This window comes from Parasteatoda tepidariorum, chromosome 1, assembly GCF_982258835.1.
Source record: "Parasteatoda tepidariorum strain Cologne lab strain chromosome 1, Ptep-v5.0, whole genome shotgun sequence".
Lineage (NCBI taxonomy): Eukaryota > Metazoa > Arthropoda > Arachnida > Araneae > Theridiidae > Parasteatoda > Parasteatoda tepidariorum.
The window spans coordinates 58595658-59172373 of NC_141755.1; the positions used below are offsets into that span (position 1 = coordinate 58595658).

The 576716-nt window shown below is 28.4% G+C and overlaps 1 protein-coding gene and 1 long non-coding RNA gene across 2 annotated transcripts; one reads left to right on the forward strand and one right to left on the reverse strand.

The window, feature by feature from the left end:
- Positions 1–3115: 3115 nt before the first annotated feature.
- Positions 3116–478479, reverse strand: LOC107449925 (neural cell adhesion molecule 2). The gene is made up of 14 exons (XM_016065606.4): positions 478067–478479; positions 186813–187151; positions 180657–180767; positions 170622–170825; positions 157126–157422; positions 144435–144725; positions 132420–132707; positions 131172–131471; positions 75945–76073; positions 70545–70569; positions 20102–20193; positions 19805–19944; positions 6062–6298; positions 3116–3251 (listed from the first exon to the last, which is right to left on the reverse strand). The coding sequence occupies exons 1-13, from the start codon at positions 478146–478148 to the stop codon at positions 6125–6127; spliced, it is 2472 nt and encodes an 823-aa protein (XP_015921092.1). The 5' UTR covers positions 478149–478479; the 3' UTR covers positions 3116–3251; positions 6062–6124.
- LOC147816468 (uncharacterized) lies at positions 39683–157279 on the forward strand. The gene is made up of 3 exons (XR_015434434.1): positions 39683–39937; positions 132028–132099; positions 157146–157279. It is a non-coding gene; the product is annotated as an uncharacterized LOC147816468 (long non-coding RNA).
- Positions 478480–576716: the final 98237 nt, after the last annotated feature.

A 576716-nucleotide genomic window follows, 5' to 3' on the forward strand; every position in this document is an offset into this window, starting at 1 on the left:
TTTCGATATCAAATTAAAGGTGGTGGAAAAATACTATCCCAGTAGTTTAGTTAGGAGAGTGCAAACAATGTAACAATTTTTAATTACAAATTATAATTATACGGTTTAAAACTATGCAAAAAGTAGTTTACAGTTCTAAAGATTTTTGACAGCAATATGTTCCTTTTCTATTTGAAAATTCCATCATGATAATTTAATATGAATTAAAATTTTTCAGAATGTTTTTCCAAGTAATGCCACAAATATTTTAGAGGATATTATTTGTCAATTCTAAATAAAGACACCAACATTTTAAAGAACAAGTTTATTTTACAAATTTCAAATATTGTAGGGTCATATAAATCATTCATACAACATCACAACATAATAATCTTTGAAAAAAATAAAAATTCAGACATTTGTGTTTAAGTGCGTCCTATACTTGTATATCATTTTTTTCAACCAGAATATCTCTCTTTCTCAGATTCAAACAGTAAAATGTAACAACTATCGCACATGATTAGAAAAATGTCATTTATTACATATATATGTTTATACATTTGTTCATAAACAGATAATATAGTGTCTCTCTGTTATAGTCAAAGTTTAGCCACACTCATTGCATGATCCCCTTATCGCTTTAATCGTTTCAAATGCGATATAACTCTCACTTTGATCATCACTTTTTTGGAATGTTTGCAACACTTTCTAATGAATTCTAAATCGTGTTTAAAATTGACAAATGGATTTTCAGCAACATTAGTAATTACTAAGAATAGATTTCTATCATATTTTTGTTAATATTTTAGTTCAAATTTAAACTATTAAAGAAAAAATTACTTACATGATTTGTTAACTTGAAATATGGTTATTATTAATTACTTTTGCTATATGATTAGAAATTTTTTAATTTTAAAATATAATTTGATAGATTGTCTTTTAATCGATGTAAACTATACAAAAAGATAAAATTTTTGTTTTTAAAACCAAAATTAAGGGACACTGTTATAATTATTTTTGTGTGTATCAATAATTTAATTAAACAAAAAAAAGGAAGAAAGTGAATAAGTAATGGGAATGACTACGTTCTCTAAAAAAATAAAAGTGTTAAATAAAACCATGCTTACCCTCAAATTACACCATAGCATAGTTCCATAAAATTTCAGGAGCATAATAATACGCGTTAATACGCAATTGCGCCCTTAATACACAACATTTGACGCGTATTAAGGGCGAAAAAAAATTTAATAAAAATTTTAATTTCTAAATATAATTTGATTTGTCTTTTAATCATTTTAACCGATACAAAAAATAATAACGCCCTTTTTGCAAAACTGTAATTAAGGAACACTGCTATAATTATTCCTGTGTTTAATCAAATAACACCATAAAATGAAATAAATAAATAATATAAATAAATAATTAGAATGAGCTTGACTGCGATATCTAAAAAATATGTTGTTAAATTAAATCATGTTTATTCCGAGGTTGAGCGGTAACATAGTGTTATTAAATTTCAGAGCCATGATAAATTAGTACAATTTATCATGATACAACTCATCAACTCAAAAAATTTGAAACAAATTTTGTGGTAAAGCTTATTTAAAAATCAAAATCATGCATATCTAATACTCAAAGTTTAATTTACTAGAAACGAAGACTTTTCCCTCTGTGGTAAATTAGAGCTATTTATGTCAGCCAAATTCATGTGTCCAGACCGCATAAACTCTCAGTTTACCTAAGGATTATGGCAAGGAATTTATGCAACTACCGTAACTTAATAAGATTTAATTTATTAAACTTTATTTTTTTGAAAATAAAAAAAATATTACATAATTAGTAAATATTTTTTAAAATAAGCAGCCTTAACACAGTGAAAATATTGTTTAGTTAATTATTTTATTTTGCAAAATAAAGATAAAAAAAAACTGCTGATTTTTAAATATTAAGATATTTTACCAGACCATTTTTTAATATTTTTGGAAATATTTATCTAGTTGTCAGCTTAACTAGCATTAACATTTATCTGTAAATACTAGATAGCACAGAGCACATTTAATAGAAAATGCTTATGAAGGAAATTTGTTTGACTGTAATTTATAAAAATCTATTTTAATTGCATGTCACATAGATATTTGCATAATGTATCTATTTTGAATAGAAAAAAAGAGCTAAAATAATTTGCTGCCAAACATATCGTCAGTGAAATTATAAATTGAATATAAAAACATCAAAATAAAGCATTCGTAATGTGTTACGAAAGCATTCGAAAAGTGTATGATATTTGACTATACATATAGTGTTTTGAGATTTCTTTAAATGGAATTTTAAATGCTTCATTGAACATAATGGAGTAAAATTATGTTAAAAAGTATATTTAATTTTCAACTGATATTTATTTTAAATGACAGTCAAACTTTCCAAGTCATTCCCATTAGATTTTACGATGCATTCACTAAATTATATTTTTTGCAACATAATAATAATAATAAGGATAATAATAATTTCAAGTCATAATTATGTCTAAAAATCATATTTTTTTGAAGAAAAGTTATTCAACTCAGACCATAAAGGTACTGATATTACATTTCCGGTAATATCAATTTTCGAAATATAAGTTAAATGAAAACATTTTAAAGGTTGTTTAAAATGACTAAAGGTAATACTATAGTAAATGTATGTATTTGTTTATTGAATTTCTTAATATGATAATTTAATTCAATTTTATTTATGTCAAGTTACACAAGTTTGATTAATATTTAATTATAAGATTAAATTTGCTTGTAATTATTTAAATTACGTGCTTCAATCACCATTGAATTTTCCAAAGTAATTATAAAATATCACTATGTTTTTGCTTGCTTCTGAATAACATTCTTAAATATTAGAAAATTGTTGGAATTAGGAAGATATATTCCTGATGATAATGTTTTTGATGATAAGAAAAGAGTAATCAATGAATCACTGTAGCTGAATTATTTTCAACGAACACATTGTATCCTCATGAAAACATTTTGATCTTAATATAAAAATGATAGAAATTCTTCATAAGTTTCATTATTGTACTAAAAAGTCAAATGATGAGCACCATTTATTATTTTCAAATCGTAAATGGGTTTATTTGTTCACAACACAATATTCTACTCATTCGAGAATCTGTACCGATTTTCATATAGTCTCTACAGTTCAACACTGTCAGTATCACATAATTCTTGTCTTCTTTCTTTTATATGCATACATGAGTAATTCATTCCTCAATGAAGCACAGCAATCTGTGAATGAAATATAATATATTTAAAAGTAAAAGAAATAAAAAAATAATTAATTATACATAAATATCTTCATTAGTCATTATTAACGCCATTTAATGTTTGATTATATTTCTGGAGTGTTCTCCTCTCAATTATGTGACCAAAGTTCAAATCCCACCAGTGGCGTGTTGATACGAATTATGCCCCTGACTCGCACCAACCACAATGATGACGTAAAATATCATCAGTGGTAGACGGATCATGGATTAGATCCGACTAATCTGTCTAACCACGAGAGGTTTCCGTGGAAGCTAGGTTGTCCGAATGCATTTTCCTGGATGTCCTTTGTTCTCTGGGCAATTAACATTAACAATTAACATTCCAAATCGTCACAACTTAAAATCAAAAACGGTTTTAAACTTCATTGTGACAATGGGCAGTTCCATTCCCCATTCATTATGATCCATTTTCTGATTGATTCTGAGATGACAATAATCTCCCTACCGCCCTTTGAATTCTGACATGGTTTCAATAGAGAAGAGCCATGGTAGCTCAGGGGATAGAGGGTTTGCCTTTTAATGAGGTGTACTGGATTTGAAGCCCAACGATGGCTTGTACCAACCACATTGCTGACGTAAAATAGGTTAGTCCCATCAAAAAGTCCACCACGAAAGCATATTTCTTCCAATACTTGAGAGGCAGGAGCCGTTGTCTTCTGTATTGGGTTCAAAATTACAAGTCGACCAAATTGAACAGATAGTCTTAAGTTTAAAAATGGGTCGACTGTTCAATGCTGGTTATAAAATAAAATAATAAAATAAAATAAAAAGAGGAAATGAATAAGAATAGAAATAATGAACAAAAAATACTTACACAATAAATGTTTTTATTTTAACATATTGATGCGTATTCTTCTTAAATGAGCGTTTCATAAGTAAAAAAAATGACTCTAATTATGTCATAGAGTTAGTCAAATTTATTGTAAGTTTAAGAAATAAATACATTTAATTCTGCAAGCAATAGTTCATAGAATATGTACGGTAAGGATTACTGTTACTTTAAATTTCTAGTATCATTGTTACACTAATTACAATTGATATTTGAGCAAGGGTAAACAAGAACTCTATCGTAATTTGAACTCATTGTTGAAAAAGGGAATTGTGCCAGACATTATAACCTCTTTGATTGCTAAAAGAAATAAAAAGGTGCTGCATGACTATTACTTGACTAAAGTTTCAATTAGCAATCTAACAAAGTTTCAATGCAATTTTCGCTTTTTTTTTCTTCCCTTGAATATTAACTTTGCATACCCTTTGGGAATATATTTTTTGCCAAGGATTCCAAAAGAAACATATATTAAGAGTGGTCTTTGCAGAACTTTAGTATGATTCACTTTCACTGCTAGATAATGGTTAGTTACTGGCAAAAATGTTTCCAATTACCGACGGTAAATATAAATATATATAAAGTCATCATGATCATACAAATACCATACATACAATTATACTCAATGAACTTCCTATGATTCTAAACTTCCAAAAGAAACACATATTAAGAGTGGTCTTTACAGAACTTCAGTATGATTCGCTTAAAATCGACACTCTAAAATTTTCACTGGTAGATTAATGTTAGTTACTGGCAAAAAATTTTCCGATCACTGACCGTAAATATAAATTTATAAAGAGTTATCATGATCATACAAATACAATAGATACAATTAAACTCAATGGACTTCCTATGGATTTTATTATGCCCGTTGCTCTCAGAGAAATTTTTTCCTAGTAATACCGACCGTAAACTACCGAATCAAGTTAAAATAGTGTAGTTAGTGCCATCTGTCTAAGATAGATAGTGTCATCTGTCGAAGTGCGAGTGAGATTTGCAGGTTCATTATCAGGGGTCATCAGTGTAAGCGAAGTGCGAGAGAGATATTCTTTAATTCCGTCTGGGTTTGAATTCTCGACTTATGTGTCCGTAGTCTGATGATACTACGACTGTGGAAAAGGTTTTACATAATAACTGAATAAATTAAGGATTGACTCTGACTATTTAGCTGAAGTTCATTACAATAATGACCCCCGGTGGTAGAGTGATAGCCCTTCGCACTCCCGTGCCACTCCTGGGTTCGAACCTTAGGCCGGGCAAGGTTGATTCAGCCTTTTATTCCTTTAGTGGGTCGATAAATGAGTACCAAGCTTGCTTGGGAACTAAACACTGGGAGGTTCCGCGTCCGGCTGACTATCTAACCGGAACATCTGCTCCTGTACCCTAGATCCCATGGTCAAGAAAACTGAGATGGGCACAGTAGGCCTTGTCCCTCTATGGGCTGTCGCACCACTGAGTTTAGTTTTTTTTTGTTACAATAATGGTTTACTGGCTTTTTTCTTGAAGAAGTGAACTGATCGTAATTATTAATGTCCAAAACTCCTAATGTTATTGAAAATTTCTCAGAGTGTATTGCAAAAAATATAGAAAAAAATATAACACAAGAAATGGTGTATTTGAACAGTGTTAAATGTTTTATTTAAAATAGGCAGTAAAGTCTTAGCGTCTTAGATGACGATTTGAGGATAAATTAATATTATGAAAGAAAATGTTGCCTTCCTGCTCCCTTTTCTTCCTGACATTGTTTGCCGTTTATAAAATAGATTTGCTAACTATTTTTCTTTTCATTATTTGAACAACCATTTTATTAATTTTTAATCTAAATTCTGAATATAGACAGTTTCGAGATCATTATTCAATCGCTACGATGATTTTTTTTTGCAATTTGCAATAGCAATTAAGGATTTGATAATTATTCTGAAATAATAATGGAAAATATTTCTTACCAGTTCGATTTGTTACACAATTTGACATATAATTTATTTGGCACCATAGGTATGGTTTCTATGCTAAACATCTGTGTGTCTGATAGTTAAGCTGACGGAAGAAGGACTCCGGTCATTTGGTGATGACCGTTGCTTGACAATTATGGCGCTGCCATGCGTGAAGCTCTCTGTTGGACTAGCTACATAAGTGCGCGTTCTTTCAATGTCAGGTGTTTCCAGCTCTGTTTGCAGAGGAAGCTGAAATACATAATGCACATGTATAAGCCCTAAAATAGTTAAACAATTTGAATATATCTAATTAACGTATTTTTCGGTACAAGCTGCAGCTTAGTTTTTTATTGATATATTGCCCATATTTTTAACGAATATTTTTTGTTAAGTTACAAAGATGAAACACTAAATGTTCAAAAATGCCATCGCATTTACACTGTATAAACATTGTACTATTCAAGGCGAAAACGATGTTAGATGGGAAATTGAACCATATTTCTGTATTACTTAAGCCTTTATACTCTCGATTACTTGTTACTTCTCTGTAATTTAACCAGCTTAAATTACAGATTTAATTGAATTTAGATAAATAACAGATGTAATTTTAAATTACAGATTTAAAATTACATCCTATTTAAATTTGAGAATTTCTGCTATTTATGGTTTAAATTTGGATATTTTTATTAAACCTCAAACAAAAACTTTAGCAAGTGCATCTCACTTAAACAGCAATTGGGAAACGGCATTCAAAAAAGTACTCATAGTAAAATGAAATTGCAATAAAGTTTGAAAATTACGCATGAAACCGACTCTTCATTTGGCTAAGCAATAAAATCTAAGAAAATCGGAAAGCTATTTGGTTTCAAAGAATGGAAATTAGGTAATATGAGGTCAAAGAACCGACATCTAGCAAAAACAATTCACATTCAATAGTAGCAAAATGAAAAATTGTAACAAGGCATCGACCATTGTACTTGGAAACATTAAGGGTAGGCAATAAAATCTAAGAAAATCGGAAAGCTATTTGGTTTCAAAGAATGGAAATTAGGTAATATGAGGTCAAAGAACCTACATCTAGCAAAAACAATTCACATTCAATAGTAGCAAAATGAAAAATTGTAACAAGGCATCGACCATTGTACTTGGAAACATTAAGGGTAGGCAATAAAATCTAAATGAAGACTTATTTGGTTTTAAGGAGCTGAAATTGGATAATAGTACATTGTAAGAAATACACCAAATTGCGAGGTAAATGTCACTGAAAAATGGAACACTTGCATTATAATTATACAAGATAAAATGGTGCAGATATAGATGAGTGCATATTGATGGCTATTGTGACCTTATACTAATCCATTACAGGCGACTTTTTCTACGTATTTACAAATTGTCTTCACTGTACAACAGGGTGGTACCAGGGTCAGCGTGCTGGTTCATATTTATCCTGTTCATTTTTTAAGGTGACTCCTAAGTCACTAACTACTCTTTAACCTCAAGTTTTTGCAATAAATTCTAATGTCCAGAGAAAAGTAGTGACACCGGTAATTTTTTTTTTTTTTACCGTAATTTTTCATTATTTTTTTCCAGCGCACTAAATGTGCTCAGTGTACTAAATCCGTGCAAACTTCTGCCTGTTACTTTTAAATTTTCTTATTTTTTGTCCAATGTTTTGTCGTTATTATTTGTATGAACAAAAATATATGTCAATATTGGAGCTACCACTCAGAAAGATTATGCATTTTACGTTCCAAGTTGGAAAATACGAAGTATTAAGCTTCTTTTACGCTTTCTGGAGTGCACGTTCATAAATAATTCACAGTCACGAGTTCTTACCGGCATACAAAAGAAATATTTAAAGCTGCATCGCCTGTTCACTTTGAAAAACGAACGGAAAGATATTAAAAAATATATTTATGGAAAAAAAATGTACCATCTTTTCATCTCCGTTATTATTTCAGATCAAAAACCGTCGAAATGGCGTCTGACAAGACCCATCGTCCTAAAGACGATCGCCAAGCTCAGAAACGTTATGATTAATAACGAAAGGTATAAAAGACCCAGAACACATAAATCATAAAGACCTATCAGACTTAGAAAATCGGAAAAATGTCGCTTTTTCTCATTGTCTTCCTCACAATACCCTTTTTTTAGATTTAAAAAAAATCCAGAGCGTTAGATTCCGATCTTTCAGTTTTTGGGCGCAGCTCTTCCGTTTTTTTTATGTTAAAAAAAATAACAAAAAGTTTTCATTTTTAGCAGGGCCGTCCTTGTTTACGTGACAAAAATGATAAGATAGAGAAAATGACAGAGAGAAAAAATGACAACGAGTAAATATTGTATAGTTTTTTCTTCTTCTTCCATTCCTTTCGTGAGAGTGTTTTGTTACTTCTTTTCATTTACTGTTTAGCGATTTTGAGTTTCTGGAGGTCCTGTTTGAAGATTTAATGAGGTGTTCAGAATCCAAGTGCCTTTCTTTTGTTTTCTCACCCCCGAGTACATTGAAAAATTGTGTAAATATCATTTTAAGGCATGTATTCTTTATAAAATGTTAGTAGCTTCTTTTTTTTTTATTTCATCCGCCAAGTAGTTTGGATAACAAAAAGAATTCAAGTGAACATTTTAAAAATATAATGGATGATTTCTTACTAAAGTGTTTTACATTTGCTTTCCGTATTTATCTTTCAATTGATGTACTTTTAGTTTAGTATATGACGTTGAGTTTTGAGTCTAAATTGTTTTGCACGCAAGAGATTATATCCTGTTTGTAATGTTTTAGCTAAAAAAATGTGTATTTGTAGTTGCAAGATACCTGATTTATACTTATTTTAATGAAATGTTATAGTAATAAAAATTGCAATGAAAAAGTTAAATATACAAGAAGCTTGAAGCTAGAAAATACTACATATTTCTATGGAATGGAAGGAACTAACTCTTCAAGGAAACACTTAGAAAAAGCTATTCTATTCTCGGAAAATTAATTCAAGGCTTAGCGATACTATACTGGTATCGGATTGAGAAAGAAATGTATGGTTAAAACTAATAGAATACGGTAAAAGTGTTTTTGGCTCTATGGGAACACCAAAAACTTGGTAATTTTTTGCCGCAGTGCTTTGGATACGATTTGGGTAAAATTAACAGTAAAATATTGTTACATAAGATCCGGTAAAATCTAATAATTTCATCATGATACCTTAGAACATGTTATACATTTATACTAACCGTGTATTATTACTTTTCAGTTTTGCATTTTTACTAAATGTATGGGAATAAGAACTATAATTTTGAAAGCCAAAATTCTGTGTAATCTGTCACCATATGAACGGAGCAAATACCAAATAAATGGTTTTAATACCATTTATTTTAATTTCATTTGTGAAAACTACAGTTTTTTTTTTACCGGAAACGTCATTACAATGCAGTTAAGTAATTTTACCAGAATTCTTTTCTCCGTGCATAAACAATTACACTGAGCAGATTCTCAGCGAGCTTAATTAGGTGTAAAATTCAACCATATTTTTTTAAATTTCTAAGCAATAGTATCATACATGTTAAACAGTAACTCCCCTTAGTCCAACGGAGCTAAGCACACTCCAGCAGGAATAATAAGAAACATGTAATTTAAACAATAGAATTAAATAGTTGACACTCTATGGTAATTATGTAGAATTGCTGTTATATATTTATTTTTGCACGATTGTATCTGGAACGATGATGTATTGCATAAAGGAATGAAATACTTCTCTTAGTGTGACTAGCTTTAAAGTTACGTTTTTTCTTATATATATATATATATATATATATATAATTTAAAAGTAATAATGATGGCTGAGATTCATAAAACTATGTCATTTGTTCTGAATTAAATGAAAAAAAAATGCAAAATGTACTTTTGTCTACATCAAAAACAAAACATGGCATTCTAACAGAATTCACATCTAAGTATTTCATAGAAGCGGAAGAAAACAAGTAACTAAAAGATTACAAGGGACTTTCTAAATTCAATAAAAAATAATAAAAGAAAACGATTAACTCATGGATCTATAGTAGTTAAGCTTTTTGTCGAAGCGTGGCGCTGAAACAGTTTGGGCAATTGTTGCCAATTTGCTACACGTTAAACAAAATGCATTGTCTCTATACGTTTTTCATTAGAGTGGAAACGAGTTCAAGAAGGATTAATTTGAGCAATGAAAGGTTTCAACTTTCTGACCTTTGGACAATATAGTGTAACAAGTTTTAAAATTCCTGTATTATAATATTGGTTGAGTAATATTTATTAGATTAAATTCATTAGATATTATAAGATTAAATTCTATTAGATTAAATTCATTGCTAGCAAGTCTACATATTACAATTCATCAGTCAGTTTTTATACTATATTTTAACAATCGAATTACACCTTATGTATATTTATGTAATTAGTTTATTTCGATTTTTTATAAAAATTTGCCATTATTTTTTATATAATTTCAAATCACTAGTAAATAAGGAATTTTTGGTTTTTTAGCTTTTGTTTGTTAGCTATTAAAGTTTAAATAATGAAGAATCAAAAGAAAACTATTCCCATAGTTCGAAAGCCAAAACTTAGTAAAAAGTTTTTTTTCCTCGCTTAACTTACTATCAATTCTGAAAGGTCGTATGAAATTTAAGAATATAGTTTTAACAATAGAGAGAATGTGATAATATCAGGTTACTTTTCTACTTCTACACTGTTAAACATATTGGACTGAAGTTTCATAGTATCTTTCATATTTGCTGCAATTCTATACGTATAAGGCTAATTTAATTCACATTGTTTTACTTCCTAAACTTGATTCCACGATCACTAAAGTTCAAGTTGAACGGAAGCATGATTCAATTTAACACAGTGTTGCAGCAACCTTACTCAGCTTCAAAATTACTGTTCCATCCTGAAATTATATTTTTGTCGGAGTAATTAGTAAGCGCAGTAGATTTTAGTAAGCATTTCATAAATTTGTTATGGCTTTTTATAATAAAAAAGTAGAAAAGGTTATTAAATCTTCTATAAAAACAGAAATATTTAGTTAAAATCAACTATTAGAATACAACTCAATCTAAATGGATTATTCATTCCTATTTCTTGATACGCTATCCTTACATTTTTTACGTTTGATTTCTTTTACTATCTACACTTTTTAGGAGCGGTTTGCGTTAGTGTTACAGAATAAAAAGAATTACAAATATTCCAGATCAGAAAAAAGTAAGCATAACGATTTGGCTTTATTTTTCTTATCCAATGCTATGCAACAGAACCTTTTTTTTTACTGTAAGCCTCTTTTTTACCTAACTAGTCTCATCCAGCTGACTATGCATCAGCGAGCCAGAGTCGAGGCTATTTCTTTATCCCTTGAGACCTATTTTGGTATGTTTTCAGACATTCCTATTAAATCAACCAAGTCCCCAAATAACTCCCCGCAGACTTATATATAAGCTGTAGACCCCCTTGAGCAGCTACTGACATTTAGTGGATCTTCAGCTATATTGGACCATTTTGGCTGCTCCACGAAAAAAAATAAATAAAATGAACTAAAAAAACGGGACTAGGACGAATTTAAGGGCGGTGATGGTAGATTAAAAAGAACGGGCGATATCTCTTTCTCAAAGGAAGAGGGGAAAAAAGAAACTAATAAAGGCGAGATGGTTTATTAAGTGTTGAAATTTATGCCAGACTCTACCTTAAATGGGGCAATAAATTAGGTTTATGTTTTATTCATTGAAGAAAAGCTAGTGGTGTGAAAGGATTATTAAAGTTACACATCGCACTGTTCGCTGTGGGTGATAAGCAATAAAGTATAGGTAAGTATTTTAGTCATGGTAAATGCAATTTATCGGTATATTCATATTTCGTACTTAATGTATGCAATCTTTCGGTCAGTCGTTTACGAAATAATTTCGGGAATGTGAAATGTTTAGAGATATTTACTCAGCATTTAAAGTGAACTTTGTCTTTAAAGCCAAATGCAATAATTGTTGAAAAATTAATTCTGTGGAACAAAAGATGCGTGAATATTTCAAGAAATTTAGATTTATAAGACATTAATATATAGTATTGAAATTCTAACATGCATCTCATAAGAAAATGTGTTTTTCTTAGGTATGCATATCTGTATTTTAATAAAAAAGTATCAGTCAATGCATGATATTTTTTTTAAATTTATGCATACATTGCACATAAATAAAGCAATGTGATTAAATAGCTTCCGGATATGTTGTTTTGCTAAGACAATGTAAACTAGATATCAAATATATAGTTATTCAAGGTTCTGAGGTTAAATATTTTTAAAAATTGGCATTTAAGGCGAAAAAACAACTTGAAACGCATATTTTTAAATTTATTTACTGGTCAATTTTTCATCATAATTTCTTTTTTTCTAATACATTTTAACAATATGACAAAAACAAGAATTCATTGTATTTTAAACGTATTTTAAAATATTTTTCCGTTTCATGACCATTTTAGTATTTGTTACCAACTACGAGCCAGTAAGAGTCTGTTGCCACGATTAAAGCTTTGATTTCACATTGCATTGGTGTAATATGTTTTTATTTATAAAAATCCCTTGCTTTACATTTACACAGAAACTTATTGCAAAGAAAACATTTTATACCATCAATTAGTTCTATTTTTTAGAACAGAATTTTGATCAACAAACATTATTTAGTAAATAAAAAAGAAAACTGGAAATTTATTCTAAATCTCAGCTTTTTAAAAACTTTAGTTAATCTTATGTTGGACAAACATTGTTATAAAATTTTGGTATGGTCGTTTTCAGTCAGTTTTAAAATTAAAAATATTCGCCAAACATGTGTAAAAGCTTTTAAAAAAGTAACCTTTGAAATCTTATTTTTGGAATAAAGCTATTGCAAACTTAAAATTAGAGAAAAATCAATTAATTTTTACGATTTTGCCGATTCTATTCTTACGAAGTTATGAAATAGTAGACAAATTATTTTAAACAAAATTTGTCACTTATATTAGTATACTATAATAACGATCTTAAATTGATTATTTTGATTACATATTTTAATATTCTTTTATATTCCATTCATTTTTTCCGTTCTCTTATATTCAATTCATTTTTATATTCCGGTTGTTAGTCAATTTTTTTATTCATTTGGAATTAATTTTATTATTTTTCTTATTAAAGACGTAAACAATAATATTATTTTTTAATATTTGACAAAAAAATACCCAGAATTAATAATATAAATTTTGTTTATAACTGAAAATTATAGGGGTTTTAAAGCTTCATATAAATAAAGTTAATATATACTAATTATTAATAAGGTCAAACTATTTTGTTTTGAATGAGACTATTGATTTTATCACGAAAGATTCTATGACTGTCCCTTTTTTTACAAATAGCTATAATTTTGTTTAAAAAAATTCTTGCATTTTTCTTAAAGTTCTTTCAATTTAAATTTTTTGAAAAATATTTAAGTATGAAACAGAATTCAATGTTAAAATACATATAAGTTAATAGATTTTTTTAAATTCACCAAAATGCAATAATATATGCAATAATGTCTGTTTGCTCGAAATTAATAATGTAACAAAGTTCATATAGAACATGTATGTATAAATTGATAAAATGACAATAAAACATTGTTTGCAATGCATAGTAAAAATAGTTTTAAATGAAAATTTGAAAATAAATTTTAAAATTTTAATTCATATTACAAAGTTTGGGAAATTAAATGCAGTTTGGCATACTGTTTACATTTCATTACGTTTTTAAGACTTAACTGTCTTAAAAAGATGGTAATTGAAAGTGAAAGTAGATGCATAGACTAAAGTTTCAAAGCAAACAACATTAAACGAAATGAAAATGAATTGAAATTACGAAATTGAAAAAAGATTCTGTAATAAGAGAGCAAATAAGAGAACATTTTTTACACGCACTTAATAAAAGCTAACTTAAATTGCATCATAGTGCTAAATGATGCCGAGATTCCTAGTTTATGAATCCCTTAAGATTTGCCCCCTTGAGCGAAAAACTAGAACTTAACTTCAATTAGAAAGTGCAAGTCTAGTTTTCCAGTTTGCACTATTAAACATATCTTAAAACTAGCTTTCAGGAACAAACAACCTCTAGGAAAATGCCTGCGATATTTCCCCTTTTATTTTTTTTTACTTCCCTACTTTTATCCCTAAATTTGAATAGAAACAAGTGAGATAGAGTCTAGAGAGCGATACGTAATTAAGGCATATTTCCATACTAAGGGAATTAGGGAATTTACGATACTATTTTTAATCCATTGCTTGACTTTTATTAAAAAAAGCATGTTACTTTCAAGGAGATTAAAATGGTGCTATATTTACAAGGCATTCTTTATGGAAGAATGCCTAGTATTTTCATTACTTCGAAATGTGATATCGTTGTTCCTAATTGAACCTGCAGATCGGATTATAATTTTAACCAACAGAATAAATATAACGTAAATATTAATTAATTCCAAAAGGAGTTAGATGAGCAAGTTTTATAGTAGCGGCCGTCTTTTAATTAGTTATAAGAAAATAAGTTTGGATTTTGTTGATGATGTTCTCTTGTGTGCGATTAAATTAAATATAGTGTGCTATTTTATTTACGTAAGTAACTTTTTAATCTCATTAGTCATAAATAAACGTAATTTTGTTTTAGTGAATAAAAACGAATTTGGAAAGTAAATTATTTAATATGAATATTTTTGAATATTGAAATTATAAGTTGTTTATTTAGTTTCTAAAAGATGTTTTTGGTATAAAAAAACTAATTCTTAATTTGATAATATGGAAAAAATGTACAATTTCTTTTGGATTAGATTTTGAACAATATAATTAATTACTAGAGACTAGAATGTGCTACAATGTAATTACTAGAAAAAAAAATATAAAGACAACTTGTTACTACATAATATAATTTCTTTATTACAACATAGTGTAATTACTTTTAAACTGCAATATTTTCTGGTCAATGCTATATCGCTAAAAATAAATAAAGCATTATCTAAATTTTCTGCACTAATGTAAAAGAAATATTTGTTAAATTTGTTTTATTCTTTTTAAATTGGAGAAGTTTTATGTTGTAAGGTTATTATCCTACGTCTAAGAGTTTTATGTAACCTCTAACACCTTAACTTAATACTATGTATAATAATGATAATAATGATAATGCTATCGGATAAAAATTTATTATATATTAAATATAAAGGGATTAAATGTGTAAATGGAATTGGAAAGCATAACTTATTCAAGAATAAATTTTATAAGCAGGTAATTTTATAAGCAGGTTCCTATACCAGAAAACAAATGTACCTGATATAAAGATAAGTGATAATAAAAATAAATGTACCTGATGTTTGAATAATGTTATAAGTTTGTTCCTAAAAGATTGATTTAAAAAACTGAAGAATCTTTGATAAATAGCGGTTTTTATTATTCAGTATTTATTTTTATAAAAAGAATATTGCTATCAAAATTATGTAGCGTTGAGTAGTTGCTTTTTAGTTCTTACTTATTAACATGTTCTTTAAAAATATACGAAACATTAAACATTTAAAATGATTTTAATTAAAGTTAATGTTATTTTCGAATTACTTTTAATTCGTTATTTAATATTTCTGGAAAATACACAAATAGTTCACTGATGTATTATATTTATTTATTATCAATGCTTAAATATTCAATAGAATTTTTATTAACATAAAAGCTTATCTTCAAAAAATTTAATGTTTTCTTATTTTAAAAAGTATAATAAGTTACCATTTGAATCTTAGTTAAATCGCAATTTCATTTCTGATTGCATATTTAAATATTTGTCTCTAAAATAGCTTGGGGTTATGAGATAATGAAAAAGTGCACAGTTCTTAAATTACCGTTTTGACTAAATAGACTCAATGTAATTTATTTAGTAATTCTGATATGTTTTAGAATTAGCCTAGTTTCATGCCCAACATATATACTATATAAGTACATATAATATTTTACACATATGCTATATATTAATAAAACTGAAATTTTTCATTTTACTTATTTATTTGATTATTTGATTGAAGCAATAAATTAATATCAACCCTAAGCTATATTATTTTTTGTCTTCTGTATTTGCAAATAAAGGAATAAAAATTAAAAGGATATTTTTCATTTAGTTATAGGTATGTCGATAAATATGTGTCATGTATTGTTTCAAATCATATTAAGTAATTTTTAGCTACTGAAATTCATAAGAAATAATATATTTATAAGCAAATTTTTGAATGACTAAACTTTTTAATTGTGATCAATTTAGTTGTTCAATAGTTTTAACAAGGGATATTTATATCGATGATGTTTTTCAATTGTGTTGGGTTATTACTTTTTGTGTTTTCAAATGTAAGCTTTGCTTGGGATTTGTTACTCCTCTGTGTTGCTTCTTGTGCTTCTAATAGCGAGGATTTCTCAAAAGTAAGTTTGCTAGAAATCTGTCATTTCAACAAAAAAAAATTGCTTCTGTTTGAGTTAAGTTCGAACGCATTATTTTATTTTGTAAATACTGCAACTTTTAACACAATTCAAAAAAAAAAATACTTGGAAATGAAGCAAATATGGAATAAGTATTTTATGAAATGTTCACGTAAGCAAGGCAATTCTACTAAACAGGACCAATTAAATTTTCTTGTTTAGACAGATTTTTTCATGTTTTAAGTTATTTTCATGTATTCACATTCGTTACTGAGGTATTTCAGATATAGATACATTTTAAAAGATATTTCCTTCATGAATACATGAACTGATATCAAATGTCACGTGCGGTTAAAATCGTTGAATGAGACTGCTCTTTGCATAGGAACTAATATTTTACAATACATCACATATTCTACAGACAATAATAAATATATTACATACAGCAAGTAAATAAAACATTAAAGCCTGGTCTTAATTTAGAAGTCTAAAGAAATCCCAAGCATGTATGTGTGGTGCGTTCGAGATAATCGAAGTTAGGATTAAACGTTATATTCCGGATGTCATTACGAGTAGAGCCAGAACAAACCAGCAATTGTTTGTTCTATCTATTTGTTGCTTAATTATACACAACATTTGGTTTTGAAAATCAGTAAAATAATTCAGCTATCAGAAGAATGTTGGCTTCTTGTTTCGTGCACATTTTTCTATATTTAAAGTTTTTCTATATTAAAAGGTTTTCTATATTTAGGGGTTTTCTATATTTAAGTGTTTTCCATGTTTAAGGGTTTTCTATGTTTAAGGGTTTTCTATATTTAAGTGTTTTCTATATTTAAGGGTTTTCTATATTCAAGGGTTTTCTATATTTAAGGGTTTTCTATATTTAAAAGTTTTCTATATTTAAGTGTTTTCTATATTCAAGGGTTTTCTATATTTAAGGGTTTTCTATATTTAAGGGTTTCTATATTTAAGGGTCTCATACAGTTTAAAACAAGTCCTGCCTGCAGATCCCAAAACTATTTGTCTTTTGTTCAAACTTTCTTTAGAATGTTTCATCTCCGTTGGGCAAATTCATAAAGTTTAGGGCTCGTTTACATAATGGTGCTTTAGATAGGGCCAATACGGTAAAAAAACGAAGTTCGGGGTGAAATTTTTTGAGAAACCTTATGAAAAAGCCATGGATTTATATAGAAAGTCTTCAAAATTTCAAGAAAATCGCTTGAAGAAGATTATGCATGATTGTTGGATAAGCTTATTTTTAGATATCTTCAGTCCAAGCGATCGCAGTTTAAACATTTGTTTCCAAGCCTAGTAACAATTATAAATAACTATTAACATTGCTATTAACTGTTGCTATTTATAAATAAACGCTGTTATGCATTAAATTATGAATTCAAAAGATCATAACCTTTTAAAATCGTGTTTCATGCAGTAACTATACACTTTTTCAAGAGTAATAACCACTAAGTTCCTTATTCATTTTGAAGATTATAGGTAAGAAAAAAATTCATATTTGTTTTCGTAATTAGTTACTTGATAGTAGAATAAAAATATAAAAAAATCCTATTATCCTGTGTTTTTTTATTTAGTATGCAACTCCCGACACTGAAAAAAAAAATCTCATCTACACGGTGTCTAATGGAACATTCCTTTAGAACTAGCATCATCGCCCTTTGACTAGCTCTGAACTGAGTACTGCTCTATTAAAGACTAGACGAGGAAACATGAGTTGTTATATCGATTTCCAAGCTATGTAAGATTCAGAGCGTTTGAGTATTATGTTAACTTAAAATCCGAAAGCAATTTATAATCAAATGATATGCAAAATTGTCAATGATGTCACTTCTCCGTACATAAAGTTTTAAAATTCTGCTGTGGGATTAAGCGTCGAACATGTGACCTTTCCGGAATCAAGATTAAAAAATGGGTTTTATATATTTAGAGAATGTTTGCTTAAGCTTTTTCACGAATAAAAACAAAATAGACAAAGTTTAAATTCTTTTCTATCCTAGAAAAATTATATTTTTAAACTATGTATGTTCACTTTTAACAAAGAATTATCTGGACTTTGAAAAAGGCAATTAGATTAAATATCTCAAAAGTTTGAAACGTTTTTAAAAACTGCCAATTTGGTGAAAAATTTTTCATATATTAAAAGAAAGGACAAACACAAACGTTTTTATTTGTACAAAGCTATAATTTTTCTTCCTTTTGAAACTTTGAAACATTTCAAAGAACGCTGGATGAAGATGGCAAAGGTTAACGTATTACATTAAATTACTCATTACCTTTCAAACAGTTATAAATCACTGTTTCAAATTTACAACATGTATGGAAATAGCTTATTAATTGCTAAAAAAGGTAATTTCATCCAATGACAAACTTTCAAATAAACAGCCTTAATACACTCTATAACAAAAAAATCGACGCACCAAGTAGCAATCATCCGATTGCTTCTTGGTGCCAGATTACAGTGGTGCATGGCTCGATCAGGCTGGAATGATGCCGACTGGGGACATATAGTCTTTAGCGACGAATCCCGTTTCCAACTGTGTCCTGACGATCATCGAAGACGTGTTTGGAGACACACTATTGCATCCTGCCTTCACTATTGCACGCCACACCGGCCCTGAAAAAGGCATTATGGTCTGGGTTGCCATTTCCTTTGACAACCGGACCCCTTTGGTCGTCATTAGAGGTGCACTAACTGCACAGCGCTCCATCTACGACATCCTAAGACCTGTTTTGCTACCGCTCCTTTTGCAGCTCCCTGGGCTAGTTTTTCAGCAGGGCAATGCCAGACCACATACGGCCCTTGTTGCTATGAGCTGCCTGCAAGCTTGTCAAACTCTTCCTTGGCCTGCCAGATCACCAGATCTCTCGAGCATGTCTGGGATATGATGGGAAGGCGATTGCATCTGGCGCGGAATGTTGATGACCTCATTCGACAATTGAATCGAATTTGGCAGGAAATACCGCAAGAGACCACCCGGGAGCTTTATCGATCTATGCAACGCCGTGTGGCAGCTTGTATCCAGGCTAGAGGTGGGTCAGCACCTTATTGAACTTGTTACTGTAACTCTGCAATAAATTATTTAATTGTTCTGAAATTTTAATCATTTACTATTCTGTACATTGTCTTCTTATCCACCAATTTTCGTTTCAATCGGACAACTCCTTCTTGGTGAGTCGATTTTTTTTATAGAGTGTATATGCCAATAATTTAATTCGTTGTCCGAACTTAGTGGAGGAATATGTTAGATTAACCCTATCTTATTATTATAACGTTTGAATTTTAAAAAAATGATTATTACCTTAATTTTTAATCTTGGATTAATAAAATTTTCGCTATTTGATGAATCAAGCGGCAGCTTTTTCCAATATACACTTTCCGTTTTTGCTGTCGCTTCTCCTGTTACATCTGGTTTGCTATTTTCTATGATTACATAACTATCTGAAAAAAATGTATAAAAATGTCAATTTGTATTAATTCAATTAAAGAAGAAAGAAAATGTTTGTTTAAGACATTTAAAATAAAGGTGATTATTTTTATTCATTAATTAATAGTTTTGAAACACTGTGATGGTTAGTTAAAATGTAAGCATATATACCAGGTGTGAAATGCTTTAGTTGCTCCTCTTCTCGGTGTTCACATAAACAGTGGTTAAAATTTTTGTGGTCGGGATCAGAGCTAGATGGATTTCTGTAACAAAAAGATAATAATTTCATTTGTAAAAATGCATCATAGGTTTTTAATTAGGTAATTAATCAAAAAAATAATGCTAAGCTGATAATGGAATAGTAATATATATTTTGATAAAGTAGAATGCTTAAATGTCTAGTGTTTAAATGAATGTCTTTGCAAATGTACAGTGCGCACCCTAAACAACTTTTGATCTAATGATTGGATCTTCACGTTCTAAGACTTATTCCTAATGGCTCAGGAGGGTTACCTGAAATATGCTAATTATTTAGTCATCTGAAATATGCTAATTATTTTGACACCCAAAACATAGAGGCTAGCCTCAATCTGGAAAATATGGTCCCCATAGTTTAGTCAGGAGAGCTCTCCGAAATTTCGATCCCTTAATGCAGAGGTCGCCAAAGTTGTCTATATAGACCCCCAGGGGTCTATTTAGCAAAATCGGGGCTCGATCTGTGCCAGGGGGTCGAATGGGGGTCGATCCGAATCGGAAGGGTCGATTGGGGATCATAGAAAAAACAGTTCTTAATACGCAAATCACACATACCTAATTGAGTATGTAAAATTTGTGAATTTTTTTATAATTGACTTAGCTTCAGACATCATTTATAAGAAACAAATGAAACGATTCCCATGTGTCTTCTATGCGAAAAAACTTTTGGAAATGACTACATGAAACCGTCAAAAATGAAAGAGCATCTTGATAGGGTTCACTCAGATAAAAAAAAATAAAGAGCTTGAATTTTTCAAAAAACTTAACTGCGACAGTTAGAAATAAAAGAAGAAGACTTGGAAATATATACAGGTCATCTTCAAAAATTGAGCAACGATTTTAAACTGTGCTTTGTTGATTTAGAAAACATTGATATTCCTGATTGGATTATTGCGCCATTTTCTGCACAAATTGAAAATGTGAACATCAACCTGCAAGATGAGCTTGCTGCATTATTATCGGATCTTGAAGCAAAAGACGCTTTTTTTAAAATTTATCAATAAGCAAATTTTGGTCAAATATAAATACAATGCAAAGTTATGTAAAACTTTACAAAATAGCTCAGCCATTCAAGCTAGCATTTCCAAGTTCTTACAAGGTCAAAGCCGGTTTCAGTTACGTAAATTCAATCTTAACTAAGTACAAAAATAAATTAAATGTGGAGTTTCGAGGGGATTTAAGATTAAAATTGACCAATTTTGAACCCAATATAGCGAAAAAAACACCAGGCACACCCATCTCACTGATTAAGAAGCAATAAATCTGTAGTTACTTTACTCATTATTTCTACTGATTTATAATTACTTATTATTTAATAAATATTAAGGTATTTAAACTTCAGTAATATTTTTCATAAAACTATTGTTACATAATAAATGTACTATATTACTTTAATAAATGTTTAAAATGATAAAATAAATGTAAAGACACAGTATCTAATAGAACTGTGAATAGAACTGTGATCAGAACTTTATGTTAATTAACAGAAAATTACTTTTATTTGGGTCGATGGAGATTTCGAAAAATTATATAGGGGTCGATGATCACAAAAGTTTGGCGACCCCTGCCTTAATGCTAACTTTACTTTTTGCGTTTTTCACCATATCTCGGAAATTTTTTAAGTGAATTGAAAACTTTTTCAACACTATTATAAAATTCATTTATCTAGATATAATTCCATGCAAATTCTATCTATTGTTTTTTATTATTTTACTTAATATTAGACGAAAATATTTTAAGTAGTAAGATATGCAATTTTTAACATCCTTTTAAGAAATTAAATACAAAATATAAAATTAGCAAACTACAAATTTTTTTCGAAATCAGTTAAATAGTTCCTGAAAAATTAAATTTTAAAGAAGCCGCATTTTCAAAATTCGATTCTCAAGAACGATTCGCCCGATTACGCTCAAATTTTGTATTTTGTCACGTAAGACTATATCATTCGAAATGATGTGAAAAATGTTCTACCTTATTGTTCAAAATATTTTCAGCCAGTGTTAAATAATATAATTAATCTATATTAAAAGTTGAATTTTTCTTATAATTATCTTTGTATAAACAAATTTTATAGTTGTGTGCAAAAATTTTTCAATTCACTTAAAAAGTTTCTCGAGATATGGTGAAATACGCAAAAAATATAATCAGCATTAACCCCTTCTTTCTCGCTTCCGTGAAAATGACGGGTCGAGGTTTCGCCCTCTATTTCTCGCTTCAATGATATTGACGGACTGGAGTGCTCAGTAGTAACGCGTCAATAACAATAAAACTAATTCACTTCTTTTGTCCGGAAAACATTTTATTTCTCATTTTACACACCAGATGGCAGTACCAAGATATTTTTAAGGTACTTGTAGATAGTTAGGTTATTTTAAACTAGTTGCTGCACTAATCAAATACGTAATATAAATACAAAAGCCAAAAAAAAAAAATCACTTTTATGACTGTTTTCTTGAAAATTAACCGATCGTTAAGGGATACAATCTTTGGACCACGATTCTGACCAATCTATTTTGACCATATTTCCCAGATTGTGCCTACTCCCTATATCTCAGGTGTCAAAAATACGTAGAAAAAAAAATGTTTATTCAAGAGAAAGTACGTCTTGTGTCTGATTTCGTAATTTAAAATATCTTCTGAACTTAAAATATCTTCGAAAAACCCTTTAAAATTGAGTCCGAAGAACGTAAAAATCCGATCATTAGACCAAAAGTTATTTTGGGTGGTACGTTTTTTATTATGAGCACTGTACACTCATTTTGTCATAAGTTATACAAGAGAAAGATGAATTGAAAAACGAACTAATGTAAATGAAAAAAAAATAGCATAAAATACACCATTAAAATTAAGAGGATTTGATTTGAGCGAATTAAGGTTAGAGGGCTTACATAGGTCTGCTTTATTATTTTCTTTTCGTTTTCTTTTTTGCTCTTTATTTCAACAATTATAGATCATAATCAGTTATATCTACACAAAGAAAAAAATACGATAAAATTTTCCTTCTGTTTGATAATGACATTTTTTGTAAAAAAACTCTATGAATTTGGTATTAAAAAACCGAAATATACGGTATTTAAATCATTCATTTAGTTATATTTTCGGTTCATTTATTTATTTTTTGGTTATATTTCGTTCATATGGTATGGTTCATATGGTTTATACGGTTTACCTCAAATTATAGTTTTCAAAATTATAGTTCTTATTATCCCGCACTTAGTAAAAAATGCAAAACAGAGCAGTAAATTTAATCGAATATATGGTTTTTGTGCCATGCTTCAAGGTATTATGATAAAATTACCAATTTTTACTGCCTTTTTTTTCAATAATCATATTTTATTGTTAATTTTACCAAAATCATTACCAAAGCGGTGCAGTAAAAGTGACCGAGATTCTGGTGTTCCTTTAGAAACAGGAACACAGAAAATTTCATCATATTCAGGTAGTTTTGAAACAGAGCAGTAGGTTGATTAGGTTAATTAAGTTTTGTAGTTTGATTAAGTTAACGGTAACATGCAGAATCGAAATAAAAAAATCTTATCTTTATTTAAATTTGATGATTTATCTTATCTTTATTTAAATTTGATGATTTATCTTATCTTTATTTAAATTTGATGATTTATCTTATCTTTATTTAAATTTGATGATTTATCTTATCTTTATTTAAATTTGATGATTTATCTTATCTTTATTTAAATTTGATGATTTATCTTATCTTCACTTAAATTTGATTATCTAAGAATTTTACATTTATATTAATCCTTGCTATGCTGTCTAAGATTTATTTATTTTTACTTCGCTGGTAAAAGAAGAAAAAATAAACGCAATTGAAATACCAATAAAAGCATTATTTTGCTTGTTGAACATATTTCAGTGCTAAAACACTTTTGTGAGATTTTAACAAGCCAATTACTTAAATAAATATGTGAAGAAAGAAAACAATTTATCAAATTAAAATCAACAATATCTTTTCTCGTCAATAATCTTCCTTTCTCTCATTTTTACTTATCCAAATTAAGTTTGATCACAAAGTTATATACTATTACTTTTAAAACTGTTCATTCAACTGTAGGAAAATCTCAAAAATTCATTTTTGATTCTTAAAATATGAAATATTTAAAGTTACTTCGAATCGCTATAACATTGCATTTTTAAATCGCTGATAATAATTTATATCTTGTAAAATATATCAAACCGCTTGTAAAAGTACTTGCAACATTATTTTTTGATAAATGAAGACGTGTAGGTTGTAGTCTAAAGAATGAGTTTGTGGATAGAAAATTTAGAGTTTCCGTAGTCAATTACTTTAATTTTTAGTTTCGAAATTTGATGAATTTATTCGTTTGACTACGTACTGAGAGGAAAAGAAATTAATTATGAAAAATGATTTCAAGCAATGCTTTATTTCAATTACCTTATTGAAATCTGCGTAGCTTTCTAACTAAAGTTTTAAATAATTACAAAAGTTCGGAAATAAATGGTGCAAACAATATATTCTATTCTGGAAGATTAAAAAATAATTGCTTGCTTTGAATAGCAACTTGAAAATTATCCTCACATTTGCACAGTTGCTATCTATTAGTGAAAGAATTTTCATTTTAAAGTTATATAGCGTAAAATTGCAGGTTTTATTAAAACGTATATAAATTTCTAATTGCGTTTAATAAACTTTTAATTAACATTGTAATTTCTAGATTAAAGATAGCAATTACATCAAAAGGCTTGAAGTCAACTTGAAACCATTTTATAAGAATGTTTTCTCTTTTGGGGAATTATTTTATGGAACCCATCGCCTCATTTAATCCAAAATATCTGGAGATATGATATTGTTAATTATTTTGTTTCAGATACGAATTCTAGCAATTCATAGCATAATATTCTAGCAATTCGTATCGTCCAAATTAAAATCACCTAGTTTAATTATGTTTTATATATATAAAGTTAGCAATCGCAAAATATATTATGATTGAAGATTTTTTATTTAATTTATTTTTATTGATCTGATTTACCCATTGCTGCCTGGTATACATTTCATATATAGAGAGAGTTTAATGTATATTTTTTCTAAATTAAAAACTAAAAGAAAGATATTATTTTCTGTAGTCAAAATTTTAAATTTGTACGATATATTTTAATATATTTAAAAATGTATTGGAATATTTGAAAAGGTAAATAAATTCATACTATAAAAATATGTTTTCTTGAAAAATATTTTTCTTTATTGAATTATGTATATAGTGCACAAGAAATAATTCAAATTTATGTGCAAAATTCTTTTTTAAAATTACTGTAACTAAATCTCGATTAATAATCTAAAAATATAAAGACGAAATTTAAGTTTCTCAGTGTGAACATTTCAGTTTTTTGAATTGAATATTTTTCGATAAAAAACTAAAAAATACAGAAAGTGGCATGGTTTTGTGTTGCCGAATCTAAAACAAAAGATCTTAGATTGAAAATAAAAGTTCAAAGGCTAGTTTAACGTAGCAACGCTATAATTGTATAAATTTATGACTTTACTTAACATAAATAAAACTAGTCATAAATATCCATAGACATATTTAATTGAATGCAAATAATTAAAATTATGTTCTGCACTTATAACTTTTTTAAGCATTTCTAATTATAGATGATAATTTTAATAAGACAAAACTGCATAAATGATGAGTTAATTCAAAGATATATTCTTGTTTAATGATGGCGTTTTCTTGTAATATGAGTTCGCAACTCTGCTGTTTTACAATAAAGCATATAAATGAGTTTGTTTTTTTGCTGCTGATTAAGAAAGATAACAGGAATAGTTTATTACGACAAGAGAACATTTGAGTTTTATGTTTCACATATTAAAAATAATTTTATTTCTAAAACTTTTTTGAATTTTAGTTTGATATTTTCAGCTTTTCAGACACATCATAATTTTTCAACTTGATGAATTAACAAAAGAAAAATATTTCAACGAATTTTCCATGATGGAATAAGAAATAGATGGCTTAATATTTTAAATATTTTTGATGCATTGCAATTCTGTGCTGCTTATTGAATCATTGACAGTTTGAAAAAAACTTTTTTTCTTCTTATTTCCGAAGTTTTTGATTATTATTTTTAAAAAAGAGAAAAACAGTTAAAATCTCTGGATTAAAGAATTTCCATTCTTTGTAAATGCATTGACACATAAAATAACATATTAAATTTATAAAAATTAAATTTATAGAAACTTATCTTTGTAGTTTATTGAATGCTTAGATGCCTACTACACTTTATTTTTATGCCCATTTTGTCCAAATATTTCGATTTATGTATTGCAATTTTTTACTTAGAAAGTAATGAAATTAAAAACATAAAGAACATTAAAAAAAGAAAAATGAGTTTTGTATAAAAGAAGAAAAAAAGAATTAAAAATTTCAATTTTCAAAAAAAAGTATTAATTAGAAAAATTAACATCGGGAAGACATAATTTCGTCATTAGCCCATACGATTATATCTACAAATACAGTGCTTTCTAATATTGTATTAATATAGTTAAAGTAAAAATTATCAATACAATAGTATGAGAAACACCAAAAAAAGACCTGTTCGTAAACAAAATTTAAAAATATCACAGAAATTCAATTCAAGAAAAAAAAAATGCTAACTGAATGGGAACATTAAAGCGAGAAGAAAGAATGGATATAATATACTTACTGACTACTTAGAAAAATTATTTATAAATATTTTCCTAACTAAATTAATTACAAAATATGAAATTAAAAGGTAAATAGACGGTGATTTGATATATTTTTAAGGCACGTTTATATTGAATTTAAGAACCATATTTATTTTGTCGATTTACTTGGCCCGAAAACTGGATTTGCGCAAGAAAATAATATATTATGCTGGATAATTAAAAGTTTATAATTAATAAAAGGTCAAAAGTTAAATACAAATTGTAATTCAATAATTTTTTTTAAATTATAAACACTTATTGAATAATATTAGTCATTTAATTGAATATTGGAGAAAGTTGATGGTTAACTATAAAACTTTATCTTCAAATTTGCACACAAAAATCAATTCGATGCCGTACAAGGCTTTGATATAAGATTAATAAGTCTGAATTTTGTTCTTTTTGACGTTATTTCTTAAGTCTAAACTTCAAATATTTCTCTTCTTCAGCATGACTATGATACTTGGATATATTCTTTTTCCTAACCTTTTTTGTTATGATTAAAAATAGTTCTACCAAGAGTTTTAACATATTTATAGCTTTTAATTAAGTCAAACACCTTTAATGGAATCAAATTCTTAAAATTATCAAATATAATACTGAAATTGTAACATAACTAAAGTAAGGTTTTGAAAGCTAGTAGCAAAATGCAGGTTATCTAAACATTTATTTTTATTTGGCAAAATTTTACTCCTTTTAGCCTTCATAAGATAAAAACAGATTTTTAAAGTGTAAATTAGAAGAAGAAAACTTGTTAATGAGATGTTTAAGCCTATAGATTTCATTACTTTTAAGAGATAAAACAAAATCTCTCATTGGTTTGTATTGGATAGTTTATTAAAATCTTTTTCCTTATTAGAAATAAAATTGACTTTTAAATTGTAAACCGAATTTACCTCTATTTGATGCTTAATGTGAAAAAGTGAGAAAGTAGAGGAGTAATTAAAGTAAATCTGTGTAGGTTGGAAAGTATCAATTAACTCATATGGCAAAAATTTGATAGCATGTGTTAGCTTTCTTTTTGTATTCCTTAATCTACAAGTTAGACTGAAAGAGCATAATTGGAATCAAAGATCTAAAATTTAGACTAAATTTTGACTCAAAGAGCTAAAAATTAGACTCGAAGAGCTAAAAACTAGACTAAAATTACACTCGAAGAACTATTCTCCATTCTACACAAAACTTATTGAAAAAAAAGACCGATTAAAAAACGAAAGTATAAAAAAAAATGTAAATTAATTGCGAATATATTAAATAATTAATGGAAATTAATTGGTTTAAAGCTGCATTTTCTAAAATTTCTTATTTCCTTTTTCTGTCATGTATATTTCCCTCATTTTTAAATATATAATGAACTTATGAGAAATGTTAACAGGCTGTATAAATTTGTGATAAATAAATATATATTCGTATGTTGAACAAATCGAAACAATTTTTAATCATTTCATAAATTTCGTACTATTTCAATAAACTGTCTTTCGAAACTGAGCCAAATTGAACTTGATTTAGTTGCCAATTGGCAGTATATCTGTAGAATTTTATTCGACCTGCTGACTATGGTACTTTTCTATAGTCGCCAACCAAAATTACCTCTGACGCCATTTCCACTTTTAGTACTTTTCAGTCTTATCATCTCTTTTACAGCTCCTCTTCTTAACAATATCGAGTCCTACATTTCTTTTTCTATTTTTCTTGTCTCTGTTGTTAATAAAATACAACTGAAGTGAAGAGAGAAAGAAAACTGTTTTCCTTACTTTTTTTCGCACATTAGATTCTTTCGAAAGCTTCTTCTTCTGCTGTTTATAAAAACGTTAGACGCTTCTTATCTTAGGCTTATGTTCTTTCTGGGGAAAGCCATTTTTTTCGAATTCGAATATAACAATCACCAAACCAGACAGGTTCAAAATTAGGGACAGACAATTGCCTATTCAGAAAGGGAACTTTGGAGATATTGCAAGAATATACGACTTCGAATTTTATTTTGTTGCAAAAAGCTAATATGCTATAGTGTGGAATCGAACAAAGTAAAAGAGGTGTGATCTTTTTTGTGTAAAAGATAAGCTTTGAAACATATTTCAAACAGATTTGCATTGCATCTGTATTTATTTCAATAAAATGTAAAGCCTTATGCTATGGAATCAGGTACTTGCAATTCACGAAGAAAAATATCATTGAAATTAAATGGTTGTGCCTAATCACGTGGTTACCCACAACGTATTAATGTGATAGATTTTGAGATTCATTTATTGTCATGTTGATTATTTTTGGATCAAATTGAATTAGTTGCTTGCAGGTGACGCCTAGCGTGTAGGTAGATTCTGATTGACTTTTAAATCGTAGCATGAACCACTGTCACGATATAACTACGTGTGAAGACGCTTAAATTTTAATTCATAAGTTCTTTATAAAGATTTAATAATAGTGATAGATATATTTCTTTAGGTTCAGGAATATAAATTTAGTTACACATGTGTTATTAGTTATTTAATTATTATTATAAATAGAGTTAATACAGATTAATACATTTATTTAAGTCAGTATTTATTTTCTTTGAATATGAGAAATATATGACGTACACTCATATTATAAATTTTTCGCAGAGCAAAATATCAGTAAAAAATACGGATTCTAGTTACATTAATGTGTCTAAAGCTGGAATAACCACCGTCTGCAAAGTAGACAACAGGAAGACCGACAGGAATAGAGCCAATTAGGTTCTTGAAGGTTTCACTGGAATGTTCAACCAATCTGACTGCAGTGCCATGACCAGCTCCCATAAATTACTTGGTTGAGGGTGAATGACGAGAACAACTCAATCGAGGTGGTCCCCTAGATTCTCGATTGAATTTGAGTATGGGAAGTTTGGTGGCCTGGGGAGAATAATTAACTTCTCCTGGTGCTCTTCGAACCAAGCAACTACACTGACATCAGTATGAAAGGTCACATTTTCCAACTGATAGATACCATTATCCGGAAGAGAAACAATTCTCACGTAGGATATGGTCTGCAAGGACAGAGGCATGCTTTTGTTGATACTGCGTGCTTTCCTCTATGATGAGTGTACCCAGAGAGTGCAGCGAAATCCTTCTATAGGCTATAATGCTTTCTCCTCCAGCGTAGACCTATAGGAAAATTGTTGCAGACTTTTTTCCTTTCAGACGCTTCACTTCGCAAATGTCAACGTCCATCTCTCCGATGAAGCATAAAACGTGAATTCATCGAAAAAACACACATTTCGCTACTTAGTGGAGTCCAATTTTTGTACTGCAGGGTAAATTTCAGAATTCGTTCACCTTATGAATAGCAGATAGCATCAGTGCATTCACCAGGAGTATGCTGCGGAATCCCATAAGCAGCAACGTTCATTAAGTTTTCGATGATGAGACACTGATGGTAGACCCTTGTTCATCTGGTAGTCAGTTGCTCAGTGGTTGCACCCCTATTCACCTGCAGTTGTCGCTCAGCTCTGTCATGAATGGCTAAGGTGCACCACATTTGCCACGTCGCTAATCTTTGATCGGGTCATTTTAATGCACATGGTTTACTTTTACCACCATCACCCGTGAACAGTCTATATAAAATTAGCCGTTTCGTAAATAATACGAACCTTGGCCCGAAAGACTATGATCATGTCCTTCGTGACGTCGGATAAATTACCCCATTTCTGCATTATGCCAACGATTGCAATGCTTTCAGATTTCTTCGGACACCTTTTATATACGCTCCACTGCAATGTGATGCCACCAGATTGGTAATTACAAGTTGGTGTCCTACCGTGGACTGAGAGTAAAGACACGGTTCCCAATAGAACACCGAAGTCAAGCATCACTGCCTGCAGTCAGTAAGTGGGTGGGTGACCTCTTTGATCTGCCTGTGCAGGGACCTAAGGTGCGCGGTATCGGTCCTCGTTAAACTGTTTTACCGTACAGTGCTCGACTTTGCGCGCAGGTCATTAGGCTACTAAAGCAGGGAAGCTATCTCCTCTGCAGAGGATCAAAATATCTATGGCATGGCTTTGGATCTTCCTCAGGCATGTTTCCCAGACCATATTACACATTGACATAAAAAAAGGGGGGACATATTAATGTGACGTTATCTTAATTTCATTTGCCAAATATATTTCTGTTAATTCAACCGTCTCAACGTAGCCAGTTTATTGAAAATTTAATATTTCAAATTTTTAAATTACATGTGAAATGATTGAATGAAGTGAATGCTTCAGATTTTTAAATGACGAATGGTGTGAAAAAATGTTAAATAGCTGCTAAGAACAGTGGATAAAACATCTTTTTTATCAATCAAATGGATGATACTTCTTAACAACATAATTAAAAGTTCAATTCTTTCCAAACCTTGCTTGTGATGGTTTATATAAAAAAGATATGATTCTGAACTTAAGAAGTTTAAACAAGAGAATAGGAATTTACTCAAAATTATAATTTTTAAATTCGTTTTCGTCTCAAAATATTTTTCGGCTGTTATTTTTAGTATTTTTAGTATTATTTGCTATTTTGGAATAACGATGGACGACACTTCTCTCCTTTTATTTAATTTAAAAAAGAGTTGTACTGACAATCGTTATTGCAAGTGATTCTAAGCCCATATTTTAATCTTCTTATTTCACATAAAGCTAGAAATTAAGTGAAAAATTTCAATATTTACAGCAAACTATTGCTTTTGTTCGAAAGCTTAAAATTCAATGTCCTTTCTAAATTAGTTTGAAACTGAATGAGCAAATTAAATTGCAGGAACTGTAATCTATGTTTAACGAAGTAAATTAATGATTATTTTAAAACTGTATAAACAACAATTTCTTAGATTGCTGTCTTACTTAAATTACTTAGTATTTTTTTTGCGCTAACAGCTAGTAAAATAAAGCTTAAAAGAAATTAAATGATATATTTAATAAATGCTTTTTTTAATAAAAAATGAATTGCTACGCTTGAAAAATGTTTTAAATAATTTTAAAAAAGAAGCAAAAATAAGAACCTAAAAGAATAATGTTTATAAATTCTTATTCTTCTTCTCATTAATATGAGGCTTTTCAATTAAAACCATTAATCTCACTTATATTTTATTTTGTGATCATTCTTCTGCAAAGAAGGGAGACATCAGACTTAGCATTCTATTTACAACTTACGGCTGTGTGGTCTTAAGTAGAAGGAGTCTTCCTCATCAATCACCATCAATTGCTCAGTAGACACAATCAAATCTTGTAAATTCCCTTCTGAACAGAAGAATAGGGAAAATTCCTTTAATTCTTCCGTGTAGAAGATAAGCACTTTCTCTACCTTCTGAAGACCTTTTACGATGCAAATTTCTGGAGGGCATTCTTCCTACCAACAGTTGTTTGGAAGGGCGATAAATCTTTGGGACACACTTGCAAGTTTTAATTACCTATACCGCTTTCCTTCTTCAGCAATGTTTAAATCATTAGACTACCTTTTCTGGTATTGATTCACCAACTCACAGAGAGAGGAACTGGTCCTTTCAAGCTTAAAGGTATAATTAACAGATACAGTTACGGTTCAACGAATCTTTGCCATGTCTTAAGGTGCATCTTCAACTCGCACCAAGTTGTAAGTTTCTAGCTTGGAAAGTTTGGATGTTGCACTTTAAATGAACATACGAGATTCAGAAGCTGGAAAATCTTTCTAGCATCCCATAACCGCTTAGTGGTTCTTATTCGATTCAGCGTTCATTAAATGTGTTCTCTGAGGTAAAAATTAAAGGTGAAGGTAAACGATTTAACTACTAGAAAAGTATGTATGTTTTAAAACATTTTAATCCAAGTATTTAATAAAGCTCTCCTGAACAGTTTTTTGTCTTTCTTTTTTAGCTTTACGCATCAATTTTTTATCATCGATAACAATTATTTTGCATAGGTTTTGAATCTAAATGTACCAAAGTTGCTCGGGTAAGCTGAGAGGAAAATTAAAACACAGTGTTACGTGGAGCGCATTTAAAAGTATTAAATACCGAGGAAAAAAATGTATTTTCAAAACTACCAAAATACGGGAAAATTTACCATTTTTCTGGCTCGAACACAAAAAAGTTCGGCAATTTTTATTGAAGAGCTTAGGTTTATGCATTTGGTAAAATAAGCAATAAAATATGCCTTTAGGTTTTATAATATGTGATAGAATTTGGCAATTTCAACATCTGGTTTTTTTAACTTTGCTAATTTTAAAAAATTTAACTTTGGTAATTTTAAAAACTTTAACTTTGGTAATTGTAACAATTTTAACAATTTTAATTTTGGTAATTTTAACTATTTGGTAATTTAACATTGGCAATTTTAACAGTTTAATAACTCAGAGTATGGTATAAAAATCATTTATTCAGTTAAATTTACTTCTCTAAATACGAGATAATAAGAACTATAGTTTTGAAGACTAGAATTTGTGGTAAGCCTTTGAAATATGAATGGAAGAATTACCAAGTGAATGGTATAAAAACCGTAAATTTCAGTTTTAATAACAAAATTACGGTTAATTTTGTCAGAAATATTACTATGCAGTGCGGTAATTTTACCAGCATTGCTTCTTCATGAAAGGCTTCCACTTAGTTGTACGTGAAAGTGACAAATTCTTTCTTTAATTTCTGGAAATTTCAATGGTTTTGGAGAGCTAAATAGTGCTCCTCTATAATAGTAACTCAATAAATGCACGTTTGGTGATAAGTTTATCTTTATTTTTATCAGACATTCTAATCCGCAACTTTAACTATTTGTTTGAAACATTAATGTAACGTTACAGTGGAATATTCATAGTAATATTTGTCTTTGTCTATGAGTGTCATTTTAACGCTCTTGGCATAGCAAAATTTTCAGATATATTTCAAACAGGAGTACATTAGTAGCAAGTGAAGGGCCCCTGGTTCGCAAAGCAAATTCTGTAAATTTGCTTATAACAATTAAGAGGTTGTCGAGTTTTAGAAAGTAGGACGGATGCCCACTAGTTCAACAAATCTTAAAGAAACGAAGCGAATTCTGCGTGCAAGTGTGTTCTATTTCAGGTAAAATTGTTGTCTTTACTAAGATTTGAATATTTATATTGAGGCAAGAAAACAGTCACAGAATTCAACTGAAGTAGTATGAAAAGATTAGAAAATTTCCTCGTTTCAATTCATCTAATTTTTCCTCCACGAAGTGTAAGATTTTAAGTTAATCTAATTTTCTTACTTATTCTAATTCCGTAATTAATATGTCATAAATTAAAAATTGCCTTTATTTCAGCCTCATTAATTTAATAAAAATAAATACAGTGCAATTTTGCCTACAAAATAAAAATAATAAAATTACTAGATGAGTTATTTCTGATAGATCTAAATTTTAACGCAGTAAATTTCATTAAAATCTTCAAGTAATGACATAAAAATATCACAAATCAATAAAATTTAAATTATAAATCAATGCAAATAAATTCATACTGAAATTGGGAATCAAATCATAAATAAAAGTAAATTCTTCATTTTGAAAATACAAATATTATTGAAAGTAGATTTTAATTTGCTTTTAAATTAAACGTTTGATTATGATGTCAGTATTTGTTTTTCTTGAATTAAAATACTACTTAGAAAAATAAATCAAGTACTGCTTTACAAATAAAATTCTTAATGAATAATAACTCAATTAAAATGATATCTAAATGTTAATTATAATTACTAATAAGTTAGAAATTCTTATATAATCGAGACGGAAAATATACTCTAAGAACTAAATTACAAATAAATTATTTTCTGAATAAAAATTTAATGTGTAATTACGGTATAAAAAGGACACTTATATTCATTATTTAAATTGCTTACTTAGATTTAGTTAGTTTTCTTTCTTTTGCTTAAGAATTCTACTCATCTAAATAACTAAGCAATTGATGTATGGTTTTTATTTTAAAGGAAAAGTTGATTCAACCATTAAATATTTATTTGAATATTTGTCCTGATTATTATAAAAATCTTTCTTTTTCTACAAATTTGTAAAGATAACTATGAATCTCTATTTGTAATTTACGATCCCATTCCACTATGTATGTTTAATGTGTTTTAATGAAGTAAAAATAACAAAAAATCTTTGCAATCAAAACTGAAATAATATGCAAGTATTACGTGTAACGATTATCGCTACTACCAATGTAATATAACTTATGCAATAAAGCAAATATACAACCCAATAATTATTTAAACCAATACTTTTTAATATAAAGTTGAGGGTTTGAGATTCTTTTGTGTAAACAATCTCATTAGAAGTAGAATACGAAATTATATATTTTTCGCGTATCTTCGTTAAAGATTTAATTCTTTTTCTTTTAAAATTATTAAACGTTCCAAAATATTTTCTTCATTTTGGTCAACATTAACAATATAAATACACAATTAGTACTCATTTATTACGCATTATAGTATAATAAGACGAATCTGTCGAAATAAAATTAAACACACGACTGGGTTGAAAATTTAAGAGACCTTCAGATCGCTGCTCAAGATATACTGTGAGACTTATTTAGTATTTTGTAAGTTTTTCATTGAGTTTTAAGTATTAGATTTACAGTAATATTTAATTAGGTATCGGCCCCACATTCGTTAAAAATTTTTTTCATTTAATACCTTAAAATTTATAGTTCCACATTTAATACTTAGTTTTCTCGCTGACTTTGCTGAAGGAGACAATGCAATATTGGCTAGTTGGTGAATTAACTAATATAATGTACATAATAATGTTTTTTCTTCTCAATTAATAATTACTTTAGTCATTTTCACTAAATTTAAAATGAGATATTTAGTAGATAATTTGTAATAATTATCTTTGTTGAGACTGGTAAATAAATATTGACATTTACTATGTTACTAACAGTTGTTGACAAAACTTTCATTATTTCTCAATTATATATTCTTTACATTAGCGCAAAATTCTAATAACGAGAAATTTGTCGAAATTAAAGCAAACCATTTTAATGTTTCGCTAAGAATATCACAAAAGATTTGGAAGAAATCAATCTTTTAATTTTCTTTACCAATAATTTATACCTTTGTCAAAACAAATTACTTTGCTGGAAAACATTCTTAATTGATACATTGTTCATAAATCGGTGACAGGAAAAAAAAAACGTTTAACATTTCATTTGAAAATTTTCTTTTAATTCTTCCAGAGTGTAGAAACTCATTAATAGGTTCTCACTGATTTTAAAACGTAACTATCACAAATGCTCAGGTCGTTGAGATAAAAGCGAGGTTTCGTGTTTAAGATCTTTTCCTGCAAAAAATTCAAGCTAACTTAAATGCTTTCGAAGAGCTCAGAAGGTGCTCAGCTTACTTAATGATGTCATTTTCTTCTGCAACCTTTCAGCTTTGATAATGATCTGTAATGTTTTAGGCCTGAGAACAATTAAATGGGCGCGGAGTTAATTAGTAGTCCAAGACATGAAGACGCACAAGCAACTGCACTTTCTTAGATGCTCACGAAGTTTGTTTGAAGTCGTTTTGAACAATTAGGAAGTGTAAGTCCACCCTTTAAATAAACATTTTTTGACGCAGCATTTAATCTTCTTGTTGCTACAGACGATCATATGCTTTCGTGATCAACATCTTCAAAAGTGATAACGCTGTTTGTTTAATAAAGTTTAGTACGCTTTTCCACCTTCATAAAATCTAAACTCTTTAGGGTTTTCTTTAAATTTAAATTTTTTTTATTGTTAAGACAACGTAATTTTGTATAAAATAAATAAAATAATTATTTAACTTGCATTAAATGAGGTAATTTCATTAATTGAGGTAAGAAAAAACTTAATTTCATTAACTGAAATAATAGTTAATCTTAAGCGGTAGAAGGATTCTCCCGCTGCTTGCTATCGTTCGCCATACTTATGCAGTTTAATTCAGATAATTTCGTTTGCTCACTGCGCAGTCATCCTGTTTAATGCCTCTGATGTTAAAAATTTGATTGTATCAATTGTATAATAGACTTATATTATTCGTTCTCAACTTAATCACAAATTGTTAAAATTTAATTGTTTATTAAAATAAAAGGAAAACCATCTTTATTGCAATTACAATTTAATTTTCATAATTAAATTAACAATATCTTCAGTTTAACATTTGGTATGTTGGCAATGGAGAATATCCTTTCACTCCAATTAATTTTTCATTACCATTTTAAACTCAATAAAGCGTTTAATTTCTCCAAAAATAATTCAAAATTTCAATAGAGTGAGGCAAAATTTTATCTCATTTTTAGGCAAAATAGTAACTGAAAAAGATTATCCGAACGAAACTGAGCTATGCTGAGCAAATAATAATAATAATAATAAAAGTAGCATAATTCAAAACTATGACCGTATCACTTACATTTGGATGCTCAAATTCTCTTTTAACATTCTTCCAAAATTATGCCAAATTTTGTATCGTTTCATAATAGGGTTTGAGTTATGACAGTAAGTAATGCATTTGAAAAAAAAATCTTCAAAAACAATGAGTGACAACGACGACAGTGACAATGACAGTAATAACGTTTTTATTACATATAGAGAGATAGATTTAAAATATAGCTCACTATTTTATTACACTACCAGAAAGATAATCATGCACAATTCATACGCCGAGCATTAGGGTTGAGTTTGAAGAAAGTCCAGTCCTACATTGCACGAATTTTATTAAAGAAAATGTACTTTGTCAATAAAGAGAGTAGTGATGATAATTATTGCTCTATGACAAAGAATTTTCTACAAGTATTTAAAAACTGAAAAAAAACTAAATTGGTTAATGAAATAATGATAGAAATTATTGGTTTCTGTTTTGACTTAGAAAAATGCCGTGAAGAAATTTAAAAACTTATTTCTTACACAGCGAAAATAAAAACAAAAAATAAAGCATATCTTTTTTCACAAACTAAAGCATATAATCCTTCGTCACATGAAAATTCAATTGAGGATTTATGTTTCAAATACTTGAAAAAAATAGTAAAATATTTTGCACTCCGTTTTTTTTAAACATTTTATTATTTTTTGATTTTCAGTTTTATTTTAAATTTTCTTTATTATTTCATTTTCAAAATATGTAAATCCTGAACACTGTTTTTAATTGATTATGTGGTGAAATTCAATTAACTATGAGTAAACAATTGAAACCATTAACGCTTTTATATTTAAGTTTCCGTATTTAAAATTAATATATTTATTGCGATTTTTTTAAAAAAAAAGTGTAAGTATTTCATAAAGGAAGATAGGAAAGCATAATAAAAATAATCTCAGTTTCCGAAGAAAAAGGAAAGTACACAGTATTTTTGTTTTAGCATACACATTTTAAAAATATATTTTATATATTTCCTTTGACTCATCTTAAAATGATCGTTAAAGAGGACAATAAAGGACGCGGGTAATGTTCCAGTGAAACATTAATTAAAATGCATTTTTTTTAATTTTATATACTGTCGATAGCTTGGAAAATACATCGTATATATTTCTTTGACTCATTTTAAAAGGATCGTCAAAAAGGCAAATAAAGAAAGCAGGTAATGTTCCAGCGAAGCATTAATTAAGACATATTTATTATGACATAGCAAATAATTATTTCCAAATTCATTTTTTTTATTAAAAATGTCAAAATGATTGAAATTTTTTAAACTTAGTTAATCACTTCCCACTTATGGAAGGTTGAACTGCTGGATACTTTGCTAGGTTAACTCAGAAAAAAGAAAAAGTATAACAACTATGCAAAAAAAAAATAGAAAAAAAAACTAATCTTTAATTATTTACTTCTAAACGTAGCTATTTCAAAGTTTTTAGAATATGCTGGTGCTGAATTTTCATTTATGCTCTAAAATATGATATGATATATGATATGATATATGATATGATATATGATATGATATATGATATGATATATGATATGATATATGATATGATATATGATATGATATATGATATGATATATGATATGATATATGATATGATATATGATATGATATATGATATGATATATGATATGATATATGATATGATATATGATATGATATATGATATGATATATGATACGATATATGATACGATATATGATATGATATATGATATGATATATGATATGATATATGATATGATATATGATATGATATATGGTATGATATATGATATGATATATGATATGATATATGATATGATATATGATATGATATATGATATGATATATGATATGATATATGATATGATATATGATATGATATGACGTAATTAACAATAATATAATATAATTATTATAAGTAATATTATTATAAGTAAATAATATATTATATTATTATAAGTAAACAGTTGCTTAAATCCCTAAATCTTGAACTTCATTATTTAAAAAGCTGTCATTTAAGATAAAGTAACGCAGTATAAAAATTAAAATATTTTTTTAAAGTAGGTTTAATTATTATATAAAATAAAGTAATGAAGGTTTAAATAACGTCAATTAAGCCTTCAAAAGATAAGCAAGTATAACGTATTTGCATCATGTTAAAATAATAAAATTCATATATTTCTTTTATACATTTTTAGAGGAGTTAACAAAAAATGCATCAAAAGTATAATTTTGACAATTCTTTGATACGTTTTGAAAAGATAATCAAAAAATGCTTGTAGAGGAGGAAGGAAATGTTCCAGTGAAACATTAATTAAGAGCTTAATATCTTTTTATTACAGAGCAAATAATTACGTCAAAGTCCATTTTTTTACTAAAAATGTCAAAATGATTGAAATCTTTTACGCTCAGCAAACACTTCCGACTTCTAGAAGGTCTAAACGCTGGACATTTTACTCGCTCAACTCAGCCAGAAAGAAAAGGTATATCAATCATGCAACTTCAAACAAGAATGCTTTGAAGCGTGCGCATTGAAATATTAAACAGGTCTCATTATTTTGGAGCCGAGCATTAATCTTATACCCAACAAACCTACAAAAATAAATTACGCAAATATGTGCTCTGTCTGTTCTTAACGAGATTTACTGCTTTTGGAAGTAAGCCAGTAAAACGCAATTTTGTTTTCCCCCGTCGCCAAAATTTCAAAAGAGTTTTGGGAATAGGTAAGATACTACATTTCATAAATACTAGTTCAAACTTTAAACATGTCGATATCTTGGAGGAAACTGAATTAAATTTATCTTCCTCACAAAGTATAATTTATTTAATTAGAATTGTAGAAGATTCGAAATAGACATAAACGTATTAAGGTAATAAATATACATATGCGATGGAAATAATGAGACATTGAGAAATGTTCAAATATATTTTGGAATCATTGGTATTAATTTAGCAGATGGTTTTCATCTGATTCATTTCAAAAACTCTGACTGCCTTTTCGTATATTTCTTATCTTAATATATTATTTTGATGGTTTCAGAATATTCTTTTATTATTTTTTTAATATCATTACGATTTTTTTAAATATATTTTTCGATCGGCCAAGGCTTAAATTTAAAGGCAGCTTTAGGGAAAACAAATTACGACAGTTGAAATTGCCTATATATGATGCTAATGAAATTAGAAAAAAATACGAAATATTTCAAATACATAGATATAAATCAATAACATAAATTTATTTCTGAGTTTAAGGTTTAACATACTTTTTAAAATACCTCAAATTTAAGATATTTTTATGAAGTTTAAAATATGTTCAAATTCATGTACAGGTATTCATGTTTAATTTTTAACAAAGGATTTTAAACTTAATTTAATTTTCACAATTCTGTAAGAGCTGTAGTAAAGTAACTTTAATACAAATAAAAATTACCCAATAAAATAAATTACATCAATTTATAAAACATAGAAAAGTAGAAAAACTTTTGTAGATACATAGCATCTCAAAATCATAAAAAGAAATTTTTGTGCAATTCCGATTGAATAATATCTGAAAGAATTAAATTTATAAAATAATATATTTTGCGATTTTTTTTTCTTCGTTTGGCGTAGCATGTTTGCTTTTTAATAAGTAGATATTCTATTTAAAAATTGAAAATTTTAAATTACCTCCTTAAAAAAATATCTAACGCATAAGAGTGATTCTTGGTTTTAGAAATCTATAAACTAAAGATTTAAAGACATTAGTGCTTAATAAAATAAAGAAATCTAAATCTAAATAAAAATTTAATTTGAATTTAATAATAATGAATATAATAATTTACATTTATTTTCTAACTATAATTTATAATTATAACTAAAATATAACGATAAACTAAGGCAAACAACGTTAAAGAGCACAAAAATAATATTTTTGTGCTCTTTAACGTTGTTTGCCTTAGTTTGTACTTTAGCACAAAGGTCGCCCACTTGTGTATTTATAATATAACTAATTGAAACAACTTAATTTATAAGTTATAAAAACCAATATTGCTAGACAAATTGCGAAAAAATTAAAGTTATTGTCAGAAAGCATACCAAGCAACTTAATTAAAGGAATTGGAAGCTGTTTTTTTCAATTGAAAAACTAACTTCTTATGATTTACCATGTTTTTCTAATTGGTCTTCTTTGATCACATAATTAAAAACTTAATAATGAAAATAGCAAAAACATTTGACTAACTATTCATAAAACAAATGTCAGGAAAAACTAACTCAAGTTGAATTTTTGTGATTATTTTAGGAATATTTTCTCAATTATCATGTGATTAGGGAATTTAAAATGTATATAGTTATTTTGGTTTGATTTATAAATTGCTTAGAAATAATGTTAGAACATATTTTAAACTAATTCCATGAAATAAACTGTAAGAAATAGCTTTAGTTAGCAGAAAAAGCTAAAAGTGACTGAAAAAGTAACAAGGTAGCTGTGGTGTAATAGAAACGTTTTATTTTTAAATAGTGTCATATTTCTGGTGTGAAAAATTCTAAATTTAATTATACTATGGTACTTGATTACTACACGTCACAATAATTTATCATAACAACCATAAACATGGTTTTATCTAATACCTTATTAAAGTTGTGACGAATTTGTACCAAATGATGGTTTAAAGTGCTTACATTATGGTTCAATGTTAAATCAAGTATTTTGACAGTGTGGAGTGTGCCAGGAATTAATCTAATATTCCGCCTCTCCTTTTGTACTGTATATTTGTTATGTTTTCAACATAAGCAAATATTTTAATTGTGAGCATTAAAGAAACATCTAAAAAGCGTTAAATTTTGTTTGTTGAGCGTCAACTTCTGGATACATTCATTTTGGTTGTTCAATAAAGTTTTTGGAAACGGATGGATATAAAATCACAATTGTTCAAAAGCACAAGCGGTTTTGTCAAAAAGCGTTGCACTCGTGTCTAGAAATGAGATTTTTTTCTATTAATACAAAATACTTGTAAATTTAGCAAAATTTTCAGTTTTGATTACAGTTTCAAAAAAAAAACAACGACATATTTTTAAGACAAGACTGACTTTAGATAGGAATATCAATGTATTGGCAATATGAAATATGTTGAAAATAACTGTAATTAGATTCAGTGTGTTCCTTCTTTGGATAAGAACACGATAAACTATTTTTTTACAAACAACATAAAACTAAGAAAGCTTATAATGTATACAAATTATCTATATTTAAACGAAAGAAAAGTTTTTGATAGAACCCAAATTTTTAGTCCTGCTACAATTTGTAAATAAAAAGCTAGTAAATGAAACTGCTAAATTTTTAGTTAGTAAAAAATGTGTAATAAAGAATGTCTTAAAATTCTTTTTGCAGTTTTGATGAGAAATAATAATATAATAATTTAATATTTTTATAATAATAATTTAAAATTCATACCCGAAGAAAAAAATCCGATACAATTACTTTACTATGAAGCAATACCTTAATTTTGGTATTAAAAACAAAATTATGCGGTATTTAAACCATTTATTTCGTAATTTTCCTATTGATATGATAACAGTTTTCTGGAACTTCTTGTTTTCAAAATTACAGTTCTTTTGAAAAGTATTTTGCAAAAAAATAGAAAACTTAAAACTAAATTTATCCGAATAAATAGTTAATATAAAATGCTATATGAAATGGTTTATATGTTTTGATAAAATTACCTAATTTTTCACATTTATCAAATTTTATCACATGTTATAAAACCATATTTTTGCAAATACGAGGGTTGTCCATAAAATGAGGTTCCCAACGAATTTTCACAATAAAAAACATGTTTATTGGTATTGAATAATACATGTTTGGAAAGCTTAGACTTCCCTCTTTCTTTCGGCATAATCGTCGTTTAGATCAATGCATTTTTAGATGCTGTGTACCATCTTCTTTATGCCTGAGTCGTAGAACTCTGCCGCCGCTCCGCGAAGATAGCCTAAAACAGACAGAATTTGCTTAAACTTCTTCGACTTTGGCAAGCCAGGATGCTTCCACTAACGGGATTGTTCTTTTGTTTCCGGTGTCATGTAGTGGACCCAGGTCTCATCCCCAGTGACAACAGAGTCCAAAAATTCCTTGCCATCGGTTTCGTAGGCATGAAGAAATTCGCAGGCGGCTTCCACACGTTGCCGTTTGTTGTCATAGTCATCCGTCAGCATTTTCGAGACCCACCTTGCCCAAACCTTGGCATATCCTAAGCGGTCTCTCAAAATGTTGTGAATGCAGGACTTACTGACAACAGGGAGCATCTCGCTGAGGTCCCGAACCGTCACCCTTCGATCTTTCAGCATTGCTTCTTCCACTTTCGCAATCTCTTCATCCGAAAACGATGGCCGGCCAGAACGTTGCTCGTCATGGACGTCTGTAAGTCCGTCTTTGAATTCTCTGCTCCATTTGCGCACATGTTGCACCCTCATACACTCTTCCCTGTACGCCTCACAGAGTTGGGAATGAATGTACACCAGAGGAACGTTTTTTGCACTCAAAAACAAATCACTGAGCGTAATTCGCACCTGGCGTGAGAAACAAATGGAAGCTCCATCATTCACGGCTACCAAGACAAGAATTAACATTGTAGATACCGCGCCGGGGCGGGAACTGGAGGAAAGGGAGCCAAGTTACACGCCAGTCTCAACAAATCCCGCTTAACAGCGTCCCTAGCGTCCGCAGCTCCTTGGGAACCTTATTTTATGGACAACCCTCGTATCATTACCAATTCGCTTCAACAAAAATGACCAAATTATTTGGGCATTCCTATAGGGCCAAATCACAGTAAATTTTACCATATTATGTTAGTTTTAACCACAGTTTTTTTAAGTGTAAGATTAATAAATATTATTTGCACATAACTAAGAAATAATTAAAGAATTTTTTTAAAAACAATTCTAATCATTTTTTCCTATTTTTAATTTTACATTTTTACCTGATTTTAAGCACTATGTATGCCACTGATTAATAGATATGTAAATATATTTATATTCAACACACTTTGTGGAAGACAAAAACTACAAATGAATTTGCAAGTTATGCATTACTTATGATGAAGTGCTTTTTTTAATTAAAATAGGACTTTTGTTTTGATATTTTATGCGCATGAAAAAAAAGCTTTATTCATTGTTGGTGCACCTATAGGCTACAAACAACAGCGTTTAGCTATTTTATGTTTTACAAGCTGATATACCGTTCTTCGTACGGGGTGAAAACAAAAAATAAATAATCAATGAATCAGTATTGCAACATTAGAAAGTGAAGCCCTAAACTGCAGGACAACAATAAATAATATCACAACAATAAAAAAAACTAAAATAATTTACTTTTTTTCATTCATTTTTATTCTTAAATCTTCCCGATGGCTTTATGTTATTAGATTAAACAAGACAAATTTTTAATAGTTCATCTGATCAAAATAAAAATTATTCGTATCCAATATCATTTGGCGTGATACTGTCACTTGAGGTCAATTCGCGATTGTCACATAATCAAGCAATTTTCTCCTATTTCTATCAATTTCAAAGGGGTCGTAAGAAACCTCTTTACAATATTTAAATTTAAACTGCTCAGCATTGGCGAAATTTTAATAGGTACGAAATATACTGTTATAATGTTCTGTATCCATATTAGTACATTTGGTACATATTAACCCCTTAACGATCGGTTAATTTTCACGAAAATGGTCATAAAAGTGCCTATTTTTTGACTTTTGTACTTGTATTACGTATTTGATTAGTGCTGCAATTAGTTTAAAATAAACTAACTATCTGCAATTACCTTAAAGTATTCTGGTATTGCCATTAGGTGTGTAAAATGAGAAATAAAATTTTTTCCGGGCAAAAGAAATGAATTAGTTTTATTCTTATTGGCACGCTACTACTGAACACTAAACTGGACCCAGTACCATTATACCATTAGTGCCAATTACTAAAAATAATGAAGCATTATTGGGGTCAAAAATATCATGCCGATTTTTTATGTTTTTCCTCGAAGAATTAGTATTATTTTTCCATCAATATTTATTTTATAGTATATAGCTTAATTTTTATTTAAATTAGCAATTACCAAAATTAATTAAGCATTAGTGACGTCAAAAATAGTATAGCTAATTTTTTTCCTCCTAAGCGACTTATTATCGTTTCTCCATTATATTTGCTATTTCTAATATTTTTTGCTTTTTTAGAAGGATAATTATTATTTCCATAAATTTGTAATTTGAAATCCAAACACTCGCACTATGTGACTAAATTTTGAGAAAAACTAGTTTTTTTTTAAAATTTTTAAGAGATAATTTTTTTTACTGGTTTCAGATAGAAAAACAATTTTTTTTCTTCAATAAGTAGCAACCAAGCTGTATTTTTCTTGATAATCACCTTAGGCTATTAAACTTTATTCTCTCGAATTAACCCAGAAAACACATTCGTTGGCGGGTCAAGTTGATTAAGTGATTGGAACAGCACTTAGTTCACTTACTACTTAATTAGGGTTTTAGCTTTCACCACAAACCTCTAAATACAATAAATTTCTTTTTTATTTGTTTCAATTTGTATCTATTACCAAAATTAAATAGCAGCATCGGCGTCAATAATAGAATAGCGATCTTCACTTTTCCCTGAATTAGTAGCATTGCTCCATAAATTTTGCTTTTCTGAATGTATAATATTCTTTTTTATTAGAACCTATTATCAAATTTAATTAAGCATCATTATCGCGATTAATAGTACAGCTGTTTTTCAGGATTTTTAACATTTATACATTTTGTTTTTTAGCACATACCTTATTTTCTATTTCCTTTACCGTTGATTTCATATTTAAATTTATAGAAAAATTTTTTTAATGTATAACTATAAAAAAATAAACGCATGGTAAATTTTATAAAGAAAAGTACAAAATTTGATTTAAATTGGCATTATAGTTTCTCAGAAATTGAATTTTAAATATAATTTTACTTCTTCAAAATTCTATTTTTCAGGGACTATTTGACCTATTACGTTCAAAATTTTGATTTTCCTTATAAAATTACGTTAAAAATGATGTATAAATTTGTATACCTTAAAATTCAATTTTTTTTACTATTATTAAATAAAGTAAAAAATAATTATTAAAATTTTTTGCATGAAGTTGTCTTAGGAAAATTGAATTTTATAGTTGTGAGCAAAAATGTTTTAAATTCAATTTATAAGATCTTGAGGTATGACAAATCGCGCAAAAAGAAATAAACATAAACGGGTTCAAACTTTGGACCCCTTTCCTAACCAAACTATTAGGTTCCTATTTGCCAGATTCCGTCGACCCCCTATATTTAATACTATAAAAATCCTAACGCGTAGAAAAGAAGATATGTTTGTTCAGAGAAGTTGTATGTTGGATAAAGTATATTGTATTTTTGTGCCCAAAGTCGTGAAGTAAAATATCGAAATAAATATTGACTAATTATCTTTGAACTAATTAGCATATTTGAATTCATCTCATTGAAGTATTAAGATTCTGTCCTAATACGTGAAAATCCGATCATAGCTTCAAAAGTTATTCAGAAGGACTCGTTTTTCCTTTTTTTTTTTACTCTGTACATTATTTCATCGCATAATTCGCACTTTCGTTTTATAGAGATAATCATTTGTGTACAAAATGGCTCATATCTATCGGGAAAAATGAAACAGAAGATAGTTTGAATAATTTTCATTAAATGGCATAAATATTTTTTTCTGATTATTGTTGCATTATAGATTAAGAAGATTTCAAATAGGTGTATTCTCTTTTAATTTGGTAGACAATAACCTTAATTGTATTAACATTTTAATCTTAAATCTATTTTGTAAACCTCGGAACCTTTAATCCAACTTTAAAGAAATAATTAATTTAAAGAGAAACACGCAGGAAACTTTTTGATTTATTTCCCAATTAGATTATTGTCCCGAATCACTTCTAATGAGAATTAAATCATTTCCAGCGGAATGCCGCCAAAATAATCGATTTTGTTAGCTGCGAAATAAAATATTTTTCTTCCTAATTATTCTTAACAGCGCGTTCGTGAAAAGTACCACAAAACGTGTACAGAGTCATTTTTTTATAGGTACTGTTCTTCCTACCGCCCTTTTCTAACTGATAAGGAATGAAAAATATCGTGCTCTGTATCTACTCCCTAATTGCTGGCTTTGGATGAATTTATTGCCTCTCTGTGTTTTAACCCTGATTCGGATTAGAGGAAATTGTCTCCTGATTTATTGACTCCTCTAAAAGAGAATAGTCGGGAATCGAGTAGAGTTAAAAAAAAAAGGTAGTTGTCCAATGCTAGCGATCGATCTTTTTGTATTAGTTATTTGATGTCATTTTTTAGGCCTGTTCAGTAGCTGTCAGCAATCCGTTAAAATCGATTTCCCTTTGACCTTAAAGGGACGATGTTATTTCAGTCGCTAGTAAACTAATATTTGTCTTTTCTTTCATAGCGGAATAACTCCAGATTTATTAATTACTTTTTTTCTGTTAAGTTTTTCTTAGAAATTAGTATTATTTTATGGGAATTTGTGTTATGCATTATTCACTTAGTGAACGATAATAAAAATGAAATATCAAATTAATCAATATATTTATCGAATAAATCTGAATAAATATATCTTGGTGGTATCGCCATAATTATTTTTTATATCATTAAATCTAACATTTCATGGGTGCGTTATTAATTTGGGTTTTTCACAATGGTTTATACGCTTTCCTTTTCTGGCTTTTTTACACGTGTCACATAAATTAATTTACTCATATTTAGTTATCATATTATGCATAATATATATATATATATATATATATATATATATATATATATATATATATATATATATATATATATATATATATATATATATATATATATATATATATATATATATATATATATATATATATATATATATATATATATATATATATATATATATGTGTAATACAAAAATTAAATACTTTTGTATTAATAAAAGCATTAAAACTTCATTCGTTTTCATAAAATATCTTTAGTAAAAGATAAGGGTAGAAATTCTATTTTGGGACTTCAAGGCTAAAAACATGCCAATGAATAATAATTAGATTTATACTTCAAAAGAGAAGTTATTTTAAGATCTTTCACTTCCATATATGGAAAGATTAAACGATTTGCTATGAGTAATAAATAAATTGATGAGGCGTAAGAATACAGAAAAAGGCATATGACTGGGCCTCTTTACAACTAAAAATCATCCTATAAAATGCAGGAGCAATGTTTTTGCGTGACTTTTTGGTGTATAATGTTTACAAACTAAACTCCGTCGGATCTGACTGGAACTTTGTCCCCCCTCTCCAGCCGGGAGAGCGGGGATGTGACTTCGGCTTCACGATCTATTTAGTAAATAAAATCTTGTGCACAACATGTTCTCATTATTCCTGCTTTCTTGACAAATAAATCCACCAAAATATAGGGGTTGTTGCCCTTATATTATATATATATATATATATATATATATATATATATATATATATATATATATATATATATATATATATATATATATATATATATATATATATTATATATATGTGAATTGAAATTAGAAAAAGAAAGTGGTATGATCTATAAATACACTGAAACACGTAATTGTCTAATTTACGATATTCAAAAGTTTACTGCCTGAAAATCGGAATGATGGCCTCCGTTTAAATTAATGAACTCGAACTTATGTTAACTCCGTCGGAACTCTGGGAGTTCTACGTTTTACATTCAACACATATTCAGTCTCTTCAATTTTTTTTTAAAATTCCTGTGCCAATACGGGAAATTTCTACTCCCCTGCTTTCCATTGGTGGTAATTTAGGGTTGGCTAGTATGTTTCGTTTTGTATTTGCGTTTCAAATCAAACTACCATAAATATCCAAGAGTTAGCCTTTACGAGCAGAATTTTTGAGGGGGGCATATTAGGGTGCAACTTCGGTAAACTGTTGATTCCGTTGAAATTTGAATATCGTTAGAATGATTTACGCAGAATTTCTATATACGGATCCCCTTTATCACATTTTTATCCAAACAAACGGTATTTTTGTACCGAAAGAAATCGGTATACAAACATGAAGTGTTAAAGGTATGAGAATATTGTTTTTATTTTTCTTATCTTAAATACCTTTAATGATCTGTGCATGTTATTGAAATCATTGAAGCCATATGCCTTAGAGCACCCTTATTTTATATAAATGTTATTATTTTTACAGCTATATATTTCATCTATATAATAACTGTATTAATTATATAACAATTATATAAACTGATTTTATATCGTGGCTTTCTTTTCTCTTACGGCTCCGATACAGGTGCTGTATTTTAAGTAATTTCATAAAAATGACGATCAATTTCATAAAAAAGACAATTTCTAAAGTTTTTTTTTAAGAAATGGTGGGAAGCAAAGAAAATAAAAAGGTTGCCAAGCTAAAAGAATTTTGGCAATCCTTCTATTACCTATTAAGGATGCCTCAAGAAAAGCACTTGATTGCAGCGAAATATACCGTATATACATAGTTTTATTTCAAAACTTACTTTATGAATACATTTTAATGATTAGAACGATTTCAACATATTTTTATAGAACGTAAAACAATACTTAAATTACGTAAGAAAAAAGTATTTATCATTTCAGTATTTTAATATATTTCATCAAAATACATGGTTAACAATACTAACTCCAAAAAACGTCATGGCAATAAAAATCCATAAATAAAAAACTAATCAACTAATTAACCAATTTTTCTAACTATACCTCGGAGAGGATTAAAGCATTTAGAGAAAAGTCTTAAAATGAATAAATGCTGAATTGCCACAATTTCAAAAGAAGCCCCTATTTCCAATTACGATTCAAACCAGTCATTGAAAAGTGCTTTCAAAGAATTTGAATACATTTGATTCTATTTGGGAATTGAATATGGAGTAATTGATTATCAGGAACGCTTTAAACTTCTCTCAGTCCAACTTCATTATTTATTGCCAGCACAAATATGTTACGTCGATATTAGTTAATGCCTGATTGCAATGACGTCTAATGTAATTCTTCTCCAATTCAAAAAGAGCCTTAGATGTGAAGATGTATACTGTAAATAAATCCAATCGCAAATTATAATTACAGTGCTATTAATCTTTCTCTTCATCGGAGAATTTCTGATGAGATAAGAGTTTTGAATCCGACAGTTTTCAAACTGCCTTAAAGCATCTCTAGAATATATTGCGCATTTTTTTTGTTGTTACTTTTGCAGTGAAATGAAAAACAAAATGGAGAGAAAGTAATTTTTCCGTTAAAATAAATCTTGTGGCTGTTGTCTGTGGCAGAAACATCAGGCGTCGGAAAATCAAACTTAGATGAAAAAAAATGCCGCCTCTATTTGGGCTATCCGTTTGAATTTATCGCAAACAACTCATCATTGGAAAAACTCTTTTTGTGAAGATATAAATATAGAGGATATTATTTATGATATTAAATGGTAAAAAGAAGCAGCGGTATGCAGGCATGACGCGTTGCGTTAAATACTTATAAAAAAAAATATAGTGAAAATACAACATGTTTAAAAATACATGATTTTCAAAACCAGAAAAATAAATAATAATTATTTTACTTTAACATTATCATTCGTATTAATCAAATGATCCATATGGCACAAGTCGGGATTTTAATTATATCCTTGAATTTGTAATTTGAAATCCAAGCCCCAAGACTAGCCAACTAAATTTTGAGAAAAACCTGCATTTTTAAAAAGTTTTTAAGACATCTTTTTTTAAATTCGTTTTAGATTGAAATTTTTTTCCAATAACTTGCAACATATCACTATCAAGATGTATTTTTCCTGGTAATCATCACAGGCTATTTAACTTTATTTTCTCGAAGTAACCCAGAAAAGACATTTATTGACGGGTTGAGTTAATTAAGTGATTGGTATAACACATAAATCACTAGGACTTAATTAGGATTTTAGCGTTCCCCACAAACCTTTATACCCAAATTCAAATCTGAACGGAAAAGAGTTAAATATCATGAAAATTTATCGTTAAAATTTTTTTTCGGAGAGTGTAACTCATATTATTTGCGTTAAATTGAAGAAAAAGACATACAACAACATACAACATCATACAACAACATTGCTCTAACCAACAATATGTCTATTAAAAGGAATATTTTATGCTATTTTTTCAGACTTTAAAACCAATTTTGCTCACCACCGGTATTATGTGATGTGAAATTTCTGCTTAAGTTCAAGTTTTAAAATCTAATTAAACTCATAATAATCGTTTCTCAATGTTTGTGATTTAGCAAATAGCGGGAAAAAGAATGTTTCATAAATTTTTACCTGACTCGGTTGTTGTATGGACTTGGAACTATAAAATTAAAGGTGGAACGTTTAGACATCTCACAAATCAGTTAGAATTTGTCACAATTTACTGGAATCGGAGATGACTTAGAATATTGAAATATACATCGAAAACATTGAAACACTCCACACACAGGAATCGATACACATACACTATTTATTTTCTCAAGCTCAATGAATAATTAATTAGGATGCGCAAAGCGCCATCTGTGGACTGTAGTATTAAACATACCGCCCCCCTTGAAACACGGAGGGGTTTCAAAATTAATGAATTTAGTTAAACAATAATTAAGTAATCAATTGACAATAAAGCACACTTCTAAATTAATAAAATTAAGCAACTGGTTTTACATACATAATTTCAAATGTTCAAGTGTTTATAGGAAGAGGACACAGTTTTGCTATAGGTCTCACCAGTTCCCCAGTATGAGTTCTTACCCTAACCACACGAACCTTATGGTCTTTACCGGGGAACGTTTCCGTGACTTTCCCTAACTTCCATTGTAGTGGGGGTAAGTTGTCGTTCTTGATTAAGACAAGATCTCCGATTTCAAGGTTCTTTTTAGGGAAACGCCACTTCGATCGTGATTGCAACAATGTCAAATACTCAGAAGACCATCTATTCCAAAAATGTTGGGTCATTCTTGTTAGTAATCGCCAACGGTCGCATTGACGGATGTCGTCTGGAACCGTAGGTTGTGGAATAGCTGTCAATGCCTTTCCTATCAGGAAATGTCCTGGTGTCAGAACAGACGGATCATCTGGACTGCTAGATAATGCACATAGTGGTCTTGAGTTAAGGCATGCCTCAATTTGGCATGACAGCGTGGCCAGTTCTTCGAAGGTGAGACTAGCATCCCCAACAACTCTTTTCAAATGAAATTTGAACGATTTCACTGTAGCCTCCCAAATGCCTCCGAAGTGGGGAGCAGACGGAGGATTGAAGTGAAAGGCGATGTTGTCTGTTACCAGGAATTGTTGAAGGGCATCTTCCTTCATCAACTGCCGGAACTCCTTTTTGAGCTCTCTGCTAGCTCCGTAGAAATTGGTTCCTTGATCGCAGAAGATATCTGAAGGTCTACCTCTGCGTGCCACAAATCTTTTTACACAAGCAATAAATGCTTTTGAGGTTAAGTCGCTGACGACTTCAAGGTGAACTGCCTTCGTTGCGAGGCAGACGAAGACGCATATGTAGCACTTAGTATTGCGGCTGCCTCTTCCCTTGGAGCTCCGTATTAAGAATGGGCCGGCGAAGTCAAGACCAGTTCGTTGGAAAATAGAAGAGGGACAAACTCTGGACTCTGGAAGATCTCCCATGATTTGCTCGGCGAGCCTTGGACGATTTCTGAAGCATTGGATACATGTTTTCACCACTCTTCTAACTGCATCTCTGGCTGAGAGAATCCAAAATTTCTCTCTGAGAGTTGCTAGGAGAAGTTGCGGTCCGGCATGAAGAAGTTTCAAGTGATAATCCGTGATAAGTAAGTTCACAATATGATCGGTTTTAGGAAGCAGGATGGGATGCTTCTTTGATTCTGGAAGCAATGAATTTTTCAGTCTACCACCGACACGAATTATTCCGGAATCATCGAAGAACGGAGTCAAGGGAATAAGCTTGTTATTCGAAGGAAGTTGCTTGCCTGTTGAAAGATAGGAGACTTCCGTCGGAAAATGATCTTGTTGGATGAATTTGACAATTCTCTTCTCGGCTTCATTCAATTCTGCCGTTGTTAAGAAGGATTTGTTTCTTTTATCTGCAGCAACGGAACAGTTCCTCACGAATTTTAAACAATAAGCAACTACTCTTTTCAGTTTGTTCCAAGACGAAAATTTTTGAAAAACCTCTGCCTTGAAAGTAGCATCAACTACATTCAACATGATCAGCTTGGTTGTTTTGGCTTCGGCAGTCATGTTTTCTTTTAATTGTGGATCATCTTCAAACCTTCCATTAGGAAAAGTAGAACTATTTAACCAATCAGGTCCGTTGAACCACAAGTCGCACTTTTCTAGTTTAGTTGGGGGTATCCCTCTCGTTCCACAATCAGCAGGATTCTCCAAACCGCTCACAAAGTTCCAGTGCACGTTAGGAGTCAGCTCTTGAATTCGTGCTACTCGATTAGCTACGAACGGTTGCCATCTTCTTGGTTCGGACTTCAACCATGCCAGTGTGATCTTGGAATCAGACCATGCAAATGTCTCAGAGATTGGCACAGTTAGTGTCGGCAAGGTAGCTTGTAACAAATTGGCCAGAAGTAAGGCAGAACAGAGTTCCAGTCGAGGTAGAGACTGTGGTTTTACTGGAGAGACACGTGTCTTGGAAGTTAGCAGTCTAGATGTCACGGCTTGGTTTGTATCTTTGGAACGAATGTATATAGCAGCACAGTAGGCCTTTTCTGAAGAATCACAGAATCCGTGTACTTGTACGTCGGTAGCCTGTGGAATGAGGATATAGCGTGGAATCTTAATATTTGTAAGTAGAGGAAGCTGTTTCTGGAATACTCTCCATTGACTTGCCAGAGAGTCTGGTAGCTCCTCATCCCAGCCTAGATGATGACTCCAAAGCTCTTGGAGGAAGATTTTGGAAGTGATAACTGTAGGTGCCAACCAGCCCAAGGGGTCAAAGATTTTTGCGACTTCGGAAAGTACCTTGCGTTTAGTCCATACGTCGCTCTCATTGACGGTGATGGTAAAAGTGAAAGTGTCAACATCTGGAAGCCAAGCTATTCCCAGAATCTTGACCGGTTGGTCGTCGTTGATCATGTGTTTGGAATCAACGGTCTTTAACTCTTCCGAAATGGTTGCTAGTACGTCAGGATCATTTGACACCCATTTGCGTAGAGAAAATCCTCCTCTCTTCATCATCTCCTGCAGTTCGGACACCAGTTGAATGGCTCCCTCCTTTGTTGCACTCCCGCTCAGCAAATCATCAACGTAAAAATGACAAAGGGTGGCTCTTGAAGCGTTTGGATAATTTTCTTGTTCGTCTATGGCAAGCTGTCGTAAGGTTCTCGTGGAGAGGAATGGTGCTGAGGACGTACCGTACGTAACGGTAACAAGACGATACTCCTTTATTTGTTCGGTTGGAGAATCTCTCCAAAGAATTCTTTGCCAGTCTACGTCTTCCTCATGAACTTTAATCTGGCGGAACATCTTTTCAACATCAGCGCAAATGGCTACACTGAAAAGTCGAAACTGGATGAGAATAGGGAAAAGTTCTGGTTGCACTCTTGGACCAACCAGGAGCAGATCGTTGAGAGAGAGTCCGGATGAAGTTTTACTGGAAGCATCAAAAACTACACGAAGCTTTGTTGTGCAGCTAGTGTCTCTGACAACTCCATGGTGAGGAAGGTATAAACTTTCGATTTTATTAATGTCAGAGTCCGGAACCAGTTCCATGTGATTTAAATCACGGTATTCCTTCATAAATTTTCGATAGAGGTTGTATTTCTCAGGATTAGAAATGAGATGACGTTCCACGCTGATTAGCCTACGAATTGCATTTTGTTTTGAATTACCTAACCGCGTGGGAGAAGTGTGAAAGGGCAACCTTACTGTGTATCTGCCATTCTCATCCCTAGAATGTGTCTTTACGAAATGATCTTCACAAGCCTCTTCTAAAGAAGTTAAGGGTTTGACGCATGGTACAGAATCTAATTCCCAGAATTTATTGATTAGAAGATCCGATTCTAACTGAATATAATTGACATGCAGAGAATTTTGACCACCAGAATTTGCCTTACCACCAATTATCCAACCCAGTTCTGAACGAATGGCAAATGGCTTATCCTTACCTAACGATAATGTTTGACCCTTTAGCAATGGCAAAGTAAGGTCAACACCAAGGAGTACATCAATCGGAGCACTCTTGTAAAATGCTGGATCGGCCAGAGAAATATCCCCAAATAATTCGCGCATTGAGGAATCTAAGTCGTGATGTGGAATCATGCCTACAATTTTGTTAATCACATAGACGGATGCATGAAAGGGATTTTGAGATGAAAAATGTGAAGTGAATTGAATCTCAGCAACCCCATTTGTACGCGTATTGGATGCGCCTAAGCACGAAATGCGAACATTGGCCTTTTCCTTTTGCAAGCCCAATTTCTCAATACACTCATTTGTAATAAGCGAAGCCTGGCTACCGCTGTCTAGAAGACATCTACAGGTCTGATAGTTACCCCAAATATCTCTCACCTGAATCAGAGCAGTACAGAGGAGAGTTTGAACGTCTGGCCCCACACCCGAAATACACGATGTAACATCTACCACTCTAGAATTATCACTTAATTGACTAGTACTTGGAATAAGGGCAGGCGAAAACACAGGAGCGTTGATAGAAAGTTCACTAGAATTTGACTTATTTATAGCACCCTGTTTTCCCCTATCGCTAACATTTTCGATATGAAGTAAAGAGTGGTGGGGTTTTTTGCACCTTTTACATCTAAACTTGCTGTTGCAAGTTTTCACACTGTGAAATCGAGTTAAACAGTTAAAACAAACATTATTCGATTTAACGAAATCTAAACGGCCTTGAACTGATAATTTTAAGAACGTATCACATTTCGACAATGTATGATCTCCATTACATAGAGGACATTGTGACTGGGCGTTGGACGCGACCAAAGTCACTTTTCTTTGAATGTTTCTCTTAGTAGTTGAACTCGGGATAGATCTAGCTTGTGTTGCAAGGAATTGCAACAGTTCGTCCAACTTTGGAATGACGTCAGTTTGAAAGGTTCTTTCAAACCAAGTTCTTGAATTTGCATCAAGCTTGAACAATATCATGTGCATTAAAAGGGTATCTGTAGTTGGATCAACCTTGTATTCCAGGGACTCTAACATTCTTACGAATTCCTTAGTGGAATCTATCAAATTTAAAATTTGTGTGGATGATTCTCCACTCAAGGGCGTTATATTGATAAACTTTTTCATTAAGGAGGACATAATTTCTCTTTTGTTAAAGTATCTATCTTTTAGCAATTTCCAAGCGATTTCGAAATTATCATTGGTAATGGATAAAGAGTTTACGATTTTTAAGGCATCTGATTTTAAACTCCCCTTTAAATATTGCAATTTTTGCGCTCCCGTCAAATTTTGATTGTTCGAAACTGCAGCTTCAAAAAGATCGGAAAAGGCAAGCCACTCCTCATTTGCACCAGAAAATATAGGTAAAGATAACGTAGGAAGTTTCACTTCAGCAAACTGAGATGAGACAGAAGCCTGGCCTGAACTTTGGTTTTTTACCTCAAAACTAGAATTCACTACGGGAGGCAAAAGCCGGGTGTCGATATCGACAAGTACTGACTCTAACGCATCTAAAATGTCGTCCTTTTCCGTAGAATAAGTTTCCTCATCCTTTTCCTCGCAAATACTTATAATAGAATCTAAAATATCTTTTGCCTCAGTTCTAAATTCCAAAAATCTATTTTTCCGAGCCAATAAACCCGCATTATTTAAATTCCCAATTTCCTCTTCTGTTTTCTTTTGCAATTTAGTAATCGATGATTTAATACTCTTTTTTTTCTTTAACAAGGCTTCCATATCCATTAGAATATATTAGAATAAGAAAAATAATTTATTAAATCAAAAACCACAGAACAGAGTTGTTTATTAAAGTCTAACTGTCTAGCCCAAACAAAATGATTCCACTGACGCCTGTGAACGTGAACGGGGGAGAATGCGAAATTGCAAAAAGAATTACAGCGGTATAAAACGAAACAGTAATAAAGGGAAGGGTAAAACGAAACTTTTTGTAAATATATTACAAGAATGACAATGGCATAATACATCAGTAATTTAGCACATAAGTAATTAATCAATCAAATAAGTAAATAAGCACATTTAAGCAGATTAAACCCTTTTGAATACACTGGAATTTGAAATATTACACTTCGAACATTTCTTTCGTTTTAAGCTTAGCATATATGAATAAAATTCGAATGTTACTTTTTTATTGAATTATGACAATATTTTAGAAAAAATATTTGCCGAAACAACAACAAGCCAGGAATTTTGAATTAGAATATTTCAGCTGGGTTCCGGCGAGACTTGACCAAATGATTTAGCAAATAGCGGGAAAAAGAATGTTTCATAAATTTTTACCTGACTCGGTTGTTGTATGGACTTGGAACTATAAAATTAAAGGTGGAACGTTTAGACATCTCACAAATCAGTTAGAATTTGTCACAATTTACTGGAATCGGAGATGACTTAGAATATTGAAATATACATCGAAAACATTGAAACACTCCACACACAGGAATCGATACACATACACTATTTATTTTCTCAAGCTCAATGAATAATTAATTAGGATGCGCAAAGCGCCATCTGTGGACTGTAGTATTAAACAGTTTGCAAGAAATGTTTTCCTAAGTCGGTTTATATTATGTAATTAAATCATTAACATTGAGCTTAATTTTTCTAAAATGCAGTTCTAACATTTTTAAAGTTTCAAATTGACTTGGAGCTAAAATTCCATTCTTTTAAATTAATTTAATTTTATTTTATTTCGTGTTAGTTAGTACAGTAAAACGGGTTAAAAATTTTTGAGGGTTGCTATATACGATTCATTTTTATAATACTTTATTATTATGTATAACAATAACTAAAGCACAAGAAATATTTATAAATATATCAAATAATGTAAAAAATATCCTATTTTTTATTATTTTTTTACAAAACAATGCAATTTTTGTTTCCTCTTTAATATTCCTTTAAAGTTTTTCTCTTAGTTTCCGACACATTGCATTGATAACTTCAACAAACTGAAACCACAGCATAAATGCAGAATAAATTTAGTTGGAATTACGCATGATGTATAGTATTTGCTATGCTTTAATTTCCAAATTAGCATATTACCGAAAGGAAATAATGTTTCATCAAAACGCATTCCTGGAAAGGTTCATCTGTTAGAATGTTTACGACAATTGAATAGCCCAGTCATTCATGGGCCATTCTAATGATTATGTTGCCACCCGAGCCATGGATGTGCGTGTTTTATGCCTTCCGGTGTCATCCGAATGAGAAGGTGAAACATTTCATATCCTCTTTACGATCCACTCGTTTAGACATTGGAATGTATTATTGCATTACATCCAGTAGATAACACTTCTCTTTTAATGAGACAACGAGCGATGGAAATGAATGTCTAAGGAAGCTTTTCTGAATTTTTCCGAGTATTGACTCATCTTTTGTAAGGAATTATGTCTAATATATTGCTTATTTATGCCTTCTCCCATTTCGCTACGTGGAAAGGTGACTAAAAGATTAATATTTATGTACCTGGTATAAATTGTAGGCCTATGATTCCCTAAAAGCTTTGCAGGAAGTTTTTATCATTTCTTTTTTTAATATTTACTCATTTGTTATAAAGAAGTATGAACAGTGCATAAAAAACGGACCTTCTTGAATAACTTTTGATCTAATTATCGGATCTTCAAGTTCAAGGACTCAATCTTAATAGTTCAAGGGGGTGACCTCAAATATGCTAAATAATTAGAGCAAGTGATATTTTAAGTCACGAGAGCGGACAAAAAAACGTACTTTCTCGGAATAAACAAACCTTTTTTATCAACAGATTCAGATTTCTGACCCCCAAAATATAGGGAGTAGCCGCAATCTGGAAATCTAGTTTAGTCAGGAGAGTGATCCAAAGTTTTGAACTCATAATGTTACTTTAATTTTTTGCGTATTTCACCCTATCTCGAAATTGGAAAATTTTTGCACACAATTGTATAATTCTTTCATCCAAACATAATTCCATGCAAAAAATAAATTTTAGTAAATTTTTATTATTTTATTTAAAATTAGTCGAAAAAACTTTGAATTGCAAGATGTACAATTTTACATAATTATAAAGAAGGGAATTTTGCATGGCAGGATACAATATGTGAGCGGATTCGTTTAAATAGTTCCAGAGAAATCGAATATTAAACAAGTCGTATTTTTAAAATTTAATTTCTCAGTAACTATTCAACCGATTTTTCTCAAATTTCGTATTTTGCCATATAAAAGTACATACTTTGAAATTATGTTATAAATTGTGCACCTTACTCATCAAAATCTTTAAATGAATGAATTTTACAATTGTGTGCAAAAATGTTTTCGATTCGCTTAAAAAGTTCTCGAGATATGGCGAAATAAGCAAAAAATAAAATTAATATTAAATGGTAAAAACTTTAGACTGCTCTCCTGATCAAACTATGGGGACCATATTTACCAGATTGCGGCAACCCTTTAAATCTTAGGGGTCAGAAATCCAAATCAGTTGAAAGAAGGGTATGTATCTTCAGAAAAAGTACGTTTTTATGTTAGATTCCGTAACTTAAAATATCGTCTGCTCTAGTTAATTAGCATATTAGAGGATAACCTCTCGAACCATTATGATTGAGTCCTATAACATGAATTCAATCAAAATCCATCATTTAGTCAAAAGTTATTCAGGGTGGTCCGTTTTTTTGGCGCACTGTACAATATCTTACTTATTTATACATTATTCGAATCTCACTATAATTAAGGGGATAAAAGTATTATTTGTATATTTGATATATTGTGGCTCTATGATTAGCAGAACTGAATAGCTAAAAGCATTTCAGGTAGCTTTATAATAGGTTTTCTGAGTTGTTATAATAAATTATGACCTTGCACTTCGTGAAATGATTACAAATTTACAATTTGTATATCGAGTATAAATTGTAGGCCTATAATAGGCAAAACTTTATGCATGGGTATTATACCGATATTAGCAAATTTTCATAGTACTTATTCATTTGTTATATGCAGGTTAAAATTAGTATTTATGCAGATTATCGTTATTTCCTTTGAACTAGATGAAATATGAAATTTTCAAACCTGGTACGAAATGAAACTTATTGATATGCGGAATCTAAGATTAGTATCTTTTGATTAGAGACGTTACAGTCAAGTAACTGTGATATTAGTAAGAAACGAGATTTAATTTAACATTTATAGATATTCATTATATGCATTTAATTGAAATTGTTACCAAAATATCATTTTTATAACATCGAATAAAGCTATAATATTGAGCGACAAAACTTGGTTATGAAACTGAATGTTCAAGCAGAGGTGACAATCATTAGAGAACTGGAGGACTAGCTGTGTCGCAATCAACCGAGTTGTCAGAGTCGTGGTGGCTCAAGGTATAGAGAGCTCACCTCCCAATGAGAATTCGCAGGTTCGATTCTCAAGGATGGCCAGTCGATATGAAGTCTCCTTTCATCTCGCCTCTATCTCTGAGTTGAAGTAAAATATCTTAAGAGGTAGATGTATCATGGCTTAGAATGAATACATTTGCCATAAAGCTAACCGTGTGAGACATTCATGGTTTTCATCTCAATGAAACACAAATTCTTCCAAAACTGCTAGTTAGTTAAAATGTTTGATACATGTGTTTCTTTGTTTCCTGGGCTTTGTTCAAAACTACAAAATAACGGAGTTGATCATTGATAGTCGCAAATCAAAACTGGATCAACTGCTTAACACCGGTTATGAAATAAAAGAAATATTATTTGACCATCATATTATGAATTAAGAGAGCTTTTCATCAGTTATAAGTTTAAGTATCGCGTTAAAATGAGTTAATGATGAAATTCTGTCTCATAAAACGATAAAGAAAGCAAAATAAATCAAACCCACTAATTTAAATTGGATATGTTTTCGTTTTTTCCCCTATATATTTCATAAATACAATAATTCTCTTGGTGTGAAATTTTTTAAGAGCCCCTCAAACATTTTACGGGATAGCTGAACTTATTCGCGCCACCAATGCGTTTGGGGCTTTAATTCTGTTATTATTTTATTTTTTTTGAAATTTATATCTGAAAAAAAAAAACATTTACTTACACAATAATTTGATAAAAATAGCGCAGAAAATATTTTTTCCGTAATTATACCATTTGTGTTTGTTCTTTTAATCTGATCACAGTAATGCGTTTAGATTAATCTTATTGCTTCTGTCTACTTTTTCTTTGAAGGATGTGTTTATATAACAAAGTAAATTTTCCATTGTCATAAATCTATAATTTTCTCTAAGTAAAAACAAACAGAAAAAACACAAAAATAATTTGAATGCTGAAAGACAGTTTTCACATAAATGAAAATTGCTTTTTTTCTTACTGTTGTGTGGGAAACGGAATTTGTTATTATTTTATTGTGCTACAATCAAATAAATGTTTTGTAGCGTCGTGACATTTCTCAATTATCCTTTGCTACCATAGAATAATTTCTTAAATTTTAAGAAATGTTAGATGAAGCAAATCTTTCAGGGCAACTGAAGATTCTCACCTGTTCACGTGCCTTAATGAAGATGAATTAATTCTAAGGTTATTGCTACTTATGTCTGTTGTATATCATTACATTGCGAGAATAATTTTTGTCACCATTCAAACGTTTAGATGCTTCTTCTCGCTTGTAGTAGGTAATATTTCAATTCAAAAGTTCTTTATCTTTTACCCTGCTATGATTATCAAACAATGGTTCTGTTAGCAATTGGCACCAAGTTGAAAAAATAATGCAATAAAATTGAATCAAATAGCGATAACTGCCGAACGTGCTCCTCCTAACCTTAAAAAGAGTTATGGATATTATTAGGCTAATTTACAGTTTATCTCGCTTTTGCTGCCTATTTCGTGTTTACCCGGAGCGTTAAAAGTCTATCACGAGCTTTTTGTTAACTTCAATTTTAGTCGGAGCGTTTACAGTCTACCACTTGTTGGCTGTTTATTTTTTGTTTACTTGGCATTACTTGGCGACAAGCGCGTGAGATACTATAGTATCCTTTAATATACTTCACCGATACTATAGTAGTATATCCGATACTATAGTAGTATTACTGATACTATAGTATTTCACGCGCTTGTTACCTATTTCGTGTATACCCGCCTCGTTTTAAGTCGATCACGAACTTTTTGTTTATTTCATGTTTACTCGATGTGTTTACAGTCTACGGCACGTTCGCTGTTTATTTTGTATTTACTTGTCATGTTTATAGTTTCTCACTCGCTTGCTTTCCATTCTGTGTTTACTAGGCTCGTTTACAGTTCACCACGCGTTCACTGTCTATTTTGTGTTTACTTGGCTCTTTTGAGTGTCAGTTCTAGTGCATTTTGCGACGCAATTCTACAAGACTAAAAGCTGAGGATTATATGATACAATCAGTTGAAAGGTTGCCGGAACAAACCACGTTTACGGAAAACACCTTGAACTGGATTAAATGAACTGGATAAAAAATTTTAACCAACTAAGATTTATTATTTCGATTAAACAATTACTAATTTTTTTATGAGTTACGATTATTTTAATATACCCTAATTATGTTTATATGTACTGGCACAGTTTGAAAAATTAAAGTTCTCGTGTATTTTATAACATGTATAAATGATGCTCTTAATAGGTTACAAAAAATAAAAAAAAATATTTTAAAAGTGCATAAATTACTTTTATATAAATTATTTTAAACTAATTTACATGTTAAATTATTTATTAGAACTATAAGTAAGTTTCTGCAATTATTAATAATTAAATAAATGGAATCTAATGTTCTTTATTTAAATTAAAAGCTTGATAGTCAAATTAAAAGCTTGATTATTAAAATTCTATATCTTTTTTTCCGTTTGCGATATTTAATTAGATTGTAAAGCAATTAAAAAAAGATTAAAAATGAATACAAAAATAGCAAATCACTTTTTTGCAAGTACTGTTTCATTATATACGAGTTAACGACGTAAAAATGGCGTCGGTAATAACCTTAAAAAATAATCTCGCTAAATGAAACTCTCTCAAATCAATGAATTCGAAAGCTATTATCCTTCTCTTAGCAGAAACAATTTATAATGTAAACTTTTTTTTAGACAATGTTAAAAATTCATAAAATGGCAGCCTATAGCGTTATTACACCAAAACCTAAAAAAAAACATTGGGTTTTCTTAGCAATTGGCGATAAATTAAGAAATAAAAAAGGTGAATCTAATAGCGATATTACTTTTAACAGCTGCCCAACTTACTCCTCTTAACCTTGAAAAAAAAGGCGGAGTTATCCTCTTGGCGCGTTTACTGTCTTCCATTCATTTTCAAATGTCAAAGCCACAGTTTAGATTTAAGAGGAGTCGCAATTACGACCATCAGGTATCTCAATCATGGAATTCTTTTCTACCTTCTGGAGAAGAAAAAAAAAGAATAAGAAGAAAGAACATTTCGATTTTTCTTTACACTCCTTTCTTTTTCTTTTCTTTGGAGGGCTGATGTTTGGTATGAAAGACAATTTATAGCAAGCTGTCGCCTCTCGTAAACCATTTAGGCCCAGTCCAATTTCCTGACGTATGTCACTTATAAAAGAGAGGTTTTATTACTCTCTTTCAACTTGGGTTTTTATCTTTCTAGATTTTTCTTCTACATATAGGATCCATGGGGTTCTTTGAGCCATTTCATATTTGATAGAGAAGTGCTTTGCAAAATAAGTATTTGATAACAAAGAATGGGAATTATTGTTATGAATGTTCCTTCAACTCATCTTATGTTGCAGTATCAGTAATTGAACTTCTCCAGAGGGCTCTCATTGAGTTTAACAAGCATTTACTGCTTATAATCAATCTAGATTTGTATTTATCTGTAAGAGTCTTTTAAGAGATTCAAAAATCAGGAGTTTGCTTTCTTTAGGAGTTTGTTAGTTAGTTTAGTTTAGGAGTTAGTTGTAGTTAGTTTAGGAGTTTGTTTTTAGGAGGAGTCTAGTATTTTTTTTTTCTACACGTGTTCCATGACCTTGACATTGTTCTTTATTTCTTTTAATTTTTCTTTTCTTATTCTTATCCCTCACTGCTTTGCTCTTTTTTTTTAAAAAAATGTAACGTAATATTTTGCTTCCTAAATTTCACACACATGTTAAGAGCAGCATAAAAGCTTCTGGGTATTGTGCTATTAAATAAATAAAGAAAGGTGACACTTGCATTGATAAAAATTGTGAAAGCCTTGTATATACAAAAAAAAAATTATTTTTGGTACTTGTTTGAGAAAAATTAAACATTAAGTTTTCTATGAATTCATAGTATCGCTTTATTCTTGCTCCTACGCAAATAGAGTACAAAAAATATCAAAGGAAAATATCTTACGGTTATATTTATAGAACAGTAAGCTATTGAGAAATGCCCCATTTTGTTAATAAAATAATTCTCAAAACTAAATTAAAATAATGAATTAAACATATAATGTAATACTACTTCAATTCAAAAAAAAATATTTCATGTTTGAAAAGGCTACTTTTCCTGTCCAATTTTATTTCGAAGTGCTAAGTATTTTTCGTAATCTATGTTCTCAATACAAGTCATTTAAACCTATGCACTAAGACTCAATATAATAATAAATAAAGTTTATAAGAAATTATAAGGAAAACATTATAGATCTAATTTTTTAACGACATAAGTTAGAAAAAGGTAGAACTACAAGAATAAAATATCTATTTACTTGTAGACTTTGATTCTTTAATTTGCTTCTTTTTTATGCATTGAGAAAAAAATGTATGGTCATAAATACCAGAATATGGTAAAACTTAGCTAGTTTTTGCCTTACAGTAAGCCTTTAAAAAGCACTTTGGTTTTAGTAAAATTCGCATTAAAACATCGTTTTATAATGTGATAAAAAATTTGGTAATTTTGTCATGATACCTTAAAGTATGCATAAAAACCCTTTATTCGATAAGTTCACTTTTTTATTCTTGCATATTTTTACAAAATGGGGGTTAATAAAAACTATTATTTTGAAAATTAGTAAACCGCTACCATATAAGCGGAAAAATTGCCAAATGAATGCATTAAATACTGTATATTTTGGTTTTTATTTCCAGAATTAAGATTACCAGAAGTGTCGTTACCATACAGAACGGTAATTTTACCAGAATTTGTATCTCCTTTTGCTATCTATATGCTTATTGGATAGGACATAATTTTTCAAATTTTGTTAACGCTTTTTTTCTCCTAAAATAAATAATACATTTTTACAAATTGAAACTTTACAAAATGTTATTTTTTACAGATTCAAACTTTGTATAATTCCATTTTTTTTTTTAATTTTACAATCATTTTAAATAAAAACTGAAAAATAAACTATTAAATTCACACAAAAAATGTATTATAACTTTCGTAACATCAGCAACAATTTTTGTAAGCAGACATTTATTTACCCATGACTCTAAAAATAAAGTCTTGCATAAATTTAAGTAAAAGATTTGTCTTATTATTTAAACAAAAAAAATAGGATTACAGACAAAAAAAAACAATTTAATTTATAAGATGCTGTAAACCTGAAATGCATTTAAATGTTGAAACTGTTTTTAAAGTTTTTATGAATGAAGAGGGGAAAAAAAGCTCTTTCGCCAGTTGAGAGTTTTCGAGATGTTAGAAATAAATAAATTTTTTGTGTGTTTAACTTTCCAACACAACAAAACTTTTTAGAAAGAACACTTCATACAACCAAGATTAATGTACTTAAAATGAAAGAAAAAAAATCACTTTCGCGTTGCTGAATTTTAGAGTTTTTCTATCTTGATCTTCTAAAGTAGTAAAAAATTTAGTTGATTAACATAATTTATTTCAAAAGTTAGATTACCGCATGTGTTTAAAAAAGTGTTTCCAAAAAAAGAAAGTTTTTTTTTTTGCTCGCAGAATCAAGTATTGATTTTTTTTCCTAAAGAAAATGTTGCAGCTTATTAATAATACATATTGATTTTTAAACCGTGTGAAAGGAAAACAGGCTGAATGTAACATGTTTTGTTAAGAAATAATTTTTCTAATATTTGAGCAACAAACAAACGCATTTTTCATGCAGTACATAATACACTAATAGATTTTTCCTGCTTCTTTTTATGGCAGCTACTTCATTTTACTAAACGAAGTTTGACGTTATTTCCAAGATAGCTTTTTTTTAAAAATTATTTTGAAAATGACCCAGAATTTTGTGGTAGCCCAAATTGTAATGTAATAAATTATCAAAAGTAGTTAATAACTGTTAATTTAGTTGTTAATTCAAGAAGGGATGGTTTCTTCTGAATACTTTTTTTTTTAAATTAAAGTAAAATTATTAAGTTTTTGGTCATTTATACAATTTATCCTTTATCATCAATGAATCTAAAAATTGCACAGTTTTGGAATCGTTTTACAGTTTTTTTATTTTAGTAGCTGTTCAACAAAACGAGGCATATCGAGCATTTTCCTGATATAGCAATATATTTTTGAATTGTTCTAAATTTAAGCAATAATATAATTAACTTTTTAAGCAAATATTTTCAACTTTTTTGGAAAAAAGAGGAACTTTCTTGAAGTTAGCGGGCAGGAATAACTTTGAACGTCAAAATAAAATAGTATGTCCATAGCTTTTTATTCATTTAAGAAACAAAGCTAACTGTTGTATTTTTTTGATGTGCACATATACGCATTTACTTTTCATGACTCAAATAAATAAGAAAAAATAAAAAAAAGTCAATCAATAATTTATCTTCATTTTTCGAATACAATAGTATAGTCAGTGAGTAAATAGTCAGTAAATAGTCAGTAAATAGTAGTAACAGTCAGTAAATAGTTTATAAATAGTAATGCTTAGTAAATAGACAGCCGTTCTGCATCGAATGATTTTGATCAGTAAAATATTTTGAATTAATCTCTTAACAAGATTTAATTCTCAATGAGGCTATAATTCTAAGTTTTATTCCATTAAAAACTTAACAATAATTTAAAAATGTATTTTATTTTAAGGGAAAACATAAATTATGTACTAAAACTATTGATTAGTATATTAATGGAAAAATAACATACATGGTAGAGTAAAGAATAAGATTTCGAGAAATAATGAAATTTTATTAAATAGTTGAAAAAATGATTCTACGAAACACGCTTAGACAGGTAATTAATTTATTTCAAGATTAAGACGATATATAAGATGTTGAGAAATTTTAAGAAGACTAAAAATGTTGACTACGTATTCTTATTAATAATTATAAAACGTATATTGAAAAAATTGATAAACATATTATTCTAAATCTATGCATATGCTTGCATCAATTATTCAATTATTGAATATTAATTGTATCAATTCTTGGAAGAACAAATTAACAATTAAGATAAAAAAAGCTGATGTGTAATTACATTCTATCATAAACATGCTGTTATGAAACTCAACATTCGTTAATAAAATGATTTTATGCAATACAATATTATAATATAATATAATACATACCTGCCAACTTTTACGCATTTGGCGTAAAATTTTATTTCTATATTTAAAGTGGTAGTAAAATGTGTACTTTCTATGTATTCCTTGCATTTAAAAACTTAATTAATAATCTTTTTGACCACCACTATTTTAAAAAAAATTAAGCATATATACTAATATGCATTGCTGTCCTGATAGTCCATACAGACTTTTATTAAATACAGTATACGCTTCCGCCAAAAATTATAGTTTAAATTCCATTAAACTACCCCTGGGTAAAATCATCCTCGAAAGGATTAAAAGTTGGCAGGTATGTATAATATTATAATATAATATAATATTATAATATATATATATATATATATATATATATATATATATATATATATATATATATATATATATATATATATATATATATATATATATATATATATATATATATATATATATATATATATATATATATATATATATATATATATTAAATTACGAATAAATTTTAGAAAACTAAAAGAGAAACATTTCTTTATTTCGCATTTTATAATTTAAAAAAAAAAGGATTAGCAATCAGTTATTACCAAAAAAAAAATATGAATGAAATTTTACACTACTCGAGCGTAAATCAAGTTCCTCGTAAGTTAACCATATTTAAAGATTAATCGAACGTTTAAACATTTCTTCATTGTCGCCAAATTATTTTTTTAAGAATTTTTCTCGCCTTGTACCAAATAAAAACTATTGAAACTATAGATTTTGCTATAGAAAAATACTTAGATTAGTACGGTATAGAAAATTTATACTTCATAGTTCAAAATTTTTTCACCCACGATGACATTAAATTGTAAAAAATAATGAATAATTATTCAAAATTTATTTTTTGCGTGAAATTATCTTCGGGTAAATGAGTTTAATAACTGAGCGCAATTCCTTTTAAATTGCAATTTTTTAAAATTGCTTAAGTAGTTTAAAAAATATGACTAAAAACGTAAAAAGTGAAATTAACATGAAGGGGTTCAAAATTTGGATCGCTCTCCTGAACAAACTATGGGGACTATATTTCCCAGATTGCGACTGTCCCTTATATATTGAAGGTTAAGAATTCAAACATGTTAAAAAAATATACGTTTATTCAGAAAAACTCCGCTTTTGTGTCCGGTTTCTTAACTTAATTAATAGTTGACACTAAATAATTTACATATTTGAGGTCATCCCCAGGCACCATTAAGATTGATGTTTAGTACGTGAAAATCCGAACATTAGAACCGTTATTCAGGGTGATATCTTGTTTTTTTGCCGACTGTACCTAAATATCACCATACTGCACTTCCATGACATGGCCTCTAATACACAACCTTTATTTTTTATTATTTCATGAATATTCCGGTGTAGTTTAATATTATTAGATTTACCGATAATATGATATAGAATTTCAACATAGTAAAGGAAAGTTTTTTTTAAACACATAGTATCATTTGAAATGTGATAATCAAATTTTTCACCAATTTTTTCATGGCCTGTAGCTTTATCTACAATTTCAAATTAACTTGATAGGCTCTTAAATAATTCGCAAAAAAAAACTTATGTTTGGTTTATTAGAGCTGCAAGATAGCAACTATCACTCATATAATGAAATATTGATCAAATCCTCATTTTTGGGATTGTGAACTGGTGATCGGAGAGAGTTTTAAAGTTATGATCGTCAGGTCTTCGAATGTATGTGCACTAAGTTTGGTGAGGGCCAGTAAAGAATTGCGTATTTGTAAACGGTGCGTACATAAGTACACACATAAACCCTTCTGCGTAATTTATATAAAATTTTTACTTGATTCCTATTAAAATAAGATACTAGTTCTTTACACCTAAGACATTAAAAAATGCTTAAACAGTTGTTTTATAGATACATTTGCAAATATTTTGTATTACTGAAGTATAACAGATTATTTCTGTTTTTTAATAAATAAACAATTTACCAATAGCAGTTTTTTTTTTACCACATCACATAATTTCAGTATGTGTTGCAATTAGTTGAGTGCTAATTTTTTTGTCATTCAGCCCTATTGAAACTTTAAGAATATTATGTTGAAAATGTGCAGTAGAAAAATTTAGAATTGTACTTCTAACGAAACGTAAAACACTTCATTATTAAAATATGAAACTTGCAGTTTAAAAAGCTTTTTCCTTATGATACTTAGCTTGTTACAGCTTCAAATGTTTACTTATAGATTTTTGTATATTTTAAGAATTTTTTGCATGAACAAAAACTCTTACTTATCACTAAGATGTGATAGTTTAATGTGATAATTGTGATAGATTATCATAGTTTAATGCCTTTACTTATAACAATTTTCTTATAAAAACTGGCTTGGAAAGATGGTTCCCTTAGCTATATCAATTATTTTAGAAATTAGAAACAAAGCAGAACTTAGTTTGGGTAGCATAAAATTACTTGTACAGTTAAAATAAAAGTGAGGAATTAGAAATGCCTTAAATGTATTTTCTTGGTTGTAATTTCTTATACTGGTGAATTATGGATACATTATAATAATGTATATAATAATATTCTATAATAATGTGTAGAAATCATATAAGAAATCATATTAAATTTAAAAATGTCCGTTATATTTTATTTTTGCTTGGTATGATATCACTTTAACTGGGACACTCAAATATATTTGAAATATCATGCAAGAATATATGTATAAGAGAGAAAAAACACTTACTTTTTGTCTTCAGATTGATTAGACCCTAGAAATAAGGAAACGAGAGAAAAATTACTAAAGAGAAGAAATTACATTCAAGCTAAAAATTTTAGATTTTTTTATTGAAACATCCTTTCATAATAAGAAAAATTAATCAATTAACGTGAAATTTAATTTAGAACAGAACTTTAAATTTTTGGTAGAATTACAATGACATGAAAAATATTTGTACTAATATGCAGTCAAATTATTCCATTATATTTCTTTTAACAATTGAATCATTATTCCCCAGTTTGTATTGCTCTGTTTAAATGTGCAATATAAGTAATCTAGATAAAAATCCAAAAGAAGTTTTTCTCATTATTCTTATCGCATTAATTATAATAAATGAGGTTTTCCTTTACTTGCATTAAATCCATTTCCTAAGACACAATAAAAATTGAAGAAGCATAGTAACACATAAAACTATCTATCTTTTATTTTGTTTGCATCTAATTTTGTATAAAATTGAACCTTAACTTGTATAACGTACAAATTAGCATGCCTAGTGAGCATTTTGACAGAAGGCTTTTGTTTGAAACTTTAAGAAAATAATTGCTTTGATTGAAACTTAAAATTAATTATACAGGATTTAAATTCAAAAAAAAAAAAATTGTATTTCACATTAATATTTAACTTGCATTTCTTTACTTTACAATCTTGTATACAGTTTCAAATAAAGCAGCATTCTTTGTCATTTAAATGTAATCATGTTAATTAAAGGAATATATATATACTTTTGCATTTTTTAAACCTGTTAAAACATTCAAATTTACAAACAATGGTCAGACTGTTATTTAGCTGAAATTTGCTATCTACAGTGTCTATAACCAGTCACGAAAATTTTCCTGACATTTATTACAAATTCAATGACTTTTGAACTAACAAATTTTTATTATATAATTTTTTAAATGAATCTAATCTCTGTTATCTATATATTTTTCAACGTGAAATTAAAGAAGATTATTCTTAAATATGAGAAAAATTTCAAGCGTTATCCATTAATAGAATGAAACATAAATCGATGTGATTACTACACTATCAATCGTGAACGAAAACAATTTCAGACATATCATACAAAGTTCACAATTTCGCGAAAATATATATGTTGTATGTATATGTATATGTTGCATGTATATGTATATGTTGTATATATATGTTGTATGTTGCATGTAAATGTATATGTACAATTGAAATATACATAATTGTATATTCTGTGTTATTTTGTACATTTTAAAAAGTATTACAAATAACACAAATTTGAAAAAAAAGGATGAGTACAATTTTTAAAAATCAGTATATGCACAATGGTATGTTCATTAATGTTTTGTGTATCGCATGTTGCAAGTTTTTATAGAATTATAAGCTTAAACATCGTAAAATTTATTAATTCCATGTACGATAGTAGAAATCATCTTCATACTTGTTTTGAAATTAAAAATTGTAAATTTTCAAACTTATTTATATTGCTTATTACACGTATTATAATTAAGGAATTAAATAAGTAAAAAAAAACAATTCGTTTCTAGAAAAATTTTCATTAAGAGAACGATTTAATTACATGTTGGCAATTGCTATCTTAAAGAAATTTGCATGCAAAATATGCTTTTATGTGCATAAAAAATAAAATTATAAGAATTTTCTTATAAGTATTGGTATTTTTTGCATTCTTTATTTTCTTCTAACTGTGGAAGAAGAAAACTTAAGGAAATACTGTTGCCACTTCTAGCAAAAAATATTTATTTGCCCAAAAGAACTTTGTTTCGCGAAGTATAATGTCAGGAGACGTGTCATCCATCAATATCAAGCAATTGATAGCCGTTCAATTTTGAGAGAAGAACCATCATTTCGGCTCCGAATATTGATTACTGAACACTATTTTTTTTTCTAAACATATGAGGAAAATGAATAAAAAAAATAAATATTAAAATCGGATGGAAAAAAGGGCTTTTCTCTCAACAAAATCTTCTTATAGCGAGACAGAAGAATTTGCGGCTGTCAGGAAAAAAGATCCTGAAAAATGATTTTTGTAGAAACGTTTTATCACGCGTTTTCTACATTTATTTAAAAATTATCAGTGAAATCTTATATGTTTAAAAATACTTTTTCTTCAAAAATTCCAAAATCAAAACATTTATTTCAGTTACTTTGTTTGGGACGATTTTATGCGTTATAACCTTAATCATGGCTTTTTACATACGATTTTAATAAAATCTATATCCTCACAAATTAATATTTAAACTAGATAAAATAAAAAATTTGAAGAATAATTGCTAAAAATATTTGTGTGGTGGATTCAAAAGCAAGTGGTAATCAAAGCTGACTGCCAAAAACTACTTCAAGCTTCATAATTCAAGCAAATAAGATTTGAAAAGATTTTAAGAAATGTTTTCTACAGGTTTTTTAATGCAAGAAATAATATTTTTATTCATTTTTTAATACTAACTCAAAATACTATTTTAATACTAGCTGTAAAATCAAAGGCACCCAAAACCTAATATATCGAGTTTCTCCATATGCAAAAAATATAAAATTATGAATACAAAATAATGACAATTTGCACCGTTTCAAGTATGAGCATGAATTTTTAAATGTTCAAGCATGGTACATGGAGAAAAAATTCTGATATAGGGGAGAGTCGGGTACCCCCGCCCACTGTCAATTTCATATGTATAGAATATTTTTTTAAGTCAATGGGCCATCGGATATTAATTGTTATATTAAAAAAAGATATTTTTTTCAAAGTTTCAAGTATTTATGCAGCTGGTAACACGGTAAACAATAGTTTTGAAAATATGTTGAATACAGTAGTCATGAAATTTAGAATAATTGATCGAATATTTCGATTAAACTTCATTTTAATACTAAAAAAATAATTTTTTTTATACATACAGCATTAAAAGATTGTAGTCTTAAGTTTAATTTGCACAAAGAAAGAAGTTTGTATGTAAAAAATTGTTCGAGTAATTACAAATTTACAAACAAATTGGATTTCGGGTAGCCCCGCTCACATGAATGTCTGGTATCACCGCCCAATTTTATTTCGTCGATAAATGTATGGTTGCAAATATTATTATTTTATTGCTTCAAATTTGAATGTTTTATCAATCAAATTTAATATCAAGAAATCACAACTATAATGATAAGCTATTTGCTTACTTATTTATTTTCACTTATTTGTGAACGAATCAATCTACAGAAGCATTAGAATGCAATCAAAATACAAAGTGAATTTGTAATTTTATAAGAAGTATTTTATATTAAGCTTATAAGAAGAGATCAACCAAATAAGTTTATATTGAAAAACAACTATTGTTATTAATTATTGTTACTTAAATTAAATTATTTTCATTAAATATTTAATATAAATATATATTAATATTATAATATATTAATATACATTAATAATGATAAAAAGTATGACATTTGTTGTTATTAAATGATAGAATTCACTAAACGTATATAAATATGTAATAAATAAAATAATTTTGTGATAAAAATGATAAATGAGGTTTATCTATTGTGAATACATTGGTCATTCTCATTTACACCTGAAAAAAAACCAAAAAACACATTTTTTGTAACTGGGCGGGACTACCCGACACATTTTGAAAAGAGCTGAAAAACATGCTTTTTTAAATTTCTATTTCTTTAAGTTAATTAGTTGATAAAACAATAGAAACATACAAAAATGTTGATTATTACTCAGTATTATACAGAAATATAAGCAATACTCCTTAAGTGAGCGGGGCTATCCGACTCTCCCCTAATTACCGTACTGGATGGTATTAACATTTCTAGAAAAAAAAAGTTGTGATCATCATATTATGATCACTGGTTACCCATTGGTCAAATGCTTTTTCTTTCCGGATTGACTCCGTTTAACGCCACAACCAGGGACTAATTCAATTCAACATTTCAAATCATGGGGAAAACTGTCTCAATTGTTGTGTGACGTCTGATTGGTTTTCAAATCCTGCCTATGTACGTGTTTCAAAAGGTTACAAGATGCTTTTCCTTCTTCACCATTCATATTTATATTGAAATCACTGCCAAGCCAGTAATTATTCGTTAGTAATAAAAAGAATATAAAAATACTTTAAATTATTATTATGTAAATACATTAAAAATGCCTGATAGTGAAAGTAAGAAGAAAAGCAGCAGCGGTCGCCATAGCAACGCATGCAACGACGACGCATGCGCACTGTTTACTATTACGTTTGAACACAGTTGAAAAGTGTGTGGACGTTATCAAATCCACACCAAGACCCATTTTGCCAATGGGTAAAAAATAAACATTATAAAAATTACCGAGCTTTTTCGTATTTCCATAGAGCCAGAAACATGGTGAACTTTACCATATTCTGGTAGTTTTTACCATGTAAGTTTTACCATGCTGTTTTCTAAGTGTAAAAATTTCTCTTATCAAGCTTTTAGTGCTAAGGAACATATTTCCTCGGTAGAAATGTTGCTATGATTACTAACAAATTAGTTATAACATATCGCTGTACATATGGCTAAGAAATTTTTGCTTTTATATGTTACTTTTGTGCTTAATAATTAAGTACAAGGTAACACTACCAATGATTTTACATTTGCATTTTATTGGATGCTAAAATAAACTTATTTTTATGCTTTTGAATAAAGTCACATTAAGATATTTTTATTTTTATGATTTTAATTTTCATTCTATTGTTTCTTTTTCACTAAATGTATAGTTTATTTTCATTGTAAATAAATTACTTCTGTTTCTATGTGAAATAATAATATCAATTGTGAATACAGGGTACAGCAGAATCAAAAAAAAGAAGAGAATAGGAGGAGAGAAAGAGGGAATGATTTATAGGCCGTGAGTCGACGATTGTTTTTGTATTATTTTACGTTATTGAATACTAATTTTGCTCTAAATGTATGCTGTTGGGGTATTTTTTTTATTATATATTTACTCTCAATTTTGCACAACCATTTTAAAGTGAATTAAAACTTGCAAAAAATCAGACACTTGCTTTATATGCTTATTCAGTGTGAGACATTTACCGACCAATCCATTTCGCTGAATTAGTATAATACTACTGTAATACTATCGTATAATAATAATACCGTTATACGAATTATTTAAATTAAACTGTTTCTTGTTGGCTAATAAATTTAACAACCTTTTTTTATTTTTACGAACATATTTCTACAGAGTGCATACGGATTTATTTTTAGATTAATGTTGTTGAACTGCGAATTAAAAAAAACACTAGAAGAAAAATATTAAAATTTCTCTTTTTCTTTTGACTGAAGTAGTTGGTGCCTATTGGGAAATTAAGTTTAGGAAAAAAGATGAAACAAAATACCCTTTTGCATCCGGGAACTCATAAAAAAGAGGTATAATACCTTTGGCGATGTTTCTTTTTCCCTGGAACTTTAGGTACAAGATAATAGAGAAGGCAACAAGAACGATTCCTCCAATGACAGCGAATAGCACTAAGAGTACAGGACTCAGGCTCAGTTCCCACACATCCTCTAAAAAACAAGAGAAAACAATTACTTTCTGTCAATAAAGCCCAGTTATCATGCTTAACTACTTTTTTCCTGGAACTACAAAGCAGTTTCCTGGCTATGAAGGCGATATATAATTCTTTTATGCATTTTGATTGTTTCCAGAGAATTAGTTTAGATATTTCATAGATGTAAACATGACATGTATAGATATTTTCAAAAATATTGTAAAGTAGAACATAAAATTTTATTTAGATATCAGTTTAGATATTAAAAAAAAATTAATTCGAAGTTAGCAGTTTAATGGCAAAACGACAAAGAAGCCAAAAAAATAATAAGTCCCTTAAAATTAAAAATAAATAAAAATGAGTGGCTAATTCATTATTATGTGATCTTGATAGATTTTTGTTTTAGCTACCACACAGTAAGCAATTGCGGACAAAATTACGATAAAAAGTACCAGAATTAAAGGGTATTTATACTTTTTACCGTGAAATATTTTATTGTTAGACTTTACGGAACAAAAAAAATTTGATATACTGTAATTTCTACATAATAATACTTACGGTAAAATATCTGAATCACTATAATTAAATAAATATTACTGTTAAAGTTTGGTAATAAATTTTACTGTGAAAATGGATTGTACGGATGCACTTAGAGTGTCAGTATTTTTCACCGTAAATTGATCCGGAATTTTTCTATGCAGTGCTCTTCAATTTTTAAAAAATATGTATTGAAAAAAAATTCAGTTTCGAGATATTTATTTTTCTATTTAAATAATTAATATGCAGCAAAAAAGGTCAAAAAGTTAAAGTGCTATGCATATTTTCTCAACCGTAATTAATCAAAAGCTGCATAATTTTCAGCCATTTTTTATTACTTCTTACAAAATATAATATATCACGAAAAAAACAGTTGATAAATGTTTCGAAGGAAATTTTGGAAGTAAATCTAAGAAGTATAAGATTATTAATAAAAACACTGAATTAAGTATGACTTATTGTAAATTGAAAAATATATACTATAGATACGTTACATAACTTCACTAAGCTTTCGAGAAGGCCTATATTATTGTTGAGTGTAGTTTTAATAGCACTATTCAATTTTTACCGTAAATTATGCAAGAGAAGAATTATGATTAATTTTTTAAATGTATAAAAATCTTTCAGACTAGAATATCGAGAAGTCTAAAATGAGTGATGAATGACAAATATGAGTATAGTTAGTAATAAGAATAGTTAACAGATTGTCATGGTAGTCTTCATCTCGCTCACAACCTATTTTCTAGCACATTTACCTTATTTTAAATTTGTTCCATAATATTAGACTGGATGGTACAGGATTCAGTGCGTTTCATTATTTAGCTTGTTCATTGGTTCCGTAATCTGGTAATGGTCGCGTGGTCCTTAACCTTTATTGGTTCAATGCTATTTTTTACTTTAAATATAGAATTTGTTGTAAGAAGATTGACTTCCCCTGAGTTACATTTTTAATTTATTCATTAAAGTGATCTGAACTGGTAGTAATATTCTTATTAAGTTTTACTTTTGAGAAAATGGCAACTGTGTCGATATTCTTTGAAAAATAAATATATCGTTTCGTTGTGTTTTTTTTCTTTTAATAATTGCTTAGCTCTTTTAGTTAAGAATATCTACTTTAACAAGAAGAATCTGAGATAAAGACAAAGTGAGTAGCTCTAGCTATATTTTGAATTAGATAGAGCACTTTTATTTTACGTGTAATTAGTTAACAACTGTTTTAGATTGTATGTTAAGCCCTGCCTGATGGAACTTCCTACCCTAAGTTTTCAGAATCTTTTGCAGTAAATCACAAAATAAAGGATAATTTTTTTTAACAATTTATAGTTTTTATTTAAAATATTTTTTCAAACTTTTTGCGTTATTAAACAATATTTTACGTGCTTTTAAGTACAATTTTTCTTTGTGTTTATAGATCCTACATTAAACCCTTAAATTTATAAAAGTACTAGGGTATTCTAGAGTATAATCATAATGCTTAGGGTAGAAAAAACAGAAAAGAAATGGATAAATTAAAAGATATTTGTCATTAGAGTTTTAGGTTAATGTTAGTGATGATTTGCAATGTTTCCTATTTTATTATATTTACAAAAAATATTCTGAAAATTATTATTTTCTTAATTAGCTCACGCATTAATAAAGTTAGCATATTAAACAAATTGACTGACTAAAGAAAGTTATTTTTTTCGTCATTTTTGTCGTATTTGTCTTAAATATCTGACTAATCTATTCAACTTCTATCACTGATTAATGTATTCAACAGAATAAGGATTATTAGTAATATTTATTTCATGGTTGAATATCATAGAATTTCTTAATGAAACCTTTATCAAGTAAGATGATCCGACTTAGAATTCGTATTTTGTATTTTTGATAATCATTAAATCAAATCTTTACAAAACCACACATTTTGACGCAACATAAGATATCAAATAACTGATGAAATCGCGTTCTTACTCTTATCAGTTAGTTCTGGGAGTCTTCATCATCATTTCTTAATTTCAAACCATTTATTAATCTCCAATATCATTCATTTGATTTTAAAATCATCTGCCCTGTATGTCGAAATGGAACAGAGGTTATTACTTTCGTTTGAAGCCGACTGGACTGTGTAGGGGTCAGGGAACTGGCCTTGCATCAGAAGGGTTCTGAGCAGGGCTCGAAAAACAGCCCGTTCACCCGTCCTCGACGGTCAAAAATTCTCCGCGGACAACGAATTTCTCGAATCCGACGTCCTCGCGGATGGCCATTTTCCCGTTAATGTTCGTGATAAATTTTAAATTTTTGTTATCTTACAAGAGTCTTGTAAGTTACAAGGCTGCAAAATGACCCACAATACAGCAACATACTGCGCATATATTGATGTTTTCTCTTTCTGGGAGTACTGCAGCGGTTGAAAGGTGCTTTGCAGCAAACTTACAAAAAAACACAATACATACTGGTCTTAAACAAGAAGCTTTAAAAGCAATTATGAACATCTACCTAAATGGAAAACCCCTTTCAGTTTTCTGTTCAGAAACCTCTGTAAATCATTGGCTTGATTATGGAACTGGCAAACGTCCTATTTGATTCATTTAAAAAACGCAGTACCCTCGGATAAATTTACATAACTTGACCCTTGTCATTTAAATTATTTCATAAAAGAAATACTAGGTTACTATTAGTAACCTAGTATTTCTTTTATTACTGTATAATGTAATCCTAGTAACGACTAATTCATTGTGCAATTTATATAAATGTTTGTAATAAATAGAAGAAAATTATATTTTTATTTATTTAAAAGCGACGGGTTAGTTTCAACGGAGGACGGGTGCATTGTTGGACAAGCCGTTCTCGGGGACGGGTAAAATTTCTGAGTTTTTTCGAGCCCTGGTTCTGAGTTCAAATTCCGTTCAAGGCATGGATGTCCCTTCATTCTCTGAACTATCTGTCCTTACTGTGGGAGCAACGTTGGCCCACCTAATATGGTGCCCCTGAAAGAGTGGCCAACATATATGCCCTGTAAATGCCTGAATTGACGAAATGTTAAAGCAGGTGGTCATTGGTAATAAGAAAAACTTTCGTTTGAAAAGCAGGTTTCTAAATATAAGCATATACTAAGGATGATTGCAAAGTCATTGGATCAAGCACAACTATTTTAGCTCAACTACTCAATTAATTAAAAAGAATCATCTATTTAAAGTTTTCTATTTTAACATACTATTTTACGCGTACAAACTATTAAATATATTCTGATTTCTAATGTGTGTTTATCTATCTATCTATCTATCTATCTATCTATCTATCTATCTATCTATCTATCTATCTATCTATCTATATATATATATATATATATATATATATATATATATATATATATATATATATATATAGTTCAAAATGAAGAATAAAACAAGGAAAAATATTAGACATATGAAAAAAAGGGGAGGGGGAGAAATAATAAGTAAAAAAATAACGAACAACGTGTTTTTTCTTTTTCTTTTATTTTATTTTCTGTTTTTACATGTTATTTTTACTTATTTTTACTTTTTGTGATCTATTTTATTTGTTGTTATTTTTATAAAAAAATATTTTGAGTGCTCCTCACACTATTGAATTAATATATTTTGGTTTGGCTTTATTGATACAATATCAGAAAGCACTCTGTTTTGCGGATATAATCGTGAGGGCTGAAGAAAAGATTATATCTTTTTTTTCCGGTTTTTTTAAATAAAATTTCATCCTTTTTTTTTGTTTTTGTTTTTGAAAACTGTTGTTTGTATTTTTTTACTTATTATTTTTTTACTTATTATTTCCCCCCCCCCCTTTTTTTTTTCTTCATATGTCTAATATTTTTCTTTGTTTTATTCTTCATTTTGAACTTATCTAATGAGTTCTGTTTACTTGCAGCTTAAGCGCAATATATATATATATATATATATATATATATATATATATATATATATATATATATATATATATATATATATATATATATATATATATATATATATATATATATATATATATATATATATATATATATATATATATATATATATATATATATATATATATATATATATATATATATATATATATATATATATATATATATATCAGGTATAAGGTATATATATATATATATATATATATACAGACTCCTAAGCCATCAGACAAAAGGCGATGAAAGTTGGCATACAGATAGTCTCAAGCATGAGGAAGGTAACTAACAACATTAGAACATTCTACGACAAATCGTTCTAACAGGATGAGCGAAAAACGAAATGGGATTTTCTGATTGGTTAAGCGATAGAAATTGTTTCAATTTTAATGAATAACTTTAACATATTTTAAAGATACATCAGTGATAATTGCTAGCTTTTGACTCTTTTTGATAAAATAATAGTTTATTGCACGTATTTAAATATTTGTTTATTTAATATTCGCTACGTCAGATGAATTCGATGAAAATTACGTGGTCCTACGTGGTCCATTTATTATCTTAATTATCACGGGATAAAATTATCACTTATTGTATAAGAGATAAATGAATAATTCGCAAATAAATATCGTTATAACCTTCACTAATTTTAATTTCATGATAATTTAATGGTGCTTCCATTATATTATTTCGTGTCTATTAAGAATGTACTGCAACAATGAGCAGTTTCATTAACTATTATATTATGTCAAATAGAGAAATAAATTATCAAACTGGAAATTACAAGATATTCCAAATGATCGAATATTTTAGGTAGACAAATAATATTTTGAAAATTGATTTTTTCCCCATTTAAATGGGTTTTACTACACTCTTTGAATTTTCATTCTAAAATTATAGTGAAATAACATGCAGCAGTCTGTCCTTCCGAATACAGTAAAAAATATTTTTACCCATACGGGTTTGAAACTGTTTGCAACTAGTATGATTATAAAACCGTAAATATAAAACAATACAGTTTTGAACCACTTATGAAACAGTAAAAAAAGAAGTTTAATTGGACATAGGAGTTAGGCTTTTCATTAGGTAGTGGGGATAGAGGAGTGCAAGACACTGGAAACTATTCATATGTTGTATGGAATAGTGGAAATATTGTGGTGTCAACGCTGGGACACGAACCCCAGTTTTGTCGGCTAGTAAGGAACTAAGCGGTTTCAGTAAGTGGGCTTAGTTAGTGCGATAAAATTCTGGTCGTTTAACCGTATTAGATGAGAATATTTATTAAACAGTTTTTCTCACTTTTAACAGTTTGATTACCATGTTATTTATGGTTATTTGAAAGTTTTATTTAAATATGAAAAATTAACATTTAAATAAATCGCTATTTAACCATATTTCCGAAAAATTCTTATCAGAGTGGTAATTTCTGCATAAAATAAAAACAGAAAGGAAAATATTACAGACAATTAAAATGATAACGATGATCATGATCAAAGTTAAAAAGATTTTAAAAAAAGTATTTATCCATTTTTTTTTGACATTAGGAAGGTACCTAAATATTTGCTGTTAAACTCCAGGGAGGTATCTGTTACCATGCGCTATTATAGCTTACGCACCTATACATATTTAATTTTTCTTCAAATTTATCTTTAGAATTTACAAATTATAGCAATCTAAGTGATGTCTATTATTCATTAATTTCTTATTTATTATTTTCATTAATTTTGATTTTAGATTTCAAAAAAAAACTAATGTATAATTTTAAAATTAAAATTAGTCCGATTCCAATACAGTCATTACTACCATAGTAAATAAAACGATGCCATCAAGAAATTTGAAAATCAATAACTGAACAGCATTAAGAAACACATCCTTTCCAAATTACCCAATTCTAAGACATACGTTAATGTTCTTCCGTGAAGATCATATCCAGAAACATGCCATCACAACCGGTAGAAAGGCAGGCAAATCATTCCTGTGACATAATCCAAATCTATTGCTGCTTTGGGAGTCTTTATTCTGAAATACCCACCATTCGTCAATAACCCATTCAAGGATTCGCCAAAGATGTTCCTCCGTCCTCTATTCATCCATCGGGAGTCGTATGGATCGCCGATGGATCAATCTGGTGCGTTGTCCTCATTTTCCCTCTATTCTTTTTTTTCCTAAATCGATTCCTTTTCGGAATGACGGCAAACCAGTTCCTTCTTTTCATGGTAGCAAATCTCTGGCAAGCAGAGACGTGACACCAGAACGCGATTCCCTGGTAGGCCGCTCATTCATCCTGCCTAAGGAATCCAACCATCTGTTTCTCTCTCTGCTTCACCACACACAAGGGTTTGTGAGATATGAAAAGGAAAAGAAGAAAAAGTGGCCGGCCAGAAAAAGAAAGAGATACCCATCTCTTGTTTTTCGAACCTCTTCTACTTTTTATCAAAGTATGAGCTTAGAAGAATATCTTAACTGGACGAATCCCAGCTTCAACCTGCTCATGGTTTTAAGAATTGGGAGGCGTAATAATAGTATGCGTCACGAAAATATGTTTTATTGCAATTAATAAAATAAGAAGGATTATAATAAAATCATTTCTTAAAGCCAATAATCCTGAAACAAGTAATAAACACAAAATGAAAATAAATAATAAAAAAATAAGTGCTTTTAGTTCTGCATGGACGTTGCACTAGAGTTGCATTATGGACCATTGGGGACGATCTGAGAACATCCCTGAGAATGACCCAAAGACATTTCATCAAAATTTTGATCCTGTGTAGAGAGGATGGCTCCCCAATATAGGTTCCTGATGTGAATCTAACGGGACGAATCCCAGCTTTAACCTGCTCATGGTTTTAAGAATTGGGGAGACGTAATCATAGTATGCGTCAAGAAAATACGTTTTCTTGCAATTAATAAAATAAGAAGGATTATAATAAAATCATTTCTTAAAATCAATAATCCTGAAACAAGTAAGAAACACAAAATGAAAATAAATTATAAAAAAATAAGTGCTTTTAATTCTCGTGGGACTGAAAGGATGTTGCACTATGGTTGCATTATGGACTATTGGGGACGATCTGAGAACATCCATGAGGATGACCCAAAGACATTTCGTCAAAATTTTGATCCTGTGTAGAGAGGATGGCTCCCCAATATGGGTGGGACCTGCGAGGGGCGTCGAGCTTTTTTAAGGCAGACCAGTTTAACTCAGAACCACGTAACCTCGGCACTTGCGCTGGCTGATCAAAGTGTTCCTCCATCTGCACACTGACATCTAATGCTTGCTCTCAGTGATCTACTGGAAGCTGCGTCTCATAATAAATTCAGTGTGGGCCAAAAAAAAATAGAAATAAATCCAACTAAATGGTCCAACTTAGTAAAATACTTCGACAATTCATAAAATTTTAACTGCTGATGTTTTATTGTTCTATTTTATCACCTATGAGGAACAGCTGATTTGTATATGTGTTCTGTTTCCTAATTGTTAAATTGTGGAATAAAAAAATAACTCCTATATCAGAATATAATGGTAGAGCGGGCAACAAAAATATGTAAGATTATGAGCGAACTACAAAGCTCAAACACCTATTTCTCAAAAATACAGTAAAGAAAAAAAAAAAAAGAAAAACAGAATTTTATTTCATTGTTATGAAGGCAACATTTCCCTCAGTTATAGTGAATAAGAATTCCTTTTACAAAACAGTGGGTGAATTATTAAATGGCCGAGACTGCGATACCGGGCAAACATCCTCACTGGTTAATCTAAGATTAATTTCAATTTATAATCTCATTATGAAAGTTAGATCCAAACTTCAATGTATCTACATTAATTTAACCTTTGATCTGACTTATGTAATACAATTTTTAATTAAATCGTTTAAAAGTTAAGTGCAAGGGATTTTGTAAGTTTAACATTTTCAAAGTATTAAACAATTAAAATTAAACTTTTCAAAAATGCAATGAAACAAAATATTAAATTGTTAAGGTTATTGTTCATAAAGTATTAACTAAAAGAAATAGATATTAATTGTTAAGATCTAAATATAGATAAGGGAACTATTTGCGAAATAATCTGCATAATTTGATTTTTGAAAGCGCTAAGTTTAATTTGATAATTTCATTAAGGCAACTTTCTCTGCATACAGATTATTATTTTGATGAGCTTAGGGCAATCAAAATCCTGGCTCTTAGTTAAAACTAATTTAAAATTGATTTAAATTAATTTTGTATCGTAATAACATCCTATAATATTATGCAAATTATTGCTTAAAAATCTAATATAGACAAGCATACTTCATTATAGAAAATACTGAAACGCTAAAGTTTAATTTTAAATACTGCTTTTTATTTCTGGCCTGTCGTTTATTATTTTTTTTAAATATTTGTTTGTGATATATTCTTCAGAATTTTAACCTTTCCGAAAAAAGCATTCAATCTCTAAATATTTTAAATATGTTTCAAAAAATAAAATTTTGTCTGTATTCAAACAGTTGTAAAAAATATTTTTAAAGATAAATAATTTAATATTGTATTTTCCAAATAAAACTCAACCTAGAAAAAGAAAGCAATGGGCATCAGAGAAAAAGGAATGCTTCTTGAACAGAGAACGCAAAAGGAAAAAAAATGTTGAATTCTCGTGATTTGTCAATTATTGGCAAATTAGGAATATTTGTCAATTCTTGATTTGTCAATTATTGAGCCAATAAAAGTATATAAATATTAACCAACATTTGAGGGTTTCTTATCCCCTTTTCAGTTTTAGCCTATAGTTTAGCGATGATGGTCAATTTGTGTGCATCCCTACAGAAAATTAATATAGATATATTACCCTATAAATATATTAAACGTCTGTAGGGAAAAAAAGTCCGCAGGTGACAAGTCTGGACTTCTGAGCCCATAGGCCTTTGAAAATCTCTAAGTACATGGAAACTGGTTCCCTCTTGTGGAAACCAGCATCACCTTTCAGAAAACATAAATAATGCACATGTAATTGCTTTCCTTTGCTGACACCCTAGACAACATATCTTTTTGACGTAGTGCACTTTCCTCGTTCTTCATGGGTTGCGTTTTATTTGGGAAATACTATATTATCTAAAAAATATAATAAAATTTAATATTAAGAAAATGATGAATCAGTAAGCTTTATGTATTTTAACAAAGTGTGCTATGCTCAGAAAATCAAACAAATTATTATTATTTTTTAATAAGCTAGATTTGAGGAAAATATATTGAAACTTAGTTTTTCTATTGAAAAATATAATTCGCAATTTTAATAGGTAAAATATAAAATTCGTCGAAAAAGTACAAAGTTGACTGATAGCTTACAGTCATGAGAAAAAAAAAACATTTTGAGGTGGTACTTCGGTGATACTTACAGGTTTCGGTGATACTTTGAGGTGGTACTTACGGGTGGTACTTCGGTGAATACGGGTGTATTCACCGAAGTACCACCCGTATTTTCTGTACACGTTTGTCGTGCAAGAGACAAGTTGTTCTGGTAAGTGATATGAAACCTCGGCAGACGGGAGCTAATAAAATCCCGGAAAGCTAATTTTACAGGATTGAATTTATTTAAAAAATATCCTATAAATAGGTTGTCATTTAAAAAGAAATGATAGTCAGTGATTGCTAGATCACGTGAGCATGGAAAATAATGGTCCCAATTCCTATTTTTGTAATTGTACCATACTCACTTGCTTATATACATTGAAGGGCCTGGGCTAAGGAATTCAAATTATTAGGCATTATCAAAATATATCATATATCAAAAATATTAGCCAAATTTAAAACTTTTTAGCCAAAGGAAAATCTTAACAGTATCTTCCCATAGAAAACTTCAAATCAAAATGCAAATTTACCACAAACTGAATTACTTTATGAAATTAAAATCAAGAGTTATCTTACAGTTGGAAAGGAGTAAATGAGCCATGAGTGGGAAAGAGAATGAAAAATTCCGATGTTGTTTTATCGTTTTTGAACAAAAGAAATAGGAATAGGTAGGGATTAACTTTTGTTAATTTCTTAGACTAGAGAAATAACATAGTGATAAACATGAAGAAACATCATGTAATTGTCACGTTATTGTGTATGTATATGAGAAAACATATCCTCTACAGAAATAGCTGGATGGTGATATGCACTTGGCTACCTCTAAATTCTGTTTTATAGACACAAACTATATGAAACAATTTTGTCATGTGATATCGCGTGATCCAGCAAAAAACGTGTTAATCTGTATTTTGGGGTAATTTGTCTCATGCTTACATTATTTTTCATGCTGTATTGCATTGCCTGGGTGTTGCGGACCTCCAGAGATGTGGGGGATATTGATTTATGCAGTGGACATGAAAAACCGTAAACCCGCTTCGCGGGTCGGCTGGCCACCAGCCGTGACCAAACCTTTAACAGTTGTGAATATTACTTCTTTGATACACTGTATCTAACTGTTCTTTAGTGAATATATTTTTTAATATATTGAACATTTTGCTAATGTATTAACATAATGCCAATGATTTAAGCCCATGATTACATTTTTTATATATTGAAAGAAATACAAAAGACAGGTTTCGGAATTGGCTGACTAGGATTATTTAAAGATACAAAATTTTTTGAAAGATCTTTTGTAATTGAAATAAAACACATTTACACAGAAAAGCAATCTATTATGTTTATTAAGTTAAGTTTCTATATTTCCTCTAAAATTAATCTTTAAAATTTTGCTTGACTTTTAGTTTTGCTACTTAGCCCTCACAGTTCCTTCTTCTTATTTTTTTAACAGTTTAAAGTGTGAGAGCATTTTATCACCTCTGCAAGTTTTTTTCTGTCATTTGTTGCAATAAGTTTATTCAATTACTTTTCCTAAAACTCAGGTTGGCGATCAGAACGAGGTACTTTTTTAAATCGAAATTTGCATTCAAAATTTGACATAAACAATAGGAAATTGTTCTTTCATCTAATGAATCCTCTTAATTTATAACGTAAATATCACAAGAAGCTTATGTGGTCCTACATTTTGTCTCAATAATCTGAAAATTGACGTAATCTAACTCGAACATAAAAGCAAAATCAATGTTAAAATTAAATAAAACGAGCCAATGAGAACTTTTTTGCTAAAAGAAGAAATTTCTAACACATAACAATTTGAAAATAAGAAAAATGTTACATACAGCAGTTTTGCAATAAGAATTGATTCCTACCCAAGCGTTTTGCATCCTGACAAAATTTGCGCAATCGCCTTTTGTAAACATAACATAAATCGCTAAAAATAAATTATAATTTGTTTATCGCAGTGTTCATGGAAATAACTCTTTGTATTCGTCAACTACGAAAGAAACGAAGCAATTATTTAAAAATGTTCCTAAAAGATTCCGAATGACACACAATGCAGACTAGAAACGAATAGAGAAAATCCCATTTTGCCACAATTACTAAGGACTTAGACGTTAAACAAGCTCGAAACAAATGTTCTAAGTGACAGATAATTCTCTACAATTTTCCTCCAGAAAATGTGATAAATCACTTTTCGTGACACTCGTCCGCTGGTCGGACGGTTAGTTAATAACATGATAAATTAAGGGGGATGAACGCGCCTGATAATGAACCGATTTCGTTACGCGTGTTTCTTAAATTACGCTCCTTAATTAAATATTATTTACTGGCCTAAGCATTCCTTATACTTTCCCATAAGCAACTTTCTTTAAATATTAAGTAAGGCTCTTAAGGGAAAGTCTTGCATTACATTGGAACTCCCTTTAACGGCTTTCTAAATTTAAGTGAAGTCCAATGTCTGCACTCCACTTAAAGTTTTGAGATTTTAAGATGAGGGTGTTAATTATAACTTAATCATGGTAATTATTTTTGATAATGACAATTATTAAATTGTTTGCTGAGTTCAATAGCCAATTTAAGTTGTACATTAGAAATGATATAGAAATAATTGGTTTTTGAGAAATAAAATGAATGAGAATACTCGAAAACTTAATCGACCATCTTACTTACCATCCAAATTCTTTACATGGAATGCTGAGTTTTATGGATAGAAATTTGATTGGCACTACTTCTGAGGTATTATTGCAATTTAATTTGATTGATTATTTGTTGGGATTCAGATAAATGTTTGCATTGAAATATCTTGGATTGATATTATAGAACAATTTGATAAACGATGCAAAGGTTGTAAATCTTTGCAAGGGTTTAGAATATCGGATTATCATTTTGACACTCCAAAGGAAGAATAATAAGTAAAATAAAGTAATAAACCCGAAAATCGAGAACCAGGTAATGAAACTTTCATTAAACGGAAAGAAATTTTTTTAATGTAAGCACCGAGAATATTGCACAATACCGAAAATAAATCTTGAAACTAGCAAAGCTCGTGTAAAAGAAGTTTTAAACGCACTTGCAAAATTGGAAGAAAAAAACTCCGAACTAAAATCGTTCATTTTCAAATCTTTTAACGCTTATTCTCCCTAACAAAACAAAAAATGTATGCTTCAAACTATCAGAACATGCCAAAATTTACCATGTCTGGATTCCCCAAAAAATCTCGGTAATTTTTACTGAAACTCTTTAATAATAATTTTGGTTAAATTATCCATAAAAAATTGTTTCATGATAAGTGATAAAATTTGCTAAACATAGTAAAGCTTGGTAATTTTCTCACAACAGCCTATAGCATTGCATAAAAATCATTTATTTAGTTAAAATAATTTTTCAGTTTTATATTTTTAACTAAATGCGTGGTAATAAGAAGAACTTTCATTTCGAAAACCAGAAATTTCGGCAAATTGTTACCATACGAACAGAAAATTACAAAAGGGATAAAAAGGGATAACTTTAAATTCTGTTAGGAAAAAAAGAGAAAAGTATTCCTACATAAAAAGGAGAATGCTAGAGTGTATAGTATATGGAAAGATACTGATCGACACCAAGCTATGTGGAACTAGTTCTTATCTTGTGCTAAAACTGCCTTCATAATTTTAAAATTTTATACGTTAATATATAAGTTAAATATTATTGCGTTAATTTTATCAGGTAACATTTTTTTACCTTATTTTATATATATATATATATATATATATATATATATATATATATATATATATATATATATATATATATATATATATATATATATATATATATATATATATATATATATATATATATATATATATATATATATATATATATATATATATATATATATATATATATATATATTAGGAAATAAACCCCTGCTGGCTTCTGGAAGATGTATTGAAAAAGATATAGAGGATTTGAGAATTGGACAGCAGAACTTGCACTCTTTAGAAAAAATGGTACTGCCGAAAAAAAAATTAAACAGCAATTGCAGGTTGCAAGATTAACCTGGAAAATAATCTTCGTGAGAAAGGCATGGTCTACTTTGGACTGTCTGGCCAATGATAAGACGATATCTCATGATTCTAAAATTTGTATTTATTTAAATAATACGATTCTCTGTGAATGGGAGCGCAAGTTGTTTGTTTTGATATTCCAAAAACAGCAAATCAATTTGAAAATGATCATGGAAATATATTTTCAGCAAATCCTTATGTTATATAATTATTTTTTTCATAATTAAATGTTATCCTTTGCCCATATAAATGGAATCATAAACTAAGTGAAACACAGGGTTAATTAAGATCCCTTAAAAAAGTACCTAACAAAAATTATAAAATTACCTTATAAAAGTAATTTAAATTTGAAAGTAACATTGCAGGAGTTTTCAGAACGTATATTATACCTAACATAAAAATTATTGGTTTGAAGTCATCTACACTGAAACACAAATTGATAATGGTCAAATTCCTAACAGCTACATGATAGTTTTTAGCAGCACTTTTCAATAAAAATAAGACTTTCTGAAATGCTGTTTTGCAGATACAAAACTTTCAGCCGGTACAATCGAAATTTCAAATATACACAAAAGTTTCAGTCAACCGTAATTCTCGAATTCATCTTTTTTTATTATTTTATACCACAGCTTCTAAGAAAATCTAGAGCGTAAAGGAATTTGATGGTTAAGGTATCTAATCAATCAATTTACGGCTATAGCTCTTATCTATTCATGAAACGAGCGATTTTCTTTGTCTTACACCCTAAATTCTGATTATCTCAGTTATGTCGATCAAACTAGATAACTGGAACTTCATGGCTTTCAAAGGATTACAGTTTCTTCTCAACTTGTCATTTAATATTAGAACCTTCTTGCATACAATGCAATTCTTTTTTGCGTGTAAGTTCTATGAGTTGGTAAGTGTAACATTGCGAATATGTTTTTCGTTGTATTTTTTCCGTTTTAAAGTTCGGAATTTACTGGCGGTTCATTACTAAATACGTAATTCTAATGATATTTACAAATTTCATGTATCAAATTAGAGTTGCTCATTTATTTAATTTTATTCTTTTGTTTATAAAAATGCAACTGTTTTTCCCAAATCAATCTCTTGTTTTCGCACTTCGTAAATAATTTTAAACCACTTGGTGCAAAATTTTAGAATTTTTGCAGAAAATCGAGTTGAAAAAGTTAGGGATTATGAGTTAATAGTCAATCGAGGTAAAGAAAAACGAAAACTCTGTTGAACTCTGTTGTCTAATTAGCAGAGAAAGTGGGATAAAAAATATCAAAACTAGTTTGATTTTTTGTTGAAACTTGGAAGTGTTTCTACTAATTACTATTAAGCTTCCAACTGTTTCTTAAGGAAACTAAACAGGTTTTGAATTTTTCAGTTGTATCTTCCTTAATAGATTAGATTTACTCAAATTCTTTGTTTTTTTAATCATATAAATATTATCTCTCTCTTTATATTAGCAAGGTTATTATACATATATTAGCAAGGACTTATGTAATATACATCTATGGACGTATATAAGAACAAGGACATCTATAAATGACTGTCAAGTAAAACAGACATTGGACTGTTGTTAGCTTTTATTGATAGATCACCATTACTATTTACAATTTTATTAATGAATGGACACTTCTCGGTGTCCCTTAATTATTATTATTTTTTACGGTAGGCACTAGACTCTTGTTCTTTACCTTGGAAGATGCCGGAAGTGTTGCTTATTTAACGTTACCAGTGAGCACCTGTGAACGTAAGTCACAGAGGCGAGCAGCAGTACCCACGCCACACTGCCACAGATACCCGTTAATAGGGTGGGCCACATTCACTCATCACACAATAGAGAACAACACGCAGAGAGAAACATCTATGCCCTGAGCGGATTCGAACCCGCAACCATTGGCTTCACAGTCAGGTACGCTGTCCGCTCAGCCACCTGACCGGTACCTTAATTAAAGAAAATAGTGTGCGCAGAAAATAGCAGTGTCTCTTAATTATAGAAAATATTGCTTTAAATATTTTATGGTATATTTTGAAAAAGCTAAATTTTATATAATTAATTTTTGTAAAAGGTTTACTACGATTTTAAATTTATTACGTGTGTGATTTCATACACACATAATTTTAATTAAAAACATTCTGAGATAGATTTTATTTTAAACGGAATTCATCTAACGGAACACAATATCTCAACGTTTACTTTTTTCTGCATTTATTTAAACTATGGATAAAATAGTCAACGTAAAATTTTATTTTGGAAAAGTACATTAGTAGAGATATAAGAAATTTAGCAATTTAGCGAAACAGCACTTGATAAATGTTACACAATTTTTTTACAATAGTTGGCGTTTTCAGTTTTACGTACTTCTGAGTTAAAATCCTTGATAAAAGAAAAAAAATTCACAATGTGACGTATTTTTGAAAATCTGATATTCGAATATGATATGATGATGCAATTGATGATGCAATTATGATGCATGATGCATGTTATGATGATGCAATTTTTCAACGAAAGACTGAAAAGGTAAACATTATAATACTACTTTTTTTGTTTAAACATATATAACAGAGTTTATTGTTAATTTATAGAGTCTGCGAGTGTTATGAGCTATGAGTAATTTAGTAAAGAAAATTATGTTACAGTGTGATTTAGTCAAAGTAAATTATTGAGAATGCTATTCAAACATTTTTTTTACTTATTTAATAGATGCTAATCTTATACACACAACTTCAAAGGTTATATTTCACTTATGAAGTAAATAATCATTTATAGTAATATGTGATTCTTAAAAAAGTATTAATATAAAATAAAATCTATTTCCAACAGAAAAATTTTGTTTCTATTGTTTTCCAGGTTTATCAAGTATATATTTATTTTAATTCGATAAAAAAGTATTATTTATTTTAAACATCTTAACAATATTTAAAAATGTATTAATTATTATTTTATTACCATTGTTTTAAAATGTAATAAAATATACCATTCAGATCATAGTTTGTCCTTCAAAGCCACTGAAGGACTTAATTGTTTGCAAACAAATTATTAGCATAAATTTAGAAAACGAAACTATGTGAGAAATATAAATAAAAGAACTAGTTAATTATTATGAATGGTGAGAAAAATCCCGTATTTATTTTGCTATTCAGAAAAAACTGAAATTATTGTTATTGTATGTTCAATCAGCAGTACTTATCAATGTAAATTTTAATAAGTGTTCTGAATATCAATATTTTGTAAATAAATTTAAATAATCAAATCTCTAGTATCTGTTTGTCACACTATGTTTACCATCTTCTTTTTCTCCAATATTTATACGTAAATTGTTAGAGTATTAAAAGCAAAATTTACTTATTAATTAGAATCTAATGCCTCGCAATTACTAATTGTTAATACAGCGCTAATCATAGATTTTGAAACTTCATTTTGAATTAATTAGAAAATTATATTTAGTTATTGGATTTCATTTCTACCTTTAGTGAATCAAATTCTCTACATCTAAACACTTATTTTCTGTGCTGAATTATAATATTTAGTTCTTTATTTTTTATTTTTCGTATAATTACTTTTAATAACATAATTTCCTTTCTTTGTTCGTGTTATAATATATTAATCTTACTCTCTTAAAATGAACGAGTGAAAATAACTCAACTTGAGTGCTATTTAACTCTTTCATTTAGAAAAAACCGGCCTTCTCATCTTGAGTTAAAATCACTCAAGTGAAAGAGTTATATGAAAATAGCTCAATTTGAGTGAAAAAAATTTCACTCAAACTTGAGTTATTTTCACTCGTGTTTGAGTGATTTTCAGTACTTCAGTTTGTAAATTGCAGTCAAAATTTTTACTATTAATATACAAAATGTTTGTATTTAGTGGTGCCATCTATCGTAAGCGATAGAAAATACTATAGTTTTTGTTTAAAAAAATTTCTTTTGAGAGGAAAGCCTTAGACAGGACTTTTTTTCATCTTAACTTTTGTTGAATTTGAATATCGAATTAGATAGCATAGTACTTGTGAAGGTTTTCGCTGTGAGCATGTCGACACTGTGATTCGAACTCGCTTCCCGTCTGTTGTGAGATTCACCGATTAACCCTCTCGGCTACAGTCCTGTGACAAGACGGCTACAAGGAACTAATTAATTTCATGAGCTGGGTCTTGTTGGCGAGGATAAAGCTTTTATTTGTTAAATCAAATAAGGTGAAAACACAGTTAAAAAATTTTTTCAGAGTTAACAGTTTGAATAGCAGCATTTTATGGTTATCCAATTGTTTTGATTGTATACGGTAAAACAACAATTAAATGAATTATTTTTTATTAATTTTATTTTTTATTTATTTTTTATAAACTTATTTTTTTAGGAAAAATTCCTAACCACTGTAGATTTGAGTTTTTTTTCCTTCTCCCATGTTTCTTCATTTTTCTTTTAAGTTTAATTTTTAAAAGTAAGGAGCTCTAAACGAATTTTTAAGGAAAGAAGTTTTATAAATATTATGCTCATTTAGGTTCAATTTAAAATACTATGAGTTACTTTTTTTCGAACAAGTTTATTCGTTTAATTTATAAAGCTTTATTTTCAAGCAATAAAAAAGGTATATTGTTTTAAATTGCCTAAATTTTTTTAAGACAAATTACTGAAACTAAGTGAAATTTATAAATTTTTGAAAAAGACGTTTGAAGCTAAAAAATCTGGATTAAATACCCTTTTTCAAAATCAATTTTGCAATCTCCTTTGATATAAATTTGTTTAAAATCCAAACTATATATTTGTTTCGATTAGAAAGAAATAAGTATAATTTTTGTTCTGCAATAATCCTAGCTTAGTATGAATTTGAATAAAAAAATTAACTAATTAACATTAACTACTTGACTTTACTTTAATATTGTTTTTACCATAAACTTTGCTCAAACATAGTTTTCTTAAGTCAAAAAGAAAGAAATAATAAAAATTAATAAAAACGACATTTTTAATAAAATTACTAAAATACAGAAATATTTAAATACCTAATTTTAGTCATATTTTAAACTAATTAAATTGTATCGCTTCTGAATTATAAATAATTACAATTAAATCAAGTAAGTATTTTATGAATTTTAACTATTATGAATATAGATAGTGTATGTTATTTCCATTATCAATATATATATATTGAATTTTTACCAAATTGTAAGAAATTAATATATAATCAAAATAGAAAAAAGAGAAAAAACATTATAAAAATTTAAAATACCAGCCAGGAAAGCAAGATTGAAGACATCAAACTCCTTCAATTTTGCAACAATGCAAAGTAACAGCATTTTTTCTGCAAATTCATCAGAAAGTATACTTCTGAAACAATGACTGCATAATTTCTTCAAATTTACTGCAGAATGACCACGGATTTAAAGTTTCAGTTTTTTCTAAATTTATGATTTTAAAGTGACCTCACTTAAACTACAGTAATTTTGTAGACAATAGCTAAAAGTTTTTTCGAAATAAATTACTGAGAAATTACTTCGCATTAGCTGCAAAATAACTGCAGTGTTTTTACAGTTAAGATTGCACTACAGAAAACTTGCAGTTAACTCTAAAATAACTACGAAATTACTTCAGTTCTGTAGAAAAACTACAGTTTATTTTCAGTTGGGTATAGCTATATAAATTCAAATTAAACTATATCTCATAATAAATATTATTTTTAATTCTGCTCCTATTCTTTACTATTAATCTATAACTATCGTAAAATTCTAATTTATTTACATTTTCAAAAACTTTAATTAGCATTGTACTTTTAATTAAATATTAATTCTGCATTTTCAATTTTGCCTCAAAAATTGAACTTGAAGAATGGTAAGAACTTTTATGCTAGCAACAAAGGAAAAATATTTTGTACAATGTGATAAATACTTTATGAAATACGAAGATAGCATTAATTCTGAATTTCAATTAAATAGAAGCTGAAAACAGGATAAAAGCAGAAAAATTCAAAATACTGCTTAATTTTTTTAAATATAATATTTTCCACTTTTTCTTTGAATGATATAATTAAAATAAAATGCATTGAGCATCTGAAGATTCTGATTTGAATGAATAGATGTTGCAAATGTGAACTTTCATAAATTAAAGACAGTCAACTTTATTAATAGAAAGCAATTTAAATAACAGCAATTATAGTCTGTATGAACTATAATTTCGTAAATATCTTTTATGAAAGAAGTATAGAATGATATGAAATTAATTATCCAGAAATGTTCTGTACCAAAATTATACATAAAAAAACTAAAACATGGATATAAGTTTATTATATTAAAATAAAATGTTAAAACTTTAATATGAAAAAATCTGAAAAAATTCCAGAACTCTTATCAGATATAATATATTCCCACACGCTTTGACAAAGATTCAGAATCAGATTTTTTTAATATTCCATCATCATCCACATTTAACACTTTCAATTTTAACAAATTTTTTTGACAAATAATTTAAATGAATAGTATTTTATTAAAAAACGCTGAAAAACAGCTAATTTAAATGGAATGTGTATATAACACATTCAAAATAAAAGTATTTTCAAAATAAGAGCAACAAGGTATATCTACTTACTAAAAAGTAATGCAGCGTCTTCTTCAGAAATACAGCTGTGAACTAAAAGTTGTTTTAATTCTTCTTAATTCAAAATATTAAATAACATATTCTCCAGAAAAAAAATTAAACGTAAAATAAAAACGAAGACATAATCTATTTAGATCACAGAACAAAACAATTTTATTTAGATTTATCATTGTTTGCTTTTTAAAATAAAACGATAGAAATTCCAGCTTATATTTCGCACACAATTAAATAATAAAATAATCACTCAAGTTTGAGCTAAAAGCACTCAAATATTGCTTAATAAATACCACTCAAGTTTGAGTAAACGCAAGGCAAGAATTTCGCTCAAATAAGAATGTGTTTCACTCAGGTTGAGTTAAAAAAATTTAGCTCTTTTTTGAGTAGGGGAAATAACTCTTTCATTTTAAGAGAGTATGAAGAAGAGTTTTCAATGAGCAAATTAACATATTATTTCTCTTCATTGTATATTAGATTAATTTTCCTGAGTTTATTTCCCCGAAAGATACATTGTATTAATATAATTCTCATCTAAATATCTGTAAAACATAATTTTAAACTATTTAGAACTCATTATATTTCTTTTATAACAATGCTATTACTTTATAACAAAATATCCCCAATTCTTTTATTTTCGGTTTATTAGGAATATACTGATGAAAAAGTAATTTCATTTCTATAATTGCATTCGTCCTTTTTTTCTCAACCTTTTGTTGGAAGATTTGAAGTCGATTTAATAGAAAAAAAACTGTTTACCTGCTAATAGTTATTTGAGTGGAAAGAAACCAGGTGAATTATTAGCAGAATTCAATCTAAGGACAAGTATTTTTAGGAACAACGCTTTCGGCAATTACCGTTCATAATCATTTGTTGTCTAAAAAAAGAGGAACTGTCACTTTGTTTGAGACAAACCGATCAACAACGAGAACTAGCACTCAAAAAGTCTAACCCTAGAGACTCCTGCAGAGAACATGGACGGAGCTAAAATAATTGATGAACATTGCTCCCTAGAAGCCCCCTGGGGATATATCATCAAAAGTTCTTTGATGACAGACATTAAAAGAACACCTTAGGGCATCACCCATTTCGTGAACAATTTCTGTACGTTAAGGAAAACTGAAATGGAGAACTTTATGATTTTATTAAAACGAAGATGGTTATAGTTTGATGGTGTACGTAAAAGGTCTTGAAAATTATATTTAATTCAAATCTCTAATGTGTAAAACACTAATGAATATATTATGATCAAAAAATGAAATATCGTCAGCAATTTCTGCACGTAAAGGAAATTTGAAATGTAGAAATTTAAGATTTTATTAAAAGAAGATTTTTATAGTTTGAGGGTGTTTAAATAAGTTTGAAATTGAAATCATTGTTATGTAAAACACTAATTTATATACACCGAAGATCCATTATATTATGACCACCCTGCTAATAATACTTAGGACCACCTTTAGCCCTCAAAACTGCTATCACCCGCCGTGGCATTGATTCCACAAGGTGCTGATAGGTAGTCTGAGGTGTCTAGGACCAAGCGCTCACCAACAGGTCCTGCAATTCCCTCCCATTCCGAGGGGGTAGCGTGGCAGCACGAATTTGATTTTCCAAGAAGGACCACAAATGCTCTATTGGATTAAGGTCAGGGGAATTTGGGGGCCAAGACATGACTTGAAAGTCACTGGAATGTTTCTCGATCCAATCCATGACGATTCGACCCTTATGACATGGTGCATTATCCTGTTGGTAAACACCATCCCCCGAATAAAAAAACTGTTGCCATGAATGGGTGAACCTGGTCTCTGCAACTATGTTCAAGTAGCTTACAGACGTCAGGGAATTTTCTATGAGGATTATGGGTCCTAATGTGCCCCATGAAAACATTGTTCCTGGGCGAGAAACCATGAAAACCAGGGTGAGACCATTGTTATAGATGGAGGGTGGTCATAATGTAATGGCTCTTCAGTGTATAGTCTACGTTTGTATAGTCTGTCTATGAAAAAAAACTCCCCTTGCCTTTGGAGCAGTGGCGGTGACTATGGTTACAAGATTTAACAATTTCATGTAGGGATGTAGGGTCAATATTTACGACAGGTTTGACTCAACTATAACTCGGTTTGGCGAGAGAAAGGGAGTCATGGGAGAGAGAAACTCCCCTCTTTGAAATGCGTCATTTTTTTTCCATATTAGCAGACGGCCTTAAACTTTGTGGTGAGGGGAGTTTCTTCTGCAGACTAACTATATATTATAACTCAATTGATGAATATTGTGAAAAATTTTTGGACTTTAATGAAAAATTAAAGGGAGAACTCAATGTCGAAAAGGGGATTGCTGGACATTGTAAAAAGAATTCCTGAAAAATTACGGTTAAAGGTACCGGTACCTAGGCTTCAGTACTTTTCACAGTAAAATTCATTTTTGAATCAGGAATATTGTGAAAAATTTTTGTACGTTAATGGAAAACTAAAGAGAGTGATTTTTTTTTTCTGAAACAGTACTGGCATTCATCTAGAGTACCGGTACTTCATCATAAGTTTCAGACTTTTTTTACAATGTACACTGGTAGTGTATGGAAAATATTAAAATACAATTTTAAATTGAAATCTACAATACAAAAAAAAAGCAAATACAAATGCGTATGCCTGTACATAATTACCAAACAGATAAAATTTCGCTTTGTCGCTGGCAATAAAGAACTGAAAACTGAAGCGAACAGTCATGAACATGAAAAAGAAAATTACATCTAATATGTCTTTATTTAAGCGAACAATTTTTCCATATAAATATGCCTTGAAATAAGCAAAGAGGTCTAATTTGTTTACATCTTTTTAGGGAGAGATCCTTTAATTTAGCCTTTATTCAAATTCCTGACTTTTTTCTTCATCTTTCTTAATTTTAGGAATACCACATTTTAAAGAAGTGTATGTTGATTTCCGTCGCTCAATTATCAAACTTTTAATCAAATATTAAGTAAAAATGTTGTTCAAATTATATTTTATCTGCATTTTCGTATCTCTTTCTTTGGTTTTGATGGGTTTCATTTATCAATGAATCATGATTATTACCGAAAATTTTTAAATGATGTGCTAAAACAAATTTTGGATAAATAATTTTGGATATAAACATGTTTTTTTGTACAAAAAATATCAATGCTTTGTATATACAATTTAATGTTTATATGCGTTTAATGTTTTGATATGCGTTTTCCTGCCCTTTTCTTTGGCTTTGAAGGATTTTATTTTCTCTTAATCATTATTATGAATGCAATATTTAAAATGGTAACTCATTACAAATTCTAGAAATATATTTTTACATACAAATATTTTATTTTGTTCCTGCCATTACAATATAGACACGTTAAATTATTGCAATATATTAAATTATATTGTCATTTGAGCTTATGAACTCAAAAATTATTAATCTGTTATATTCTGGACTGATGAACATCGCTCCCTAGAAGCCACATGAATAAATATGAAACGTTCTTTAATTATAGGCCCTAAAAAGCACCACGCACTTTTTGAACTAGTTTTTCTTTAAACTACTGTAAACATATTTTATTTTCACCTTCAATGTATGAACATTAATTTTGATGGTTATGATTCATCAAACATTATGTTTTCCCCGTTCTTTCTTTTACGTTTTCTTTTTCTTTTTTCTGAAATTGATTATAACTATTTTTTTAAAAATGCCATTTTACCTTAAAAAATTAAAATATTTCTTTTGAAGAAAAAATAGCAAGAAAATTGTCGTTTGGTATCTTCGTATGTCAATAAAATCGTTTATTTTATTTTTGACTTTAAAGCATATTGTGGCAAAATTACTCATTAAAAAGACTGATTATTAAGACTAATTAATAAGGAATCTTATTTAAAGAAAATCATTAATTGAAAAGAAAAAATTTAACAATATTATATTGATAAGTAAATGAATTGAATGAAATGAAATGAAAGAAAAATTAAGTTAAAAATATCCTATAAAGGAAATAAAATTTAAATGTCTTACTTAAAAAATAACAAAGAAAAAAGAACAATAAATAAATTTGTTACTGTTTTATATTTAATTAAATTATCTTCTGAAGTATTTGTAAAAAAAAGTATTAAAACTAACTTTAGTATAAAATAATTTGATGATAAGTAATTATTTGTGAGTGTATTTGGGGAAAAAAAGTTCAATACATCTTGAAAATTAACGCTTGAAAGAATTTATGCTATAAATTTTGTTCTTTAAAAGAATAATTTTCGAATGTAAAGGTAAATATAAAAAAATAATGTTTCAAGTAGTTTAAGCTATAATTCTTTTTTCGGTCATAGATTTTTTTAAAGAGTAATGGCAATGCTTTTGGCATTTTAAAGAAATTTTAAAACAAAAATCGGATATCACTTATAAATTTATTATTTGAAACAATCCAGAGTTCAGAAATTGTAAAATATTATGTTATTTTTTGATTGAATATTTATCAGAATATGAGAAATTTTACAAATGCTTTTATTTTATTATTTGGCAAACTAATACAAAAAAAAATAATTGCTTCGCAGAGAATATATGTTAAATATTATTAATTTTATTCTTTTTGATATCGTTCATATATTACTTAATGCATTAGGAGAAATATATATATATATATATATATTAAATAAGGTAAAAAAATGTTACCTGATAAAATTAACGCAATAATTTTTAACTTATATATTAACGTATAAAATTTTAAAATTATGAAGGCAGTTTTAGCACAAGATAATGCATATATATATATATATATATATATATATATATATATATATATATATATATAAATATATATATATATATATATATATATATATATATATATATATATATATATATATATATATATATATATATATATATATATATATATATATATATATATATATATATATATATATCAAAATGAAGATATATATATAGTTCAAAATGAAGTATAAAACAAAGAAAAATAATAGACATATGAAAAAAAGGGGAAAAAATAAGTAAAAAAAATAACAAACAGCAGTTTAAGAAAAAAAAAGGATGAAATTTTGTTTAAAAAACCGGAAAAAAAAGATATAATCTTTTCTTCAGCCCACACGATTATATCCGCAAAACAGAGTGCTTTCTGCTATTGTATCAATTAAGCCAAAGCAAAATATATTAATACAATAGTGTGAGGAGCACTCAAAAAAGTTTTTTATAAAAATAACAACAAATAAAATAGATCACAAAAAGTAAAAATAACATGTAAAAACAGAAAATAAAATAAAATAAAAAACATTAAAAAGGAACTATAAAGCGAGTAGCAAAATCAGATCAACTTATATGGACAGAAAATTTTTCAAGAATGATTAAAAATGTTTTCGCAGAAAGATTGCCAGATTACAAAATATGGAAACAAATGATGAAAACAAAAGCGCAAATTGAGTGTAACAAGAGGGTTTTAAAGTGTCGTTCTTACTGCACTGCTGAAGTGATTTATTATTCTGAGCTTTGATTTGTTAGTTACCAAGGATGGGCCCGAAATGGATGTGCGCAAGGTAATATTATACTGGATAATTTTAGAAATTGATCATAAATAGTTTTAGAAGATAGATGCTTATTTAAGAAAACATATAAAATAGAAAAGAGAAACATAAATTACCATTTTTGCAAATAATTTTAGCCGCGGATTTGCACGATATGGATTAGCACATAGAAACATTATTTAAATTATCAAAGAAAAAAAATTTTTAATACATAATTTTAACACGGATTTGCCCAAAATGGCTTTGCACATGGAAAAATTAACAAAGATAAAAAAATTTTAGTAGATAATTTTAGCCACGGATTTGCCCAAAATGGATTTGCACATGGAAAAATTGTATAAATTAATAAAGAAATTTTTAGCAAACAATTTTACCCACGGATTTGCCCGAAATGGATTTACACATGGAGAAACTGTATAGATTAACGAGGGAAATTGTCTAGTAAAGGAATTTTTAGTAAATAATTCTAACCACGGATTTGCCTGAAATGGATTTTCACATGGAAAAATTATACAAATTAACAAAGAAATTATTTAGTAAATAATTTTGGCAATGGATTTACCTGAAATGGATTTGTACATGGGAAAATTAGAAAAATTAACAAAAAAAATGTTTAGAAAATATATCCACAATAATATACGATTAATTCAATGATTTTATATAAAATTTTATTACTTTAGTTGGGTATTCATTGTTTTTTATCAAACTTTGAAAGAGTTTATCGATTTGTTTGTTGGATAAATAAATATTACTATATATTCTTTTAATTCTGTTCATTTCATTAAAAGTGGTATTTAAATAGATGCTCCTAGAAACATTAGAATTCCAAGTGACTAGTTTATTAATATTAAAATTAAAGTCATTTCTTTTATCGTGTAAATCAACAAACCAGATATTTTCAACCTTTATTATACCCAAATCCAAAAAATTGAAATTAATATTATCATCATGATTACGAAGTAAGATTAATTCCTCAGGGTATATATCACTCAATAAAACAGTAAAATCTTGGAAATTAAAGATAATTAAGTCATCAATATATCTAAAAACAAATTTAATACTAAGAGTATAATTTTTTTCATAATAATGCAAAAATAAGTTAGCTAAGAGAGATGAATAATTAGATCCTTGTGGTATTCCATTAATTTGAAGAAAAATATCCTTTCCATTGTAAAGATAATTACTAAAAAGACAAAAATTAATCAGAATTTCCCAATAATCAAAATCGCAAAAAAAGATATTTTTAAAATCATAGTAATAATTCAAAAGGACATCTTTTAGTTTAGAAAGGGAAATGCTATTGAAAAAATCCTGGAAATCACGAGTTGCAATGGAATGAATTTTATTATGTTTAATGAAATCTAAAATCGGTTGATTATTAGTGATAATCCAAGAGAAACCTTCTTTAGTAATATAATCTTATTTAATAATCTTATTTAAGTAGTTAGAGAAAATGGTGCCAGGTTTAGTTAAATATGTATTAGACCCACATGTGATATTTCTAAATTTTACTGGAATTTTATGAAATTTAGGACTGATAATTAAGTAAGGAAATTGTATATTGCTAATTTTAATTTTTAATCTCTTGTAAAAAGCTAAAATTTTTTAATGACAATATTATTATTGAAATTACTAAGTTTAAAATTTTTACTATTTCTTAATTCCGTATTTAAAAGTTCAGCATAGACTTTTTTACAGAATATAGCATAATTATTGTTAGCTTTGTCTATGGGAGTAATTACAAAATTTTTTTGAAGTTGTTTAATTGATTGAACAATATTAGAAATATTTGTTGAATTGTTATTCTTATTTAAATTATCCTTATTATTTAAAATAAAGTTTTTAAAGTAATAATAAACTCCCCATTTCCATTCTGTTAGCATACCTAAAGGTAAAGAGAATCTATTTGATATCTTTAAGCAAAAACTATTGAGATCATTAAGAAAGTAATTTAGAATCTTATTGATTGATATATGGTAAATGGGTCTAAATTTTGTGCCTTTTATCATTAAATTCCTAAGTTCCAAGCTTTCTATAATATTTAAATTAAAAGTAATAATATGTTTATGATGTTTATTGTTTTCTTAACTAAACTTATTGCTTTTCTTAACTGTCTTCGTGTTTTCTTGTTTTTATTTATTATATATATATATATATATATATATATATATATATATATATATATATATATATATATATATATATATATATATATATATATATATATATATATGCATTATTTTTCTATTTATTTTTTATAAGTGATCAATTCAGAAGAGTGCGAGGTTTCAAGCTGATTAAAAATATTCTCATCGATATTCGAATACTGGGTTAGAATCCCCTTGCCGTCGGACTAACTGTGACATAACTGAGACATTAGTTCCTTCAAAAAGTTCCTCATGGAGACTAATGCTTGATCCAGGTGTTCTCTTGTTTTCTGGGTTGGGTGCAAAATTACACTTCTACGGAGTTAAACATTGAATGTTTTGCTAGAAATGCCTAACTTTCCCCAACATCAGAATCTTCGCACTAAGTTGTTATTAGTTATAAAGATAATGAAACAGCATCAACCAAAAACTGCATTTTGTTTTTTTGTCTTCTTCAAATATGCTAAATATGTAAAATCTTATGTAATGATATAGCAAAGCAATGTTTCAGTTTACCTGCCAATTTCCTAATATTATACGCTTCAAAAACATTTAAAAACAAATTTGTTGCTCACGCAAACTAAAAAAAAAAAAAATGCTTGAAATTATTTAACGTTTAAGAAGATGAGAGTAAAAGAGATGATATATGTGTAACTCTATATGGAATATTCTTCTTCTAAACGTTGTTGAGATCACAAGAATTTTTTAAAACTGGATTGAAGTTTATCTGCAATGGTAAATATGCAAAAATTAAAATTCTAAAATTACACTGTACGAAATATTCTTCTTCTAAATGGTTAACTTCCTTATTATATAGATCGCACCGGACATAATGCATAGAATACTCATTATTCAAATTTTGAGATCATACAAAATTGTTAAGACTGGATTGAAGTTTAACTGCGATAGTAAATATGCAAAAATAATCGCCAAAAATACTCTATATCGAATATTACTCTTTTAAACGGTAAAATTCTTAATTATATAGATATAATGCTTTTTTAGCAGATTTTTAATTTTTTGAGATCATAAAAAGTCCTTAAAACTGGATTAAAGTTTAACAACAAAAGTTTTACTCCGAAAGTAAGTACGTAAAAATGATCGAAAAAAGTATGTATTGGATATCATTCTTGTCAAGATTTCGTAAAATTTTATGTCCTCTGTTTGAGACTAAATCGCTTTTAATTATCTATCTTTGATATCGTTGTTCTCTCAAACATTTAAAAGGTGACATGCATATTTTCCCGCGTGAAATTGAAACTAAATCTTTCAAAAAATATCAATGGATCAATTGATTTAAATTTTTTATTACATAATCCTTTATAAATATATTTTTTAGCTATCGTACCAGTGCAAAACTCAATACTTATAATTCATAAATCTGATTATTTTCATAACATTTCAGAAAAAAAGGGCAATGTGGCTTGATTTATATATAAATTTGTCATTAAAAACCTTCTTTAAATTTAATTTCAATGTTTGCCTAGAGAAAATGCATAATGTAACATGTTAACTAAACAATGTTTATCGCACTTTTTTTATGAATAAACCAGTACATTATCATAATTATTGTTTTCTGGTATCGTAATAAATAAAATTTACATTTCTCTCATTTATTTTAATTCAATGCAATTTGCATAGCGTATTGTATTTTTTTGGCTAATATATCCGCAAAAATGTTTTATAGACAAAAACATTAGAATCAGAAAACTAGCTTTGTTTAGTTGTTTCAGAATTAAGATATTGTGAATCTGTTTTAAAGTGAGCTTGTGAATCTGCTTGAAACTGTTTTAACAAAAATTTAATTTGAACTACTCCACCACCATATTTAGAGACTACAGTTTCAATCTATGATCAATCAACCAATTACTGATCTTCTGCGAACTATCTGATGTTCTTGCATTTCAATACACTCCTGGTGTTTATTTAGACGACCTTGAGTTCACTTTCTTATTCATTTGATGTCACAAGAACATCAATTCAACTTCTAGCAATGTGACCTTTCCGTTTCTATTTTAAACCTTTGTTTTTCTTAATGATATTGAAAACCTTTGCTTGTTGTCTTGTCTGTGCCCTGTTAGAAGCTTCGCAAAAAAATGGCTAAAAAACCATTAATTCAATTATTATTTCATCATATGTAAGCAAAGCAGTCAAACAAACATAAATAAGATAGTATTCAAACTATTAACTGCAAGAAAAACCATTTATTAACTCTTTTCTCTAATACGGTTAATCAACCAGAATTTTACCGTGCCAACTAGGTCAACCAAATGAAGCCACTTAGTTACTTGCAGATGGGTACACATTATAGCCGAGAGAGCTAATCTGTCAATTTCATGACCGACAGAGCGGTGGTTTGAGTCCCGGCGTTAATACCACAATATTTCTTTCATTCTCAACAATTTATGAAGCGTTTCTAGTGTCCTGCATTCACCAATTTGCGACCCAGGATTATTAAAATACGATATTTTCCTTCACGCTTAGAGGACAGCAGCATAAAGCTTCAAAACTATATCCATTATTCAGCTAACTTTCTTTTTACGTTTTTGAAGCGTTGCTAAATGTAAATGGTTAAAAAATCGAATAGTACTGTATTCATGGTTTTTTAACCATACTAGTTGTAAATGGTTTCAAAACGGTAAAGGTATAAAATGTTTTTACCGTAAACTTTACGGCTAATTTGATGGAAAAACTGCTGGTGGTTATTGTATCATTATTTTAGAATGAAAATTTTAACTGCCCGATAAGTCGGCACATATCTCATACTTTTTCATAAACATTTTCCTAGCAAAGTCCTAGTCTCAGCTGTAACAGTTTTTTTGCTTAATGGCGGGCACTTTGGTCTATTTCCCATTGGCCTCAGAAATGCCAGAATTGTACTCTCTTATCGTTACCCAGTGAGCCCCTATGGCTAAGACACGGCGGTGGAGTAGCGTCGCCCACGTCATACAACCACAAACCCGTTTATAGGGCGGGTTACATTCACACACAATCGCACAGAAGAGAGGACATAGAACACACAGAGAGAGAAAGAAACATCCATGCCCTGAGTGGGATTCGAACCCGCAACCATCGGCTCCGCAGTCAGGCACGCTAACCACTCGGCCACTTTGTCGGCTCAGCTGTAAAAGTAAGGGCGGGTAATATTCAGTGCCTGAAAATTTTTCTATTCTAACAAAGAGGCATCTTACTCTTTAGTATGATGTAATATTTGTTCAGAACAATTTAAATCGTTGCAAGCATTGTTGATTATTTTTATAAATATATTACATCTTTATTTTCAATCCATTATTTTTATTTCTTAATATGAGAAATAAGCACCACGCATAACTTTTGCCTGTGGATTTTAAAACACGATGAAATACTGGTTTTTGATAAATCATCGCTTTTACTTTAAACCAACTGCAGAATAAATTTAAATATTTCCAATGAATTAAAACTTTCCTTAAACGAGTATGTTAAATTCGCAGCAATCTTTCCTTTATATCTTACGAGGGTTTGATGTTATATTTAGATAAATAGCGAATGAAATTTACGAAATAAAGCCTCCCAACTATTAGAGAAATAGTATCCTTGAGCTTTAACAAGCCCTTACATATAAATGTCACTACCACATGACAAATACTTCGTAAATTAAAGCGGCAAATTCAAGGCCACTACTTATGTTCAGAGTTACTACACAATAGATTGCAATTCCTATTTCGAGAGAATTCTGATATCCCTTCCATATTATTCAATAATTAGCAAGAACAGCAAGTGGAGCAAGTGATTCCCCCTCCAAGGGCCGAGTATTAAATCGAGAGGTAGTTAGGGTTAGATATGTATGTTTCTCGAACTCTGGGTTTGGTGGTCGAGGGTAGAGGGAGAATATTCGACCTTATTCGAGCTTGGATCGAAGCTTTGTATTCATTTGTGACGTGTTGTTGCTTCTGGGGAGAAATATTTTGGGAAAGTTTGTTTCGAATTCAAACAGATGACATTAAATTGGCGCTCATCGCTCCTTTTTAGAACTTTTATATTAAACAATGCATTTAATACGTACGCATTGGTTTTGTTAATTACACAGAGAAAAAAAGTATTGTAATATCCACAAGAATGTGGTAAAACTAACTGTGTTTCTGGATCTATGGGAACACTAAACAGCACTGTAATTTTTACCGAAGCACTTTGTCAAAGACTTTTACCAAAATTAACAATAAAATACTGTTTTATTGGCATGGTTTTTGGTAATTAATTTGGTAAAATTTGGAAACTTTATCCTGATACTTTAGAACATCGTGGTTTCCAAAATATGTTGGTTCCGTGGTACTTTAGGGTTCCATGAAAATATTACAGAAGATCATAGAGTTACGAATTGTCTCTTTATAAACTAGCAATGATTTTAAGAGTGTAATTATTTTTAATGAACGTGAAATTAGATTTATCGAATTTTAAAATCTGCAATTACATTGATACTCAATCAATAACCAATTATTTGTTTAATATTTTGGTTATTTTTAAGAAAATATTTAAGTAAGATGCCAAAAAATAACGAAAATGCGAAAAAAATGCATGTTTTGTCTTATATAATTGAATACATTTTGAAAAGGGTTCATTGAAAAAAAAATTGCATTTGTATTTCTCCTCGAGCTTCGTCATTCAAAAATTTCATTTTGGTGAATTTTGTAATTTGAATTTTCCTGATAAAAATTTCGGAACATTTTATAAAATTTCCTTTTCATTTTCACTTCAACGGAAAAACTAAAATCCAACGTTTGTGAGCACACAAACCAAAACAAATGCAGAACTACACAAGATGCTGCTGCAGCCCTGCGAATTTAACTGGCTGACAAAAAAAAAAAAATTAAAAAAGTATTATTGATAAAAAATGATACTTATATTCAATTTTTTTCAAAATAATTAGTATCCCTTCTTTGGTCAAGTTGCTTACAACTATCTTTTTTATAAAATCGAGCTTTCTTTAAAATTACTGCGATCACAATAATAGTCCCACAAGCGAAAAGAATTGGAAACTGTTACCTTAGAGGACTGAATCCTGAAAGATTCTCCACGGAACCCTGGTGCTCCGTGGTAAAGTCTGACAGATTCCGAGTCTCGAGACTATTTTTACTCGATGGTACTTGAAGACTCTAATTAAACTTCCATCCAAGTACAAAAAAATGTTTAAAACTTTTACGGCTATGTGTTACTATTCTTTAAATCTTATAAAAACGATAAATTAAAAAAATCCATAAATAACTTACTAAAGATTCCTTATTGCTTAATATAAGTAAATCAGCTAATAATGAAGAAAATAGTGAGTTTCAAAAAAGAAAAAAAAATATTGCTCATTTAACGACAAATTATGAGAGACTAACTAGTTTATGTCAATGAGAACAAGTTAAATTATCATCAAAACTAGTTTCATTTGTAATAGTTTATGAACACAAAAACATTTTAGACAATGCGCAATCCAAACTTGAGGATTAATTTAAATATGTATTAGAATATTTAACTTTATCCAATAAGAGTAATTTTCTTAATTACTTAATTCAAAATTATTAATCGAATATTACTTCAAAATATTATTCAATTTGTTCCGTTAAACGTTGTTACAAAATATGCAATATGAATTTAAATATTTTTACATGATGGAATACAGTATATTTTGTTGTTGTTATTCATTATCCTGCAGTTGTCTGACGGAGTCAGACAAGATCTAATAGGTTTTTGAGGTTCAACAACCTATTGGATCTTGTCTGACTCTGTCAGACGATTGGAGGATAAGGAACAACAACAGCAACAACAACAAAGTATACTGTATTCCACCATGTAAAATATTTAAATTCATAATAGCTTACGTAGTATTCAAGAATATTATTGGTCACTAGACTAAATGAACCTATTATACGTTTGCCTTGCTATCTTAATTTAATAAATTGGGTTTATATGTTTGAATTTTCAACGATAGGACAACTATCGTGTATGATGAATAGAAGACATTTACTAAATTATTTCTATAAGCTTTACGCATATTTTACTATGCAACATGAAATGCTTAATTATTAAATTAAGTAAGGTTTTTAATTAGTAGACTAACTTATTTATGTCTCTAAAAGCAAGCTAAGTTTTCAACATGTCTAATTTCAAGAATAATTTTTTATGTCTACTAATATTATTTTTGACAGTGTGAATTCATGAACCCTTAATTTAAATGTTTTTTAGAATATTTAACTTTATCCAATACGAGTTACTTTCTTAATGTTTGTTAAGAGTATAAAATAGAATATTACTTCAAAATATTATACAATTTATTCTGTTAACTTTTGTTATTATTATAAGTACTGTACTTGTCATTAAACTAAAAATAGTTTTGTCACTAGTCTAAATCAACAAATTCTACGTTTGTCTTGCTATCTTATTGACTTATAATAGAATCTTCAACAAGACTATTAGCGTGCATAATGAATAAAAGACGTTTTGAATTTTTACTAAATTATTTCTATAATCATTATGCCAACTTTACTATGATACAAAAAGGATTTAACTATTAAATTAGATAAGTATTTTAATTATTTACAGGTTTTATGTCTCTGAAAAAAAGTTAAGTAATAAGCTAAACTAGTTTCAAGGGTAATGGTTTGTGACTACCGAAAATATTTTAGACAATGTGAATTCCTTACTTTTGAATCCTTAATTTAAATGTTTATTAGAATATAACTTTATCCAATACGAGTTATTTCTTAATTGGATTAAAAGTATAAAAAGAAAATTACTTCAAAATATTATCCAATTTATTTTGTTAAGCATTTTTATCAAATATAATGCATTTTGTTAAGTTTAAACATTTAAATAGATTGATAATAATCCAAAACAATTTTTGTCAATCGACTAAATGAACGAATTCTACGTTTGCCCTGCCATACTAATTTCAGAAATTGGATTAGATATTTATATTAGAATATTCAAAGACAAGACTACTAACGTGTATGACGAATAGAAGACTCTTTACTAAATTATTTCTATAAGCTATATGCAAATTTTATTACGCAACATAAAAGGATTTAATTATTAAAAAAGAAAAACTGCTGCAGAACTATAACAAAAATAAACATTTCGAGGAAAAATATCTGCAAGTTCCATTTACGATATTTAACTTTATCCGATAAGAGTTATTTACTTAATCCGGTTTAAAGTATAATGAGAATATTACTGTCTTCCATAAGGATTATTTGAGCCATCAAGAGAGAATTTTTCAAACAAGGGAGCCATCTGAAAATGACTGCGGCGTAAAGTTAATTGTGAATTACATTTTTTTTTCACTTTTCTGTTTGCGCTTTCACTTAAAGATTTAATCAATATTTCCACGGCAAAGTGCTTTCTGTGGATGGAATTATTCATCCAGAAACGTCCGTTATACTTATTTTTAAACAAAATATTAGAAAAGGAAATGATTGAAAATTTTTGCCTCTTGCATGAATATAAAATGAACTAAAATTTGAGTTAGCACAAATGCTAAAATATTTAAATATTGATATTTTACTAAGCCCAGTGTTGCCTAATATTTTTAGTTTGCACAGAAGCAAAATTAATTTCCTATTCTTCATATGTTACAACATTTAGGCTTAGCAACAGTAAGCTCAGTAAAGTATCAATATTTAAATAATTTAGCATTTGTGCTAACTCATATTTTAGTTCATTCTAAATTCATACATGAGGCTAAAGTTTAATTTTGAGTTCATGCTAACTCAAAGTTTGTTAACAGTTAACTCAGCGAAATTACTCTATTTAAATAGTTTAACTTTCTTGCTAAATTATAGTTCGTTTCCATTTCATATTCATACATGATGCTAAGTTTGAAATTTATTTTTATAATGTTAATTTGTCAAAGACGATTTTACATGAGTTAGAAATGAGTCAATTAAAAATAATTTTATTAAACCTATATTTTTTATCGAAATTTCCGTAGAGTGAATTATTCCTCCAGAAAGCCGATGAATGACTTTCTACAAAATATCTTTCAAAGCATTACAAAAATAAATTTTAAACGTAGTCTCATGTATGAATATGAAGTGAGAATGAATTATAATTTAGCACAAAAGTTAAGCTATTTAAATTGAGTAATTTGGCTGAGTTAACTGCTAACAAACATTGAGTTTGCACAAACTCAAAATCAAACTTTAGCCTCATGTATGAATATAAAATGTACTAAAATATGAGTTAGCTCCAATGCTAAATTATTTAAATATTGATATTTTACTAAGTCTAATGTTGCTAAACTTTGAGTTTGCACAGAGGCAAAATTAACTTACTATTCTTATTCTGTGACATTAGGAAGACAAGATTAAAATGGACTGTTTCTTTTAATTCAAAATAATTTTATTTACTTTCCCTTACTTTGTATTAATTTAAATTTTTAATTGAACTTTCTGTTGATGAAATTGTTTTTTCTAAAAAACGCATTGAGTAATTTCCAACAAGGTATCTTTCAAAGCTTATTAAAGAGAAAATTAGTATGAATATGAAATAGGATAAACTATAATAAAGCACTAAAGCTAAACTGTTAAAAGATTGTAATTTCACTAAGCTTACTTTAATAAACTTGGAGTTCACACAAAAGCAAAATTTATTTGATACACCATTTCAGTGAATATGTGTGTAATGTTAGGCTAAATGACTCAGTTTGGTTCGTAAATATTAAATAATTTTACTTCATTTCTAAAATTTTTATTTCGTTTTCTGTGGGGAAAAATATGCAAACAGAATCACACTGCTAAGTTATTTTTCAACAAAATATCTTTCAAAATTTTAGACGAAGGAACTGATTAAAGTTTTAGCTTCATGTAAAAGCCTTATCATATGGATAGAGTTAAAACATGGGCCAGCACAAAATCTAAATTGTTTAAATAATGTAGTTTCACTGAACCTAACACTGAGTGCGTACTAAAGTAAAAATTCACACTTAGACCATAGATTTTAATTTAAAGCATTGTTAATATTACATAAAATCTACATACGAGATTTCAAAGAATTGCAAAATAATTTTTTTCTGCAATGTGTTTTAGCGTAATTTTTTTTTCTCAAAATCGATATTCTTAAAAACAAATTTATTTCAAATGACAAAAATTTCTGAAGCGTAAGAAAATTCTGACAACAAAAAAAATATTAATTCAAAAATTATTTTACTTAAAGTATTTTATCTGTGTCACAAATACAATTTATAAACAAAATAGTGTTAAGAATACTCAAAGCAAAGAAAAAAAAAGAAAAATTCGTTTCCGGGTATTTACTTCCGGTTTCGGCAGTCTACGTTAAAAAAAAACAACTGTAACTTCATTTCTAAAATATTTTAAAAGGCTTTGAAAAACTAATAAATTGGAATCCTAATGAACCGAAGTTCAAACGTAGAAAATAGAGGAAAAAAATGAAATTTCTTCGAAATCGTCCATTTTTTCTCAGTTCATTGCATTTAATCTTATCTTACGAAACAAAACAAATTAACTTTGAATTAAAGTTTAAGATATGTATATTATAATTCAACTTTTTAATCCTACTCTTCTTTAGAACATATACTACACTTAATTGATTAAATACATCATTTGTTTTAAACATATGAAAATGGGGAGTAACATTCGACAGGTTCTAAGCACTCAAAAACAGGCGTCGAGTTTCAAACTTGACATACGGAAATGAGAATAAACAAAAGGGATTAGAAAAAGGAAACATAAAATTACTAACGAAAAATGAAAAAGTATGGATAAGAAACAAAACTAAAAAGGAAAAAAAAACACAGTAGCCTAGGTAGCAAAAAAATGAAGAAAAGAACAAGAACACTATCAGTGGTCGAGAGAGGCAAATCAGGGTAAAATGCATTTCCACGCGCTACTGAGAGGTGGTGAGGAATTTACGTGGTTAATAAAGGAATCAACATTCATATGAATAGAACAAGATCCCAGGGAGTCAGTATGAGCTGATGAGACTGGGGTGAAAGTGGGAGCCTATTTTTGAAACATGTGGACTGATATTTCCAATTTGTATATTTTTGACGTCAATGAAGTTTTAATTAAGTAACATCTTACCACTTCATTTTCTAAGTATTATTTATTTAAACTTCACTTTGTATTAAAGTAAGACATGAATGTTATCCAACGTTAAGCTTAAAAAGTATACTGTTAATTATTATAGAGGTTTCCAAAAATGTAAAATTTACTGAACAAAAAATACAGTTTAATAAAATAAATATATCCTAAATTGTATGAAAACGCTTTTTTCTGAAATATAAACAGTTTTTTGTAAAGAAAAATACATATCCAGTGTTAGTAAATACATCTTACGAAAAATGTCGCATAGCTTCTCCCATAGCAGCGATTTGAAGGGCTTTTATTCTTTATTAAGTTTCTTAACTGCATTAGTACATGGTTTAGAGTCAGGAAAATATACGAATTCTGTAAAGCACTTTTCAACAACTGTGCTCAGATAGATGCGATTTTACACTATCCCTACCTACAGGAGGGTAAGACTTGCCAGATTTTCAATAGAATATATTACCCAATCTGCTGTTCAAGGGTTTCAAAACATCGTAAAAACTGAAGTGGAGGATATTTTTATCTCAGTGCTTTCATACTATTTTGTCCTTAAGAAACGTGAAAAGATTTGCTGCGTCTCAAATTGTATTTCTTCCAAAATCCTTTGAAGGATTCCTTTTATCTAATAGAAAAAGTTACGGTATAAAAGATAATAAAACGTATTCTATTGTTTTCCTTTTTTAAATATTTTTTTTTAAATAATCAATTTTATATTGCATTTATGTATGAAGCTAATTTTATTTCAAATGAAAATGACACTAATTTTTGAATATTTTTTCTTGACTTAAATTTCCCGTACTGTTTGGTAAAGACATATTTTTTTTTAAAAAAAACTGATAATTCTGGTAAATAAAATAAAAATCTATGATATTTAATAAATTTATTTGGCAATTTTTCCGTTTGTATGGCAACATTTTACCGAGAATTCTGGGTTTGAAAATTATAGTTCTGGATCTTTCTCAGGGTCAACAATTTACCACAGTAAAAATACATTAAAACGGAAAAGTATTAACTTGCATACTTCAATTTATTTAATTTCAGCACTAAGTTTTCGCATAATTACTTAAAAGAAAAGAAAAATAAATCAGTATTATTCATTTTATTGCGAATTAGTGACTTTTGTTTCTCTCGTAGGCCGTACCAACAGGAAACAATACCCACACATTTAGTAATAATTAGTACATTTAGCCGAATAAATACTTTTTCAATTCCATGCTGTGTGGTAAAATTACCAAAGATTACCAAATTTTACCCCACTTAGCACTAAACATATGGTAAAGAATCATTTATAGGGCAAAAAAAACATACTTTTTTTTCCAAAATCATAACCAAAGCGCTTCGGTAAAAAATACCGAGATTTTTGATGTTCTCATCGAGTCAGAAATACTGTAAATTGTATCATATAAAATAAGTTTTTTTAGATACTTTTTTTCTCAGTATGCAAATAAGGAACTGGTAATAAAAAATTCGAAGAAAACTTCTAAATATACACACATAAGAAAACTAACTATAATAAAAACCGATTTTTTCCCTTTATAGTTTAATGTTTGAAACGGGGCAACGTTTATTCACCATCTTACATTCTGTTGAAATAACCAGTAAAAAGAGTAGAGTTTTTGATAAGCGTGTATTTTTTATTGTTTCATGCAAGAATAATAAAATAACTTTTCTGAATAAGATCATAATTTTTATCAAACAAAATGTTTTTACCTGTTTTTCATCTTTATTTTAATGTTTCTGTACTTGCATTTACGGTAAATGCATAATCATCATTAAATATCATTCTTAAATCCCAGTGACACAAAGAATAAACACATAAGTGAGTTGTTTATAAATAAAAGAATATGAATGAAACTAACATTAAAATTTCAATAATGTCAAATATTTTCAAACAGTGTATGCTAAGACATATGCTCAGACATATGCTAAGTGTATTCTAAGACCTTATGTCCTTATTGATGATTACGAAAAAATAAAAAAAGCTACATAAGAAAAGGAAATTGTACAATAAAGAGTTTTTTACCACGTTTATACAAACTTGCCTTCGTGTATGTCTGTTCTGGTAGAATTTTGTAATCGGCTTTAAACTAACTTCCCGACTAGCTACAGACTTCAAAATTTGGCACATAGTTCAGAATTGGATGACAATGCATGAAAATGAAGAGAAAGAAGACAGACAAAGTAAAATAAAATTAAAATAAGGAAAAATTAGTATTTTCGCGATTGTCTTTTGTTGTCGATTCGATTATTTCAAATTAGTGTCACGTGTCAGTTGAAATATTTTGTGTACAATGAGCGAACAAATTGAGATTTTGGAAGTGAGTACAAAAAAAAAATCAAAATCAAAAATAATATTTTTAAAAACAACATTTTTGCAGTATAGAATAATAATTAAAAAATAAAAAATTGAAAAACGGAAAACGTGGGGAGCATGAAATACATAACAGTACATATACACATACATTTACGCATTTTCTTACTCATACACATACACATCCACATTCAGATACAATTACAATTACCGATATACGTACAAATATTCTCATGAGCACACATACACACAGTAATGTAACATTGCTGTTATGTATTTCATGCGCCGCACGTTTTTCGTTTTTCAAATTTTTATTTTTTAATTATTATTCTCCACTACAAAAACGTGGTTTTTAAAAATATTATTTTTTGTTTTGATTTTTTTTAACAATAGCAATTCGAAAAAAGATATTATATCTGATTCATAAGATAACTATGAATCAGATTTGTCTAATCTAAAAATACCATCAGTTTTCACAATCAATTTGGTATAACTCATGGAAAAGATTCTTCACATTAATATGCAAACCTTATTGCATTGGTAACATTGATACTGGATATCATTAATAGGATTTGATCATCCTAATTTTTCTACCAATACTTTACGTTTAATAATAAGTATGTCTACAGTACAACTCAAGGGTATCACTTGTTTTTAATTTTTAAAAATGCAATATTTAAAACTCCTAATATAGTTTAAAAGAAAATTCTGCAATTCTGATTTGTCATTCAAAGTGCTTATTTTTGCCACTTCGTATTAACAAACGTTGGTGTAGTTAATAGCATCATACTAATATTAGTGAGAATCAGTAATGATATACATACTAGAGTGCCTCTTACCACTCAACCCCCCCTCCCCCGAAAAAATAACATTAAACATTCCACGTATGTTTTGATAAAAATTATTTAGACATAAATGTTTCAATCAAGTTCATACTACTACACTAAAAAAAAGTATTAATAACTACCAGAAAATGGTGCAATTTATCGTTCTTCTGTCTCTATGGAATCAGCTACAATCTCGGTAATTTTTATCGAAGTGATTTGGTAATGATTTGAGTAAATTTACAATAAAATATTGTATTATAATATGTTTTAAATGTGACAAAATTTACTAATTTTATCATGATACTTTAGAGTATGGCACAAAATCCATTTATTCAGGTAAATTTACTTTTCAGTTTTGCATTTCCTACTAAATGCGTTTAAAAGAAACCAGAATTTCTGGTAAACCAAACTAAGTTTATGTTTCCATATGCACAGCAAAATCACTAAATGAATGGCTTGATTACAGTATTTTTTATCAACCAGATTTATGTTCTTCTTTTATCAGAACTGTTATTACCATACAGTGCTGTAATTTTGTAACAAATTGTTATTAAATAAATCTTAATTCTTTCGCAACATTAAATATTTCTGCCTTTTTAACTGTTTTTTAGAATTAATTAAGCATTTAGTAATAAAAGCATTAGTAATAAAAGCATTTACTAATAAAAGCATTTTATTAAAGGCATTCTATTGATTCACGATGATTAAGAAGTTTATTAAATAAATTAATGAATAAGTGGATAACAGAAAAATGTAATATCTATACAAAATCAACTATTGTGAATATCGAATGTTTTCAAGCACAAATAAATTTCATGAATAATTTCTCCTTTATGATTTTATCAAACTATCTTCAGCAGAAAAGTTTTGCGGTTCTTTAATTGTGACAAAAAAATTACTCTTATTTTAATTTAATAAATGTGTGAAAACCGGAAGAAATTCAGATCAAAATCCTTTTTTCTATGAAAAAATGCGAAACTGGTTAAAGAAATACCATAAAAATCGTTTTAGCGAAATCACCATCAAAGTTCTCAACATTTGTAATTAAAATTAAAAAAAAAAACAAGCACCATTGTTCCTTTTAATAGCTAAGATAAAAGCATTAAGTGTGTGATTTTTTTAAAAAGTTTAATATAAGCGAGCAAAGCAGACTAACGATACATTTAACAATATTCTTTTTTTCCAAGAAACGGAAAAAAAGAAATTTAATTTCAAAAATATTTTTGAAGTACACATTTAATATTGATACTTCAAAACAATCTTTTCATAATCTAGAAATATTGATCCTGCAAAAATATAATAATATCTCATGAAACTTAAAAAAATTACACTTCATTTTATAAAGTTTCCTATGAAATAAAATATTTCCTACGTTTCCTAGGTAAACTCAACGTTTTTTCAGGTAATGTTGATTTTTTTTTTACTCACCCCTCTTGTCTTAACATTAGATTGTGCTTATTTCGTACAAGTATTTTAGCTTCCGGACATATTTGTGTTGAAAAGTTTAATTTCGAATCCCAGAAGAACACTTTTAGACTCGGGAAAAAAGGACATTCCAGAAATTTTACCCCGGAAGCTTCTTCGGGCGATATTTTGTTTTACAACATTTTTGTTTGTTGCTGTAGGTGCTATATCGAAAAAAAAAAGAAAAAAAATCTATTTGGAACCCTTTCACGGTTGAAAAGCTTTTTCGTGGTGGATCTTCGCTTCGCTGCTTTCAATGTGCGAGGTAAAATCACGGAATAGTTGATTTCTCAAAATCAATAAAATATCTTTTCTCCGAGCGAAGTGAAAGGAAATATCTTCTATCTATCGGGATTTTTTTTTATGTTCTTGAAGAAAATAATCAAATTTATGAAGATCTAATAAGTCCAATTATAGTGAGACGTATATATTTGCTTTTCCGATATTTATAGTGTAAAAACCATTTTTCTCACAGAGTTACATGAATTGAAAAAAAAAACGTATATAGTAATTTTTCAATTTTTATTTCGAGTGCAGTCTGATTAGTTGTCTGATTAGTTAATATCAATTTTAGGAAATAACAGTTTATCTACTAAGTCATAATTTCAAAACATTTTTCTACTGTGTTAACTACTGTGTTTTTATACTATGTTTTTATACTATGTAATTCCTTAATCTTCAATCCTTACCTACTCAAACCTAAGGTTAAATCTGAAATTTGAAAGGAGTCTAAGACCACATCATGTCACCAAATAATATAGAAAAGAGAAGAAGAACAGCTCTTCCAATGCTTAACTATCGCAGGGAACGGCTCAATTCGGTACGTTATACCAGAAAAACAACTAACAGGGTGGGCAGTAGAAGCAAAATGGCAATCAGTACGTCACCTGTGAACTGGTTGTTGGACAACTACATGCATGGTTGGATATGCTGTTTCCCACCAACCGCCATTTTATTCTTTTTTTTCTATATAAAAATTTGTCAGCAGATATAATTAACATGGATGATATAAATGTATTCTAAAAGAAGCTTAATTGAAAGTACAGTACTGTTTATTAATAGCGTAAAAATACAGAAAACCAAATGATAAAAACAAAGACAAAACTCTCCATCCTCACCACACTCCCAGTATTGGTTAGGTGGAGAGGAGGATGCAAACCCGTTTATAGAACCTCAGCTGTTGTGCCCCTAAATGCTGTTTTTCTTTTCATACGCAGGCACCACACCTAACATTTGGGGACTAGTCTACATTATGTCCATGAAAGCTGCCACCACTGGAATGGGGGTAGAGAGCCAGATCATGATTAGTATGCCGCAAAATGCCCCGGATTATCCCTGCAGTGCACTTGTCCCAGATTTGCACAAACAGCTTTGTCAAGACTTAGAACCGGCCATATAAAGTGTTTGACCTTCAGAGCAAAAAAAAAGCAACTGATGAGTGATGGAGAGACAGTCTATGCCTTGCTGATGCGACATGATCTTCTGGACTTGGTCTAGGGTTCTAGACCAAGGGGATAAGTAACAACAACAGAACACCCAAAGAGTCTCTGGTTCTTTGAGGGCAGTAGGATTTTTGCAGTCTTTTCTAAATGTCATGCTCAGCAGGCATCTGCAGAACAAACATACTGGGCTGCTTGGCTCTTTCCGGGGAAGACTTATGCGCTTCCCCCCTTCTGGTTCTCGATTTATTTGAGGGTTAACTGTCTAATGGATCTTGTCTGATTTCTTCAGATAGTTGGAGGATAATCCACAACAACAACTATATTAACCTTTGCATTATTTACTGTAAAATTTGATAGGAAATTTGGTTTTTGAGCTACCAGATTTACGCGCAAAATTCCTTTCATTTCGGTGTAAAGCTAAATCGAACTTTCTTTAGATTTTAAATTGTATAAATATACCTAGTTTGAACATTTACATCAATAATTAAAGTGTAAGTCTTTATACTGAGATGTATATTACACAGTTCGAAAATTACTTTCGTCTCAAGGAAGTTAATTTTGTGAAATATTTGGAAAATGTGCCGTGTTTGCTTAATCCGATATGACTGGTTTTCAGAAACCTTGATCAATTTTTGAAACATTTGTTTTACCCATGCTAAGAACCAAATGTTTTAGTAACTGCATCTGGTACAGGAATCTCTCGGTTCAAGTTTTAATGATAGTTGGGCACAAATTCATCTAGTATATATATTGTATTTTATCTACCAAGAGATTTTTGTACTGTTTTACAGTATATATTAAGTAAAAAGCAATGCAAACATTCTTTAAGTAAGATTTTAATCACGACTGTAACTGATTTTCTACAATACCTAACATAATTGGTGATTTTTTTAAAAATTTGAACTTTTTGACAATTTGTAAGAATTATTTTTGGCATAATAAATTAATTTTAGGATGATAGTTTTCTTTTAAATACGCAATTTATTTTTGCCTGTTATTATTTTATTGAAATTGCTGTTATTATTTTATTGAAGTTTATTACAAAAGTCATTAAAGTTGCTTATATTTGCTACAAATTTATTATCCTTGCATAATATATGTTTGTAAAACCAGAAATCATATGTTTATGGCTATATCTATCTATCTATCTATCTACACACACACACACACACACACACACATATATATATATATATATATATATATATATATATATATATATATATATATATATATATATATATATATATATATATATATATATATATATATATATATATATATATATATATATAAAATTACAGAACAATAAAAAAAAGGAAAAAGAAATAATTAAAATAATAAAAAAAATCCGGAAAAAGAAATTCCGAACAAAGGAAAAAAATTAATAAAAGTTCTGAATATATGTATCTATCTATCGATCTCTCTCTATATATATATCCTAAGATAAATTCAAATTCTTAAGTCAAAATTATTAAACAGGAGGTAGGAAAAATAAATAACCATTACTACACTAATTCAAATTGGAACAGCGCACAAGGCTGCTAAATCCAAATTCGAATTATATAAACTAGTAACAATATAAAATTACTTAAAATTGATATGAAAAATAATGTAAAAATAAAATAAAAAATAAAATAAAATAAAATAAAGTGCCCTGATGAAGTGCTGCTCTTACATTACATTATATTTTAAATCAATTTTAAGTAATTTCATATTGTTACTAGTATATATATATATATATAAATTTTGCGTTCTTTATATTTTGAGTTTAGATGTAAAAATTATGTTCTTAATCTATTTATACCATAATCAATCAATTATTTCATAATATTGTTATATAATTTGTACAAGCGTAAAGATGAATAATTTTTAAACTTATTAAAATTTATATTAGAATAAAAAGCAATTCTCGCAATAGAATTCTGACTGATTTTATCGCTACTACCTAATTATTATATCAATTTTCGTGTGAGTTTTACTTTTTAGTAATTTCTACTAGCACTTTTAAATCAAAGTTTAAAAATTTAAAAAGAAAATTAAAGTCGTAATGTACAGCCAAAACGCTTTACAGAATTAAGATTTTACAGAAATATCCATTTAGATAAAGTAAACTCTATTGTACTATGCATGAAAAGTATGTTTTTGCACAGACATTTTTGTAGTTTATATAAGATGCATTCTTGCATCAATGTTTACTAGAACTTCTTTTCGAATCAATGTTCACTCAAAAGCATTATTGCCATACAAGTTTCTTTTTCGCAAAGAACATAACTACTTTTTTTCGAGATTTATACTCTGAAACATCGAAGCCAATTTCTTTTCCTTTTCTTCCTTGGTTTGAATCTGGATATATATGATGATATAAGACGTGAAGGAATTTCTCGATAAGATTGCGATCGCCCGAAAGACCTTTTCCTATCATCCTTGCCTTGACAATAATAATGCAAGGCTGCTCCAATATTTGTGAGCTTTTTCACTCTTAGATTTTAACTTGAGAATCGGAGAAGGAAGTTATACTATGCGGGTGCTCATAAAATGCAGTTTTGTCTCTTTATTATCATTTTCAAAGGCATTCACATTCGTAATGTATTAGGTTAAATTATTTCTCCGTCGAGTATTTGAAATTTTCTTTTTAAAATCAATAGATGATAATTTATGATTCAATAAATTTCAAAATAATCTCAATTCACATTTGAGAACATATCCTTCCAAGTCTCTGAGAAATGTTCTACAATTTAAAAAAAATAATTTAAATAAATTAGAAAACTTAGTGCTTAAATACTTCACTCTACTTATGCAATATCAACACATGGTGCTGATTGCTTAAAAAGTAAGAAATAATATTTTAATGCAAGTCAAATCCTTAACATTGCAAAAATACTGTAAAAAATTCTAAATCAAATTGCGATAAAATCTAATGGTACTCAGGAGGATGGTACTTTTTACCGTAATAATCCATTTTTACGAGATCAAAAGACAGAAAGTCTGATATACGGTAATTTGTACAGTAATAATTATCGTAAAATCACTGAATCACTCTAATTAAATAAACATTACATTAAAATTTACGGTTTGAAATGGATATACAGATGTCGAACTAAAGATGCTATTACCGTAATTCTATCTGAAGTTTTTTCAGCGTAAAACATTCGCATAGATTTCTGTTTATTTTTTCCTTTGATTGCATCACATTGATGTGTATATTGTATATTGGAAACATTGATTTGTATGTTAAAGTAGCGCCAACTGTTAAAGAGCTATTCAACTCGTTTTGAAATTAGGAGAATAAAATTAGTTTCCGAAGCAAAACATGGCAAATCATAAATTTACACATTATTCTGTTTTACTTTAAATGATTTTTAAAATTTTTGAATACTTCTTCAGATACCCGATAAAAACAGTACACCAAATACACAGAAGCAGCAAGACTGCACGATTTACATTGTCATATTTAATATATATTATTATATATCAGCAGATATAGTAAGTTTTAATTTTTAAAAAAAGAAAAAGCGCATCTCAGAAATCCTTGGAGAGGGGAGAAGGATTTTTGGAAAAAAATGCTATTTTATGACAATAAATGTAAATAGTAACTTCACTAAAATATGTCTTATATTTGTATTTCGGTAATTTTTACTGAATCTCGGTATATTTTTCCGAAGTGCTTCGTTAACGATTGTGGTAAAATTATCAATAACATAAGATTTTATAAAATATGATAAAATTTGGTAATTTTATCATAGTACCTTAGATCAGAGCATAAAAACCATTTGTTCGGTTAAATTTACTCCTCAATTTTGTATTTTCTACTGACTGTGTGATAATAAGGACTATAATTTTGAAAACAAGAATTTTCAGTGAACCGTTACCATGTGAACGGATAATTTACCTAATAAGTCCGTATATTTTGGTTTTATTAACAATAATTAATTTTCTTTTTTTTTACTAGAAATATCATAATTATACAGTGCGGTAATTTTACCAGACTTTTTTTTTCTCTCTGCAATATTTATTATTAGTTGTTACTTTTTATTTCTTTTGGGTTGCAACATGTATACGTACGTATTATTTCTTATTTTACATTGACATTTTTTTAGAATTTCGTAGTTTTTTTTTTATTTTGCTTCGAAACTTGCTTCTGCTTGCAAATTACCTAGCACATCGAAGTTATTGCTCGTCCAAACCAGTCACGTAATTTTCAATCATTCAAGATTTGGACACTTTTTTTATTTAGTAGTTTTTTCGTTGATTATTTAAAATGTTTGTTGCTATACATACGTAATTTGTAACAAAAAATGATTTAGAAGTAACTTGAACTTGCTTTTGAACGAAACTTGCTTTTGCTTACGAGTTATATAGCGTACGGGAGTTATTGAGCTTAAAAACAGGTCAAATAATTTTCTATCGTTCTAAATGTTGGCATTTATTTATTATTACTGTTTTTTTAATTGTTTTTTGAAAAGTCTGTTTCCAGATCTACCTAAGTTATAGCAAAATGTAATTTAAAAGTAAGAATATATTTTCAAAGGTTTAAAAAAAAATCACTTTCACGATATTTCATAATTCTAAACGCAAAGGTAATTTTTTTTAATACTTATTATAATATTCAAAAATGGAATATTTTATTCTTTTGTACAACTAAAGAAAAAAGTATAAAGTATGTATAAGGAATGATGTAAAAAGTAAAAGACTCTTGTACACGCATTCTGCAGAACATGTGCAATCATTTGTACCAACAAGTTCTTTACAATTCAAAATATTCAATATCTGGAAATAAAATTCTGTTGACGTTGCACGCTGTCAACGAAATTTTATTTGACAATTTCGTCATTTAAGACAATATATTCTGCTCCTGAGTTTTCAAATAAAAAATTCAATCTCTTGATTTTGCAATACTATATTCCACATCCTGTGAAACGCTGAAGATTACGATTGAGTAGTTCTATTCATGTTTTTTGAAATACGAGTTTCTTAAAACACAATTGTTCTCCTAGCAGAGTCCAATTTCCATTTGAAAGCGTCAGAACATAAAATATTATTTATGATTCCTTTTACTGAGATTTGAGAAAGTGAGATTATTGACTTTCAGACAAAAATCTTATTTTTCTTCCATAAAAAATAAACACTTTAAAAATATCTGGAATAAATTTTATGAGTTCATATTTTCTTTTTTACTATTTTTAGTCGTGAAACAATAGAATTCTCCAAAAAGATAATCTTTTCAACAAGAATATTTTAAGTATTTATTTTGTATTGAAATTTGGAGCTACTTATGATATATTTATTAAAATTAGTTTTATTGAATTTTTTAAGGAAAGATTACAAAATGTAAAAATTTTTCGAGATATTTGTAAATGCGTTATTATTTTTCAAAAATATATAAGCAATAATATGCTATGTGAGTTTAAAAAATTTATTCAACTTCAAGTTTTGAAATTTATTCCATTTATATTAAAAAAACTATTTTTTTAAAGCAGTTCGCAAATGTAAATTTGTGGGTAATGTAGGTATTTGTGTTATTCTTCCCCGAAATTTTAAATATAATATAATACAAGGGTTTAAAAGGATTATTTAACTTCGAGTTTTGAAACTTACTCTATTTATATATAAAAAACTGCTTTAGGTGATGAAGGTATTTTTAAAAGTGTTATTAATTCTCGAAATGACATATAAAATGGCATGTTACGAGAGTTTAAGAATAATTGACTTCAAGTTTTGAAAATGGTTTCATTTCTACACAAAAATAAGAGAAAATAGTTTATTTATACACAAAAATAAACTGCCTTTCAAAGTTGTTCGCTAATGCAAAAATATTTTTCTTGTAAACATAAAGATTAAATTCAATAGAGCATTGAAATACAACATATCTCTAAGTTACACATTAGTATCTCTAAGTTACAACTTCTTTGCAAATAACCCCCAAAATTACATTATCATACAAATTGTGTATGCTATGGAAACAAAATGTCTAATTCACTCTTAAATGAATGAAGGTAGAAAAAACTTAACTTCTTTATGTTATTATAAGAAATAAAAGAGTTATTGTAGTAAAATCAATTAATAAGCTAATTTTATTATTTTGTTTTTAAAACTGTGATGAACATGTTTTATTACAATATTTGTAATAACTTTCTCACCTATTTGTTGAAAATATTTGTAATAATTTTCAATGCAAGTTTAATTAAAATGTAAAGAAAAAGTGTACTGTTTTTAAAATCTGTGCATTTACATTTGCTGTTAATAAATTTTATCAACTGTCATATTTGTAATTGTACAATATTTGTATAATCTTTCTCACGTATTGCAAATTTAAATAAAATGTGAAGAAAAAATTTCCTGTTTTTAAAATCTATGCATTTACATTTTCTATTTACTCGAAAAATATTTGCATGTTTTGTTGATTTTATGATTTTAAAATTTTTTATAGCTCTTAATACTTTATTTATATAATTTTGCTATGGCTTTAGATATTTGTTATATCTAGTATCAATTACTTGAATGGAATGGTACACTTTATACAAAAAAGCTTCGTTTCTAAGGCTAGATTACTTAATGAATGTTTACACTTTCCTCGCATATATTGCTTAAAAGTTCTGCATTAAATAATTCGAAAAAGTTTTGCAAAATCTGATAAGAGGAAAACATTAATCATTGATTATCAAGATGTATTCTGGCTTTGAGGCGGATTACAATTCAAAACTAGTTAAGTTCATTAAAATTGATAAATGAATAATTAAAATTTTCGACCATGATTAAAATGGCTCATAATTATACAATTATACTTTAGATAAAGCATTGTTAGTTAATATATATTTCACATAAACTTTCTATAAATAATTCATCTGTTCTTGGTTAACTTAACTAATATTAAACTTTAAGAGATTTAAAGTATTTAGTTAACTTTTGCAGATTACCTGTATAGCAATATTTGTATTTTAAAATTTTCATTCCTAAAGCTATTACTATTTATGTACTCTTATATATTATATCATAGAACATAAAAGATTTTAATAACTATGTTATAAATAAACCCAAATGGAACATATTTTAAAAGCGTAATACTAACAAGATAGCAAAAAAAAAATTTTTTTCCGGCAAAATTTGTATCATAAAGTGTTTGCATTCAAAAATCTGAATATTGCTATTTATAAGATATATGATTTAATATAAAAATGACGCACAAAATGATTAAAAATATTTCTTCATATAAGACACGAAGAAAAAATTAAAATAAAAAGAGCAGACAAATACATAAAAATAAAATCTTTCGCTGGGTTTCGTTGATTCACACTTTTTAAAAAAATTTCTAATAAATGTATTTTTTTGTTTCTATTGGGTTAGAAAAAAATTCTTGGAAGCTCCGAAGCACAGCTGTCTTATATGAACATGGAATTCTTTTTGAAACAGTATTTTTGTTATAAAAAAATGTCATATAAAAATGACGCACAAAATGATTAAAAATATTTCTTCATATAAGACACGAAGAAAAAATTAAAATAAAAAGAGCAGACAAATACATAAAAATAAAATCTTTCGCTGGGTTTCGTTAATTCACATTTTTTAAAAAAAAATTCTAATAAATGTATTTTTTTGTTTCTATTGGGTTAGAAAAAAAAAATTATTGGAAGCTCCGAAGCTCAGCTGTCTTATATGAACATGGAATTCTTTTTGAAACAGTATTTTTATTGAAATGGACTGAAAAATCGAAGATAAATGGAACATACCCTATCTAAAATTAACTGCTCAGAACAATTAAGGGATATTGTAAGTCTTGCATAAAATAATGGTATTTACAATTTTTTGTGTATTTTTTTGTTGCATGAAATGGAAGAAGATAGTCAGAAATGCAAATTTTTCTTATTTTCAAACTTCGCAGTAAGCAAATTATGAGTTTGACGTCGGAGACGACGCTTTAGCCGCAGCGAATTTGAGTTGGCTTTCAACTTAATGTAAGACAAAGCAGAAAAGAATGATCGGAATTCAGTATGAGCGTTGCTTCGTGCGATGGCTCAACGAAGTCATTTAACCGAATCAGAAGCTTGGAGAGTTGTTGATCGGTTAGAGGGGGGGGGGCAAACACAAACTAAACTAGCAGAGGCCATTGGAGTTTCACAAAGTGTATTACTTCCAGGATCTGGAACCATTTTTGGAGACTGGTAATGCAGGCCGAAGATCAGGGCAAGGGCGTGGACGTACATCAATGAAGACAGATATAGGGATGAGATCCTGAGACTAATTGTAGTCTCTTACACTGCAGCAATTGGAGATGACTTCATGTTAATAGACAATAATTGCAGGTCACATCTTGCTAACTTGGTGAATAAATTCCTTTAGGAGAAAGAAATCATACGAATGGATTGGCCAGCTTGTTCTCCAGACATGAACCCAATCGAGCATGTTTGGGACATTCTAGGTAAACGAATTGCTGGACGTCTACCAACCCCACAAACTCTTCGAGAACTGGAATGAGCTCTACTGGAGGAATGGGACAGAATACCCCAGCTCTTTATTAATAACCTGATTGACTTGATGCCTCAAAGTTGTTCCACATTGCAGACTGTCCAGGAAAACCATACCCTCCCCCCAAAAAACGATTTTCCTTTAAGGAAAAAACCTTTTTTTTTATTTGTTTTTCTCATCTGCACAAATTACGTTTTTTTTTCCTTTTGTAATCAAATACTCAATAAAACGCATTTTTATCTGTCAAACAAATGTCATTTTTTTCTCCTATAGCCTACTACGCCTGTCAATAGTGTATCAATCATTCAAACAATTTTCAAGGTGCAAGGTCAACTCACAACCTGAATGTTCCTTAATTGTTTTGAGCAGTTTATATTCCATAATAATTTTTATTCACGTTTATAATAAAATTTTGCAGTTACAAAAATCACTATCTTTAAATTATTATAGTGTTTAATTATTTATGAAATTCATATTCCTGATGCTTCCTGATTATAATTCATATTCCTGATTAATCCACGTTTTTTAACCTTCGTCTTGAGCCTAAACAATGGTGTCCCACAGTGGACTAATCGTAAAGATATGGTTCCCTGTAGAATACCGAAGTCAAGCATCACTACCTGCGGTCAGTAAGTGGGTGGGTGACCATTTTAATCATCCAGTGTAGGGACCGAGGGTGCGTGGTTTCGCTCCTCGTTAAATTGTTCGGCCATAAAGAGCTCAATTTCACGCGTATGTCATCGGACTACCAAATCAGGGGCTGCAGAGGATCAAAATTGTGGTTGCATGTCTTCGTATCATCAGCACGGATGTTTCCCAGACAGCTGCCAATAGCCCATAGTGCAGCTCTAGTGTGACGTAAATAAAGTACCTACCTACCTGATCAGTGGTCGGACTCAGCGCACTACAAGTAGTGAAACAACTGTACTCGCTACTTTTTTCACAGTTTTTAGTGTAGTGTGTTTTTTTTAAAGAAAAAACCAGTGCAGTACGTTGTGTGACACAAAAAAACGGTAGTTTGTAGCGATTCATGGCGACTCTTTTTAACGTTAGTTTCGAAAAGAAACGGTTCTAACTGAACGAATTTGACGGGTACAAATCTTCGAGAGACCGTCAATGGATGCAATGAAATTGACGCTGAGGCTGTAGCTGAGGGTTAGCAGGAATTGCGTATTTACAATAACGTATTACTAATAATTAGTAACTAATAACACTAGTAACCAGTAATTACGAAAAATAGATATTTAATCACTTTCGCCACACTTTCTCATGCGATGCACACTGAAACATTGATGTTATTTAAAAGGAAGGGACGCATTTTCGATGTACATGATCTCTTTGAAGTATTTACTTAATTTCTTTGATTTAGAAAGTAAAAGAGCATCAAACAATTGAAAAATTGCAAGTATTTGACAATTCCTCATTTCTTAAAATAAATATTCGCTGTCTAAAAAGGTACGAAAAGTGGAAGTTTAAATGAATAAATTTGATTTTTCTTCGGGATAACAAACTGGTCCATGTAAACTTGAGTAAATATTCCTTAATTATTTCCTTACATTTAATGTAAGTCAATTTTTAACTCAAAATCATTTTGAACATTGGTGCAAATTAAGTTCTGAAGCAAAGTTCGTCTCCTTAAAGTAGTGAAGTTGTTACTACGATTCCAAAGTAGTTGGTAGTCACTACATTTAAAAAAAGGTGGAATTGTAGTAAACAACATTTGTAACAAATTTGTTTTCGTAGAAGTAAACTACGAAAAAAAATGTAGTTTTTTTGACAACTGAACCTGATGAATAATAGCTTCCATCAGTTTACACGGAGAAAAAAATCTGATAAAAGTAAAACCAGTTTTGTTTTTGACCATTTACAACGAACATAGTTTCAAAGTCGTAAAAAATTAATAGGGAATTGAGGATAGTTTAGCAGTTTTATGGTGGTTCCATGCGTGAATGAGAGTATCTTATTCTAATAGCCAAGAGTTGCATATTGGGGAGTGCAAGACACTGGAAACTCTTCGTGTATTCAAGGGAATGGAGGAAATATTGTGGTACCAGCTCTAGGACTCGGGCTCTCATCCTGCCAGTCATGATATTGACAGATTTTTGCTTTCGACTGTGATGTGTACCTATCTTTAAGGGACTAAGTGGCTTCCTTTGGTGAGCCTAGTTGGTGTGGTCAAATTCTAGTTCGATTAAATTAAATCAGTTAATAAAGTTTTTTTTTTCCACAGTTAACAGTTTGAATACCATCTTATTTATGATTATTTGACAGTTTAGATTAAGTCTCTTAAAATAACATTTCAATAAATTATTATTTAACCATTATTTTCCAAAAAATTTCTAACAGTGTGATAAAAAATTATGGAATCTAATATAGAATGCTGATTTGCATGCTATATCCAAATAACTGAATATACTTGTCGTAGGCATTGTAGTTCGTACCGCTTAAAAACTTATGAGTCAAATATAACTCACCTCTTCTTGTTTGACTCTCAGGTGTAGAAAGCGTTGATGCTTTAATGATGAGGGGAGTGCTACGACCCTTTGCATTCACTGCATACATGGTTAGTGTATAAATAGTACCCGGACTTAATCCTCGCACTGCGAAGTCTGCTGTCTGGGAAGTGAGGTTAAAGAGTAGAGTAGAGTCTGGTCCTCTCACTTCAGATTGAAAGTATTGGTTAAGGCCACCGTCTTTGCCTTCGTAACAGGACACTCGGAAAAAATACTCTGTCTCTTGGCCGATGGTGCAGTTGTGGACGGCAGATGGCGGTTCTGTAAAGTATGAATATTATGATCAGTTAAAGATAAACATATTTATATAAATAACAGAGAAAAATAAACTTTGAAAAAAAGTTTTGAAATAAAAATTGAACATTCACCACATCTACTGATATCCAATCTTAAAGTTCGAGGGGTTAAATCAAAATGATTATTTACTTGTGTGAGGGGTTTTCAAATACAAAATCAGGCGAAAACATTCTGGTAAAAAGTTCAGTAATAGAGTAATGATATTTCTGGTTATACGAAAACTATTATTCCGCTCATAAAACCAAAATATACGGTATTTTTAAACTATTCATTGAGTAATTTTCCTGTTCGTATAGTAACGGTTTGCTGGAAATTCTGTTTTTTTGAATTCTAGTTCTTGTTTCTATACATTCAATAAAAATTCAAAGCTGGAAAGTAAATTAAACCGAATAAATTGATGTTAAGTCAAGCCCTAATGTATAATGATAAAATTACGAAAAATTTCAATATCGAAAGTATTTTAAAATTTAAAAAAAGATATATCCTATTTTTCTAAAATAATCTTTGCGTTTTTTTCCAGCTCAGAAGTGTTCTATAGTCATGATCAAATCTGAGAAGGTAAAGGGCAGCAATTATCTGGCCACTTGTATTGGTGAGTACCAACTCAAGAGTTCTGAATGAGCTATTAAACTAAAAGAAAGGAAACTTTAAATTTATACTAATGAACTATTTAAAAAGCAAAAACAACAGTTTATATCTGCATTCATTAAAACCATGAAATGTTGATATACTCAAAAAACTGTAAAATGAATTATTTAAACTTGATAATTTGTCTGTAAGCTTTTAGCTTTTTAATAAAATAATTAATCAATTCATTATCATGCATTCATTTAACAGGCAAATTTTCTATTTGTCGATTAGCAACTTTACATTTATTCCTTGCCGATTTAGTCAAACCCACCAGCCCAATACCTGCAGGGATGACAACGAAGAGACAAGGCATCCGCTGAAGTCCAACTCTGTTTCTTCCCCAGCACGAGAGCGTTCCAAAGTCCTGTTCAGATCTGGGAATGTAATGGACGACACTTTTCCTGCCACTTGTAATGGTGGGTTCTAACTCAAGTGTTCCAAATGAGCTATTAAACTCCCATCTGAAGGACACATCGTCTGGATCAGCTTCAACCTCGCAAGCAATCTCTACTGGAAAATGCAGCATAGCACCATAGACTGTCTGCTGGCCACTTTTGCAGATCGGTGTAACTAAGAAGATAATTTACAGATAATTATTATTTAAAAATTGAAAACACTTTCCTATTATGTGCAATAAGAATTAGATTTAATATTGGGAGCAACTAGTTTCATAAAATGATTACAGTTCTTGGACAAATGATTCGACGCACTGTAGTTTTTTTTAATACTTACATGTTTTGCACAAGTTTATTCTATGCAATATTTTTACATTTAGACCTGCATGTAATGGGTTTTTATTCAGGAGATTATTTTTATGTACTTTGCACTTGCATTTATTTTTAACGTATCACATTACAATGTTAACCAATTGATACACGAACGTAAACAAATGCTAGCTAGTTTCAGTCGCGCTCTCGCATACGTCAGTTGCGGACGAGTTTCTGTGGCTTTATGCGCTCTGTTTATTTGTTTCGCAGTTTTATACTACGCAGTTATTTGTTTATCTTGTGTTCAGAATTGAAATAATCCATTGGAGCATTTTAATCAGGGGTAAAAAAAGGCGATATTTTAACATGTAAAAAATCGAAGTAAATGTCCTCGTGAATGCTAAAATATTTACAAACCACGAAATATCACGAATATTTTTTTTTCTATAATGGCAAGTACTGAACTTTCGTTCTTCACCTTGGAAGATGCCGGAAGTGTTGTTCATTTAACGTTACCCAGCTCCCAAAAATATTTTTTGCCATCATTATATTTTTTTAAGCAAATAAAATGTTTATATTATTGAAGATCGAGTTTACACTTGGGAAGTTACGGCGATTTCGTATGTAAATGTATGTAAGTTGGCTTACTCTAATTGTAAATTGAAATACTCTTCGACTCAAATTCTTTGCAAATTAAGAACTAAGACTATAATCCAGTGCTCAAGTTTAATCAAATTCTGCATAAAAATCCATGACATTAATATATCACTTCTTTAAATAAGAATTACAGACGCGTTTTAAGAATTACAGACGCGTATTTGATAAGATCTAATTAGTTTCAGAGGGGAAAATATTCAGGAAATGATACTTTACTTGTTTTGAGAGTATTTTTTAAAGATTTACATTCTAAATTCCACTCTCTCAATAAATTCAAAATGGCAGGCTCCTAAAGTACATCTCTGAGGAGAGTTTAAAGCTCAGCTATTCATTTTGAGCATAAATCAATACTTTAATAACAATTTCCAGTTTTTTCCTAATTGTTTCTGCTTTGAGCTCTTTTTATTTGTATGGGAACTGACACAAGTATTACTACTAAACTAATGGATTCTAATATTCTAACTGCTTTTGCACTCAAATAGCCGAATCTGACTTTGCCGTCATTCATTCAATTTGTATAGTGTGTAGGAGAAAGGGCATTAGTCAATAGCTTGTGAATTCCATTATTTTTGGTTTCTACTGGTTTCACGGAACTAACAATCTACTTTCAAAATTATAAGTTTTTACGGGCTTAATTTTGCTAAATTTTGTTATTTCAATTAAATGAAATTTGTTATTTTTTTATAATTTTGAGTATATTCGAATATAATATATTTGTATTGATAGATATTTTATCTAAATACTTAAATATCGAAAAAAGAAATAATAACAAAAACAAAAGTACTAAATATTTAGCAACTATTTTAAATAATCGTTAATTTCAATGCAAGTTTTTTTCAAAAAAAAAAAAAAAAAAAAAAAAAAACTTCAGTTGTGTTTAAAAGCATATGATTTTGAGTATATACGAATATAATATATTTGTATTGATAGATATTTTATCTAAATACTTAAATATCAAATTATAATTATTTAAACAGAAAAAAGAAATATTAACAAAAACTAAAATACTAAATATTAAGCAACTATTTTAAATAATCATTAATTTCAATGCAAGTTTTTTTTTAAAAAAAACTTCAATTTTGTTTAAAAGCATATGATACACTGAGAAGAAAAGTATGGTAAAAACTACCAGAATATAGTGGAGTGTACCATGTTTCTGGCTCCACGAGAACAAAATGATCTGTATTTCTTAACGAAGTAATTTGGCAATGATTTTATTAAAATTGACAATAAAATATGGTTTCGTAATATGTGATAAAAGTAGGTAAATGGGGTAAGCTTTGGTAATTTTATCATGATAATTTAGATCATGGTATAAATATAATTTATTCGTCTAACTTTACTAAATGGTACTAGTTACTACAATTGTGAACACCAGAATTTTCAGGAAGCCATGACCATATGAAAAGAGAAATTACTAAATAAATGGTTTAAATACCGTATATTTTGACATTATTAACCGTAATTAGTTTTTTTTTTTAAAAAATCAAAATTGTCACAACCATACAGTACGGTAATTTTACCAGAATTATTTTTGCAATGTATTCATAGCATTAGTTAAATTAACATATTCATGAAAATAACATTTATTTATTGCTAAAAATACGAGTTGATATTGTCAATTTCCTTTAAAATATTTATAGCTAAAACAAATTAATTCCTGTACACAAATCATGAACGTTAGCTTTAAAGAGTGAATTATTATCTGATAAAACTTTATATCATCGCCTTGTAATAAGCATTTAAAACGCATTACCATACCAAATGTCTACAAGCTATATACTAAAATCCAGGGTTGGATAAAGAGGAAATGAATTATACGTCTGACAATAAAACTGAATACAAAGTGGTTTCCTTAGGATATCAGCCAAATTTATGAAGCTCATAAATGCGTTAACAAGGCAATTAATTTTTTCTTAATTTTGCGCTGATATATTATTAAATTAAGCACGATAGAGCTTAAATATCAGAGTTTCTTTTAATTAAAAGGGTACATTTATTAAGACTTTAGGCAAAAGAATGTAGATTCGGAAGTGCGAGAAAAATTCAATTTATTAGACTTAGTAATAAAATGTTTTGGCATCGTAAAGAAGTAAAGTTTGGAAGTCCATAAACTGCTTTATATTCCCGTGTTTAATTATATTTTATTTGTGCTGAAAATTTATTTAATATGAATTTGTTAAATTTAATTTAATATGCTTTCAAAGCATAAGAAAATTAAAATATATATATTAACTAGATAATTACAATATATATACTAGATAAAGTTTTCTGTCGTATTTTATACTTGCAAATTAGTAAGCAAAATATTCCAAGATAGATTTTTAAAAAAAATGACAGGATAAAATATAATACTGTTCGCTGTTTCACTTGATACCAAAGGAATAGCGTCATTGTGTTATTTGTTTACTTATGAAAATAAATTAGCTGTATGCTTAGTTGTTAATTGGTACTATGGAAAGTGTTATACTAGGAACTTTTAGTACAAAATTCATAAGTTATGTAGTTATAATTATATAATGTTATGTAATTATATTATTTTATTTTATCAACTTTTTCCTTTATGTTTGTTTTTAACTGATATAACAAATAGATGCCCGGAGAGAAGTAATATTAAAATTTAGAATATTTTCATAGAACCTTTAGAAGATTTCCCGAAGCTTATTACATAATAGTTACACTACACTCAGTAAATTGACAACTTCATTTTTATAGCATAATAAAATGCTTCCTTTTGAGATTATTATTAACCTTGAATTAGTCGATCAAATGTCTTAGAAACTTAAATAATTACCCGTATTTTAAAATGAATAACTTAATGTAATTTGTGAGTCAAAGTTTCCTCAGTAATAATACCTAAATAGTGGTGTTATTTAAATTTTAATGTCAGCAACAATATTTATCACAAAGCTCGACAGGGCTTATAAATCATTAGCTAATAAACCATATAAGCTTGAAACAATGTTGAATTATCTATGCCAATTGACACGCTATGAATGTTTCATTAGGCTTGCATAAACAACCCTTTTATACCTTTATACCGATATGGAATTTGCCTTTAAATATCAAGGCTAGAAAAACTTTCTGAAATCGAGGAAGAAATATTCGCAAATCGAGAATAGAAAGCATTCTCAAACCGAGGATAAATTTACCTCCTCAAGGTTTACTGTAAACTTTATAAACAGCACTGAATCAAGGTTTATTTGCGCAGACTTTTATATACTTCATTTAACACAGGAAAAGTGCAGGTTGGTCTAATCATTAATTTTCCAATAAAGAACAAATTGATGCATTTTAGAGCCTGAAAAAACCAAGAACGAAAAAAAAAGTAAAAAATAAAGCTCGCAAGAGTATGAACTAAAAAATGAGATTTTGAAAAAAACTTTTTTTGCATGTCTTTATTCAACCTTTAAAGAAATATCCTGGCGTACTAATATTTCTACTAAGTTTTTTTTTAAAAAAAAACTTAGTCAATCTTCCCATGCCAACCAAATTAAAATACAACGTTTGCCGTAAAGTTGCCTGCTATTTGGGATGTCATAACTCTTTTCAATTTTATGAAATCATTAGTCATTTTTAAAATCATACTGAATTTAAAACAATAAAAATATTAATACTTTTTATTAATCTTTAATTTTGTAATTAAATAAGTTTCTAATTTTTTTACTTCTTGTTATTTCATCTTTGAATCCTTATCTGTGAAGTCCATTGGTGTCTAACAAGAAATACAACGAATGTATTTTAAATAAGCTTTTAGAAACATAGTAATACTAACGCAGAATGCGATATTTGTTTTCATGATTATATGGAAACACTCTTCTTGAATATTAGAAACTTTTTCTAAATGTTGAAAAAAGTAGTTTGAACTCTCCCTGACGTTAAAAAAATTATATCATTACATAATTTAATGACGTATGAACGTATGAAATTACGGTATTAAGTACCAGCACTTTGAGTGCATTGTTCTTAAAATAAATTCTAACAAAAAATCTAATATTCTGGTAAGAATCAATTTTACGGTAAAATAATATTTTAACGTTAATTAATTTTACGAAATTTGATCTGGAACATTTTATAGTGTATTATAGCATCATGATTCAACATCAATCGGTGTGTTCTATCGGTATCTTAGTAGCTTCAATCTAATCCAAATATATATTTATCAATATATTGATAATTATTAAAATTTTAATCACGAAGTAAACAAATTAAAATCATGAACATCGAGGCAACATTTTGACAACTGAGAATAATCAACTAACTACCAAATTGTTTGCTCTTATTTTTTTATGAGACAGAAACTGACTAATTATTCTACTTCATTTAAAACAAAATATTATAACAAGAGACAGATTCTTAATCTAAATTGAAAACTACAAACAAACAATGCTTTATTAATAAATTTATTTGTTCCTAAATCTTTTTCTATTTCAAATACAGTGATACACGAAAGTCAGCATACACCTTTCAAAATTAACAGAAACTTATTTATTTCAAATATTTACCTAAGAATTGAATTCAATTTAGCTTAAATTGATTAGAAATAAAAAATTGATGAGCAAAAACAGCAGTTTTTTTATCATTAGACATAAAATAATATAAAATATTGGAGAATCAGTCATTTCGCAAGTCACGAAAGTGAACATACAGGAAATTCTACGTTTGAAATTTCCTTATTTCAATATTTAGTTGGTCCACCTTTTGAATTTTAAACAGCTCTCATACGATTAGGCATTGAATAGACCAGTCCTTCGGTTACAGTGCGGGGGATTTATTGCCATTCTTCAAGCAATGCCTTTTTAAGATCATCTTTGCTTTTAATTTGCCTTTTTCTGATACTTCTGTCCAGTTCATCCCATAAATTTTCGATAGGATTCAGGTTGGGGCTTTGAAGAGGGGAGTGCAGTTGTCTTGGAGTGTTGTACAACAGCCATTCCTTGACATCACCAGCTGTGTGCTTTGGATCCTGATCTTGTTGGAATATCCAGTCATTTCCTATGCCTAATTTTCTCACTGATTGCTTCAAACTGTTTTTCAATATATTCAAATAGACAAAACGATCCATAGTGGTTTCTATAAAGACTAAATTGCCAACACCTGAAGCTGAAAAACAGCCCCAAACCATTACTGAACCTCCGCCATGTTTTACTGTAGGAATCAGATTCTTCAATTCTAACTCTGTTTCGGGTTGTCGCCAAACTTTTTGCTTACCAACCCAGCCAAAAATGTTAAATTTAGATTCGTCTGTAAAAATAACTTTGCTCCAGTAATCGAAATTATCGTTTTCATGAAGATGCGCAAATGCTAATCTTTTGTCTCTATTGGCTTTATTAATGAGAGGTTTTTTACGAGGAATTCTGCTATTATATCCTTCTTCTCTCAAGGCTCTTCTAACACATTCTGGATTTACATCAGTTTCTTTAACCTTTTCAAGATGTTTGGCTATGTCTACTGCACTAGTTTTCGGATTATTACGAATTGTTCGAATGATTTCTCTTTTATCTCTACCGTTCAATTTTGGTGGTCTACCAGTACGAGGCAAGTTTTCCGTAGTTTTTGTCAAATTATATTTCCTTATTATTCCTTGCACTGTAGCTCTACTTCTACCAATAATTTGACTTATTTGATTGAGTGATTTTGCCTCATTTTTCAATTTAATAACCAGTTCTCTCATTTCTAATGATGTTTCAGTTCTTTTAGTTGCCATTTTAAAATTAAAGAAATAAATTTCATTCAAAAATCTCCTCTAAAGCTTATATAAAACAAGGCACAATTCTTACAAATATATTAAGAGAATAAAAAGATGTCCAAATACCTGCAAAAATCTATTTAATTCCAACTGTATGCTCACTTTTGTGTGTTTGAAAAACGCATATTTTTAACTTAATCTGAAAATGATTATGATAATCTTAAAATTTTTTATATCTATTAGACACATAATGATTCAAATGCATACTGGTAGCTACACGAATGAGAAAAAGAAATTTATTTGCATTTTATTTCAAAAAATGGGAAAATTTGCAAGTGTATGCTGACTTTCGTGTATCACTGTAAGTGGAAAAGTTTATTAACTTTTTAATTTGAAAAGTTTTTTTCATCAATGTTATTATTGAAACATTTTTGTCAAGTTTTAAAATCTAAAAGATTTGAACGTGACTTTCCTTTAAAATCCATTTTTAAACTTGAGTGAATTTCATAAATTCTTTAAATATACTAATTATATTTATGACAGAAATAACCTTTATTAATTAGTTTTATATTCTTTCGCACTGGAATAAATGTAACAGAAATTTTCCTTAATATATTTTCATTTATCTCAATTTCGAAAATGAACGGATATTCTAAACAGTTGTTAAAAATGAGAAAATTTGCAATTCAATACAAATGGTACTGAGTTAAGAAACAACACGATTTAAGAAATAATTTAAAAGGAAAAAAGAAATTTATTTCTAACTTTTTTAGACGTTTATTATTTAAATATTAAACTATTTGACAGACTTTATATTTAATTTTATTTTGTGTAGTAAATGCGTTATATGATTTGAGCAATATATATATATATATATATATATATATATATATATATATATATATATATATATATATATATATATATATATATATATATATATATATATATATATATATATATATATATATATTTGCATGATACATTGTTATGTTATATTGTTCACTCTTTCTTCAAAGCGTAATCACGTACGAATATGTTTACACGGCATTTAATTCCAATTTTTTTTTGGAATTTTTATCTCATAATTTAAATGTTACATTTAATTGCATTTTATTTATACATTTTCAATACAGATAATTTCAATACCAAAATTTCATTGTCCATTAGTAATTTTCATATACAATTTGATTTAAAAGAATTATTATTTTTTAATTAGTATTTCTATTACATTGCTCTTCACCGTAAACTACAAAATGTCCTATTGAATTTTGAAGCATAATATCGATATCTTTCGTAAGAATAAGGTTAAAATTTTCTTCTACTTTAATAAAGTGGGAAATACACCAAAGAGCCATTACATTATGACCACCCCCCCATCTATAACAGTGGGCTCGCCCAGGTTTTCATGGTTTATCGCCCAGGAACAATGTTTTCATCGGGCACATTAGGACCCATAATCCTCATAGAACAATCCTTGACGTCAGTAAGCTACTTGAACATAGATGGTGTTTACCAAAACGATAATGCATCATGTCATAAGAGTCGAATCGTCATGGATTGGTTCCAGGAACATTCCAGTGACTTTCAAGTCATGTCTTGGCCTCCAAATTCACCTGAATCTGACCTTAATCCAATAAAGCATTTGTGGTCCTACTTGGAAAACCAAATTCGTGCTGCCACGCTACCCCCTCGCAATGTGAGGGAATTGCAGGACCAGTTGGTGAGCGCTTGGTACCAGATGCTTATCAGCACCTTGTGAATCAATGCCACTGAGGGTGCTAGCAGTTTTGAGGGCTAAAGGTGGTCCTACATGTTATTATCAGGATAGTCATAATGTAACTGCTCTTCGGTGTATATCCATAATATCGGTATCTTTAATCATAATGCAATGAAAATTTGCTGCAAGCTGAAATATAGGTGAGAAATATATCCATGACATCGTTATCTTTAACTTGAATACGAGGAAAATTTTCTGCAATCGTAATCAGGATTCCATTATATAGGCATTTTTAAGGAAAATTATCTACAGCCTTAATAAGGTGAGAAATGTATCCATGATATCAATATATTTAATCATAATACGGTGAAAAATTGCGGCAAACTTAATAAAGTTTGAAATATATCCAGGTTTACGCTTCCATGTAAATTAAAGCTGAATGTAGGTAAATTAAGCTAGGATTCCTTTTTAAGCCAGGATTTTTAAGCTATGATTCTTTTTTAAGGCAGATTTTTTAAGATAGGATGAGGTTCAATTCAGCATTATATTAAGGTTTGTAGCAAATATGGATGACATTCAATAGAACAAGCAATAAAACTTCTAACTGTGTAATAATTGGGGAAATCCATTCAAGGATAAAGTCGTAAAAATATTGATAGCTAACAAAATAGTTTGTCTTTTTGATATAAATGCAATATTTACTATAAACATGAGACAGGAAAGTATTCGATAGGGAAATAAAAACTAATAGAGCTGTCATATTTGTACACTGTACACTCAGGTACACTCAGAATACCGGTAATTTTTGACGTACAATCTATGGAACATGTTAGAAATAAAAAATAAGATGCTGAAATTTTTACACTAACAATTACAAGAGCCGTGGTGGTTCAAGGGATAGAGCGTTTGCCTCCCGTTGAGGAGATCTTTGTTCGAATCTCAGTGATTTCTGATTGATATGAATTCAGCACCCGGCTCGGACCAAAAACAGTGATGACGTATAATATCCTCTGAGTAGTCGGATCTTGGGCTAGAGTTCTCTTGCCATCAGGCTAATGGTAGGAGGTTTTACGTGACTTTCCTCATCATGTAAAGCAAATGCGGGTTTGTTCCATCAAAAAGTTCTCCACGAAAGCAACATTTCTCCCAATACTTGATCCTGGAGAGCTCTTGCTTTCTGGGTTGGGTCCAAAATTGCAAGGGCTATGGACTTGGACATGGGTAGTCGTCAACTCGAAATCTGGTCAGCTGTTCAACGACGGTTATAAAAGTAATAATTACTGTAAAATCACTGAATAACTCAAATTAAGCTAATGCTACTGGGGAAATTATGTATAATATTTTACTGAAAAAATGAATTTTACAGTAAAGTAGATTTCACGGATGATGCCACCAAAGTAACGGTTCCTTATATAACGAATTCGATCCCAATTTTCTTTACAGTGTTTTGATAAGTTTTTCTTTTATGGAGGCTAATTTAGATCTCAGTTAGAACTCATTGAACAGGAAAATTATTGAAATGGAACATGACGGTTAAAAAATGTTTGAAAAATGAATATATAGTAAAATTCAAGAACTACTTGAAGTCACGAAAACAGCTTCGAAATAAGTTATTCACTTCAACAGCACCACGATATTTCAGCCATTTTAAGCAAAATGACATGTAAATATAATTCAGTTTCACAACTAGCAATTTTTATCTCTAAAGTCAGAAAGTAAGTTTGCTTCTAAACAAACTAAATCTGTAGGGTTAGATAACATTTTTATTTTTTAACTCTAAAACAATAACATAGAAGCATCAAAATTTGCATAAGGCTTTAATAGAGACGTGCCGGTTGATTTAAATGTTGAGTAATGAATTTCAACCCACTAACACCTGCTACATGGTGTATGTTTTTAAAGAAACCAAAAAAAAAAAAAAAATCTACTCATTTGCTACCAACACGCAAGATTGTCATTAACAAAACTTATTATTAACTTCTCTTTACAACCTTCCTTGGCTACTTTTCCATTTAACATCCTATGTTGATGACGCCAAGTGGTGAAATTTCACTCGATCTCCAACCATCAGTTTTCACGCAGATTTAGAAAGAAAGGTTGTGATTACGATGTTCGCTATAATTTTCTTCATTTTCCAGTCAGTTTTATTTTTAAAAATGGGGCTACACCCGTTTGATTAGGGGGAAAAAAACTAGAAATAGATAGTTTGTAAGTGTTGTTTTCCGCGACTAAATTTACTTTGACATTTATTTGCTTTTTGACAGATTTTGTGTTATTTCTGAAAATGAAGGTGTTTTGTGAATATTTAAGTATTAAACATATTGTTTTCCACAGAAGTGAAAACAATCTCGTGATAGTTTTTGTTGGATCATTTCTTTTCTAAAATAATGTGATAGGGTAGTACTAAATTAAATTAATGGTTTTTAAGCAAAGAATTTCTTAAATATTCATTTAAATATTTTTCAGAAAAATTTAATAATGGCAATAATGCAAAGCCGTTGCTATTTTAGGAAAAGCTTTAGTAAACATTTCTTTCAATTGATTGATGGAAAAGAAAACATTTAATGGACGATATGAAACTTCAGAAATTTTTTATTTTACTCTTTAACTGCACTAAACAATATTTTCAAAATAAATGTATGGTTATATTTTTGAAGTGGCCTCCAAGAATGAAGTTTTAATATATATATATATATATATATATATATATATATATATATATATATATATATATATATATATATATATATTATACAAATAGCTCTTCCGTATTTTCACTTGAATAGCTTCCATCTAATTTTATGTGTATTTCTAAAAAATTAATTTACCAAAGCACACAGGAATTATTATTATGTTTTTCACTTAAAATTTTTTATGAAATTAACCTTTTAAACTTAACCAATGGCAGTGCATAATACGCATTCAGTGAGCAATGTACTCCTTTGCGAATTTCAGATAAAATTAAATTACGTTTTTAGCAATGTGCAAGAGCAGAAATGGAAAAAGTCAGCCTGTTTCGAGCGCATAAATCAGCGCTTATTATCAGAACTATCCAACAAGTAAAGCTAATGCATTTCTAGATTGAAATATATATATTTCGGCATCGTTATCTTATCATTATCTTGGCATTTCCGGCAAAATTAAATTTCTAGTGCACTTTAGCATCCAAAGAGAGTCTCGGTGCTGCCATCTAGTGTGGCAGAAACTAGACGTCCATATAAACATGGCCAACGGTATCTCACCCATTGTGGTGGTCCTGAAAGAGTGGATACCACTTCTGGAGAACGCACTAGGTCTGCTCATCGGGAAGACTGATTGTGCAGCTCATAGGAACAAAAAATCTTATCATTATTCATTTCAAATGAACATATTGTTCAGAAATAAGACATTTTACGCTGTTGCAGCGTGTACTATGTGGTTGATATCTCAGCTGCTGTATTTTTTTACGCGTCAAACCTGGTTAATGAGTCACATTAAACAAAGTCAACCATTGATTATATCCAGATTCATAATAAAGTACTTACATTGTACACGTAAGTAGACGTGATTACTTTCTCCTTGTCCTTCACTGTTTGTTCCTGTGCAGCTGTATCGTCCTCTGTTCCGCCTTTGTACTTTTTGAAGAACTAGCGACTGGTTACTGACGATCACACCAGCAGATATATTTGTAACAAGTTCCTGGCCTTCGAATCGCCAACCAGTTTCATGGACCCATGGTGAAGATTTGATGGTGCACTCGAAGTAAACATCGTTTCCTTCTAGTATGTTTGAATGTCGAAGTTTGCTTCCAAGTCTGAGACTTAGTTGTGGGACAACTAAGGAGAAAAAGTAGAAATTAAGTTACAAAGGAAAATACTTAATTTTGATGCGTTAAATTATCAGATGGTATTTCAGAAAATTTTATATCGTCTTTATTTATATACAAATGCAAAGCTTTCACCTCATCACTAATTCTCCTACTTCCTATGAAGTTGAAAAGCTATTAACTTGAAGCACGTCCTCAAAATAAAATAGCTTAAAGAGTTTCATTTCAATATTTTGTAATTATCATGGTAATTAACCTAGTTGACGGCAATGCTAAGTAATATATTTTTACCAGGATTGAAGTTTCAAATTTGGACCATGTGTTCATTATAGGGTAATAAATAAAACATAAAAAAATTCATTTTGATATTTATTAAAATTAGGCCAATTTGGGGGAAAGTATCTTAATTGACAGTAGTACTAAATAGCAAATTTTTCCAAGATTGAAATAATGTGTTTAAAGTCGACTAAAGATCAGACGCATTATATAAAATGTGTGTGGTGCTCTTAAAATGTTCATTTTAATAATATAAGGCCCATTTCTTCACTTACAGTGCTTCGTGTCTTGATTAATATCCCAAAATGATTGTTTATTATTCAAGTAAAAGTCACGAATAAAAAAAAAAATTCTTTATACTTAACTTACAAACTTCCATAAATGTTTTCTTCAATTTTTTTACATCCTTTTAAATTAAAATGTCAATTAGAAACAAATAATTCCGCTATAGTGAATTTTCGTCTTCGTTGATAGTTAAGCGACTAGTAAAGTAAATATTATAGCTAATTAAATTAAATTTGTAATTAAAGATTTGAATTCTGGCTTACTCAAACATAATAAACTAAATTGCACTTTTTAGGAGGAATATATTTATTTTTTGGAAATATCATCACTTTTTCTATCTGGAGTCTCTTACATGCAGCCAACGACGCTGCACTTAATTGAATTATTTTATCAACAGAAAAAAAAAAACTCTCGTCACTAAAATCCAACAATAATCAAATTAACTATTTAATTCTACTGTATTTGAATAAAGAGAAAAATCATTTTGTTATTGCACGTATTTTTAACTAAGTTGGATATTTTGTTACGCATTAGTTCTTGTTTGATTAAGTTTAGTTAATTAAACAAGTTAAGTTCAGTTATTTCAGTTTCAGTTCAGTCTCAAGTTTCTTATTTCCGACTCATACTGCATTAAAACATTCTATTTTACTTTAACCATTTTTTTAAAATATTCGGTCATTTTTAGGAAAGAAGGAAAAAAGTACAACATGCAAATTACCATAAGGATATGAAGATAGAGTTTAAGCACATAACTAATCTTATCATTTTACAAAAAATTCAATTTTGTAACTATTTAATGTAGTACTAGTCGATTCTTTTAGTGTTAAAAAATGTCAAAAATCTATTTCAGTCTAAAATACTCAGCCGTATAGTACATTTCGACTGATACGAAATAAAGCTGAACCGAGAATTTCTCATAAGGACAGGATGTCATATTTATAAATCTATGATAAGAAATTCCCATGAAAGGTAAAGGGGCGGGCTCAAGATATTGAGGTGAAAAAGCAATCGCATCCCACGCGTCTCTAGCCTGGGGATCATTTGTCAGCTACTTGCAAATTTAAGCTTCGCTGATGGGTTGAGTGCTCTAGAAGCTCCGAGAATTTTATTGCTTTATTTTAAAGAGAGATTTGGGACATTGGAAAATGTGATTTAGCTTCCAAAAAGTGTATTTCCAGGCTTTTAGTTTAGCATGAAAATCCTGGAGTAATGACAGTCTCTGGAGAGAGGAAAATGATAATACAAAAGAAAACAGAAAAGAAATTTTAAAGAGAAAACTTCCATTCGAAGTAGGGGAAGCGGCAAGAAAGGGGGATGTTTGAAGCGTGGTGAATTGCAGTTCTTGTAAATTTTGATTCTTACAAAATCGAAGGGAGCTGTAAACGAGTAAAATGAATAGTTTTGCATATGAATAGCAGTTTTAGCTCTCATGAAAATTGACGACGTAAATCTGCTTATGATAATTCAAGTAAGTGAAGAACAATTTTTGTAAAAGAATAGTCAATTGGAACATGTGTTGTTTTAATGCATTTGCATTTTGTTATTGAATGGCGAATCAAAATACGCTTTAATTGGTATGGAAAGAATTATTTTTCCATGATTTGTTACATAGCAATTTATATTTTGAGTATATTTTAATGAATGGAAAAAAGCACATATTATCCGAAGTTTTCAGGCATCGAAATGAAGAAATAGTCTTAAAAGTAAAAGAAAATTTACTATTCATGTTCATATATATATATATATATATATATATATATATATATACAGTTTTTAATTCCAATTACATATGAAAATAGAATATCATGAAATTTACATTATATTTTAAATTTTTTTGTTTATTACTGAAAAACTTAGTCTATTATTGTTTTTCCATGAACAATTTTGAATGAAAATATTTGTTCATTTTTTTTGTAAATTCAATTGCAGAATAGCAAGGAAATGAAACAAACTGAAAGACATGAGTCTTAAACTGCCTTGCCGCTATTTGTAAATGTAACATGCAACTTTATGTGTTTATTTGTTAAAAAATTTTAAACTACTACGCCTGAAAACAAGTTCTATACTGTCAAATAAATTCTGTTCATAAGTTACTGTAATCAGTCATTTTTTGTTATTAAACGTTATGTCTTTGCATTTTAAAATTTACAAGCTCAAATCTTTTACTTGAAATTTCTGCTTTGGAATAAATTGAAACTTCTTTTTGTTACAATAAAGGAAAATAAGAGCATAATAATTATAAAATTGCTTTATATTTTTTCAAATAAGACATACTTTGATTATTTTATATGCCATTCGATTTCCCGCATACATACAAAATGCAAAAATTTATAATTTGTAATGATTAAACAATTATATAGTAAGTTTAAATAAAGTTATATAGTGAGATTAAATATATAACTTAAAAAAAATGTGTGGTCCACATAATATTCTCTGGTTTGTACTATCAGGAGTGGAATAGAAAAAAAAATCTGTCGATTGATATTTATTTACTGAATTTGTTGCTGAATGACAATTGCAAGATACTGAAAGAATTTTAACTCAGTATTCATTTGCACTAAATTGTATGAAATTTAAAGCATGCAATATTTTGAAATTAATTTTGCGCTTGCATAAGAAATATAAAATTATACATTTAATAATGATTATAGAATATATGATTTGCTATTAAATATATAGCTTTAAAACGAGTGCTGTGAAAGCATGATGGTCCCAGTCTCTATTTCGTGCTATCAAACGTAGTAAAAAAAGAAAAAAAAATATCGATAGATATTTATACATTGCATTTCATTGCTATTGAATTTTATTGCTAAACGAGAATTGCAAATATTTATATAAAAATCTGAACTCAGCATAAATGTGCATTAAATTTCAAATTTCACATCATTTTAAATATGGCATATTTTAAAATTAATTTCAAGCGTACATAAAGATATAAAACAATAAAATATGTTATGATTATTGAATAAAAGAAAGGTAGAATTTTCGAATAAATAAATAATTTAAAAAACCATGCATGGTGTGAAAACATAAGTGCTTGTAAGACCACATAATATTCTTTGGGATGTTCTGTCAGACGTAGTACAAAAAGAATATAAAAATCATCGATCGATATTTATATATTGAATTTTATTGCTGAAAAACAATTGCAAGATACTGAAAGAATCTTAACTCAGTATATCGGATGGTATGGCTTGAACGGAAAGCAAAATGACTACTAACCATAAAACGTGATGGACTATCGTTATGAATATTACATATCTGAATATACAAGAATAAAGAAAGATCACTTTTAGAAAGAGATATGACTTTGGAGATAGAAAAAAGTATTTTATTTCGAATTACGATACAGCATTTCGAAATAAACATGGAATTGTTCTTTTTTATTAGATAAGGGAAGTGTAAGCTAGTTTTGTTAGAATTTTATAACTAATGGTGATATTACTCAATACTCAAACTGGATGATCACTTAAGGCTTTGGTCAAATCTCCTTGTATCTAATTAACGTATTTTGATCGTTCCCCTTCTCTACAAAACGGTAATTCGTTTTAGAACTATGATGCCGAGGACAGCAGGATCAGTTTCAAAGAAAGGCAAAGAGTTGGTCAACAATAAATTTTTCAAAAGTTCTTTTTTATTTTAAAAGCTAATTTTTTTATTGGTCAAATGCTAAAAAAATCATGCATGTGTTGTTAAATAGGGTAGTAAAGGAAACGGTAAGCTATTATTTATTACAAATCATTTCGACATACAACTAATTTACCTCAAACCATAAATATAAGTGAAATTAGACTAAAATGCTAAAGTTGTTTCAAAATTAGAAAAATATGCGTTATAACGATACAAGAAAGCTAAAACTACGCAAATTGAATTTATTTTCGAATAATTTTCAGTAGTTACCATCTAGAAATATAAAAAAAAAAATACTAAGGTAACAAAGTATGGTCAAAACTAGCAGAATATGGTAACATTTAATCGTGTTTATGGCTCAATGGGAGCATCAAAAAGCACGGTAGTTTTTACCGAAGTGCTATTGTAATGAGTTTAGTAAAATTAAAAATAAAATCTGGTTTAAAAATATATGATAAAATTTGGTATATGTGGGGAAATTTGGTAAATTTGTGGTATAAAAAACATTCATTCGGTTGAATTTACTTTTCAGTTTTGTGTTTTTGGTTAAATGTGTGGTAAAAACAATTATAATTTTGAAAATTAGAGTTTTTTGGTAAACCGTTACCAAATGAATAATTAAAAAAACCATATATTTAGATTTTATAAACCAGAATTATTTTTTTAACAAGAAATATCATCTTCATATAGCAAGGTAATTTTATTAGAATATTTTTTCTTCATTTCTGTCATGAAAAAGTAATACAGTAAATTGGCGTAATTATGCTCATAATAATAATAAACAAATATTTCGCACATAATTATGGCAAGAAAAAATTTTATGTTTACATTGCAAAATTGATCACCCAAAATATTCATCACACAAAATATTTATCAATAAAATTATAAAGTTTCTATTGCTAACTTAATATTCAATATCATTGCGTTTTGAGTAACATTAGTTTTCAAGATTCTTAAAAAGTTTAAATAAGGGGTAAATTTAAAACAAAAGAGTTTCATTCACTACTTTTCAAAATTTTTTAAAATGATATCTCATTTTCCAGTAGGAAATAATTTTAGGAAAGTGTACTAGTTTGACTCAGTTGTATTAAGCAATATACTGAAAAACATAAATTGAATTTAGAGTTGTCAGCGTTTCAAAATTTTTTTTCTGAAGCTTTTTTAAAAATTATAGAAATTATGAGCATTTGAAGTAATAATTTTAATATTAAGTAGCAATTTGAAAAAAATAATTATCGGAGGACTTTTTTTCCGAAATTATTTATTAAAATTAAGCAATGAGTTAAAAAAATGCCAAAAAAATTATTAATATTTCTTTGAAAAAAATATTAAATAAGATACGAGAGTTTAGAATTATAATTTCAGTTATAAGTATTAATATCGAAATGCAATTTTTTTAAATACCTAGTTAGTGTTAAATAGTGCATTAAAAATGTCGATTTGAATAACGTAAAAATTAAAAATACAATAAGAATCTAGCATAGGTATTTTCTTGGTATTAGAATTTCTATAGAGAGTTTTAAAGAATTCGTAAATAAAGTCCTGAGTAAAGCAGACGGATCTTAAATAAAGTATATTTTATTAAAAAAATTGCAGTGACATCAAAATTCATTGATAATTACATAACTGTTACAAAACACTTGCATCAAAGTCATCTCTCCCAATAATAAAACTTTGTAGTCATGCATTCAGAGCATTTAATTTACAAAATTAAAGATGGTATAAAATTCAGTAAATGAAATATCTAATCTTTGAGCCTTAAAACGGCATTATATTAATATGTGAGACAATAGGAAAATAAATTTATTTTCACACTATGTATGTCATTTAAATGAAAGAAGAAACACATTTCGATGCTAACATCATTAACAACAATGATCATTCCATAAAGCAAAGTAATTTGTTTGAATACGATGCATAATTACACATTACCTAAAATAATTAATGATTAACTTTTAAGTCGTAAAATTCAAAGACACAATGGAACTCATTGATCCATTTATCAAGAAAATATAAATAAAAATTAAGAAAAATCGGTCATTAAAGCAAATATTTATTTCTGAAATCATTAAAATATCAAATTCTCTTATTCAGGTTTGAATTTAACAAACCGTGACAATTAAAAGAGGAAAACGACGATTCGGTTTAAATGCAAAAAATAACTTTTGTGGAAACATTTGAATTTACATTTCTTTTAATTATTTACTTTATCGCAACCTTCGCTTTAGAGAGAAATGATCTTTGATACTTAATTCATACTTTTCCGGGAATGTTGCGGCATTTTTACCTGAATTTGTAAACTATGCTTACGTTACTCTAAAAAAAGTGGTTATATTACTTTTCTTTTGTGAGTGTTTTGTACAGAATTAAGCTAGCCTTTTCGATTTAATGACTCCAATAAATGTCAAACCGAATTATTACCGTTCCGCAGAGAAAAAAACGAAAGATTTATGGTAACCGGAGATTTTATACAACCGATAACGGGGTCTAGTAAAATTTCAGAAAAGTGCATTAAGGCTTAATCAGAAAATTTTGTTTATCTTTTAAAAGCTCGCTTTTAAATAAGGGGTTTATCTTTCATCGAGTAACTGAACTTTTTTTTAGAATTTAACATCTTTTTATGATAGGAAAGAGGAAATGTTAGTTAAAAATATTGTATTCTGTTAGCGAGTTTTCGCTTTGGTTCAACTTCTTCGATTTTAAGTAACTTTAAGATATTTAAACTTATTTATAGAATGTAAGAGGATGTTTCTTTTGTTAGTGAAAACATGAAGTTTAAAAACTTTGTATCATAAGTGGTTCTTATTATATACATGTATTTATTTTTAGAATACTATAGAAAAATTTCGTTTTGGAGTTTATTACGCTTGGTAGTTATGCATGTTATTACTTATTCTAAAAGAATTTCATGAGAGACTCAAAGACAGGCATTTTTGTTAAAAAAGTCATTATTTCTATATTCTAATTCACTTAAAATTCGACAACAATCATATGAATTATAATAAGAACTTTTATACTGTTTCTGATGCGCCTGTTTCTCTATTTTAACTTCAAATGATCAGCAATCCATTTTTCTTGTTTGTGCAAAAGAGAGCGCATACAGTCTTAGTCTATTGAAGACTTTAGTCTATTGATGACTTTATACTCTTTTACTTTTCTTGGTGAAACACACCTTTAAACTTACTTAGGCAATTAAAATGAATCATTTTTTTACGAAATTCAAAAGTCTCTTTATTTTCACAAACTCATATTGGATATTACATTTTCTTAGCAAGAGTTAAGTTATATGTTAAGTAAGTTTTCCCCGTTATTGATGTTATTAATATTGTAAGTAGCTTAGAGCTGAATTAAGTTTCAGTTTGAGCTTTGTTAAAATAGCTTTGGATTAAATGATACTTCAAAAAATAAATTTAGTGTTTGTTTATTGTTTTTATTGTGCTAAAATGCGTCGTAACAAAGAGGATAGTTTTAGCACAATTAAGACATTTTAATATTCAAAGAATATTTTCACAATTCAAAATTAAGATTATTCAGCTTTGTTAATTCTTATATTAAGAGAATATTAAATTAATATTTTTCAGTTACTTAACTTTTTAAACAAATTGTGAAATTTTAGAATAATCACGTTAAAAAATTCAACTGCTAATAGAAATCACGTCAACTAAAATGCTGCTTTACTTGTATAACTGATGGTTATCCATAAAAAGTGAGGTAAAGTTTTATTTTGCTGTCTACTACCTATGTAAATTTTGTTCAATAACATTTTAAGCTAAAAAAATTTTGCCAAAATAAGAGCTTTATAAGTTTACTAGACATTTAATTGCTCGTTATTACGTAAACTAAGCAAACATCAGAAGATGCTAATTAATAAATTATAAAAGAATAGTAGATGATGAACTAAATTTACTGCAATAAATTAAATGTCAATGGGCTTAAATATTCCTTTGTTATCATTTTAAATATAACACATTTATTTTCAGATATACTTATTTCAATCATTCTTTTATATCAAATGTTTTCTAATAGGGATTTTCATCGCTGTTTCACTATTGACTTTTATTACTCTATGTTGTTTTTCTAAACAAACCCTATATGGAAATGTCTAAACTGATAATTTGATATATTTATTAATTTTCTTATGTTATATAGAATTCCAAGCGGCAAATAAATATTTGAAATTAGAAAAAAAATGATTTCAAATAATTTACCTTTTGCATCATTTACCCACTATCAAAAATTAATTTCAATCTATTCATTTTTTTTAAAACTTCTTCCTCACTAAGTATAAATACAATTTCTACTTTCTCACTAAGTATCAATACGAAAATTCACTAGGTATTAATAAAACCTTTTTTATACAAATAGAAATATTTTTTTACATAATTTATCTCATACTTCAAAATTTTAACAATTTATTTTAACCAAGTAAACCTCTTTAAAAACGCACCAAATGCAATTTGTTGTTACATTTGTTAGATCTTCGTATGCAGTGAAATTTTAATTGAATCTGAATCACCCCCCACAAATTATTTTGTGTTATATTATTTATATCTGAATCTGAATATATTTTTTATTTTATTTTTCAGGTTTAATATAGATATGAAGAAATAAACGAATGCAGTTTCATAATCAGTAGATGCGGTGATATTTCATTAAAGTACTCTCATATTGCATGAATGAAATGAAACTGAAAATTTTATAAAGAAAAAAAAAACGGTAGTATTGAATTTTTAGAGACGTGTATTTGGTAGTGAAGGGTGTTTGAATCAAAAACAAAACGCATTTTAAATTTCATTACAAATCCAAACATACATTTGAAATGCATTACTTTCTTCATATGTTCAAATCTGTTTAATTTGAAAATTCATTTACGCTTTAATATCTTGTTTTATGAATAAATTGCAATATGCTTTGAAAACAATACGAATTTATGAAGAAAAAAAGTTAATAAAATCGTATCGATATGTGTAAAATGAGATATTTATTCCTTGTAATTTTCCCTGGAAAAAATAAATAAAATGGGGTTCGTATTTAGAATAAATCCTGCAGATGCGTGACGCGAACCCAATGTTCGGGATTAAGATACCAAGCATAAAATATTTAATAAGATTGTTTGTTTTCACAGCGAAGAGATGAAACTAGAAGTAAAGCTAGAAGCAAACAGGATTATTTTGGTGTGAGATGATGAAACCCACATTCCTCTTTCGACCACTCTAATTTTCTCTACGGGTGAAAATATTTAAAACATGCTTTAAGGAAATAGTAGGATATGCTTATGTTATAATTTTACTATCTAACAACTAGCTTTTTAATTGTAAATGGTTTTTAAACATGTTTTCAGCAAATGTACAAAAAATTGAAAATTTTCCATGTCAATATCTATTTATTTGAAAATTAGTTTAATGTGATGTATTTGCAATTTATTTTTATGATGTTTATTTCGTATTTTTTTTAAAAAAGGATTTTTTTTTAAATTTTAGGTATTACAGGCTAAGCTTAATAGTTTTACTATTACTAGTACTAAATTTATCTAGGGTAAAAAGCATTTTTTGCGTTAGTTAAAGACTTCGTTTTAAAATAAATACTTAAATATTTCTGTTTTAAAAAGTTGCAATATTCTTTAATGGGTAAGTAAAAAATCACATATAACAACTATAAATGAATTTTCTGAAAACTACAATTGCATTTTTTAGATATTCCAATTCTATGCCATCAAAATAGGAAAAAGATTAGACATACAAAAACACTAACTGATACCTCCCCCCATCAGAGTTCGAAAATTATACTAAGAGTAATTTAAAATTTCAATTTTAATCGGGCATGCATTTTTATCTTTACTCAACCTGCCAGGCATGTTACTATTTCCTCAAAAATACTGCAAGATACCGACGACGCGCACACTTTTTAATCAAACTCGCCATGATGCCAGATGTTGTATACAAACGGTACTAAAAAGGTTAAAAAAAATAAGGAAATACATAAAACTAAAAAGGTTCAAAAAGGTTAAAAAAAAATAAAAAAATACTTGCCGATGATACTCAATATTTCCGATATTAATGTTTTTTTTAATAATAATACACTAAATTTACTTCATTAATGTTTGCTCATGCTTAGCAATGAAACAATATTCCCAATATTTAGCATGCTTAATGCCTATCAAAAAATACCTACTTCTTTTATATTAATGCTTAATTTTTATGCTTAAGATTAAAGAAAAGTGTTGATATAATGTTATTTTTGTCTTTCCTTCTTTATAAATTATGCAGATCAATAATTAGTTAGATTAATGATAGGTATATTCATGTGGTTTTTGTTATTTCGGTAAGCATTTACCAATCCTGATAACAATACTTCTTTTTAATTAATTATATTCTGCATTCTCTTCATCGTTGTGTATTAAGGTTTCGTATAAAATACCAATTTTACCTCTTTGCTATTAACGCTAAATGATTCAAAATTGTACTTAAAATAAAAATAAAAGTGTTGATATAATGCTGGTTATGTCATCTTTTTTCTGCAGATTATTAAATTGCTTATTTGGCTTAAAACAGAAATATAAGCTACATGCATATATTTTTGTCAAAATATATTTGTGAAAAATGTTTGGGTAAGTAAAAGTTTCTCTTGCTAACAAACTGGTTCATCAGAGCATACAAGCATTTTTGTGTCCTTTAAGACTTGATATAAATGAATATAAAAATGTAATAATCCTTAATATAAATGTATATAAAAATGTAATAATCCTTAATATAAATGTATATACAAATTCATGTAGAATATAGAAAATATTCCTTTTTATTTTGGACACAGCTCATGCGTGTTTAAGAAAGGGAATACAGTTCAAAACTTGTAATTAGGAGAATGGATGTACCTCAAAACACGTGTTTAAAGAAATTGACACAGGACACGGAGAAAAAAATTATGGTAAAATAATTGTTCTGTATGGTATGGACTTTTATGGTAAAAAAAACAACATAAATCAGGTCAATAAAACCAAAATATACGGTATTTAAGCCATTTATTTGGTAATATTTACGTTCATGTAACGGTTTACCTGAAATTCTGGTTTTCCAAATTATATTTTTACCGCACATATAGTATAAAATTCAAAACCCGAAAGTAAGTTTAATTAAATAAGTGGATTTTTTGCCATGCTTCCAAGGTATTAAGATAAAATTACCATATTTTACTACTTTCACCAAATTTTATCATATATTATAGAACCATATTTTGTTCTTAACTTTACTAAGATCATTGCCAAAGCAGTTCGGTAAAAATCGCCGAGATATTTGGGGTTCTTTTAGAACCAGGAATACAACAAGTTTTACCATATTCTGTTAGTTTTGAACGTATTTTTTCTTAAGTGCAAGAATGAGTGTTTAAAAGAAAGGAAGGATCTTAAACTTCGCATTTTCAATGTTCAACCAAAACTTAACAACTAAATAAGGAACTTCGTAATAAGGAACTTTTCCTTACTTTTTAAAACACTAAGCATTATCCCCATAGAATGAAGTTTTGAACCTCGGGTCTTGGTGGCATTGTATATTACAGATACAGCACTAAACGATGAAGTAATGTTTAAAAATCTAATCAATTTTAATCTGTTCGTGGAACGTAAATTTAATTATGTTACTATAAGTTTATATTTTTTGAAATCTGTTGCGCGTGACATTTCTTAACACTCTGAATTCTAATTTCTGTTCTACAGTTCATCTTCATAATGTTCGCAATTCTGCGAAATGAAATAAGCGACATAAAATAATAAAAAAATAACGTTTTTTTATAGGTGTTAATATGACCCCTTTTGACTGTTTTAGGTATTTCAATAATTATTTATTTTACTAATGAACAGAAAAGCAAGGAATTTTGATATAGTATACTTAGAAACAATTTAGGAAAGGTAAGAAAAAGTTATTGTTGAATTAAAAGTGTCTTCAAAAATAACATGAGAAATGGCAAAAAACGACCAAAATGGCCCTTTTAGTGTTAAAAAAATAATTTCCATAGTAGAAATTAAAAAATGGGTTTAAAAGCGCTGTGTTAACCTAAATCCTCACTTTTATCGCGACTACTTTCGTAAACACGCATTTTGAGCAATGTCCAGAATAAAATTCGACGACCTTAAATTTAATATTCATTTGCGATGTCCAATGCTAATAAATATAATTTCAAGTAATTAAAGTAAAACACTAAGTATTTTTTTGTGTTTTTTTACTCACAATGCACTTCCATCTTCCAGCCGTCTTCAATGCCACTTCCGGGGATGAGAGGGTTCTCAGCTCGGCAAGTGACATAATGACCGTGGTCTTCTGGTGTGGGAGTAAAGGAAAAGACACTGATTGTTGCATTACCCCCAGTGACCACTTCTTCTTGAGGATTTTTGAAGTTTGATCCTGCTTTTTTCCATGTCAGTACTGCTGGAGGTCGAGAGCCCTGTCCCGAACATTTCAGTTGAACTCTTTCGCCTGATTTGAATGGCTGTCTGGGACCTTCTATCTTCACAACTAATGGTCGAACTGGAAAAAAAATGAACAAGAACAGTATTAAGGGAAAATTGTTTCATTATTACAGTTCAAATAACAAAAATTTTTATAGTTTACCGAATTCAAATATTTCTGCTGTATTGTTAAAAAAGTTCAAAATAGGTTAGCTCAACCAAATCCATCCAGAAGACAGATTCACAGACATAGATGGTCTGTTTCTTTTTTTTTCTTAAAGAATTAAACTATTTCCTTTATTGATACGCAAAAAATATTTTTTATTTTTTTTCGAAATTCATTAACTTATTTGAAAAAGAAAATATACTCGAACATATAAAAGTATATAAAAAAAGCGTAGATATTATAGTGTTTTAATTTTCAAGCCATTTTCTGTAATGTTAAAAAAGTTCGAAATATAGTAAGTTATTGCTCAACCAAAACCATATAGAAGCCAAATCTACTAACATAAATGGTCTTTTTTTCAAAAAAGAATTAATTTTCTTTATTGCTACGCAAAATATATTCAATTTTTTAGTAAATTTCTTTAATTCATTTGTAAAAGCATTGATACTCGAACTTATAAAAGTATATTAAAAAGTGCAGCTAATATAGTGTTTTTACTTTTCAAGCCATTTTTCTATTTTTCTTAAAAAATTCACAGTTTACAAAATACAGTGATATATATTTATACAGAATAGAACGATGTATTTACACAGAACCTAATGACCAATGATTAAATAGCATTTCATTAGTTTATTTATTTATTTATTTTACGTGGAGTTAAAGATATTTCTAGCAAAAAAAATCGCAAGCAAAATTACCAAAATATTAAACAACATATTAATAAAATCAAAAATCTTTTTAAACATCTTAATTTTAAAAAAAAGTAAAGATTTTCTCCATTAAATAAATTTAGCTAATGAAGTTTTACCGATTATCATAAACTCAAACAGCTACAATAATATGTATCTGTTAATAAAGCTAAGCAATTCACTAAAGCATAACAATCTACACGCCAAGTTACCAATTTAGTATTTCAGTCGATAAAGTGTCCAGACACCTTTACTTATTGCTAAAATGAATACATCTAATAACTAAAAGCTTTTCCACCAAATCGCTTCGGAATAAGCCGTTAACGTCGTTGAAGTTTCTGAACGCGTTATGTGATCGAAGAACAGCTAAGCTGGTATTTTGCGAACGTTATTACAAGTAATTATTACGGACATTTTCTTCCATTCTTGGATCATTTAGCGTGACTCCCTCGGGGCTTTTCATTAAAACTCCTATGAACGTGTCTGGGCATGCTGATTGAGGCGAGGGCGCTCCTTATGAACTTTTGATAGATGGTATCATTATTTGCTGAATATTCAGTATATTTCTTTAGGAACACGAGTTATGCCGATAAAAATTAATTTATGAAGCTTAGTTAGGTTTCTGCGCTCGTCGACAATAACTATGCAGGGCATAATTGCTACGTATGACAAAAGAATTCAGAGCAGAGTGTTTGACATTTTATTTTCTATCCCAGTATCGTTTTGATGTTTACTGGTAAAATCTGCTTATCTTTAATTTTGATATTGAAATGCGTTCTTTTACTTGATGAAATAAGATACTTCATGCTCCCCATAATAATTGTTAGTAATGAACAATTAGACCGAGAAGATTAAACAGAGACATTGCGTAATATAAGTATTATATATAATTATTGCTGATTGTATAAAGCTGCACGAAAAATATATATGCAGCTAAAATTATTGCAGAGATTTCAGAATCGCAATATGTGTGAAAGGCTTAGAATAGCTTAAATTGAACAAAATTTTTGCTTCGGACTCGCCAACTACTAAGTCGTTGACAGCAAGGATTCTTCGTCTTCCTTATTTTTATTAAATATTGTATTAGATTTAAAGCACAAATACGGTTGATATGTATACGCATGCTAATAGTTATATATATTTTTTGCATGTTCTATCCGGTAAAAAACCCAGGAAACTCTTCTGATAAATATTATCGTAAAATGTAGTTTTTTACAGTACTAACCATCATGATCTACCATAATATTTATTTCATTTTACAATCAGCTTTGAACAGGCAACCCAGTTCTGAGTTTAAGGCTCTCAATGTTGAACTCCGTAGCCTTTCCATTTCGAATCCAACCCAAAAGACAAGGGAACTCCTTGATCAATCACTTTCCTTCAATCTTGCCTTCATTGAGAACTTTTCCATGGAGCTAACCTGCAGTTGCGTTATGAGGAAAGGAAAATAACGAAAGCCTTCCACAGTGTTCCTGATTGCAAGGTGATTCTAACTCATGATCCGTCTGCTACAGAGGATAACTTACGTTAGCACAGTGGTCGGTGCGGGTCGGGAGAAGAATTCGATTCAACTATGGATTATTAGTATCCATTGTTGATAAGTGTCACTCTTACAGAAGGGGTACTACTCCTAATCTGTACAGAACTCTGAATAGAGAAACAACAGTGCATTCACTTTCAGTCTAAAAATTCTTCCTAAAATTTATATCGTACGTTGCTCTACTCTGAGCACATCTTGGTTAGACTTTAATAGCTCAGAAGAGAATTAGTGTTAGTGTTGATGTCGTTGGACATTAAGGCAAGGGGTGCAATTATTCCTGTCTTTTAGTGGCGCCATCTATGGCCTCGAATTTCATTCCTGCTAAACTCATACGTCACACCCGTTTATAGGATCGATCCATTCATTCACCCTCAGATCGTAATTTTGACCTAAATCAGATGACGATCTCCAATTCAGTACCTCTTGAGGTATAATTTGTTATGGGAACATAGAGTACTTTGCAACCTGAGAGATTTAACGTGTACCAGTCATTATTTACTACACGTGAGAAGTTGTTAATTAGTTATATAAAATCAATACGCGCATTTTACTTTACTTTAGTGCTCTGAATAGTGATGTGGCTATCACTATTGTGTTTCTGACGCAATGACAATTGTTCGTTTCTTATTTAGGTTACCTATATATTTCCATAAAAAACTTAAATTTAAACGTTCAATAGAAATCAAATTTAGATTGCTTGAATTTATTTGCATATTTTTCTAAAGTTAAAAATCTCTTAACTAATTATCTCCGCAAAACCATGTAATTTGAATACAAGATATATAATTCTGCCTGGTGAATTATCGTCCATGCAATATTGAATATTCAAGATGTTGTTATGCAAAATAAGAATAACATTCAACTGTGAATTAAAGTTATATCCTCTTTTCACTTTATTTTATTGCATAAAATGCTGTGTTTTTTTATATATATTTCGATAACAAATGTACAAATGGATTTGACAATAACACATTTGAAATAAATTAGCACAAAAATTCTTTTTAAATGCAATCTAATTTCCCAATTTAACACCAATGCAAAACATATTACATTTATATGAAATTACTTTCAAATAACTAATCAACTCTAAATTAAAATCATTACGAAAAAAAAAATTTAAAAGTTTATAAAAGTTCAGTCGACCATTAAAACCAAGCTTTTAAATAATGTATTTTTAAAGTAACTCAGCTAACGAGATGAACTTCAACAATTTACCCAACTAATATTTTCTCTTAAGTGATTTATATTCTTTATTATACAATTTACTCGCTCCGCCTACTTAACTTTAAAAACAAGAGAAAACCCATAAAAATAACCAAACGTAATTACGGATGTTACCCTTTAAGCGACCAAGCATTTTGTTATGTAATGCCTATCAACAGAGGAAAAAAGAGAAAAAATGTCATCATCATTACGCTACATAAGCAATTTTATTTTCTCATTATGGATTATTTCAATTTCTTTAACTGTCAGTCGGATTTATAAGCGAAAAAAAATGCACAGAATCGTTTATTTCTGAAGAAAAAAATTAAATTATTTTCTTTTCCCAAGGACAAGTATGCTAAATAAGAGAAATAACGAAAGATTTGAGTCTGAAGAGATGAATATGAAAATCAGCTAAATGTAAGAAAATAATGTTGTATTCTTTAGTTGGAGAGATATTTATTATTTCTATTCTCTGTATTTTGAAGAAAAGAATTATTCTGCTCTATGCATTACCATATTTACATTTTATACTGAAGTGCATTATCATTTAAATGTTGAAAGTATTTATTATTACTTTATTTAAGAGTCTTATATTTGATGTAGAGCTTTTCATATTCTAATACCCGTTTTTAAATTCTCTGAAAATGCATCAATTTATATTTTTTTTATATGAACATTGAAGGTAATTTCAATTTAAATAAAGATCTGTCAGTGGGAAAAATGAAAATATCGGTGGGTAAAGTAAAAATAAAAATATCGATTAAGTATATTCCGTTTTTTATATTTCTCATGACAATTAAGTAATATATGTATATTAATGAAAATAAAATTTTATTTGAATATATTATTTTGTAGTTGTACTTAAATTTTATTTAAAAAGGATTACATCTTCCTGTGAATCTGAGAACTTAATATTATATAATACAGGAATAAGTTTATGAAGATTAGAAAAAAATGAGAAATTTAGTTCACAAATTTTAATATTTCGAGCGAAATATTTTCAGATATGCATATAACTGACTTTTCACTATCTCTTTATGAAAAAAAGTAATAATATTTCTTATAAAAACCTGTATATGGAATGATACTTCATAGATATAATTCTCAAGCTACACTGAGATAAAATTATAGTCAAAACCAGCAGAATATGGTAAAATTTACCGAGTTTCTACAAAATACTACTATATAATAAATGAGTTAAAATTTGCTATAAGTGGAAAATTTGGTAATTTTATCTTGAGAGCTTCAAGGATATCATAAAAATCTTTAACTCGGCGAAATTTATTTTTCAGTTTTGCATTTTTTGTTAGACGTTTAGTAAAAGGAACTATAACTATATTTAAAACTTGAATGTCCCGTATACCGTTACCATATGCAATTAAATTAATAGCATATAAATAGGCTGAAAATATGACAGAAAGTAGAAAAATAGTGCGAAGCATTTTTGGTGGAGTAAGTAAAAGCTGTACCTAGTTTAGAAGATCAAACACGGAACTTTACAAAGCATATAAAGAACCTGATGTCATTAAATTTATCAAAATTCAAAGGATTAAATGGGCAGGCCACATTATAAGAATGGAGGATAGCAGGACAACTAAAAAAGTTTTCAGTGCCGGGCTAACAGGTACAAGAAAAAGAGGACGGCCAAACCTAAGATTTTTAGACTGCCTTGAAAAGGACCTACAAGTTTTAAGGATAATAAACTGGAGAACCTTGGCTAAGGGAAGAATGTCTTGGCATAGGCTTGTTGAGAAAGCCAAGGCCCATCCTGGGCTGTTGTGCCAATGAGAAGACGAAGAATATAAATAGGCTAAATACCGAAAATTTTGGTTTTATTGCTAAATTATGTTGTTTTTTTTATGTTATGCTGTTTTTTTATGTTTTTTATGTTTTATGTTATGTTGTTGTCTAGTAAAAAAGATTTACTAGAAATACTTCTACCATATAGTTTGGTAACTTTACAATTTTTATTTTCTCTCGTAATGTTACTACTGAAAATGAGTGAAATGATTCATTTTTAGCATTTAAAGATAAACGTTGTATAAAGTAAGCACAAGGTTTAGTTTCCTTTAATTAAATCCTTAAAGTTTATCTTTCAATCTTACTTTAATCAAAGTTCAACCTGTACTAAAATTAGTTATATGGAAACTTATTTATTTAAATATGATACCAAATTTAGATGAATTTAGAACACTCTGGCTAGTTTTGTAGAAAGTTGTTTCGTAAAATTTTGTAACAACAAGTAAGTGATATTGATAATTTCACGATATTAAAAATCGAGAGCATGATACTAATAAGAACATGAACTATTAACAGGATTTACTGAAAAATCAATGAAATGCGAAAAGCGGTAAAGGAAAGTGGGTGAAGTCCGGTTAGCTAAGATTCGAAAAGATGTTGGAGCTAAATGGATCGACCTGAAAACTGTCAGATTTATTAAGATGTTCATTGTTTAGTGGTGCAGAATTTTTCACTTTTGAAAAGTCATAGATTTACTACTTTTATTTACAAATGTTTTTTTTTTCTAGAAAAAGTCAAATACCCCAGTTTTATCTAACTAGTGTGGTAAGACCGGGTACACATGTTAACTCTATGAGAACTTCAGAAATGCTGGAATTCAGTGCAAAAAGGAGTAGACATTTTCACAGGACAATTTAAGAAAATTATAGGTGCAATCTTTATTTATATCATGTGATGTAATCAATGCCGTACTCGAGGAGGTGAAGAGAAGGACGATTGTCCCGTGGCTCGGGACTGCTGAAGGCTCATCCAAACTTTCTTACAAAAATATAGTGATTATTAATTAGTTTCTTTTTCAAAGAAAATCTCAGAGAATTTTTTTAATATTTATATTAAACGATATAAGTTTATATACTGAGACTTCAAAAATTTTACAAAATATGTAAACAAAGCTTTTTGTCTGCCTTGGATGTATTGATTCTTCCAATGATCTGACTTCAGCTTTCGAAGGTTCAATAATGACTCAACTATTATAAAAGGGGTGAGAGGAGCAAAATCCGCGTAGTGACCGGTTTAATCTTGAGAGCAGAGGTTATCAAAATGTAACACATTGCTTTAATTATTAGGATAAAACTTCATTGTTTGTTAAAGTATAAATCTTTAGTAAACGTATGATAAGTTGAGCCAAAAATAATTTTGGTAACTGTAATGGCCAATATATAAGGCTAGTTATAAAAGAAAAGAGCATTAGAGAGTCGATATAGTAAAAGAATCCACACAGATGCAGCAACATGACATGCCATTCTTCTTGATTAGTAAAGTATAATTCAGAATTTGCCCGTTAAAAATCATCTAATTTTGGGACAATCAAGGTACCCGGTCACTTCCCACTACCCGGTCTAATTCACATTGTAACATTTGATTTTTTTTTAATGGAGAATGCGGGCTTATGTTAATTAGTCGTGTTATCCATTCAACAGATTTTATAACACAGACAATATACAAAGTAGAGACAGAGTTATAAAGTACACATAAAACAAATTAGGTATGAGACTGAATGCTACTATCAATCAGATCTCTTCTAATCTCTGACGTTCTTGCATTACATCATACACAATATCATTAAACATCATAGAACGCCATCTGTCGGTATAAAAGGATATTACTTACGATTTTTTATTCACTAAACCCATCTATTTACCTATTATTATTATTAACCCTACATATTCTCACCTACCTATTACGGCTGTAGATGATACACTTTATAGCATTCTACTCATAATAATATCAAAACATCATCGAATAGCAGATGATCTATGTTAAGAAAACAATACTATTGTTACGAGACGTTGTTACGAGATATTGTATAGCACGTTATACTATTACTATACCTAATTAAACTGAATATAAACCTACAAAACTTACATCAACAAATTCCTTTTTTTTTAAAGTTAAGATATGAAAATAAAAAATTTTGTTGCAAATATTCTAAAAACTAACTGAAATATACAAACTCTAATAAAACAACTGACAAAAACCGTATATAACGTATACTTTTATTTTATTAGTACCATTTTTACTTAGACAAAACAAATTCTATTAATTTCGTTCTATTGTAGTTGACTAAATAGTGAAGAAATCAACCTAAACGAGTATGCCATACAAAATGAGAAAAAGTTGTTCTTAGCTGGGCTATATCCTTAGAGGAAAAAGAATTTCTGGTTTTTTGGAGGAAGGGTAATAATACGGGCCATAATAAAGCTATTCTTTGAGCCATACCGGACATTATTAGGTGCTTAGCCAAGGCAATACCACCAACACTAAAAGTAAAATGCCTCTGCTAGACTGGGATCCTTTAATACTCTCTGTAGAAATGAAGACGGAAAGGCAAATATGAGTTTCTCCCTGATCTTTACATTCTCATCAATAATACGATTTGCTATTCTGCTTTTAGATGACAAGTTTAGAAAAATACAGTGTGGATAAAAGTTTTACAATATTCGGCATTTTAGAACTTTGTTGCGCTGGATTATCAATTAATTTTTAAAAGCAAAGCCACTTATAATAATATTCTAATGCTTTTATTTTATATTTTTTATTTCCTTTTTTATTTTATAACCATTGTTGAGTAGTCGACTCAATTTTGGGTTTACAACTACTAATGTTCACCTCCTTTGTCTTGAAGTTTCGAACCAAATCCAGAAGACAAGGGGACTCCTGTATAAAGTATTGAGAGAAATTTGCCTTCCTCTAGGACTTGATGATGGAACTAAGCCGCATTTGCGTGTCATGGAGAGGAAAACAACGAGAACCTCACACGGTTAGCCTGACGGCAAGGGGACTATAACCCATGATACGCCTACCACTGAGGATATTTCATGGCAGCACTGAGGTCGGTGCAAGCCGGATGAAGAATTCGTATCGACCAACCATCGGTGGAAATCGATCCCGGTTCACCTCATTGGAATGCTTTTTCCCCTGAGACACTGCGACTCTTTATATTTATGAGTAAGAAATGGCTTTAAAATTGCATGAAGAATATGAACGGAAATATCCATTCCGAATTCATTCTCATTAGAATGTATTTACAAAGTGCCTATTAAAACTGAAGCAAAAAAAAAAGAAAAAAGGCCGATTGGAGGTCACGAACTAATATTTGAATTGAGAAAAATATGGAAACGCATCAGAGCTTGAGTCGACACCGTTGTCTACTTTCTTGTTTTCCACTCGTTTTTTTTTCCAAGTTCGATAAACCTACAAGTTCCTTTTTTCTTCGTTTTTCGAAAAGATTCTATAAGTATATATTAAGAGTGTAAGTTAGCGTGCAATTTTAAACGTATAAATTAACATTCTCAAGAAACATCATAGTAAAATTTTAAATATTTATGTTCTTCGGTGCATGAAACGTGTGGTGTTTAACATCTGGATAATTATTTCTTGTTTTTTATTTTATTTATTTATTTATTTTATATTTTCAGGCAATAGTGTGAAAAATATTTTCTGGGTAATAATACATTCTGGTAATAAAATCCAAAACATCAGTCAGTATAGTAATATTTATCTAATACAGTATTACATAGTATTGCGACTGTCAACACATTGTCAATACTATTTTCAATAAAAGAATTTAAAAAAATTTTTTTATAAATTTATTGTTATTTTTATTAGTACAGTAAACTTGTACTTGTTATTCATGAGCTAGTGTCGATTTATTTTTGTAGACTTATTGTGTAAACCAATAGACTTGTTCTCTGGAAAAATGTATGCACAGGATTTTTTTCATACAAGCTTTCTAATGTTATTATAAATGATATCTGGAATTTTTCATACTTTCCTTTGTAAAAGCATTCTTTTGTAAAAGCAAGTGAGGCATTGTTTTCAGAAAATTTTTCACGCTGAATTTAATAAGAAAAATGACGAGATGATCGGATGAATAGTTTAGAGGTTAAATGTACCAAATTACAATTTTGTACTTGTACCTGCTTACGCTTTCTGACGTTGCTAATTAAGCAAGTGAATCATGGTTTCATATGCATTAGAACAATGAGTCAAATTTAACTATACTCAAGTAAACAAAATAGTTAAAAATTTATTAGTTTTTTTATCGATAAAAAATACTTCTTTTGCGACGTACACACACTCATTATTATCCAAGGTCTATTGGAATATGCACCGTATATTTTTCTGTACGATTATTCATGTTGAATTTAATGAGACAACATTGGAATCGATAAGATAAATAGCTAAGAAGTTGTATGGCTGTTGCTTACAAAAAGTAAAATTTTATGCTTACACTTACTTAAGCATCTTACGTTACTTTACAGACAGGTGAAGTTCTCTGCGCATTTTTCTTACTTATTCCGATGAAACTAAACACTAATTGAAAATGCTAATGTTTTAAAAGTTGAAATAGGTTATTTCGTATAAAAGAACTACTTTTGAATTGAACTTACTCTGAGAAAAAAAAGTATGGTCAAAACTACCAGATAATGTAACATCTATTATGTTTCTGGCACTCTGGGAATAATTACTCACTAAACTCGAACTCACTAAAAAAATTCGGTAATTCTTATTTAAGCGCTTTTGTAATGATTTTGATAAAAGTAATGATAAAATATGGTTTTATAATATACAATAAAATTTGGAAAATGTGGTAAAATGTGATAATTTTATCATGATATCTTAGAGCATGACATAGAAACCAATTATTCAGTTGCAATTTTTATTTTTACTAAATATATATTATTATTTTATATTTATTATATTATTATAATATATTATTATATTATTATTATTTTATTATTGATTTATATTTCTTACTAAATGTGTGGAAATAAGAAATATATTTTAAAAAATCAGTATTTCTGCTAAACCGTTACCTTAGGAACCAAATAAATTAACAACTAGAGTTTTAAATACTGTATAATTTTGTCTTATTTACCAGATTTATAATTTTTTTTTGCAAAAACGTCCTTGCCATAGAGTGCTATAGCTTTATCAGATATTTTTCCCCAGTGTATTTTGTCTAAAACCCTTATAACTTCAAAACTATGAATTTTATCTACTCAAATTTTAACTTATTCAATTTAGTAAAAGGAAATTCTCATCGGAAAATGTATCATAACTGTTCAGATTGGTCCTAGTTTTCGAAGTAAAAAGTGTATATAAGTCATGTGAAAAGTAATGCTACTTATACGTCAAAACACTTTTTAACTATACGTTTTATTGACTCTTGTACTGTCGCATTCGATTTAACGTGTAAAAATGCATTGGACACAATATATCACTTGTTTAAGTAACAACAGATTTATAAATAGTCACAAGTACAAATTTGTACTTTTTCTACATTTAACACGTATACGAGTATCTTCTGAACTTTTAGTCCGATTGCATCCAGATTAGTTTAATTCATTTTAGCGTAGAACAGCCTGCACGTGACGTAGTGTGGGTATCTCGATTCTAATTGTTTGCTGAAACGTGGCATTTGTTTACGTTAGTTACTATTCTTATCATTCTATATCGAGTAAGCTAAACCCATCAGGTATCAATTCCCTTAATTCTATGTTCTTTCCTAAATATCCCAATTCTTTAATTATATATTTCTTATTTAACACACACACACATGAAGCCATGTAGCACATAAACAAACTAATTATGCATCGGATTTGCCAGGTACACAAAAAAAACATTAAATGGTTACAATAAAATATGTAAATAAATAGTAAATCTAAAATAAGTAAAACACGTAGACGAGAAAAAAATTGTATTTCAGTAAATTTGATCTGTGATACGGAGCTTTATTCAATTAACTTCACGTTAATTAACATTCTAACATGCGTGGAGAAAGTTAGCTCAAATTTAACACGCAATTTCGCTTATAAACGATCAGCTAGCGCTGACGTAATAGGACGCACGTGTGGGTGTCGGTGATCTTCTTCTTCTTCTTGAAGTGCAGATACCCAATGAATTCCAACTGGGCTATGTGATTTATTAAAATCAAATAATAAAGTATAATGATTTTAGACTTATATTAGAGTACGCATTAGCTGAAAGTGGAGTTTTACTGACCTGCATTCTAATCATTTATAAACAAACTTTTTACGATTAATTGGTTCAATTTTATCAGGGGAATTTAGAGAACTGATATCATAGCCGTAGAAAATATTATGTGAATATAATAAACGTTGAATATTTTCTGAGGTATCTTCGTATACCATACAGCACGTTTTTACTCAGTATTGCTCAACTTTAAAATTCCCTTTAAGAAAACTTTTTAAACTCTGCTCTCTTTTTAGCATTTTTTATCGGTTTTGAAAAAGGGAAGAAAAAGTTTTTAAAGACTAAGTTATAGTATAGAGTTAGATTCATCTCTAGAGCCTCTTGCCGAGCTAAAACTTTTTTTCACGGTGACGTAATATATAACTGACTAGGCACTATTGTGCCCAAGAAAGTCTGCAGCCATTTTGTAACAAATTCCATCTATGAATTCTTTTTCGAAACCAAGCAAGAGTATATCTCTAAAAAAATTTTCTTATTCTCAAAACTAAGTAAAAATGAAAGAGAATGATGATTGAAGAAAACTGTTAAATAAGAATTGACGAACATTACGAAAGTGTTGTTTGAAAATTCTTTCTGAAAATTTAGTGCATTAAATAATAATATATTAAAATAGCGGCTATAATAGTAATAGATTTAAAATAGTAATAGATTTATAATTGTAAAAGACTTATAATAGTAATAGATATTTAATAATATTAATTTCATATTAGTAATAAATTTAAAATAGCGGTTTAAACCCATTTCTTAAATAACGTGATAAGTGGCTGGATACCGCTTAAAAAAACTAGCTACCAATCCATTAAAAATAGAATCTTTCTATACGAATTTTTTTCGAAAACGAGATTTTGCCTGAACTGTTATCTGAAAAGTTTCCTTTATTAAAAATTTCCTGACCTAAAGAAAAAAAAACTGAAAATAACAAGCATTGAAGGCTGCACATTGAATACGTAGCATATGTGAAGAAAACCATAGAATCAGAACTGAAGAGCATTTCAAAAGTACAATTTAAAAATTCATTTCGAAATTTTTTTTAATTTTAATGTACAAGCAAAAATTAAGAGTATTTTGATAAATATTAGAGAGATATGTTATTTCTGAAACATTAGAAAAACCCTGGATATTAACAGCTGGGCCTAGTATAGCATCAAAAATAATTAGCTATACTTTGTTATTTAAGATAAAATGGAAGAAAAAAATGTTTCAAATGTTTTAAATGAATTGACAACCATTTCCTATTTATATGTAATCGGTTTACATAGAATTTCCAGTCATTAACTATATTACACTATTCCATGTAATCCATAGTAACTCGCAAATATTAGTTAATATTATATTCAACGGCTATAATGAGTTTAATGTATTAATTCCTGTATTCCTATCGTGTATGGCTTAGCTTTCCATTTTGAACGGGGGCTGGTAATATGTTACGCTTTGTCAAATATGATTTCGATGACATTGAACAAGATGATAAAAGGCAAAACCGTTTTGAAAATTCTTAATCTTTTCAGAAAAATGCTCTTTGTTTAAAAGAACATTCGATTTTGCAAAAACACCATACTTATTTTATTAAAACATAATTTGAATGAACTATTTATTATTTTTCATCATATAGAAAATATATATTATCATGCTATTAATGAAAAAGGAAATCAACTTACAATTCAAATCCACAGAAATTGAACTTTTCATTGGTGACGATACGTTGTTGTTTGAAGCCTGGCACGTGAATTCTGCCATTAGATCTTTCCTCGTCAAACTGTCTATTTGTAACTCATTCCTGACGATATGTGTAGATGTAACTTCGAATGTATCGTCTATGAGAAGTGGGCCCCTCCACCAAGTCAATACTGGTGTAGGTTTTCCTACAGTAAAAAAAAAACATATAATTGGAGAGAAATAAAGAAGTACATTTTAATCAGATTAGTTAAACATATGAAGGCTTAATTTGTTTGTCCAATCAATTAAAAAACAAATTGAGTAATATTTTCCGTTTGTTTGTAAAAATAATATTTTATCTTTAAAACGTTAGGGGAGAGTGGGGTCGATTGTAAAATTTTTTATTTGACTATTTTTAACTAACAAAAAATCCAATATATTATTAGTATTAATTGACAGACGAGTAAAGTAGACTATCCTCTACTAGAAAAAAAAATACCTTATTTTAAATGTTATTATATTAGTTATTAAAAATTTTTAACAGTCGTGCACTTGTTACAATTGTCCCCACTTACGGGGTCAATTGTAACAGTTCATAAATTCAACTAAAACATAGTTAATTATACATATTATCATAGTTGTGATATATTTTCTTGTTGATCAAAATAGTAGTGATATTTTAGGAGTAAAAATAATAATGAGCAGAGACCTAAAGAGTTAAACTTTTAACTTTAAGGGGTTAAAAATTTTAATTTATGCTGTGAAAGGTGACAAATAAAATAATGCACATGCGACATAACATAAATGATATAGGAAACTATTGGTGGTTCTTAAAGAGTTAAGTAATGGTTTGTAAACATAGATTATTTTCAGCTGTTACAATCGTCCCCAAGACGCCATTTCAGCTTCATTTGTTAAAAACAATACTAGTTAATTAACAAAACTAATATTTTATTTGAAATGTTAATTAAGGTGTCCACTTGCATAATCGGTTAATAATTTTTATTTGTTTAAACAAAATTACTTTGTTGCAATATAATATTCTCATACCAAAAAAAGTACTTACGTAGGGTGAAAATATCTTTTGTGAAGCAACTCTTTCAAAAGTAGATAAAAATGGTTGCCAGCAGGGGTGTACATGTAGATTTATTAAATACACCTTGTGTGCCACCGGAACCAAATCTAGAACCCGATACTCGAAATTTTTACTCTGTTACAATCGTACCCTGTTACAATTGACCCCACTCTCCCCAACCCTTAAGGATTTTTATGCTTTAAACTGCTTGTAAATATTAAACAAATTAGGAAGAATCAAACAGAAAACTATTTAACTTCATGTGGTTCTTTATTGTTTATAAAATAATTTCTATATAGAATTATGACAGCGAATATGCCTTATGCGTTCTCTGAAACTTTTGAAGGCAAGAAAAAAAGTATCCGGGAATTATTATAATAATGGTAGTACTCCATGTTATTTTTTTAGCTCTCTGTTGAATCATCCACAAGGCCAATTTTTTGTACACTAAAAAAAACATGGTCGAAAGTACAAGAAAATGGTAAAATTTATCCCGTTTCTGGCTCTATATCACCAAGAGGATTAGTAATTTTTACCGAAGCGTTGTGATAGTTATTTTAGAATAATCAATAACACATCATGGCAGCCTTATTTGTGATAAAATTTAGTAAATGAGGTAAAATTTTGTAAATTTAGCATTATACCATAAAGCATGCATAAAAACCATTTATTCGGTTAAATTTATTCTTCAGTTTTGTATTTTTTCTGAATGCGTAGCAGTAAAAACTGCAATTTTAAAAACCGTAGTTTCCGGTAAACCGTTACCATATGAACGGAGAAAGTACCAAATGAATGGTTTAAAAAATTTATAACTTGGCTTTATTTAGCAGAATCATGTTGGTTTTTTTTATGGAAATGTCATTACCATACAGTGCGGCAATTTTGCGAGAATTTTTTCTCCGTGTCAAAACAAGTTATATCTTTCTTGTTTAAATATTGTAAAGTTTTTAGTTTATTTCTGCAGCCAACAAAGATCTTCAAATATTTAACAATTAAAAAAAAAGGATATTATTATAATAATGAGTTAATTGTATATAACTAACTCCTTAAGGACTGATGCCTGTGGTTCGTGTGTGATGACGAAGTTCTGCGCAACCTTTGGGTTAAGTGAAACAGTTAAAGTTACTATTACTTTAGCTATATTAGTTATTTTGATTTAGAATTAGTTAGAATTTAGTTAGGATCACGAGTTAGTTATTTTGATCTAACCTATAATTTAGAATTTATATAATCTTTCTAAAGCCTTAGGGAAATTATTCCAAGTAAAATGCCAATGAAATAGGAATGGATTTGTTTAAAAAGAAAATATAATATTTCTCATGACAATATATTGAACAAATTATGAAAAGAACAAGCATTTATAAAATATCTTATTAGTATTTCCCTAGTCTTGCATATATTGGGGTTCAAATATTAGTACATCATGGTATTTCCTATTTTGTTTTTCAAATCAAAATATAGTAATTGAATTCCTTAATAAGGAAAAATGTTTTCTTAATAACCATTTTCAATGTTTATAGTAGTTCTTTTAAGTTTTTATCTCGAATTAATCCCTAATTCGGCTTATTTTATTCATTTCAGCGCATGTATGTACACCAAAAACAAATTTACAACGAGATACAAGAACGACAAATTTAAATGTCGGACATAAAATCTAATTCAAGATTATTTATGATTAAAGAATGAAAAATCTTCATTCCACTAATTCAATATTTTAAAAAAGGTCTATTGTAGGTTATAACCTTAATAAATCAAAAACTAATTGCGTATGGTTCTCTTTGTGTCATCGTGAGTGAAAACGTGGACAATTAAAACTTGTATAAAAAAAAAAATTCTGACTATTTAAAATTTTACATTACCTAAACTGTTTTATAAACGTTTTATGCATTACATTTATTTACTTTACTGCCTCGGGTAGCTTTTATGACAAGTCACAAAGTTTCGCCATTAACTTCATGAATTGTTACAAATTTAGAGTTTACCAATGGGATAGTCATTCTTAAGGGCCCGAGGGAATGTCATTATAGATTTATAGCAAAAGAGAATAAAGGTAATCCAAACTAGTGTGATCAAATAGAAATAATTATGATGAAACATATAGTGACAATCAATTACGATATCAACACAAAGTCAATCAGATCTAAATATTTAAGTATATACACGCAACGAAATGTTTAGAATTTGTAATTCCTTAATACACTCGATACTAATGTACTTCAATTTAAATGTTTAATTCACAAAATCAATGTTTAAAAATAATAAATTCGTAACACAAATAGATTTAGCTTCTAATAATTAATTGCATTAATGTATTTGTATGATAATTCATGTTGTTTTGTTGATATATACTTCATAACTTTTCATCGAGGTTATTTTAAATTCAAGAGCTATATTAATTATTTATAAATAGTCACATTATGAGAGGTTCGTTAGTGTGTTTAAAAGTTTTACCTTACATTAACAAATTTTGCGGTAAGCCCTGCTTTTCTTCTCCTTGAAAATGTTTAGTGATTTTGAAAATAATTTTTTGAAAATGACATTTTTTTTGCATGGAAAAAATTACAGTTTAAGAAGAATGGATTTTTGTATAAAACTGTTCTTATTTCTTTAAAAGATAAAATAAATTTTTTTTAGGAATAAAGGTTTAAAATAATTGCTCTTATACTTAGCTTTTAATAGTAATATATATTAACTTAACAATTATAAAGCATTTTCTAAAGTGTTAGAGTTTATTTTACATAAAAGAGAATTTTAAAGCATATTTTATTTTTTAATGAGGAATAAAAGGTCTTTTGTAAACATTCGTGGATTAACATCATGAAATTGAGGCATCTAGTGCCAACACTTAGTGCCTCCCGTCACCTTTTTAAAACTATTTGAGCAGAAGTACTTTTAAATCCTGAGTCTACTATATATCTTCATTTAACAATTTTGTCCATAAACACACTGCAAAAAATTAATACTCAAACCTCATGAATTTTTCGTTTTTTGACGAAACCATTTCCCGGCATATGATCCGAGAGAACATTCTGTCATAATGACGAAATTACTATCGCATCTTCTTCAACGAAATGTATTTCGTCAAAAGTAAAGAAATCTCTTGTCATTCCATTTTAATTTTTTTTAAAAAGTACGGGTGGCATTGTTGATTATTTTTTTCAAGGGAAACTTATATGTAAATCAACGTCACCCTGAAAACACAAGGACATATAGAACGCAGATATATATGAGATCTTTGCCTGATACGGGATCTTAACTCGGTATCTTCCTAGTGTGAGACTAACTCCTTGTCCAAAATACACTCGATCGGCATATGTCGTCATTCTAGTTTCGATCGAATAGTCTTCATTCTAGTTAACAATCTCTCACAATGCACTGTGATGAGGTTCGAAGTTAAGGAAGCCTTTTCGTATACGTTTAAGAGTTCGCGTTTCATCACAAATCACTTGATTTTGTGAGAAAAAAATGATTCTAAAATTTTATGAAAAACAGCTCAACGATTGCAGAATTGTTAAAAAGGAGAGTTTTATTTCTGAGAGTGCAACTTTATCAGTGATGGTCGGGAAAAGTTCTGATTTCAAACAGATTCAAATTTGTATATCGGCAGATAATTGCAATATGGATAAAAAAAAAATAGAATACTTTTGTTTTCTATATTTTACTCATGTTATATTTGCGATGCTAAAATACTCATTACATATTTCCTAGCTTTTAAAGTTTCTTTAATTTCTTAAACTTGCTTTTTTAATCATTCTTAACCAAATTTTAATTAAATAATAATAACCTGTCCCTTGGGGGAAATTCATTCACCTTCAATTTCCAATTTTTGGTGACTGGGGGTGCTCTTTTTGTCCAGTCCCAACCATTGAATATCAGAGAAATTCTCGTTCCCATTATTCTTAAACAGAAATTCTCGATTCGAAGATAATGATTTTTCTTGATTCCTTCAAGGTTTTTTTTATTTTTATGTTTTGAATAAGGCCATTTTTAATCTAATATTTACTTAATAAATCAGTTTTGCTTAAACGATTTTATTCATTTCTCTGAGATGATTATCCCTATATTACATCCAAATTAAGATGAATCTGTAACGGCCAAAATGTATGCTTAATACTACTGTAGCGGTTCACAATATTTAACGTAATATTATTATTTAAAACAGCAAAAAATCTAGTGACAACTTTTGAATTTACTTCTTTATTTCTCCTAGTTAAATCGCTCACTGAAGTGTAAGTAGTAGTTGCTCGCTTTCACTTCTTATTTTCATCAGTAGTGTGACTACCACAGTATGACGAGGTTACCGACCCAACATCACTCCCTACCAGTAACGAAGTTACGTTACTTTGAAAGCATGGTAGGTGTATAATACATACTTATGCAAATAAATCTGTATATAAATACAAATTATGTAAAAGAAGGAGGAAAACATAAAGAACTAAACATAACTTTTAAGTAAACATTTAAAGAAAAGTCTATAAAATCTTTAAATCGAACAGTCTTCGTCTTCCAGAACGTGTTCTTTTCTCAAGTTGCTCTACTTGTTTTTCTTTAATTGGAACTGGAACGAATACAAGATCATTTTCTGAAATTGGAGGTAGAGATTCATCAGGTTGCAACACATGCGCCGATTTTAGTCTATCTATGGAGATATTAACTTGTTTGTTTTTAATTAAAAGTAGAAAATATTTTGAGCTTCTTTGTAATACCGAAAAGGGTCCGTCATATGTGGGTTCAAGTGGTTTTTTTTTACTTTGCGATCTGGAGAAACGCATGCGAACATGCATGCAAATCTTTCGGGATGAAAATATTTTGCTTACATTTTAATTTGGATTGATAGGACTTCAAGAGTGCCATCTGATTTCGAAGATTATTAACAAAATTACATTAGATACTTGCAATTTATATTCTTCAAAAAACTCGCCTGGTAACTTAATAGTTTTGCCATAAGCCATTTCAGCTATTGTATACTTAGAGTCCTCGTGCATTGCAGACAAATTGTTGGTCCAGCGGAGAGAGTTATGACACCTAACAGCTGTTTTTAATGCACGGTGTAAGTGCTCGATTTTTCCATTACTTTGAGGATGGTAAGAAGTCGCATTATTTATCTTGACACCACATAATGAGACCAAATTTCAAAATAGTTCTGAAATAAACTGAGTTCCGTTGTCAGCAATAACGCGAGAAGGAACACCAAATCGGGCAATTCAATTTTCATAGAAAGTTCTTGCGATACTTTCAGCAGTGATATATGATAGAGGTACCACTTCCATCCAAGAGGTAAACCTCTCAATGCACATCAAATAGTAAATATATCCATTAGAAGGTGAATAAGAGCCAATTAATTCAATGTGAACTGCACTAAATCTTCTATCTGGTGCTTAAAATTGTGCTTATTCTGATTTTGTATGTTTTGTGATTTCATTTTTCTGACAGTCAATGCATGTTTGAGCCCACTGTGTAACATCTTTTTTTTTAATTTCTAGCAAAATGAATCCTTTAGTCATTCTTTTTACAGTACTGCGGATTCCAGGGATTGCCGTTCCAGGGATAAACCATAAATTGCACTAAACATTCTCATCCGAAAGTTTTTAGGTATGAATGGTCTAATATTTGGAGTAGAAATATCGCAATATAAGAGTTTTCCTGATTGCAGCTAATGTTGTTCAAATTTTAATGATTTGGAATTTAATTTCAACTGTTGCAGTTCATCATCATTAATTTGTGCAGGTCAAAATCAATAACAGGGGAATCGATGTCTTCTATTCTAGAAAACCCGTCTGCAACAACATTGTTTTGACCACTTATATAGCATAGGTTAGTAGAGAACTGTGAAACACATTGCAAATGTCTTAGCTGTCTTGGAGAGGCTTTATTATTCTTTTGTTTAAATGCAAATAGTAAGGGTTTGTGGTCGGTATATATTATGAAATCGTGACCTTCCAGTAAGTGTTTGAAACGTTTAATGGATAAGTATATACCCAAAAGTTCGCAGTCGTAAACGCTGTAATTTTTCTGGGCATCATTAAGCTCTTCGGAAAAAAAGTGCAATAGGTTTCCGACCATTTGGTTCTTTTGTTGAATTAGTGTTCCAATAGCCCAATCAGAAGCATCTGTGAGAAGTGCCAGAGAAGGGTAATTCAAATTGGGATAGGCCATTAACGCTACTTGAGCAATATCTTGTTTACATTTTTCAAAACTTTTTTTGGTTGCATCAGTTCACGGTACTTTGCGTCGATCCTTTTTTGTAGATCCTTTCAAAAGTTCATGCAGAGGTGCTTCAGTTTTTTACGTCATTCTTTATGTAATTTTACTAGAAATTAACCATTGCTAAGAAGGAACGAAGCTCATGTATAGTATCTGGCAAGTGATATTCTACAATAGCTTTAATTTTTTCAGGTAGAGGTTTCGACCCCTCAGCAGATATCTGATAACCTAAAAAGTCTATCTCAGGCACTCCCAAAACGGATTTACTAATATTAATTCGAAGACCATATTTATCTAAACGTTGAAAAACTGTTTCAAGGTGTGAACGATGTTCCATCTCGCAAGAAGAAGCAATAAACATATCATCCAAATATGGAAATACAAAGTCTAAACCATAAAAATCTTCATTGATAAATCTCTGAAAGGTTGCTGGGGCATTTTTGAGTCTAAAACTTATAACATTGAATTGATAAAGTCCAAAAGGTGTGATGATAGCAGTTTTTTCCTTATCTTCGTCTGCTACGGGAATTTGGAAATAAGTCTTAAAAAGGTTAATTTTAGAGAAAATTGTTTTATGAGTTAAAATATATTGAAAATCTTGGATTCGAGGTATGACATAACGATCAGGTACAGTTAAATCATTTAGCCTTCTATAATAGCCACACGGGTGGAAGGAACCGTCTTTCTTTGTCACCATAAGGACTTGCCCATTCTGAACTAGAGGGACTAATAATGTTATTGTCTAGCATATATTTGAATTCTCTCTTTGCTATTTCCAACCATTTAGGGTCTAATTGTCTAGCTTTACAATTTACGGGTTGTCCTTTAATTACTATATGATGTTTAACATTATATGTTTTACTGTAGAAATAAGAATATTCGGTTTTGTTATACTGGGATACATCGAAAACATATCATTATATTTACTCAAGCTGTTTGTTGTATTTATACTACTTTCATTTATAGAGATGGATGCAATGTTTCCGCAAACTGCAAGGTTAGTTACACTATCAATCAACATTCTATGCTTTATATCAATCAATAAATTGAACTCGTTCATAAAATCTTCTCCCTATATATCTTTACTTATTTTTGTGACAACAAATGGGAATTAAAATTCACGGTGCAACCAAGATCAAGAATCAAAATTTCTGTACCAATAGTATCGATTTCGGTATTATTTGCTGCATATAATTTATAGTCACTAATAAGTTTGTGTTTGGAAGTATAAGGAATAAGGCTTACGCTTATTTTCACTCTTTTTAAAAGTGTTCAGAAGACGGTCTTTAGCAGCAGTATATTTCGTTTTACTATCGCCACTTATAATGTCCCACAAACTTTGGACAAATTTTGGTTCTAATTGGGAAGCTAAGTAATTAAATTTAGTTTTCTCGGCAGTGATTCCACAAATCGAAAACTGTGCTTCCACTTGGTAAAACCATATTTCGGGCTTCTCCGCCCAAAACGGGGGTATTTTAACACTTACCCGCGCTATTTCACCTTTTGCTGCCGATGGTTCAGAATCCGTCATTTTCGTTAATAATTCCGGGTTACCAGAATGTCGCTGCTTACAATATTTAATGTAATACTATTATTTAAAACTGCAAAAGAACAAGAGACAACTTTTGAATTTACATCTTTATTTCTCCCAGTTGAATTGCTCACTGAAGTGTAAGTAGTAGTTGTTCACTGGCACTTCTTATTTTCATCAGTTATGTTACTACCACAGTATGACAAGGTTACCTACCCGACATCATAATAATGCTACCTGAACTATAACTAAGAAATTAGATTGATGATCACCGCCTCCACAACATTCATATAGAAATTGTACTTTTAATTAAAAAAGAAACAAACGCAAGAGAATATTTTGGAATTTCCTTTCTTGTATCACTTGTTTTGTTTGTTTGTCTTGATGAAAAATCTTTTTCATTTCTCCATGGTTTATTAGATGCTGATAACAGTATTTAACAGGTTTTCGATATGATGACTTTCACAATAATTTGTCCCATAATCCAGTTATCTAGAAGCAGACAGGAGTATAAAACACACAAACCTAGCCAAATAAGACTAGTATCAAATCTGTCGTAGTTAATGTCACAGCTCATTAGCAGGATCTCGCACACTTTATACAATCTGACTGTAAATACACTATCGTTTAGACACTTCCGCTAAGAGTTCCATGGGATTTAACCCCTTCCTTCTCACTCCTGTGAAAATGACGGGGTGAGGTTTCGCCCTCTATTTCTCGATCCTGTGATATTGATGGGCTAGAGTGTTTAGTAGTAACGCACCATCAATAAGAATAAAACTAATTAATTTCTTTTGCCCGGAAAAAAATTTATTTCTCATTTCACACACCAGATGGCAGTACCAGGATGTTTTTAAGGTAATTGTAGATAGTTTATTTTAAACTAGATGACAGCACTAATCAAATACGCATATACAAAAGCCAAAAAAATCGGCACTTTTATGACCGTTTTCTTGAAAATTAACCGATCGTTAAGGGGCTAAGGAATGTCTAATTATAATAAAACTTTTAAGAAGTTCGTAAATTTTGACATTTCACAGCAAGCAAAGCTTTAACACATTAAAATGATCTCTGTGCGAAGACACAACTGACATAACAACTAAGAATAAAAAATTTTAAATTAAAATTTGCAAAAAATATTAAATACATGTTTAAAAATGGGAAATGTGTTTGTATGATCGTGCATGCATTAATGTGGATAAAAATGGTAAACAGATATTTATTTACCTCCTTTACTTTCACAAATCAGGTACAACGTATCACCTTCATTGTATGAACGTATAACACCTTGAAGTGCTTTTCCTAGCTCATCTTTTATTTCTGGTTTACCAGGAGGAACTAGAAAATTAAAAGAAATAAATACATATTTAGAATAAATTACAATCAAAACTTAGTTTAAACTTCTCGAATGATCGGAGAGCAGATACTTCATGATTTTTATTTTCGAAGATTACCTATTCGTAGATAATATTTTGCAGTGCTATAAAACTTTTTTTAAGTGAAGAAAAATTAAATTTATAGTTATTTATATTCAGGTACTTAAATATGCAAAATGTAGTTTTGGTATATGAAAAAAAAACAGCAACAATAAACAAATTGCAATGTTTATTTAAAATAAAATAACAATGTATACATTTTGTTTTACGATTCAAGATTATGATTCTTATTTTACGATTACGATTCTTGCTTTGCGCTACTGAAATTTATTGCATCAAACGTCTAAATGAAGTGTCGTTCAGACATCGAAATGATTTTTTTCGTAGCACTCCATTAAAAATCGTACTGTCTAACCATAAAATTCACCATGGTAGTCGGTATATATACTCAGTGAATTCAGGAATGGTTAAAAAGAAAGTTCTCTGTAAAAGTATGGTCATAGCTACTAGAATAAGGCAAAATGTAGCGTGTGTTTAGTTCTATGGGAACACAAGAAAACTTGGCAATTTTTACTAAGACTCTTCGCTAATAATTTTGGGAAAATTTACGATACAAGATGATTTTATAATCTGCGAAAAAATTTTGCAATAGTAGGTAATTATATAATGACACTTTAAAACAGCATTATTCTGTTAAACTTACATTTCAGTTTTGCAATTTTTTATAATTATATCGTAGTATGAACTATAATTTTGAAAACCAGAATTTCCGGAAAGCCGTTACCATTTTAACGGAAAAGTTATTTTAGTTAATGATTTGAATACCAGATATTTTGGTTTTATTGACCAGACTCATTGTTTTTTTGCCTGAAATGTAGTTACCATACGGTACGGAAATTTTACCAGTGTTTTTCCTTTGTGTAAGGAGGTTTTAAAATTTAAAGTTTAAAAGAGTAACCATCAGCAAAAAAAATATCTGAACTTAACATTGGTTTCTTTTGAAAAGATACAGTTTTTTTTATGTATTCCCATTGCAAAACTTGAGCAAATATGATGAAAAATAAAAGAATTGCTAGAAGTTTTTTGACACATAACTTTTTTCGAACTTGTCGACCGAAATAAAACCGAATAAAAATGCAGTTACGTGCTGTTTTTGCAAGAGAAAAAAGCTCATTCGAGAACTATTTTACGGCAGCTGAGGCCCCGCACATACTCTGTTGCTGTTTTATCTTTATTCTGGTCAGAAGAGGCCACATGAGACTCGTGTACATGATACACAAAAAACAAGAAGATACAGTTTGCGGTAAGGAATTTGATAGCTGCTACTTTATTTGTAGACGCATAAGCTGCATAAAGCCGCAGTAAGATTGCGAAAAAGATAGATCAATCTGATACTTAGAGCGTAAAAAGTAGAAGATATATGAGTACTTATAAAAATGTGCCAAAAATTTAAGGGAAAACAATTCACGCAAAATATTTTCTATAATTCATACCGAAATATGATATGTCAGATATGTGTTGTTAAAATTATCAACAAAAAATTATTAATATTATGTGAGACGGGGAAAATTCTGAGCAATCCATTAAACTCAAGAAAAGATCAAAATTATTCATTGATAAGTAAGTAAGATTTCATGTAGAGTGCATCACAACTGCATAACTTTTGAACTAAGGATCAGATTTTAACGTCTCCATTATAATTTTATCAACTTAAAATACTGAATTCTTCAAATTACAAAATCATAAAGAAACCGTATTTCGTTAGCATAAGAATTTAATCTATGGATTTGAGTTTTTGACAATCAAAACATGGGGTCAGTCGTAGTCTGGTAAATGTTGGTAAATTTTCTTTTGATTCTATTTACAACTTACGCGTTTTTCGCAAAATTTCTAAAACTATTGCATGAATCATTAAATCTTACTGGGAGAAAAAAAAATTCTGGTAAAATTGCCGTACTGTATGCTAGTGACATTTCTGGTAAAAGAAAATCCATACTTCAGGTAAGAAAAACAAAACTATACGGTATTTAAGCTAACTCATTTGGAAAACCTTTTTGTTAACAGTGGTTTTCCGAAAATTCTGTTTATAAAATTATACTTCTTATTACCATACATTTAAGAAAAAATACAGAACTTAAAGGTAAACTTAACTTAGCAGATGGTTTTTATTATATGCCCTAAGGTATCATGATAAAATTATCAAATTTAATCACATTTAACAAATTTTATCACATATTATAAAACCATATTACATTGTTAATTTTACCAAAATCATTAACAAATTGCTTCGATAAAAATTATAGAGCTTCTTGATGTTCCCATAGATACAGAAACAAGCTAAAATTTACCATATTTAGCTCGTTTTGACCATACTTTATTCTCTGTTGAAATATGATTTTTATTATTTTAGTTATTTACATTACTTAATTAAAAATGATTGAAGGAGAGTTAAATATCAGGCATACAATATATATATATATATATATATATATATATATATATATATATATATATATATATATATATATATATATATATATATATATATATATATATATATATATATATATATATATATATATATATATATAAAGCGTCACATAATTTTTTTCATTTCGCTTATTTTCGTAATAAAATTTGATTTCATAATAAATATTTTTGTTTGCATGAAAATAATATAAGATTATCATATTTTACATTAAGAGAATTTAAATCAATCGATGAAGGGGAATCAGTAATTGATAAAACTATTTGGATTAATAAGAGTAATAATGGATAATAAAATTAATTGATAAAATGGATTAATAAGATAAACTTATTTCTTTTGGCTTTGTTGTGAATAAACTCGCAATTTAACAAAATGCAAAGAATATTTATATTTTAAAATTCGAAATATTATCAGTAATCAATACGTTAAATGAACATCTTATATATTATAACACTTTAAAACTTTTATTGTTTACTGAGTCAAAATTTCGAAATTATTTTTAAGTTAATGTCTTTTTTAAAATTAAAATATAAAATATCACCAAAACAACGAAATTGATATATATTATAAATGTGAACTAAACAGCTTCTGAATATCAACTTGAAAGTATATGTTGCTAACAGTTTTTCATTTTATTTTTAAATCAATATTTAATTTAAGTTTTCCTTGAAAGATATTGATAGAAATGTCATTGAAAGAAGTTTATATGAACTTAAGATAATTTTGTTTTCGAGATTGGTTTATTCCCACTATGAATAAATGTTTTACTTCCCCTTGCTGTCTCACTAACATATATTCAAATTTCAAATGATTATATTAGATTCGATGCAGTATTTTTAATAATATCTATATTACTAGAACTAATTTTATTGCTTATATTATAAATGTCGAAAAAAAACTGAAGCATAAATTGTATTATTGTGCTTTTGCTTCTTTATGTATTAAATTTCTAATACATTTATTTATTTATTTATATATTTTTTTAAGATAAAATTGTTTTTGCAAACTAAGGCTGTATTTTCTAGGGCTGAACGATCTCAATGGTAAAATATTTTGGAAGAAATCTCATCACTTGCTTTCGCCCGAGTGGTTATGAGTAAATAAAAAATAGCGAGATAAAAAAGGTCGTTTTGAAATATAATTTTTTAAGCAATAAACTTCAGATTTTTTCTATTTTCTTGGTATCGTTTGTTTCTATGAGTTTTTGTGTTATTAGTATTTTTCCAATTAATATTCACGCATGATACGATGTTTTGATATTGTTCTGCTATATCATATAGTGTTAAGTTGACCTTGCATCACTAACCTTACATCAGAAAAGTCCTGGGTTCGAATCTCGGAAAAGACATAGATGTTCTTTCCTTCTCTGTACTATCTGTCCCTATTGTGGGAGCAACGTTGGCCCACCTAATGTGGTGCCCCTGAAAGAGTGGTAGATAAGAGTGGCTACACTACTAATATCTGAATGACGAGTGCCAAGCGTGTGGTCAATGGCATAAAAAATATTGCTATGCTTACTCTTTGTATAAAGCGCGAAATTAAAAATAAGCATTTCTTAATAACAGTTGATGGAATGCTTTGATTTTAATGTAGTAAGATGAATGATTTTACTCAATGTTACAAAAATCGAATCTAATTAATTTGTCAATAACTCTGCTAAGTAAATAGTGAAAGCGATATATTATGTTAAAGATTCGGCAGAAAACACATATTTTCTCTGAATTAACTGGCCCTTCATCCAACGGATTTAGATTTTTGACTCACAAAATAAGGGGTCAAATGAAATCTACTAGTTTGTCGAGAGAGTTTTTAAGGATTGATCCTTTGATGATATGTCATTTTTTGTATTTTTCTCAATATTACTAGAATACGTTTAGTTTTTAGAGTGAATCAAGAAAACATTCAAACGAATCAAAAACAGTTGTTAAGCATGTTTATTTAAAAAGAATTACGAAAACTAAAAAAAGTTAGACTAATACTTTTTAACCATTTCAGTTATTACTACTTGAAAAAATTTTGAATTGTGAAGTATACAAATTTTTACTACTTTTAAATGAATAATTTGTAGAAATAGAAACCTATAGAATTTGAGTGAAATTTTTTAATCAGTTGTTGCGAAATTTAAGAATTTCGTATGTTTAACTTTTGCTTTCTTGAAATTATTTGACCGATTCCATATTAGTATTCAAAAAATATATTTATCTTTTTCACTACTTTACGAAAATCGTAACAAAAATGTATATTTTTCCAGAATTAACACTCTTTCATTTGAGAGATTTAACTTTCTGTCTTTCAAAATATGGGAGGTAGCTTTTTCACAGCATGCATTGAATTTTAAGAGCTTTCCATCGCAAAATAAAAGATCGTACTCATGAAAACTACAAGTTTAATTAAAATATTAATAATTTAAATTTATTTAAATATATTTAAATTTATGCATTAAATTATTTATTTACGTTTAATAAGTTATTTATTTAAATTTATAATTATATTTAATTAAATTATTAACAAAATTTAATTAATTTATTAACAAAATTTAATTAAATTATTAACAAAATTTAATTAAATTATTAACAAAATTTAATTAAATTATTAAATAAATTATTTTCGTTAAACCTCAGAAGTAGAATAGCTTAGTTAACTATCAGTGTGGTCTTATACAATTTTAAAATTTGTCTCTATATTGCTTTTTTCTCATCTTCAATACACCTATTTTTTGTAGTTAAAAATGACAGCATATTTCATGCATTCCCCTAATTACTACCTTTAATAGATATTTTTAAATTTTTTAGCCAAATTCAAATCAAAAAAAGTGTACTGATTAAAGACAGCAAATTAAATTTAAATCAGGAAAACACATAAACTCTTTCAAAGTATAATAAATCAACAATCAAACAGGTGGAATGTGAAACATCAAAAAATTTTTTAACTTGGAGGCATTTCTAATATTCGATTTTTCAACTACTTTTTGTTTTTCCTAACAATCAAACAAATTTTAATGAGTTTAATTATGCATCATAGGTTGAAAACTACACAAATATTTGAGACCATTGGCAGCTGAAAAAAAAGAAGTTCATTAAATTATTCTGGCTCCAAAAAAAATATTCGTCATAAATATTTCAACAACAGGTTTTGAAAAAATAAATAATAAAAACAATTTCCGTTTTATTTGAGTTATATTGCACCCATTGTTAGCAGAATATCAAAATAATACTAGTAATTAGTAGTAGTAGAATTATTATTATTATGCTCTATTGCTGTTTTTATATGATAATGATGCTTATGTTTCAAAGAATAATAGATAAATTGTCAATATAATTCACATAAAAAATTTATTTTTAACAAAGTTTCCGTTAAATGTTGTGTTTTAAATGCTTTTGATTATCTTTCATAGTTGCTCGATTCATTTTCAAAATTCCCCGTTTGCATAATAAAGTAATCGTCAGTTCACTTGATGAGTTATTTAATATTGCCAGATTTATAATATGAAGGATATTGAAATATTTAAGCCATACTCACTTAAAACTTTGACGGCAATCTGATAATTCCGTGTTTGGGCTTTCCTGAAATCTACTCTACATCTATATTCTCCTTCATCTTCTGGGCTTATTCCGGAAATTTCCAGAACAGCTGGTCGAGGTACGGTGTTGAAATAGGCTCTACCAGTTAAGAAATCTTTGGACGAATGCCTCGCTTGCCCCACGTGACCTCTCCTGGCATCGAAGCTGTAGATTGGTGTTGCAATATCACCTTTGTACCATAGAACTAGATATACTTCATCTCCATCACTTGGTGAAATTATATCACAGGGAAGGGAAAGCTTTCCACCAGATAATACTGTGTGTCGTTCTTGTGGTTCTGTAAATTAATTCGTATAATTAATTAAAAATATCTAATTTATCGAAGAAAGCAAAAATTAAAAGTAATGTGTAGTCTGAGGAAAACTATATAAGTTACAAAGGATTTTTATCTTTTAAAGTTAAGAAAAACAAGTCGTTTTTTAAAATGTTTATAAGATTTATTACTTGGAGCCTGCATATATTACTAAAAATGGCAACTGGATGTCGGTTTTTTTGGTTCATGGAATTGTAATAAATTATATCAACGCAATGGACTCTTAAGTATATTGTATTATATATTATATTATATTACTTATTATATTATATCATTTATTATATTATATTATTTATTATATTATATTACTTATTAGATTTTATTACTTATTATATTGGCCGGGATAGTGTATTTGGTAGGGCGTTGAGCCTATGTCCACGAGGTCTTGGGTTCGATCCTCGCCGGCCGAAGATTCCCCGTGTAGTAAAGGCGCAAGTTAAATCTGTCAGGTTACACAGTCCTCTATGTTCCCATAATAAATCAATGCCTCCAGGGGTACTAATCGGTGATTGTACCCCTAATCGTTCTCTGGTTAAGTTCAAAATTAATATCTGTGTGTGAATGAATGGATGTATGAACGGGTCCGCCCTATAACAGGAAAATTAACTATTTATAATGTTTCGTCAAAATTAAAAATTTAAGAAGAATGCAAGAGGCATAGTAATAATCTTTTCAATGAAATTTTATTTATAAAACAACTGCTAATCTATGAAAATCGTGAGAATAATTTAAGAAAAAAGCATTCTGTATGGCTCATTGGAAACACAACATCGACAACAAGGTATTATGATGAAATAAATCTATGTCAAATCTTATCAGATGGTTTAGCTTGAATAACAGAATATATCATAAATGATCCAGGGAATATTCCCGGACATTCTAGGATTACTATGGTAAGAGCAAGATTTACATTGCATTATCATGTACTATGCTATTAACATTGCGTTGGATTTACTCAAAATGTGAATTGAGGCTCATCTTAGTGCAGATTAACTTGCTATTTAAAATAAAGTCACGTCATAATTATAATATATCAACAATATGTTTCGGCAGTTACTTTTCTTACAATTTATTTTAAATAAAATTAATATATTTTTTCTTTCTAATACTTTAAATAAAATGAAATTTATCTGTTTATTCCTTATTTTTTCTTTAATATAATGAAATTATTATATTATATTCTTAAATATTATGAAATATTATCTGTTAATTTATTCTTTAAATTATTAAGATGAAACTTTGTTAAAGATAATTATTTTTTGTAAATGTTTGAAAGTTTCGTTTATCGTTAAGTTAAAATTAAGTTTGCATGCGAAGCTGCTCAGATAACTTGTACAAAATTTTATAATATATGTATATATATATATATATATATATATATATATATATATATATATATCAGGGTATAAATATTTCCTTCTACAGTTGATAAAACTTTTTTTGGCATAGCTTCAAAACCCTGTAACTGATTTGATGTACGCAAATTTTTATCTTCTATAGTGACACGTGACTGGTGGAAGTATCAAGCATGTCCTAACGTAATTTTCATTCGTTAAAAGATTTTCGAAAAGTTGATTGCGATTCTCCATTGTTTTTCTTTGATTTTGGAGTTAACTGCTCCCTACGCTGTCTATTGAAAAAAAAATGTGAATTAGAATTCTGCCAGTACAATTTATAACCGGGAATATACATTTGCTTTAAGCAAAAAATTACACTCCTTATCCTTTTTTTAATGTAAATTTTTAAAACGCTTTAGATTAACTTAGTATCATATCTTTATTTGTATTTTCCGCATAGTATTTCGTGCACCATTTGTTTCTTGTGCACCAAAGAAATTTCCAATTAGCTATTAAAAAATTTTTTTGGATATCTCTTCCCAGTAGTAAGAAGAAGTAGTTGCTTGAAAATGACAGATTTTCACAGTGAGTTTTATTAAATTTTTTATTTGTTCCTGTTTCAAAAAGTTGGTACATTTTTAATTGTCAATTTTATCCGATTATATTAGCATTTAAGTTTTAAATTCCCCTGCAAAAAAGAACATTGAAACTGGCTAGAGCTTCTGATCTTAATTCCGTTTTTTTTTTCGGTTTTTATTTAATCTTCTTACTATTTATGTTTTTCTGTATTTGCATTTTTAATTGGTTAAATAATATTTTTATTTTTTATTTATTTAAATTTCTGGATTATTTTTTTATTTATTTTTATTTTTTGTATTAAAAATCCTTTGAAATTATTTTTTTAATTCTCTTTGTGTAATTATGTGTATATATAAACATGAAATATTCATCTTTTCGTTTTAAAAACTACGATTAAAATGCATGATCAAACTCAAACAATAAAAAAAAAAATTATTTCTTCAAATGAAGAAATAGAAAAGAAAAAAAAATACTGAAAATATCAAATTCAAAAAGCTTTCCTTAGTAAATAAAAGATAATGTCAGAAGTTCAATTATGGCTGACGTGCCCATCCTTTACTATTAAATTCCTACAGTTATATTTTTATTTAAAGAAAAGTAAAAGAAAAAGGAACGAAATTATTCATTTGCTCTCATTTCAATTTTTTTAGCTGAAAACTGTAATAGGAAGGAGCGAAAATCGCTTTTTGAGTGATGAAAAAAACATATTATGCGTCATTAATTTTATCACAGTGAGGTAATGAATAGCATTTATTAAGATTCTTTTTTTTTATTTATCAGAAGACAGTAATTAAAATAGATTTTTTTGTGTATTTGCATTGGAAATCGTTACTGGCGCGAAAAGTAAAATGAAAAAAAAAGCTTAAATAATAGATAATAATGCTAGGAAAATAGCCTACATATCCGGGATTCTTAAATTACAAAAATGTAAAGGAATATTGTTTGCTTTATTAATGGTTTTAAGTAACAAATTAGCGACTTAAGAAGGATCAACACTTTTTAAGACCTGAATGATTAAACTGGTATTTTCATTTTTATTAATAAAATTAAGATTTTGTTTGTTCGAATCTGTGCTCCTCCAGATCCATCTGTTCTATCTTCCTGAAAAATAGGCAGTGCATGCAAGGGGTGAGTTTAGACCTCAATCTGAAAATTCTTAAAAAAATTTCAATTATGTTCTTGCTCTTCAAGAAGAAGAAATCACAGATACCACACTTGTGGTCTATGACGTCAGTACCACCTGATGACGCTTTTATAAGCAAAATGGCGTGTTAATGTTGAGCCAAGTTTCGCAGCATAAGTTAGATTGTTAATTAACGGGAAATTATTTAAGTACTGTGCTGTATCGCATATCGAATTCGTTAAAAGATAATTCTTTTTCGTCTACGTCATTTATTTGTATTCATTTATTTATTGTAACAGTGATATATTTTGGTTTCGTGTACCTAAAAACTTCAATGTATAATTAGTTTGCTTATGTTCTACATGGCTTCGCGCCAGTTGAACATAAACGTTTGTGATAAGTTGGATATGTATAGTGAAAAATTTGAAATCTCTGCGAAACTATCTTTATGAAAGAACGTAGTGTCACTTTACTGTGCCACAAAGACTGTGTCACTTTAAAGAATTGATATTCTCGGGTTTAGCTTACACGAAATAGAATGGAATGAACACTTGTTAACGTAAATAAATACCACATCTTAACAGCCAATCAGTCATCACCAAAGAGTTTTGTTAAAAATTACCGTGCTTTTTGGGGTTTCCATAGAGCCAGAAGCACTCTAAACTTTACCATATTCTTGTAGTTTTGACTGTATTTTTTAGTCCCGCAGTGGACTGATCGTTAAGACACTGTTCCCAGCGGATCACCGAAGTCAAGCATCACTGGCAACGGTCAGTGTGTGAGTGGGTGACCACGTAGATCAGCCTGCGTAGGGACCGAGGGTGTGCGGTATTGGTCCTCGTTAAACTGTTCTACCGTAAAGTGATCGACTTCGCGTGCAGGTGGTCGGGCTACCGAAGCGGGGGTGCCATCCCCTCTGCAGATGATCAAAATTGTGATGGCATGTCTTCGGATCATCCTCAGGGATGTTTCCCAGACCGTCACCAATAGCCCATTGTGCAGCTCTAGTGCGACTTAAATGAACAACAACAACGACTGTATTTTTTACTCAGTGAAGGATAGTATATTATTTAGATACTTATGTTGTCAGTTTTAAGTAAAATGTAAATTAATTATGATCATTTTAAAAACATTCTTTAATAAGTTGAAAATTAAAACTTTATTTATCAAAATTCTAATTAAAGCTCTTACAGATTGAATCAAAGTTTCTGCTTCTGCACTAGACGACGAATTTAATTTATAGTTATTACTCTATTAATAATTACGGATTTCAAGTTCGTAAAATTTACCGACCAGGTAATAAATACGTTCCATGATATGATGTTATTAATTGGGCACTTGCATTTCAAGAGGAAGAAGGTCACTGGTACCCAAACACGTGACCTATGACGTCAGCGCCAGCTGAACGTTTATAAGTAAAATGACGTATTTAAATTGAGCTAAGTTTCTCCACACAAGTTAGAATGTTAATTAATAGGAAGTTAATTAAATACTATGCCGAATCACACATCAAATTACTTGAAATAGAATTCCTTCTCGTCCACTTCTTTTACTTAACTTAGATTTATTATTTGTTTATGCATTTTATTGTAACAGTGATATATTTTGGTCTTATTTACCTAGCAACTTTGATGAATAATCAGTTTGTTTATATTGTACATGACTTCGTGCCTGTATTTGTGTTAATTTAAGTAATAAATATATAGTGTAAGAATAAAAATCTTTATGAAAGAGTATGGAATGCGACATTTAAGGGAATTGATAATTGACGGGCTTGGCTTTCTCGAAATAGAATGGATAGAACAATTTCTAACCTAAACAAATGCCACATTTAATCAAACAATCAGGATCGAGATACCCGAAATACTTCACTTGCAGGTATCCAATTATATACATATCTTATTTCTCCTAAACACCTTGAAGGGAGGGCTTATATCAATAATGTTAAAAACTGACCTTTTTCGATACATCATTTCTAACAAACTACTTATGATACCTCTTTGAAATTTTTTAGGAACATTTGAGATTATATCGGTTGCATGTTGTGATAATGTTTTAGTGGTAACAAGCATACTTTCTGTGTGCTCTGTGTTGCGAGAAATTTTTGTTCAAAAATGATGAAACTTTTTAAAAAATTACAAGTTCTCAGTTCATAATATTTAAAAATTTCTTGAGGTAAAGATATGTATTAAAAGTTATCACAGTGTAACATGTATATATAAATATTCAGTGAAAAAAATCTGAAGCAATATTTCGTTCAGATGCTGAAAAAACGTTCCTCGAAAAAAGGTTACTTTTAGTATTATTGGTATATGCCTTACAGATTCATAATTCTCAGTCATAAGTCATAATTCTTAGGAATCAATTAAAAAATTTTGCAAAACAGTTTTGTAGCTTTTTTTAAATAGTTACTAGTAAGAAATTTTTTGCTTCGTCACTGTTTCAAAGTAAAATTAGCTCTTAATTAGTTTGCTTAAATAAAATCTTCTATTGGTTGTTCGGGAAGCGTTTTTTTTTTCTTTAATAAAAATGAAACGATTTTCTTATAGTGGATAATTATTTTATTGAATCATTTATCATCCTTTCTGGTCTAAAGCTTTTTGCTTTCCTTCTAGCAGTAACATGATTCCCCACGCAGGAAACTTTTGTTCCTTTACTCCAAAAAACTGATCCAGGTGAATTCTGACCCCCTTATTTAATGTAAAAGACTTACTCTTTTAAAAACAATTGTAGAGACCACACCATAGTTGTTCACAATCTGGTTTTCGTCCTCAGTGATGATGTGGCTCTGAAGTTGATATATTTTTTGATGTTTCAGAATCAAATCAAAGACTTCAATGTGACGGCACAAATCTCTATCCGTAAAAACATGATGAGTTCATATATAGGGATTTCAGATTAAACATTTTTCAAATGATCATGAATGCTAATGATAAATTCAATGCCTTAGCGATCTCACGAGTCGTTATTCGATGGTCAATTAATATCTTTATTGCTTCTTCATTAGCTTAAACTTTCGTGGTGCGTCATCATGTATCTTAATCGAAATTTTGCAACATCGAAATTTTCCAAACCAGTTTTGACACTTGCGAACAGAAAATATATTTTATCCTAGTACATCGAATAGTTTTTTGTTGTTGTTAGAACAGCATTTTTTTCCCTTTTCTATAGCAAACAAAAAAAAATTACTGCGAAGAATCAATTGAATGTTTTAACAAGCAAGCCTTGCTAGATCAGCTGTTAAAATACATAAGTCTTTATATAAGGCTTTAGTATAAAACTAGCTGTTAGAAACTATAAATAAATCCTTTTGTTGTTAAAAGAAACTAAATTACTCTCCATAAAATTACTTAACATAAATTTGTTTCATGGGTAATGAACTTACAATAAAAATGTTAACATAAGAAAACAGTTCTTATAAACCAACTATGTTAGAATAGCATTGATTTTCCCTAATTACGTTAAAAAATAATAATCCTTGCTTGTTAAAAACCAGGAGTAGTAGAAAAGTTTAACTAGGGCTTACAGAGATTTACGAGCATCAATGACCTTAAATAACAAAATCTTAGGTTATATGTCACTTTTGAAGGGACAATTTTTTGAAACAAGGCTTTTTTTTAAATGTTATTTGCATAAAAACAATTTTTAAACATAATAAACAACTTATTTTTTTCTTGGTTCAAAATTGTTAAAACTCCAACGTCAGAAAACATTATTTTATGAATTAAACTACATTTTAAATTACTCCCTGATGTTTTTTGTACTTACGTTTTAGCAACGGCAGAGTCATATTTTCGATGGAAAATATTTCAGCAAAAGTATAAAATTTCTTAGTGTACAGATGACACTCTAAGCTAGCTGTCAATTTAAATACCCTGTACTTATTAAGAATACAGAATCTCAAGGCAAACATCGTCAGTTTATTCAAAACTTGTTATTTTTTACGTTTTCTCCATTAAAATAATTAAATACCTCAAATACTTTATTAAAAAGTTTTTACCACAGTGTAAAATAATTTTTTTATGCCTGACGTCTAACAACATTCACACATTTAATTATCTTACATCAAAATCTAATCCCATTAATGGAATTTCAGACTTGCTTATTAAAAAACTATAAAATCTATCAAAACTTGTCTTTCTTAAATTAGTTTTTTTATAGCAATACATAAAGTCAGAAGTTAAGAATAAATTATTCCATAAAACTAAGGAAAAATAAGGTACATTATTTTGTTGTGTTTTGTGCTGAAAATGAAGTCTATATTATTTGCGAGATGTCTGTCTTCATTATTTTTCATTTTTGATGTCATTTTGTTTCAAAAGATTCTGATTAGAACGAAATATATATTTTTTATTCTACTTCATTTTTTATTTTATATGTCATAACAGGAAAATGTAAAGATAAATAATAACATTATTCTAAAAAAATTAGTTGAAAATTTGGATTTTTTTTAATGTCACATTACTGCATAAAAACCAAAACAATATATAACAGACAAAATTATGAAGGAAGAAGAAGTTTGTATGATGTTTAATGTATTTATATTATAGACGAAATTTTTTTTTTTTTTTGATAAACGATATATTGATGGTAGTTTAAACACTTCAATTTAACTATTCTGCACTTAAACTGATATGTTTTCACGGTTTTTTCCCCCAAATAAGTAATAAAAAATATTTTAAGTAAAAAAGAAACGAAGTTTGTAAATGTTGTACTAATATAAGAGTAGAGATGTATTAATAAAATGGTATAAAGAATGAAATTTTCGAGTTAATTATTTATCTTTAAAAATTTATCTGGAAAGGTATAATAGGAAATTTATTAATAAATGCTTTAAAAACATATATAACTTTATAATGCGATAATATTAAGAAATAGGGGAATGTCGGGTAGCCCCGCCCACTTAAGGAGTAATGCTTATATTTCTGAATAATATTGAGCAATAATCAATATTTTTGTATGTTTCTATTGTTTTACCATCTAATTAAATAAAGCAAAAAGAATAAACCGAAAAAAGAATAGTTTAACTTAAAAAAACAGAAATTTAAAGAAACATGATTTCAGCTCTTTTCAAAATGTGTCGGGTAACCCCACCCATTTACCAAAATTATGTTTTTTGACTGTTTTTTCAGGTGTAAATGAAAGTGACCAATGTATTGACAATAGATAAACCTCATTTATCCATTTTATCACAAAATTATTTTATTTATTACATATTTATATACTTTTAGTGAATTCTATCATTTAATAACAATCATTTAATAACAACAACATTTTTTGCTAAAAATGCATATAACATTCAAATTTGAAGCAATAAAATAATAATCTTTGCAACCGTACATTTATCGACGAAATAAAATTGGGCTGTGATACCCGACATTCATGTGAGCGGGGTTAATCGAAATCCAATTTTTTTGTAAACTTGTAATTACTCGAACTATTTTTCAAATATAAACTTCTTTCTTTGTGCAAATTAAACTTAAGACTACATACATAGAAAAAATTATTTTTTTAGTATGAAAATGAAGTGCAATCGAAATATTCAGCCAATTTTTCTTAATTTCATGACTACTGTATTCAACATATTTTCAAAACTACTGTTTATCATGTTAACAGCTGCATAAATACTTGAAACTTTGAAAATAATCTTTTTTTAATATAACAATTAATGCCTGATGGCCCATTGACTTGAAAAAATATTCTATACATATGAAATTGACTGTGGGCGGGGGTACCCGCTGGGTGGAGCTACCCGACACTCCCCTATACATTGTTGCTTTTAAGGACCGATCTTTCAAAAAAATAACTAAATGATTACAATGGAAATTTTCCAATAACAAAATGAAAAAAAATTGTGATAAGATATAGAATTTACGCAATTGGGAAGTTTCTTTCCAATAGTTCACTTGCATTTTGATATTTTTAGATTTTTCCAGCAATTAAAACTTCGTGACTTACTTTAGGTTCGCCTTAAATTATTTTCTTCTATACTTTACATTTTAAATTAGTTGTGGGTATGAAATATAATTTGAGATGAAAAGATTCTCCCGTGTTATGGCGTCCTCATTAGAACTTCGTAAAGTTTCAAATTATTTTATTTAAAAGTTCAAATTATGTTATTTTATTTGCATATGAATTGAGATGTCAAGCGATTATTATGGCAAAACACGTATTTTTTTTAAAAGGAACACTTGATTTTTTATTCCAAGACACAGCATTTAAGAATGAAACAAGTAAAGTATTTAATTTATTTTTAGCTGCATATAAATTGAGTTATCAAGCGATTATTTATAATCCAGTAAAAATCTTATTTTTTGTTAAAAAGAAACTCGTAATTTTTTATTCCAAGACACAGCACATAATAATGAAACAAGTTAAGTATTTAATTTATTTTTCAGTTGCATATAAATTGAGTTATCAAGCGATTATTTATGATCCAGTAAAACACTTATTTTTTGTTAAAAAGAAACTCTTAATTTTTTATTCCAAGACACAGCACATAATAATGAAACAAGTAAAGTATTTAATTTATTTTTAGTTGCATATAAATTGAGTTATCAAGCGATTATTTATGATCCAGTAAAACACTTATTTTTTGTTAAAAAGAAACTCTTAATTTTTTATTCCAAGACACAGCACATAATAATGAAACAAGTTAAGTATTTAATTTATTTTTCAGTTGCATATAAATTGAGTTATGCTATTATTTATGATTCAGTAGAAGCCTTAATTATTCTTGTTGTGTTAATGAAACATTTGTTATAAAAAGAAATTTCTATGTTACCAAACTATCCCTGTTTGAATACAAAGATTTTCACAGCCACCAAATTTCAGTTCAAATCAACTTAAATACATAGTTACTTTTTCCAGTCAATTGAATGCAAATCATTGACTCAGTAAGGGTTTGATCATTCAACAAAGTTAAAGATGCTTTTAGAGCAAAACAAACAATGCTTCGCTTGATTAAACCTTACTCCATTTTTAAAACATTAAAAATGCTTATTCTAAAGTATTGGAATTTTTTCCCTTCAAAACCACGAGAATGAGAGAGGGGAACATAACACCGGAGAAAAATAATGAAAAACCACTTAAGTAAGAATGAATACACCTGCAGCCATTTTTAAAAGTAGCTTTCTGAATATGAGTTGCACTCCAAAGACCAAACAACATCCAACTTTATATACATTTTAAATGAATAAAAAGTAAAATTCGTTCGAAACAAAAGCATTTCGCTTTTCCATAGCATCCAGAATCATTAGTGCAATGGATTCCTAAACCACCCACAGGCAAAATAAAACAAGAAGCAAATAAGGCAAAAAGAAAATAAAAAGTAAAATAAATGCACTTTTTTTATAATGTAAGCTGTGATAGAGGCATTTTTTTCATTCCGTTTTTGTTCTGTTTTGAAGTTTTTCTCGGTATATTTTTTTTATTTGTTTCTGGGAGTTCTTGAAAGAAAAATTAGCGGAGATCAAAAACAAAGAATATCTCCGCTAAAGAAAGTGACTTTCCAGATCTCTGAACAGATATCAGTGGTTCTGAGAAGTAAAAAACTTTTTTTGCCCAACCGTCACTTATTTTCTTTTAAGTCGCACTGGTTACAAAGTTTGAATGTAAAAAAAAAAAAAAAAAAAAAAATAAGAAGAAAGTTCAAAAATCGTCGGAGTGAAATCAAAAGAAATCCCCGCGTTAGAGGTATAAAGAAAATGGTCGGCTAAAGTTCTAGAAAAAAAATACTATGTCGCTAACTAAAGTCGGTTATCGATTATTAGATTCTCCTTTACACTATTCAGCTACTTTAATTTTTAAACATTTTCTAGAATTCCTTTTAAAGTTCATAACAAGGATTATATGACAGTAAAATATTTTTAAACTTATTTTCATTTAAGAAGGGGGAGTTTTTAATTAATTTAAACTATTTCCGTATATTTTTCTTTATTATATTAAATGTTTTTCATCAGCTTTCCGTTTCACATTATTTGACAAAACGCCTTATATTTATTCTGAGTTCTAAATTAGATATTTTTGTAGAATTGATTGGGTTCTTTTCTTTATTTATCTAATTTTTAAGTAGTTCACATATTTAAACTTTACAAAAAGAGCTATTTATTAATAACTACAATATAAGTGTTTTATTTCCTATTAATTATGCATAAATAAAAGGCTATAATCTGCAATTAAATAATGTTCATTTCACTTTACATGTTTGGGAGCCAAGGACAATTATAAATAAATTGAGGTTAATTTATTTATTGCTACTAAATTAAATGTTTAAACAATTAGCTTCCATAGAAACTAAAATAGTTATTCATATTTTTTTGACGGTTACTTTTACTGTTATTATTCAGAAAAAAAAAATATTTTAATTTCGTTCGTTGTAGTTGTTGCTCATTCCCCTGGGTTAGGAAAGCCTACACCAGGTCCAAAATACCCCGTCACCTGAGAATATCGAAATTCTTCTCCTGGTCAACCCAGCAGCTGCCTCCAGGGAGCTCTTAAACAATTAAAAAGATGAGCAGTACTAGCGGGAAAAGAATCGTGAGTGATTTTCACTATTTACAGAAATTTTTTTTTTGATATTTTGAGGCGATAAATTTAAACGATAAATAAATATTATACTGTATTAACAAAGAGCATAAAATTCATATTTTAAATAAAGAAAGGGAAATTGCTAATTGTATTGTTAGTTTAGTTAATATAAAATATTTCCATATATTTTTTTATTATATTGTTTTTTCCATCGGTTTTCCTCTTAACATTTCTTGACGATATGCCTTAGATTAATTTTGAGTTATAAATTAGTTAATCTAGAAGAAGAATTGATGGAGGTTTTTCCCTTATTTACCTGATTTTCAAGTAATCCATACATTTTAAATTTTCAAAAATATCTACTTAGAGATAGCTACATTACACTTCTGAACAAACTTTTTGTTGAATTTATACAAGTAGTTAATCTTGCCAAATATCGATGTGGAGATTTCAAAATTGAAGCTAGTTTTACTCCTAAAGCAACATATTTTTTTTAAGTGAAAATTTTTATTTTAGTCTATATTTTTTGTAGAAAGAAATGTACAGGTTTAAAAACGTTATATAAAAAAGCTGGTGGAATATATATATATATATTTATATATATATATATATATATATATATATATATATATATATATATATATATATATATATATATATATATATATATATATATATATATATATATACCGAAGAGCCATTACATTATGACCACCCTCCATCTATAACAATAAGCTCGTCCAGGTTTTCATGGTTTCTCGCCCAGGAACAATGTTTTCATGGGGCACATTAGGACCCATAATCCTCATAGAACAATCCCTGACGTCTGTAAGCTGCTTGAACATAGTTGCAGACCAGGTTCACCCATTCATGGCAACAGTTTTTCCTGCGGGGGATGGTGTTTACCAACAGGATAATGCATCAGGTCATAAGAGTCGAATCGTCATGGATAGGTTCGAGGAACATTCCAGTGACTTTCAAGTCATATCTTGGCCCCCAAATTCACCTGACCTTAATCCAATAGAGCATTTGTGGTCCTATTTGGAAAACCCAATTCGTGCTGCCACGCTACGCCCTCGCAATGTGAGGGAATTGCAGGACCAGTTAGTAAAGATACCGGTTACCTCAGACCACCTATCAACACCTTGTGGAATCAATGTCACGACGGATGCTAGCATATATATATATATATATATATATATATATATATATATATATATATATATATATATATATATATATATATATATATATATATATATATATATATATATATATATATATATATATATATATATATATATATATATATATATATATATATATATACATATATATATATCCGTACTATGACCTTATCAGAAGCACACGAAAAAGAAACAGTTCATAAAAGTAAAGCGCATTTAGCGGTGTATGGAAACATTTTCGAGCATGGGATCCCATGCAAATTTAAACTTGGCTATTTCCCATTTCCCCTAGAAGTTTGTCGCAATATTTATTCTACCCCCTGTTACATATAACGTTTTTAAATTCATACCATCAAACACAGACAAAACAGTGTCCTTTTAAATTAAAAATATAACTCAAACAGATCATAAAATTGAAATCAGGGAAGTAAAAATATACAAGATGCTTGAAAAAATCACATGCAATAGAATGTTTTTTCCTTAGTGTTATCAGTGCTTCATAATTTTTTTATTAATCCATACATAAATAAAAATCTATAATCTGCAATTATCTAATGTTTTTTTTACTTTATATGTTTGGGAGCAACCTGGAATTATAAGCAATTTAAGCTTAAATAATTTATCGTTATCAAATGAAATGTTTCAACTTGATTAGATTCCATTAAAACTAAAAAAGTTATTCAATATGTTAGAAGTTACTGTTACTATTAACAGTTGTGGAGAATTATTTTAACTTCTTGAGTAATTTTACTAATTACATAAAAGTAATTTTTGAGATAATTTGATTAACTTAAAGAATAAATAAGTATTATATTGTATAAACAAGAGGTATGTAATTTAAATTTTGAGGAAAGGAAGCTACATTTTTAACTGTATTATATTCTCTATAGTACATCAGTGATGCTAATATTTTCAAAATAACTTCTGAAAAGTTGCCATTTTGTTTAGTTAATAAAATTGAATGAAAAGCTACATTTTAAGTTTCGATGTTGTCTTACGTTGGATTATTGCTATTTTTTAAATACTAATCTAGATATTAATAGGCTAGCAATATTTTGTCTCGCTAAAAACTCCCAAACTACGCAACAGAATTAAACAAATAAGGTGTCGTTTTAAAGGTATTGTTATGTAGATGTGCAATAAGGTCTTAAATTATGAAAATTTCCTTTAATTAATTAATAAAATTAATAATTTAGTTTCAACCAATGAGAATTCAGCAAATCATTTTTCGGGTGGTTCGCATAAGCATTGTTTCCGTAAGCATCGTTTGATTTAAAGCATTTCTGAATTAATAGATTGATAAACAAAAATAAGAGTGGATAAAAAAAAACGGAGCTGAATTTCTTAAAAAAAGAATTCAATATCTTTAGTTCCTTTGATAAATTTTTAGTTTCATGATAAATTTTTTGTTTCGTTACAATAGAATGGCAATGGCATCGTGCGAATATTCAAACCAAAACTAACTTTCTACAAACAATTATTTTGATTTGAGATTTAAAACGATATCTTAGTTATTTAGTTCTATTTTTATTTATTTAGTGCCTGCTGCCTAAATAAAATGCCTGCTATCAGGCGTCGAAATATCTCTGGCAGACGTCAGATCAACGACAGACGAATGGCGGCGAATGGCGGAATTCTAAACGGGAAAGCATTTCTTATTGAGATATATTCTCTGCTACAGCTCCAAATTTCTCAGCTACATGAAGAAAAGATAATCAAATTGTGAAGGGGGCAGAGAAATGTATAAATTTCATTAAGTAATTGATTTCAATATCTGGCATTTTTATTTTAAAATTTAAATTTGTTAAAATGCTTTTATAAGATTGCGAAGCAATATGCAATGGAACAGCGAAGCAGTTCTGGGGGTTGGCGAGCGTAGCGAGCAGGGGGCGGAGCCCCCTAGTTATCTTTATTAGATGTTCTTTTTTATTACGTACACATGAAATTTAACTTTAAATTTTTCACATGATATAAAAAATATCAATTCAAATATTTAAATGCAAACAGTTAAAGGCTGATATTCAATCACATGAGCTTAGCTTTAACGAATTGTTTACCAAAAATAAATTTTATTAATTTTAATTTTCTCGATTTCCTTTTGCATACAAATAAAAAATGTTGCGTTAAATAAATAAATGCTTAGTAATATTAGAAAGTATTCTTTCTGTAGTTATTTTATAAAATCATTTATGCATATGCTAGATAGGTGTACGGTGATAGAGCATATCCATTGTTTCATATTTCTAATCATTACACTAATATAAACATAAATATATTTTCAATATTCATGTCAAAATGGTATTTTTCCTTAATGAAATATTCGTTTTAAGAATTAACAAACGAAATGATTATTTTTTATTTATTTGATTAATGAGTTATTTGAACTTAGCATTATGGACATTTTATATCGATGAATGAACTGAAATTTTCATTCTTCCTTATAAAATCAGGATGTTCACACATTCGAGCGTGTAGTCAATACCTTCCAGTTATAGAATTACGTGTTTTAACTTTTAGATATATTTTCCTTAGTTTACGCTTTTAATAATTGATTTTCCATAAAATGAAGTGCGTATATATTCGTAGTTAAACTCATGCAAGAAAGTAGGGAAAAGATATTTTTATTAATTGTTTTTTTTTCCCAATGCCCACCTGATTGACACTTGTCATTCAGGTATCAGTAGGGCAGATTTGTTGACCACTCTGCGAGAGGCACTATTAGGTGAGCCAACGTAGCTCTCACAGTAAGGACAGGAACAGAGAAGGAAAGAACATCCATGCCTTGTCCAGGATTCGAAACAAGGGCTCTCTAATGAAAATGTAGTTTAATATTTAAATCATTCAGGATTGTTTTTGGTCTATATTATTATAAATTAAATAATTTAAAAAATTTTGAATTTAAACATTCATGCATAGGTAGTTTTAAAAAAATGCCAGCACAAATAATATTTTTTAAAGAATTTTGGCACTCTGATTTCTCTTGGAGTATTCTGAATCCATCATTTCCAAGAAGTTCATTTCATTTCTTTCAGCTACAACTTTTTTTTTTCATTTATAAATGATTTTGTCGAATTTTCTCTTTTTCGTCTCTTTCAAGATTGAAAGAGTCTATTTGACTTTTCCATGGATGATAGCATAATAGTTTTATATATGATTAATGAGAGTTTAATCTTTCTAAAAATTCTCAAAGAAGAGAACTAACTTTTATTTTTCTTTCAAATTTGGTGTCAGATAAAATTATTTCTACAATTTCTCTTACAAAACTTTATTGAATTTTCCTTTGCAGGTGCACAACTACTTTTAGCATTTTTAATAAAAAATATATAACCGTTAATTTTTTTTGGGAAGCATAATTTTAATATTTTAAAGATAACCGATTTGGTTTCCCGTCAACTTTCTTCCCAAAAGTTTTAGCTGGTTGGCAATATGCTCTCTTTTAAGCACTGCGCAATCATTTTCCTAATTAATTTTTATATTTAATATTATTTATCAAACGTACATACGGATGATAACTCCAGTACCTTCTGCAGCAGTTTTTTACGCTGAGATATAAAAGAAATATATGATAAAAACTACTTGAATATGGGAAAATTTACTGCGTTTTTAGCTATAAGAGAACATTATAAAGAATGTCAATTTTTACCAAAGCACTTTGGTAATGATTTTGTTTTTTTATGTATGATAAATTCTGATAATTGTGGTAAAATTTGGTAATTTCATTACGATATCAAAAACGATTCTATAAAACCTATTATACGCTTAAATTTACATTTCAGTTTTGTATTTTTTACCAAATGTGCGGTAATAAGAGCAATCATTTTAAGCGAAGAATTTTTGGTTAACTGTAACCATACTAACAAAAAAATACCAACTGAATCATTTAAATACCGTATATTTTGGTCTTATTAACTAGAATTATAGTTTTGTTTACCCAAAATATTATCGTCATGCTGTACGGTAATTTAACGGAATATTTTTCTCTGTAATTTCTATGTGTTCACATACTGAACTTTTTTTCAAACTAATAACAGCTTGGAAAATGTTTTTCGTATCAATAATCATTAATAAATTGATCAATTTATATAATCATATTGTAAAGGTGTCAATTAACTTCCAAGATAAATATAAAGAAATATTGTGTCACTTCGGTTTAGTGTTTGCTCAATAATACTTAAAGCCTCACAGCTTAGTCTTCGATACTGTTCTTAGCTGACAAGATAATTGCATTTTCATTTTCAAAATTAAAATCATCTGAAAAAATAAAATAGTTGCAATAAACTATTATCAAGAAATGAAATACAAATTTAAAAAAAATTAATAAAAAATTTGAAAAACATTCTTTGAGGCGATCGAATTCAAATTTGCTTATAGCACCTTTTTATCACGACATAGTTTTAAGAGTTACAATTTGGCAGAAAATCGACGCGTACAGTTGTCTTATTTGAGTAGAATAAAAAAAATTTAATTCAGAAACGAATATACGAACAAATAAAATAGATTTCCACTTATTCTTAATGATTCATTAGAAGTAAGCCTACAAGGAGACAATTACAATGCGCTTGACTAGACATTTTTACAAATGATTAGATATTTCCAAAGAAATTTTAAAAAATGCTGTAAAACGTTAAAAATTACAAGAAAACACGTCATTTATTAAAAAAAATTAAAAACAATTAGCTTAGACTAACTTATGAAGGTGAAAGACAAGCTCTATAATGTGTTTATCCTGTTTTGCATCATCTTTGTCCCTCCAATTTTAGAAATTTGACTTAAGATATTTCATAGCAAGATATAACTTTTAAGGCTTATTTTTCATACTTATAACACTTAATTTAGGTAAAATTTTATATTTTGAATCATTTTGAATAGACCGACGGAGATATGGGTGCAGATGCTTCTTAGTCACCATGTAATCAAATTTGTATGTTGAAATATGTTAAAATTTTCTTTAACTATTAATAATGAAAAGAATGAAGGTACATTTTTTCTTTAATAATTTAAATGATAACTTGTGCAGAACCTATTAGTAATAAAATATATATTAGGTATAGTATTGTATAGGATGCCTACAAATTATCTTTCAAATTAATAAGCTAATCTCTACATTCCTTACATTATTGGTTGTTAAAGAAAATCTAAATTTACTTTTACATACTATTTTGATATTGCAGCAACATCTCCATAATTAATCCTTTAATACCTATCAAAGGATTCAAAATGTTGTAATTTGTTTTACTATTAATAGAGAATTTAATTAAGCATTCATGTGATAAAAAGCTACTGAAATTAGAATTCAAACTATTGTAACAAATGCTTCCTATGTTATTGTTTATACAGGTGAATCCTTTAGCGGATAAAATTGGAACACCACTACACATCGGCTGCTGTAATTTTCTTTCATTAGCCTCAGTTAATTACTCTAAAGGTCATATTTGAACAACTGGAAAACATCAAAAAGAACTGCGTAATTCACCTTTTGGAATGAAATTAATTGAATAGCCAATGAGAAAAAAAATCATATATTTTTTTATTTGTGATCAGTTTACCCAAATATTTCAAATTTTAGATTTTGGACAGTTCGGTTCAGGACAATTCACATTTTGCATTCATTAAAACTTACAAAATGGAGCTAATCATTATTAGATAAATTAATAAAAAGATAAGTTTTCACTGAAGAAAAAATTCAATACGGAATTCCCTTAGGTAAATGAATTTTATAAATCGATAAAAATATAAACTAAGGCGACAATTTAAATATAGGATATGTAAGTGTTTTCGGAACAAAATATTTCTTCGGTTTCACATATTATACTGTTTAGATTTGCGGTGTAAAATATAGTACTTATAAATTAACATATGAAAATTAGTTATTAAAAAAGATTGCTAATTTTAGAGAAAGATAATTGTAACATAAATTTTGCATATCTTTGGCTTATACCACCTGAATAAAGAAATTAATTTAAATCAACTACAGGATAAAAAAAAGCTAGACGGTAAAACATCCAACAGTTTTATAACTGTTTCGAAATTAATGAAACAATTTTGCGTATTCCTTACCAGACTTCAAGTCTAATACTATTTAAAATTTCAGCTCAATTATTATAAAATATCTGAGATATGTTAAAAATAATGTAGTTGAAAATATGTTTAAATGCATGTAATTTAGTAAGTTTTATCATCAAAAATATTTAAAATATGTTCATGAAGCAATCATAATTTTTAAATACTAAGTAATTTTACTTGCGACTCAACATTAATTTCCTCATTGTTTTCTCTACTAAAAACCCATAAAAAATAACCAAATGTAAATCATAACACTAATTAATAAATTTTTCTCATATTGAGTGTTTAAAATTTCAAAAATTCTGATTGTACTTCCACCGTTGAATCGCTATTCCGTTAATTATTGTGTTTAAAAATCTCAATGAGATAACAATGAGATTTGGAAAAAAAGATTCAGAAAATTTTACTTGATTTCCAAACTCAAACTGGAAGCTAAAAAAAAAAAAATTGTAATATGGCATAGAAGAAACTCAGACATTTTAGCAAAACAGATATTTTATAAAATATTCAACGACTTATTATATCTTGAACCTTTCTCTACTTTGAATAAAGACCTCAACAAGAAAAGTTAAAGATACCAAATGATAAATGTTGTGCTTAAAGCTTTTACCAAGTAAAAGAAAAATGAAATCTACCATTTTCAAATGCTCCCGTAAAAATGTTCGGCACAAAAGTAAGATCACACGAAAAAAAAGTTTCGCAATAATTTTTTTAGTTACATTTGAAGATCACCACAGACAACTGAGATCACATTTAAGGATTCTTTTTTGAAAGATTTTCTCTCCACCAAGTAGGGAAAGCAAAGGGGAAAAATCCCTAAAAGATTAGAGTGACTGAAAAACACACAGTTGGAGAAGAGACTAGAAAAAAAAGCTTCGAGGTCCAGGCAAATCAAAATGGCGGCGCAATGATTTCCAAACTCTTCCAAACTTCAGTTGCCATTGATTTTTTTAAAACTTTTTTTCATTTTTTTCTTTCTTATTAGATCTTATTTCTTTTGAAGATCGTAGTGGGTCATGTCTAACTTCTCCTTTTTTTTTCCTTTTCATTTTACAATTCTTTCCGTTGACTATTTCTTTCTTTATTTCATTTACCAGTTCCAGAAGCTCTTATAAGCGCTTCTACGGAATTCTATATACCACAGCTAAAAATAAATGTCCCGTAGATGTTTAATGATTTATCTAGTCAGTCGAAGCGAAGTGAAGTGGTCAGCCAGAATAGCAAGTTGCCATTCCGCGCTTTGTTAACTTCCTTTTTTACCTTAACGAAGATATTTTCTTAACTTTTTTATTTATTTATTTTTATTTATTTTCTGAAAAGAAGCTTTTTAAATCGTTTGAAGAATTGAGCTTCGACCGAGAATGAAAAACGGAGAAAACCTTAGCTGAATTATTGGATAGTTATTTTCTTTCACTATTCTAAAAACTTGATTGTTTGGGATTAAAAGTAAGAGAAGCGAAAATAAAATCCGTTCTTTCGTTGAAAATCTTGTTAGCAACTGATTCCTGTTAGCTAAAGTTTTCTAAGGTTCGTCTGTTTAGAGACGGTATACTGGATTATTTTATTTAGAATTTTCAGTTTAACTGTTGATATAAAATTGTAAGGGAAGTATAACAAACTGAGATAGTATCTGCTAAATTGATAAAAATTCTATAAAACACGCAATTATTATTATTTGATTCATAGTAATTAATTATAGGGAAGAAACATAATTTTCTAGATTACAATTTTTTCTTGTTATCCTTAATAATGTTTCTTCAAAATTTTCTATATTACAATTCCTTCTTGTTGCCATTTTTAATATTTTTTCAACTGTTGAAATAATTTGTTACAATAATAATGAAGCATTTTTTCGGACTTTCTTTTAAAGGAAGCTAGATCTATGTTTTTTTTTTAAATTAATTTGTTAAAAAATAAATTACATAACTATTTGTCTTTCAATTAGTAAAAAATTTTGATTCTCTCTGATTAGATAAAATTTGACTTTTTTTTCGTACTGAACATCGGGAGTTACAGAAATTTTGATGTCTAATTAATTTATCGAATTTTTATTTAATTTTTTTCAATGTTAATGATACACTATAAAACCTAATAAAGATGATTTACTTAATTTTATTATTATTACTTAATTTTATTATTATTACTTAATTTTAATTAGAATTATTTCTTAATTTTAGTTTTTTAATTTAATTCATTTTTTTAAAAATATGTTTCAAAAGTAACAAGTTTTAAAATACATTTCAGTAATGTTTTAAATTTAGTTTTAAATGTAAACTTATAATAATTTTAAAAAAGAGTAATTTTTTTTTAAACTTTAGAACTTTTTAAACTTTTTAAAACGCTAATAGAAATGAATCCTCAAACCTCAGTAATTAGATTTTGAATTTTGATTGATAATTTCGTCTTAAAATTTTTAAATGTATATTCTTTTTGAACTTTTAAGCATAAAACATAAAATTTGGCTACCTGGCTCGATGGACAGCATTTCTATGAATAAAATAAAATAAAAAGCATTCTTGATAATGGACATGTTTATCGAGTTCCTTAAGTTTAAATTTTAAAGCGGTAGGTCTAAATGTTTAGCTTAAAAATATCTAGTTTTATTTCTTTAAAACGAAAAATGTATGTTTTATGAATACAAAATATTATCAATAAATTAATAAGATATAGTTTTTATTAAACTGAAATATACTTATTATTTAAAAAAATTCTATTGATGTGCCACAAAATTCCAATGACTCGACTTCTTTGAAACGTGTTTATTTTTGAGAATTTTTTTTTTATTTATTTATAAGTTTGTAAAACATGATCAAAAGTAACTTTTTTAAAATTAAGTCACAGAAAAATCTTTCAAAAAGAATAACTAATTTGGTATTTTGTTACGTGTAAGAAAAAAACCATTTTTCAATAAAATGATAGCCGTATAAAAAATTTGTTATGTTAATAAAAAGATGCATTTTCCTGTAAGAAATATTAGAAAAATAAATAAAAGTACAAAGAACTAAATTACTATTTGCTTCCCTGAGCTTTTCATCTATTTCTGAATCAACAGCTGCGAAAATTGTGTTCTCAGAAGAAAAAAAAATCCATTTTATTTCATTTCTCAATTTAAAATTTATTATTGAATTTCAAACATAAAGAAAATGTAATGTAAAAAAAGGAAATTTCGGTTTTAAACATAAAAAGAATTGAATCGTGTATAATTTCTTCTTAGTTTTACTTCTCTCATTAAGAGGAAAAAGAAGACGTACGTTTTATTTACAAAGAATTCAAAAAAAAATTAAAAAGAAAAGTCTTTTGATAAAAAGTATTCCACTTTGTGTTCAAAATAATTGCAAATAAAAACTTTCCCTAAACTACATTCAGTATTCTCTAATTGGAATCTCACAAAAATAAGGTGGACATTCGTTAACAAGGTAACGGTCCAGCAATCTTTTTTTTTTTTTTTTTTTTTTTTTTTTGTATTACGTAGAATTCTAAATGAGAAAAGTCGTACCTTGTTAGATTTTACAACTTTTGTGTCCTTCAATCTGAAGAAAGAAAACTGTTAAATCTAGTTATTTTCTTTTATTATTCATCACCTTTTATTTTTTTTAAACACTTTTACGATTTCCTATCAGAAAAACTCTTTTTATAGCTTGCTATTGTAAAAGCACGTGTTCTAATGAGGGTTTAAAAGATAGTACGTTGAAATAGGAAATTTTTTTTTAAAAATATAGGTTTTTAATTATAATTTAATTAGAGTTTAATAAAATTTCTCATAATTCTTGTAGATAAAATGTAGTTTTTTTTACATTATATACTGGCTGTCTTATTAATGGATGCACCGTGCACAAAGTTGATTTTAAAATTCTTTTTCTCAAGAACAATATGACTGATTTTACTCAACTTCCACATTTTGCCATTTAAAATTGAACTATTTAAAACGACGTGAAAATTGTATACCTTACAATTCAAATTTTTTTCGACTACTATTAAATAAAATAATAAGAAATAAGAAATATTATGTAAAAGTTATTTTTTGCATGGAATTACCTTAGAATAAATGAATTTTATAATTGTGCTGAAAAAAAAATTCGATTCATAAGTTCTCGAGATATGGTGAAATACGCAAAAAATAATTTAACATTAAAATTCTAAAATTTGAATGTCTCTCCTTGCCAAACTATTGGACCATATTTCCCGGATGATGAGAAATATATTTTAGGTGTCAGAAATCCGAATCATTGAAGAAAAGGTATATTTATTCGGAGAGTTCAGAACGCTTTCGTGTCTGATTTCTTAACTTAAAATATCGTTTGCACTACGTTATTAGCACGTTTGAGGTCCCCCCTCAAACCGATCATTAGATCTGAAGTTATTTACGGAGGTTCATTTTTTCTTACTGTTTATCCCTATGGGTTAAGCTCTGAATCTGAATAAGCAATCAAAATCTGTTTTCAATTAACCATTTTAAATCAATACAGATCATTTTATTTCGGATGTGCCTACGACGACTACAGTGCTCCTGGTTACCCAAACTGTTAATTCTCACTCTTAACAATAATTAAGAGCGGGTGTTTAATTTAAGGAAAAACCTAAATTAACGTACTAATAAAATGAAACAAAAAAAATTATATTATGGAGAAAAATGTAAATGGAAGTATTATGAATAATATTTTTTAAAAAAAAATTAAAAAATTTAATTGAATAACTGGTTAAATAGTTTTGAGCAACACGAGCAGTAAGGTAATGAAAAATTTATTTTAAAACTAAAATATTTAGGACGAGATATTTTAAGCTATTTGAAACGTTTGGTTACGTATTTGACATCTCTTGATTCTCAACAACTTTATACTTTTTGCAGTAATTTAAAGCATCAAAGCACCACTTCAGAAAATAATTGTCGCTGTTACAAGGGTTTGATTCAAGAAAATATAAATAATCAGTATCGTCATTTAAGTTCTTGTTGCCTAATTATTAAATTATACATTCAAAACTGTATCGTCATTTAAGTTTTTATAGATCAATTATTAAATTTGTGCATCCAACAATTAATAAATATATATTATTCAAAATGTATGCATACTGTGAATGCACATCTAAGTGTACATTATTATACTATATGCAGAATCAATTAAAAAACAAAAGAAAAAACCAGATGTTTAATAACATTCTTTCAGAAGATGTTTTTATGAAACTTGATATTCATGTAATATAATATTTTATTTAAATACTTTTAAAAAATTTAAAATAAATTAGCAGTCGGCTTAAAACGAAGCATCACATTTTTTAATTAAAAAAAGGGAAAAAATATTAGCAATCAACTTTCAACAAGAAATCACGCAGGAATTTTACGCTACGCTTGTGTGACTAATGTTCCTCTATAAGATTAAGTGATTAAGACATTAAGTGAAGTTAAGTTAGTAATGTCTTTATAGCTTCATTAAAATATTTCATAAAAGCATTTTCTTAAAATAATCAATTTTGTTTGCTCCAACTCATTAAAAAAATTGAAACTTTTGATTTCTCAATCGATAAAGAAGCGTAGATTTATATGATACAAAGAATTATGACTCATAATTGAAACTTTTTCGTTTACTATTAAACTATATGGTAAAAAAACGATTGGGTTGAAACTATTGGGACAATTCTTTTTAGATTGAGGTTATACCCCTATTTTGAGGCATAAATCCGTTTCCTTTGGGAAACCAAAGTACGTATATTCAGAGAAAATAGGTTTTGGTGTTTGATTGCGTCTGATTTCGTAACTTAAAACATCGCCTGCACTAATAATTTGCATAATTTGGATTATCCCAGTGAACCATTAAGTTGGAGTCCTAGAACATGAAAATCAGGTCATTAGAACCAAAATTATCCAGTTTTATGTATTTATTGGTTTTGCGCATTGTATAAGAAAAAATTATTGTTTGTGAATTGGTGTGAAGAAGCTGAGATATTTAAATGTAAGATTTTGCTCATTAAATATGTTTTCTTTACTTATTTTGCAAATAATATCATTTAATGATACAAGTACTTCATCAAATCGCTATCCATTTTCTTAAAAAAAAATTCCTTTTTAATAAATTGAAGCTTCATCTCATTGTACAACGCAAAATATAGGTTTTTATGAAAGTGAGCGTATTACTATCGATGCTGAAACGTATATTATTTAATTCGCTTATAGTTCTGATAAAATATTTTTCCTCAAATTCCATGCAGGTGATCTCATTTAATGTCAAAATATATTTTCGCAAAATCAATAACATACAAATTCCTTTGATAAGCCTTTCATTTTAATAAGAGCTGAACAAAAGTCTTTTTTTAATAAACAAAAGCTTAACAAAAGTCTCCAAGCAACAATATCGAAGAACCTCAGTTATACCAGTCAGATTGGAGTATCTCTGCCATCATTAAATTACAAGGTACATCTCCCCTTATTCTTTTACCTTACAGAAAGTTTCTGGCAACTGCGGCTCTGGGCTTAGAAAAATACCTGCCAGAAATTAACAAAACCTATCAATGCTGCTAGTGTGTTTGCGTGAGTCTTGCATTTGGTGGAACCAACGTCTAGTTTGGCAGACAGTGTTCCTACGAAGGGAGAGTTTTTCTCATTATGAATTTATTCAGTTGAAAATTGTATGCACTAATTACTTAGCATATTTGGTCACAGTATGTTCAGTCACAGTATGTGAAAATCAGATAAGTAAAACCAAAAGTATTCAGTTCTTTTTTCAGCATTGCTTAAGCCAAATGAAATGTTTATGAAGTGGTGTGCAAGCATGTAAACGTTTAAACGTGCATTATTAATTAATTATGACATATAATATTAGTTATGGTTTCGATAAAATATTTGTTTTTCATTTACTTCGTAGATAATCTCGTTTAATGTTTAAATGACTGTTCACGCAGGCATTTTGGTATTTCATCAAAGAGCTTTCCTTTTTCTTTAAATATTTTACAATATTATGAAGCAATATATATACACTGTGGTGACAAAAGTAATGGGATACCTCCTAATATCGTGTCGGACATCCTCTAGTCTTACGAAATGTAGCAATTGACGTAGCATGGACTAAACAAGTAGTTCGAAGTTTTCTGCAAGAATATACCGCCATGCAGCCTCAACAGATGCCCATCATTGGGAAGCGTCACGGGTGCAGAATTTTGTGCACAAACTGACCTCTTGACAAGTATATATATATATATATATATATATATATATATATATATATATATATATATATATATATATATATATATATATATATATATATATATATATATATATATATATATATATATATATATATATATATATATATATATATATATATATATATATATATATATATATATATATATATATATATACAACTCAAAAAATCATATAAGTGGGTTTAAAGTTTTCATTGCTAAGAAAAATGCATAAGAAATGCTTTAGAAGACCACCTTCAAATTGAATCATGAGTTGTGCTAGTATTGCTGTTGAAAAGAATGTGTATTTCATATTTACTCCTGTTCTTAGTCCAGAACGTGTTTCTTTTTAGTTGTGCCACTATTGCAGCCCATGAGCGATTTGTTATTTAACGTTTATAGTTCTGATTAAATATTTTTCCACAAATTCTTTGCAGATAATCTTATTTAATGTTAAAACATAACTTGGAATTTTCTTCTTTAAGCTTTTCATTTTAAAAGAAAACTGATCAAAAAACCTTTATTTATTTGATAGAAAAAAAAGATTAGCAAAAGTCTTCAAACAACAATATCGAAGAAACTCAGTTATCCGAAATGAAAGTCACTCTGGTGCAACCCCGCCTTCCCTGAATTACATGGTACAACTCCTCCTATTCTTTTACCTTACAGAAGATTATTGGCAACTGCGGATCAGGGCTAAGACAAATACCTGCCAGAAATTAACAAGACATCTCAATGCTGCTCCGAATGTCTTTTAGTGTGTTTGCGTGTGTCTTGGATTTGGTGGAACCAATCATCTGGTTTTGCAGAAAGTGCTCTTACGTTGGGAGAGGTTTTCTCACAGTTGATTTATTTAGTTTAGTCTGTTTCTTGATACGACTTTAGATAAGGGCGAGTAATGAATTTGATATATTCGAGATTTTTATCCGTTCTCTTATAAAGAGAAATTGGTTTTTGCTATTTTAAAAGTAAATATTTTTGATGATGAATTGTAAATAAACAAGAAACTGGAGTACAGATAATATTTGAGAGGGATGTTTGCTCGATTTTTCTGTTGCTTTTTATAAACAATGACAGTTATATATAAATTTAATATGATTTGAAATAATTCGTAAAGTACGGACACCGTTATCATGTTGAGCAATATATTGTTACAAATTTTACATCTACCCTATAGGGGAGAGGGGAGCTAGTGTGTACATTTTTTATTTTTCCAAAAAATTCTTAACATAGAAAAAAGTTAACATAATGTGTTCAAAAAATATTTATCACAAATTTGAATTCAATGAATATTTTTAACAGTAATTTGGGCACTTATCTGCATTCTGGTACTACAAAACAGTTTAGTTAGTTTTTCCATGAAATATAATAGGTTGTTTTTGGCCCATCTACCAGGGACTCATGTTGACAAGTTAGGGAGATTGTATGGAAGAACAGATTAACTAACTATGCATTCATTATAACTCAGAAATGTATTGTATGTCTAACTAAAAAAAGAAATCAATATTAATTTAAACCTTAATGAAAAATAACTATTGACATATATTAGTTAAAATTCTCATTTGTAATAGAGAATTACCCTATACTAAGAAATACATTTTGAGTTCAAATCAATACCTTTGAAAAACATCATTCAATCTGTATTATTTGGAAAATATTGTGATAGTGTATTTTTTTTTATTTTATCAAAACATGTGGCTTGTCAGCTTTAAAAGTTTATTAATAGACTGTCCTGGAAGTCATATACTAATTAATGGTTTTGAAAGTTAAGTAACTCTTTTTCTCTTGAGATTTGAGATAGAGAAATAGATTTTTATAATTACTAAAACTATGATTAATCTAAAGTTTTCTAGCTAAATTAATTATTTTGATTTAAACCATTAATTATAAACGTATATCACTGTATAAAATCATTCGCACTTAATAAATAAATAGGATCAAATGTGTCACATTGGTAACGAATTAATAGTTCCCTTGAAGTTTAATGAGGTCAGTGTGATCATATCCACACTATCTCTAACGCCATCGGTCTACACTAGCTCCACAACGACATTTTATTTCTTACCCTGAATACTGACTAACTGAAACTATACAGAGAAAACATTAATATCAAAGTAAGTGAAAAACAGCATAGTTTATTACATATTGTTATATTTTCTTGAATTTCGGAAATTAAAGTATGTTAAAAGAGGAGTAATGAGAGAATTCTAAAGTTAGTTTTGCACCTTACTTGTAAAGTATTTACAGTGCGATCACAGGGAAGTGTGCATCAGTGTTTTCAATCAACGATTTCTCACAGAGGAACTTGACAAATAAACAAAAACGTTATTTAAGGTTTCCATTCTAGCCATTCTCTCCTAGTTCAAAGTTCAACCTTACAATTGTACTTTTTAAACTTGATTCATGAAGATATACTTCAGTTTAACCCCTTACTATATTGACAACAAGTTTTTACCGTGCAATGGTTATAAATATCAATAATATTGTTCAATGCCGAACCAATTTTTCTGAGAGAGTATAATATAATTTTTGACTAGAAAATTTATTTTTTAATAAATCAAAATTAAATAAAATATTGCATATATGTATAGCAATTATACGCTATAAAAATGAACCTATTTGTGATGCCAGAATTGGCATACACATATTTATTTTCTATCTTTTAAAATTATATGTGATGCCAGAATTGGCATACACACTATTCATCTACATTTCTTCCCCCACTATGTTTGTCTTACGGTGCACATGCGATCTTTATTTTCAAGGAATCTAAGTGTAGCATGATTCGAGTAATAAAAATTAAACTTTTAATTAAATATATTAAATTATTTGTATAGGAGATTTTACTTTATTAATTATTACTTTTTGAATGGAATAATGTAAATAACACATGTTCGTTGTGTTAGAGTTTAAAAGAGGGTATATAATAGTACATAGTCCTGAAATGGATAGTTAAATGAGATGAGTAATTGATTTTGAAGAAGTAGAGGATTTAAAATAAAACCTTGTTTTTCATTTCGTATACTATTTATTTGTTAAATTTTCATTCGAATATTGAATTTAGAAGATTTTCTTCTAACAACTACAAACTTAGAATCGTTGAAATAAAATGCGTCGGTAGAGATTAAGTTAAGTAGCTAGGATATTAATTGTATGATTTTCTGAATTAGATTATTATATAAGTATATCTGTAAGGAGAAAAGTAGTTATGCAAATAAGGAATAGTTTTACTTTCGAAAATACGGCAATAGCAGGAAACCATATGCACACTTTCTTAATTAAAACAGCATTAGTTAGTAATAGTTAAATTAAATCATGCTTTTCGCAATAGTAAATACACTATTATTTACCGTTTTAATACACCATATTATTTACCGTTTATAGATTTTATCTGTAATATAATAATAATCTCCCGACCTCGTGGAATAAGCAACAATAACTGCACAATAAGGTTTTGTCTTCCAATAAATTTAATTATGGTTTGATTTACATCAGATATGGTAACGTACAATAATTTCTCATTAAACTTATTGAATATAAGTTTAAAAACTAAATAAGAAAAAAAAACATGAAAACAACAAATTTTTACATCAAAATTTGTAAAATATATTGAAACATATATAATAAAACAAAAATAATAAAATAAAAATAATAAAATAAAAATATACTAATACAATAAAATAATACAATAGTTATTATAAATGTAATTACATGTAAGAGTAATCACACTCCATTTATTTAATGATATTAATGAAAATTCATCAATATAATCTATTTTTTCAAAACTATCAATGATTAGTTATAAATTGCTGTTTCCTTACTCAGCACATAAATATGTACTATTTATAAATATGAAATCATAAAAAGTTACACTTTATAAAAATAATTTGAAAATTCCTAAATTATTTTCCAGAGTCAAAGTTTCAAAGAAATATCAAAATCGTTAATAACGTTAAACAAATTTCTATCCATTTACGTGATATATAACTTTTAATGCAATACTTATTCTGACAACTTTGCAGGATCATTATAGTTAGAATGGAATGGTATCTTATAATCATTATGTGGTTAGATATTGAATTCTAGATAACTATATTCTCGGTTGCTATGATACTCGCCAAGTTTCTTCGTAAAAATATTTGAATTAGTGGGAGGGATCGGTCTCAGAGGCAGAATCATGGAACTTAACGAACCATTAATATCCAAAAAAGTATCAAAATTGTTCGTTACGATTAACAAGCTTCTAGCCAATAACAACATTCTGCCATTGTTTCAGAATGGTAATAGTTTGAATGTAATAGTATTCAATGATCATATTTTGATATTATGCCCTCATAGTTAAATTCTGAGTTCTAGGAAGATCAGTGCACGGTTCTGTTGCAATCACCGTGATCATCAAGTTTCTTAATAAAAACTATTACAATAAATCATCGAAGTGATCAATCAGTCTGAGATACTAAATCACGGAATTTAGTAAGGTATTTGTATTCATACAAGGGGTATAACTGCTAATAACAATAAGTAAACTTCCGCAGATTTACGTAAATTATTACTTTGAATGCAATAATCATCCTGCATATCATTTCAGGATTGAAGTAGTTAAAATTGAATGGTATTCTATCATCATATTTTTTGGTCATATATTGATATTTTGCCATCATATTTAGATATAGAGTTTTGGAAACTGAAGTACAAGGCTGCAGTTGAAATTACCAAGTTTCCTTGTAATAATCTTCCAATCAATCAAAGTAATCAGTATGAAAAACGGAATCGTGCAATTTAATGAAACATTTGTATCCATACAAATGTATCAAGGTTGCTAATAACGATAAGCAAGATTCCATCCCCTTACGCAAACTATTACATTGAATATGACCATTTTGAAATCATTTTAGGATTGAAATAGTTAGAATTAACGGTATTATATGGTCACGTGTTGCCATCATATTTAGAAGTTCAGTTCTGGAAAATTACGTACACGACTTTTGTCGTAATCACTAAGTTCCTATATAAAAATCTTCCAATCGATCAAAGTAATCAGTATAAGAGACAAAATCATGCGCAATATTTGTATCCAAACAAATATCAAAACTGTTAGTAACGATAAGCAAACCTTCCACCCATTTACGTAAAATATTACTTTGAATGCTATGATCCTTCTACCATCATTTCAGGATCGTAATAGTTAGAATAGAACGTTATCCTATGATCATTATACGGTTAGATATTGAGTTCTAGAAAACTAAATACTCGGCTTCTGTGGTAATCGCCAAGTTTCTTTATAATAATCTTCCAATCGATGAAAGTGATCGGTCTCAGAGACGGAATCATGGAACTTAATGAACCATTCATATCTTCAGAACCATTACAAAGAATTCCATCCGATGATGGTTTCGAACTTTTTGTTTTCTTCTTTATTTACTATTCTCCTGAAATACCCGGAGAGAAATAAAATAGTAGAACGAAATCTGATTTATTTTACGTCGGGCGTACGTGACACCGATGAAGAACAACAACATGCCCATACATAGTGCACTAAAGAGAGATATATAAAAGTATCCATCCATTGGGAGGACGAAATCTTATTCTTCTTTTTTTAGAATTCTATGTTCTGTTTCTTATTTTGATTTTTTTTATTTAAAAGATGCACAAGATGTACTTTGAGATCAAACCGATTTATGCTCCTCTTTTATTTTTTCTTATTTTTTTTTCCCTGAGCTTAAGCGAGTTTGCTTTTATTAGCATTCTCGATGCAACTGCGATGAGTTTCCGAATGGGGGAGAGGGAGTTGGAGAAATATTTCTTCAGAATGATCAATGTAAGGAAGAACTTGGTACTTGTATTCTTGTTTTTACTTCTATCTGAAACTTTTTTTTTCGACTTCAGTATTGGAAATTAAGAGTCTGAATGGATTTTGATTCTTTTCCATGTCTAATGGAAAGTTCAGAGAACTTTAAAGATAAATATAATTCTAAATTTCTCGTGCTTGGGAAATAAAGCCATATTATTGTTATTTCTTTCGAAATTGGCTTGGATTACAAAAATACTAATTGGATTTTATCTATATGAGTTTTAAAATGATAAATCATTTTTGTGGAAATTTAGTTCTGCCTTCAAATTGCGTCTTAAGATTATTTTTTCAGTTACTGCTTAATAATTTTCAAAATATTTTTTAAATTACTACAAAAAAGTTATGAAAAAAAATCATTTCACAAAAAAAAAAAATTTTTTTTATTCCTGAAAATTAATATATGTTTTACCCTAAATTCGAAAATGCAAAATATTTTTATCTGCTAGCTGTTTTTTGCCTGACTTATTGATGGGGAAACAAACGATGCCCTGTTCAATGATCTCCAGCTTTTCCAGCAATGAACACAAGTTTTATTTTAAAAAAATACACTGCGATAACATATTTATTAACCCTATTGTTTTAAGGTCTTCAATATAAATATTTGCATGAAATAATTATTAAAATTTGGAAAAAAATATTTCGGAATGTAATTTTACCGTTGAAACAGCTTTACAATCAGATACTTTCACAAAACTGAAATAATTTATTATAGAATATTTTTTTGCTTATTCTGCTATAAAAATTCAAAGAGATTTTGATTTTAATTCAAGGCTGGTAATCTAACTGCGAAAATTGTGAAGAAAGTGGGACTATTTGCGCCATCTCCTAGCAATGTTCTGAAATATAAAACTAATCCTAGTATTTTAAGAGACGTTTAAGCAGCGACAAATTCAATTTAAATGGTGAATTTTTTGTTCCTTAGTCACATAGCATGCAACGCCAACCATACGGGCACAAAAACGCTGATGGTATGAGATGTAACATCGACCGAGACGAGAACACGAAGAGACATTTCAATTCTATTTCTGGGGTGCTTGATTGAGTGATAACAATGAAAAACTAAATTAAATTTTTCAGTATAGAGTTGAAAATTCTACATTGTTAGTTTTGAAAAGTATTATTTAAAACATTCTTTTCTTAAAAAGAAAAATTGTCCAACATTAATAAAAACTGAAAGGACAAAATAATTTTTAAATTTTTCAATTAATTTCAAATATTTTAAATACGGACAAATATATTGATATAAATATCAGCACGAAATTAATTAAAGGGATACGTTGAATAGTTAGCACTTAAAATAAATAATATTTTTAAAAAAGCATGGAAATTCAATGGAATTTGTTAAAGACAAAACATTAAGAAAATATTAAGAAAGTTACAGATTATGTCTACCTTTTCATCACTTAATTATGTTTCTTTAAGAAAATATTCAGAGCAAAGCTTTGCTTTAATTTTTTGTAAAGTTTTTTTCTTTATTTACCTAGGAAATATTTTTACTAACAAAAGCTTCTATCCCTTCATGTTTTATTTTAAATTTGAATTGAAAAGCTATAAGTTAGTTTAAATTTCAGGCATTTCTCCAATTTTAATTAAAATTTATATAATGAATCAGATTTTTATAGCATTGATTCACGGAATTTTAATTAAAACTACCAAGATTTAGAAGTAGTTAATTATTCGAGATTTCATAAAATTCTGTGTAATCCAGCTAAAAATAAGTCAGAAAAAAAAAGATACCATGTGTATAATTTAGATGCTATTGGTCGTGCCGGATTTTATTTTAGATTATGTACTTTAAATGGTTGTTTTATTTGTTTTACTTCCTTATATTGTGATTACTTTCATTGAAAATAAATTTTTTCTTTAAATATTTAACAATTATTATTTATATTGTGTGATTAATAGAATATGGGCTTTAGAAATTATAAAATCAAAATGTTGAAATTAAAAGTTGCGCCTATTTTGAACTTTCAATACGATATATTGAAAAAGAGCATTTCAAAAAAGGTCGTTATTTTAAGGTCGCTTTTCAAATATGCGAATTTAATTTCGAGAGAAAAATAATAAATCTCTTGTATAATAAGCAAATTAATATGATACGGTACGTGATATGAAGAGAATATATAATGTATTAAACACTGTTGATTAAAATTAAGAAAATTTTTATCTTTAGTCTATTATCTCAAGAGCTACTGAACAGATTTTAATAAAATTCGGTTTGAATATAACTATTCAACAGTTATAATGCACAAACATGATCTAGTGTCACTCAGATGGCATCTAAGAGTCATTACAGAATAATAAGAAATGATTTAATAGGAGTATGGCCCCTCGTAAAGATATGCAGAACTCACACCGTGATTTCATTCTGGAAATAAAGCAGTTTATGAGCAGATTCGTTCTGTAATGCTCGATCAATTCATGTTTCACACCAGTCATTGTGCCTCTTTTAAAAACATGAAGATATATGCGGGAATACAGTATTATATGCCTATCCAGGCCAGCAAATCTCGGCCAACATAACATTAGAGATCATGACCATAGAGAACAGGTTACGAGTCTTAAGTTATCTTGATACGAAAATACATCGATAGTCAGTGGTCAGGCTGAAGCGGGATTCCTCAGTAAAGAGAACATCTGATCATTTCTTCATGCTTCACTTTCCATGATGTCTGCACTATCCTAAAAGAACTCTTCTATTGGTATAAATCAGTGGGGAAGAAGTCCGAGACTGCAGCTTCTGCGATTAACGTTCTCTTCTACAGTTTTCTGGAAATAGAATCACTTGCGACTTCTTGTGACCACATAGAGGTCACGAGACATATGAGAAGGTGTATCATCCATGCTACGCCTCACTGTAATCGACAAATACGATCTTCGTTGGCCGTTAACAGCCTAACGCCGTCGTTGGCCTAAGCGGCCCTATTGGACCGCTTAGTTGACATTGGTCTGACTTTCTCTCCATCGATCAAGAATCCTGAATTTTTCTTCACAAATTGCAAACAACGTTGGGAGTTTAAATTAAATTCTCTACAAATCTGGATTTGATACAGGTCTGCTTCAAGAATCCCCACAATTCACCATTATCAAAACGTCTTGGGTCGCCCATTCATGTTGTTTGAAATTAATTTGAAAGAATCGGTTAAGGTTGCAGCAAAAGACGCTTTAAAATTTGTAAAGATGTGCAAGTAAATGAAATCCAGAATTTGAGCGCTCATAAAGTCTTTTCTTCTTCTAGATCAGCCAAAACACACGTGTATATATTTACGTATTCGACGCACAAAACTTACATCTTTGTTTGGAAAAAGAGTTTTATATTTCATTAGCTGTTTTGAAAAAACCAACCAAAAATATGTAAAATCTCTTAATTTTAAATATTAGTGGATCTCCATAAGCGAATGTCGTCTTAGAGTTAGCAGAAAAAAATATATTTGTAAGCTTTCATTTACATTAAAACATTGCATTACGGAATTTACATTAAAGCATTTAAAGTACTGTTTGATTAAAAAAAAAGTGTTTCGAACTTTACCTACCTATTTTTCTACCAAATCATCTCTTTTCATTTATGGTATTTACCAGCAATTTTTTTGACATCGCTTCCTAATATTATTTTCTGTTATTCATGTGGTTATGGTTTATATTATTATTTAAAACTATATGCTTGAAGAAGAGGGGGATTTCTTTTATTATATTAAAAAGAGCTTTTTCACGATATTACCATATTACACAACATTATACAAAAATTTTTATTAATTAGCGTCTTGATGCATTGAATCAAGGTTTACATTAAATTTATAAAGACAAAATTACAATTTAAAACTATAATCCAAATTCAGGAATTCACACTAATGTTGATACCAAATGAGTGTTAATACAATACACTCATGTGAAATTTTTTAAGAGAATAATTATTAGTTTTATGTTAAAATATGAGTGAAGAGAGAACCAAAAATGATTGCAAAGCGCTCGTAAGTATTGGAGAGTGAAGCAATCAGGTGAAACGCAATATGTGGCCTAATATGTATAGTTGGTTAATTTAATAAGTTTTTTTCCTTAGAAAATAGGTTTGATTTTATTCGAAGTATTATGAAAAAAATGTCAAATTTACATAAAATAGTTTTTGAAAAAATATCGAAGCAAAAGCTGCCATTAAATAAATGTAAGAAAATGTAATGAATCAATTTATCAGTTTTTGAAAAATCAACAAAATTACATTAACCAATATTTTTGAAAAAAAAATTGCCTGTAATTTATTAATATAACCGATGGTTCCCGAACATATTTTGAATCATTGCCCTCATTATAATTGAAATAATTTTCATCAACACTTTACACAAACAATAAAGACAATAAATGAATAAATAATTATATATTTTTACCATTTAATATTTTCTAATAATTTTGTTATGATAAACTATTATCGCCAAGCTATTAAGTTATTGACAGTATGTCTAATGACTCAACTATTTATATTGGGCATGTTTTTTGTACAAATTTTGATGAAAACTACTCACATGTTAAGTTTTTAAAAGTAGGCATTGAATTAATTTCAACACTTTGCAGCTTAAATGAAATAAAAGCAATTTTTAAAAAATTTCTCCATATTTTATTGTGTCTAACAATTTTAATTACCCTACATAGTGGGTGACTTAAACTAGCGTATTTTTCAAAATATCCATAATTTTAAAGTTTTTCATACCTATTAAAGTTGGAGTGTCAGTGTGGAACTACGTTTTAAAAAAGTTATTTGGTGTCTATAGACATTTCTTTTCCATTGGCGGTATGTTAAGTTAAAATTTTGTTCATGTTACTTTAACTAGTGGTAAGGAAGAGTGGGGGGAAACTGAATACCTTAGAGTTTGGCGAAAATAGTTCTGATTTCCAGCGAACGCACTCTAAATTTTATTCTACTAATCAAGAAAAAGGAACTACCATGTTATCTGAATTTTCTATAGAGTTAATATATGTACCTGGTTTTATTCTGCTAGTTGGGTTAAACCAGAAGATATGACTTTTTTCTAGAAAAAAATATTTATTAGAAAAGCAAAACATATATGAGTTTTCGGGAACGATAACACAACTAAACAACGGGTGCCTTACGGTTAAATCTGAGAGTTTCTATGTCAAATATTTTTTCTTCAACAGGCCTTCGAACATTAAATACGTGGTGTTACCCTACGTTTCTCTATAAGATGTTTGGTCACATAAGGAACCCAAATGTAAAATTATATCGATTTTTGAATTTTCCAAATGAAGTCATTTGAATTATAGTTTTATTGAATAATTCTAAAATCTGTCTTAAAAATATAATTCAGTATGAACTCTTAAATCTGTTTAAGAAACAAAATAATTTTGCACTATAAATATTAATTTATATATTTAAATAATATGCCTAAGAAACCTGAAATATAAGTTATCATTAATCAGACCATCCATTTTATTAAATAAGCAAAATTAGTAAAGCTTAAACTTGAGCCGGAGTTTCCCGTCAAAGTATCACTATTTTCAATGATGAATGTTAATAGATAAATGTTCACAAATTTAATAAGAATAAGAATTCAATATAGAATAAGAATAAGTAATAAGAATTCAAGTTATAATATGAACAAAATCCATATATTTTAAATTCAGTCTAAACACCAATTTGGAGAACATTGGAAAATATTCTACTTCATAAAATGAGCAACAAAACTAATGTTTAAATTTGTTCCAAAATTACAGTTCAAGGTATCAAAATTTTCACTGATGAATAGGCCTCCATAAAGGTAAACGAATTTAAAATTCAAGTGATTTAAAACGTGAAGTAAATTTATAAAATGAATAAAATGCATTTATTAAAGCACTCAATCTAAAACACCAAATTAGACATCATTGGAAAATATTCTACTTCATAAAATGAACAACAATATTAATGTATAAATTTTCTCCAAAATTGCCCTTCAAAGTATCAAAATTTGCAATGATAGATAGGCCTCAATAAATATAAACGGCTGATATTTCTCTTTAAAAAATCAACTCTGTAGAGAGAGAGAGAGAAAGAGGAATTTTTTAATCAAGTATACGATACATCAGAAACATATCAACGAGGTAAAAATTGTTTTCACACCAACGCATTTTTTTGCCTTTTTCCCTCCGCCAAAAGTTGCGCTGAAGCCAAAAAGTAGCCAAGTTGTACACTAGCTTTCGCTGTCTGACATTATTTAACGAATCGATTTTCCAAGTAAAAAATGGTTTACGCTCCAGAAAAGTGAAAAAAAGTATTATTTGTTTCTAGCTGCTTTTCCCGATAACGCTGCAACGGCATCTGGAATATAAGTCAGTGGGAATAAAATGTTTCTCTGCGTCTAGAAATTGGTCGCTCATATTTCATTTGGGAAAAAGCTTGATTTCTGGAAGTCTTAGGGTCCCAGCAATCCTTTGGGGTTTTAAGAAGTAATAAGAAAATAAACGATGTTTCTTTTTGCCCCCTCCACCCTTTTTGAGATGGCGTTTAAGATTTTACAAACAGGGATATTATTGGTGTACTAGCCTCGTATATTGATTGATGTTCTTGAGAAGGTTGCCAGATGCAGTTGATTTTTTTTTTTTTTTGCTGCTGGATATAAGTACATGTTTTTAGTTTCGTATCGCTTTTATAATAGCGAACGTTCCGTTCAACTGATGTATCATTAACATTTCATTATACTGAAAAAATGATGTTTAAAAGTTTATCGGCAGGATTGAAATTTGTTTTCAAACAAAATATCCAGTTTTAGTAATATGGTATAAAATATGCACTTTGGATTTCAAGTCAGTGTTATCAGAGAAAAATATTGATTATTATTTCACGTGTTTAGTTAATATTCCATCATATATTTCTCTATATTAAATCGTAAACATCACTTTTTTATTCGTTGAAATTGCCTTCATTTATTTATTTAATCATTTATTTACTTTATTTTATTATTTTTTTTTTGTTGTGTGGTAGTTATAATACTCAGAAATATGAAATTATGGTGGCATTTACTCTTTAACACATAATGTTTACTAAAGACATCTTTCATATTCTTTCTTTTATTTATTTTGAATTAATTTAGGTTAAAATAAGTAAAAAGATAAGTATTTAGCGCACTTTAATAATTCATGGTTATGAAACATAGCTTTAAACATCGGTGGCTTTTTCTGCGCTGAAGGTAAACTCTTCCAAATATGGCTTGCTTACTTACAAATAATGCTTTTTTTTAAAAAAAAATTTTACTTATTCGCAGTTATTCAAATCTAATAGAAATAGTTACTCATTATTGAAATTTCTTTAATTTACAAAATTAAGTATTAATAAGTTTTTAAATACGAATGAAAAAAAATCAAACTACTAGTTTTGGGATTTTAAATCCTAGTTCAAATATAGTTCTGAGAATTTAACAGTGTTTTCCATTAACTAATACACAGCTTTTTATAATAATAAGAAATAATAATAATTTATATATGTATATAGCATTATCTGCCTCAAAGAGATAGAATCATGTATAAGAAGTTTGATTGGATGCGTGATTTTACGATTGAATAATTTGAGAATTATGAGCTGTTATGGTTGCGCATATATTATGCAAAAACATGATTTTAAGCAAGACTTTTGAAATTCAGTTTCAGTTTTCTAAAAATACTTCACTTTCGTTTGTACCCTAATTATCTACAAAATTAAAGCAGCTTCTGTTCTAGGTAAAAGCGCAGAGCAAAGACTAATGATTTTAAGTCACAAAATCAGATTTTTTTCACAATTTACGCCAGTTTAAGCACGGTATCGCAAGTTGTTTTCAAAATAATTGTCTACAACTTTTTATGAGTGTTTATGATTATGGAACACATGTTTGAACTGCAGACTAAAAAAAAAAGGTAGAATGTCATTTTTTGAGAATGATTTTTTGGAAAGACAAGCGCGGAAGTTTTGAAAAATTTGCTTCCTTAACTGCAATGATCTCTAACTCAGTAGTATATGCACCAGCGCTTAAATTAATTATTCAAAACTTAATTGGTAGCCTTCTAAATAAGATCCTTAAGGAATTTTTTTAGACGATCGAAATTTAGAACAGTGTTTAGCGTGTAAGCAAAAAATGTATATCATTACCTGAAAATGGCCATTTAAAATAAAAATAATTATAATAATAATTATTTTGCTAGTTTTAAAAGTTTTAACAAATACACTTGTTCTTTTATTATTTTATGTAAATATATTAAAAATAAGTTTATCAAGACTAGTTGAATACCTCAAACTAATAACAATAAATAACGTGTAGACAACGCTGCAACAAAGAAAAATGTAGTTAAAGAATTATGTGCTGAAAGTGACATTAGAGTTGAGGATTTTTTTTCAGATATTGTACTTTCATTTGCCTTTTTTCATCAATTTAATAGTGACAAAAAGTCTAAGCATGACAGAAACACTGGAGGTATAAAAATCCTCATTGCATTCTCTCAAGTTTCATGAGTCATATGGAGAAGAGGTTGTCCCCTCAGAGTAAAAATCTCTGACAACAAAATCCAACTACAATTAATAGCAATTGTAAGTGTCTTATTTTACTTAAAATAAATTTCAGATTTTAGAAAAACTTTACAAAGTAATTAGCTGTACTCTTAGGAAGAAATATATAAAACATACCTCCAAAATAACTTCGAGAGTTGGAAAAATAAACTACACTCTCATTATCTGATATTTATCAGAAGGATCTCATTAGAAATAGAGTGGTTGGAATAAATGTTGATCTTCGATTTCTGTCAGGAAAACGTTCCAATTTTCTCGACTTCACTACAAAAACAGATGTTTCAAGTTTTCTTTCTCTTTTTTTTCTTCTCTTCTTTAAAATGTAGGACCTTTTTCGGAAGTTAGTGCTCACGGAAATACGAGAGACGAGATTTATACCCCATGCCCGTAACAGCTGTGGAATCTTAAAAGACAAACCGTGTAAGTTACACAAAGGGTGTATTTATTTATTGTTGCCAGATTCTGAAAGTAAACTTCAACAAATCTCGAATTCCACAAAGTCTTAAAAATATTTTCATATTACGTTTTGTAAAATTGGCTGAGTAAGGATTTTGATTTTTTTAGATTCGTGTAGCATTTTCGAAATTTTCTGAAAGTTACGGAGAAATATTTTTTTGTGTTTATTTATTGTATACAAATAGTATGATATAACAGAAAGTAAAAGAACGAATGCTCTATGATTCATATGCAAATGAATTTAAGATATAAAGCCTAACAACTTTAAAATTTTAAGATCAAGTTGAGGTGTTTATTCTACAGTTAAAGAAATTCAAGCTTAAACTCTTAAGCAAAATATACTTTAATTCTTGCACTTAGTAATCGTAATTTTATTCTTTCAATGTATTTATTGTACATATTGAACAAAATATTTTTTTATTCATTTATTGAAGCACTTAACACTCTATGTAATAAGCTCTTTATATTTTTATCAACTTAATGATTATTCACCCTGTATCCAAATGCAAAACTTTAAGATCAATCTTTCCATGAGAGAAAATAAATTATTTTATAAAATTGAATTTTATTCACTTGGAATAACAAAAACTCATTTTGATGCAAAGCAAGAGGTGTTAACAAAGTGTTAACTAAGTACTAAAAGGAAATGCTGTTCGTTATTTAAAAAATAATAACATTTTATCAGTGCAAAAGTATTTTAAAAATAATGGTTTTGTTTTAGTTCCGTTTGAGTTGCTGAGTTGTATTGTTTTAGACGATGGGTCTTGATATTATCATAATTGGCTTATAGGCGCGTATAAAAAATTTTTTCACAAAGCATCGCAATTTTAAGTTTCCAAGTATTTTAATTTTTGCACAGCAATTCAAAATGATACCTAACATTGAGCATTAAACACAGCGGTGGCGGTGTTTCTTACATATTTTTAATTTAAAAATAATTTTTTTATTATTTATCCCTTGCTTAAAAATTCTGAAATAAAAAAAATGGCTTAAAATTCGATTATGTGAATGTTGTAGAATTTATCACTTAATTATTTGAGAACATTTTCAATTATTTCAAGTAATTTAATAAAGTAGATTAGTAGTAATAATTTTTTTCGCTCTGGTACTCATTCATTATTATCTTGAAATTTAGTAGTTTTCATATTGGCCTTTATATACATAACTTTTAATCTCAATATATATTTTGAATTTTTAAAAAACACTTTGAATATCATTTCAAAAATAAAACGTTTTAAAGCAGTATTTCCACAGCATAAGTTTCACATATGAACATATTTTTATATCCTGATATTTGTCATCCATTCTTAATGAAATGCTTTCCAAGTTTTAGGACAACAGAAAATAAGATAGTGTAAGCAATTAAAACAAATATTTAAATTAATAATTGAAAATATTCGTAAATTTAAATTCAGAATTTAGTAATTCAAAACTTATATACAAGCAAGCTATATTTTAAAATTTTCTTTTGGACTTTACCTTATCAGTAACCCTAGAATCAAATATCCTATGAATAAATCGCTCATAAACTTTATCAGAGATCTGATTAAATAAAGTGCTTCTCAAAAAAAAGTAATAATTTTAGAGAAAACATTCGAAACACATGTTCTGTTATAAACATCAAAAATAATATCATAAATTCAAATAAGCTAAAAATTAGACTGTCAAAACTAATCAGGCATGAATTTAAAATCCTTTTTCGGAAACAAATAAAATTTTTATATTATATTAAGTTTAATAAAAAGTAAATATGCCATAGAGTTAGAAAATTTTCGAAATGTTTTATGAAATTAAACTCTTTTACGAAAAATTATCTTTTAATAAAATTATCTTTTAATACAGTGTGAGAACGAAAAAAAAACATAATTTATATCATGAATACGGAAAAAAAATGTTGGCATGAATAAATGAAGCTGTGTGCCTGACATTTCATTTAGCTTTCGAGAAACTGTCAACGGCGTTAATAACGCAGTGACTAGAAAAAAATGGCGAACAGTCAGCTCCATATCGCCAAATCCTGATTAGAAGATCATAAAGTTCGAAGCCTTGACTGCTTTAGTTTTTGACATCGTTTTACATCTTTTTCATTCCCCCAAAGGAAAGAAACAGTATGGTACAAAGGATATTAAAGATCAAAAAATTTTAATATTTTATTTACGACTTTTTTTCCAACAGTAATTTTTTATAATTTAATTTAGATAGTGATTAATTTATGATGAGGGAAATAAGAACTTAATCTGGAATTTATAAGACAATGATAAATTGTAATTTTAGTTATATTGACAAAAGCAAATCCGTTATTTTTTAGGTTATTGAATATCAATGAGATGTATACTTTTTTCAATCTTCAAAAAAATTTTTTTAAATGAAAGATTTTTGGCATTGTAGTGCATTTTTTTAAATAAAACATATGAATTAATTAAAAATATTGAAGAACTATTGTACATATTTTTTTCAAAGGTAAAGTTTTAATTCTAACGTAATGACGCGTTTGCAATCCAAAATTATTTCTATAAGAATTCAATATTAATACATTTTCCCTTTTCTTAATTAAATACAGTGCAATACAACATTCTTAAGATTAAATATTTGAATTGCAGCTTACTGGAATCAAACTGCTATATATTAGTATTAACTTTTATTTAACATTTTTGAGTAGGAAAGGAGGCATTGATGGAGTTATTACAGCAATTTGTGTATTTAACAAAACTACCATAAATAATACGTAATCACTCTTTAGAAATAGTCACTATTATTATATACCTTTCATAAACATGAATTATTTTTACAACTATACTTCTGCACTTCACAGTTATAAATTGTTTTGTACGATGGAAATTATTTTAAATATTGCAGAAAAAAATAACTTTCGTAATTAAACTTTTAAATCATATTTTAGACAATATATCCTGTTTTTTTTTTTCCTTTCTTTTTTTAATTACATTTGTTTTAGCTTTCAAACAAAAAAATAAAACGTCTGCACTTTCAAAGGAAAAATGCATGAATAGAAGGAAGAAGTCCAACTACTGATATTTGCTTCATTTAAATTAAATTAGTAAAAATAATTTGATAGTTAAGAGTTCTATGAAAAAAAAAATTTGAAAGAATATTAGCATTATTATTTATTTATTCCATTTAGTTTTAAATTTTTAGGAAGTTGTTGTGAAAAGCGAATGTAATTTGTGATAAAATATGATAAAGTATAAAAATTACGTAATTTTTTTATTAAAGTACAAAATCATATTACTTACAAATTGTTTTTCTTATTCATGATTACGATCTTACATAATCGATTATTTCTTGTTGAAGTTTTTGCATCATTAGTACAAGTTAAATAGCAGATCATCAAAAATGCTTAAATACACTCGCTCTTACATATAATTCATCGTCTAATTAAAATAATAGTATAGAGTTAAATACTCTTTTTAAAATGTAACTTCAAATTTATCTTTAAATTAATTCTTTGAAAGTTTATGAAAAAGTAAAATTACTTTTAATTAATTAATAATTAATTAATAATCATTTAATTACTAATTATTAATATTATAATTAGTAATTAAATGATTATGTAATATTAATCATTGGTATAATTAATGTAATGAATTATATTAATTATAATAATAGTTAATTATTGTTATTATTAATTATTATTTATTATTAACTAAACCATTTTCTAAATTATGATAGAATTTAATTCACGAATTTTGTTTTTTCTTTAATTTTAATAAAATTACTGGTTTGTTTTTTAAGTGTTTCGTAATTTTAAAATTTCGATGAATTTATCATTTTTATTCCTAATTTAACATTAAGTTTATCGCTTCTCGCATATTAAATGCATTCAAGTTAGGTAAGTAAGAGAGCGAATCAACTGATACTTATTCTAAATAGAAGTGTAATGTTGATTTTAATGTGAGCAATAACTTATTTTATAAAGCCCAACAAGGTTTATAAATGATTAGCAATTTAATCAGGCTAACTTGCAGCGATATTTAATTTAACTATGCTAGTTTATGCGCTACGCTGTTAAAAATTTCGGAGCAAATGACGGCAAACAGTACCGACACACCGGAACTTGTTACAAAACAAAACATCTAGTGTACTACAACTCTTTCAGTAATAATAGCCATAAAATCATTTAATCACTTTAATTAAATAAATAATAATGAAAATATAAAATGAAAAGGGATTTTACGTTAAAATTGATATTACGGACGTTGCACTCAAATGCACTTTATTCCGTGATCTGATCCTGAATTTTTTACAGCATATATGGTTCGGATTAAACTTGCATAAACGATCCTTTTACATCGATATTGAATCTTCCTTTACAAAATAAAGCTGAAAAAGAACTCTACAAGGATGAACCATCATTCTTAAATCAAGAGTACAAAGCGTTCTCAAACTGAAGATAAATGCCACTTTTCAAGGCTGATTTTTGATTTTACGATCATCATTGAAAAAATGTTTATTTGAGTAGGCTTTTATATATTTTCTTTAACACTTTTTGAAGTGAAGGTTGGTATGATTATTAAGTTTTCAATACAAACAAAATGTTGCATTTGAGAACCTGGATAAAATTAGAATGAAGAAAAGGCAAAAACAAGGTTTACATTATAAGCTAAATTTTTAATTAATGTTGTTATGTAATGCATACATGCATTTATTCATTCTTTCAGAAAACAAGCTCGGCATAGATTGGCGATTTCCAGAGGCAAGCCTTTAGAGGCCTTGCCGTTCTACAGGCAAGCCTCGTACAAACAAGCTTGACGATTTCTATTAGGTTTAAGAAAAGGATTAAGTAGTCAAGTTAAGGTTTGCTTGCTAGTTTAACTAGTTTGAAAATAATGATTTTTTCCCTCTTTTTTGAAGTGATACTTCTTATGCGACTTCCAACAAGGTTGCGTTAAACGTTTAACGCTACATTTTTATTGGCCGGGAAATCACGTGGTAGGATCCAGTTTTTCCTCATTCATTTCCATGTTGTTTTGGTTCTCACTAGCATAAAAATAATAAAAGTCATAAAAAAATTGTTTTTCTGTAAATATTTTAGTTTATTTGATACACATATAATTTTATAGGGTATTATTTTTTGAAGTGAAACTTCTAATGCGACTTCCAACAAGGTTGCGTTAAACGTTTTACGCTACCATGGCAACGAGCGGCTTGTGATCCTTGCAGGAGATTTTAATGCGAATTTCTCGTTTCCTGAAGCTGAAGCATTATTAACCTTTCTTAAAGACAAATTTGGATTGGAAATGATAAATGGTAGAAATGATCCAACAACCAAAGGGATACCATTGATGCAGTTTTTGCAAGAAATATTGAAAAAATAGAACCGAAACACTTCGTATCTTACTATAGTTATCATAATCCCATTGTAAATGTTATAGATTTGGATATTTCTCCACTCGAAAATGATAATTAAAAGATGCGATCAATTGTGAATTGTAAGCAATGTTAATAAAGTTTGTCTTAAAGAAACAATATGATTTCACTAAAAATCAATTTCTACCCCTTCCTATTTTCATTTCCACATTACGAAGTTTCTTTATTTCTGTCTGCTTCACACAAGTAAATTAGTGGGCGAAAATACCACATTATTACAATAACTAGGCCAGTATTAAGCATTAAGATTTATAGATAGCACTGAAACTTATGATATTTATTATGACGGTATATCTCGACTTTTCTGTGCCAATAAAATTAAAAAATAAAATATATTTGCCGTACCTGGCCGTAAAATATGGAAACGAAGTTTAAAGATTGAATATGATAATTAAACAATAAATTTCTGTCTAGACTTCACAAAATGCCTCATTGAACCATCAAATATGAATTGAATTGATATATCACAAATATTCTCATAATAGAGTTTCTGGAACGCCAATCATGATTAGAATTAAGATGAATCCGAACGTCTCTATCATCTGTGGCGTTTTGGGTCATAGCGTGCTTCTAGACTAGGAACAATAGAACTACTCTACAATCTTTGGTGACGGGACGATGTAGAATAATCATCTGTCAACTCACTTCTCAGTTGGCCACTGTCCAGATGTCCGATTGACCTCTCTGGCACTTCGCCTTGACAGGCAGGAACGGTGTTCTTTTTTTAGGGTTCGAGGCGTCTGAGGAAATAGAAAATTTCACTTCTAGGTTCCGTCTTTAATGATCTTGTAAGGGTGGGTGCAGTGGTTTTTTTATAGCATTTTTTTTTGAAAGATGTGTTTTTGAAAGGCCATCTGTTTATTGACTCTGGGTGGAAACAAAAATGTATTCAATTTTATCTTCTAGTCGTGTGATCGTCAGTATACTTCACTGAAACTTTCAAACCACGAACATTTGGCATTGATAAATATATTAAAGTTTTTTGATCTCCCCAATCTACGTGAGTATAATAACCACATTCGTCACTTCTGGACGATAGGAACAAATACAGAAGGTTACATTAGAACCAAAATTTTTATTGCATTAATGCAAATTTAGTCTATTTTGATAAAATCCAATAACAAAAGTTTTGCGCGGTTACAAATACACGATATTTAAAATTTTTCTTTTTAAATATCCATTTAACTTTTGAATGCTAAAAAAGACTCATTAAGCCTTTTTCATCAAGGAAATTATTTTGAAAGAACGAAAAAGGTAAATAACATTACTTTTAAATTATAAATAACATTATAACGTTAGTTTTAAATTATAAATAACATTATAACATCATATTTAAATTATAAATAATTAATCATTATTTAAGCACATACCTAGATTTAGTAAAAAACTATTAAAAAATAAGTATAACATATTAAAAATAAATATGAATATTTTACAAGTAAATAATAGGAAAATTGCAACAAAATATATTTATCATAAAATGCATAAGAAGGAAATAACACGCGATTATCTAACAATTTATAAAGAGGTAATACGATTTCAGCACTACGCTTTTGGTTTCAAACAAAAAAAAATTAAAAACTTAATAGACTTTAAATTATTCTGATTACTCAGTAACAGTCCTCGTTCGCTCTCTCTGATTCATCAAATCTGATATGACTAAAAGAGATAAGATAATGACATGGCATGGGAAGGATAACTTGATAATCGTAGATCATAATATTAATAATTATAACCGGTATAAACCGTAAAATAAATGATAAATAAATAATTTTCAGGAAAAATACTTTCGTATTCTTAAGTAATTGTATGCTGATGATAGTTTTATGATTGTCCAGATCTTATTTTTATTAACAATTATGTCATTTTTTTTATTTTTTATATTCCCCTAAACAGCAAAAACTGGCAAGATAATAGTTTTAGACAAATATTTTGTAATATATATGAAAAAAAATCTTTTTTTGTTCAGTAGTTCATTGTTTCGAATTGACTATAAGTTTGAATCTTAATTTACTGGTTCAAAATTTTCCGAATTAGACTTGTTCAGATAATTTAGTAAATTTTTATATTTATCTTAATTTATAATTTTAAAAGAAAAAATGTTACACAGAGCTAGTATAAGCAAAAGATTCAAAATTAATTTTGTAAAAAATTTAACAATTTAAGAGATACTATTGAACTGAAATACCATACTTTTATTATTAAACACTTTATTGAAATGGTTGTATTGCTATACTATTAGTGTTATTTTATTTTGTTCATTAAACGTATATATCTATAATTATAAAAGAAAGAGTTTTTTGCGTGTCTCTCTTATAAATCCAGAACCATTTACGCCAACGTCCTTAAACTTGGACAGGGGGACTAGGGACAGTTTTAGTTGTAATTACTAAAATTCGATGAAATACAGTCACTACGTTTGAGAGAGACATTTCAGAAATATTTTTTTTATAATTGGTTTAGCATTAGGACTGATATAAGTGAAATATCAAACCCTTTTTCTCTTCTAATCTTTTTAAAAAAATAAATAAAACATCAGACAAAACAAAGTTTTTCGTACGTTCTGCGATAACAATTTATTTTTCATTCTATACGTCAGGTAGAAAACATAGTAAAAATGAACTTAGGATGATTTCACCAAATTAATAGTTTCAAATTTATCTGAAATGACACAATTTATTTTTTTATTGACCCAGCATCTTAAGAGAAAAAAACGGGTCTCTTTCTTGCGTCATTGCAGTTCATATTAGTGTGAACCAATGCCTTTGTATCATTCAGAGGAATTTATAAATACCTCTTATTGCACTACCATCTGCTAGTTATAAAGAGAACCACAGTCGAGAACAAAGGGAATATTTTCGCCTATGAAACAAAACAAGACGTCGACACAGCTTTAAAAGTGCTTGATTTTGGTAAATTTATATTCTTTAAAACGTTTAAACGTACATGGTCATAAAATCGGTGAAATTTTTTTACATGTTGACATTAAGCAAAGCAGTTAAGCTTCGTTTTATTATTATATATTTTAAGTAAAGTTCTGATTTGTTTTAATTTAAATTACGCATTGCTCAAAGTTAAATTTTGTTTTATTACTGCGAAATTTTATTAAATTTCTACAATTTCGTGATAAAACAAATGATTTATAGCCGCTCTGCTTCAGAACACAGAAAATTAGATTTGTGTACTTAAGAAAAATCTTTAAATTGCTTGCAATATCAAATCAATATTTAAATAATTTAAAATCTTGTACTGAAAAACCAAATATATATTTTGAATTTTGCGCAGAGAAACCAAATATATACTTAGAATTTCGTAAAGAGAAACATTGTATGAATTTTTTATTCTAAACTATAGTCTTCAACAAAAAAAAAATAGATACAAAGCCAGGCGGAAGTACGGTAGCAAGGTAATAATATAGACGTAAGGTAACGAAGCAGATCAGAACGGCAGTTCCGTGATATGGTAAACTTTAGTGAACAGTAGGCGGATCATTCTAGTCTAGAGTATTATATATTGGCCGCTATTAAAAATGATTAGCATAATTTTTGAAGCTGCATAACACTGAGTGTAATTAATCATTATTTTGATAATTTGGATTTCTAAAAACGTTTTATGCTAACGTAATAATAACGTAATATATGTATATATCAGGTTGAGTAAAAAGTTTTCCGCCAAAGGGAAATACCTCCGTGCTAGCAGCAGCCATTGCCGTGGTGGTTAACTTTTTTTGAAACGGGCTTTTGTATTTTAAAGCAGAAAATTGGAACTGCACAACTGTGTAATTTGTTTGTCAAAACTTTATCATCTTGTGCACCAAAAAATTTCTTAAAATGGAGCTATCACGTTAACAGATCAGACCCATTATGTACTATGAGTTCCGAAATAAACTAAGTGTAACTGAATGCCACAAGAAAATGTGTGAAAGTTTAGGTTTCAATACTGTTTCTTATGAGGATACAGTAAAAGTTTGGTTTCGAAAGTTTAATACTGGGAATTTCAACATTGAAGATGAACCACGTTCTGGCCGCCCTATTGAGGTTGATTGTGACCAGTTAAAGCAAATTATTGTTCAAGACAGAAATTTTCAACACGAACTATTGCGTTAAAGCTTGACATTTGCCAAAAAACAATAGCAAATACTCTCAAACTCATAAATCTAACAGTTAAGTTTAACCGTTGAGTGACTCGCGAATTGACTGCTGAAGACAAGAGCAAGAGAAAAGCGGCCTGTTTGGTTCTGCTCAGAGATCAAAGAAAAGAGGACGTTCTGGACAGAATTGTGACCTGTGATGAAAAATGGGTATACTACAACAATACTAGCCGTAGATGAGGGTGGTCAGCATCCGGGGAATCCGCAAGTTCGGTTGCAAGACGAACGCTAACTAACAAGAAGGTCCTTCTCCGTATCTGGTGGAATTGTCGTGGAATTATCTACAAGGAGTACCTTAAAAGCGGGTAGACTATCAACAGTACAATATACAGCAATATGCTAATCAAAGTTAGCGATGCGATTCGCGAAAAACGAGAAAACGAGCTCAGAAGGAAGGTGATTCTCTTTCATCAAGATAACGCTTGGCCACATGTTAGTGCAATGACCGGCATGACGCTCCACACGTTAGAGTGGGATTTGATGCAACATCCACCATACAGCACAGACATGGCGCCTTCGGATTACTATCTGTTTTCAAATCTGCAGCTGCATCTTGATGGCACAATCTTCCGTTCAAATGACGAGGTCATAAATGAGGTCGATTGCTTTCTCTACTCGCGCACCCCCCAGTTCTTCGCAGAAGGGAATGAAAAGTTGCCAAAACGTTGGCAGACTATTGTTGATTTGAATGGAGATAACTATTTTTACTCAACCCGATATATATATATATATATATATATATATATATATATATATATATATATATATATATATATATATATATATATATATATATATATATATATATATATATATATATATATATATATATATATAATGCTAGTTGAGTGTATCTTCATTCTCAAATGGCCATTATTAAGCGTCTGCGGTTTAAATAATTAAATGAAAAATATATTATTCACACAGTGCATGTTATATTTTATAACATTTATCTTAAACAACAGTAGTGCAATATTAAAATATTACATGCATTTTTGATTAAACATGCTTTTTTCTAAAAATAGTAATGTATATTCCCAAAAGAGCAGTTGCAAGTGAAATGCGAAAAACAATTTTTTAGAAATTATTTAATAGATAAATAAATTTGTTTAATTGATATAAATTTAACATTTTCAGCTAGAAAACCTGCTTCTATTTTTTCAATTTTGCACATACTTTTCTTTGTATAGCAAAATATATTTTTGTACAAAAGACAGTTTTATTATTTTCACTTTTCTTGGGATATATATAGTTCAATAATTTCAAATTTTTTATTAAAATTACGCTTGAGATAATTTGAGGTAAATGAATTTTGAGACTTAAAGTATCACGGAATTAAACTCAATCTGCAGTATATACCTATGTATTTGTTTTTAATTTGCTGATGTAACTTATCTAAAAGTTTTTTTCTTCTTTTCTGACGTCATCACTAATCCTTCGTCCAACTGTACAGCACTTTCACATCGAACTATTACCTGAACTTATCGGAAATAAACTAAGAAGCCAAAGTCTCATCTTCTCCGTGGATATAGAGATTCTCATCCAAAAGAGGAAACAAGAACAATATCTTCGGTGAATTGTTGAAGCTAAAGGTTCTTTCGATTACCACTGGTATTGTGGCGTGCCGATCGTCCAGGGACCAATTTCAAGACGACGTGTTTGTTGCCGGCTATGTGGTTTATTTATTTCATTGTAAGAGTAATCCTTCCGTTTTTAGTTTTTGCTTTCGATATTATTGGTTGCAAGGGGTGGCCTTTTGATTAAAGAGTCATTTATTAAGCTGCATTATTAGATAAATCGGATTACAGGCTGATTCATTTCGATTTGAAATGCTAGCTACCCAATTAGATTGTATTTTAGTTTATTGACTACAGGATTGTCTTTTTATAGATTTATTACCTTGAAGTATAAATAAAGTAAATTAGAATGGGAAACAAAGTCTTCGTAACATTAGTTTATTATATTTAAGACTATGTAATGTAATTCGATTTGAAGTGTTTGACTGAAACTATTGAATATCTTGCTAAATGGATACATTTTCATTATCATTATAGTTTTAGATAGATTTTGATGAATCAAAGATAAATATTTATTTTTTAAATATCAGTTTTAAACAATGAATTTATTTCATTTTGCCTTTTTGTCATACATTTATATTTTATAATTGTTTTCATATTTTTCTTTGGTTCATTTTAAATATGTTTTTATAAGCTATTATGAATGTTTTTTTAAAGCATCAGTTTTTGGATAGAAAACGTTGTATTGTTTGTGGTCTTAGAAATAAATCAATTTTCCCTGAAAACTAACTAAAAGTTGTATATATAATTGAAATTATGAAAATGATTTCTAAGAAGTTGGATCATAATTTTCCTTTCATGAAATTTTCAAAAGCGGTTTGTATAGAAGGTCTTTATTAGGTTCATCCATTAAATGCTTTACTCAGCTAAATGGTTATCCCGTTTCAAATATTTATCAACTTTATTTAATATTTTATTAAGTGACTTTTAGAAAAAAATGGTATTTAGGTTTTTGTTTTAAAGTTAAAAACTATTTTAAACTTATTCTAAAGTTAAAAATATGTTTCGAAATATTTCAATTCTTTTCAGTCTTTCTTTAAAGTATTATTTATTAGTTAATACCATTTTTCACTAAAAACTTATTGTCTGAAACCGATTTTGGATATTTCTGTATACGACAATTTTCTAAAACTATATCAGGTGTTACTTATATGGTGTAATAATGTAATAACTGGATATTAAATTACTAGTTTCAAATTTAAGATTATTTTCAACTTTTCCTTTTAAAGTCACGTGTACTTTAAAAAATTTTTTTAAATAGTACATCTGAACTGGACAGATATCTATCTAGACAGACCAATTTTTTTTATGTTATTTTTGAACAGTCCTAATAAATTCGTCTATCTAGGTACAATGTTACGATTTTAAGAGCATAATTACAATTTTAAGAAATCTTAATACAGTGCAAAATTTAAGAATTTTTTCAAATTAAAAATATTTAAAATTTGATTACATGTTATTATATAAATGATATATCTTGAATGGAAAAATAGTGTAAGTTAATCCTTTATTAATCACTTAACTGCTTCCTTTTCCAGCTCTATTGTGACCAAAAATTAAAACATTTTTTAAACAGCTCTGAATACTAATCAGCAATCAAGATTATAGTAAATATTGTATTGATTAATTTCTGATAACTTTTAATAATACGCCATACCGTGGAAGAATATTTTCGTCGCAAATTCTCTTTCTCCTTTATTACTAATTTAAAATTTAAAGGAAAGAGAAGCCGACCGGTCTGCGTTGGGGCAGGGAACTGTCCTTGCATCAGAAAGGTCCTGCGCTCGAATCCCGGGCAAGGCATGGATATTTTTCTCTCTCTCTGTTTTATGTCCTTTCTCCTTTGTGTGTGAATGCGACCCGCCCTATAAATGGGTTGCGGTTGTATGAATGGCATGGCAGAAGTTGAATTCCTGGCCATAGATGGCGCCACTGAAAAACAGGAATAATCGCACCCCCCACTGCATAAACAGGCATACGACAAAAAAAAGAAAGAGAAAGTAAGTTCTGCCAAACCTAATGTAAGTCATAAAGTTTCAGTTGCTGAAAAAATAATTCTTCAAAATATTATAATGCAAGCAAATTAGTAGAAGGGAACTTCTCCGTTACGTAATCCTAAGCTATCATCTCATAATTTATTTTCATTTGTATACTGTAATTTTTTTTCAGTATTTGAATTTTCATGGCATACTTTAGGTTTGTCGGAACTTATTTTTTCTATCTTTTAAATTTTAAATTAATAATGAAGGAGAAAGAAAAGTTGCGATGAAAATTTTCTTCTGCTTTATAGCGTCCCCTTAATTGATATACAGGTTAGTCAGCTTAGTATGGGTTACAGGTATAGGTATAGGTTACAGTCCGCATGAAGATAATAAGTACATAGTAAAAAAATGCTGAAAAACTATGGTAAAATTTTATACCGTAATTTTTACAGTAATATTTGCTGAGTACAGTGTTTCAATAAATATTACTGCAAAAATTAAGGTATATCTGATTCTTTGTTCCGTTAAGTCTTGCGGTAAAAAGAGATTTTGTGGTAAAAAGTAGTGGCACCCTGAGATTCTGTGCTTTGGTACCTTCTACTGCGTTTCTCAGAATTCTTTTTACGGTGTAGCAATATTATGGTTTAGTACTAAAATGTTCTAAATGTAAATATTTAAATTGCAAAAGATAATATAATTTATTATTTTCATTAGTTATTCTTTTTAATTTTTTCATCTATGCAATAAGCATGCATAGTAAATTGTGATTGTTATCATTGTTATCATTCGAAATTGAATGTCATTTTTCTTAATTTTTCTCTCACAAAATATGCTTGATATTCTGGCATTTTGCGAAAATGCTGAAGTTTACAGTTAGTGATTTTTAGTTTAGTTCCCTTTAAAGAGTACAAAGATATTTTTTCTTACAAATCCCTTTTAATAAAGTTTCTTTTTTAATCAAATTGAACCATTCCCTAATGCACATGGTCCTTGATCACAAAATATAACAGTGCTACAATGCATTTATCTAATGTTTCTTTTATTTTTCTATTCTAAGGTATAGTAAAATCACAATTATTCAGTCATGGTTTCAGAACAATATATAAATAAATAAATAAATGCTTTATTAATTAAAAAAAATAAATAAGAAATAATTGAACTACTATAATATACCAATTAAAAAATGAAAATAAAAACTTACGCCAAAGGGGAAATGAAAGTAAAGTTACTACACCCATATTCCATCTAGATAATTTAACTCAAAATAAGGGTGTATTCCTATAATTACTTACATTGAAAAAATATAGTTAAATATAGTTAAATTCATAACAATATAGTTAAATTCATTAAAAATATAGTTAATTTCATAAAAATTTTGCAATGCAATTTTGATAATATTTTTGAATATTAGAATTTTAGTTAAACAAAGAAGTGTATTAAATACAATAGATTGCTGTTCCGTGTCAAAAACAGTTAGCTCAACAATTGCAATTCTTTTTTTCTACAATTAGATTTCTTTCTTACCATTTCTTTTCTCTGATGTCAAAACAATTATTCCGACAACAAAGCACTGCTTTGTTGCATACAAAGGAAAGAAAATGTAAAGAAATAGTTTTAGATAAATATATTTTTGTATGTTATATTTGCGTATTTTAAATATTCATACTTGTTTTACAGATTTAAAACGCCGAGCATTACAGTATTTTTAAGTGTGGAGTACTCGCCAAAATATTTTACATCATAAAACAAACAAATTACATGGAGAGCAACTGATCGACTTTACTGAAAACTAGGCAAGATGTATTGTATGAAATTTAGTGTCAAATGTTTAGATAGCAAAAATTTTTTTTAACTTTTTATTCCAGTGTCTGTATATTTTCCAATTATCTCGTGAAAATTCCAGAATCTGGCAAAGTACATACTTGGACTTGTCACTATATTGACTATAGATTGTCATAATTACATACATATTAGAAATGAAGTGATTAATATACATAAATAAATATCTACCCCATAGACATTCCTAAATTGTACATACGAACTTAATGCTCCAACATAATTTTGCATATTTCTGAAAATAAGGCTTATTTTAATAAAGTAGTGCAATACGCAAGGATAACGCTTAAAATCTTAATTTTAAAAGGAAATTGGAATATTTATTTTTAAGTTATAAAAATTACTTTTAAAAATCTGATTAAAATTGTTCACGTATTACATGTTAGAATACTGCAAAAATGAAGCTGCACATGCATGCTTGTTTATTTTTTAGCACATAATGGTTTAAATGAATGCCAATTAATTGAAATTGGTTAGTCAGTTATTTTGTTAATAAATGTAATAAAAATTTATTTAGGAAATAAAAATGAACCAATGTAATTAGATTCTTAGCTTTAAATATATAGATATAGAAAAAAAAAACTTTTATGTAAGAAAAGTGCGTAACTCACAAAGCTCTTAATTAAATAGAAAATATTACAAACTGCAAAAAATAATAATAATAAATAAATAAATAAAGCAAAAAACTAAAATTGTTTTAATTGAATTATTTGAGCCGTGATATCAGGGGATTGAGCATTTGCCTTTCAAGAACCGAGTTTATTCCCAGCGATGTCAGGCTGATACGAATTCCACAACAGACTCGCACCGACCACACTGATGATGCAAAATACCTTGCGTGGTAGACTGATCAAGGTAGGGAGTCCACTTGCTATCAGACTAACTGTGAGAGGTTTTCGTGGTTTTCCTGCCCCTGTTGCACAAATGCTGGTTATGTCCATCAAAAAGTCCTAAACGAAAGCAAATTTCTCCCAATGCTTGATCCAGGAGTATCCCCGTTTCCTGGATTGGGTTCAAAATTTACGGAGTTGTCTACGGAGTTGTCGTAATCCCCAAAGAATTGGGTCGGCTGTTCAACGACTGTTATAAAATGCATTATTTGCTAAATTAATTGTTTTATTCGATCATTATATTTCAATAAAACTACTATAATAATATTAACATATAATTGTATAAATTATTATTATATACTAATATTGAAATACAACTAAGCTTTATTTTCGAAATATACATGCAACTAAACATTCATTTATTACTTACTACAAAATAAAATTTAAATAGCATATGCTATATGATTAAAAATGTTATTTATAAAAATAACCAAATATAGATATATAAAAATACCTTTTTATCGAATAAAAATGTCTTAAATACAAGCTATAATAATAGTTTATTAAATGTGAAAATAGTAAAAAGCGTTGAGCAAAATTTATGAATACAGTAATTTGCATAAAACTTAAGCTCCATATGAAAAAAGTAAGAAGTAAAATATGAGTTTAAATATGTTTCTACATTAGTTTCTAAATACCGAGTATGCATATTATTTTGCAACTCAGTAAAATTACACCTTAATTAACAAAATATTACACATATGTATATACAAATAAAAACAGCGTTTAAATAATAGGAGATTTAGAGAAAAGTAAGATTCCCTTATGAAAAATATGTTCTTCTTAAATATTGAATTGTGTATACATTAATTACAGTTAAGGATTTTTTTTCTTTAATCATATTTTTCATTTAAAAAGTAACAAAAATCATGTAAAAGTAATTTTTCTTTTGTTAGTTATTCTATTGATTTTATCCTAAACGTAAGGATTATAATAGTTATTCATTTTCAAAGTAATTAAACAATATAAGAATTCGAAGAAACAAAATATTAAAATATTAAAAAGAGAGCATGTTATAAAAAGTATTAGAAACAAAAATGGCAAAGTTTAAATAAGGGAAGCTTATAAAAAGATATTTTTTTTTCATTTTATAAAGTTGCTATGTTTTTTGTTTGGTAATTTACAATAGTAATAAGTAACTCCCTTTAGTGCATATTTTTCCATCGAAATTTAGGAAGTTTAGTATGATATTTTATAGGAAATAATATATTTAAATACCATATTTTTTTTAAAAAAAATATTTATGTAATTATTAAGAGGCGGTATGTAAGTTTATTTCTGAACATAAATGTTATTACCAGTCTTTTTTATGAAACAAATTGTACTGCATGAAATTTAGGTAAATATTCAGTAGTGCCATCGATGGGCTTTGTAATATTTGTGAATCATAATTTGTTTTAGAAAGTAAAATTAAATAATGAGAGAATAGTTTCTCTTGTACCAATTTTCCGTTTTATTATATACTAACAGCTGTAAATATATAACAATAATTTTAATAACGTCTGACAGTTAATATGATTATCTACCCAGATATCAGTGTAATATTAATTTTAATGTTAGCAACAACCTTTACCAAAAACCTCAACAAAGTTTATAAAAGATTAGCAAACAAGCCATACAAGCTTGGAACAATGATAAATTTAATTGTGTAGTTCACGCGCTATGAGATTCGCATTAAGCTTGCGTGAAAAACCCTTTTATATTGAGAGAAAATCTGCTTTTAGAAACCAAGACAGGAAAACCTTCTGAAATCGAGAATGAATCATCATTAGCAAGTTATGAATCGAAATTATTCTCCAACCTGAGTCTCAAGGTTTGTTTTAGATTTTATGATCAGCACTAATACAAGGTTTATTTACAGAGACCTTGTACTTTTATTAACCCTTTGAAATTAAAGGTTAGCACGAACATTAGAGTTTCAACACAAACCAAATTTCTTGCTTGAAAATTTGGACAAAGCTAGATAGTAAAAAAAAAGACATAAGCAATGTAAAACAGTATTTTTTTTTGCAATGTTTGTGCATACTTTTTGGAAATCTTTAAGCTTGGTATACTTAAGCATATTAAGTTTAGAAAATGAGTAATTCGCGATCGCAACGCTCGAGTACGCCCCCTAGCGGGAGCTTGTAAACATCAAGCATTAATTATTAACATTTCATTTAGTTCCATCAAAATCATTGACAGAATCAGACGCCATATTTTAGCAGCAAATAAGAAGCCAAATTTCCCTAAGGAAAAGGCCGAAGAACTTGGGAAAAAAAACTCTCCAGAATATCAGTAAATCTTTCAGGAACAGAACACGCCAAACATATGAAGAAAAATTCCTCAATAATTTTTAATTTCTATTATCAACAAACTTGCAACTGATGACTTCCGATTTCGGATACTGTTACATATGTGTGTATTACGGTAAAAGACATTTTTTCTGTTTTTAATTCTTTACAAATCAAAGTGAAGTCAACATTTCTTTCTTCATTCCAATGAATAAATGTGTATTCAGAACTGTAATAGTTATAGAATATTCTTCTTCGTTATAGAATGGTATATATTTCTGAATCTATATAATTCGGAAAACAACAGTAAAAAATCATCCAAATTACTTGAAATAGTGCCATTTGTGCTGATTATTAATAAATTTTTATCGTTTTCTTGGCAACTATTTTTTAGTTTTGAAAGAATAATTTCAACTAGAATTCAGCCATTCTGTTTTTAAGCTACATATTGAAATTCATATCGAGATCTTACAATTATAAAATTTTGCTGTGTAGTATGTTATCTGAAAGTAATGAATTAATAATCATTGTATATAATATTTGAAAAAATAATTTTCAAACGAAGAACATTTCATTTGGAATTCTACCGATTTATAAAGAAGGCGAGTGTTATGATTTTTATAATAAAAAATTTGCTTTTAAATAATTTTTTTCTTATTTGATGATAGTTCGCTGCAGAATAGTTTTTTACGTCTTATTCAGAACTATAAGAATAAAAAAAAGAAACATTATGACAGTTTTTTTATTTCAATATGAGGAATTTTTAAAATCGTTTTTTTATCCTATGAATTCTTTGTTTTTCGTTTTTTAGTTTATGATTTTTAGATAAAAATTGTAGTCAAAATACTTTTTTTGAAAAATTAAATGGTATAACATTATGTGTTTAAGCATACTTCTTGCATATTCGAATGTTTGAAGCAATATGATTCAGCTAAGTATGGAATAAAAATTCGGTATTAACACCACCGCAACTACAGATTTGGCGGTTTTTAAGTGCCGCCAATGGACACCTAAAATTTTTGCAACGAATCATAAAATGAAGCACTTTATTTAAAATCAAAGCAGTCAATCGGATTTTGGTGGGAAAGGGGCCGATATAGAGTTTAACATAGATTAAAAAAAAATCTCAATTTTATTTTCTATCTAAACAATCTCTATTTCTGTCGCCATATTAACTCTAATAATTAAGATTCCAAATGAAATGACATTTCCAAAACGTACGTTTACCAAGATAAAGTTTCATGTCATGGGAATTGGTACATTTTCTTTTTTTGGTAAAGTATTTCGCTCCTGAAAAAATAAAATTGCATCTTGTTTTGTTTTTGGCAAATTCCAAAGACGAATTTTCGTAGCACTAAAAAATGGCGACAAAAAAGAATTTTTTTTTTTTTTTTTTTTTTTTTTTTTTTTTTTTTTGTTTGTTTCGTAAGCATTCTTTATTTTACGTTTTTCAGTTTCTAAATAATAATTTTTATTGAAACTTAAAAATTTTTGTTGTCAAAAAACTTTTTCTACAAAATTGAATTTTATAAAATTATGAGGCTTATGCATACTTTCTGTTCATTTTAATTTTTGAAGTAATATGATTCTTAAAACTATGGAATGTAAAGTTTAAATAAGCCTTTCATGTTATATCATTAAATTTAGTAAAACTATTTCTTAGGCTTTAGGTTTTAACTTTTATAAGAATATACATATTTTTTTCTGTTTATTTACAAATATTTTTCCGATGTGTTTTGTATGTGGCTTCTCTAAAAAAAAAAAGAGATGCCATTTTGTTTTCGTTTGCATAAGAAAGAATATCAAACACTTTTCTTTTTTAAATTTAATAAGCCACAATAAAGAAGGAACGTTGCAATGCTACATGTTGCTTTAAAGACGTCTCTAGAGTAACTGAATGATTGTTCATATATAAATCGCAGGTATTGGTCTCATACAACAACGCCCCCTATAGTTCGTTGCGATTGTTCAACCTTTCTTTCCCAATTAAATGAACATAAAAATACAACGTTTGCCGTAAGGTTGTCTGCCATCTTATCTGCATAATAAAACTGGTTTAATATATATATATATATATATATATATATATATATATATATATATATATATATATATATATATATATATATATATATATATATATATATATATATATATATATATATATAAATATATATATTTGCTTTATTCGATTAAATTAATGCAAAATATCATATTATTGCAATAACTAGGCCAGTTCAGAGTCTGAAGATTAATAAATAAGAACTAAAACTCACAGAAAGGACATTTTTAATGATGGTATATTTCGGCCTGAATGTATGCCCTTCTAATTTCAAGCTTTTAATTATTAAATAGTTTAATTATTTTTTTATTTGTCTATTGGACCACCACTAGAGTATATTTTTATAGTAAATTATTTCATTTTTTGAAGATTTCAGAAATAAAAACACGAGAAAATAGCATGATTATAACCATTCAGACTATTATTAAAAATAAATTGCAAATGCTTCCAATTACATGAGCAAAGCAACCATTTTTTTAACTTAGAAGGAGAATTTTCCTATAAATTTATCTCGTATTTAAAAAGGATGGCCATTCACGAAAATACCCATTATAATGGTATGTAGTTGAGTAAAATTGGTTGGGTTATTATGGTACGTAGTAGGGTAAATACCTATTTTTCTCCGATAAAAATATAGTTTGCACTCGAAAATATATTCATGGTTTTCAAAGTCAAAGTTCCTATATTCATGGTTTTCAAAGTCAAAGAACAATCGAGAAATATAAACTATGTATTACATTAAAGGTGATGAACTGTTTTTAAAAAAAGATTCAATGTTTGCATACCTCATAGGGAAACTTTAGGTTCCCGATGTGGTGCGTCATTAGGAAGTAGTAAGAAGTTATATCACATCATTGTAAGATATAATAAGATATACAATTCCGTAATTCGCCAGGTCGTACAAGATCTAGAATGGAATTTCTGTGTAAAGCTCTAAATGTACAAACTACACGAAAAACACTGATGTACTCAGTTTTAAACGAAAAGAAAGTAGAATAAAATCACGAAAAAATGAATGAGGGCACCCAATAATGTGGGTGGTACTTTTAAGAGAACCTTGATGGAAATAATTAAAAATGTATTAGTTTGAACGAATTGAAACTAACTTATGAACTCCGGACATTGGCAGATAAATTTTAGAATTGTGTATAACGTAATTATAATTATTTGGGCAATTTTATAACATTGTGATTATGGACTATGACCGGCGCTTTTGACCCATTCAAAGTTATTTATCTGATGGACAAAGCAGATCACATACGTACAGGTAAGACCTAAAAACATTATCCACCACATCAAAAAATCATAGTTCACGTCAAAGGGACAGAGCATCCAATTTCATATTCCATCTGGCAATCTTCGCACTCCGGGATCAGTGTCGGGAAAATACCAGTAAACACACGGATTATATCACTGGAAAGGCACGCCCGGATACTCGAAACATCCATCGTTCTTAGTGTCCGAAGAAATATTTCCTCAGCTTTTTCATCCTGGCTTTATGTCCGAATTGGCATCTCTTTCTTGGCGGGCATAGAAGCTTTAGTGTTGGTTGGTTGGGAGGGGGTGAATTTGAAAAGACTGCCTTCAGCTGAACACAAGAGAAGATCAATGGAAATAGAAATGCGGAAGAGGGGAAGTGAGTGAGATGTTTCACGTCTTTCTGGAGGTGTCTTCTATTTAGATGAAGTCGTATTCCTTTTTTGAGATGTAACTGCGCTTGTGATATGTTTTGGAGGTATTGGCTGCAGAAATGCGATACGGAAAAGGGATATCTTTTGCATTTATTTAAAAACCATGTTTGGGGTAAATAAAAAAAAGAAGAAAACTTTGTTTTTTTACTTCAGCAAAAAATATGGGAGTTTTTTTTTTTTTTTGAATATCTTTTGCATCTATTTAAAAACCATGCTTGGGGTAAATTAAAAAAGAAGAAAACTTTGTTTTTTTACTTCAGCAAAAAATATGAGAATTTTTTTTTGGAATATCTTTTGCATCTATTTAAAACCATGTTTGGGGTAAATAAAAAAAGAAGAAAACTTTGTTTTTTTATTTCAGCAAAAAATATGAGAATTTTCTTTTTTTTTTTAATATTTTTTGCATCTATTTAAAAACCATGTTTGGGGTAAATAAAAAAGGAAGAAAACTTTGCTTTTTTATTTCAGCAAGAAATATGAGACTTTTTTTTCTGTTAAGGTCCTATTATGAAACACATTACGGAAGTAACTTGTAGTACTGTATACCACGTATGAAATATTTGTTTTATTACATAAAAATATTTTGCTATATTTAACCTTGGCAAATTAAAAAACGTGCATTAAGTGATTTGTAATCAATGTCATCAATTTAATTATGTTTCTTTAATACGGTATATTTTTACTAAATTTATAATCCTTAATTAAGAAAAATTGCTGCGATTTAATTACTACCTTTTCAATGTAATTTATGCAATCAATTATGAACTATTAGCTTCGTGTGGGAACTAAGCTATTTCTTTTAATATGTTACTTCAATATTGGCTTAAAATATTTTTAAATAATAGGCTTTTAATTAAATAATTGTCTATTAGAATATTCTTTTATTTATTTTGAATGATTATATTTATGTGCATTAATTCTTAGTTTATATTTTGAGTAATTTAAAAATATTGTTATTTTATTTCACAATTTTGTTCCTGGCATTTCCTTGTTTGAGTACGATTACCAATTGATGTTGATCTCATGTTGTTACTGACACAAATCTAAGATAATTTTCTCCTGGGAATTGCTGTATGATCTTTTGTGCGTGAAGATCCTTTCATCACTCGCTTAAGACGAACTATAATTTAGCAATTTATCTGTGACCATATCTGCAAACCCCTGCAGATACACCACCTTGCAGATTTAGCCCCTGCAGATACACCAGTAACCTTGACCTTCAGGTAACTCCTTCCTTTGTTGGTAAAAAACCGAAGCTTCTGGAATATTCTTTTCTTCTTTGACTCACTTCACAAATTCAGTGAACCCAATTTTTGGCCTTAACATCACCCTTTTCTTGCCGAATTTAGCTAATTTAACTTGTTTAAACACAGATTGGGAGCACAGTCATTCTCGGAGCCAACAATTTTAGCTTTTCCGAGAATGTAAGTCGGGATAAAAAAAACGGCGATTTTCGGTCTGTTTCACTTCATTGGGGATTTTTTATCTCACATTTTGTGTTCATAGTGTCTGGCAACAATTTTTGTTTTAGAAGATTGATATTTTTGTTATTTGTGTGTGTTTTTTAATAGTGAAGAATAAAAATAAAATCTAATGCTCCTTTATAAATTTATTATTAGATTGTTTTCCTGTATTTTTTGTAGTAGATGTCTTGTTTTTAATAGTGGGTTAGTAATGAATTTTATTACTATATGTTTGGCTTTCATTTAGATATTTCCGCTGAACCTGCAGCAAGACCGATGTTCTGTCCCTTTGATTGCGAAGACTGGTTCTAAATTCTAATGCGTTATATTGATTTGCCCTTTTGAATCTTTACGTCCATAGAAAGCGTAACTTTCTTTCAATAATTTTTAACTTTCTCACCACATAACTAAACAGATAATTTAATTATTTTCTTTAAAAATGCATTTGAAAAATTCTCTGAGCTTTCTTAAGCATTACTACTTCTATGACAGAAAATTATTCTATTCGTCACAAGCTACAAAATTTTCTCTCTGCTACCAGGCGATTGCCGATTTTAACACGTATTTTTCAAAAACATAATTTTGTCAGAGCATGGAAAATAAGTTAGTAAAGAGCCGAATACGAGATTTTCTTATTATTATTCGGACAGTTCAATTGTTTCAGGGAAGTGTTAAAAAGGCTGCTTCGTCTATTTCCATTTTTTCCCGTTATATAATATACTATTTATTTAAAGTTCAACAGTTATTAATATAAATTCACTCATTTATTTTAGGGATAAATTACGTGCTTTGAAAATAAAATATGATTTAAAATCTCCCAATTTATATCACATTTAGTTATTCCAATCAATTAGATTATTTTAAATTGCTCACATAATATTAATTATTTTTCGCAATAAGTTTTGCACAGTTACGTACATTATGCACAGTTTATATTAAAGGCAGTGATGTATTTCGAGAAATTGCTACTTCAGACAAACTCTTCTTATACAGAAGCAGATAAAATGTCTAATTGTAGAATCCACTCTGGGTATTTTTATTTATTATAAATGAAATTAAACAAAATTTTTAAAATGGATTTCGAAAAAGGAATTTATTGATCTGACTCAATCAAAATGAAGTTCTCAATCAAAATGTAGAGCTTTTGAAAACTTAAACGTAAAAGGAAATTTTGGTTTACTATTGTAATTTTTCTAGTTTTCTTGAAAAATTGTATTTTTTTATTCTGCTCTTAAAAATAGGCTGATTGGGCTGTGCTCTAGAGTAATTAAAGCTGAGTTCGTACTAAAGTATTTTATTGCTATAGATTATAAGCATAACTAAGAACGTCAGAGGAGCAATTTTTACATATTGGTTAACGATGAGATCAGGAAGAAAAATGAGTTAATTTAAAAGAGTATTCAGATGACGCTTGGCAAACGCAAACTTGGCATAATGCAAGCTTTTTGCATGAGCAATGATGCCAATGCACAAGGATCGTAACAAAAACTATAGCAAACAAGAATAGTTCACTTAAGATAGCACTGATGCATTGAGAGCAATGAAGTTAAACAAAATCCGCTGTCCATACTTATTTCACAAAAAAAGGATGCACCAGTTTTGTGACCTTTAGTGATTCTATTTTGTTGTTGGCACAAAAAAAAAAATCTCATTTAATTTTCGTCAGATGTTCATGAAGGCAAGTGCCAAGTTCCATTCCTCAATATGCTAATTCGTTATCAGTGCGGAGTATTTTGATTTTCATTCTTGTTCGATTTTCTACTAGAGCTTGATAATATATAACGGCTTTCGCGACTTCATTTTAAGGATATTGATAACGGTGTAGCTTGATTTGCTGTAGCTGGAAGTTAAGAAGTATTTTGAACCAGCAGAAGATTCTCATTAATCCACAAGCGTTATAATGTATGATCTGCAGTAGCTGCTTACTTTTAAATTTAAATTCCTTGGAATACGATGCTGTAGTTACTTTTCATTGGATACAGATTTCACTGTCCATTATAGAATCATTACAGTCGAAATTTAATCCTCTCATCATTCTTTCGATTACTTTCATTTCAATGTTTAAAGTTTTGATGTCACTTCTGAATTTAGGTGACAACAGTAGCTGATTAAACTTTTGGCTTGACAAAACACAAATTTTCTTTTCTGTAAGCAATCATCATAATACTTCCAGCGAGTTCCATACATTTTGAATCTTTTTCGTTGAAAATTACAGTTTATTCTGTTTTAGGTTGCTTTCACTAAGATCACTGTCTGTTTTATTTCCGGATCGAATAATACAAAAGACGGATTCTTCTAGATTCTCTGGTATTCTGAACATTTATCCAAATTCATCCTTTGATAGCTTCAGCGTTCTGATCCACAACCTATTATATCAAACATTCCTTTTGCATTTTAATTTCATAAAATAGTTTTTTATTGCTACACATGTCAGAAGCTATGTGAGCGCTATTTTGATATCAAACAGCTTTCTAGTTGAGGACTTTTGTAACAGCTAATGATGCATATTTTTTTTCTGCTTTCACGCACATTGATGAGTAATGATTTAATTGAATCCATTTTCTTTCTGTAGTTTTCCTTCGGAATTCAAATGCTTTGTGTCCGGGTTTATATCAGCAGTTGTATTTAGTACGAAACGATTTGTTGTTTAAAGCTATATTGTTTTTGTTTCCTCTCCAGTTTTCCTAGCACGATTTCGGTACCGTTTTTGCTTTCGCTTTGTTGAATAATAGAATGAAGCTTACAATATTAAGTTCCTTTTTGTTTGTTAATTTTCTATTCTAATTAATTAAGCAAATTAATTTTGAGTATTTCAGAACTTGGGAAGTTGTCTCTAAAATCGAAGCACATCTAAGGTTTTCAAAGTATGCTTCAGAATGTAATATAGAAGAATAGTTGAAATTACATCAGTTGAAATTACATCTTCTTATTAGAGCTTGTGAAAAATTTCGTAAAATATATTTAAATGATCAGACAGCTTCGGCATGTCAGTCATTTCTTTAGAATAATAAATGTTTTCAGAATTGAAGCCTTATTTCCTTTAAATTCGTACACAGAATAAAGTTTATTCCACACTTCGATTGATGTCCAGTAGTGCCGCATGTGTCCGAGCTCTTTAGGACTTATCGGCAAAAAATATTAGCTCATATCTTAAGATTGGTATTTATTCATTTATTTAGCCATCTATGTCAAAGAATTAAAGCAGTTATGGACAGAAACTATTGAAAAATAACCCAAAATCGTCCACAAGAAAGTGGTTGCAATCGAATTCCAATTTTGTGTTAACCCTACTTAATGTAGGCAAAGATATTTTTTTGTCGTCAAGCTTTATGCTTTATATTTTGCCCTATTTCCGAGCTTGGCATTAGTTTTCGGTACGCCAATGTTGTGCATATAGAACTATTGTAGCATTTTGCTCCACACCTTGAAAATACTTCGGTCAGTAACCTACTCTCTTAAAATGAACGACTGAAAATAACTCAACTTGAGTGCTATTTAACTCTTTCATCTTGATAAAACCGGCCTTCTCATCTTGAGTTAAAATCACTCAAGTGAAAGAGTTATATGTAGTTTATTATCCAAACTATATATTTGTTTTGATTAGAAAAAAATAAGTATAATTTTTGTTCTGCAATAATCCTAGCTTAGTATGAATTCGAATGATATATTTATAATAAAATACATTGAACATCTGAAGATTCTGATTTGAATGAATGGATGTTGCAAATTTGAACTTTCATAAATTAAAGACAGTCAACTTTATTAATAGAAAGCAAATTAAATAACAACAATTATAGACTGTATGAACAATAATTTCGTAAATATCTTTTGTAAAAGAAGTATAGAATGATATGAAATTAATTATCCAGAAACATTTTGTACCAAAATTATACATAAAAAAAACTAAAACATGGATATAAATTTATTATATTAAAATAAAATGTTAAAACTTTAATATGAAATCTGAAAAAATTCTAAAACTCTTATCAGATATAATATATTCCTACATGCTTTGACAAAGATTCTAGCAGGGAATCAAATTTTTTTAATATTTCATAATCATCCACATTTAACACTTTCAATTTTAAAAAATTTTTTTGACAAATAATTTAAAAGAATAGTATATTTCATTAAACAACGCTGAAAAACAGCTAATTTAAATGGAATGTGTATATAACACATTCAAAATAAAAGTATTTTCAAAATAAAAACAACAAAGTATATCTACTTACTGAAAAGTAAAACAGCGTCTTCTTCAGAAATACCGCTGTGATCTAAAAGTTGTTTTAATTCTTCTTAATTCAAAATATTAAGTGACATATTCTCCAGAAAAAGAAATTAAACGTAAAATAAAAACGAAGACATAATCTATTTAGATCACAGAACATAACAATTTTATTTAGATTTATTATCGCTTGCTTTTTTAAAATAAAATGATAGAAATTCCAGCTTATATCTCGTACACAATTAAATAATAAATAAATCACTCAAGTTTGAGCTAAAAGCACTCAAATATTGCTTAATAAATACCACTCAAGTTTGAGTTAATGCAAAGCAAGAATTTCGCTCAAATAAGAATGTATTTCACTCAAGTTGAGTTAAAAAAATTTAACTCTTTTTTGAGTAGGGGAAATAACTCTTTCATTTTAAGAGAGTAACTGCTCTTTCTTCATCTTGATATGATACGGTTCCCAACTTACTTTCAGCAACACCACTGGTCTTAACCACAGTTGATGATAAGCTTTCATCGGCAAAACATTTTTATCAATAGTTGCTTTTAAAAAAGAATTAGTATGAAATTTCAATTTTTTTAATGCCTATCTTTTTACCGCAGAATATATAGCAAATAAAAAGTTTTTTTCTTTATTATTTCAAGACTATGTGGTTACATATGAGGAGAAAAAAATACCTCATAATATCTTAGCCTTTAAAACCATGTAAATTATTTTTTTAATAAGATACAGAAAATATTTAATTATTTTTATTTAAATGACCTTATGACCTTAAACTTAATATCAATGCAATCTTTCCTGTATCAAAATACACAATTAAATATACTTCCTTATACAATTAGTAATATTTTAAATATACAATCTCTGTCAAAAAAATTTTTCTTCCTTTTCTTCTTTCTTATATTATAATAATCAATTTTGAGTTTTTATATTTATGACCATTCAATTTCATTTAAATTCAATCTTATTGTCAAATAAAATATACATTTACATTTATTTTAGACTCTGGATCCTTTTAACTATTTTAGAAATTCCTTATTTTATTTTACTTTAAAACGTCAGTTTTATCTTATTAGCTATTAAAATTCATTTAAAATATACAAATGGATGTTCTTTTATAAGGTTAATGATTTTCATTGTTAAATAAAAGTATACTCCTCTTTTGATTTCATTTCCTATTTATTCTATTAGTTTTCTTTTAAAAAACATTAGTATTAATTTTATTTTTACGCACAAAATCCAATTTTAGTATATACACTTCTTTAATTTAATTGAAAATTTTCTGCTTTGGATTAAATTTATTTATGTTATCATTCGTTTCGTTATTTGTTCTATTATTTTAATAAGTTTAAAACTTAAGTCTGAAATTTATTCTGAATTATAAAAATTTCATTTCAAAATACACATTTCTTCATTTTAGCACTAGATGACTTTCTGTGCTAGATAAAAATATATTACCCTTTTGATTCCATTTTTCTATTTATTCTTAAGCTTAATTTTATTTCTCCACCTTAAAAATCTCTTTTAAGAATCTTTTTCCAACCTTCGGCAAATTGTCTTACTTTAAAATTCAAGAATTTAAATTCTCCAGGTTTCAACAAGAAGTGATTATGCCAATTAGTGACGCAGTGCCTGCTACTTTAAAATTTACTGAAGGCAAGCTTGATGAAGGTTAGATAAAAGAAGTACTCAGGACATAAAGCATCTGAACAGTTCTTATCAAAACTTAATCTGCTTCTCTTTCTTATTTCCGAGATTGCCTAAAGGATAATGAAGAATTTAAGTTTGCTTAACTTTATAAAGAGAATAATTCAATAAATGTTTCAGTAAAAATTTATTTTTTTATTTTTCCTCATAATACTTTATAAAATATATTTCTCCCTGGTTGTATAAAACATTAATTATGGTATAATTTATTTAATCTATATAACTATATTCAAATCCGATCAGCTATTATCTACACATATATAAAAATAAATGTTCGTCTGTAAGTCGGTGAATGTGTGTGTCTTGTATGGACTCCTGAACCATCCAACCGAAACCGTTGAAATTTGGCATACAGATAGTTTGAAGCACAGGAAAGTCTCTGTCGATATTCGAATATTCTACGACTGACGGTTCGAACGGGATGTGCGAAAACGAAATGGAATGTTCTGATTGGTTAAGTGTTAATCATCATTTTAAATTTACCTATTGACAGTTTGGTTTATCAGATATTTCAAGAACAACACCAGTGATAATTTCTAGCTTATAGCTCTATTTGATCAAAAAGTAGTGTATTACAAGTACTTAAATATTGAATTATTTTATATTCGTAATGTCAGATAAATACAATGAACAGCATTATTTGGTAACACGCGAGGTCTACGTCGCAAAATTTATATTTTTGAAGTTGTCTGATACTACTAAATTGTTTTTATTTATGTTTCTTTTAAAACGTTTTTCTAAAAAAAAATATTTATTTAAAATCAACGGTAATTGAATAGAAAAAATATTTATGTTATTAAAGACAAAACTAATGGGAATGTTGATTTTATTTGCTAAAATAAAATGTAAAAAATCGCCATATTATTATTGCTGCTAATGATGCTTAATTAACTTAAGTAATATATGTTAATTATATGTGCGTATATATGTTAATTATATGTACGTATATATGTTAATTATAAGTACGTATATATGTAATTAATTTACGCAATTCATTTTGGTGAGCCCTAAAAATATCCTTATTATTACTGACACTATTACTTTATTAATATTGAAAGTATGTATTAATTGAAATAAAATAAAATAAGCTATGTGCTAAGAAGAAAAGTTAAAGGAGAAAAGGTTAAAAAATGTGTTTAGGGTAACCGTAGGAAACCCCATTCACAGATGACGCTTAACTATTGTGTACTATTAACTGTACTATGATGCTAGCATACTAAAAATACTCATAAATAGTATATTCTTAATTCAAAAATTTGCAAAAATATGTAATTAATATTGTGCTTTTAACCAAAATTATAATGAGCAATTGTGCAACCATCTGTACATAAAGGTAAAACATTTCTGCTACCGCCCTTTTAGTTAAGGATCCACAATTTCAAACCAACAACATAATTGCTGGCAATGATTAGCAATTTGCACGGACTGCTTTTATTTCCGAGACAATCTAGTATCCATCGATCTGAAAGTTGTATTAGAATTCGAGCACCTATCTGACCTAAGTGCTTTACAACAACAGCTTTGTACCTTAACCTCTTTAATTTTTAATAATGACTAAAGCTTAAAAAAAGGAAAAATTCACTTTTCAAATATTTTTATTGAATGATTTAATTGTAATTTTTGAACGGTTTTGTAAGGGAACTGAAATTGCCTCTTTAAGCGTCTGTCTAAATTTCGGGATTATAACACAGATAGTTCTGGAAATGTAAGAGAGACTCACTGGTGACACAGAAAAATTCTTCACTTTATTATTTTAGAAGAAAATATTTTAGTTTAAGCTCTTGGTAATTGATATAGTTCATTTATATATTAATTGATAATTTATATATTAATTGATATGGTAATAATTGGTATGTTAATACCAGATAATAGCCATGATCATAAAATATTGCGTAATTTGGAATATATTTTGAAGTACTTTGTACAACTAAAAATGCTTTTCACAACACTTTAAAAATATTTAATTTATTTTCTTCGTATATATAGGGAAACAGCTGGCCAAGAATTCTGCCAAACAACATTACAAGTTAAAAGAAATTTTGGCAAGAAAAAGAACGAATTCCAAAAAGAAACAAAAAGAAAATAAAAATGATGTTGCCAGCCATAAAAATTTTTGAAATTAACTTAGCATAAATCAAAAGGGTAACTAGATCATACAAGCGCAGCTAGATCAAAAAGTGCAACTTGAACACTTGACGTAACATCTTTAGTTTCTTAGCGCAATAAACGGTTGTTCCAAAAGAAACCTATTTTTATTTTGAAACACAGAATCACTATTTAAATATCAATAGTAAACGAGTTCTGGAGTACCTTTTAGAGATTAAAAAAACTACTTGATAGGATAAATTTATAAAAGCTTAATGTTTGCGCATTATGACTTAAAATTATCAATGGAAATATTCCGTGAAGCATCATACGATCAAAATTTATCTTAGTTCAACATATCTAAAGTTTTAACTTTCTAGTTGTTCTTATAAAATAATATTAACAATAAAATATTAAAAGCAAAATAACTGTGCAATGAACTGAGTAAATAAATATTTACCATTTTAGTGTTTTTATTTTATCCCCTCGGATTAAATTTTATGCTAAAAAGAACAGTTTGATATCTATAGATCAAATACCGTAAGTAAGAAAATATCTATTTATTATCCATCTAAAAGGCAGTTTCATTAATTCATTTCAGTAACTACATAGAACTGAGGATTATTTTCCGCATAATCTCAAACTTTCAGGACAGACGAAATCTCCGGAAGGCTCTTTCATTTTGGATACAATAATTTCAAACTTTACGAGTCTTATTAGACTTCCTATTGTTATATATCCCGGTATAGTTTTCCCATAATAGCCATTAATTATGTTCGGTCCCGAATGAACGATGCTCTTTTCGTAAGTCCTTAGGTAAAACAATGCCCATTGGTTGGAATACATTCCCTAAATAACGCTTGGAGAGTAAGACAAGGAGTAGATGAAGGGGTTGGGTGTAAGTAAATCCTTTTGAATGATGTACCCAATGCTCGGGCAATGTACTTTACAGTCTTCTTAAAGGAGAGAAGCGCGCAACTTCTAGGAATCTATCATTCTTACTGTCAGGATGAACATTTTCCTTCGGCTCTTTCCAACCCTTAATGCCTTGAGAAACGCTGCAGGAATATTTACGCTTTGAATTTTACAAATGTAAACACCCGACAAGGAAAAGAGGATGGCGTGAGGATAGGCATCATGTTTATTTCAGTCATAAAAGCGGTGGGAGTGTGGGGTTTTTCATTTGCTAGGAAGGTTTTCTTATATATGTGGCTGCATATAAATATATCTATTCTTGTGACGAGGCAATTGCAAACGTGGGCTTTCCCTTTCCGATGTCGATAACGGAGATAGGGTGTTGGAAATGAATAGAACGTATTTTGAGGATGGGGGTAAGACAGAGTTGATGGAGAAAAAAAATTGCTTAAAAAGGCAGGAATGGGAACTAAAAAGTACAGATCTTTGCTTTATAATTTTTTACTTTTTACTCCATTTTTTCATTTAAAATTCCGGACTTAAAATTATTTTTTTAAGAATAAAAGAATCATGAACAAAATTGCTTCAAAAGATATCTCATCGTAATTGCTGTAAAATTGATATTGCGTATTTTTATTCAAAAAGATTGACCCAATTTTGTAAATTTGTATTTAAGGAATTATAAATTGGACATGAGCAAAATCTACATACTTTTGTAAAGAGGAAGCATAAAAGCATTTTTAGTGTCTGTTCTAATTATTCAATGTGTCTAATTTTTGTTGCAAAGAAACATATGAAACGCCCTCGGTGTTTAACAACAAATCACCATCCGAACTATGATAATAAAATTTTGGATGTATCTCGCAACTTTTATATATATATATATATATATATATATATATATATATATATATATATATATATATATATATATATATATACAAACAAACATTATAAAGACAAAAAGGATAGGAGAAAAGAGAGATTAACGAAGAAAATTGAGAAAAATATCAATTTATTACAGATAATAGTATTATTTACAGCTGATAAGCTGCAAGTACATGGAACCCATAAAATAAGTTAAAAATACGGAAAAAAAAAGGAAAAAAGTATAAAAATTTAAAAAAAAAAAAAAAAAAAGAAAATTCTAAAAAAAAATGTTTTTTTTTTTAAAAAAAAACTCAAATGTAATTTTCTTTAAAATTCAAGAGATTTTTCAAAATGAAATAAAATAAGGAAATATATAATCTCGTCATCAGCTCACACGATTACGTCCGAAACATAGTATTGCTTTCTGATATTGTATTAATATAGCCAAAGAAAAGCATATTAACATAATAGAGCGAGTAGCATCAAAAATACTGAAACGAAAATAGAACTTATTATGCAAAAAATGTAAAGTAAAAATTGAAATACAAAATAATATATATATATATATATGTTTGACAACGACTGCAAGAATAGTCAGCCAGCTCTATGGCATAGGATATACGATAATATCGCTCATCGAGAAACGTCCGTAAGATTCATTGTTCATACAATCATACATTATTGGGATCTTCGTCACCGACGGGCATTGTCTTTCCGCCAAACACGCTGGAGTATAATGGTATTGAGTTTAATATCTTTGTTCTGTCTTTCTCGTTGACAGAAAGACGAAATTGTTGTTTCCAGGAGGTCTTTGAAAAAAAAAATGCTACTATTTCAAACCTGCATTTATTCATTTTTTGTTACACATGCATATATATTTGTTGCTCATTACGAATTACGATTTATTATGAGCTCTTGTCGAATTAAAGGAGAAGGACACAACAAAGAGGCACCTAACATGGAGGTAACGGTAATTTCTGTTCTTAGTGATGGCCTTCTCTCTCTTATTCATTGTTCTCCGATATGATAAGGCTCATAATAAATAGTACGTTGTAAGAAGCACCCAAGCCTGCATATGAATGTAACAATAAATAATTTAATATAACAAAATATATGCATCCAGGTTTGTTGTGGGATTCGAACCAGCTATTTTTTCGCTTCCATTTTAGGATGTTGCGGCACCCTGAAGTGAAACATTTTAGCTACTGATTTAAATTAGATTTGTCCAAGTGTTTTGATACTTACTAATGAGTATATTTATAAGTTTGAAAGCTGATAAATGTTAGTTAGTGCAGTATACAGAAATTTAAGAAAAGACTAAGGCAAATCAATATTAGCAATAGTTTACTAAATAATATAGAGAATACCGATCTAAACATTTGTGTCTTACCTCAAATTATACCAATACTTTTAATATTACAAACTAATTTGATAAAACTATAAAATATTATCTCGAGAATGGTAATAAAATCATACTTTATGGTAAAATTTACTTTACCAAACTATTACATCCCACAGTGTTAGAAATTTCACGAGAAAAATGATTAAAGAACAATTTAATTAATTTTTATTTTACTATACTCAATCAAAAGAGTCAAATAACTATAAATAAGATAGTATTCTGTGAGAAAAATCATTTACTAACAGCTTTCACAGAATACGGTTAAACAACTTGAATTTATCACATCAACTAAGACCACCTTAAGAAGCAACGTAGTTCCTGACAGCTGGGTACAAATTATAGCCGAAAAGGCTAATCCGTTATGACCGACAGTGAAGGTTCGAGTCCCGGCGCCTACACCACAGTATTTAATTCATTCTTCCCTTCAACACATGAAGAGTTTTCATTCACTGCCCTGCACTGTACCATTTCCATTACCTAACGAAGTTCTAATGATCAGTTAATTTTGTTTTTTGAAACCCTGCTTCTCGTAAATGGTAATAAAAAACTCGCATAGTTTTGTATTCAGGGTCTTATAACCATACTAGTTGTAAACTGCTTCAAAACAGTAACGGTAAAAAATATTCCTTACCTTAAAATTTACGGTTAATTTCTTGAACAGGCTGCTTTCAGTTATTTTACCATGATTTTAGTAAGAAAATTCTAACAGTGCATATGAACGGATTAAATGGTGTACAACATTCTGTCAGTTTTAACCATACTTTTATTTCTCATTATGGACGTACCTTGGCATTATTCCAATTCTTTACAATTAGCTATTAATTTATAAGAAAAATAATTTATTTAAATTTGTTGTGCGCCAAAAAATCTTCAGTTTTTTTAATCTAAGAGAATATTTTTAAAAGCTCGCTTGATAAAGCATTTCCTATTAATTTTATCGTGAAGCTTTTATTTTTTTGCAGTAGATTTTATCTTCACATCAAGAAGAATAAGATTGCATAAATATTATGTTTAAAAAGAAGTTAATCAATAGCTTTTAAATTGTTAGAGTAAAATTGAATATTTTTTTAAATGGGAACAAATTAAAATAATGATTTAAAGCTTAAGGCAATTATTTTTTAGAAAAGGTTTCTAGTTTTAAAATTTTCTTAAAAATTAAAAAAATTTAAAACTTTGTAACTATTTTTATTTGTTTCATCTTTTAAAAGAATTATCCTAATAGTCTTACTTAAATTATATATATATGTATATATATATATATATATATATATATATTATATATATATATATATATATATATATATATATATATATATATATATATATATATATATATATATATATATATATATATATATATATATATATATATATATATATATATATATATATATATATATATATATATATATATATATATATATATATATATATGATTTCTGTTAACAAAAATTCCTTTATCATCCAAAAAATCTAAACTACGTTTATCATGAAATACTAAGGGCGCTTTTTCATTACACGACACGATAACGACAAAACGGATCCGATTGTCGGCGAACGACATAGGGTCAAGTAAAATACATGGTCAGCAACGGCGCGTTTTTTCATTCACCGATACGATAACGATTATGTCGTATCCGACAAGGCGATATCGTTTGTCGGACTCAAATGTCTGTTAGGCAAGCAAATTTCTCCTCAAATCGTGGCGATTTTATAAGTTGTTGTGTATCTTTCCTGTTTTATCTCCTCTTTTGATATCATTATTTTATTCTTTTAATCAATTTTAATATTTTATTAGATCATGTCAAATGTAAAATTCGAAAATAAAAGTTTTATATAATTTATTCTCATGTCTGGTTATAAATTTTTAATTTCATGAAGTTGCATTTTTTACATTATAATGAGGTTGAAAGACGTAAACAATCATAAAAGTTTCATTGAAAATTTTTATAAATTCATTATATGCTTTAATGAAGGGATGGTATTTTTTATAATAGTAATGGTTTGATAAGAAGGCAAATAAAGACCCTTATGTATTTCAAACAGAACTCGATCTAACTACTGGTTTCTGCTTGACTGAATAATATAAGTCTGCTCCCTGATTCAACTGAAACATTTTTTTGAAACATGATAGAACGGCTTCATAAGATAAATTTGATAAAACTCATTTAAAAAATCATCTAAAAAGATTATTCTAAATGAAACTAATATTTTAATTCGATTTGAAAAAAAACGTTATTACTTTAAAACATTTAAAGAATTTAAATAATATTAAGTGATTACAGACATAATTTTAAGTGTAGATTGGCGGCACTTAAAAACCGCCAAATCTGTAGCTGCTGTGGCGTTAATACGTAAGTACCATTTCGTGCACCCAAAAACGTTTCTGCACTGTTAGCTTTTTTCTTCTAAAATAAAATAAGAAGTTTGAGACGACGATTATCATCCGACATATTTAAAGTTTGCAGAAAAAAATCACAGCAGAACACAAGCAACTGCTCACTTGTTGGGTCTTTGTGCCAACTAAATTAAATGAATGCCAATTTACGATACTACCAATAATTTTATCAAAAAAATAACATATTTTATTTCTTAAACATTTTAGAACACAACAACATTTATTATATATCTAATTCCGTTGCCAAAACGAATTCAAAACTAAAACTTATAATTTTTTAAAACACGTTCAAATAAATTATTTAAATTTTATGTCTCTGCACACTCAAGCTCAAAACATTGAATGAACAAGAATTTCTACTTCTCGGACTAACGATATCGGACAGGTGAAAAAACAATTCCTTAAACGATCCGGCAACGACATTGTCGTTCACACATTTGTCGTCCGATTTTGTCGGTATCGTGTCGTGTAATGAAAAAGCGCCCTAAGAGTAAATAATAAAATTTGTAAGAATAAATAATGTAATTTTTAAAATTAAAAAGTAATAATAGTAGTATTCAAAAATATTATAACCTATATTTATAATTGTCATATAATAAAAAATATAGTATGACTCCTTCATTAAAAATATATTTTAAAACTTACATGAATTTATATATTTAGAAAATGAAAAAAAAAACTTAAAAAATCTTTGTTAAGAATTGAAAGTAATAAAAATATTTTCCTTCAAAAAACACAATTGTTTATCTAACGAACGTAACTTCAATAATACTAGAAACATTTTCAGTTTAAACTTCTATTTAAGTTAATTCCAAGGGCACTGAAATAATAGGCAAATAAGTGATAGTGTAAAAAGTAATAATTTAGTTGAAAATAAAATAGGAAAATTCTTAAAATGGTTTTATTCCAAAACTAATTTGTTTCAATCGAATTTCTACTAATATTAAACTGAGTCTCTTACATTCATGGAAATTTTCATATTCATTTAACATTCAAAGTTCAGGATTCGTTTACTATGCTTTTATAACTGCTTTAACAACAATTAGAATAAATTGAAATTTTGATTGACGAAACAAATTCCATTTGCACTCCAATTTGCTACTTACTCTTATTTAATAATATCATTCACGATTTTCTAATTTGAACTAGACGGTCGCCTGCCACAGAATAATGAAAGACTTCATACAATATGCAATAAAATCAGAACATGCACACATAAATTCAAAGCCAACTCTGACTCCTCTCAAATCTCTTCCACACCATTTGCTTTCAGAGTAACTTTTCAATCAGTTAATGTAACCTCAGGACACAATACACACTCATATTCTCCAAAAGTTGGCGACCACTACAGAATCTGCAAAGCTAATGACGGGCATATGGAAATAGTTTCTAATGACTTGGTCGCCAAGATATGCTATGCCATGAATACAAATCTTTACTTCCCCCGAAAGACATTAGATACTAATTAATTTAGGGTCATAAGCATTCCTGGTGGACCTAAAGCGTTGATTGAATTTGTCGGTTTGCAAGAGAATGTAACCTGTTCCTTCAGAAGTGGTTGGAGATCTTATTGTTGTTCAGTTATGCAGATAAAGTGAAACTGATTTGTTATCTCAGTTCTTTCCAAAATACGATCTCTTGGTAATAGCTCAACATTTGAAAATGTTATACACGTTAATTATTAGTCTATTTTACTTAAAAAAAGTTAGATCCATTATCTTTTAAAAGAAAAATTCATTTAAAAACATTTCAGCAGCTTTGGTTCCTGGCGATATTTGGATAAAACCAAATATAAGCTTCCATTACAAATCACAATATATGGATAGATAAAAACATCCAACATTCTTTTTACATCTAAATTTGATTATTGTCAGCTTGACTTTATGATTATTTTCTTTTCCTAAATGTATCATAAGTGGATGAGATGCATAATGTATCATAAGTGGCTCAGTAATTAAATTTTAAAATAAAAAACATTGTGTTTTTGACAATTTTCTATCTAAATTAGTGTCGCATGCATGGAATGTCTGTGACACTAGTTTAAATAATTCTTTAAATAATTTGTCTTAGCTTAGGTTATTTTAACTTAATATAAACAATTAAAAAATTTTAACTTCAAAAATTTTTTTTGAGAAAGGACGCAGCTCGCTAAAATTTATTTCCAGGAACACATAGATGAGTTAATTTTGTTCAAGCAGTACTATGCTCTCTATAATTTTTTCAACAGGGTCAATGTCTTAGTGTTTTCACATAAAACTGGCTCTAAAACATATTTAATGTACAATGTTTCATATCGGTCAAAATATAACCTATTTTTGAGTTTAAGAAAAAAGAATATCCTTTGTTTAACTTGCCTACTTCCACTTCGAAAGCTGGAAAGGAGATGGGCAACTATTGATATAGCTGCCCCAAATGGAAAAATAAAATATCTCTCTTTTGGGAAAAATAAAAGGTAGCCACCTTTCATTTTTCCTCTTATTTTTAAGTAAAAGTTAAAAATCAAAGCACCTTTTATTTTTAAGCAAATATGTCGCTTTGCATAAAGAAAAAAGCTTACTATTAGTGTATGTTACCTACTCTTTTTATGGAAAAGGAACAAGGATTCTCACCAGCTGATTTATCTAAAGACTTATAAAACTAAACTATAAAATTAATTTACTAAACTGCAACAAAATTTCATACATCTGAACACTAAAAATGGGAACAACTACTTTCTAATGAAGTAGTGTTTCACTAAGTGCTCCACTACACAAAAACCAAAAAATAATTCCTGTTGCAGTGAAACACCAAGTACGTTATTTTACACTGCGTGGTGTAAAGTTGCAGCGACAATGTTTTTTATTCAGTAACACTAAAATTTAAAAATACGCTAAGATATGATATACATAAGAATCACTAAAATTATTTTTACTATGCAATATAAAACATGAATATTAAATTTATCATGTATACATACAATATCTCTTAAAATAAAATTAATTTGTTAGTCAAATATTATCACAGCAAAGACAGAATGTTGATTCAGACAAAACCGAAAGGAACAAAAATTAAACATTATAGAGTTATTTTATACATTTGACAGATTTATGTAAATCTTATGATAACAAGAATACTTTTATTTTACAATTAAAAACATACTTGCATTTTATAACAGTTTATATGAGTAGTGAGTCAAATAAATCAAATAAGAAAATAACGATTGTTTTTGGAAAACAATCTACCACAATCAATATTTTTGATAAACTAGTAACGAGAATCGGAACGTTACTTAATATTAAATATGGCATTACCAGTTTGTCAATTAAATCCGACTGGAAGAAATCATATTTAATCAGTACACTCCATGAAAAAAAAAACTCCATCTTGTGAATATATTGAAATTGCACAAATATTCGCCTTTAAACTTCTATTAATGGTCCAAAACATTTTGTTATATTTTCAAAGCATTCCCTACCATCATTCCAGACAAGAATATAATTAAATAGTTAAAATGCACGCTAATTATAATTTAAATAATTAAATATCAATCTTTAATAAATGTATTTATGTATGTCATAGTATAAAGATCTATTTCATTTCATTTTATACGATTCAAAGGATCAATTATCTCATTTCAGATTATAACATTATTAGATATTGTATTGAAAAATGATAAGTAAATAAATATCTGTAAATAATATCAAATATTTAGGACTATACATCGATTCTAATTTGAAATGAAAAACACATATTAACAATTTAGTTTGAAAATTGTGTTTTCTTTTAGTTAAATTTTGTCACCTTAAGAATAAAATTCATTTTAATTTTGCGAAAGCACTCTATTACTCTTGGTTTTATTCTTTAATTATTTATGGTGCAATAATATATGCCGGTGAATATAAAACTAATTTACTTCCTTCAATCTCAGTTCAGAATAAATGCTTCAAGATTATTAATTCTCTAAATATAAATAATTCAAGTATAACTACTGCCAATATATGTACAAGAATTATTCTATTACCATTTCGCCATAATGTGTTTTTTCGTATTTTACTTTATTTACACAACAAAAAATTAATATGCAAATTAAAAACTAATGTGTCTGAAAGGAGACCAGCTGAAATATATGAGATTCTCCACTTTACGAAAGAAATTTCACGAAAACAGTTTTTTTACTTAGGGCCTAAATTATATAATAAATTACCATTTCAGTTGCAAAATATCCAAATGTATTCTTCTTTTAAGCGTGCTTTATTTCAATTTGTGTTGAACACTGACGATTTAGATCTCTATTTTTCATTTTAAAAGAAGCATTTGATTTTTTATACCAGTCTTGTGCCAATCCAAGTGAATTTCTTATGTTACCTTTGTTATTTTTTTATATAGTCCCATGTATTTTTTTTCTATTATTACAGTGTTCAACAATATATGATGTCTTATGATGAGCAATCTTTCAATTTTATTGTATTACCTTTCTTTGTCGCCGGGACAGGATTTTTCACTTGGCGACGAATATATATTCTTTGCATTTATGTATTTGTTTTTGTTCCCAATAAAGTTTGTTTTTCGATTGCAAAAAAAAAAAATAAATAAATAAAAAAAAAAAAAGTAAAATAATTAATTTTGTACTCATGTACTAGGACAATTATTACTCGGTTATTTATAAAATTAAGTCGCACAACTAAAAAATACATTATTTCATAGATTGTTATCAGGATATTTTCGCAATAGCTATAACATTTTGTTTATAATCCAAAAAAGTACTTAGTGTTAAAGCTCACTTTTTGATGCATATAGAACATCATTCTCGAAATAACACTAGATTTTAATGACGCTAGAATAGCGGGAACCTGACCGTGACCCCTCTCCCCATACTCGTCACTGATACGAGACTTTAAGTATCAGTGGCGTATTATACGACTTAATTTCAGACTAAAGCACTTGCCGGATCTCCCTGATTTTAATGAGGGTGGTGGTGGGTACTTCGAATTCCGCAACAAATTGCCTTTCGCGCCCGAGTTGTAAACACTTTACGCCTTGACAGTCTCCTATCTGCCTCCTGAAGGCTAATGTTGAATTAAAGTTAATATGGTAGATTTAAAACGCTGTTTAGGTACTAAGAGTCAGGGAAATGATTACGATCTTTATTGGATAGCTTGCTGAAATCCCGTTTCCTGGGTTTGGGAGGAGTTCCTGATTCGCCACTGAACTCCACTCAACAAAGACAGTTTTGCTGGAGAAGAATTTCGCCAGTCGAGATTTTAACGCCAGCTAATATGACCCTGGCGTGTGCATAATTCCTTTTTCCTCAGGTCCGGATGAACAGCACCGTAATCAAGAACCACTTTCAGCTTCTACATTCAGGAATGTGAGGGGTGTTTAATTTCGCCAACTGTGCAAAACTTGAGGTGGATTTCTGGTTTCGCTTGGCTGTCGTTTCGGAAGACGCATTTGGTATTTACACGAGAGCAGAGATTTCGCTTTGTGGTATAGTCAGAACATTAGTATTTAACTCTGTTGAAGTGAATAAACTTTGTCGGTGCAGCAACAATGATGGATAGTATTATATTTAAAAATGTTTGAAAAGTGCATTTTGTTGTCTAATCAAGCCATTGGCTTTCAACTGCGTTGAAGTAAAGGAACTTAACCTGTTTAATACTGATGTTCGATTCTTTTTTTTTTCGTTGGAAAATTATTTGTTTTTAAAAAAAAACTGAACATGGTGGTCTAGTTATGACACTAGTATGTAACTGTAATGAATAAATGTCTAAAAATAATATAATGTTGTATAATGTAATGAATAAATTAATAAGTGTCTAAATTAATAATTGTAGGATCGACGTTGGATATCTTATTAGAATATCAATGATGTTATTAAAAAATGTTAAAAAAATGAATGAAAAAAAAATTCAAGTAAATCTTTTACTTCTAAACATAGATAAAGAATTAGTTACATGTATTTGAAATACCCAAATCCTACATTTTCAGTTTGAATATTTTTAATCTGATTAAGTTTTCATGCTTAATAAATTTTATTATACGGTTGGTTCTCAGATTAAAATGGAAAAAAAACCAAACACTTTAAATAACTTTTGATCTAGCGATCCAATTTTTGTGTACTGAGATTCAATCTTAATGACTCAAAGGCCTCGTCTTAAATGTGATATTTAATTAGAGCAGATGATATTTTAGAATACAAAATCAGACCCAAAATCGCACTTTTTCTGAATAAACATACCATTTTTTAAGGAGTTCAGATTCCTGATCCTCAAAATATGTTGAACAGCCACAATCCGGGAAATATGGCCAGAATAGTTTAAGTAGAAGAGCAAACAAAAGTGTGGATCACTGTACAAAAACGGAGCAGTTTACTTTTTGAGTATTTTGCTATAACTCGAAAACTTTTCAGGTGAATCGAAAAATTTTACACTCATTTATAAAAGTTTTTAAGATATTGAAGATATTCCATGCAAAAAAATAATTACTAATAATTATTTTCTTAGTATTTTATTTAATAAAGTATTTTAAACTATGTTTTGGTATTTTATTCAATTTTGAATAACGTATTTATTATATAATTTTTCTATGGAACTAACCCATATTTGATTTACATAGAGACCTCCATGATTATCCCAACGATGAGGGGTATCTAACCCTTGATCCGTTTATCACTAAGGTTGTTTTACGTCAGCACTGTGGTCGGTTCAAGTCGGGAGCAGAATCGTATCAACTAGCCAGCATTGGGATTAGAACATGGGTCCCCCTATTTGGAGGCGAAGGCTCTATCAGCTGAGTCACAGCGGCTCCAGTCATGGGTACTAATGTTTCGAAAAAGACAACCCGTCATTACGTCCTTGGTTTCAAAATTAAAAAAAAAAGAAAAAAATAATAGCATGAAGTTTTCCGTATGCAGGCGACAGTAAAGTTATATAAAACTGGTTGGTAATCTAAAGTCCTTTTAATCACCAATTAAATGTGCCGAATAAATGTAAAGAATAATTTTTATGTTTTTACTTATGCATTCATTTGCGTGGTTATTCTGTCTTTTAGTTCTTCAACAATGCATTTAACTATTTTTTAATTTTTATTAAATAATTTTTGCAATGAAATGCGTTAATTCATATTTTAAAATCTCAGAATTTTTTTATTTTTATGGTTTCTTGGATGCAAAAAAGAAACCATACAAATAAAATTCTTTGACGTGAAATATAATTGCTAACACGCACAGCGTAAGTTAATTATTATAGCAATTAAACTCACACTTCGATTTTAGCGAAGTTGTTTATTTGCTTTATCAATCATCAAAAGTGACATTGAGTCAATAAACATAATTTTTTTTTTCTGTTTAAAATCTTAAACTCTGTGCAACGAATATCTTAATTACAAATTCACCCCGATATCCACTGTGGTTAAATCTAATATAAAAAATACCTCAAAAGAAAAATCTGAAAAACAGAAAATGAGAGAGGCAGCAAACGAATCCATTCTCGTTTGTGAAAAATGAGTTTGTACTTACATATTACCTTGATTTCTAAAAGCACTATTTGAAATCTCGAAATGCTTGAAATTCTTTTCATTTCAAAAGGAGGAACAGCTGGTCGCTGGAGGTGGCTAGTTTTTTAATAAAATAGCAAAAAAAAAATCTTTTACGAAGGAATCATGTTTAGATAAACGAGTTTTATAATTGTATGCAAAATTTTCTTGATTCATCTAAAAAATTTCCAGGTTTAGCGAAATATGCAAAAAATAAAATTAACATTAATGGGGAGAAGCATTTAATTGCCTTCCTGACCTAAATATCGGGACCATATTTTCCAGATTGTGGTTACCCTATATATTTTAAGGATCAAGAATTTGAATCCGCTCTAATAAAGGCATGTTTATTCCGGAAATATACAGTGCTCCAAGAAAAAAATGAACCAACTTTTTTGATGTAAAGATTGGATCTTCACGTTCAAGGGACTCAATCTTCATGGTTCGTTGGGTTTATTTCAAATATGCTAATTAGTTAGTGGAGACGATATTTTAAGTTACTAAACGTATTTTCTCTGAATAAACATACATTTTATTTCAACGGATTTGGATTTCTTCCTTCCAAAATATAGGGGGTAGTCGTAATCTGAAATATATGGTTAACATAGTTTGGTCAGGAAAGATATTCCAAGTTTTACTTTTAGTATATTTCGCTTTATTTCAAGAACTTTTTTAGCGAATTGAAACTTTTTTGCTTACAGTTGAAAAATTCGTTTATCCAAAGATGAATAAAACATTTTGGACTTTATAGTGTTAACCTTCCGTTAGTCGCGCGCACCTCACAGGTGCATCCCTACTGCACTTTCACCTCCTATGCCGTCAATAGATTTTTCCGGGGGTCGAGCCTAATGTTATGTTCCTAACTTTGGATTACTTAAATGTCCGTGTAAAACCGACCTTAGAACATGTCGATGGAGAGTTGGAACCGCTCAAATCACCCCTCTGGTGCAGCGCGACCATTGACGCAAGTATTATGGATATAATATTTTTATGAATTAAATATATATTTTTTATCTCATTTTCTGTCCTTCTCAACGTAGCAGGTATAAATGGTCAAGTTACATTCACAGAAAATGGTTACGGAGTAAAAAACAGCACAACCTTCTTGCGTCAATTGGTTGAACATCTTGTGATGGAGGAAGAGATCCGACGCGGGAGCAAGAAAAATTTATCTTCGGTACTTCGCTAAATAAGTTTTTTGATGTTTATCTCTCTAAAGAGTCTTAAATTGGTATCAATTAACTATTTAAACTAGACTAAATTTCATTTGGCTTTCAAAAAATCAGAAACACCTCATAGGTGCAACGCGATTAACCATGTCGGAAACAAGTGCGCGACTAACGGAAGGTTAACTAAATATCTTAAACGAAAAAAATGGGAGAAAAAACTTTTCGAATATTTTTTTTAATAAATGTTTTGAGCAGTTTATGTACAGTGTGCAAAATAAACAAACGATCTTACCTTGAATAACTTTTGATCCAATGATCGGATACATGTATATATAATATAATCAGATATATATATAATGACCGGATTTTGACCTAATGATTATGGATCGTTCGAGGACTCTATTATTATATGGTATGAAGGTGTGATCTCCAACATGCCATTTAATTAGTGCAGACGATATTTCAAGCTATAAAATGAGACACAAAAACGTATTTTCCCTGAATAACGGATCTCCTGACAGATTTGGATTTTTAACCCCCATAATGAAAAGTCGATATCTGGGAAATATGGTCCTGTTAATTTGGTCAGGAGAGCAGTTCAAAGTATGGACCCCTTAATGCAAATTTCACTTTCAACATATTTCGCCATATCTAAAAATAACTGCACTATGCTACCTTGAATAATTTTTGATCTGACAATCAGCTCGTCACGCTCGTTGACCTTGAATGTGCTAATTAATTAGTGAATATGATATTTTAGGTTACGAAATCAGACCCAAAAATATACTTTCTCTGAGTAAGCATACCTTTTTTTTCAACGGATTCATATTTTTTTCCACCAAAATATAAGGAACAGCTGCAATCTGAGAAATAGTATCCCAATAGTTTTGTCAGGAGAGTGATCCGAAGTTTGGACCCCTAAAGGATAATTTTACTTTTTGCGTATTTTGCTATATCTCGAGAAATTTTTAAGCGAATTGAAAAAAATTTTGCACGCAGTTATAAAATTCTTTATCCAATGATCATTCGATGCAAAGAATAATTTTTAGTAAATATTTATTATTTTATTTAATACTAATTTGTGAGTTGTTTAGTGAAGAATTTTTCACATTATTTTAAAAAATGCAATAGTCTTTGTCAAAATACAAAATCTGATTGAAATCAGTTGAAAAATTCCTGAGAAATTGAATTTTAAAATAAGTATCAAAAAGATCCTATCATTGTATCAAAAGTTATTCAGGGTCCGTTTATTTTTTTGATCAGTTTAAATTTTTTTAGACATTACTTACCCCCTAGGGTTGACGCCAGTATGGCGACACGGTGACAATTGTCTCCAAATATTCTGCAATTGTCTCTAAAATTGAACGCATGGGGGATTAAATTGTCGCCTTGAAATATGCTCGGTTACAAAATGTAAACTAAACATAGTTTGTTGCATCGAATTTTATGCATTTAAAAATAAAAATTGTTGTATCTATTTTATTGTTTTGCACGTAGGTTAAATTTTAGTTCAGTTAGATTTCAACTGGAATACTTGAAAGTGTATGGTATAGAAATATTTATAAATAGTTTCAAATTTATATGTTGTGCTGTGCAGTGCCTTAATATATTGAAAGTAAAATTGTTCATAAATGAAACATTTTTTTATTCTTTTTGAATTGTTTTTATTTAGAATTTTAGAATTTTCAGATAATTAATTTTTCATATAATTTATTATTAGATCGTACTTTCTATGTTTTTTTTCATATATTTATTTATTTAATCTTAGCAGTTTAAACTGTATGTTGAATCTATTTATCAATATTATTTTAGCTTTTTTTCACTTATTTTAATCTACAATCATTATTGTATAATGGACCTAATAAGTTTTACTTTGTAATAAAGGGAAATTAATATTTTTATGTGCCTCATAACCTGAACTAGGCAATTGTAATGCTGGATTTTTTACAAGTTTGTTTACCATTGTTACTTTTTTGACCACTAAATGAATAACTAGGGGGTCTTGTTAGTCCTCTAAATTTTCATTTCTCGCGTTAATCCTACTTATCTCCTTACCAATTAACACATGTTAAATATAGAATTTTATCAGTTGGCTTAAGGCATTTCATATTAAAAGATGAATTAAACGACCTTGTTTTTTTCCATTTACTTCGCCTTAAGCATACGTCTTTTAGAAAACTAACATTCAAGTAAACAGTGTGCAAGAATTAATACAGGAGAAAGATGTCACGTAAAAAGTTTACAACGATTTAATTAATCTCGAAAGTAAATGCTCTCTGGTTGGCAGATGTCTTACATTGAAAAGTAACCTAACTTTAAAGGACAGTATCTTACAAAAACAGAATTATAATTTTGGATTTAAAATCAGCATTATTAAGAGAAGTTGTTATTTATTTACTTTTCTAAAGTCTCAGATAAAACCTGAGAAATAAAATATCTTAATTAGCACAATTAATTTTGAGCACAAGTCTTCATTTATAAGCAAGAGGATTTATTATATTAATTAAAAGATTATTACAACATACATTTTTTAATTGGGTCAATATTTGCTTTAAGTAATCTAAGGCAGATACTAATTTCGGAAAGAACTGAATAGATAGATTCTAATGTTTTTTCAAGTATTAAGCTCTCTTTTTCACTAATTACGAGTCTTGTAAACAATTAATTAATCTGTTCATTTCTTATTATTTTAAAAATAATGCAATTCTAAAATGAATGACATAGATTACAGGCTTATTTTATTTTTATTATTATTTAATGATTATTTGAGTACGCATATTACTAATTTTTCAATACTTTTATCTTTAATTTTATCAACATTGATTTTTCCAAATTAAAAAAGTAGGTAGGCTAACCACGTAGTGGATAGAGACCATAGCTTTTAACCTGGTTAAATGAAATTTTTTTTATTCGCACTTACACCATTGCTCAAATAAAATTAGGATTTTGAAGAAGTTTTTATAAGCTAATAAGAAATAATTATCTCAAAAGAAAAAAGGGCTGTTTAGTTTTTCTAGTACAAAAGTCAATAAATATGCTAGCTATGGATTCTAAATTTCTGCTTCTTCTGATATTTTAGGTATTTTTAATACCACAGTATGAATTAGGACCATTTATTATCGATTCTTGCAATTATGATTTATTGGAAATTGTTACTTAAATCACATCTATATTCGAAAAAAGTCAGCTTCAGTCAGTATTTATTTCTTTAGATTTAAAATCTCTCTAAATGTGATTAATACTCCACAATTTTAATCTTTTTCAAGCTTACTGCCATATTATACAAATATATTTCTTACCGTTATATTAAAAAAATTCAACTTTCATATTTTATTTGTTATCGAATGGTTACTTTCAGATATTTTGGCATTTTTAGTGGTAAAATATTTTGCCAATGTCTACACGTCCAACTATCGAAATAATAAAAAAAAATTAAAATTTAGTAATTATTAAAAATACTTAATAATTATTAAAAATACTTAATAATTATTAAAAATACTTACTAATTAATAAAAATACTCTTAATCATCTAAAATATAAATATGCTCAAAAATGGAAGTTCAGAAAAAAAAACATTAAAGTGTTGCAATTTATTGTAACGTTTTAACTTTAACCATAAAAAACAATGAGAAGCAGAGGTGAAAAAATATAATTTATTATAATTTTATATTATTCAGATAATTATAAATGCTATATAATAGAAACATATTTCATGTTAAGGTAAGTCAACGTAAAACAAGTAGTTTATTAGGTTTCGTTTCTGTTTCGAAAAAAAAGAGAATATCTTCTACCTGATGTGATAACTGTAAAAAAATCATTTTGAATGATTTTTTTAATAGGTTAATTATGAAGTCATAATATTTCGCTTTAATATCAACTTTCTAAAATACCTTGTATGATCTTAAATATTGCTGTTTCATTTCTAAATGACTTGCATAATTTGCTTACAAAAAGTTTAACTCTACCGAATGCTTTTTTAACAACGTTTTCTGTCAAAAATCGTGATATAGGTTAACGTTAAGTTATAAATAAACATAAACAGTTTTATTCGTGTTTAAAAGTGCATAGGAGAAAGAGACTATTGCAAGCTAAAAAAGGAAATTTCTTCTTCAATAAAAGAGTAGTTTGTAAATCACGAAAGAGGGAACGCCCCATGGAAGGAAAAAAACGATCGAAAAAATTTCTATTAAAACGGCGTTACGTGATCAAAAACCAATAAACTTCAAACTCCAACCCCTCACATGGCGGCACCCTTGCTGACTTTCCTAAAGAAAACACAAAACAGAGAAGAGGGGAAAAAAATACAAAACACGTCTTTTCCAAAGTGGTTCCGAACACGGACAAGCTAGGCCAAAGCGGGTGCTCAATTTTATGCTGGAACCAATGACGAAAAAGAGGTGTCAATACCATCTGACGCCGGAACGAAGACGAGATGGAAAAATGCTTTCTTTATTGTTGTTGTTATCGTTATCACTGTTGTTATCGTTATTACGTGTCTACTAATGTCAAGTTACGCTATTGTCTCTTTTCGCTGTTACTTTTTACCGTAGGCAACTGTTTTAGTTTAGCTTCTAAACAACAGTATGAGTTTTGCGTTTCTAACTTTTAGCCAATCTGCTCTTGACAAGGGGACTAACAAGGTTAATTATGATTGAAAAATTATGGTTTTAGGTAACATTGACTTCGTCGTTTTTGCTTATTGAGGTTAATTCCCAATTATACAGTAAATCTCTATGTTCACAATCTCTATTTAGTTTCAGCTCAAAATATCATTTAAACTTTAGCTAAAATGGTTTTTTTTCTAGCGAAAGTGCGTTTCTGAAGGTAGAGTTGAAGCAAATGTTTCTACATTTTATAAATAGTTGTCTACATTGCTGTCTTTACTTCGCATTACAAATGCCGCTGCAAATTCCGCTAATAGCTCTATTAGTTTTATTTTTAAAGAACGCAAAAACTGAACTACTGTTTTAGTTTTAACAACTTAATTTTTTTAGTTTTGTGTTTTTAATATTTTACAAATTGATTTTTGAAATTAGTAGTATTAATGCTCATAAATTTTTTCTTGTTTTAGGTAACATTGGATTGTTTTAGTTTGTTTTAGATTTTTTCTCTTTAAGGGTTAAGGTAAATCTTCATTTCCACATTCTATACTAGGTATCAACTGAAATTATAGTTCACACTTAATGCAAAACGATTTTCATTTAATCGAAATTGTATTGCTCTAACTAGAGAATCCTGTTCGGCAAAATAATTAAATCAGTTTGATTTGCATTGAATAACATATTGCATAGTAGAAAATTCAAGTAGTTCATAAAAATAATTCAATTTATTAAGTTTTTAGTATGCATTAATAACTGTTATGCAATTTCTCACGCTACAGCATAACTTAATCAACCTCTTCTGATTGAGATCATTAAATGATTATGGTTCTAATCAGTTCATTCAGAATTTTTGTTTAGCACAATTACATAAAAATTAAAATCAGCAAATCAAAATTGTAAATCGAGATGATAGAACTGCAAATTTGGATGCATTGAATTGTGTTAAGATATCATGATTTCTGTTATAATATTTAGTACACTGATGTCGATGTTTCAAATCTTAAACAAAGCTTTAAGTTTTGGCCTCTGGAACAGAACTTACTATTTAAAACTAATTCAGAATTTTATCCCTAAAATTCAAAAAACAAAATAAAAGGAAAATTGAGAACAGGATTAGAACTATTCGTTTAAATTCGGTGTGAATTTAATCAGCATATTTCAGTTATGATTATAACACTAATTTAGCATCTGCACTCTGATATAGTGATAAAACAAAACGAAAAACATCGTTAAAAACACACAAAATAATAACTTCGTAATCAAAATACTTTATTTAGAAAAATTAATTATGAAAAATTAATTATGAATAATAATAGAATAAATTTGTCATTTTAAAATCTCATTAAATATATACTAATCAATATCAATACCATTATAATTTTTGGACACAGATTTAAATGAAGCATTTGAAATAATGTGACTATAGGGAGTTTGTTTAATTTGTTGTTTGCGTGTGTTTTTCTAAAGAGAGTTTAGTCTTCCGTGACTAAATTATATCAAAACTTGACACTACCCCTGACATAGACATAACGCCCACCCAACAAATAAGAACGGAAAAAATATGACAATGAAGGAAAAAAAATCATAGAATATAAATGTGGCAAGCATATTAATGAGTTTCGTAATATTCTTGCTTATTGTACGTAAAATTTGTATCATTGTGCAGTTTTCATTCATTTGTATTAAATTTCCCTTCGTTGGAGTGGCTATTTTATTGCATGTGGCAAAGCGAAAAAGAGAAATTCTGAGAAAACAAATGTATGAAATAATAGCGAATGTGAAAAATCTCGTCGGTCCAGATGATTGAGGCAAATTCTGTCGCATTGGCGCGAAATCATTTTATATTTTAACTAGGGCACATTTAATGAGAATAAAAAAAAGCTAATTTAAGAAGAAAAAAAGTTAAAATTCTGGTTTTATAAGATACGATTAAAATATTTTCTGCAATAGTTTAGTTTCAAAGCATGAAAGTAACATTCTAAAGTACTTTAAAATCAGTATATTTTAACAAAATAAAAATAATTTTAAGGAAAAATTTCGGGTTATATTTTCTATTGTTGGCAAAAAATCATGTTGTCGCAATTTTTTTTATTCTGATGATTATGGTCGATGGGATTTTACGCAAGTATCAAATATATTTTCTCTTTAGAACTGTGAAATTTTCTTCATAAATAGAAACCCTGTTATTTGAGTTCGTTAACTCCTGGAACTGCCTTCGTTATTGTCTTTGCTTCGTTCAAACATTGTCAATTCATATGCTTTAGTTTAGCTTTGAAGACACTGGAGCACTGTTTGTAAAATTACGATATGAAAATATGTAACATATACTATACAATTCTAAATTTCTGACCTTGATCCGTGTCTTCTGTTGTGAATTCATTGTATTTAAAAAAAAATAATAATAGCGTAGTTTATGAATGATTGAAAACAAATGTTTGCGTGGAAAGTAATTTCGAATAAATAAAATATTTATTTATTATTTTATATGGAATAAACTATTTATTTTTGTACTTATAAAATAATTGTTTAGTATTATGCATGTAATAAAAAATTCATTTTTGTTGAAAATTTGTTTTTATCGAAAGTGCTTTGTAAGTTTCGTTAGACCAAATGTACTCAAAACATGATTTATTTCTAACTAATTAATAGCCGCTTTTTACATGGACTTTTTAACTGTAACTTTTGAATAATTAAAAATAAATGCAGCGTCGATAGTTAGTTCGAATAAATAAAGTATTTATTCTTTATTATATTTAAAATAAAATATTTATTTTCGTTGATTTCTTTTTATTGAAAGTATTTAATGTAAGTTTCGTTAGATCAAATGTGTTCAATACATGATTTATTTCTAACTAATTAATAGCCACTTTTTGCGTGGATTTTTTAACTGTAACTTTTGAATAATTAAAAAAAATGTAGCGTCGAAAGTTAGTTCAAATAAATAGATTATTTATTCATTTTTATATTTAAAACAAAATATTTATTTTCGTTGGTTTGTTTTTATCGAAAGTACTTAATGTAAGTTTCGTTAGATCAAAAGTACTCAATACATGATTTATTTTTAACTGATTAATAGCCATTTTTTAAGTGGACTTTTTAACTGTAACTTTTGAAGAATTAAAAAAAAATGTAGCGTCGAAAGTTAGTTAAAATAAATAGATTATTTATTCATTCTTATATTTAAAATAAAATATTTATTTTCGTTGATTTGTTTTTATCGAAAGTACTTAATGTAAGTTTCGTTAGATCAAAAGTACTCAATACATGATTTATTTTTGACTGATTAATAGCCATTTTTTAAGTGGACTTTTTAACTGCAACTTTTGAATAATTAAAAATAAATGTAGCGCCGAAAGTCAGTTCGAATAAATAAAGCATTTATTTATTATTATATTTGAAATAAAATATTTATTTATCGAAAGTACTTAATGTAAGTTTCGTTAGATTAAATGTACTCAGCACGTCTGAATTATTTCTAAATAACAGAAACTTTTTGCACGGACATTTTAACAGTAGTTTTCGAATAATTTAAAAAAAAGTTGAGTGGAAATTTAGTTTGAATAAATAAAGTACTTATTTATTATTATTAGGAGAACTGGAAAGTAATGTCGTTTCAGAGCATTATAACTAATTCCTTAGTCTTAAAAACCAATTCATTTTTTTCGATCCATTTCGATTCATTTTCAATTTGGCATTGAATGGTTGTTTCAAACGAGGGTGAATACATCATTGATTAAAAATAAAATCTTAATAACAAATATCAAATGCACCTAAATAACATTACTTTCCGATCCCCCTAATATTCATGAAATACAATATTTATTTTCTTTGATTTGTTTTTATCGAAAGGGCTTCACATAAGTTTTCTTAGATCAAATGTACTCAGCGCATGAGATTTATTTCTAAATAACTAATAGCCACTTCTTACACGGACTTTTTAACTGTAGTTTCTTTTTTTTCTTTTTTGAATAATTTAAAGAAAAGAGTTGAGTCGAAAGTTAGTTCGAATATAGAATATACTTTTTCAAGAATCGGTCTCCACCATTTCACTTCTTTACTTTAACGAGAACCTGCCAGTAATAAGATGAAGAAAAAAAAAAGAAAAAAAACAATATTACTTTCTTCAGTGCTTTTACTAGTCTTGAGAACAGACTTAATGAGGTAAAGCATTCGTTAGAGCTGTAAGTCTGCTCCAACTAAAAGAACCGAAGATAAAATGATAAAAGTAAAGTAAAAAATCTAAATGAGTACTTAGTTACAGTTCCGGAGTTACCAAAATTACTGATAACCCCTCTCCCTATGTTCCCTTCATCTCTCGCTTTTTTGTTATTTAATCTAAGCGAAAGTATCTTTCGCTTGATTTGTAACGAAAAACTGATGAAAAAGAGTAGAAAAAAAAAGTTATTTTAGCGTCATTGGCGACTTTGGTCTCAATGGGCCTAAGAATCCATTTGCGTCATTAAAGTTTCAATTTACATCTGTTATTTAAAAGGGAATATTTGAAATTAGGGTAAAAAAATATTTCTTACTTTCTTGGGATCATCTGTAATTCCAGAATAACTTTAGAAATATCCATTTAAAGTGTATTAACTAATTTAGAATTTCAGTATTACTCCACCAATAAAATAAGTAGGTTTTTTTTAAAAGTAATTTTAAGAGATTTTTAATGTTTGTATTAATTTAGAGCTTTAAATTAAGGAATGTCTTTTAAATACCTTATTTTCCCTTTAAAGTTAATAATGAGTTTGTTTTATTCATTACAGTTAACTAAATATAGTTCTGAAATATTTAAGGATGCAATGAGCATGTTTAAGATTTAAATCTAGAAAACATAATCAAATTGCATAAATATATTTCATAACTTGCTTATTTTAAACACGAAACATGAATATTTAGTTTAAAAAAATTAAGGTACTGATGAAATTTGAGAAGTCGTTTACTTATGTTTTAATTAAAAACTAAAAGAAGAAACTCGTTATTATTTTTGATTGAGTAGCTATAATTTATTTAACATTTTTTTAAGTTAAAAAAGAGAAAAGAAAAAGGCTTTTTACCATTTGGAAAGATTTTGCGTTATTTTAAGTTTCTGCTCCTCCTGTATAAATGCATATACCTCTGTAATATAAAAGTATTCTGCTCTGAGGTCCCACCTTTATTTATTATTGTATTCTCGTTTACCGCAGCTTTTCCTGATTTTTTCCCCAAATTATTTGATTTGCTTTTTCATTTTTATCTCGGAATCTATGTATTTTTTTTTGTTTCTAACCAGTTTTTGTTTTCATCATTCGTATGAAGTTGTCCAGGTGAGAATGAACAATATTATATATGCGTATGCTATAATATGATTTGAAAATTGATGAATCATAACTGCATTACTTTTGAAATATAACTAATGTGAAGGTGGTTTTTCATACATCTTCTAAAATTTAAATATGTTTAAATATATGGGTAGAAATACTTTATATTTAGTTTTATGTTTTATATAAGGTCGACATTTTTGTCTCTTTTACTTCTAACCTGTTTTCGCTATCTTCATTTCCATGATGTTGTTTTGGTGAAAATAAATAAAATTATACACTCTAAAATATGACTTGATAATTGATGAATCACAAATTTGTTATTTTTGATATTTAATTGGTATGGAACTTGGGTATTTTTGAATAAAGTTTGTTTTTTTATGCATCTTCTATAGTATAACAATGTTTAAAAATATCGGTAGAAATACATTGTTTTCAGTGTTATGTTTATTTTGTATTCAGTTTGTTTTAAGAGTTTGTTTATTTTATTATGTTAACAGTTCTGATGAAATGCATTCGATTTCTAAAAGGGAGCTAAAAGATAGATATAAACCAGTATTTCAGAAGCAAAACTTCACACAGTGTCCTAATTTGTAATTAAGAAGATATTAGAGCACAAGATGAAAGCAACTTCTAACAAATTTATTTAACAATTAAACAATTAAAACATCGCAACAATTAAAATTTAAAACATTTATCAAGAAAAATAAATTCATAAACTTCGGTTTGTTGAGGTGGCAACAAAAATGGAAAAACAGGGAAAGCAAATAGCAAGACGAGTAACTTTTTCAGCTCATGCCTGAATGGCTTGCGTTCTTACAATATTCAGACCTTCTTCAAAGAAAGCGAGTAGTCATAAGTTCAGTCAGGATATTTCGTCGAGTTGAGATGTTACTCTTCCTCTATCGACATTTTGGATGAGGATCTTGTTTCAAACTTCTACATTTACGTTTTGCATTTTTTTTCCAAATTTTAATTCATAAGAAAATATTTATATAATGCGAAAATAACTCTTAAGAAAACAGTATGTAAAAAAAAATCAGTATGTAAAAAATTGAGCTAAACGTCGTCAGCATAAAATTTACTTTTTATTTCCATAATAGCACTGCTATGTTTGAATTTTTAATAAGTACTATCAGATCCTGGATGTCAGTATATTTTTCCTTAAACAGTTAATTTAGTTAAAGTTGTTGAATAAATGCATTCGTCCTCTGAGTGTTTTTGAGTTCAACAATTGCTGTTCACATTTCCTGGCTTGATCTGTTGTCAATCAATTTTCGCGAGTCAATCAATTTTCGCCAATCAATCGTCAATCAATTTTCGCGAGAAATTTGTACACTTTCAATCAAAATTGCTCCCAAATTCCCTGAAGAAACTTTTGGCAACATTTCAATGAGAATGAGGTAGATGTTAGAAAGTCTTTCTAGTTTCACTGATTAATACATTTCCCAATTGAAAGTTTAATTTAAAGTATAATTTAAAATTTTATTTTTGTTTTCAAGATATTGTGTTAGTTATATTTCGATCAAAAACTAAAAATATGTGTATTATCCTTCATTTTAAAATTTTCAGAAAAAAAGAAAGTGATTTCAAATGCTCTGGTAATAACATGTTTTTTGGCAGAAAAATACATGTTTGTAAGTTGACCCTAAAAGCAACTCGCCGAAGCTTATTCTAGTAAAAATATTCAATCTATATATTTCTGCCATATCGCTGTAGGCCATGAAATAGAGGGAAGAGAAAATATTTACGTATCTAGTTTCGGTTACTTTTTACATCAAAACACACTTTTTCAGCTGCTTTACACCATTTTCTTTCAGATGTTTCTGAAATTATTACGAATAAGTTATCCCCTACGGCCTTCGATACTTTTTCTCACATTTATCGTGAACATGGATTATTTTATTTCAGAATGAACGAATAGGAAGACATTACAATCGAACAGTAAAAAATATATATCGCCAAGAATAATATTGTAACAGGAGTAAGAAGAATCGAACAAAAATAGAACTTATTTCTTATCATGCATAGCTTTATTGTGTGTTTAAATATTTTGGATAAAGCTAATTTATGATAAAATAATTATTTTCAGAGGGCTTAGTATTTATCGCCAATGGACTTGGTGTTTGCGTTTTTGAATTTAGTTAGTTCAAATTGTTATTTTTAACCTTTTAAGGGGCTAGATTATAAGAAATCTTTGCTATTCATTTAAAATATTTTTTAACACACGTTTATATGGCTCGTATTATTTTCTACTTCGATTAACTTTCTATCTCAATAAACTAATACCTCCAAATAAAATTTATAATTAATCATCAAAATATTAAAAAAATGGGTTCTAAATATGACTAATTGTTAAAAAAAATGGAAAATGGAAGGGGACATACATGTATAGTTTGCTGTGTTCTGATTAGAAACTAGATAATTTCTTCATACCTAATTTCAAAATCAGTTTGATAGTTCGTCAACAAATGATGTAAGAAAAACATTGCTGAAACATTCTCCTCTGTATGTCAGACCATTAAAAATGAAATATTTTTCAATTTCGTCCTCACAAAGCACTGTGTCAAGTTGATTCTAAAAATTATAGTTATTATAAAAGCATTGGTTGATAGTTTTTTATTTGCCATCAGTACCATTAAAAGAGACTTGGTAAATACTTTAGATTAAAAATTAGATGAAACAATTTGGTGAGAATAATATATTTGGTTTCTGAAGCAGAACGCATCAGCCTTAACATTTTTGTCTGCTTATCCACTCTTTTTAAATTGATTTTTTAAATCGTTGGTCATGTTAGGGATGTCACGTATTTGATTGAGATTTCTTGGACATCCTGTATATTCCTGTTTTTTCAAATCATTGGTCATTCCGGGGACATCCCTTATAGGATTAATTTTTCAAATCGTTGTTCATCTCTTAAACATCCAGTATATCTTTGAGTTTTCATATCGTTGGTGATTTCTAGGACAACCAGAATCTTAATCTTTCAAATCTTTGATCATTTCTAGAACATCCGGTTCTTGTCTGAAGTTTCAAATCGTTTGTCGTTTCTAGAATGTATGCTTACTTTTTTTAAATCGTTAGTCATTTCTGGAACATCTCACATATGTTATATTTTTCGATTCAATAGTAATTTTCAGAGCACTTCTTATGAACAAATAAAAGAAATCCTACATGTTTCTATAAAAGAAAAACAGGAAATAAATAAATTACATTCCTTTAATTATTTTTAAATCCTCACAATACCAAGTCAGTCTGAACTGAATAAATTAGAAGTAATCTAATTGAACTTGCTTTGAATGTTCAAAAGTTTCTGTGGATTGCTACATTTCACGAAAATTCCCTTCATAATGGATAATAGAAAATACAAGATGTGTTTGCAAATAAATAAATCTGAAAGCGGTTCCATTCATTTTCATTCGTTCGGTTACATTGTAGGTAATTTAGGTTTTCAATTTTTTTTCTCCAGCGATTGAATACAAAATATTCAAACAGACGATATTGATTTAGATATCCATTCAAAACTCCTTGCATTCACTTTCTTTAACTTATTTTACAGTCACTCATATCACTCACTTGAATAATAAATGAAAAGAAACTTTCTCTCTCCTCCTTGTATGTTCTCCATTAGGGTGAGCTTCCCTTCCACATGTTAAAGATAAGTTCGAAGTACCTTAGAATGCACGACATCATCAAATAGTCACGCCTGCATCACAATATCCCCCACAAGAATGCCGGCAAAACTTTGTGTATGAGGCATCTCTTAACGACCCAACATCTGATTTACATAGATTTGCAGTTACTTCCTAAAGGCAATGTACACGTCGAAGTAAATTTATTCCAACCTAACTACGTGGCTAAGGAAACTGTAGCCTTCTATCAAAGTCAAACTGAATAATCCGTTCCTTCAGCTCCTTTGATTGCTTGACTTGCCGGCTCCTTCAAGTGTGGGAAAGTGAAACATGTGGCGGTGATATGTTAAGAAAGTATAAAAATAGGCTTTTGTGCACTGCTTCTCTTGAACGGATCTTATCCATTTTTCTTCACATCCGGCTCTCTTTTACTCTTTAATATCAACGAAATAAATAATATTTTACATCTTCATTCGATGGATCGTTCGTAAATTTCTTCGGGATTTATTTTTCGAGTTTGTTTTTATGGAGCAACTGGAGGATTTCACGAAAAATAAGATTTGAAAGTTTCGATTCGGATTTGTGATGTCTAGTTTAATTTTGATTTCTTGAAGCACCTAGTTTTGTCCGTTAAAATAGACTTGAATAAGTAGAAAATTTGTCTTATTATGTACTTAAATTTACTGAATATGAAGTACGAGATTCATTGTTTCAACATGTCAACTCGAATATTTCGATAAATATTTTCTTAACCTTCTCATGAAGAATAACAATGCAAAAATATTGATATAAATATGTAAAATGTATTTTCGGTTTTACATTTTAAAAGTTATATCATTCCTTAAATTATTACTATAGAAAATAGTTCAGTATTCTATCCGAATTCACTGTAATTACTATTTTTTCTTCTGGCTTTGAATTTTAAATTTATTAGACTAAGTTTTCACTTCACTTATAATTTCGCTCTGTTAAGCACACATCAGTAAACAAAGATCTTACGTACTCGAGCTTGAGAAATGATACTTGTAGAGAAAAATATTTCCGAAAAATATAAATATCAGTGATAAATCAGATAAATAAACGGTCATTCAGGTAAATTTGGGTTAAATACTCACATACTTGTAGGTAGAGTAACATGGCAGATCTGTCGTAATTGCATTTGGCACCGTTGTAAAGTAATGGAAATAAAATATTTTAATACGTAACTTATTATAAGTCAATGGATATAGTTTAAACGCAAATTGAGCTGCTGACTTAGTAAATGTAAAATAATACATTTTGGACTTTGGAATTTTTTTTCTGTATAATTTTGTAACCGATTTCCTTCAAATTATAGATTTTGGCATTTAAAACTACACAGCTTTGTCAAAAATCAGTGCACCAGGCACTGAATTTTAATTTTTATAAGATAATTTTTATCACTTACGTTAAATTATATAATGAAAATTTATTAAAATGTTTATTTCAATAAAAATATTTTGAGTTTGTGTGGAAGTTATTTTCAATTTTGACATTTAAACACTCAGAAACTAAACGTAATATTAACTCCCAGAGTGATAGCTCCGACTTTTTCTAAACTTTTAGCTGCAACCTTCCCTGTATCCTTTATGTTATTTAATGAGAGAGGGGTGTTTCACAGGAGAATTTTTTCTACAATTTTACCCAGGGGAATAATACCTGTAGGGTTAAAGAGTTCAAATTTTCTGTAGGTACCGGATTTTTTCAAAATACAAAATATCTATCCAGTATTTTTAGAGTTAGATATATGAATCCACCAACAAAGCGAAAAAATAAATTTTTCTTTCAGAAGGAATTTTTTAGATTTTTCAGCACTAAGAAATTTAGATTTATATTCAGCTCCAGGAAGCAACGTAATTGTCCTTTTGCACAGGAAAATCATATTATAAGATAAAATTATTTTTCATATGATTGATATAAATTTAGCTAATTACATTTATTTCTGCTTCAAAATTTTCAATTATATATGACGCTCGCTATGCGGGATCCTTAAGAAAAGATAGAAATATAATAAATGATTTAAAAAGAAAATTTATAAGAAATGATCAGTTGGAATTGTTCAAAAATTGATATTCCAATTCCGTGAACACTGCGTGTTATTCCTAACAAAATTAAAATTTTCTTGAGCACATGAAAATCCTCTGATTAGATTAAATGTCAATTCTGAAGGAAAACTTTTAATTATATGTGCATACAATGTACAATGCATGGTTTTAAAAAGCTTAAATGGATAATAAATATATTTTTTTAATTTAGAGCATTCTAATTTCCAAAAAAGCATGTTCTGTATTTTTTTTCCAAAAATGTTAATAAAATATGTTATCATTGGGAAAATGTTATCATCTTGATTTAATTTTTTTTTAAATTTTTGTAAATGATTTTATTTTGAATATTTTAGTGACTATCAATACAGTAATAACTCAGCATTTTATTCCACGAATTTTTTATAGTTGAAATTATTAAGTGAAATTTACTTGAAACTTGTAATTCAATTTCTATCTAGAATTATTTTCCATAACTAAGAAATGTCACAACACATTAGTCCTTTTCAAGAGATGTCATGCTTCTTGATTTTTCCTACGATTTGACATACCCAAATGCCTAAGCACACGACATTACGCCTTATAAATAATGCATAAATTCTACGAATGTAGTTTCAAATTTGAGTCAACAATCTTACTGCTGCGGGATTTTGAATTCTGCAAACAAGAACGCCTCTAATTCAAAATGCTGATTGCTTTAACTTCCCAAAATTAAAATTACAGAAAGAGGTGGAAATCACTGACATCCAGGTTATTTGATAAGGTTTATGCAGAAGGTCAGTAAATAAATTAATAATTTTACTATGCGTGTTTTAAGAGAAACAGTACGAGGCATAGTCTCATTCAGAAAATTAAATCAAATTCTAGAAAAATAAGATTCCTCATTTCTAAGAAACATGATTGCAAAGAAAATTCAAAGACATATAATAATTTTTTAAACCAAATTGAAAAACAGCTGCATGCATTTTTTTCTATAACTATCAGTTCATTTTAAGAATTTATTTCGTCTTGAATAGCTGAATAGATGAATCAGTCAAATTCATAAATGAATTGTTGAAGTATAGAATAAGATTTTTATTTATTATGCAACAAAAAAGTTAGCCCTTGCACTGAGGAAAAACTAAACAATATATATGCATCATTTACTGTGGTTCTGGTTCTATGAGAGCATCAAAAAGCTTTGTAATTTTGACCGCAGCGCTGTAGTAATAATTTTGGAAAAATTAACAATGAAATATAATTTTCAAAAGTGGGATAAATTTTAGAAAATTCTGTGAAATTTTATTATACCTAAAAGCATGTCATGAGACCCATTTGTTCATGAAATGTATTTGTTTAGTTTTGTATTTCTACCTAAAAGTGAGCAATAATTTTTAAAACCAGAATATCCAGTAAACTGTTACCATATGATCGAAATATTTTCAAATTAATTGCTTAAGTACCGTCATTCGGGGCTACTTTGTGCAGGATTTCGCAGTTTTTGAACTTTGACATGTAAAAAAACTATGTTAATTCAAACTTTAGTAAAATTTATCGATATTATATTCATAACTGGACTCAGACGAGTGAATTTGATAAATATTGGCATTATTTGTATATAATATTTACGAGTAATAAGTCAAAACATACCTTGCACAAAGTAGCCCCCAAATGGGGCTACTTTGTGCAGCGATAGGAATTCAGTTTAATAATCATGTTTTTAGTAAAATATTGATATAAAATTGTTAAAAAAGTTAATTGTTGACATTTTCAAAGACAAAAGCATCAAGATGTGTAAAGATATTAGTTTGAAAATAATTTTCAGCGTTAAAAAACCATTTTTTTGAAGATTTTTTTTCTTAAAAAGAATGTTTATTTCAAAACATTTGAGTTTAAAAAAAAGAAAACCATATACATTTTTAAACTTTGAAATGGATGAAATTTTAAAAATAATAATTATTACATATTCATTAACATTTATAATATTGTTAAATTTGAACATAACATCCTTGAATGAACATGACAGAACTTGCTCTTCAGTTTCTGTCAAAATTATCCGATATCCTATAAAATATATTTTTATGTGTTAAATCGTTTGATTAAGTCATTAGAAAAATCTTTGTAGAAGAAAAATAATAGTTTACCAGGAAGTTTTACGTGTTTCTTGTGAATTTTATTAGAGATAGTATTTCTGTGGATTTCGTACTTCCGAGAAGCTTCTGCAATCGACATACCACCAATAACTGCTTGCAAACATTATTGCAGCTTTTCTAAAGTGTAATCACGGTAGTTTCTCGTTCCAGGTATTTTTTTATAACGTCTGACCATTTTTCTGTCGAAAAAAAAAAACGAATGAAACCTTGCACAAAGTAGCCCCAAAATGCATTTTTTTCTCATTTTCCATTTATTTGTTATTAATTTTCAAATTTTTTTAACGCTAACATGATATAATTGTTTATTATTATATAAATAAAAAATTTTGCACTTACGATAATTTTTTTATCAACGTCTTTGCATTTCACAGCTAAAGTTTCCACGCACACTTTTCGACATCCGACGTCCTCGGAAAGTTGTTGGCATTGGATGAACGAAACACACTCTGAGATTGTTTTAAAATTCGAAAAAATGTTTGTAGTAATAGAAGAGACTTCTATCTTCAAATTCCACACATTTTTAAAGTGAAATAAACATAATACTGAATAGCAGCACTTGAAAAATGCCAAATTCGAATTTGCACAAAGTAGCCCCGAATGACGGTACTTCATACTTTGGTTATTATTACCAGAGTTCTGGATTTGTTTTAACCAGAAATTTCATTAGCACATAGTACGGTAATTTTATCAGAATTGTCTTCTACATTCATCGTTACAAATCTAAAATATAACATGTATGATAATGTGTACTATCCAGCTATTGCAGGAGATCTAGCAGAAAGCATGAAAGTATGTATTGTGGAAGTTACAACAATACTCTTGTAGAGCAACAAGAGTAAACCTATTTCTAAGGAGGTACAATTGTAGAAATGACTTGCCTCTCCTAAATTTGTGTGCCAATGCGAAACTTTTAATTTCAAACCCCTATTCGAAATGTGAATCTTCACAATCAAAGTGTTCTCCAAGATTTAAGTCTTGTGACCGAAGGAATTCTCGTCGCAGACGGAAGTAACAAATGATTACTTACATTAAATACTTATCGAAAATATATGTTTTTGTTTAAGACAAGTTGGAAATTGCTTTTGAAAATGAATTTAGAATGGAAAAAGTTATTCAAAGATCAAGAAATTGAGATATTCAAATTTTCAATCAAAAACATAAAACACTATTATTTTTTTAAAAAAAAGGAAGAAAAAAATATATATTTTATTGCAAATTGCCTCTTATGAAAAACTCATTAGAAAACCTCAAAAAATAATTTCCGTTTTTCCTTGATTTTTAATTTTCAATTTCAGTTCTATTTTATGAAAGTGTGAATTCTATGAAAATTAATATGTTAATAAATTATATAAAAATAAAAATAAAGTAATAGAATACGTTATTAAATTATATAAAATTTATGCAGGAATTATGTTAAAATAAACTCGTGGATTCATCTTCTTGATGTTACCTGCTAATATTTATTAAATTCGTTGCTAAAAAAAGGCCTTGCTATGAAATTAATTTTCACTACAAGGTTTTTAATTGAAAAAAAAAATATTTTCCCATTTTTCATACTTTTTGAATACAAGAGAGAAAAAACTTAATTTTTTGGTGAAAAAGAACTAACATTCGCATATAAGGTCACCGAACAAAAAATTAATCCACCTTGTGCGCAAGCACCGGTGGATTAAAGTTAGGTTTCGTTAGATGACGTAGTGGTTAAGTGACGTATTCAACTGCGTGAGCACTGCCTTTACGTAATCAAAGGCAAGCAGCCATCAGTAAGATATTTTTGTTTTAAGCTGAAATTGTGCGTAAATATGGGTAAGCGTACAAGTAGTGGTGTAATGCACGTGATCACGAAAGACGACGTCACAATTGTGGCCGGAGAAAGTTCCTGCATGAAAGGGACCGGAGACTTGTTTCACGACTAGTCAATCAAAATCGCTTTCATACCCAATAGGAATTGCTTTTATTTTTTTATTATGGATCCCCCTCACTGAGGTGGCCACAAACATAATCTAACATGTTTATTTGAACATTCTGGATGATCAGGCGTTGCCTTTCAGTCAACATTTTCATGAAGAGCATACTGTTGATACCCCTATTTTTCTAGATGACAATAGCAAAGTTCATGGGACTGTAAGTATTGTGACTGGCTTAATGAGCACTCAGACAATCAATTACATATCGACTGGCCTGCAAAATCACCTCACTTGAACCCCATTGAAAATTTGTGGGATATGTTGGAACAACGCGTAAAATGCCGAAATCACTCTCCTCGCAATTTGGTGACTTCAAATCCTCAGTAAAGGGGCTTAAACTGGATTCGACGTACCTGAAAAACCTTGTGGACTCACTTCCTAACAAAATCCAGGTGGTTATACAATCCAGAGGAGGTGTTACACGTTATTAAATTATGTTTTTCATTATTTCTTTAAGGAGGACTAATTTTTTTGTCTGGTGTGCTTAATACCCGTGGCATGAATTTTTTGTTATCTCCCAACATATATTCAGTTTGCTACAAAAAGTTACTATAATACTATAAGAGGTCATTACTACCATCCATTGCACCTATCATTGAACTTTTAAGTGAAAAAATATCTTCTAGTTTTCTGTGTACTTTATTAAAAGAGGGAATATTTTTAAAAACGTGGTAATTTAGTTGGTAAATAAGACTGAAAAATTAACTATAATGCACGTAAATTCACCTTCACTTTATCTGCCAACGTTTATTTGTTTATTTGAAATATTATTGATTCGTTACGAAAGTCCACTCCAATACTCTAACAGAACATTAAGAAAATGGCTTTTCATTTTTAGTAAGCATTTAATGAAAGAAGAACTTATTTAAAAATAAACTATAAATTTAATTGACAAATAAGAATATACAACTGATTATGATTCACGTAGGTTGGCTTTGACGTTAAAAGTCCACTCCAATACTCCAACAGGACATTACTACCAATTATTGTAATTACCCTTAGATTTTTAATTAAGAAACTATCATTTCATTATTAATATGCAGTTAATGAAAGAGGGAATTATTTAAAAATAGACTATAAATTTTATTGACGAATAAGAATAGACAATTGATTATGATTCACGTAGGTTGGCTTTGACGTTAAAAATCCACTCCAATACTCCAACAGGACATTACTACCAATTATTGTAATTACCCTTAGATTTTTAATTAGGAAACTATCATTTCATTATTAATATGCAGTTAATGAAAGAGGGAATTATTTAAAAATAGACTATACATTTTATTGACGAATAAGAATAGACAATTGATTATGATTCACGTAGGTTGGCTTTGACGTTAAAAATCCACTCCAATACTCCAACAGGACATTACTACCAATTATTGTAATTACCCTTAGATTTTTAATTAGGAAACTATCATTTCATTATTAATATGCAGTTAATGAAAGAGGGAATTATTTAAAAATAGACTATACATTTTATTGACGAATAAGAATAGACAATTGATTATGATTCACGTAGGTTGGCTTTGACGTTAAAAATCCACTCCAATACTCCAACAGGACATTACTACCAATTATTGTAATTACCCTTAGATTTTTAATTAGGAAACTATCATTTCATTATTAATATGCAGTTAATGAAAGAGGGAATTATTTAAAAATAGACTATACATTTTATTGACGAATAAGAATAGGCAATTGATTATACACGTAGATTCATTTGACATTATCTTCCAACATGTATTCATTTTGTTACAAAGAGAGAACTGCTATAAGAGTGTATCTCACCGAAGCAGAATATGCTGATTTACATAAAGAGAAAATTCTCTTATGCTTTGATGGAAGAATACTCATCACATTTGATTTCATAAGCTCCCGGGGATTGAGAAAGAGATTTTGATTTCAGTTTTCAAAACATAGAAGAGAAGGAAGTTATTATCAAAAGGGTACAGCTTCTCTCTTTAGCTTGAAAGAGATAATTTTGCCGAAAGAGGCTCTTACCTCAGGTACTTTTGTAGCATCTGAGTAGAAAACAATGCGATTAAATGTTACATTTCAAAAGAGAATAATCCTTGCCTTTTGAATACATGCCTCTTGTAGCAGGCTGTCTGTTTGGCATTGATAGTTTGTATTTCTTGAAGGTGAGAAATTTTCATGAGTAAATATAATTTTAGATGTGCATTATTGAAAATAAATTAGAGAAATTTAGTATTTGAACAGGTTAGGAGCAAAATAAGTTATCGATTTTAATAAATAAATTTATCGATTTTAATAAATCATGATGACTTAGAATAATTATTTTTAATATTTGTCTTTAATCAAAATATGAAATCTATAATTCAGAATCGAGTAAAAACTCCTGACTGTGAAAAAAAGATTTCAATTTCTTAAAATTAAGTATTTAATAGAATAATTTTTTATATTAAGTACGTCCATTTGTTTGCAAATGAAAAAATGCATTGCATAAAAGCGAAATATTAAAAATAATCAATCAAATTTTTTCCCTTAATAGTGATAGATACTGCAGGAATCAATACCTTTAGTGAAGAAATATTTAAAAAAAAATGCTATGAAATATTTTTATCAAAGACATAACGCTTAAAATGGTACGTACAAACTGTGTGCAAAAATTTGAAATTAATATTTGGCTAGTTTTAAAAAAAATCAGTGAAATAACAGTTTTTTTTTATGTTCTGTAAAAGTCATTTAAAAGAAAATACAAAAAGAAATAAGAAAACTAAAGTGATAAAAAATCAAATTTCGTTTGGAAGTTGTAAAGCATTTTAAAGCATGTTTTTGCTTTAATGACATTAAGTAAACATACATTAAGGATCCAGCTCCTTATTATAAAACTGAAAATTAATTAGTATAAAAGAAAAAGAAAATGGGTGCCCAAAAATTAAAATCCACTTAGTAAATAATTACATTTAGACATTTTTATTGGAGTGAAGAAAAATTCACCGAAAAAACATTTTTATACTCATGAGAAGCACTTATTTTCTAGATATTTATTTTTCTCAGATAGTTATTTTTCACATTTTTAATGCATGAAAACATTTCAAAAAATTAAGCTGTTAAATTTGAATTATTTACTTCAATCAATGTAAAGTTCCGTTATATGACATTTAAGATATGTGAAATGTTATTTAGTAATTTAGGCCTAAAAATAATTTGGAAATAATTTAAATAAAATAATTTAATGGAATTTTTTTTTAAACTCGCTTATTTGCTTTATTTTGTATAAAGTCTTATAAATGATCAATAAATGATATTATTATTATCATTTTTTTTATAAAAATGGCAATTATTGGGTAAAAAATAATGCATTTTTTGGCATACACGCAAAACACTATTAAAAATTTCTGTCGTCTAAAACAAAAAAATTCTATTTAGATTTAAACAAAAAATTACAAGTTTTTCAAACGTTTTGTTTTTAATGGTGTTTTGCGTTTATCCAAAGTCGATTTCATGACATATTGATAAGTAACCTCTGCAACAGATAGTTTCCAATTTTTTCAGTTTGGGAGTCTTTGAAAATTCAACTGAAGTCATTGAGAAATTTGCAATCGTTGACAATTCAACATGAAACGATAAATGTTATTCCGCTAAATATAATATATAGTATCATATAGTTGCTACAGTAAATTTAGAGACGCTTGGATAGTATTTTCCGATGTTTTCTTTGGATATTGATTTGTTTTGTTCAATAGATAAATAACTGACACGTTAAATTAAAACTTATAATCCAAGAGCCAGAGAAAGCTAGGATAAAGGCTGAAACATTTTCTACACGAATAAAATAAGGCGGTAAGAACGGATTGCTATTTTTAACTTTGAGTCGAGCTGGCTTCAGCAGTTAAAAGGGGTCAAAGATGTTGTGTTGTTGTTGACGTATGCCTTTTTTTTAGTAGGCAGAGGGAGTGCGATTGTTCTTGTTTTTCCAGTGGTACCATTTATGGCCAAGAATTCGACTTCTGCTACACCGTACGTCACACCCGTTTATAGGGCGGACCCATTCATTCTTCCACAGATCGTAATTTTGACCTGAATCAGAGAACGATCGATCTCCAATCCAGTACCTTTGTTATGGGAACATGGAGGACCTTTGCGACTCGACAGATTCAACGTGCACCTTTTACCCACGAACTCTCGGACATGGGCGCAGCACCCTACCGACCAAGCTATCCCGGCCGGTCAAAGATGTAAAAAATGGGATCGTATTTAAGTCATTTTATAAAAGCTGAATCTTATCTATGTTTCTTAGGCAGCTATTTCAAGATGTTTCCCAAAAAGCCTGACAGCTTGTGAGATTCGAACCACCTTCAGGACAACCTGAAGGGATATTAAAATAGGACCCTTTAACGTCGTTTTAAAAAAGTTGGATTTTATATATGTTATTTCGACTACTGTTTCAAGCTGCTTCCCAAGCAGCCAGACAGTTCACATGCTACAAATCACCCGCTGCACAGCTTCCAAGGTTTTATTTCTCAGCCGGACACTCTTAAAATTTATTAAATTATAAATGTATTTACGCTATTTTATGAAATCAGAATTTCATATATGATACTTGGGCAAATAGTTGTTTAGGCTAAACAACACTTATAAAATTCAGCTCTTAAGATCACACATCTCCGCTGTGGACACCTGAAATCACTGAGGTACTCTGGAGGAGAAAAGTGTTTTGCCCTCTGTACCAAGTGCTCCTCGGCCCAGACATCCCCTGAACATCTACTGGACTGCCTCGGTCTTTTAAAACAATACCTTATAGAAAGACTCCTACTTGTTTTAGACTTTTTGAAGGCGAACAAACTTATAGACCTTGTCTAGCTAGGCTAGAAATGGGGATTTGAAAGAAGAAGAAGAAAGCTTTTAAGAAATGACGTAAGTAAACTACAATTTTCTTTACCTTAAAGGGTGTCCAACACGCGATTTGCTGCAAGCTAACTGTCTAGTCGCTGCTATTAGTCCATTTAACAAATAGAAAATTCAGCCTATATGAAATGACGTAAGTAAAGTGCAAATTTTATGCATCCTTACCACCTAATACCACTAAGGACAGCAGGACTTAGTGTTATTAAGTTAATAATATTTGTTGTTAACCATCAACTATTATTAAGTTAATAATAGTTGATGGTTCTTACCAACTTTAGTGTACTTGCGCAGAAATTGTTTTAGCTTTTATGCTATGACGTAAGTCTGGCGTTCATGGGATTGTGCTCTATATTTTTTATGTCGTCAATTTCTCACCTGCAGGGAGTGATAAACAGTTTGTAGTATATTTTAATTAAACGAAAGCACAAAAACTCAAGGTTCAAATCACTTGATATTACTTTTAAGGAATATCAAGGTTCTCAAAATGTTTTCCGAAAATCACTGTTTGTAAAACACTATCTCATTTGTTAAGTGATATACTGAATCAAATGTTTATCATGCCGTGTCTCAGAAATTGAAATAGTGTTTAGAATTCGGCAGTGAAAAGTACTTTATAATTCTGCATGAAAAAAAAGGCTTTTATAAATAATATTCAACTTTAATAATAAGCTTTAAAAATAAATACTTTTATCATTCTTAGCCGTTGTTACCACAATTTCAACGAAATGAATTGAATTTATTCTATTTTTCTTAAAGTCATTTCAACCAATTTCTGGTACACCTTGCCCTGCTTATTGTTGCAGTTTAATTTATTATATATATTGATTTCAATTATCTTGTTTGAATAAATTTATTTTAAATAAATGTCTTTAACTGTTATATAATTACGAAATTGCGAATATAGTGTTTAAAACTTATTGTTTACTGTTTAATTGCGTATATATATATATATATATATATATATATATATATATATATATATATATATATATATATATATATATATATATATATATATATATATATATATATATTGTCAAAACTATATGGATAATAACTTCAATAATATTTTACCAATGGCATAAATTATTTTTTATTGTTCTTGCATTTTATATCTTTATATTTCTTTACCAAGTTCAATGAATTCACATGTTTATTCGGAAGCGTATTTTGTTAAAAATTCATTCAAAATTCCTCAGAAATCTGCGACTTTAAGATATTTTAAGCTCTTATATATTATGTGCGTGTAACTTACAGAAATTAAATTTAATCGTTCACTGTTTAATTGCAGGTATTATGAAATTTAAGTAAATCAAAAATTTACATAGATAACCAATTCAGCAATGACTAATCCATTACAAAAATCATTTTTCTTTTTATTCTTAAATTTATCTAGTTACTTTTTTTATTGAGTTTAAAAGATTCGAAATGCAGATTTGAAAGAATTAGGCACCGAAGCTTGATTCGATTATAATTTATTTCCTTTCAAATAAATTATTTAAATATTTATCGTTTTCGATTTTAAGAATATTTGCTATTCAATTAAGCTATAAATTACTTTTTAAAATTGCTTAGAATCAGATTTAAGTCGAATTTTTAATTAAATTGAATATCTATTGCGTATCAAAGATAGTTTTTTTTAATAACTTTTGGCATTTATATAATGATTATTTAAAGTAGATTAGAAATTTGTTTAATAAAGCTATTATGCACATCTGAGGAAATTATGTTTTGAATAAAGTGTAACTTTATTTAATTTTGCAAAAATATGTTTAACTTTAAATGGAAATTTCTATTTAAAAATCAAATAACAACCATTTATATTCAAAAATCTTAATATTGCATTTAGTCATGGGGGAAATCTTTAAAATATATAGCGCTTAACCATTGGATTTGATTATTGTGCCTTTTAATATTTTTACTTTTTTCAAGTTTATTTTAAATTTGTTTCAATATTGTTTTGCATAAAATATTGCCATGGTACCAATTGTATTTAGTTCAGTTAGAAACTACATTGAAATTATTGGTATTTAATTAATAAATATAAAATGCAGATAATTAAATGTTGTACCAATTATAAAGTGCTTGATTTTGAGAATTTTAAAGTGTTTTAGTGGGTGTTTTAAAGTGTTGTATATGTTTATTGTCAGATATCACAAGGTGAATGTTATCGACAACGAAGAAAGCATGTCAATGTCATAAAGCTTGTCAATGCAATCATACATTCAACTTACACTAAAAATCCTTCAATAATCTTCATGCAATATAATTGCTTGAATGATCCGCAACTGTTTTACACAGCAGAGAAAAACTTGCCTATATTTAAGAGCAACTGACAATGGAATAAATCAGATCATATCTATTATATGACGTTTCAATTCTCTGTTGTAATATATACGGATGTAAATAAACTTGGTTTCAACAGTGTTTGAGAAATTAACCAGACAGAATGTTTCATTGGTGACACATGACAGGGTGAAATCAAATACGTTACACGCTTGGCACGATTTTGAAAAATATCGCCAAATCCAAATTGGCTCGATGACACTCATCGCCAAACTGAGCAAAGACAGAATGACTAATTGGAAAATAGCTAAAAATCAATAACCCAATGTATCTCTCCACTACTACTACTACTACTGATTTCGAACTTACCGCTGTCCTTAACATCGCTAATGCTGCTAGATTCGACGTGTATACTAGGAATAAGCCCTGAACTGTTTTAGAATGTAAAAATAGCCACTTTAAAGAAATAAAACGAAAATGAAATCGGGCATTGGAAATATTTTCATATGACGAGATGGCAAAATTTTACGTACCGTATCAATAGCTTGCGTATACGTTTAATGGCGGTAAATGCTGTAAAATATTTTCTAGTTAAAATTCCTTTTAAAAATATTTGTCAGTTCTAATCAATTAAAATTAAATTTTATTGCAGTTTGTTCCAATACAAGTTTTGAATTTTACTAAAAAATACTTTGCATTTTCATTACGTTACTTTTTTTCAAAAGAGAAGCTGCTTACAAAAATATTTGCCAAGCAATTCGCCAAATTTCGTTACATCATCCTGACATATAAAATAGAGGGCCGGGATAGCCTGGTCGGTAGGGCGCTGAACCGAGAGTTCGTGGGTTCGAACCCCGCGGCCCGCAGAGTTCCCGTGTGGTAAAGTGACTGATGCACGTTAAATCTGTTGAGTCTCAAAAGTCCTCCATTTTCCTATAACAAATCAATACCTCTGGAGGTACTGGATTGGAGATCGATCGTTCTCTGATTCAGGTCAAAATTACGAACTGTGGATGAATGAATGGATGTATGAATGGGTCCGTCCTATATACGGGTGTAACGTATGGTGTCGCAGAAATCGAATTCTTGGCCATATATGGCGCCACTGGAAAACAAGAACAATCGCACCCTCTCTGCCTAAACAGGCATACGTCAACAACAACTTATAAAATAGAAAGTAGAGATTACATATCTTTGTTTTTAAAATTTTATCTTTCCTTTTAATTTTTATTTTTGCATGATAGTGAATACAAGTGTTCGATTATTTTAAAAATATTTTTTTTAAATCGATATTTTATTTATCTTTAAAAAATTTTTAATTTCTGGAAAGCTTATTATGAAACAATAAGTTAGTTAGAAGTCGTACAACTTCTGAAAATGTAAGTGGCAAATAATTACTTTACCTGCCACTAAGTAAGCCCATTTTACGGTAATTATTCTAAAAGTTTTAAGAAGAGGTGATACTATAATTGATAAAGAGTAGTTTGTAAAAGAAAATACAAATTCTGCAATCCCAACTACCCTAGTGGCCTCATTTTTTTATTTTCGTATTTGTTACTGCTTTCCTTCCTCTTTTCTTTCTTATATTGTGAATTTTATTTTAGTTCATTATCTATTATCATTTAAGGTTAACGTACTTTTATCTTTTGATACTGTAATTTTCTAGATTAGGAGCAAGTATGTAAGTTTACCTCACTAATTTTCCAAAGTAGTTTCCTTTTTAGCGTGAGAGAAAATGTTGAGAAATAGAATTAATTTTTTCCAAAGCAAGTGAAATTCACTGCAATCATAAAAATTACAAAAACAATCCTACATTTTTCATTCCTTTATAGAATAATCCTAAAATTAAAATCAAAGCATTTCTCAGACTTAGTATAAGATTTTTTAAAACATATCAGGAGATTTAACTGATTTCAAATTCATGAATTTAAAATGTTGTGGCGTTGCTGTCTGAAATGCAAAGTCCGAACTACGAATCTCTGACGTTGGACTACGTAGCTTGCAGCCGGTAATTGACGTAAACCTCATACCTGAATGGAGATATGCGTGAAGGGTGAAATCAGCAAAACGCGCACAGTATGTTTTGGATATAACTTGGCCGCATCCTCACAGCTTGCTCTCTCTCCCCGTCGGTTCTAGCTAGCAGTCCGGCATGTTCTCGTCGGTTACCTTTTCGCAGTTTATTTATATGCTGCTTCAATGTTAAAGTGGTTAAGTTTTATATATGTTTGAATGTTTTAGTTAAATTTACAAGTTTCCTAAATGTTAATAAATATAGTTATTTATTTAAACTTAGTGTTATTTATGAAGAAACCTATAACCCGTTCTCGGAAACATTTTCATGTGGAACGCTTTCCTAGAGTTATATTTCTTTTTAGAGTTTAAGTGGGGACTCTAACAAAGATACCAACCAACCCCACAATGTATTCAAATAAAATTATAATATTTATATATTTTCTTAACAAAATGATCTCTTTTTACCGGCTTTAATGAAGATCAAAGGAGAAAATTGATTATGTCCATTAAAGCCGGTTCTGAGCAAAAAAACGAATCCGGGACGAACAGATACAACATCTTTCCACATCACGACCCATCTTCACTGAGCAATAATTCTCGGGGAGGTGGGGATACCAATATTTTTACGGCAATCCAATCGTATCGTTTGTAAAAATTGAACATAAACCGTTATTTTCCCTTTAGTTGCAATAATGAATGAGAAGCAACCACTGGGGTTGGTGTCTCATAATGCATATAAATATACACCGAAGAGCCATTACATTAGAGCCATATGACCACCCTCCATCTATAACAATGGGCTCGCCCAGGTTTTCATGGTTACTCGCCCAGGAACAATGTTTTCATGGGGCGCATTCGGGCCCATAATCCTCATAGAACCATCTCTGACGTCTGTAGGCTACCTGAACATAGTTGCCGACCAGGTTCATCCATTCATGGCAACAGTTTTTCCTGCGGAGGATGGTGTTTACCAACAGGATAATGCACCATGTCATAAGGATCGAATCGTCATGGATTGGTTCGAGAAACATTCCAGTGACTTTCAAGTCATGTCTTGGCCCCCAAATTCATCTGACCTTAATCCAATAGAGCATTTGTGGTTCTACTTGGGAAACCAAATTCGTGCTGCCACGCTACCCCCTCGCAATGTGAGGGAATTGCAGGACCAGTTGGTGAGCGCTTGGTACCAGATACCTCAGACTACATATCAGTACCTTGTGGAATCATTGCCACGGCGGGTGCTAGTAGTTTTGAGGGTTAAAGGTGATCCTACATGTTATTAGCAGGATGGTTATAATGTAATGGCTCTTCGGTGTATGTTGCACTTTGAGTATCTTTCTTGTTAGACGGACACAAAGAACAATCTTAAAGTAGAATCTGCTTAAGTTTGCCGAAAATGTTCTCTATTTCAAGATGTTGAATGTAGGTCTCTAATATTGAAAAACCTGCTTTCGAGAATATAGTTCAAATTATGAGTTTATATTCCGAAAATTGATTCAAGTTTTTATTTAAATATTAAGATCGATCCAATTGTGTTTTAAAGGCGCCGCAAATATGACGAGAAATCAATAGCAATAAATTCGGATGAAAATACAATTCTTGAAAAAATATAATTTTTTAAATATATAAATAAAAATAATAAACGTTTACTTAACACGATAAAAGCAGTAACGCGGAATTTCTAATGCATACAACCAGAATGGATTCGCACATCTTGTTGGCCTCAAGGTTTGTTTGCGTCAATAGTATACAACAAGAATTTCTTCTCAAAAAGACTTAAAGTAAATACAATTTCCTCATTACGTTAGTCTTCTGTTTATTTTGAGAAGGTACATGCTTACTGTTTGTTATCTTTTGTAGGAAGAGAAAATTGGATGATAAAATAAAATTTAACGCCTTGTGTTTTAGCAAGTTAAAATTATGATAAAAATATTGGGTTTTATAAGTTATTCCCATAGAGGATGGTAAATACGAAATGAAAGTCAATATTATATGTGTCCATACTTCACTCTTTCAATAAAAAAAATAAATAATAATAATATTTTTGTAAACTGTTTGAGGATAGAAATTATATTGCATTTTCCCCATGCTTTGTACAAAGTATCAGATAAACGTTTCAGCGCATTGTATTAGATAACATTTAAAATCAAATACCGCCATTTTTTAATCAAAATATAAATACTTGGTTTGCAATTGAAAACCCGTACATTTTTAACTCATTGCATTAATTTATTATTAATTACATGGTGCATTTCATAACAAAATTGCAATTAAGCTGATAGCATTGCACAAAAAGCAATTAAGACTATGCAATGACTAAATAAATAATAAAGCAATTAGCTATTTTTAATTAAATATTATTTAAAAATTTCTCGTCTCATAGTTCAAAGACACGACTAAGATTCATAATATTTGCTTAAGAACATTTTTGTGAATGTGAAATAAATAAAAGTAAATACAAACATATATGGATGCATTCTAAATCTATGTTATCCCATTCCGCAAGAATTTCATTCTTTATTAAGGTTTCTATAAGAAGCTATGTGGTTCCATTTGCAAAACGAGTTCGCGCTCTAACTTCCGTGGCACGTGACAAAAATAGGGAAGTAAATGACATTCTCTCCAACGCATCAATGACAACAAAACAGGGAAAGATAACTAGCAATGTAGTTATTTCTTTTCTTATTTACAGTGTTCCGCTCCTCATACAAGACTAATTTTTTTCGCCGTTATAAACTCCGCCCAACTATGTGCAATAAATGATTCTGCCTCCCACTCGCAGGGGCCGAAGAACATCTTAAAGAACTGTCAACGTCATTATAATAACGCAGAATGACTCGCCATTTCCTTTCGAAAGATACGGTTGTAGTTACTTTTTATTTACAATGCGAAGTACATGATATTTTGGGATGTTGCCAAAAGTATCTTCTGATAAAGTAGAGAAATGGAATAATTCTTTTTCCCCCAAAAAAGAGAAGACGGTAATAAAGGATTATGACCTTTATTTTTATTTGAAACGCATACTTTCCCAATAAAAATTTTTGAGATTTCATAAGTACGTATGAGTTACACAGTATATTTAAAATGTAATAAAATTTACAAAAATATTACTATTAATTACACTTATGAGATAAGTTTACATTCTTTGATTTACTTTTTACTATATTTTCAGAGAAAATATTTAGGGGACAACTTTGCTGTTGGGCTACATTAAACCTTTTTACAATATTTTTAACTGATAAAATTTTTAATAACTTTTTTTAAATATTAGCATTATTTACAAAAAAATATTTTATAAATAAAGTCAGATTGCAAAAAATAATTAAAAAACATATGCAAAGGAAAAAATAAGAAGAAATTATATATATATATATATATATATATATATATATATATATATATATATATATATATATATATATATATATATATATATATATATATATATATATATATATATATATATATATATATATATATATATATTGTGTTCCATTTTATTTGTTGTAATTTTTGTAAAAAAGTTTTTTGAGTGCTCCTCACACTATTTTACAAATTAATATTTACTGTATTAATATATTTTGCTTTGGCTATATTGATACAATATCAGAAAGCACTCTTTTGTGCTGATATATTCGTGAAGGTTAATGATAAGATTATATCTTTTATTTTCCGGATTTTTTAAAAAAAATTTATAATATTTTTTTCCTCCAGTTGTTTGTTATTTTTTTTATTATTATTTTCCCTCCCCCCTTCTTTTTCATTTGTCTGTAATTTTCCTTTGATTTATCTCTTCATATTTATTTCATTTCATTTGATATATATATATATATATATATATATATATATATATATATATATATATATATATATATATATATATATATATATATATATATATATATATATATATATATATATATATATATATATATATATATATACTGTACTGCAGTAAAAACACACGCCATAAAACATAAAAGATTCCTCTAATTACGCTTCTGTTTTCATATTTTGAAATCGGATATTCTTATTACGAAAATATTTTAAATCATTCTTGAAAGATTCCGGTAGTTCTAAATCCATTTGAATTCGCTACTCAGCTTTATTGATTTCGTTTTGTGTTTTTCTCTGTATTTTCTTTACATTTTATTTTTTGTCTCTTGCTTGATATGTTTCATTTCGTATATATCTTTTACTTAATGTGTTCTATTTTGGTCTTAATTTTTTGAGTGTTCCTTAGACTTTTGCACAGATATATTTTTCTTTGGCTACAGTGATACAATATTATATAGCACTCCCTTTTGCAGATATAATCGTGTGAGCTGATGCAGATGTTATATCTTTTCATTATTCTGTCTTCCGGATTTTTTAAATTTTTAAAAAAAAAATTTTTCCGACAATATTTTTAGAACTTTTTTATTGTAATACTTGTTTTTCTTCTTTTTTAATCTTTATTATTTTCCATTTTTCCCTATATTTTTAATATTAAGCATATTTTGATTACGCATATTTTTAAGATTACTATTGATATTTAAAAATTTGTGTTTTATTATATCATTCGTATTTGCTTTCTAAGTTATACCATAAAATCCAATGAGCGAAATACATATTAATATATAAAAGAGAATTTTTCTTCGAATATTCTAAACAAACCAACAAAAAATGATTTTGTCCCCAATTGTTTCAAAAGTCATGTAGTTGTTCCTGTTTGCTAGTTTATGTCTATGAATGTATTTGCTATTGTTATTAAATATTAAATAAATAATTATTCATTTATAAAATCTTAATTCACTGCTTCATTAACATATTTAGAGTCTTTTTCAAAAAGTTATTAGAAAAAAATTTAAATAACAGTAAAAATAAAAGCAGAAAAAATGATTTTTAAAAAATATTAATAGTCTGTAAGTAAATATTCATTGGCAGTATTGTAAAATGTCATTTTTTTCAACAGATAATAGAAATTTTAAAGAAAATCTACTAAAAAAACATATTCGAAAGAACAAATATATTTGATTTATATTTTTACGTCCTATTGCCTCCTTTTTGTTTTTATCATCCTTATTTGATTAAGCAAATATTTAGAGAGTTTCTTTCACTTAAGCAAAAATAATATTAACTTATTCTTAACATAATAGTTAAAACATTTTTGAAAAATTAATATGTTAATGTAAAATCAATAAATTTTGAACGGCCGTATTAGAAGATAAATTAGGTTGAGTTGCATAAAAAAAATTTATTTGGAAAAATATTAAGATATAATACTTTTATTGTATTAAATTAGATTATGATTAGATTTCCTTTGAGAATTTTATCTTATCATTTGCAAAAATACATGTTAAAATAAAAATATAAAAGTAAAACATTTGTTCTTGGTGGAATAAGCTCTATAAAAAATTTTGTTTCTTATTAATTTAATATAGAAAACGTGTATTTGAAAAACGAAAATCTCAAGTGATCTTTCTTTTGATCGCAACGATTAAATTTTCTTTTGAATTATCTAATATTTAAAAAAAATTAAAACAGAAGTAAAATGCCATTTATTTAAAAGAAAATGTTTTTGTTAATTGTCAATTAAAATTACGTACCGATGCATTTTAATTAGTATAATTGAAATATTTCAGTACAATTTTTATATCTACTCTTTTAACCAAATATATGTGTTTATTCTTTAGATTTAATTAAAAATATCAATGTCAAAACTTTTTAAGAAAATACAGCATTCTTTCAGGAGGTAGATCCCTAAATGTTGGGCAAAATGAGAATGACTTAAACGACTAAGCAATTCAATGCTTCCGAGCTAAAATCAGATTTAAATTTGTATAAATTAGTTTGAGTATTGGAAAATAGTGTCTTGTAACACATTTTAGAGCATAATAATAAAAAATTGGACAGACACACAAACTCTTTATTTTTTCATTATAGATAATCGGCTTCTTTAATAACTAAATAATACTTGAAGGGAGTATTCTTTGTTTCATAAAAAAATTTATTTATTTCATATGGAAAATGTTTTTTTTTCTTTAATTCAGTGATGTACAATAAATAAAGTGTTTATTCTTGTTTGATTTTTAAACTTATTTTGTTTTTCGTTTTTTCCGTTTAAAAAATTTGCGCTCTCTTTTTTTATATCCGTTTTATTTTCATCATTCATTGACATCTTGGTTTTGAGCAATTGATACAGATCAAATTTGTCAACATGAATATGTAGGGCATCTACCACTACAAAATTACAATTACAATTCACTAGTATGTAAGACGTGTTAACTCGATTCTATGATGAAGTACCTTTTCATAGATGAAGGTTGGTATGGCCTGTAACTTCTATCCCCACATTGGCGACCTCCGGACGTAATGTGAACACGCCTACCTTTACAGAAACGCCCACTTCGATATGAATAGACGGTAACACCTACTTCGATGGTTGGTCCACATTGAATAGTTGACTTGTGACAGCGATATTAACCAACTCCTCGCACTGTTGCTACTCAGACTCGATTAAACACAACGTCGGCCGACATACACTCGACTGCTGAAGGCAACATAGGAGTGATAACGACCGTGAACTTAATGCAGATCTCATGACCGCCACTCAAAGTCCAGTGAACTTAATACAGCTCTCCCGGCTTCTCACTAAAAAAAACAACAATGAGCCAACTAGAGGTATCCGTTCATCGAATTCTATCACAGATATAATTCTGGTGGGGGAGTACTGTAGGGTATCTACCACTACCAAATTACAATTCACTAGTATATAAGACGTGTTAACTCGATTCTATGATGGGGTACCTTTTCATAGATGAAGGTTGACATGACCTGTAACTTTTATCCCCACAATACTTTTTGAAACTAAAGAAGTTCACTATTGTCAAGCATTAGATTGTCTAGGTAAACAGTTTTGGCACAGCTATATTAGAGCTTGCAAGTAAAAGAAGTCTTATACTTTTCACGTGAATTAAAAAGCTTTTAAGCGCAAAGTTTTGTGAGATATAAATAGATCTTTCTATTTTGAATTCAGTAGGATCCATGTGTTTTTGTGTCTCTTAAATGATGTTTGAAATCAAATAGAATAACAATAGCAATAGAAATGTATTATTTTTTCCATCGTAAAACAGTAGAATAAAAATGTCTATGTAATATAGACTCGTTACTCATGCGAATACGCACTTCATATTCACACATACAGACTCATTACTCATAAGAATACAGACTCATATAAAATTATACATGAAATATTTTAACTTTTAAGTTAAGATTCATCTCTAATATAATTAGATTTTTAACTACTAAAATAGCAGAATTACAAATAAGGAAAAAAAAAATAAAGAGATGTGTGTTATTAATGCAAATAGCAAATGTGGTTATATACTTCCTAAATATGCTGTAAAATATGATTTATTAACATAAAACAGGAAAGATAGTAATAAAATATATTATATAAGAGATAATATTAAATTCCAATGCATAAAAGGTATGTATTGGTATAAGATTAGTTATATAAAATATATTACTACAAAACGTAATTTATGGAAGAAATTCGTAAACGCTACATCAAATAAAAATTATTTACCTAAATTATTATGTAAAAAAGATTTTGTGAGACAATAAGCATTCAAAACAATATTTCCTAGTTTTCCATTAGTTGTTTATCACAATATGGTTTTAATCAAATGAAATAGGCTTAAGAATGATATCGAATTATAAAATATTTAAGCAATTATACCAATTAATTAGTGTTTTTGCTTATTTAAAGTTAAGATTATAGTAATTAGTAAAAATAGAATAAAATATAAAATAAAATTATTATTTCGGTAAAAACTCTTTAAAAGAAAAATAACAAACGGTGCTTATTGTCTGAAAATATATGAAAATACTTTTTCAAGCTGTTACTACCAAATTCATTTTCTTGCTCTAATTTGATAGCCCCAAACCATTGAGTTCTTCCTCGTCTTCACAACACATTATCGCTTTTAGTTTCTTCTTTTATCTGCATAAAATAGGTCAGAAAGAGTATTTTCTTTTTCCTCTGAAAAAAGGGAATAACTGGAAAAACTCATCAAAGAAAGAAACTGGGAAAAACTTTTCTTCTCGCCGTAAAAAAGGCTTAAATTGTAGTAGCTTCTGCCACGAATACGCTAAGTGGCGTCTAAATATACCCTGCCTGTATTGATTCTGCGGTTGCAATGTACTGGATTTAGGCTTCTCATTAATTTGAAAGGCAGGCGGACACTTGGAAGAGGAAATAAAAAAAAGTGGCGGCAATTTGGGCTTCCCTTTCCACTAGGGGCCAATAAATTTTAAGCCTACGAAATCGGCGTTTCTTTTTTGATTTTGCCGATATCACTGAAGCATTTGGTTTCAAAGAAGAAAAAAAAAAACCTATTCTCGTTGCCACAAGTGTTTTTACATTTGTTACAATATAGTTAAGATCTGAGATATTTTTGTGAAGGCAAAGCGTAATTTAATGTATCGCTTATAATATTTCAAATGTGAAAGTTTTCCGGTGTATTTTACCGATGTTTCTACCTAAAATGCATAATAGGCTTACATACACACAGAGTGTATTCAAATAATTCTTTTATAAAAGTATTCAAGTTGAGCATGTAAAAGAGAAATTTTGTAGGTAAGTTCAGTAAACAATCCTAAGAATATAATTGTGCTTCTACAGCAGGTTCCAATTGTTTTTTTTTTCCCTTTTTTTGTTGTTTCTTCCCCTTTTTTTGCCTGACGAATCAAGAATCAAAAGTCACTCAAGGTAAATCCATATTGTACCATACTGTAACATGCACTAGGATAGAGTTTGTAGCAAGTGCGTAAAACATTTACAGGAGTCTCTTCAATATCTTCAGTATTCAGTATTTAGATCTAGAAAATATTTTAAATATTGTTGTTGTTTACATTTATTTAGAGATGTATTAGAGATTGATATATAGGAGCTGGTTTCTCAATTACATATCCTGTGCGCTTATGTGATTAAGGATAATTATAATTATTATATGATAAGTATTGTCTGTGACCTAATTTTCTTGCTATGTTGAATGAGAAAAAAGCAATTCAAAAGCAGGAAAAGGAAGGGTGGAGAAATTTAAACATTGTTTTTGAGACAAATAAAAAATATCGCAAATGTATATTTTAAAATTGAATCGAATAAAGACTTCTTTCAGTCAATAAGGATAGCATCTTAGAAGTTTTATATAAAATCTAAGGTCTTATTCTAATGCTTAATTACTTATCTCCCATGAATATAGAGAAATGTTGCATTGTTTATGAAAATCTTTTTGTTAAACCAAATAGAATCAAATTGAACACCAAAATAAATCTTTTGAAAATCAAAATATCAAATGAGAAATACTGAGCCATGAAATAACAAAAAAATATTTGCAATTGTTAGAAAAGAATTATTAGAGATATTTTTCATTAGTGCAAATATATTTAGGTACTAGCATTTTCTTCAATATCAGTTTGTAAATGCCTAGTTTTGACTAAAAATTAAAAAAAATGTAAATGTAATTGATAAATGTTGAAGAAATTTAAATTAAACTTTGAAAAATTTAAGAAAAAAAATACATCAAGGTCAACTATAATTGTTATGTTACAATTTTGTGATAGGACTTATAATGTACTAGTAGTAAATTCGAAAAATATTCAATTGGTAGTCTCCCATATTTTATAATCTATGTATTGATAGGGCTCAGAACATTAAAATAATAAATGTTTATAAACTCTAATTTCTTGAATTATGGTTCATAAAAATGCACACAATAAAAAACAAGTCTGCAATTAATATTAATATCCCCCAAAATTTAATATGCTATCAGAAGAAAAATATGCAATGATTAAGATCAATTTATCTTATTTTTTATCAGCTAATTAAATTATAGTTGAAATAAATTTTAACTTAATTTGTTTAATTCAGTAAGAACATTATTTAACTCATTTAATGAAAAAAGTTAGTTTTTTTACCTTTTAGAATTAGATTAAAGCACTTAAAAATGATTTAACTGAATTTAGGTAACAATAATTAAAGTTAAATAATAAAAATTCTCCCAAAGAAAACATGTGATGCATGACGTTGCGCTATTTACACGTGGTATGGGAAAGTATTTTAAATCTGCAAATTTCTTAATTACACAGTTATCTTTTAAACTAAGAACAGAAAAAAATGTTTAAATTGTTTTATATAACTAAAAAATATTACATTAAAACATTATTTAATGTTCGTGAACGCGTCATAAAAGGGTTTAAATTATAAAGAAGAAAACTTCCACTTCATTTGAATTCAATTTATTGATCATTAACCAATCTGGAAGAAGCTTTTTCTTTCTTGAGATAGAAAAAAATATATAAAGAATATAATCCACTAAAGAGATTCTTGAAAAAAATCTTCTTTTTCGGATAGTTTCAGGGATAATTTATTCCAAGAAGCTATCTGAAAACTATAAAAACTCGCTTAAATGGTTTTTATTTACATTTGAAAAGCTGAAGAAGTAGAAAAAAATGAAATATAAACATCATAAAAGAACCGATTGAAAAATATAACTCCAACCAACTAAATACATTTTTATGCAATGATCCAAGTCTGCAAGCTTGACGCACTTAGCATCTAGTACCAAACATATCTATCTAGAATACAGAACGGTAATTTGTATCTATTCTCTTGAAATATATTCTAAGGAGAATAGAATTCTTTTCAAACTTACTTGTTTCGCGTTTCGTTGTACTTAGACCGTACCTATTTTTCGATCTTTCGATTTGTGTGTGCGAGTTTACCGATGCATAAATCACTCTAAAGATATATGTTCGTAAATATTATGAAAAGGAGTAAGCGATTCTCTACAATTCCACTAGATTAAATCAAATTGAAAAATATTGAGATAGATAGGTATAGATTTTTCGGCAGAGATATGCTTTAGGTATTGTTTATTTCAAAGTAAGTTTTACAGGGAAACAAATGTATTTAAAAGTACAATTTTTATCAATTTGTGTTGCCTGTATGACATGTAAATTTAGAATTTTTGAGCTTTTATATTTTGCACAGCATTTTCGTTATTTTTCATTTGATAGACAAATATATGTAATCTGACAATTAAATTTAGAATTTTTGAGTTCTATATTTTACGCAGCATTTGTTTTATTTTTAATTTTGATCGGAAAAAATAGACCGTGTTTGTGCCCTTATAAAAAATAATTTTTCATCAAGTTATTTAGATAAAATATAACTATGTTTTCAGAAAAATCAACAATATGGATAATCTCAAGATTGTTTCAAAATGCAATTATCTCAAGAGGGAAACAAATTATGTAGGTATAAATAATCCATTTTGTATAAATTTCAAAAAACATGAAAAGTTAAGATAAGTTATTTGATTTCCATATATTACTTGATGGAACATATTTTAACCACAAATGTTCGAACAGAAGATTAGAAATTTATTAGTTAAAAATTCTTACGATTTATTTCTTAAAAAAAATTTACATTCAATGACAACTTTTGAAAAAGTTGTACAATAGAATTATTTTATATATTGTCAATTTATTTTTAGATTTTACAACATAAAACGTTTTTTAGCCTCATGATTTGTATATAAAAAAAGAATTTATAGGAAAAACGTGTTCTGAATAACATATTAAAAATTAAAAAAAAAGAAGCTCCTTATCAGCTTTATCAAAGCTTCTCTTTGATAAAACTGAATACAATTAAGTAAATTACCTAGATTATTTAAAAAGTTTCTTATAGGCAATTGAATATAAGATATGAGTTTGTCGATATGCCACTCCCCGGTCAAAAGTTTATACCGTCTTTTTTTTGAGATTATTCTGTTGCTCCTACACTATAAGAATTTTTTAGCGTATCTTAACTCAAAAAATTGGGGCAACTACTTTACACCTAAGTAAAGTTTCCATACTTATTGCACACAAAAGCATGAAGTTAAACAAAATGAATGCCATATTGGATATCGAAACTTAAAAAAAAAAAAAATTAGTATTCTTGACAATGCATTATAGTTTATGATTTCTGTAAAATTATTGCTTTGTCAAAACTGAAGCATCATTTTAAATACCTATTAAAATAAATTATTTCCTTATGAATAAATAAAATATCTGGATTGATTTAAGAAGTGAAAAAAACTTATTGAACATTTTCGGTTTCTTCAACAAAGCATTTTTTTTTTGAATGATTAAAAATAATTAAAATCATTTGTCACACTCAGAAGTACTGAATAAAGATTTTCGATAGCTATAACACACATTTTTTTTAAAAACAATTCGTACAAGTTATGTAAGAAGCATGGTATTGGAACATGGGTTTATTCAAGAAAATTTATTTATTAGGAAACCATATAATATTATGTGTGTCTAAGAATATTCTATTGATTAATATCGGATTCTTGATTTAATGGCTGCACTCACACATTCTTTTCATTAAAGATAGTTTGGTAATGTAAAATAAAGGGATAGCAATTAATTCAACATAGTAAAATAGCTAGTTTGTAACTTGCAGTTATTAAATATTTGTGATGAGTATTTAAACCTCTAATAGTCTGATTTATGGCACACTTAGTATAATCTCGCTCCATGTTTAATTTGAAACATTCTGTCAGTAGATTTTACCACATAAGAATAATTTTTACCATACGTTTTACTAAAGCTTGGGTTTCAAAATTACTCTTAAAAGAAAATTATCATATGTAAGTGTACACCCGGAAGTGAACCAATTGGTGATTGCTGAAAAATATAAGTTTTACCACAAATACTCAGAGATAGAATTACTTCCCTAAACTGCTAACTATTAACAACATATAATTTCTTGTACTATATGGGAACATATAAATTTGAGTTACAAGTAGATTAAGCCATGAACAGTTTTTATCATGATTTTTAATACTGTTCTGGTAACAAGGTAACAAAATTAAAACATTCTAATGAATATGTCCTTATGTAAAAGACCAATTGGAAATAAACTATAAGGGTGGTAGTATCCGGAGAAAGAATATAGTAAAATTACTGTACCGTAATGACATTTCAGCCTAAAAAAAACAAAATTCTGGAAATACAAATTAAAAAGTAATTTTTTTAGTCATATGGCAACACTTCACTGGAAATTCTGATTCTCAAAATTATAGTTCTATTACCATACAATTAGTAAACATACGAATATAAAAAGTAAAATTTACGGAACAAATGGTTTTTACGCCATGCTCTAAAGTATTCGTATCATGATAAAATGACCAAATTGTATTTCTACATTTACCAATTTTCATTATTTTATGAAACCATATTTTATTGTTAACTTCATCAAATTCATTAGCACACGCTTCGTTAAAAATTACCGAGCTTGTTGGTGTTCCCATAGAGCTAGAAACAGGATACATTTTTCTATTTTCTGGCAGTTTTAATCACTATTTTCTTCTTGGTTTAGATGAAGCCTGACTCTGCAACACAGCCTTTTAGAAAGTATTACTGTTTTAGAATGTTTTTTTTTCAAATCTGTGCTACATAGACATCGTAGAATTATATTTAAAAAGAATTAATTGAGCTCCAAGTAGGTTTTGTGCGGCGGTATTTAAGTACTACTAAATCTTACTATTACTACCATCATATAAAATAAGTCTGACTGCGTGCAAAGCATCTTACTCTAACTGAGTCAATGCTGTTCGTAAGCATATCTTTTAAGGTTTTCTGTGGCTCTTAAAATTCCAATGGTATTTTGAAACTTTATCGAAAGCATGCTTCTCTCTGAAAAAAAAAGTTAAACTTTATTTATCAAATAAATTTCCTTTTCAGGCGAAAAATCTATTTCTTTCCTTCTGCATTAACATAACGGAGCAAACGTAGAAAAATCGATTTGAAAAAGTATATTTAGTTTCACTGCTGCATATCAGAGAGGGTAGGTGGTGTAAGTGAAGTAATTTTTGAGCTGCTAGAGGCTTGAAGAATGTTGCAGCAACTTCATTTTCTATTTTTTTGTCTCTTTAAATTGATGGGAAAATTCTCCGAGTTATCCTTGATATCTAGAGGAAGAAAAAATAAGCAGGAAAGGTGTGATAGGTTTGTGATACTAGGATAATTAGTCATGAATGCTACATCGTCTATCCCAGGAGATGAGAAAAAAGGAGCTTATAATTTTCAGCTGCAAAATAAATGGAAAATTCTTAACGCAAAAATTACTCCGTAGTCTATAATTTAATAAATTTCTTAAATAAATCAGAGTGTAATGACTCGGTGGAGAAATGAGAGTTCATTAAACTTTCCTAAACAAATTTTTCTTTTTTTTTTATGTTTAATATTCTTGAAGTTGTAATGTGGGAGAGAAAAAAAAGATTAATTTTGAGATCTTGTTATTAATAAACATTTTCAATATTTTTCTTTTTGGGACTGATGTTATTTAAAATATGCTACATAACTTTAATATATATATACTGACAGTTTAAATTCAATTGTCGTTAATTTATAGTTGAGTATCGTTTTTCTTACTATATATATATATATATATATATATATATATATATATATATATATATATATATATATATATATATATATATATATATATATATATATATATATATATATATATATATATATATATATATATATATATATATATATATATATATATAAAATATATATTAAAATTTGACACAAAATAAATCCAATTTTTAAGTAAATACTATTTTTAGTACGACTTTAATACCTTTTTTTCATGAATTTCTTCTGAAATTAACTGGCTAGTACTTTGACTAAAATTAAAACTCCGTATTTGCTTACACTTCAAATAAAATTTTTGAAAACACTATATGAAGTACATTAAATTCAAATACTCTTTAATATAGAAATAATATAGAACAATCCAAATGTCATTAGTGTAGATCTATCAATTTTTAAATTGAAATTGCAACTAAGTTATTTTAGCTTTAATGAGAAAATAGTAAACTCTTCAATTAACACACAAAATAAATTTTGAAATAATAATTAAAAGAAGAAAAGTGGAAAAATAGATATTAAGATATGTTATTGAAAATATTGAAAATTTTGTCACTTAAATTAATGTTGAAGATATATGTGGTACCAGTTAAGTAGATTTAGATATTTCAAACAATGTAAAATATGCTCATACTCTTTTGAAAAATTTCTGTCTGATTTCGAAAATGTATCAATAGGCAAGGAAACTAAGCAACATTCCAATAAATCACAACATCAATTATTTGTAATTTCCAGACTGAAACATAACTAATTTAATCACTCAAACGAAATATGAAATGGCAAAAAAATTTTAATACGACACACACAAGATTATAGTTATTAGAAACTATCGTGTTTTCAATGTTTTCAAAGTTTTGCAAAAGGAACCATTGGGAATTCTAATTTGAAATAGTGTCTTAGTTTTAAGGGGAACAAAAGAGATATATTGAGCGTTTAATTTTCATATGGAAAGTAAATTTATATTTCCTGTTTGCAAAGTTGTTATGTGTGATACTTTTCGTTCGAATCTGCGTATTTTATTCATTTTGTTTTAGAAAAATTAGTCATTCGCGTGCCAAGAATAGCTCAGAGATTGTGACATATGCTAGATTACAATGGAGTATAGGCAGATGATTACGTGAACTATCGAACACACAAACACGAAATATATATTAAAAAAAAGAGAAAAAACTTTAAACCAAGTCACAGGAATGACATTTTTATAGTTTTCAAAGGTTTATTGATAAAGCTCACGCGATTCAAAAATAATTTCGAAAAGAGTTAGAAATTGGTAAGAACAAACCATTAAAATAATGTTTTTGGAGACATATATTATCTAATTTTATTTGCACGGAATTACTATACAAATTACTATATTTTTATTATACAAAGTATGCGATTGAAAAATTATTATTTTTATCTTTTCTTAAGAGTGCGAAAAAAGTGATGGATTTTAATATTGGTATTGAAGAAAAGTTGAATTGTTTATGTTTAATACTTCGTGCACGTCTAAATTTGAATTAAAACATCGTCATATTTAGAATTATCACAATTTTATAGAGTTTATTTGTGAGTTACTCGCTTATTACTAATAAATTAAAAAAAAGTGAGGTACAAATATTAGACAGATATGCCAGGTATTTATCATAATGAGACTTATAAGTAATATCGTTCAGATATCATAATATCATCAGAGACATTAATGTCTCTGATGATATGATATCTGAACGATATTATGACATCAGAGACATTCACTTAGACTGGATGAATGATACATAGGATTTATGTGACTGATATTTAGCTTAGAAGCAACATAAATTACTCAGAATTTAAGAATGATTTTGGTTCACTTCAGACCTTGTAACTTCCTTCCAGCTTGCTTTCATCGGACGCTAATTGGATTTTACGTATCTTTATTTCATTTGACTTATGCCAAAAAGTGAAAATGCGGTTTCCAACGCACTGACAGGTAGCATGCGTTTCGTAGTTTCTTCATATATTTAAGGGGAGGCGTTAGGGCGAGTATCAATAATGCTAAAAATGACCTTGTCCGACATACCTTTTCTAAGAAACTACTTCTGATATCACTTTGAAATTTCTTGGGGGTACTTTAGATTGTATCTGTTGCATGATGTGATACCGTTTTAGAGTTAACATGAATATTTCTTGAGTTCTGAAAAAATTTTGCTCAAAAATAAGGAAATTTTTAAAAAAAATAAAAGTTCTCATTTCACAATTTAAAAAAAAATGCCATAGATATTTATTAACAGTCATCCCAGTGTATATATGTGTATGTAAATATTTAATGGGAAAAAAAACAGAATCAATTTCTGGTTTAGAAGCGGAGAAAAGGTCCATCGAAAAAGGTCACTTTCAGCATTATTGGTATATGCCCTACCGACTCCTTTTAACGGCTTAAAGCCATTTTGTTAAAAAAAAAAACTGTTTTTCTCCGTCTTTCACCCTAATTACAAACGAATTAAAACCATCAGCTGAAATTCCAGTTTTTACCAAGCAGTTTTGAGGTCCGTAATATAACTTTACCGTTTCTACTATCATTTTACTATTATTTTCTAAACATAATCTTACTTTTTAGCAATTACTTCAAGGTATTGAATATTGTATAAATAAAACTGTGATTCGCCTTTACTGTCAAATTGATACAATATTGAAGCGAAATTCTCACTATCAAAATGTTTCATAGAAAATCCCTTGAACTGTTGTGACTCAGGGGACAGAGTTCCTCTCAATGAGGTTAACCAGATTCAAATCTCAGCGATGACTGGTCTCAAAAATTACTCCGGCCTGAAATATTCACACCTGGTGAGAGTGCAGGTTTACTTCGTAACTGTCACGGTAAATAACCAGATTCCATGAATACGGTTTTTGTTGCATTTTTGACAGAAACAATTTGTTCTTGTATGGTAAAAAAAAAACTTGAAGCTTTGGATAACTCCGGAAACCCTACGTTTTTGCACAACCAACCCACCTGCCTGTTTAAAACTACATATTTTACGGGATATTTTTGCAACGTATAATCTTAGTCGTATTAATATTTCAATAGAAGAAATACAAAAGTGAAGAAATACTATACATACGGGAATTTAGAATTGATACTATGACAAATATCGTGATGCTTAAGAAGATATCAGTATACCAATTACTCGACAAGTAATTCTCTTGTATGACTAACTTTATAATAAGAAAAATATAACAGTAATTACAAATACATAACTTATAGAAATAAGTCAGATACATAACTTATAGAAAATTTGTGTATAGATGGGGAAAAAATAAAAATATTCCGGTCTTCTATTTTTAGGCATTAGTAAGAATCTGAAGCAGATGAATTATAAAAGAATAATATGAATTGAAACTCATGTTAAAATAAGCTCGTCCCTTGCCTGACGATATAAGTAAATTAACGCTTGCATAATACATTTTTGAAACTGATTTCGACGCTTAAATTGTGCATTAAATAAATTTCAAATAGATCAGGAAGTAGACAAAAAGAGCATTGGAAAATACTTGTCTGTCTGTTCAAATAGAATGAAAATCAGAGACACGATTTAAAGATAAGGTTTAAATAAAATGGAATGAGTATAAGTTAGAAGTATTTTTTCATTCCCCAGGGCTTCTGAAAAACTGAATTCTTTGAAACTGAATATACGCTATCAATAATCAAAGAGACTAGATATTTATAAACATTTTATGTCAATGAAACAAAAATAAAAAAATGACACAATTTGCTGCTGCTTTAAAATGACACAATTTGCTGCTGCTTTCATTTTCTAATTTCGCAATACTTTTTTTTGGAAACTTCTTAATTTTCTCTTATAAATAAATATTGCTGCAGATATTTTTTTTTAAATGTGGCATCGCTTCGTTTTTTATGAGAGAAAGAAAATTCATTTTTGAAATTATTGGTTGTAAAATTACACAAATAAATGTCTTAACAGCATGCAATTTTACATATTTATGACCAAGTTCATGCAATTTCAATTGATACTGATATAATTGGATAAGGTAAACAGGTGATTCCGATAGCATTTATAAGTTAATATTTTTTTTGAAACTGTCTTAAAAGATATTTGTTTGACTTGTAATTAAGATAAAACCAGGTTTATAATGGTATTGATCAAAGCAGTAGATTTATACCCACTAAAAATCAAAGAATATCTCTTTGAGTCCGTAAATCAATTCAATTACCTCGATACAAATTTTTCCTGTCGTACTTATAAGAAATTTAAATTGAAAAAACAATTGAAGTATCCAATACGTATTATAATGAACCTAAAAGTCAGCGTATATAAGAAATTTATTAGCTAAAATTCAAAATTAGTGTTCACAAAAGATTTTAACTAATGTGTTACGGTTTTAATATCGTTTGAATGGCGTATTTATTATAACCATATTATATGATATAAAATCATCAAAAAGGCGAATACTCAAATAAATCGTTATCATCTCTTATATTAATACAAACAATTTAGTTATGTAAGGCATATATGAATAAATCTCTTTTTCTAAGATTTGTCCTCGCATTTAGTAAACTAAATATGCATTTTATCATTTTTCATACTTATAGCAATTTATTTACTCCGCCAAATATCAACTCATCCGTGTACTATCGAAATATAATTATATCTGAAAATGTCTTCACAAATGCGATCTCCTGAAACAATTATTTTCATATCCTTTATTTGTAACAACAATTTCGTTCTGAAAAACTTAGCGCCAAATATTACCTCATCCGTTTACTATCGAAATATAATTATGTCTAAAAATGTCATCACAAATGCAATCTCCTGAAACATTTATTTTCATATTCTTTGTCTGTAACAACAATTTCATTTTGAAAAACGTATGACTTTGAAAAACGTAACGCCAAATATCAACTCATGCGTTTACTATCGAAATATAATCATATCTGAAAATGTCATCACAAATGCAATCTCCTGAAACATTTATTTTCACATCCTTTATCTGTAACAACAATTTCATATTGAAAAACGTAAGTTTAAATCCCTTTGATAAACTTATTCTATTATTAAGTCTAATTCATTAACATTTTACCATCCATAAAGAAGTTAACCAATTATTTACTCCACCAAACACCAAATTATAACTTAAAATGACGACAAAACAAAGGTCATAAAGGGAATCAAATCTTAGTAAACATAAGAAACATAGAATTTTAACAATTTATGTTTTACAAAACCATAATAATTTTTCTTTTAAGTTTCAAAATATAATTCAAAGACAAATTGTTTCAGTAAATGCCTTTTGTTTTATATATTTCGTTCAAGATTTTCGTAATTTTCCACATTACTCATTTACAAGAAAAAAACTGCCTCACTATCTCTTCCTATGATACTAAGAAAAAAATGCATACGGACATATCATCAACATATTATCGTTTACGTATTGTCTACTTTATCAACATATTTTACCCTAAAACAAGTTAACAAACTATTTACTCCTCCAATCGTCGGATAATAACTAAAAAATTATGACAAAGCACAAGTCATTCCGTGAATCAAATCACAATCTTCCTAAAAAACACAGATTCTTTAAAAAAAATTATTTCACAAAACCATAATAAGTTTTTTTTAAAGTTTCAAAGTATCATTTACAGACAAATCGTTTCAGTAATTGCCCTTTGTTTTATATATTTTCTACAAGCTTTTCGTAATATTCCACATTCCTCATTTCCATGAAAAAAAAGAACTGGCTCTCTCTCTTCCTGTTCTACTATGATATAAGTGCATACGGAGAAAAAAAAATGTTTTTATTCCATCCGTAGTTTCATCTTCCCTTCTATTTGTTTCAAAAACATCACGTGCGAAAAAGGTTTTAAAGTCCTAAATCTTTGCCTCCATTGCTTTGTATTTTTAAGGAAGTTTCCAGATATTCCTTTAGGATTACAGGTTTATCTTGTCTATTTATTTATTTTGTTTTGGATCAATTCCCTTTCTTTCCGTAGTTTCATTTTAACTTAAAAAATAAGTAGGTTGAGTTTCCGAAGAAAATAAGCTCTATTCCCATAACAAGTAAGATTTCTCTGAGGATTTACTTAAGGAATATGCATAATAAAAATTTATGCAGATATTTTCTTCCTCTTATTGGATTTTATTGGCTGTTATAAAAGGCATATAAATTGAAAAAGCACTTTTTAGATTCCTCAAAACCAAGAGTATATCTAAGATCCGAGAAAGAAAATTGTTTGTTCGGATTTCGTGAAACCATCGTTATGTTTCAGTTATTATTATTTTTTCCTTATTGCAATATTTTAAATAAGCGATTGTGGTATCTTTAGTTTCATTCAGAAAACGTTTTTACCTAAAAAATCAACGTAATATTATAGCGAAAATAAATAAATAAATAACTAATGCATCAGCAAATTGAACATTTTTGTTTAATTTTATTTTGCTTAACTATAATTTTATAAGGAATCAAATCTGGCGTTGCAATACATTATTTAATATAGCAATATTACAAAGATGAAAAAAATTAATTGTGCTTTAATAATCATCTTTTTTTATCTCAAAAATAACTTCATATATTTTTTTTTCAAATGTATCTTTACAGGCAGAAATATTCAAATTGCAATAGGGTTTTATATTGACGAGAATAGTGTTAAAATATCACAGTTTTAAAATTGTGATGTATTAGAAAGGCTATTTCCAAGCTCTTCAAAATTGATTATGTGCTTTCAAAAGGAAGAGATTTTGTCTATTTGAACTGTTTGCAGAGAGTGTAATTATTTCATTTAAAAAAGTTATGTTGTTATAAAGTAAAACACATTACGAAATTAAGTGTGTATGTTATTAGTTTACATTATGATTTTTGTTATCTATCAGAAAACTGTTTTTCTTATTCTACTATCATGGACTAGTAATATTCAGCGAAGTATATAGTGATATTTGACGAACGTTATCAAAAACAAATGAAATAGAAATTTTTTATTCAAACAATGCCCGTAAATTTTACAGGATATTCTGATGCGGCAATCCTGTAACTGTAACGACTGTTTAGATATTTATTAATACGTAATAAAGAAGAACCTAGGTTAGCCGAAGCCGGTAAGTCACGGGGTGGAAACCGCAAATATATATATATATATATATATATATATATATATATATATATATATATATATATATATATATATATATATATATATATATATATATATATATATATATATATATATATATATATATATATATATATATATATATATATATATTAGTACACAAAATTTTCAAAATCAAACGCTAATTTTGAACAAAATCGGTCGAAAAGCTCCGGAGAAATAGAATTTCAAAAAAAAAAAAGAAGAAATAGAATTTCCAATTTCTTTAAAATTAAAATTCTCAGGATTTATTTGACCGATTCTGCTTAAATTTTATAGAATGCAGTATTTGTCCTTAAATTTTGATGGATAAGAAAATAAGTTTTTAGATAAATAAGAATTTTTGTCATTTTGTTGTGCATTTATACGTAATGTAGTTAATTATTAATCAATTTGAAAACAACCAATATTTTTAAATATACTTCTGGGGAAAATTATTTCAAATAAATGTTATTTATATAATTGCTTTAAAAAGTTTCGTTTATATCCTAAGCAACTTGAATATTACACACTGGTAAATAGGTTTATGATATTTTGATTCAGTTTTATTATTATTTTTACACTTTAGAATACTTTTTTGATAATGCTATTTTTTGAAAATAAAAGATTGAAAACGTCTATTCATCCACGTTTTACATTTAGCTTATCGTAAGGTAGATTAAGCACTTAAGAGCATCAATTTAGAAAGCAAAATTAACTTTATCATTTAAAAAAAGTGAAGTAGCTTCATAAAAAGCAGATGTCAGAGTCGAAAGTATTCCCACGACGAGTCATTAAAGTCCTGAGAAAGCCTTCATGACTCTCAATTCGAATTCTTTCAGAACATGTTTGTTTTAACGTCCTAAACACTCGTCCGAAAATCCCTCTGATCAGTGGACTTTAGAAGAAAGAACTCTTCTCCTCACCTGTCAACGACAAACAGTAGTTAATATTTATGGGACCGAAAAGAGAGAAAAAAAAAGAGTTTTTCAGACAAACGAAATTCCCCGTGTTGTGAGTGGGGAGGTCTAGGGAAAAATCTTAAGAAAGTATTGATAGAATCAGAATTGGCGAGGTTTTTGGAATCCAGGCCACTGAATAAAACAAGTTTCGAAAGAGGTTTTCTGTGTCACCATATAGAGTAGGGAATAAAAGTCGATTTTAGTAAAGCAGCATTAAATTCTAAAGTACAGCGTAATAAAATAGGTTTTAAAATATAATTTAAAATATCCGAAATAATTATGCAATTTATCGAATGGTAACTGTATTGCAAAGCTATACAATTTAATCTAAACTATCCTTATTAGTGCTTTTACTCATCATTAAAATTAAATAACTCTTTCGGTGATGAAATTATTGTTATTATGCACACATTAATCAGAAAAACTAATTTTTTGAAACATTAATCAATTTTTGATTGACGTGCTTCTTATTTTTAATTTACAAATAAATGTTTAATTGTGAAAGGTTAATAATATTTTATTTAATTATTTCGACAAGCTTGCAACAGCAGGAAGAGACCCTATTATGGTAAAAAGCATTAATTTTCCATCATATTAATGTACTTTTATGTTAATTTAATTTGATTTAATTATTTTTTATTAATTAATTAAGACAACTAAATTGTAAAAAATTTAGCACATTTCGTAGGCATTCTACAGAATGCCAGATGAGAAACCGGCAAAATATCAAATGCATCTCCGATTCGTTTCGAAGTTTTAACACGTGCCTGAGACTCAGAATTAGCCAGTTCTACTTTGTGGTTTACTCAGGAATCTCACGATCACAATATTTCATTTTTTGCCTGAAGACGTTCGGCATTATATGAATTCCACCATTTCATAATTTGCCGTTTCAAACTTTGCCGGTTTTTCATACTTTGCTTTAATATCTCCGGCATTATATACAATTCCTAGGCATTCTATAGAATGCCGCTGTTTCTTATACTTTGTTATATGTTGCCATTAGCATATATAATAGCCTAATCAAGACATTCTTTAATACATTTCTTGAATAGCACTTGTCATTCTGTATAATTGGTAAGTATTAAATACAATGCCGAAAAAAGTACGAAGCAATTCTCATAATTCATACTTTGGTTATAAACGTTCACCATTATACGTATAGTCTAGGCATTTTGTAGAACTAATGATATTATCTTCACTTTTTTTAAAATCTAAGTTTACTTTAGACATAACTTTTGATCTATCAAACTATTTTTTGTATGAATTTATATTTCTGATTCTCGAAACATAGGGATGCAGTCTCAATCTAGGAAATATGCCCCTAATAGTTTGATCAGGAGAGCTGCCAAAAGCTCCTTAAATTTTAATTTTATTTATACCGTGTTTCGCAATATGTTGATAATTTTTTAATGCAAATAGCAACATTTTTCAACACAATTATAAAATCCATTTATCCAAGGATAATTCCAAGCAAAAAAGAAAAGCTTTTTGTAAATATTTATTTTTTTCATACTTACATCTTCGTGTATTCGTACTTACATATGAATATGTATAGCAACCCTTTAGTAAGCGTTTTTACCAACTTAAGTATAAACGTATGCTTAAACTTAAAAACGGAACTAGACGACGTGGTTGATTTTTAAGCTGAAAAGGTTTATAAAAATCCTTTTTTTATTAATTTGCTTACATTATTTATTAATGTATATATTCCAGTATTATTTAATTATATTCTGATTGTATAAATACCTTTTTAACAAAGGGCAGAAAATTATGTTAGTGCCAAGATGAAAGGATAGACTTTAACGTAAATAATATTATTTTAATTTAGATTTGAAATAATGTTGAAAATGTCTATTTTATCGCAATATTTGGTACTGTAAATAAAATGAAACATTGTAGTAATGTTTGATTTTTCACATTTTGGCAAGTTTATTGCTGCTATATTGTGGATAACAAAATTTAAAAAATGTTTGCACAGATTTTTTATGGAAGTTCGTTAATAGGGTCTAAACTATTCAAAATTCTATAATTTATTTTTATCTAAACTAAATTATCAGTAAGGGCTACATTAATATTCAGTTGAATCTTCCCATAATGGCCGTAATAATTTAATGCGTCATTCTTATTCCTACGATATTATTTATTGCAATTATCAGTCCTTTCCTAATATTACGTGACCATTTCCCCTTTTTTTTTGTGGCCTAAAAACCTATCCACAAAGCAGGAAGGAATCATACTATTATTGATTATATTATATCAAGAACCGAACAAACAATAGAAGCATTGATTTCCTGCAACCGATGTAAGTCACGATTACAAGCCCATTGAAATTTTTTCATTCAAAACTGCAGAAGCTGAACGAATTTTCTTAAACAATTTTCATCGTGAAGTTTTTATCTTCGAGAAAAGGCTAAAATACTTTATGTTTTAACAGGAAACCTTTGATTGATGGTTGCAGTTAAGAGTACAGATCAGAAAACTCACACTTTCGAGAAATCAATAGCAGAAGCTGAGAGAAAGAGAATGAAGAATGAGAAGAAAACGAATATCCAGGTATTGAGTTGTAATTCAGTTCGGAAAATTTCTATTGCAGATTTAAGGAAAGCATTTAGATTGCAAGAGAAATACGAGAAAAAGTTCAGCTATAGTGTAAAACGCTAAACTAAACTACCAATTCTATTTTCAGCCTCTTAATGGATAAGTTTGCAATAGCTATTTTGGTATTTTTTGGCAGTAATTTATCAATAAATTTGAATGCTGGAAGCAAAAAACTGATAGCTTGTCATCAAAAAAGATTCTTTCTGATTTTCAAATTAAAAATAAAGTACACTGTAAGAAATTTCGAATCAAATTACTGTAAAAGGTACCGACACTCAGAGTGTTGCTTCTTTTTACTGTGAAATCCACTTTTACTGGAACATGTTACGGAGCAGAAAATATGTTATACCGTCAATTTTACGGTAATAATTACACTATAATCACTAAATCACACTAATAAAATATTAATAATAATTAATTTTTTATTAATAATAATAATATTTTACGATAATACGGTAAACTTTTATGATATAAATGGATTTTATTGTAAAATGGATTTAACGGATGACGTCACTTCAGTGCTTATATTTTATATCGCTATTTGACACGGAATTTTTTACAGTGAATGATTAGCGATATAAGCTGGAGGAAATTTTCATTTAATTGTCAAAAATAAGAATGAAAGATTTTTGTTGTTTCCTTTTTGAATATTAATTATGTAGTTGCAATAACTTAACATAAAAATAAAATGATACATAACAGTTTTGAAAATCTGCCCGTTTTTTGAACACTAAAAAAATAACAGTAAAAAAGACACTCAGGGTGCTGGTTCTTTTTTACAGTAAAATTCAATTTTACTGGAACATGTTACAAATCAAAAATGTGATATATCATCATTTTTACATTATTTAAAGTAAAATCATTGAATCACTCTAATTAAATAAATTTATTGTAAAATATGGTATGATATTTTACGGTAAAAATGAATTTTACGGATGATGCAAACTAAGTGCTGGAACCTTATATCGCAAATGAATCCTCAATTTCTTATACTGTATTTAAGTTTAAAATACAGTTTCATGCAAGTTTTCTTTCAAAAAAATACCTTCGACAAGTGAGCATTCTTTTAAAACATTTAGATATCTTTTTGGGATGATTATGAGTAAACATTTTAAAAATAATATCTTCTTTTTATGAAAGGCAATATTAATGATCATCTAAACTCTTTTTTCTGCAATCTTTATTTAATTTCATTGACTGATATGTGTGATTACTGTAATTTATATTGTATTCCCTCATACATACTCAGATATACATTTTTGTTTTTATGTATTAAATTTTTACACGTAAATATTATGAAATTTATTATTTTCAAGTAGTTTTTGTATGTTGTTTTTTTGTACTAGCTTGAGTACATGTAATGTAATTGTTTGTGTATATTACTGGTGTTGTAAAATTAACAAAAGTAAACGCTTGAAACCAATAAAGCTGAAACGTAGATGGGATATAATACACTGTAAAATTTCAGGATAAAAATATGATTTTAAATGCTGGAACTTTGGGTGCATAAATTATTTATCGTGTGATGTAGTGATTTTACGGAAAATATTACTATAAAAATTACTATAAATATATTTTCCTCCGTAACATGATCTGGTAAAAATGGATTTTATGGCGATAATTACTGGGAGCTAGTAATTTTTCGACTCAATTTGAAATGGAATTTTTTGTAATGTATTTAACATATGTCTAAGTTTACATGAAATATCTACAAGAAATTACGTGAACTATTGACAGTGTAGGGGAAAAGTTTAGTAAATGAGAGAAGAGAACGTACAACGTTGTAGGAATATTTAATCTTTTCAAGCAATATTTTTGTCTCTTGAAATTTTGTTGAAAAAAAACATAGTTCTTAATAAATAAGTTTTATCATAAATAGGCTGCAATTTCAATTTTTAATCAAATTCCAGTAGTCCTCATTTATTTTTATTAAAAATATATTTACTACACTTGTTTTTAAATAGTTTTTCTTTAAAAACACAAAAACTTCAATATTTATCAAAGAAATTTTTATTGTAAAACAAAAAGTCTTATTTGTAATAAGAAATTAGTTGCATGATTGCAAAACTGATTCATTTGAAGCCTATAGTACTTGAATTTTGCATTAGCTAATACTGTAATACGATAAAAATTAATTTCGGGATATAATAATAACGATTAACAGAAATTTTGCTATTTGCTAATTATAAGTTTTCATGGACATTATGAAGTTAACATGAATAAAACCAAATTGTAAATGACTGTAAGAATTCATAATACATTTGGGAGCTTCGATTCAAATATATTTTCAGAACAACTTTAAACATCAAATTTGAAAAAAAAATTTGCAAAGTTGCACTTTTTTGTAATTTTTTTAACTGTCACCCATAATAATTCTCTGCAAATTTGTAATCCTCGAAATATCAATTCTTATCATATACATCTAATATTATTTACTTTTAAATTCCCTGTACTTTTAACTTAAAAGAAATTAGGAATTAATTTCCCTAAATCCTGTTTAATTTTATTTAAAATATTTAAGAAATATTAAATAATTCATATATATTTTTAAAATCAGATATTTCAAAATATTCGATAATTAATTTTTGATATATGTGTGAAACTAAGTGAGTAACACAGAACTTAATTCGAAACACATTTATCAAACACAGACTCAGTCAAGTCAGCATCAAAAAATCTCGAGAATGATTTATATCCGAATTGGTTCTAGTTTTCCGAACCTTGGAACTATGCATCCGAAACCGCAGCAAATACTTAAGCTATTTTTATTCTTCTAATTTTTTCTTTCGCCCATTCTTTTCCTTCCTTTTTTTTAGAATTCAGTAAATTCTTAGGAAATCCTTTCTAAAGTTGAGATTTACATCTCAAAAGTGAAATTGATATATCTTACTCATACTTTTAAAATTTTCCAACAATGTTTCAAAGAATAATTTTATTTATTTCGTTTTTACTTAAATTTGAAATACTATCTACAAAGACTGTTTACAAGTTTTATTTTATTAAAAGTATTTGGTTTACTCAAAAGCATGTTAGTGAATAAATTTTATAGTAAATTTAATGAAATATATTCTATAATGACCACATGTAGAACTTTGGCCATTATATTTGTGACCACAAAATTGTTTGCAAATAAATCGAAGGCATTCCATCGATAGTTTAATTAACCTAAATTTATAATAAAATTGTGCAAAGCAGATTTATAAATCATACATAGTTTTTTATGAAAAACTCAGCATTTTAAAGTTCCGGCCATCAGTACCGGCTTTTTCCGAACTTTCATAAGTAGGTTTTCCTGTAGCAAAAAATCAGTTTTTGTTATTAAATGTGGTAAACAATGTGTAGTAATTCAGTACTATTTCAAAAAGAGCCTCAACACTTGGAAGGTTACATTATATTAAATCACAATACAGAAAGAAAATACTTAACAAATTGATCTGAGTTATCATCACTAAATTCACTTGGATTAATATTAGATCATTTTTAAACACGATAGTATTTACTAATGTTATTACAGTTATGTTTTCAAATATATTGTATATGGATCCGGTGGGGAGGGGAAGTTTGAATGTAATACGCGATAAAATATGCACTTTATTTAAATCATATAAGTATAGATTTAATTCAAACATATATTATTCTATATATCTGCAAAAAATCTAGAAACATTCAAATAAATACTCATTTCAATGATAATCATAAATTAATAAGTATCATGATTCTTATTTTATTTCGATTTTGCTTAACAATAAATTATTTCAAAAGTATAACTTCTCAACCAACCAACTAATAATGTATAGCTTATAAGATTAAAAAAACACGACAAAATATAATATTGTAATATATAATAAAATATGCATCTCTTTAAAATTTGGACATAGATTTTAATCAAACGTAGATAATTCTATATTTCTCTAAAAAAAACCTAGGCAAACGCAAATAATTACTAATATCAATAATAACTTAAAATTGATTATAAGTATAGTACAATGTATTTATTTTTGATTTTTTAGCTTTAAATATCAAAGCAAAATTGAAACAATGAACTAATAATTTTTTTAAGTATAAGATTAAATTAAAAAATAAAATAAAATCCTTTTCTTAAAAAAAGTCAATTTGGTTACAAATGATCTTCATCGAACATTTAGTTTCAAAAAAACGTTCATACATACTCACAAAAAAAGCTGTTATATGCTTTCACTTTTCATTAGAGTCGGAAATTAACTATATACGCCACAAATATACGATAACGAAAGTGTGAGGCATAAAAACATTTATTCCTTTGCAGAGAATTAATGAAGACATAGTTTCAATAATGCCACAAAGTCATTAGTGTTGGTTGTAAAAATGTAACACATCGCCATCCATGATGTGTTTGACTAAATGCTAAGCCAATTACGTTTCTCAAGATGGACAATTAGCTACTGTGGTAATTTACATCCTAAAGAAACTAGTCCTTTTTTGCTCATTAGTACATGATAATTCCAAGCAAATTGAAATGCTTTTATTTTTAATTCTGCCTAATGCGTAGGATTCGAGAGTATTTTTTGTCCATGAAGAGTTTTCAGTTTGATTTGGAATACTGCCATAGTTTTAGTATTATTTCAAGTTTTTTTAATAGATAATTTGATTTGTCAATGGGATATAAATACTATTTGTTTTATTATAAATGTCATCTTCAGAAAGGAAATATATTTTAACTTTTTTGTTCTACATGTATCGATTATCAGCTGAAATTATTGTTTTTATTAATGGGTTTTTAATGTTTTTACTAAATCTTCAAATCCTTATTTTTATATTTCTATTCAATACATATAAGTGAAATAGGATACATTTTTTAACGAAACTTCTAAAATAAAAAAAACCCTCCGATTGGTCTTAGTTTTTAATAAGTACAACAAAGATAGAATTTTAATTAAAATTTTATCTAAATAAGTTTCTTTCTAATTAGCATACTAAAGTAAAATTTTTAATGAATTCTGCTAACCCATGCTTTACTTTCAAATGCATGGTTTTCTTTATATAATAGTAATGATTGTTTATAATTCCACTACTAATTACTATTACTTTAGTCATTATCTAATAGTTATAGTAAAGTTATTGCAGATAAATTTTATTAATGTTAGTAAAATAATTAATTTTATGAATATAAGCAAAAAGGAAGGAAGTAATAAATAAATGAAGCATAGAATAGAATACTTCCCTCTTAAAATTGATCAGTGATTTGCATTCAGTTATTAAAGGACTTACAAATGCAACTCTTAATTTTTATGAAAATTAATTTCTTCCAAGGTTGGATAAAAATGTGAAACAGTAAAAAGAAAAAATATCATTTTATGTGTTGATGACCCCTGAAACAAAGGTATTGTATTACCGGAAACAACTTACTAATGCATGTTTTTTTTTATATAATAGTAATTGTTATTTATAATTCAACTACTAATTACTATTACTTTAGTCAATATCAAATAGTTATAGTGAAGTTACTGTAGATAAATTTTATTAATGACAGCAAAATAAATCTCAAATATTTTTTCTTTAATCTTATAAATATAAACAAACAGGGAGGAAGTAATAAATAAATGAAACGCGGAATAGAATATTTCCCTTATGAAACATAGAATACTTCCTTCTAAAAAACATAGAATCAAATACATAGAACACTTCCCTCTAAACATTGATCAGTGATTTGCATTCTGCTAATAAAGTATTTACTTATGCATCACTTAATCTTCATGACTGTACATTTTTTCCAAGGTTGGATAATATATATATATATATATATATATATATATATATATATATATATATATATATATATATATATATATATATATATATATATATATATATACGGAAACAACTAACTAATGAATGGTTTTCTTTAAATAATAGTCATTATTATTTATAACTCAACTGCGAGTTACTATTAATTTTGTCAATATCTAAGAGTTATAGTGAAGTTACTGTAGATAAATTTTATTAATGACAGCAAAATAAATTTCAAATATTTTTTTCTTTAATCTTAGGAATATAAACAAAAAGGAAGGAAGTAATAAATAAATGAAGCATAGAATAGAATATTTCCCCCTAGAAAACAGAATAGTTTCTTCAAAAAATCATCGAATCAAATACATAGAATATTTCCCTCTAAAAATTATCAGTGATTTGAATTCAGTTATTAAGTGTTTACTAATGAAACACTTAATATTTATGACTATGCATTTTTTCCAAGGTTGGATCAAAATGCGAAACAGTAAAAAAAAAAAAAAATCTCATTTTATATGTTGACGATCCCTGAAGCAAAGGTATTGTATTACCGGAAACAACTAACTAAACTCAGAAGCACCAAAGAAAAAGAAAAACATTTACAAAGTTTCCTAACTCAAGACATACAAAGCAGTCGCCAACGAAGCTTGAAGACTCAAAGCAATGAAACTTCTTAATTTTGGACTCTTCTTAAGTTTCTCATTGGCCATTAACCTTCGAATCAATTACAGAGCCGCCATTTCACGTAGTCATTGTAATCATCCAAAATGAAAAATAAGGTAAGATTGTTTTTTTTTTATGTGAAATTGCTTCTGAGTATCAAAAGGTACCGAAAGTGGTGCTGAAAGCCTCTCTCGCCTCGTTTTCTTAATCAGATATTAATCAGATTCATCGGAGTCAATCGATGAAGCGGAAAGTTTTACGCCCTCTAAATTGTCCCCCTTCAAGGCACGGATATCGAATCTAGTCGAAATGAATTTTAACTCATTATTCCTTAATTGCGGCATTAACTAACGCACTCATTTCTGTTGTAATGAACGCCACTTCTCTTTTTTGATTAGAAAGTTTTCAAGTTGCTGTTGCAAGCACTTATGGTGGTTGAATTCCGTTTTCATTTTATTATAAGTAGTTGTGTCTGAAAGTTTCTAATGAAGAAGGATATAGAAGAGAGCCTCAAGTTTCATTAGAATAGCCCAAAAATCACCTAATTAGTCAAAAACACATCACGCAAATCAAGTAGATAAAGATTTTACACTTAGTAGTTTATAATAGAATATCTTTCGTAAAATGTATTTGCTATGCTGAATATTGGCAACAAAAAAAAAGAATTATTTGGTTGTAAAATAAATTTAGTTTTTACTGCGTTACTTTGTAAGACCCCAATACATCAAAGTAATTAAATACTTCTATAGAAAAATGCTTCTAAGTAAGGATAAATGTACATATCTAAGTTAGGACATGAATTATATTATTTTTTACAGTGGCATAATAACTAACACACTCATTCTGTAGCAAAGAACACCACATCTCTTGTGATTAGAAAGTTTCCAGGTTGCTGTTACCAGCCTTTATAGAAGCTGAATACTATTTCTATTTTAATATGAGTTTTGAGTCTGAAAATGTCTAATAAAAAAGAATCAGGATAGAGGATAACTCACTAGAACAGCCAAAATTCACTTAATTTGAAAAAAATATATAAATAAGAAAAAATAGCGATATTAAGTTATGTGAACACAAAATAGTTCTCAATATCTTTTAGTTACAATATAGTTTGCAATTGTTTACCGTTAATTTTTCATTAAACGGTATTTGTAAGAACGCTGCGTGTATTATTTGGTTGCCTGAAAGCTTCACGTACATTACTTCTTCTAAAAATTAGGGGAAAGTAATTTACTGTAGTTTTAAAAAATACATTATTTTACTTGTGCCAATTCTACCCTGAGCTATGGCAAAAGTGAATTCTTAAAAAAATTGAAGTACTAGAGATTTACGAAAACAAGTTTTCATAACTGTTCGATCCTGATTTAAACACTTTTTGTACTTCAAAAATTGTACCTAAAGCTCCTGTTCACATATTCACAGATCGGCCAATTATTCATATGTTAATTGCACAAACGAAAAAGGTCAATTTCTAGTTAATTGCACTTTAGTAAGTTTTCAAAACAAGATTTCTAAGATGTTCTCGTTTATGCGCCTTTTGAATGGCCATCTTCACCTCAAAAGGTTTTAATCCACTTCTTAATTTTTCAATGAGATCCATACAAGCAAATAATTCGTAATAATAAGTTCGGTTATTTATCAATGCTGTTTCAAAACTGGTAACTACACCGAATTCCATTGAAAATGTAACGCTAGGAATCTGATACGATAATATGAGTAGTACAAATAAACTTGAAAAAGTCTGGATTTTACACAATGTTTCAGTAAAGAACTTTGCATTGAATAAAAATGTCATATTTGATAATAACGAGATTTAATAATTGCAAGCATTAAAACGAACAATACGATAGTGTGATATTTGTTAGGCTTCTCAATAAGCCTTCCATAGTAATCCTGCCATACAAGACATACATAATCAGACATATTGTGAATGATTACAGCATCCTTTGTTGGTTAGGCAGAAATTCCTAACACATGATGACAAAACAATACAGCAGTTGTCCTGAAATATTCATTCAACAGAACGAAATTCGATTTTGTCGCCATATTATTATCGTACTTTGTTTCATGCATTTATGAATAAAATTCAGGAATAATGTTTTTAAATATATTTTACATGATGAAAATATTCTCTTTTTTTTATAAGTAGGATTGAAAAATATGAAAAATAATTTTATGACTTTCCGACTTATTCGTTATTCTATTTGCGATTAAAATTCAAAATAATTCACATCACATTATAATTCATCAAACATTTTTAGCAAAAAAGATTCATTCATACTGAGTAAAATTCATTCGAAATATAAAATCAGCAACAGAACTATCTACATTTTGATTCAGGAATAAAATGGAACAGGTTCTCTAAGCCCAGGTGAAAAGTGAAACGCGTTCGATATATGAGATATTCCTTCGGTGTCTTGGCTAACCAATTCAATACATCATATGTCAAGACTCATTAATGCGCTGAAATGCTCGCTATTAAATCCTGTCTGACCTTATCTCGGTCATCGTAGCTTCCAAATATACTTCTCATCAAAACCGAGTTCATTCCTCACATATTTATCTTGACCTCGCATTAGCGCCATTCAATTAATTCATGCATTCGTAGCATCTCAAACGGGATAGTACGTTTATTTTAACGCTACCTGGAAATATAAATCTTCGATGTATTGATATATAATTATTCCTGACAGATTTTCCACTCTTGTAAAGGTTACGTTAAAATATTGTAAGGATGATTCTGACCTATGAAATTAATTAATTTAAATATAGCTAGCTTTTTTTAAAAAAACAAACAAATATTATCTAATTACAAATTTTAGTCAACCATGATTACTTTCTATTCGGTTTTATTTTTTAATAGGCTATGTGGAGCTTTATTGTCAATAATAAGATAGTAAATTTATTAATGTTAAAAAAATAATTGGAAGAAAATATTCGCAGTAATCATTGCATACTATATGAGCTTCTGTAACAAATCAGTTTGAACTAGATTTTGTTACAATCAAATGTAAACACTCCCAGTAATCATCGGAGCTCTCTGGCTTCAAACGGGATAGTACGTTTATTTTAACATTATACAATATAAATCTTCGATGTATTGATATATAATTATTTTTGACAGATTTTCCACTCATGTGAAGGTTACGTTAAAATATTGTAAGGATGATACTAACATATGAAATTAATTAATTGAAATACAATTAGTTTTTTTAAAAAAAAAAAAACAAATATTATCCAATTACAAATTTTAGTCTACCACAACTACTTTCTATTCGGTTTTCTTTTTTAATAGGCATTGATGTTAATAATAAGTTAGTGAATGTATTAATGCTAAAAAAATAATTGGAAGAAAATATTCGCATCAATTATTGCATACTAAAAGAGCTTCTATAACAAAACAGTTTAAAATCGATTTTGTTAACACTCCCAGGAATCATTGGATGTTTATAAAAAATCCTATTTAAATATAAAAATAGTTTTATGTACATTTATACTATGCTTGCTAAAATAAATACTTACTGAGGTATATGCATGAAATTTTATTGTGATTATTATTGATTGATCAAATAAACCTAACAATAGTTAGCTTGTTTAATAAACGATAATTTAATAATTCTAATTAAATCTTAACACATTTTTAGATCAACAAATTATCATAAAAACGAGCATTTTTTTAAAACATTACTTGGATAAATTATGTTTAAAATTCTTAATAATAAATTAGGCAGCGCATTCTTTAAAATAAAGAATAATATCCATCAATCAAATGCATCATGAAAAACTGTTACCATTTATCCTTACGTAATGAAATATAAAAAACTCACCTAAACGTTAGGGGAAACAACAAAATTCTTTTCTTACCTGCAATAAAAAAACATGGGTTTATTTAAAATAATCAACTAATTAGCATAAATAACTTTTTTGTTGAAAATATTTATGTTATATTAGTCCTCTTATTGTAATCTAAGTAATATTAAATTGTAAAATATTGCAAGTGGTCTGATGATATATATATATATATATATATATATATATATATATATATATATATATATACATATATATATATAGCATAATAATTAAAAACAGGAAAACACGAAAAACATTAAGAGGAACAATAAGTTTTATTTATTGCGCATGAGCTGCAAGTAAATAGAACTCATAAAAAAAGTTCAAAATGTAGAGAAAACAAGGAAAAAATTACAGAACAATGAAAAAAGGGGAAACAAGAAAAACAATATTAAAACTGAAAATAACAAAAAGCTGGAAAAAAATTAAAAAATCCGGAAATTAAAAGATATAATCTTTTCATCAGCTCACACGGCTATATCCGCAAAAGAGAGTGCTTTCTAATATTGCATTAATATAGCCAAAGCAAAGTATATCAATACAATAGTGTGAGAAGCACTCAAGAATTTTACAAAAAAATTGCGACAAATAAATAAAATAGAACACAATAACTAAAAATACAACGTAGAAACAAAAAACAGATAATAAAATATAAAGAAAAAAGAGAATATAACATGGAATGAAGTCTATAAAGCGAGCCGCGAACTTAAATGAACTGGAAATTTTTAAAGAATGATTTATTATATTTTCGTAACGAGATTGCCAGATTGCAAAAATTGAAAGCAAAAGCCTTAAATTTAGCTAAAAGCGTAACTTGGGGAGTTCCGTATTAAAGTGCGTTCTTGCTGCATTACTGAAGTGCATTTGATTTGTTAGTTACAAATGATGGGCCCAAAAATGGATGTGCGCAAGGTAATATTATACTGGATAATTTGAAGAAGTTGACAATAAATAATTTTGGAAAATAAATATTTATTTAAGAAAACAAATATACAAAATAGAAAAGATAAAGTAACATGAATTGCCTGTTTTCCACATAATTTTAGCCACAGATTTGCCGAATATATATATATATATATATATATATATATATATATATATATATATATATATATATATATATATATATATATATATATATATATATATATATTATAGCTATATATATGGCTATATTTTTTATAACGTCGATAGATGTAAAATATTTTTGGATTAAACATCAAAAAATTTCGTAACACAGCTTTATAAATAGCTCAAACGAGTTTTCAAAAATAACATTGAGTGCAGCTAAATCCTTTCGCACAAGAATTTGCTTTTAAAATGCAAATAACAGTCATTTTTTTAAAAAATCCCTTTATTAAAATTAGAAACACTAAATTATTTATTCAGCTACTAAATTACTTACTTGCTACTAAATTATTAAAGGAAATTTCATTTACAACTTTCTAAACAAATGATCAAGACTTTATGTTGGTATACATTAAACAAATGTTCGAAGAAAGATTTCAGAATTTCTAACTAAAATTCTCTCTCTGAGCCATTTAAACAAAATCGCCGGAAAACCACATACTAAAAATCGTGTAGCTTTCATCTCCGCCTCCTAAGACCATTACAGGGAAATAAGATGCAGCAAGGCATTCTGGGTAAATGGAATCCGTTTCACGTACACATACAAGGTCTGTGTCTGATGATGAGACGGATCATTAACTAGGATTTCGTGATGTCTTAGTTGCCTGACCATTGGCTTCCCTTCAACTGACCAACACCGGGCCACAGTACATTTATTCCCATGCAAAGATATATTAACCTATTCAGTATAAGGTCCATGAGAACCCCAAAGCGATAAACGATGCCCATCGTTAAATGTGGCAAGAGACCACCGGACATGCCGACTGCGGTTAAGAGGGACATTACTTGGACTCTTAAGTACACACTTCATTTCTGAAGATCTAGATATGTTTAATTGTTTGAGAAATCATATTTTACACAAGTCTGGGAATGCATTGGAATTATGGGAAAAAGTGCTGGGAATATGATTTTAAACGATTTTAAAATAAAGATCTATCTTAAATAGGATAGTAAGAGTTTATTAGCGTTTGTACTGTAACGTATCAAGCTATATTAAGAAACAATTCTTTGTTTTATTAAAAAAAGGTTTATTTCACACCACAACAAATACAATAACAAATATAAAGTACCCGTAACGGGATAGTTAAATCTTATAAAACAAAGTAGAAAAAGTGCCCGTAACAGGATATATGAAAATATTTACCCCGACCCGCCCCAATTCAGGGCATACGGGTAAATGTTTATTAAAACCAAGTAAAAACAGAAAAGAACATAAAATGCATGAAGTGCATAAAATACATAAAATACAAGAGTCGTATGGCAACAGTCGGGAGGGCCGCCTTTCGTACAGGATATATGAAAACTCACCCGCAACGGGATAGGTAAAATATTATAAAGCAAACTAGATAAAGTGCCTGTAACGGGATATATGAAAACTCACCCGTAACGTGATAGTTAAAATATTCTAAAACAAAATAGATAAAGTGCCCGTAACAGGATATATGAAAACTCAAATTCCACAACAACAACTCATTGTTAATCTACCAAAAAGTCTTTTAATTTTATCATCTACTTTTATTTTATTGTTTATCTCTTTATGTGTTTATTTTATTTTATTTATGCTTTTGATAGTCCGTTATATTTTTAATATTTTTAGACTTTATAGTACCGTTTATGTTGATAATAGTTGCTTGGAAATTACTTGATATTAAATAAGGCAATCGTATGAGAATGTCTATTTCTATGTTTGTAGTTAGCATTGCGATAAACTAGGCGATTGGAAATCATAAATTGCAACTAGCGAGTTTTGATTGATATTTTTTTCATATTGTGAAGTTAATTTAAAATCATCATTAATAAGAAACTGGTTTGAGGTGAAACTAAATTTAAAATTATGTTTTTAAAAACAAGACATTTAAAAAAAGTTCTGATGCTTGTTTAAATTAACTAAATTATGTAAAAAAAGGATTCCATGATTTATAACATAAAAAAGTCTTTTTTTCTTAATTATTCTCTTTACAAAAGTAAACAAACCTTTCCAAACTCTCAATGTATAAATCAAAAATAAATAAATAAATGAATAAAAAAAAATGATAATTTTAAGTTTCAGCAAAGGCGCAACAAAAAGAAATATTTTGTTAGTTATTGAGGAGTTAATTAAAAATTAGCTCAATTTTCTATTAGAAACTGGTTTCAGACAAAACTAAATTCCTAACTTTTTATTGAAAAACAAATGACTTCAAGAAAGTTCTGATGCCTGTGTAAATTTTATTAATTATTTAAAAGAAATTCTCCTTTTTAAAAAGTGAAAAAAGCAATTTTTTCTTAACTATATGAATACCTTTACTGAATAGCTGTCTTAAATGTCAATAAATAAATTACAAAAAAAAACTATTTCAAGTACAAGATAAAACACATAAAAATAATTAAAAGGTGATATTTTATTTAAGCATCATGCAAAGCAGTTAGTGTGTACACATTGACTCTTCTAAAGCTTTACCTCATTAAACTATTTCAACTACGTAGTTATAGTTATATTGTTGACACACGAAAAGACAAACATATTCGTAAAAAACAGTTATGCTGAACTGTCAAAAAGTAAAGAAGAAATACAAGAAGAAATTAGCTTTGGAAAACTTGACTGAAGGAAATATTTTTAGCTATTAACTGGAATGGATCATGTTTAATTACACTATTAATTTTTAATGTTGCTTTTTTACACATCGTAAGTTAAATTGTATCAATACAGTCACGCTATTTTGCGTTTTTTTTGTTAGATTGCAATTTTGTTTTAAAAAAATCTCTTCGCGTGTTTAATTTAGACTAGTTGTTTGCCCATTTTTAACTTAAAAAGATCATTTTGTGTATTTAATTATCTGTATTCATTTATGAAAATAAATTGGGCATACTTAAGCTAAAGACCGGTAAAATATTTTCAAACTTTAAGATTAACTGTAGCTATCGTTTCTGTTGCTGAATTTTGCTATAAATGAAATGTAAAGAGTAATTTAATCTAAGGTTTAAGTAAGTATTTCCTTTTTCATGTAGCTATTAAAAAGTTTAGGAAACGAGTAAGATGCATAAATATCCTAATTATTTTGTATTTCTACAATATCTTAAGGCATACCATTATAAAAAATATTAAAAATAATATAAAAAAAAATAATTTATATTTCTTGCGTTTGAAAGTAAAATAAACAAATATTCTCTTGTATTTCTATGGTATTAGTTTAATTTAGTTATTTTTTTTTGAATTTTTAGTAATTGTGTAAGTTAATTTCTAATTTATACTTAATTTTTTTACATTTAGTTTAGTTAGATTTGGTTTGCTTTCGTAATTCGTTTAAAACACTTTTAATTATATTTCTGTTTTTAGTTGTGCGTGAAATGGGATTTAGTTTTGAGCACAAAAAGTAGATATTTTTAAAAATATTTTATCGTTTCTGCATATTTTACACACTTTGAAAAAAATGAAATACGCATTGAAAAAAATGAAATTCTAACACTATTTTTAACTAACTGCGTCCTAACGAAAAAAAGATTAAATATTTTGCAATTAAAAAAACATCAACAGCCCTGAAACCCCTTAATTATTTTTCTAAGATTAATAGCATTATCTGTCAGATAAATATTCCAATAACATATTTGACTGTTTTGTGTCGTTATTTATGCATTTTTCTGTAGGAGAACATTTATAAAACCTAAATTATCACCCAAATCGTTATTTTTAACAGGTGTGCAGGTTTGAAATTTTTGTAACTTTTATCTTCAAAACTATATCTATATTAAACAACTTCAATAAATTTTTATGTGTTTAAAAACTTTTTAAAATTCCGCCAGACAATTATGGATCTTTCAAGTCTTAAGTAGTTTTTATAAGACCTTGAAGGTACTAAGCGAGGAAAATTACCATGATTTGAATCATTTAGCGGAACATTAAGCTAAAAGCTTCTACGTGAAAGTAGAAGTTGATGACTATAACTTAAACAAACTTTTTATAAAAAGAATACTTCCAAGATAGAAATAAAAAATACATTTACCTGGAAACTTATAAGAACCTGTTTACATTAAAAAAATGACTGTACTATATTGAAATCTTTCTTGATCTGTGACGTGTACTTTTGAGTCATTTGAAAGTAACGCATGCTTTCTATATGTTTTTCAATAGTATGTTTAAAGTATGAAACTATTATTAGTTAATGTAAATTACGCTTATATATTACCGAAATTGTGTATATTAAAATTTTATAACTCTTTGACGCAGAATTTTTATGTATTTTTCATACTTTTCTTTCATTATTTTGAAAGTTCCATTTCATTTTCTTTCATACTTTTATTTCATAATCATTAAAAAATTGAAATAACCTTTTTTTTGAATTTATATAATTTAGTACAAATGTAATTCCGATAATCTAACAGAATTTATTTAGCAACAATAAGACTGCTTTGTTTTAATAATAAAAATAAATTTTTGCTTGTAATTAGAGTGTCAGGAAAAATAGATATAAAAGTGACACCGCTGGCTATCTGCGACAAAGGGATAAAAAAATTGAATACATGTTGCATACTTGTTACTGTAAATGTTCTAAATAAATGACGTATTTAAAAGAGTTGTAGTAAAAACACTAATATGACTTATAAAATAAAGCACGATATTGTCAATTAACATCAATATATATATTTAAATCTCGTAGTATGGTTAATACCTTACACATATAATAGTAGGTATCAAATCTAAATGTTTGCACAAACATTTTCTATTGAATAAAAATAATATTTATATCCCCCTTATGCAAACATTTTACGTTGCAGAATCAAAGTAACTGTTTAGTTTGTCGATATCTTTTCACTCATACAAAACATACTTTTAGAAAAAATGTCTGGTAATATTACGGTAAAAAGTTCCGGCACTCAGGGTGGCAGAGCTTTTTACCGCAAAATTTGCTTTTACCGGAGTATGTTACCAAACAAGAAATCTGATATACCGTAAGTTTGGAGTAATACTTATCTACAATCTCTGAATCACTGTAATTAAATAAACATTACTGTAAAGAGTACGTTTTAATATTTTACGAAACTGACAATACTCTGTACCAGGGGTGGCCAACCTGCTGCTCGTTAGCCACATGCGGCACTTTGAACGATTATTTGTGGCTCTTGATAAATGTACCCGAGTTCCCTTTTCATTTTTGTGCAATTATATTTTTAAAAATTATCATCGTTCCATATGTGTTTCAAAATGTCTTTTAAATTACTAAGAACAAATATGAAAGACTAAGTGCAACGTTGTTCAATTCCAGGCGAATTTTCCATTTCCAATATAATTATGACACAAAAAGCACTGCAGAATTAGAATTAATAGAGATGCAAGAAGATTAAGCTCCACAAGTAAAATATAAATCAACGTCGATTACTGAATTTTGAAAATTTGTACCAGAATCGAAGTATCCTGAATTAAAAAAGGCTGCTTGTCGAATTATTTCAATATTTGGAACAACGTACTTATGTGAATCATTTTATTCCACTTTAAAACTCGTGAAATCCAAACACCGATCATTATTAACTAGCATCTCAAAGAATTACTGAGAAGTGCTGTCATCAATTATTCACTAAATTTTAAAGAATTATCAAGAGAAGTAAAATAAATGTGCTTAATTTTAAATTTAATACACATATTTTGTACTTTTACTTATATGTTTTCAATAAATATAAGTTATGTAAGAAAAAATTTATACCTTTCCTGCATACCTTTTAAATACGTATTTAATTGCGGCTCACGAAATATTTCAAATTTTGAAAAATGGTTCGACTATGTAGAAGCTTGGCCATCCCTGCTCTATACCGTAATCTGATCCGTAATTTTTAGAGGGTTGATCTAAATCTTTCTTTTATAATGTTAAAGTATTTTTTCAGAAACGTATTAGTGATGATTTTTAACAAAAATGGAATATTAGTGATGATTTTTAGCTTTCAAAGTTTGAAACTCTTAATTATTAGATTTAATGTATTACTTTTGTCTTAGGATGTTTAAACAAATATTCCATTTTCCAAAACCTGCCCCTGGCTAACGTTGTAGAAACTATGTTTCTGATTAACATCACCCCTCATTCAATTTTTCAATTAAATCCTGTCCCACGCCAAAATATATGCATTTCCACCACGTGCTTTCATTCCAGTGCATAATAAGGGAACAATGAAGCATCCCATAGAAATGCAAATTGCGTAGCTAAGGCAGATATGGTAGAAAATTAGTCCTAACAGGATACCCTTTCCCCGCATGTAATAAATCACGACAAGTAACTATCGGCGTCAACTTTAATAAGCAATATCCGTCTACTACTATCATCATTAAAGTATATGCCTGCGTAAAATTTTGACAAAATTGTATGATCTCATTCTAAAATATCGGGTTCATAATAAACATTAAGTACGAAATGCAATTATTAAACAGAGTGCTATTGTTAGAATGAAATGTTTAAATTAAATTTTCAGAACACCCCTTCGTATCTTTTACAACTGTGAATTGTTAATTCCATTTCTCTGTACTTATTAAGAGTTTTTGTTTCAAGAATTTTATGAAATATTAGGCTTCTTTGTCAGACACGGAAAAAAATTAAGATTAAATTACTCAACTGTAGTACTCCTATAGAAGCAGAAGCACAGTGAACTTTACCATATTCTGGTGGTTTTCAGCATGTTGCTTTTTTTTCTCAGTGTATATTGAAATTACTGTGGAAGTATTAAAACTAACTGCAAATAATTAAGGTCGAATCCTTAGAGATGCAAATTGTGTAACTTAGGCAGATATCGTAGATAATTAGTCCTAATAAGATATTCTTTTCTTACATGTAAATAATCAAGATAAATAATGATTGGTATCATCTTTAATAAGCAATATTCGTGTACTACTTTCATCTTTAGATCAGTCTAGATCTGCATAATTTTTTGACAAGATTGCATGTTTGCTATCCAAAATACTGGTTTTATAATAAATATTAAATATCAAATGATATTATGAAATTAGGAATTATTGTAAAAAATGCATTGTTTTATTAATTTTTCGTCTCACTCTTTGCAAATGAAATAATTCTGAATAGTACAGTTTAGTTCTGCGGGGATTGATTCAAATCTCTTTCTGAAAGACGAAATTTTTACTTATAAACATGCAGTTGTATATTTAAAGTACTGTGAAAGTACTGTAAGGAACTGTAAGGGATTAAATAAGCGTCCCTCAGCAATCCGAATTTCATAGCTAAAACATATATTTTAGAAAATCATTCGACACGGAATACCAACAACAATTGGCATTAGCTACAGCAGTCAATATATATTTGCGGAAATTAAAATATAAGAAAAAACAAACTGTTTTATCGTATTTTAATATCAGTTTCATAATAAAAAAAAATACAAAGCTATGCGTTGTAAGGAAGAGTTGTTTAATAAAATTTTCGAAATAATCTCAGCAACTCTTTCAATTGTAAATTGTAGTTTATAATAAAGAGTTTGAAGTAAGAGCAAGAATTTTCAGCTTCTAAGAAATTTCAGGCGTACAATATAAACATTAGCCTGGTAAAGGTATTTTTTAATTATAAACATTGTACTGTTCATTTTAAGGTTTTGAGCTTCTTTATAATATTAAATACATTATTTTTGTTCAAAAACACTAAACTATACTCTAAAATTTTATTTTTTAAAGTCATTTGAATGATAGGAAATGAAAAAGTTCTTAAAAATTGTACACAAAACAAAATGATCAAAATGAAACAACATACAATATTTATTAATACATCATACAATGTTAAAGGTTTGATAGAATGACCTCATATGAGTTAATTAATTAGTGCAGTCGATATTTTAAGTTGCGAAATTAGGTACAAAGATGCACTTTCAAAATTAGCATACATTTTTCCCAACAAATGCTGAATTTTTATTCCAAGATATAGGGGGTGGCCGCAATCTGAGACATATGGTTCCCAATGTTTCACCGGGAAAGTTTTCCAAAGTTTAAACCCCTTAATGTAAGTCTTACCTTTTGCAAATTTCATCATACCTCTAAAACTTTTTAAGCGAATTAAAAAACATTTTTTGTAAACAATTATAAAATTCGTTTATTCAAAAATAATTCCTTGCAAACTATGATCTTTAGTAAAGAATTATTATATATTATTTAATAATAGTTGAAACAATTTTAAGATATAAAGTATTATATTTTTTACATAATTTTAAAGAACGCAATTTTAAATAGCAAAATGCAGAATTTGATCAAATTTTATAAATACTACTTTAAGATATGCTGAAGATACAATTTATATTTGTTATAAATAATGTTTGTTTTCTAAAAATGGTGTTCTTTCTTAAATGGTGTTGAATTCTTACGTGTACAAAAATACTACTGTTATTAAAAATAAATAAATATGACTTTATTGGATTTATTCATGAATTAAATTTCAATTTTATAATATATATATATATATATATATATATATATATATATATATATATATATATATATATATATATATATATATATATATATATATATATATATATATATATATATATATATATATATATATATATATATATGTATATATATAGTGAAACCTCACGGTAAGGGCCACCTGTCGTTCCATTGAAAATTGGCCCTTATGGGGGGCGGCCCTTAAATGGGGGTGACAAAAAATAAAATGAAGAAATCAAAATTTATGTAGAAAAAAACTGTTTATTAACGTTTTAAGTTTTTATACATGTTTAAAAGAATTTTCAATTGAAATTTGTTTACTTTTTACAATTTTTTTGCAAACAATTTTAGTTTCTAATGATTCCTTAACTCTATAAAGCAAATTAGTTAAATTCGCATAATTTATTAATGCCTTGGATTGGGATATCAGTTTATTTGCTTCTATTAGCGCTTCTTGGTTGGATAAATATGGCACGGGGGACTCATTCTCTTTATCTGAATCAGACTGAACTCCTGAAAAAATTGAACAAATAAATTAAAAAAAAATATTGTATTTTTTTAAAACTTAAAACAATAAGTATCAATGTTGTACCTGTATCTAAATCATCTATAAATCTTTTTCCCCAATCTTCCGATAAATCATCGTAACATTCTAGCCCATTTTCATATTGATCTAAATTTGGGTCATATTAAATTGCAGCAGCTTTTGAAAGTTCAACCACTTCATTTTCTAAATCAGCTGCATCGATAGTGGCCTCTAAAGCTGTATTGCTTAGCTCACATTTTTTAAAGCAATTTGCAATTGTCTGTCCTTTTACATTTTCCCAGGCGTGTCTAATACACCGAATGGCATCTAATACTGTTATAGATTGAATAATTTGTGATGAATTTTTATCGCAATCTATATCTATAAGAGAACGGAGACTTCGCAAAACAAAACGTCGGTTTTCTAATTTAGAGCAGCGTATACCTCCTTGGTCTAGAGGTTGAATTTCAGCCATAGTATTTGGGGGCAAGAATTGAAGCTTTACACTTTTCAAGTTTTCGTAAAACGAGTGACATGGTGCATTATCCAAAAAAAAAAAAAGAACCACTTTTCTGCCTTGATTTGTAATTTTATTCTCAAAACTAATCGACCAATCTTTAAATATTTTCATGGTCATCCATGCCTTCTTATTATGATGATATTTTACTCCCATTTGTGATAAATCTTGACCTTTAAAACAACGAGGTTTCTTGGAGTGCCAAATGACGATGGGCTTTTCCTTTTCACCAGCAGCATTAGCACAAAAACACACACACAGTGAGTCTCTGTTTAGCTTGTTTTCCTCCTTTGGCCTCTTCTGCTTTCTCAACTAAACTTTTGGTAGGTAAGGCAAGGAAAAAGAGTCCTGTCTTATCTAAGTCATAACCATCACGATCTTCATAGCCTGCCAGAATGATTGGAAGCCTTGATTTCCAGTCTTGACGCAAATCTTTATCAACATTAGCTGATTCACCGCATAATGTTTTAAAAACAATATTGTTTCTATTACAAAACATATTTAACCATCCGTTGCTTGCACAAAAGTCTTCTACACCAAGTGATTCTGCTATCTGAATGGCTTTTTCTTTCACTAAAGTACCACTTAATGGGACGTTTTTAGTCATAGCACATCTGAACCACTGAATTACAGCTTCATTTATATCACAGAACTTTTCATTTCTCTTTCTCTTTATCCCACGATTTTTAAAATCTTCATATTCTTTCAGTAAGCTCTCTTTGTTTTTAACAACATTGTGTATTTGATTCTTGCTGCAATTAAACTGAGAAGCCAATTTTCTTGCAGATGTTCCTTGATCATGATAATTAAGAACTTTGATTTTGTCACTCAAATCCAAATGTAATCTTTTGCTTGGTTTAGGTGCCATGATTTTTAATTTTGCTTGTACCTGAGCATAAAATTTCTAGTGTAAAAAACTCTGCTTCAATATGCCTTCACACTTATAGTAAATGAGGACTCTAGTTTCTTACTATCAAAAGAGTACAAAGGCTTAAACCTGTTATCCTTTGCGCACCCACAACAAAAGGTCAAGTTCCTCCCCCAATGCTCAAAATTTTTCAGCATGAAAGGGAAGTTGAAAGGTCAAACTGAGTGTGATGAACACCTGTTTTCTCACTTATGGAAAAGCTTATGAGTCTTCATTGTGTTAAATCCTCCCCCTACTCCCCCTCTTGAAATTGCAGGTGTTTGGAATTCCTGAACTCTTATATTTCAGTTAAAGAATTAGACACACCTGTTTAGATTTATGGCCTTTATGAGAAGAAAAATGTAAAAAAATGGCTTTTTTGAGAAATTTTTTTTTTAAAAATAATGGCCTTTATTGAAGGTAGTCAGGAAAATGTGGCCCTCTAATGGGAGGGAAATTAACATTATGTCTATGGGGAAAATTTTCGTTCCTCAAAATATTGGCCCTTAATAGAGGTAGCCTTTAGGAGAAGTTTCACTGTATATATATCAGGGTTTTCGCTACGGTAGCTTTTTTCGCAAAATGCGAAAAGACCCCTCAAAAATGCTAAAATTCAACAAAGCATTTTCGCATTCTTGCTAAAGGATTTTACTAAATTCCATTTAAAAAAAAGCTTCCGCGAAAAACCATGACGCTAACATCCATTAAAAAAATTTGATCAAACAAGAAGGAGAAAAAATCTAAATATCTTTCGCAAGAGGAACCATGACGCTAGCGTTCACGAAAAAAACGTGATCAAACGAGATGAAGCATAGCGATCAACAAAAATGGCTAGAATATATGATATATATATTTGTTAATGATTAATATTTAGGACCCTGAAAGTGCATTTAACTTTCAAGAAGCATTTGTAAAATGGGCTAACATGAAAGAAAGGAAGATTGTTAATTATAAACCAAAATGTTTTGATAAATAATAAATGTGTTTTTTCTTTGTTATAGGTATTCTTTTTGATATTCTTGTACATTAAGCTATTCTTTGTCAGATAACTTACAGTACTTGTTTGACATAAAGTAATTTTATAGGTCTAATGGCATTTTAGCATTTTGCTAAAACTTTTTTTCAGATTTTAGCTTTTTTGCTAATGAATTTTTAGACTCAGCTTAAACCCTGATATATATATATATATATATATATATATATATATATATATATATATATATATATATATATATATATATATATATATATATATATATATATATATATATATATATATATATATATATATATATATATATATATTATGGCATGAAATACAACTGCTAGAGCACAATATTTTCTAAGTAGGTACAGTAAAATATTAATTATCAAAAACTAATCATTAGTAAGATAAGAAATTGCAAATAAATGTGACTTTCCTCATAATTAATAAATTTCATGATTAAAATACATTTGTCAAACTGAAATAAAGGCGAGTTAAATGCATTATTAGAGAAATTATTCTAGCATTAAATACAGCCTTTAGAGCAAACAAGTAAAAATAGTTTTTTGGAATATATTAAATCTTAAAAAAAAAACTATTTATACTCAGGTATCAAAGATGATTCAGGTTTAACACCAAATGCATTATTTTTAGCTACAACCCATGGATTGAAGGAATAGTTTTATTTTTGTGTAGCTCCAATGACAGGATGTCCTTTGATACTTGAGTATGATTGATGTGGGATATATTATTTATTTTTTCATTCTTCCAACATTGGATCCATTGTTTTTCATTGTCAATTTATGTTTTCACGAAGATTGTGGAGTTCTGAATAAAATATACTTAAATTTATTTGCATAGGGTTCGTAAAATTTTCAATGCCGCAAAATCAGCAACATTAAAATATTCAGCTTCAGTATATTAAAGTTAATACTGAGGGAATAGATAATATTTTGTTAAAAATGTAACCGATTGGTTTGAATTAAAAGTATCATATTGTGCTATGAAAGTTAATTGAGAATATATTTATTTTGGTATCTTTTCCATGCGTGTAAATTCTAATTCTTTTTTTTAATACACTTCTAATTACAAAGAGTACTATACATTAAAAGAATGATCAGTATATAAAAATATCGTATTAAAATTTTTAATTTTTTCCTTATTTTTTTTAATAAATAGTTTTGATTAAATTATTGGTCCTAGTTAAAGTATTGCCTTGATGTATGCATAATGTTTTTGAAGTGAATGAAATAAAATAGTGTTAAAAATAATATCACGTAAACATATAAAAAATATTTTTTTCAAGGAATGAAAAAATTATATGTTTCAATCATTTTTGATCAATTTAATTTTCGAAATACTGTCGGGAGAAGGTGTATTCGTTTACAAGTGTACTTTTGTTCATATGAATTTTGTCCCACAGGAAAGAGTTAAGTTAATTTAGTTATGTATATGAAATTTTTTTTTCGATATTGATATACTATGGAAAATTAATGCTTATAAATTCAACTATGGTTTTAAATGAAATATTTACATAAATATATTTACAACGCATAGTGCCATGTTGATAGTGGAATGAAGGAATCTTCTTTACTCGTTGAGTAAAATTATTATTGAACTTACTAGTATCATCTTTTAATTTCCCGAATTAAGAAGGAGGAACATATTCTTACAATGGAGACATTAAGAGGAAACACTTTCTTTATATATATAGTAATACCAATTTACCATGAGCTCAAATTCTTACCACTTCAGCATGAGCATACCAGTTTTTTTTTAACAGCAGTGCCTTTTTAAAGGAAATCAGTTGATATAATTTTCTTAACATTTTACACGGTAGAACAAAAGGCTTTATGAGACCATTATTGGTGAATTATCAAGAAATAATACAATTAGAAATTGAACCAACATTAAATTTTAAATTATCAGGTTTACAAATTAATAACCAAAAATACCGTTTGAACCTATATATTTGTATTTCTTTTCCTCGGTGGCAGAGTCTTTGTTTATTTTTCACGTTGACAGCACTGAAATATCAACCATATAAGGTATCATAAACTTGAAAGCCTAATGTACTGATTTACAAGTTTTTAATAGAAAATCCTTTTCTCACGAGAACAACGTAAAACCGAAACAAACTTAGCTATAAGTGGTTGGGAAGAATTGAAAGGTTAAAAGCGAATAGTTCATATCACCAAACAAAATGTGCTAATTATACTTATGCAGTATCAATAATATTAATTTTATTCATTGTTGTTATTATTATTCCCTGAAAATGAGTAGTATTAGTCATGTTTTTCTTTTAAAAAATGAAATTAATGTTACGCTTCTGCAAGTTTTTCAATTATATGTCATTTATTTCAATTTAATTTCCTAATTGTTAGGTCAGCTTTATGCTGTTATCGCAACATTCTTAAATTTATAATAGAGTTTTCAACAAAAATGTGAATCTTCAATAGCAAATGTTTTTATATTAAACCTAATGATTTGGGGAGTGTTTTTCTAATGCATGTCGTTTATTTCAATTTCATTTTTATTTTATTTTAGTAACTATTTGTTGATTAAAAAGTTTAATTTTTTAAAGTTAAAGTGGTTTACAAGATATTTATATTTTTCTTAAATTCTCCAGATTTCTTGCAGGAACACATTTTAAATAGATTTGACTTAATAGTTAGCTCAGTGAGCATTGCTTTAAAAAAACCCATATAATATTGCCTAATTATCTTATGGTATTGGGAAGCATCAAGTGACAAGTTTTGGAATCCATTGGTTTAACATAACCCTAAAACCGAAACATTTCATGTGGTAAAAAGAAATAAAGCAGCACAAAGAAAGTGAGATTGGAAATATATCTTGATATTTGCTTAGTCGCGATATTGAATCATGATCATTTATACACTTCAATTGAATAAAAGTTAGACATTGCATTTATTGTAATAGGGATACTTGTAATGGCATATGACATCATTTGAAAAATGGGAAATTATTTTGCAGCAATTCAGAATTGTTGACTATATCAACATTGTGGGGCAGAATATAATTCGGTACAGGCATCACACTGTAAAATGGGTCAGATAAAATTAGGGTACGAAGTACTGGCATTGAGGATGCTAATAATATTTTTTTTTACAATGCCCACCTCGGTGGACATTTTGTCAATTCAGGCGTATTAGGGCAGATTTGTTGACCTCTCTTTCAGGGTTCACCATAATAGGTGGGCCAACTTGCTTCCACGGTAGGGATAGGTAGTACAGAGAATGAACGAACATCTATGCCTTGTCCGGGATTCGAACCCAGAACCCTTCTAATTCAAGGCTAGTTCCCTGACTCTTATGCAGTCCAGTCGTCATACTTAAATGTAAAATAAATTTTTTCCGAAAAACTATACGAAGCATGACATTTTTAACAGTAATATTTACTGTAAAATCACTAGAACACTCTAATTAAATGAAATTTTATTGTGATAATTGCAGTAACAATTTATTTTACTGTAAAATGGATTTTATGAATGCCGCAATCGGTGTGCCGCAATTCTAATTTGAACCATAATTGCTTACAGAGTAATTTTAACGCAACAAGGTAGCTCCAGATAAAACAGTTTCTTGTAAAATATCTGCCTTCGCTCGCTAATCAGTAAACCGAATGATAAAGACTTTGATAAGCTATTTTGCTTTATCAGTTCAAATTGAAGACTTAAAAAAATTGGAAACAGTCAGTCATCCGTATTATTAAAAATAAGCCTACTAAAATATCAATACTGAAATATCTTGAGAAATCATTAGCTTTAAGAAAAACATGAAAAACGATTTGAAAGCTCTGAAAATATTTGTCATGAAGATGTGAACGACAAAAATATTAAACACACTCTATTATTATAGTATTTTCCACTACTTTTATTTTACTTGGATAGAAATTCTGATAACATAAGGTTTTCATAAATATTAATTAAACACACTTTAGCAGTTTTTAAAATATACAATTCTTACTTCCTTTGAATTGACAAATAAACACTTTTAAGATAATTATGTGCCTGATGCATGTTTAGAAGACACTTTGAATTATAAATTCTTAGATAATATGATCATGAAAATTAATGAATGTGGTTACAACGCTAATCATATCATATTGATTACATTATTCTTGGTATTTAGTACTGAACTCCATAACTTTAGAAGACTTTTTTCTTGAAAAAACATTCTAAATCAAATAATCGTAGAGAAAGGAATAATGAATGATTAAAGAACATAGTTTCAATATCAACATAATTTTAGTAAAGTTCGTAAAAAAACCCAGTTTTTACATTGTATTAACCTTGAAAAATGTTAACACAGATGGGCATCGAAAAAAAAAACACTGTATTAACCAGAAAATACATTTTGAAATTTTAAATATATTTGAAGATGTTTAGATGTTTAAAATAATATAAAAGAGGTTATAAAATAATGTTTCGAAATACTTTTAATTCAAAGTCTTAAACCAAAGGATCACAATGCTAAACCATGGCATACTAGGTAAATTCATTTCGTTTGTTAATACGAAACTCAAAGATTACCTTATTTTACAAAAAAAACGTCTAAATAAACTTGAAAGCATTCTTTCTTAAGAAATAATACGCATTGAATTATTTATTAAATATTGGAATCATAAATGATTAAAGTACATTGTTATGTTAATCCATACCATACACTGATAGAAGTCTTACGGAAAAAAATGGTTAAATAGCAATTTATTTAACTGCTATTTTATAATATTCAAACAAAGCAGTCAAAAAACCATTATTTATGATTGTTTGACTAAGAAGATCCAAGCTGTTAACTTACAATTCAAGCTGCTAACTGTGAGAAAAAATCCTTAATTAACTATTTTCACCAAATACGGTTAAACAACCAGAATTTTATCTCACCAATTAGACCCACTTAATGAATCCTCTTATTTCCTTTCAGCTGAGTACATATTATAGCCCAGATGTTAAATTTAATCACATGACCATAGAATGCGGTTTCGGGTCTCAGCGTTCACACAACATTTCTCCATTTCCTTTAATATATGAAGAGCACCAGCTTCCCTAATTTTGACTCTGACTATTAGAATACGATACTTTCATTAACTTACAGATGAAAGCACCATAAAGCTGCTTGATACAAAAAGTATTTCCTATTTATTACAATAGTTGAAAAGAAACCCAGATAAACTAATTAAACCACAATTCATGGTTCTGATGATAAACAGCTCAACTGCAACATATGCCCAATGCCCACTACCTTACGAAACGCCTAGCTCCAATGTCCAGTTAAATTTATTTTCTTACGGTTTTGAAACCATGCTAGTTGTAAATAGTTAAAAAACCATAGCGTTTTTTATACATGCTTTTTAAACCACACTAGTTTTAAACGGTTTAAAAACCACGAGGGTAAAATTTTTTTACTGTAAGCTTTACGGTTAATTGGATACTTAAACTCTTGCCAATTATTTCAGAATAAAATTTCTAACAGTGTATTAGTAAAATTTACTTCAATAATTAGTGAAAAACACAATTTTGATTTTCTTATAATTAAAAAAAACGTTTAAAGATAAATATTTCAATTGAAGCGTACATAAGTTGAAAATAATGTTTTTAAAACACTTAAGAACACGTGTTCTTCAACAAAATCTTAAATGATTTATGAGCATAAATCTTTAATTGAAATAAATCAACACCGTTAGCAATTTTTTTGTTACAAACAGTAGCTAAAATTTATTTCAATCAACAGTATTTAAATAATAATTTTTAATGTTTCACAAGTTTTATAATTTGGTTTTGATGTGATTATTTTGTGCAAGTATTTTTAAGTTAGTAATAAACATATTAAAAAATGATCACATTTTATAATTGATCTGTACCACATAGGAATGAAGTTATATGTTTAAAATTATCTATCTAAAATACTTCCTTACGTAATATACCTCTGTGGCTTAGACTTAAACAGTATTATATTGCAAGGAAATTAATTATGTTGACATGTGCACAGAAATCTGGAATCTAAATATTTAGTTAAATACTTTGTAGACTTATAGAGGAGAATGAGAAATTTTTTAAAAATGTATATATATGTTGGATACTTAAATATTTTCGAATACATTGGGATATATCACAAAGATATTTTACAATGTTGGTTTAAAAAATGAATTATAATAGCAAGAATCACATTTTTTCCCATAATGCATGAAGGACTGAAAAAATACTTATTAACAATTATTAAACGATGAAAAATTCAAAAAAATAATTAAAAAACCACACTTTATTGTTAATACAAATGGCTAATTAAAATATTTTTTTATCTAAGTTATTCACTTGTTTCATTTTTGGAAGTCCCAATAAAACATAAAAACGCTAACTACACACACAAACTTAATTCCTTAACTGAGGAATGGCATAAAGTTTTTATTTTTTTGCTATATGATACATATTTATCACTTAAATGAATTAATTACACTACAGTAATTGAAAATTAAATTAAACTTTACTGAATAAAATAATGAAACATTTAAAGGTACATTAACACTTTACTTACGTTAAATACTTTAGTTCAAAATTTACAATAAAAAATTTATTAGGTTAACCTTAACTGCTGATTTACAAATGCTGATGTTTTGCAATTTAAACCATTATGAAAATATATTTTAACTAATATGCTTGGTCTTCAGAACTTACATCAAAATTTTATTTAAGCTTGATAATGTACAAAAGATTTTTTTTTAAAAATAAAATAAAATAAAAGCAAACATTTATTATCTTTTTATTATTTATTATTATTTATTCGGATACACTGATTCACAACAGCAAGTAAGTGATCATGGCATCTCCAAATAGTTAGAAAATCAAAATTAAAATATTAATGTCCTATTTTCAGTAAAATTACAGGAGACAATTCATTAAAATATACTTACCTCATTCATTAAAATAAACATTAAAATAAACTTACCTAATTTAAAGCGAAATAAACTTATTTCATTAAACAAAACTCAAATATATTTTGAATTATTTTATAGATTTTAAAGAGTAAAAATAATAATATATATAATAATACACTTTCTACAAAACAGTTTGCGATCGTGTATACTTTTTTTTCTTTTAGAACATGCACATTTCTCATACTTATATTTTTATACCCTTAATGTCTACTATGTTTTAAATCGCTTATCTTTATATTTTATGTAGCTCACTTGAACACATCTGAGATAACCCTATATTTTCAATTTATATCATCGGTTCTTTGCTTTAATACTCTATTATTTCCAATAAAATATGATAATTTTTATTAGTTTTGCACAACAAATATCTGCACCCAATGATGAGTTTACGGATGATAAATAAGAATATTACAGGAAATTCAATAACATTTTCCGTTCACTTTATTAATTTATTTTGTGATGGGTGTTGAAGGTTTAGTTTCAATAGGAAATTGCTTTTCTTTGCTCTTATGTTAGGTTAATTTAATTTTGAAATATGCCTCAACTTTGATGAATGCAATTGGTTGTTTGCAAAACTTAGCGCCCTCTAGAGTATTTAACAAAGATAAACGCTCGTTATCTGCATATTACGTGCAAATAACAATTTCACGAATATCCCAATTAAACTAACTCAACTACCTAAGTTGTACTATTTACTACCCAATTTTAGTGATGTCTTAGAATGCAAATTTTAATGTTTATGAATTATTATTTGTGAATAAATTACACTCTTTGACGATGGAGAGTTTAAGCATCCCCGTGAGCAATTTTATTCAGCTAAAATTTCTCTGTCAATTTCATAATGCACTAATTGGCATTTTCAACATTGATTAACGAGGCGAGAATGGCGTTAAATTTTCAACTTTATTCTCGCAGAAAATTTCAACACCGACTTCCATTTCAGCTTGACCTTCAAAGTACTCATTATTAAAATCTTCCCTCATTTATTTAGAGGAAGCTGAGTAACTTCTTCGCTCTAAAGAGTTAGTTCTCTCATTTATGCTTAAAATGAAGACAATAATTCATTGAATTCGGAATAAATTGATAATAAAAGTTGCTTACCTTATAAGTAATTTCTAATAAAATGCTTTATTTATGAGACAAGTTAATTGGTACTTATTTGTTATTTGGTAGTAATAAATGTTACAATTAATATTATTTTACTGTGAAATTGTTTATTTTTATCATATTCCAATTTTTTCCCCTCGGTGTGTAAAATAGTTCATTTAAAAAGAAATCTGACAAATTTCTGAAAGCACTCCTGACAAGGCTGTTCTGCCTATGGCGAAAAGTTTCAATTTAATATATGTTGCAATTATAAATCCAATAATATAAGAAAAACCAGTTTAAAGATTTAAAAAAAAACAATGTAGGAATTGTTTAGCCAACTCAAATTATATGCTCACTAGGATGGTTTGAAAAAAGGAAGTTTTATAAACGCTATAGTGTAGAAATGATGAGTAAAAAGTACAAAAATCAATATTTTCTTAATCAGTTGATATCTTCCGGTCATGCATCACACTTGAAATTCATACAAACTTTAAAAAAAAGTACTTTTCTTAAATACTCTTAATATTACTCAAAGTTATAAAATCTACATGCTGTAGCTTCCTGTGCTTGTTGTATGGTTTAAAAATATGAAATGAGTTAAAATGCCGTATGTGTTTCAATGCATATATACTTTTGCTGAGAGAAATAGTGTATTTTATAAGCATTAGAAATCACAAACAAAAAATTCAGATAACAAATTTTTTATTTTGTACTTTGGGCTTCGACATTTAAGCTACTTTTTAAAGATTTATAATTTATTTAAAAATTGCTTATTTTAAAGAGTCATTATGTTGTTTAGTTTCAGGCTTTCCAGGTATTCTGAAAAGTACGAAAGTTAATGCTGAAAAAATTCAGAAAATTGAGGTAAATATGGCTATAAAATATAGTCTCTACTGGTGATTTATAGGGTAAACGTTGTTAACATTAATGTTACTAAAGAACTATATTATTTTTATTCACAAATTTTGCGATATCATAACCAGTTCTCATAATTTTTAAGAAGATAATGAATATATGCAACTTTTTATTCTTTTAGTATATTTATTGAAAATTTTCAAATTTCAATAAAATACAGCATAATAAAACTTAGCCACCACAGCCAATTTAAAACCACCATTCATTTTACTTGATTTATAAAATGTTAGGACATTTATTTGTTAAAATGAAATTACCATTTTTGAATCCTGGCAATGGTACAGTGACCATTTATTCCTACTCCATTTTTCTGTAATTGAAATTGTCATGGTAAATATTGAATTTATGGTAAAAAAAGAGGTACTGGTATCTTTTACTGCAGCCCGTGATTTTTACTGGTTACAAATATTAAATTTTCAAATGTAATAAGTATTATTTGCTTTTCAAGAAATAGAATTGATCTTCTATATCTTGAAATCGATTACAGTTGCGGTCAATTAAAAAATATTCTGTTTACGCTATATAACTACAATGTTTTAAGTATAATACAGAGTAACGCGTTTTTTCAGGGCTCAAATTCAGACGAAACGTGTGTTGTAAATTTATTAATAAATTTTCTAGCTCTGCAACATGACTTTGTCTCTGCAAAATTAATGCGCTGTATATTGATTTATCACAAAAAAGGTATTGATGATCTCAGAAAACTATTTAAAAATATCATATTTTCCTGATCTATTGCACGATAAATATGTTACAATCTGTATACAAAACAGTGGAGTTCTTAAAAATTCACATTTTCTCTCGGATTGCAGATTATTGGCTTAGGTCCAACTTTGGAAAACTTTTAATCTTTACGCACATATGATCCCTTTTAAAGAAAGTCTTCCTTTTCGACGTGTCTAAACTACTAGAAGTGTCTTAGCTCATTCAGCTGATATGAGAAGCGCGTGTAAATGAATTCTAATACAAAAGGCGGTGGACTAGACGAAATTAAGTAGAACGAACAATGCATATTCAAGGTTGCAAGGGCAGATTAGTATTTGGTGTAATGTTGATTTGCGTTTCGTATCATGAAAGAAAATCATTGTTATGGGCACGAATAAAACTATGAATGGTTAGAAAATTTTTTTAATCTATTTTCGATATTTAATTTATTTATTTTCCGTACTGTTTGGTAATGACTTTTCCGGTAAAAAAACAAAATAAAACATAATTATGATTAGTAAAATCAAAATATAAGGTATTTAAACCATTTTCAGTAATTTTTCTGTTAATATTCTAATTGTGTACCTGAAATTCCTGTTCTCCAAATTTATTGTTTTAATTATAACACATTTAGGAAAAAAAATTTGACCGAATAAATCAGTTTTATTTCTACTTAAGGTTATCATGATATAATTACAAAATTTTTCTATATTTACCAAAATTTATCACACATTACATAACCATATTTTATTGTTAATTTTTACCAAAATCATTATCAGAGTATCGAATACCGAGTCAAAATCAAAAATACCCAGTTTTTTTGTTGTTCCCTTTCAGTGAGAAAAACGGTATATTTTACCATATTCTGGTAGTTTTGATTATATTTTTTGTCAGTGCATTAATATAACACCAGTGACAAAAAAAATAGTTTTTATTAAAGAATTAATACTTTATCTTGTAAATTTTAAGTTACTTTTTGAACATTTTTCAAATACTTTTTTCTTCCCTTTAAAATTTCTCGTTATATATTTTTCGTTTATATATTTTATGTTTGTTTTGCTTCTTGTAAGCACTTTTTTTTCTTAAAAAAAAGTAGTTGACTGTGTCAATTTTTTTATTACAATACAATTTATTTCAGTCTTCAGGATTTGCACTGTAAACAAATTCCGGATAAAATTCGGGGAAAAAGTAACGGCTTTCAGAGAGCTTGGGGTTTTTACCATATTAATATTTTTACCATAAATTCCCTACGGAAGGAAAAATCTGATCAACCTAAATTTTTACAGTAATAGTTACTGAATCACTGCAATTAATAATATTTACGGTTAAAAACGCGATATAAAAGTTTACTTTAAAATGAACTTTACGGATACTGCACTCATGGTAATAGTACTTTTAATCCGAATTTTTCCCATTCAGGGTTTTCTTAAATCAGATTTCTTGATAGTATATTTGATTTCTAAATTCAAAATTTGACAATTCTGTCTTTCTACAAACATCTTTATCTTCTAAAATAAATTTTTCCATTATAAGTTGAGTTTTTAATAATTTTCAATTAGATGCATCCCAGCTACAACTAACTACTTTTTTTTGAATTTTCAAGGAAAAGTCATATATATTTATAGAATATTATCAAATGATCATTAGCGCTTTCGAATATCCATTCCTACGACTTTTCCTTCTTCGAAAGAAGTTCTGGTTAGTTCGGAAGATTTAAATTCATCCTTCTCATTTGTGAAGACTCTCGGCCAAGATTCTGGACACATAATCACCGCTTCAGGGGAATTATGCAAGAGGGGCTAGTTAGAAAAGAGACATTCTAAGTCATTCCTTTGGGATTCGTCAATCTTCTGAGCAAAAGGAACCTCTCATTATTGCCAAATTGAGTTGAGTGAGACCTCTTTCTCTCTCGTCTCTTAGTGGAAAATGATTTCTATGAAAATTATCCTCGTTTTCTTCGAAAAGCGGTCGATCTCCCCTGCTGTAAATTAAAATTGAGCAAAAGGGAAGTGAGCCAGAGAACTTTAGATTTCATTAATGATTATTTCTAATTATTGGGAGATGGGCGGGGAGGCTGAGAGGCGTTTCGTAAACACTAAGAAAATATTAAATGATGATCTTAAAAGGTGTAATAGTTTTAGTAATTTTGTTAGTTTGAAAAAACTTTCTGTGTTTAAAGAAAAATTTAATTTGTATAATTTAATTATCATATCATACTTACAAATTATCTGCGTGGTTTTGAAATAAAATTATTATTTTCAAATGAAAAAGTTTCATCACTTGAAGTTTTAAACTATTTTTTTTCAGATAATAAAATACCGAAATGAAAGCAAAAAAATAAACTATTTTTATATTTTTATCGTATCAAAAATCTGTAAATAAGTAATTTTTAATTGTCTCTTTTAATTAAGTGTTCTTTAAAATTATTTTCGCGTATGATATTCTCGAATAATTTTTTTTTCTAAATTATTCAACCGTCATTTTTTTCTTAAACGTATATTTGTTAAAAGAATATTCAATTAAATGTATTGCATTTTAAGCCGAGTGTCTAAAATAATGCAAATATAAAAATAAATAAATAAACAAACAAAAAAAATCAACTAAAACTAATGAAATTTTGAAATTTATGAGCAAAATTAAAAAGTTAGTGTTTTGATGTAAAGGTAACTTTAGTTCCCATACAAAATTTTAGAAAAATATCACTTTAAAAATTGTAATAATAAAAGCAGTTTTAAACAATTATATTTTTAACATTTGTTAAAATGGTGAAATAGTACAATGAAAGTAGTTTATACCATAATGATATTTCTAAAGATTTCAGAAAACAAGGTTTTAGATTCTAATTCTTCTTCCTTTCTAGGTTTTAAGACATCATGCGTAAACGGAGATTACAAATATTATGAAGATATGCAACTTTTTATTCTTTTATTATATTTCTTGAAAATTTTCAAATTTCAACAAAATACAACTTAATAAAACTTATTTCCCTGAGAAATATGATAACTTATATATGTTTTAATTTGAAAACCATAGTTGGAAACAATAAGTTTTGAGCGAGATATATCGTTTGAAGGGAATTAAATCCATACCTGGTGTGGTGAAAGAAATATAGTTTTATTCACTTGACTGAAAAGATTTTTTTCTCTATTCGGGAGCACGGAAAAAGACCCTTCTCGGCAATAAGTAAAATTTCAGGATTTTTCTCTCTAATAAAAGGGGAGAAAGTCTCCCTACAAAATGAGAAGCGAGGGAATCCTCTATACGTATGAAATATCAGGGGAAAGGAAAGCGCTTTGTGGAGTCAGCAGATATCCTTCCGCTAATATATCAGTTGAGTGTCACCCCTTGTGTACCTTTTTCCGTCAGAATTGTCACGAAATCTTTCCCGCTTGGATACTTAAAGTTGAAAGGGGAATATGAAGAAAAAAGACTTATATATTATACCTAGGAGATATTTTTCTCATTTTTCCCCTGTGCTATTTAGTTTCAAAAAGATGAGTCTGGGTGATGTCTGAAACACAGATTACGCGTGATTTATTTAGGATTCTTTTTTTAGTTATAAGATATTTATAGTTTTCAGAGCAACTAAAATGTTGTCTTGTAACTATACAAGCATTTTATGATGGCACAGTGGCTTAGACTCTACGGTTCCAGTGACAAATCCTACTAGGGTTCCAGAGACAAATCCAGTGATAGTTTGAGTCCCACACAGCATCAGATTGGAGGGTATCAGCCAATCATGGAAGTATAAACTTCCGTCGTGAAATTCTAACACTGTTGCCATTGTCAGGTTGGTTGCTGGCTGTCGCGAAATTTTAATCCTTTTAACTTCAAAGGCTGCGAACTGGTAATGATCATTATTAAAAAATATTGTATTTTCAAATACATGGAGCCGTAGTAGCTCCAAGCTCGTTGCCCATCAATAAAATCATTGTATTGTAAATGGGTTCAAATTGCTGATTGATACGAGTTCTACTTTGAGCTCGCACCGACCACAGTGCTTACGTCAAGTATCCTCATTAGTAGGCGGCTCATGTGCTAGAACTCATTGCCTTCTAGCTAATCGTGTGGTTTTCGTGCTAATCTTGTGGTTTTCCTCTCCGTGTAACGGATTAAATGCGGGTTAGTACCATCCAAAATGTCTCGACGAAGGCAAGTTTGCCCCAGTGCTATATACAGGGACATTGGACAGGAATTATAGTTGGGTTTAAAATTGCAAGGCTATGCAGCTAGTCATTGACATTCACAAACTCACAATTGTGACGGAATTGAAAAAAATAAAATAAAAAAGACATATGCAAGAGTTGGCTGTAATTTTTGAAATCTAAAATGCAGCTTTCGTTCTTTATTAGGTTTTTTTAAAACGGAATTTAGGTATTAACGACTTGTAATTTCAGTTAAGTATTTTTAAATGATACCATCATGCCTACATAGTCAGTACATTGACCTATATGATCTACGTTTAAAATATGTTGTTCAATCCCTATATATATATTAGGTTGAGATATGATTTATTAGAATCCAAAAAAAAAAATAGCATTAGAGTTTTTTAAAACAACACAACTCTACTTCCATTACAAATTTGTTTCGATTGCTTGTAATATTTTATTCGAACTAATTTAAGTTTCTAACAGTAAAAATTTTGATGGAAATTAAAATATGGAATTTATAGCTCGATATAATATTCCAATAAATATAAATTACAGCTACATTATTAATATCATTGTGTTAATTTGTGGTTAATTATTCGAATAAAAATGAATATCAATGATTCATTTCGACAGTTAAGCAATAAGATACTTATCTGCATATTATATTGCTTGAATATCTCGAAAATGAGTAAAAAAGAGTAAAATTTGTAAAACAAAAAAGTTAGAATTAATCGCGTTTTTAATTTATTTGTTGATTGATTAAATTTACTTCCATCCACTTATATTTTATCGGTTACAGATCCGCTGTACAAATTAAAAGCAAGCAAATTTCAATAATCAGGTGTCTGGTTCATTAGTTGTCGTATATCACTTATTCATAGTTGGTTAAAGATGAAATTTTCATTAACAAAAAATTTTACGCAATTCACAGTCTTTAAAATTTTTTCAAATAATTTAAAAAAATAATAATCATATAAAATTAACAAATTATTTTCTGCAACTTGCATCACAGCTGTAATAAATTAAATCATAAGGAAACCTACAGCTTAATATTACCTTGATTATACATCTCGTTTATAATTGAGAAAATATGTATTTTTTTTATTTGAAAACCTTTTATTCAAAATAAGATGTGTGATTAAAATAAATTATAAGCATGTGAAATATAATTCAATAAATATAGCATATAAATTTGATGCCATAAAAATTAAAAGAGAAATAAAATATAATACCTATGAAATATAATATTTTGTCTCTCATATAGATGTAATCTGTATGATTATGTTATAATGACTGTGAATTATATTTTGTAAATTTTAGTTTTTGATATATTATTCCTTTTATATTATAAAAGATGATCAAATTAAAGCGTGATTCTTTAAAAATATAGAATTTCATAGTAATTGCGTCTAATTTAATATAATAATCATGACTAATTACGCATGAAATCACTGCAATGCAAATCAGGAAAAAAATATGCACTTGTGTTATAATTGAATAGTATTCGTAATATTTCAGTATCTACTAGCATAACAAAATAAAATTTTTTGCTAACAGCATAATATTTAATGAAAGTGCAATAGTATTGAAAATATTTTTATAAATCATTTTCTTTTAAAATCCAAACTGACTATTTTCATAATTTCAATAATTTCAAATTTTCATGAAACTAAATTAAAAGTTAGACGTGTGAAAATTATGTCTGAGAGGATTTGAGCAATATAGTGAGTGATAAGAATTTTTTTTTTCAAAATTGAAATTTTTTTCATTAATATGTCCCATTGTATTTCTTACCTGCCATCGGAATTTCCACAAGATCGTAGTACTATACACAATATTGCATATATTTTTTGAGGTGGAATACGGTTCTATACTGCATTGTCCTAACTCTTCTATATTAAAACATAAAATGTAATGAGATTCTTCAGTAATGATTTATAATTACCTTGAAATTAAATGTAAATATACTTTCTTATTCACTGACAAAATGTGCTACGATATTGCTTCAGTTCCAACTGTTTTTTTACAACATACAATACCGGCAATCATTCAGAAATATTTAATATATCAACAATAATCTTTTAATTTTCATATCAGTAAAACACAGACTGGTGTCAAAATTCCTCAAATCGGAATCCCAGCATCAAACAGTTACATCAAATCACTCTGGACAGAAGAACCCGTGGGTTATTTAATTATTAAACAGGAGATTCCGAGACGAGAAGTTTTTATTCTTTTTCTAGAGTTCATCAAAAAATCATAGCCCCAGAGTACGTGCTCAGAATTAGTGACATTCGAATCTATTTGCCTTCATGATTGCGAAGCGTTGATGAGAGTTTAGGTGTATCCATTTCTATAACCATTATTTTTTCCAATCCATCCTTATTGGATATTTTTATGGCTTTTATTTCATTCCTGCGGGCTATTTGTCAGAGTCATTTTTATCGAGGGTAACACAATATAGTTTTTTTTTTATTCCCTGTATCATCAATTTAGGCATTTAGGGACGCTGCTGAAGTTCAATGGCATGACCAATATCGAACGTTTATTAGGTCTTATCTTCAAAGATTTCGCGAGATTTGTAGAAAATTAAAGTAGTTAATCATTTTTATATATTTCCTATCTGACTTGTGTTTTAAATTTAGTTTAACGTATCTATTTGCAGTTGAATTTGTGTATGAATGACAAGAGAACTTCTTCTCTTTGGGCTACATAACATAATTTGAATCATCTTAGATTATATTGTATTTGTATAGTTATTGTGTTTACTATTTTAATGTTGATTGTTTATGTTTAAATTCTGCTATGCATTACCAGATCATGATGTATTTAAAAAAATTATTATGTATATATATATATATATATATATATATATATATATATATATATATATATATATATATATATATATATATATATATATATATATATATATATATATATATATATATTATATTATATTATATCATATTATATTATATCATATTATATCACTTTATATTATGCATACATATACAGGGTTATTCATAATTCCCTCCGAGGTTTCGAAGCGTTATAGTAGAAAAACGAAGACGAATATGGCAAAAGAAAACATATGAAATTATTCCGAAAGTATTCAAGTTTTAATTTAAGCAGTTGCCGGTAGATGGTAGTAACATGTACCACTGCTATCATTAACATAGACCATGTTGAGAAGGATATGGCAGGAACTGGACTATCGCATTGATATATGCCGTTTGACCAAGGGTTCACTCATTGAATGGTTCATCCGATGTAATGTATGTAAGTAAAGCTTGAATAGTTTCGGAATAATTTCACATGTTTCTTTTTTTCCTATTCGCCTTCTTTTTTTTTACTATAACGTTTTGAAACCCCGGAGGGAATTATGAATAACCCTTATATATATTATATCATAAATTTTGCTTGACTAAAAGTGAGTTTTCATTTTTTTACCAGATAATATTTTGAGTTAATGGATTATACTAAACAAAAATAATTTTCCGAAAAAAAATTCCTATAAAAGCAAATTTATTTCGTTTATGTTCTAAATCAAACAATCTAGAACTTGCTGAAGGCTAATTTATGTATAATAATGAAATGAAGAGTTTGTCTGTGTACATAACCACTTATGAAAGCTCAAACGTTTGAGCTTGTCCTGAAATTTTAACAGTGGGTGAAACATGTAATTTTGGTTTCCTGAAAATATTCAAACGTATCGTTAAAAGGACCATTGGATGAAACGTTTAAAGAAGGGACTTTTTTTATTGGCTCGGAAATCAGCATTTATTTTTTAAAATAACATCTGTGATGCTTGTTATCTTTTATCTCTCAGGAATTTATTGAAAGTTCTTTAAGAGTTAATTATTTTTTAATAGCTGAATACCCAATCTTCGTACGTGGTGAAAAAATAATATTTAATCCATTTTAAACAATAGGGCAAAATCGTTCACAATAATAAAGCTAAAATGATTCCAATATTTTTTATTTATTTATTATTTATTGTTGTCCTTTGCAGATTTACGTAATTATAAATAAAGTAAAACCTGTTTATAGTGGTTTATGCCATCAAAATAAAGACTAACAGTATTCAGTATCATCTAGCATAATGCTGTAGCTCAAGGGAACTCATGATATTTAAGAATTACTGTAATCGAGCTAATTTTTCCTGCTCTTATGTCTTATAGGGGTGGTACAAAATTAATCATAAATAATTACAGTATTGGTACAGATGGAATCGGCACCAAATTTACTCTAAAATACGTTGTACCTATGCAAGAGTATATTTTTTACCTATTTAAACTGCACCAATTACCATGACACCAAGAGTGCTTTCTACCAAAATTAAGCAACATTATGGTATACCAAAATTAAGCAGCAATAATGGAATGGCGACTTTTTATTGTTTTCGTAACGAATAAGTACATTTTCTGAATTAGTTTTGCTTTTAAATGTATAGTTTATTTTTCTTTTAGTTCAATTAGTACGTATTACCAAAATTAATTAAGCATTATTCACGTCAATAAGAGTTTGCGGAAAATTTACTCTCTTTTAAACGAACTGAGAAGTATTGCTCCATTAATTTTGCCTCTTCTTAATTTTGCCATTTCTAGAAGATGGGTGATTCTCACGAAATATAACAGTTGACAATCTTTTGATCCAAGATCTAATACTTTACTAAAAGAACTTTTTTTAAAAAACAAAATTAATAAATAACATAGCAGTCAGCATTTTAAAACAACTTTGCATTACCATTGACTGTTTTGTACATTTAAAAAATTTAGTTGAATTTCAAAATGTCTTTTTCCTGCTTTGTCATAAACAATATTTCCAATAATAATCAGCTTCAAAACTTTCCCATACATTTCTCAATGTCTAATTTCTTTTATCTCAACCGCTGCAAGCATTTCCAGAATATATGCAGAGGGTATTATTTCCAAAAACTTGGATGAAAATATTTTTTTCTGTCAATATTTTGTTTGTAATATGAAAATCAGTCATTTTCCTGGCCACTTTTTTCAGTAATTTATAAAAATATATGAGGCCAGCAATCAATTTCTTAGGTTAAGAGATTGATTAGAATACCATCCTGTCAGAACATATCCTATTACAGGAATAAAGAACCAACTTTCTGGTTCAAAATCCATTTCAAAAAATTATGAGTCGGTTTTTATGTTGTAATTTTCCTGTCTTCTTGATATCATTAATAACATAAACTATATAGATTTACCTGAGTTATTTCAAAAAATCCTATTGTTTTCTAGGAAGTTTACTTCTTTTCCCTTCGACCTAAGAAATAAACTTCTTAGGCCGAAATGTTAAATTAAAGTAAAGTTAATACAATTATGATATAAAGTTAAAATGGCAAATTGTCATTATGCTGGCTGTCATTTTCCTGGCTTATGAATTCCATCAGTTACCGGAAATTTCTTTGAACAGTATGCAGAGGGAAGGCAAATTTTAACCAAATACCCAGTTTATGTAAGATGGTAATATGCTTATATGTAATCAAAGTTATTTATTTATTTAATGATTGATTATTATACAAAATTTTATTCTGTACATATCAACAACAAAAACAATTTTGATTCTTCCAACAGTGAATAAAATAATTAATTTAAAAAATTCATGGTCCATGTAACACAAAAGCTTTAGGTTATTCTTTTTTCAAAACACAGATAGTTAAAATATAAAGGATAAGCTAAGAACATCACTGTAAATTTAATTCTGTCATAGTCTCATAACTTTACTTGGGTATAAATCAATGAATGTAAAAAAGTTGCGAAATAAAATGATTTAAAATATTTCAAATTTAAATAATATAATTAAACATTTTCCAATATAAATTATTATAAAATTAATTTTATTAGGTTATTTTAAAACATGGGCCTAAAAGCAATCAAGCAAAAATAAACTGAGAAAAAAAACGAGAAACCGAGAAGAAACGGTATGTCCAAATTGTTCACAATAATTATTTTTGAAATTTATTTACATAAAAAGTTAAAATTAGCTTTTCAATATTCTTTTTGAGTTTCTTAAGTTGAGTTACTTACTATTAGCTTAAATGACTGTTTTCTTATCTTCTAAGCTAATATGTCATTTTCCAGGCATTCAAAATCTGGTAAATTCCCATTTCATTTTTTTTCTTGAGCAAATGTCAATAAACTTCACTGTTGTCTGTAAGATATTAATAAATGTAAAAAATCATGAGTCAGCTTCGAGCAGTTAATCTTTAGTTTGATGGGGTAATGGAATGAACTGCGATGCACTTGCTTTGCTCAATTGAATAACGTAAAGTCAAAAGAAAAGGAAGCGAAATAAAAGAAATTTGAATCATTTTTGCTTTATTGATTGTGTTGGTATTTGTTTTTTAGTTTTTTGAATTATATTTACCGATTTTGTTTCATACACATTTTGATTTATTTATTCCTCTTTTACCTTGCATTAAAAACAGGTATTTATCTAGCAAAATAATAATTGAAAACCTCATTGCCAAGAGATAATAAAACTCACAACAACTTTTCATAACAATTTTTCATAAAATAAAATTTTTTACGAAGAGTGTTAGGAGTTGAATTTCAATGGATTGTTATTTTGAATCACTTATTTTTCTCTAATGAATGCGGATAAATAAGATTCTTACAGAATTGCTTTCAAAAACTGATTATAGAAAAATTTGTCCTTTAAGAAAACAATTATAAAGTAACGCACTATAGAAGTTTAAGCATGAAAGAGCTGTTATCGCTGATCTTAAATTATATCATTTTGGTCCCCTGATAATCCTTTATGCTCTCCAAAAAAAAGTATGTTAGGAGTTGGATTTCAATGGACTATTATTTTAAACCACTTATTTTTTTGCAAACGTATTCTGATAAATAAGATTTTTACCGAATTGTTCTAGGAAATTAAATTACATAAAAATTTGTCCTGTCAAAAGAGCATTCATTAAATAAAGCGCAGAGTTGTTCATGGAAACTAAATTATAGAGAAATTTCACCTTTCTAAGAGACATTTATAAAATAAAGCGCAACAAAAGTTTAAACATGAACAAGCTGATAAGACTGAGCTTAAATTATATCCTTTGGGCCCCAGATAAACCTTCATACTTCCAAAAGAAACATAATATATGGCGTAAGAAAACAATAGCTTTAAAATCTGTAAAAGTAATTCCCAACTCGACTATATAGATCTGTTTATTCCCCAACGAATCCAAAAGCCTCTCTCATAACACCTAAAAGCTTCGCTTCAAACTGTTTAAGCTTTGAAATAACTACTATTGAATGCAAAGCAAGGTAAAAAAGGCTGAAGACTGAAAAAAGTAAAGGCGAAACAAAATATCCTTTTTTTTTTTGTACTTATAAACTTCGTGTACCTATATGCATTGGAAGACTTTTATATTTATACTTGAGTATTTGGAAAGAATGCATATAATGTTTTTTTTTCTCAGTAGAAATTTCACGATCTGGAGTATACTTTAGTTTTCTTTTTTGACCATAACAGCAAGAGACTATCAGGTGTGGCTACCATTTTGTTTTCTCACGGATAGCCTATGGAAGCTTTGGACAGAAAATTCTAAAAGGTATGGCATTTTATGATAAGTCGCATATTTTAGGACTTTTAAAAGCTTTTCTACTTTTTTCCCTGAAATATTTTGGAGGAAAAAATATTAGCTCAGTAAAAGCAAAATCTGAATTTCCATTGCAAAAAAGAGAGAAAGAATATGTTTAAAGGTTGAAGGTTAGTAAAAATGTTTTTTTTTAAAATAGATTTCTAGATGGGACATTTTATAAAAAATTTATAAATATATTGATTTTTAAGCTTATAGAAAGTGCTACAAATATTTTTATTTATCAAGAGCTTTGAAAACTGTATAATTAGAGGTTTTTTGAAAAAGTTTATTTTTTCTGTGAAAATGTTTTTTTCATATTAGTTAGAAATCAATGTTGTTTATTTTAAAAGCTTCTATTTGAGGCAGTATAATAAGCATAAAAATCTAATATAAAATTGATTATTATTGTATAAAGTTAATGACATTAATATTAAAAAATTTTGAAAATATGTAAAATGAATTAATTTGTTTAATCATAAATACTTGATTTTTTTTTTTTTGAAAATAAAACCTTCCTTTAAATAAATATCTATTTTTGAGAAATTTTTAAAATTCTCCTATGAATAGCAAATAGAAACTTATAAAGAAAAGCTAAGTAGTTGTGGTATTTTATAACAAGTCACTTACTTCAAGACTTTTAATAGCTCTCCTTAATTTCTGGAGAAAAACTTTTGAAATGAAAATGGTAAAATTCGGAGAAAGACGCTTGTGAGTTTTTAATTCAAAAAAGAAAGAATAGTTTAAAAATTTACTGCTAGTAAAAACTTTTTGTTTAAAGTATATAAAGAAGATTTAAAGAAGTTACCGGGTCTCCCATTTAACTTATGTATTGTTTTTAAACGAGTTACACAAGTTATTTTTTATATTATACAGTTATTTGTATTTACTGATAACTTTGAAATCGTATAAATTGCTAAGTACGAATTATTTTGGAATTTCCTTTTATTTTGTAGATATAAATGTTATCTAATATTTAAAGAACCATTATCGCTTTTTTATTTGCATTTTATACAAAATTTTCTTATAAATCGCATATATAGAAATAATATTAAAATTTTTTTACGGTAAAAAATTCCCAAACAAAAGCTCTGACACCATTAGTGCAGAATTCATAAAATTTAGTTTAGCTTACCATCCATTTTCACCGGAAAATTTTATACCGTAATTTCTACAGTAATATTTATTTAAATATAGTGGTTCAGTAATTTTACAGTAAATATGACTTTAAAACTTATGGTATGATTTAAAAATATAAAATTTACGGTCAGAACTTTTGTTCCATTAAATGTTACAGTAAAAATTGCATAGAGCATTATTCAGTGTAATTTACTCGGAATTATTTAATTTTATAACACTAAACACAACAATTTAAAGAATCTATTTAACACAACCATCTGAAACTAACTTAATAAAGATTTTTAATGATTTCAATAAATTAGTTTAATTTCACTAAACTTTAAATATGCAAATTTAAATTTAATTTCACTAGAAAATTAAATATGCAAATTATAATAATAATTAACATCCTTTTAAGAAATAATTGCTTAAACTATGATTAAAATTCTTAAAACTAAATTCAGTTATAAAAATTATGCAAATAAGAATAATATCGAATGCTTCATGAACTCAAACGCTCATGAAAATATAATACCATCCATCTGTTCATCATAAAATGTAGAAAACTCACCAAAACTTTACATGAAACAACAACATTCTTTTCTTACCTGTAATAAAAAAACACGAGATTATTAAACTAATCAACTGATTAACACAAATATTTTTTGTGTTAAATATTTATATTATAAGAGTCTTCTTATTGTAACATAACTTCGCAAAATTGACAATTTAAATGATGACACTTTTAACCAATATTAATTTAGATATGGGTAAATACATTATTAAAAATTCCAGGTCAAATTACGGCAAATCAGGCTGCCAGTACTTTTTACCGTAAAATTCATTTTTACAGAAACATGTTGCGGAAAAAAAATCTGCTATACCGTAATTTGTACGCTAATAATTACCGTATAAAACATCGTGTTACTCTGATTAATTGAATACTACTTTAAAGCTTACAGTTTAACATTTTATGGTAAAATGGACGTAAGGAAGATGTGTCCATATTGCCGATACTTTCTTCTGAGATTTGGTCTGGAATTTCTTAGAGTAAACTGAAAAAATTGAAATATTCGTCACGATCTATTTTCGGGTAAAAGGCTTCAAGAGTTAAAAAAAATAATACTTATGTGCATTCATAAAATACAATTTTACTTTTGAATTTTATAATTTCTCACATAGCATAAAAAACTACCAAAATTGTAAATATTCTGACATTTGTTTTCATTCTATATTCTAGAAGAAATAATAATTTAAGAATTCTTGAAAAATCAATGTATAATTAAACCCAAGGTCTTTATCATTGGGGGTTACAAAGTAAGAAATTTGTTATAAAGATTGAGCTTTTTCTATTTAATATAAAAGTTATCATATATAGAGAAATTTCATTATTATCATTTTTATAAAGTTTCCCTTCAATCCCTTATTTCTTGTTAAATTGCTTCTTGATGCGAAATTAATAGCAATATATTTTTTAAGACACTTAATTAATAATTCTTAAAGAAATTAAAATATTTCGGAAACGTAAATGCATTGTATTATAAACAGTTTTAGAAAAAAGGTTAGCATGTGGACTGTTTAAAAAAATGAATAAAAGTGTTTCCTGAACAATATACAATTTTTTTGAATCTCAAATGTGCCGAAAGAATGCGTCTTAAACATCGAAACGAAATATTTTTCTTGTAAATAATTATCTAAATTTCTCTAAATTTACAATTTACTAGAAAAAAAATATTATTTGATAGAATAAGAATGCCACTCGTGCAATATGCAAATACTAAGACTCAAAAAATCTACAAATTAACTTTGCCGAAACAATGAATACACAGCTAAAAGTAAGTTAATGCAAGTACATATATTACATCAATCAACTAAAGAAATAATTACACAGAATACAAATAATACTACAACAAAAAGCATGTGTTGATTTCTATAATCTGTAAGTAACGTTTAAAATTTGAAAAAAAAATATATAAAATTAAATAATATAATAAAATTATAATAAAATATATATAATAAAATTATATAATATTAAAAAATTAATCAAGTACAATTACATATATTACATAAATTAATTACAACGTTTCCGGGACACTACAAGTTTTCTTTTCTGAAACTCAACAAATATTCCAAAAGAATATGCGTTAAACAAAATAATAAAATGTTTTCTTGTAAAGAGTTTTCTAAATTTACTAAAACAAGAAAAAAATATTATTTGATAAATTAAGAAAACCACTCGTGCAATATGCAAATACTTTTAAATAAAGACTCTAAAAATCTTCAAAAAATCTACAATTTACCTTTGCCGAAGTAAGGAATACACAGCTAAAAAGAAGTTAATGCAATTACATATATTACATCAATTAACTAAAGGAATTAATATATTACAACAAGAACCATGTGTTAACTTCTTTAACCTGCAAGTCACGTTTAACTTTTATTTTCAAATGTTTTAACAGGTAATTAACCTGAATTACTCTCTACAGCGAGACTTAATTTCAAAGCTTATTTGCATTCGAAGTAGCTAGAAAAAAAATTAAAATTAAAGTAACGCTTTTTGAAATTTTGCTTTCAAGATTCTAGGCTTTAGATGCTTTAATTCAAATAAAAAGAAATTTAAAAATTAAGTTTACTAATTTCCCTTTAAACAGAATACGCATTCTAATGAGAAAATTTAATAGTGTTATGAAGTTTCACGGTATATTTTAGTTTTTTGCTATCCTCTGGATTCAAAAGTTTGAGACAAAAAAGATACAATTTACTTAAACTCTTTGATTTTTTCTGAAGATGAAGTGCTATTTAATTAATGCTGAAAGAGAGAACTTCTAAATATTATTTGAAATTTTATTTCTATGGTATTTATTTTAACTTACTTAAATTTTCATTTTCGTTTTTTTCCTCAGAAAAGATTCTATTTTCATACGAGTACACTGCAAAGAATTCCGATTAAATTGCGGTATGAAGTACGAGTACGGTTTAAATTACATGCGCATCATCCACATTATTTTAAACCTTAAAGTCAACTTTTATTTCAAAATTTTATGCCGTAATTTTTGCAGAAATATTTATTTGATAAGAGTGATGCAGTTGTTTTAAGCTTATTACTGTAAATTTCTTAATAAATTTTTTTCAGAAAATATTATATTTTTTTCTGTAACATGTCCCGGTAAAAATGGATTTTACCCTAAAAATACAGGTAGCCTGAGCACAGGTACTTTCGATCAGGAATTTTTTATACTGTATTTACAGTATGTTAAAAACCAAAACATCTATGCTTCCTCCAAAAGAATGTATAATTAATATTAAACTACTTCATTATTTTCAGAAGCATTTTAAAAAGTAATTATTACTTGTTTCAAATATTTAGTTTTGAAAATACGGTTTCTGAAAAAAAATGCTTTATTTTGACTTTAATTATAATAGTTATTAGTTAGAATTTACTTAAACTCATTGAATTTTTCTTAAGGTATTCTTAATAATACCCCTTTAACTCTTTAATTAATGTTGGTAAATAAAACCTCTAAATACTTTTTGAAATCTTATTGCTATGGGTATTTATTTTAACTTATTTAAAGTTTCTATTTTCCTAAATGTGCACTTTAAAAAATTCCGAATCAAATTACGGCTTAAAGTGCGGGTACGGTGTAAATTACAGGCGCATCATACACAAAATTTTTTTTACCATGAAGTCCGCCCTTACCATAAAATATTTTGCTGTAATTTTTACAAGTGTATTTATTTGATTGCAGTGATGCATTGATTTTATGGTAATTATTATTATAAGAAATGCAATTAATATTTTTCAGATAATATTAGTTTTTTTCTTTAATAACATACTCCGGTGTAAATAGACTTTACGTTTAAAAATACCTGTAGCCTAAGCACCGTTATTTTTTACAGTAATTTGATCCGGATTTTTGTACAGTGTAATTACAATATGTTAAAAACTAAAAATTATGCTTCGACCGAATAAAAATATAATTACTATCAAATTATTTCATTATTTTTAGGCTCATTTTAAAATTGTAACTATGACTTGTTTCAAAAAGTCTTGTTTTAAAAATACAGGTTCTTGTAAAACATAATGCTTTATTATGATATTTAATTAAGGGAGATAAAATTATATCATGATGTAGAAAATACATGCGAAACATATTAATTCAAATTTATTCAATAATTTTTTTTTTGTAGACATATGTTAATTTTCATGTAATGAAATTCATATAATCAAATAAATTATCAATTAATATGCTAGCTCTGAAGAACCATCGCACATAGATACATAGAGAGACTTATTTTTTTATACTTATATGCATTCTAAATCAATTCCCTTTTAAAAAATTCTATGAACACAAACATAAATGCGGATTAATGTTAATAACAAATTTGTAATTAACTGAAATTTATAAAGAGTATTTTACTATGATATTAAAGAAAAATATATTGAATCATAAATGTTTAATTCATACTGGTGTCCATTTATGAAAGGAAATATTAAATTAATCTTCCTAATTTCTATGAAAAATGATATTCTCATCAAGTTAGTTACACTTGTAACTAACCGATGCGTAATATTCATCGCTTTCTTGTCAACCACGAGAGGTTACACAAATAGAGATTTCAATAGATTCGATCAATTATTTAATAAATATACATTTACTAAGAGTGCTTGCATTGAATGAGATGATACTTAGATAGATAGATATTGTTAATAGAGACAATTATATTCCGACTGGAAACTCAATACATATAATGATGCTTACATTATAGCTCACATGAATTGAATACTCAATATCATTGCAAGATACAAGATTATTATTATCCATTTGGCTGTAATTTCTTTGCTATTTGTAAATATATAATGAAACTGCACTGCATATTAAGTGATTGAAAAGCAATTTATTAGTGGTAAAAATAAACAAAAAGCATTTTTATTAAAATAATTTAAAAATTTTAACAGCTTTGAACTTATATGACTAGTAAATTTGCTGCAATCAATAAAGTATTAATTTGATCCCTTTAAATCCTTTCAAAATATTGTACTTCTACATTATACCTTCGAATCCATAAAATCGTAAATTTATAACTCGTAATTAATTCACGAATTATTCATTTCTGCATAAATTTAGATTCAACGAGTATTTCAGTAAGATTATAATATATATTTGAGCAGCAATTTAATTCAGCACAAGACAAAAGTTCTAATAGTGTATGTTATTAAATCCTCTGTAACCTAAATAAAGTGCTAATTTGAATCTTATTCAATACTAGTGATAAAATTGCCCTGAGACCTTATACCGTTAAAACCATAGATCCGTACCCTCATACCTTGTAATCAGGTTTAGGAATCATTAATTTCCACGTAAATTTGGTTTCAACTGGTATCTTATTATGAATACAATAAATTCAACACTTCGAAGTATATATATATATATATATATATATATATATATATATATATATATATATATATATATATATATATATATATATATATAATAAATAAATAAATACAAGAAAACACTAAGAAAGTTAAGAAAAACAATAAGTAACATTTATTGCGCTTAAGCTGCAAGTAAACAGCACTCATTAGATAAGTTCAAAATGAAGAATAAAACAAAGAAAAATTATAGACATATGAAAAAAAGGGGTTGGGAAATAATAAGTAAAAAAAAAAAAAAAAAAAAAAAAAAAACATTGATACATATTGATACAATATCAGAAAGCACTCTGTTTTGCGGATATAGTCGTGTGGGCTGAAGAAAAGATTATATCTTTTTTTTTCCGGTTTTTTAATTAACATTTCACTTTTTTTTAAAATAAAATATTGTTTTTTTTTTTTTTTTTTTTTTTTTACTTATTATTTCCCACCCCCTTTTTTTCATATGTCTATAATTTTTCTTTGTTTTATTCTTCATTTTGTTTTATTCTTCATTATATATATATATATATATATATATATATATATATATATATATATATATATATATATATGCATATACAGATACATATGCATATACATATATATAAATAGATAGATAAACATTTTATTCTGGAGTCCGAAATTTTAGATTCAACAATAAGAAAGTTGAGCATTTGAGGATTTTGTGAAATCCCATTTCTTTACAGTTTAGGACAAGGAAAAACAACAAATTTTTAAATTTTGAATTTTAAAAATTAATCCATATTACATCATTTATGCTGTATTCAGTATTTAAATCAAAAAGGAAAGAAAACATATTTATGTAATAAGAATCATTAAATTATTTAAGAATTTATAAAGTTACCATCCCAATTAAAAGCTTCCACTCGTTTACTATTTTAAAAACCAATATTTTTCAAATATTGCTAAAAAAATGTAAAAAAGCATATTACAAGAAATCAGTAGTAAAATGTTCAGTTTGTATTATTCTTAACTTTCCAAATACTTATTTGCTTCAGTATATTCATTCCTTATAAATTTACTTTCAGCTATTAAAAATTAACAAATACAGTTTTATAATCATATTTCTAGTCTTTATCTTGATATGTTTTAATGAAAATACTCTTGACAGTAAGTTTTTTTTTGTTTAAGTTTTTTCAGTTTTAAGTTTTTTTAATATAAGGCTTTAAATTATGGATTTTTTGGATATGGATTTGGATTTGTTTTATTAATTAATAATATAATTATTAATATTATATAAATTATTATATTAAATTATTAATATTACATTATTTTATTCGATTATATGTCAATTCTTCTATTATTTGAATTTGATTTTATAACATTAATTTTAGATCATCTGGAAGTTACTATTAGTAAATGAAAAATATATATCGATAAAACCACTCTGACTTAAATGTAATTCAAATAGATTTACTTTATGGATCAAATTTAAAATTAAAAATAATAAGAAGAAAAAAAACTCGCCATTATCTAAAAAATATCCTGCAGTCATTATGAAAGAGAAGTAATTATTATGTGACATATGCCTCAGTCGGAAACAAAGTAATCTGTTCCACGTTCACAACATGAACTTCTTTTGATTTTTTTTTCACTTTCTCGTTTCGAAGATTCAAACACCCCATCGGCTCGGACTCATTTCTTAATTTCCTGCCATCTGACCTTAATATGGACCGAGAAATTACATCCTGATAGTCATTCATTTCAACTTCGGGATCATTACAGAACTTTTTTCCTTCTTCTTTGGTATTGCCAAAAATTAATGAATCATCCAGAATCGGGAAATTGCATTTGAGTAAAAATATTTTCCAAGTCAATACTCTTGCGGTACTTTCTCTTATTTTCATTCCCCTTAACAAGTCACTATAATAAAAGTATCTCATCTCTAGTCTTAAAATAATTGGATATAAAAAATAGTACTCTTCCGTCTGGTAAATGAATTTATTTCATCATGGTTTAAAACTCATTTACTCATGCGTACAGCAATATTAAAATAATCAGTTTCCTATTCTCTGCTTTCTGAAAACAGAATTTGTAATATATTTTGACTTACAAATTTTGCTTTCAAATTAAAATTCTGGAAAAAAATAGGTGCTTTAATTTTAGCAAGCCATTCCATAGTAGTATATATGTGTTACCTTAAAAATGTTTGTTCACTCTGAGATAAAAGTATGGTTAAAACTACCTGAATATGGTAATTTTCTCCACATTTCCGGTTCTATGGGAACAAAGCACAGTATTTTTTACCTCAGTGCTCCAGTGATGATTATTTTGATAAAATTAACAATAAAATATCGTTTTATAGTAAATGGTAAAATTTGATAAATGTGATGAATTTTGGTAATTTTATTAGGATACCTTATTATGGCAGAAAATCCATTTATTCTATTAAATTTTTATTTTTTACAGAATTTGTTGCTATAAGAACTATAAGTTTGAAAGCCAAGAATCTTCTGTAAACCATTGTCATATGAAAGAAAAAGTTACAATATCAAAGGATTCATTACCATTTATTTGTTTTTTATTAACCTGAAATATGCTTTTTTTTCTTCTTAAAAAATACTAACGTTTTCGTAAATTGTGCATAAAATGTTGCGCATTAAATGTTATTTTTTCTCACTTAAACACTGTTAAATATCAATGTACGAAACTGAATATTGCACAGAAAAGCAAAATGCAATTTCTTCATAAAAAAGAATATATATATTTTTCTGTTAAACTGTTTAAAGATAAATACAGATTTTTTTACTATTTTCATCCGTTGCACACGCTTTGCAATTTTTTGCACACTTTTACTTATATTATATGCAGATTTCTTTCACAAAATATTTTTTTGTTTGTTTTTCACCTATCATAAACTGATTAAAGCTGTCAATTCGATTTTAGTTTTTGTGCGCAGTTCTGCTTACAGTAAGATCCTACCATAAGATATCCTTTTTTTATTTTCAAAAAATCATTTTATGATTATTTTATAAACTTGCTCTTATTTTTCAATAATTATTTCGTGATATTGAACAAGGTATAAATAAAATTATGATTTTGACTCTATTAACAAAACGATACTATACATGATTATTATCGTCTTGAGTTATAATTTTTCGGTAAGAAACATTGTCTGACGTTTTCACAAGGATGTGCCACTAAACTGTTAAAACGTTTTTACACTTAAATGAGATTTCAATACGATTTTTAAGCAAATTAAGCTTTTTCTTCATAGCCGACAAATACAGGACTGAGTGCTCGGCTCCCAATAAGGCGCAAATCTCGGTTTTGATTGGTCCATCAAATTCCGTTCTTGGCTTGCACCGATCACGATGCTGACAGTTATTTTATAAAGTATTTTTCTGTTTAAGTAACAGAATTTGTTTATTAAAATAAAAATGACTTATTTATTTAGAAATAGTCTATGTTTTTAAATAACAGAATCTTTCTGTGAAATAAACAGTTTTATACAGACAAACCAACTGACAGTTTTTTTGTGTAAATTTAACAGATTTTTTTACAGTGTGTATAAAATGAATTTGTTTAGATTATTTTCACCTTTAAATGGTCATATTAGCGCAGTATTTTCCGATGTAATAGTTAGACAATAATAGTTAACTAAAATATTGCCTTCGACATTCACTCCCGACTTTCGACGTTTGCTAGTGTGAAAGAGAAATAAAAAAATATTTTATTCAATTTTCACCACTGAATGTCGACATTTACTGGCATATTGGAGAAATTTAGCAGAAGATTCATTAGCTTTGAGAATATTAGCAATCGCTGGAGCATGTCAAAAATGTACTAATTTTGTTTTATTTACATGAAAATGCAAGTTGGTACATAGTGAAAACCCCCAGATCAAATTACGGTATAAAGTACCGACACTCAGGGTTCTTTTACTTTTTACTGTAAAATCCATTATAGCCTAATTTTGTTAGTAAATAAAAAATCTGGTACACCGTAATTTTTGTTGTAATGAATACAATAAAACAAATTCTAATTAAATAAATATTTATGTAAAAGTTAAGATATATTATTTCATGACAATGGATTTTACGGTGAAATAGATTTCACGTAAGGTACATTCAAAATGTTGGCACTTTATACTGGAATTTGATCCTGAATTTTTTACAGTGAAGAATTAAGTAAATCAGAAAATGATTAAATCTTTTAGAATTATGACAACCTTCTATTTTCATAATTTTTAACAGTATTCGATTAAGAGTTCGGTTTTGCACACTAACCCTCAGACAGAATTTAAGTGTTTATGGTGGGTCCAAGCATTTTGTAACTTTTTTTAACTTACAAGCACACATTCATCTAGTATTTTGTTTTTCAAAAAACTTTGGAGCTCTCTGCAAATTATGATATATAATAGATATTTAATGATTTGTTATTAAGGAGTGTCGGTAAATTAGGATTATTTATTAAGAAATTAAGATTTTTGAAACTTTTGGAATCTGTTTCTTCATCTAATTAACGAAAACATCAATTACGTTGAGCAAAGTCACTAGAATAAAATCCGGGTGTAGTCACCGCTCTAAAATCCGGTATAGGTGCCACACGCCATTAAAAAAGTTTATGTATTAGCAAAGTACATTAATTATAAAATATTTATAGTTTTGAAAATTAATTGTAAAATATTTACTCAATTTCTCATAATTACAAACATATTATTACTGTGCCCATTATAAAAGAAACAAAAAGAAAAAAGGATGTAGGGTTTGTTACATTCTGTTTAGCATAGTATACCTTACTCTTAAAAATTTAAAAATTATTTAATAGATAGTGCAGTTGAATAAAAGACGATAAAATAGTGTTTTATAATGCATTCCAGAGCAATCCAAATAAAATATTTAATTGAGCATCTTCAAATTTTGTCCCACGCTGAAGGTTGAGTAATTGGAAAACAATGTCCAGTAGTTTTTTTTTCAGTTAGCGCTGCTGTCTCCTGCCGAAATTCGTAACCAACTTTCAAAATTTGATGCTTTAATAATAGTCAAGTTCTATTAGCAGGCTCAGTAAATTGTTCAGTTCCATTCTGATTTTTTTTTGCAATTGATTTTTCAAATCGCTTGTCCTTTTTCGGACACCTGGTAAGTTTTGTTCATTTATGATTCAATGGAATTTTTATGGAACCAAATTTTTATGCGACAAATGAACTTCATTTTTACTGAATTCATTACCAAAAAATGCCATTAGTGCTTCTAAGAAATAGATTGTTTTTAAGTCGTCTGTTATATCATCTATAATGGAAACCTGTCGTTTTCTAAGTACGAAAGCTATAAAAACGCAACTGAACATATTTAACTATTTGGCTAATTTTTTATTGTTTCGTGGGTGATAAATCTTTAGTAAAGTTGTATTAGGTATAGCGAAAAAAAATATTTTATTATAGTAAAGTAATGGCTATGAAATGGAAATAGTTAAAAGAGACTTTATAGAATTTATTGACATCGTAAAATAAAATTTCTCGTTTGTTCGCCTTTTATTTAACAGCCATATAACTCAAAAATATTGCATAGTCCTTTTTCTCTATTATTCGAAAAACAACATAATCTATTTGTTAGAAAAATCTTTTAATAATCTCATTATCAAGATACTCCATAGTAAACAAATTTCACATATAATGAGATACTGCAAGCAAATATGTTTATAAAAGCAACAATTTTATAAGGTATTAACCTTTAACGGATCATTCCTGGGATTAAATTTCTTTTACACGGTTTAAGCCCCATAATCTTAAGCGAAAACTGGATTACAGTTGTATTTTCAGGGTAAAATATAGTTTAAGTTTTGTCTTTCCGGATCAAGAGCGATAAATAAATAGGATGTGAGTCGGCTTTAAGTCTTGGGTTTAATCCTGATGTTTTTCTAAAGTAGCTTATGTTTTCATCCGCTCTCGGATCTCTTAAGAGACTTGAAAGTTTTTATTGAATAATGTCGATCAAACACTTTATAAAAGTATTACAGTAAACTGATTTGTTTCGATAAGTATTTAAAAAAGAAAACTGATATCATGGGTTTTTGCAACATTAGAGAAATTTTGTTTTCGTACTAAGTTTCAAATATTTATTACTTACTGAGATAATTTTTTGTTACAACAGTATTTTGCTAAACAATTATAAAATAAGGATATACTTTGTATCCCTTTGATTAATAAAGTAAATGCGAAAAAATAGAATTTTATCGATTAACTTGAGCTAACTATCTATTTAATTAAAAATGATGAGAGAAGAAAAATCTATCTGAAAATGTTTGGAAGGTTTTTAATTTATTTATAAGTATTAGAGTGATCTCTTACAGAACTTTAATACTTAATTTTTATTTAATGACCGTGCTAATAATGCATCCTTTTACTATTTTCCATTCGGTATTTAATCACTAAACTAAACTCAGTGGCACGACAGCTCATAGAGGGCCAAGGCTTACTGAGCTCATGTAAGTTTTCTTGGCCTTGGGCTCTGGGCTTCAGGAGCAGATGTTCCGGTCAGGTGGTCAGCCGAGCGCGGAACCCACAGTGTTCAGTTCCCAAGTATGCTTGGTACTCATTTATCGACCCACTGAAGGGATGAAAGGCTGAGTTAGTCCTGCCGGGCCCGAGGATCGAACCAGGGACCTGTATCACGACAGCGCGAAGCGCTACCGCTCAGCCACCGAACCACCATACATATTCATATTTTTTATGAAGCAAATAATCAATATTCAAAAACAAACAAACAATACTCAAAAACAAACAATCAATATTCAAAAGAAGTTGGAGGTGGTCAGGTGACCTTGAAACGAAACCAAGAGTGATATTTGGAGAATATGACAGAAATTTTAGCGAGTAATTTAAAATGAAATATAATTTGCGTATTTACTTTTGTCAATTTTTATTTTCTGTTACAATTATTAGATTCCGATTACGTTTTGCTACATTTATTGTTAAATCTCTGAATCTGATACTATAATATTCTAAAACGAATAATTTAAAAAAAAATCATAAAATACGTTTGAAAGTTAAGAAAAATATTTTAAATTATAGTAGAATTGGTGAAAAATTTGACATGCTTTCAGCGTTCAAAACACGTCGAACATCTTTTTAATGGCAAGTACTGAGAAAAAAGTAGGGTCAAAGCGATAAGGATATATTGAAATTTACTATGCTTCTGGCTCTATGGGAACGCAGAAAGGTTTGGTTATTTTTAAATTTGTTAAATGTGATAAAATTTTTTAGTTTTTTCATGATATCTTAAGGCATGCCATAAAAACCATTTACTAAATTAATTCAATTAAATATTTAATTAAATTAATTGTTGTATTATTTTCTAAATGTATGTTAATACGAGCTATAATTTTGAAAACAAGAATTTCATGTGATACGTTACAGACATAATGGTTTAAATATATTTAAAATATATTTTGTTTTATTACCCAAAATCATGTTTGTTTAAAAAAAGACATAATTGTTATTACCCTACAGTAGGTTTAATTTACCAGAATTTTGTTTTCTGTGAACTATTCACATGTTGCCCTTTCGATATGAGGTGTATCACATGTTAGGTAATTGAAAATATATCAACCACTTTTATTAAAGAGATATTAAAGAAATATATTAATATAAATGAAAAATATGCAATATATTAAATATTAAAGTTATATTAAAGAAATAATAAAGAAAATATTAAATATTTTAATTATTAACCCTAAATATTAAAGAAAAATATGTTTTTTCTTATGCTCATCAACACAAAAGCACTATATTCATCGACAATAATTTTTTTAAACCTATCCATCGGAAAGCAGTAAAAAAATTTGAAACAATTAATTGGTTTAGATAATTGCACCTATATACACCCATTTCTTTGATCTCTAGTTGATCCTCTAGTTGATTAATCAATACATAATAATTACAAATCTCTCTATTTCTCTGACTTGAGAGTTTGACTTGGAATTAATTGACTCTCGATCCAAATGTTTTGTTAAATAACAAATAAAAAAAAATTATGAGACCTAATCAGCTGCTGAGTACAAAGAGGGTTATACTCTACTTTTAGCAAATACAAATGATCTATACTAGTAGTTCGGGGTGTAATAGGCAAGAATATAAACTTTGCTAATTACGAGGCATTGTACTGTAAAAACTTCCAGATATAATTACGGTGAAATGTACTGGCACTCAAAATGCCAGTACTTTTAAAAATGAAATTCAATTTTACCGGCATTTGTTAAGGAACAAATTATCTGGTATTCCATAATTTTAACAGTATCAGTGAATCACTCTGATCAGATTCCAATCTAATCTAATCTAATTATAATAAACATTATTCTAACAATTACGGTAAAATATTTAGTGAAAATTAATTTTAAGGTAAAATGAGTTATACGAATCATGCACCCAAAGTGTCGGTAATTTATAGTGTAATTTGATCCTGTGTAGATGTAAAAAGAGATACATTATAGAGATTATATTGAAGAGTGAAGAATAAAATATATATTTTCTATTATAAATTTCTTATAAAGAGTTGTATTTTATATAATGATTTAACATTTATAATTTACATTTAGTTTTTCTTTATTTCATCAGGAAACTCCAAAAAATATTTTTCTTCTATATAAAATGAGCTACTTTTTGTTTACAATAAGGGAAAATATAACTTTATATGCACATGAATATTTAAAGTATCTACACATGTATTATACATATACATATCACTTACAATGCAAGAGTTTCTTTTTGTTGAAACTTGTTCTCTTTTAACGTCCCGAATCTTTCCTTAAACGCTCAAAGGAGTATCTTCTAACTCTTTGTCAGAATATTTTGTGAAGGAAATCTTTCAAAAATGCATCTTTTATCTTGACGTTTTATGCACGAAATACTTGGAACAATTTGCGAGGAGAGCAAGAATGGATATTATATGCTTGAACACTCTTAATAGGTGAGAAAGTAATTCCTCCTCATATTGTACATGACGCTTGGTACTTAGAAAGAAGCTTAAATTGTCTCCTAAGCTGAAGCACTGAACCATATAATAATATGTTTCATCGATTTTTTTCGAAACAATAAGTTTATTTGGCAAATTAAATGATTTTTAAAATCCACCTGATATAAGTGCTTTTTTAAGTCAAGTGTAATTTTAAAAATCAATGTTTTCTAAAATGGCAAGTATAAGCAAGTGAAAGTTAACATTAAACATAGTTTTAAATTCTAGAATTAATTTAATTATCCAATTAATATAATCAATCATAATATACTAATGAACATATTAGGACACACTATTAAGAAAATAAAATGTAGGTAATTTTTTTACTTCGAGAAAATTCGTATGCATGTAAGAAAAATTTATGAAAAATTTGATTTTCCTCGTAAATATTTTATCACTCCGATTCAAATATAATTTAAATAAAGTTTTAATTCATAAGAATGTTTCCTCTTAACGTTTAAAATAATTAAGTATTATAAATAAAATAATTCTTAGAATTTGAATAACATTTACTGTATTGCTCAAATCTATTTACGTTTCAGAAATATTTGAAAAGAATAAAACTGCAAATGAAAATGATTGAAAGAACAAAGATTGATTCAAATTAGCAAACTAAATTAATGAACACTGAATAACTCAATATAATGCTTCATTTTAATTTTTCTTATCAAATTAAATATTTTCTTAAATAACGATTTTGTGACATTCGGCTAATGCAATAGCGTTCATGAAACAATTTAAATTCTAAAACTAATAGAAAATTTCCAAAAAAAATTGAGGAAGTGGTTCTTAACTTGAACACTTAATAAATAAGGCTTAAAGTGAATTATTCCGTGAAATAAAGCTTAAAGTGAAATATTCATTTACTATTTTTAAGGAATCAATTATATCAAAAATCATAAATGATAATTATTTTATTTCTTAGATATACATAAGTGTATAACGATTTGTTTGCCTAAAATGTGATTGCCATGGTAAATATTAATTTTCTTAATTTCAAGTATTAGTGAAATGTAGAATTATCTATTTGTTTTAATCTAAATCATTTTTAAATCGTTTAAATAAAATTATCCTTAGAGTTATGATAACATTTATCTAAAACATGCTTGACATTTCATATTTAAACTGATTGTAAAAATGATTGAAAGACAATAAATATAATTACTTTTATTAAATTCAAAATGGTAATTCCTATCGAAAAACGCATAGGCCATTTAAATTTTAATATATATTTCTACTTTATCTTCTTATCACAAATTTGGAATTGACTTCAGAAAGTACTTTTAATGAAAATAAAGTGCGTATTTTTTATTTTTTTTTCTTAGATTTTAATCAAATTTAACATATCTACCAGAAATTAAAAGAAAAATTCAATTTAATCAGTTTTATGCATTCTTAATGGAATTTTCTTCCAATATAGATATTCATGATTTAACGTAACCTAATAAATGTCTGTTTAAATACTGCTTAAGTGAGTCAGAATATACGTAATCGAATTTATTTCTTAACTAAAATTTCTAATATTTTAAAATTTTCTGAAAAATCGTCAATTGTAAGAAACTAGTAAAAGATATTATTAAAATTAGAAGTATTTTTTAGTACTTTTTTAAGCGACTAGATTTTTACTTACTGTTGCATTTTCTGTTTTTTTTTTTAAATATTTTTTATTTTTAAAAATTATGGATCAAAGGTGGTCTCACATTTCCTTATCGTGACTTATATATTATTTAAAACTTTCAATTTTTTAAGTACAATACATAAAACAAAAACCAATTTACTAATAAAAAGGAAAATAATTTCTAGAAAATAGCTGTTTAAAAATTTTTCAAGTTGAGTTTATTATCCTAATCAAAAGTTAATTCCTGTATATTTGCAGTGTAAACGACTTTAACTTGGAAATATTAATCATTGTCAATACAATATTTTGCTTCGAATTTACTAACTTAAGTTGATTCCTGAAAGTTTGCGTTAAAAATAGTTTTAAGTTGAAACTAATGAGCTTTGCTAATATAGTATTTAAATGTTTAAAACGGATAACTTTGTCGATTTTAAAGTAATTTTAAGAGATTCAAGTTTTATATTGAAGAGAAATTTGTAACAAATATTGCCCGTGAAAGTTTCCAAATGATTTTTAACAACTAAACCTAACGAGTAAACTCATGAACCGCCAACTTGTTAATTATAATATCATGTGAAACAATAAATCCTGGATCGACTTTTTGAGAGTCAAGTTCGTAGCTTTAAAACCAGTTTAAATATAACACATTATCAAAATAAAATATTTTTGAAATAAAGCTATATTGAAGCAAATAATTATAAAAACAGTTAATAAAACATTTTTAAAAAATTGCTCGCATTTTTTGCTTTTTCTACTTTTTAGTGAAATGTGACTGGGTGGCGCATTTGGTTTGTCGCCGGCCTTCTGAGCCCAAGTCTGCGGGTTCGATCTCCGGTCCAGACACCAGATTTTCGGGATGCAGAAAATCCTCATCGGCCATGTCGTATGATTATGCGGCATGTAAAAGATCCCTGGAGTGCCTCATTGGCTCTTGGCATTTCCGGCAAAATTAAATTCCTAGTGCACTTTAGCATCCAAATAGAGTCTCGGTGCTGCCATCTAGTGTGGCAGAAACTAGACGTCCAAATTAACATGACCAACGGTATCTCACCCATTGTGGTGGTCCTGAAAAAGTGGATACCACCTCTGGAGAACGCACTAGGTCTGCTCATCGGCAAGACCGATTGTGCAGCTCATTGGAAATAAAAACAAATTAAAAAAAAACTTTTTAGTGAAATTGCGTTTTTTGGGTGAGCACAAGTTTAGCTAACATATAAAAAATGACAAATTACTGTACTATATGATAGTAATATTTATTTTTCTCTAATAAAAAACATAATTCTTTTTATGCCAAGCTCCAAAGTATTATGATAAAATTACCAAATTTGAGCATATTCATCATTTCAATTTTAAACTTTGAATTTATTATATTTCCTTTACCTTTGACACAAAAATTAAAAGTTATTAATCATTAATATTTGACAAGAAACTTCTGGGCAGTGTGTAGAATAATGTGGATTAATGAAATTATTTTATTTAAAAAAATATATTACGTAGGAGTTTATATTTATCTGTACTTTTATGATTATCATAAAAGTGGTATATAAAGAAATTCTTCCATAAAATGCAATTCTGATTGAGTTCTAACCAATTGTATATAATGTTTGTTTTGGTACTAATCCAACAATACTGAAAATAGACCCAAAGGAAATTTTCGTTTTATGCTTTAAAGCGTGAAGCCATAGAAGAATATTTAAATCTTGAGTATTCCACAGCGGGACCCTTCACTCAAAAGAGCACAGCACATAGCACTGTCATTTGTAATCGAACTTTAAAGAATACCCTAAAACACTTTATTGCTCCGTCAATGCGCTGAGGCGTACAGTTTACTTTGCGTTGCCATAGAATCGATACGCAATTTCGAATTGAATTTCAAAGCATTCGCAATGCAGCGATGCAAAACGCAAACTCTCCAATACTCAGACACGTTCGAATAAGAAATGGAAAATGATAGGATTATTTTCCTACAAAAGATAGAAGTCAAATACATGTCCAATATGATCATTAAAAGGAGTCAGGATTCAGTAAACTCAGTTTAATAGTTATCCTTGAGATGGAAAAGGCTCTCTGAACGGCATATAAACATTATTTTGTCGCCATTGTACCAAAATAATGGATAAAATGGGTCTGCTAAGTTTAAATCTCTTTTTGCATTAATAAAAGTGTCGATGCTTATTTTCAATGTTATTATTCTTATCTGAAGATGTTTTCTGAAAATATTTGGGGTCGTAAAGAATTTTTTCACATTTTTTAAATGCACGGATAATTATTAATTGGAAAATGCAGGAAACGGCAGATGAATATAATATTATTTGTCAATGCTCCTCAAAGTACTTAAACTGGTTAGTTATATAAATATATATAATTATTAATCACATAAAACTAACCCTAAAAAGTATTCCTTAATCTTACATTTTACGTTAAGAAAAAATATTACTAGTTTTATCTTGGTTCATTGATATTTTTTCATTTTAGTTATTTTTTCACATAAACATGTTTTAGAGTGTCTTCAAAATTAAATTTAAGTTTAACCAGTTCATTTTCAAAACCTTTAAATGAAAGTTGTTCTTTTCTTGGAACAAAACCAAGTTTTTTTTTGCCTTAATGGGGGAGAAAATACTACGTAGAGGGATCTTTTCAGCACGATTTTACCTAGAGACTCAATGCTAAAAATAAGGTTAAAAATAAGTTATTAAAAAAAAAACTAGTTATTTCATATGGTCAAACCACTTATAGATTCCATGTCTGATACTTGAAATTTATGCACCTTTGACTATTCCACTTTTAATAAATTAGAAAATTAGGCTATTATTTATGAGACATTTTTTCCCAACAATTTACTAATATTATAAATTATTTAAATTATGTAATTTTTACTACATTTTTAATATCAGCATTATTACATCGAACTTTGTAAAATAGCATTATAGTAATGACAATCCTTAATACATATGTTAAAACCAACATCCGTAAGAAAATAGTATTCACATTAAAGGGCTGAAACTCAAATTTAAATGTGGTTAAAGCAGAAAAGATTTTGAAAGAAAACGAATCTATACTGAGGAAGGTGTTACTAGAAATATCAATACTAATTTGATTTGTAGAAGAAGCAGAAAAAAAACGCTTAAACATCTTCGCAATTTCATCAGATAAAACTTTTATTGTTTTCAATTCCGCCTTACACAGAAGGGGTTTATAAAATCTTAAAATCATTTTATTACTTTCTTTCGACTTGAAAGTAATTTAAGACACTTATTCTGGATAATTTTCATGTTCATTTTTAAAAATATAAATTATTTAAATAAATAAAAACAAAATTTCAATCTCTCAAAATCAGCCAGTTCATAATTAGAAGTGCACCTAGTAGCATAGACGGACAATGATGGACATGAATTACAATTTCGCAATGCAAACTTTTGCAATTCTTTATCTTTAAGAAGGAGCCTCAGACTACTCCCAAAACCGTAACCTTTGATAAAGTTGTCACTGTTATGCAAATGTATCATTTTGGTACTCTGAAATGAGATTGTTTAAGAGAAATTTTCCCAATGGACAAAATAGTTATAAAATTAATGTTTAGAAGTCGTTAAAAAATGCTTTCACATTCCTTAAATATCTATGCTCCAAAAATACTTATACTGGTTGTACAAGTGTACTAAAGTACAAATTGTACTACTTTTACTTATTACTTATCCGCTTTTAATTCAATATTTTGATGCCATGCTAATAAAACACAAATTAAGCTGAGAATCTGTAGCTATGTAGGTAGAATGAAATTTTTCAAAATCAGATAAAATTTCAAACTCAAAAAATAAGATGAAAAATAAATAATTAAATAAATAAAAGCAAAATTAAAAATTAGAAATTTGTCATACAGGTTGATAAAAATAAATGTTTTTATGTGTTTAAATACATATTTAAAATGTAGCGTATATAATGTTTACAATATCAGTACATTTTTTTCGCAATACAGTAAATTAAATATTTGAATAAAAAAAAAAGATTTAAGCATTTTAATCAACTGCTCAAATCTTACTTTTAAATGTAATGTGCCCGAAAAATTAGCTTTCAGGTTTTTATTTTCAGGGAAAAAACTGCTACTTTAAAGATTTGATTATTCATTCATTCTAGAAAGCTATGTGGTTTTCAAGAGATTTATATTTTCCTTACCTCTTGTCAAGGAATCGTGTAATATATTTCCAAAAAGGCCTAAATTAGCAATAGAAAAATTCTTCGCCAGACTTTTGTCATTTATCAGATTTTCGAAAAGTGCTCTTGAAAACTTTATTAGCGAAATATGATGCACAAAAGGGCAACAGAAGAGTGAGTCATCGTCCTTAGTTGTCTCTTAGATAAGTTAGGTTCATATGCAATTTCATCTGAAATATCCTACCCGGCTGTTCATGCGTCTTTGAACTAGAAATATTATTTATCTAAAATATCGTATTTTTATAATGCAATTTATACAGGGTTATTCATAATTGCCTCTGCCTGAAAACGCCATTTTTCTTTACTACAACTGACTTCAGTGTTACAGGTTACTGCCATCTACCAGCAACTGCTTAAGTTAAAACTTGAATACTTTTGGAATAATTTCATACGTTCTTTTTTGCCATATTCGTCTTCGTTTTTTTACTATAACGCTTCGAAACCCCGGACGGAATTATGAATAACCCTGTATATTTTATTGATCAATGGCAAAAAAAAACACTAAAAGAGAAGCAGAAATAAACTGTTTTATAGATATTGATAGATTTTTCGACAAATTAAGTGAGTCCGCTAAGTTGCGATTAAGCAACTATACTTTTGGACCTACTTGAAAGCAAATTTCGCAAATCTGATTAGAAAAGAGGAATTATTATAATTATACAGAAATGCGCAAGTTTTGATGAATGCGATTATTCAATTGATTGATTAACAGCCAGTTCAAAATGTGTAGGTGCCCTTAAATGTATGAAGACACTGCTAATTCGCAACTCTTATGAAATTCTCTATCTTCTCTGAAATTTCTGCTAGTGAGTTCAAGGATTTCAAATACGATTAAATTGTATCAGAAAATACTTTTCATTTTTATCTACAAGTTGGGAAAAAGCAAATTAACAATTCGAATATATTTTTTTAATTAATAATATGATTCTCATGTTAATTTGTGTTTGAATACAAAAAACGTATTTTGATTTCTTTAGGGTTGTGTATAAAAACGAATAAACTCAAAACGAATGACAATAAATGCCTACAAAGTACAGCTTCTTTATTTCAAGTCATGTCCAAAATAGAATAGTAGAAGTTCATTGATGTAAAAATAGCTTACATATCTAAAAACTCCACTGCAAATGAAAACTGCAGAAAAATTTTACAAATGGAGCTTTACCAGGCGAGCAGCAAATTGCCGAGGAAAGGCGAAATGAAGGTAAAGCATTATTAGTCGAGAGCTTGCGTGAAAGACGGGCTATTTCTGCTGTTATGCGATGTAAAACTGAGCTTAATGGTTTTAAGAGAGACCTAATCTTGGATCTGAACTTTCCTTTTGGCGAGAAATTAAAGAGAGAGGATGCATTTTGAAACGAAAATTTCCCTTTAATTTTCCAATCTTTAAACAACAAACGCTTTCGTGTGAAATTCGCGTTGAAGTTTCTTTTTCTTTAAAGTGGTCAACGAAATTTAGTTTGATTTGTGAGTTATTATTTTAGAGAGGAATCTACTTTAATTTAATATGTTGATTTTGAAAAAAGAAAGTTAAGCAGTTCTCGAACATTAGTGCATTAAGTGCATTAAGCTGTCGTTTTTCAAAAGAGTACTGATAAATCGTGTACAGATCATTAAAATCTTGTAAATGTATAGATTCATGTCATCATGTAAATGACATTCGTGTGCATAAAATTTTTAATTAGAAAAAAAAATATTTGAAGCTCAATATATTAAACCTCATGTTTTTTTCTTCAAAAATGCTGTTAAATTGTCGATTACGTTCTGCTCTCATTTAAAAACTCACATTTTCATCAATATTTCGTCTGTATCATGAATATGAATATACGAATATGAATATACGAATATGAATATACGAATATGAATATACGAATATGAATATACGAATATATGAATATACGAATATATGAATATATGAATATGAATATATGAATATGAATATATGAATATGAATATATGAATATGAATATATGAATATGAATATATGAATATGAATATATGAATATGAATATATGAATATGAATATATGAATATGAATATATGAATATGAATATATGAATATGAATATATGAATATGAATATATGAATATGAATATATGAATATGAATATATGAATATGAATATATGAATATGAATATATGAATATGAATATATGAATATGAATATATGAATATGAATATATGAATATGTGAATATTTCAGCTAAGCTTGGAATTTCACAGCTTGGGTTCCATATGAATAAAGAAAAGCTGCGAATCATGCTGTAAATATCAATAAAAAAGAGTCATACTTTCTTTATTTAGGGCACTGTTTCAATTTTCCTTTACTTTTTCATTCCACTCAAAAACTTGTATCATAAATACATCTGCATATTTTGCACCGATAACTATGGAGATAAAAAAAAACTCGCCTCTAACACTATAAAAAGTTTAATACCTCTACTTAATATATTTCTTTTTCAAACACCTTTTCCTAAAGCATAACAGTATCGTTTTTAAGTCTTTAAGTGTCTTACGAAATAAATACATTAAATAAAGTGAATAATACATTCAAATTTTTAACAAATATTAACGATTCTATTCAAATTTTGAAATACACAACAATAAGTAAATAAATAATTTTAAATGTTAAAGTAAAATAAATCATTTATGCAGTAAGTTGGATACACTTAAAAGCTATTACATATGTTAAAATTTCACAGCGTGGTGACTTCCCTAAAAGTAAAAATAGCAATTTAACTATTTGAAAAATATACTGAAGCGTTCTCAATTTTGCCAATTATAGAGAAAACTCGATTCAGAACATAGCAAAAATACAAAAGAATATTCTTAACACTAAAAGACAACGCTCTCATTGTTTTTTCCTATGTTTTTTACATTTGTCAGTGGAATAGCGAGGAATAATAATAAGCACTTAATATTGAAACCTTTCAATCGTTGCCAAGTAACGTTAACTTCCAATTGTAGAGGAGCGGAACAGACGTGAGTGAAATACTAGACAATTATTTCATTACATTTCATTGCTCGCATCATTGCGAAGAATAATGCTTTTGTGATCCATAATTGCAATACAACAGAGGCTTATAATTTATCCTTCGTTCAGGAGAAATGGCTAGTACTAGTTAAAAAGCTATCAGAAAATATAGAATAATGAGAAAAATTGGTAGGAATTATTTTCGCAATCGAAAGGATCAATTTCGAATATGCTATATTGAAGGGTAAATGGTTTTATGTATTCAAATTCAGGTATAAATTTGTTGAAATGGAATTAATGTTCAGTTAGAAACTGGATATTGATGAATTCTTATTCAGTTATAGAAATATATCAAGCTAAGATTTGACAAATATAGCCTGAGGAAATAAGCACACGAAGAAAGATTCTACTAAAATTACAGCATCGTATAAAAAAAAAGATAATTATGATATTAGAAATCAAAGTATACGGTATTTAAAACATTCATTTGATAATTTTTTTATTCATATGACCACGAGTTAACAAAAATTCTGGTTTTAGAAACTATAGTTCTTATTACCACATAATTAGTACAAAATACAAAACTAAAAAGAAATTTTAAACAAATTAATGGTTTTTATCCCTTGCTCTGAAAGCATCGTTTTAAAATTATCATATTTTATTACATTTACCAAAGTTTATTACACATTATAAAATCATATTTCATAGTTAAATTAACCAAAAATCATCACCAAAGTGCTTCAGTAAAGAAAAAAATAATATTCCTTTGGTGTTCCCATAGAAGCGAAAACACGGTAAATGTTACCATATTTTAATACCATACTATTTTCTTCTGTGTAGTTTTTAATACGACACGTTTAGTAAAAATAAAATACTGGAAAGTGTTTTTCCAAATAAATGGTTTTTATGCCGTGCTTCAAGTTATCATGATGAATTACAAAATTTTTCCACACTTACGAAATTTGGTCTAACCTTATAAAACGAAGATACTTTATTGGTAATTTTACCAAAATCATTACTACAGAGCTACATTAAAAAGTAGCTAGTTTTTGGTGTTTCCATAGAGCAAGAAACATGCTTTATGTTATCATATTCCAATTGTGTTAACCAAGATTTTTTCTCAGTTTATAGTAAAAATTACAATTTTTCGTAATGAAAGCTGTAATATTTAAATGTTACTCTTTAAAAAATAATTCATGAAAGTTTGCTCATTAAGCATTTCAATAATATTCAACTATTGACTCAGGGTATAGAGCATTCGTCTCCGGATGAGGTCACCTGGGTTCGAATTCCAGATATGGTTTATTGATACGAATTCTATAACCGGCTCGCATCGACCACCGAGCTGATAAAGGACATCTTCAGTGGTAGACGCATCATGGGTTTGATTCTCTTGCCATCAGGTTAATCGTGGGAGGATTTTATGGTTTTTTCTCTCCGTATAAAGCGAATGCGCGTTAGTTCCACCAAAAAAACTTCCATGAAGGCAAATTATCATGTCTTCTGTAATAGGTTCAAAATAACAAGGCTATAGAAATTATCATTGATAGGCGTAAAATTAGTAATTTTGACCGGCTGTTCAACGGCAGTTATAAAATGAAATGAAATCTTCTATTGCTTTGAGTTATGTTATGAGTTAAATATGAAATGAAATATAAAAAAAATGCGAATGAAATATATAAAAAAAAATTTTTTTTGAAATTATATTTATTGAAAGCATGTAAATAAAAGTACAAAATATGTGTATTGAATTTAAATATTAAAAATTAAACGCATTTATTTTACTTCTTTTGATAATTCTTTAAAATTTGGTGAATAATTGGTGACAGCACTTCTCAGTAGCTCTTTGACATGCTGGTTAGTTAATACTGATCAGTTGGATTTCACGAATATTAAAGTGGAATAAAATGATTCACATAAGTACGTTATTCCGAATATTGAAATAATTCGACAAGCAGCCTTTTTTAATTGAGAATACTTCGATTCTGGTACAAATTGCACATAGTCTTTCATAATTGTCAGTAATTTAGAAGTCATTTCGAAACACATAGGGAACGATAATAATTTTTTGAAATATAATAGCACAAAAATGAAAAGGGAACTAGGGTATATTTATCGAGAGCTACAAATAATCCTTCAAAGAGTCGCATGTGGCTCGCGAGCCGCAGGTTGGCCACCTGCGGCTCGCGACAATATATACTGCGGCAATATATACTTTTATATTTATGAACATATAAAACTTAAACTTGTATTTTTAATGCAAAAACATTCTAAAGTCAAAAATTCAGTAAATAATTTTAATTTGAATGCACAACTTTCAAAGTGTTAAAAGAGTAAGAGTAATTTCAGTTAGGAGTAAGGTCAGCTAAGCATAAAAACATGTTTTAATGTTTGAAAAAGGATTTAAGAAATATTGCAAAATAACGCACTTAATTTTAAAATATGTTGCTTTTAAATTTCGCTCTACGTTTTGCATTTTTAAATATTATGCAACTTCTGACTTTTTATTGCACATAAATTTAAAAACACTTCTTTAAACACTTGAATCCTTTAATGTATGTTTATATAAGTGTCATAAATCTAATTAATCAATGCTGGTTTGATTAATTTCCAAAACTTACCATCATCATTATTTTATCAATTAATCTTCTTAAATATAACTTGAAGCTAAATAAAAGGAATTCATTATAAAAATGTTTAACATTTAAAACAATAATTTTTAAACTCATTCATAATGAATCTTTTCCAAAAAGTCATTAATCATAAAGTATAATTTCGGTATTCACTGCTTTTAACGAGGGAAATTTTGCACAGTTTCGAATAAAAGTTTTACTTTGTTATAAGTTTTACAAGTTATTACTTCAAATGAATAAATTTGAATTTTTCTGATTTAATTATATATGATTTAATTAAGTTGTGTAGTATAATGCGTGATCATATTATTAGGGCTCCTTATCGAAATTCTTGATATAATATAATAATCTTCTTATGTCTTCTAATAATTCTTGATGTAATATTTGATGGCAAATATAAATTAAAGATAGAAAATGAAATTTTTCTGATAGGTTATAATTTAAAATTGAAAGCAGCAAAATTTTCAATTAAATATTTTTTTAATTTGTGCAAACAAATATTTTAAAAAAATCCATGAACAATATTTGAGATTTGGAGGAATTATTTAGATTAAATCAAGAAAGTATATATCTGTAATTTTTTTCTATTAAAAAATTTGCAAAAATTGGGTTCTATTTGAATGCATGCAAAAAATGGGTTTTGGGCATAATCTTTGAATTTTCTGCATAATCTTATTTATCAGGTTTCTCTGTTTACACATTTCGGTATAGATAAAAGTCCGTATTATTAAGAAAATAAATGAAATATCAATATGTACTGCTTTTAAATCCGTGGACAACAGTTAAATATTTTAGCTTGTTAGCTGAGGAATATGTTACATTAATGTTTATTTCAGCTTGAACATTGAAATAAAATTCAGGCTAATGCGTAACATAAAAGATAAAATCGAAAAGTATATGTAGCATTTAAATTGGTTGTAAGAAGCAATCATATTTTTTTGTTATTTAAATTTAAATATTTGATCACTCTTTGAACTGCCGATCCAAATTTGAGTTTACGACTACCAATGTTCTACTTCGTAGCCTTGTAATTTTGAACCGAACCCAGAAGGAAAGGGAAATTCTAGATCAACTATTATTTTCGTTTATTTTATAACAGCCATTGAACAGTTGTCCCAATTTTTCAGTTTACGACAAGCAATGCTCAACTTCATAGCCTTGTAATTTTGCACGCAATCTCGAAGACAATCGAACTTCTGTATCAAGTATTGTTAGAAATTTGCCTTCGTGGCAGACTTTTTGATGAAACTATCCCGCATTAATGTTACATGGAGAGAAAACCACGAAAACCTCCCACGGTAAGCCTAATAGCAAGAGGACTCTAACCCATGATCCGTCTACCACTGAAGATATTTTATGTAATCACTATGGTCGGTGCGAGCTGGGTCCAGAATTTGTATTGAACTGCCATTGCTGGGACTGGAACCAGGGTCACCTCTCTAGGAAGCTAGCGCTCTATCCCCTGAGCCACCACGTCTATAAATATTGACTTTAAAGATATAAACATAGAATAAAATTTTATTACCTTTAAAGTTATTAGGTATTTTTTTTAAAATTACGTATATTTTAAGACGCACTTCTTTGAAAAGGTCCACAAAATATTTTTTTGAAAATGCCTATAAAATTATCAAAGAAAGAAACGATTACATTGAGTTTTCTTTTCTCATTCTTTTCAGCATGCTTAGAAAGATTAATCTGAATTAAAAAAAAAACATAAAAAAAGATAAATATATTTCATTTCCATTTCAGTAAAATCTGTTTCATATGTTATCTATGCCATATTGATCATATAAAACGCATTGACATCTGTCTTTATAGTTTAGAAGAAAAAAAAACTTGTCCTTTTAAATTCATATTACCAATTCTTTCTTATTTTAGTTGCCATAAATGGTACATCAAAAAGCGCAATGTTTTGAATCTATCCAGGTGGAGAGGAGAGAAAAAGCTTACATTTTCATGTTTTCCATTAACGTATTTTTCTTCTCTTCGTACATTTAGATTTATGTATGAATAGAATTTTTTGCAGCAACATTTCTTTTAGTAAGGAGAGGAATAAAGAATTTTGTTTATTTTGTTCAGGAAAAAAATAAAAACATATCAAACAACATGTGTGACATCTACAGGAGAGGAAAAACGATAAAATCGTTTATCACATTTTGACAGCTTAAAAATTACGTTTGTGTCAAACTCTTACAAAAGTGAAGCTTTAAGCGTGACAGAATTCATGCATCTTTTGCATAGAATGCACGTGGGCTCAGCAAGCATAGAAAATTCGTAGATCTCGCGAAGCTTTTATTTTTTTTGAAAGTTTTATGGAATACAACAGTTTTGATAAAATGATTTGCATCAAACAAAACAATCATATAATATAAAAGTATTTACGGATAAATATTTGATTAAATAAAAGAGCACTTTCATAGTGATTGAAGCATGTAAAGAATATTTAAAAAATGTAATATTTATGACTCAGTAGTTTTTTGATAGTCCGATAACCACATAGACGGTTAGGAACGACTGATTGCTACACTGCAAAAAATTCTGGATCAAATTACGTTAACCAGCATCCAGTCACCGGCATTAGTCTTACAGATGATAATTTTCCCTGTAACTTTCTCAGTAAATTTTTACTGCATGGGTAGAGCACGTAGCGTAAAAGAAGAAAATTCATAAAATCAAATTTCACAATTTGACAGCTTGAAAGTTGTGTTTGTGTTAAACTCTTAAGGAAGTGAAACTTAAAGCGTGACTGAATTCATGCATTTTTCGCATTGAGTGCAAGTGGGCTCAGCAGGCCTAGAAAATTCGTAGATTTCGTGAAGCTTTTATTTTTTTCAAAGTTTTATAGAAAACAGCCGTTTAGATAAAACAATTTGTCTAAAACGAAGCAATCATATAATATAAAAGTATCTACGGATACATATTTGATTAAATAAAAGAACACTTTCATAGTGATTGAAGTATGCAAAGAATATTTGAAAAATGTAGTATTTATGACTCAGTAGTTTTTTCATAGTCCGATAACCGCACAGACGGTAAGGAACGACTGATAGCTACACTGCGAAAAATTCTGGATCAAATTACGTTAACCAGCATCCAGTCACCGGCATTAATTTTAAAGATGATAATTTTTACCGTAATTTAATCACGAAATTTTTACTGGATACGTAGAGCACGTAGCTCAAGAGAGGAAAATTCATAAAATAGAATTTCACAATTTGACAGCTCAGGAGTTGTGTTTGTGTTTAACTCTTAAAAAAGTGAAACTTAAAGCGCGACAGAATTCATGCATTTTTCGCATTGAATGCAAGTGGGCTCAGCAGGCTTAAAAAAATCCGTAGATCTCGTAAAGACATTACTTTTTTTCGAAAGTTTTATGGACAAAAGCAGTTTCGATAAAAGGATTTGCTTAAAATATTACAATTATATATTATAAAAAGATTTATGAATAAATGCTTGATTTGTTGAAGAAACACTTTCAAAGTGATCTAAGCTGGTAAATGATATTCGTAAGATATAGGATTTATGAATCAATATTTTCTATGCCTTACACGTAGAAAAAATCCTTTAAAATAACAGTATTGTCTGGTAATGACATTTCTGGAATAAAAAAAAAACCATAATTCTGGTTAGTAAAAGAGGAAATACGATTTTAAAACCATTCATTTGGTAATTTTCTTCTCACATGTTAACGGTTTAGTGAAAATTCAAGTTATAGTTCTTAAAATTTTCGAATTCGAAAAATGAATTATTATAGTTCTTATTAACACATATTTATTAAAAAAGGAAAAATTAACTGAAATTTAGGAAAAACGGAAAAAAAATGCAAAATTACTGGAAATTTCGAAAGGTAAATTTAACGGAATAAACGATTTTTATGCCATGTTCTAAGGTATCATGATAAAATTATCAAATTTTACCACATTAACAAATTTGATCACATATCATAAAACCATCTTTTAGAGTAAATGTTACCAAACTTTTAAACAAAGTGCTTTTGTAAACAGTTACATAGAGCCAGAAACACGGTTAAGCAATACCGTATTCTGGTTGTTTTGACCATACTTTCTTTCTCAGTGTACGGTAATCACATAGAAGATAAGGAATGGTTGATATCTACAAGGAGCACCTAGAACTTGCATAATGGGGAATACTTGTCCTTCCTATCTATTTTAGATTTGGCAAGGAAATCACTAGTCAATTATTTAATTTACAATTTCATACTGTTTTGAATACGTAATTAATGCATGAAATAAGTTGTATTTATAAGTTAAGACTTTTTTTTCATAAGGTAAATCATAAGGTAAATCAAGACTAATCTCTACGTACTGAACTAGCATAATACTGGCCTCATGTCCTCACTATTTTAGATTAAGCAAGGAAATGATGGAATTATTTATATCACAATTTCACTAGGAGTTAAATAGATTAAAACTGAAATATTTGAAAGATATAATAGCTATAAATCAGGACTTATATTATTTTTTATATTATGATAATCAAGCGAAAGGTAAAGCATTACTATTCACACACCACCTCAGAGAGCTCACATGACTCATATAATGACGACTACTTGCCCTCCCCACATATTTTAAATCTAAAAAGAAAAGTTTTGACTTTAGCTCATAACGAGGCCCTTCGGTACAAAAATCATGTCCAACATAGAATGATCTTATGAATCTCAGAAATAAGTTAACTGCTATTTTTGACAGTTAATTTGGCACGAAATTACGTGATCTTTGAAAAGTCGCAAACTCTCAAATGCTTGACAAAATGCTTTTTCTCTAGTGAGCCATGTGCATTTTGAGAGTTCCTATAGTTCCCCTTCTTTTTGAACCCTGTAAGTTACAGTAGATAGGAAAACATTAACTTTCACTGTAAATTATACGAAAAAGTTGTCTTATTTAACGCAAACGGATGAACATAATAGCTTTCTTTTCATTCACTTGTAAATTACAACAGTTTTCCTACGGAATTAAATCTGATTTCAAAGTCAATTGTACTGAGATATAAATGATATAATTTTAAAATAGTACATGCTACATAAAATCACATAAGACAATTTTTTTCCTGTAAAATATGCATGGCGTATGTATCCTAGGAAAATATAAAGAAACCAAGAAGTCAATAGTACAAAAATGGTTTTTAAAACGTGTCATGTACAAAAAAAACGAAAGGCGTAGTTTGTAAGATTAAAACAGCTACGTTTCCTATCATCGAAACATATAGAAAAGGGATGCATGTTCACAATACTCCATTTTCAATGTAATTATCGTTACTCTCGGTATTTGATATAAGTCATACGGTTTCAATTACTTCTGTTACTGAAACAATTATAATTTTTTTAATTACTGAAAAAAATATTGAAATTAATAAAAAACAGTACCAGTAATAATTCAAAAATTTTTTTCTAAATATGTTCAATCAATTTAGCAACAATGAAAAAAATTTGTAATTACCCCCATAGACAAAGCTATTAATAACTGTACAATCTTCTGCAACAAATTCTACGTTGAAATTTAAAATACAGAGTAAAGGAATAGCAAAACTTTTAAGCTTAGTAATTTTAATAATAATATTATCATAAATTTTTCTTAGCTTTATGAAAGAGGTTAAAAATTAAAGTTAGCACTATACAATTTCCTTACTTAATTATCAGTCCAAAATTTCATTAAATTCCTATAACATTTAGAGCAATCACATGTGGATCTAATATTTACCTAACTAAAACTAGCCCCATTTTTACTAACTACTCAAACAAAATCATTAACTATATTATAAAAGAAGGTTTTTCTTGGATTATAACTAATAATCAACTGATTTTAACATTTATTAAGCAAAAGAAAATTAATTCTATTGCGACTGTTGATTTCCAGGATCTTTTCGATAGCATTCCCTTTTCTAAATAAAAAGTTGTTCTTTTGAGTTATTACTATGATTTTAAAAATATCCTTAAGTGCGATTTTGATTATTGGGAAATTCTAATTATTTTTTGTCTTTTCAATAAGTATTTTTACAATAGAAAGTATTTTTTAATTCAAATTCATGGAATACCACAAGGATCGAATTTTTCATCTCTCTTAGCTAAGTTACTTTTGCACTGTTATGAAAATAATAATACTCTTAATATTAAATTTGTATTTAGATATATTGATGATATAATTGTCTTTAATTTTCAACATTATACACTTTTATTAAATAATATTTTACCCGAGCAATTAATCTTGCTCCGTAGTCATGATGATAATATTTGTTTTAATATTTTGAATTTGGGTGCTTAAAAAGAAAAAAAATCATCTGCTTTGTTGATTTATCGATATAAGAAATTATTTAAATTTTATTATAAATAAATTAATTACTTAGAATTCTAATGTTTCAAAAAATATCTATTTAAATACCAATTATAGTCAAATGAATAGAATTAAAAAAAAATGTAGTACTGTTCATTTATCCAAAAAAGAAATAGACTAGCTGCTTCAAAATTTGTTAAAAATACAATGGATACCCAACTAAAGTAATTAAATTCTATATAAAATCATTGAGTAACTTGTATGTTGTTATTAATAAATTTACTAAAAACTTCTTTGTTAATTTATATTTTTACCGTGTGCAAATCCAATTCAAGCAAATTCGTCGTAAAAAATCTGTGCAAAATGGGTAAATCTTGTCTCTCTCTCTCTTTTCTTTCTTTTTTTATCGATAAATGTTAGTTTTCTAAAATTATTAAAATTATACGATTAAATACCAAACTTTTTAATTATAAACTTCTTTAAATTATCCAGTATAATATAATTACATTTTGCACCTTCATTTTTCGGTCCATTCTTAATAACTAACAAATCAAACATGTTTCCGTACTGTAGTAAGAATGCGCCATAAAACAAAACACTCTATTTACGATTTTAGTTCCATTTGTTTTTTAGCTCCCTTCAGTTTTTGTATTTTGTAATCTGGCAATCTTATTACGAAAATATTTTGAATCATTCTTGAAAGATTCCTGTACATGTAATTCGCTACTCGCCTTATAGATTTAGTTTTTTTCTGTTTGTTCTTCACATTGTATTTTCTGTTTTTTGCGTGATATATTTTTTACTTAATTTGTTCTATTTATTTCAGTTTTGAGTGTCACTCACACTATACAATATACACACGATGAAATATTAGAAGTCATTCCTTTTTTGCGAATATAATCGTAAGAGTTGATGAAGAGATTATAATTTAATCTTTTTTTGTTTTCCGAGTTTTTAATACATATATTTGAATTTTTTTTTCAAACTTTCTTATTTTATTTTAATAATTTTATTTTAATAATTTTACTTCATTATAAATTTAATATTTTTCCTGTTTTCTCTATATTTTTAACTTCACACAAGAGCAACTTATAGGTAAAGTCAAAGTCGATACATCACATTTATCGTAAGAGCATGGCCAACTAAGTAACTGTTTTGATGAACTTGGTGATTTTAGCAACATTTTTGGCAATAAAATCCTCATCCGTATCTCCGAAATTTCCTACCCTCAATTCATTAAGAAGCGAATATTTGTAAGAAGATGACATTTTTTTCTAAAAGAAGAATACGTTGTTAACCTTTTTAGTTTTGATACATGAATCAAGCACATTTTGATTATACAAAGTCATATCCTTCTCAAAGGCAAAAAAAACATATAAATTTCTTGTATAGTATGTTTGGTAATCGTAATACTGCATGTTACACTTCAAATAAAATAAATCTTTTACGTTGAGTTATTATATAAGAAGGTTAAAAAAAAAAGAAAAATATTCTTACAAAAGCCGTTTAGTTCCTATTAGCCAAAGAGGTTAAAGATCTGCAATTACATGACCAACGATATGATTGAGGTATTGTGATCAGGATCGGTATTGCGTACAGAACGCATTTACTTCCCAGATAAGCTCGAACACATCAATCTGACTATGTGACTATCACTGCTAGGTGACTATCACTTCACCACGGAAAATAAAACCCCAGTGCAGTGCCACTAAGCCATCTGTATAGTTAGGTATTTAAAAATGAGTTTTTTTCACTATAATTTTTTTTCATACACTTTGCTTAAATAACAAATAATTTATGTGTATATTATCATTATAAAATTCAGTAATTCATGAAAAATACTCTTAAGATATTCTTAAGACATTCATTTGAAAAACCTAGATAAGAATATTTGTTTTAAAAGAAAATAGGAATAAAAAAAATCTGTTAAATTTAAAAATTCTCGAAAGAGATTGAGATATACGTTTAAAAAAGCAATTTCGAGAAAAAAAAAAGAATAAAAAAAGATTTAAACTTTTTTCTGAGTAATTTAAGACAAACAAATGTATGCTTTGGAATAGTTAAGTCCCTTAATTGATTATTCGGAATGTGATAATGAAGTTAAGATACTAATGTGAGAGGAGAAAACTAATTAAGTGTCATTAACGATTCAAATTTCTTAAGACAAAATAACTGACATTGAAAAAATGCAGCGACGCGGTATTTTAATGATAGAATGTAATTACATATTTTAATATTAGTAAATAAATAACTAAAAAATTAAATGCAAAAATAAGTAAACTCGACTTTTTTTTCCAGAGAATTTTGATTTTTTTTTCGTTTTGGATCCAATAATTTCGAAGGATGGCAATTGATGTGGTGATGTATGTGGACTAGAATAAAAATTGGTTTTGCACAAACAATGTATTCAACAGTTTTTGGTTTATATTTAAGTAATATTTCGGTCCTCGTTTTGTTATTGTTAGTGCAGAGTTCAGTCAATAGCAACATGATCTACAGTTTCTACGGTTCGCCACGTTGCTATAACGAAACCCGACACTTTTTTCGCTCAAAGTTAGGAATAATTGTTGTTGGCTGCTCATGGGTTACATTTCTTATAACATTTTTATTATTTATGTATTATATTACTATATGCATTTTCGTCTGAACCTTTTGCACGTGTGTTCATTGGAGTAAAATGTTTTTTTTTTTAAAAAAATTTTTTTAAATTTATAAAAAACGTAATATTTTCGTAAATACTAATTTTATATTATATTATATTATATTAAAAAAAAATATATATATATATATATATATATATACACCAAAGAGCCTACATTATGACCACCCTCCATCCATAACAATGGTCTCGCCCAGGTTTTCATGGTTTCTCGCCCAATAACAATGTTTTCATGGGGCACATTAGGACCCATAATCCTCATAGAACAATCCCTGACGTCTGTAAGCTAACATAGTTGCAGACCAGGATCACCCATCAGTTTTTCCTGCGGGGGATGGTGTTTACCAACAGGATAATGCACCATGTCATAAGGGTCGAATCGTCGAGAAACATTCCAGTGACTTTCACGTCATGTCATGGCCCCCAAATTCTCCTGACCTTAATCCAATAGAGCATTTGTGGTCCTACTTGGAAAACCAAATTCAAGCTGCCACGCTACCCCCTCGCAATGTGAGGGAATTGCAGGACCAGTTGATGAGCGCTGGGTACCAGATACCTCAGACTACCTATCCGCACCTTGTGGAATCAATGCCCCGGCGGGTGGTAGCAGTATTAGCTAGCTACATATTATTAGCAGGGTGGTCATAATGTAATGACTCTTCGGTGTTTATAGGATGCATATTCTCCACTTTATGCTCACGCACGTCATTGCTCATCACGCATCCTACTGCGAACCTCTTGACCCTTTAACTAAACAGTGGTTAGATGGGCATTCCGATTCTTTCCACGCAGCAAATGTGATTGAAAACGGCCTCTTCTTTTATGTTAAGTGTCCTGCATTTTATCCTATGTGTTAATAAATGTTTGTTAACTTAGTTATGGTCATTGCATATAGTTATGGTCATTGCCATATATAGATAGGTAGATGCTTAACTATTAAGCATGTGTAGAATCATAGCTACGTAGAAAAATAATGAAAAATTCTTATGTTAAGAAAAAAATGGTTGTTTTTAAAATTCGTATAAATATAAGTAGTTAATTGATTAATGTTTTGAAATCTGTATTAGATTTTACCTAAACACAATCTATGTGTTCCATCTATACTTTTGAAACATAAATTTCTAACCAGTTTAGATTTTTTGTATCTACAATTCAAGAAAGAAAATGAGCAGCCAGAAAACCCAGAGTCAATTTTTAATTGAAAATCTCACTGTTTCCGTTATTTTATGACTTAGTGTATTCTTTAATAGTTTAATTATCTGTAACAAAAGGTGAAAATGTTATCAACGTTCACTGAATGAATGAATATCATAAAAAAAGTTCAATTATTCAAGACTCGACTGTAAAATCTCTTAAGCTTTTCAGCACTTATTTTTATAAATTCATCTCTAATTAATCAACATTATTTATGCAAAGTCTGAACTAGATTTCTGATAGCTTTAAATTTCTTCATGTTAACGGTATTTTTTTTGTCCCGCGGCTTGTTTGCTTAATAACTATTCATTTTTAATTGCAAATAAGTCTGGGTAGTAGTTTTTTCACTTGCGTGTCATTGTTGAAAAAAAAATTGTTTCTTTTAATATGAATATATTTTTCCAATTTAAAATGCAGATTAAAAGGCGAAGTAGTTAATTTTCTTCATAATAATAATTATATGTTTTAAGACATACACGTGGAAATCTAATTTAATCAATAGCCTTCATTTTAAGTTTTGATAATAAACTTAAGAGAACTTGAAGTTTAAAATTTTTGACAATCTTAAAAATTTAATTTAAAAAAAATACTTTTATGTCTATACATTAATTTAACTAAATAATTAATTGCTGAAAACTTTTTATTTTTGATGAATTTATATTCAATTCTTTCTTCAGAGGGGAAATGCATGTCTTATAAAAGTAAACATGCCCTAAGTTTATGCATGAAAAAGTGCATGATTAACATCTTTATTATAAAATATTTTAATTTTTTTAGCATTCAGATATACTCATGTCAATGCAGTACAAGCATCTCAGTTTCAATTCAGAGGAGTAACTGTTGTTTGTTGAGTTTCCGGAAGGCAACAGAAAAACAAACAAAGGCAGTAAAACAATTTGAAGGCAAACAAAAGTTAATTAAAATATACATGATGCCCCCATCATGCAACTCAAAGACTAAACGCATACACAGTTCTGCCTAAGCACTAAAAAAATAATCAAATTTAACTGTGTTCCCAGGCATTTGCACAGTTGTTATATAATTTAGATGACAAGAAATATAAGTTAGAAATATTTTGAAGAAATTTAAAACTGGCAGGTAAAACGATTCCTTAATTCTTGAACATTTATCTGTCACCATCATTGTTATTTATTTTATTTTCATAAGAAAATATAAAAGAAATATTGTCCTTCTTCACATAATATACTGCTTTTAAATAAAAATAACTTTAAATGAATTTAATACAAGAAACCTTTAAATGACTAGGATTGATCTTTCAATATTATAATTTTTATTTAGTTCTTCATTTATCAGGTATTTGCAACAGGCTAAATGAGTTTGATATCTCTGTCTGAAAACCAGTTATTAATTCCTTTGAATCTAACCACTAGTTGACACTATGTAATCGTGAATGAAATGAATAAAATGAAATTCTACGTCCCTCAGAGATAAAGCAATTTTAGGGTGGAGATTAATACATTTTTATTATTTCTGATTACTATTTTTGAATCTATATTATTTAGAAAAACCCATCATAATTTCTGAATAGTCGACCGGCCTGTGTAGGGGTCAGGAAACTGACCTAGCATCAGAAAGGTTCTGGGTTCAAATCCCGGGCATGGTTGACAAAGGAGGACATGCTGCGCCAAACGAATGGTTTTAAAATAAAGGTAAATGTATATTACAAATTTTCCTCATTAAAGGTCACACGGAATTTATAAAACTAGATACAACGTGACAGAGGTATTCGAAAGTGAGTAAAATCGGATAAAATGTAAACGTAGTAAAGCATTATAAAACAGTTGCATTCAAAGATGAATAAAATCATATAAAATTGTGAATAGGATAAAACAGTTATATACAGTATAAAAGACCAATTACGCGCAGAAACGCAAAAATGTTAGGATCATGAGAGTCACCTAACAAATCCTGAAGAGTTAAAATAGAACTACCAAAAAAGATTAGACGATGACGGTTAAAACAAGGGCAGATGATTAAAATATGATGAATAGTGAGTAAAACTTTACAGGTGCTGTATTGGGGAGGAGATTCCCCGAATAACAAATGTAGGTGGGTCAGCCGAGTGTGGCCGATTCGGAGACGGTTTAATTTTACATCTGCATGCCGCAGACTCAATACGAGATGAGGGTTAAAATCTGTTTTTATTGAGTGTAACTTGTTATAAATTTTTAGATCCCATTGTTGTTGCCAAACAGATGAGATGAACTGTCGAACATAAGTTTTTGTGTCCGAGAAAGGTACAGATAGAGTTAAAACAGAGGTTGCAGATTTTGCAGCCGAATCAGCCAAGTCGTTCCCTGGAATGCCGACGTGACTCGGCACCCAACAGAATAGAATATGAAATCTATTTTTGTGAAGGGTTATCAACAAGTGAATAATAAAACATAAAATCGGGTGAGTATCACTGTGAAAATTTTCCAACTGTCTCAAAACACTCATACTGTCGGAGCATATGCAATACTTTCTTCTAGAACGAGTGGAAATCAGCCGCAGTGCCAATAGGATGGCAGCAGCTTCAGCAGTAAAGACGGAGCTAATACTTGGGATTCTGTAGTTATAGGTATCATAATCCCGGGCATGGATGTTCTTTCATTCTCTGTTCTATCGGTCCTTACTGTGGGAGCAACGCTGGCTCACCTAATAATGTGCAAATTTTTTGCTTGAATTCACTGATCTCGCTCCATGTAGTGACTGATTGCGGTCACTAAACCACTTACTATTTGTAAAAAATTAAGCTATATGAAGTTTTTTAATTTTATTTATTATTCTCAACATTAAAATAAATTTTCTATTACTGGTACACCCGGTATATGTACTTAGGTTGAAGTATTATTATATTTACTGATAAATATTCACTGATTTGTCGGTAAAGATCAAAGGTAGTATGTTTAGTTTGAAAAACTATTTTTTTCTTCAGTTGTCTGAGAAGTTATTTATTTGTAAAATTTTTCTTTAACGAAAATAGCTCATGTATTTGATTTAAAATGATACATTATTGCAGAAACTAATGTTTTTATTCAATAAAGAGAAAGTTAAACCACTTTAAAATATCCGTTATGACTCTAACTTCTTGTTTACTACCTGCGGTACTGAGTATTTATCTTCCTAATGTAACAATTTCCAAACATTAAATCCATTTTTAACGATTTTTGTATACATTAAATAACACTTATTTATTCAATAAACATATCACAAAAATCGCAACAGTTTAAAAGTTTCGATGAATTTTTACTTAATAAAGGTAAATAATATTTGCTTTAAGTAAAATTTAGCGACACATGACACAATACTAAAAAAAATAACTGTATCGTCTCAGAACATAAATAACAACATAAGGTTGCTAGGTGATGAAAACAGTGAAAGGTGTTTTTGAGGTATATTGTGATATATTTCTTGAAATTTTCTTCCATCTATTTTATATGTTCTTTCCAAGGAAAGTGGTAAAATATTATATTGTTTTCCGTTTTTTTTCTTCATAAATTCAAAGTAATTTACATTTAACATCCATATTCAGTCAGCAAGTTCCTCTTTTCTAGTATGAATTTAAATCTTGGACGTTGTTTTGAAACTTTTATACAGTATCATTTGAAATTAAGATTGATCTTCGAAATTCTGCAATGCAATAACACAGTTGAAATTTATTTTTAAAAATCTCCAAGATAACATTATAAAACATCATAGTCATCAATTATACAATAATACTTAGATACTTAAACCTTATATGGGAAAATATATATTTTTTGCAAGTACAGTCATATTTTTGAAAGCAAATTAACGAAAAGTATAAGAATAAAATCATATAGCAGTTGTGCTATAAATATTGATTTCTTTGTTAGTTTTATAATTAATATACACCTCGTACTTCAGATTGACCGAATATAACTAAGTCTTAAGATATAATGCTTAATGAAAAGAATAGTAGCAAGAAACTGAGAAGGCAAGATGTAATTGTCACGTGAAAGACATCATTTGCTTCAAAATTGCTTAGGTTAAAAACTCTGCTTGTTTTGAACACTTACAGTAAAGCGCCAAAATTCAGGACAGATAAAGAAATGAATGTCAGCTGAGTCTCAAGAACAGAACCTTACTTTCAGTTCTCGAATCTTGTTTACTTTTTCTACTTTGAATACTTGTGAAGCAGGTGTAGTTGTTTCATTTACAAGTTAAAGCTGCACTTATAAAAAATACAAAAACTTGCGCGACTGCATATGAAAAAAAAACGGGCTTGTTAATTCCTGTAGAAAAGCATTCTGTTGAAATTACTATACAGTATATTAAGAACATTTCTGGTAAAAAGAACATAAATCTGGTTAATAAAACCAAAATATACTTCATTTAAGACCTTTGTTGTTTTTTCCGTGCAAATCGTGACGATTAACCTAAAATTCTGCTTTTAATTTGCAAATTTTTATGTTCATATAATAACGGTTTAACAAAAATTCAGCTTTTCGAAACTATAATTCGTAGTTCCACACATTTAGTAAAATATGCAAAACTGAATAGCAAATTTAACCGTATCAATAGTTTTGATGCCATGATCTAAGGTATCATATAATAACGGTTCATATAATAACGGTTTAACAAAAATCCAGGTTTTCGAAACTATAATTCGTAGTTCCACACATTTAGTAAAATATGCAAAACTGAATAGCAAAGTTTCAATAGTTTTGATACCATGATCTAAGGTATCATGATAAAATTACTAAATTTTGTATGTAATTCACCAAATTTTAACGAGCATTATCAAATAATATTTTACTGTAAATTTTACCAAAATCATTACCAAAACGCTGTAGTAAAAAATCCCTAGCTTTTTGGCATTCTTATTGATCCAGAAGCACGGTTAAATTTTACCATTTTCAGGATATTTTAACCATACATTTTTTCAGTGTGATATCATTCCATGCATGTTTTTGTACCATTTTTAAATGAAATGCTACTGCTTGATAACTTCCGCTAATTCAGTCATACTTTAGTACAGTTAAGTTTTGTTCTTTGGCGCAATTTTTTTTCTATAGATTCGATAAGCTACTTACTCCATGGTTCTTTCTTTCCCTGTTTGTAACTGTACAAATCTGGAGAACCTATATGCAACATATATGTAACATATTTGTTGAAAAATATGTTTCATTTTAAGTTCCAATTATCCTCTTTTCTCCTCACGATTGAAATCTAATTTATATCAGCAGTCTTCTAATGATATAATATTTTTTTTCTTAGGTTTTTAATGAGTTTTTCTTTATTTATGTTGGATAAAATAGCATCTTTTTTATTATTGTATTTTTCATTTTGTATTTTCCATTAACACTTGCTATAACACTGGAACCCATTGAAATTTATGACTCATACACTTTCTCTAAATAATTCAAAAAAGTCTTTAGGAAGAAAATATCTCTAACCATCAAGAATCATGACGAATGTTCAGTAAAATAAATGAAATATAACACCGCAGCAAGTTGACTGTAATGTCAGACATAATAATTAGCGAATTGAATTCGCTATTTAATACTTAATCTCTAAATTATTTCTCAAATGTAAAAACGTACTGGTATTTGTATAAATGATAAACATTTAAAAGCAGTGTAAAATTCGTTTATTAGGTATATTTAAATCCCCTAGAATAGTCAAATTTAGTTATAATGTTAAAAATTGAATTCACAATTTCGTGATTTACAAATATTTTTTATAGGGGGAGGAAAAAGTAATGGTTATGCAAAAATTCCATGAAGCCGTAACGTCGTTCTTTGATTTGAGTAAATGTCACAATTTACACACATTGTAAAATAAATTATCTCTTTCCTTACTAACAATAGGGATTTTTTATAGCTTTGACTTTTTTCATCATTTCCCGCAACTGTAAACTAATTTCACTTCTTGAAACTTTTAGTTCTGCTTAAAATCAGATAGGTTCAAATCATAATAAGCTTTCAAATTAAATAAACATGTTAGGTATGGAGAATCAGTTTTCAGGGTGCCAATTTTATGGAGAAGAAATTATTTAGAGAAGGAATTTTTTCTGGTCCCATTTATGTTGAGATGGAATTTTTCAGGTGTGGTTGGAGGTTGGACAAGTTGAAGAATATTGACAAATTGAAGATTCTTATGAAAACAGAAGATGATGAATAACACTTGAAAATTAAAACCGGATCACATAAAGCTTTTATTTAATATATTTGCAGAGCTCGAGTTACCAAATATAAATATTATCCGTAAGAATTTCAGTTGAATCAATTTTGCATAATACTATTAATAAGGACAGGCCATGGGAGACAAATCCCCCATGACCTGCCTAATCAAAAGCCAAATTTAAAAAGTACGTGAAATTTGTTCCCAACGGACACGGAAGCATGGATAGGAGATCCAAAATTGGCAAATTATCAAAATATAATATAGCCAAAACGAAGCTAACCAGCATATCAATATTGGGTTTAAAAGAATACCTTGGCGATCACGAGTCGCCAACAAATTTATGAGAATTATTACAACCATGCAACTGAAACATTTAGCAGTTGGAAATTAGAATAAAAAATTATAAATAGATTTTTGTTTTCGATGAGAGTCGACAGTGAATTATTAAGTCTGCCTAGAATGAAATAAAAAGTATCCGTTACATTGATCTATAAGAGAAGAATAAATATTTTATTTTCGTTTTAAAAGATTAAGTCTTTGATTTATTTTAAATATAATTCTATTAATAAAAAAATATGCTTAAGTAATGAAAGATATTTTAAAAGGATAGAAAATAAATATGTAATGCCAATTGTGGCATGACATTAGGTAAAAAGCATACAGCTATTTTATAATTGCTCCCAATTTCTCAATTTTATTTAAAAATAATATAGATCTTCAATCAGTATATCTACGACTTTTATTGAGTGCTTTTTTTTTAAAATTTAGGATCTTCATTTGTTTAAAATATTACTTTCAAGAAAAAGACTTTTCTCTCATTTCTAATTAATGAAAATACCTAAGATTATTACTATGCATTTTGATAATAGACTGACTTGGAAAACAAGATATAAAAAAATTTTTTTTAACCAAATAAAAAGGATTCCACATAAATAACGATAAAGAAATACAATATTTAATCGTTTAATACTGATTACAGTAATTGTGTGAGTACAATTTAGTACATTTTCATAATATGAATTAAAATAATGCCATTATAAAATGTTCATTAAAATTCTACATAACGGTATTAATTTTCTCAAAAATAAAGTGTTAAGTTATGAAATAAAAATTTACAGAGCTAAATAAATTCTTTTTATTTCTTATATGATTACAGATAACTAAACAATTACCCAATATTCCATAAATTCCATTAACATGAAAAATAATCTGTTTTCTTCAGGTTTCTTAATTGTTTCGATACACCATAAAAATACATGAAACAGGTTAATGATGTATAATTTCGCTTCAAATTATAATAAAATTGACACATTAATCGATAAATTTACACGTACCTCTTTCTACCTACAGATTTTTTTTCTTCCAGTGCATCGATTGAATAAAAAGGAAAAATAAAGGGGGAAGAAGTGCTAAACTGCCGTTAAAGCATTTCCTGAAAATTCTATTACGACCCCTATGGACAAAAAAAAGGAGCTATTCACGGCGAAGAAAATGAATAAAGTGTCAATTCTTTTGTCTTTTTTTTATTCCAACTCTGTTGCAACGACTTTAATTTTCGCTTTCACTCAAAATATAAAAAAACTTTTTTGAACTGAAATTAAATGTCGGCTAATTCAAATTAAATGCGGGGCTTATTTTAATGCCAGGAACGCTTAATGAATCGTGAAACGGACATAGTCCACGTAAATTACCCCATTCCAAGGATTTTTTTTCTTTTTCTTCATCCGAAATTCACACTTTTTTTCTCCAAAATGCGAAAATAGTTTCTAGCATTTTATCACCACCCTTTTAATAGTGTTTTTTCGCTACTTCTTCAGAAGGAAGCGAAGGAATTTCGAATAATGTAATATGCATAAATAATGCCTATCCTTCATTTAATTTCCTTATTTTTTTTAATTTTCCCCATTACCTTTTCACACTTCAAATATTAAAAAAGGATTAAATCTTTTTTATTGAGTTGGGATATTTTGCTCTTAGTTCTTGTTCGAGGTTTTTATGTTCTTACCAGAAGTTTTTATTAATTTTAGTTTTTTGTGGAAATTACTCATGTTTGGTGAGTTGAGCTAATAAATTTTTCTGAATAATTTAAAATATTCATTCCATTCGCTTAGAGTTTTTTTATTTGAAACTTTATCCTCTTATTTGAGTAAAAATTGCATAAAAATTATATTTATTTCGGATACTTGATTTTATAAGAAATATTACTACATTTCCTGCGCAATAAAATATATAAATATGGGTTTTAAATTGTAGATGGTTATCAAACTCATAATATATTTTTAACAACGATGACTATAAGAACTTAAAATGCTTATCATGTTTACTCTTTATAAGTCTAGTAATGCTAATATAAATATTGAATCAGATCTCATGGTGTGTTTGAATAGTCTTTGCTATCTCTATATCTCTATGACATTAAATGAATATAAACCTTCTTATGTAGGGTAGTTTAAGAGATAAAGGCCTGCAGCGACCGTAGGGCAGTTAAAAACATGATGGTGTGAGTTTCACAGTGGGACAGTAGCCACAGTTTTGATATTTTCCAGTCCCATCTGCAGAGATTTTCATGTTTTTATGATGTTTTGTTCTTAGTCTGATGAGAGTGGTGGCCGTCCTCCTGTTGATGTCAGGATTAGTTATTTGATAGTGGACCTTGATTTTTAAGGGGGTGAATAGTCTTGACTTTGTAAGAGCATTTGCATCTGCCAGCGTAGTTGGGATTGTATTTTGATTCAGATCTCTGGCATTTTTAGCCAAGGAATCAGCTATTTCATTGAGCTCAAGGTTCACATGGGCGGGAATCCACTGCAAGAAGCATTTTTTAATGAGACGTTGAAGTTGTCCAAGCTGCTCTATGATATTTAAGATTATTCTTGTGGTACCTTTGCTGAGGGCCTGTAAGGCGGATCTGCAGTCGCTGAAGAAGGTGATACCACTAAGCTGCTCCGAAAGTTCAAGATTGATGCACGTTTCGATTACCGCGGAAGTGGCTATCAATTTTTCCGTAAAATTAGATGCGATTTTCCAGCACCAGTTGCGATCTTTCGTTTCTGATCATCAGGTAGGAGCAGTACCACTCCCGCACCTGTGTTGGTGGATGTGGATTCAGAAGCTCCATCAGTTAAGGCCCTGATATGATTGAGGCCAGATAGAGAATCGATAGTTTTCATCCCAAGTTCCTTGAGTTTATTCGTGGGATCCTTTTTTGAGGAGGGTTCGATGAGTTCTAGACGGATAGTCGTATTAGCTGGAACAACTCCAATAGCGGGAGTTTCGTTTCGGGAAAGAAAGTTCTCGGGTTTGAGGTGAATTTTTTCTCTGATGGCCCAGTCAAACAGAAGGATGACCTTTTAAGACTAGATTTTTTATTCCAGTTTACAATAGTACGATGTGAAATGTGCCCCTCGTCAAGACAATGGGTATATATATATATATATATATATATATATATATATATATATATATATATATATATATATATATATATATATATGCTTGTATGGGGGGTGCTCAAAATAATAAATACGCTTCTATACTAATGCATTTTTCATATTTCTCCAGTAGTACTTAACTAATTATTTTATAAATTCAGAAATTTTTGCATCATTCATGCGATTTATCATACATATCAATGAATTTTAAAGCTTTTGGAGGTTTGAGGGACCTAGAATAATACAAACTTAAAATAATGTTTTTGAGCAGCAAAATATTCGTAAGCCTAGCCTAGTTATTTATGGTACAGACATTTAAAAAAAATTATTTTGCCTTACGTTCTTTTGCTATAACTAAAAAAACTGCTCAATAAAATGAAACAAAATGTTTGGAGCATTTTAAAATTAATAATAAAATATTTGCTTTAAAATTTGAAAAAAAGTCTGTTTAAAACTGCGCAAGATATGAGCAAGTAAAGTATTTATTTTGTGTTACACATGCCCTCAAAAAGGGGAACAAAAATTATTAATTATGTATTGAGTCGTATTTAGCAACTAATGAAAATAAATTTAAAAATCCGTAAAATTTCATGAGTTACAAGCAATTTTTAAAGTAATTTACGTACTTTTTAAAAGAAATCTCAAAATGATAAGGGGTTTTCTACAAATACTATTTTGTATAAAACAGAATTTAATAAAAAATAATATATTACCTTACAATTAACGTTCTTATACCAAAATGTGATTTATTAGGAAAAGAAAACAGGCAAACGAAAAGATATAATGGGGATGGTCCACAACATCGCCGGTATCCTTTTTAATAAATCTTGTTTAATAGTACTAAATGAAATATGTACTAGATCGGATGAAACTAAAATAAAAACGTGGTGCAGCTTAAAACTTTATTACGGTTGCGGCACATTTTCTTGATAGTATGTTTCAATAGGGTAGGGAATATTATGGTACAAGATTGAACCAGTTTTTCTGAAAATTACAGAAACGATTGGAAGCAACCACCTTAAAATTACAATTCCAAATTCTGTTTTCTGGGAATTTAGATGTTTTTATTTCTTGGAAATACATAACTGATATTACATGGAAGGAAAATATCATTTTCTAACGATATGGTGCAAAATAAAAGCAGTTTTCTTTTTGGTTAAAACTACAATTTGAATCAAAACTAAACTATGTTTCAAAATTGCGCAACGAGTTCATGAATAAGTTGTTCAACGGAGAATATCTAATGAAACGTGAAAGAAAAGTGGGTTTTCTTATTTGAAATGTTTATTATTTGGCAACACTTCAACGACCTTTTCCGAAGTTTCAACAAACCTGCCAAAGCTGCTAGCTGAATACCAATGTCTTTTTCATCGCACTTGTTTCCAGAGGTGAAAAAAAAATGTAACATTCATCTCACTTAAAAGCTTTTTTCGTTATTAGAATTCCCTTCACTTTTTAAGCAACACTTCACTTTTGGTGTCATGTGTTTCTAGCTTTTTAATAATTTTGTTTTTGTTCAAACTTTCTTTTTTTCTGGTCAGAACCTGAATGAAACGGATATAATTTTTGAATTATGTATGCTAAAGCATGCTGTTTAAAAAAGGAGTTGAGCGAGGACAAACAATTTTTTGTCATGACTTAATTTCAAAGTAAGATATTGAAATGTAGCATATTAGTCTAAGTTAAGGGTCCATTGATAAAGAAAATATCATTTTTCGTTACTAGAATTCCCTTCACTCTTTAAGCAACACTTCACCTTTGGTGTCATGTGTTTCTAGCTTTTTAATGATTCTGTTTTTGCTGAAATTTTCTTTTTTTCTGGTCAAAACCTGAATGAAATGGATATCATTTTCGAATTATGTATGCTAAAGCATGCTGTTTTAAAAAGGAGTTGAGCGACGACAAACAATTTTTTGTCATAACTTAATTTTAAAGTAAGATATTGAAATGTAACATATTAGTCTAAGTTAAGGATCCATTGATACAGAAAATATTATATATTTTTAAAGGAAAGTGATCCAAAAATGCCGACATTTTAACAAAAATTATACTTTCGCGGAAATAAATTTAAATCACATTAATCCTTCTAAGAAATTTATGGTGACTGGCAGACCAACACTTGCTTATCCCGACTGGCCAGTGGACACCTATAAAGTCTCACATTTTCTGCTAATCAAAATATCTTTCTTCTTTGCCCTAAATGCCAACAAAACCAGGCATCACCTGAGCACATCTTGAGCTGCTTAGGGCTGGACTGGAACGACATTCATTCCTCTCCCCTTTTAGTTTCGGACTTCCCAAATGTCAACGGATTTATTGATCTGGTCTGACGGAGTCAGACCAGATGTTAATTAGCGACAACAACAACAACAACAAGAAATTTATTTCTTCAAAAAATTAGGATAGTTTTAGACAACCATTCCGCCCTAGTCTCTGTGCACTCTCAAAAATAAAGTTCCGACTTTTGATGATCAGGACAATATAACAAACTGTCTTTCTATCCTTCAGAAACAAACAAATCAAGAAGTCTTGCAGACCTCCTATGACGTATTAGAAGCTCAGATTAGTCTAAATTAGTGCATTCGTATCATCAAAAGGAATTTATAAACGCCGCTAATTGTACTGCCATCTGCTGATAATAGAGAGAACATTCGTCAGCTATAAGGGGAATAAGGAATCGCTTGGTTTTTGATGAAACGCAATCTCTAAAATAATTAATAAAACTATTTCACCACTCCTGTGTTTACCCAGTGCACTTTGATAATTCTCGAGTAGAATTGAAAGCTATTTTCCTCGTTTGACAAACTTGGCTAACAGGTATCTCGGGTTAAGTTCGACGCGTGTTGGAGTACTCATTAACTTTAACTCTTTTTACTTTATATTTTGTTTTTTCCAATCAATTACGTTAAATGATTAAGTGATATATTGATTATATAAATAGATGTAACACTAAGTCTAATGAATTGTTTTGTATTCTGAAACATGTAAACATAGTAATTTCCTAAATTTTACAAAATGGTTGTTTGAAATATGTTCCTTAGAATGATTTTGGAAAAAAATGAAATCAATTTAGTGAACTTTGAATATTTATTTCGAGTTTCCATCATTTTTTACCGTATTTTGATATTAAAACTCGGAATAAATGTGTAAAGGATTACGTGGCTGTAAACTACACTAATTCTTTTTTTTAATTAAAATACTTAAATGTGTTTTTATTAAAAACCTATGCCACGTAGTTAAAAAATATAATTTATTCGACAATTAACAATTAATGTAAGAAAAAAATTATATAAATCGCATGATATATGTGATTGTGCAAATTTTTAGGAGATCTTTCTGTCATTTGGCAATGCAAATTTCAATTGTTTCCTTATAACAGAATTTATGGCCAAGAAAATTTTAAAATGCTTGTGGACTAATATTGGTTTAAGAGATCACAATGTAAGAATTCTCTAGGCAAATGTCGATTTAAACAAGAAAAAAACATCTCCGCGAAACCTTCCATAAAAATTACCAAAGTAGAAGCATAATACAGTAAATAATAATGATTTAATTTATATATTTAAAATTAATAAAGTAACATTTTAAACTTTTGCTAAGATTGTTCTGGCTTCCAGAGTTTAACCACTACGAAATACAGTAGTAATTTCTTTTAAATATTTAGAATCAGATATAACAGTTCATTTAAAGTTATTTTATTGAAATTTTAAAAGATTTCTTTTAATTCCAGAAAACAGATTCTGAATATTTATAAAGAGTTTTAGTTTTTAGAATTCAACTTTATTAATAAACCATTAGGATTAGCTTAAAATATTATAAAAAACAATTCTTGAAATAAATTGAAATATAAATTTTTGATAGCTGAATTCTAATATCAACTGATCACATTGATAATGATGGAGGTTTGAGTATTAGGTAGAATAAAATGTCTGTGGCTATTAATTCCGAAAATTTAAAACTGCAAATTTAAAAAAGTTATTAAGCTTTAAATTCAATAATTTATTTATAACTACAATTTAAATATTAAGTTTGTCCCAATCACTATTTAAGAACGTTTCACTGCTTTTTACTTTATACAAAACTATACCAACTGAATAAAATCATTTATACCAATTAGTTCATTTAAAATGGAAAACAAACAATTACTAAATACATAATTGATTATACATTTTCTACAACTCTCTGATTTGCACGCAAATTTTTCCCATTTATATTGATCCTAAATCACATTAAAAACGATTTTTTAACAACAGTAATTACTAAAACATAATTTGCTTTGTATGAAATGGAGTCATCAGGAAAAGAATAAAAAAAACCGCTTTAAAAGTAACAAAACGCGTTAGAAATAGGTTCAGAGACACGATTTATTGAACAAACACTATTATTAATGACTAATGCAAGCATGTAAATTGCACATCATAATGAAAGGTACTTTCTGAAAATTTTCACAAAAGAAAAAGTAAATGTCTGAAAAATAATCTTTTTATATTATTACAGAAACATTAAAAAATCCCTAATAATTATCGATTAAATCTATACGTACATAAAAAGCTGCCATTTTGTCCTATTATTTCCAAACAATTCCCGTAACATTGTATTTTTAAAAAATGGACAATTACTAAAGACTGTCAATGGCATGAAGAAATATAAATCTGTTTTATCTGTTAAACATTTTATTTAAAAAAAAATTATTCTAGTGCCGAGGCATTCAATAGGGCTGGTAATCATTATTCATAGTTGTTCTGTAAGCAGTAAATATCGATACACAAAGTATAATGATAGAGCAATCGATGACGCAGCTTTACGCGCTTCTGGTTTGTTTGCTTTGGCTTGGTGTCCATGATTTTTACTCAAACAACTTTTCTCAATAGGGCTTACCAAAGGAAGAGTTAAAAAATGAACGGAGTATGTAAAAAAAAAAATCTCTCTGTACCTAATGACTGTTGTCACGATATAAAAATGGCCCTTTTGTCGTTCCTCCTCAACCAATCACAGTTTTCAACAACGTACAATATGCGTGAGTGTGTGCGATGGGCGTGGCATTTGACAATGTCTCTCTTCTATAATTTCACAGTTTTCTGAAGAATTCATGCTGAGAGTATTCTTTAAAGCGGGTAGGCTTATTACCTTCTCAATGAAGAAAAGCACATTTCATCGATTTCTGATCGATTTTTCTTAACACTATATAGTCATGAATAATGTATTACCACAAAAGGCGTATTTTAGAATGCCCACCTTCCAATTTGAAAGAAAGGAAAAGAAAAATCACTCTTCCGGGTTTCTCAAAAAGCATATCGCGAGTTATTTTAGTTAGATTTTGAATTTTTTCTTGTATGTTATACGTAGTTAAATGGAAGATATTGGTAGCCAAGGTGTGTTGCAAAATGTTTTTAATTTTTTTAATTTTTTTTTTTTAAAGTTGGTAAACACTTCCTAACTGAACATTCTTAATTTTTTATACTATTTTTTGATATTTTGAATTACTTAAATAAATTTTCTGATCAAATATTTAATTTTTTATCTTCGCGTAACGTTTTAGAGAAAAAAAACATTAACCAAGATTTCTCAATTTTCACTGGCTCTTGGCTCATTATGTTAGGTACGAACAGCCTAGAACTTACCACGTGACTATGGTGACAAATTGAATTCGACCTATACTCTACCAAACTAACCACTTATTTTTTTGAATGGGTATTTACTTTGTATTTGCAATATATAAAGACTTTTAATTAAGTTATATTTCTTGATTTACATTAAGGTTGCATTAAGTTGTCCTTTTTATACCTTCTACGCATCTGTAGTACGTTTTTTTTCTAAATTGGACATAACTGATGGAAGCTTTAGTGTTGTTCGAATCTATCCATCCCTGAAATCATGTTTAAAAATTTTATTCTAATCCTTATTCTCAAGTTTGACGCTCCTTTTCACAGCCTGAAAATAATAAGGAGAATTTGATACTTCTCAGAATATTTACAGAATATCTCTACAGAACTAGTGTGTAATTTAATGTCATCAACACTCAAGTCGAGAAGAAAGAAAATAAAAATTAATAATTTAAAAATAGTCTGAAAGTGGAAAATGTATCCTCAGTAGTTCAAAATTTCGAAGAGATTTTTCGTTGGAAAGGTTTCAGGTTTGTCTTGTTTTACAGATTTTTCCTGAATACAACCAGGGACTTGGTTGATCACAGTTAGCTCACTGTAATAGGATGATTTTTCTTTTCTTTTCGTTCAAATTAGATGGTGGCCATTCTGATATACGCCTTTTATGGAACATGATAGCAAGATTCCAAGTAATTTGGTCGATGTTCCAAGGTGATCCATATAAAATGTACTGCTGATATTGTGCGAGTTGTCTAGCAAAAACTGAATTTCGTACTATCGAAAATAAACTGTCAACCAAACGATTACTTTAAACTCCTTAATTGGAACTTATACGTAATATATCCTTATTACTCGACAACAAATAGTCACACAGCCTAAACTAGGCTCCACAGTCTCCTTATTTGCATTTTTGTACCATACGCATGCTTAAATTAATTTTGAAATTATTTTTATCAATTTATGTTTAATTAGTTTGATTAAAAAAGGGGGAAAGCAGAAGAGCAATTTTTTTTAAAAATATTTCTTCTTAAACATTAATTGTATTATTAATCAATTCTAGACATGAAATTTTTGTATGAAGATTCTTTTATCAAGCATTCGTTGGTGACTTCCACTTTGCAAAAAAACTATTAAATTATTTTCAGAAAAGATGGGGCAAATGAAATAATTGGAGAACATTCTATACACACATTTTTTAATTATAATATATCGATGATACGTCATTATTATAAACTTACTAATTCAATTAAGCAGATTCAGCCTTTATAAATCAAGTTAAAATAAATATAAATAAAATAAAATTCAAAGCTCTTTTCCAGAATATGGGAACTGCGAAGCAAAGAATCGATACTTAAAACCTTTAGTATTCTTTAAACTGTATGCATTCTTGGAATAACAATTTAGCGATTCTCTTTTATTTCGTAAAGAATTATTAAATTAAAATTATTTAATTAAATTTCTCATATATTATCATATTTCATTTCGGAAAAAGCATTTTGAAGAGAAAAAAAAACTGTTAAATCTCGTTCATATTAACATTCTTTCCATTCTTCTATCATTTTTTTTCTTAAGTAATATTATTTTTTTATTTTTTGCAGATTTTGATTCAAATGCATTTTTACGCAAGATTCATTTTAATTCATTCGGTCCGAGAGAAAGAAAATATTTTATTAGGCACAATTCAACCGTTTTCTAATTGCTGGAAATGATACTTTTTCTCTTCATTAAATACGTTTTATGAAATATCAAAAAAATATGTAGACGTTTCTTATGATAAAGATTATGAATTTAAACGTCCAGAAAGAGAGAATATTAATTAAATTTATCCATGATTTGCTTTTTTATTTGTTAAAGTATGTGAAACATTGTAAAAATGTTTATCATAATAAATTGATTTTAGTAAAATAAAATCATGTGATCTTACTATAAATTGCTAATTGATAAAAACTAAACCAACTTACATCCTACCGAAGTATTATTTTTACAATTTATATTTTGCTTTTTAACTGCTTTTAAATGTAGTACACTGTGCTTATAGGCTCTTTGGGGATCACTTTAACTTAACTCAGTTAGGACTTGTATGAAATGATGTAATAATTATTCCAGCTATAATAAATTGTCTTAATATTCTAACTATTATAAATTGCCTTAATATTCTAACTATAATAAACTGTCTTAATATTTTTAACTATAATAGATTGTCTTATTATTCTAACTATATTAAATTGTGTTAGTATTTTAACTCTAATAAATTATATAAATATAAGATAAAACGAGAAACAATAAATGAGTGACAAGAATTGGAGCGACAAAAATACCGAGATGATTAAAATGCTAAATGCAAGTTGATAATTAGCTTAAGACAGCGACGAAAATCCATGATTTTCATGAATGAAACATTATGTGAATGATACATTACGAATGGGTTATTTTTGAAACTAAATATCATTTCAGAAATTCAAATCTGAACTAGGATTCGTGTTGGCCGCGATGATTAAATGAGACAACTAGTCGTTACGAAATTTCAAACTTGCGTCATCAATATTTCAGACAAGCGCTATTTTGTCTGAACCATCTTAGCCCTTGTCTTCAACAAGTATCTAGATATATGCTCATAAAAACTTGCGGAAATTAATACAGCTTTATCTCCAACAAAACAGGAGTTCTGTTTGAACGTTCTTTACAGGCATACATATTAAATATATCAGTAGCAATATGTATCAATATAACTTTATACATCAATATATCTTTCCTTATACATCAATCTATCTTTATAAATCAATATATCTTGATATTTCATATAAAATGTGATTTTAACCATTAGCGTAATAATAATCCTTTTTAAGTTTGTAATTTTCGCAATGAATAAAAAAAAACGTTATAATGGGAAATTTCGGGAAATTGGGTAATTTTTTTTTAAAAAAAAGAAATTTTTTCTTCTCAATAAGCAGCATTATGGTAATATTTGAAACAAAAATTGGTATGTCTAATATTTATTAAGAACAGACTACCAAAGATGACTGAATATAGCACTAAAAAAAATCGAAGTGCTTTAATGTGCCATTAAAATATCGAATGCAGGCTCTAAAGTGATTTAATAATTCCCACTCAAGGCGATGATGAAGAAGAAGCTGCCAATAACATGATTTATGAGACAAGTGGAAACATAAGCGGTCGTCCTGTCCACAAAATACCACTTTTCCAATAGAAAGTCTTAGAGTGTCGTTATTGGAGAAGTAGGTATACCCATCCATTGAATGAAATATAATTTAGTAGCGACACTTTCCGCGTATTAAGTATATCTTCAGCGGGAAAGAGAGAGGCCTTGTCCTCAAACTTGGCATTGTACTCTAGTATTTCAGTTCCTAATGAGGAGCTGGAGTTGACACCGAGCTTGTGATGAATTGAGAACTTTGTGTGTAATTAATTTAAGAGAGCGCTTTGCGTCTTGGAAGACTCCTTATATGGAGGAGGAGGGAAAATTCCCAGAATAAATGGAAGGTCGCCATTTCCTTCGATTGTTTGGAGCTACGTAACTAACATAATGTACGGGTTTGAGTCAAATAGCTATCTTGCCCTTTAATACCAATTTCCAAATTAAAATTTTGTAATTTTTATTTGTATTTTAGAAAAGATAAACAAAATTAAGGTATGGAAATTATTGTCTGCACTATCAACTTATTTCTTCCGAGAGAGTGTTAACTTATAACATCATGAATTATTAATATTGAGCAATTCTAACTACTTGACTTGCATCTATTTGTAAATGTATCATGTTAAAGCTACTATAATGATTTAAAAATTTAAACTAAGCCAATTGTCTTCCATTTGTAAATGCAACGACAATTACAACAACAAGCAAGTAAATAAAACAACAAATCTATGCAACAGATGAAAATTTAACTAAAAAAAAATTTAATTATTTTCTTAATTTTAATGCATTTGAAAAGCTTTTTATTTTAATCAAAAATCAAGTGTCTGTACAGTTTTTAAGTAAGTACATCATGGAATAATGCATGAACATTGGTCTCTAAAAAAAGCACTTATAATCAATTATTGATAAATATACTTATTTTTAGATATAAACGTTCATATTTCGAAATTATTAAAAGTAATAAAGATTTTATAAAAATATGAATTTTGCAAAAAATAATATATGACCTACATTAATGAATGAATATCGCTCAAGACGAACGATATCTAATTTTTCTGAAGTTTATCAATGCTTTAACTAACATATGATAGATTAATTCATATTTAATTTAATAATTCACATTTATGATAGATTAATTTATATTTAAATTTATGTTTATAATATTGAATTTAATTCGTTCCTTATTTATAATATCAAAATTACAGCATGTGAAGTTAGCTAGAAAATGCAAAATAAAAAGGGACTTGATATTTTAATTTCAATTTTAAAATTAAACAAGGACAAGTTAATACTTTTTATTCGTTATAGAAAATTAGGCATTAGACCATATATGTTTTCCATTACTGCTTAAATGTTTAAAAACATGTTTGTTTTTCTATGCAAGAAGTACACTGAAATGCTGCTTGTTAAAATGCTTATTTTTGATATTTTGTTTAAAAAAATTTGCATAATTTATAAGTTATTGAAAACACATTTATTTCATGTGTTTGAGCATTCCTAAATATTATTTCGTTTCTGGAAAAAACTCTGATAAATAGCAAACAAGTATGGATAATGGAAGGCAAACTCCGATAAATAGTATGCAAGTACGGACAATGGAGAAAAATAATTCTCACTCATACTTGTTAAATTTTTTTCTTATGTTTAAATAATTGTCTGCTTATGAATACTCGACTTTTTCACCTGGTTTTAAGTTTGATATATTGGCAATTGCATGAGGGTTCATCAAAAGTGAATAATGACGTGCTGTACAGACACATATAAATATATCTGCGTGAGCAATAATTATATTTCAGCTTTGTTGTATTACTTTTTCATTGAAAAAAAATCTTTAAAGTGCTTTTCTAATCGATAATATTTAGGAATCTTATGATATCCAAATACATTAGGCTGCTTTCTTATTTAACCCTATTAACAATTTTACATTGGCCCCAGTTGGGATCAAAATTGGCAAATTTGGTCCCATAAGAACATGTACCAAGTTACCTATATTGAGATGTCTGAATCTTTCAATATTGGTCCTAGAATGACTTTCAATATTGGAACAAGATTCATTTCTAATATTGCGGGATGTTAAAAAATAGATTAAGAAAAGCGTTTATTATTTTCTTTTTAGGTTTTATTTAGCAGTTATAAAGTATCAGGTTAATCGGAAAATTTGAAATAGTGTCTACATTGGATGAATAGCGTCTTTAAAATATCTCGTGAATCGTACAATTCTATATATGCCATATATTGGATGAGTAACGATTATAAAATATCGGGTCAATCGGACAATTTTAAGTAGGGTTTATATTGTGTAAATAACGGCTATAAAACATCGGATGAGTCGGACACTTCCATATCGAACCGACATGGGCTGAACAACGGCTATAAAATATCAGGTGTACACTTAACAAATCTGTATGGGGACGATATTTGCAAAATAAGAGCAATGAAATATCGGATCAATTGGACAATTCTATATATGTCATGTATTGGTTAAGTAACGGCTATAAAATATCGGGTTAATTGGACAATTTCTAATAGGGTCTATATTGGCTAAATAAAGGCTATAAAATATCGGGTGAGCTTAACAAATCCGTATAGGGCCGATATTGGGTAAATAAGGGAAATAAAATATCTGGTGAATCGAACATTTCTATATCGGTCCAATGTTGACCCTTTAAAACCTTGTTGAGCCAAGATTGGTGAATATTGGCCTGATGAGTTCCCCAAGTTATTTTGCTGATAGGGTGAGATATAGCTTTAAAGTAACTCATTAGAAATTATAATGATATATTTAATGAATCTGGGCATTAAATAATAACTTTCTTACAATGCAAATCTAAAATAGGAATTTTTCTGATGGTCTAGTTTTGATAATGTACATATTGACAGTAAATTAAATTTTAGTATTTAAGTAAAAAATGAATGCACAGACTTATATTAATAACTACAAAAATTTAAAAATATGCTAAAACTTTAAAAAAATGCAAAATGCGTGAAATTTTTTGAAGTGATATAAAACTTGACAGTTGTACTTTTTTGAAAAATTCTGCATTCGTTATTAAAATTTATTATCAAATCTGCATTTAAAGTTTTTGAAAAGGCATTAATTTCACAGTAACTACGAAAATTATCTATGGGATACTATGATTCCTAAATTTGAATAGTGTTTAAATGGAGCAAAAATATATAAAATTCAATGGAAAAGTTCAACACTACCTCAATATCAGAATCTATATGCATTTAAATCTCAGGTAACACTGAGAAAAGCTAAATCTGCGGAATTGTTGGCAACAGCAATTCATAAATTGCTTAAAAAACAAAGATTTTATTAGCTCATAAAGTTTGTGTAGTATATGTTGTGTAGTATATGTTACATAGCAATACTTAATGTATGATATTCAAGGATCAGTTCCCAAGATAATAAAGTAGTTTTTTATATTTATTATACCGTTGGCAAAAAATGAAATTTAAACTATTTGGATACATTTTTCAAACTTAAATGTCTAAACTATGCTGTACGTGCTTATATATGTTGTATTATTTAAACAGAAGAATTAAAATACACATTATTTAAATATTCATAATTAAAATTACATGCTTTTTACATTCCTTATTGCTTACGATATCCATTTTGAAACTCATATAATGAGTTTAAAAATTAAGCACAAGTAAATTTAAGAATAAAAGTACATGAATTTATGAGAATTTCGAGTCTATCATCGGTCCAAAATAGTAAATTTTCTTCATTTTGTAAGAAACAAATAAAATGCATTCATTTAACCTATTATGTTAAATTTCATTTCTCATGCCTGCACGCATTTGCTGAACGTCGTAATCATCAGCATAATCTCACTTAAAAATTATTATATTATTCAAATTGACTTGCATTACCTTTTTCCATCTTATGACATATAAGTTTGCCGTCCAAGTACTGTCAAAATGTCAGATAGTACTCGCATAAGCAACAGTATATAGCATTAAAATCCGGTTAGCGAGCTTTGGGCTGAAAATGATGCAAAAAGAGCTACGGAAGCAGGTGCAGGGGTAATGAGTATTAGCGACCAGGCAGTGATTGACCTTTATTTTATTTGAGGGACAAAAATAAGAAACTCACTGACTTTATAAGCCCTTCCATAAGGATTCAAGAATTTGCAAAAACGCTATTAAGAAATAATTTACTTTATGAGTCAGATTAGTTTTCAGAAAAGAGTATTTAAAACTAGAATGTGAAATTTTAAAATTATTTGTGCAATGATAAAGTGATATTTTTTTTTGATTCAACAAAATATATCCTTATTTATTAAACACTGAAATAGACTCATAAATGTAATCTTATAAAATAGTTCTTGTATAAGGTTATGATATGACTGTTACCATAGAACTCTTTCTGGCACTATTTTATCAAGTACATTTCGTCTATTATTCTTAAATGTGTGTTCTAGAATCACTCAGGGCTTGACTCGAACCCCAGGGAGGATGGTCACTATTTTCTTTGACGTCTTAGACCTCCTTACCTTCTCCTTGTTATTATTTCGAGATGGAAGAAAAAAAGGATAACAATATTTCTTGGCTATTGGCATTTTGTCTGATGTTCAGCAGATAAAACGGATCTATTGAAACCAAATGCTTTATATCCTTTGCAGGAAAATGATATAGTATATTGCTAAGATAAACTTATCCTTAAAGAAAATATCAAAAGCTACTTTTATGTATCAAATTCTCCCGTATATCTTATATTTGAAATTTCCCTCAATGGTTGGTCGTTTTATTAGAGGTTTTAGTGTTAGTACTTATTTGAATTCAAAATAGTTGATGATGTAACTAGTAAGAATATTTAAATAAATAAACGGATAGTTAATATCTTAACTAACTCAAATATCAATAGATTAAGTTAATAATAAATAATTTATCGAATTTAAAATAGAACTCTTAACTCTATTTGCCAATGACTATATTAAAACAACAACATTAATTTCTCAAATTGCATTTCTATATTAAAAGTAATAGAAATCAAAGCACTGTTATGTTAAAAAGATTGAAAAATATGATTGAATTTAATTTCCATTCAACTTTAAACTTGTCATTTTTAATTATTAATAATTTTAAATTAATATGCGATAACAACACATGCTTGTCTACAAATTAAGTTATTCAACATTGTTTTTACGCTTTTTATATAAATTTATAATATAGCAATATTGCAAACGAAAGTTAATTTGTTTACAAAAAACACATATATTGCAATACGGCATAAGCCATTAGTAATAGGTGATTTAAATATAAAATATCCGATGTAGCAACTGGTTTTTAACAACCGAAAACTTAAGCAATGTTTCTTAAAATTAAAGTTCGAAAAAAATTTTTTTTGAATTTACTATTAATTTTGTGAAGTGAATCACAAATTATTTTCGGTATGAAAATGTTTGCAAATTTTGAAATATTTTTAGTTTATTTAATTTCAACAAAAACGCTTGCTGTTTAACTTTCAAGCAAGAATAGTCTTTAAAAATATTTTTTGACTACTTTCCAAAATACTATTTATGACTGCTCATAAATTTTCTGATGAATTAATAAATTAACACTGTGTTTATTTATTTTGACATCTTTAAATTTAGAGTTTGCTAGCTTAAAATAAAATTAGGCATAATATGTTAATAAAAATTAGGCATGTCCGTTTGATCAACGCAAAAAGGCAACGTATGGCCCAGTAAGGAAATTTATGCGATCAAAATTCAAAATGGTTTTACTCATACGAAATATTTTTGCACAGTTTGAAATATTCCGAAAAAACATTTTAGGTTAAATATAAAGCAAAGGATTTGTGTAAGCAGTCAAGGAAACAAAAGTGGAATTCAATGTTAGAGTAGATGCTTGATTTATTAGTTTAAAAAAGAATACAACTTTACTAACTATTATATAAGTATTAGTGGGCTGCACTCCCTGCTCGCTAACGCTCGCCAACCCCAGAAAATTGCTACGTAATCTTATATGGTTTGCTTCGCGAAACAAGCTTCGCGAAACAAGCTGTCTCCTTACCGCCTTTTTATTTAAAAAAAAATTACATCTTTTTAGTAAATACTAAGTCATTAAAATAAATTTGAATTCAGATAAAGACTCATTGACTGAGACTCATTTTTCAATGAATAACTAATAACAATAATAAAACAAATAAATTCGCGATATAAATCAAAAATCGTCAGATAAATTCGTGAAAAAAAGCGCTTTCGACAAAATACTAAAATAGATATCTATCGACAAAGACTACTCACTTCTGCCTAGCTTAATAGTATGTGATTGCCGCAGCTGAATTGTTATCTTAGTTTCCGCTTTTAAAAGCGCTATATGTTGAGCCACCTCTTCTAGATTTGGCATGTGACATTTTTAGCGGCAATCATTGGTCGATTTTCTAGCGTTGCCATTCGGGCAGTTGTAATGAGGCTTTTTTTTTGTCGCCGTGTAAGAGAAATATATATATAGAAGTGTTTAACTCTTTCAAATTTCATTGAGGTAGAATATGCAAGGTAAGAGAAAGTAAATGTTATATATATGCGTTCTTAAGTTTTTTCTAAATTTACTGTGATTAAATACATACAAGGATAGAGAAATTTGTAAAATTAGAAATATTATATTCCAAGTTCCTAAACAGACACGTATTTCGCGATACTTATTCGATACAATAATCAATTTTGACACTATATTTCATGCAGAATTTTAGCACAAGTTGCATTTGTAATGTTCTAAGAAAAATCATGTCACTGTGTCATTTTTGAAAACATAAATAATGTGAAGTTTTGAAGAAGGAATAATTCCTTAAGTCAAAGCGGCTGAAAAATTACAACTAAAGTATTGGAGTGTAGAAATAATGGCTATGTAAACTGCAGCCCCTGCTGTTTACATAACCATTATTCCTATACCCCGGTAAAAATTATTAAAAAAAAATAGGGCAAATTATTGTAACTTGGTAGTAAATTCCAAATATTGGCCCTAATATTTTAAAAAAATACTTCATATTTCAAGTTCGCAGAAATATTTTTGAATAAATAAGCAAGACTTCTATAATCCCATAGCACCATTTATCTCACTTCAGTCTGTTTGAATATATTATGCAAGGCAAAAAAGAAGTGGATAAGATGCTCAGTTTCAACGAAGTAAGATGTTTCTGAACATATGAGAATCAATAAGCAAGTAACAAAATCGATTACATAATGATGTAATTAATAAATTAATTTAAACAATAAATAACATGAAATAAATAAATGAATGCTATGATGATAAGAAATAATGTGAATAAATAAATAATTAATTAGAATAAAATTAATAAATTAAATCTATGCAATTAATAAAGTGATTAAATTAATGTATCAATTAATCTAATGAATTAATTCATTTATTACATTAAATTATGCAGTTTATTACTTATTATACTAGATTATGTATCATTTATGTATGCGAATAACTTAATTAATAAACGTTAGTTAAATAAGTTAATTTAAAAAAAAATTCAATTTGATATTACTTAATATAAATATTTCTACCTATGAAATAAATAATTAAGATAAACTTATTTTAAATGAATTAAAACAGATTAAATACTTCATAAATTAAAGTCAGAAATACATCTTCCTTTTGGGCTACATATGAAAAAAAAAAATCTTACAGCTAATAATAAAATAAACTTTTTCTTTGTATTCGCTTTGGGATTAATTTTTATGCAAGAAAAACACAATTATAAAAAATGTCTTTGTTAAGAAATTTCACATACCAAGTTGTGAAAAAAAAATCTAGACAAGAAAAAATAGAAGAGTTCGAAAAATAAAGGATTTTATTTTGGCTCCAGAGCATACAAATTAGATCTTTAGGCTCTGTAGCCCAATACCTAAAGAAGGTTCTCATCTGTGGTACTTGAAAAGTAAGCTTCTTCTAAAAAAGAAAAAAGAATTAGGAATTACCGTCTTCCTATTTCCAATGTTGAAGAGAATGTGGGTATGGAGCAGGTAAGGAGACAGGGATTATTTTCGACTTGGCGCATTAGCAGGACAACAAGATAGAACATGAAGGGCCGCACAAGGCACTAATCAGCTTAAGTCCTAGACTCTTCGACGCCTGAAAAAGCTCGGAAGTCAAAAGGCCCTGTGGTCTGCTTCTAGTCTTGAATGACAAATATCGTTGGTGGGAAATCCTTTCCAAAAACACGAGGGATTGTTCCCAATAATTCGATTACCAGGATCTGATTGAAGTTATATTGGGGAAGAGTTAGTGATATCCATTATGCTGGATCCAATTCTGTCCTCACCGTCGCCAATGTCCTTATTGCATTTTGAATGTTTTTTTTATATTTTTTTTGTTAGGGTGTAAAAAGTATTTTAAAAGCAAAAAAAAAAGAGCTAAGAGTAATTGTGAGAATTACTTTATCTTTGCATATTGTTAAAGAGATTTGAAAAGTTTAATGCTGACATCAACGAATTTCAGACGGTTTAATATAACTTTCAAAATATTGAGTTTTATTACTTAAAAAGAAAAAGAAAACATTATGCATTTTTGTTCAAAAAGCAAAGGCAGCTTTAATTAAAAGCATTAATTAATAACAGGATCGAAATTAATTAATGATAGTAATTAATTAATAATTATTAATTAATTAATAATAGGATCGAAATTAATTTGCTTGAATTTTTATAATTTCATTAAAAAGCATCAACTGTATTTTATTCTTTAGTTAGTATGAGGTTCTAAGTTTTGGTGATAAAACAATGCAATACGCTCTCCTTTACGGGATTTTTTTTTGTGCCAATAATAAATTTATAAAAAGAAACTTCATTTAATGACACTTTTAGAGCTCGATAAATTTATTAGGAACTAGTTTAGGCCATTTTATGAACCCTAATCGAGAATTATTCCGAACGCTTTTCAATTCCCCCGTAATTAATCACAATCGGGTGTGCATTTAGCGCAACCATTACATTCTTAGAAAAATAAATTATTTCTTGAGAAGTTCCATTATTTTTTTATTTTTAATTCTAACGATTATGCCGAATTTGTATTCATTATTGTTTCGAATCCTCATTTTTCTTCCTGTGATTTTTGATTTTTGTATAGTTTCAGACATTAAAATGAAAACAAATTAGGATGAAATAATCATTATAAATCTATTTTCATTGGACGTTTATAATTTTCAATCTAATTGAATTCAATGTTATAAAAACTTAATTATACTGGTTGGAAATTTTGCGAATGAGCAATTCGTTAGAAGAATATGCCCTTTCAAATAGTGAGAAATATCTTATTATTAAATCATGCAACCGGAATAAAATTATCTTAAATATATATATATATATATATATATATATATATATATATATATATATATATATATATATATATATATATATATATATATATATATATATATATATATATATATACAGACAGTGGTGGCCAAATGTGTGGACACTTTTTGAAAGTTTCATGTTTTTCAACTTTGCTCTTGTAGAATATATAAATTTTCACTTAAGTACAAAAGTTTATATATCAAATTGAAGGTATTTTAATGTGAAATTTAATAACAGAAACAGAATTTAAATTTCTGTATTAAAAAAAAAGTTATAACTATTTTAGTAGAACAAACAAACATAAATCATTTTGAATAAAGACGTGTTTTGTAATAAAAGCGTACTAGACAAACACAATCACTGTTCTTAGGACCAATCAAATGTATGTAACTGTAGTTTAGGTTATTTGGATGGCAAAAGAATTATTGTTGTGGAAATATTTTGCGGAATGATGCATACCAGTACAATTAAATAGAGTATTGCTGTTTTTTAGTTTTAAAGTCCTTTCTTTTAATTAAACTAATTTTAAACAACGTCATCAACAAGAAGAACTAATTGGACATCTACAAAAAAAAGCCGACTTGTCATATTGAGAGAAAATGGCCTCTCTTATGCTGAAATTGCAAGACAAATTAGTGGTTCAGTGACTTGTTCTGGTGTACGAAAGTTCTGCTTACGTTATGAAAAAACGAAATCAGTGGAAAATGAAGTCAAATCAGGCCGAAAAAAATGCACAAGTGCTACCGCCGATAGAAAAATTAAACGGCTATGCCATTAAGATAGAAACACTTCATCAGATGCCATTAGATGTGAAATGAATGCAGCGGGTATTGCAGTAAGTTCAAGAACAATAAGAAGAGGGTTATCAGGATATGGACTACAAGCTAGAATTCCTAGGAAAAAACCATATTTAAATCAAAAGCAAAGCGAAAAACGAGTTAAGTGGGCAAAAGAACACATTAAATGGTCAGAAAATCAATGGAAGCAAGTAATCTGGAGCGATGAGAGTAAAATATCGCTCTTTGGTAGTGATGATAGAAAATACGTGAGACGTAAAGTAGGCGAAGCACTTCAACCTGATTGCATTGAAGCAACTACAAAAAACCCAACAAATGTTATGATTTGGGCATGTATGTCTGCAGATGGTGTGGGCCGAATTCAAGTGATTCTTGGCATCCTGAATGCCAAAAAATACATCGAAACTGTCCTGAAACCAAAATTGATACCTTCCATCCGGGATCTCTTCCCCAACAACACACCATTTATTTTTCAGCAGGATTCAGCTCCATGCCACACAGCAAAAGTATGCAAAGCATGGCTTCAAAATAAAGGTATAGATATATTACCATGGCCAAGAAACAGTCCTGATCTCAATCCAATTGAAAATTTGTGGCGACGTTTGAAAATTCTTGCATGAAAAAAACGTCCATCCAATAAAAGACAACTTATTGAAGCTATAATTGATTCTTGGCACCATGTGATTACGAAAGATGAACTTCAAACAGTCGTTTACTCAATTAAAAGAAGCTGGGAAGCTGTCTTAAAAAATAAGGGTTATCCTACTAAGTATTGATTGCGTAAGTATCTCTTTAAAATAATTCAAATCTAAGATAGATCTTACTATTAGTTGCATTACTTTGTTTGTAATGCAGATATTGTAATACTGAATTCATTATTAAATTTTACATTAAATTACCCCCAATTTGATATATAAACTTTTGTATTTAAGTGAAAATTAAAATATTCTACAAGCACACAAAGTTGAAAAACATGAAACTTTCAAAAAGTGTCCACACTTTTGGCCACCACTGTGTATATATATATATATATATATATATATATATATATATATATATATTATTAAAGACAAGAGGGATAAGTAGAACGAAAAGACATAGAAATGAAAAAAATTTAGAAAAATTAGTTCTAGTTACTACTCATAAGCTGCAAGTATATAGAACTCATAAAATAAGTCTAAAATATAGAAAATGTATGGGAATTAATGTGATAAAATTTAATAAAGAAAAATGAAATAATTTATTAAAATAATATTTTTTTATATTATTTAAGGAATTTTTTTATTTTAAAAAAGTATAAAAAAATGTGAAAAACAAAATTAAGAACCATTTCGTCCTCAGGTCACATTGATTATATCTGCAAATAATCGTGGATATATATAATTATATATATCCACGATCTTATAATATATAATTATAGTATTAATATAATTATAATATATAATTTTCGGATATAACCATTTGAGCTGAAGACGAGAGACGACGTCTTTTCATTATTTTGATTTTCAGCTTTTTAATATTTCTGCTTAAATAATTTTAAAACTAATTCGTATTAATTATTTTCTTCTTATCTTTTCATTAACCATTACTATATTATTTTACATACTTTCGCGATATTTTTAAGTTTATATATATATATATATATATATATATATATATATATATTCTTTTTTACAACATAGATGTGTGTCTTGAAAAGATAAATTTTAAAAAGAGTAATTACTTTCTAAAATCATTAAAAATACATAATAAACAGCTTAAGGCCTTTTCAATCATAAGTATTTATTTTAAATATTAATTGCAAATCGCAAATTTATAAATTGTGAAGAAATACGTTACATTAATTAGAATGCACGCACGTTCATTAAATATAAAGTAAACATTAACGTTAAGTTTTTTAATACTAAAAGAAACAGCAAGATGTTGGTTTTAAGATGCATTTGATTACTTGTTGTATTCAAAAAAGATAAGTTTAAAAACAAAGTTTTGGATGATTTAATTGTACCCTTTACATTTAAATTTAATAAATGTAATTAAAAGTAGGGATACAAACAGCCTAGCAAAGGAAAACAAACACGTGAATCTTCTTAATTACTTTTGCTTATTCTCATTTGATTCTTCGGCAAACAACCATTTTTACTATAGTTTAAAGGAATTCATTTTAAATACCCTTAGGCTTTGACTGAGGACAATCAGTTTCTTTCTAATTTAGAAAAAAAAGAGAAATTTTAGAAAAGTTTCTTTAGTTTCATTTAATGAAACCTATTATGCCTGTTTATTTCCTCAGAAATTTTATACTTTTTTACCTAATAGTAATCAATATGATTTCTATTTGTGTTGTAGATTTACTTAACAGAAGTTAACTATACAAATTAGATAACAAATAGTAGAACATTACCTACCATAATTAATAATGTGACTATCAAACTATTCATTTAAAAAGTAACTATATTTTTCAGAAAATAATTTTATAGTAGTTTAAGATATATGCGTTCCATGCTCTAGAATAAATTTCTATTATTTTTTGTCTCTTTTTAGTAATGATTCATCAAATCAGCACGTTTATGAATAGTTTCGTTTTTTGACTTACATTTCACTTATTATAATCTTTTTAGAGATCTGTCTTCTTGCATTAAAAAAATTTCTCTACACATTGCAATAACGAATTAAAATTAAACGAATCATATTTAACAATAAGCAAACACATAAAAATAGTAAGAATAATATGAATTGAACTTCTAGTTCAATGACACAAATGTCGATATTGGTTATACTATGTATAGAATAAACAATATTAAACTAATCTAGGCTCACTGATAAACTGTATCAGATGTTAAAAACGGAAAAAACAGAAAGAATAGGGAGTCGTCTTAAAATTTTGCACATTTGAGATGTTATACTGAATATACTAAGATGTTATTTTATTTACAAAAAAAATTAAACAAAATGTCTCCTATTAAAATTTGTTTGAATTCAGAATAATGTTTTCATTTATGAAGATTTATTTCAAAACTTTTTTTAAGTAAGTGTAGCTAACTTTGAAGAAGTTTGCTTGCTTATATATGTATGTTGTACTATAAAGTCGTTAAAATTTGTATAAATAATAATAATATGTTTAATAAAGGCATGGTTTCTCTCAACTTAATGGCAATTCGTTTAGTTCCTCTTTGTTGAATTTTCTTTCTTGGTTATTTGGTTTAACTTGTTTTCGCATTAAGATTGCAATAAATTTACTAATATAATGTTTCCAAGCATTGTAGCATAAATGCAAATACGTTAATTTAGTATCAATACTTTTAAAACAATTAATAGGAGGCATATAATTACGATAAAAAAAACCAGATAAATGTATTTTCTGGAGTTTTAGAGTTAAATTCGAATAAACATTTTATCCTTACATTATTTATCATCAGTTTCAAAATACATCTTTCGCTCTATTATTCTATTTCACACATTTTACCTACAATACTGAGTTAGTTAATCTCTGTAATAAAAATAATAAATTAAAAATTAACTTTGCTTGCATAAAGTATTGTCTTTGAATAGCACTTACCACTTGAATTGCAAGTTCAAATAAAAGTAGAAACGTGAGAAAATTGAAAAACAAAATTCATTCATTTGCATTCAATCATTGAAATTCCACCATATATAAAGTTGCTAAATTGAATATGATTAATTAATTAAACAAACATAATAAGCATGAGCAAAATATAGATTTTTTATACTCTAAATGAGGATTTAATTTCATTTATATTGAAAATTCCTTTGCTGTTAAACAATTAAGTATTTCAATTAAAGTGTGTATCACTTTAAGGATTAATTATAAAATTTTGAAGGTCAATGCTTTAAAGTATTAAATAAGATTCATATTTCAAAGACATTATTTATAACTTATTGTTTTAAATATGCTCCCGTCAGGGATACGAAATACATAGGAAAAAAATCCATTCATTAGCATTTAATCATTTAAAACTCGTTATATATAAAGCTATCGAATTGAATATGCTTAATTTATTAAACAAATTTAATAAAATGTTGGTATTTTCTTATTCTAAATGGGAATTTGTTCTTATTTACATTGAAAATTTCATTTGTTTTAAAGAATTACGTATTTATTTAAATAAAAATGAGTGTCAATTTAAAGATTAATTTGAAAATTGATAAATACAATGCTTTAAGATACTAAATAAGTTTCATGTTCCTATGTCATTATTTATAACTTATTGTTTTAAACATGCTTCGATTAAGAATGCGGAATTTCAAAGAGCTCTTAGACTCTACATTAACTTGCATAATCATCGTATAAGATAAGACAATCTCAAACAAGATGATATAAAAATTTGATGGGGAGATTATAGTCTTTATGGAGAGAAGTACATCTAAAGACTGTAGTAAAACTCAGAAGCTAAATAGTGGCAAGAGAGCAATTTTACTGCCTAAATAGCAGGCTTAAAGTTTCCTTACAGAATGGTCTAAAGTAATGAGTTTTCAAAAGTATCAAGCTGCATGAAAAGGTTGATGAAACGCGAATAACAGAAAAGGCTAATCTCTTTTCATAATCATTTTCAGAAATGTTGCAAAGGTGGAGTATGTTAAACAATTTACATTTTTATTATTTGCTTCTTTATTTGCTGTTGATCTATTCACTATTATTGATATTATAAAAGTTAATTATCTTTGTAGCATTTTTGGTGAGGGAGAAGCTTATATATATGAATTTCTGTTACTATAAGATAAATAAATTTATACAAAGTCTCTTAGATATTTTATACTTAAATTTTTAAATAAAGAGTACACGTAATTTCTTATAAATAAATCTTAGATAAAAAGCTTTAATTAAGATAAATAGCTTAATAAGATAAGATAATAAGATAAATAGCTTAAAATTTTCGTTGCATGATAGCATTGCAAATAGAATTTTTGAAAGGGGTTCAAGAATTTTCAATATACTGTTAACATTGTTTCGGCAAAAATAGGTAAATAGCAATTTATTTAATTGTTATTTTACCATATTCAACGGAATCAGTCAAATAATAATAAAGAAAGATTATATTCAGACTTTTAAGTGTGAGAAAAAGCGTTTACTGACTGTTTTCTCCTTATACGGTTAAACAACCGGAATTCTATCATTGCCAACTAGGCCTACCTTATAAAACCATTTTGTTCCGTGCAGCTGGGTAACTGTAGCAGAGAAAGAAAATCCGGCAGGACCATGAAAAGGGGGCTCATGACCGACTGAAAAGGGGTTCGAATTCCAAAGTTGATATTAAAATATTTAATTCACTCCTTTCATTATATTAAGAGTTTCTAGTATCCTGCACTCTTCACCTTGAAATTTTTGAACACGAAATTATCGTTTAAGGTTAAATGACGCAGTACTAATGTCCGTTTAAATTTCATTTTTATGGTTTAGAAACTATGCAAGTCATAAATTGTTAAAAAAAGCTGTATAGTTTTATATCCACATTCTCTTAACCTTACCAGTTGTAAGCGATTTCAAAACCTTAAAGATAAAAAAAAATGTTCTTTACCTTATTTTTCCAAACTTAAAAAAAAGTAATATTTTTTGAAAAAAATTCTATCACATATTGATGAAACACCAAGTAAAACATAACATTCAAAACTCACCAAAACTTTATTGGTTATATATTTACAAGCTGTCCTATATATAGGACGATGGTCCAATCCACTACTGAAAGTTTTGTGATCAAGACCCTTGGCTTACATGAAATGACAGGAAAATTCGACGCCCAAGGTAAAGAAAACTGAGATGGGCACAGTAGGTTTTGGCCCTCAAGGGCTGTCGCGCCACTGAGTTTAGTTTAAGTCCAGTCCTAATTTACGTTTTTGGCGCACAGTTATAGGTTCTTTTGCACAGTTTTCGTAAACTGCAATAGTGTTTTTTTTCTATTCATTTATATATATATATATATATATATATATATATATATATATATACTAAAAATACGCAAATGATGAAATGTGTTTGATATGAAAGAAAAAATAATGCATCGAAGAAGAGTACAAAATTTTATTTCATAAAAAAGCTTGTTATACTGTCTTGTAAAGCTTGTAAATACTATCTGAAGCAGTTTGTATGCAAAGATAGCACACAACCTGTTTCAAACAGTATTCAAAAATCCTGTTGCAAACTGATTAATGAATGGCGAATTTTCAATTTTCGAAAAATACATCAAAAGTATATATAAAATTCTAGAAAAAAATAAAAATGGAAGAAATTACAGAAAAATAACGATCTTCTTGAGGCTTTTGTGTTTATAAGCATGTAGAAATGGTTGTTAAGCTAATATTCGACAGATTTTTTTTCAGTTGGGCTGATTATTTTTTAATGCTTATCCTATTTTCATTTTGTTTTCCCCTGCCATAATTTTGCAATTTAAAAATTTGAGCCATATGAGCAAATCAACTGCTTTTTTAGCAACGTAATTAATGTAATTAAATACGTCCAAGAAAGAACTTTTAAAGTCAGAAATATCTTTTTATTTCAGAAGAACTAATAAATAACAATCATAAACTAATACGAATTAACTAGGTAAGCTACTAAACTAACGATGCACACATGATTATTTCGGTAAATCTAGTTGTATTATATAAATTAGCATGTAATTTGCAAATAACCTAAATAGAACTGTAACTGTTACTGATTAGTTTCTCTTAGCTATGATAGCTGTAACCGCTTAAATGCAATAGGTCACTATGTCCAGATTACAGGTATTTTCTTCTCTATTGGATAAATGAAATAACTTAGCAAATAAAGCAAAACAAACATTTTTCTTAAAATATACTGCAGAAACTGTCTGTTCCACGCATGGTAGTTTAAAAAGAATAACATTAAATAGTATTTTTGTGGAAATTGTAGATAGAAGAAACTTGTTAAAAAGTAATACGGTTTTTCATTGAAATCGAACATTATATAGATCAATAATATTAAAAAAACTTTATCGCATAAATTCATCCAATTTTAATTACTTATAATTTGCAATAGTCAGTTTAAGTAGAATAATTTTTAACAATTTAAATTATACTAAATAAAATAAGTAATAAATAAACTTTGCCTTCCTCATTAAATATTAACGAAACACATACTGTAAATTATTGTCATATTCTGCTGACTATAGGTTTGTAAGCATGCTTTAAAAATGACGTATAGTCTAAAATTATTAAAATTTTTTAGATATTTTCTAAAAGAATAAAATATTTAGATAGTTTCTAAAAATGAGGAACTTCATGCCTGGTAAAATTTGTGCACTTTAAAGTATATATATATATATATTTTTTTAAGTAATAAATTAATATTTTTTTTTAAAATTTAGGACTCAATCGGAAGAAACAATGATGTTCCTATTTAAGTATTTAGGAAATAATTTAGGTACTTATTTGTGACTAATCCCCTTGCTATTTTGGATATACCTTACTTTTTTCTAAATATCTCATTTCTCACATTACTGTATCCGTATTAATGTTTCTTTTTAAAAGTAACAAGTAAAATAAAGTTTCCAAATATTAAAGGATGGAAATGTTTTTTTCTTTCGGCCGAATGAGCTGTGAGAATTTTTGAAAATAAAAATTAACACAAATTTTTCCAGAACTAAAATACATAGAACGTTAAATTTGCAAAATAAAGCATTATATTACTGATTCCACTATTTAAAGTAAAAATAAATAAATATTATTGATTTTGGAAGTTTTGTTTCCCCGCACGTTACGTTAGTAATAATATTAATGTATTTATTCCATTTTACTTGGCTGTATTGAAAACAAGATCTTCTTATTATTAAGTTTAAGTTTAAAAAGTTATGTATATTAGAGTTTTGAAATGCTCATTTTATTAAATATATATTTTTTCAAGTAAAACATATTTGTAAATAAGGAAAAAAAAAAGGAAAATATTTGTTTCAATGATAAAAGAAAGTATTATTAAAAGTAAATAACTGAAACTTACAGAACATCTTTTCCATCTTCTAAATTACGAATATGTAAAGAAACTTACTTAAATATGTTTGCATTTGCATATAAATGCATAGTGTTTGCATTTTATTTTAATAATACAGTGTATGTATTCAAATAAAAGTTCAGTTTAAAATCCGATTTTATGCTTGTTTCAGTTAACTTTTATTTGAATAGTGATAGTTTTATGTAACAATTCATTCAGTGTCTTAAAAATTAAATCTTTTTAGAATATTTAAAGAAAAATTAAAGTAATAAATAATAATCTTATGATAGTACTAAATAAACTATTGATTATATTTTACTAAATTTCTATCTTCTTATAGCATTTTTCCTTACTGTATTATCGAAATGAATAATTTATTAATTAACTTCTTATAAATTACGAAAATAACGATTACGTATATAACAGTTTCATAAATTAAATCTGTGAAAATATAAAACATTTTTTTTTTCTAAAATATTTCGTTACGTTAACAACGGTGTACACCAATATCATCAAAAACTAGTTTTTGACACGACAGGGATAAAATCCATTGAAAATCTACATTATTACGTATATAATCTTTTGTTTGCATGTTTTGTTTTGTTGCGATTTGTTTTACTTAAAAATGTTGATAATGCACCGTTGAAGTGATTTTTTTCAAATAATTTTCTTTCACCGTGTTACTTCAAAAAAATTCGAAGTAACAGTTCCCTCATTGGACAAAGTGTTGCACACTATATGAGATAAAGCACTTTAATAAGGAATTCAATATTAATTATAATGAGTATCAGCATGATTTGCGTATTATTTTTGAAAGCTTTCACAACAATGCACTTTAAACTAACTTACACCAATTAAGAAAATATATTCCAAAATTGCATCATGTATTCACATGCTGTCCGAGTAATATTAAGTCTTTTGGTCTTTCTGTTGTAGTATTTGGAAGCAGAAAGGTACAATACGTCTCAGTAGCGATTGTTGCAAAATAACAAAAATTATGCTAATTACAAAAATATTAGGAGACCTTTGTAATTAAAAACATCAGATATCAATGGCACTTATTTTTATTATTACTTCTTCATTTTCAAATGATAGAAAAATGACATTTTTCCAAGAGAAAAATGAATAGTTAATTATACATCGCGATTTTTTTACGAAACAGTGAATTATTATTGGATTAATTGTAAATGAATTATTTTGATAAATTAAATCTAAAATTCTAAGAATTATTCAAAATGAATTTAAGAATAATTTTTTAAGGAATTCAAGAACAAAAGAATAATTTAAGGAAAGACAAATGTTTTTTTTTAGAAAGCTGCGAAATGTAGAAATTGAAAAAGCATTTTAAGCGAATATTTATCTCTTTGGGGAAGAATGTGTATCCGAATGCATAATGCCGAGTGGGAGTCATATATTTCTTATTTTTTATTGTACAGAATTGTATCCTAGAATAATTTTTCAAAGCCTAAATAAGTTATAAGTTTCTGAATTACATGTTAATCTTTAAAAATGAATCATAAGAAAAATGTGATGTTATTCGGCATAAAATAATAATGTAATGTGATATTTTTGTGCATTTTATGCAAGATGAATTGCAATCCTTTTGGCTCTAGAGGTAGACGGAAAGTACCACAAAATTATTTTTACAAAAATTTATACATCACGGTGCATTATTGAGTACAATGGAAATATCTCTGAAATTTGAAGGGGAAACTTTAGGTTCTGTGGAATGGATATCAATATTCCAAAAGATTTTTTTTTAAATTTTTCATATTTCTCAAGCATTTTTTAAAAGCTAAATTGTAGTCTTTGTGGCACATGAGCCTAGAATAAAGCAACACGGAATAATTTTAAAGCATACATTAATTAATTATGATGCGTTTTTAGACACGAAGAAAACATTTCCAAAACTTCTAAGGAAACCTTTATGATCTGTGAGAAAAATTTATGACAAAGTGTTACAGGAATTTAAAATTTTCTGATATTTAACGAATCAGCAAGTACGGATTGTTATTACCGTAAAAACAGTCCGTAAAAACTTCATGGAGATTTTAAACATCCTTGAACGTGTTTGGAAGTAGGTTTTGCATATTTTATTCTTCTTCGAAATACTATTACAAAAATACATTCTTGGGCACAGTGTCATCGGTAAAACGCATTTATTTTCATGTAAAATACTGTCACAAAAAACATTCTCAATCATACATACAAATTAACAATCCGTGGGAACTTCATAGAGCATTTTGAACTACCTTATTAAGTTTGCGCTAGGAACGTGTTGGGAAGTAGGCATTGCATATTTTATTCTTCATCACAATACTATTGCAAAAATACATTCTTATACACAGTGTCATCGGTAAAATGCATTTATTTTCAGGTAAAATACTGTCACAAAAATCATTCTTGTGTATACTATGCTTAAAGAAATTGTTTTATTATAAATAACATCATAAATTTACATTCTTTTGCATAGCACTATAAAAATGTTCTCTACACAGTGCCATTGGTAAAATGCATTTATTTTCATGTAACAAAAATCATTCTCGTGCATACTATGCTTAAAGAAATTGTTTTAATATAAATACCATCATAAATTTACATTCTTATGCATAGCACTATAAAAAAATATTCTCCAGATATACTATAAAAATATCGAAATAAGTCCAAAATATTTTTAATAAACTGATAATTCCCTCTTAACTTATTGGTTTAGATGAATCAATGCTTATTTTTATAGATACATTATTAATTAAACCATAGACATTTGAATGTTAAAATTATTATTAAATTACATAATTCTTTTAATCATGCATAAATTAAATTTTTAAAGAAACTTTAATAATAAATCTTAGAATTTTTTTACGTATTTTCTTATGCATATTCTTGAGAAAAATCTGTTAGTTTTACCATATATGTCAGGACAAAACTTGACTTAATTGCATAGTCTTCTAAATCCTCGGAATAAAACCTATACATATCTTGAAAATAACTGAATTTATTATGCGAAGTGATGGAACAGAATATTTTTTGTCGCCTAGTCTCCAAATCTTTGGTATAAAATGTATATATCTCGTGATGGTAACTAAATACTTTATCTTTTAAAGCTAGATATAAACTGTCCAGGGAATAAACTTATATCCTTTCTGCCGCTTTATATCAAAATCCGACAGTTTGTTTACTTCAACATTTCCTCTTACACGTGTCTCATAATTCTCTTCCAATCATTGGGTGGCGGAAGAAACAAGGCAACAGAAGCAATCTTGCCGGCATTATTTGTTCTTCTACTTCAGTAGTTGGATAAAAATCCTTTTTTTATCGGACACATATATTACGGGATATTGGGCTTTTATTTGACGGATATTTTTCGGCCAGAAATGCTGATACCACACTTGCTTCATACCTTCCTCTTTTAGTTTCTCTTTATTTTTGTCATTCATAGATTTTATCGATGGTCTTATCGCGGAGATTCACGATGACATTTTTTCACTTACATTTTTTTTTGTTATTTTTTCGGAGCAGCGTATGGAGCTCAATGCACTAAAATAAAGTCATAAATTGCAATTTTGTAAAAAAAAAAAATACACCTGTTGGTACAATTAGTTTTGTACCTAAACTATATATCAGCTCACGATATTTCAGTAATAACACTGAGGAGCATTTTGTTTTCTGTTATATGGGATTTTTTAGTAAATCTTAGATACTTTCTTATCATTGAATTCCAATATACAATCGGTCTCTCACTTTAAGCCACAGATCTTTTTAAAATGACTTTTTTTTGTAATTTTCTTGTCAAAATGAGCAAGAATACTTATATTTAACTTGAGGTTGCGTAAATGCTGCGTCAATTTTCAAGGAGAGTTGGGGTAAATTATTGGGATTAATATTGTATATTTAAACATTCGCCACTAGAGGCATTTCCCCATTAGGAGCCGTTTTTCCGTGTGCGTCTAAACGCTTATAATCGGCCGACATATTCCGTTTCCTATCAATTTTATCTTGATCATGTGTCCTAACTCCCATAGTCTTCCCCCTCTCACATATAACATTTTCAACCCCTTCCTTCTCGCTCCCGTGAAAATGACGGGGTGAGGTTTCGCCCTCTATTTCTCGCTCCCGTGACATTGACGGGCTGGAGTGTGCGGTAGTAAAGCGCCAATAAGAATAAAACTAATTAATTTCGTTTGCTTGGAAAACATTTTAGTTCACATTTTACACACCAGATGGCAGTACCAGGATATTTTTAAGGTAATTGTAGATAGTTAGTTTATTTTAAACTAGATGTTAGCACTAATCAAATACGTAATACAAACACAAAAGCCAAAAAAAATAGGCACTTTTATGACCGTTTTTTGAAAATTAGCCGATCGTTAAGGGGTTAAACTTAAATATTTCGAAAAAGTAAATTTATTTAAAAATATTTTGCTTTAGGAGCAAAACTAATTTCAGATATGAAATCCCCCCCCCCGTATCAGCCAAGATCAAGTCTTTGTGTAAATGCAACAGAACATTTGCTCCCCAGGGTAGTCATAATCACAGATAGGAAAAGGAAGAAAGCAATGTTGATTGGGGTAAAAGGTTAAAAAATATTAAATTGGCCTTATAATCATCTTTTTCTCATCAACCATAGACGGTATTGATGCATTTACACTATGCATTTTTTATGTGTCATAATTAATATATATAATGCTTAAATATTAGTAAAAGTTAATTAAGATAATTTAATAGAAAACTACTCCCCGTAGAGAAAACCTGCATTTCTATTGTACTGAAAGTGTCTAGAATTTCTCTGCCTTGAGTCCCATGCATGTTTAGTGCTGAGTTTTGAGATTATATAGAATTTTATCCATGGATATTTTAGTTTTGAAGATACCTTGCAATGACACTATAACTACCCGGTGGAGATTAAGGAATCCAATTACAAGCGCCAACGCACACACATTTGAAAATTACGTACTACAGCAATATTTTAACGTATTGAAATATTATTTTGGTTTTCACATTTGAAAATTACGTACTACAGCAATATTTTAGCGTATTGAAATATTATTTTGGTAATTTGCCAAATGCAAGGTATGAATTACAAATAAATTTAACAACTAAATAACAGGCATTTTGAAGTTCAATTGAACGTTTTAGCCCTGTGGGAATTACGAAAGTGAATTTAACAAGTTAGTAAGCAAACTTAACTTTTTATGCTAGTACAGTGCTAAAAAAGGGACTATGAATAACTTTTGATCTAATGATCGGATTGTCACTTTCTAGGACTCATTCTTAATTGTTCGAAGGATTTAACTCAAATATGCTAACTAATTAAAACAGGCGATATTTTAATATTTTAAGTTAGGAAGTCAAACACAAAAACGCACTTTCTTTTCATAAACATTTAAATTAACATTAAGGGGGTCCAATTTATTGTATCGCTCTCTTATGTTGACCATATTTCTCAGATTACGCTTACTCTGGGTATTTTGAGGGTCAGAAATACGAATCCATTGCCAAAAAAAGATATGATTATTAAGAAAACGAACGTTTTTTATCTGATTCCGTAATTTAAAATCTATCACATCTGCCCTAATTAATTAGCATATTTAAGGTTCCCCCCCCCCTCAAACCAATAAGAAGGAATTATAGAACGTGAAGGTCGTCGATCATTAGATCAAATGATATTCAGGGTGGTCTATATTTTTTCGGTGGACCGTATAAATATTTGCCATTGGTTAACACGGCGTAAATTAGTATGTTATAAATGAAGGAAGCATTTTAGGTCATGCACTCAAAGGGTTAGTAACAAAAAAGGAAAAAAATAATGAACGCAATGGTGTTTAATGTCACATTTATCTCACGAAGGCTTGTAATGCTTTTTATAAATATTTTTGGAAACGTAACTAAAAATTAATTAACTTTTAAATAAAAATATATCAGTGAATATCTCAAGAAAGGTTTCAGTTTGTAAAGAAAAGACTTGTTTCTCCCGTAAGCAAGCTTAAAGTAAATAAAAAAATTTTTTTGGCTGGTATAAAACTTATGTTATGTCATCGGAAAATTAAATGCTTCAGAAAACTAAACTCAAGGATATGTGTTAAAAAATAGCATTAAATATCAAAATTAAAAATTTATGCAATTTGTTTATAAATACTGTGAAAGAGGTGAGTCTGAAAAAAAAAACAACCATTCTATGCAAGTAAACTCGGTTACGACTAAACAAATAAAATAACGATGATAAGTGCATTATTTAAAAGCTGTTGAAAAGGTTTACAGAAAATTAATCTTTAAAACTATTTAAAAGATTTTAAGAGGCTTATTATAAAATAATAAATTATATAGAGGTTTCTGAAACAAGAAGAAATTACTGGAAGAATTTCTAAGAGGTAATACAACCTAAATCTCAATAATTTAATATTTTACGCATTAATATATATTGTAATAAAATAACTTGAGAAATTATTGAAAGAATCATTTTTGAAGCACTGTTAAAAAAAATCCGGTTCAAATTGCGGTATCAGCACTTTGGATGCATCATCCGTAAAACCATATTACCATAAATTATTTATTAATTGTTATTGATTTTTAATTATAACTTTATTAATTTACTTTCACTATTACTGCAAAAATTACAGTTTATCAGATTTTTGCCCCTTACCATGTTCCGAAAAAATGAATTTTGCGGTAAAAAGTACGGCACTCTAAGTACTAGTACTTTTTACTGTAATTTAAGACAGACATTTTTACAGAGAGGATATTTTCCTTTATTTTCATCTTGAGTTTTATTTGAAAATAAAAATCAACATTTGCTGTAAAACGGAAAATTGAAACTATTGTAATTATCAATGCTTAAGAAACTGTGATAAAAATAAATCAAAACTAGTTAATCTTATACTGAACATGGGCTTTGGTTGTAATTTAACCAATTAATAACTAAAAATTTAAAGCACAGTTCTTCCACAATAGCCGATTATTTCTCATGACTTTATAGTGGTCTTAGCTTCCATCATTATGATAGTAGTTATGAAATAAGTATTATATTCTTTCCATTTAAGCTTTTACAAACAATCTGGCACCCATTAAGCTGAAGCGTATGCCTCACGCTGACTCTGGAGAGAGAAAGTGAGTTCTACGTAATATTTTCAATGAAATGAGAAGTTATATAATAATTTCCTGGTTTTGCTTCGTCCCCTTAAAGTTTCATTTTGAGTTTTTTCTAGACCGAAATATTTATAAATTAACCTTTAAAATTGACGAGGAAGATGGCAGTGCACTGGACTGACGCAGATCAATCACCATATATTCTGAAACAGATGAAACCATAAATCAACGATTGGGCATAGCTATGGTTAGAACCCAATAAATCTGAATAATGCCCTTTTTCATAATATGGTGGTGTTTTGCAAACAGTGGTGGTGATAAAAATCGACTGTTTCAGGCATTTAACCGTTTATAAAAAAATTTGAAGAAAAGAATAATTTGTTTCATTCTAATTATATTCACATCAATTATCTGCATATTTCCAAAGTGACATCAGAACCGATAGGGTAATTTTTCTGTAATTCAAATGTCACCTCCCCCCTCCAAAAATACAATCATTGGGTGATAGAGTTTAAAGTTTTTATAACGTTCTTCTTCGGTTTTTTGGGGCTTACCATCAACCGGTGTTGCCTGTACCATACCGTACGGCTTCCTTGAATTCATACATTTTAATGGCTAACAGGCGCCTTTTGCAAAATACCGATTCAAATATTTTTGACACCAATCATGCCAGCAATCCCCAGGAAACTGTCGATGGAGATCACCGTAGCCAAATAATATGGAATTTCGACAATATATTTACCGTAATAGATTTATTTTGGTGAAAACACCCAAACAAGTCAATTTAGCGATTAGCTATGGTCTTCACTTTTCCCCAGCACATCCATCCAATGAATTGCCATTTTACAGACGTTCGTGTATAAGCCAGATTGACTCATGTACCGTCCGTGAAGCATCGACGACACAGAATGACCGGTCCGTTGGCCGAGTTTTTCAAATTTATCAAATAGTTTCCTGGTAAAATGGTTTCATGTGCAAAAAGCCTCATTGTTTAAGATATCGAAGTATGACGTAAAATATTCAATTTTTTAAAATTTCTAGAACATAGTAATTGTTTAATCAGTGTACAATCATAATTCTCAAATAAAAGAAATATGAAAAACTGTATGCGAGTCTGACAGTAAAGAATTATGTTCACAGAACGGAAACTTAAATGCATCAATTTTTAAAGCAGTACCAAATATATCCATTAACCTCACGAGATAAATATTTCAATAATCTATATTTTTAAAACTGTTAATTAGTTTTCAAATTTTCCAAACTTTATAAAATTATATGTATTATTTCATATGTATTGAAATAAATTATAATTTATCTATACTTTAAAGAATGCTTTTAGAAACATGTGAAATCCCATGTAATTAGTTTATTTATAATAAACTTGAAATCAATTTTTTAATCTAAAATGGCAGCAATGAAGCCATATTCTGTTTTTAATACTTAAATATTAAAAAATAATTAAAATAAATATTGTAGCCTTAATTACCAGGTAATTTTAATCCTTCTGGTGAAATATTATTAAGTTTATTAAAATAAGTATTGCACCCACAAGTGCTTGTTCTAAGTTTTATTTATTTTATAAAAATTCCGACTGATAATTCGGTATGGAAATTGTGCATTTTAAATTTCCTAATTTAATCTCGAATTTCTAATTAATTTATTCATTATAAGAAGCTAACTTTTTAATGAAAATACAATTATTCAAACTGTTGCTTTAAGTTTTTACTATATTTTAACATAGAACATTTTAACACAGAGCATTTCAACATAGAATTTTTACAGAAGATAATTCCAACCACTATTTAGTAGAATCCAGCTTACAAAACTAAGCCATGTTATTATGGTTATAAAAATGTTTTTAACTGCAAACTGCACTGGGAAATTCCAATTAATTTGAGTCTTCTAAATAAGTATCTTTAGGAATGAAAAATATTTTTTTTAAATTCAAACATATAGAATACCGCAATCTGATTTTTCGTCACATCAGGCTTACTTATTTTTACACTGTTATGAAGAAATAAATTATACTATAAATATCATTTCTTAGATTTATAATTTATATAATTTATTTGCATTTAATTTTCAAATTTATATCATTTTGTTACATAGTATTTACCTAGAAGAATTAATAATGCAACGTAATAATGACGTCGCTAATATTAATTCCCAATTTTGGATTTAAATGTAAAAAAGGAACTTACATGGTAGGCATTTACGTGAAAAGAATAATTTTAATTTAACATAAAGTAATTGTATGGAATTCTAATGTTTTTGAAAACATTCATTTAAATGCTATTTCCTTCATATCAATAGAATAAAAAGAACTTTTGGTAATATTTAAATATATGGAAAAAATAGACATACTTTCCTAAAATTTGAGTTAAAAGTAACACATATCCAACAAATAAAATTAAATTCTGTAAAAAATTGCGTGAATTGTGTATTAAAATTAATTAACTAATATATATTTGTACGAAAGTCTTTCAGTTTTGAAATTTTTGCCTCGTGCAAATACAGTTCGGACGATTCCGTGGCTGAAACAATTTTCAACAACATCCACCAATATTCAGTTAAATAATTAATATTATTAAGTAACTCTTAAAATTAATAACAATTATTATCAAAATAATCCAATTAAAATGTTTGATTTAAAATTCTATCAGTACATTTTCGCAAACAACAGTATATCACAATTTATTATTTTGCGCATTATCACAAAATAGTATATCCACATAAGTAAATAATTTTAAACAACATCCACCAATATTCAAATAAGTAATTAATATTATTAAGTAACACTTAATATTAATAATAATTACTATCCAAATCATCCAATTAAAATATTTGATTTAAAATTTTATCAATACATTTTCGTAAACAGCAGTATATCACAATATATTATTTTGTGTATTATCAAAAAATGTTATATACACATAAATAAATATTGTATGTCTACATACATTTTGCTTCTACCAGTTCTTTTATCAACTATAGTAAATGCAGTTTATTATTTGTGCCTGAAAAAAGCACATTTAGTTCTTACGGTTTGGTTATTTGTCGTGCTCAAACACTCAATAAGTCCCTCTATTTTTTTTTCTTTTATAGGTAAAGCACGAAACGCTTAAGCTCTTACGAATTCAGCTTCTACGTACCATCCGGTATCTCAAAAGAAGGTATCGGTCACGAAAAGGATCCTTTTTTCCATCAATGCTGTCGACAAAATACATCCCAAGCAAGATAAAAAGGAACTGGATAAAAGTTGATCTACTTGCTCTCACCATATCCTTTTTCAGTTTTCCTCACTTCATTCTTAATCCTTTTCCCATTCCCAGAGGAAATTCCTATTTTCTATCACTTTTCTTTCAGCTTGAAAAAAAAAATGAATTTGGAAATTCAAATGAAGGCTTTCTTGAACACAATCACACCTCCAGCCAGAAAAACAAGATATTGTTAAAGGACATTTTTAAAGGGAAAATAAACTCGACTCTATAGAGAACGTATTTAGGACAATTTCATTTCTGTAAAAGTGTTCTTTTCCGCCGATATGTGGTAATAATACAGACGTCTTTTATGGCGGCCTAAAAGTTAAAATAATGGTCTCTAAAATTCTCGTAAGCTTTATCATCCATCGAATTGGTACATTATAAAGATGAAATTTATGGTCTCGGTAAAAAGCAATGAGTGACGATAAAAGGGCGTAAAAATAGTGATAATTTGTTTTTGTGAAAAAGGAGAATGTTACAAAATCTCTTTTTAAGAATAGGGACACTGCAAATTGTATTTCTCCCCTTATAAGATTTTAAGTTTTAACTAAGCTTTATGGTTTAATATTAAGGATGTGAATAGCAAGATATGGATACGAATATAATTTTACCACTTAATTTTTGCAGACATAGATATTAATAGATTCGTGAAGCATTAAATAGGTTTCATCTACTAAAAATGACGCCCGGTGGCTGAGTGGTAGCGCTTCGCGCTCCTGTGTCACAGGTCCTGGGTTCGATGCACGGGCCGGGTAAGGTTGACTCAGCCTTTCATCCCTTTAGTGGGTCGATAAATGAGTACCAAGCATGCTTGGGAACTAAACACTGGGGGTTTCACGTTCGCCTGACCACCTAACCGGAATATCTGCTTCTGCACCCTAGAGCCCTAGGTCAAGAAAACTGAGATGGGCACAGTAGATCTTGGCCTTCCATGTGCTGTCGCGCCACTGAGTTTCGTTTATCTACTAAAAATATTTAGATTTACTATTATTATTTTCTAATTGTTACCTTATTCAAACTTAACTATTAAAATTATTACAGTTACAAGCTTCATTAATGCAACTTCAGTAAGAAGTTTTTTTTTTATTAGCACTGTAAAATACCTTTTTCACTAATTTCAATTTTCTGCTGTTTTCAAAGGGTTCTGAAGACATACCATAAAATATTAATTCATTTGAAGTAAATACTTTCAGTTGAAGCATTTTTCAGACTACGTGATTTTTTCAACTTAAGACAGTTATTGAAAAATTCGAATATTTGAAAATGTATCATTATTTCATTTCTTATATTTTTTATGAAGGATTCAAGTTGAAAGCTCTGCAAACTAAATATATTTAAAACAAATTTCATAAAAAAACTACAACTAAATCAGTCCATGAGTAATGAGTCCAACTTAATGATGTATCCATTGAAAGGGTCAATAATGCATATACAGCCTATTTTATTTCTCAAATAAAATATTTTTAATGCACGGAATATTTTTTTCTTAGTGAATGTAATTTAAACATATTTTAATGAAAATAGTATCACATATTTTAATGTTTCTATTTTTGTCTTAAAATGGGTTAATTATTACAATTATTATTTTAACTGTTATTTGTTGCCCAATTCACATTTAAGTATTTTCTTTGAGTTTTTTTTTTTAAATATGATACTTGCCTTGATCATCATGTGTATTTCATCCGCAGTTCATGTTTACGTGCATTTTTGTTTTGATATTTTGGAGAGAAAAAAATATTTAGATTTTTTTTCTGTTTAATCTTATTTCAGAAATGTTTTGCTTCCTGTTAAACTAAATATTTTTAATACCGGTACATGAATTCAGACTTTAAGCAAGTGTAGGAAAAGGGATTTAATCTTTAGATTTTTTTTTCTTTTAAACTTTTCGTGATTGGAAAGTAGCTTGATATTATGGAGTAATTTTAAGAATTCAATACAGCTGCACTTTACGGGATGGCTCTATGTAATGTGTAAAATTATGTGATCGATTTTTTTATTATTTATGTTTGAAACTTCAAATTACCTTATAGGATAGGTAAGGGTGACAAATTTAATCAACAAAGACGGGTAGTGGTTACTTATTGCAACAATGTCATTAAGAAATTCGCAGTAAATCTGTGGAAATAGGCTGAATTAAAACAGATTTTCTTTCACAGAGTGAGGAATCTATGATACTGAAGTAGAATTAAAAGTTTGTTTTCTGTATTTTATTTATTTCTTCTTAATATGTTTTTTTTACTACTGTGATTCAAATATATTTATAGCGCCATTTTACTTGCGAATTGCCTCTTAAACACGTAAAACATATACATTTTTGAAGCAACATAACATCTTTTTTCAGTAAACTTGTTTCGTCGTTTTCAATTTAAATTCTGTTTTTTTTTTTTGCTTCAAAATATGTTCCTTACATGCAAAATATATTTAAGTAATGGTTAAGATTTTATTTTTATATATAGTTTAATATTTAAGCTTAGAATCATTTTAAAAGCATAAGGTATGAGAATTTTCTTTGAGAATCTTGCATTAACTTACTAAGCATCATACATATTTATGTTTGATATTATGCAAGCATATACATAAGTAACAGAAAATATTTTATAAAATGCAAGCATTATTATAAAGAAAAGAGTAAAAAATTTAAAGGATTATATATCAAGGATTTAGAATTCGGTAATAATAGTTTTTTTAAAACATTTCAAATATGAAAAATAGAAATTTTTTTTTACTCGTGTTTTAGCAATTCAGGGATATGTTCATGTTTGTATTTTGGGATTTTTATGATTATATTTCAAAATACCATCTCTTTTAAAAGTATATCATTTAAAAGAACATAAATGTGCACTTAATTATTAATTTAGCTAAAGTGCATAAATTTATTTTTAAAAATACCATGATTGTAAAATAGTATGTATCTTTAATGTCAGATTGTTTTACTAGAGTAAAATTTTCAGCAAATATAGAACTAAATATTACTGTCAAAATGAAAAATAAACTGCTACATACAGTTATTTCGATTCAATTTTGTCTTATTAAAGAGAATTTGTATTAAAAATGACATTAAATAATTTTTTAAATTTTATATTTGGTATTATTATTTCGTAGTTACAACAGGAGAGAACGAAAAATTAAATTGGAATGATATTAGCATAAACTTTTCCTGTTTTTAAGTGTAGTTTGCTTAAATGTAAAACACTAATTGAAATAAACATATTCTTTTGTTTTAAGAGCTTGAAATGATAAAGCTAAATAATTTATTTTATTATTGAGGGAATAAATTAAAAAGCATTTCTATCCATTTAAATGTTTTTCGTCATAATTAGACAAAAAACAAATCTTGCATAATAGTATTTAATTCCGATACCAGGTTTCAAAATTTACGTTCTAGAGAAAAATGTGTTTTCTTTGAATATAAAGTAGGAATAAATTTCGGAGAATTAAGAATATTTAGAGTAAACTCAGCATAAAATCAGATGTCTAATATCAAAGCAATTTTCATTTTAACAATTTTTAGTTGTAAAAGTTATTGAACAAATGACCGCAAAGTATGAATTCTCTAGAATGCCTGGCACATAATGCCGGATATTTTTAAGTAAATGATAATTATCACATACGATTTTTAGGCACTGTATATAATACCTAAGCATTATACATAATGATAAATGGTATTTAGGTAAAGTATGAAATTTGGTCCTGATAAGGCTATTATATATGTTACTGCAAAGTACGAAACGCTGGGAATCTTTAGAATGTCTAGGTATTGTATATAATGCTGAACGATTTTAGGCAAATTATGAAACATTGTGACAGTTCCGAACAAACCGCAAAATGCAACAAAAAAATGTTGAGCCTGGTGAGTGTGCTAAAATTAGCGGACCTTGCACGTAATATTCGATACGAATCGATACGTATTTTATACTTTACCGGTTTCTCATTTTACATACAATAGAATGTCTAGGAAATGTGTGAAATATGAATCGTTCAATACATCGTGAGCTAGTTTTAGGCATTACGTTCCATATCTAGATATTGTATATAATAACGAATTTCAAATTTTGCTAGTAATATATATTTTCGCGATATTCATAATAAAAATTATTCCAAATATTCATATTAAATATCTTATTTTAAAATTTAATTTTAAAAATTAATGTAAATGATGCTTTAATATTATAAACATTATTAAACATATAGCAAACATTGAAACTGTAAATTAAACACGAATAATAAAATTCATTGTTCAAGGTATGTCTTTACAGTTTTTCAACTACATTATTAATGTAAAATCATTAAATATTCTCAATAAATTTTGATTAAAACAGTAATTACTATATTGGTCTTGTAACTAAAGCCATAGTGTTAAATTTAATGTACTTTTATTTAAGTTAAGTTTAGTTAGTTTAAGTTGAATACCTAAACCCGAAGATGAGGGTTAAGTTTGGAAACAGAAACAAAATAAAAAACAAAACAAATTAACTTATAAAAGCAATAGCACTATAGTTTTACAGTTTAATAATCGATTTGCAAAAAAACAAATTTTTAGTTAGCTACAAAGAAACGCAAACACTTAGTGTTTCTTTACATTTAAACTGAAGCTTTTGGCAATTGTTTTTATGCAAGGAGATCAACACGTCACATCAGTGGCAAACATAAAAGGGTATAATTAGCAAGTGCATTTAATAAATCAGTGTATCTAAAGCTTCAATTATTAATGATTTTCTTTCCAATTTTCAGAATTTTTAAATTAAATTCATTAGTTTCATAAAAATAAAGAAACACAACTAGGTGTATTTCTGTTTGTACGACATTTCAAAAGATAAAATAAATGTGCGTGGTACTGTATCCACTTTCTGACTTGCTGAGGCACTCGAACTATAGCTAGTGCTTTGTGAAGGATTTTAAAGTAAGTTTCAGTCGTTTAATGAACGCGACATGCATTTTACATAATAGCACACTGGACATAAAGATATAACAAGGAGTATATAGAGATACAACGGAACATGGAATTAAGCACGCAATAACAATATGATAATATTAATACAAATAAGTCCGAGCAATATTTTTTACCTAGATTTAAGGGGTCACAGTACCTTTGCAACAATTTTTTTTAAATAAAGGTATAATCATTCATTTTGTGGATTCTTTACATGCTCATTTAACTTATAATCAATAATTTATCTTCAAAAAGTAGTTAAACTGTTTAATTTTTTTTAAATTTTAAAAGAAGTTTAAAAAATTCTAAATTTTTAAATCCCTAAGACTTTTTTATTTTAACATATTTTCCAAATATTTTTTTCTCTTAGTGCTTACAATATTCATCTTAACAATTTTGTGCATTCATTTGTTGATATATCAATTAGAATATTTTTGATAGATTATTTTGTAAAAATGTAGAAAAAAAGGTTAAAAAATCCTGTTAGGTATATATAACATGCTGTAAAAATTGTAATACCTCATCAAATGCTTATTTCAAGCACAGTTTAAATAAGTGTATTACACTCAAGATAAAAAAGTTTACTTCAAAGCTTTATCTTAAATAGAAAAATTTCTTAGGCATTTAAATAAGATTAAAACACAAAATTATCATCTATGAAAAAAAGCACTCTGAAGTCTGTCTGCTCTGCAAGTTTCTGTATTAGGACAATCTAAAATCATTTATAACTTTTTTAAAACTGTAGATAGAGAGATAATTTTTTTTCAGTGCATTTGAAATAGTTTTAAGTTTTATTATAAGCAATAAAAAAATTTCGAAACTTGGTAATTTTTTGGATACTGTGACCCCTTAAAAATTATAAAATGAAATATGCTTTTTTTTAGATATTTAGTTATATAATATTTTATTTAATTACTTTAGTTATTTTTTTACGAATTTTGCTAATTTGATATGATTTGTCTAATTGTTGAAGTTAGATATAAGAGAATGAGTATTTCAATGAACTTGCTTGTGCAGAACACCATGTCTAATAAATACAAAAAGATTCGAGAAGGCTTCTTCTCGATATTTGTCAGTCAGAGCTTGAATCACTAAGTATTTTACATCATAAAGAAAACCTAGTTAAAAATATTTCAGAGTTTCTTATTCCATTCTATGTCTCTGTAAGACCTGATATCATTTCTAGAAATTATGTTCGAACAAATAATGTGTAAAATCGAATTCTAGGATCTAGTGCGATTAAAAAGGGGGAAAAAATAAAGGAAAAAAAATAATAATAGATTCCTTAAATCGAACATGAAAAGAAATGATGAGAGAAAATAATTGGAAAAATGTGAAACAATTTTACTAAATTCTCCATACTCATGAATTTATTTTTCAATTCAGGGAATGATTTTTTGAACTATTCTTGAAGAATTAGTAAATTATCTCGTCAATATATGATTATTTTAACCTTAATTGAATCTTAATACGTTCCAAAAGAATTTTAATACGTTTCCAAAAGTTGTATTTTATAACTTTTTAGACTTCTAAGTGGATATTCTATCCCGGTCAGAGATAAATTGGTTATGACGATGGTGATGATTGCTTCAGCTTCATCGTAGTATACCACAACGATGTTAAAGCAATCATCACCATCGTCATTACCAAAAACGGAGCACCCTGAATAACTTTTGATCTAGTGAACGAATCTTCATGTTCTAGGGGACAGAATATAGGGGTAGCCACCCATGCAGCATAAAAGGGCAAATAAACGTTAAAAATCCGTTCGTCCGTTATAAGGTTTTGGGCTTACGTTAAAATTACGTTAATTTCACGTGATGATTTTCGCCATTTCTTCATTCGTTAAAACTTATACGTTAAAATGACGTTATTTTAACGTTATCAATTTTCCCTTTAAATATTTCGTTAAAAATACGTACTTAAAATACGTTATTTTAACGTGTAAATTTTATCCATTTTTTGACCGTTTTTTAAAAACGATTTATTAACAAAAAAGGGACGCTTAGTTGCATAGTTATATTTACGTTATTGTTTTGGAATTATAAACGTAAATTTAATGGTAAAAATGTTTCTAAAAAAATGGAGTGAGTGCCCAAGAAGGATATTATTTAAGAAGGAGTTTTTACGAATTATTATAATAATTACTAAGAAATTTGTGTACTTTTAAATTCCATGCTTTTACTGCAATGAAAGAAACATTTATTTTAAAATAATGATTTAATTTTTTTTTTTTTTTTTTTTTTTTACAAAAACTTCATAAATAGCAAAAATAAAATTTAAGTATTTTGAAAAATGTATCAATCTTGTTTCTTTAATGCAGTATATATCTTCATTACTGAAGGGAAAAAAAGCATACGTATCTAAACACAGATAAAAAGGAATTCTCCTAATTAGTTTCCGCAATAAAATTCAGTGTAGGAAGTTTTAAAATAATTGTTCTTTTTAAAAAACGTTTTTAAACACAAAAAAAATTGATTACAGTTTGTTTTGAATCTTGAATTTCATAATCTAGAAATTGTTTCATAATAAAATCTTATATGAAAATCATATATAATAAAAAATACGTACTAAAAATCCGTTATTTTAACGTGCACATTTTACCCATTTTTTAACGTTTTTTAAAATCGTTATTTTAACGAAAAATTGACGTTTTGTTGCATAGTCATATTTACGTAAATTTTTTGGGATTATAAACGTAACTTTAATGGTAAAAATGTTTCAAACAAAAAGGGTGAACCTGTGAGAGCTCAAGAAAGACAATCTTTTACGTCTCTCTTGAATTCGAATAAACTAAACATTGCAGATTTTCATTGCAATTCATATTTAATTTTTAAATACTTATAATTATTTTTGCTTCATTCAACTGGTTATAAATACTTGCTTGCTGATAATATTCAGTCGGCTCATTATCGTAACTGACAAGGGAAATATGAGTTTTAATTCTTCTTATATAACTAAACTATGATGAAAATTACGAAATTTTACAAAATACAGAATAAAGTAAAAATTTGCTACAACTTGACATGCAACGAACATAACGTAGAAACACATTATTTAAATTTATATTATCTCTGTCTAGAACAAGAGTCGTGGTGTAGTGGTTACAGCGTTCGCATCAAGGGTACGGCGTCCTAGGTTCGATCCAACTCTAGAGTGGGACGTTAATATGCGAATACTTATAATTATTATTATTCAAAGATCATAAATTAAAAAATGTATTTTTTTGTGATTATGTAAAAATTGATTCACTATTTTTTTTAATATTGCAATTATCGCTCACCATACTAGTTTATAAAAAATAATTTCAATATTATAATTATTATTTTCTACTTCAATCAACATGAAATAGAAACGATTATTTTTGGTTAACTTTGTTAACATTTATTTATTAATTTCTTACTTTGCAATTATCGCTTACCGTATATAAGTTTTTTCGAAATAATTACTAAGAAATGTGTAACCCCAATAATTTGGGGTCAGAAGAGTGATTCAAAGTTTGGACCTTTTAATTTTAATTTTACTTTTTGCTCATTTCGCTATATCTCGAGAACTTCTTAAGAGAATTAAAAACTTTTGCACACAATTCTAAAATTCGTTTATCTAAGTATAATGCCACGCAAAATCAACTTATAGTAATTTTATAGCAGTTGAAAAAGTTTTGAATCGTAATATGTAAAATGTTTCGCATCCTTTTGAAGAATGTAATTTTACATGGCAAAATATAAAACTTAAATGAAATCGGTCCAACAGCTCCTGAGAAATTGAATTATAAATACCTGAAATTTATAAATTCAAATTCTTAGGAACTTTGCAACTGATTTTTCAAAAATTTGTATTTTGCCATGTGAAATTATGCTCTTTAAAATGATGCAAGAAATTGTATACCTTGCAATTCAAAATTTTTAACCGTTATTAAATAAAATAGCAAATATTTATTAAAATTTATTTTTTGCATCTTGGGATAAACGAATTTTATAAGAATGTGCAAACATTTTTGAATTCAATAAAAAGGTTCGAAATATAGCAAAATAAGCGAAAAGTAAAATTAACATTAATCTTTCATTCAATCTTTGAACCCCTGTCCTGCTCAAACTATTGGAACCATATTTCCAAATTGCGGCTGCCCCCCAACATTTTGGGGACCAGAAATCCAAATCAGTCGAAAAAAATGTCTGTTTTGTCGGAGATAGTGTGTTTTTTTCTGTCTGATTTCGTAGCTTAAAATATCGTCTGAACTTACTAATTAGCATGTTTGAAATCAACTCCTCGAGCCATTAAGATGAAATCTTAGAACGTGAAGATCCGATCACTAGATCAAAAGTTATTCAGCGAGGTCTGTTTTTGTAATAAATACTATCAGGATGAAAGCGAGTGCATATCATAAATGTGTAATGGATACTAGGAAAAATCTGAAGTACTGAATACGTGCTGATGTATTTTTTGGTCTTCTTTAAAAGCATTAACTTGATTACTCTTCCCAAAACTTTTTTGCTGCATAAAAATTTTATGGCATACATATTTTCCTAAAAACATTTTTTGGGGTTCTGTAGCAAATCCTTTTGTTTAGAATATTTTAAATCTATTTACAAAATTTTGTCTGTTAGACCTCAAGCAGTATGAGGTGCAGCGTCTCTATCGTAAAATAAAGAAGACATGAAGGGATAAAAAATAGTATGTTTGCTGAATGTTTCTTAATAATCAAAAACGTTTATGATTTAAGATGAATTATCCATAAATACATAAATAGTTGTGGAAAAAAATTTTTGGTCAAAAGTATTAAGCTTAATTCGACGTAGTTACGTGTTCTTCACTGTTAGAATTTCTAAAATTACGGTAAAATAACCGGCAACAGTCTGTTCATCCAATAACGATAAAGTTTACAGTGAAGAACATTTTTAACCTTTTCAGTTTCTAAGCCATTTACAACTAGTGTGGTTATAAAACCAATACAAAACTATGTGGTTTTGTAATCATTTACAAAAAGAATAGCTTTAAAATCTTAAAAAAAAAATTTAACTGGATGGACACTAGGGAAATGGTAGCTAGGATGGATGCTAGGATATTCGTTGGGTAATTGGCGTTAGAAAGTGCAGTACACAAATTGGGGAAAGCAATACTTTGAAAACAATTTGTGTGTTTAAAGGAATGGAGGAGAGTTTATTGTGTTAGAATTTCAAAAATGTTCTTCACTGTTAGAATTTCTAAAATTACGGTAAAATAACCGGCAACAGTCTGTTCATCCAATAACGATAAAGTTTACAGTGAAGAACATTTTTAACCTTTTCAGTTTCTAAGCCATTTACAACTAGTGTGGTTATAAAACCAATACAAAACTATGTGGTTTTGTAATCATTTACAAAAAGAATAGCTTTAAAATCTTAAAAAAAAAATTTAACTGGATGGACACTAGGGAAATGGTAGCTAGGATGGATGCTAGGATATTCGTTGGGTAATTGGCGTTAGAAAGTGCAGTACACAAATTGGGGAAAGCAATACTTTGAAAACAATTTGTGTGTTTAAAGGAATGGAGGAGAGTTTATTGTGTCAACGCTGTGACTCGAACACTGATTGTCCCTTGGCTATAATATGTACTCAGTAGCAAGGAACTAAGTGGCTTTATTAGTACTGGCTTGATAAAATTCTGGTTGTTAAACCGCATTAAGTGAAAAAAGTTTATAAATGTTTTTTTTTCACAGGTAACAGTTCAATTAAAATCTTATTCATGGTTATTTGACTTTTTTGTTTGAATAGGGTAAAATAAAAATTAAATAAAGTGTTTTTTGTAACAAATTTGTTTGTTAAAGTTGTTTTTTAATAAATTGTTTTTTCTATGTTTTGTTTATGAAATTCCTCTATTCGGCTGTTTTGAAAAGAACATACTGCACTGATATTCCTTTAAATTCATTTTCATTTTTTTTTTAAATTTTTGTACGTAAAATAATGAGTTCAATATTTTTTTGAAAGCAATTCAGAGTTGAGTATCAAGCTTAATATACTAAGTGATAATAACTAAATATTCCATGTTTAGATCAACATAATAGGGGTGGCCAGATGTCAATAAAACTTAGTTTATGAATTATTGGGATCATAAAAATAGGAAAGGTAATAAAAATTATCAGAGTTAGTTTTGAAAAAAGAGAGAGTTGCTATTCACTGCTGTTAAGTAGTTCTGTACCAAGCTATTATAAAAGAAAAAAATTGGTGGAGATGATTTTCTAATTTTGAAGAGATTGCGGATTTACAGAAATGCAGCAAAAGTTGGGAAAGTTGCACCCTTAAAATGAAACTAAATCAAACGTATAATTTAACACGTTGCTACGATAAAGTGTAAGAACTTTAAATGTACCTTAACTAATACTTTAAATGTAATATCTTTCTTTCCTTTTCAATTAATGCCTCCCAAACTGTTCCTCCGATTTCATTTTCTCATGTTTTCATTTTTATGCTTTTTAAAAGATTTACAACAATTCTTTTACCTCAATAAATTTGGAATCTCGTATATTATTCTGATATAAATAATATATTACGATGCAATTTAGGGATTAAAATTATTTATAATTTAAACAAAGCCATATGAGTTAAAAATGGATTGGTTTTTTGCTTCGGAAAATTTGGAAAAAGTACGAAAAAAATTTCGATTGCTTTAAAAAGTTAGCAGTTTGAAAAACACTGATACTGAAATGTATGGTAAACAATTTGTTTTTAAACAATTGGTTTCATGAAAAATTAAAAGAAAAAACAGCAAAAACAAAACACATTCCATTCCTTTTCCTTTTATTTTCCACGTTTGCCATTTACTGAAAATGATCCCCTGATCAAATCTCGAATTCTAATTAAAACTAAATGTAAAAATTTAGCATTTTTAGATGTCATTTCTTTGTTATCATAAAAAATTAAATTATCGAATTGAATTTTATCGAAGACTAAAAGGGAACAGAATGTTTTAAAACAATGATCTAAATATCAATGTTAATTTCAAATTATCGCTAATTTATTTTTTGTCTATTTTTAGTTTATTTTTAGTGTTTCCACAGTTTATATTTTTCTTATTTTAAGGCACTTCTACCTGATTCATTTTTCCTGAGCAATCTCACTTCCAATCTGTACCCAAATCAACTCTGTATATACAAAATTAATATGAAACAAGCAATGGTGCTGATGATATTTCGCAATTTAACCTAAAAATACATTAGTTGAGGATTAATTACGTATCCTAAATTCATTTGCATCTCAAGAGAGTTATAAAATTGTTTCGGTTTATACTTTTATATTGTAATCTCGATATCAGACTCAAGTATAATGGTCTTATATATATGTGACTACTCTTACGCAATCTCTTATCCATAAAAAGTTATTCAAAGACGCTCTTTCAGTCACATGAAATTTATATACTTTAGCGTATCCACCACTACAAAATTACAATTACAATTCACTAGCATATAAGACATGTTAACTCGATTCTATGGTGGGGTATTTTTTCATAGATGAAGGTTGACATTGTCGGTAACAACTCACCCCCACATTGGTGACCTTCGGACGTGATTTGAACACGCCTACCTTGACCAAAACTCCTACTTCGATACGAGGCTATCTTGACAGTAACGCCCACTCGATTTGAGCTCTCTTAATTCGATGGATGGTCCACATTGAACAGTTTACTTGCTGCTTGTAATTGCGACATTATCCACCTTCTCGTCCTGTTGCTACTCAGTCTCGATCACACACGTTGGCTTGCATACACTCGCTGCTAATGGCAACACAGGAGTGACCACTACCGTGAACTTAATACAGCTCTCACGATCAGCACTCAAAAAGTACGGGGATCTTAATACAGCTCTCCTCACAAAACTGCAATGTCTCAACTAGTGGTATCGGTTCATCGAATTATAGCACAGATATACTTTTAGTGGGGGAGTACTGTAGCCTATCTACCACTACAAAAATACAATTCCGATTCACTAGTATATAAGATTTGTTAACTCGATTCTATGGTGGGGTACCTTTTCATAGATTAAGGTTGACATGATCGAAAGCTACTCTTCCCACAATAAAAAAGCTGTAAATACATAAGTAGGTGACTGATGCCCGTTAAATCTGTCGAGTCGCAAAGTTCTCTATGTTCCCATAAAAAATCTGGGGGTACTGATCCAGGACTTTTCTTGTCTTCTGGATTGGCTCAAAATTACAAAGTTACGGAGTTAAACATTAGTAGTCGTAAACCCAAAATTGAGTCGGCTGTTCAACGACGGCTATAAAATGAAATATGAAAATAAGGAAATAAGCAGTGGAGTAAACAGTTGAATAAATAATAAGAAACTTGAACACAAAATGATGTATTAAGATAGAAACGTAAAACTACTTCTGATTGTTACATGTTGTAAAATATTAATTGAAAAACATTTTTCTATTTTACGTCTTCCAATTAAATACATAATAGCTGTAATTATAAATAATTTAACCAATATCATGGTATTCTATTGATCGAAAGAGTCCTCTTCAAATTCTACGTCATTTGTCACACTTAACATATAATTCCCATTAGAGTTAATTTATTCAAGAACTCTATTAGGGTAAATCTGTGAGGCCTATGCACACTATTCCTACATTCATTTACTGTACCTTGGGACCAGGAGCATCTTTTACATTATTTATTTATGTTATAAAATATTTGATTTATGTAGACAAGCTGCAGCTAATATTCTTAAAATAAATTTTAAATTACATTAAAGCCAAATCATGTTATCTAGATATTAATTATTAAGTAATAATTTGTGAATTTGGTAAGAAGAACTAGAAAGCATTAGATGAGAAAATGTCAACAGAGATATATAGAATTCACATTGAATATGTTGTTTTACCTATGGGATTGCCATATATGAATATCGCATGCAAGAAGGTGGAAAATTAAAATGGCAAATATTGTTTTAGTATATTATTTTACAAACCTTCGCAAACAAGTATAAGAAGCAGTAAATATTTACTGCTTAGTGAATAGATGAATATTTGTTCTTAAAATGATAATTTGTTACTTAAGATAAAAATAGTAAGAATAAGAATAATAAACAAATACCTAAGCATAAAGCAGCGTAGGAAAAGATTTTCTTTTTTTAAAAATATATACAAAACCGAAAAACGCATCATGCCAAGAAGTACTGTACGTACAAAAGTACGGAATTATAATATATAGTTGCTCTTTTCACTAATCATGTAATAGTAGATTCTTTTGCTTTTATATTATGACAGCAAAACTTCTTTCATACGAGCCTATACGTTGTCATTGGCCTATATGCAAAGATATAATCTTTCATTGAAATATTTATCAACAATATCAAACTTGTGAAAAGCAATTCACTAGTTCTGAATTGTTGATAAATATTTGAAGCTTACAGCTTTCAATATTTAAATCTGTCACTGTTAATTCGAGTTTTTTTTCTTTCTTTAAAAAGGGCGATAAGGAAATACTACTTGTGTAATTGCATAGTACAATTGTTTTTCAGTATTTTTAATGGATTGACTGTTTTAAGGTAATTCCCAGAAAGCCGAGTAAGGTTGATTTTGATGTCAGCAACAACTTTTATCACAAAGACCAGCACTTCTTATAAATAAATAGCAAATAAACCATGAAAGTTTGAAGCAACGTTAAATTTAACTATGCTAATTTACCCGCTATAAGGTTCGCATTTGGTTTGTAAAAGCAACCTTTTAACATTGAAAATGAATCTGCCTTTACAAAACAAGGCTAGTAAAACTTTCTAAAATCGAGGAAGAATTATCCTTCATAAATCAAGAGTAAAAAGCATTAAAACGAGTATGAATTCCTTTTTGCAAGGTTTATTTTAGATTTTATTATCATTACTGTGTGTGTGAAACAAGGTTTATTTGAGCAGGCTTTTATATGCTTTCTTTAACGCTTTAAAAGCAAAGGAAGATTGCATATGAGAGCCTGGATAAGGTTGGAATTAAAAAACGAGGTTTATAGTAAAATATAAGTTGTATAAGGTTTTTTTGCATACTTTTATTCAATGTCTAAAGAAGCAAATTTGACAAACTAGTGTTTCTACTCAAGTTTTAAAAAGGATTAATTTGTCAACATTTCTGTGCAAACCAAGTAAAAAGGAAAATACAATTTTTACCGTAAGTTTGCTTGCTATCTGTGTTGTAAATTGAACAATGATTTGATGCCCTATAAAAACTGTGGTGTAACACTTATCCGAATTCGGTGTTGATAAACTCCAAATATTGCAAGAATGATAACTTCGGTTCAAGTGAATATCAACTTACACACTTCAAGATGTTTAGTTAAATCTCAACAATAATAATTGATAAAGCTTACACCAATCTGTATCTCTTTGGTGAAGAAAGTTGTGTTTTTTAGAGCTCCGTAAATTTGTCGAATAATTAGTATGCATTTGAACCATTTCATAGCAATACATTTTTTTGCTAAATGATGAAAAAGTTTGTTTTAAACGCATAACAAATGCTGTTGAGCCATTAATAGTTGTTAAAGGTGAAAAATTGAGCAATTTTAACCCTGTCATGATATTGTATCAATCTTGTTTGATTATTGATAAAAAAACATTGATTATCGTTGAATATTCGCAAAGTAATTTCAGTTTTTCTGCTGGATTGATTTGGCAAACTACTCTCATACATTTTTATGTTTTCAGTGCTATAAAGATATTTGTCCTCATAAGACCCGTAGAAATCAGTTTGTATCAAATAATTTTGCAATATTTAACTTCTGTTCATTTTAATTATGTTGAAATTCATATTAATATTCCGTCTCTGCAGTGTACATGGTTGATTAAAAAGCTAATTTTATTTTAAGAAATATTGTATCCATGCGTCCGTAATTTATGATGCTTGCTCTAGATTGCATAGTGAAGGTAAATTTGCAGATTCTTCTAACTGCAATTAAAAATTGTAGTGTTACTGAATAAGACAAATGGTGATGAATACTTTGCACCAAATAGTGTAAAATAAAGCCCTGCGTGTTTCACTACACTAGAAACATATTTGGTTTTGCTGTTGTGAAACACTTAATGAAAAACCTCTTTGGTTTAAGGTAGTTTCCACTAAATTTGGTGTTTTGATAAACGAAAGATTTTTGCAGGGTGATAAATTCCTACATTTTCCTAAATAACTATAATTTCTTTATAGTCACTGAAAAAATATATTTAGCACTTGTCAGCTATATTTACAATATTAGTTTGGGGAGCCGTGGTGGCTCAGGGGGTAGAACGTTCGCCTTCCAATGAGGTTGTTAACAGAGCTCGAATACCAGCGATGATTGGTAGATACAAATTCTTCACCCGGCTTGCACTGACTGCAGTGCTGTTGTAAAATATCCTTAGTGGTCAACGGATCATGGGGTAGCCCCTTTGCCGTCAGGCTAACCATGGGAGGTTCACGTGGTCTTCCTCTCCATGTAACGCAAAGGTAGATGAGTTCCATCATAAAAGCCCTCTACGAAGGCAAATTTATCCTAATACCTGATCCAGGAGCTCCCGGGCCTTCTGGATTGGGTTCAAAATTACAAGACTACGGAGTTGAACATTAGTAGTCGTAAACCCTAAAATTGGGTCGGCTGTTCAGAGACTGTTATAAAGTAAAATGAAATATTCGTTTTTGATGCGTTGGAGTAATAAAAGCATTTTGAGAAGATGCGGAAATCAAGAAATTTGCATTTGGCTTATTCAGTAGCAACAAAGTGTTAAATAAAAAGAGGCTAAGTTATTTACAAATGTAAAAAAAGTCGTGCGAAAAACCAACAAACTTGCACTGTTAACACAAAATTACGAAAAAAGTAACGTTCAAGGAAATAAGAAATTTTTTATGACTTTAAATGAGAGAAAGGTGGCAGGGTAATTTGATATTCGAGATATTATGGAAATCATTAGTCAGGTAGGGATCAAATTCAATATCTTGAATGCCTGTTGGTAATCACGTGTTTTTAGATCGCTATTTATGACGTAATACATTTAAAAGTATGATTTTCAAGAAGATGAACGTGATGCTGTTAGAGAAAGATGGACAGTTCCAGTCTCACTCAAGCTATTTTGTACGTCACAAAATAAAGTCCTTAGACCAACAAAACTCATTGGTAATTTCAAGAAAGATCTTGGGCAGAAAGTATTGAAAGATCTATTTTTTAATATAAGAATGAAAAACATTGAATTTACATCCATGGAATGTTTTTTCAAAATTTGCTTTTAATTTGACAGAATTAACGAATCCTCAAATTATCTTCAAACTGTTTAACAAACATAAAAAAATAATTAGTTACGATTGTGTTGATTCCTTTTTTGAAATAATTTTTTCGAGTTTTTTTTTCTTAAACTGACTATTTTATATGTAAATTGAAAGTAAAGTTAGGGCTTGCCCTTAAAATACCAAGGTTTACAACAATATTTATCATTATACTTACTTAAAAGAAAATTGTTTTTGATACTTTTATTATACTAATTACTTATAAACAAATGAAAATAAAGTAGGTACATATTTAAAGAGCAAAAATACTGAAAATAAAAATATATATATCATTATCTAATAGCACTTTTATGTAATTTTTTATTTAATATTTTTAAGAAAAGGAGACAGATAAACATGCGTTATGCGAAATTAAAAAAATTAACTACGATTAATGGATATATTTTTATTTAAGATAGCTGTAAAACAATCATAGCGATTCATAATGCAGTGAGTAAAACGAGAAGCTGTTGTTGACTGCAAGTTAAATGAAAAACTGAAACATACGAGTTTTCAAATTGCACTTAATGCATATTTTTATGATAGAGAAATTACTGGCAAAAAACTATTCTACTTTTCAAACACCAAAAAAAAATTGTTTCAACATCGTTATAATTAATTATTATATCAATATAAAACACGATTAGAACTAAAATAGTATAACATGGAAATAAAGTATTACCATAAAGTGACACACATTTAAACTATCAATACTGATATATAATAAATATCATGAATTAGACATATAATACCGATATATGTAAAAATAGGATATTTCAGGATGTTTAACACTTCTTGGAGGATTTACATTCGTTATAAATTAATTATTCTCCTCGTCGAATTGAAAAGGTGTTAGGAATTATATATATATATATATATATTAAAAAAATTTATGAACTAAAAAAGGAACTATTAAAAAGCCGTGAAACAAAACAAAGAGAAGATATAATCTCTTAATCAGCTCACACGATTATATCCGCTAAAAGGAGTGTTTTTAAGATTGTATCGATATAGCGAAAGCAAAATATATCAATACAACAGTGTGAAAAGCACTAAAAAAATTAAAACTGAAGAAAAAAATATAAATATGACAAAAAGTTCCTTAATTCTTTTTCGCGTTGAAAACAAAGAATTTAAAATTCAAGGCTTCGAGCTGTCATAATTATGAAAACGTAAGCGCGCACATCTGGAAATTTATAAATATATTTTTTTCTCATCAGGCACGGAGAAACTGAAACAAACTGAGCTATAAGTCAGAAACAATTGAAAGGTTAAAAGTGAATAGTTCATGTCAGCAAAGTTTTCTATATTATGCATATGCAGGTTCAATAAGAAGAGTTTTGTTTATTTTTATTGTTATTCATTGAAAAATGATTATGAACGATTTTTAAGTATGATAAACAAAAGCAGAAGGAAGCGCTGATAACAGCTACGTCGATAACAAATGATGTGCAGAAGACGTGTACTGATTTAACTGTTGATATTAAGGAACATGATATCGGGTTCCATGATGGAAATTTTTAGATTTTACGCTGTTGCTTTTGTGCTGTTGTGCTATTACTAAATGTTGCGATGATGTGAAAATCAAGTTGCCAGACTTAGCGATCATTCCTGATATTCTATTAAATTTAATATATGCGAATTCAATCCAGGTAAGAATTCTCGGACGAATATATTGCTGCAATTTTTTTTGGCATCATTTGTGGCTCAAATAAAGACTTACGAACCGTATTGTTTTTGTTGTTTGATAAAAATATATGAGTCAAATAATAAAAACAAAGCTGGATATGGACAATTAAATGTTTTCTATTCCAAATGAAGTTACTGACTGAGGCCCGAATAACAATAATAGATGCTTACAATCTATTATGGAGCAATAGGATAATTTATTACAAGGCAATCCTTTTGTGGTATCATATAATCAAATGCATAAATTAATGTGTTTGAATAGAAATTCTAAGTTCTTTAGATGTTACGCTAGAACATATTTCGAATGGGTTTAAATTAGAAGTGAGCCTGTTACGCAGAGCGAACTATATAACAATGTACAGCGATCTTCAGGGGTTCTATAAGATATAATTTTAGAGATTCTGTATACTTCATAAACTTAATATATTTCATATACATATTTAAGAGCGTTTGTAAAGCATAATTATAATTATAAGCATTATAATGCATTATTTTGTGGATACTGTGCTTATATGAAAAATAAAATTCCACTTTTTTAGCATCAAAATAATTTTATCGGCTTTCTTTCAATTTCTCTATTTAAGTTATTAAGTCTCTATTAAGTATTTAGAGAATTAAGTCGCAAATTACCAGAAAAAATAAAACGTTCCTTTTAAAATAGACTTTAAATAAAAATGAACGAGTGGATTTGCTACATTAACCATACATGAAATGTTTTTATGTAGTAACTTTATTTTAAAATTCACTAGAATCGTGTTAATATTAAAAGTAAAATTATACTCTTGCAAAACGAAAGTTGTTAGAAAAATGTGCAAAATCCGCTTGCTTCTTATACTAAAAAGTGTTTTGTTTCTTTAAAACAATTTAAGGAAATAAAAAGTAAAACAATTCCAATCGTATGTTAGAGGTATTCAATGGCAATATGCCAAAAAGGTGTTTAATTTGAATTGCGATCAATAATTTGAGCTGTTTAAAAATAAACTGTTACAGTATTATACCGTTATACGATATCCATAAATTTATTTATTCAAAAAATTTCAACAATTTCAGTAAATTTTTAAACATGGAAGTAACTTAAAAATAATTGCTTTTACAACTGAATAAAAACTTATCTAATAATGTATGTTATTTCAAATGTTTTGATTTTTAATATTTTGCTGTCCGATTTAGTAGCTGTACATAAATTATTCTCATTATCGCGTTTTCTTTTATTTTTTGTAATTTTTTGAACTAGTATACTTTTTTCTTTGACATTTCTAAAATCCTCAACTCAAATAATTCTGAAAATACGCAAACATCTTTTTTTTTTTAAACATCGTCAAAAAATCTTGTTCTTTTATTTACCAAACTCAAGTTGGATAAAAAAAATAAATTTAGCGAAATACAAATGAGTGTGAACTTTTTTCCTATGAGCATGGCAAATTATTTCTTATAACAAAAAAAATTCGATTTAGTTTTAAATGATAAGCCAATAATTATTTCGGATCATACTTGTTCAAAGAAATTTCAGATTAAGCATTTTAATGTCCCAGAAACTACGTTTTTGGATGAAAGTTTAGAGTGAGTGCATATTACTGTTTTATTTTCAGTATATAAATTTTATTAAAAATGGTAATTCGAGTCTAGTTTTTTGTGATGGGCTATATTTTTATCAATACACTAATTAAAAGATAAGAAAATAATATAAAACATTTCATAATAAAAGATAATATAAAACATTTCATAACCGAGAGATTATATTTTGAAGCGAAATTCTCGGTGAAAGAAATTTTGATAAAATTACCGCATGGTAATGTTAATGACATTTCTAGTAAAAAAAAGCATAATTCTGATTTAAAAAATTGGAAATTTACGGTCTTTGAACCATTGATTAGATAATTATTATCCTTCATAGTGTAACGGCTTCATGTAAAAACTGTTTTTTCAAAATTACAGTGCTTTTTGCCACACATTTAGTAAAAAATACAACACTGAGAAGTTTATTTAACGTAATAAATGGCTTTTAAACCTTGCTCTAAAGCATAATGATTAAACTACCAACTTTTACCATATTTACCGAGTTTTATCATATATTGTAGAACCATATTTAATTGTCAATTTTATCAAAATAATTGCCGAAAATCTTCGGTAAAAATTACTGTTTTTTTCGGTGTTCCCAAAAAGACAGAAAACGGTAAATTATACTACAATTTGGTATATTTGACCATACGTTTTTCACGGTGTTATTACTTTTCTATTCTTCACATATAAGCATTATTATAAATTAAAATGTCTAGTTAAATTTAGCTTTAAGGGGAATTTGTAACTAGTTTTAAAAAATGTATAAAACTTGCCTTTTCGATATACTCCTTCAAAGAATATAACTCCGTTCGTAAATTTTATTATAAAAGAAAATCTCCGTTAAGTATTAATTGGTAAGTCAAAAAATTTTTAAGGTAATTGCTCAAGGAAATTTCAATTTAAGCATTTTCATGACTATGAAACTATTTTTTAAACGGAATTTAATAATATAAGATTATCAAAGAGATTTGATTTTCGGAAAATTAAAACTTGTCCAAAATTTTGATAGTCGGCTACAAAAATGTTTCTTTTTAGTTATTCTTGTTCTTTATAATGTCAAAAAAATCACCGTTGCAGACGATGGAGTCAGAAGTGTAGTTTAAATACCCTTTTAGATTTCCCTAACACTACTTAAGAACGTATTCGAGAAATATTTTTTGATTTTTGCTATATCTTCATTTTACTAAATTTGTACAAGTTTGCTAAATTTAAGCATTTTTTCAAAATAGAATTGATATTCACACTTCTAAATATGATATTGTTCTTACTTTATAAACTCAGTGGAATATGACCGGAAGAAATAAATCACGGAATCATGAAAAAAAATATATCCTTAAGTTTTCTAAAGTTATGAAAACGTCATTTTTTTATTTAGTATTTGTTAATTGAAATTTCTTGCAATTGAATATTTATTTAGATTTTTTGCTGAATTGATTCTATAAGATTATAGTTATTTTAAATACATAAATTCTAACACGATGCACATAAACTATTAAGAATCCAAAAATAATAATATTAACAATATTTAAATTTGTATTGGTTCAGTATACCATTCCCAAAAAACTATTTCTATTTAGGACGAAAAGAAAATTATCGTCCATTAAAAATTTTTTGATTTTATTTCTAGTCCATTTAGTGTTTGTAATTAACAAATTTTTTCGTTCTTCCTTTATACTAGGCACTTTTTTTTTCATTTGAAATTTTGTATTCTGGTTTGATTTAACTAGAAAGCATTCCTTTTTGTTCTTTTAATGCGGTCAAAATATAATTGATTTTTTTATTCCAGTAATCTTTAATTAATATTCAGTTTTTGTTTGCCCTTTGACTGCTGATATATGCATTTGTAAAAATTTCCTTTTTTTTTATCAATTTGTGGAAGTATTTTTTTATTTCCATAGCTGGTATGAGTTAATCAACATATAAGAAAAGACATTTCTATAAAGTGTGGATCAATTTAATTCAATTGTACGTAAAAGTTCTGAAATTTTTCATCACACTTCATTTTAACGCAAAAAATATAAATCGTCCTACCTCCTCTTTCTATACCTCCAAATGTCTTTCCAGCGCACGTGCTTATCACCCATTGTAGAACCAGAAAAAGAATTCCAAACATAGTGACCCGATATCTCGAGGCCACTAACAAAATTAGTTCCAATTCTTTTCCAGAAGCAATTAAATTAGATCAACACCACTCACAAATATCTCCTTGTGACACAAGATTTTCAAAAAACACCAAGTTTCGAGGCACAACCACAAATGGAATTTTTCCCAAAGGTCGAACTGGGTGGTTGTCGGAAGTTTTATCCGTACCAACTTTATTTGAACTTTTTCTCCTGTTTTCCCGTTCCTGTTTCACGGAGCAGGACTCTCAGGTCCGAAGTGATTCCGAATTCCCCAATCTCAGGTAGGGTTCTATCTGTCCTGGCATGCCAACGCCCTCTACCGGCCATCTTCGTCACCTTCAGCACCTTGTCTATTGATTCTGGATCCGTCTGTCGGGAAGATGGGTGGGATGGAAATTATTGAGAGTTTGTTTTGGAGTCCTGTTTCTTTCTGAGGAATAAAAGTGAAACAAGAATAATACTTCGATTTAATTGAAAGTAGTTATAGGAGAACAGCTCAAAATCAATAGCATTCGGCGCAAGGTTTGGGTCACTTCGTTACTTAATGACCACTATTAGATTTGGTCATACAACTGAAGCCTGGGGAAACGTTCAGCCTAATAATCCATTTAAAAAACTATTAGAATAATTGTTTGTCACTATGAAAAGGTTATTGACTTTTAAAAGGAGTTTAAAAATTATTCAAAGGGTTTTATTATTTTTTTATTTAACTATAACGAATAATTATTAACATTTAATCTTGAGATTTTTCACACACACACACCTATACGTATTATATATATATATATATATATATATATATATATATATATATATATATATATATATATATATATATATATATATATATATATATATATATATATATATATATATATATATATATATATATATATATATATATATATATATATATGCATATATGTATATGTATATGTATATATATATATAGAGAGAGAAAGAGATAGATAGATATATTTATATGTATATACATGCGAGTGTGTGAAAAATAGAAACGAAATGATGTATGACAGTTGATGAATTCATATAGAGAAACATACTATTCTTGATTCATTTTTTTAATAACATACATATGTGTTTTTTTTAAAAACAATGGCTTATACAATGGCTTTAAATACAATGGTTTTTTTTTTAAATGCAAGAATTTGTTAAAAATCTTTTTTCAGTTTGAAAAAAAGAATATACATCGAATATTGAAGCGGGATTCGAACTCGCTATATATACGTTTCAGAGCAGCTAGCGGAATAACGATACAGCAAGGTGAGGTTCAAGTGAAACAGCCATATATTGGGGTCTCCATTGGAGTGTGTGTGTTGTTCTTTCGCCAAACGCTCCAAAGCGCAGAGATAGTGGGTTCAATATCTTAGTGCTTTTCTTCCGCTATCTGTTCTAAAATTTGACACGAGACCAACAATAATTTTCATTAAGCACACGATCATGTACATCTATCTAAACAAAATCTGTTTATTGACTATTACACATTCATGGTTATGCTTTGATTCGAATCAGCTAATTCAATTTTCAATAGCGTTTTGCGAAAAGACGACACTGATGCAGAAATAATTTTTAAAAAAGATCTTTACTATTCCATGATTTTTTTTAGTAATTTTTACTCAAAGATTCGAAGACTTGTGTGATCATAACAAAATACCCTTTATTAGCCTAACACAAGTTTAAGAAAAGTTTGTTCCAACTAGAGAAAAACATTACATCGATACGTCTCTTGCAGCCCGGAGGTAGCCAGTTCGAATCCCACTGTGTCCAGGGTTATAAATGTGTTTCACCACCTTGCGCTATCCGTATATCGCCTTGACAACGGCATATTAGTCGATCCTCTGTAATGAGCACACAGGTCTGTTTACATGACCGTAACGATAAATAAATAAATAGTTGCATCCTAATTCAGGTGGGATTTGAACCTATTACTCATTTGCTTCCATTTTGGATGTTGGAATAACCTTGATGTAGTAATTTTAGTTACCCTGGTGTAGTATTTATTTAGTAGCAGTTAAGATGCTGATTTTTTGACGATCGGTGTGAGTAGAAGACAGGGAACTGGTCTTGCATAAGAAAGTTCTGGGTTCGAATCCCGGGCAAGGCATTGATGTTCTTTCCTTCTTCTGTACAATCAGTCCTTACTGTGGGTGCAACGTTGGACCACCTAATATGGTTCCCCTGAAAGAGTGACCAGCAAATTTGCCCTTCAGATACCTGTTTGATGAAAGGTCATTCTGCAGATTGACGTTGGGGAGAAAAAGATATTGATTCAGCTTTGTCTAACCATTAGTACATTTGCAAATGCATTTTTTTTTTTAAAAAAAGTAATTTTTGGAAAATGTTAGGTAGATGTAAATAAACAAGGTCTTTAAAATGAGCATTTTTGTGTTCTCTCAAACTATACAAGTACTGTTAAAATTACTAACTTTTGCTTAAATTTACCTACTATTACCTCATTTTCTACTAAACAGCATGGTAATAAAAACATGGTCTTATTGTTAATTTTACCAAAACAGTCATTACCAAGCGCTTCGATAAAAACTACTTTCCTTTTCTGTATCCTCAGAGAGTCAGAAATACTGTAAATTCGAGCTTATTCTGGTAGTTTTGACCATACTTTTGTTCTCATTGCAGAAATACGTGGCAGCTTGATCCATCTTAATTTTTTTAAACTTTTTTTTACTTTCTCAATGTATACCTACTTTGTAACTTTTGTAATTTTGCCGTTTTCAGGACTTTTTTCAATTCATACTACAAGTTAATGTTTGAAAAAAGTAAGTAAAATAGTTCTGTCTTCAATAATGTATGATTATAAATACAGGGAAATTTTAAGTATTCTGCTTTCCAATTGCAGTTTTTAATTATCATTAAAGTGAAAATCACTTAAAGTTTTAATAGGTTGTATGAGTTGCATATTTATAGAACTTTATTTAAACTCGAACTTTATTTAGCTCGAATTAAAAAAAACAATTTCCAAAGGAACTGCAAAAGCAGTTAACTGTATTTGCTGCGCAGCTAAAAGTCCTCTACTAGCTTAACCTACATTTCAAAACTTGCATAAATTATCAAAACTTTTATAGCGGGTGGTAATGGGCAAGCAAATCACATGATCCTCGATAAAAAGAAGGAATCCAATTATTTTTAATTGTTATTAACGTGGATTTTTGTAAAAGATAATATTTACTGTTTTTATTTATTTTCTTATTAGAGACGATTAAAAACCTAACAGTAATATAAGGTTTTCTTGTTTTTACTTCGTTAAATGATACTTTAGCAGTATTTTATAAAATTTTTACAAAACTATTTCTGATCATTTTACGCAGTATTATCCGCAAATATTTCTTGACAGTATTGAATTCTTATATTAATACCCTATAAGTATTCAAAATTAATTAGTTTTAGCACATGCTCTATAGGTGATAAAACAGTCCAAATCGTCTTTTTACAGTGATCACTAACTAAATAAAAATATAAAGCACAACTTGGTGTAAAATCATTGAAAATATATCACTCACGATAAACTTATATGCTAAACGAAATTATCAATTCGCAATTAAAATCACCGAAACTCAAAGCAATTTGGTAACTAAACATTTAATAATAAGTGCATTGGTTGACAAATAATGCTAAAACAATTGAAACTACATTAGTTTCCTCAATAATTAGAGAACTTTGCTCCTTCTCTGATAATCCTTGCCAACTCCCAAAAGAATTGTTGAATATAATGATCAAAATTTTGCGTTGCAGTAGTTTAGAGGGTTGTCAGTATCAGTATATAAGGTTTTAATATGTTTTCAATGCGATATTATTGTCTATATAACTTTATTTCAATCCTTGTTTATAAACAAACTTCAGTTGAATTTTAAAAAGTAAATTTCGTGATTTCGTTTAAATTAAAAAAATTTCTATATCAATTTTGCGCAGGTAATTAAAATAAGATAAAAATTTCCAGCAATTTTTCACTATTATTTCAATAATAACAATATTTAAGGACATATATAACAGAGCCTTTTTTTATTTTGAGCTTGGTCACTTTTAAAATGTTTTACTCTTCACTAAATGCTAAAGTTTACACTTTTAAAAGTAATGTACAAAACTAACTTCAATCACTAATTTTAAGCAGATTTAAATACTTAAATTGAAAAATAAGTTAATCAGTTTCTCAAGTAATTAGAAGTTAAAAACTAAGATTTTTTATTGAAATGGCATTTCACATACTTAAACATAAAATACATATGATTTATTATGAAATAACTGTTTAATCAGTATACTACTCAAATAAAAGTATGTCTAAAGTATGTTAAATCCTTCTAAGTGTTAGTTATAAAATACTCTTTAATATGTATAAAGTATCCCAGTTTCACTATTGAAACGAGAGTATTTCAGCATATCTTCACTTATTATTCATAGAGAAATTTAAACTCAATTATTTAAGATACTAATGCATAAGTATAATCGAAAAGCTAATGTTTTATTGAATATTTTCGTTAAATAAATCAAATAAAAACAGAGAGTGTTTTTGAGGATAGTCTGTACTATATTTCCAATTAGCTTAACTATAATTATACCGTAAACCGGGGCGAGTCTACCCATTTTAGTTTTATTTATTTTTCACTATTTTAAATTGCAAATAAAAAAATTTTTTTACCGACGGAGGACTTAGTTCAGACTCTAAGGAAGATGGCGCTGTAGTAGTTTGATCCGTTTTTATTTATTTGGTGTCTTTTTAACCGACCTGTTCAAACGTCTTTTGAGAGATTTGTATTGAAAATCAGCAAACTTTTAGTTGGTGCTCCGTAAGTATATTATTATTATTACTATTTTCACTTTGGTTAAGTGATAAACTTATCTAAGACTAAGATTACATTAATTTTATATGAAAAAAAGCAAAAAGAACTTAAGTTTTGCTGTCGTAAACAAAAAGCCAGAATTCGCGGGGCGAGTCTACCCATTCGTATTTAGTTTTAATAAAGCATAATAATATAATTTAGAACTTTGTTTATATTAAAATTAAGTCATTTTAAATGAATTTGAATATATTATTTTAATTCTGCATTGATAAATTTATCATTAATAAGAAAATTTGTAGGTTAAATATAAATGTAAATATAAAATATGTTTATTTTACCTATTTTTTCAATTTTTATATTACAAAATTAACTTTTTTTATTTAATGCAAGTTAAATAAATTATTATTTATAAATTATTATTACCTCCCAAAAGAATGGGAAAAGGATTTTTCATGATTCCCAATGTTTGAATTGCGATTTTGTTAATAATCTTTAATCATTATTATTTATTAATTATTTAATTGTAAATTTATATTAATTTTAATTTATTTTTATCAACAATAATCAGAAAAAACTGTTATTTTATAATGTTAATGATTATAAAAACAAAACTGTGATCAAAATGTGATAATCGATCAAATACTCAATTTGTGTTATTTTATGAATAAAAAAATAGAATATATAATAAAGTTAAGAATTTTACTTCATAAATATCCTATATAGTAACTAAAATAACAATTTAATAGTAAAATTTGATTATTTACAATGTTAACATTCATTTTAGTAGAATGGGTAGACTCGCCCCATACGAGTGATTTGTCAGCAGTTCTATAAAAATATACAATAACAGCGTAACTGTTAATATTTTCTAAAATCGATTTCACAGCTTTAAATAGCGATTCCGAAACACTTATTAAAAGCCTTTTTTCTTTAATATTTACAAAAATTTGACCACTTGAAAGTTAACAAACTGAAAAAAACGGGTAGACTCGCCCCGGTTTACGGTATTTTAAGATTTTATTTAATCTACACAAACAGTTTGAGGAAAGCTAGACTTACACCTTAAGACATTCTAGGCAATGCTAAATATTTCTAACGTTAATGTTTTTTTGTTTTCTTTCAATGATAATCTTCAGACTCCTGTATGACCTTTCATCACACAGGATTCTGAAAGGCAGATTTGTTGGCCACTCTTTCAGGGGCACCATATTAGGTTTACCAAAGTTTTTCCCACAATAAGGACAGATAGAACAGAGAAGGAAATGACATTCATGCCTTACCCGAGATTTGAACCCAGAACATTTCTGATGCAAGTCCAGTTCTCTGACCCCTACATAGGCTGTTCGGCTCTGGAGTCAATGTACCAGTTGTAATAATAGTTTTAGATATCGAATTTGAATTTAAAACGAAACATATTTTTATCACAGATCGAAATCTTAAATCATGTAAATTTTAAAAATGATTTAGATGCAAAATAGTCATTTGTAAACTGCAAATTATTTCTTATTTATCTGAAATATAAGCCCACACACACTCAGTCACTTAGATATTTAATAGCTATGTATAAACAAATCATAAAGTTATGTAAATTTTATAATTTCATCAGAAATCATTATATTGCTGAGGAAGGAGTAACGAAGGTGCAATAAGTACAGTACTCAATTATTTTTCCACAAATCTTCCCTTAAAACAAACTTAGAACTTTTTTTTAATCCCAAATCTCTTTTGTTTTTAAACAAATATAAACGGAAACAAATTCTTACTTTTTATTGAGACATAAGAGGATTAAATTTTAGAGAGTAGAATCGAAAAATCTTCTAATTTTCTTTAAAACATTTCTCTAAACCATAATGGTCAAAACTGTATAAGGAAAAAAATATATTGTAAAGAAAAGAACCAGCTTATATTTTCATTGGTTTAAATAAAAAATACAAAAAGAAATAAAAAAAAATTTTCTACTAGTTTTGCGGAAGTCTCAATGGTATCCATTATTTACATTAGTTTATTCGAACATTTTACTTTGAAATCTTGCGTTTAAGAGATGATTAAAATTTATAAGAGAGATAAATTATAAATTTTAATCTTGCAATCTACATTTCGAAAAATTACCGATCAAATTACTGTAAAAAGGGCTGGCTTTCAGGGTGCCTGTACTTTTTACCGTAAAATCCATTTTATCGGAACATATTAAGAAACGAAAAATGTGCCGTATTTTTTACAATAATAATCACCGTAAAATAACGGAATCACTTTGAATAAATAGAAACTAATTGCAAGAAACTAAAACATATTATAATGCGATGAAATAAATTTTATGCATGATGAACACAAAATGTCCTACTTTATATAGTAATTTGATCCGAAATTTCTAACTGCGTATGTTACTGCAGACAGTGTTTTCGAAAATTTTCAGTACATATGCCTTTTGCTTTCGAAAATTTTCGTCCTTCTGTAACTCAAAAGGAAATAAAAAACTAGTTCATTACATAAAATGAATACTATTAAATTTTGAGCACTTTTAAAGTAATTTTTAAAGATTCTTTTGAAATGAAAAAGTAACATATGATCGTTTTTACGAGTTTTTTTGATAATTTCCTTTCAGTTTTGCAAAAATTATCAGCAGTGGTATTATGATTTCTTGCAGTCGAGTTCTCTTATGTTCGAAGGACTTTCGCAATTTCTAGGAGGAGAATTTTTTGCGTTTTTTATTGTTCTACAATTTTTTGTATTGTTCTACTAATCAATACAGCTGAGTTTAGGAATCAAACTCTTTTGGCAGAAAACTATTTTTTTTAAAATCAGGATATGAATTTGATGGATTTAGTATCAGTTTTAAAAAAGTATAACTAGAAAAAAAATATACAGTTATGATATTTTTTACGAGTCCCTAGGTAGCTTTAAAGTGATTCCTCAATATTTTGAACTTAGTAATCGATTTCATATGTTTTTCAAATTTATTTTTTCAATCCTCAAAACTGTATATGAATTCACACATTAAAATTGTACTTTTGAAACTTAGGAGATAATTATTTATAGTTAGTTATTTGGAGCAACGTATATGTTATGGATAAATGATTATACCACAATGCGCATTTAAAAACTTAAGAGAACTCATTTCGTAATGATGTAATTAACAGCTTTGAATGCTTGCATTAAAGTATCAATTTATGTTTTGTAGGTAAAAAAAATGGCAATATTTGCCGAACAAATAACGATATTTGTTCGGGTGTTTATAAAAAAGTTTTCGACGGTACTATTTTTACTTCAAATGAGGAGGTCAAAAATTAACTAAATCAGTTTTTGCCGGTATAGAAAAAAAATTTATGAACGGGAATCATGTTACTGTCAAAAAGATAGCGAAAAAAGTTGGACCAGAATGATTAGTATATAATTCAAAAATATATTTTATACAGAAAAAAATCGTTTTTTTTTTTATTTTCGTAAGAAACTAACAAAATTATTTTTCGAACAATCCAATACAATGACTTAAATTAAATACATGCACATAAAATAGACATTTTTTTGTTAACTTTGAACCATTTTAATATTTAAAAAAAGAGAAGACTAAAAAATTTTTGACGCACATTTTTTTTTTGCTTTCAATCACTCTCAGCCTGCAAAATCTAATAAATCACATCAACCGTTTTAAGACTGCCATCCCTAAGCAAAATAAAGTTAGTCTTCAGCACCTCTGAATGCAAGCTTTCAAAGAACTGCTTGTCAAAATGTCAAATAGGGGTCGTCGGATACCTCTTCCACCCCTTCTAAGAAAAAAACTCCATCCTTCCCATTCCTGTCTCACCACACGTCAGGTACACATGAGGACGCACACACACGGTCTGCATAGATTTGAACTCACAATCTTTGAGCACACATATTACCAGAACCTCCCACCACCCCATAAGTGAAAGAAAGGAAGAGAACAAAAAAAAAATGGCCCAGTCGCGTGGAACTAAGTTCATACGACCAGCTGTATTCCATTATGAAGCTTTACGTCGAATTGTGTGCGTGATTTCTTTTTATTCTATTTCAATCTTTTATTCTTCTTTAAACTTTTAACTTCTTATTTTTATCTCTTCGAATTGAACTTGGTTGCACCCTCGATGCATTATTCATAGGGCAGGAAAAACGCAAATTCTAGATGGGAAGGAGAAGAACCAGTTGATTTATTCTATGCATTTATTCAAAAGAAAAAGAGAACAATGCGTGTGTCCTCCCTCTTCACTATAAGGAAGCTTTGATGACAATTCCGTGAAAGAATAGAGAAAATTCGGCTAAATAAATATGCCGATTTCTTTCCCAAACCACGCGGACAAACCGAGTCTTCTAAATATGGTTTCAGTTTCCTGCTCTTATTTGTTATTTTTATTGGTGGTAATACATTTCCTTTGTAAAAGAAGTTTGTTTTGGATCACTTAACGACCGTTGAAATGAAATGTAAGGAAGATTGAAAAGGCAGGCGCTGATTAACTGTTTTTTATTTTCTCTTTGAGCTTTTGCGTACCTGCAAAATCAATTTGGTTGTGTCATTCTATTTTAAACAGAAGCTGTGTGGATGCATATTTTATTAGGCGCATGGAATGGCGTATTAAATTATTCATCGTTAGTTTAAACTTTTCTCCGTAATATCGATGCGTACTTAATTCATTTATGGTGCGAGTAATGGATTTTAAAATATTTATTTGCTTACAACTGTAAGCAAATATTTTATTTTCAGTTTAAGTGGGTTCAAAATGTTATTCTCGATATGTTATAATTTAAATGTATTCATAATTTAATTATCGATATTTTATATCCTAAATGTGTTAAAAATTTTTCAGTTTTAAAATTCGGTTAAATAATATATACTGTTCTTTTTCCCAATCACTTGGATAAACCAAGTCTTCTAAATATGGTTTCAGTTTCAAGCTCTTATTTGTTATTTTTATTGGTGACAATAGACGGGATTGCCTGGATGCCAGGGTGCTGGACTCGCGTTCGTAAGAACGGCAGTTTGAATCCAAGAAGACCCCCAGTGCAGTAAATAGTGACTGACACATGTTAAGTTTGTTGGGTCAGAAAGTCCTCCATGTTCCCATAGCAAGTTATACCTCAGAAGGTACTGAGTAGGAGATTGGTCGTTCTCTGGTCCAGGTCAAAATTATGATCTGTGGATGAATGAATGGGTCCTCCCTATAAACGGGTGTGACGTATGGATGTGGCAGAAGTCAAATTTGTGGCCATAGATGGCGCCCCTGGAAAACAAGAACAATCGCACTCCTTGCCTTATTGACCTACGACAACAGCAACATTGGTAGTAATAAATGGTTGTAAATGGTTGTAATTTGGTTGTAAATTGGTTGTAAAATGAGGTTTGTTTTGGACCTAACGACCATTAAAATTAATTGTAAGGAAGATTGAAAAGCAGGGCTCGAAAAAACTCAGAAATTTTACCCGTCTTCGAGGACGGCTTGGAAACTGACCCGTAACTTCTAAATAAATAAAAATATAATTTTCTCTTATTTATTACAAACATTTATATAAATTGCACAATGAATTAGTAGTTACTAGGATTAAATTATACAGCAATAAAAGAAATACTTGGTTACTAATAGTAACCTAGTATTTCTTTAATGAAATAATTTCTTTCTTTTAGGAAATAATTTAAATGACAAAGGTCAAGTTATCTGGAATGTCAATTTATCCGAGGGTACTGTATTTTTGAAATGAATCAAATATGACGTTTGCCAGTTCCACAATCAAGCCAATGATTTACAGAGGTTTCTGAACAGAAATCTGAAAGTGGTTTTGCATTTAGGTAGATGTTCATAATTGCAACATTACGGGAAAATGGCAGTCCGCGCGGACGTCGGATTCGAGAAATTCGTTGTCCGCGGGGAATTTTTGACAGCCGAGGACGGTCGGACGGGCGGTTTTTCGTGCCCTGTTGAAAAGGCAGTCACTGATTCGATGATTTTTTTCCCTTTGAGCTTTTGTTTAACTGCAAAAGTAATTTGGTTTTATTATTTATTTTAATCAGAAGCTGGATGCATATTTTATTAGACGAATAGAAAGGCGTATTAAATTATTCATCGTCAGTTTAAACTTTTCTCCTTATTATCGATGTGTTTTTTATTTATATGCGGTGCGAGTAATAAATTTTAAAACATTTATTCGCTTATAGTTTATTCCATATATTTCATTTCCACGTGTGTTCATAACAAATTCAAAATTATATTCGATGTGCTTATGTTAATATAGGGTTTATCATATGACGGTATCCCACAAAATCTGATTTCGTTACTTGATAAAAATTTTTTTTACCATTAAGTGCAAGTCTTATTTTTTGTAACAAAAATTAATTTAAGTAAGACTCAATTTCATTAAGAATTCTATTGGGGTAAATAGACATGGAACACTCTTCAAATATACAATTTTTTAATAGAGCGCTCGCATATATATTTTTTAAAATCATATTGAAAGATAATTTTGAATAGATATTAAATTCATCTTGAAACAATTTAAAATATATTTTATCACATATTAATATGGAACAAAATGAAGTTTCAGAAAATTTAATTGAATTGAAAATGCTCATGAATTATGCTCTGAAGTAAGAAATTATTTGTACTTCTTTGATAAATTGCCATCTACTTTTAATAGATATAAATCGACAAAAATTAATAGCAAGTGAATTGCTGCATAAGTATCTAATTCACGAAGTCATATTCTTTTCTCAATTAGTAAAGTGACGTTAAGTAATGATTGCATCTAGTAATTATTTTTAATTGAGTAAGCATCTAGCAAGCATTTTTCAAATTAGAAATGAACTCACGTAATTAATTTATCAGGATATAAAAAAAGCCTCTTATAACCGAAATATTTATTCACAAATATCCAACCGAGGTATTTTTTTCATACAGCCATAATTTAATCAATTTAGGCTATCTTTTAAGGTATAAGAAATACGAAGTTGTGTTCACTTATGTCAAAAATAACAATAAAAAATAATATCACGCATAATAAGGATGTGGGATACAAAATCGGTGGCAGTTCTTCAGACAAAAATAGCACCGTACTAAAAAATATAACAATCAAATTACTAAGGAAATTACCCTCATTACTTATTAATCTGGAATTAACAGATTAGTAATTATCGGATATTTTGGCTGGTTGTTTCTTTTTCAGTACCACAATGTAATAAAGGGTTTCTTAAAATTAATATAAGGTAAATTAGAATTAAAAATAGTATTGACTTAGAATTTAATAGTTGTATTGGTAGCTGCGCTACATTACTCCTCCAACAGAATTTTATTTGTGATAGAATTCGATGAATGGAAACAACTATTTCATTCATTGCTGTTTTGCCAATGGTCGGGAGAGCTGTATTAAAATCATCGAACTTTGAGTGTTGGTAGTGAGAGTTGTATTAGGATCACGGCTGTCGGCGTGGCCGCTCTTGTGCTACAGGTAGCTGAAGTGTGTCCACGGGCCCCCGTTGAGTGTGGTTCTTCAATTTACTTCATTTCAAATTTACTTCATTTTTTTTTGTAATTATTACAGCTAATAAAGACGATTCAAAATCCACCTTGATTTTAGAGCAAGCTACAAGAACACAGATAAGTTATTATGTAGTTAAGTGATCATTATAAAACAAATTTATTTCTTCCTAAATAGACTGAGCAACTTGAAAAAGCACTTCTATATGGATCGATATAAAACGAATGGATTCATTCTTATCTAATTTTCCCTTTTTCTAAATTTCTGAGGAACCTGTTATACATCTTCTAAAAAAATAAACTAAAATGTTTCGAATAATGAATTAAAATCAGTCGCATTGCGCGATAAAAAGGTTCCTAACAAAAGAACAAGAGATTTATTTCCAATTGGCGAAATGCAATGGTGTGAAAGTTCTAATATGAAGTCTGCTATAGAAAGACTCTCCTTTAACATGATTGCACAATTAGGGAGGATAAAGGATCCGGAGGTCCTTGGTTCGAATCCTGCCAGCTGCCAGCGAAAATCTTTTTCGCGTATTTTTCTCACACATTTCTCTCTCTCTATACCACTCTTAAGACTATGCATTTTGCTCAAAAATGAGTATATGCTGTTTCAATTTTGATGACATAGGATATTCAAATTCAACTAATATTAATTTCGGAGCTATATTAACACATTTTTGCTCAAATTTTAGAAAGCTATTTTTACAGTACAATTGCAATGATTTTCACAATTGACGTTTTAAAGTGTTATTGGCAGCACAGATACATACAAACAAAGCATATAAAATTAGATAGAAACATTAAGTTTCTTATACTTTCAATTATGTTTGCAAATAGGGAAAAATGGATTCCATGTGTCTTAGTATGAAAAGACGTTTTTTGTCAGATAAATGTTTTTTTAAAGCCGTTGTGAACTTGCATGAGTTACTTATATCATCAGTTACTATCATTGTAAACATTTAAATAATAATTGCATAATATCACCTCTAATACAAGTAACTTAGTATAGCTATTAGTTAGGTAAATAGTAATAGCTATCAATAGATATTTAAAATATAGTTACAGATTTTTTTTCATTTCGAACTGTATTGAATAAAATATTCATGCATAGTATATATATTTAGGACAATCATTAGTATTCATCGAAATAAGTTTTAAAATGATTGAAGTATAAAGATAATTTATTTGTGTCTAAAATTTAAAAAAAAAATCAGTTTATTTGAAAATTTAATACGGAGGATTGCAATGAAAGAATTTAAAAGAAGAACATAAGAAAATTTCTTTTATAATTCATTTATTTTCTTGCTTTAAATAAGAATTTGAACTATTCATAATGATTTCTTTCTATAAAGTATTTAAGAACGTAAATCATTCCAAGTACAAATTTTTAACGATAGTAATTTATTTCTTAGAAAGACAATTTTATCTGCAAAAAGCTTAATATAGTATCATAAAGAGCTTAGATAGATAAAAAAAAGTAAATAGTGCAATTTCTTTTTTTTTCCAACAGTAACCTTTTTCATAATTCTTATGACATTATGACATTTAGATTAAAAATATTAAAATCAAAATAAAAGTTTAGTTGGATGAATTTAATCAATCAGTAGGATTAATTTTAGTTTTACATGAAATGATTTCTTTCATAACTTATAATTTTAATTCATAAATCATTTATTTTATTTGTATTAAAAGAAAATTGGAATTTCTTGAATTTTTTAAAAATTATTAATTCTTTCAAAAATATAGGTTTTTAAAAAACTTAATGAGAAATTGAAAGTTTGATTGAATAAATTTAAGGGAAATCTTTAGGGCATATATCAATAATTCTAAAACTGACCATTTTCGATGTACCTTTTCTGAAACAAAATTAATGATATCACTTTGAAATTTTTGGGGGATATTTGAGATTATATCAGTTGTATGTTGTGATTATGATTGCAGTGTTAACCGGAATACTTCTTGAGTTATGAAAGATATATGCTAAAAATGACGAAACTATAGAAAAGATTAGAAGTTTTCAATTCATATTTTTTCTAAAAATAAATTCTGCCACAGACATGCATTCATAGTTATAACAGTGTAGACATGTATATGTATTCTGTGAAAGAAAACTGAGACATCTTGTTTAGATAAAAAAATTTAGGTTTAGCCTTATTGGTATATGTCCTACTGACTCTCTTTAAAGAGACTTCTAGGAAGAAATTTCGAATAAAGTATTTTGTTTAACGGAAAATTTTAAATTTTTTTATTACAAAAAATATGTGTCAAAATTTGAGCATTTTTTCTGGGTTATTTCTCAAACTTAATCAAATGAGACCGAAACCAAGCTTTTGAAAAAAAATTTGCTATTTAGAATTTATAAAAATTTCATGCCGAAAAAAAATGAATTTTTTTTATTAATTACTGACGCGTTTGACATTGCTTTAAAGGCGAATGTGTTATTAATTACAATGATTTTTGTATGTTAAATTAAATGAGGGGACAGTACGAATCGCTAATACAAACAGTTTCAAATTTATTATGTTTTAATGTGTAAATATGTACAAGTCAAAAAAATGTAAGTCCTAATACTGAAAGCCTTTTTTAAATACTCGATTTAATTCAGTTTCATTCGATTCATCATAAAATAAAAACAATACACAATATTCAATCACTCACTTGTCTGAAATGTAAGATTTAAGTTTGTCCCCATTTTAAAATCCTTGCCTTTTCAATTTTTAGTAAAATTGAAATGACATCTTAAGATCACTATGGAGAAAGTGTCAACATTCAGAATAGATTTAAATCAGAACTTTTAAAACGTTATCCAGTTGTATCCAGCTGTATCCAATTTATTTTAACTTTGAGAATTTTTTATCTTTAACTTATGTGCAATGTGCAACTAATTTTAAATTTAGTACCTACATAAAGTACCACATAAATATATATATATATATATATATATATATATATATATATATATATATATATATATATATATATATATATATATATATATATATATATGTATATATATATATATATATATATATATATATATATATATATATATATAATTTGTTTCTTGTTAATTCCACTGTACACAAATGTACTGCGGCCAATAATACAGACCGCAATGAATAACTTTTGATCAAGACATGGATTCTTCGCATTCTAGGATTCATTCATAATGGTTTAAAGGGGTGACTTCGAATATACTCATTATTTAGTGCAGGCGATATTTTAAGTTACGAAATCAGACAGAAAATTTTACATTCTGTGAATAAACTACCTTTTTTTTTGACGGATTCGGATTTCTATCCCCGAAAGTTTTGGGGGTGGCAGCAATCTGAGAAGTATGGTCCCCTTAATTTGGTCAGGAGTGTGGTTCAAAGTTTGAATTCTTAATGTTAATATTACTTTTTACTTAGTTCACCATATCGCGAGAAAATTTTAAGTGAATTGAAAGATTTTTGGGCACAATTGTAAAATTATCTTATTCAAAGATAATTTCATGCAAAAAATAAATGTTTGTATTTTTTTTATTGTTTTATGAAATAATACTCGAAGAAATGTTGAATTGTAAGGTATAAAATTTTTTACGTCATTTTGAAATATATAATTTTACATGGCAAAGTACAAAATGTGAGCTAAATCGGTTGAATAGCTCCTGAAAAATTGATTTCTAAAATAGCCATATAGTTTATCGTATTAAAAAGTAAAATTACCGTTAAGGAGCTGAAACTTTGAATCACTCTTCTGTCCCAACTATAGAGACCATAATTTTTAGATTGCGGCTACCTTCTATTTTTTTGGGTGTTAGAAATCCGAAACGGTTTTAAAAAATGTATGTTCATTCAGAGAAAGTACGTTTTTGTGGCTTATTTCGTAGCTTATAATATTGTCTGCACTAATTAATTAGCATATTTGAAGTTTATACATTAATTATGAATCCTGCAACGTGGAGTACCGATCAAAAGTTATTCAGGGCAGTCCGATTTTTTGGCACACTGCATATTTTATTAATTTTAATTATAAATAATTTCAGAAACGTTATATACTTTATTAAGATATGCAGTGAATTCAATTCAAATATTTTATATTTAAATTAAATAAAATAGACTAACCGTTCAGACAGACATCATATACCTAAGAAAAATTGCAAATTTAGAACAAAGAAGTTGTTTAAACTTAAAACTATAGCCAAAAAATTTTAAATGAATCAATAACTTCATGTTCAAAAGGTTAGGCTCATGAAATTAATCCCTCGCATAAATAAGAATTCAGTTGCATTCAAACATTAAGGACTTTTCTTTGAAGTTTTTCCGTCTGTTTTTTATTAGATAAATTGCATAACTAAACACGTAATAACTGCGTGCTAGTAATAGTTGCTAATATTTGCAATGTTAGGTTTCCCAAATATTTTATCCACTATACTGACTTTAAAAATGACATAAAATGTAGTTATGAAGAGAAACAACAGATTTGAAAAATGAAAATCATTTGCTTTAGAGTTTCTCTGCTTCGACAATTACAGTTCGAAACTTATTGCAGCACAGCTTCATCTAAGGACATAAAAAAATATGTAAGAGGTGAGAATCATTCAACAAATATCATGATGTTCCATCGTCGAAAAATGTGGCATTCAAGTTGGATTTTTTTTTTAAAAATATAAATCTTTTATTTGTTTCAATGCGCTGAGGAATTTTATCAAGGCAGTAGAATACATAGCGAAAAATTAGAACCTTACAGCGAGTGAAGACCTTTTAACTGTAATTTTTGTATATTCTTAGTCAAAAAAAAGCTGCATTTCCAACAAAAAAAAAGTGTAATGGGACTAAATTAAATAAAAAGGAAAACATTATAATTTTTTATGTATACACATTATCGTTAATGGATTTCATCATGAAATACATTTTATTTAAAATGTTTTGTTTTTAAATTTGTTCAATCAATAAGTCTGATAATTTAACTTTTTTAATTCATTCTCTTAAATAATGATGAAATTTAAACAGCAAACATTAACATAATCAAATGTAAAATTTCTATCAAATTGTAAAGATATTTTTAAATCTATTTCTAATTTCTAAAAATGCCACTGCAGATAGTTTTAATTTGCTAAACTGAACTTCACTTTTGGACACTTTGAAACGATTGGTTCATGGCAACAACTTATTTTCAACCATCAATTTTATACTTTTAAAAAGCTTTATCTGACAAAAATAAGCAAATACTTTAACTATTATTAATTCATTTAGTTTTAACTAGTATGAAAAAAAGTTTAGAGCAAATATTTATCTTCCTTTAAACAATTATTTATATATTTAAAACATTTTCCAATCAGGAATAAAGGTAAACTTTTTAACTATTGAAGAAGGAAAACCTATCTGATATAAAAAATAATGTATGTTTCAAATTTTCAGACGGAAAATAACTCTCCATCCAAGTAATAACAAATGATTTGATTGCAAGTATTTGAAAACAGTCTGGCTTTTTTCCTCTTTTTTCTTCGTAGTCTAGTGTTCTTACTTTTCAATCCAATGTCGAAGAAAATACATAACACTAAATCTTACTCGTTGCAAGGGAGTATCATTGAACTTACTAAAGCATAGCAAAGAAATACTGAGAACATTATACAGTTTTCCTTCAGACAATCCTTCTTTCTAAGAGAATACTAAAAAAGTATCTGCTTTATCAAACAAGTCTTATCTCTGAAATCCTGAGAAAAAAACATCTTTCAGGAAATATGTACTTCAATAGAATTTTAACGTAGTGTATAACAATCGAATAAGTAAGTAGAGCATAACTGTTGTTATTGTTGTTATTGCTGAACATTAAGGCAGAGGGGGAGCGATTTGTTTTCCAGTGACGCCATCTTTAGCAAAGAATTCGACTTCTCCCATTCTGCCACTCCCATACGTCACACCCGTTTATAGGACGAACACATTCATACATCCATTCATTCGTCCACAGATCGTAATTTTGACCTAAACCAGAGAACGATCTATCTCCATTTCAGTACCCCCAGAGGTACAGATTTGTCATGGGAACGTGGAGGACTTTGTGACCCGACAGATTTAACGTGCACTTGTCAATATTTACTACACGAAGAGTGTCTGGCAAAGCATGACAGTGATCTAATCAAATGTAAATTGAAGTTGAAATTTAATAGGAATTAAGATTTCAGAATTCCACAAAATCTTATAGATCGAAAAATTTCTTTTGAAAGTATATAAGTTTTAAAGCTTATAAATCAAAAATCGATTTTATTTCTACAATAACCATAACATAAGCGCTTTAAACTCGTATTACATGGTACAAATTTCCGGCTTCTTTAATAAAATATTAGTTCTGACCATGGAAAAAAAAAATATTAAATAAAAATACGAAAAAATACAAAATGTATATAATTTCATCGTTGGACTTCAAAGAAGTAAGTCTACAAGTTAGGACACATACATCACATCCAGTTTAAGCCATTCACTAAGGATTTGATTATGAGAATTTAACAATCTTGAGATCGGCGTTTTAACGCTATTCCAACACGTTTAATTTACTTTCTATAGGATTACGCTATGTGATTTTGCAGGCCACTTGAGATATAACGCTAATAAAATAGCGCGATAGAGCGTTCGCCTTCTAAAGAGATGAACAGGGTTCGAATCTCAGCGATGGCCGGTCGATACGAATTCCACATCCAGTTTGCAGCGACCACATTGCTGACGTAAAATATCCTTGGTGGTGAACGGACCATGAGTTAGAGTCCCCTTGCCATCTGGCTAACCGCGGGAGGTTTTCCGTAGATTTCCGCTTCATGTAACGCAAATACTGGTTAGTTCCATCGAAAAGTCCTTCATAAAGGCAAATTTCTCCCAATACTTGATCCATGAGCTCCTTTGTTTTCTTGATTAGGATCAAAATTACAAAGCTACGGCGTTGAACATTAGTAACCGTAAACTCGGAAACTGGGTAGGCTGTTCAACGACAGTTATGAAATAAAATAAAATGAGGCACGCATTTTTCTTATTTATACAAGCGGAACTTGCTTTCTTAATTTTATTAAATGCATAGAAGTAAAGATATTAATAATAAATTTATTTCCACAGCTGAACAATTCGTTTCATGGCTATCCAGGAAAGTTTTGGTGCTTGAAGAAATTCCTATTAGTTGAAGATGCTACATGATTATGCAAAATTCCGTTCTAGAAGTTGATTGATTTATTAACCACAAGTTGAAGAAGATGCTGATTGGTGTGTTTCCAATTGTCCATATTTTATTCCGGTGTGATGTAGGCAAGCAATTATTTAACAAAAAACATAAATTGCTTAATAAAGAATCAAATTATAATAAATAAAAATGCTTTATTCTTGAAATTTATGTGGAGCTACGAAGTAAATATTAATCTCAATTTTTAATATATATATACATCATAAATAATAATAAATTTTAAATAATAAATGCTAAAAAAGGTCCGGATAGTGTGGATGCAGGTTAAGCCCAGCAGGACACTTCCGTCCACCAAGAAATCAAAAATGTGAGTCTTTTGAGTACCTTAGCATAGTTTTTGCCAAGGAAAGTTAATGAATTCATGCATTGGATATTAATTGATAACATTTAATGACAAGACTTTTTTCCTAACCTTGCGTATTCAAATGCGTTGGAGAGAAAGAAAGCGTTAGAAATAGAAAGAGAATTTTAATGAAATCAAAACATCAGCAACCATGTAATGGTTTTCGAATTCTATACTAACGTGTAGAGTGAATCTCTACAAATAGATTCTATTCTGCACTCAACAAAAAGTAGTGTTATAAAAAGATAAACTATTACATTATTGATTTTTTTTTATCGAAAAGTATTAAATAAGATTATAGTTTGGTTTTCAATAATTGGGGAATAAGTTATACATATTTCAGCGTGGTAATAAATTAAGAAAGGAAATAATGCTTTACATTTCAATGCATAGAGCATACATAGTGGAACATTTTTCCTAGCGTATCACTTACGAAGAACTAACCTCTTTCCTTGAGAAACAAAAAGTAACTCTCCAGTTCTTCTGGTTTGTGAAGTTAACTATTTTGGTTCTGATAAAAAAAATTATAATAAATGCAATTTTTTTTGCATTTACTTAAGCTTTCAGTAGCTTAATACGACCATAACAGTAGTTACTCATGCTAAGAAGAAACTTAAAAGTATGGTTAACTACCACATTTCGAGCAGTTTTCTTAATGGGAGTTGAATGACGAGAGTTGAAATAAATGAAACTCTAGTTTCACAAATGGAATTGAATTCATTTCCAATTCAAAATCATTTTTTTCCCATTTAGGTTTAATTCCAAGAGCCTACACAAGCAAACTGAAAGAATTGTGATTTTATTGATTTTATTAGGCTGAAAGTTGAAAATATAACTTGTTGCTTATAATAATTGATTTAAGCATGCCCTAAATTTAATTTCTAGCAAAAAAATTATTATTTTTTATTTATATGTGCATCTGTTATCTACAGAAAAAGCGCAAAATTTGGATTCAAATTTTTTTTAATTCATCACGAAATAATAAATTAAATATTCAGATTCTGATTTTTGATAAACAATGGAGCACCAAAATTTAGCGCTAATTCATGGTCCTATCAATAATTCTGAAAACAAAATGCTTAATTATAATAACAACATCAAACAGTAGGAAAAAAAGGAATTCTAATTTTCTGCAAATCAAACAGCGTATGCTCTAATCCACTAAAATAGCCTTAAAATAATTGCTACGAAATGCGAAACTAGACATTAGCCTTTATGAATTATTAGCCTTATTATTAAGAATGGCCTATCGCAAAAACGCATTAAATACCATTTACAGCCCCCAAAATAAATTAATAAATAAATAAAAATTATACAAGAACCATAGTTAGTCTAAAGCAAGAACTCCCCTAGCCATTCGTCTGGACTCGTGGCGGTGACAATGATAACGAGGTATAACTATTTCTAGTAGGGGGTAGGGTCATTTTTAGAACAGGTTTTAGCTCTGGTCGGTGAGAGAAAGTAAATCTTTTCTTCTGTCTATTGTGTTAGCCCTAGAATGAAGAGAAACTACCCTCCAAGAAAGGCAATATTCTTGTTTCCATAGTCGCAGATGGACTCAGACATTGTGGTGGGAAGTGTTTTTACCGTAGACAAACTATACTTTCCTTACAGCCCCTTATAGTTTGGCCCAATCGGTGTCCAGTATGTCTCTCATACTCCACATTAGTAACCACAGACAATGAAATTGTTACTCTTTCACCCTAGATAGATGGCAGCTTTACAATACTTCACCTCATTCCACTGTTCGCGTTGATTTAACAAACAAATTGCCTCATTCTCAATCAACGTCAAAGGTCCCAACTGAAGATAATTTTTGCGATTAAAATGTTAATTTATGGGACATTGTTAACGCATATAGCAAGAAAATTTATGGGAAAGCCTGCTATGGTCATGAAAGCTTTATGAGCAAAATTTCATTTCAGATTACTTTTTTCCAATCACTGACGGCAATCTTTTTAATAAAGAATGTTTTTAGAGATTGGTCAGCCTCATAAATTTTAAGATTGTGTTTCTGACTTAAAAATGTATGTGCCCTCTAAGGTATGCATAACGAATTTCGTAAAAATCGTAGATTTGATTGTAGAACATTTATGCTAATACCATAGTGTTTTTATAAATTTAGATTAAATCTAAGTCTGTACCATCTGTCCTTACTGTGGGAGCGACGTTGGCCCTCCTAATATGGTGCCCCTGTAAGAGAGGTCAACAAAATCGACCTGTAGATGCCTGAATTGACGGATGTTAACACAGGTGGGCATTAGAAAGAGAAGAAAGAAGAAGGAAAAAGATTAATCTAAGCATTCTTACTTTAGAATTCACTTTATTTATGTTTACTTTCTCATCAAATATAAATAGTAAATATTGCTTATAATTTTTTTTCGTCTGTAGTTATTTATTGGAAACGCTTAATAGATTCAATTTTATTTGTTGAGCTCACAAACAACGGCTGAAATATTAAATAATTTTCAGGATAATAAAGAGCCGTATTGTGAGATTTGAATGAAAGCTGCGAAATCTTTTCTAAAGCTCAGAAAATCTCTTTATTAATTTTGTTACTTAAAGAGACACGTTGAGGGTAAACAAAGGACCTTAGTCAGAAAAAGTTCTAATTAATTTTAAGAAAAGCATTGAATTATTATGGAGATTACGAAACAAATTCTTTTTGATATTTTTTTGAATGATAAATTAAACAAATGTGTCATTCGTTTTCTTTTCTTTGTTTATGTATATATTTTAAGACTCTAAATATGTTTGAAACTCGAGAATATAGCCATAATAGTTATATATGAATATATTTAATGGAGTATTGATTGCATCGCCTAACCATCAATAATTCATATATGTTTTATGTTGTATTATTTTCTTGTTCTCATAAACTATATCATTAAAAATTGAATACTTGACATTAGTATGGCTAATGCGTTATTTTCTAAATTATATCTTAGCACAGTTTATTGTGCAAAACAAAAATTTTTTAAAAGATTATTATTTTTAATTTATTTAATGCAATAAAATAACTATTTTATTCGAAAATTTAAAATTTAAGTATTTTATAAAATATTTATACATAAGCTTTGAAAGAAATCAGATGTTAATAACTGATTTTGAAAATCGCTCGGAGGAAATAAATCTCGCATTGAAAATGAAAACTAGGTAAGGTTGGAAAAAAAATATTTATTTTTCTTTTAGAAGGTGAGTATAGCTAATGATTGAATAAACGTTTAAATAAATAAATTATTTAGGTTTTTAGTAGAGTTGTATGTTAATTGTAAGACTTTCGACATCTTTTACTGCATCTATTGCATTCTCAAATATGCCAAGATAGAAAAAAAAATTCGTAAAGAAAAAATTATTTATAACCTTCGTTATTTATAATTCGTAAAATTGTTTTATAACCGTTAATGAACAGACGTACCAATTTTGGGTTTAAAACTCTTAATGTTTAATTCCGTAGACTTTAACCCAATCCGGACGACAAGGAAACTCCTAGATCAAGTATCGAGAAACATTTTGCCTTTGTGGAGGGCTAATATTATTGTTTCTATAAATTCCAAAAGACCTTGTTTCAAATTACGAAAGCTCATTAAAATAGCAAAAATTAAATGAACAACCAACAAAATCCTTAACGCATTGCCAAACAATTAAAAGTTGAGTCTGATCTCTCTCTCTCGCCTTCTATCTATCTATCTATACCTATATCTATATCCATGTCTATATCGATATCTATATCTATAGATAGATTGATAGATAGATAGAAAGACAACATTGCAAACAGGGGAAAAACAACGATCACATGGTTTACAGTCAATATTATCAGTTAATATTATTGCTAGCTAATGACTTACACTCGATGTCACTTGCAAATTTCATTTATTTATTAGCTTATTTTTACATTTTTTTTATTTATTTGCTTGCTTGTCTTATTAGTTTAGATACTTATTTTCTTTTTTACTTACCTTTAGTTGTATGCGAGATTGTTCACCAGCCTTATTCCGCTCCAAAACATCTGTATACATTTCATGGTATAAATATCAGTTGATCTGGAAAATGACTGAAACATTACTCTGTGGTTTAAAAATTACTGCATGCTAAATGTACAGTATTCTAGACCGTAATGCTGTTCGGAAAAAAACTGCAAATAAAAAGAGCAGAGAGCCATTTTGTACAATTAGTTTTTTTTTAAATCTTATCACGTCACGGTAAGCATGAATCTGATTTCTTAAATCTGTGAATAGAAAATATTGACATAGGTCAAAGCAGGGGGGGGGTAGAACATTAATCTACATTAACATACCCGTACCAAACGGCTTAACTCAGTAGTAGAGATAAATTCTCCTTATTTTTCTCAGTTTCTCTTTTTCACATTTTGCAATTCTTCACAAACTCAAATTGATTTCTTAAAAATATCTGTTATACTCAATCCAACTTAATTTTAATGACTGATATTGGAAATATAAGTTCTTAGGAAGCATAACTTGACTTATGTTCTCAGGTAACATAACTTGTCAAAAAAGGATATCGTTGTCTGGCTATTGCTATATTGTTCAGATGGGATGAGGAACTTTCTAAAGAAAGGAAATATCAAACGGAAAAATAAAGCTTTGAAAATTTTTAGGGTGCATCTTTCATTATTTAATCTCTTTGAAAAATAAACATCAGCAAACCCATAGACCATAGTTTGACGTTTTAAGAAGCGTAAAATAGACAATGCTGTAAAATATTCGAATCAAATTACGGTAAAAGTTACCAATACTCAAAATGCCGCTACTTTTTATCATAAAATCCTTTTTTAATAGAACATGTTACAAAACAAAAAATCTGATAGACCGTAAATTTTACGATATGTTATATTTTGCAGTAAAAATAGGCTTTATAATAAAATGAACTTTACGGAAGAAGCACCCAAAGTGGCAAAACCTGTTACCGTAATTTGATTCAGAATAATCTTCAGTGAAGAAGCAACAGTTCACTGTTTGCAATTATCAAAAGAGAAAGATATACTTATTTCTTTAAAAAGTAACAACGCGTTTTTTATAAGAGAAAAAAAAAAGATTTTCTTTTGAACGAAAAAGGAAAGAAAGAAAAAAAAGAAGAGAAAGAAACAAAGAAACTTTTTATTTTATGTTTGTAATAACAAACATAAAATAAATTATTTATTTACAATGATTTAACTCTAGTAAAGATCTTAATTCATGCATCAAGAATATGGAATTACCTTACCTTATTAGTAACAGTCATAGGAAATCCATACCAGTTATGAATTTAACTTGTTTGTCTCCATTAAAAATAAATAATATACTTGTTTTGGATATGTTTTCGCAATATTCAATGATTTTTAATGTTTAGTTTGCAGAATTTCATTTTTCGTGACTTACCCTATCTAAAACATATAAATATCAATTCATTTATCGCAGTCATTAATAATAAATATTTGAAAATTAAACATTAATCTCGAGTTTCATTCCACGTTATTCGGCTTTCTCATTTTGGCTCTCTCATTATTTTTTCTCATTTCACAGAAATTATCAGCACTCAAGCACATGAACAAAAGAAAAAAACACAACAAATATTTGTGTGTGTGTTAGTTTCATAATAAAAAATTGTAAGAAATTCTAATTTGTGCAAAGAATTTAGCATTTCAAAGATTCATTCGAAGAATTTCAATTGCTAACGTTCCAAGGATGTAATATTTTTTTCAAATGTAAAGAATAATAGAAATCCATTCAAAAACGTGCGTTTAATCTTTTTCAAAAAAAATGTTGGTTTGTAATAGATGCATATCTGTTTCGAAAAATATATTTATATATTTTCATGACATTCGTTTTGACGTTCTTTTTACTCCTAATATTTTGCTTCTTTATTTCATTTTTCGTGATGCACAACTGATACTGATAATACTGATTTAACTATCTTAACCATTCAGCATAAATGCCTGATACTTAATCTTAATTCACATTTCTACGTATTTTACACACTACCAAATATTGCATTTTTTTCAACTAACAAACTAACAAATTTATCAACTAACAAACAAAAATTCTATGAAAAAATTATTTGTGTTTTTGGACTTGTGAGCCATCTAAATTTGTGGTAATATTCACAAGGAAGTGAAATTCATTTGTCTTGTTTCCAAAAACAATAAAATACTCCAACAAAGAAACCTTGCATGGTTTCTAGAGCATGCATATCTGCTTCAAATGATTTATTTTCAAGGTATTCAAGGAGTAATTCTTAAATTTATAATTTTGTTACTGAGTTTCATTATTCTTGGTTTTTCCTACATCAGCCATACAAATACTGATTTCTCTATCATAATCATTAATCAAAAATGTGTGAGACTTAAACTTAACGTCTATTCCACAGTATTTTGAACTCGCATTGTCTCAAATCATAACCTGCTTTCAGCACCAGTAAATAAAAAAAAAAATGGAATTCAAAAAATACATTTGAGTACTTTATATGGATTGGAAATTCTTGTTATCCATCTAAATTTTCGTTAAAATTCTAAAAGATTCCTAATTTACTTTTCTTGATTCTAACAACAATTAAAAAAAATTATGTACACAAATTGTGAAGAAAACTTGCATGACCTCATTAAAAATTATACTGGTTTCATGAAGATGTTCGACTTCAAATAACATATTTCCGTGATATTCCCCCTTCAAAATTTTACTATTAACATTTTGCTTGCTGAATTTCATTTCTTGTGATTCGCCCAACATGAGCTACATAAATACTGATTTCCCTATCATGATCATTAATCAAATATGTGTGAGACTTAATCTTGATGTCCATTCCATGGCATTTTGCACTCTCATTATCACAAATAACATTTATTTTTCAGTACAGCACAGGAGCATAAACAAAAAACTGAAGAAAAAAAACAAGTGTATCACATTTCATTTTTCACGCACATGACAGGCGTGTAATGCCCACCATGAATGAGAAAGTAATCTAGAAATTATATTTGTCAGGCAAACTCTTCAGATAAGAAAAACGGAACAATAGCCAAAAAATCTCCCCTCCCACTTTTATCTTTTTCAAAGCAATGGGCCGAGCAGAATGAAAGAGTTGCAGAGTAATTGGTTTGTCAGGGAAAAATGGAAAGCAGAAAAATCGCATAAATCTTTTGAATGAAACAAGTCCTGTTTTATGAGTCCAGCTTCTTAAGTATACTTTGCAAGATGGCAGATCGATGATTGTGCCATTTTATTGCATTTTCTGCTTGTCGGGGTTCCTTCATCTTTCTTCTCAAAAATAAGATCCCGAAAAGAAAGCTTTCCTTTATGCTCCATCCAAAAAAGTTATTTATTACATGAGAAGGTTTAATAGGCTGGACTCTTCTTTTTAAGATTCGGCAAATTGTGAGTCATAGTTCATAACTTGTATCACTTAAAACGGATGTTTTTTCATGTAATTCTGGTCTGTTAACATAAAGAACATGGAAATAAAATATTTTTCTAAATGTTATTTCATTTTAGAGCGTATCCTGAGTTCGGAATGAACCTAAGTATGATTTTCTTTTTATGTTTCTATATTTTACTATTATTTCAGCTTATTCAGTCATAGTGTCTAAATCAGTTTTGTACACTACTTTTCTTGGATGATATAGGAGGAGATTTCATATGATTCGACAAATGGTAAGTCAGAGTTCGTAATTTATTTTACTTGACGTAACGGATGATTTACGCAGTAAATCTGAATTGTTAAAATGAAGGACGCGAAAAGAAAATATTCATTTTCCGATGTTGAACGTAGTGTGTGTTCAAGTAAATATAGGAGTGGTTTTTTTAAGTAATTTTTGTTTCCTTATTTCGCTATATCAACTGGTCCAGTCTTATTATCTAATTTGAATTTGAATGATTTTTTCTACAAGAAAAGGTTTACAAATTGGAAGATTCTTTTCGTATTCGGCAAATTGTGAGTCAAACTATATAAACTGTATCACTTGACTAAACAGATGTATTTCTTAGTAAATCTGGATTGTTAACGTAAAAGGCACGGAAATAATATATCTATAGAAATGTAAATGACTTTTTAGAACGTAGCCTGTGTTTAAAATAAACCTAAGTGTTATATATTTCTATTGACTATTATTTCAGCTTATTCAGTCTTAGTGTCAGAATCAGTTTTGTACACTTCTTTTTTCTAAACGACACTAAATAAGATTCGATAAATAGTGAATCGGATTTCATAATTCATTTTGCTTGACAAAGCAGACGTTTTCCTCAGTAAATCTGAATTTTTGCCACAAAGAACAGGGAAACTGAATTTTAATTTTAAGCTGTAGGACGTAGTGTGTATTTGAGTAAATATAAGTGTGATTTTTTCATTTAATGCTTGTTTCTGCAGTTTACTATTTCTGTTGATTTCATCTTATTATCTAATTTAGTTATTGATGCATCTTATTAAACGGGAAGATTTGCAAACTGGAAGATTCATTTCATCTAAGGCAAATTGTGAGTCAGAGTTCATAAATTGAGTTGGAATAACATTTTATATATTGAAAATGAGTCACAATTTCTTCTATATTGATTTCTTACATTATTGAATATGAGTCACAATTTCTTCGATATGGATTTTTGATATTTCTTCCATATTGAATGTAAGTCACTATTTCTATATCAAAATACGTAATTAATGAATTTAGCACTGGTATTATACCCCCTCGAATATTCTCTATTAAAAAACATTTCGGCTTAATCGGCCAATAGAGAATCTCATTACCTCTCACACCTTTTTTCATAAACCAATAAGAGTCAGATATGCTTTCACACACAAGGATAGCGGATGCTATTCTCTCTGTACTTTTATTTATATATTTTCGTTATTCTTTTAACAAATATTGTTTAACTGGACTATCTTTATTCCATAACCTTTAAATCACCTTCTTTACATTAATCAATTTCCACTATATCACGATGCTCGACTCTTTGAGAAATGTGTATAATTCATTATGTAAGCAGGTTAGCAAATGCTTTCTCTTGTAGTACCATTTAGTTTAAAAAAATTTATCAACAAAGCTAAAAGCTTTTTTTCCTCCATATTTTTCATAGTCAAGCAATCTTTTCCACGCAGAACTATGGATTATATATTAACCATTGAAAAAATGCATAGCTATTTAGTGGTTTAGAGAAATATCATAAATTATTTAGTGCATTATAGATCATGCCTAACAAAACAATTATTTAAAATAGAAATCTGCAAGTTTAAAGATTCAGTTCTTGTTGAAAATAAATACTTCGGAAATGCTCTTTGCTTCATGCTGTTTTAATTTGAGTAAGATAATTTGACAATTACTGCCGAGCAAATGTTTGTTTGGCTATACTTTCTGTTTAATTTTCCTAGTTCTTTATGTTTACTTTATGAAGAAGCCAAAGGTGAAATTAAGCAAGACTTACCTGATAGCAAAACTTATCATCAAATTTTTTTTCAAAAATAAAATCAAACAGTATAGAAAAAAGTAATAGTGCGTATTTGCAGGGCCGTGTAATTTGAAGGCTTTGATATAGCAATGATTATTTACTTTTTAAAATCGTTCGGTAAAAAGCATATTTTTTTCAGTGTAGGCAATAAGATGATTCTCTGCATTTTGCTTTTTTGAAGTTAGGTATCTGACTAGTGCTAAAGCATGGTTTCGGGCAAAAATTTTAATATAAATTTAGAATTCCTATACTTTTAGCTTTCTAAAAATACTTTTCCTTTGTTTGTATTCCAATTATTTACAAAGTTACAGCAGTTTTTGTCAGAGCGATAACAATGAATAGATTAATGATTTTAAGTGTTTAAATGCGTTTGTCTCAAAATCAGATTTTTTTCACATTTTGAACGCGATATCTCATGTTGTTTTTAAAATAATTGTCTACTTTCATGAGTCTTTATGCTTATAACATAAATGTTTTTAACTACTGACAGAGAGAAAAAAGTAACATATAATTTTTTATGCATGATTTTTCGCAGAGCCATGAGCGAAAATTTTTTTAAATTTACTTTCTTAACTATTTCGATCCCTAACTTAGTAGTATATGCACTTGCTCTAACGATAAGAGTTCAAAGCATAGTTGATAGTCCTCTTAATAAAATCCTCTAAGGATTTTTTTGTTTTAGGCGATATGAACTTTTTACATTGTTTAGCACACATGCAAAAAATGTCTTATTTTTACCTAAAAATGGATGTTTAAAAAAATAATAATAATATTTTTTTGCTAGTTTCATAAGCTTTTGTACATAATAAAACAAATAAACTAGTTTTTGAAAATTTTGTAATAATATTTCAAGAAATGTTGTCAAAACTAGTCGGATACATTAAACAATATTTATTTGTAATCGTATTTGAGGAACAGTTTGATGTAAAAATGTCCCAACTAAAAATAAAAATGGCTTATAACTATATTGTTCCAAAGTCCTTCGTTTAAAAAACAATCCATATGTTTTTATAAATTTATTTTCTCATTATTTATTTAGGATGTTAAAAAGAAAGCTGATATGGTTAAATTTTGTAACACTTTATATGCATGCAGATGATAAACATAAGTTACAAATATGATCAATAAACGTTATATAATCGACAAAATTTGTAAGTGTGACGGAAGTTTTGAGTCTCCGTCAGTAGCCGCCCATAGTTGTATAGTGTAGTACATGAATGTTCATTTAGGCCATTAATGAATGAATTGAACAATTGAGTTTCCAGGAAATAATGTACAAATCGTTGAATGTAAATTTAGATTTTATTAAGCATAATTTGACATTTAGATAATGGCCATTTCTTCATCCAAAAAATAAGAAATCCCTTAAAGGAATGATATCAGAATACTCTCGATTGAGAGATCATACAGCCAGAATATCATTTCTGACGGTTAGAAAATTGAGACTGGGGAGGCCCCCAAAGGGCTCCCAGCCTCCACAAATTTGAAATTAAAAGTGAATATAATTATTCCCAACGGACATAGAAAGTATGGGTAGGAGATTCATAATTTGGCGATTTATTCTAATATACCATAGCCAAAACAAAGCCAACCAGCATAATAATATTGGGTTTAAGAGAATACCTTGGCGATCACGAGTCGCCAACAAATTTATGAGAATTATTACAACCATGCAACCGAAACATTTAGACGTTGGAAATTTAGAATAAAAAGTTATAAATAGATTTTTGTTTTCGATTAGAGGCGATAGTGAATTAATATGTCTGCATAATAATGAAATAAAAAGTATCCGTTACATTGATCTGGAAGAGAAGAAATAAATATTTTATGTTCGTTTAAAAAGATTAAGTTTTTGATTTATTTTTAAATGTAGTTCTATTAATAAAAATAAGCTTAAGTAATGAAGGATATTTTAAAAAGATAGGAAATAAATATGTAATGCCAAATGTGGCATCACAGTAAGCAAGTATAACTTTCTCTTATTGTTTAAAATTCGATTTCTTAAAGCCTGTCTTTCTATTTTAAAATAAGTTTTTTTTGCAGTAGTTTGTTTTGGTTTGAAAATATAAACCAATTGAAATTTTCATACCAATAAAGCTTGCTGCAAGCATTATAGCATAAACTATGCAGAAGTTCAATAAAGAATCTATCATATGTAATGTCTCTGTTCTTACTTAAAGTATATGTCACGTGATACGTATGGATAGATAGTTTTCCAGAAGACACTGACAACATTAGCGAATTTAGTAATTTTGAACATGGGATCGAAGAATTGTCAATTCTACGAAAAATCGGGAAAAAGAAAAAAAGGGAAACATTTATGGATATTGAAGATTCAATTGTAGTCTAAGGGTGACTTAAAAGTTATGGTAACCGAGACAGAGAACATTTAAATCACTTTTCCCTCAACACTTTTCGTGTTTTCGAAAAATAAGTAACAGATTTTGTAAATGAACGTTATATAATCTACCCAATTTGTAAGCGCGTATAACTTCATTGCATTGTTTAAACCGAATTCGTATATACCAGTTAAAGTATGATTTATCAAGACTAATCAAAATAATATATATCAATATTCAGTGATGCCATATAATTATCATTCCATTTCGAAATCAAGTTACTGCAGTAGCTACATTTTTCTTTGAAAATACAGTCAAAACCCGCTATAATGAACCTTCAAGAGACCGAAATTTTGTTTCACTATAACCGAGAGTTCACTATATCCGTTACTAATGGTTCCCAAACTGCTCCCTTTTATTACACATTAATCAAATAAAGGACTGAAAAATAATATGTAATAGCAAAAAATGCGTTATTTTTCATTACTCTTCGTCTTGCGTACGAAAAAAATTAGTAATATTTAGCTGATGAGCAATCAGATATGGAAACACGTCCCGACTCTCAGATAATTTTTCCTGAATTTCTGTTATTCCGCTTTTTAAACCTGTCTAAACTGCCATTTGAGCACATAAAAGTAGTTTCATAAAATCGCTTAGCAAATTCATCGACATTTGTCCAGATACTGGAAGATTGCGGCTTCTTCAAGTGGTGAACCACTTCAGTAATGCTTCCTCAACATCCTTGTGATTTGCTTTTCTCAATTTTTTTCTGCCATCTAAATTTTCTTCATGAGCAGAAATTATTAATTGCCTATTTTTCCATATGTTACAAGCTGCAGATTTGGATAGTTTATATCCCCTGCAAATATCAGCTTGATTGCATCCATTTTCAATTTTTATGATTATGTCCATTTTATCATCAATGGAGAACGTTTTACGTTTACTGCTCGCCATAGTTAAATTCGAGACACTTGTTTACAGGATTTTTCAAACTAAAATGAGAGCAAAAAGGAATTGAAATGAGGGCCTTATCAACACATATTAGTGCCCAACCCTTTGACCAATAATGAATAATTACTCATTCCCTCTGACAGAAAATGCATATTGATCCCACTGACACCTTACAGGTGCATCATCTGCCTTTGTTGGAAACATCTGCTTGGTTTGTTTAGGGGAGGGAAAGTGAGATAAAAGAAGTAAACAAGAAAAAATGCTTATTGCTATATTCCCCTCTATAGATGGTTTTAAAAATCGGTATATGTATTAATTTTGAAGTAGAAATTTCAAAATTATTACAAAAAAAAAAAAAAAAATGGGAAAAAAATCAGCCGAAGACAGAAAAAAACTCATTATATCCAACTTCCTCACTTTTTTAGTTCACTAAATCCACAAAAAATTACATTATACGTGTATAGTAAGGCACGGGACCGAGCATTTCGTTCACTATATCCGGTAGTTCACTATAAACCGTGTTCACTATAGCGGGGTTTGACTACATTAACTAATCGAAATTTTCTTTCCTACATAATTCTTCTAACATACATAATTCTTCCAGCATAATTTCTTCTAAAATACATTATAACATAAACTACACAAAAGTTTAATAACGAATCCATCATTTTTTTTTAATGATGTCGTCGTTGTTATTTGAAGCATATGTCTAGTGACGCAGACGGATAGATAATTTTCCAGGAGACACTGACAAGGTCAGCGAGTTTGGTAATTTCGAATATGAGGCCAAAGAATTGTTCAATTCCGTGAAAAATCCGAAGAAAGAAAAGAGAGGAAAACATTTCTGGAAATTGAAGGTTCAATGGTAGTCGAAGCGTGACTTAAAAGTTCTGGTAACCAAGAAAGACACAAATACCACTGAGGGCATTTTTACACTTCGGCATTTCCTTCATTTCTTTCTTTTTCCTCTAACTTCCACTTTTTATTCCGTTTACTTTTGTCGGAAGAAATTGGAAGTGTGAAAGTGTTGGAGAAAAATTGTTTCCAGCTTTCTCTTATCCACTCCTTCCTTTGTGCCATTTCTTTTTAATCTTCCTTTTCCACGCTATTCTGTCTATCCCGAAGATTCCACGGAGACATTTTTTTTTAGACTTGGCATCACTTAGCGGTGATTAGAGAAGTGTAGAGAGAGTTTTTGGCGATTTTTTCTCCATCATTCTCTCGGCGATGCGGGATTTCTTTTTTTTTCTTTTTCACCAGTCCTTGTGGAATTTTTATTTTGCGGGATGTTTCGCTTTTTTTTTCTAAGCCTTGAAACTTGAAGTTTCCCACTCTCAACTTGCCCACTACCGTTCTAACGGTTGTTGAAGAGACAAAAGATTGATTGTCTGGTGGTTTACAGTGGTTGGGTACGAGGTGCCGAGTTTCATGCTGAGGGATGAAAAGGGGGTCGAAGAGGTGTTAAAAAGATAGAAAATCTCAAAATAGGACAACAGAGGTATTAGAGTTTAACGAAATAGTTTAAATTTCCTAGAGAAAAAATAGCAACTTTGTTAATACAAAGAAAAAATTAATTCTTAAAACTTTTTCAAGGAATGAACTAGAATTGAAAAAAAAAACTTCTACTTATTCTTCTACTTAGAGTATTTGAAACCATTTTCGATTTCTAATTCATTAATTAATTTTGACTAGTTTAATTAAGAAAAAATGGGCTTTGTTACATGCATTTAAAACTCGGAAATACCGGTTCACTGTCAAAATTAAATTCTGTGATAAAGAATAAAAATAATTTTCTTCAGCCTAACCAAGTTCTCGTTTAAATTCCTAACTAGTATCGTGCCATTAAGACCAACACGGTTTAATTTGCAAGAAAATACTATCAAAATCACTTAAATTTATATAAAGGTTGCATCAAATATGAACGATATTAAAGTTCAACAACCAAAAAAATTTTTTTAATTTGAAACAGTGAATGAAAGAAATGGGTTATTCGCAACTCAACTTCTTATTTAAGATGTCCTCATTAAAAAAGTGCTTAATTTGTGAAATATGTTGGGTTATACTGTTGCCTTAAAACTGTTCATAACAGATTGCAGCAGGTTTGTGCAATGGTCATTCTCGCACTTAGTAAAAATTACATGAATAATTAATAATAAAATTGAAAATTGAAATATACTATCTTTAAAAGTTGCTGAGATCTTCCATACGTGAAATATGCAACCATTCAAGTTTATTCATATTATATCAAAATTCAGTGTATGACAACAACGGAAACAAGGCTTAGCTTGGTAACTTTAAAATTATTGTAGCAATTTTTGCGAAATTATATCCGTTAAGTTAATAGAAGACATACACTGTAAAAAATTCTGAACCGAATTATGGTTAAGAGTAAAGTGCAGCTTTCGCAGTAAAAAGTATTGCACCTTCAGTTTCTATAATTACCATGATTTGTTTCTGATTTTTTTTCTTTTGCAAGCTAAAATGACATATTGTATAAATATACTGGAAAACGTGAAACGATATAAACTCGGATCATATTGTATTGCAAATTAAACAATATTAAACTTCATCACGCATTATTTATACACACATCTGAAGCAATTTATTTGTGAACTTGATCAAAAATGCATTGCAATTTTTAACAAAGTGAGAATACGCTTCAAAAAGCAGCATCACAAAATGAAACTCCATGCAGTTGCAGTTGCTCATTTACGTCTCACTAGAGCTTCACAATGGACTATTGGCGATGGTCTGGGAAACATCCCTGAGGATGATCCGAAGACATACCATCACAATTTTGATCCTCTGCAGAGAAGATGGCACCCCCGCTTCGGCAGCCCGACGACCTGCACGCGAAGTCGAGCACTTTACTGTAGAACAGTTTAACCAGGACCATTACCGCACACTCTCGGTACCTACGCAGACTGATCCAAGTGGTCAACCACCGGCACACTGACCGCAGTCAGTGATGCTTGACTTCGGTGATCTGCTGGGAGCCATGTCTTAATGATCAGTCCACTGCGGGACTGAAACTCCATGAAATAAACTAAAAAAAATAATATTTGTTATAGTGAGGATAGTTGAAGGTAATCGTATGCACAAGGAATTCTAATCAGAGATTGAAAAACTTAAGTAAGGAAAGAAAAGGGCATAATTTTTATCTTATTATGACAGCTTGTAAGGCCATTATTTAAAACTATGCATTTCTCTACAAAACAATGGTTTTATTGGGCAAAGTGTCGCGTGTGTTTAAATTATCATAAATATTCATTAAAAGTCAATAATTCGTAAATGTATTAAAAAACTCTGACAAAAGATCTTTGGTCATATTATCAAAAATTTTCCCTCTAGAATGAGAAAGAAATCAATAAAAGTAGGCATCAATCAACCTAGATAGTTTAAATGTGTGAACAACCTTCAATTGAATGATCTAAGTATACGAATTTTATTTATTTAAGCTCGAAGAATAAATTAAATAAAGAAGCTAAAATTACTTAATGTCACTCATAAGATTTTCACCTTTCTTATGATTTTCTTCTACTTCTTTTTTTTAAATACATAATACGGGCTTGTATATGGGACAACGATTTTCAGTTTAATTTTCGAATCATCTTCTACGTTTCTATTCATATACTGCAGCACGATTCATATATTGTAGACAATTTCCCAGAATGCAATGTTATATCATCAAAATAGCTTCAATTAATATGTTAATATTAAAAAGTTCATTTCGCATAATGGAAAAAAGAACTTTCTGACTAATTCAAAAAAAAAAAAACATAGTATGGCTTAAGACACGTCATTTTAGAACAGACAACTCAACAAAAACTATAATCGGTTTTGTAATTACATCAAACATCATAATAATTTTTATATTTTCTTATGTACAATACATAAAAAGAGCAATTTTATCAAAATTATAAGCTATTTGTACAACATTTACCATTGTAGCCATTTGTATATTAAGAAAACGTTAAAAATTTTTAATAATTTCTTTCTTTGAGCTTAAATTAAAACTATTTAATCATACAGAGGCATTTATGTTTAAAACAAACGGAGCTTAACTCAATCCTGTAGAAACAAGTATTTTATAATTTAAAAATCTGTTATAAATTTGAAATTAATTTGAAAATATGAAATATTTAAAAAAAAATTATTTTATCTATAAAAGGACAAATGATATTTTCTTTCTTTGCAAATGTGCAAAATAAAATATATCTGTCTAGACGGCTAATTTTAAATATAAACACATTTGTGATAAAAATTAAATATATCTCTATGCAGTTTAAAACTATTTAATGGATTTGAAAAACTGCGTCCATTTAAATATTTTGGCTCTTAAATAATCATTTGCTTCATATTTATGTCAATTTCAATTCAATTCCCAAGTTAAATAAAATTTAGAATTACTCAGAAGACATAAATATATATATTTATTTAAGTGAATATAAATTTATTTGCTTAATTATTTTCCAAAACCCACGCTTTTATGTTTTAATGAAAATGCCATGAGGATTTAATTAAATTTAAATTTTTTCTATAGGTTTAATTGCCAGAGATGAAAATCTTATCATGTTTCTTCATTTTAGAGTTTACCTTGTTGTCAGGAGAATTTTTTCATATATTTTAGTTTTAATTTTTTTGCTTTTATAAAAGAATTAAAATGGATAATTTATGGTTAAATATTTTTATTGTAGTTAAAATATTTATTTTCATTGAAGTTTTAACTAATTAAATAGAATCAAATTATTTAAATTATGATTGAATGGTCCTAAAAATGACATGTACTGCCCAACCTTAATGGTGCCTTAAGGAATAAGAAGAAATAAAATTCTGTCAAAATATACAACAGGTAATTACGTTTGATGCGCTGTTCTAAATATTGGAATGTTATAAATTTTGCTACACTATTACACATCTTGCTATTCTTGAGTGTGAAAGATTGACTATTTCTGATTGGTTTATGAAAAGGAAGTGAGGGGGAGTAAAAGATCCTTTAAATAGTATATATTGTTGCAAATCATGTTGTAAAATGTAGACACCGGTCTGATCTGGTAATAATACTAGCTTTATCACTTGCATACAGTAAAGCAGGGGTCGGCAGCCTGTTTGTCCTGAAGGGCGCAATACTAAATTTGAGAGTCACCGAGGGCGCATATTTTACAGATAATCATGCACAATCCTAAACTCAACTGACTACTTGCTGTATATCGCCGTTTGACAAGAGTTAAGTAAATCGCTCTGGCTATCATACATTTACATTAGTCCAGCAAAGACGCATTAAAAATCGATCGGGGGCGCCGCGTTGCCCACCCCTGCAGTAAAGCATTAGATTCTGATGTTAACGTAGTTTTAACAAAATGGAAATTTGCAATGCCAATATTACTATAAACTTTAAAATTTAACTTTAAATCAAAAAAAAATTTTTCCAAAACTATTCATTCTTCTAAAAATACTCATAATGGGGTGAAATTAACTAAACTAAAATTAAAATTGTGGTGCAAGCCAAAATTTAAATCTACTCTTTTAGTTCCATAGACGGGAATAGCTGTTCCATTTTCAACAGTAAAGTTAAAATATTTTTTGATGCAATTGCTTTTTATTTGCCACCAGAAGATTAGTGTTGAAGCCGGTGTCACATAACAATGTCAAAATGAAGAGGAAACGGGGTTGAATGAACAAGAAGCAATGGTGGAAAATCGCAAGTCACCAATACGCCTTTCTCATTCCGTGTTCTGTTTTTCCGTGAATAAGAACTTGGCTTCGAGTTCGACGCCTTGGTTGTGGAAGTTCTTTTTATTTCTCTGATAGAAAGAACTTTTTTCTGAAAATTTATAAGATCTTCGTAATTGAGAAACTTCATTTTGTTATTTGTTTGCTTCAAGTAAAATCGAATTAAGAGTATCAGGAATAACACTTGGTTCCTTAACTACATATATTGACTTGGGAAAAAGTTCATTCCATTATTCAATCTGCTAAGCTTGCAACTTTTTGAGAGTCCATTATCTGAACTAAAGCTGTAACTAATTGGATGTTAGGTGCCATCTCTTGCAAAAAAAATTCCTACAATAGATCATCACACATTTTGTGATTTTACTCCTCCTAAACAACTCCGACGGTTTGCATTCGTCCAACTGCTTCCCTGCGAGCGGTTTCTTTAGTTCGAGTGCTTTGTTTTTTTCGTAAAGGTCTATTATGGCATTTTTCAGTCCATCATAAGAAGAATCAAAACGTTCATCTAGAATGATATCTCTCATTAAAGAAGCAATTATAGTTGGAAGTTGTGCGACACAATAATTAAGTTTGGTTTTAAGAACCCCAATGGCTTTTGGTACAAGTTCAATTGTTAATTCGCACATGGCGAAACATTGAATGCAGGAATTTTAACAGTGGCACTGTATGACATTTTAATTGTTCTTGCGGGCGAAGTACGAACGAGTAACTTAGTTCCGCATTGAAACAAAGAAGCGATGTATCGAAACTATCGAAGAATAAAGTTCTAATCCAGAGGTTGCAATCTAATTTGTTTCCAGAAGTCACCATTTGTAGAAAATGGGTTCATGTTGCGGTGAGGTGATTTGAGAAGTGAAGAAGAAGAATTAAATTATGAAAAATTCAACAATATTTTTTGAAACTTGACAAATTAAGTAAATATGAGGATAGAAATAATAGTCTTGACTATCCTAAAGTGTGAGAGCATGAATAAGCTTGATTAGTTTAAGAAAAAAGGTTTAAGACGGAAAAATAAATACTTTATTTGCTGACTAAGCCGCAGATGTCTTCCAACAGAAAATATTAGTGCAAATATAGTACCTACGCTACACTTCATTGATTTCACGATAATAAGGCGCAATTTGAATGATGGCATGGTTAATTTTAACACTTGCTGTAATTTTGCACCGTTTCATGGTCAAATGTTTTACCAATTTTTTTAGAGTACAAGTAATTTGTCAATAGTCAATTGCTGCTAATAAATTTAACAGAAATATCTGCTGAGTTCTATAAAACTATTTTTTGCGTTTTATTTTTAATTCTTAACAATAATAATTTCACAAGTTTGAAGTTAATTGCTAAAACAGTTCAGAAGATCATATTTTTGCTTAGCTGTAATTACAAAAAAATAAAAACATGAAGTTATTTTTTTTGATGATATATGTTTAGAAAAATCGTAATAAAACAAAATTAAAAAAACAGCTATTTTCTAATGTTTATAAATTTCTTTTGATATGTATTATTTAGAATATTGATCCTCATTCTTGGTTTCGAGAAATAATCAAATAGTTCAAAGAAATCAAAGTAAAGAAAGTTGAAAGAAAGTTTTGGTTTATGATGTCTGCTGATAGGATAGCCAAAATAACTAGAATATTAATTAGACCCAAGAACTTTGTCAAAACCTTATCCCTCGATTCCTTTGAACTTCATTTCTCATTAGAATATTCCAAAAATTTTAATGCTTTACAAACAAGGCAAAGATGAAAAAAATACTTTTCTGAAGAAAGTTACTTTCGATACTTGGATAAACAGTCTTTGATACTTAACAGATTATCAATGCGTCACTGAGCACTCTATCGATTAATCTTTTTTCACTATTTCTCATCTTATTATCGTTGCCATCTCTCACAGTGTAATTAGAAAAGATTTTTATTATGTTGCTGGTGTTCCTTTTTTCTTGGAAAAAAATTTTCCATCAAATACTATATCCATAATTAGATTCCAATTAGGACCAACAGACAAAAGGATCGAATAATCTGTCTAGGGAGGTAAAATTCTCATAAAAGTTCTGCTCTTTATTTTCTTCTCTTTTTTCTTTAAAAATTCGTTCATTTAGGAAAAGTTCCTTTTTTGAGATTTTTTTTTGTTACATAGCCCTCAAAACATCCGTTTCAGCTGGTGCCTGAAATGGAGAGTTACGAAGGGCGACTCCATTGTTTTGGTACTGGAATAAAAAAAGGTCTAAAAGAAGAGAACTTCTCTAATTTCACAAACAGCTGGTCACCGATTTGTTTATGACAAAATCATAATACTTTGATAATTACTATCAAATTATTAACATTTCACCGAGGAAAAAATGAAAGATTTACTGAGTTTCCAAGAAAATTTATTAAATAACAAAATAAATTTCTTTACAAAATTTACTTATTACAGATTTAAGTTGAGTTTAAAATGGATGCATTCGAAAGAATTGACAGTGATTAATAAAAAAAGGCAATCTACTTAACAATCAGTTTTGGAAATTCGAAAATAAAATATATTCTTAGAATTTTTTCATAATTTTTGAAAACATCTAAACTACATCACTTTTTCAGCCTTTAAAGTGGCAGATTTTCTTCAGGATTAATCTTTAGATTAATTTGCCTGTGCTTGTCTGGGTGTGTGATAATAAAAGAAATTTATGAACTGGAGCGTAATCTCTTAACTCCTCATTGTCTCTGATTTTTACAAAAGTTGTACGAATTTGCACGCGTTACTGCAATTTCAATTTATACAGCATAAGACATTGAAACAAACATGAAATAAATTTGAATTTCCAAAAAGAATCATGAACATGGGAGAAAAAAAACCTTCAGTAAATAGCCTGTGGGTGACCATTTAAATTTTAAACGTAAAAAAATTTTGTGATCCTATATATATGTTACGGGAAAGGTAATTATTTAGGTCAGTATTCATAATGCTTAGTTATTATGAATAATGACCATTAAAATTGGGCAATTTGATAAATTTGAATTACTTTACGATAATTTCTCACATTGCCCGGTCATTATAATTACCGCTATTATTTCCTTGGGCACTTTGATTAATTGACAGCAATGAGACAACCACGTGCGTGTGGTGTGATTCTGGCAGGCCAATGTTCACCGGTGAATGTTGACAATCAAATTAGTCGCTTAGGTGAATGTCCGAAATATTTATTACATCCAATTTGATTCTAATTTATTCGTGGATATAATTACATTTATTCGATATTTTAATACTTACTGACGATAGATTAGAACAAACATCAGTGTTTGGAGTATCGGGCAAATGTATACCGGGCAAATGGCACTTGACTTTAAAAAAACATCAGTGTAGGGTATACCGGGCAAATGTATACCGGGCAGTGCACTGAACCTTAAAAAAACATCAGTGTAGGGTATACCGGGCAAATGTATACCGGGTAGTGGCACTTGACCTAAAAAAACAGCAGTGTAGGATATACCGGGCAATGGCACTTAACCAGACCTAGTATGACTAGACCTTTGGTAAATGTCCGAAATATATACTAGGTCTAGTGCCACTTTTGCTATAGCTTAAATATTTAAAAAAAAATCAAACAAAGCGTTTGAATCAATTTTAAACTGATACCGAAATTATTGCTTTAAAATTAAAAAAATAATAATAGTTCAGTTAAGAGTAATTGAAGTAGTTGCTTTATACAGCGCGTGTGCGGGAAAAAAATTTTAAAAAAAATTATCCAGGTGCATCTAAAAGTGGATGAATATCCCAAGACGCCCTGTGACACAAATTGCCCACTTGAATTTTAGCATTATACATAATGACCGGGCAATGTAATAATTGCAACATAATTTATCATTTTGTCATGTCCTTTTGGGCAATTTTTAAATTGCCCGGGCATTATAAACAATGCCCAATTATTTACATTACCCGTGACATATATACGAGGTTTGTAAATTAAATAGTGGCAACTTAACCTTGAAACTCACAGAAGGATGGGCATGCGCAAATAGGGCATGGGTGCGGTGAGGTGGCGCTGTTGTCGATGTGTAGAGTGCAAAAAACAGTCAATCTGCTTAGAAGGGTAGTTGTTGCGTGGCGTTAAAGTGAGGAGTTTCGTTTCCATCGCTCTAAAGCATGTTGTCAAAAGGCTTAATGACGGAAAAAGACGAGATGCGTGAACCCATCGTGCTACTGTCCTATACGGTAAAGCATTTGCGCCACAAGCTTCCACTAATCCTCGATAGCATTCTGTTGCATTTTTGCCGCGGGCAACCTCGATTTTAAGCTACGACCGCTGATCACCTTTTAAAAACATGCTTTAGAGCGATGGAAACGAAACTCCTCACTTTAACGCCACGCAACAACTACCCTTCTAAGCAGATTGACTGTTTTTTGCACTCTACACATCGACAACAGCGCCACCTCACCGCACCCAAGCCCTATTTGCGCATGCCCGCCCTTCTGTGAGTTTCAAGGTTAAGTTGCCACTATTTAATTTACAACCCTCGTATATAAAATATTTTTAGAGTCAAACCTTTAAAAAGGGGTTTTGTCAATTATTGATTATTTTTAATTAAAAAAAAACATTTTATCTCTTTTCAAGTTTAACCCCAACCTATCATTTTTAAGAGGTATTTATTTTTTTATTCAATGGGAAAGTCAAACAAATAAAAAACATAAGAAAGAAAACACATATTTGTTATAATTAAGAATGAAATGCTTTCATAAATATTTGCTTAGAAATTAATAAGTAAATCGATATTTCCTAGCTAACTAGTTAATGATAACTAATTAACAAGTGAATAGCACAATCTGCAATTGCTCACTAAGTTATCTAGTTATTGAAACTTATTAATTATTCTGAGACAAAACATATGGCATATGACAAGACATACATTAAATACGAGAAAAATTTTATAACTGAGCTCTTTACAATCCAACCTTTTTCGTTCTATCTTTAAAAGGTGAAACTTTTGAATCGTTCGATTTTTCGATACCAAATTTAGATTCAAGAATAGTAAAGGAGAGAAAATGGAAAATTGAAAACGATACGACATTATTTAAAACCACGAAGTGACGGCTTCAGGGCGATGTGTGCCATTTCCCTCAATGCACTCGCAGAGGGTAGAACTTACTTTATTTCTCCTTTTTTATTTTCGTTTTACTTTCAATTTTCTTTTACAAAAATTGCATTTTACTTACTTTCTCTGTAAGATGTGCTGATTTTTTATGGATAAGAAAAAGAGCCAAATAGGAGAACTTCACGTGCAGTTCTTTTTCGGAAAAAAATGAGTTGGTGTTCTTCCGATAACTTTTTCGCCTGAAAAATGTCAAAATGTTAGGCTTTCAGATTGACTGCCCATCTGATAACTAGAAGCTCTAATGCATTCGATAACTTTTCGATGAAGTCTTAAATGCTGCAGTTCAAATGCAGTTGTAACGGTTTATCTTGTGTATTTCTCCCTAGAATTTCAAGAAGCATTTTTTTAAAATTATTTTTTGGCTATTTTGAACTGAATTCCATTCTATTTTAACCTCTTTGAACTCAGTTTAGAGTTGGTTCCCGTTGCTACCCACAACAAACTGCTTTTTCTTTTTGCTATTTAATTGAAAAATTTAAATGGAATTTCTATTTAAGTTATTGCACTGCAAAAACTTGCTCTTTGGATGCATCATCCGTAAAATCCATTTTACCGCAAAACCCATTTTTACCGTAAAATATTGAACTGTAATTTTTACAATTAATTTAATATAAGTAATATTTTTTTAATTAGAATAATTTCGTTATTTAATAATAATTATCTAATTAGAATGATTTTATTAATTAATAATAATTATTTAACCAGAATGATTTTATTATTTAATAATAATTATTTAATTAGAATGATTTTATTATTTAACAATAATTATTTAATTAGAATGTTTCAATGATTTTACGGTAATTACAAATAATAAAAATTACTGTATATCAGATTTCTTTGTTCCCTAACATGTTTTACGGTAAAAAGTACCCACGCTATAAGCGCCGAAAGTTTTACCGTAATTTTAGCTGGAATTTGTTTACAATGTTGTGGAAATGTTTTAGAGTTACTTCAAAGATTATTTTCGCACTTGGTATATTAAATTAATTAGTTTATTTAAAAAAAAATTATTTTGAAAGTATGTAGCTATGCTTTTAATATCTTACCACCAAATGTCAATAGATAAGAAAAATTTTATCTATATTTCTGAAAAACCTGTATAAAATGATAAGTTCTAATTGTTTTTACTCCTATATGCCCTAGAAACTCAAAGTTTGAATGATTTCATAAAGAAAAACATTCCCTTAAGAAATTCAGTACAATATTATCATATTTTTTGACTAATAGCTTTTAAAATATTGTATATTTGTCTTTGATTACAGATTGAAATAAATTATTAAATAGTCTATCACAAAATTTGACAATACATGCTGTTTTTTTCTCCCTTGAAAAGACACATTTCACTTCATTTTTAGATTCCACTCTGCTGCAAAATGTGAAATTTGTTAAAAAAAAAACTTTATAAGCATATTTTTTTATAAATTTTACGTAATGTGTTTGTTTATCACGTTTTGTTAGCATATTGTTTATTTAATAAATTTATAAGTCTTGCTTCTGACCTACTCAAAACTTAACGTGGAAATTAGTAATACATTTACAATAATTTATTAAGCTTTTTAGTAAGATAAAATGCTTAGAAATAATTATTTTAATGTACGAATTCCAATCCATAAAATTTAGAGTAAAAAAAGAACAAAATGCAAACTTAGTTTTCTTACAATATTTTGGGGAAAAAAGAATGTACTTTTAATGTACAAAGTAAGCAGTTCATACTGAAAATCACTTATTTTTTTACAAACGAAACTTCATTTAGAATTCGTTACAGTCATACACGAAAAGACAGTTATCTGTATGCACATCCAATCTAAGTGCATATAACACTAACAATCTGGCTGCACATTTTGCTGCGTATGTTAAGACAGCTCAAATAGCATTTCCTGTATATTATGTAATAACTCATGTGTTGCATTTATTAGCATGCAACTCAAACTATTTGCACACTACTGCCCTCCTGAAGGAGACGCTTCAGACACAAGGGTAAGTTCTCCAGTGGGGTAGTGGGGTAAACTGAGGAGAACTAACCATCTAGTTTCGCCTCTTCGAGTAAACAAGAACCGGACTGTCAAAGCAGAGAGAAACATTCGCGGCCACTGACCAGGGAGTGAATTCATGAGACATAATTAAATTCTGTAACAATATGCCCTTCTAATCAGGGTCTGAATCGAACGCATATCCCCTGGGGCATTATAGGAGAAAGCTGAGGATAGACCTTGAGAATGATAACTTTACTGTTTCGATTCAGAGCCAAATGACGAGAAATGGGTGTTTGAGACAATGAATGTTAGAAATATATCAATTCAGAAGTTCAGTTAAATTATTGTTTTGCATACATTGTGTCTTCGTTAAAATTAGTTGAAATGAAATTATAGAGAATATTACTTATTAATTATGAAAAAATATATAATTTGTGGGAAATTTTTATGGTGAATAAGTATTATGCTCCATGACTTCTTACACTTTCATTTTAAAATGTAATTACTGCATAATGTTTAATAAAAAGTGATAAATATGTTAAGAACAAAGCAGCAAGTATCAGTGATGTGCATTTTCCTCTAAGAGTTGACAATAATAATATATATTCATCATTTCATGAATGATTTATATTCATGTGGACCCCTAAAAATCTCTTCCGTTTTAAATGTCTTATAATTAAATAAATACTTTAAAAATGCATGCTTGAAATAACCCAAGTTTTTTATTTTACTTATTTATCTTTATTGAAATTGCTTTCTAAGAAATTCCTTGCAAATACGTTTCGTTTATTTAATCGAATTTTTGTCTTCATTTGTTAGCCTAAACGTATTTCACACTGATAGACTAAATGCAATTGATTAAGAAATATCACTGAGAACGAAAGAGATATTATTGAAAAAGTAAGAAACTTGGTAATTGGGCTCATGAAACCTACTTGACGTGCCTTATTCCATCATGGCGTGTAACCCATTTAAAACCAGAAAAACATGTTAGAAAGTCAGTCTTTCAGAAACCCGTTGTCATATTCGAATCATGAAACACGGTGAGTCCTGAAGCGAGATTTTTGATGAGGAATAGACAAATACTAACAAAACCTTCCGCAACAACTGATGATGGACATTCAACAGTCCCATCTTCTTTCATTCATCATATTTATTGACTATCTAAGCACCTGATCAACAGCTAAAAGGAATCGTTAAGTGCCATACCGCTAATATGTTGGATTCGAATGATCTAAAACCAATTTCGATGCCATGGTTAATGAAAAAAATTTTATTACTTTAGATTTTATGTAACCAATCGCACAGATTAAATATTTTCTGAGTTTGGGACTGTTAATGTTTAACTCCGCAGCCATGCAATTTGGAACTCAAATTAAAAAGCAATGGAACTCCTGGATCTAGCATAAGGACAAACTAGCCAGTGAAGGGAGCATTTTGGTGGAAAAAACCCTTATTTGCTTTGCATGGAAAGGAACACTACGGAAGCCTTCCATGGTTAGCCAGACAGATGAAGTATTCCAATTGGTGATTCTTCAACCACTGTGGATGTTTTACGTCAGCACTGTAGTCGGTGCAAGCAGGATGCGGAATTCATATCGACCAGCCAGCAGTGGGATTCAATCCTATTTCTACTGGTGAGTGCTACTGGTGACATTCACTGGTGAGTGCTCTATCCTCTGATCCTTCACGGTTCTCAACATAGGCTTATATTATAGACGATTTCGAAAGCAGTTACGTCAAATATTTGAGAGTTCACTTTTCATCAAAATCAACGTAATTTTTAATGAAAAGATTGTCAAAGATAATGAAATACTGCTTAGAAATTGTTGTATCTTGGAAAGTGCGAATTTATTTTCTGAGAGTGATTCTACTTTTTAATACTTTCGGAAAAAATATAATTTATCCCTACGGTATAAACCACTGCTTGGTTATCAACACAGGTGTAGGTTTTTGACAAAGCCTGCTGCCATTATTTAGAAATTGTTCATGAAGTTTTATAAAATTTCTTTTTTCACATAAGAGACATATTTTAACGCAGACAAGTTCAACTGTTAAATATGCATGCAAATAGGGAGGAATTTAATCCAAACTTTTAACCAGATATACTTCATTTTCACAAATAAGCTCGAGATTAAAATTTACACTAATCAGCAATCACGAAGCAACGTGCTTATGTGAACATGAACATAAAGTTAATGCCAAGAGGTTAAATTATGTTATTAAGGGCTCAAAGTTTTCTTTATAAATTGGCATAATAGAATAACTTGATTTAACTTTCTTATATCGTTGGGTGACTATAAGTATATGTATGTTTAAGTAACTGAAATCTAAAGATTTAATGTTGCAAAAATGAAATTGTCTGTTAGCTCTTAATTGCCACGTTTGACTATTTTATTAATCATTTCTAATAACAGAAAATATGATATGTGAGTGGTTTTTTCTTGCTTCACCGACATTCTATTTTATTATTTTCACCTACATAATAGGTTGAATATTCTATTTAAAGCTAAAATAAAATGCTCCGTAACAGTCTAGTGCAGAGGTCGCCAAAGTGGTCTATATAGTCCCCCAGGGGTCTATTTAACATAAGCGGGGGTCGATCTGAGCCAGGGGGTAGAATGGGGGTCGATCCGAACCGGAAGGGTAGATTGGTCGAAGGATTATCAGTGTTTTTCAGATATGTGACAATTAAAAATAAAAGACTTGGAAATATATACAGGTAACCTTCAAAAATCGAGAGACGATTTTAAACTGCGTTTTGTTGATTTGGAAAACATTGACATCCCTGATTGGATTATTGTGCCATTTTCTGCTCAAATTGAAAACGTGGACATCAACCTGCAAGATGAGCTTGCTGAATTATTATGGGGATTTGAAGCAAAGACGCTTTTTAAAAATTTAGCAATAAGCAAATTTTGGACAAATATAAATATAATGCAAAAATATGTAAGACTTTACGAAATAGCTCAGCCATTTATGATAGCATTTCAAAGTTCCTATATATGGTTGAAGCCGGTTTCAGTCACGTAAATTCAATCTTAACTAAGTACAGAAATAAATTAAATTTGGAGTTTCGAGGGGATTTAAAATTAAATTGACCAATTTTGAACCCAATATAACGAACCTTGCAAAAAAAATACCAGGCAAACCCATGTCATTGATTAAGAAGCAATAAATCCGTAGTTACTTTACTTATTATTTCTACTTATAATTACTTATTATTTCATAAATATTAAGGTATTTATATTTCATTAAAATATTTTTCATAAAACTATTGTTACACTATGTACTATTACTTTAATAAATGTTCAAAATTATAAAATAAATGTACAAACACAGTATCTAATAGAGTTTTATCTTAATTAACAGAAAATTACTTTTATGGGGGTCGATGGAGATTTGGAAAATTATGTAGGGGTCGATGATCAAAAAGTTTGTCAACCCCTGGTCTAGTGTAATATTATAATTTATTATCTTTTCAGTGATGGAATATCGACATGAAATAGCATCTTAAAACTAATTGAACTCATTAGCTAGTAATTGTAACACAGAAAAGCACCCATTTGGGTTAAGTGTACTTCTAAAACTTTTCTTTTTCTCTTCTAAAGGATGAACAATCAAGAATAAATCACGATATCGATATCGAGCATTGAAGACAAGTCTAAGGCCGCTTCGCTCTTCCGAGCGTTACGCTGTCACCGAAGAGATGGCTAACAAGACATTTCGTTCTGGTCCGATTCCCCGACTGTTACAATGCGGTTTGCCATTAATTTCCAGCAAATGTTTCTCTTTCTATCGTCTCTGGCAGAAGGCGACTGACAGGCTCATGGTGCTCCATAGATCCTGACAAATGAGTCTGAAATCCAACTGCCAGATATTTTGTTTCTTCTTTTCTTCTACTTTTTTCAATCGCGGCTTGTTGGTGGCCTGACGTATTCATTTCTGCGTCTGATATTCCCCATCTTACAATTTCGTCTTCTTATTTTCGAAAAGAAAGTTGGAGGTAAAATATATTTAACTACTGCAGTGGAAGATTGCTTTCATGAATTTACTCAGCCTCTCTCCGGATTTAGAATTCGAACTCCTAAAAACGTTATTTCTTTAGGGTTTTTATTTTATTTTTCCATCTGTTACAAAATTATTTTTGGCTGGAAATGTAATATTGGAATAAAACTTTGTGTGGTGTGCAGATTTGCATGAATATGTTTAATTTAGCTTTTTTTCTGCACTGATCACATATTATTTTGACTTTGTTGAGAAAGTGTAATAATTGTATACAATGCAAACAGTTTTTAGAGTTGCTTTTTATTTTAGAATACTTTAAAAAAATTTACATACTGCAGGTATGCAAGAAATGCTTTTTATATATATATTGTTTCAATTTATTTAAAATTTATATTGAATCACCTTTATATATTATGCACAAATATGAGACATAAAGTTTCGAAATCAAATATACTTAGCTAAAAAATATTGCCAAATACAAATCTGATCAGGTTCATTAGTAATACATAAAATAATAATTAATTTGACTTTATTACACTCAAATGAACAATTTTATTAGTTAGAATTCTGTTTAAAAAGATTACTATTCTATTTTAAGAATAACTTAGATAATGGTTCAATTACATTTTCGATTTTCGAAGTCATAATTTTTTTGGGTCCTTTTTCATAGTTGCTGGTCATTTATAGTTAGCTGTGCTGGTCATTTTTCCTTATTATGTAATTTCTGATAATGTTAATGTAAAACTAAACTGGGCCTGTTATTCCTTTTTATAATCTTGTAGCTCTAGGCAGTCTGTGCATCTGCCCAAATGTTTCGAATTAGAACGAATTAAAACTAAAAACTAAAATTTCTGATTAAAACCAAAAACTATATTATCCCTGTTAACACAAACCATTTTTAACTGTTATTTTCCCCCATTTTATATAATTAAATCATAATTGCGATAAACATCAAACACAATTACACCAAACATAATTACTATAATTATCAAACATGTTTACTTAATTGCAATAGGACATTTTCATAGCTTGTCTTAAAACACATTAACGCAAGTACTATTACATGTTACCATATTTATGTATCCTTCTTCATTACAGCCCTGTGAATTTGAAATATTCTACATCCTTTTGAATGACATGCGGAATAATGATTACTACTAGTAATTCTTAAAGAAGTAATTGGTGTAAGAATTTGATGTTGCATATAAAGAACGGAGGATTCTATTTAGGCTCGAATGTGTAAAACAGAACATGATCCAAACAGTAAAAAAAAAAAAAAAAAAAAAAAAAAAAAAAAAAAAAAAAAAAAAAACTTTACCCATAGTTATTTAAGTTATACTGAACAAGGACCAAGAGATAGGAATGAAACAAGTAGCGTCGCAGGAAAATTTAACCAATAAGGAGTAGGTTCTTTCTAGCATTTCCATTCTATTATTATGTATTCCATTTCATTTCTCGCATTTGTACTGTAAAAATTTATTTTCTTTTAACTCCATTTAATTTCTGTCACTTGATTATTGAATATATGTTTCTCCAATTTAAAATATCTCAAATGAACACCTTTCTTTCAGTGAACAAGGCAAACGAAGCAAAATTAAGACACATAGTAGCATATTGAATCATAGTTTGCATTTTCAATCATCGCATTTTGTTTGCCTATCTGCCTAGATGGTAACTGTTCTAAAGAATACTAAATAATTATTTTCTAATTTTTAAAGCACTCCTAAATTTTCATTAGTATAGAATTCTTTTTTAATTCTTCTAGTTCATTTCCAAGTTAGATCAAATTTACCTAACATTAAGATATATTGGACATGTTTTCTTTGTCCTTATCATTATTAGTGAATTATTCAAAGATCCTCATTCGTCCTCTCTCAAATCTAGAGTGCCCTGGTTGGAGTGTAGTTATTCTGGAGCTATAGTTGCAGTGTTTAATTTCTTTTTTTCAACCCTGTAAAAATTCCGGATCAAATCACGGTATAAAGTACCGACACTCTGAGCGCATCATCCGTAAAATTCAATATAGCGAAAAATCATTCTCAGGGATGTTTCCCAGACCATCGCCAATAACCCATTATGCAGCTGTAATGCGACGTAAATAAAGTAGCTACCTACCAAAGATCTCTTTTAACAGTAAAATATTATACCGTAATTTTTGTAGTGACATTTATTTATTTAGAGAGATTCCTTGTTTTTACGAACATTATTACTTAAAAATTAGAGTATATCACATTTTTGTTTTGTAACAGTTATGGGAAAAATAAATTTTTTGCCGTATATTTATCCGGAATTTTCACAGCTCGCTTTGATCTTATTGAAATAGTACACGGACAATAGTGCAAGTTCTGGTAAGTAAAATTGGGGTAGTGTTTAGTAATGGCATTTCCAGCAAGAGCTTCAGAGTGTTGGTAATAAAACCAAAATATACGGATATTAAACTATTTATTTTTTATTTTTTTTTGTTCATAAGGTATGGGTTTACAAGAAATTCTGGTTTTTAAAATAATAGTTCTTTTTACCCCCCAGTCAGCAAAAAATACAAAACTGAAAAAATAAATTGAACCAAATAAATGGTTTTTATCCCATGTTTTAAGGTATCGTTAAATTTAGCGCATTCACTGAATTTTATCACTCATTTTAGAACCATATTTTATGGATAATTTTATCAAACTCCTTATAAAAGTGCTTCGGTAAAAATTACTGAGTATTTCGGTGCTCTGATATATCCAAAAATACGATATATTTTACCATATTCTAATAGTTTTGACCAAATTTTTTCTCGATGTATTTTTTAGTTATCAAAAAGCCTCTTTCAACCCAGTAGTTGGGTAAATTGAATTCCAAAAGAACTGTATAAGTAAAAACCTTTTCTGAAAATGAATCAAAATAATCTACTTTTATTCCTTCGCAAAAACCATTTAAACACATTATAAATATATTTGGTTTTGATTCAGAACCACTTTAAGTTGTTAAATAAAGCCAAATCAAAATTCTTTACTTTTAAGATTTTAATTTTGTTCCTTTTTTGGGGTTTTTAATGGATTTAATTTTATGTGTGATAACTATTATATACATGGAGTTCTTATACTTTATAACTGTTCTACATCTAACTATTTCAAGATGCTGCTCAAATGATTTATAATCAATAAACAAAACAAAAAAAAAATTAACTATTCAAGTTGCAAAGAGGAATGTAAAAACTCCTTTTTCGTAAAATATTTTTAAAATTACTTTACAAATAATGCATCTTAAAAAACCTGATATTTTTCAATTTATAATTTCTGAAATACAGCATTCCTTCAAAGGGATTAAAACTAAAGCCTCATAAAAATTGCATGGTAAAATGATTAAATATATTTAACATGCACTTTTCAGTCAAACTAGTCCTTGTTGAATAAAAAGCAATTAAGATTCAAATCTTGCGTGATATCCTTTTTCCAGAGACTGCTCTCTTAAAAATAAAAGATTTTAAGAAGTTACTCGAAATGCAGAAGATAAAAATTAGTCTGCAAAGTTTATTTACATGAACATAGTCAAGTAAATAAGTAAAAATGTAAATAAGTGCGTGTAAAAAGAGTCGAAACTAGTAAAGAATTAAGAAATTTGTTTTAATGCTATTTCTCTCTCCTACGTAGACGGTGGGTAGTTCGTTATATATATAGTTTGAACTGCATAATCTTGTTTTTGAGTTTTACCGCCAAATGCGCCAAAATTGTCTTTGCTGGTAAGAAGAGAAAAGTCTGTTACTGAGTCATTTGCATAATCAGAAATATACTTCTTGAAATTCATTTTTTACTCCAGAGGTACGAGAAAATAAGATTACAGATTTCGCAGTTTTCTTTTCTTTCTAAAATTTAACTCATACATTCTCCATTGCGATTATGAAATTCCTTATGATTTGCTTCAAAATATTTGAGGCAGTTTGATTTACAAGATTATGTTTTACTGGGGAGGGTATTGCAATTTCTTTTTAGTAAAAATTCCCTGCGCGAAAAATTATTTTACATTTGTTCTATTCCATGAGTACGTAACTCAAATATCGATGTGTAAACTCCATTATAATGTTTTTTTTCTATTGCCATAATTTGTAAGGCATCTTGGTAATTATTTTTGTTAATTTAATAAAATTCATCCTGAATTTATTTACCGACATTGCCAATTTTCTTATTTAATTTTGCTTACTTCAAAGTGCATTTTAATTGTATATTATGAGAGGGATATTTTAGATAGCGAATAATATTTTAGATAGCGAATAATACATTAATAGATGACGAATAATATTTCAGATAGCGAATAATATTTTAGATAGCAAATAATACATTAATTGATTTAGAATATAGACAAATGAAAGAAAAAATATTTTATGAAACAAATAATGAAATTGAAATTACTAGACAAAATTGAATTCATTTTAGAATATTTTTTCTCAAATCAAAAAAAGTAATGTATTGATGTAATTATTTTTTATCCTCCTCCCCCTTTATATTTTTTATTTATAACATTTATATTTATCTTCATCACTCAATCATTACTGTAGAAAACCTCTAAAAATTTAATCTAGATTTTTCAAAATCAGCTGGAATAATAAGTAAAAATCGTCTGTATTTTACTGCGACAAATCGTCCTTATTTTAAAAGATTATAGTGAAAGATTTAACTAATAGCCGCTGTAAAATAATAATGTTTTATCAAACTTTTTTTTTTGTTATTTTGTTATTTTAATGGAAGCATTATGATAAGCATGTAATTGATTATATAAAATAAAATTTATGCTTAAGAACTTTAATTGTACCTAATTTTTACTTTTCCATTTGGACAAATTTTATTTAAGTGATAATATTTTGTTATGATATGCGTGGAAATAAACAGGAGTACTACTATTATGTATTACATTTCATCAAAATATTATTATTGTTCCTTATTCAGAATTAACAAAGCAAAGACACAAAGACCAATGCCAATTTTTGTATTGTTTACAAAAATGAATTCATCTACTTCTTCTCATGCAAAAGAAATAATTTTTTTAAGTTTTAATATAAAGCTGAAAATATTTCCTTCTCCTCATTAAATACTTCCAAAATAAATGTTTGTCTTATTAGTTTACATTTTTACAATTGGTAACGAACTTTAAAATCCCTGTTCGTTCTTAAACAAGTATGATTATTTTGGATTCTTTGACCTATACAATATCTTTTGTCGACGGGTGAGCCAGAGAAGCCCGTTATGTGTCGTCCTTACGGGTTAAAATATGCTCATCAACTGAACGTTTTTTTTAATTTTTTTATTTTTTCTAAACTGTCATTTTAGTAATTTAAAGCAAAGTTTTAAATATCAAAGGGTTCAGTTCTGACCAGTGTTTTAGAAAACACATTGGCAAAAGTACCTGATTATGAAAACATTTACCTTGTTTTCTGGTTTAATGGTGCACCAAAAAGTAAGGCAATTTTTAATTCAGCGCTTTCGCAATACTTATACAGTGAAATTTACAGAAATATTTCTTTAGGTTGTTTGAAAGTAAAATTAAAAACTACACTATTAGATTTAAAATTTGGTGACCTTGTGATGGATTCCTGATTCATGAGCTTAAAAGTGGTGTTTGATGCAGTGACGTGTTCTATCACTTTCATTCTGTTAATATAAAAGTAGTCTGAAAAAGTTTTTTTTTCAAGGGGAGGAGTGAGAATGCGCAATCTAAACAAAAATTGAATTTGTTTCAAAATAAATATCGTATTCTAATTCCAAGTCTCAAAGTTTATGTAGAAAAAATATTTGATATTAAAATTTTATGTTACACTTCTAATAAAGAAATATTAAATACCACTCTTCACCCCATAAAATCGAGATCAAACTAGCTTGGTATGTTTAACGTACTTCAATTACATACTTAAAATAATCATTCAAGCTCTTTTTTCCTCTGTTATAATTGAGAAATATATTTAGAAAGCAAAATGCGTACCATCATCTAATTACCATCTCTTCATTTTAAACAAGTACCATACTATATCAAGAACCTTGAAGATTGAATTATTAGATCTATTACAATTCGATAATGTAAATGCACCAACATCTAAATGTTAAAATTACCAAATAATTGGTAATGCGAATTATAAGTTCTGAAGAATAATCTGTTACTTTTTTCACAATTTTCAAGTTTGAGAGTTTGATGCGAAAACCTTTTTTTTCTTCTTTAAATTCACTTTTCAGTTTTGAGTTTTTCCTAAGTGTGGATGATAAGAATTGTAATTTTGAAAGCTAAGATTCTTAATGAAACCATTTTTATGACGAACAGAAAAAATATAATTGACAATAAATATATACAGTAAAATCCGAAGATTATTTTTATAATTTTCATGCATTTCATTAGAAAGAACTTTTTCGGAGATTTTTTTTCCCGTTGCAGTGTTTCGATTAAAGGAAAAGTCAGAATAATATAATTATCTAAGTGAAAAGGAATTTGATTTAGACTATTGAAATGTGGGACATTTTAAGTTGAATTTCCTTGCAATCTTATGGATTTTGTTGTTTGCATAATATTTCAAATATAGTTAGTGTTAATATTTTTATATTAAAAAGAATAAGCTATCTGTTCAATCTAACCACTTGTGTCTGTTTTTTAAATAAAATACACTGCAAAAAGTTTGCTAGTAGCATATTTTATATTAGTTTTTTCAACAAAAAAAATATATACAGTAATTCTGAATTAAACATTTTCAATATTTTTAGCGAATTGTAAAATTATCATTGCAACAATAGAATTTAAAGAATGAAAAGAGATAAGCTTGTATAAAAATAAATTCTGGAATTAAAAATATTTTTAAACTTCTAAAAAGCTTGAAATTAAGTCAGTTCAGTTTAACCTTACCAAGCCTAATTTAAGCAAAACCAGTAAAGAGTTCTTTGAGATTTGAAACTCGAGCTCAAATAAAATATTCATTAAAAAAAACTTTTTTATACACAAAAAAATACAGTCTTTATTTGGGTGTTTGGACAATACTGAGATACAAAAATTTGAACTTCCTAAAAAAATTCCAAACAAAAAATATACCACATGAATTGAAGTGAACAGAGAGTTTTAATTTTCTTCACAGGTAATTATAATATCCAAGCAGGTAAAAAATGTTTGAACTAAAGAATAGATTACTTTTTTGAAAATTTTCCTCGTAGTTTTTTTTTCGGGATTTAATTTAGAATGGTTTTTTTCCTTCTTTTTCTAATATTGTTCGCTTATTTACGAATATAGAAAAAGAAAGAATTCTGTTGGATGTATTAAATTCATTCGTCTGCTTAAGAAATAAAAGAGAAATTTTTCTGAACAAAAAAAAAGCGAAACTACTTCTTCCGCGTTTTTGATCATGAAACAAATAAGGCATGAATATGCAATCAGCTTGAACAATAAACAAAAACTGAGTAAGGAAGTGAAGTTTGAATTAGGGAAACAACCGATGTTCTTAGATTTGTCCCAGAGACTCATAAATTTATATTTCATCGAGAAGTTGAACCGGAAGAAGTTCAGTTTTGAGTAAGAAGACCAGCTGTTTCTTCTCGAATATTTCTCTCAAAATATAATTCTTATTTCGAAATATTTCCTTAGCGAATTATCTTCGGCACCCAATTTTCGCATGACTTATTGGTTTGAAATTAACTCTTCTTTCATAGAAGCAGAATATTTAAAAAAATTGAAATAACTAGATTTGAAGTAAACATACAGAAATTCTCAGATTATCAAAATCTGTTATTCCAAAACACATGTTCATTTATATTATTATTTTTTAAGTTGATCACGTGTCATACAAGGAGATGCCTTTAAGATAAACTTATATTGATTTATTTTGTGCATGCACCTATCAAATTTCAAACTCTTCGTAACGTTTTTGTTTTAATTAGTTCATTACATGCATATTTCATTTAATATATTCTGAACCAGACCTAAGGAATGCTTTGCAATCTGACATAATTTTAATTCTATTATATTAAACAGTTGGACATGAAGCTTGTTGGATTATCATTCCCTTGTTATATGAATTTTATTTTCTTAAACGTTTAATGATATCTATTGTACATCGATTTATCAACGGTGCTAAACGTAAACAGCATTATGAGACGGAGCAAATAAATCAAACGTTCCCTTATTTGATGGGAAAAAAATGCAAATTATTTTTTGTGACTTTAAATTTGTCGTACTGAGGTTTATTTGAAGAATATGTAACAATGGATAAATTAAAGAATGGATAAATGGATAAATTAAGGAATGGATAAATGGATAAATTAAATTAAAGATAATGGATAAATTAAATTAAAGATAATGGATAAATTAAATTAAAATTTATACATCTAAGTTAAAATTCTAAATATCCTAGAGCTCTTAAACAGCCTAAAGCATACTTTCTTGAAAATTTTCCCTGTGAACTTTTTTGAGATCTAATTTAGGAGGTTTTTTATAACATTGTTCGCTTCCTTACGACTATCAAAAAAGAACGAATTCCTCTGGATGTATGAAATTCAATCGTTTGTTTAAGAAATAGAAGAAAGAAAAATCTGAGCTAAAAAAACGTAAGTAATCTGCCGCATTTTTGATCATGAAACAAATAAAGCATGAATATGCAATCAGTTTGAACGATAAGCAAAAGCAGAATAAGGAAGTTAGTTTTGAATTAGGGAAACAACCGATGTTCTTAGATTTGTCCTAGAGCCTAGCTTTTAAACAGCCTGTACCCCTATGCTCTTTAAATTATACAAAAAAAAAAAATTATAATATTTATACCGTAGAAGTAAAAAACACAATTATTTTCTTTAATACAATTATAAACTTTTCTAAGCTAAGTTAATTTTTTTCTTGTTTAAAATTTATAAAATGCTGCATTTCGATCCGTTATATTAGCTTTACATTTCTATGTAAATAAGTAGAATTTATTTTATTCGTTTATTTCTCGTATGATCAATTTCTTTTTAAATCATTACGATATAAAATAATGCACCGTTTTTCTAGTTCAATGGAATCACAAAAAGCACGGCAATTTTTACAGAATTAATTTTTATAATAATTTTGGTAAAATTAACAATATAATATTGTTTTATTATGTGTGATACAATTTGGTAAATATTCTAAAGTTTGTTAATTTTGTCATGATACATTAAAGCATGTCATAAGAACCATATATTCGATAAAATTTACGCTTTAGTTTTGTATTTTTACTAAATATAGAGTAACAAGAATTCTAATTTTCCAAACCAGTATTTCCGGTACACATTACCATATGAATTGGTAACCATTACCATGTGAGTGGTTTAAATTTCATAAATATAGGTTTCATTACCAGAATTATGTTATTTTGAACAGCAATGTCTTTTCCATGATGTTCCATAATTTTAAAACTTAGCTAAGCCCAGAGACTTAGAGAGAAAATATTTATGCCCAGTCATATGATTTTGATTAAAGAAATGATTTTTAAATCCGCGCTATTTAACTGTTCTTAATTTTTGAAAACCTTCATTCCAATTGAGGACACCCTACATATATGATTAACTTTGATTTTACTGGTATTCATACGTAAATATTCTAAGATATGGCCAAAAATTAGCATTTTTCCTTATCCAATAGAATACCAATTCAGTTTAAATTGAATTCTTCATCTCTTACAAAATAATGCGCCTTCTAAAACTTGATTAAAATCTCATACAGAAATGGTAATATCCAAACAAATTGTAAGACTTATGTATTGTGGACCAAAATATGTAATCTCTAATCAGATCACAATAGTATTAAGTGTATGTCTCAAGTTCAACCTAAAATGTTTCTAATCATCTGAAATCATGAAACACTGATTCCAATATTGCGTGAAATGCACTGTACTATTGCATTCATTAGATCTATTCGAAACTATACTCTTCTATCCATTTATGCAGAGGTTGCAAATGGATTATAAGATACAATGAGAAATGTATTAAATAGTGCTTTGACTCTTGGTCACTTCAGTTGGTACCATACATAAGCCATTCAAAATGGTTAGTTGAAATTCTGTCATCTTTCTAATTACTTCGGTGAAAAGGAGAGTTTCCTGTGATCTGAGGAGCAACTTAATGAGCCACCTCATTGTCGTAAACAAAGCAATGGATTCGATCCATTGTATATACGATTCAAATTATTACACATACATAAGAGCAGTAAGATTTATTTCCATTTAACAATCTGTATACAGTTGATAAGAAAATGAAGAGTTGATATTAACCATTTTAGAAAAAAAAATAAAACGAAAATGATAATATGAAAAGGAAAAGAATGAAATATAAGAATTTACTGAATTGTTATTGTCGATAATAAAATGAAAAGTTTATATTAACCGTTTTAGAAAAAAATAAAATGAAAATGATAATATGAAAAGGAAAATAATGAAATATGAAAATTTACTGAATTGTGTACAGTTGATAAGAAAATGAAAAGTTGATATTAACCGTTTTAGAAATAAATAATACGAAAATGATAATATGAGAAGGAAAATAATGAAATAGGAGAATTTAAAGAAGGTAGAAGTATAGGCCAATTTCAACGCTTGATTCAACAAGAGTAGGTCATAATATTACATAATCATTTAAATGCTTCTCTTCTGAAATGTAATACTTTTATTAAAAATTTAATTAGGAAACAAAAATCAATTTGATAGTAAAATTCTTAGAAATTCAATGTTTTGAAATAAGACACGTTTTCTGAAAGAAATACTTAGATGTTTGATTTTTAGTATACTCGCTATCATACATTAAGGAAAATACACAAAATTACCACAACACAAAAAAACTACGCATAAAATGTAATAAAACTAGCAAACATTTTGGTGAACATAATATTAAATATAAAATTACCTAAAAAGTATTAACCACACAATTATGGCGTTAATGAAATAAACGTATGGGTGAAATGAATAAATAAGATGTGTTTGTTTGAAATAGAAACAGTAAGTTCAGTATGCAGTATGATCACCTCCAGCAGCAATGCAGCACATTACAGCTTTGCGTGATGCTTTCAATTATGTAGTCTGCCAGTCCCATTGGAAGTGCGAGCCATTGTTATTGTGAAACAGTTGCAAGCGCCTGAGGAGGAGGATTGAGAACATATTCACGTCTTTTAAAAGCAACCCAAACATTTTCGATAGGATTCGATTCCGGTGAGTGAGCTGACCCCTATATGCACTGAGTTGTGTGCTGCTGAATATAATCATCCTCGATGTGAGCTCTGTGTAGCTGTGTATTATTGTCATGACATGCATGTCTGTGCGGCAACTTAAAGAAATACTACCCCACACACAGACTCTGGTTCCTAGGTATGTATCTTTTTCACGGATGTTTGATGGATGATATCGGGTGCCAGATGAATGATATCAAGATAAAGGTTCTCTAAAAATCAAGCGACGCCTATTATCATTTTCGTGGCTAAACTTAAACTCATCTGTGCAAAGAACAGTCCTTCAAGGTAAGCTGTCCAGTGGACATGTTGCTGCGAAAACTAAAACATTTCCTTTAATGGCTTGATGAGAATTGCATGCAAATGGCTGGTCATCGAGCAAACAAAAAACGTTCCTGAAACTTTCTGCGTTCGGTGGACGTTTACACTAATCTACCAGTGGCACCACTGTAAGAGGATTTGAGCTGATTCGAAGTGGCAGTTATGTATTCATTCGTTCTCATAAAGATAATTATCGGTCATCGGTGCTCGCCGTAGCATTTTTTCGTGCTTGATTGCTTATGGTTAAAAATTTTTGCCAAAGTCTATGAACTACCGAAGGACTCTCATTTAGCCCTTTGGCCACTTCAATCTGACTTTGTGCTACCTCTTGTCTTCACATGATCTCCACCGTTCTTCGGACATATTCCCTGGAAGTCGTTGTTACATATCCGCTATCATAAATTCCCAATTTCAGAAACCTAGCTCAATTAGCAGGCTTATGATACAATTAGCAGGCTTATGATCAAACATACAATTTTATGCCCATTGCAGATGATGCCATTCCATTACTGCACCACTAATTTACATATTGCAGTTTTTCTTAGCAACTTTTTTTCTTAAACTATATTAAAATTTCATTGAGACAGGCTTATTTTTAGGAGAGTTATCGCTATTGTTTTAAATTGGTCCTTGATTTATGTAGATTAATAAGAGAAAATATTTTGGAGATTATTCCATAGCTTATTTTAGCGATAATTTCTATTAGCTATTTCAGAAAAACTGACTTACACGTTGATCCTTTCACTTTCCTCTCGTGATTGTCCATCGGGTGTCTGTCTCTAACCATTGGGCTAACCTAGGAAAGTTTTCTGGGTTTTCCACTCTATGTAAGGCACATGTGTGTAAATTTCTTTCTAAAAGCGAGTGAATTAAAAAATACAAGGCACTGGTATGAAATAGTGATTAAGTTCAAATTTAGTGGCTCAATGTCAGTGGTAAAAAGAAATATATCAGTTTACTCTTATTACTTGACATTTCTTCTACTCTAGAAAATCTGAAATTGTCAAAAAGTACCCGAAGTCGTTCCGAAATGTATTCTCTTGAATTAAGTCTTCTTTTTTAAAGGCACGAGGAAAAAAATTTTGTCATTTCAAAGCACATATTGAAATCTAACTTGATCAGAGGAGCAAATGATCCAGCCATAGGCAATTGAAACATTGAGGTATCCTGGGTCGAATGCGTAAATTCAATTTTAAATAATTTAATCAACCTTCTTTTTAGAATAAGCGACATCACTAATTTAAGTTCCGTAAGAAAATAATTTTTGTGATTGAATATTTTGCTAAACACTATACATCATTGATTCAAAATCATTCACAGTATAAATCAATAAGTGATTCAAAATTAATCGCACTAAAAATCATCAATAGATTGACTATTCTTCTTAAATAAAGTTTAAAAATAGTTTTCATAATAAACTTTAACTAATTATAGTTTTTTTTATTAATTTAAAAATTTATGAATACCACGTATAAGGATTTTATTTGTCATTCGGTTTACTATTTCTCATACATTATAGCTTGATATCTATCCTTAACTCATTTTTATTGGATGTGATTCTTTTCTGTATCTTAAAAAAATTTATTTCGTTTTTCCAAACAGAAAATTTATTGCTTCTAAATTAATCTTCCAGATTTTAAAATAATATATTTTATAAACTATTCTAAAATTGGAATAATTTATTCAAACTAAATATGTATTTTATGACAATCTTAAACCGTTATATTTTAAAGTTAATATATATTTTAAAGCTTTGAAAATATAGAATTTGTAATTTATAGGCTTTGAAATATTATTATGATTGACAAGCAATAATATTACAGTCATTTTTATATTTTCGTAGATTCCTTCGAATTGCTGTAAATACTTTCGAGTTATTGATGGGCTCTCAATATTAAAATCCATTTTTTTGTACTCTAAGAGAAACTTGAAAAGTAAATTTTATATTCAAGCATATTTTATGAATTTAATCAGATTATGGGAGTAAATTTAATTTTCATGTGGGATAAAATTTTTATTTTTAAATTTCTAATCAATTACTATGCTAAGTTATTAATCATTACGTAGCTCAGTTCAATGTATTATTGATTTAAAAAGCTAAAGAACAAGACAATTTAAATAAAAATTGTATTTATAACTATTTTTTTGGAAAAAAATATCATTGCTCATTATAAACGAAAATATAATTGTGTAAGCAAAACAAATACTTGAATAATACTTTTAACGCATTGTTAATCCATAAGGAAACTTAGTTACTGCTATTTTACTCACTAATTTCTAAACTATGAATATTTGAAAGCCATACCTTGTTTACTAAAGCAATTATTTTCAATTAAATAAGTGAAAATATGTTAAACTCTTTTTATAATTTATTTTCTTTGGAAAAGTCTTTTGAGACATTGGGATTTCTAAAGTAGAACTGACAACAGTAATGAAGAATCTAGGTAACACATATGAATGATACATATATTTGTTTTCAATTTCACTTTTAAACCAAGCATTTAGAGAAATTTCTAGATATTTTTTTTTACGATTTCCTTGATTTAAAATGTATTGTACCGATTTAGAGATCCTCATCGGAATTGGTAATTTGTCGATACAAATAAACAGAACGTACACATGAAATGTAATTTAATTGTTTAAACGAAAAGGATAATGCAGTTAGATTTTTTTTAAAAACTTTTTATTAACACAATTATTTTTTTATAAACAAAAATATATTTCAAAGGAATTTAACAGAAAAAATATGGTTAACTTTTAGAGAATCAGGAAAAAATCAGATTCTTAAGAATTGATTGAGTAGTAAGTAAATTTTCTGTAAATTACTTCTGTATATTATATATATTACTTCTGTATTTTTATAGATTTCGAAACATTTATTTTCAGGAAAAGTTAAAAATGAGAAATTTGAAGTTTTACGTTTCAATATTTTCGAAGTTTTATTCCAATATATTAATAAAATAATTAGTGAAAACTCTTGCAAACGTAATAAATGCTATAAGTTAAAAAATATATATTATTGATTCTTCTATTCAAATACGTGTGTCTGTCGTAATTAATTTCTCTAACTCAGTCAATATACTAAAAAAAAATAATAAATCAATACCTTATTATAAAAATTGGGAAGTCTAACGGTTTTCTAACTTAAATGAATGCGTATAATTTTGAAATCTTAAATATCCTTAACTAATTAAGAGACTAAATACACAAACATGAATAATTTTTCTTTGCAGATATTTTTAAGTTATTAGAATTCATAAGTTAATTTACATAATTATTATTTATCTTACAAGATTCAATGCAAGGCGACAAAGATAACTTTCGACTTGATACTTGATTTTCCACATGCCTAGTTATCATACTAAAGGATCAATTTGAGCTAATATTTAATTTATGCCATAACATGCAATGTTTAATCAAACTGTCTCAACTTTTGTTCGATGGATTTATATTCTGAACATTAAATGTGTGGATAGTTGGTGGTTATTTTAATTTATAAAATGTGAATTTGTAGATTAATCGATATGTTTTTGGTCTTTAAACTGAATTGAATATAAAGTTCGAGGGAAAAAGGAATCAACTGCAGAATTTGTACACCTTAAAAATTCTCTGAATTACTTAGTTAAGTAAACAACAATGCGTAATGTCCTTTAGAGGAAAATGTGTGTTTTTTTTTAATTGTAAGAGGGAATAACCAATCTGTTAAATTTTTGTCTACCGCACACCATTTATTTTTTAAAGTCCAAATTTTAGCTTGGCAACTTAAGTTATTTCAACAGAACACAATAACAACTTACTGCAACAAGGATTTCGCATTTTCATTAACATTAGGACCAATTCTGACTTAGCCACAATTTCGGCGATCTTGGTAACGAAAGCTTCATCAAGCTTTCTGAAAACCCAAGGCTCAAGGAAGCGCAGTATCTACAAACTAGCAAATTTCTCCATCCTCCACAAAAACGGTGCGTAGTTAGCCATTTTGGTTTTGATGTATGAATCATGCACGTCAGTTTATACAGAATCGCACACTGTGGTATAAAAGGTCGAAAAAAAGTAATTCGAAAAAATAATGTGTTTAAAACAAATAAATTGGATATATCATGTATAAATACGTAGTATAAAATTTCAAACTTATGTAGGCTACATCTAAAAATTTAAGAAAAGACATTTTCGATCAATGAAGACAATCCCACTATCAATTTGGATAATTTATTTAAATTGGGTACATATAAATCTCGTAATTGTTATTATAACTCAACATCTGTGAATCGACAAATCACTCTGGTTCTGGAAGAATTTTTCAATATTCATTAATAATTCCGTTCTGCGACCAACCAGAAATAAGCAGGTAAACATAAAATCATCCACCCCATCTGAAAAACCTGAAAACACAAACTGGTTGAATTACAACAGCCATTACACATTACGCTCATTACTTTTAATGTGAAAAATCAGCATTTAATTTCACAAGATTAACCTTCTGTCTGCGAATACTCGTTAGAGTAGATGTACTGAGCTTATGAAGAAACCGACAAAAATTCAATACTAGAGCGTCAGTTAAAAAATCTACACCGTTAGAAATTTCTCATGAGAAAAATGGTTAATTAACAATTTATGTAATTTTTATTTTACCATAATCAAATAAAATAGTTAAATAACTATAAATAAGATGGTATTCAAGCTGTTAACTGTGAGAAAACCGTTTATTAATGGCATTAACTAAATATAGTTAAAAAACCAGAATTTTATCTCACCAACTAGGCCACCCAATTTTAGTTCCTTGCAACTAGACACATGTTATCGTCGTTAGGGCCAATCTGTCAAAGTCAAGACCGAAAAAATGAGGGTTCGAGTTCCAGCGTTGACACCACAATGTTTTCTCCATTGCCTTCAACACTTGAAGAGTTTCCAGTATCCTCCACTCCCTGATTTTTGACCCTGGGCGATTAAAACAAAATATTCTCATTCACACATACATAGTATCATTATAAGGCTGCTAAACACGAAAATTAAGTATTTAACATTTCTTACGATAGGTGAAACAACCAGATAATCTAATTATCACCTTCTACGGTTCATTTGATCAAACCCAACTCATCCACAACCTAACTCCAGTATCCATCACCTAACGAAAAGCATAGCTCCGATGTTCAGTCAAATTTCTTTTCTACTGTTTTGAAACGATGCTGGTTGTAAATGGTTAAAAGTGTGAAGTTTTGTATTCATGGTTCGTTAACTATACTACTTGTAAACAGTTCTAGAACTGTAATGGTAAAAAATGGTCTTTACCATAAACGTTATGGTCAATTAAATGGAGAGACTGCTGCTGGTCATTTTATCGCAATTTTCGAATGGAAACTCTAACAGTGTAGATGCAGTTACTGTGATCAAAATTTTAACAACTCGGAAGGATATCAGCATCAAATCATCCACATTATAAAGAAAATTTAAAAATACAAGCAAATTTAATAGAATTAAAACTTTCATTAGAAACAGTGCATGTTTATTTTTTAATTTGTCGAAAGAAGCAATAAACCATGCGACACCATGCGCTTAACCTTCTTTTTCCCAACCCCAAGTTAGAATGGCTAGTGTCTGAGGAGGAATGGTTAAAATTCAGTTTAAACGTAGGTCTAATCCAATGCATAAATTTGGTCTAAAGCAAGGTAGGGCCAGATTTATCAATCCGGAAATTTTAAAAAGAATTATTTGGTTATGAAACAAGATTTAATTATTTCTTCCCTCAATGAAGGTTTGAGCTGTTTTTATTTATAACGAATTATAACCATTATTCTTTGCAAATTGTTGATATAAATTGTTAGAGATAGGTCTTTTTTTCATGTTTCTCGAGAGCGTTTATTGAAAATGTCACTAGCAGTATATACAATGAAAACAAAATATTATATTGTGCAAGCTACGACGTTCACGTTGATCATTAAGCTAATCTGAAATAACGAATAAAAATAATTAAACATTAAGAGACGTGCTATAAACTTGATTTAATTAATTAGGACCATAAGCTAGCGCTGATGTTATCTTTGATTTATTGGAAAAAGAAAAAAAATCTATCGTCTAATTTAAATCAAAGGCCAATGCTAAATCAATGAAAAAAAAATTATAATTCAACCGTCTCTCTTGAATGAATTAATTGAATTTTTTAACGCTTTTGGATTGGGGGTTAAAACTCGTATTTTCAAAGTTTGTTCGATTTTCTGGTTTCTAGTGCAATCAGTCCAAAACTCATAAGAACATATACATGCACAAACTCTTTCTTTTGTTAAAGCCTCCTTGGATATGTGTTTTCGACATAATTAACGTCATAGGGTAACACGGTTGATTCAGAAATATTCAACTATTCCTTGGCTGGCTATTAAGCCATAGACATCACAATTAAACATTCTACTCAACAAAAATTATTAATGTCCCTCTGCCAGAATTACATTTCAGTAAGCCCAGTGTAGTGTATTTTGGGAATTTTTTCAAAAAAAATTCAGCATTTTTAAATCTATTATATATTTTTAAAGACGTTTTTCTTATTACACTTTTAATGCTCATGATAAACTTGAATACTTTACAATACAATAAATTAAATATTATTTACATATTTTAAATTATGAATTTAGCCAATCATTATTTTAAGTTTATGAAGTTTTGATTTTATTATTAGAGTAAATCTAATGTAAATAAATAAAACCATACTGACTGTCAAGCTAAAATTTATTACAGGAAACTGGCTAATGAATGACTAGCCTGTGTCAAGTAGACATAATTTTTTATAAAAAAAAATAGCAGAATATTTTCGTTGAAACGACAACTAATTGTTAAATTGAATCTTTCATTGTTGAATCCTTCATTATTGAAGTTTTCAATCATAGAGTTTTTTAATTCATTGCTGAGTTCAATTCCTGATTTAAATTTTCAATTCATTGTTATTTTTCAAAATATAGCAAATCATTTAAGTATTCAAATGCATTGTTTAAATTTCCTATGTGTACATCAGAAAAAAGAAAAGAAATAAATAGAAACTAGTTTTATTGAATAAAAGCTCAATTCTTAAAAGGCTAACTAAAAAGTTTAATTAATAGTAAGCGCTAAGGGAACATACTCACTAATAAAAAAAATTCTTTGATTATCAACAATTTATGGCAAAAAAAAGCAAGTTATCGATTTAACCTTAAAAAAATGACCATTAGAGGTTAAGTAAAATGCAATGTGAAGTTATAGAACCAAATTATATTGATGATATTTTTGCAACGTTCTTAAAACTCGTGTACAGAGAGGGTGTTGTTTTTTTTAATAGTATTTAAATAAAATGCTTTTTAAAGACGATTTCCTTTACAAAAAAATGTAGAACATACTTTAACTCCTCTTTTAAACACATCCATAATCACATTTTCACAAGTTTTCAGAAATTCTATTTTCCTGCACTGGATTCTAAGAGAAAGGGAAGATGGAGTACAGATATACCTCTTCTTTGGGAAATGTTTTTAAAAAATTTTCTTGGGGCGGGGGATGATATTTCCTCGGAGGACATCGCTCGCGAAAATTTCTCGGACAGTTGAAGGCAGAAAAGGGGAAAAAATTGTTCGCCGAGAGCTACAGAGCTTTATTCAAAAATAAGAGCACCGCAAGAATGACAAATGTGAACCGCGCGACACCCTTGGGGTGCCAAAGACTGACGAGTACTGAAGACTAAGTTCCTTTCTTAAAAGATGCTTCTCGAATTTCTCAACCCCTTCCCTCTCTGCCACCTATACCATATTCTTCGAATTCCTACGAATCAGTCAGTGAGAAGAATTTTCTGTATTTCCCCCCTTTTTACTTTTTTCTAGCTTCATTTCCGGCCGTGATTTCCCTCCGGAATTTGCAGTTGAAGATCTATCAATAGGGAAAAAGAGGAGAAGCATTTCTTCCCTTTTTGCACATTTTTCCCGCGGACGGAGGGAAGATATTCAGTTTCATTGAATGGTAAACTTTTTTGTGTATATTTATCAAGTTTTTATTTAAAAATGTGAAATATTATATCCGATACATTCAGGCAGACTAGAGAATTCGCATTTTCGGTATAAACTTAATGACGTGTAAGTAAGTATGTTTGTAAATCTTGAACAGGTGATTTAAGATATTTTGTTAACTTTATTGTTGAATTCACACGCAACTATTTTCACAACCATTAAATTTAATTTTTCGAATAATGCATCCGTTTGTCAAATATTGCATGTCTGGTCATGTTGAAAATATTTTACGACTTTGTATTGCGTTTCTTCATTGAAATGGGATTTTTGGTGATTTGAAAGGATTCCCATTTTGTAAGGTGTTCAATAACAAAAAGTTAAAGCAGTTAGTATAAAAATATAACAATATAGTAAAGTAGCAAGATACCATTGAGAAAATATTAAAATCCTGATTCAGATCTGAAGGAAAGTGTGAACATTATTACAAAGTAAAAGAAGAATGTTAACATCGTCACTAAGATTCGTTAGATACAATGAATGTAGTGTAGATAATAAAGGCCACTTGTAGTTATAATACTGATACCAATTACCTTTTAAAAAGTGCTGGATTTATTTACAAAATTTAAATTTATAATTTGTATAACTTCTAGTTTTATTCGTCCATAATTTGTTTGTTATCGGCCATGCATATTGCTCTATTGGATTTCCATGCAAGTGCTATATTTACATTTTAAGTATTCTTAATTGTTGCCTTAATTTGAAAAAAAAACAGCCTACAACCTGTAAAATGACACTTACGCTAGTGCATGATAACTTAATTTTGACGCTATCTTTTAGAGATATAACTATGTTTTTATTTAGATCAAACCATAGTAATACGTAATTAATTTGAAGAATATTATGATAAGGCTAAACCATTAAATAAGAGAAATAATCTCGAGAAACTCAAGCTGAAAGATATATTTGATTTAAAACTTTATTGGCTTCAAAAAATATGAAGATGGCAAATTGCAATTGAGACATTTCTAGAGCTCAAGAATAGATATCCTTTTTTCTAAGACTTGAAAGGCGTGAACGCGGAAAACCAAAGTGATTTAAAACAATAAAAAAATGTGATTTAAACAATAAAAAACAATAAAAAGTGATTTAAAACAATAAATTTTTTCACTTATAAAAAGCCATGTTTTATTTTTAACTTAAAGCCCTTCGATAAAATTTATCGAGCGTTTGTTGCTGCATAGAGCCATAACAATGGCAAATTTTACCATATTAACCATAAAACCTTAATAAATGGTAGCTATTAGAGTGGAAAAAAGTAAGAGAGGGGAAGGAACTAAATTTTTATATCTTCTTGCATAGCAAATTACTGAATTTCAGTAATACAAATATTGATACCTACCAATATTTCCTTTAATAAACTTCGTATGTAAAGGAATATTAAATTAAATGTCAATAATTTAAAGGTAAAAAAATCTTCCTCACAGTATTATCTATCATGTGGATTTAAAGGAAAAACACGAAAAAATTAAAATCTTTTTTTAAAAATTTTATAGTTAAAAATTTCATCAGAAAAACTAGCAGTAGCGGCAAAAGCAAAAATCGATAAATCTAATTTGTAAATTAAAACTATCTGCATATTTAATTACTTATACAGGGGAATATTTATCAAACTACGTAAAATAATGTATAATACTACGTAAAATGTGATCCATAACTTCTGAACGGTTTAACTTTGTGGTTGAACCCAGAGCATGATGGGAATTAGTATGTGCATCCGTATGCAACTTGTTGTTTGCATTTGCCACCATTTGCAAGTGAAAATATTACGGTACAACATGGCTGAGCGTATATCGCTTGTGAAGGCTTTCAAAGTGTCCCTGACTTCGACCAGATGTGGTTCATTCAAGAAGGAGCTCAACCCCTACGGACCACGAGTGTGCTTGATCTGTGTGAAAAAAGGGGACTGCGGTCTGGAATGGAACTTTTGCGAGAATGTGATTAGCGGAATGTGACCATATTTTTCGGATCTCAACACATATGACTCATTTTTATGGGACAATATTAACGACAATGTGCGCAGAAGTATCTTTAAAACCATTGCTGAGCTGAAAACTGTCATTCAAGATGTCATCGACAGCATCGATGCTCCGACGACTTCAACGGGTCATGCAGATTTTTGCTATTTGTCTGAGCAATATCATATCCAATGATGACAGGCATATCGAACAAGTTATAACCAAAATCCGATAATCTGTAGTGACATTTGCATCTTTAATAAAGTTTGATCCCTCAATAGTTTTTAAATAATTTATGTTTCATTTCATATAGGTCAATAATTGTCACCTTGTCATAAGTATAGCAAGAGAGTGAGAAAGAAACAGATGGGAAAACTAAAACTGTAAGTCTATTTACTTGGACAAATTCCATTAAAAAGGGTAAGTATTTATTCAGACTCTGAAATTAGGGTTTGATCTTACAATTAAAAAAAAATCAAATAAACACTGAAAAATTAAATTTTAAAAAGGATTATGAGGCGGTAATCTACGAGCACGGGAATAGAGAGGAGGTGAATGTCACATGGTCGCAATGAAGGTTGACATGGTCGATAACTACTACCCTCACATTGGTGACACGGACGTGATGTGAACATGCCTACCTTGGCAGAAGCTCCCACTTCGATATGAATACACCTATCTTGACAGTAACTTTCCCTTCGATTTGAACACGCCTACTTCGATGGATGATCCACATTGAACAGTTGACTTGCTACTTGTGACTGCAACATCATCCACTTCCTAGCGCTGTTGCTGCTCAGTTTTAATCACACACATCGTACACACTCGACTACTAAAGGCAACACAGGAGCGACTACGGCCGTAAAGTTATTACACCTCTCACATTCAGCACTCTAAAAGTACAGTGATCTTAATACAGCTCTCCTGGCCTCGCACGAAAGCAGCAATGTTTCAACTAGTGGTTTCCATTCATAGAATTCTATCACAGATATAATTCCGGTGGAGAAGTTCTGTAGCGTATCTACCACTACAAAAATACAAATACAATAAACTAGTATATAAGGCAGGTTAACTCAATTCTATGGTGGGGTACCTTTTCATACATAACGGTTGACATTGTCGACAACTTCTCGCCTCACAGTTTAATTGCTGTTAAAAAAGAAGCTTCGAAGGCTGGAACGTAGCATGTTAGTTGTATCTGTCATATTGAAACGATATAACACAGGCATTACTTTTCAAAATATTAAATTCTGTGCCTCTACATTTGCTAAAAATATATAGTTTAATTAACTCGAATGCTTAAAATTGCTATTTCGAATTTTGTTTTAGTAATTATCATTAATTAAATTAATATAACATCAAAAGTGCAAGTTATTAAAATTCCTCATATAGTTCACAACTCCCTTGAAGCGTATATTAATAAAAACACATGGAGATTCCCACAACCTTTATTAAAATATAATGAAATGGTTACATGATATTTTTTAGCTGCTGTAAGTTAGAAAAAATACTAAATCTGAAAAAACGAAGATTATATAAAATAGCTCTCAAGTAGTTTTCATACTAAACCAAGAAATTAGCATAAATATCTTTCGCTGAATGATGATGAAGATGGATAAAATAATTACTTAATTTCATTTCTTCAGAAAGGTTTTTAGAAACTTCTTTTATTTTTCTACAAAAATTAAGACAAAGCGGTACTTTCTCACAAAGCATTATTATGCAGCTATTGTTTATTAAATTTAGAAGTTTTAATATTTCTTTTTAAAAAACAGCAAATGTAAACTTTGCAAAAGGAAATAGTTCTTGGAGAACAAGAGTTATCTTTAAAAGAATAGTTACAACTTATCAAAATAAATTTTACTAAGCTAAAATTAAATACATTGTAAAAATATGAAAGTTTGAAATTTCATTTGTCACTAAATAATTGAAATTTATTTTTCTTGCCCAAAAAAATAAACTGTTTATGTTATCAGTAATTAAATAACAGGTGATAAAAAAAATAATTTTGACGACCTATGACACTTTGCAAGGCATATACCATTTGAATGATCGAAGTAAAATTTCGTATGTAGGTATCATGATCTAAGTGCTCAAGAATGGTAAAAATGAATAACGGTTACAGTTATATTGACAAATAATCGAAATTTTCTAATGCCCGCAGCAATTATTTTTTGATAGAAACGAAACTTTTACAGCAAAAAACATAAAATGGAGTTGGAACGATATTTTTACGAAAAAAAATTACAATGATTGGCTTTAGCGTAATTATTTTTAAATTTTACTAAAAAAAAAGAAAGCATGACAAAAACTGAGTAGAAACAGTAAATATGTCGAACATATTAGGACAGATAGGTTAAAAATTTTCCGAACATAAAAAGCTTTTTTTGTAAGTCTTTATGTGTTTTTAAAGGATTTTTTTCACACTCATTCCGACTCAAGAAATAGAGATACATTTTGAAAGCCTAGAGTTGCATTCTCATCTAAAAACATCTTCCATCTTCGCTTTAGGTTTTTTAAATCCATTTCATATCGTTTTCAAATTCATTAGTCAGAGGATGGATCTTAATACATATGCACAAAATTTTATACCGTCCACTCAAATGGTTTGCTTTCCAGAGATTCTCATGTCTCATCATCATAGTTGACCAGAAAGCCCAATGTAAGCCAATGTCTTCCTCTGAAGATTTCTCCATGACGACTTCTGATTCACCTTTGATCTCTAATTCTTCTCGATTTTTATGACTACCAAGTTATTTTATAATCACCCTGTAGTTTGCCTACTTCAGATTTTCTCACGTGGGTTTATCAAATATTGAATCCTTCTCAGCTTATTTAATGTTAATATCACTAATTAGATCAAAATTTATTCAGAATGTTTTCTTATCTTCTTTTATCATGAAATTTTTGTTTTTAGGAAAATTGAACGCGTGGTGCATGTAAATAAATCCAAACTTTTAAAAATACAATTGCAGGCAAAAGTTACAAGTCTACAATATGTGCTTGCTTTTATTTTAGATGCACAATAAGTTGCAACAATACATATTCTCATTTCACTTCATTTTCATATCAAAGCTATTACGTGAAACAACTTTTATCCTGTGATTTCTTTACGTCTATTGTCTAAGTCGTCTTTAGGTATTATTCTAGATGTTAGGTTTATATATGCATAAATAAATACAAGAAAACAGGAAGAAAGTTCAGAAAAACAATAAGTTTAATTTATTGCGCATGAGCTGCAAGTAAACAGAACTCATTAGATAAGTTCAAAATGAAGATAAAACAAAGGAAAATTTTAGACGTATGCGAAAGGGGGGAGGAAATAATAATGAAAAAAAAACCCAACTTATTTAAAAAAAAAAGATGAATTTTTTTTAAAAAAACCGGAAAATAAAAGATATAATCTTTTCATCTGGTCACACGATTAAATCCGCAAAAAAGAGTGCTTTCTAATATTATATCAATGTTGCCAAAGCAAAATATATTAAAACAATAATGTGAGGAGCACTCAAAAAAAATCTTCTTACAAACATTACAACAAATAAAATAGAACACAATAAGTAAAAATAACACGTAAAACAGAAAGAGTGCTCCTTTGAGTGCTCCTCGTTTTTTTTTTAGTGCTCCTCTCACTATTGTATTAATATATTTTGCTTTGGCTATATTGATACAATATCAGAAACCACTCTTTTTTGTGGATATAATCGTGTGGGCTGATGAAAAGATTATATCTTTTATTTTCTGTTTTTTTTTTTTTTTTTTTTTTAAATTTCATCCTTTTTTTTTAATTAGTTGTTTGTTATTTTTTTTCATTATTATTTCCTCCCCTTCTTGCATATGTCTATAATTTTCCTTTGTTTTATCTTCATTTTGAAATATATATATATATATATATATATATGTTTTTTTTAAAAAAAAACATCTATATTTGAAAAGAACTCTTATGTGGAATATTCAAAATAATTTAAAAATGAGGAAAAAGTTAAAATCGACAATAAAATTAAGAACTAGCGTAAAACGTGTTTGAAAAAAGCGTCTTCAAAAATATTAATTGTAATCTAGAAATGCCCTTTGGGATTATCTTCAGATAAAATATTTTCCCTTTATTTATGAATTTTTAATGAATCATTAAGTACCAATTAAATTTGTCACCAAACGAATGAGAACATTTTTTTAATTTCTATATCATCATTTTTAATATGCATCTAATCTCATTTTATATATTTAAATTAATTAACACTTCTTGGAAATCATGATTATGTCGCTTTCGAAAATATTAATTATATAAACTTTGGAATGCATTTGTCTTTTTGTCAAAAAGAAAACTTCATAATTGTTTTACTTTTCGCTTATAGCAGCATGTCGAAATTTTTATTCAGACAATGGCATTTAATTTTATCACTTTCAAGAAATAACTGAAGGTGCCAAAAAATAACAATATATATATATATGGAAAAGATAATAAACGAAGAATTTACAGAGCAAATAACGCTATTTTTTTATCACAGTGAATTGCTGTCCAGCCATTTGCCCTTCTAAAAATGTAATTTACCGGGAAGCTTTCAATTAACTAATTCGATCTGGAGAAAAGGGGATAATAGTGCAGATTAAAGCGAAAACGTACAAACATTGTTTTACCGTTGCAGAAAAGAGAATTTTTATTTCGTTTATCATTTCTCTGAAAGCAAAAGAAATCTAAATCGGAAATTGAAGAAGAAGAGAATAAAGATCCTGTTTAGAAGAGAAAAAACCTCTCATCCAAAGACCATTCTCTAAATGTCACAAAAAATTGCACTTTTTTGCACTCTCTTTGTTCAGTATCAGTAATTAAAGTATTGATTCGATTCGAGGTAATTATAGACAGTTATTCCCTTGACGAATAAAAACGAAACCATTTCGTCACATACCTGAGGCTGTTTTAGTTAGAAAGAAGCGAGAAAAAAGGGTATGTTGTTGTGCTAAGATAAGCATTGCCACTGTATCAGATTAATTTCTTTATTAAATTACGGTCTAGGCAGTTAAAAGAAAGCAAATGGAAATAAAAAATTCTCCTTTATTGAAAAATTTCCATTCTCTTTTTTAATTTATTGTTGAAAATTTTTCTAACATATTTTAACTTGGACTCACAGTTGCTTTTTCTTAATGATGCTTTAGAGAAACAAATAGTTTTAAAGAAATCACTGCAGTCCGATAATCTGATTTCCCGTAATATTGATTTATGCATATTTTTTCGCGCACTCTATTTTAAAAGTACTATTCTGTGGAAGAAATTGAATAGAAATAATTAACGAAATTTTTTTGTTGAAGAAATTATGATTTGTTACAAATTGTGTGTTTTTGCTTTGTCAAATGGATGTAGTTTGAAATAAAATGACTTATTGCTATATATTATGACAGCAGTCATCTTATAAACTGTAAAAAAAATGTTTTCGAAATAAAAACTGGCTCAGATGATTATATTTTATGAATAACGGATTTTTAATGTAATCATAAAGATCTCGTATTTTTTCTTTTTATTTTTTTTATATCTCACCAATTAATTTTTCAACATGGTGACCCAAAATTAATACCATAATTTAAAAAATACGAACGTTTTATTAGATAACTTAAATAGTAGATCAAATCAAGTGGAATTGTGTGCAAAAATATATCGAAGTATGGCGAAAACAATATTAAGAAAATGGAAATGGCACGAACTCAAGATTATTTTATAATGAACATCATCTCAACAAGGTAGTCCAAAAATGATGTAGTGAAATTGCACTTCGTGCAGGATTTAATGTAGGCTATAACTCTCCCTGGAGACATTGCAGTTCTCAAAACGAAGTTTTATGCTGTTTACCTAGTCTGCCGAAAATTGCGAGGAGGAAATGAATGTAAGCTCTAGGAGCAATAAATCCTATTCCTTTCTTAAGGAATTTTTTAACTATGAAAGATTTCTGGGTGAGGCGCATTTACTTTGCTAAGATCATTCTGGACACGCTCTATGAAATTCAGTCCTAGGGGTCTTGCCGGCCACTACAGGCTCTGCATATTCTTAGTTTCAGGGTATTGTAGGACCCCGTCCAGTGCTGTGTGGATGCAAGCTGTTATCCAAAAAAATTAACTGGGGAAGGACAGCGCCTCTGCTTAATCTTACAAAAGTCACCAAAATCTTTCAGTTCCATACTTTGGAAAATTTTGGACTGATTCCTAAAACTTTGTGTCACAAGAGAACCCACCTGACTACATCAACTTACGATTACGAGTAACCTCAAATATGATAATTAACTAGTGCAGACAATATTTTAAGTTACGAAATCAGACACGAAAAGATAATTTCCCTCATTAAACATGCCTTTTTTTCAATGGATTCGGAATTCCTAACCCACAAAATATAGTTAAGAGCCGCAATTGATAGAATGTGATCCGCATTGTTTGGTCAAGAGAGCGACTCAAAGATTGGACCCTTTAATGTTAATTTTACTTTTCGAAAATTTCACCCTATATCAGGAAATTTTTAAGTGAATTGAAAAATTTTTACCAACAATCGTAAAATTCGTTCATCCAAGGATAACTGCATGCAAAAAATTAATTTCAGTAAATATTTATTATTTTTTAATAATAGTCGAGGAAGTTTTGAACTATAAAGTATAAAATTGTTTTTTCGTCATTTTAAAGTATGTAATTTTGCATGAAAAAATACAAAGTTTGTGAGAAATCGATTCTATAGTTCTTGAGATATCGAATTATGAATATACGACTTCTTTAAAATGCAATTTCTCAGAAATTATTCGACTGATTTATCGCAAACCTTGTCTGTTGCTGTGTAAAATTACATATTTTAAAATGATGTAAAAAAATTTATACCTTACTATTTAAACTGTTTTTATTATTTAACAAAATAATAATAAAAAAAACTTAATGTTTACTAAAATTTATTTTTTGCATGGTACTGCCTTTGGATAAATGAATTTTATAATTGTGTGCGAAATTATTCAATTCGCTTAAAAAGTTCTCTAGATATGATAAAATACACAAAAAGAAAAACTAACATTACGGGGTTCAAACTTTGAACCATCCTTCTGACCAAACTATAGGGACAACATTTCCCAGATAGAGGATACCCTCTTATATTTTGGGAATGAGAATTCTGAATCCGTTGAAAAAAAAAGGTATGCTTATTCAGAGAAAGTTCGTTTTTGTGACTGATTTCGTAATATAAAATATCATCTGCCTGCAGTAATTAATTAGCATAATGGAGTTCATCGAACCATCAAGATAAAGTCTTGTCTAGCATGTGAAGATCCGATAATTAGATGAAGAAATATGTGTGGAAAATATGAAAATACAAAAGGCTGCAGCCATATTCTTGGCCATGGATGGCGTCACTGAAAAACAAAAAGTGCACCCTGTCCTATGCCTTAAATACACTTGGTTTAACTAAGCAGGCTGCCTGGATTGGAAATTGGGATCAGAAACAAGAACAACAACATATATTGATTAATTTGATTTTACTGCACAGTTTTTTAAGTATATCATGCTGAATGCAAAGCTCAATTTGTTATAGAAAAAAATCCTTAAGATTCAAACTGGATATAAGCACGAAAAAAGCATTTTTAAGTTTTGTTTACAGGTGAAGCATCTGTCTTCTCCCCTAAAAATCATACATTGCTCTTTCAATTATACAGACTTTCCGTGCTTTGTTTAGAAAGTTTAAGGAAATTATGTAAAAAAAAAAAAATCCTATGCATCAGTCATTTAAGAACTCTAACCATTCAAATTTCTGAGCAACGACAGCCAAATTAGTTTTTAATGATGTTTTGATATTTAATAGTACAGAATTATGACACTTTTATGCATCGTGAAAAAAAATGCTAAGATAATAAATTCCAAAAAATTCAGTCATTGCAAAGTACAAAAACAAAATCGTTATTTATATTTGTTTCAGCAATTTAATTCAATAATGGTAATTGAATCAAAATAAGTTTCTTATTTTAACGCTTGAAAGAATAATGTTCATAGCTTTCATTATCATCGAATCATTTACTGGCGTGATTAATGCCCATTTGCATGAACGTACAAGGAATATAAATTTTAGCTATTCATTGTACCGTAGATTTGAAACACAAATATTTCTAATGAGGCATAAGGCATAAAATTTCTTTCAGCAATTTTCACGATCGAACATTAAAATGGGAAACAACAGAGGCAAACTCCTGCGCCTGTCCAGCCTCGAAAGTAGTGTCCGGTCATGACGATTAGAACAAGAAGTGGGGAAAGTTTTCTGAAACCAAATGGCAACACTAATGATACAATTCCATTACCTCAATGAGCTTCCGCTGGTAGGAAAACTATTCAGCAAAATAAGACCGCAGTTTTCGATGCGTGTGTTGTGCTAGAAAAATTCGACAGTCTTTGAGCAATACATGCATTTTATTGGTGTAGGGGAGCTCTCCCCAAAATCAGTTTCTCATAGTTTAGAGCTAATAACTATGCGTGTTTTTCTTCGGCGGTAGTTTTGTTTGGTTTGCTTTATGTGTTGACAAGGTAGAAGAAGTGGCCAAAGAATACAGACGAAGAAGTTTAACTTCCGTCACTTAATAGGTTTTTATACGAGTTTCGGCTTGTAATGGATGTGTTTAAGGAGTGCGTTCTTTATTTTGTGATTAGATGAAAGTAGTCTTTGGTAAAACCTTTTCGGAAATTAAATTTTACTGGTGTAATAAATACATTGTAAATATTATTTGATGACAAAACGAAAAATAAAATAAACATCTTTATCTTATTTAAAAAAAGGCGAACAGAAACTAAGAATTATTTAAAATAAAAGCCAGATATATAAAAAAAAATCAGATAACTAAAAAGATGGGTGAGAATTGTTTTATATGAAATCATTATACATTTGAATATGCCACGTAAGCATTTAATAATAGTTTTCAAGAAGTAATGTAGGGTTCACTTATATAATGAGAATTATTGTTAATAGTATTTAAATCATTTTATACATACAGAAAATAATTAAATCAAAGTTTTGGGAATGAAACCAAACTATTTGGGAAATCAATTTCAAAGATATTTCCCCAACAATAAGATAGATTGAAAGATAAGATATTATCTTTGAAAAACAAGAAAAATTAAACTGTTTTCTTCTATTATGATTCTACATCAATCCTTGCATGTTTTTACCATTGGAATCTGCGAAAAAAAAGCACTGTAGTCCTCACTTATGTTTATGAATCACTTAGGTTGTTAAAGTTATTCAAATGGTTGTAAAAAGCTAATAAGTAGTGAGGACAAAATATTTGTGATGAACGAAGTTCAAAGTTATCTTCCAGAAGAAAATATAACTATATGATTTTATACCACCCCTTGCACGGGGTTTTGCTATTCTATTCGGCAACAATAAATAAATTAAAAAGAAATTCAGTTCTCATATTTTTATGAATTTAGTCGTGTATAATATTTGAAACATTGCAGAAAGATAATGATTGACTAAATACAAACTTTTTGGAATGAGGCCGAAATATTTGGGATAGTATTTTCAAAGATATCGTCCGCAAAATAAAATACAATGGTAAATACATTAAGATCATTTTTAAAGGGTAAGATCATAAAGAGATCATCTTGATAAATTGAACTATTTAATTAGCTACATTATGATTCTACGTTTGTCCTTGCACCAAATTCAGTAAAAAAAATAATAAATAAGTAAACAAATAAATAAATAAATAAGATTAAAAAAAATCACATTTCTTATTTATTTTTGGAAACTTTTTGTTAATGATATTAAGACAAAATCCTCGAAGAAAGATAGTAAACACTAAGGCCAAACCTTTCGGAATGAGGATAAAACATTTGCGATAAAAATTTCGAAGATATCTTGACAGAGATAAAGCCATCATCTTTAAGGAGCAGGAGAAATTAAACTATCTTATTATCCACAACATGATTCTGCATCACCACTTGCACGGGTTTTTAATATTGGATTCCGGAAAAAAGAAAATTTAATCGATAAATAAACTTAATATAAAAATAACTAGTTAGATAAAAAAATAAATAGATCAAATAAATAAATTAATTTAATAAATACACTATTAAGTAAATAAATAAAAAAAATTTAATTGATAAAAAATAAAGATTCTAAGAAAGAATCTTTATTTTTTATCAATTGATAAATAGAATAATGGAAAATGAATAAACAAAATAAGTAGATAAAATAAATAAATAGAAACAAATAAAAAAATGGATACAAAGTAAGAAATGTATATGATTTTTTTTTTACTTTATACAATTTTTCTTAAGAAATTAATCAAAAAATATGAAATATTGTATAAGATGTTAATTACCCTTCATTGGTAAAGAAAATATACTGAAGAGCATGTTTACAACCTACGTATTAGGAACTGTCAATTTCGTTGTTTAGTAAGCTGATTTCTTTATAAAAATTCTTTGAAAGGCGACTCATAAGGGAAAAAAAAACGTATTTGGTCTAATTTAATGATAAAATTTTTATTGTTTTCAGAAAGGATGCAAAATACAAAAAAAAATCCACAGATGTGGTTGATTCAGATAAATAAAATACACAATAAAAATAATGATTTGTAATTTTATAACGTTTTTTATAACTTTATATTGAAATTTTAAAATAATATTTCTTTTAAATAAATAAAATTTTCAAAAGAAATCATTAAAAATTACCATTGTTTTTTTCATTTTATGTACCTTTCATAGTTTAATATTTTAATAATTGCATTTTAAAAACTGAAATGCTTATTAAACTTTTCTAGATAGATTAAGGTCTTTATAGCTTAGAAAGTTTTTCTTGGAACTGTAACATTGCATAACTAAACTTATAACATACCTAAACTAATAACATAACTAATAGCGAGTAACAGGCCATAAATTAAGTCACGTATTCAGTGACTTAATATTTTGCATGGGTATCCGGGAATAATTTGGTTTGTTGAGGTAGTTGATGATTATGAAAAAATTACATTGTAGAAGTTAGTTGATGTTAGAATAGAAGTTATTAATTGTGAGTTGAAGAGGATGTTGATTAGCGCAGTCGATGTATTTACCATTAGTTCAAAAAGCTGAATGTCATATTTGTGTGCATATAAATTAATGAAGTTAGAAAATTGCCCGGAGGGTGTGGCTGCAGGGCTAAGCCCCACAGAACACCTTCGCCAACCCAAAACAAAAATGAGAGTATTACGCATACGTTAAAATAGTTTTCGAGAAGGAAAGATAAGGATTTCATGAATAGGCTGTTAATTGATTAAATTTAATAACAAGTCTCTTTTTCTTAACCTTACGAATTCAAATATTTGTTGCCGTAAAAAAAAGTGTGAGAAATAATAGCGAATGTTAATGAAATCGAAACATTACCAACCATATAACGGTTTTCGAATTTTATGCTAATGTGTTAGACAGAATCTCTAAAAATAGATTTTATTCTGCACTTAATTCAAGGTTGTTGTATTAAAATATTACAGATTATATTAAAAATGTTTGTTTGTTAAACAAATATTAAATAAGATAATGATTTGGTTGTTAAATAGTAGGGAATACGCTATGTATATTTCAACTATGGGAATATCATTTTCAATTCTTAGTGACATTTCCACCTGAAACGATTTTTTATCAAATCGCATGCTTTTTTTGACAAAGAAGAAACACGTTATTGAAGCACATTCAGAAATCGAAATTATAACTAAAATTAAAATACACCCCTGATAGTTTTTAAAATATTAATTTAGGATCCATGTTAATTTTTCTGGTGCGTACAGGACATGATGAATCAAAGATAAATAATTACTAAAGGGCGTGTAATTAACTCCAACTGAAACTCGTTGAGTAAATATGGCTGTAGGATGCCAAATATCTTTAATGGTATTTTTTAAACCGTCTTATATGTCTATAGTACAAATTGCAAATGCTTAGTGCTTTATTTTTTCCTTAGGTGAATTTTCCTGTGTGAGAAATCCATTCATTATCTCACATCTATCCGAAACGGACTAAATTAAATGTTTTAATGAATTTTGAGATTAAGAGTTGAATTTGCCTAAAGCACTCATTACCTAAGTTTTAATACTTTAGCATATACTGTTCAAGAGTTTCAAGATAAATAAAGACATAATCTCCTTTTTTCCTTCGTGTAGATATTAATATTACTCTCCATCAAATCAACAGGGCATTTACTTTAGGAATTTTCCGCATGAAAACTTTTTAATTAATCTGAAAAATTCGAAAAATTTTTCGAATGTGCAACAAAATACCGGAAATGATTCAAAATTTAATTCAACTTTTTGAAAATAAAATTTTTAATAAATTTATATCATATATTCTCACAAAAATTTATTCAACGTTATTACCTAAGTAACCTAACCTAACCTAATAGCACGCCGTCATCTAACACCATCTTTGAATCATGAAACGTTGCAGTTGTGCACCTTTTATACTTAGTAAGGTGTTATATTTAAGATATTTCTGCTTAGTTGAATCCCGATGTCGAGTAATTTAGTTAAGTTAAATTGCTTCGCCATATCATCATATAAAATTTGAGGAAAATTCGAACGATATTATTTAATTTCAAGAAATATAATGTAATAATTATACGCAACACAATATTGAGGTTTTAACTAATTTTAAAATTATTTAATTTCAATTCACTCACGCACCAATATTTCTTGCAAGGTATAAAATTATTTTGTTAGAAGAATCGTAAAATGGTTTGTTGTAAACTTAATAGACTAACTCAGAGCCCTACTTCTTTTACAACAAATTATAACGATTGTTCTACTTAACACTAGTTTACTAACGAACACAACTGTTAGAATTTTCATTCTAAAATTACTGCAAAATAACCGCCAGCTGCCTGTACATTCAATTTACGTAAAATTTACCGTAAAAAGCATTTTTTACCTTTATTGCTTTGAAAACGTTTTCAACTAGTACTGTTATTAAAATATAAATACAAAGCTATATGTTTTTTTTTTTACAATTAGCATGATTCCAAAATCATGAGAAAAAAATTAATGGGACATTTAAGTTGGGCTTTTTGTTAGATAATGAGCATTGAATTCAGGTTGCGTTTGAGTTGTGTTTTATCAACTGAACGGTGGGTGTTCAACTTACGATTGGTGTTTCACCAATCGTAAGAGATGGGAAATACTAGAATTTTTTTTGTTAAGCAGCTGTATGGTGAGGCCATCTATGCGGGAATAAGAGTATCGTACTCTATTTGTCTAGGGTCACAAATAGGTGAGTGGAAACTCTGGAAACTCTTGATCTGTTAAAGGGAATGGGGGAAGTATTATTGTTGTGCCAATGCTGGAACTCGATTCCCCATTCTGTCGGTAATTAGACAGACAGAGTGCCTCTTATGCTGTAAGGAATCCAGCTGTAAGGAACTAAGGGGACTCATTAGATGGACGTAGTTGGTGCATTAAATTCTGTTTGTTAAACAGTTCTAACCGTAAAGTGTTAGTAAACGGTTTTTCTCACAGTTCGCAGTTTGAATACCATTTTATTTATGGTCAATTGACTGCGTTGTTTGAAAATGGTAAAATAAAAATTAAATGAATTGTTATAGAATTATTTTCCTGAGAAATTTCACTAAGTGTATTAAGATATTAAAGTTGACGTAACTTGAACGGCATTACAGTTCAACATTCTCCGGGATTTATATTAGTGTATAAAACACATAAACAAGCATCAGTTATACCGTTCTTCTGACAATTCGGATATCCCTTAAACTGGTATCATGGAATCTCTTAGATAAAATAACAGTAAATTACCATTATTTGTCAAGAATTTTGCACTGAAGTTAGTGTTCTCGGGAGAGTAGGTGAATATCAAAGAGATGCCAACATATCATTCTTAAAGTACTACCCTGTATATTTTAGTACATAGCTATATAGCATAGATTCGAAGTCTAGACGTTATAAATACCCGGGGCAATAGAAATGTTGCTGGCAATAAATCTTTTCTATCTCATGGAATCAAAATGTATAAATTTCATGAAATACTCTAGCATCAACATGTTCCAAAGCATTATATTTAGGTTATTCAATTCAAGTTCCTTCAAAAGTTTATTTGACTATTCAGGATACAGAGGCTGGTTCTGGTAATAGAGTATTTGTAATCGCCATTGCCATTATAGTAGAAGAAGCAAAATATATAAAACAATGAAAAAATTATTCAAACATACTTCTGGGAAAGAGTTTTTAGTTTATCAAGGTCTTAAAATTGTTGTGTAAGTATTAAAAATATATTTTAATATAATTTACAAATACATATTGTGCATTTGTGGGGAAAAAAACTCTTACAGATTTTTTTAATGAATAATTAAGTAAATAGAAAATGTAACGCCAACTTAAAATTAAATTTTTTTCAAAATATTTTTTTAAACGCTTATCATATATTACGAACAAAAGAGAGAGATAAACAGTAATTCAGATTTATACAAATCACTAAGAGAGTAATAACATTTCAAACTGAGTGAAAATGATATAGTTTAAACTTCATGGAACGAAAAGGGAATAAAAATATGACAAACGATTATATTTAAACACAAAGTCTGTCCTGAAAGGTACTAAATTGAATTATTCTGTTTTTAAATTTGATTACATTATTACGGGCCTGTTACAAAATGCAAAAAAGTTGGCAGTGATATCGGAATGGTTTTTCTCTTGACAACTTTCTTAAAAAGTTACAAGTTTTTAGAATAACATGATTCAGTATTGCAAAATATTTATGGTTTTGTAACAGATATTTTAGTACTATGATCTGTTATTTCAATTTCATTTATTTATTTCTCATAATTACTGTCTGATACTGCAAAATAGAAAACAGATATGTTATACATGTATAAGAGGAAGAGTTAAACACATGGTTACAAGCTTATAACGAACAAGAAGTATTTTGATTTTATAAAATTGACAAAAAAAGTTGTATTTTATCGTTGTAGTCAAATTCAGTACGGTGCATTGTAAAAAATCAAACATGCTGTTCACTGATAAAATATTTAGCTAAAAATAGGCCAGGCATAAAATGGGCAAAGTTATAAATACTTTGTTAATGACTTTTAAAATTAAAACCTCTTGGATGCAAATAATATAGAGCGTTTGCTACTCGTAGTAATGTTTCGCAGTAATTTTTAGTAGGGATTACCTGTGCATTTTAGTTAATACTTTTAATTCCTTTCAGTAGTGACTTTCCATGCTTTCTAATAAGAACAATTAATACTTATTACTGGGGACTTTTAAAATTTCTCACAAGGAATTTACAGTACAGTTTGGAGGATCCCATAATACTTTTTAGTTGGAAGTTTTGCGCTAATTTATAAGCTACCATAAAATAGCATGAAAACTTTTTAAAAAGTAAAAATTGGAAATGTACGCTTTTTTCTTTTATAATTCTGATGCAATAATTTTTGGAAAACAATTCAATCGATATAAGGTTTGAAAATGTGATGACCTTAAGGCAGTAATTTCTAGGACAGTTCAATTAGAAATGATAAGATTAAAGTATATCTAAAACCATTAGGTAATTATAGTAGGTGAAAAGCCATTTTCAAAATATTTGCATATGACAATCATTCAGAAAATATAGACAATGAAGTTATTGTTGGTGGAAAATAATATTTGGAAATTTATTAAATAGTTGATATTTATGGAGCAAAATTGTATAAAAAAATAATTATTTCATGTAAGCGTACGTATGTGGAAAGATCATTAACTTATGTAGTGAAACGTAACAAATGAACAAATGAAACGTAACAAACAAAATGCAACGAACAAACGCAACGTAACAAACGTAACGTAACAAACGAAAACGTGTTAACGTAACAAACGAAATGCAAAGTTTGCTTTTCATAACGTAGACACTCTGGTCAGAGAGCATTAGTATTTGAAAAAAAAAATTGCTCGAAATATGAAGGTTGTTCTTGGATGTTCGATAATTGGGATATCATACTGAATTTTATCGTACTACACTGGATATTAAACAGTTACTATTATAATCAATGAACTAAATAATTTAACGGAAAACTCTTTGAAGAATATAGCTACTATTGCACTATTAATTTATAAGGGTATGACTAAAAAGTGACTGAGCACACCATCTAGATGATTCAATTCTCTTAGCAAGGCTGTATTTCACCTGTTATATTCATTATACTTGTTTTACTTGGCTATATTTATTTATCTGCCATAAATACAGTCAATAGGTACATCTGGACATTCCCCATAGATCTAAAAACAGACACTTGATTCATATTTTTCTTCTATTTATATTGGAATTTTTTTAATACCTAGTTATGAATTATGTCCCGAATTATTGAAATTAATCCATCTGCTTAATTTAATTACCAAGAAACTTAAACTCAGAAACCATGTTTACAATATTTTGTATGATAGAATTTGTTCCTTAGTTTATGGAAGCTTTTACCAAGTTTTTTTTTCTCATAATCCCTTCTCTACGAACGTAGTCAATTATTTTAAAACACGTAGAAAGTATTGTATGTTTTACATAATTCCTCTACCGTGGACATTGTTAGTCACTTTAAAAGACGAAGTAATTCTCACTTGAATATTTATATAAATAATAGAATGTACTGTTTTTGGAATACCCAACTATACTTTCTCAGCGTTATTGAAATTTTAAGTTCTCAAATTTATAAATGTGCATTAAAACAATTTATGATAATAATGGCAGACAATACTTTAATACATATTAAATGATATTTAAGTATAGCTAAAGTGTGTGCATTAGTATGTAGAAAAAAAGTTTACCGATTTAATTGAAATCTACAAAGAGAATAGCTAATATTCTTTCATATTATCGTTTTTCCTATAGAAATGAGAAAATAATTTATTACAATAAGTGACGTATTTTTTAAAAATAAATTATGTTTTCTTTATGTATGCATCGAATTTATATAGAAATTTGTATAAATATTAAATTTTAGGACAAAAAAGGAAATTAAGGAAGTGAAATGAAACAATATAATAACACAGCATTATTTTTGTGAATAATGATGCTGAGAAATTTAAACAATTTCCAATTAAAACTGATGATTTCTAAAAAAAATTATTGTGCTTATACTTGAACAATCAATTTATAATCAATTTCTGAAGAAATTGAACTTAGATAATTGACCATAAAGCTCAGGTAGGCATTTAGTTATTGAATTTTTTTCTTGATATTTTCAGCAAATAAGAATAGAATTACCCAATGTAACGCCTTCAAATGAAACGTACAGAACCATTTACAGAGTATTTTTATTGGAGGGAATTTAAACTCAGGTGTGATTTCCATCAAAATGTACTTAATTTCAAAGTAAGTACACTTTTCAAACAGACGAAGCGAATTTAAATAAAACGCAATACATTATGTATCTATATTCAATCATTAATCAAATTCTGGTGCCTAATTAAGTTTACAAATTAAATTATCATCGTACCTAAGACAGTAACAACTTAAAAGTATTAATGCATAATGGTTAGAACTTCAGCTACTAGCGTTAATGTAAGCATCGCTTACTCCTTTACCAGACTAGGGAAGGGGAACACAGGTCTTTCCCCCCTGTCCTTTACTAGGGTAAAACCAGTTTTAATTAATTTGCCCCACTGTCAGTATGTACCACACAGTCGTTGTTGTGGCTGTTGGTGTAACAGATTGCACGGCCACGCGTAAGTGATTTGTTACCCTAGCACGGGAACATTGCCCACAAAGTGATTATTCCTTTATGATGAGGGTGTTCCCTCTTGAGTAAAAGCAAGAAAAATAAAGCTCAAACAGCATATTTCAGCAACTTTTCTCTTCTCTTACAATAACCAATAGAATTTATAGCACCGAAAAGCATATTTGGTTATTGAAATTCAGTAAGTGTTGATAATGTCTTCGTGTGTTTATAATGACCTTGACAAGCGATGTTGAAGAAAACACTGTAATTGAATTGTAGATTGCATGAAAAGGGGGTTCATTCTAATTTCTTGGCGAATATTAGAGGAGAGAACTCATTCATTTACCTTGTTTCTTCGTCTGTGATTTAATTAAGCCATAAAATTACTCAATTGAAAATCTGAAGGGTAATTGCTTTGCTGAATTTGCATTTCGCTACAAGAAACGCAAACTTGCTGTTACTAAGTTTTAATTCATATATAAGAAGTTTATCATTATACTTTTAATAAAAAAATTACTTAAAAGTGTTAAATATTATGCTAAATGAATTGCTCAGTTATATTTAACCTAAAGACAACAAATTGTGAAACATTGACCATTATTGCTATTTAATCATAATGCTAAATTATTTTTTTCACTTAAATGCTGTTTTTAATAAAATTTTTTCCGTTAATTACTAAGTTGTTGAAGCTCGCAATGCAGAAATTTCTATTTTCAATTGTTTACAAGTTAAATAATTGATTTCTTCTAGTCAACGTGGATTTAATTTGCGCCGTGACTTATTAAATTTATGAGTGTGTTTCAAAAAGAAGTTTTATACAATATAAATAAATAAATGAATGAATAATGATTAATAAAATAAACAATAAGAATATTAAAAAGCATTTAAAACATGCTTATTAATTACAACTGTACCAAATAATACAACATTAACTGTTTATTCAATCAAAAATATGGAAGCAAGGACCGCAATTGGAAAGGAGTTTGAGTTTGAAATTAATGTAATGATTATTCAGTTCACTCTTTTAATATTCTATTTTCCTCGAAATTGTATAAATTTTTTACATAATTATTGATACGATAACAATTAAAAAGTGTTATTAAAATTTATTATTCTTGTTTAAAGTTTCATTTTGTTAACACTATTTCTTTCGTTTGGTTACTTAACCAACGGACGTTTATTACTAGGTCTATAAAACATTTTTCTTGAAAGATTTAGTTATTGAAAATAATGTTAGTAGTTAAAAGTTATTTATGGTACTCGTAGTGAATCAAAAAAACTTCAGATACGAAAGAAAAAACTTTATTAAATATTTCAGACAAAATTTAGTGTATTACGATAAGTTAGCAGATAAATTAAAAATTTTGAAGTGAAATTATATTTAAAAAAAAGTTGTCATAAGATTTTAAAATAAACAGCCTAAATTTGCCTTTTAAATTGATATTATTTAATTGGAATATGTTTTTCATAACTTATTGTTAGTTGCAATTATAATTAATCTTGTCGAATATAAGAAAAACCTTATTCATTATTACCTGTATATCACTTTACTGAAATATCTAACGAAACATGGAAAAATGTGGTTAATTCTGATTATAATAGTTTAAATAATACAAGATGTGTAATTAATCTTTCTTTTGATGAAGGGAATTTCTAACTTATACTATGGTAAATGCAATAGTGTGAAGTAACTACGAAATAAACAATACGAAAAAATAAAATTTTTGTATGAGTAGTATGGGAATATTAGGTTACTTGTAGATTTCAAATTGCAGTAAGAAATCTATTACCAAAGTACCTATAGTATGCATTCATATTGGTATAATGTAATTCCATTACCGCAGTACCTATGACGGCAATACTAATACCAGAGCCGTGGAGGCTCAGGGGATAGAACGTTCGCCTTCCAATGAAGTAAACCAGATTTGAATCGCAGCAATGGTAGGTCTATTTGAATTCCGCACCCGGCTTACAATCGACCATAAGGCAGACGTAATATATCCTCAGTGGCAGACGGAGCATAGGCTTGAGTCCCTTTCTGTTGCCTGCCTAACCGTGGGAGATTTTAGTGGCTTTCCTCTCCATGCAACGTAATTGCGGGTTAGCTCCAACAAAAAGTTCGTTATGAAGTCAGATTTCAGCAAATTTCAATACTCAGGCCGTTTAATACATGAAATATTTCCAAATGTCGTGTCAGGCATCTTCTAGTCTTACGAAATGTAGAAATTGACGTAGCATGGACTAAGCAAGTAGTCGGAAAGGTCTTGCAGCCCTGCAGCCTAGACAGATGCCGCCCATCATTGTGAAAGTGTTGCGGGTGTAGAATTTTGTGAACAAACTGACCTCTTCATTATATTCCATAAATGTTCCGTGATATTCATGTCGGGCCATCCAGTTTACCAAATCCTTTGCTGAGTTTGCCCAGAAAATTCTTCAAACCAGTCGTGAACAATTGTAGTCCGTTTAAATGGTACATTGGGATCCACTAAATTTCCCTCGTTGTATGGATAGATGAAGTCCATAAATGACTGCAAGAGATCTCCAAGTAACTGAACGCAACCATTTCTAGACAATTATTGGTGCAATCGAACCATAGGACCCAATTCAGTTCATGGAAAAGCAGCTCTGATCCATGGTAATAGACCAATTTTAAACATATTGTAGTAGTTTTTTCTCATTGTAGATTCTATTGCTTTGTGGGGAATTCACGGCACTTGAGCGCCAACTTAAGCCTTTTATAAAGCAAATCGTATATCATCTAACAAATCTGTTTGTCAAACTGCCCAACCGATTTGTTTTAAAGAGATAGTTCTGTGCATATAAATGTTTTTATTTTATTTTATGGCGGGCACTTGGGGGTTGTCCCATTGGCCACAGAAATGCCAGAAATGCTGCTCTCTTCTCGTTACCTAGTGGGCACCTGTGGCGAAGCCAAGGCGGTGGAGCAGCGTCGCCCACGTCACACAACCACACACCCGTTTATAGGGCGGGTCACATTCACACAATCGCACACAAAGGAGAAAGGACATCGAACACAGAGAGAAAGAAACATCAATGCCCTTATCAGGATTCGAACCCGCTACCAGTGGCTCCGCAGTCAGACACGCTAACCACTTGGCCATCAGGTCGGCTTGCATATAAATGTAATCGAGTCTTTTTTCTTCTGGTTTGCCTCATGAAAGCCACATACTGTTCAATGTTGACTGGTACACACCTCTCATTCTACCATTTAACGTAGTGTTGCTTCGTTGTTAACATTCATAACACTGCACTCGCGTCACTAGTGAAGTAACTACAAACGTGATAAGTCATTACGCATGACCGGAAATCACATATAAAAATATTTTAGATACATTCTTGATTCCATGAGTCGAGGGATGTTGAATTCCTTAATTTTTGAGATTCCATGCATATGTTCAGAATTGATCTATTACCATCATGTGGGCATAAAAACATAATTTAAATTTTCGAATAAGTTTTTTAAATAAAAAAAAAATTAATGGATTTTCTTTATTTAATGCAGCTATCACCCTTTTTGTGTGTTTAGCATACGTGCATACGGTTATCTATCTCATGACATTTGGAACCTTTGGGAACAGAAACTTGAATTAATAAATTTAAAAACATGCTATTATTGCTTCCAAAAATGCGCCATATTATCATCAACTGGTACGCCATTTTTATTTTATTTATATTATTCATTTCTTATAATTTACTTTAGCTTGTTTTAATAGGTTTTAAAAATAATGGGAAAAAAGCAACGTTTGCTTGGAAATCGTAATTTCAAAACTATCAAGAGAAAACAAATGTTTTAAACAAGAGATTAAATACAGTAAAATTACAAAGAAAAACTATGTTAGTAAAATGTCTTCTTAATAAATTAACGTCGCTTCTTCTTTACCTAAAGGGGCACCTACAAATGTGTCATTTTGATGCAGTTGCTTGTTTTTGTGTCAACTAATGAGTTCTGAAATGTTTTCCAACCCCGTTTAATTAAGATACTGTGTCAACGGCTCGTGCTCAAATTAGATTTTTTAATAATGTATTTTTTCATTACAGTTTATGATCCTAATTAAGAAGAGTAATGGGAGGAAAAACTTTGCTGGCAGAGCTTTGTGATGAAGAAAGTTGGTGAAATGTCTATTAAGATAGCAAGTTTTGCGATAAATGGAAGAAAATAAAAATTATGTTTAACGACATATTATTACCAAATCTACGAGTTTGAGGGGGAGGGTTAAAATGCTATTTTACGCGCATTTTTACGAAATGAACCAAATTAGAAAAATAAATGCGGCTTACATGGCGTTTGATGAAAACCAAAAATAAGTTTTTTGTGTTTTTGTTGTTGTTGTTTATATTGATTTGTTATGATTTCCGGCCTTAATTTTCGATAATGGTTTTCTGATCAATGCATTCGTAAAATCAAATTTAATTTTAGTACATAAGTACTAAAATTAAATTTTATTTATTTATTTACTTATTTTATATTTTATATTACCCTGTTTTAAGAAGCTTTAAAAAGAAAGAAACGCACGCAACATTTGCTAGGGAATTGTAATTTCAAAACTATCAAGAGAAAACAAATGTTTTGAACAAGAGATTAATTACAGTAATACTGTAATTTCAGTACTTAAGTACTAAAATTAAACTTTATTTATTTTTACAAAATATATTAGCTTGTTTTAATAGGTCTTTAAAAAAATATGAACTGTTAAATATTAAATTAGATAAGTATTAAATATATGAATTGTTAAATATGAATTTTTGTTAAAATATTTTTTAATTAAAATTATTGAGAGGGTAATAAATTTTTAATACATTTTGCTGCTTACTTATCAAAGTTTCAAAAAAATAGTTCTTGGATATCTATTTTTGCGTGCATTTAAAATATATTACAAATTAAATATATAAAAAAATGCTTGGCATACATATATTTTCAAAACAAGACATCATTCATGCAAATTCACTCCCAATTTCAAACAATTGCAAAGCTAAATAGTATGGATTTTATTTCATTTCCGTATTTAAAGTTACAGAAATATACTCTGTCTTCTGTACACTACAAAACTGAAGAATTGTTTAGTTTTTTTCTTAGATTTGTTCTTTTTCATTAGTGTAAGCAAACTCAGCATCGTCAAAATAATAGAACTTTATTATTGTTATTCAACTTATGGATACACAATCCTTCTTTTTTCTGTAAAGAAAATAGCAATCAATACACCAGCATTTAAAATACAATGTTCTAGGTACACAAATAGTTTTTTGTTCGAGAAAGAATTGCAATTATGTTTTCTGCAAAATTAATTTGCTTTCTGGAATCTCTTATTAATAAAAATTCATAAAAAAATAAAACAATACATACAAATCGAAGGAGCTTTACTTTAACAAAAATAAGAGTCAGGAAAAATAATGAAAACGGGGACATTAACCAAAACTTCCAGTTAAAAAAGAAAACCTTAACGCACTTTTATAAAATGTAATATAAATGTAAATAAAACTCAACTGAATTAAATTCGTTTAAAAGGCATTTGTTTCAAAACTTTATTTTTACTCTTAAAACAAACAATCCATAATAGTGGCTTTTAAATTTTTTTAACATATTATAAAACCATTATCGATGAAAATAATACAGCAACAAAATGGTTCTTCTAACTAATGTTTAAGGGAATTTGATATAATTGTAAATCCAATAGTTTATAAAGGATATTATTTATTCTAAGAATTTTGAATCAGTCGTTTAACAAACTATCCAATAATTTTGATAAGTTAAAGTAACAGTAAAATTATTGTGCAATAAAAAAGTAAAAATTTCATAAATGATTAACAAATGTTAACATTTTAATAACCACAAAAGCATAGTAATTTATTCACCGATTTACATATATAACGAAATCTTCCTTTTTAATAAATTGCACACACACACACATTTATATATATATATGATATGATGTTATGTACAGTGAGCCAAAAAATGAACCACCCTGAATAACTTTTAATGTAATGATCAGATCTTCACGCTCTAGGGCTTAATCTCAAAGGTTCATAAGAGAAATATCAAATGTGTTAATTAGTTCACTAACTGTTTAAATTACGAGACACAAACATTCTTTCTCTGAATAAATATCTAATTTTTTTGACGAATTCAGATTTCTAGCCCCCCAAAATATAGGGGGTATCAGCAATCTGGGTCCTCATAGTTTGGTCAGGAGAACAACATTAATAATTTTACTTTATAATTTTAATAATTAATAATAATAATTTTACTTTTTGCATATTTCATTGTAGCTTGAAAACATTTTAAGGGATTGAAAAATTTTCACACAATTATAAAAATCATTCATTCAACGATAATTCCATGCAAAAAATAACTTTAATAAAAGTTTATTATTTTTTTATTACTTTATTCAACAACTGCGGAAAGCATTTTGAATTGTAATGTATACAATTTCTTACATTTTTTTAAAGAATGTATTATTAATAAAAAATGTGAGTAAAATCGGTCGAATCGGTGTTCTTGCTCAAATTTTGTACTTTATCATGTAAAATTTAATTCTTTAAAATGGTTTAGAAAATTAATAACTTACAATTTTTTCCTCAAAATTTATACCTCAAAATTTTTTTGAACATTGTTTGAATAAAATAATAAATATATTTTAATATATTTTATAATGATAAACAATGAAAATTTATTCTTGCAGGGACGAACGAATTTTATAATTGTGTAAAAATATTTTAATTCACTTAAAAATGTCTCAAGATATAGCGAAATATCCCAAAAGTAAAATGAAAATTTCTGGGTCCAAACTTTGGAGTGCGCTCTTGGCCAAGTTATTGTAACAATAGAGGCTACATCCTATATTTTAGAGGATCAGAAACCGGTTACGGAGCTTATAAGCTATTATAATCGCAGCATTCACATAAAACAGATTTGAAATGCTCAACTTGAGGATATTTGTATTCTTTGTAGTAGTTATAGTTTAATAAAGTAAACTGTCTAGAAAACACTGCAATGGGAAGAAAAAAAATGCCCAATGACCTCTTCGGATTGAAAGTTAGGGTTGAAAAATGTCAACGAAAAAATTCTCTGAAAGTAAATTATAATGCTACTGAAAGCAAAATATTTTCGATCTTTCTAATTTCGTGTCTTCTTTAATTCGTGAATTTAAACTTAATCCTTTAATAGTTCTTGTGTTGAAAATAATCTTTAAATCATTTTTTCAAGTACGTGCAGTTGAGTCGTAATATAAATCTCTAAATAGGTTGCCTTTATTTAAGTGATAACACATTAGCATGCATTTATGAGGGCATTGAGGACTACATTTGAGTTTCTCATGGGTTGTAGAGCCATTACGTTTTTATCTTTGCTAAATAATTTTAAATTTAGAAAGATTGTTCCTCAGTAGTTTACTGGAATTTTAAATTCATCGCATCTTTGTCACGAGCAGGGCATAAACACTGCATTCAAATAAAATAGCTTCAAGTTGGACAAATTGTAGATATCCTTACCTTATAGTAGTTATAGTTTAATAAAATAAACGTTGAAACTATAAGCTTTTGTCGTCTAGAAAACATTTCGAAATAAAACAAAGAAATAAAAACAAATGATTTCCTTGGTTTGAAAGTTTATTATCCTCTACTAAGAAGTTCTTGATCATCAACAATCTATCTTTATAATAAATACAATCTAACAAGTTATCTTACACAAGTACTAACAAGTCTAACAAGTTATCTTACATAAATACAATCTAACAAGTTACTTGAAGAAGTTCTTGATCATCAACAATCTATCTTTATAATAAATACAATCTAACAAGTTATCTTACATAAAAAAAGGAAAACATATAATAATGATAATCCCTGCACTCTTTAACGAAGTTTTGTTCTAACCGATTTTGTTCGATCATAAACACGGCATTCAAATAAAATAGCTTCAAGTTGGACAATTTGTAGATATCCTTACCTTATAGTAGTTATAGTTTAATAAAGTAAACGTTGAAACTATAAGCTTTTGCTGTCTAGAAAACATTGCGAAATAAAAGAAAGAAGAAAGAAAAAACATTTGATTTCTTTGGTTTGGTTTCTTGATCATCAACAATCTATCCTTATAATAAATACAATCTAACAAGTTATCTTACATAAAAAATAGAAGCATATAATAATGAATGACAGATTTCATATTTAGAAGGATGGATCTATAAATGGAAAAGTGCATTGCATATTCTTTAACTTAAACTTCAATAAATAAATATGAAAAGTTATTTTAAATTTCTGTTATGTATCTTAGAAATATTCAATAGCATAAAAACTGATATTAAAAAAAAAATAAACTTGTTTAAAATACATGGCATAACGAAAATAAAGTCTTGGAAATTGAATTCGAATTAATCGGATTCCAATAGCCATCCCGTTGGTCCTGGGAGAAAACCCATTCCTTTTTTCCTCACAAGTTTGCACAACAATGCATGATAAATGGTTCAATTTAAATTCGGCAGAGCGTAATTAAAAATAAATGCTCGCATGAAACCAAATAATGATAAATGGATTGCGCGACGTGTTATGATTTTGAAAAGATTCACTATACAACTTTTTGTTTATAAACTTTGAATACATAGATTTGTTCATTTCTTTAAGTTAATGCTTGAAAGCAAGGTCTTTTATTTACAGATATTTGCATTTTTACGTTTCCTTAAAACGCACTTCAATCTTATTTTTGAGGTGGTTATAAATTACCACAAATTAATATTTAAAAGTGAGAGCATCATCAATCTCATTTCAATAAAAATTTGCGTGAAATCGATTGATACCGGCTTACTGCTTTTGATAATAAATGAAGAAATAATTTTTTAAAAACGCAATTTTTAATTGAATTTGATAAATCAGAATATATATGTAATTTATTTTTTTTAAAAATGTACCAATGATTAATTGGCATGGTATATTAAGACAACTATAGACGAAATTAAAATTCTAATTTGAATGCTATAAGAAAATTTCGGAAGTGTATTAACATAGCTATTTTTACTATTTTAGCCTTTCATTACTTTTAACTATGCATTTATTTATTTTTACTTATTTAACTAGTAAAATTGCTAACAATTAATTTGTATTATTCATAGAAAAATGATGGTATGTGGAAAGAAATGTGTCGTAGCACTATTCTTGCTTATTCTTATGTAAAATGGTTCTCTGAATATAACTTTATGAACATGAACTCTTGAATATAACTCTCGCTTTTCCCACCCTTCACTTTTTTTTTTGGAAACGCCCAGTCTGTTAATCAATTTTCGTAATTTTAATACCATAAATTTGATTTGGAGAAAAGGAAATGAATAAAGGGGTGGAAGTTCTGAAACGTGAAGATTTGCATATAGGAGGAAGTTTTTTGGTGATCCCAATTAAGGGGGGAGACGTCTTAAAGCTCTCACACGAAAATTTAAATGATTCACTGCAGAAAGAGGATTCCTGAATCCTCCCCCTTTCTTTCTTTCTTCAAATATTGTATTATAATTAATATTAAAATTAGTATATCTTAGTATTATAATTTGTGGTGGTGGGACTTATCCTTATGGTTTAGATTGGTTTTACAGTGTAAAAAATTTAAAATTAAATTATGGTAAAAATAGCGGCACTAAGGATACCTTTTATCGTAAAATTCATTTCCACCTAAACATGCTAAGGAACAAAAAATCAGTGATTTCTACAGTAATATTCACTTAATTTCAGTGATTCTATGATTTTACCATAGTTATCTGTAAAACTTACAATATAATATTTTACGGTAAAAATTAATTTCATGGTAAAAATGGACTTTACAGTAAAAAGGGATTTTGCGGTAAAATGAATTTTATGGATGATGCACCTAAAGTTCGGGTACTTTATATCGGAATTTGATCCGAAATTTCTTACAATTTAAACTAGTTCTCTAAAACTGTGCAAATGATCTATAAACTCTTTGAGGCAGCAAGTGATGTATTTTAAGAAAAGATGATCCGCAGTATTGTATTCCCGGATATTCTCTGGGTACACTGGGG

Excerpts from the sequence above, each read along its gene's own strand:
- LOC107449925 (XM_016065606.4), bottom strand. The coding sequence starts at position 478,148 with ATGTTTGGAATTCTTTTTCTGGTTCTACAATGGGTGATAAGCACGTGC. Across the intron at positions 187,152-478,066 it reads TGGAGGTATAGAAAGAGGAG|AACCACAAGAACGACACACA; the intron begins GTAGGACGATTT and ends ATTAATTTACAG. Across the intron at positions 19,945-20,101 it reads ACTAAAGCATTTCACACCTG|ATAGTTATGTAATCATAGAA; the intron begins GTATATATGCTT and ends CATTTTTTTCAG.